Source organism: Amphiura filiformis, chromosome 13 (genome assembly GCF_039555335.1).
Source record: "Amphiura filiformis chromosome 13, Afil_fr2py, whole genome shotgun sequence".
Classification (NCBI taxonomy): Eukaryota; Metazoa; Echinodermata; class Ophiuroidea; order Amphilepidida; family Amphiuridae; genus Amphiura; species Amphiura filiformis.
In genome coordinates, this window is record NC_092640.1 from 1,262,908 (window position 1) to 1,747,156 (window position 484,249).

The 484,249-nt window shown below is 37.2% G+C and overlaps 8 protein-coding genes and 1 long non-coding RNA gene across 9 annotated transcripts in view; 7 read left to right on the forward strand and 2 right to left on the reverse strand.

Moving 5' to 3' along the window:
• LOC140167162 (uncharacterized) overlaps positions 1-375 on the forward strand; it is a 5,254-nt gene extending 4,879 nt beyond the window's left edge. Inside the window, exon 3 of the long non-coding RNA XR_011860971.1 lies at positions 1-375. This exon is cut by the window's left edge and continues 6 nt beyond it. This is a non-coding gene — a long non-coding RNA (uncharacterized lncRNA).
• The window catches only part of LOC140167873 (uncharacterized), a 120,507-nt gene extending 93,209 nt beyond the window's left edge, over positions 1-27,298 (forward strand). The window contains exon 5 of the mRNA XM_072191163.1: positions 25,435-27,298. Within this exon, the coding sequence (XP_072047264.1) occupies positions 25,435-27,141 (1,707 nt within the window). The 3' untranslated portion in view covers positions 27,142-27,298. The remainder of the gene's footprint in view (positions 1-25,434) is intronic.
• A 33,105-nt stretch (positions 27,299-60,403) lies between these two features.
• Positions 60,404-306,019, reverse strand: LOC140167875 (serine/threonine-protein kinase mTOR-like). Its single transcript, XM_072191165.1, has 57 exons — positions 305,929-306,019; positions 300,375-300,600; positions 297,343-297,575; positions 296,860-296,961; positions 295,231-295,329; positions 293,934-294,068; positions 292,931-292,993; positions 290,935-291,123; positions 288,616-288,728; positions 276,031-276,076; positions 275,647-275,780; positions 274,842-274,970; positions 272,937-273,100; positions 270,608-270,810; positions 270,093-270,189; positions 265,172-265,377; positions 263,926-264,048; positions 263,064-263,243; positions 262,408-262,542; positions 260,907-261,030; positions 259,895-260,148; positions 258,604-258,690; positions 244,181-244,331; positions 243,857-243,876; positions 242,730-242,842; positions 237,107-237,362; positions 235,969-236,106; positions 232,362-232,504; positions 231,598-231,760; positions 230,693-230,826; positions 229,187-229,265; positions 227,567-227,706; positions 225,237-225,453; positions 224,674-224,859; positions 223,202-223,327; positions 222,141-222,284; positions 214,087-214,208; positions 213,273-213,390; positions 211,350-211,499; positions 209,198-209,389; positions 85,195-85,293; positions 84,020-84,142; positions 83,311-83,493; positions 81,399-81,533; positions 80,032-80,206; positions 78,399-78,534; positions 73,348-73,495; positions 72,784-72,906; positions 72,110-72,192; positions 71,040-71,112; positions 69,651-69,725; positions 68,170-68,305; positions 67,465-67,527; positions 66,658-66,735; positions 64,545-64,625; positions 63,185-63,290; positions 60,404-61,704 (listed from the first exon to the last, which is right to left on the reverse strand). Exons 2-57 carry the CDS (start codon positions 300,583-300,585, stop codon positions 61,689-61,691), a joined length of 7,452 nt encoding a protein of 2,483 aa, XP_072047266.1. The 5' UTR covers positions 300,586-300,600; positions 305,929-306,019; the 3' UTR covers positions 60,404-61,688.
• LOC140167870 (uncharacterized) lies at positions 95,618-179,493 on the forward strand. Its single transcript, XM_072191159.1, is given in 3 exon segments — positions 95,618-95,833; positions 173,898-174,063; positions 177,678-179,493. A coding segment is annotated over 1 exon segment (900 nt). The 5' UTR covers positions 95,618-95,833; positions 173,898-174,063; positions 177,678-177,689; the 3' UTR covers positions 178,590-179,493.
• On the forward strand, positions 247,392-250,776 carry LOC140167867 (uncharacterized). The gene has a single exon (XM_072191157.1). The coding sequence runs from the start codon at positions 247,924-247,926 to the stop codon at positions 250,774-250,776; it is 2,853 nt and encodes a 950-aa protein (XP_072047258.1). The 5' UTR covers positions 247,392-247,923.
• A 296-nt stretch (positions 306,020-306,315) lies between the features above and the next one.
• On the forward strand, positions 306,316-308,666 carry LOC140167876 (ubiA prenyltransferase domain-containing protein 1-like). Its single transcript, XM_072191166.1, has 2 exons — positions 306,316-307,201; positions 307,739-308,666. The coding sequence occupies exons 1-2, from the start codon at positions 306,460-306,462 to the stop codon at positions 307,978-307,980; spliced, it is 984 nt and encodes a 327-aa protein (XP_072047267.1). The 5' UTR covers positions 306,316-306,459; the 3' UTR covers positions 307,981-308,666.
• Positions 308,667-335,047: 26,381 nt separating this feature from the next.
• Positions 335,048-336,526, reverse strand: LOC140167163 (uncharacterized). Its single transcript, XM_072190536.1, has one exon. It carries the CDS (start codon positions 336,498-336,500, stop codon positions 335,160-335,162), a length of 1,341 nt encoding a protein of 446 aa, XP_072046637.1. The 5' UTR covers positions 336,501-336,526; the 3' UTR covers positions 335,048-335,159.
• Positions 336,527-359,261: 22,735 nt separating this feature from the next.
• LOC140167871 (COP9 signalosome complex subunit 7b-like) lies at positions 359,262-376,722 on the forward strand. The gene is made up of 8 exons (XM_072191160.1): positions 359,262-359,346; positions 366,861-367,021; positions 367,722-367,860; positions 369,445-369,593; positions 370,880-371,022; positions 372,248-372,353; positions 373,182-373,312; positions 376,341-376,722. The coding sequence occupies exons 2-8, from the start codon at positions 366,914-366,916 to the stop codon at positions 376,378-376,380; spliced, it is 816 nt and encodes a 271-aa protein (XP_072047261.1). The 5' UTR covers positions 359,262-359,346; positions 366,861-366,913; the 3' UTR covers positions 376,381-376,722.
• Positions 376,723-396,303: 19,581 nt separating this feature from the next.
• LOC140168679 (uncharacterized) lies at positions 396,304-432,112 on the forward strand. Its single transcript, XM_072192090.1, has 22 exons — positions 396,304-396,539; positions 399,251-399,422; positions 400,712-400,818; positions 405,334-405,528; positions 407,105-407,253; positions 408,147-408,257; positions 409,930-410,034; positions 410,535-410,709; positions 411,401-411,531; positions 411,789-411,937; positions 412,124-412,255; positions 413,144-413,300; positions 414,234-414,388; positions 415,822-415,948; positions 417,706-417,912; positions 419,822-420,000; positions 421,865-422,090; positions 423,491-423,599; positions 424,718-424,789; positions 426,040-426,489; positions 426,760-427,122; positions 431,651-432,112. Exons 1-22 carry the CDS (start codon positions 396,317-396,319, stop codon positions 431,884-431,886), a joined length of 3,930 nt encoding a protein of 1,309 aa, XP_072048191.1. The 5' UTR covers positions 396,304-396,316; the 3' UTR covers positions 431,887-432,112.
• The last annotated feature ends 52,137 nt before the right edge of the window (positions 432,113-484,249 follow it).

Genomic DNA, 484,249 nt, shown 5'->3' on the forward strand with positions numbered 1-484,249 from the left:
CAGATCCACCCAGATTCTGATTGAATGGTCAGCATAAGTTCTTCTATTTGTATGTGGTACCCCGGTGGTACCAGCCCCTTAAGTGAAAGCACCATCATATGCCCTAGAGGTATTATTGTTGCACTGTGCGGCATCGTTTTCAACATCAGATGGACTTTTACTATGTGCAGGAGACTTTTGATGCATGTATACCAGCAACAAACTAAACTAGAACCGTTACTGCACCATAGCTGAACCATGGACCTTTGGCAGTATATATACAAGTTTATTAATCTATTTAATACACGAGAAGAAAAAAACCACATGATTTTTCCTTTTTTTATATAACAAATTATCACTAAAAATGTTGGAAAAAGAACCAAATATAAATGCATCAACCCGCCGAAAAATGAATCAATCCTACGCAGCCTTGACGCATAAGCGAAACACTGCGCGTAGTATGCCGCGCAGTGCACTATCTCACAATCAATGCATGTTTCGTACTTTTCTAACAGCTTTTCTGATTGACTGCTTTGATATAGGAGTGTATGAATTACTTTTAATACCCACTCCAGTTGTGGAACATTACAGATTTATAAGTCATATACAGGGAGAGTATGGATTTCAAAATAATTAACACTATAATTGAAGACCGAATTAAAAAGACTGGTTTGCATCCCACTTCAGGGCAAAGGCGAGGTATGATTGGTTGCGGACCTGCACAGTACAAACTCGGTCTTGTTGACAGGATGTCAAACTAGTCTTTTTAAATCGGTCTTCAAATATAGTCAATTCCACTTCAAGAACATGCTCCCACTGTGGAAGATTTTTAAAATCTTGGTTAAAATGACACATGCACCTGGGGAACACTCAACTTAGAAGTGATGTTCTAATCTAAACTATATCAATATAACTGAATAAATGTTGCAAGTCAATGCATTAGTAAACAGGTTTCTTGTAGTTATTTTATGTAGAAAGTGAACTTATACAAAGCCTATGCAACTGTTATAACGCCTGTAGCTTCAGAACTAATAATCGTGTTCACAATGATTTGACATAAAGAATGATGGTTTGTTTACGTGTATTTTGATACACATACATCCAATCATGTCAATCAGTATTGGCAACAGCCAAGAAGTGTTTTTTTAAAGAAAAATGCCCACAAGTTACAGTCGATTGTTTCAATTTGAAATCACAGAAGACAACGACAGGGTTTTACATGCCACAATATGCTTGCATAATAACCATTGATCGCTGTAAAGTGCAACTTTTAAATTGGGTATTTTTCTTTAAAAATTCTAAGTACTATCTTGCTATAGTCAGAATGCACATAAAATCATAAATAAACTATCAAACTTTAAAAATCATTCGATCTTGTTGAAAGGTACATCAAATTGTCCGGGAGGGGGATCATAATTATTGGACAGCCCATACTGCTATGTTATCAAAAAAATCTAGAGTACACTAAATGTAATGCAAAGTTTCAAATCATAAGCACGTTTTGGTAATCATTTTATTTATTGCGTAAACTTTCACCATAAACCTTCACTAACTAGCAACATTTTGGATGTTAATAAACTTAGTCGTACTTGTAGTGATTAGTAGCCTTGGCGTGTGGATCTGGGAGTACATACAGTATAGTACAGCTGCTTAGCTAAAGCACTGAAAAATTTTCCACATTAAATATAGAGTACAGAGCGCTAGCACGACACGCCGCTAGTCCGAATCTGAAATACACTGTACCCGTCCATCATGCTGCTAGTCCAGGGACGGATTTAAGCAGTGGCCCGGTGGCCCGGGGCCAGTGGATTTTGCGTTGGGCCAGTAAACTTCCAACAATGCTGGCCCGGCGGGCCACTAGATTTTTGAGCCTGATATAACACTTATACAGATATCGGTGATGGTCATATTTACAGTTATCTGCTCTGCCTGTTACTTGAAATTTATATCTTTATTCAATGATTTTTTTTGTATAAATATTCTTATTCTTGCGTTGCAAGCAAGTTGGAAATATACGGCCGCTTTTACGACGATAGTAGGCCTATGTACTACTTTACTTCCATGCGCTACATAATTATATCTGATGATGATAGCGATACTGCAAATACTGCCTAGTTTGAAACTTTTGGAACTAAAAAAGACAGGACTACTGACTGTGTTACTACTAACTTGTGTTAGTGACTACACTCTCTACATTGAGTACTTTCAGTACAAAACAAATTAAAATGTTAAGGTTTGCTTGACTTTAAGGGCTTGGATAGTGATGTTTCCACATGATGTTTTTTGTGGGACCTGAGAGCACATCAGACATATCGAATTGTATTTTGAAAACGAGGAATATCAAATAATTTTGATTTTTTGATATTTTTTGATATAGATTTTCCCCAAAAGCACCGACAAAAAAGTTGTGTTTTTTTGCAATAGAACATAATTGAAAAAGCTGGGCCAGTAAATTTATTGCAGGGCCACTAGATTTGCCATTTCACTGGCCCGGAGGGCCAGTAGAAAACTGAAACCTAAGTCTGTCCCTGTGCTAGTCCGAATCTTTTTTCAGTCCGACATGCCGCTACCGCTAGTCCGAGTCTGGAAAACACTCCTTCATTCCGACACTGCGCTAGTCCGACTACACAAATTCCCTATAGGTCCGAAACTGAAACCATTGGGCTAGTGTGAAACTGAAAAACACTGCGCTAGTCCGAATCTGAAGATTATGACTAGCGCAGTGTTTTTTCGGATTCAGACTTGTGCTGTGGTTCACAGTTGCGGACTAGTGCTATGGTTTTCAGTTTTGGACTAGCATGGTGTCGGACTGTTGCAGCGGTTTTTATTTTCAGACATATGCACCCTTAAGTACAGGGAATTTGTGTAGTCGGGCTAGTGTCGTGTCGGACTGAGTGGTGCACCCCGAAGTACAAGGTCCAATGTTGATTTTACATGTAAGATGTGGAACTATTTTGATTTGACCCTTGGTGTCCTCCAGAGGTCACAAAAGGTCATACAGTGGTAATTAATAACAATTGCTGATTTTATTGACAGATATTCCAAATTACTCATCTGATCACAAGGATTAAAAAATTACCTATCGTAACATAGCATATCCTACAAAAACAAAATTTTATAGGCAAAATATCACTTTTGGTTGTAGGGGTAAACATTTCAACTGACTCTGATTTTAGCAAAAATGGTGTCAAATTGCTCATCTTGACATAAATATCAAAAAATGATATAGAACTTGCTTTCTTAACTGTTTACTTGTTATGTGCAATGGAAGTCAAAGATCAACTTCCTACGACCAAGGGCAGCAATTTTGAAAAATTGGGTGTTTTTGGGTGCTTTTATAATAGCTGCCGTTTACTGATTTTTGCAAATAAAATTCTCTACATTGTGTAGATTTTGTGTCGAGTTTATATTATTTACTCAAATGTATCAGAATATTATTTATACAATTGCTTTTGAATAAAAATACAAATAAAATATAAAAATTGATCAGTTTGAGTAAGTGTTATTATTTTTTTTAGTATTTCACTGTCAATTTCTGAAAGCCATTTATTTTCAATAAAATAAACACTGAATGTAAAGCTTTTGCATGCATTGCATGTATATACATTGCTTCACTTCAACATGTTCAACTTTCACTGGTTTCAATTTCCTGACTTTCAAGTTCGGTGTAGAGCATTGACGATGGCGTCAATGATTTTTCATGAGTTGAGACGCATAGCGTGTGGACAAACCGCACTTATGCGCTTATGCGTGTACGCTCTTTGCGATGAATGTTACTCGCACAATTCGATACTGCAGTCACCGAAATTTCAACTTGAGTTGAGATGAACTAAAAAATCTGTCCCACCACTTTTGAGACAAAAACCTCAAATCGCACACATTTCAACTTTCTGTGGCAATTTTGTGCAAAATCTGTTGATTTTGCCCCTCCTGAAATTTACTTTTCCCCCCACCCCCATGAAAATGAAAAAACATTCCTGGTGCCGCCACTGCTTGGTGGATACTGCAGATGTATATTGGACCTGCCTATCCTCTATTTTACAAGGGTCTCAAATATGTTAGTGAGTAGTGACCAGTCTATTTTATGACACCTCCTGACCTTCACATCATCTTGATGTAGCCTCTATGGGTGATCTGCTTTTCCAATTTTATATTCAATATAATACAAACAAAAAAATTTAAAGGAAAACAGATGAAGCCAGGCAGGATGGTTGAGGAGGTACCATGACCAGGTTTAAACATCTGCAAGAATATTATAATTATTATAAAATATTCCACCCAGCTTTTTGAATGTAACCATGGACTATTGTTATTATTGCACTTACCTGGTGTATTCATACATTACAATATTGTAAAATTTATAACATTTGTAGGTTATTAGTCCATCTTAAGTCAGATAAAATGCCATTTACTTCCTAATTTAGAGATTCATCAAATCCTTACTGATTTTTGTTGAAAGATTGTGCTTTAACCAAAACTAATTTATAGTGTCATTAAAGAATTTTGTAGCAAACATGTAGTACTAGTAGATTGCATTTATCAACAAGAAAGAATATGCTCAGTCTCTTGAGTCACAAATTGTGTTGCTTTTCCTGAAACCATGGTGGCTGTACATTTCCTGTAAAACAGAAAGAAATAATAAGAATATATTAAAAAGTGAATTAAACAGAAAACATTTTGATATTTTTAAAAATAGGTCTCAGCTAAGCTATTGCATGCAATTTGCATGGATGAAATGTAACAACACAAATTTCATGCGATGAATTAACTTCATGAAATTACCATGTGAAGTTTTTCTCACCCTTCACTTAACTTTGCTGTGAGACTTCTTAAAATATAACCGTTAAAAAGTGAGCTGTTGTAAACTGCTTATCCACAAAAATAGCCTGTTAAGTAAAATTTCAAAGTTTTAGGGGGCTGAGCTTTCGATCCTAGCAGGATCTTTATCAAAGGCAGAGATAAAGATCCTGCTAGGATCGAAAGCTCAGCCCCCTAAAACTTTAAAATATTTAGCGACTTCCTTTTATTTATATAGATAACCGATCAGTTCACTGAAGTCTCTTACCTTTAAAAGATCCCAATTTATTTTAATTAAGTATTGGCATAGCCAGGAGAGACAGAGTGCCCCCTCCCAAACCTTTTCAGGTATAAAATGTGGACAGCGAAGAGTAAAGTGTAAAATGTGACACAAATTTACAAATGGGGATGAAATTTGTCTTGCCCTCCCCCCGCACAATGGGACACAAAATAGACAAATGGGTGAATATTTGGTTTTGCCCCTCACACTACAAAACTAGCTACAACACTTACAAGAAGAAAGTTTGTTCTAGGATTTATTAAATGAATCTGATACTGAAAAGAAATTATAATTTTACAAGAGATTTTAATCCCAATTTTCTAACATTATTCATATTCTTGATTTCACCATTTGTACACATATAATAATAATAATAATAATAATAATAATAATAATAATGTTCTGATTTCTCGATTGTTGTCTCCATGGGTAAGTTGCTGTTGGCATTCATGGATCTACTTACCATCCACTGTGTCTTCACAGATTCTTCATAGAAATCAAATCAATCCAAAACACATTGATATTCCATCATCTGCAAACAATACAAGCATATGATCAGTTAATAATTACGAAATCATTTAGCGAACTGAAAGTACCGTACCATTTCACCTGACATGTCAATGACATCATCAGTTCATCTATAAATTTGAATTTTGATGCAATCGCACAGGAGGGAGGGAGGGGTTTTCTTTCAATGTAAAATTAGCATTGTCAGTAGTTTTCAGTCTTGAGGAAACGATGAGGCCTTTTTTTTTTTTTTTTTTGAAATTCTGAGGGATAAACCCCCTAGAGTACCACAAAAATCCTTGTTCGCTAATAAACTTATTTATATGTAAGAAGATTTCATAAATCATTCCGAAGTCTAAAATAATTTGAAAAATCTATTTTAAAAAATCGGACAAATCCCAGAAATTGGGGTAGGGGACGGACGGACAAGAACCAATTTTATACGGCCTTAAGGCCAATTCCTCCGTTACGGACGTTACAGATACATGCAACTTTTAGTAAATAGCACACATGTTTGCTGTTAGGGTAACACTTTATTTCTTAGTATGCTACACTCTAATGTTCAATACAATGAAGCAGTTTTGTTTTGACTTTCTTAGTAATTAGCTACATGAATTAGAAATGAGCGTTACGGACGTTACGTGAAAGTGCCTGCTTTTTTGACAGATGGTACATATCCTTAAATCTCCATTCAGTTCTGTGTTTTATTTTTTTCTGATTACTATATTGAGCAAGCCCTGACTCCATTCTATGTAAACATGAAAAGCAAGTTTGAAATTAATACTCCTGTATCGTCCTACACTGTTGATTTAGTGTTACGGACGTTACATTTTATCTCAAATGTAACGTCCGTAATGTTTCTTTATAATGAAAAAAAAAACTGTCGAGGTGCTTCCTCAGATTTTTTTCTTTAATATCTTGAAGTACAGTAGGTCTGACATCAATCTATGGAGGCATGATTAGCAAGTTTGAAACTAATAATAATGTTCCAAAATTTTGTTACGGACGTTACAAAAGGCACTTTTGGCATGGAATTGGCCACATGCTATTTATTCTGCATTTTGACAGCTTGGGACTCTAAACTCGCCATGCATATATCGGTCGGTGTTTATTTTGATGAGCAAATTCAAACTCAAATGATGCGAAGGCCGAAGCTAGTCGTCTCAAGCAAACTAAGTTCACAATTAAGGACCGTCGATGAATCGATAATAATCAAAAAATCGGCTATCCAATAATATCAATATCGCCGATATCACTTTCGGAAGAAAATCGATATATCGGAGTTGCCGATAATAAAAAAAAAATCCAAAAATCGGGCGTAAGCAGTGTGTTAACTGCCGCAATTATGTCAGTACAGACGTGTTTTGAAATGTAAAAACTTCTAGAATCAATAAGTGTTATTTTACCTCACCACTATTAAAAGTTTCTAATACATTTCCATATGCCTAATACAAATTTTAGAAGCTTAGTGACTTGAATTTTCAGGTCACTAAAATTGGGAGGAAATCGCTTTATCGATTATTATCGATAATGAGTGACCAATATATTGATTTTTTTAAATCCTAACATCGACGGTCCTTAGTTCACATCAGGCCAATTCCACCGTTACGGACGTTACAGATACATGCAACTGGCAACTTTTAAGTGAATAGCACACATGTTTGCTGTTAGGATAACACTTTAATTCTTAGTATGCTACTAGTACACACTCTAATGTTCAATATAATGAAGCAATTTTGTTTTGGCTTTCTTAGTTAATTAGCTACAGAAATTAGAAACGAGCGTTACGGACGTTACGCGAAAGTGCCTGCCATTTTGACAGATGGTACATATCCTTAAATCTCCATTCAGTTCTGTGTTTTATTTTTTTACTCCATTCTATGTATAAACATGAAAAGCAAGTTTGAAATTAATACTCCTGTATCGTCCTACACTGTTGATAGAGTGTTACGGACGTTACATTTTATCTCAAATGTAACGTCCGTAACGTTTTACATTATGAAAAAAAAAACTGTCAAGGTGCTTCCTCAGATTTTTTTTTCTTTACTATCTTGAAGTAGGTCTGACATCAATCTATGGAGGCATGATTAGCAAGTTTGAAATAAATGCTCCTGTTTTGAGCAATAATGTTCCAAAATTTGTTACGGACGTTACAAAAGGCACTTTTGGCATGGAATTGGCCATCACAGAATTAGAGAAGGAGAACCAGGACCCCTATTATACCGCCACATATAATCGCGTCGTCAGCTATGGGGAGAAAAATTGGGGGTATTCGCCCAGACAAACAAGTACGGTACCTAGACCTGTGACTTTGGTTCACATAGTGAAGCCGACACTGCTTAGCAACGACTTTGACAAGTACGCATACCTGGTTGCAAGCAAGCAGATATGTTCGCGGCAACGGGACATGTTACATTTGACGCGAGTGATAATATGCAACAATCACGCAAACGAGCGCGTCTTTCTCTCCAGATATGAACGCTTATTTCTCCGCATCCGACCACCTTGGTTACGTGGCTTCACCTACTGCCATTAGGGATGGGCAGTCATAGGTCTAGGTGGTATGTCTATGGGTATTCGGGTCCTTGCAGACCATGCGCGGAGATGAATGAAAACAATTTTGCATCTCATCTAAAGCGTCTTGGTACTCACGTGCCGGTCGCATCAAGTGCGTTTCTCAAATGCACCTATCATCCATATCGCGCTTGCATGACAACAAATGCCTCGAGCGCATTACGAGGGAAACCGAATACCACCAATTTTTGCTCTGTCTGTATAAAGATGGCGATCGAGTCCCGATTCTCCTTCTCTAAAATTTCTGTGGTTCACATTGAAAGTATTGACCTATGGCTATACGCGTTCAAAAAACATAAACGCAAGCACAGTTTGAAATGAAACACAGCGGGAGACACAGAAACTCTAAAACAAGCATAATGTCAACGCACTACATGCAGGAAAGGAACTCAAGCGACTAAGATAATCTAATTGCGCACTACCTATTTCCTCTGCGCGTGATTCCAAATCTGGTGCATCATTGCGGTCGCGGAGTAACATCAAAAAAGAAGAAGACGTGTCACGCTGGTAGGCGCAGACCAGCGTCCTTGGCTTGGAAGGACACGCAAAGCTCTGCGTATGTCACTCATTAACAGGGCGCTCGTGTCAATCTGAGCAAGGGAGTGATATTCATGCGTTCTTCTTTGAAACCCAGTATAGTAGTACATGTAGTAATATAGGCTTTCTTGGCCAGGACGGTTATTCAGCCAGGCCCAGGCTAGTCCGAGGTGCTCTGACGATAACACATTCCGATCGCCAGGCAATCTACGTTTGTAAGTAGGCCAGTGGGACAACGAAACCGCTACGTGAACGAGCTAGGACTAGCCTAGGCCCAGGCCAGGCCCTGGTGCTGGGTTGTCATTACCTGAACAAATAAAACAAAAACGTACGGTAAACTGCATGTAGGCCAAAATATAGGCTTATTCATTTAATACTCGGCTGTGAAGACACTAAAAAAGACATGATATTCATAAGCTTTACAAGGGATTCTTGTGCATGCACAGAAACCCTATTATTGCCATTATAGGCCTACATTGCATACACCGGTATGTATAATTTTACGGTGCCTCCACAGACGCCAATTTACTGCCTTACAATTTCATGTTTTCTGACATTTTCATGGGCAGACAAAAGCAAGTAGGCAAAATAATGTCATTTACTTTTAGAAAAAATAAACAAAATACACAAACCATACATTTGAAGCATGATTTGAGGCAATTTACTCACCAATTTCACTCACTTCCGGCTCTTCTGTGAAAAACCGGCCATCTTGTTTTGCAGAAACCTGAATCTCGCCCGAATTTAGTCATTTTCAAGTAAGTCCAGACTGGATATTATAATTATGAGATAAGACACCTCGTACAATCACTTCCCTGTAACAATTAACGTGCAAACGGCCTATACCGATGTGAGGACAGTGCAAGAGGCACATATACCTAGTCTCGAGCGCGGGCCAGACTGTATCAGGACGAGTGTCAGGACCACGTAATTAACTGGTTGTGTAGGAGACTACGCACGAGAGTCACATTTGAGTGTCGCAGGCGTGTAAAGTCTTTATACTTTATAGAACTTGCCCCTACTAGTCATGACGAAGAACTCTCACCTACTGATCTTGCTCCGCCTACATGTCCTGATAAAGAGGATCATGTTCTGGCTGTTGCAACTCCTCAAGTTGCAAACACAGTCCTGCCTGCTCCTGTAAGGAAGCCCATTCACAATGCTAATAACTCTGATGATTCATGTTCGTGTACCCAAGCCGTTCATGACGAAGAACTCTCATCTACTGATCTTGCTCCGCCTAGGCCTACATGTCCTGATAAAGAGGATCATGTTCTGGCTGTTGCAACTCCTCAAGTCCTGCCTGCTCCTGTAAGGAAGTCCATTCATAATGCTAATAACTCTGATGATTCATGTTCGTGTATCCAAGCCGTTCATGACGAAGAACTCTCATCTACTGATCTTGCTCCGCATACATGTCCTGATAAAGAGGATCATGTTCTGGCTGTTGCTCCTCCTGCATACCCTGATAAAGAGGATCATGTTCTGGCTGTTGCAACTCCTCAAGTTGCAACTCCTCAAGTTGCAAACGTAGTCCTGCCTGCTCCTGTAAGGAAGCCCATTCATAATGCTAATAACTCTGATGATTCATGTTCGTGCATCCAAGCCGTTCGTGATTTGGAAGGTAATCTGGTAGATAAACTGTGCGGTGTAATGAAAGAGAATTACGACCTGAAAGTCCAAATATTACAAGGTAACCTTGATTTGTCAAAGCAAGAGTGTTCTCGTTTGTCCAAGGAAAACAAGGAACTGACAAAGGAGGTGGCTGCATGTCAAATCCAAATCAAGAAGCAAGACTCGGAGTCCTCATCTGGTTTCAAGGTAGGCCTTCACAAACTACGCACAGACATAGAACAGTTAATGAAAGCCAGACATCAGCAATGGGAAATTAAAAAAACAGAAATGAAACGTTCACTTTCTTTAAGCCAACATGATCAAGAACGCTATGAGAGCATTATCATTGGAAAAGATAAACAAATTTCTGCATTACAAGAACAGCTGATCAAATCAAACGCAGAAATCATCAAAGCAAAGGATGATGCGTACGAATCCCGCCGCACCCAAACATCCGTCTGCACTAAGGATTTCATCCCAGTCGGACGGCAAGCATCATCAACTCATCACAGTCTTCTACGTCTGTACATACAATGACATCAACTGAGCCGATAACCAAAGAAGCTCCAAGCTATGCCTCAGTTGTCTGTAGCGGTGGCAACCCCTCATCAACCACACCAAGACCAAGAACATCAGTGATGAGAACACCAAGACAACTGGATTTGTCGCATCCGAAGCAGCAAGATACTAGGAGACCAAAGACCACGAGTGCTTCTACACCAACGTCACCAATGAAGATAGATAAGACACGCGGTTCATCGGCGAAACAGCATGCCACTAGTAAAATCAACCAAAATCTCCCGCATCCGCGACAATCATATCTTCCGCGCTCGCGACAATCAAATCTTCCGCGTCCGCGACGATCAAATGTCAATCACACAGTTCCCGGAGCAAACAGTGCTAACAGCACGAGATCATTTCATCGTAGACATGATCACCCGGCCTCTACTAAACCAACAGTGGTAGTAATCGGCAACTCCCACCTCGCACCAGTGGAAGCCAATCGGTTGGTTCCAGACGCACAGGTGATATTGCTCAAGGCCTACACAATTGTTGAAGCAGCCGATCAACTTGAACATCTGTCATTTGCACCCGATTGCATAGTTATTCATGAGATAACAAATGACATAAAATATGCACCAAGTCCAAATGAGTGCGCCCAGTACCTTCATTCTGTAGTAGATCATTACAGTTCAAAATACCCGCAGACTAAATTCATCACATCACTTGGAATATCAAGAACTGACAACCAAGAATTAAACACCGCCACCGAGATAGTTAACGCGATCCTGAAGGGACTCATTAATTCAACTGGGAACGATAATACTACATTCTGTGACCACGGTAACTTCTCCAGAAATGGTATCCCCATCGTCACTTATTTGGTACTGATGGATATCACCTTTCAGATGAAGGTACAAAAGTGTTCTCAAGCAACCTAAGGTGTAAGATAGAAAAGGTATTAAACCTCCACTCAAGATATTGGAGTAAAACACAGATACAAGGGTAATTTAAAATTAAGATTTCATCATGTCTCTATTTTCTAGATCGTCGCTCAAAATAGGTGCATGGAACATCGACGGTCTTTTTTCAAGGATCGCTAATGTTCGCACATCTAAGTTAGGTTTCAATCCAGTTCGAAGATTACTTGAAAGTTTAGATATTTTTGCTTAACTGAGACACACTGCGAGATTTCTGACATAATTGATCTTGATGGATATCACATCGAACAAAATCATAGGCCTCGTTCATTAAAAGCCCCTCATGCTTTTGGGGGCCTTGCTGTCGGTGTCCGTCTCAGTTTAGTTAAAGGAATTAAATTCCTCAAACCTTCTCATTCAGAGTTTATGTGGTTTAAATTATGTAAGAAATTTTTTTTTTTCAAAATGATATTTATATTTGCAACATCTACATTAGTCCTACGGGTTCAAGTTATAATTTACGTAGTGATGACATTTTCACATTAATTGAAAAAGACATCACTAATTTTTCTAAACATGGCAATTGCGTTCTAATGGGTGACTTTAACGCTAGAACTAGTGTTGAACCTGATTTTGTAGAAAATGATACTTGTAAATATTTAAACGTTCATTCCGATTATACGATCGATACACCTATCTGTAGAAGAAATTTGGATACCAAAATGATCGACACACATGGTAAACTTCTTTTAGACATGTGTAAAGGTAGTGGTCTCCGAATTGTAAATGGTCGTAAACTCGGAGATTTATGTGGCAACTATACATGTTATAATCACTGGGGTAACCCTAGCTTAATTGATTACTTGTTATGCCATACTGATCTTTTCAACGATATTGAATATTTCAAAGTCCATGAACTGATTCCTTATTCCATCCATTGCATGATCTCATGCACCTTAAAAACAGGCTGGTGCGAGTATAAAACCATTTTTGCTAATGATGACACTTGCATACTTAATGATCCCCCGGATCACTTTATCTGGTCTATTACATCAGGTAAACAATGGCGCTGGGCTTTGAAACAGCCTAAAAAAAAAAAAAAAATTGACCGTTTTTATTTGGAACAATCATCCAACACGGAAAACGGGACGGAAAACTCAGTTGAGAATTGTATTGATGATTTTTATGATTTACTTGAGTGTGTCGGAACTAAAGCGGGTTTAAAGAAGAAGAGTAGGCCTACTACCCGCAAAAAACGTTCCAAAAATAAGTGGTATGATCAAGATTGTAAATCTATGTATCGTAAAATCAAATCGATATCTCGCTCTATTAAACGTCAGCCACATAATCTTTTTTTAGTGCATGATTACCGTAAATTATGTAAACAATATAAGAAACTTTTGAACTCTAAAAAGACGCTTTTTAGAGATAACATTTTTCGGACGCTTGACAAATTAGAAACCAATGATCCGCTGGGATTTTGGAAAGTTTATGAAGGTTTATGCACTACCATAATGTCTTCATCCCAGAATCCTATCACACCTAAACAGTGGTGGGAACACTTTCTGACTCTCATGAATAGAAATGTTTCTCATAATGATACACTATTTGAAGATTATATAAATAATTTTGTGTCAAATTTTAATGAAAATGATGTAAATAATATTGATTCTATTATTACTAATGATGTAAATAACATTAATGCTATTATTACCATCAACGAAGTCAAAGAAGCAATCTCAACTCTAAAAAAGGAAAGGCAGTTGGAGTTGACGGTATTTATAACGAAATGTTACAAGAGGGTATATCAGTTCTTGCACCATCTTTAACCTGACTTTTTAATTCAATTTTTAGGAAGGAAATTTCCCCCTCTTCCTGGAGACTTAGCACAGTAACAGTAATTCACAAAAAAGGCGACAAAAATCAGCCAAAAATTACAGAGGAATCGCTGTATCGAGTAATTTATGTAAATTATTTTGTTTAGTGTTATATAACCGTTTAAATGTCTTTTGTGATAAGGAAACTATAATTCCACATAATCAAATTGGTTTTAGAAAGGGCTCTCGAACCAGTGACCACATTTTAGTTCTCAAAACACTTATTAATAAATATATTCATCGTGCTAGTAAATCTTATTTATATGTATGTTTTATTGATTTTTCTGCCGCCTTTGATACCATCTGGCGAAATGCTCTTTTATATAAATTAAGCCAAACGGGTATTGGCAGCAACTTTTTTCAAATAATTAAGAACATGTATACATCTGTTTCTTTCGCTGTAAAATGTGACAACAAACTTACTGATGCGTTTAACACCACAGTCGGCGTGAAACAAGGCTGTGTCCTTAGCCCAATTTTCTTCAATATTTTTCTTAGCGATCTTCCAAAAATATTTGATGCTAATTGCGCTCCAGTGAGTCTTAACAACTCACCTCTCAGTTGTCTCATGTATGCTGATGATCTAATCATTTTATCTGAAAGTGCAAATGGCCTTCAACATGCCCTTGATAAATTGCACAATTATTGCAGAAAGTGGAAACTGTTAGTTAACATTGACAAATCAAATGTCATGATATTCAATAAAGGTGGTCATGTTTTGAAAGGTTGTAAATTTAATTATGGTAATTGTAACATCAACATAACTAATGAATATTGCTATTTGGGTATCATTTTTGTACCATCTGGTTCATTTACAAAAGCAATGATTAGACTTAAAGACAAAGCAATGAAAGCATATTATAAAATTAGGGATAATTTTATAAGTGACTCCTACAAATGTAGCATGAAATTATTTCAGACCCTCATCCAACCAATCCTTAGCTATGGATGTGAGGTTTGGGCACCATATTTGTTAAACAAACTGAACGACTCAAACTTTCTTACAACATGTGATAAACTTCCAAGTGAATCTATTCACATTAAGGTTTGCAAAATTATACTCGGAGTTCATAAAAAATCCACTAACAATGCAGTAAGAGGCGAATTAGGTAGTTTTCCACTGCTCACAACTATGCTTTCTTTATCTGTAAAATACTGGTGGAAGCTAAACGAAAAATGTATGAATGGTAATGATTCTCTTGTAATTCAAGCACTTGTAGATAACAGAAAGTTAGTGTGTACTAATAATTTCACATGGTCGACAGGTATAAAAATATATTTAGCCTTATCAATAGGATTGACATTTGGGATAAACCAAATACGATCACCGCTTCCAATTTTAATGAAATTATTGTATCTAAACTTCAAATCGTCTATAACAATCTTTGGGTTAATCATATTAATAATTTTAGTCCTAAACTCAGAACATATTGTACATTCAAAAATTCTTTCAGTGCAGAAAATTATGTTATTATCGCTAAAAGATCTTCCAGGGCTGCATTCTGTAAATTAAGAATAAGCGCACATAATCTCATGATCGAAAGGGGCGTCACTTCTCTCCAAAAATTAATCCAGAGAATAGAATTTGTACACTTTGTAATTTAAATAAGGTGGAGGATGAATTTCATTTTGTAATGATATGTCCTTTCTATACCAACCCTCGCCAAGATTTATTATCTACAATACATGAAATGTATGATATAGATGGTATGGTAGACACTGACATTTTCAAACTTATAATGAGTGCAAGTGATTTTGACAGTATTACTCCAATACCCAAATTCGTCAAATCAGCTTTTGATTCACGAACGAACATGGACTTATAGATAATAACAAAGTTCCCATTTGGGCTTAGAGCAGCGACCCCCTGTCATATTTTCATTATATAGGCTCAATGTAACATGGACTTGAGCGCCACTATTAAAGGTCCGTAACCCGATCGACAGCATCATCCCCCGGTTTTTTTCATTGTTGATGAGGTTTTGGTATCACATAATAGATACTATTTTTCTCATTACTATCCTGAAATTTGACGCTCCAAGTCGATGTATTTCCGGAGAAATCATGAATCACAGCGGTTTTTACAGGTATACCAGTTTGTAAACAATAAAAATTACTTCGGATCATAGAAAAGAAAAAAAAGCGAACTACGCTAAGTGCTGAGGAGACGGTCCGCCGTATATAATTAAAACAATTCCTTGATTATTTCAGTTGGTGAAATAGCTCAATTGGCTAGCGCGCCGTTCTTTTACCCAAGAGGTACCCGGTTCAAAACCCGGTATCGGAAGGTTTTTTCCTCTCCATTTTTAACCCAAACTTTTTTATATTCATTTGAAATGTACATATTGCAAGGGGAAATATATTTTGTTTCCTTTTTTTCTGAAACGGTAAAAAAAAAAACCAAATATTTTCCGTTCAATACGGGCCGGGCATTGCAGCATGTCAGCATTCGTTATACGAACGGGAATTGTTGTTGTTGCATGCCTACCCAGAATGCAATTCACGTATACAAGGTATTGGATTGCAAATTTGGCTATTTGTTCACATTTACGCTGAAAATGCTCTCGTTTTTTCACAAAGCAGCATAAAGGGAGAGATATTTGATATTATTATGTAATTTTAAAGACAATCCATATCCAAAACCAATAGGGTTACCCCCCTTTAATATTGTCTATTATTATTAAGACTAATTTATATTTCTTCTATAATTGTAAATATTTGTACTTGTAACTTTAATATTGCAATTTCAATTGTAAATATTTGTATTTGTAAATATTAACTATACCAGTTTGTTTGGTGAATGTTAATAAAATATATTGATATTGATATTGATAATAGTACGCGTAATCACTAACAATGCGTACGTAGGCTTCTCTAGGTGGCAGCAAAATTTTTCTGCTTCAAATGCGCGGGGACCCCTGTGTAAAAATGGCACTTTTTTGGCACAGGGCTGTTTGCGCAACAAATTCGCGATGATGACATGACAACAACAAGCCGTTGCCGCCGCAATAAACTGAATCTCGACCTACTCCCCTAAATCCTCACACGCTTTGCGCATGTGCGAGTACTATAGTCTGTGTTCAAGACTTGCGTGTATTCATGATGCATTGACCAGGCGAGCACGTATATTTGCCGTGCTTGAGATCACTTGTGTAACTCGGTAGCCTACAAGTGTGCTAAAATCATGAAAAATAAACTGTTAGGCCTACTTTTATGATAAAAGAAAATATAGGCCTATTCGGTAATTGTACCAAAATAGGTCTATAGGCCCCTATCCATAGAAATATTAATGCTTTATGTAATCAACTATCACAATGCCGTGAGTTGGTTATAGGCCTATGCCTAGCTTATATAGGCCCTTTAAGATTTTTTTTAAAAAGGCACGATGTGACTGTTAATTAGGTAGGCCCCTAGGCCCATTAATTATTAATTAATTACTTATTATTTTCATTATTTTGAAATTTTTACGAGTGGTCACATCCCAATATCAACGGTACATTTTGGCACTGCATATATAATTATTGCGATTTATGGTTGATCTTATACATTGATATTTAAAATGCAGGGATTTCAGTAGGCCTATCACAGTTCAAGAAGTAAAAAAAGAAGTAGCAAATTAATATAGGCCTATGTCATTTTGAGAAAATGTCAAAATAATTAAGATCAAATAGGCCTAATTAAATATTTTGCAATTCTCAATTTTGGACGCGGGAATAAGTAAATAAATAAATATGTTTTACGGCTCCTCTGGCTTTCTTTTTTGAGGTTTCTTCAATTTATAGTAGGCCTATAGGCCTATTTTTATTTTATTTTTGAAATTCAGTTACCGGGCCTAACCCCATCCCCCAATGTCAAAAAGAAATATATGCCACTGGTCATATTATCCACTAGCCGTAATTGTTTATTCAAATTAATTTTCCGTTAGGCCTAGGCCTATATTAAAGGGGCATTTCGTGATCCACAGCCTCATCCCCTACTTTTCTGAAAAAAGTTGAGATTTTATACTACGGGAAAGCTCTTGCTACATAATTTTATGTATGTTTGAATTACGTTCTGGTTTGGAAATAAGCTTTTTTCCGTGAAAAATGTCATAAAAAGAGGATAGGATTACAAAATCCTCCTTTAGGCCTATAACTAACGTGTTTTGGTTTGTGTATTTGTTTATTTATTTGTTTGTTTGTTTTCCGATTCTATTAATTATTTTATTCATATGTTTTTTTATTTTTTGTTTATTTTTGTTAATTGTTTATTTCTGTTTATTTGTTTATATGTTTTTATTTGTTTGTTTACTTGTGTATTATTTGTTTAAACAAAGACACAAAGAAACCAAATATAAACAAATAAGCAAATTAATGCAGTGTTTTACTTATTTGTTTATATTTGTTTTATTTGTTTTTTATTCGTTTATAAGTTTGTTTTGACTTTTATTTGTTTTTTATCTTTATCAATTGTTTTGTTTGTTTATTTGTTTATTTTTATATAAGTTAAAGGTGGGTAACCTGATTGAAAATCTCATCCCCTATTTTACCTCATCAAAATGCTGATTTTGGTATCAGATGAAAGCTCATATTTTTCTCATAAACATATTGAAATTTGGCGTTCCAAATCGGTGTATTTCCGAAGAAATCATAAAAAAAAACTGCCGAATTAGTGTCAATTATGGTATAGGCCTACCATAGTTTTCGCCTAATTAGGCAGTTTTTTTGATGATATCTTCGGAAATACACTGAGTTCAGTGAGTTGGAACTTCTAATTTCAAAATGTCTATGAGAAAAATCAGGGCCTTTCACTTGAAATCAATATTATATTACATGATCATGATGATTATCATTAATAAAACACTGTATTGGCCTACTACCAATGTCACACTGTATAAATGTCGGTAATTCCATTAGGAATTAGTCACATTTACAAAACACATTTACATTTTCTTTTTGCATGAGTGCTTGATAAGGATGACATTTTATGTAATACTTTTAATTTGATTTTCCAAATATATCAGGTCACCGTCCTTTATTTTGTTTGTTTGTTTGTTAATAAGTTGGTTTATAAGTTTGTTTATAAATTTGTTTGTTAATTAATTTGTTTGTTTACTTTTTTGTTCATTGTAGTGTTTTTGTTTGTTTGTAAGTTTGTTTATTTCTTTATTTGCTTGTTTGTTTATCTTTTGTTTTAAATTGTTTATCTTTTTGTTAATTATATTGTTTATTTGTTTGTTTATAATTTGTTTATTTGTTTCTTTGCTTGTTTTTTGTTTATTTGTCTGTATTTTTTTAAGGTGTAAGTGTTTATTTATTTAAGTTTGTTGATTTGTTTGAAATTGAAATAAATTTAATCTGAATCTGAGTTTCTAACTTTATTGTTAAGGCCGTATAAAATTAATGTTTTGGTTCTCGTCCCTCCCTCCTCAATTTCTGGGATTTGTCAGATTTTTTTTTTATTTTTTTAGATTTTTCAATTATTTTAGACTTCGGAATGATTTATGAAATTTTCATACATATAAATAAGTTTATTAGAGAACAAGGACCACTTCCAAGTCTTTTTGTGGTACTCTAGGGGGTTTATCCCTCAGAATCTCACATTTGAAAAAAAAAAAGTGCCTCATCGTTTCCTCGAGCACTGTTGGAAAAGACCGAAAACTACAGACAATGCTGATTTTACACTGAAAAAAAAAAAAAAAAAACCTCCCTCCCTCATCAATTCATGAAAATCCTCTGGACGAGAACCAAAATATTAATTTTATACGGCCTAATATGTTTGTTTATCTTTTTGTTAATTAAATTGTTTATTTGTTTGTTTTTTTGCTTGTTTGTTTATCTTTTGTTGTAAGTTGTAAGTTTGTTTATTTATTTATTTACAAGTTTGTTGATTTGTTTATAACTTTATTATTAATATGTTTGTTTGCTTATCTTTGTTTTAATTATATTGATGATTTGTTTGTTTATAAGTTTGTTTATAAGTTTGTTTATTTGTTTGTTTGCTTGTTTGTTTATCTTTGTTTACTTTATTATTTTGTTTATTTGTTTGTTCAAAAGTTGTTTATCTTTTTGTTAATAAATATTGCTTATTTATAGGTTTATTTATTTATTTGTTATTTATGTTAATTACTTTGTTTATTTGTTTGTTTATTATTTTGTTGATTTTTGCACATTTGTTTATTCGATTATTTGTTTGTTTATAATTATGTTTGCTAATTTGTTAATTGTTTATTCGTTCGTTTGTTTATTTGTTTATAAGGGTTTAAATTTTATATTTATCTATGGATTTGTTTGTGTTTTTATAGTTACTTCCAGAGTGGTGTAAATCGTTTTCATTTAATAAATTAGTTGCTAACCGCTGCTTGTTTACTTGTTTGTTTACTTGTTTTGTTCTTGTTTACTTACTTGTTTTGTTGTTTACTTGTTTGTTAACTTGTTTGTTTACTTGTTGTTGTTTACTTGTTTGTTTACTTGTTTACTTGTTGTTTACTTGTTGTTGTTTACTTGTTTGTTTACATGTTTACTTGTTTACTTATTTACTTACTTGTTTATTTATTTAATTATTTAAGTATGTATTTATGAGTAAAATGAATGATTGAGTAAGACGGGAATTGAGTGAGTAATGAGTTATGATTGATTGGTTGATAAAATTATTGAAATGTTGATTATGTTAATTGATACGTTGATTGATTGATTGAATGACTGAGTAAGTGATGATATATATTGATCGCATGACTGATTGAATGAGTTATTATTTATGTATGTATTTATTTATCAATTTATTTGTTTATTTATTTATTTATTTATTTATTTATTTATTTATTTACTTGGAGAAAGATGATATGACTATCAAATAAATAAATAAATATATAAATAAGTTAATAATTTTATTTATTTATTTATCTACCTATTTATTTATTTATAGGCCTATTGAATGTAGAGTCAATTGACACCACGGTTAGAGTCAACTGACTCTCTTGTGACAGATCAGGTGACTCCTTTGAGAGTCAGTGCTAGTTTACTCCACTTTGAGAGTCACTTGACTCCATTCTGGCTATCAGTGTTGTTATCAGACGAGTCAAGTTGGAGAAGATATATCTGTCGACAAGTAAACAAACAAGTAAACAAACAAGTAAACAAACAATTAAACAAATTAACTAACAAACAAGTAAACAAACAAACAAGTAAACAAGTAAACAAACAAACAAGTAAACAAACAAACAAGTAAACAAACAAACAAGTAAACAAACATACAAGTAAACAAACAAAACAAGTAAACAAACAAACAAGTAAACAAACAAGCAAACAAACAAGTAAACAAACGAACAAGTAAACAAACAAACAAGCAAACAAACAAGCAAACAAACTAGTAAAAAAACAAACACTTAAACAAACAAGTAAACAAACAAATAAACAACACATAATTATAAACAACAAATAAACGAATAAATAAATATGCAAAAAATTAACAAAATAGTAAACAAACAAATAAACAAACAATAAATAAACTTATAAAAATAAACAAATAAACAAAGTAACAAAAATAACAAATAAATAAATAAACTTATAACTGACAAAAAGATAAACAAATAAACAAACTTTTAAACAAACAAACAAAATAGTAAACAAAAGATAAACAAACCTTATAAACAAATAAATAACATAATTAACGAAAAGATAAACAAACATATTAACAATAAAGTTATAAGCAAATCAACAAACTTATTTAATCAAATAAATAAATATAGAAATCAATCAATAATAAAATAATTCATTAAGTGATAAATAAATAAATGATTAATTGATATATAAATAAATAAATAAATAAATAAAATAAATAATAAACAAATGAATAAATAGATAAATAAATAAATAAATAAATAAATAAATAAATAAATAATAAAATAATAAACAAATGAATAAATAGATACATAAATATAGGCCTATAAATTAAGTAAATAAATAAGAAGAAAGAAAGAAATGAAGAAACAAATATATAGAAAATTCATTAATGGATAAATAAATTAATAAATAAATATTAAAATAAATAAATATATCAATAAATAAATAAGCAAAAAAGCAAGCAAGCAGCCGTTATCAATTAACTTTTATAACATTAAAGGGGCATTTCGTGATCCACAGCCTCATCCCCCCACTTTTCTCAAAAAAAGTTGAGATTTTTATATCACTGGAAACCTCTTGCTACATAATTTTATGTACAAAATATTTCTTGCAGACTACTTCCTTTTGCAAAGATATCGTTACATTTTAATTTTGTTCTGGTGCACCAGAACGAAATTACAACGCATTGTCTATGGAGCAGTGTAATACACATAATCATGCATAACTCGCAAACGCAAAATCGGAATCAACTGAAATTTTGGGATTAGGCTTTTTTCGTGGATAGGCCTATGTACTGAAAATGTCATAAAAAGAGGATGCTAGGATCACGAAACACTCCTTTAAATAAAGAAATAAATAGATAAAAATCATTAATTGATAAATAAATACATATAAACAATCAATTAATTGATAAATAAAATAAATAAATAAATAAATAAATAAATAAATAAATAAATAAATAAATAAATAATTAAATAGATAAATGGATAAATAACTAAGCCTAGGCCTAAATACCAAACCAATACCAAAAATACCTTCGGTAGGCCTACTGCACAAGTTTTAAAAAATATTTGATTTCATTTAGGGCCTATGCATAATTTTGACTACCTTATGGCTTGAATAGTAAATACTAAATAGTCTATAAATAGGGAGATAATTATTATTTTTATTTGCGTAAATATAATCCCCCTTACCTCCCATCGACCAGTTGATAGGCCTACCTTCGCTTCGTTTTATTATATAAAATATTATTATTTCATCTTCAATGACGCATATTCCCGGGCGCATATTAAAACTAAAAAGAAGCATTTTATTCCGGGATTTTATTTCGATTATTAATATTATAAATCCAGGGAGGAAGATCCAGGGTTATATCATTTATGCCCGGTAATTATGGTAATAATTGTGGCCATATTAATGTTGTACTTGTAGGCTGCTTGTTGTAGGTTACTGGCTACAACATCAACATCAAACTAAATTCCCCGCGAAATGCAGGCAATGTATAGCAACGTTTCGCGATTCGTGCATGACACCGTGATTTATTTATAGACTGCATGCACCGCGGCGCGCTAGACTTGTGAAATGAATCGTACTCGTGCCGTGTGCAAATTTAGGGGAGTAGGTCGAGATTCAGTTTATTGCGTTGCCGCCGCTGAGCCAAGGCTGCAGCTAAATTTCAACCGGCCTAGCACCATAGGCCTACAAATTTAATTATGGTAACGACGTTTGTTCAGTCTTCAGTAGTTATACTCCTTTTACAGTCTGGTAGACTAAATTAGATTGTAGACTTGTAATGTGGTTAAGTTTGGTGTACAGGTAGGGTAAAAAATCAGGCATGCATGTAGGGTAAGAAAATAAAGTATCTAACTTCAAAGTCAAACATTTTGAAGTAGGCCTAATCCTGCTCAATTGCATGCTTTAAAAATATATATAAAAACTAACTTAGACCTAAACTAGGCCTAGGGCTAGTCTAGCACAACTCGTCATACTCATGTGCTCTCAGTCACTTTTTTGTAAAGTATGACCCGATGATGACTCGTGCTAGGCTAGGCCATGTTTCTAAATATATTGATTTCATTTCAATAATTTTCTATTCCCTGTTGAGTTTTGAGCGCGCAGTCATGCAGTATTGCTGATGACTGAGTGCATGCAATTGACATGATTGAGTAGGCCTAGGGCTAGGCTCCTTTGCTTGGACTCCTTCGCTAACCTACATGATCCATTACAAAGTAGCCTAGCCCTTTTCATACCAAGCAATCGCAAGGAGCATAATGTTTTGTGATGTAACTTCCGTCGATTTATACCAGAAAAGCTATCAAAGAAACAGGTAGCATTTTAATTTTAGTCGTGTGGCTAGTGACAAATTCAAAGTTGCCCTCTTGACTTGAGTCACTGCTTGCACACGGCATGCTGGGGACTATAGACCTTTTTCCCTCTTTCCCATCATGCACTATTCCAGGGGGGTATGAGTGTCGCAAAATACATCATCTCCCCGGGGGAGTACAGAGTTATGTTCATTACATTCTGGAATACGGACATTTCGACTGGTGCCTTCATCACAAAAAAAGGAATCCCCGATAATGATGATAATGGCGCCACTGTCACTAATACCGTTCGGGGGCAAAAAACAACATTTCTATGCCTTATGGACATGGTGTATTCACCCAAAAAAGTTTCCTGTTATTGAAACCTAACTTTGTATACATTTTATAGACCTAATGGTGAAAAACTGATGACGGGACACGCAGTGATATTTTACCGGCATCCGTTTCACTTTTTTTTCGGAGTTGAAAATAAAACGAACACAAAATCTCTTACACAGATGTTCTGTATCGCTCCGTAACTGCATCACTCGTGTATTCAATAATTGCATAATTAGTAACATCGATGGCCTTTACGATAATCCGCATATATGGAATCAGTATGCCCATATTAAGACAAAATAATTGCAAAGGCCTGGCAAAGACCATCGGATGCACACGATCTATGAGGTTGATGAACTACGTCATACCCCCTGGAATAGTGCATTGTGGGATAGAGGGAAAAAGGTCTATATCAGCTGTATCGATCGCTTTTCCGATAAGCGATGAAAGTTACAAAAAAACAAAACGGTATGGTATGCTCCTTGTGATTGCTATGAGGGCCCGCCCCTGGAAAAAAAAATTATGTCTATATTTTGTTCCAGTTATAATTGGTGAACAAAAAATTACACATTTGTGCGCAGTACTTACGCTAAAGTTTGTTTCGCTTATAATTGGCGAAAAAAGATCTTAAGTCTATATAAATAACATTGTGGATTGATATCATATAGAATGGCGTGCACGCAGTTGGGCACAGCCACAGGCTCAGCACTTACGCAAGTTGCGCATCGCAAGTACTGTATGAGTTGGGACTTTAATGACGCGCGCAGTAACAAAAACCAAATAATTTTCACCAATTATAATAAGCTGAACAAAGAAGTCAACAAACTGAAGTTGCGCATTGCAATGTCATAAGTGACTGGCGCGCGCTTAAAATGTGAATTTACGCAAGTTGGGACTTTCTTTACGCTCGCAGTAATGAAAACACACTAGAATAATTCTGCGTATAAATAATCACACTATATTTATTTACGCATTCATTGTTTCGCTCATTGGACGCAGTCATTGCATCGCAACATAAGCGTGTCTCATATCGCGCACAAGCACCGATTAGTTTCTGGTGCATTTCGACAAAACACAAGTACCCCCAGTTTTTGCCGCATGCTTGTATCAAGATGGCGGTCGAGTCCTGGTCCGCTGGTTTTAATTCTAAATATCTACGCTTGGGCTTAGCTAGGCCCTAGTCCTAGTCCATTGGCCTTCCTCTCGAGAGTGACATATGCGCATTGTATTAAGTCGAGCGCATACATGAGCAATACGGCGGTATAAATCTGTAGAGTGTAGACTGTACACGCGTGAAGTAATTCTTGAGGAAGCCAAAATGGAATATAATAGGTCAAGGTAGGTTTAGACTAAGCCTAAATGTCTAGACCTTGTAAGAAGTTAAAGCTGGGCCTAAATTGGCCAAGGCCTAGGCTAGCCTAATGCCTGGTACTATATAGTGCTCGAATGCATGCATGCCTGGTTGATAGTTGATATATGAAGTTAAAATGTTATAAAAAGTTATACTTGCTATAAAATAAATGTGTAATTTGATTTCTACATGACAATCATTAATCAATGATGATAGTAAAATGATGTTGTTTTTCTGTTTGTATCTTTTTACAGGGAGAAATCATTGAGTTCCTGGGAAAACTTGCAGCCGAAAGTCTTACCCCCTACAAAACAAAGATAGTGTTTTCGAAAGATGAAATCAAGAAAGTGTGCGATGATCCTGATGCTGGTGAAGAACTCCTGGTTCAAGCTTGTGGTATGGGTATTCTGTGCAAAAAAGGTTCAGATCTACAATTTTTCCACAAATCAGGTCAAGAATTCTGTGCAGGAGTTTATCTTGCAAACCATGAGGATAAACTACCTGCATATCTTGCCAAGATCAAGTCAGTCCAACATGCCTTGAATCTTGGTATGGTCCTGAAATTTGCAACAAGCAACAAACATGCTGCAAAATTAGTTGTGGAAAAATTGGTAGACATATTCAAAAACAGCAAAGAGCCAAAATGTCAAGAGTACTACGAGGAAAAAGAGGTATATGACAACGAAGGTAAAGTCAAAGTGAAGCATCCAGTTCTGAATTACCAGGAATCCCGCCAAGTGCAAGAATTAATTGAACTAATTTTGGAATGCAATTTTGAGGGTCAAATAGAGGATGAAATGCGTGACAGTCTGAAACCTGTCTTTTCAGATGGACAAGTCCTGTTCACAGGACTCACGCAAAAACTTGCCTCTTCGGTATCGTATTACATGAGGTATTGTGGGGAGGATGTAAAACAAATACATCTTCACCCAATTCCCCATGTAAAAGAGAAAATGGAAGAGATCGAGAAAGGAGCGATGAGGCAAGTTTTTGCTGACACTGTGAAAGCCATGGAGAAACGTGATATCAGTGATTTGAAAAGGCAGTGTGACAGATATGTCACAGCAAATAAAGGCACGGTAAGCGAGGATATTAGCAGGTATCATGGTTGGGCATGTGATGGTACGCACTGGGCGGCTGTACATCTAGCGGCATACATCTCATGTCTAGAAACAACCGCAGGCCTACCCTCATCAAATGAAATAGATTTCACTCCTATAATTAACAGTCTTGGGTTCTGCACAAACCTGAGACTGAACTGCCAAGAAGGTTATTTTGGCCTCATGAATAATTGGAAGTATTTGTTACAACAAATAATAAATGATTCAATCAATCCCCGCACCCTCGCAGTAATCTCAGAACTGGATGCATCATACTTGACTGACCGGGGTGTCTGTAGTAATGCCTCCGATGTAACACGTGTCATTAAATCAATCTCAAAGATGATAAATATACACAAACTTGACATCAGCTACAATGAGTTTGAACCAGGAGACTCATCAGTATTAGCAAATAGCCTCACTCAATGCACGCAATTACAAGAATTCAATATGTATCGCATGCAGGGTGTTACATGCTCAGACATGGATACGATATTCACAGGCTTTGCATTTCTTGTTTCATTACGTAAGCTTGATATATCATGGAACCCATTACCAAACGTAGACAGCGTGAAATGTCTACGTAAATGTCAAGCATTGGAACAGATAGACTTGATACAGATGGAAGGCGAGGAGGATGAGATGGCTGCATTAATTACTACAGCTGGTGAATTACCTCAACTCACAACACTGGATCTCTCCATTAATCCTGTAATTAATGGCAGCAAGTGTTTCTCAGCGATTATTAGTATTTTACCTCATCTCAGGAGTTTGAATCTACGTCACATCGAGTTTACAAAGGAACAACTGGAGACTCTGATATCAACATCAAGAAATACATCGATGCAGGAATTAACGTGAGTAGAAACTTAACGTTTAAGCTTACTCAAAATAATGACATAAAAGTCGTCTCAATAAACCTCTTTTTTAGCAATCTTAGCAATGTTCTACATGAAGGTAAGTTATGTAGTGGTTAGTAGACAGTATGAATGAAAGGATAGGGGGTTGTTTTTGTTGTTTGGATGTTTGTTTTGTTGTTTATTTGTTTGTTTTTGTCTTTATGTCTGTTCGTGTTTTGGTTTTTTTCGCGGCGCATTAGCATTGACCGGTGTGTGCGTTTTTCATGAAATAAAATATTTTGCGAAATAATTGGTCTGAATAAACCTCTTTTTTAGCACTCTTAGAAATATTTTGCATCAAGGAAATTTATATAATCCTTTTGTAGAGTGTCTGAATGAAAGGATAGGGGTTTGTTTTTGTTGTTTGGATGTTTATTTTGTTGTTTATTTGTTTGTTTTTGTCTTTACGTCTGTTCGTGTTTTTGTTTTTTTTCGCGGCGCATTTAAGCATTGACCGGTGTGTGCGTTTTTCATGAAATAAAATATTTCGCGAATTTATTGGTCTGAATAAACCTCTTTTTTAACAATTTTCGAAATATTTTACATCAAGGAAATTTATATAACTCTTTTGTAGAGTGTCTGAATGAAAGTATAGGCGGTTGTTTTTGTTGTCTGGATGTTTATTTTGTTGTTTATTTGTTTGTTTTTGTCTTTATGTCTGTTCGTGTTTTGTTTTATTCTTTTTTCGCGGCGCATTAGCATTGACCGGTGTGTGCGTTTTTCATGAAATAAAATATTTCGCGAATTTATTGGTCTGAATAAACCTCTTTTTTAACAATTTTCGAAATATTTTACATCAAGGAAATTTATATAACTCTTTTGTAGAGTGTCTGAATGAAAGTATAGGGGTTTGTTTTTGTTGTTTTGGTGTTTATTTTGTTGTTTATTTGTTTGTTTTTGTCTTGACGTCTGTTCGTGTTTTTTGGTTTTTTTTACTAGGCGGCGAATGCGTACCGTACGGGTTTTCATGAAATACAAAAATTTTGCAAAATAATTGGTCTGAATAAACCAATTTTTAGCAATTTTAGGAATGTTTTACATGAAGATTATTTATGTTATTCTTTTCTAGAGAGTCTGAATGAAAGGATAAGGGGTTGTTTTTATTGTCTGGATGTTTATTTTGTTCTTTATTTGTTTGTTTTTGTCATGTTTGTTTGTCACTTTTTGTGTGGGTTTTCGTACGTGTTATTTCATGAGATTGAAATTTTGCGAAAAAGTTGGTCCAAATTAACTCAATTTTTAGCAATCTTTTTGATATTTTACAAAAACATAATTTTTTTAACAAGTTTGCAGAATGTCTAATTAATTAATAAAATTTGATTTTAATTGTTTGAATATTTTATTTGTTGTTTATTTGTTAGGTTTTGTCTCTGTTTGTTGGTTTGCTATTCCTTTGCTTTTGTCTTTCATGTTGGATTTTTCATAGGCCTAGCTAGGCCTGGCTAGGGGCCATCATGGTTTTAATCCTCTGAAAATTTCACTCAGGTTATCAGAATTTTAAGCTTCAATATATCAATATTTTGTGAAATATTCAGCCGAGTATTTGACAAATTGACAACATAATCAGTTTTTATCATATTTATTTTCCTGTCCATTATATATTTTGGCCTTGTCTGTCTTGTTGTTTGGCATTTTTATTTCATATGTTTACGACTATAAAATAAATAGGCCTACTGTATCTCGTCTCAAGTTGAGAATGCCATCAGTGCATTTACACGGTTGCATCGACAGCATGTGTGATTTGAACCTGCCACTGCGAAATGTACATGATATCCTCAGCTTGAGACGAGATGCATCGGCACCAATATAAGTTGTGTGTTGTCTCAAGTTGAGAGCTCATGAGAGTGCCATCAGTGCATTTAAAAAAAAGTGCAGTGATTTATAGTGCGCTATGGCATGCACAGTGCCTAGACGTTGATCCACAAGCCTCAGCACACTTTACAGGTTGTCGCTGACCACTACGGCCCACATCATTCCATAAACCAACAACACAGGGACTTTGCAGCTTCAAGAGCGCATACCCTAGACATTCCACAAATGACCATCGCAACCAGGATCAGCTCCCCGAGTTTCGTACGGGTTACCATGGTTACAACGAGTCCAGGGGAATTTCAAGCTAACTCAATTTTTCCATGAGAGCGTACTAGCCACCACCAGGGTTCGAACCAGCAACCTCTCGCACCATAGTTGAACGCCATCGATTGAGCTAGCTTGACTGTGGCTGTGTTGCGGTTGTGTCACCAGCATACGGTCAAATCGCCGCATGTGTACATACACGAACATGCGTACAGTCAAAATCTACATCAGGGACAGAATTAGGTTTCAGTTTTCTACTGGCCCTTCGGGCCAGTGAAACGGCAAATCTACTGGCCCTGCAGTAAATTTACTGGCACAACTTTTTCAATATGTTCTACTGCAAAAAGTGCAAATAAAGAAGCATGTTCTCATGCCCGTAACCCGGGGCAGATGGTGAACACCCCCCCCCCCTCCCCCCACCACCTCGCCAAATGACCCATTCACGAGCGTAGCGAGCGAAAAAATAGAGGTTTTCAGTCCTTGTCGATCAAAAAAGTGCATGTTCCAATGCGACTTTTAAAGTTAAAGACTACCAATTAAGCCTACCAAACTTGACACATGTTACTTGTGTTGTGTGTTAACATTATTTTATTCTGTGCCACCATGGACCCTAAAAATTTTTCCAGGATCTATGGTGCCACTTTAATTCAAGCAAACCTGAACATTTTTAATTGTTTTGTATAGAGCATACATATGTACGCAATATAGAGAGACAACATGTAGTCACTAACACAAGTTCAGTCAGTAGTCCTTCCTTAATCTATAGTTCCAAAAGTTCACAAAAGAAAAGGTTCAAGTATACGGTATTTGCGATATCGCTATCATCATCAGATAGAGCATGAAAGAGCTTGGAAATAGTACGTAGGCCTACATCGCCATAAAAAGCGGTCGTATATTTCCAACTTGCTAGCAACGCAAGGATAAGAAAAAAAAGACAAAAAATCATTAAATAAAAATATAAATTACACACAGGTACAGGTGAAGTGGAGCAGAAACTTTGTCCATTTGTGTCCATCACTGATTATATCTTGCCTCAGTCATGAGTTATATCAGGATCAAAAATCTAGTGGCCCACCGGGCCAGCATTGTTGGAAGTTTACTGGCCCGAGGCAAAATCAACTGGCCCCGGGCCACCGGGCCACTGTTTAAATCCGTCCCTGATCTACATGTTTGTATATGCCCATGCGGCATTAGTTAGCATGTGCGAAATCCAACATGGCGCTACTCTCAACTTGAGACGAGACACTAGTTCTGTGTCTCGTTGCAAGTTGGCAGTATGCCATGTGTGTATTTCACAGTGGCAGTTTTGAATCGCACCCACTAACCAAATCCATCAGGGGGATTCAGGGCATATGATAGGCCTACATGTATGCATGCGTAGATAGTGTCAAGCATTTTGTTCACACGCTGGCGACATAACTGTGTAAACGCAGTCGCACCTATGGCACTCTCAACTTGAGATGAGACACGGTATATTAATTGGGCCTTATTGCCTCCATGTACTCTCCTAATTTTGATCAACTTTACCCAAAATATTTGAAATTTTGATCAAAAATCAGGCTTTTTTATGATTTTTTTTTGTAATTGAGCATTTTTTTAAATATTTTTGTTTTAAATTTTTTAAAGTTGTTCAAAATTTAAAAAAAAACACACAAAAAAAAAACAGGTACTTTTATTTTATTTTCATCTATTTTTCAACAAAAAAATTTTTAGTTACGTGGTTCGAAATAATTTCTATGGAAATGTTACAATATGGCTTTAAATTAAAGCAGGTTGTGTGTCTTATAGTGGGACCCCTAGCCTAGCGTAACCCAGAAACATCCAGAAAAATCTAGCAATTTCACCAATTTCCACAATCCACATACTAATACATGTTACTGTAACTTTAAAACCATAATCAGCACAATAGCAAAACCATACATTTTTTAAAAGCTAAATGTGTAGCGACTCTATGTATGTAGTTTTCATGGTAATATACATGGTGCGTAAGAAAACATTTGGGTGAAAAACTAAAAATTCACATTTTTATTAAATATGTTACTGGTACCTCATGTAAAAATTTACAGACAAGTAGTATTGCTGGTCGGTATTTAAAATAATGTCATAGACAAAACTATAAGCTTTCATACCATATAAAAATGTATGTACCCGGTAGTCATCTTATTGGCCAATTGATATACATGTACAGGGTGATCAAAAATCGACATGTTTTGTATTGGGAAAAAAACAAAAAATGTTTAAAATAAACATGATAAAGACATTCAGGTTTGTTGAAAATGATCAGAGGGTCATAAAATCAAAATTACATGTAAGTACTGCATACTCATTTACAATAGTTTTGTACAGGGTGGGTAGAAAATAAATCTACAAATTAAACATGTACGCATGTACAATGTAGGCCTTTGGAATATAAAAATAGATAGAAATGGCTTTAATTCTGTAACCTAAAGGAATAGGCCCAGTTCATGTACCTTGTAAATGGCAACATAAAGTGTTGAAATCTATATACCTTGTACATGTATAGGGTATTCAAAACTCAATTGGTGGTGTGAAGTTTTATGAAGCAAATAATGTCATCATGATCGGCATGCAAAAGCATGTACGGTATTGTCCTTCCTTGTTGGGATTTTGTTGGCGCATAAATCTAGAAAAAGAACTTGAAAAGTGCATGTTACTCCATGCAGCAGCCTTTTTTATACCATGCCTGAAATACTAATCGCAGAAATCCCAAGTTGTCATCAGATAGTAACTCTCTCTACCATCTGGTGTCATTTTTCCAGTTGCATGATAATGGCGCGCGACAAAACGACAGTCCGAAAATGCAACAAAATGGCAAAATTTGACCTTTGACCTGTATTATCTCGGCGTCAAGAAGATCCCGAATGTGCGTTTTGTTTCAGGGCTTGGTGTTCTTTTGTGTGGACTTGTTATTTTCATGGGATCTTAATAGCGCATTGAGATATAAGACCATAAAAATGGCATGAGAGTGCTTTTCATCAAAGATCTAAGCCACAATAATGTGATGTGCCAAAAAGATCTCAATTTTTTTTTTCAATTTTGTTATAAGCCCAACTGAAGGTTTCAAAATCTGTTTTTCTTTCATTGGGATAGTGTTGGCGTACAATTTCACATTTACTGTGAATGTGTTTTTGTTTCTTGAGGTTTTTTGGTCCAAAATTTCAAGAATTTTTATCTCACAAATTGAAGCTTAAAATTTGGCTTATTTTTATAGTATCTTGAGGGAACATGCTATCAACATATTTTTTTATAAAAGAAATCCATGACCCACTTGTATCACCACATGGTAGGCCTACACTCTCATTAGTTAAATGGTGGACAAAAAAAAATTCTTGCATCTTTTCCTTTCTTTTCTAAAAATGTATATATACTTTTATTTACTTGATCATTGTTACTTTTAAAGATACAACACAAAACTCTAAAATAGCCCATTTAGAGTGATCCTGCGTGTCACCTTACTAATCCACAGACTCACCCCCCCCCCCCACTTAACTCCAAAAAGCTGGAGTTACAGCCCTACTTATAGAGCAATTTTGCCCAATGTGTGAGACTCATGCTGAATGTGTGAGAATTGGCAGCCCTACTTATAGTTATAGAGCAATTTTGCCCAATGCATGAGACTCATGCTGAATGTGTGAGAGTTGGCAGCCCTACTTATAGAGCAATTTTGCCCAATGTGTGAGACTCATGCTGAATGTGTGAGAGTTGGCAGCCCTACTTATAGAGCAAGTTTGCCCAATGCGTGAGACCCATGCTGAATGTGTGAGAATTGGCAGCCCTACTTAGAGCAATTTGCCCAATGTGTGAGACTTATGCTGAATCTGTGAGAGTTGGCAGCCCCACTTAGAGCAATTTTAAATGTCTTAGACTGCTTTGCTACCGGTATCCCTTTTTGATAAACAATCCACCCCAGTTATGCCCTTCCATAAAACCCAACACATCCGCAGTGACCAATCTGCCCAGAGTTCATGGGGCATTGCAGTTTTCAGATGGCTCGTTCTGAATTTGTATCATTGTGAGATGAGCTGATATAGAAGTATGAATTTCCAAAAGGGGCTATGAAGTAAAAATGACTTGATCCATCCACCTTAAAATATTTGCATGAGCACAAGACTATAACTCAAGAATAAGGAGGGACCTAGCTGTGGCACAATTTTGGGATAATTCATTGGTCTGCCTTTCATGTAACTGTTGTTGCATTCAATGGAAAAAATTGGGAACTCCTGAGCATGCCATTTTTATAAACACAGACCATATGCTTTCACATAAAATATGTTGGCACCTAGAGGCCACTCTCGTGTGCAAATGTTAATAGTGCACTTTTTAAATGTTTTGTTATTCTTATTACGGAAAAGTACAAAAGTATTATAATATTGCTTTATGAATTGGGCAACCTTTTTTTTTTTTGTTGTTGTTGTTGTTGTTGTTTTGTTGCTGTTGTTATGTTTGTTGTTCTTCCTGCTGGTTCTAATTAATAGTGTGATAAAGCTCTTGTGAAAACTAATGTTATATACGTGTATGTATGCTAAACAGGTTCACTTTGTTGAAGTAACCTGATGGCACATGCCTGATATGGTAAATTAGCATGCTGCAACCTGTCTGTATAATAATGCTTGGAGCACAGAAAAGCTCTTTTATAAATCAATGCCCTTAATCATGTATTTTTTTAATTAGTCAAAATGTATCATACTTAATACTGTGATTTTAAAGAAGTTTTAAACTATTAATCTGGGTTAATGTCTGTTTAAATCATGTATACACAGGCTATCGTCCAGTAAACTACCTGAAGGTGTGCAAAAAGAAGACTTCAAGGATGACTTCATCGAGTGGGTGTACTATTAAGATACACACAAGGAAACCAAACAGATCAGGTAAAGATTTTCCTAAGATTATAAACGCATGTAATAAATATCCAATATTCTCCTGATTAGCTTTTTATAGGTTTATTAAGAATGTTATTACAATATATTTAAGACCAAAATTCAACTTGATTATAACCAATTTAGTGGTATTTTGTTGCGCGCTCCGCACTCAATTGTTTTTAAAAAAAACACGCCGGACTGACTGACCCTATTACTTGCAAGGTCTATCTGCTTGTAGAACAAGGGTTTTTTCCATCGCCTGATGGGCAAAATTTATTTTTTAAGTGGGGTAAACTATATTGCAAAATTGTCCAGCTCATCCACAAACTGTATGCTTCATAATAGATAAAAGCATGTAGCATGCAAAAGACTGGGAACCTGTATGAAATTATAACCATAGTAATTCACGGTTGTGGTTTTTTTTTTTTTTTCATTTTTGTCTTTATAGTATGACGGAGAGTCAACGTATCATCCAACATGGACCTGGCTACATCAACACATCACTGATGATTGGCAACTTACCCTAAAAGCCTGTTTAACATATGTCGTGAACTGAATAGATTAACTCCAGTTTGATGGATGGTTGTCTCTTGGAAGTGTGCGAAAAATCCCAAAAGGAAAAAGCAGAACATTTCCATACTCAGACTGTTGATGCATGAAGTGAGCCTTGTTTTTATTTTTGATATGTACTAACTTGAATTACAGTTGAATTCAACATACATAAGTTGAAAATATAAATGAAGCATTGCAAGGTGTTCCAAGTGCTACTACTTCATCCATCTCATCTGCTATACGTTGTAAGCAGGATCAACAGTCATGGATCCATCCACTCATCAGGCAGGAAAGTTAATTTACATCTGGTACTTAATTTTCATTTCAACTCAATGTTATGGAATGCAGGAAATTGAACAGAGAGCTTTGAAATTTCAAATCCTGAACCTCAATATCACCATGAGCTGAGTGACATCCAACAGTAACAAAGTTTAAAGTCAATCAGGACAGAAAACTGTCAAAGTGGTTCTTTTGTCCTCTCAGAACCTTTGATGGAAGATGAACCATATCAGGATATCTGAGCATGTTAGGAACCTTTTGGCTCTCTAAAAACCTGATGAACCTGTAATGGTTCTCCAAATGGTTTTCAATTTTCAGGAACTTTTTTGTTCAAGTGCAAGGGTGGTTCTTGCTGGAGGACAATTAGCATGATTAGAACCATTGTTGAAACTTTACTCTTATAGTGTCTGTCATGTTGTGTTAAGTAATTTAGATGGTGTTCGAAATAATCCAAAATCATCAAGGGTCATTCAGGCCCAAAATCAAAATAAATTTAGTTAAATTTTAATGTTACACTGGTCCATTTATTGTGACACTTTGTAAGACTTCAGACTTGCAAATCAACAACAAGTAATGTCATGTATTCATGTTGAAGTCAACATTTAGTCTGTCTTGCTGTATAGGGTTGATGATAAAATTTCACAGGCAGTAGCGTATCCAGCGGGGGTGAAAGAAATTTAAGTGTCCCTCTGACAAAAATGAAAGGAAAAGAAAAAGGGCACTGAGCCCCTTTTCTACCAATATTCAGCTCAATCATGGGCCAAAATAGTGTCAAATACACAATTTTTGTACAAATAAAGCCCTTTCCATCCTGATAATGGGCGAAAATAGTGTAAAATACCAAATTTTTTCACGCTACCCACGTATCATGCCAATAAAACTTTTTTGGAAGCTCGAAGACATACAATCTCTATGTATTGAATGATGCAACTGTAATTTTTTTTTGTCCAGGTCCCCAGGTGCCCCCTAAATTTTACTTTGCCCCCCCCCTCCCCGACCAAAAAAGCTGGCTACGCCCCTGTTCACAGGCCCTGGGTAGTATATCGGTGGCATGAGAGCCTACCTTATTTCAAACACTGTATATGTATATGACATGTATGGGTTTCAGTCAAAGAAGATTTTCACTGCAGCTCCATAATGCACCATGCTTTTGCAAAACACACTAAAACTGGTTCCTGATGACACAAGGGAGATCTCTACAGCAGGAATATCACTTGAGCTCTTAGGTGTTAGAGGACATATGAGTAACTGTGGGTCTCATGCAGTCATTAGTCATTACAAGTGTTCAAAAATTAAGAGCTCATGAAAGTAAGACAAAAATAGATTATGAAATTTGAAATGACCAATGGGAACCAGTCATTTTTGGACACAGAGATCAACCTAGCTTCTTTTGATGTTCACTGATGTATGCAGACAGCGACTTTTAGCACATAAATTTTGAAAGGGTATTAAATAGCATAAGAAAAGGGTAGTTCCTGATAGATGCACAAATCTATTAAGCGCTCCACAGACTCTGAGATCGTACAATATTGTATGCAACATATCTCGTTATTTAATCTATTGCCATTCTATTTCAGTAATGTTTAAGTTCTAACGAATGTTTGATGACGAAAAATCGATAATATGTTACATGTAATATCTAGTAGAAATATATTATCGATTTTACGTCAGCAAACATTCGTTAGAACTTAAACATTACTGGAAATAGAATGGCAATAGATTAAATAACGTAGATATGTTGCATACAATATTGTACGTACAATAAAAAGTCTGAATACTGCTTTAGAGTGTGAAATTGGTTATTTGCACATTAAAGAACATCACCTGTCATGGTTTGGTCTGGCTGATTAAGGTTAAATTCCACACAAGGCCTAAAAAACATTGTAATATAAAAAAATAGGATAGGTAGGTAGGGCTTTTTATTTTATTTTTTTTTTGCCCAATAGACAAAGAGAAATGTTCAATACCAGGGGCCGCCATTGTTGTGTACAGGTATTCCTTTTGATGTGAACCGATGGATAAAAATACTCTGGCCGCGCCAACGGGTAACAGTTGTGACAGCATAGTATAGGCCTATAGGCTAGTACAATGTATGATGCATGTTAAAGTATTATCGGGCATGTGTCATTGTCTTTGAGAATTATAGCACTTCAATGGGAAATTATACTTTTTTCATTATTTTTAAATTCCACTTTTTCCACAAATATTCAGGGTCAGCGGGGGAGGGTTACGCCAATCAAACTATTTTTAGGCCTAAGTGGCATGCACTACTGTAACATCACATGGTGTATAGGATTCTGTGAAAATCTTCTTTGAGTTTCGGCTACATTTGCTATCTTCAGTAGACATCACACCATTATGCATATGTGACATGATCAAGGGCAATGAGTCCCATGTCGGCCCTGGTCGAAAATAAGTTTTACACATGTTTCTAAAGAGGACATTTAGAGCTTTCAGAAACTGAAAACCCCATGTTGATACGACTTTTCTTTGTGAAGTTACGTCAATTTATCAATCGCTGAAAACAATATAAAACAAAAGAATTTTAACTCTTTGCCAATATGTCAAAATCAATATTAACGACATCCGATTCATTTCCCTTGATTGTGTCACATATCATGTTAATAACATTATAGAGACTACCCTAATATTGACAATGTAATCAACTTCTCAGCATTGAAATTTGAATATTTTTTTTTATATCTAAAAACACATGTCACAAAAAAGTATCGTCACCCGCATAACCAAATTGCCTAGTCACACTCACAGATTTAGGCACAAAATCATTAAGGTGTTATTAAGGCGCTCCTATGGTAATAATGAATATGTCATTTTGTTACAAGGTGGCAATTGTTATAAAGATTGAGTTTAGCGAAAAACTGAAAACCTCAAAAGAATGACTTGGGCAATTTGGTATGAGGATGAAGATATCTATTCCTTGCACTTCAGTAGATATCATGCATTATTTAAATGAAATGCAATAGGTGAGCACACAGAGTATACTTTGTTAAGATGCACTCTCAGTGTTTTTATTTCAATATGTTAAACTGTAGAGAATAAAGAGAAAGGTTTGTTTGCCCTTTTACAACCGACCCCAAAATGTTCAAAAATCACCCCCACCCCCTTTTTTTTTTTGGTAATTTTTTTCCCTCATGGTAAGAAACATGTATGTGTGAAATGATTCTTACCTGCAATCACCAAATAAGTGACAAATGTAGTACGGTATATACAATTTTAAACAGGGAAAAACCTGCTCATTTATTTGGATTCTATCACATAATAAACCATGACTAGCATTGTCTGGTTTTGAAAAATAATTTTCATTATTCTGTGACAATAATAACTTGTGTCTATTACCAGGCGGTGATGGAAGCGATATCGCCAATTTTGAGGTCGCCATTGGATTAACACATAATCATGAAATCTTCACAAACAATTCTAAATTTGTTATGTGGTGTCAAAGCAAAATCATCTTACTCTAAAACCGTCGGGGTTCGACAAAGTACCCCACTGCAAGTATGTTAATTTTCCATTTGTAATTACTAACCGTGTATTTTGAATGGGCTGTCAGCCCTGTATCTTCGCCAGCCTCGTACGTCACATGTTGCGCTTCCTATGCCGCCTGTCTATTACAAAAACAAATCGAACCATCTGATCCTCTTTTCTTTTTTTTTTCTTTTTTGAAAGGGCAAGCAAACTTTTTTTTAGCTTTAACTTACGTCTTCAAACAAGCTGATGAAATGTAACTTTTGTACAAACTGTAGTGCATGGAGATCAAACAGTCAACATTAATAGGTAAATTTTCACGGGCAAATTTTCTGGACACGTGACCAATGCGTATCAATGTGAGTGTAACCTCGAGCCTGATCTCTGACCCCGGCGGTGACCTCGATATTCAAGTCTTAGTAATTTTGAATTGGAATAGTATTTTTGACTGCAATTTTGATAGAAATTTGTGCATTGCAAATTTATTGAATATTATGTTATCTTAATATTTTCACAATATCATCAAAACGTAATTTCAAAAATATCTATCTTCAGAAAATAATATTTATCTACGGAAACTCTTACCATAACATTATTAACTTGCGACAAGTAACTTATTTTGCATCAAAGGAGGAATTCTTCCTATTCAAATACATGGGAAAAACACCCGCTGTGCACGGGGTTACATTCCATAATGCTAATATGTCTGCGCCCATGGGGGTACCGGTGTCACGTGTCCAGAAAATTTTCCCGTGAAAATTTACCTATTAATTCTGACTGTCAAAGGGTGTAGGAAGGTGTCATGCCCACTGAGGCATTATTTATATCAAGGATTGAGAACCAGAAAGCCTTAACTCACACAATGACCTGCTCTCACAAAATGAGCATAAAGTTGACAACATATTCCAGGTTTTAAATCCTTATTTTATCCCCTTTAAAATCATACCAAACATGATAGGATGGCTTCTAACTTGATTTGGGCTTCAAAAATCAATTTTTTTCGTCCATAATTTCTTTTGTTTTTCATTGAATTTTGTCATGTTTAATGAACTGTATCTTCTATAGTGCCCTGGTGACTTTATGTTCAGTTTGTGAGTTAAGGCTTTCTGGCTTTCAACCCTCGAATTATGTTTGCTATGCAAGCTGATGACAATAGAACTTACAAAACTACCTGTATTTGCGTGGATGGAGCCTGGGAGATCAAAATGGTGTAAATAAGATGTCATGCCCAGTGAAACATTAGGTTTGTTATAAGCAAGATGGTGATTGAAACATGAGTTGACATAACTTTTGTATGAAGCAAACTGTAATGCACTGGGGGCCTTTAGGGCTTAATGAAGGTGTCATGCCCAGTGAGGAGTGCATTGTAACAGTGTATGAACATGATTTCATACTGTACTGTTGTCTGCTTTGGATCATGTTGATGCTAACAAGTTAAAGAACTTTGGATGAACAAAGTGAAGTGCACTAAGAAATGTGTACGCAGTTAAAGAATGTAAATATATATTATGATGTAGGCCACTAGATAGGCTATGATAAATAAGAGGTGTTTCTTCTCAAGGAATGTAATCATGTGGTGTACTTTGACTAAAGTTCAATAATTTTCAGCTCTGTTGTGAGCAAGTATTTACCTAACTCAATTTTAAATGTGTAACAGGACAGTTCAAACAATTGCTCAACAGGAATGATTAACTTACAGATGAGAAAATAAACAGACTATCCACCAACCAGCATCACGCATTAACCCTAAAGCCCTCGCTGCTTTTTGGCGAGGGGGAAGGAAAGAAGGAAGAAAGAAAGAAGAAGAAAAGACTAGAGTCAACAGACGCTGAATACAAGCCGCAATTTGACAAATATAAATTGACCCCTGGGTTACGGATGGGGTCAACTGCTCTTGCTTTGTACTTAGGATGTCATAAGAAATATTTCTGGTGAATTTCAGCTTAATCGGAACTTATACATGGATTTTGATTTTTTGAAAATTTTTGATTGACCTTTTGACCCCCTTTATTATAATGACCTTTGACCTCAATGAAAAAAAAACCTTATGTACACCGACAAAATGCATTGTTCAAATTTTAATTAAAAAATTCTAACATGTTTAGTTCTTGAGATAAAAATTCTTAAAGTTATTCAGCTAAAAACCGGAAGTGACCCCTTAATGACCTTTGACCCCCAAAATAAAAAATACCATGCATACATCAGGGAACACTGATTCATGTGTGATGGTTATATTATTCTGGTCTGTTTATCTTTTGAGATAAAAATTTTTTTAAAATTTTTGATAATTTTGGTTTTTGACCGGAAGTAACCCCTTAATGACAGTTGACCCCAAAACTGTAGACATCCTAAAGACCCTGGTTAATAGCAATGCATGTGTGTTAATGGCGACTCTCTGCTATGTAATTTGTACAGACAGTGATTTTTTGAATATTTTTTACAAATTTTTCAGATTTTGACCGGAAATGACCCCTTAATGACCTTTGACCTCAATTCTTTTTAGGAAGTTTTAAGCACTGCCACATGTTGATTCATATGCATGAGTCACATGATCATTGCATGTAATTTGTGGAAGGAGTAGCATTTTTTGTGAAATCAACATTTTTGGCCATAAGGTCAAGGTCAAAGGTCACAGTCAGGTCAAAGTCAAATGTAAGGTTTGGCCTAGTCCAGTGGTCATTTGGCTCAAGTATGATTGAAATCTGTCAAAGCGTAAGAGAGCTAGGGCGAAACGTGGCAAGTCACGCAAAATGTCACGAGTTGCCAGAGGAAAGAAGAACTAGAGTCAACAGACGCTGATACAAGCCGCAATTTGACCCCTATAACTTGACCCCTGGGTTACGGATGGGGTCAACTGCTCTTGCATTGTGCTTAGGAGGTCATAAGAAATATTCCTGGTGAATTTCAGCTTAATCGGAACTTATACATGGATTTTGATTTTTGAAAATTTTGATTGACCTTTTGACCCCCTTTAATGACCTTTGACCTCAATGAAAAAAAAAAACCTTGTGTACACCGACAAAATGCATTGTTCCAATTTTAATTAAAAATTCTAACTTGTTTAGTTCTCGAGATAAAAATTCTTGAAGTTATTCAGCTAAAAACAGGAAGTGACCCCTTAATGACCTTTGACCCCCAAAATAAAAAATACCATGCATACATCAGGGAACACTTATTCATGTATGTTGGTTATATTATTCTGGTCTGTTTACATTTTGAGATAAAAATTTTTTAAACATTTTTGATAATTTTCGTTTTTGACCGGAAGTAACCCCTTAATGACCTTTGAGCCCAAAACTGTAGGCATCCTAAAGACCCTGGCTAGTAGCAATGCATGTGTGCTAATGGCGACGCTCTGCTATATAATTTGTAAAGACAGTGATTTTTTGAATATTTTTACAAATTTTTCAGACTTTCACCGAAATGACCCCTTAATGACCTTTGACCTCAATCTTTTTAGGAAGTTTTAAGCACTGCCACATGTTGATTCATATGCATGAGTCACATGATCATTGCATGTAATTTGTGGAAGGAGTAGCATTTTTGTGAAATCAATATTTTTGGCCATAAGGTCAAGGTCAAAGGTCACAGTCAGGTCAAAGTCAAATGTAAGATTTGGCCTAGTCCAGTGGTCATTTGGCTCAAGTATGGTTGAAATCTGTCAAAGCATAAGAGAGCTAGGGCGAAACGTGGCAAGTCACGCAAAATGTCACGAGTTGCCAGAAGAAAGAAAGAAACTAGAGTCAACAGATGCTGAATACAAGCCGCAATTTGACCCCTATAACTTGACCCCTGGGTTACGGATGGGGTCAACTGCTCTTGCATTGTGCTTAGGATGTCATGAGAAATATTCCTGGTCAATTTCAGCTTAATCGGAACTTATACATGGATTTTGATTTTTTTAAAATTTTTGATTGACCTTTTGACCCCCTTAATGACCTTTGACCTCAATGAAAAAAAAAACCTTGTGTACACCGACAAAATGCATTGTTCCAATTTTAATTAAAAAATTCTAACATGTGTAGTTCTCAAGATAAAAATTCTTGAAGTTATTCAGCTAAAAACAGGAAGTGACCCCTTAATGACCTTTTACCCCCAAAATAAAAATACCATGCATACATCAGAGAACACTTATTCATGTATGTTGGTTATATTATTCTGGTCTGTTTACATTTTGAGATAAAAATTTTTAAAGATTTTTGATAATTTTGGTTTTTGACCGGAAGTAACCCCTTATAGGCCTTTGAGCCCAAAACTGTAGGCATCCTAAAGACCCTGGCTAGTAGCAATGCATGTGTGCTAATGGCGACTCTCTGCTATATAATTTGTAAAGACAGTGATTTTTTGAATATTTTTTACAAATTTTTCAGATTTTGACCGGAAATGACGCCTTAATGACCTTTGACCGCAGTTCTTTTTAGGAAGTTTTAAGCACTGCCACATTTTTTGTGAAATCAATATTTTTGGCCATAAGGTCAAGGTCAAAGGTCACAGTCAGGTCAAAGTCAAATGTAAGATTTGGCCTAGTCCAGTGGTCATTTGGCTCAAGTATGGTTGAAATCTGTCAAAGCATAAGAGAGCTAGGGCGAAACGTGGCAAGTCACGCAAAATGTCACGAGTTGCCAGAAAGAAAGAAGAAGAAGAAGAATTGGAAGAAGACAGCACAAGCAGACGTTTGACGTCGGCTTGTAAGAAGAAAGAATTGGAAGAAGATAGAACAAGCCGACATCCGTCGTCGGCTTGTAAGAATTGGAAGAAGACAGAACAAGCCGACGTTCGTCGTCGGCTTGTAAAAACTTTTTTTCTTGACTGCAACGATCAGCGCTCATGAATATGCAAGCATACAAAACACAGGACTTTACTTGTTGGTGGATGGTCTGTACATTTTCTCATCTATGCATAACATTGATACTGCACATCAAAGCCGGAGTATATCTGTAGAGTATTTCTTTAAAAACATCTAGAAGTGATATTGCTGTCATGAGTGTTATCGCATGCAACATACAGGCATGAGAATTTTCAGTTTTAAAACTGAATCCAGTTTGTTTGTTTTTTAGTCAAAATTTCCGCAACTTTATTTAATTTCAGCCTGTTTTTGGTACTTTTTGCCCAATTTCACGCGCATTTTCAGTTTTTTAGGAAAGTACAGTCTCATGCCTGAACATAGCATGAGATATTACAAAGAAATGTGCAGTTTACTTAGCATGATTGTACTCGCTGTAGTGACAATCACATCATCATCAACGTTTAGCATTAAGCATGGTGATATTGCGTCTGGAAAGCTCTGAAAATCTAGAACAAGAGATATATATGGCTCATGTGCCAATTTCTCTCTTCTTGTTTGCTTATAAGAAAATACACAAACAGGGAGTTTGTGATGAAATGATTGAAATCCCTGTCTTTTTGGTAATGATCAATCCATACTACCAAATGTGATTTATCATGTTTACATATATTGTATTATTAACTACTCCCCATTCCAGAAAAATACAGCACTAAATTTGTTTTATTTTTTTTATTATCAAGTTCTGCCAAATGAAACATAGCTTAATCCTAATCATTCATTTAGTCCTAACTGGAGATAAAAGAAAAATTTCACTATTTTACTAATTACTTGAAAGCAGGGCCAAAAACATGCTTTTTCGGCATGTTTTCTGACAATCGATCCACAAAAAAATCACAGACTTGGAATAAGCATTCAAAATCTTGAGTATACATGTATGCTGAAGTTATGATCTGATTTTCACTTTGTTGTGTAAATGGTTGGTTACAAGAATGAAACATGTCTTTTCCAAAAATTAGAGTGCATAAGCTGAAATTAGTCTTAGTAAAAGTCTTTGGGCTTGATTGTCACAGCATACAATTTACAAAAACACACCCTAAAAACGCATGTTTTTGGCCCTTATTTCCCAAAATTGGACAAATATTAAAATTTGACTTTTATTGCTAGTTAGGACTAGCTATGTTTCATTTGGCAAAACAGGATAATACTTTTTAATCCCCAAAAAATAGTTCTGTGTTTTTCTGGAATAGGGAGTAATGCCAAGCAAAATGTGTACACAAGGACTAGACCAAAATGACACTACCTATGAGATCAGGTAGAAATATTGGCGGACAATTGATTGACTTACTGCTTACAGTCAACCAATTGATCAATAACATTTTGTCATATCCAAATTCATGTATTGTGCACATATGTGACTCTCGCCACAACTGAGCCCGGATGTCGCCAGTGCCACTATTGAGATATGCTCCATCGAACTTAACAATAAACAATAGGAAAGAAAGGATTTATTGACTGTTTTATTGATTTTTCACTACTTAAATGTCAAGTACTATAGACATGATATACATCATTTTAAAGCTAATTTCAAGCAGAATATTTTGGTTGAATATCTCAAAAATGATGATTGGCGACATCCGGCTCAGTTGTGGCGAGGAGTCACATATGGTCACAAGTCACGTGGTCAAAGTCGTAGCCAGGGAGGGGGAGGTGTGATGCATTCACCCAGGTCCCAAAATGCCAATCCAAACAAAAAGTCCCCTTTTTTTTGTAAAACAGATAAAATCAGCCCTTTCTTAATGACAAAATCAACAAAAGGTCCACTTTTCAGTAAAAACATTGAAATTGTCCATTTTCTGAAGGAAATATTCACAAAATGTCCCGGGGGGGCCACTCAAATATGACAGTGTACGCATGCGTGACCAAATTTTTTTCAAACACCCCCTAAACGAATTTTACCCTACCAGCAAATTTAGCCCCTGAATAAGGTAATTTAGTGTAGAATTTACCCCCTAATGAGTTTTTGGCTGGTGAAAATGCAACAAATGTTCCCTTTTTGGACTCCTAATTTACCAAAAATTTGAAAAGGTACCCTAAATAAGTTGTCCAGTTTTAGAAAACTACCCTTATTCTTGAAAATCACTGTTTTTTAGACCCTAAACGCGTCACGCGCGTAACTTGCCTTGCCTAAAAAAAACACCCCCTTTTACTTGTTTTTTTGGTCACGCATGCGTACAGACCATTTATGTGAGTAATCCCCCCGGGCAAAATGTCCACCTTTGAGCCTACTGCACCCCCTCCCCATTAATCCTGACTGTCGGCATGGTTAAGGTGATGTTATGGCTGGCATGTTCACAATCAGTGTTTAGTTAGTTTCATCAGAGTATCAAAATGTAAACTTATCATGGTGATCTTTGAAGATTGCTAGTTTGTATTATTAACTTGCTGGTTCAACTTCATATGAGTTGTGTAAGTGTAAATAAATATAATATATTATTTTATATATAGTCAAGGTGGAGGATATTATGCATTATGTCATGTGTATGATGAGCTACTGCAAAGGCCTGCATACTCTGGAGATGATAAAGGGCCTTTTTTACGTATTGTACAATGTAAGAAATAAGCACCCACCCAAAATGACATTGTTAATGGAAGATGGAACAAATTATGTTAATAATGGCTGAACAGTGATAATTTAGTCAGTACCAAAGTCAGAGTCTTTCTTCACAGAGGTTATGCATGCTTTTATTGATTTACATCAAAAAGGATTCCAACTAGTGCCCCATACCATAATGCAGTCTATCCAATAAACTGTTGGGCCAACTTGAGATCACTCTGTGCACATTAATATTTTCCTGTGAAATTAACTGCTGTGTGTGTATTAGAAATATTGGTATACTTTCGTAGAATGGAATTGTGCATTCAACAATAATAACCGCGACACATGCAGGGCCTCTATGACTCGGTCTTTGGTGAGAGTAGATGAGCTTTACCCATAATATTTTACATACATGTACGCCCTACACCAGGGGGGGCACTCGAATGAAAGTGACGTTCCTGTGCCTACCGGAGTACGACACTAGGGGTCTATCGCTGGCGATTTTTGTCACAAAAAGGGGGTCATTCAGTGGCGGCTCCAAGAAAATACGGGTCATGTGTAGAAATGCTTAGAATTGGGTGTCATTGACCATGAAAAACAACTTTCTGCGCACAAATTTTCAATTTTTAAGCAAAAATTGCTACAAAAATGTAAAAACTGTACAATGCGCGCAAAAATTGTTCTCTTTTTGTGTAATTTTCTAAAAAAGGGGTCATTGGGTGTAAGCTGATGAAAAAAGGGGGTCATCGGGTGGCAGATTTGCCTCAAAAAAGCGGGTCTATTGACAGGCACATGATGACACGTACCAAATATATGGGAGTTCTCTTCTGGGACTCACATCGATGCACATCCATGTGAATTTTAATGACATTGCGCCATGAAGGCTCTACACGCACAGTAACCACAATGCCGCAACATGCTGTAACGCACTATGCGATCAATTAGGATGTTGATCCGAGCGCCGTGTAGACGGTTGCTATTATTGTTGTGGATCCCAGGAGTGTACATTGATGCAAATTTCTCTTCCGTTTGGAGTTGCCCATTGATCCATATTGGCCTATTCCAGTTGAAATCCATATACCTCTATGGAAGACATGCCCTTTATTCTCCCAAACAGGCAGTGTAGATGTCATATGGAGTCACCCATTCAGGTAGGCCCCATTTGAAATTTACACTCCCTGGAAGATTAAGGTCATATGGCTTTCAACTAGAATAGCCCATTGATGCAGATCTTTCCCCTGTGTCTTCTCTATGGAGCAAGTTCACTACTCTCCCAAGACTACATGTACTCTCATTTATAACAAAACTGGTGACAATTTTATATTGTCTAAATTTGAGATGAAGTTTCAAAAAATTTATCCTATTTTTTAAAGTAGGCCCCTAAATTTAAAGCTGATAAAAAATTGCAGGAAAAACCAGAAAACTGAAAAAACATTTCAAGAAATTTTCCTTTGATATTTCTGAAGGATCAATGTATAATATTTCAATATCAATATTAATTATTATTTTTTCATTCATAGTTTTAATTATTCTCCTTCCAAATACACATACAGCTACATGTATGCTGGACACATTTTCATGTGACTGGTGTGAGCATTTTCTGCCACCTGTGCTTGTGCCCAGGAGTGTGCATCTGAGACTTGGGTTCAAGTGCTAGTCCTTTTTTGTCCGAGTCCAAGCCGAGTCTTTTCATGTCCGAGCCGAGTCCAAGTCCGGCAAAAAAAAGTGAACTCGAGTCTGGACTCAAGATATGGTGCAGTGTGTCAATCCCGGAGTCAATGTTTTTTCAATATTAGCATCAAAGTTTAATTACACAGCACTAGTGCTGTAATCGATTGTCGTAAGTATCGATAGTCGGAAAATACATAGACTTCCGACATGTCGAAACACTCAATGTCAGTATCGATACACAAACGACATGGCACACATGCTTAGATTATCTCAAATCAGGTCTCAAATTACCGTCAAATACTCAAATTACCGTCTCCCAATTTAGTTTTAGCTGTTAGGCTTCAATACACTTGTTGTTAACTTGTTTCTGGAACTTACTGATAATAAAATTGGTAAACTCAAATCCGTGTTTCAAACTGCGTGAGTATCGATAATAGTATCGACATGTCGGATGTTTGCCTCCCGACATATCGATACCCAGAAAGCTTATCGATTACAGCACTACACAGCACTGAATAGGGAGTGACAAAAATCACCAAGAAATGATATGGGTAAGGGTAAAGAAATGTCTATCTAAAAATAGAGATCTGAGAATAGAGAATTCTGTTTTTGACGTAAATCAATATAATCATGCAGGACCTCTGTAAGTAAATAATCAGAGTTTGGTGTTGAATAGAACTAAATTGTGTGGATTATAGGAGAGTTTTTGTGCATTTGGGGCAAATTTAGGGTGATGTTGTGTTAATTGTCAGTAAATTGGGCAGAATTCAAAGGTTTTAAGCAGATCTCCAGGGATTTTATCGTTTGGACTTTGGTGGAGGGGGGCATCTGCCTCCCCTCGCCCCATCCCCTGGCTACATGCCCAAGCTGGATGGGTGGCTCCTTAAACCAGATTTGAACCTACGGCCTGCCTTATTCATGTTCTTCTTAACTTGTTTGTGTTGTTTACTTCACAAGGTAATTTAAAATAGAATGAAAAGAGGCGTGTAGTGTGATCTTCATAATGCATTAATGTAATAAGACCAATTTTAGGATAGGTGATTTCATGTATGTGAAATGTGTTTATTCTTGATTTTTGTTTGTTTTGGTGGAGGTTATGTAATCAGTCATTTTGATGATATTTGTAACAATTATTGTAAATAGAGAAGGTTTCAAACCTGTATTTTTATGATTCATTCAAGCTATAGCATGTGAAATCAGGAAACAAAATAATGTTAATATCCCAGCAAATACAAAACGTTCAACAGAAAATGAGGGGTTATATAAAAAGGTATCAAACATTTTGATAACATTGAGAAAACATTTTTGAAACTTTGATGCAAAACATTCAAACATAATGTTATTAAGCGTTGACAAAATATTTTGCAAAAATGTTTGCAATAACATTTTTACAACATTGAATGCTGTATAGTGATTTTTTCATATAAAACATTTTAAATGTTTTCATGACCTTTATAAAACTCTACATTTAAATGTTTTGGTTGTGGTCAAAACGTTTTGACCGCACCAAAATGTGTTAAAACATTTATAACATTTTTGTGTTTGCAGGGATAGCACAATTGACACTAAGATATATCTGGTTTATGTTCCATTCCTACTGTATCCTGCATGGCTCTGCACTAACAAATATTTGTTAGTAATTTTGCAGGTGGTGGCCGCATTGCATTCTCTAAATTCAGTAAATTTTCATCGTCAACCGTGTAATTGAATGGGATTATTTTGAAATTTTAAAACGCTTGAAATATCACAAACAAATAGGCCTATGTTGATAAATAATATAAATACAAGCTAAAACCGTTGGGGTTCGATAATGAACCCCACAAAACTAACCAAGTATATGGAAAATGCCATACGGCCGGGCGGTTTCGCAAGTTGCCGGCGCGATCATGCCATTCGCCACCTGTAATTTTGGTTCAAAATTAGTCAAAAGGAAGATGCACATTACTAGTGCAGTCAGTTTTGTCCCAGTAATTCAATTTCAAGCGGGGGAGGGGTGACTTTCCCCTGCCACCCTCCCCTGGTTAGTATGCCACTAGCCACATACAGGGTGAGTAAAAAAACTGCAATAGGGCAAAGAATTGATATTTACATGAGAAACAAGTTGAACTTCCAATTGTTGACAGTTTTTCTAAATGCCACACTTAATAGTCACCTTTCGTGAAAAAAATGAAGTAAATCACAGCTACCATTTAATTTGTATATGTCTTTTTACTGCGATACCCAATTAAATTTTTTGTCCACGAGGCACCATGTAATTTGAATGAGAGCACACAGTGCGCAATAAATACACCAGGTCTGAAACTGACTAACTTAAATCAAGGTTGATTTTTGCGTTCTTTCAATTCATTTTTTCAGTTCAAACAAACTTTCTAACATTACTTAAGTCCTTCATACCTCACCCAAATCCCAGCTCCAGTTTTCTATTACCAATAATGTCCAATTTACTGGATATTTTGTAATTTACTCCACTTCAATGAACACACATTTCCTTTCGACATTTTAAAAACCCACCCACAAATGTATATGTTTCTTTTATAGAGAAAAGCTTTAAAGTAAAGGTAAATATGAAAAAAAAAACCAATGTTTCTTTGTTTAAACAAGGCCAGGGGCAATAACACTTTGGGTGCTCCATTCTACTTCAGTGCCAATGAGGTTTTGGCAGTTGTTCCAAATCTACGTACCTTGCATAGAGTGTGCTGACATTCAAAATTTAGATGTCTCGTGGACAAACATTAAAATTGGGCATCCCTGTAAAAAATTAATGTGTCATAAAAACAGAACGGTAAATGCTAATAACTTCTTTTTTTACACAAGGTCACTTATGAATATACCATTTATATAACGTTTCAAACCTAAAAAGTTCAACCTGGTTCTAATGGATTCTTTGCACTATTGCAGTTTTGTTGACTCACCCTCTAGTTGTGAGCTGAAGTGTCATACATGAATTTTAAAATTTGAATTTGAAATGTTGCAATGGTAATATTTCTCAGATGTTGTGTAATATGATTATCAACAAGATGTTTGTTTTTTAATACTTGTCACCATCATGTGGTATATGTAAATATGTTATACACTTTGATAAACAGGTTTAACAAACATCTTAATTTTTGAATGGACTATGCATAATTTAGTGCCTGTATTTATGTAACAGTTGTATATGCGCAGTACTTTGATCCATTCTTTGTGTAACTGTTGGAGAAAAGTATCATAAAACATGGTATTGGCAAAAGAATTTATAATAACTCTCAATGTTTTGGGGACCAATTGGAGAATTTTACAGGCTAACCCAAAATTAATTATTGTACAGTTATAGTACATTGATACAGGGTGTCCCATGCTCTATGAATAGCATTGCTATTGGTCATATTGTTTGTAGTTCTAACTTCTACAAGTCATACATTTAGCTTTGGTAGGAATTTTAGATTAAAAAAATTTGATGTTTCTGATAGAAATTACAGAATATTGAGCAAAAATGGTGGATTCCAAGTTCGGCCGAAACGATCTGTAATATGATATCACTGACCATGTTAAGCAATCAGCCCAAGTTATTTTGAAAGGAAATGCAGGTATTTTTGTTGTGTCTAAAACTTCCACTAAAATTTGAGATATATCGATTGTTTATGATGTTTACAAAGGAATCCTGAATAGAATGTAATACACCCCTTGTGGCAGTTTTTGGTGTGAGGTTCATCATTTGAAATACTGGCAGACGGCATAGATGGCTTGCCTTTTTACTTTGCTGCAGTGTGTGTTATGTCCAAAGTATATAAGCAAACCAGCAGCTAAACAAAAGTGCAGCCGAGATTTGCAGCAAAGACTTGATTTGTTGAGCAAGTTATAGTCATTATTATATGGACATTTTTGGGTAAAAATCACACAAAAACAGCATTTTTCAACCGAAATATCTGAACTCATATTGACAAATTTAATTTGGTCCCATATCCAGAAGTATATTCATCGTATCATATCGTTATGAACACGGCAGAGTGCCAAAAACGCAAAATTGCTGTTCTGAGTAAACGGCATTTGAAAATCCTGGTACCATTCCATTGATCCTTCTAAAAATTTAGAACATTCTTGAGCACTCATTTGAAATGTGTATTATAAAAGTGAATGTACACGAATAATTTACAATACTTGCATGTTCTGAAACAATCGTTATACCCCTCAAAATGCGTTTTAACAGCTATTCGGCTTTATGCTGTATCCAAAATGTCTCTACGCATTCGACTACGTGTAAACCTTATCACGCATTCTTGATTTGGGGCTTTTGTGTAGAAATTACTTTTTGTCCTAAGGCTATGTAATCTTAACTTGCTATAAAAGTTATGAATAGTCATTCCTGTAATATTCAGCAAAAACTGGAGGATTTTAAAGCAGAAATAACAATATTGGCCTATATTTTGCGTATGATTTTCCGGGATTCTCAAATTTCATGGGGGTGCACTCACATTATTAAACCACGATATTATAATGTGGGGAATGTTTGTACTTATTTTGGTATCACTGGATAGAAGATACCTACAGCTATATGTTGGTACCAAATATATCAGTATAGAACATGTAATATAAAGAAAATCGGGGTTTCCCGCTATACAATACTATAGATCAACCTGATTTGTACAGCTAAGTATACGATTCGTCTCTCTGCCGAATTCATTTATTGCACTTAGGCACGATTCGTCCAAATCAAAATTTCAATAACTACGTCGGGGAGTAAGATTTACCATTATTTTTGGTGGAAATAAAAGCTAACCTGAAACATAATCATAAGCATACAAAAACTCAATTTACTCAAAATTCTCGATTTGTCACTCTGCCAAATTCATAACGATATACATGTGCCCAATGTGGTGCTTTTCCTTAAAAAGTGCGCAATTTGTCCAATATATTACACAGAGTCCGCAGGTTTTCAAAGTGGGGGGGCACAGGTCTTGATTACTCTGACTGCTCAAAATGTTCAGCTCACTTCGCTTGTTGCAATTGGTAACCCCATCATTTTCCCCTTGTCTGGGTGCTTTATATATATAATATTAATGGTGAAAGAGTTTTTTGTGCAGTGAATTGCAGTTTTCATCGATTTTTTTGATAATATAATGTCATGCTAAAACAAATAAACTGAAATTAACTTGATAAGTAGAAGACATGTCCACCAAATTATTGCAGGTATTACATTTCTATACACTGTCAATTTTATGTTTTTAATATTTTTTTCAAACACGGTGCAGATCATTCTGGGACACTCTGTATAACATTTGAGTTATAAAAGTAACATTTGAATTGTTACGTGAATCAGTGCCAGTTATATTTGGGACAGAAATAGCAGAACCACTTACAACAAAAGCAGGAACATTTCATTTTTTGTACAATGTATACTTTGCCAACACAACACCAAAAGCTTAATTTATTAGGGGGCACTCAACTTTGGTAGTGACGGGAATGTGTGGACACCCTGGGTGGAGGGCGGACACCAGTTCGAAACTAGAGGTTTTTCGGTGAGAGATTTGACACCAACAAAGGGGTCATTGGGTGAACAGGCTAAAAAAGGGGAGTCTTTTCGTTAGATATGGGACACAATTTTACCAAAAAAGGGGGTCTTTGGTGAGATTGGGAAATCAAAATTTGAGAAAAATAATGGAAATTTGTTCAAAACTCTTGAAAAGGGTCTTTTGGTGATAGTTTTAACTAAAGTTTTTTTAACTTAAAAGTCACTCAGCGAGAGATTATCAGAAAATATTTTTGACATAAGTCTTTTAGTGACAGTAAAAAGGGCTCATTGGGTTAGAGTAGAAAAATGGGGCTCATTGTGGCTGCACATCCCCGTCATTAATTTTTAGTGAGTGGTCCCCCTCATATGTATACCAAGTCAAAATCATGTATGCCGACATGTTCTTGGTTTTGTGGGAATAACATCAATAACTTTATTATGTACTACAATGAGTGTTGTTTCGAATTTTTGATTTTGGATTGGATATACCATGTTTTGAAACAAAGGGCACCTGAATATTGAAGAAAATTAGTAAGCCTACTGAAACAATAAAAACTGAAATATGACATTGTCTGATCCAAAGGAGCCACTTTTGAAAATAGTAATACATCATCTGCAAGTTAACGGAAAGTGAGCATACTATCACTGAAATACACTTGCATTCCTAGCAACACATGTCTGAAGTTTATGCATGAGTTTATATTATTGCCAATTTTCTTAGGTATTTATTGTTTGTTGCTCCCTATTTCACCATGAATTTCACAAGCTTTTGGCCTGGTTGGATCAGATTGTGTCACATATTTCACATTTTGTGTATATTTAATTTTGGTTTTTTTAGGCTTAAAAAAAATTGTTATGTCTCAAAGCGCCTGTGCGCATTCTTTTTCTCTTTTTTAAAAGTTTTTTTGCTGTAAAATCATGAAATTCTGAGACAAATTTGGAAGAAAGTTACTTGCTTTGATACTCACATTGGTTAGGTATAAAACAATTGATATTTGTAATTCATTTGTATAAATCAACCACAATTTTATGCTGTGTACTTTTGGACACTCGAAAATGAATCTTAATTCAAAATTTAGTTTTAAAAAAATCATTAAAAAAAATAAAATCTTAACTGCCATGGGCTTTGAGACATCAATTTTTTAGCTTTGCTGGGGTGTATATATTTTCAACAGTTTCATGGTATTGGTCGTGATTTCACTTGACTCCAATATTTTGTATGATACTTTAATAAATCAATATGGAAAGCTGACAAAGACATACGATCCAAAGTGTCTTAACTTGTTGTGTACTGAGAATCATTCATTTTAAGTTTATTAAGCTAAGAATGGAATTGGTACAGGCTGTATCAAAAAGATTGGTACCCATCAGTTTTCAGTGATTATGGACAAGACTGCCTCATCAAAATGCAACATTAAGATCCACCAATGTTTGTTAGATTAATGTGATAAAAGGTTATAAACTATAATATTCATTGCATGAGGATCTTATGTTGTATTTGGAAGAAGCAGGCTTTTTCAATAAACACCAAAACCAATGTGTACCAATCATTTTGATGGCAGCCTGTAGTTATCGTCCATATCAGACAGCATCAACTCAATCATGTGTCTGTTCCAAAATTCTGAGTGTCTATCATATCCAGAATTTTTGTAGAAACAAAAATATCTGTTTCTTACTCGCCAAAGCGCGGATGGCCATGGAGGTAAAAAATGAACCTTTTTTTGACCAAAAACATCAATTTTAAAGGAAAAATCATCAAAATCAAGTATTTTGACCATTTTATCAATATTTTGGTGTCAAAGTAAAGCCAATTACCTGTTCATGCCAGTCTATTTATAATCACCTACATATCGTTATGAACATGGCAGAGTGCCGAATACGCAAAATTGCTGTTCTGAGTAAACAGCGTTTGAAAATCTTGGTTTTAAATTTAGAACATTTGTGAGCACTCGTTTGAAATGTATATAGAAGTGAATGTACAGGAATTATTGGCAATACTTGCATGTTCTGTAATAATCGATATATATCCCTCGATATTTTATAAATAGTCATCTCTGTAATATATTCAGCAAAAACTCATGGATTTTAAAGCAAAAATAACAATATTGCCCTATATTTTGCGTATGATTTTCCGGGATTTTCCAATTTCATGGGCGCGCACTCACATTATTAAACCACAGCAATATCATGTGGGGAATGTGTGTACTTATTTTGGTATCACTGGATAGAAGATATCTACAGCTATACATTGGTATCAAATATATTAGTATAGGACATGTAATATAGAAAATTTGGGGTTTCCCGCTATACAATACTATAGCTCAACATGATTTGTATAGCTAAGTACACGATTTGTCTCTCTGCTGAATTCATTTATCGCACTAGGTGCGATTCGTCCAAATCAAAATTTCAATAACTACGTCGGTGAGTAAGATTTACCATTAATTTTTGGTGGAAATAAAAGATAACCTGAAACATAATCATAAGCAGAGAAAAACTCAATTTGCTCAATATTCTCGATTCGTCACTCTGCTGAATTCATAACAATGAATTACATTTACTGTTGAAAAAGACAGCAAAGGCAAAAATCATGGTTTTTTTTACCATCATGATTTGGGCACACTTTCACCATCTTGGAATTTTACAGAACAGTTTTAATTCATCAAAGTATATTAGGGGACGAATAAAGAAAACCCTGGCTCGACTGACGCAGATTTTTTAAAAATGGGAAACAAATTTTTCCTGTACAAATGAATGCTGCCCCAAATTTCGAAATTTTTTCGAACAACATTTTTTTGTTGCCTCCAAATCGCAAAAAAATTACATATTTGCCAGAAGGCGCTGCGGAAAATATGCCACTGGGTCTGTTGCAACGGAGGTATGCAGATAAGAAGTCGGACTGTATACTGGCCTATATGAACAAAAACTGATCTTACCGGTCAAATATTTGCCAGGTCTATCAGGTAGCAACTATTTATAGGACACTTGTCTAACAGTTTCAAAATACATTGGTATGTTGTACAGAATCAGAGAGATGGCTATCTGCTAACCACATGAATACAATTTACTAAACTCTCATTCAAGATTGACTTATTGTTATACCGTGTGGGGAAATTGTAATAACACACTTCTGAATAGCCATGCGCACATTTTTTTTTTTGGGGGGTTTTGGGGGCGCGATTCCCCGGAGCAGGGGGCGGCAAAAAGAATTATTAAAGAAGAAAGGGCGGAAAAATTATGAAAAATGTATGAAAATTTTGAAGAAAAATAATGGGACTATACATTTACGGCCACGGTACGCCACTGATAGGATTGAGCATCTTCAGAACATAGATGGGAGGGCCATTCTTAAAATTCAGCCAGGACACCATCTTAAATGGAAGCCTCTCAGCAACCTTAGGCAAGACTATCTGTGTATAAACGTATCACTGATTATGTTAAAAAGAATATGCAAACAATTTTTACTTAAACCAGTTATCGTCACAATCCACATGGTATAGTGCTCAACAGTAGCGTAGCCAGCGGGGAATAAAACAGAAAAGTGCCCCTTTGCCAAAAAATGAAAGAGAAAATCAAAGGAAAAGGAGCCTGTTTCCCAACAAAATTCACCCGATCATGGGTCAAAATAGTGTAAAATACCATCGTACACATTGTCCCAATAAAGCCCTTTTTGGGAAACTCGCAAGACTTTATATGTGCAGTCTCTAATATAGGCCTATATTATATCTCACCAATAATACCGCATTTTGTCTTTTCCCCCGAATAATTATTAGGGAAAGGACAAATTAATTAGCTATGCTGGTTCAAAGAGTTATAATGCTTACTGGGTTGCAAACATTTGATTCTTTGTTTTATGTGTTTTAAACATGAACCTAAAACCAGCAACCCTAACAAGGACAAGGTATGACCACAGAGAGAGAAAACAGAGCCCATCACCACCAGTCTCCGCATCATCCGATAATGAGGGACGATTGTTCCATGAAATGCGACAGGCGAGACTGCTACGCAATTACCGTGTATTTTCATGGTTTATCGCGGAAGCACACAACGCATCATCGCATAAGGCACGCAGCGCTGGCATGATTGTTTGAATATGCAAGAACTCACCGTATACAATACACGGAGACTTTGACTGGTGTACGCTGTTTTCTCTCTCCTGTGTGGGTACTTCTTCTTCTTCTTCTTATGGTTAATTCAGTAATTAAGGTGCACAATGTGCATATCACACCAACTGAAATGACCTGGTGACTCGCATGAAGATTTAGTGACTTGCGAAATGCTTTGTTGCGTTGACTTTGAAGGCTTCCACTGTCTTAGAGTTAATTACATAAGCTGGCATTTTGTTCCATTCAGCTATTGTCTTCGGGAAGAAGGAGTTCTTGAACACATCTTTGTTGGCCCTGTGTTCAACAAATTTCTGTTGATGGCCCCTAGTATTTCTAGTATTCAACTTGAGATGAGATGTTGGAGAGATGGCTACAAGGTTGTTGTGTATTTTGTAGAGCATGGTCAATCTCTTGATTTTTCTCCGTACTCTTAGATCACCCCATTGGAGATCTTCTAGAAGTCTTGTGACTGTTCCTTCCTCTCTGCTGTAGTTTCTTTTGCAGAATCTGGCTGCTTGTCTTTGCACCCTATCCAGAGAACAACCTGGCACCAGTCTACCGTAACATAGTGTCACATGACAAGTTGTTGCCAACATCATCAAGATCACAGCAAGCCAAAAGCTCACGTAAGAGAACATTTTCGAGCAAACCAAAAGCTTGCGTAAGTTGTGAGAATCGGTCAAAAGTCATCAATATATTTTAAACATTTACAGATTGTATTGATCTAAATTAGCAATTTTACAGCTTTCTTATATTGTCAGCCTACAAAGCTAAAAGCCTACTATGCTAATTGCCCAAGTCATTTTTTTGTAATCTTGAGAACAACGTACAAAATATGGTTCAAGCATGCATTTAAACATATTTATTCACCAATCTTTGCACAAGAACAAATGATAATGATACAAATGAAAGGTTACGTAACTGATGCATGCTTGAACCACATTTTGTACTTTATTCTCAAAATTACAAAATTAGCAAAGTAGGCTACCCATAGAGGAAAGCTGTAAAATAGCTAATTTAGATCAATTAGCCTAGTAGGTTTACCATATACGTGACCCGATCTGATCCAATCAGACTGAATTCAGAAATTTTGAAGATCGAGTTGCTACCATTACTAATTTGCTCAGTACCTACACTTACTGATGCTGAATCCCCATATCTCTTGAATACTTGGTTGCAAAGTTATGGACCTTTTATATGTCCATTTTCTTATGTTTTTTTTTTCATTGTTATTTCTCCTCAATTTTTGCTTTAAAGCCATATTATAACATTTGCTGTTGAGGACGCCCTCACTGATTTTTTAAAATTCATTTTTTTACACGATTATATTGTACTTTATCAAACCAATATACCCTGCAAAAATCAAGACTCTAGGTGCTGTAGTTTTGTCAAAATCCGAGATTTTGAATAAAGCGCCGGAACCGGCGTCTTATTATTACGATGGAATTATTAGTCGAACGCATACACGATGTTCATAACACACAGTACGTACGGCGTGCGAGACGGTGATCTACACAACAAAGGGTCGTACCATAACATGACCAAAGGAGTGGGTGCGTGTTGGCGACATCTGCGCTGATAGTAAATTCCAATTTTCTTTGCTTTGCCGTAGTTGTTCGGCTCAAAAATAAAAGGGATATATCTGACAGTAAAACTAACATTTTATGACAAAAAATGCTAATCTATTTTGTATGATAATGTTATAATATGGCTTTAATACATCACAGTTTCATTATTGCCGACTTTAGCCTGATTGGAACAGATCTGGTCACATATATCTATAATACTAATAATGCCAGATCTGTCAGTGTGTGTGTTTCTCCTTATCCTGGCAGCTTGCCAGAGCTTCCAAGTAGCCAGCACAACATGTTACTGCATGTAGGTAGACTATAGGTATTAGGTAGTTTTGGTCTGGACAGAAGTTACCATGGGTACTGCATACATGTAGGCAGTTTAACCGGTATCAGGGGCTTGCACTATAATAATTGCACAAGCAAGTGCCACAAGTGGCTGAAGCAAAAAGTGGCTAGATTTATTTGAAAGAAACAATATGGTATATCCCCAAACACCAACATGATGTCCCGGTATAATAGAGGAATATCTCTCTATCTCCAGAATGCACAATAAGTTGAAACAATTACTACAAATGGCATTGGCTAAATTTCATTTAAAGTTTTCAGTGTTGAATGAATTGGTGCATCGTGGTATGATATTAGGCCTACATGCAGATCCAGATTATAAAGTTGCTCTGCTTGAGCTGCAACTCTGGCAAAATGATCCCTAACACTTGAGTATGAAACCGCAAAGGTCATAGGTCAGGACAAATTTAACGTTGCTCCGATCGGGCTGTAACTCAGGGAAAATGTAGTATAATCAGACAGACTTTCTCACGGTCTAACTGAATCTTATTGCACCATGATACTCATTAATTGTGCAAAGAATGCCAACTGTAATAAAGTTAGAAGCTGCTATAAATAGCTCTTACTTTAATCAACTTGAAGTTGAAGTTGCAGCAGCAAGAAATGCTGCTGTTCTCTAGTTGTGTATAATTTTGTTATGTAAATGTTGTATTCATCCCTAGGCCTCAAGGAAGAACAGATGATTAATTATTGTGTTTTCAACTGATTGTTTTTATTTCTTCTGTAACCTGGGATACTCAAACAAACAAAAACACTCTTGAGTCGTATCTGACATAAAATCACTTTATTGTTATACAGTACACAGATAATTCATAATTCCTTTCCATTCACTTATTTGTCAGATAAACTTAATATATTACATACATATATTGAAAATTATTATACTTAGTTCTCTGGGTTAATAGGATGAACAAATTTTAATCTTTCAGCAGAGTAGGCCAGTGTACATAAACGTTGAAAAAAACCCAAAAAACAGCGCATCCGGCCGGATTCGAACAGGCGACCTTCGTATTACTAGCACGACACTCTAACCAACTGAGCTATAGAGGCACGTTGGAGAAGAGCGGAAGATATAAATCTAAAGGTATTAGGTTCAAATGATGTTCTATGCTCTTGTTCTTTTGGTATTTTCTTGTTTAAAATTTTATTGGCCCCCTCCTTTTAGTAAGGCATCAGAACTGCATATTTCTAACATTGTGTATTTATTATAAATATGCAGTTATGATGCCTTCCACTAGGAATGCGACGAACATCATTCGAAGCTAATACCTATAGATTTATATCTTCCACTCTTCTCCAACATGCCTTAGAGCATCATACTGGTAATACGAAGGTCGCCGGTTCGAATCCGGCCAGATGCACTTTTTTGTTGTTTTTTTAACGTTTATGTGCACTGGCCTACTCTGGGGAAAGATTAAAATTTGTACATATTGTATCAAAGTATTTGTATACTGCGCTTACATAGCAAAGAAAAGTATCACAGCGCTTAGAGGCGTGATTTTTCATGTTCTGTTATCTATCTTAGATTGAGGCCTACCATTAAAACAAACAATACATTTCCAAAGTTTGAGGCGTTTTGATATGAGAAGCAAAAACTTGTATAGTCATATTATTAATACTTCAGGTGTGGTTACCACAAAATCACTAAGTTTTGTCCGCACAATTTAAAAAAAAAAATCTCAGGCATGAAATTTAACTAGGGTAATGAGAAAAACATTAGCTTTCTTCTGATACCTCAATCTCTGTTTTGATGAAGAAAAATGGGGGATGAAGATGTCGATCAGATCAAGGACCTTAAACAACAAACAAAAAGAGATGATAAAAGAGAAACAAATGCAAATGAAACTTGAATTTTTGTATTTCCCAGGTTTTACCCACTTTGAACAGCGCCCTCCTTTTCTGTCCGCCATATATCGCAAAGGCGTATTGTAAGATGTTGCCATTCCAGGGCCATGTCCACCAACTTTGAGCCCAACCAGGCTCATTTTAGAATTTGACCCCTGCATGACCTTTTCACCTCAAATGACATGTTTTTTTTACACTTTCTAAGTTGCTCAGTCCAAACACTTACTGATGTGAAACTCCCCATATCCCGTCATACTTTGCAAGCAATTTTTTGTCTTTAATCAATCAACACATGTAACCAGCTCCCACGAAAATGAGCATTAAGTCGCAAGTTGGGAGTTTCGAGACATTCCAACTGTTGAGTTGATGTTCTTTGCTTGAATTGGCTAATTTGCATATTCTGCCAGCCAGCTCATCAATTACAAGCAGCAGCCACTGGTCTAGGTATGTATGTATAATATATGATGATTATGGTTTAACCCCCAGATCACTACCTGCTGATCTAACATTGCCTCTGATTGGTCAATTACATGATATTTTCACTTTAATCACCAATCAGAATGAACTTTGCAAATAATTCATCCCAATTTGTTTGCGTGGTGAAATTATTCTAACAATGTTGCTGATTGGGCCAGTTGATAATAAAAATTCTTTTTGGCCAATCAGCAGGTAGTTCTCATGGGGTTAAAAGGTTAATTGTCTGTCAAGTAAATTCACTAATATAAATCTGCAATTTATTTGTATATACATAATACATAAAATATTGCAATCTTCTGATTAATTGATAACCATAATTGTCCTCCTCAGCTACTTGTTTGACTCATCTCACCAGAATGGGCACCTGTAAAGAGAAGAAATAAATCAAGTTGAAATCAAATTCAATTAAAAGTGGGTGCTTTGATTTGGTCATTTAGGGATGTTTCACCATTGTTCATCACCATTTAGAGGTTAATAACTGCGCATCGGTTATTTGGGGGACATTGTGAAAAATCACATTTTGCCTTTGGAACCGAGGAATATCCCGAGGGGCATAGCCCCGCGGGATATTCTTCTTCTTCCTTAATAGTGCCTACCTCATATGAATGAGTATTATCACACTGCGTACAGACAAGCTGTACTTATTTTTTACTCTGGAACCTAGAGTAGATGAGTGAATTTTGAAGTACAGTCAACAGTACCGGGATGATCCCCTGCTCTTTTCGAATAGCCTGTGACGTTCTTTAACATGCACACTGCATTAATGTCAGAAATACATGTACACAGGACCGACGGCCTAAGGTGCCCTCTGAAGCACTAAGCAAGTAAAGTGAAGTGCCTTGCTCAAGGACACAAAGAGCCAGCCGAGCTCAAGCGGACCTACTCAGATTTCGAACCCTCAACCCTTGGATTCACAGTCCAACGCCTTAACCGCTTGGCCACGCTCCCATATTCCTAAGTTTAAAGCAAAATGTTTAGATTTTTCACAATACCTGACATATTACCGATACAAAGTTATTAACCTCATTCATCACCGTCATTTTCATCTCTTCACTACATAAAATAACACATTGTCCTCAAAAGTTTGTAAAAATAAACAATTTTTACATTTTGCCTTTCCAAAAATTGAACAGGCTAAAACAGGATGACCAATAATAAAAGTGTGAATCACAGTCTGTGCAAATATGGTAGCGCGTAATCCAAATACGGCGGCCAGCGCGCATGCAGTTTGTTCAACGCACACCACAGCCAGTGCGGTTACTAATATATATATATATGCTGACAGCGCGGAGGTCTACTGTTGAATATTAGTAACCTTGTACTGTGTTTGTGTTTTGGCAAATATATAAAAATGATGTGGATCACATGTATCGCCTTTATTCATGAGGTTATGAATTAACAATGATGCATCAGTGTCGTCTGCGTGGTTTACTTTGTGAGTAAACCAAACACACACACTGGACACCAGTTGTCATGTTTTCATGTGAAATAATCTATTTTATACATGACTTGCTAACTTGTAGTCAACTTACCATCCGATATAACACTGACATAAGTTTTCATGTGAGGTAATCTATTTTATACATAACTTGGCTTGCTAGTTAACTTACAATCCAATATAACACTGACATAAGTTTTCATGTGAGATAATCTATTTTATACGTAACTTGACTTGCTAGTTAGCTTACCATCCGATATAACACTGACATAAGTTTTCATTTGAGGTAATCTATTTTATACGTAACTTGACTTGCTAGTTAACTTACCATCCGATATAACACTGACACAAGTTTTCATGTGAGGTAATCTATTTTATACATAACTTGACTTGCTAGTTAACTTACCATCCGATATAACACTGACATAAGTTTTCATGTGAGGTAGCCTGTTCTATGAGTAACTCAACCTGCTGGGACACATCAACAGCTTCTTTGTGTGAAAAATCCTTGCCTGCATGTGGGATATAGCAATTGAACAAACAAAATGTTAAGAATATCAATACTCTGTGTGCTGGCCATATAGGCTTCAACATAAAAAGATTTGAGAGATTGTTTTGAGAGACTTATCTCAAGACCCGTTAAACCAATACTTAAGTTTGTTCGGCTTATATAAGGCGGAAATTATTCGGCTTTTGTTACTGCACGCGTCAATTAAGTCCCAACTCACGCTCACGCAAATTAACATAAGCGTGCGCCAGTCACAACTAGCGTAAGCAAACATAAGCGTGCGCCAGTCACAACTAGTGTAAGCAAACATAAACTCACTCTGTTGATGATTGTGATGGCTTATATCATGCCCTGGGGTGGATATGGGGATCTGGTGTCCTACCTACCTGTGAGTTTGTCCCTCACTCTGTTTATGATTGTGATGGCTTATATCATGCCCTGGGGGTGGGGAGGGGATCTGGTGGTCTACATACCTGTGAGTTTGTCCCTCACTCTGTTGATGATTGTGATGGCTTATATCATGCCCTGGGGGTGGGGAGGGGGATCTGGTGGTATACATACCTGTGAGTTTGTCCCTCACTCTGTTGATGATTGTGATGGCTTATATCATGCCCTGGGGTGGGGAGGGGGGTTGGTGGTCTACCTACCTGTGAGTTTGTCCCTCACTCTGTTTATGATTGTGATGGCTTATATCATGCCCTGGGGGTGGGGAGGGGGATCTGGTGGTCTACATACCTGTGAGTTTGTCCCTCACTCTGTTGATGATTGTGATGGCTTATATCATGCCCTGGGGGTGGGGAGGGGGATCTGGTGGTATACATACCTGTGAGTTTGTCCCTCACTCTGTTGATGATTGTGATGGCTTATATCATGCCCTGGGGTGGGGAGAGGGATCTGGTGGTCTACATACCTGTGAGTTTGTCCCTCACTCTGTTGATGATTGTGATGGCTTGTATCATACCCTGGGGGTGGGGAGGGGATCTGGTGGTCTACATACCTGTGAGTTTGTCCTTCACTCTGGTGATGATTGTGATGGCTTGTATCATACCCTGGGGGTGGGGAGGGGATCTGGTGGTCTACATACCTGTGAGTTTGTCCCTCACTCTGGTGATGATTGTGATGGCTTATATCATGCCCTGGGGGTGGGGAGGGGATCTGGTGGTCTACATACCTGTGAGTTTGTCCCTCACTCTGTTGATGATTGTAATGGCTTATATTATGCCCTGGGGGTGGGGAGGGGGGTTGGTGGTCTACATACCTGTGAGTTTGTCCCTCACTCTGTTGATGATTGTGATGGCTTTCTTGTTCAATGCCTCTGGCTGTACTCCGGTCTCTTCTTCTGTGAAATAAATTCAACAAACATCAACATTTTTTAAGAAAAGGACTCTTTGTCAAAGTTATTATTGAAAGTATTGCATTATCCTTTATTTGTTTCATTCAAACTGTTGGCAGTTTTGAGTTGACACAAGTATATCATCCCATCTTCTTATATACCTATCTACCCTCCTTTTTAGAGAAAATCCAAGAAATTGTCAAAGATCATGTCAATGAAGACCTTAGAGAGCAATGGACTATTTCAGTTGAAATCCATACTCCCCCTGTGGAAGATTTGACCTTAATCTTCAGTTCAGTTCTTTCACACAGGGAGCATGTATTGTAAATTGAGTTACCTGAATGGCTGACTCTATTTGAAGTCTACACTGTGCATGAGATTAAGGTCATGTCTGTCATAGGGGGTATATGAATTTCAACTGGAACCACTCAGTTCTCAAGTGCAGAAGTCTGCACACTATACATGCCATATCAAAATGATTGATACCTATCAGTTTCCAGTAATTATCAACTGAGATCATAAAACTATAAATTCTGGTCAATGCAAGATAATCCAATACCATATTTTTTTTGGAAGAAGCAGTCTTTCCAATAAAGACGAAATTCATAGTTCTAGTCCAATAAAACAGCACTTACTGTGGACGTTTCGAAATCTGTCAGATTTCTTTATCAACACTGATGTTGTTGTGACGACCTTCTGTGTACAACTCATTGTTGCTTAGCAACTTGGTTGCCAGTTGGTTTCTTCAGGAGATCATCAAATACGTGAGTTAGGTTGTATTGCCCCTCGTCTCTGTTCATGGTGGTGCCCTGTTGTCTGATTTTCACTGCCTCTTTGATCCATCGTTTGTATCTGTCTGCCTCTTTGAACAGAGACGAGGGGCAATACAACCCAACTCACGTATTTGATGATCTCCTGAAGAAACCAACTGGCAACCAAGTTGCTAAGCAACAACGAAGTTGTATGCAGAAGGTCGCCACAACAACATCAGTGTTGATAAAGAAATCTGACAGATTTCGAAACGTCCACAGTAAGTGCTGTTTTATTGGACTAGAACAATGAATTTCGTCTTTATTTCCAATAACAGTCCTGAAGAACATGTTCAGTAAAGTCTTTCCAATAAACAACAAAACTAATGGGTACCACTTATTTTGATGCAGCCCTGTATGTTTTCTTCAAAGTCTCTAATGTGTTTATTTTCGGGATCACATGCGATATGCTAGAAGGCACTCAGCACATGTAGTGCATTGCATTGACTTGTCTTGGTTGTACCACACTTGTCTAACATATCCAATAATTGTGAGACAAATTAGGCTATTCAATTGAAGTCCACACTCCCTAAGGCAAACATGACTTTAATCTCCCACACAGTGGGTGCAGATTTCAAATGGAGTCACACATTCAGGTAACCCCATTCGAAATTCACACTGCCTGTGTGGAATATTATGGTCATATCTTCCATACGGTGTGTATGGATTTCACGTCGGATAGCCCATTGTGGAGTGGTCAAATAACAGCGATTATCAATAGATTAAATAGCAACTTGCAATTGGAGCTAACATGAATCCAAGTTTATTGATGTTGATGTAAGTATGGCAGCAACTGCCAATAGATACCTTAGTTGACATAATTTGTTTTATTAACCACCCATATCCCTATAAGCAACCACCCAAAGGTCCCTATCACTAATTGAAAACCCATTGTGTTGTGTAGGTTTTATGATTCTAAACAATGGGGAAAATAAGTGTACACTAAAATGACTTTCCCACTCAATTGGGTGACAAACTACACCCAATTACATTCAATTGGGTGCTTCCCATTATATGCCAGATTCTATAACACCCCATTGGGTGAGAAACTACACCCAATTATATTAAATTGGGAGCTTACCATTAGACATCAGAATCTATCCCACCCAATTGGGTGATATAACTACACCCAAATTACATTAAATTGGGTGCTTACTATTAGATGCTAGATTCTATCCCACCCAACTGGGTGACAAACAACACCCAAATACATTAAATTAGGAGCTTACCATTAGACGTCAGAGATTCTGCTTGTCCACCTTGTTTCTTCTGTTTGGGAGTGTCCAAGTTGACATCATCCAATAGATCTAATGTAGAAATACACAACCAATCAGGTATCTACTGAAAACCCATTCTTTATTGTAGTCTTTTATGAGGGGACTGGGTACATATCACAAGGTATCTGACCTCAGATTAAGTTCACTCTTTTCTAAAGTTCAGTGCATTGTGTTTCTTTAAGCACAGCATTTGGGACAAGCATTCAGGAGTGTGGCCGATACAATGATTCCCACGGTACTTGATACAAACTGCATATACACATTTGGAGATCGTTAAGCTACAACATGGCCACATGGTAAATCACTCACTGGCCAGATCTACTATGTGATCTACTAATTACAGCGGTTCCATATTTTGAAAGTATTGTTTAAAATGGCTAATGTTGTAACAGACACGAAAAATTACAGGGATTCTGTTTGAGTCGGCCGTCAATGGAGGAGATGGTACTGTTTATCTCTCGCTGAAATACTGTGTGACGATGTCTGAGCATGCGCAATTGCAATATTTTGTAATTGCGAAAGGGCTTATATTAACCCCTTGAGCACTACCTGCCGATCTAACATTGCCTCTGATTGGTCAATTACATGATATCTTCAATTTAATCACCAATCAGAATGGAGCTTTGCAAATAATTCTCCCATTTTTTTTGGCATGGTGAAATTATTCTAACAATGATGCTAATTGGTCCAATTGATAATGAAAACTGAAAACGGCAGGTAGTTCTCATGGGGTTAAGTACTAGTACAAACTTGACTTACCTCCTCCCTGGCTAGCCGAGTAGGATTCAGCTCTTGCCTTGGAACGTTTCCCTTTAGGAGCAGCTATAATGATGTAATGGAACAAACAATTACACATTGGTTACATACAGAAAAGATATCTTACACTTCCCACAATGCATTTCTTCCATTTCAATTTTCTATACTGATTTGCTTTCTAGTGCAACATGGGTCGATAGGGACGAAAAGAACCTCAATGAACAGAGCACATCCATAGCAGGTAAAATGTATTTATTTCTTGACTATTGAACCATGTTTAGCCAGTCTATTCTCAACATGAAAACAAAGGGAACTTGTATGAAGTAATAAGAGTGACCTTTGCTATAATGAGGCGATGCATTATGTTGCAAAGGATTCTGGGAAGGGCAAAATATCTTCTCTAGGTTACAAGTTTTAATATGTTTTTCTTATTTGATCGAGTTGGCATTAATAATAATACTAAGCTAATTCCAGGCTTGTTCTGAATCAACATTGTATAGAAGGCAAAAAAAATGTTTGTTTCCGATTGGTGGCCCAAAAACCTAAATGTGAAATGCATATTTTTATATTTTTAATTATTTGTTTTTATTTTTAGAGTCAAGATGTATCATGGTTAACAAATGAAAAATATTTAGATCAGTGCAGAGTAGGTTAGATATGATAAGTTTTAGTAGGAAACTTCAAATGTTTTGCATAGAGTATACTCACTATCCATAAGCCGCCAGTTAAGCAACGGATCATAGACAAATGCCTCCAATACAGCCATAATGCTGTCTTTATGTTCACGTAACACTTGCATGACACTCTCACATGTGATACGATAGTTGCCATCTATACCAGTCACCTATAGATAGAAATGGTACAAAGAAACTAAGAACATGCTTATCTAACTTAAATTGGGGGCTCTTTCGGGAAATGAACCCGGGACCTTATGTTCACGTAACACTTGCATGACACTCTCACATGTGATACGATAGTTGCCATCTATACCAGTCACCTACAAACAGAAATGGTACAAAGAAACTAAATACGTGCTTATCTAACTTTAGTGACCGTAAAAAAAAAATTGGGGGCTCGTCCAGGAAATGAACCCGAAACCTTATGTTCATGTAACACTTGCATGATACTTTCACATGTAATACAATAGTTGCCATCTATACCAGTCACCTACAAATAGAAATGGTACAAAGAAAATAAAAACATGCTTATCTAACTTAAATTGGGGGCTATTTCGGGAAATGAACCTGGGACCTTATGTTCACGTAACACTTGCATGACACTCTCACATGTGATACGATAGTTGCCATCTATACCAGTCACCTACAAACAGAAATGGTACAAAGAAACTAAATACGTGCTTATCTAACTTTAGTGACCGTAAAAAAAAAATTGGGGGCTCGTCCGGGAAATGAAACCGAAACCTTATGTTCATGTAACACTTGCATGATACTTTCACATGTAATACAATAGTTGCCATCTATACCAGTCACCTACAAATAGAAATGGTACAAAGAAAATAAAAACATGCTTATCTAACTTAAATTGGGGGCTATTTAGGAAATGAACCTGGGACCTTATGTTCACGTAACACTTGCATGACACTCTCACATGTGATACGATAGTTGCCATCTATACCAGTCACCTACAGACAGAAATGGTACAAAGAAAGTAAATATGTGCTTATCTAACTTTAGTGACCGTAAAAAAAAAAATTGGGGGCTTGTCCGGGAAATGAAACCGAAACCTTATGTTCATGTAACACTTGCTTGATACTCTCACATGTAATACAATAGTTGCCATCTATACCAGTCAACTGCAGACATAAGTAATGAACAACAGCGAAATATGATTGAATCCCTTTCAACAATAAAAACAAGCTAAAGATTGGCTAATTATTTCAAGAGGAATTTCAGTTAGTTATTGCCACTCAACATTACAAGAAGATCAATGATTACTCTATTGATATCAGTAATAAAACTACATAATAAAACAGTAATGTCTAGCAGCTTCCGGTCCCACTTCCCAGCCGTGTTTCTAATGCAATATAATACCCTTACGTGACAATGAATATAATAAACTTATAAGTGTAAAGATCTTGCAATCTGAAGATGTAGTTTCTTTACTTATTCATTTGTTATTTTTTCCTAGTCCATAATTTACAGAATATTCCTAGCGGAATAGAATCTCACCTCCATAGCATTGATAAGCATACGAGTCAACCGGAATGGAATCTTCTCCGGGAATTTCTCTCTCGTCATAGCAACCTTTACAAGCAAAGTAAGTAAAACATTATTATTAACATTGCAATAAATATCGAGTTTTCCCATTTCAGCAGTAATATGTTCTTTTTAGGACAGAATTATTGGGATGAATTATTTCCAAAGCTCCATTCTGATTGGTGATTAAAGTAAAGATATCATCTAATTGACCAATCAGAGGCAATGTTAGATCGGCAGGTAGTGCCCAGAGGGTTAACAGATTTAAATCATTTTTAAATCCAATACACAGGCAACAATACCTGATATGCTTAACTGCTATACTATACTAGAGTTTGTTTGGCTCATAATTGGAGAAAATTATTCAGTTTTGTTACTGGGCATGTCAATAAAGTCCCAACTTACGCTCAAGTAATTTCACATAAGCGTGCACCAGTCACACATTAGGTAACACTCGTCTAACATACATGCCGTTCTATATCAATATGTGATGTCATCAGTCTCAATTATTTTGCTAATTATAAGCCAAACAAAAAATATGTAGCGCAAGGCATAATGATATCTTTAAATTTTGAAGCTCTACATGTATTGTGCTATTCCAGATGAAACCATACACCAGCTATAGTAGACGTAACCTTAATCTTCCAGAGGGAGTATGAATCCCAAATGGGGTTATCTGAATGGGTGACTCCATTTGAAAAATACACCCTTCTGTGGGAGATTAAGGCTGTGTCTTCAATAAGGAGTGTATGGACTTGAACTGGAATAGCCCATTATTGGAAGCCCCATTTAACCTGATATCAAGTTACATCAGGGCTCAAAATACATGGCTCCTGATTGGTTAATTACAAGATATAGTAATGTGAGTAACCAATCAGAATAATTCTTAGAGTTGGGACTAAGGGTAATTTTCTCATTCCACAAAGTAGCCCCGTGAAATATATTTGACAATGGCAAATGGTATTCATAAAGGCAACTAACTTTATGTGGAATCTGTTCAAATTAGCTCTCAATCCCTCATTTGCACTATTTTGAACCACAACCAAAATCTGGCTAGAACATTGCAATATTTTGGCATGTTATTTACTATTATTTGAACAACTATTGAACCCATTGGCACCAAAGGCTGATTTATCTGCCTCTAAGACCTATTTTGATTGGTTACAAAGATAGCTATATGACATATTGGGCCAATCAGAGATATGGTAAGAATAGCCATGAAGGGAATTAAGCTTAAAATTGCTCAGATCTAAAAGCTTTATTTTGATTGGTTACTTGATGATTATATCCAAATTATATTATGTAATTAACCAATTGGAGTCCATGTTAGAAAAGGAGTAGTGCCCATTTAGTTTTCCTTACCTCAAAACAGTCACCAAAATCAATATGTATGATCTTGCCTGATAGTCTGTCCAACATCAGATTGGATGGATGCCTAATGAAGACAGAAACAAATACATGGTTGAATAAATTCATCAGGATCAGTAGAGTAAACTCAGTAACCAAAGATCTTGATATCTGATCCAGAAAATGCACTTACTTTGTGTACCACACCTGATAAGAAAGAAAATCCCCAGATGGAGATTTTCTTGAACACTGAACAAGAACGATTTACACGCTGGATAAAGGAGGCTATAGAAATTAGAAAGAGGAGGGGCACCACCATGAACAGAGACGATGGGCAGTATCAACTCTCACACATTTTTGATGAATTTCTAGAACTGGCTTCAAGAAAATCCCCAGATGGAAAATCAACTGGTAACACCAAGACCTACACTGGAGATACATCTAGCGTCGGTTGCCAGTAGGAGTCACTCATCATCAAGTGTTGACAAAGGCAACAGTGTTGCTGAAATGTACACAAAATAAGTGCAATTTCTGGACCAGATATCAAGAACTTTGGTTATACTGAGAAACAAATACACTTGTTCATTTACAAACTGAACACTAACATTAAGGTCAAGTAAAGGTCCCACTGAAGCAATGCTCACAGGCTGAAGAGACCATCTTTTTCTCCTTGGTGTTTAGGCCAGCCCCTGAATTAACTTTTTTTTTGGGGGGGGGGGCACTTCTCCCGCATTACGAGTAATAAAATCTGCCCAGCATTCTTTATGCTGTATCCATTTATACACTTGGGTGGAGAGAGACAACAGAGGTTAAGTCCCTTAAGTTGTAACAAGTCATGATAAACTGAGGCTGGACGTCGCTGGTTTCTCTTTGGTATGAATCCTTTCATTTCTCCTCTTAGCCAACAGATACACAAACATAAAAACAAATCTAGCTTACCTATCTCCTAAACCTAGGATATATCCAACCATGGACATAACAGAAATGTGGTGCATAGGAATTGGTAAGGTTTCTCTTTTGTATGAATCCTTTCATTTCTCCTCTAAGCCAAGAGATACACAAACATAAATACAAATGTAGCTTACCTGTCTCCTAAACCTAGGATATATCCAACCATGGACATCACAGCTAAAGATCTAGTGTAGTTGGTACGCCTTTCAAACCACACCTGGTAAGAAAGAAATGCAGTGCATGATAATGACATTGTGGAAATTTTACTGTTAGGGTAACGTTTGGGTAATATTCATCATGAAAACTATTCTAGCCACTTTTGTGAGGAGAACTTACTCTAACAGCAGGGCTTCTCAACTACATACCTTAAAGTGTCACTTAAAAATTTATAGAATTCTAAAATGCCACTATCCATGAGAGCATAGTAACCAATGGGTGCGGTGTAGATATCTAAAATTAAAGCTTAAATGAAAATTTATGGTCCATAATTAATACAGCGATGACATAAAGAAAGTGACAAATATTGTTACGTGTGGTAGAAAATGCTGCTTAATGCTGATTTTTATATGCTTTTCAATAGGTTCTTTACTGATGCATATCTGCAAATTGCTTGAAAATTTAGTGAATTTTAAGCTAGCATCTTTCATTTAATCAGAACATGCCAACCTCACAAAGAACATAGGATTCCACATTGTCTCCAGGATTATACTTTTAACTGTAACTCATTACCATTGCACTTTTTGCAAATTGATTTGGAATAATGCGCACGTATGTGTGAATAGACTCTGCAACAGACTGCATAACTTACCTCTGAACTAGGACTCTTAAGCCACAAGAGTTTCGCCAAATCATCTCCCTGTGTGTGTTCTAATGCATGCTCAAAGACCTCCACCTTCTGCATCAAGGTGAGATGCTCATAATCTGGCGCCATCTAGAGGTCAAACACAAACAACTTGTCAAATATATTATCCATATCAACTAAATGTTACAATTAAAAATAAGCTGAATAAATAAGTTATGATTAACATCTAATTTGTTTAAAAAACTTTTTACAATCATCAATTTGCAGTGTAATGTACGTCACTCATAGAAAGTCACTTTTTCTTAGACACTGGCCACCTACATGTATAGTGCTTTTACCTTCCTCAAGTCAGTGGTCGCAGCAATAAATTGCACGGATTGAATCAAAGCACTGCATACAGACACACATGTTTAAAGGCGGTTTCTAAATACGCAAATAAAACAACAACCTGCAAATGCTGACATCACTGACACAAGAAAGGCAAATCAACTATAGTATTTACATCCTCTTTCAATTTTTTTGAAACAATTTTAAGTATTTTCTTTCAATTTCACAAATCCATATACATACCCTAAGCATAATGCGGTGCTCAATGTTCAAAAGGATCTTTTTCTTTTCCCTGTAGTCTCTTATGAGCGTGTGTAGAGTGTCACAATGTCGAACCCACCCAATTAGACCAGAGTTAGTAGACAGGGGAATGATTGCATACCGCTGAATGCTGCAAAATAAATCAAGAACAATTCAAGTAAAAAAAAAATTATAGATAAGTCGCAATAGAGATGAGTTAAACGCTTCATGTTTTGGTACTCAATTCAAGAGTTACCTTCAAACAAGAAAATGATTTGTTTACGTATCGAAATATATATGGACATAAATAAACTGAAACTTAAATCTAATTGCCTGGACTCGCATGTGTGACACGATCTGCTCCATGGAGGCCAAAGGGGGCATTTTTGAAAATTGAGTTACTATAATTATTAACTTCTACAAACATTAGGCTATCATATACTGAAAACACAGAAGATCTAGCATACTTGGTTTTTGCTCCATATTTTGAATTAATCTCAATTTCAAATTTACCGCCTTTGGCCTCCGTGGACCAGATCATGTCACATATATTCTAGTGGAGTGGCTATGTGTGTTGCCAGATGGCATATATTTTGAGTCAAAACTTCTAGGGAATTTCTCAATACAGAATTTTAGTTCCTGCCAAATTGTGTTGAAGGCCACTCTTAACTGGTTTCAGCCATTCTTGTTCATTTTTTGACATAAATCAACCATTTCTAAGAAGTCTGACTCAAAATGTTCAACCTCTGGGAGCAGCATCTTGTCCCAGGTCAATGGCCAAGATTTGCTCTAGTTTAGCTGGCCTCAAGATTGCCTAGGATAAGGTGCGATACTGTGACTATACTCCAATCAAATGTGAGTCCAGTTGATCACATTCATTGGTTTAATTGAATTTTTATTGCATGCCAGAATGAATGACAACCTTGACAATCATACATCATACTTTCTATTGGTTCAGTGGTTCTTGATGGATAGCTTCTTGGTAGAAATATATACACCATTATACACCAATATTCATTATTTGGTGCACAGAATTAATAACATGATCATATATCTGATTCCACAAGGAGGAAGGCATAGTAACCATGTTGAAAGACAATATAATTGCAATGCAATAGGCAAAATGACTCACTTCTCTCATAATTCACTTAGTATTTTGTTCATTGCATTCACTGAATCAGCAAGTATTTTCACCTGAAGAATTTTAAAGATTCTCATTTTAGTTAATTCAACAGTATCTTTAACTTCAATTAAACTTTACTTTATTATTTACTTCATTATGGAAATGAAAGTTTAAAACTGTCACAGTAAGACTTCTTCTGGTGTTTTTTTTGGTTTGAAAATTCACAAAATGGAATTGGAACATTTGAATTATTAGTTTTCAAAAATACAAAATAATATGTGAACTATTTGTTGATAATTCAGTGATTTGATAACCATAATGAGTCCCAATTTCAGGATAAATGCCTTTTACGACATGATGAAAAGAAGCATTCAATTCCTGCGATATTTTATTGCTTTCAGTCACATATGCAGTGGGCTACTCCCACACAGGGAGTGTGAATTTCAAATGGGGTTACCTGAATGGATGATTCCATATGAAATCTACACCCCCTGTGTGAGATTAAGATCATGTCTTCCATAGGGGGTGTATGGATTTCATCTGGAATAGCCTAATTACATCCCAAGACACATGCATTATATTTATGGGGATTTCATTAGATTGTAATCAGTATATCAACTAAAAAATATGATTGGGATTCTTTAAGCCACCTATTTGCATTGCATAAAACTTAAAATTTGCTAAGAATATTTTTCTATAAACAAGTAACATCTTCTTTACATTCTGCATTACACCAGTTGCAATTATGGTATTTATCAGTGTTGTAGTCGAGGACAAAGGACTTCAAAACCTGTCCTCGAGGAGTCCTCGAGGCCGAGGACAGTACTTGAGGACTACAACAATGGTATTTATGTGTTTGATACGTATCGTTTTTTACGATTGATTTGTGGTAGAAAGATTATAAAAATATATTCGTGTTAATGTTACCGAATCATTTCTGCCTAAAATGTATTTCATTGTGTCACAATCATTGACCTTTGACCTGCTGTCACTGTACACCCTATAAAAGCAATTGAGGTGCCACTCTACTCCTTACGATAAGGATGCTGCTGTAACCTCTTGATTTAAATTTCCAACATCAGTCTTATTTGCTATGCCATTTACATGTACACAGTAGACATTATTTTATGATATTTTGAGTACACACCAATTCCAAAAATACAACCTTTCTGCTTTCCAAGTAAAATCACAGTATTGATATGTTATTTGCTTTCTTTCTTTCTCCCTTTGAAGTGCAGGCTTCATTTAAATGAAGATAACTCGCACTTTGGTGTACACATGTATCGTCTCAAAGGCGACAGAAATTTTGTTCCAGGTGCAAATATATACAAGGTGCAAGTAAAAACTGGAGATGAGGTGATGGAGCTACTTCAGCAGGAGGTCCCTCAGGGCGGCCTTGAAGGCGTCGAGGGACGTATACTCAGCTGGATCTACAGATTGTTCCAGTCTCTGATGGTTTGGGGAAAGAATGAGCTGGTATAAACTGAAGAGCTGGTTGATGGAATGAAGTAACGGGAATTGTGACTTCTGGTGGATGTTCTGAGTGGAGTGAGGTAGTCTTCACACTTGATGTCAACCAGGTCATGATGAATCTTGTAGACCATCAGCAAGCAGCTTTGCAGATAAAGTCTGTTTACTAGTTATGGGATGTAATGCTCCAACTTGTTGTGGTACATGACTAACACGTCTGTCATTCTAGGTGTAGTTTATGATTTCAGGAAGTCATAGATAAGATTTATTTCCATTTTTATAGGTAGATAATAGTATTTAATATTAAATTACATTAATTCAAATAAATATGAAATTATATTGATTGATTCAAACAACTTTAAGGCAATCCGGATGGCAGGAGCCATATTTTTTAAGTGTATTTATTAATACATTGATTATATGTGATGCGATCAAACAAAATCAGTCGGAACTCAGAAATATTGATTTTGAGATATAGCCAAAGAAAAGAATTTCCTTTTGTTTCCTCTGGTTTTGGAAACGCTTTAATTGCTCATTATCTTTGGAACTGGTTGTTCTATTACAATGGGGTTTGCTGCAAAATGCAGCTTTGTAAATGTTTTTTACTTAGAGGTTAATAACGCGCGCATCGGTTATTTGGAGGCATTGTGAAAAAATCTAAACATTTTGCCTTTGGAACCGAGGAATATCCCGAGGGCAGCCCGAGGGATATTCCGAGGTCCAAAGCAAAATGTTTAGATTTTTCACAATGCCCCTATATATAACCGATGCAAAGTTATTAACCTCATTCATAACCGCTCACTTTGATCTTTTAACTTTACAAAATAACACAAAATTTTCTCAAAAGTTTGTAAAATAAACAATTTTACATCTTCCCTTCCCCAAAATCGATCAGGCTAAAACAAAGCGACCAATAACAAAAGTGCGTATCAGAGTCTGTGCAAATATGGTAGCGCCGCAATCCAAATACGGCAGCCAGCGCACAAGAGTTCGTTGGACGCTAATCACGGCGCACACAGAAGTCAATTGTGTGCGACTTTGGAACAATTACGCATTTTGCGGTCAATTGTGAGTTATTAATGACCTCGATTTGCGTTCGCGTTTTCACAAATAACTAAATGTAATTGGATCGCACGCATCGCGTTTATTAATGAGGTTATGAATATCCTATAAGAAACTGAAAATTTAACATTTCCGAGTTCCGACAAATTGGATCGCATCACATACAGGAAAATGGGTCAAGGAAGCCAATAATCGCATTTATATCTTGCGGTTCTTGAGTTAAGGCCAATAATATATCAAAGTTTTAGGCATTTCCCTCTCACCAGAAAAATCATCCACATGAAGTGGAAATATCTCCCCTTAATCAAGCCTTGGGATCTCCTTTATAGAACCCATTCCTCCTGTGTGTCACCTTTATTTGTATCAATATCTGAGTGCAAACACTGCTAGGTCAGGCTCACTCCAACCCACCTTAAGCTACCTTTTCTCTGATTATTAATATATATTTGAACTTTTAAACTGACTTGCATCATGGTACAACTTATATCTGATTATGGAAATGTTGATGGAAATATTTTTCTTTCAGTATTTATACTGATTTTATTCTCTTTCCTACTACATTCTCATTTTCACATAATCTTTTCTTTGTAGTATCTTTCTTTCATTTTCTTTTCAATATTGCCCTTTATTTCCTCTCAGCCTGTCTGGCTCTCTCTGCCTCTATTTCTCTGACCACTTATCTGTATTCATGTGTCTTAAATGTCTGTCTCACTTTAAAAAAAAAAAGCGCAGTGATTTATAGTGTGCTATGCACAGGTACAACGCCTAGACGTTGATCCACAAGCCTCGACACACTTTACAGGTTGACACATCATTCCATAGACCATTTAACAACAAATCAGGGACTATGCAGCTTCAAGAGCGCACACCCTAGACATTCCACAAATAACCATTGCAACAAGGATCCGCTCCGCGAAGTTTCGTACGGGTTACAAGAAGACAATTAGCAGTAAGTTCCTTGTCTAGGGGAATTACAAGCTAACTTAATTTTTCCAAGTGAGAATACTACTAGGCACCACCAGGGTTCGAACCCGCAACCTCCCGCACCATAGTCGAACCCCGGAGTCGAACGCCTTATTGATTGAGCTAACTTGACTGCTAAACTTTCTCCCTCTTTCTTTACTTGGGGCAGAACTAAGGAGACCAGTGGACTCTGCAACACCTGTAGCTTCTCAAATTTGGGGTCCAAGATAACGGACTTTTTTGTACTTCTAGCTGGACCTCATGAAATTGCATCCATGGCTTCAGCAAACTCATCCTTGACTCACCCACAAAACAAATCCACAGGAATATGGTCTACATCTAGCTACTCGATCATACTCGATCATACTTTTTCTCTTGTTCAAGACGATCATACTTTTTCTCTTGTTCAAGACTTAGACTATTAATATATACTTACTTAAGATGTCTTCTGAATGTATCAGGGTTATTAGACAACAGTGTATTGACTAGTCCAAAGAGCTGCATGACTCGTTCATCTTGTCGTAAGTCTTCGTGACCTTTCAGCAGGTACATATATTCTTGACCATCACTTCCTGTAAATGTGTATTAATGCATAATGTGATATTATGATGCTATAAATCATGTTGATGATACCCAGCCTGATTTACAGAATAACTGGAGCACATTAAACTTTGATGGATGTGATGTGGGTTTCCACCTAAACCCAAGCCTTAATATATGATTTCGGTCAAATTTTAATTTGGTATTAAATATTATTAGTCACAACTGTCAGGAAACTTTAAGCCCAACTAATGGGGCAAAATGATAGTAAAGTCACTTACTCTCTTAGCCGCCTAATTGTGGCCTTCTATGAGGGATATAAAGTCATAATTATGACTTAAAATCCAGCTTGCTCTGTTGGCCTAAAAACTCAATGAATTTGGGCGAATCCACTTAGGTGTAAGTTGGGACATGTGCGACCATTAGAAATATGTCAAAAAATCAGGTTTAAAAAAATTGACCAAACTCATTTTAAAAGATTGTACATTATGGCTTTAACAAAATATACATAATCTCTTAATATACTTGATTTGTTTAATCTAATCACACTTTGTCGATGTAAATATGAAGTCGCAAATTCAAGCAATTGATATTTGATAATGACCTCCATGACTTTGGCATATCATGAGGTTACTCTCGTCGTGATATCATCTACATAAAATGTTTCAAAAACTGATTTCATGTTGTTTTGTAGCAAAACTTTGCTGATAAGGGATGAAATTGCATTGTTCAGTTCAAGTTCCTCAGTCGCCAGAGGGAGCTGAAGACTGCTGGATTCTTTTATCCATTTTCATGCTTGATAATTATTTTTCTAACATATAAGGCAAAATGTTGTGATTGCTGGAAACGTCCTTTTAACATATCTTAACCTTAAACCTATCTTAAACAAAAATCCTCAGATATATGGATTCCTATTTTCCAAGAGTCTGTAGATATGGATCACTTTTTTCAGGAAAGTTGACTTTAGAAATAAGCAAGGGTTTTGGCAGCTCAAACTACACATCCCTGTCAACAAATAGCTGCCATGTGAACATTTTGCAATTTACACACAGTATATTGTACTCATCTACACATGGCAGCTAATACACTTACCCACTTCTGGCACTGATCAGTCGAGGTACACTACGAGATTCCTATTGTGCCGGCTGCACAGGTACACCATCACCAAGGTACCCAGCTGGTTCACACAAAGTACCTACACAGTACCGATGCTGTTACTGCACAGGACCCATCAGCAGTGGTACTCGCACTGGTACTACACTGGTACTCCCCTAGTACTGCACAGTACCAGCTAAGTATACCTTGGTGATGGTATACCTGTACAGGCAGCTGCAATATAAATCTGGTAGTGCACCCTATTCCACCTGCCAGCCTTGATGAACACTTAACAAATGTATTCAGTTTGCGAGGCCTTTGTTTGAATGTTGTCACTTGCAGTGATGACTCAACATTTACCAAATGTACTCAGTTTTCAGTTTGTGAGGTCTTTGTTTGGATGTTATCACTTGAAATGATGAATGAACACTTACCAAATGTACTTAGTTTGCGAGGTCTTTGTTTGGATGTTATCACTTGAAGTGATGACTGTACTCGTTGAATACGCACCACTGGGCGGTTGGGGTCATATGTTCCAGGTACAGCTAACTCAAGGTCACGACACATGAGCAGTTTGGGTGAGACGAGTTGGAGTTCTAATTGGGTGAGCTACAAGAGAATAATAAATAATTAAATCATTGAAATGCTGAAATGTCAAGAATCACTGCAATGGGAAATGCTAATATGATCAACATTAGTTAGAAACAATATATGAAGGTAGAATTGTAGTAATATTTCTTTATATAGCTGCATTGGGATATTGCAGGTGAAATCCATACACCCCCTTATGAAGACATGACCTTAAACTGTCACACAGGGGTGTAGATTTCAAATCATCACCCATCCAGATAACTCCCATGTGAAATTCACACTCCATGTGGGAAAGATTAAGTTCATGGCTTACAAAGGGGGTGTGTGGATTTCAACTAGAATACTGTAAAAACTCCATAGTTAGCATATGTGCTTACTATCGAGTACTTTTAAAACATGCAAATATGAAGAGCCCCATCCACAAAAGTGTAAAGGGGGTTTGCAAATCATTGATACACATAGTTATATACGAACAATTAAACCTGCAAATGTGTGTCTCAACCCCATTAGCTCAGTTGGTAAAGAGCCGGACTTTGGTACAATATCATGTTTTTGAAAGCGCTTGATAATAAGCTCATATGCCAACTATCTAGTGATCCAAAGGAATGGAGACATTTCCTGAAAACATTCAACAATTCTAAGAAAGCTGAAACCAACCCAGAGAAGATATCTAATACATCCCATGATGCATTTCTCCCATTTTTATTTTCTGTACTGATTCGCTATCTAGTGCAACATGGGTCGATAGTGACGAATTACGAAATATACCCCAATGAACAGATCCCATCCACATCTGACAAAATATGTTTATTTCTTGACTATCCACCCATGTTTAGCCAGTCTATTCTCAACATGAAAACAAAGGGAACCTGAAAACACAGTGGCTTTTTTGACGGGAATAAGCAAACTATGATGCAATTTTATCAGTTTTGCCGTCGAGAATGATTAAAGGAGGAAATAGGAAAAGTGATCCCGCCCGGGAATTGAACCCAGGACCTCTGGTTTACGAGACCAGCGCCTTAACCACTTGGCCACAGGAGCTTCATGATTAGGCAGACTGGGAATTCAACCTATAAGCGATCACCTAATAGGTTGAACTCCCATTACTTTGTAAAGGGAACCTGTACAAAGTAATGGGAGTATCATTTGATGATGAGGTAATGCATCATGTTGCAAAGGATTCTGGGAAGACATCTTCTTTGATACCAACCTGTGGAAGTTGTTTGGAGATCCTACGGAAGACATGATAGTAGAGATCCCAGGCTTGAGTCAAATCCTTGACGTTGCGAGAGCGAGTATATTTACGACACCATTCCTGCGCTTCCATTAGATCTCGCCCATATGCCTGTCAGGATGGAATCAACAACAAACACCACTTTAATTTATGTTTCATGATAACAATGAGAGTAACAAACAAACAAAAACACAAACATATAAATATTAAAAACATACTTATGAACTGAATATATGTCTCTCCCTTTCACTTATATTATAATCATTTTTTTTTTCATCTTAGCATGTTAACACGCCAAGACTGCTATTTCTTGTGTGAATCCATGCAGTATCTTGGCCAGCCTTTGAGCGAATGCTCACTATTTTAAGCTGGGCCCAATGAAATGCACATGCACACTGATGTCAACGACTTGCCAAGGTGAAAAATAGTATAGTGGAGATGACATTTTAATGGACACTCAAGTGACCTGCAAACCATATCTACCAAAAACGTTTCAAAACGTAAAAGGGGCAAAAGTTTAAAAATCTTTCCTGTGTGGCTTTTCACCCTTTTTTAAACTTGGTCCCATTCAGTATAGTAGTAATTTCTACAATACGGTATGTCCCTCCCTATTATAATTAATTATATTTTTTTTATCATAGCGAGTGAACGCGCCGAGGCAACCATTTCTCGTGTGAATCTGTGCAGTATCTTTAATATGCATGTGTGTTGGCCAGCCTTTGAGCGAATGCTCACAATTTTAAGCTGGGCCCAATGAAATGCACATGCACACTGATGTCAACGACTTGCCAAGGTGAAAAATAGTATAGTGGAGATGACATTTTAATGGACACTCAAGTGACCTGCAAACCATATCTACCAAAAAACGTTTCAAAACGTAAAAAGGGGCAAAAGTTTAAAAAATCTTTCCTGTGTGGCTTTTCACCCTTTTTTAAACTTGGTCCCATTCAGTATAGTAGTAATTTCTACAATACGGTATGTCCCTCCCTATTATAATTAATTATATTTTTTTTATCATAGCGAGTGAACGCGCCGAGGCAACCATTTCTTGTGTGAATCTGTGCAGTATCTTTAATATGCATGTGTGTTGGCCAGCCTTTGAGCGAATGCTCACAATTTTAAGCTGGGCCCAATGAAATGCACATGCACACTGATGTCAAGGACTTGCCAAGGTGAAAAATAGTATAGTGGAGATGACATTTTAATGGACACTCAAGAGACCTGCAAACCATATCAAACTCAAACAGGCACAGGTGTTTATGGGGGCTAATTGGTCCATGCATGAAGTGAGCAAGAATTTTGTTACACTCACTCTCACTGCGTCTGTGCAGCGTATTAGAAAGTGCAGTCTTGATGTTGTGCGTAATTTGTTAGACACAGCTGATGGATCAATTGACTCTCATGAATATGCAATAAATATTGTTTCATTTTAATAAACAACAGGAAGTTTGTAGATTTGCCCCGATCTGTTTCTTGTTCATCTCTTGACTTGACCTGAATGAATTTTAAAGTTTGTGGAGCTTAATTGTGTACCTGATTACAAGAAGTCTCTTCCATAGTTTGTGGACCTTGCCTTGTTAAATGAAGTCTCTTTCATAGTTTGTGGACCTTGCTGGTTAAATGAAGTCTCTTCCATAGTTTGTGGACCTTGCCTTGTTAAATGAAGTCTCTTTCATAGTTTGTGGACCTTGCTGGTTAAATGAAGTCTCTTCCATAGTTTGTGGACCTTGCCTTGTTAAATGAAGTCTCTTTCATAGTTTGTGGACCTTGCTGGTTAAATGAAGTCTCTTTCATAGTTTGTGGACCTTGCTGGTTAAATGATGTCTCTTTCATAGTTTGTGGACCTTACTGGTTAAATGAAGTCTCTTTCATAGTTTGTGGACCTTACCTGGTTAAATGAAGTTTCTTTCATAGTTTGTGGTCCCCTTTCCATCATAGCATGTAGAGGTTCCAGCACAGCAAACATCCCTTTCACATTGCGTTCTCCAAAATACAAGCGTGATGCTTCCTCCAGACCCTCATGCCACAACTCATGCCATAAAATAGCGACTCGGATGAGTTCCTCACTAACCTATTTCAAGTACAGAATAAAGACAATTAATATGCTTGAACACTATGCTAGAGTATGTACCACAGAGATGGGCTCCATACTCATCTGATGAATAAAATGAGCGATATATTGTCAAGTGGATGGCTTTTACAACAGCTGCTGAGGCTTCTGGACAAGAGTGAATTTGACTCCTCTAGATCAGAGTGGCAAATTCCATGTTTTTTGCATTTTTAAAACTTTACGATTCTAGGGAAATCTGACCATTGAATTAAGGTTCTAGAAACACTACAATACAATAATTGCATTTTCTGTGTTGTCTGTTTTATTCCCCAATTCCTTGATGTTATTTTCCGATTCTCAAAAAACCCAGAAAAATTGCCATTTTCCTCTAATACATACCATCATGGCTTATTGTACTAATGTGTTGCTGTGATCACACATATTCTTGAGCACCTTATTGGCTGCATGGGCAAGGTTTCTCTTTGGTATGAATCCTTTCATGTACAGTCTTGTCAGATGACTGTGATCACACATATTATATACATACCATCATGGCTTGTTGTACTAATGCATTGCTGTGATCACACATATTCTTGAGCACCTTATTGGCTGCATTGTGACGAGCTGTGCTCTGTGACTTGGAGGCAACAGTCAGTGGGTAGATCAACGCCTGTAATAGAAATAAATCAATAATCAATCACCAAATTATTCAACTAATCAATCATGTGCAATGAATGAATGAATGAATGAATGAAGGAAAGAAGGAAGGAAGGAAGGAACAAAAAGTAAAATACTGCATATATTACTCCGGGGGGGTACTCAAGTTTGGTTTTGGTAGGGACGTGCTGTGAGAATTTGAAAGTGGACCCATAAATATACCAATTTTTCAAGAAATTTGGACTCATTTATATACCAAAAGTCAAAATTTTCGGCCGAATTTAACCCAAATTGTCTAAGTTTTTACAAATTGTCCCAAAATTTTGGGAAAATTTTGAAAATTTTGGCTAGATTAAGGAAAAATTGGGCTATTTTCCGAAAAAATTGATAAAATTTTGAAAAATGGACGCATTCATATACCAAAATAGGCTTTGAAAAAGGGGTCATTGATATACCAAATGGCTGAAAATGCTACCCATATTTGCGGCACGTCTCCGTATGGTCATTTGTACTGAGTACCCCCCCCCCCCGGATATTACTAACCACTTACACCATGAAAATTGGGTCTGAAAATGTCAAAATCAGAACTGCACAGACCAGTTCTGTAATTGCTTTGTTTAAATCAATTTATGTGTAGCAAGGCTAAAAAAAACAAGTTTGTTAGGTGGCTTAAAAACCAAAATGTGGTGTGTGTGTTTTTGTTATCATTATTATTGTTATTATTTAGTTTTTGAGTCAGGATTTATGGCAATATATGCCTCAAATCATCAAGGGATTGGAGAGCAATGTTTGCACAGTATAATTATTTTGTGGAACATGAGAGGACATCAGACATATCAAATTGAATTCTGAATATGAGGAATGTCCTTTTTGATTTTTTGATTTTGCGATATACTAGTAATACAAATTTTATGGAAATTTATTTTTGATATTTAACAGACTCAAAGTGAACTTTATAATAAATCGAATGATAATTGATATGTACTTAAAGCTGTGAGGAGAAGCTGGCCATCATTTACAGTCTATTCACCATACACCATCTTTACAGTGTATGGTGTCACCTACCTGTGGATGCTGTTTGCCAATATCCATTAACAGCTGATGAATAAGACGTCCTACTAGTTGTCTTGGGGTGTCAATACGTGCTATCAGCTGAGGTATCACCTACATAAACAACAAAACAAAAAACATACCATGAATTATTTTTTTGTGTTTAATTTTAGGCTTTTATTCCTCTTCTTACAGTAGCGGCACTAGACACGGTTGTTTGATGTGATCATTTATTAGTTTTTCAAACAAAATATCATGTACTACCCAATTTTAGGCTTGAACAGCTAAAAGCGGTATCATGCTAATGTATACAGCTTCTTTTGAGTCATTTTCAACTTTAATGTCCCGTTATTTACAACATTATTCACTTTCAAAGCATTTTTTAAAGCTTTTTCAGACATAAAATGTATCTATTTATGACAAGATTGGTGGCGCTATTTAGTTACTGGAAATTACTCTTTCAAGCTTTTAATACAAATAATTTCTATTATTTTTTGATGAAATATGTTTATAAAATTTCTTTGTTACTTGTTTCACCTATTCCATCTGTTTTAATGGCAGTATTGATTACCCACCCCTTGCAAATTACGAAATATGATTTAGGATAAACAGCGCCATCTATAGTTTGCATTTTCTTAATAATGAAGCCAATTCTATATACATCAAACAACCGTGTAGAAATGTTTTGTTTTTTGGGTGGCGGGCAAAGTGCCTGGGGGTTGTTGCAAAAAGTGGAATTTTTTTGTAATCTTGGATTTTACTGTTGAGGCATGGGAGAGGGAATTTTCCACACGTCTGACACCCGGTCTGACACCCCCATGGCATCGCCACTGCTCTCTTGTGATAAAACAATATGGGTCATGTGACAACCATATTAATTCAGTGATTTTCTCAACACACATAACAGTTACTCTGCAGTAATTCAGTCATCCTTTTCTTCAATCAGTCTTAATCAAGAAGTACACACAAAGTCAACAACAGCAATGATAGTGCAATAAGGGGTGAAATTAAGTGGGAGACGGGAGCCGTTTGGCCTCCAGAAACTCTGAAATGACCCCTGGTTCCATCTCAATTTTAGTTGACCAGGGGACACTTTATTCACAAAACTGGCCCCCTGGATAGTGAACCAAAAATATCAAATTACAAGCAAATAGTGCTTATTTAACTCATCCAGCACATCTTTATTTTTATTGGCCCCTTGGTGATTGGAAATGGCCTCTGGTTCTTCCAAATCTTGGTGAACCAGGGGCCACTTTTTTGCCAAAGTGGCCCCTGGTCCAAGCTCTCTTATTTTCACCCTTGAGTGCAATACCTGATTGGATCGCTTAAATGTAAATTTTTTGCTGCAACAGACCTTGTGTACCAGATTTTACAATATCCGCAATAAAAACCCTTTTGTGCGACAAAATGCATTTATAACATATTAAATACATTTTTGTGTTTGCTGGTATTGGCCTATTAGTATTATACAAATCACATAGGGGTGAAAAACTCACTTATATAATCACTTAAAGGAAATTTTGGCTTAGGCCTATATTACTCTTAAAGCTCATTATTTCACCAGTATCCTATGGATTATATCTAGTCAACACTTCAATGTAGATTTTATAGTAAGATCACTAGCTATTTTCCTGCCTACTCATTTATTCCAGAAAAATACAGCACTAATTTTTTGGATAAAGAAAATATTACCCTGTTTTGTCAAACGAAACATAGCTAAATCTTAATAGTTTTGCAATTTCAAGGGAAATTGGCCAAAAACATGCAATTTTGCATGATTTTTGACAATTTCAGTCACAAAATTCAACGAATTGGCACAAGTCTAAGCAATCAAATTTATAGTCTAGGCTATGAGCTCTGGGCTATGAGTTTGCTGATCGTCACAGCATAAAAATGCATGTTTTTGACCCTTATTTCCAAATATTGGGCCAAAAAAAAAAGTGTTTGTTTGCCCAGACATGGGGTAGAAAGGAGTGGGTCGGTAGGTCGATTTCCTTTTTTTCTTCTTTTTTTTTTACTTGAGGTTATTGGAGATCTGTACACGTGTTGCAGCAAGTGGGGTAAGAGAAAATATACAACATTCAGCCTTACATTTTGTACTTTAATTATAGGTTAATGAACATGTATTACTTGTTGGGAGAGAAATTAGACCGAAAAAAATACATGCGCTCTGATGTTGATGCACACCGCAAGTGCATTATTTTGTCTAATTTCTCGAGCAACAAGTAATACGCAGCTCATTAAAGGGGCATTTCGTGATCCACAGCCTCATCCCCCAAAAAAAAAAAAAAAAGTTGAGATTTTTACACCACTGGATACCTCTGGCTACATAATGTTTATGTACCAAATATTTCTTGCAGATTAATTCGTTTAGCAAAAATATCGTCAAATTTGAATTTCGTTCTGGTGCACCAGAACGAAATTACAACACATTGTCTATGGAGCAGTGTAATACACATAATCATGCATAACTCGCAAACGCAAAATCGGAATCAACTGAAATTTTGGAAATAAGCTTTTTTCGTGGATATCTACTGAAAAATGTCATAAAAAGAGGATGCTAGGATCACGTAAATCCTCCTTTAACCTATTTGAATAGTATTTCATACACGAAAAGGATAAACATAATTATGATTTTTGCTGTTTTTATAACAAAACTATCACTAAAAATGTTGGAAAATAGGACCAAATATAAATGCATCAACCCGCTAGAAAAATAAATAATCCTATGCGATTTGATACCGTGCGAAAGCACTGCACATATTTATTTTATTTATTCATTTATTTCTTATTTAACCTGGGGTGACCAATCAATGCACTGGCCTGGTTCTCCCGTAGTACGCGGATTGCACACTATACACAATCAATGTACTCCGCATACGTTTCTAACCGCTTTTCTGATTGGATGCTTTGATATAGGAGTGTATGAATGCATTTCAACCTTACCATAAAGTTGGTAACAAAATCGGGCTGGAGTACAAAATCCCATACCATACACGTACTTGTCATAAAATATATTAATATTGGGATACCACAAGGATCAATATTGGGTCCTTTGTTATTTATTATTTTTGTTAATTCTTTACCAGAATCTGTTAATTGTAAGTGCGTAATGTATGCAGATGACACAACTCTTTTAGTTAGTTCACCAGATCCAACAATATTACAGTCTAATCTCAAGAGTAACCTAGATATGATAGCTAAATGGTTCAAGTCTAATAAACTCACTTTAAACATTAAAAAGACTAAGATCATGCTATTCGGCTCTAGACAGAAATTAAGTAAATTTAAGGATATATCTCTTGCCTATGGAAATGAGAGCATAGAAATTGTAAATAAATACAAATATTTAGGTGTAGTATTTGACCCAAACTTATCTTGGAGTGAACACGTAAATTATATGTCATCTAATGTATCTAAACGTATCGGTGTAATTGGTAGAGTCAAGAATTATCTTCCACCTAGTACTGTGAACATGCTCGCTAAAGCTCTAGTCTTCCCTCATTTTGACTATTGTAGTTCTGTTTGGAATAATTTCAATGCTAATTATCATCATGAGCTCCAGGTCTTGCAGAACAAGCTTGCTCGAATGCTTCTCCATGCTGACATCAGAACTCCAATTGACAAAATGATGGAAGACCTGAATTGGGTAAAACTAAATTGTAGATGGGATAATCAATCACTGATTGTTACTTTCAAGTGTCTTAAACAAATAGCTCCATCTTATCTCTCATCTATTTTCAGTTTTACACATTCAAGTCATGACAAAGGTACTCGAAGTCAAACTCATAATGCCCTGATTGTTCCTACATGGAATATCTTTGCTGGTAAAAGAACATTCAATTACAGAGCTGCTGTACTCTGGAATAATCTTCCACTGAACATTCGTTCAAACTTTATGGCCATGAGTATGTATGAGTTCAAAAATGCTATTGCTGTTTAACAATACTGTGTATATATTTTGTAATTATGTTTTTGGTTTATGATAATAATGGTAATGATGTAGTTCCTATTATTTTCATCTTTTTTCATGCCTGTGTATATACATTACTGTATTATTTTCATATCCTCATTTGTATTATAGTATTCTTTGTATTTTGATTGTTTAATTTATTATACAATGTATATTGATATTGTCTGATCTGGACCTCTTGGGAGATCAGTACTTATGTATTGAAAGAGCTTACCAGAATAAAGATAGATTGAATGAATCATGCTTGGTTCTCTATAATTGTTTTGGTTGACCCCAGTGGTAAAATATTGTTGGAGGGGGCTAAATGGGGAAAATGAAAGCTGTGATTGCCAGAAATATTAACTTTCAAGTGTCATTTGGCATTTTTATAGGGAAAAAACATCATTTTCTTCATTTTTATATCGTAAAAAAAAAAAAAAAAAAAAAGTGCATGATGTTTTTTGATTTTTTGGGTCGGTTGTGTCTGGGCAAACAAACACTTTTTTTTTTGGCCTTGGCCTAATATTAAAATTTGACTTTTATTGCCAGTTATAACTATGTAAAGGATTAGGATTAGGATTAAGCTATGTTTAATTTGGCAAAAGAGGGTAATATTTTTTTAATCCCAAAAAATTAGTGCTGTATTTTTCTAGAATATGGAGTAGACTGTAGTCTATATTCTATGATACACTGCAAGCCTTATTGGTGTTAGTTACTTACACAGTAATCTGAGTAATTACACATAAGACAAGTAGTCATGTAATAGAGAGGAAATCTAGTGATATAATCCAAGGAACAGGTGCACAACATCATACTACTGTCACACAGTAGGCTCAAGAAACCTGTTAAGGCCAGAGTAATGGAAGACACATTCGTTCATGCCCGAATTTGAAATTTCTTGATATTTATCAACACTTCTTTCACTTGAAACTGATAAAATACAACTTGCTAATATTTACTCGTATTTTTGCTTGATTTGTTTCACTCTTTTCAAGTCTAAAAAGTTACATGGCTCAAGACAGCTTAGTAAATTGGCGGGAAATAATGAGTCAGAAATGCGCTGAATGCGTAAATATTTTGATTACGCTCACAGCGATTCGCGTCAAAGTGACGTGCGCAACTCTGCGCGTATGTCCAACGCAGTCAAGGCGCATTTGGTATGTTGTTAACGCCAGCAAATGTGATGTAACAAAACAAAAATTTGCAGTGAAAAGCCACTTAGATTTTTTAATTATTTTGGATTTAGGCGCACTAAAAACAGACATTATAGATTCATTGGTGCAAAAAGATGCATATTTAGACCATGCACCAGATACAGCTTTTACAAGCGTGAAAGTCTTGCCGCTTTTAAAATATAAGGACGTTTTGTGCATAATTTTGACATTTTTTACTAAAACGCCGATTTCTCAGAGTTCATTTTTAACAATATTATACGATTTTTGTGACAAGGTAACTCGAAAAATATGCAAGCAAAAGGTAAACCTTTTGCACTATCGCTTAGAGCACATCAAAGTCTAGGGAAGGTTTTCTCATTTTTTCAAAATATTTGTTTTGAACAAAAATATACACCATTATGTGCAATTTTTAGCTTAATAGAGTGACAAAATTGCTTTTTTCACATGTTTTTTTCAATTTTTTCGAAAAATAAGACGAATTTCAAAAAAATAAAAAAACCTTCCCTAAGTTCATGTCTCTTCTCCATGAAAAACTAACTAATTTTTTTTACTCTAACGGAGTTTTTTTTTTAAGTTGTCACAAAAAATTGGGGTAAAAAGTGCATTTTATGATTTTTTCAAAAACTCGAGATTTTTGAACAAATCTGACGTCACCATGGGATTCCTTGACTCATTTCCTTTCCAAAAATGTATAGTTTTATATACTTTGGACATACAATTCAAAAATAATAATGTTCGAAAAGGTCCGTGTTCTCTCCCATTACTCTGCCCTTAAGATCAAAATCAAGATTAAAATCTTTCACACAAGAGGTGTGATAGAAGTGGCACAGTTCCCTACGATCACGATATCCAAATTGCCTGCTTGCAGCGTGAGCATTGAGCGCATCAGTGCAAAACCTACACCCCAGGTACTATTTCCCCTTAAAACATGTTCGCTCATTTGTAAAATAACTTCTAGTTAATCCTCTCCACCCGGGTGTCAACTGCAGACAGTGGCGTAGCTAGGGGTTGTGGCACCCAGGGTTAAAAATACGTAATGGCGCCCCCTCCCCAATCCTTGAAACAAGTGTGTACGGAGCGGGCAAAAATTTGCACAAATACAGCCTATCAATCATTATTGGTTATGATGAAGTTAAATATTGGTCTTAAATTGATCTTGATTTTGATTTTGTGCTGAAACGTGCAAAAATTTTGACTTTCATCATCACTACGAGGGGCGCAGAATCAATGCTGAAATGGTCAATTCGGCGCCCTCCTAAGGGTGACGCCCAGGGCATGTGCCCCCCCCCTGTCACAATAACAGCAGCAACTTCAGGAAAGAAGAAGCAAGTTTGCCAGTCTGATGAAGTGCTAGCAGCAATAAACTGTTACAACAAGGTATGTCACCATAAAATGGATTTGATAGTATGAATTCCCATGAACCACTTCTTTCTCTCCTTCTCATCCGAGCCATTTTCTTCCGTTTCTACTTTCTTTAATGTGACCATCTTTCAACTCACATTTCCTTCATTCATAATGAGGCTAATTGAATCCATAATGAGGCTAATTTATTGCAATCACATTTGAACAAGCTGTAGCATAATAAATTCAAAGCTGGCATTTTAAATTCTACAGTTGAACTATTTCCAACTAGCTCATAGCCCAGGTTCATAGCAAATCTCATAAGTTATGCTCACATTTTGAGTTACACCCGGCGTAAACTTACGCTAACAGTGATTAAAATTCCATAAATATTTTCCTTACTCCTACCACGTATCCACACCTAGCCTACTCCTAGCACTACCAGTTCCACTAATCATTCACTTCTGGTCTGTGTAAACATCAGCTACCACTTCCAGTATTTCTGTAACCTTTTTAAACAGCGCAAAAAAAAGAAGTTAAAAATTCAAATCGACGCAAGTTCCTCAAGTGCGTGTGGTCGGTCCGTCAATATGTGTATGTATCAGGTACACAGCAAATAACTTCCACCCTGCCTGCCTGGTGATTTGACAAGGAAATTCACTCGTGCATCTCAAGCAAGAGCTCGTCAATGAGCAAAAATTGAAAATTGGCCAAATGATGCAAATGATGCAAAAAAAGGTCAAACTTACACCGGTATAAAAGCAGCGTTCACATTGCAAAACACGCCTGGCAGAGATTACACCTAGCTCGCTACTCCCGACTATTGTCAAGAGTAAATTGTCGATAGAATTCCGCCAAGTGTACATCCGACAATGTGAACACAACTAGATCATGGCTCTCAAGTGATATCATTAGATGTTTATGATGTAATAAATCAGCATTGGCTTGCTAAGGATTTGTGCAATGTTATTTCTATACACCTAATTGATCTCAAATTTCCTACATAAAATATTACACAATTCTTTTCCATATGATCATAGACTGTAACAGTCTATAACATGATTATGCTTACTGTACCTACCCATAGACTGTTAGTGAGCCTAAGGCCCAGTTCAAACTTTTTATGCAACATTGAATATTTAATGCAAGAAGTATTTGTTCAATGATTTGTTACTAGGAGATCACCCATCTTTTGTGATTTGTAAAATAATGCATAGAGTTATCTAGCCATGATTGGACCAAACACCCGGGGGGTCACTGCCATTGTGGCCTGTACACCATCCGCGATAATGAAAACGCGTAAAAAGGGTTGTTTTTCATGGGTAGGCACGATATGCGCGTATCGCATTTAGGGTGTCAAAAACATGAAAAATTGGAAAAAAGGGTAGCAAAATTGCAATTTCTAAATACGCGGAAATGAAATTTAGGGTATGAAATTTGATGTTAGGAATGAAATCCCTGTTTAGGGTGTCGTTTTAGCCAAGGGTTAAATCCTTGTTTAGGGTGCTTTTCAAAAGTTGATTATCGCGGATGGTGTACAGGCCACAATGGGAGTGCCCCCGGGACCAAACATTAGCCTGATACTTGGAAGTGCAAAATCTGAATACGTGATACTACATGTAGGTTTGCATTGAATGTCTGAAGTGCTAACATTGAGACAGCAAAATAATTACTTGAGTTACTAATAACAATGCAATGGTATTTGAGTAGCATATGCCATAATTATGTCTCAATAGGCAATGAACTCATGCACCCTTATTACATTCAAAGTACAAATATATTTTGAAAAGTTGAACATGATCAGGAAAAACTTGAAAATCAGATCTCAAAACCAATCGTCCTAATTTATTTGACCCAGCAGACACATTTGCACTTTATCTAACCCCAGTACTTTTCAAATTAAGGAATTATCCACTAAATCACCATTTCTGTAAGTGACCACTTAATTAAGAGTAGCAAGAAATTAAACCAGCTATTAATGAATGTCGTAATTGGTTAATACACTGACCATCAGTGACACTAATTAGTCTTGTCCAAGACTGGATATAAGACTACTACTCAACCTGCTTATTATTAGAGTCTACCACAGGCTCTGTGCTGGACTCTGATAGGCTATGATGAGCCAAGATATTGCAACACCCTGCTCGTTTTTATAAAGTAGACAACATGTTACTGTAAAACATGAAATACCCCTGATCCCAGAAAAATGCAAATATTTTTTTAGGATTAAAAAAATATTACCCTGTTTTGCCAATGAAATATATAGCCATAATCTGTTAGTTAATAGGGACTGCTAAATTTTAATATTTGACAAATTTGTGCAAATAAGGGCCAAAAACATGCAGTGGCTCCGGAACCAGGGGGGGGGGCTTCAATGATTTTGGTGAGGGGGCCCAAGTACCCTAGGGCCCTTCCCCCATATTCTGAGGTAAAATTCATAATTTTATGGTAAAATTCATAATTTTAAGGTAAAATTCACAATTTTAGGTATAATTCAAAATGTAAGGTAAATTTCATAATAAAATATATGCATTTCAAAAGCTTCCGCATATTAAAAGCTTGGCATATCCCCCTCCCGCACCCACCCCCTTTAGTGTTTCGCACCTCGGAGCAGACCAACAAATTTGGGGCCCTCCAATATCAAAAATCTTCCGGAGCCTATGACATGTGTTTTTCGTATGCTGTGACAAGCAATCCTAACCCGGAATCCTAAAGACTTGTATTTAAATATCAGCCTATGCACTTTGCATTTTAGCAAATGCATTTTCTGTTATAGCACAAAATAGTAAGAAAACAAGTAATATCTTTAATAGCATATATAAACAAGATTCCAAATACTTAGACTTGCGCTAAGTCTCTCAATTTTGTGACTGCAAATGTAAGAAAACAGACAAAAATGCATGATTCTACAAATTGACAAATATTAAAATGTGACTTTTATTGTCAGTTGGATCCAACTAAGGGATTAAGATTGGGCTATGTTTCATTTGGCAAACAGGATAATATATATTTTTTTAATTTCATACAATAAGTGCCATCCTTTTCTGGAATCCACAGTAAAAAATAAATAAAAATAAAATCTGGAGGGAATTACTTTGTTTGCAATATTCTATTTTCTACAAATTTCAGGAATCTCCCAGGAAGTCTTTATTTCAGCATGTCTTGTACATATAGCGTCAAATATTGCAACCAAGTCATTATCACATACTTATATCGAAGGAACTTGTTAACAATCCTTAGACCACCGAAGCCACATGTAGGAACCACCGTGTCTAGTTGCTTGATAATTATGTCTCAAAAATATTCACTAAATAAATGAATGAATAGTTCATTCAACATTAATTAGTCAAATTATCAGCTATGCAACCTTAATTGAAAAATGGCATGTTTTAAATTCCTCTCTGAAATTTTACACACAACTTCAGTCAAGTTGAAGTTGAGTTCACATTATATTAACTTTTGTATTTTTCAATCAACACAACGTGGAATTATGGTCATAACCTTCATTGCATATAAAAGACTTCTTTATCCTAAGACAAGAAACAATATTTTCAAACAATATCAGTGGAATATTGAACAATTTGTGATATAAAGTTCTTTGATATTTCATAAGTCACAATACTTCACTGATCATGATTACTTGCTATGACAAATGACAAAGTCTTGCAGAGTTGGCAGATTATCAAAGCCAACCTGATTGGCTGTGTACAGTTAGGACTAGTCCATTTTATTTATAGGGGTATAACAACAAAATGCACTAAATAATGAAAGCATCACATAGTCAGATGGTACCTTACGAAAGTCCAACGCCTTGATAAGAATTGCTTAAGTTAAGTGAGAAAATTACTTAAGTTTGAACCCTGTGCTTAAAGCACTAATTGAAGAACATTATTTAGTACTACCTCCAGTACAGTAGACTATCCCTGCATTTTCTTACTATAGCTGCTAACACAAGCCTCAACTTTGAGTGTGACAGTTCAACAAGGGACCTAAACAGGATTACATACACTTTACTATTGATAGAATTGTAGCAACTTCTGGCAGGATTTTGTTCTGAAACTTTAATAACTACAATTTGATATTTGATTCCGAATCTTAACAAAATAATCCTGGATTTTACATTTCTATTTTAACCTATTTTGTGTGGAAATAGTGGAGCTATACATTTACTACCTTTCAAGAAACGGTAAGTGTTTGTTCGTTTTTTATCCCATCTCCTGGCCTAGCTAGCTTGCAGTACATCCCTGCCCGTAGCCAAAAATAGAGCAATTTTTAGGGGCCCAGTCCTTTTTTTTTGCAACCTGCAGGTAATTTTTCGCGGGGACAGTCCACAACCCATGCAAAAATCCTGGCTACTGGCCTCAGACATAACTCTTTCTCTTCCTCCTTTCCTTTCACACCCTTTCCTCTCCTACCCACTCTCCCATCTTCAGTTCTCTCCAACTCACTACTTTCCCTGTCCTCTACCCCTAGCACTATAAAATCCCCTCTCTCTGGCACAATGGGCTCCTTGATACAGGCAAAAGGAGGCTTTTTTGAAAATTGAGTTACTATAATATCGTCAGAGTGCATTTTTTGAGAACAAAGTGCAAAATATCATTCAAGCATTCATTTAAACATATTTATTCACCAATCTTTGCACAAGAACAAATGATAATGATACAAATGAAAGGGAATAATTTGAAACAATTAGGGTGATTACTCATGCTTGAACCATGTTTTGTTCTTTGTGCTCAAAATTACAAAAAATGACTTAGGCAATTAGCATAGCAGGCTGACGATATACAAACATTAGGCTATCATATACTGGAAACACCAAAAGTCTAACATACTTGAATCTAAAGTTCTGAAGTTTTGTGATGTGTAGGCCTATATTCTTATGCATTTCACTGGAGGGTTTTTTCACTCCATATTTTGCCTGTATCTAAATTTCAAATTTGCCTCCTTTGACCATGTTGACCCTCATGGATGGACCAGATTATACATATTTTTTTCAATTTAACTACATGGAAGCGGTTTCCACAAGCTCCTGATTTATATTTCTTTGGGGTACATTTTGACACGTTGCGATTCTGACAACAATCTTCACATTTTATACCAATAAAATGATGAAATTGAATAGCTTAAACATAGACAGTAGAACAGAAAAAACGATCCCAGGGCCCTAACGCATCAAACCACAGATATTGCACCGAGAGAGGCTAGCATGGACAATGCAGCTGCATATCATCTCCCTCAATCTGCTCTATTATCTACGCACAAGTTCACTTCTCTTTATTTTATTCTTATAGTTTGAGAGTTTCAACCAAAATGTATCAAATTGGAAGGGAAATTGAATCCTTCATAGTGTAATTTTATATCATCTGGTAGAAGACAGATAGGGGTCCCTATCAACACACACTGTGAACTATTATGGCTAATGTTGTCTGAAATTAAAGGTGCATCTCATATTCTGTTTTTATCCTGTTCTCTTTCATATCTCATTCCAAAGATGACCCAATATAATACAGTCAACTACAGTTATCTTGCTGATATCCTTAGCAAACTTCTAGCATGTTTCCTGCTTGCAAAGTTCTTATTTTGAAAGCCAATTTCTTTTGTACAGTATTGTTTTTTGTTCTCAATTTGTATTTCAATTCCACAATTAATCGCTACCTTCATTCAGCATGATTGGATCAGATCCAATCACATTTCTATTCTTGGCTAATTTGAATGGAATGGATAGCATGGACCTCCCAGACTCAAATCCTACAACAGTAAAGAACACAGGCTATTCGCCCTTTGCATGGATCCTCCATCTTGCTACCAAAAAGAGATTCTTCCTGCAAATGCATGCACAAAAAGTGCATTTTTGTTCCTCGCGCTATTCTAGCAACGCACCTTAAGGCTTTTGCAAAGTGTACACCATAATAAAACATGCGTTTGACAGACATACACACACAGCATGCACTTTGCAGGTAGAACCTCCTTTTGAATTGATCATGCAATTACAGAGTAAGAACAAGTCAGGCAGGCTGGGAAATAAGAAGTGCCGGACCAGGGGATACTTTATAAAAAAAATAGCCCCTGGCTCATGGGGTTTCACAGGGAACCACAAACCAGGGGCTATTTTGGGAAAATTTGTTGTGTACATTTTGATTATACCTCACTCAATCAGGCTGGGAAGAAGCGCTGGGCCAGGGGCTACTTTGTAAAAAATAGCCCCTGATTCACAGGGTTTTACAGGGAACCAGGGGCTATTTTCAAGGAACCAGGGGCTAAATGGCCCCTGGCCCCCACTTATTTCTCAGCCTAAATTCAAGTGTGTGCCCAGGAAGGGCTCAATTTTTATGCCCCAAACATTTTATTATTTCAAGAGGAATAATATACAAGGAACTGCAGCTCATATGGCTTTGGATATCATCACTGCTACATTTACTTAATGTGGTATGATCAAGCAAATCAGTCTGAAGTACCTTTCAATTCAATTTTCATTTTTCTACTTTGATGTAAAAAGCAATTGCAAAGCTACATTTTGCGGAAAACCCCATTGAAATTGGACAAAATATGAGCAGGTGAAGGGTTTCCAAAACAACAGGAAAGAGAAGAAATTATTTCCTTTGTTTGATCTGAAAATCAGTATTTCCGACTTCGACTGATTTTGCTTGATCACATCACATCTGACCTATTGACCAATCTGACAAATTAGCCAGAAAATACTCCTGTTTGACATTAATGTTTTATGCTATCCCCATGCATGACCGGGGAAAATGTCCTCCCCTATGACCGATAACTTCCTCCCTAATGACCCGATAACTTCCTCTATATCTGCTATCTTGATTACTTCCTCACCCTACTCTGGTGATCTGATATGACATAAGATCATCACTATGATGATAGACATCATTCATCTTCCATCCATCATATTCATTGTCCATTCAACATGACATAAGATCATCATTATGACGATATACATCGTCCATCCATCATTGTCCATTCCATCCACAATAAATATTAAAACTGATGTTTTCTTTCTACATTTTGACATGATCTAGTGGAATAACAGGGGTGTGCCCTACTTCTTATGCTAGTCCACAGGTTCTATGCCCAGCGGTGTTCTCATTTGAAGTACCAAAAACATGTTCATCCCTGAGTGGCAGTGGCGGAGTGGCAGTGGCGGCATGGGGGGCAAATGCCCCCCCAGTCAGAACTCTTGCCCCCTGTTGCCCCTCAGAAAAAACCCAAAATTACGAAAATTTCCACTTTTTACGGTAATTTTGTGCAAACTTTGTTGATTTTGCCCCCCTTGAAATTCACTTTGCCCCCCTAATGCCCCCCCGAAAAAAAAATTCCTGGCACCGCCACTGCTGAGTGGCCATCAATGTGTAATAGCTCACTCCTGTTCTGGTAGGGGGTTGTATAAGGCCAAAAATACATTTTAAAGCTTCTTTAAAATCTCAATCCCGAATGCAGTTTTTCCCCTTGTAACACTCAGTCAAAATAATACGCCTGTCAATTGCAATCCCCACCCCGGAGACCCAGGCAATAGCGGTGCCTTAGCCAGGATTTAGCCTGGGATGTAACAGTTTTCAAAATGACATAACTGCCCCCAAGTCCCAGTTATCCTCAACCCCGGGGTCGGGGTAGGGACTGCAACTGACAACTACATAAAGCTTGAGATGCTCATAAATATCAACACTTACATTCTTATGTGTACAATGATTTACAAAATATTTTCACTTATCTAAAGTGATAGTCAGACAATTTTGAAAAAAAAAATGGCCAATTTCTCTGAGACAAATGCACAGGAAAACAAGCAGGAGTGGCAGCTTTGAGACGTATTCTTTTGGCCTAAACACTGTCCACATTAATTCATACCTAATTCTAATTATCATTATGGACAATTTGTCAATTTTTGTATGACAAGTATTCTGTAGTGCTTAATATACGGCTCGTATATATTATATAAACTGATTAAGGCTCTGGATATTTCCCATTTTATTTCACTATTTATTTTTTTGTGCTAACTAAAAATGTCACAGTTTTTGGCGCAAAGCATCGAATGAGATGCCACCATCATGGGGCGATTTAGATTCGGAGTTATAGGCCAAACAAAATTAATTCTTTGTCTCACGTCACTGCTGACTTCTCTTTTTTGGGGGAATCTATATCTTCAATTTGAAAGGTTACAATTTTCAATTGATCATTGGTTTTAATCCCAGCTACATACACTTTGAAGTACATATCATTTAATACAATTTACTTTGAGGATTGTTAAATTTTAAGTACATATCATTAGATATATAAAGTTTATTTCGAGGACTGTTAAATTTCAAAAATATCAGTCCTCAATTTGTATAATCATTTGCCATCAAATGTGTAGGCCTATTGTATCACAAATTTCAAAAAATCAAAAATTATTTGATATCATCAGGACATTGCTTGTATTCAGAATGCAATTCGATGTCTGATGTGCTCTCTAAGTCACCGGTCCCACAAAAAATATGTGAAAACGTCACTACCCTAGCGCTTAAAGAACTGTGTCTGCTATTAGCAGGTGTGATGTATCCTGTATAGAAAAGGCAACATTGAGATCAAGTAAACTTGGTTCAACTGTGATCAATTGAGTAGAGCTGTGAATTATCTTCTATTACATTGATTTACTGTGTGAGATACAGCTGTTTTGTATCATCATATAACTCAAATGAATCAACTTACACGCTGTGATGGAATGAAGAAACCCATACAAGCTGTGATTCAAGTTCAAGTTCAGATCTATTAGGCCCAAAAAAAAAAAAAAGGTTTGTCTCAAAGCTGATTGAGAAATTTAAAAACAAATGCGAAATGCGTTTTTTTTTTTTTTTTTTTTTTTTTTTTTTTTTTTTTTGTATTTTGAAAAAAAAATCTGATTTTCGCCGATTTTTTATGGAAAAAAGTATAAAAATTTTTTTTTTTTTGAAATAAAAAAAAATTCTGCATTTGTTTTTTTGTCAAATCGTGGGATTTTACAAGCGGCGTCAGCTTTGAGACTAACCTTTTTTTTTTGGCCTTATCAATGAAGGATTTAGAAACTAAGTAGCCGAAGGTACCCTGCTTACAATTTCCCAGAAAGTCATACTTTATTATAAGAACTTTTACATAGATTTATTTTGATGTACCAATAGTTATAATTGAAGACAGAGATAAAAAGACTAGTTTGCATCTGACATCACTGTTAATCAAATTCTCTACGATCCTTGATTGGTTGATAGCACGTAAAAGGAAGGTCCATTTATCTGGTGCCGATCGGAGAAAAGGAATAGCACAAAATGGCGAAAAATTACGTACTTTTACAAGGCAAAAAGCAACTTTTCTAGGCATTGTTGACATGGTGCCTTCGTGAAAGAAAGTTTCCTACTATAGAGACCTAACTTTTGAGATGGTTTGTATGTTTGAAGGTGCAAAATTAACAATAAGGCGCCCAGTTTTATCGCCGCGTTCATCAACTCACATCATCACGACACTTGTAAACAAACTGTGTTCGAGTTTGATTGACAGATGACGTCATGTCCCAAATATAATTTCAGACCATCTCTTGCCATCAAATACTATCAAAGAAAAGAATATATCAAAAGCATTACTCATACTTCACATGGAATCAATACTGTCCCGGTCCATCCCTTTTTAAAGGGATTTTTATTATCTCTGTCTTCCAGTATAGCACTACAGTGCACAAAATATTTTGAGTCTGGTAATATTGACCAGATATCAAGATACAGAAAAAGTGTATTTGTGCTCCACCTCAGCAGTATGTCAAGAAGCTATCGCAACCCTTGAACTACTATTTAAAGTTGACAACAAAGAAAGGAAAGAACATAACAGTATCAACTTGTCCAGTAAATTGTACCCAATATGTTGCTCTGTACGGTGCTAATGTGTTGGCAGTTAGGATTTCACCCAACAGGGTTGCCAGAACCTGTCACTTTGTACCCACAATTGGGCTATTTGAGAAGATGTCAACCACGATTTGTAGCCATTTCATGTTAATCTTCCATTGGTTTAAGTGGACAACTTGGGTGACTTTCCAAACTCTTTGCGGCCAAATTTAGTTCTTGTTCCATAGGAACTAGTAACTAGAAAAAAGTGAGCCGCTTTTTGATGATATTGAAAGGTTCTAGCACCCTGGCATCACACTACAGACTAGTCTGCCCTTTGTTTACCTGCACAACTTTTACACTTACCTAATTACATAAAAGGTTCAATTTATGAATGTTATCCTGACAAATGACATAACAAGGTATGTATCACATGATATTGACTTCTTGACATCTTTGTTAAACTCTCAAGATATTCCAATTATGTAAAAGGGTCTCACAAACAGATGTACAGAGAGGAAACAAATTGTCATCTAGAAATACCCAGGGATGTATAGTAACCCTGAAGAAAAAATACGGAAAATACGGGAAAAAGCGCATAAATTCGGGCTAAAAAGCCCAAAATGGGCTGAAAATAAAAGAAATTGCGTAAATCTGGACTACAAAAATTACAGAATTCTGTAAAAATACAGAAAACTTACATCCCTGAAATACCTTACTCTGTTAATGCAATAGAGTGAAAACTCACTCTCCAAAAGAGTGAGAAGGGTGAAAATCACTCAAAAAGAGAGAAAATCACTGCTTAAAAGAGTAAAAAGTGGTTTTCACTCTTTTAGGAGTGATTTTCACTCTTTTTCACTCTGTTGGATATGTAAGCTTTTCAGGATGCCCTCAAACTGTATGCACCTCCCTCGCAAGCATAAACTAATGCAGAGTATAAAGACATCCAACCTGGCTTGTAGAAAGTGAAGCATAGCAAATTACTCACAATCCTTTATACCAAAGCTAATTTTCATCTTCACATTTGCTCCTTGTCAGTTTTCTTAAAGCCATTATGTGATTTGCTCCATAGCGACACCATCGATGATGCCCAGTGGTGCACTTAATACCATGTGAAAGACTAAGCCTGAACTGCTTTAATTACATTAAATTTTAAGTTTTTATAATAAACCCGAAATCAGTTTTATTCCAAGTCCACCGATCCAGTGGTGGCTAACACATCTTGTACAATGTATCATTGAATCAGTGATGTATAAACTGTGTGTATATCACTATTCGACTTACGTCTTTATACAGCCCAGCTGCGTAAAGCTTAATAACGCTGATACAAGCATAGACAATAATTATAGGCTCTGGAATGAAATAGCAATGTTGTTTGTATTACCTCATTTAGAATTTTACCTCCGTCATAAGAATCTATTCTTTATTGAAATCACACATTATTGCTTTAACTACTCATCATTTCCTTTCTGTTTTTCTCAAAACCTCGTCCATTTGCGGTTTTTTCTTCAAAAGTATCATTCTGGGATGTTCTTTCTGGATGTTCAAATCAAATGTTATTATTTTGACATGTTGAATCTGTGTGTCTCCTTATTTAACTGAAGAAGCAAAGGAAAGCGGGAAACAACATATTAAGGAATATCACATTTTATAAGTCCTTCCTTGTTTATCACTTATTGGTCCATGACAATTAATTGCAAAAGTTACTTGCTTACTCTTGATGTTAGAAAACAGTTTATACTATTGCCCAGCGTTTTCGTCTTGGGGGGCCGTTGAAAACCCTTAGTAATGAAAATCATAAAGCTAGCATTATAAACCTGAACATCAACAAAATATTTAACAACCCCGACTATAAATCGCATTTTCCAGAGCTGCATCGCGTGTGCCTGAATTCCATATTTTCTCGCGCCAAGTACGATTTAGCAGAGAGCACCTTTTAGTTATTTTATGTCAAGCTGCAGCTTATTTTGTATATCAACATTGCAGTTGTATGTGATTCGCTTGCATTTAATTTGTAGAATTTATATGTTTAGGAAACTGGACTCAAGCTAACTCAAACTTCGGTGTCACCTATCTGCGAGTATTTTCCACTATAAAGCTCTATTGTTTGTACCGTGGGACGCGACAAATAAGTCTGTGGGCCGCCTATTGGAAATCCTGAGTCTAAGTTAGGCCTATATACACCAGGCACAAAAAGAAACTCGTCAGTTATATTCATCCTTGCTGTTCAATAACTTGATAATTTTGGATTATTCTGAAATATACATTTTGTTAATTAGGAATTGTCTTTCTCATTTGACACCCTGTTCGTGAACATTGAGCAAGAATTGACCAAGATATGCGCCTCCAAACCTCAAACCCCAAAATGAAAAGCAAATTTAACGATTCAATTGTGCCTGTTACACTGTGTGTTTTATTGATTGGCCCGTGGTGCTTGTGTGCAATACAACGATGCGTTCCCATTGAAAACCGTTGAAAATGCAACTTTTCTTTTTGGGGTTTGAGGCTTTGGAGGCTCATATCTTGGTTAATTCGTGTTCGTTTTTCACGAACAGGGTGTCAAATGAGCCCGGTGGGTTCAGTCTTCACTGAAAATGTGTACGCATGATGGTTCCAATTAGGGGTACTTTTCAAGAAATGTCCGCGGACTTTTCGAGGACAAAATTGTTCGCGATTGTCCAAATTAGGGGTGTTTTGGAGCAAAATTGTCCTTGAAATGAAAAATAGGGTGTATTTCTAGGACTTTTGTCCGCGTTTTACCGCTACAGTTTTCGTTATTGTCCTCATTTCCCCGTGAAATAGGGGGAAAATTCAAAAGCGTCCTTGAAATGGTAAAAATAGGGGTATTTCTTTTGGGAAAATGTCCTTGATTCCTCGTGATAAGGGGGTGAAATGAAAAGGCGTCCTCAAAATGATAAAAATAAGGGAGGTATTTGGGGGCAAATTTTCCTTGATTTCACAAGCAAAATAGGGGTAAAATTGCTGCAAATGTCCTCGATTCCCCGTGAAATAGGGGTCATTTTCAAATCCTGGAACGGTCATACGTCCTACCTTTAAATACAAACTGAACCCACCGGGCAAATGAGAAAGCAAAGTCCAATTAACAAAATGTATATTTCAGAATAATCCAAAATTATCAAGTTATTGAACAGCAAGGATGAATATAACTGACGAGTTTCTTTTTGTGCCTGGTGTACATGCAGGCCTACAGTATAAAGACACCATGTTATACAATTAAAGACACAGCGTTCAATGTCCTTAGAATACCACTTATATGTCTGAAATAATACTCTTTGCAATTCACTCATATTGGAAATAAATAAACATGTCTAGGTGTGGAATCTAGCACTTTTTCATTTCCCATCGCACCTAGGTTAAAAATGTGATTTTCAGAGAATCCCCCTTCCTCCCAGACTCATCAGCCTGCAGCACCTGACATCAATGACACTAAATGTTATTGTTGGTGGAATCTGTAGGAGTGTAGGTCTTAGATGAAAATCAGAAAAGTACACACTGTAGTCACAAGTCACATCTTTCCACTTACACTCACCCATCAGTGCACAGTTCTTTAACCCCAATACATTTGCACATTCATTGAATGACCTTAGAAAATTTGGGTACAAAACCTCATACTCTGCAACTTGAGGTCAAATTTTGTACTATGATTGTTTAATTGAGGTTATTGAACAGTGCCATTGGGATGAGGCCATCGTGGTCCATAGTGTTATAATAGTCCCTGTAGTCACCAGAATTTGACAATTAGTCAAATACTTTCCAAGCTGATATCCTATTTTCTAAAGGAGACACCACTGGGCTATTCCAGTTGAAATCCATACACCCCAATGGAAGACATTAGCTTAATCTTCCACACAGGGAGTGTGAATTTAAAATGGGGATACCTGAATGGGTAACTCCATTTGAAATCTACACCCCCTGTGTGGGAGATTAAGATCATAGGGGGTGTTAGGATTTTAACTGGAATACCCCATTGGAACTTTCAGGACTCAATTCACTCCCCTGACATGCTACTGATAAACAAATTGTTTTCTTCTTTCTGGAAAACCAATATCAGTTGGAATTCATTAATCAGAATTTCAATCAAGTGTGACCAAGTCAATACCAAGTTTGCTATTTTGAGATACATATAATTGTATTGTAGGTCAGGCCAATCAGAGATATGGCAATAGTCAGATATAGAGCTACAGGGTGTCCCCAAAAAAAGAGGCCCCTCATTGCACCCTCTTTTTCTCCTATTTCTGAAAAGTTGATTAAATATATTTTGGTATGTAAAGAAAGCTTTAATCGTTAGCTTTAATAAACCAAAACAATTATTTCAATCGGCTGACAACTTTTGAAGATATGCCCTTTTGAATAAAAGTACCTGTTTTTCACTCTGTCCACGGATAGCAAACAGAGTGGTTGGGATGGCTCATGCTGTGGAGTGGCCTGCACGATCACCAGACCTCACACCACTTTTTTTCCCTTTGTGGCAAAATCTAAGATCTTCGCAAACGTATTACTGAATGCATTCGCAAGTATCCGGGCAAAAGTATGGAACGCAACGCAATTGATGCAATGAGGACCAGGGCTGAAACCATTCGGCATCCATTTTACCCACAAATTAATGACACTATTAACAAAATCCATTGCCCATAAACCCACTGGTAAAGCCCATTCCATAAATAAAGTTATTTTATAAAGTTATCATTGAGGAATGTTTGATATTCATGCATGGTATGTGTACTCCTTTTCAATCTTTGAAGTAGCCAAACCTTCTCCGTGGACAGAGTGAAAAACGGGTACATTTCTTTAAAAGAGCATATCTTCAAAACTTGTGAACCGATTGATAAAATTGTTTTGGTTTATTAAAGCTAACGACTCAAGGTTTTTTACATACCATAATATATTTGATTAAGTTTTCAGAAATAGGAGAAAAAGAGGGCCCAATGAGGCGCCTCTTTTTTTTTTTGGGACACCCTGTATATAGTAAGAATAGTCAGTAGGTGAAGGGGGTTTACTCATTCATCTAAAAGCTCTATTTTGATTGGTTACTGAGCACATCCAGATCTTGCAAAATATGTTAATTTCATGACTATCAACCCACATTTAGCCAGTCTATTCTCAACATGAAAACAAAGGGAACCTGTAAAGTAATTGGAGTGCCATTTGATGTAATGAGGTGATGCATCATATTGCAAAGGATTCTGGGAAGGATAAGAAATCTTCTCTGATACAAAGTATTCTAGCATATACTTTGGTACATCCATACGGCCAGGTGTTTCTTCATCTACTCAACTCTCCTTTCATTTTTAACTCTCTTCACGCGGGTGTCGATTGCAGACGACATGTTTAAAAAAAATTCAAAATTCAAAAATTTCAGAAATTTAAATTTTCATTACCATATTTGGAATCAGCATGAAAAATGCATTAAAATGAGTACAAACAAGCCTAGTATTGATTCAGTAGTTCTTAAGATAGCTCTTAATATTTTGAGAAAATATTTCAAAACTTGAACTTTTTCCATTGAAGCGCATGGCTAGCACGCAGAGCATTAAGTTAACTCATATCAACCCATCTTGTTAAGATACACCATGTCCTCCTGTCCAGACTTCTCACTTTTATTATTTTAATCTGATATTTCCAAGTATTAGGAAGTCAATGTTCTTTTTTACTTGATGTAAAATCGTCTTGGAATTTCTCATTTAAAAAGTTTCATTGATAATAATTTCAAAATGGTGAAAGAATTCTTTGTCGCATACCCTATGATCCACAGCATGCTCATCTATCAGGGGCACAGTTCTTTAACCCCAATACATTTGTACATTCATCGAATGACCTTTGAAAATTTGAGTATTAAAACTCATACTCTGCAACTTGAGGTCAAATTTTGCACTATGAGTGTTTAATTGAGGTTATTGAACTATGCCATTGGGATGAGGCCATTGTGGTCCAACTTTGTTGCTGGAATAAAACAAAAGCAGCAATAAAGCAACAATTACTGTCTGCTAAATAATTACTGTCTGCTAAATAATTACTGTCTGCTAAATAATTACTGTCTGCTAAATAATTACTGCCTGCTAAATAATTACTGCCTGCTAAATAAATATTCTCTCAATATCTATGAAATTAAGTACAACGAAAATAACTTTTAGTTACAGAACTCTCTTCAAGATGGATACATATATAACAACTTGTCATTTGAAATTGGCTTGTTAGCATGGTTAGGGTAGACCATGAAGTTAATCATCCAATTACTCAGTGTAACATGATTTACTAATACTATTATACAACCAACCAACCATCTAGATGCCAGCCAGGATATGGCTTGGGGTTAGGCATGTACTCTAAATACCAGAACTTGGTGAACTCTCTTCCAAATCAAAAGTTTACAAAGACTTGAACAAATGTGATAATGTTAATTCTCTATTTTTTGGCAACGAAAATATAAGCACTTTTGAAAGTAATGGAAGAAAAAGGCCTTTAACCCACTGAAAAAACATGTCCAATAGTATAAAGTTCTCTTTAAAGTTAAAAAGCAAGCCCTGACAGAGCAGTTCTTCTGGGGTGAACCAATACTGCCTGGTTATCAAATTAATCAGTGACAAGGTTATCGCAGAATTTGACAGGTGCTAATTGATGCAGTAACATTAAAACATCAATTAGCACCTGTCAAATTCAGAGATAATCTTGTTACTGCTTAATTTGATAACCAGGCAGGTTTGGTTCACCCCAGAAGAACTGCTCTGGTGGGGCTTCCTCTTTAAGGTATGGAAGAAATAAACCACTAGGCCCTATACAATGGTCTTGTCCAAAGGATTTTCATAAATTGATGAGAGAGGGAAGGTTTTTTGTTTGTTTGTTTTTTTGTTTGTTTGTTGTTGTTTTTTGCATCAATGTAAAATTAGCATGGTTAGTTGTGTGTTTTCCAGCAGTGCTTGAGGAAAGGAGAAGGTCCGTTATCTTTTTCATGTGAGATTCTGAGGGATAAACCCCTAGTGTACTACAAAAGACTTACAAGTAATCCCTGTACTCTTAGCAACTTATCTATATTGATGAGGTTTTCCTAAAGCATTCCAAAGTCTAAAAAGATTTTTTTAATCTAAAAAAAAAAAATCTGACAATTCCCAGAAATAGAGGGAAGGGATGAGAACCAAAACATCAATTTTTTAGTCTTATGTAACAATATATAGACCTACCCATGTACAGTTGTGTTATACAAAAGTGGTGTGCATACATGCTCATTATTTGACCACTGGTTTTATCTGTTGATGATGTTACTTGTCTCATTGACATTCCAATGAACTTTTGCTGATACTGAAAGTGGAATTCAATGATGACAATATGTTATAAATGTCAAAATATGCCACAGGCTGGAGTAAAAATGAAATAGTTTGTGTTGAAAGAATTGGACAAATTATATAACACCTGACAGAAGAGGGTCACCTTAGGGCAGCAAGGACCTGCAGAATGCCCAATTTTATTCCAATGAACACAAGTATCACTGAAGCCAATAATCATGATATGATAGAACAAATAATTATGTAGGCTGCCAGGGAAGGGGAGGTCACTCCCATTGTGGCCTGTACACCATCTGTGATAACTGATATCAACTGTAGACCACAATTATTTAATGCAGACACCACAAAAAGTAGAATCACATCAGAGAAGAATATAGGAGGAAAGGGCCCAATTTTATCCTAGTCATGTTTCTGAACATCAATGTCTATCTTTAGAATGTTTAGGTACTGTCCCGGGGTCACTCCCATTGTGGCCTGTACACCATCCATGATAATGAAAACGCGTAAAAAGGGTCTATTTTTAAAAATTCAAATATTTAAGAATTTTACATTTTCATGACCATATTTGTAATCAACATGCATAATGCATTAAAATGAGTACAAATAAGTCCAGCATTGGTTTAGTGGTTCTTGAGATAGCTCTTGATATGTTGTAGTCTACTTTATAGCCCTTTTTGAAATTCATTTTTCAATATCAACTCATCTGGCAATGATTACATGTTCAGAACAATATCAAAAGGCACTGCAAAGCAGTCTAGATTGAAAGAAAATATCTCATAACTTAAGGTTAGCAACTATTTTAATCTGTTGCAATTTGTTAGTTCACAGCATCTTGCGAGTAGTGAGCTTTGGCAAAAATTGCTTTGACCAATTCATAGCGAGTGTGTTGAAGAATTCAAAAAATCACAGACATACATTTGTAGGTCCTGTGGTTCTTGAGTTATGTTGTAAAGAGGGCTGAAACAACAACACTTTTGTAAAACATACATAACTCATTAACAACAATAAATGATTTGTAGAAATTTACTAGAATGAACTTTTCCAAAACATCAAAGAGTTATTTTTCAATAATATATTGATTCAGATTATGAAAATCAATTTTGTTTCCTACTGCTTTGACCAACAATACCTAGTCTACCCTTGAATTGAATTTTCACGCTTCAGCCAATGGCTGTGATGGAAGCATTCAAATACTTCCATCTCCCAAGTGAACACACATAATCTGAATATTTGTTTACAGATCCTTTATCTGTCTTGGAAAGTTTCTATTCTTCAGTTAAATTTGTGGCCTCTTAGGAATTCAAACTTCAGTTTGAAATTGACAATGTCATAATATATAAAGTCAGAGATCATCAGTATAGGTGAAGAATGACATCATATAAAACACAGGAAGAATTAATTCTCCCTTTTTCCATCACTCAGTTTTAACCCTATTAAATGCTCCAAGAGAGATTTTTTTGCAACTGGAAGTGAAAGAAGGAAGGAATAAAGAGAGAAAACAAAAGGATAAGTTGTTTGCTTTGGTCGGGATTCGAACCCAATACCCCATGCGTGCATAGCACTAGGTCAGCGCCTAGTAGCCACAGGTCTTTTGCTGGCCCGGGGGACAAAAAAAGAAATATGAGCCGAAACTTTACGACTTCTTAGGTTTCTTCGCTTTGTGGAGAGTTGGATTTGGTTCAACTTTGGGGGGGGGGGGGAAGCCAGCAAAGTTTCTATAAGAAAGCACAGGGCAGGCAACAATTCTTCACGATACTCAGCAATATTTTGATGAAGTATACATGAATGCCTTCACACGAAGCTGCAAATTAATATTTTCATCACAGCTTCTCGCAAAGTGACTAAGTGGAGTATCATCAAACTTTAGGGTGATTGCATCATCACATCACATGGGATGTAAGGCAAAAAAAAATAATGGTTTGTCTCAAAGCTCACAAGTTGTTTGAAAACAAATGCGAAATGCGATTTTTTTTATTTTTTATTCCCGACTTTTTTCATGGTATTTGGAGAAAAAAAATCTGATTTTCGCCGAATTTTTCTGGAAAAAGTAAAAAAAAATTTTTTTTTGAAATAAAAAAAAATTCTGCATTTGTTTTTTTTCAAATCTCATGATTTTACAAATGCGTGCGCGAGCTTTGAGACAAACCTTTTTTTTTTTTAGCCTAAGCACATGCAATGCATATAACAAAGAGTACTTGTGCGGAATGTTAGGGTTAAAGTATTCTGTCTCCATTTCTCCATCATGATTTGCAATTTTATGGAGACTTGACTCGCACATGAATTAAGGCTTGCCATACTTTTAAATATAAGGGAGTTGTTGCACCCCATAGATTTTTATCAGTGCATGTCAAATCAATACTTAGTTTTGCTCTTACAAAAATATAATATGTGATATTGACTTTATATTAAGGTTTGATTTGTGATTTGCAATGTTTGCCCTATATACACTGCACACAAAAACTATCCATACACTTTAAACAAACCATTATCAAACTTGCCAAATAAAGTAGACAATAGATGAAGAATTTTGTTCTGCCAAATAAAATACCAAACATTGTATGAAACATTTTTGTTCATATTTCTACTGGTTTATTTCGTGCTGTACCAGCCATCACTAATAAACACATGTTGTCTATCATATAGCGGCTAAAAGTCTTATTTATCTTCAACATAGATCTGCTATTCATATGGTTAATACTCTGCGTGCTAGCCATAGATTAAAACATAAAAAGTCCAAGTTTTGAGATATTTTCTCAAAATATCAAGATCTGTATCAAGAACTGCTGAACCAATACTAGGCTTGTTTGTACTCATTTTAAAGCATTTTCCATGCTGATTCCAAATATGGTCATACAAATTTACAATTCTGAAATTTTTGAATTTTTGAGGTTTTTTAACTTGTCGTCTGCAGTCGACACCCGCGTGGAGAGAGTTAACTAAGCTAAGGTTACATGGTCACTTTCAATGTGGATATCTGATTTTGTTACACTTTTTGATGTTGTTTCAAAGATGTCAAGTAATGAACGCCATGTGTTTGTATGTGTATGTAAGATGTATTTGGAGTACATTTCCCCCCTATGGGATATCCCTACCTTGGAGTCTCTGCTACTTTCACATGAAATTGTGAGCTTTATCATTAAAGGGATTTCTAGTGATTCTGCAAGAACACACACACAAAATTGGAAATTTATTGGAGTAGCTTATATAAATAAAAGATAGGCCTATTAGTCTACATATAGAATTACATTAAATCTTTCTTCACATAATGAATCACCAAAATATTATTAGATTGTTTTAGAAAGGCTTTCTAGTTTGACCAAGTTCAACTCTCGAAATTGAGATTTTCTAACAGCGTGCCTCCAATCTGAATGCTTGGCCCCCGGCTTGGCCAATGTTTCTAATAATTTTGAATACAAACAATTATTTTTCATTGCATAATGACAAAAAGTAATAGATTGAAGCTTAGGTACTTTATTGGGCTATTCCATTTAAAATCCACACTACCCTGTGAAAGATTGGTGAAATATCTTCCACAGGGGGAGTATGAAGTTCAAATGGAATCAGCACATTACCCAACTCTTTTTGAAACACCCTTTGTAGAAGATTCAGGTTGAATATTTCTCAAAGAGTATATGAAATTCAAATGGAGCTGCTAAATATGTTTATTCAATTCAAAATTCATACTCCCTTGTGTAAGATATTTCCTAAGTCTTCCACAAGGGTAGTGTGGATCTTAAATGGGATAACCCAATTTACAGCACCAGGTAATTATGGCCTAGTTTGTTTTTTTAATTTAAGGCTTTCAACACATGATTTTTATGATCCTCTGAATGAGCAAATTGCTGAATGAGCCTTTAAGTACAGACATCTTCTCAAGATTTGTAGTAGCACGGCATATATTACTGTTGAGAGCAGTATGGGCTTGGAATAGACATCAAATATACCGCTTTGACAGCTGATATTGTGTGCACCAAAATAGTCCTATATACAATTTTGTTTGAAACTGGTGAACTTGGGGCCCTCTTGATGCTCTGGGCCTCGCTTGAAAGGTGATGTCTTGTGGGTGCCTATGCGGTATGCCAGAGGAATGTGCCTGTGTAAGCCACCCCCTTCAGATGGAATAAATACTGTGGTATAAGCCACCCCCTTCACATGGAAGCTCATGGAATACATACTGTGGTATCAAACCCTAAAATTACTCAAATTGCCTAATTGTCTCTGAGTAAAAAATGATCACCACTGAAGACTTGTGGGTACCTATAGGCACGTTCAGACCCGAATTATTACTCGAGTTAAATTTTTTACAACCCATGATAAAATACCATAAATATTTTCGCTAACTTGACTGATTGTCCATACATAGCTTACCCCGGCCTTTTAACACGACCTGCTGACGTGAATTTACCACAACCATTTTGTACCCAGGGATAATTTCCGGAAGTAGCGCGCAGGTTCTAAAAGTAAATATGCAGTCCGATTGTAAACCAATTTCATTCGAGTAAAATTCGCAGAACGGAAAATGGAAAACGTGATGCAAAACATTCTAAAAGAATTTGATTTACCTGTTGACAAAATATTTTACCAAAATGTTTGCCCAAATATAATGTTTTAAAAACGTATTCATGATCCTTATATAACCCGACATTTAAAAAGTTTTGTAAAACATGTATTTGCAGGGTCATTAGGCCTACACTCTTCAGCGAAGAAAAAAACGCACGCCTTGATTCATGTTAAGTAGTTTGGAGCAAGAACTGACTGAACGGCGATGGTTAATTTGTAGTGCTCGGTTAAATCAGTCGGGTTAAGGTCGGGATAAGCTGCCCCGACTACTGTCCAGACGGGCACAAACTCGACATTTATCACGAGCTTACCCCGACTGGGCACTTTACTCAAGGTAAATACCCCTTTACTCGAGTTAAATACCCTACGTCTGAACACGGCTTATGAGGCACGTCATAGGAATATGTCTGTGTAAGCGTGTTTATTTTCACACAGAGGGCATATTTGGCTGCAGTATTTAGGTGAAGTCTAGTGGGTACCAGTATGAGGCATGCCGAGGAATATGTCTGTGTATAGGTGGTTCACATGGCATATTTGTCGGCAGTAATTAGGTGAAGTCTAGTGGGTACCCAGTATGAGGCATGCAGTAGGAATATGTCTGTGTATAGGTGGTTCACATGGCATATTTGTCGGCAGTAATTAGGTGAAGTCTAGTGGGTACCCAGTATGAGGCATGCAGTAGGAATATGTCTGTGTATAGGTGGTTCACATGGCATATTTGTCGGCAGTAATTAGGTGATGTCTAGTGGGTACCCAGTATGAGGCATGCAGTAGGAATATGTCTGTGTATAGGTGGTTCACATGGCATATTTGTCGGCAGTAATTAGGTGAAGTCTAGTGGGTACCCAGTATGAGGCATGCCGTAAGAATATGTCTGTGTATAGGTGGTTTATTTCACATGGCATATTTGTCGGCAGTAATTAGGTGATGTCTAGTGGGTACCCAGTATGAGGCATGCAGTAGGAATATGTCTGTGTATAGGTGGTTCACATGGCATATTTGTCGGCAGTAATTAGGTGATGTCTAGTGGGTACCCAGTATGAGGCATGCAGTAGGAATATGTCTGTGTATAGGTGGTTCACATGGCATATTTGTCGGCAGTAATTAGGTGAAGTCTAGTGGGTACCCAGTATGAGGCATGCCGTAAGAATATGTCTGTGTATAGGTGGTTCACATGGCATATTTGTCGGCAGTAATTAGGTGAAGTCTAGTGGGTACCCAGTATGAGGCATGCCGTAAGAATATGTCTGTGTATAGGTGGTTTATTTTCACACAGAGGGCATATTTGTCTGCAGTAATTAGGTGATGTCTAGTGGGTACCCAGTATGAGGCATGCCATAGGAATATGTCTGTGTATAGGTGGTTTATTTCACATGGCATATTTGTCTGCAGTAATTAGGTGAAGTCTAGTGGGTACCCAGTATGAGGCATGCCATAGGAATATGTCTGTGTATAGGTGGTTTATTTCACATGGCATATTTGTCTGCAGTAATTAGGTGATGTCTAGTGGGTACCCAGTATGAGGCATGCCATAGGAATATGTCTGTGTATAGGTGGTTCACATGGCATATTTGGCTGCAGTAATTAGGTGAAGTCTAGTGGGTACCCAGTATGAGGCATGCAGTAGGAATATGTCTGTGTATAGGTGGTTCACATGGCATATTTGTCGGCAGTAATTAGGTGAAGTCTAGTGGGTACCCAGTATGAGGCATGCCGTAAGAATATGTCTGTGTATAGGTGGTTTATTTCACATGGCATATTTGACTGCAGTATTTAGGTGAAGTCTAGTGGGTACTTATGAGGCATGCTGTAGGAATATGTCTGTGTATAGGTGGTTTATTTCACATGGCCTATTTGGATGCAGTACTTTGAGGTCTTGTGGGTACTTATGAGGCATGCCGTAGGAATATGTCTGTGTATAGGTGGTTTATTTCACATGGCATATTTGATGCAGTCTTGTGGTTGTGGGTACTTATGAGGCATGCCGTAGGAATATGTCTGTGTATAGGTGGTTTATTTCACATGGCATATTTGATGCAGTAATCATCTGTTAGCTGAAGTCTTTTGGGTATAATCAGATCAAATTTGTCTTCTATTTCTACATCACAATGTACAATGAACTCCCACTGCTGTCGACTCATTTATCTGAATGTAGGCATCTCTATCATGATCCCTGACAAGTCCAAGGCAGTAAAGCTAGTGCCCTTATCCCTCCGGTGTTCAGGCACCACTAAACCACATGGCCAGATAAAAACGGAAAACGCCTCAAAAACCGATCGCAGCAGGTGGCAAGAATTTTCGCACCACATACATCAACATTCACTTTTCAAAGAGCAAACTTTAGTTAGGATGACTAAAACGACTGGTAAGAAAGTCTACTAAATGACCTCAAAAGGTCAAGTCATCTGTGAAAAATAAATGATGAAATTGCGACAAGATCTGAGAAGAACTGTCACCCTTGCGAGTGAAAATTAGCCAGTTTAGTTAGCCAATGTCACAGGGCCGTAGCAAGGTTGAAAAATGTGGGGCGGCCATCACAAATGTGGGGCTGCCAAAATACAAATATACGCCAATATTGAAATTTAAGATATAAAGAAAAACATAACAAATTTCTCAAAAAGTGGGGCGGCCATGGCATCCCCGGCCGCCCCGCTTGCTACGGCCCTGCAATGTCAGCATGGGGTCGTCAGAAAAATATTTTCCTAATATTGAACTAACTAAACAGCTATATGGTACCAAAGTACTTCACAATAGAACAGTAATGGAAAGAAAAGTGCAAATTTGTCTTTTTTTGACACACATAATTTTTGCACAAAAAGACATCATGGACATAAACATCAATCTACTGATTTACATATAGCTGCCATTCCTTCAGCTAGCTCTTCCAAATCCTCATCTAGTTATCATCTTTAATCTATGGACAAGTCAGTTGGGGTCTGTGGTTAGACTACCATAGACAGCTAAGTAGAGATATTGGGTTATTTTAATTGTTCATAATTTGCTGTTGTAGAAATCCATGAGGCTGTGGCCGTGACCACTAGGCTTGCAGCCCGGGCTTGCAGCCATCTGTAGATGCAATTGGCTGCACCCTGGCTACACTGACTGGCCATGGTAGCAGTGGATTCATGTAATGACATCTAAGTACACTAATACAAGTTGATACATTTGTCCGGTGGCCACCTGAGGTGTCACTTGACGATGACTGAGATAGTTGATGCATTTGTCTAGTGGCCACCAGAGGTTTCAATTATGATGACAATGAGATATCATCTGTGAACATGCACTTTCAAAAAGTAGCCTAATCACGCAAGCATTGCTCTGAAAATGAACCTTTAAATATGTATGGCAATCAGCCTAATCACGCAAGCATTGTTCTGAAAATGAACCCTTATTATACATGTATGGCAATCAGCCTTTTTAAATCACACAAGCATTGCTCTGAAAATGAACCCTTAAACATGTAAGGCAACCGGCCTAATCATGCAAGCATTGCTCTGAAAATGAACCCCTAAACATGTATGGCAATCAGCCTTTAAATCACACAAGCATTGTTCTGAAAATGAACCCTTAAACATGTAAGGCAATCGGCCTAATCACGCAAGCATTGCTCTGAAAATGAACCCCTAAACATGCATGGCAATCAGCCTAATCACGCAAGCATTGTTCTGAAAATGAACCCTTATCAGGGGTAGCACTAGGTTTTAAAACCAGGGGTTCTCAGAACCCCTGAACCCCCTGAAAGTGTTAAAAATATGCGCTCAAATCCTAACATGAGGGGTTCTCTTGTCAAGTATTGAATGCCCGTTTCAATATATCAGTATCAGATTTTGTGATTTTGGTTATGATGTGTAAATAGTTAAGGCCTGGCAAAAACGCGATTTCCCTTTCACGCCGCGATTCTCGCTAAATAAGGGACCGATCGTTATTTACGGCAGGGGGGTAATGGGCGCTTTGGGAAAAATATCAACAAGAAATTTCGCGTTCCCCCCTCGCGTCCGCTCATAATTTTCGGATTCCCCCCTTGCTTTCCCAAATTTCTCCATTTAAAACTTAACATTCCCCCTCCTGGTTCAACGAAAAAATTTGTGTTCCCCCCTCAGGCTCAAGACCCAAAAAAAATTCGGATTCCCCCCTCAAAACGCCCATTACCCCCCTGTCGTAAATAACGATCACTCCCTAACCAACTATCTGGCTTTTAAAGAAAGTTCCCACGCAGTGTACTTGCTATAAAAGTGTTGCTTTATGCCATAAAAGTTCTCCGAATTCCATAAAATGCAGTTCAACTTTGGCGAAGTGCAGAATTCAACAGCATTGCAAGTCACATGTGACGAGTGAAAAAGCCATGATTTACTCAATAAAAAATGACATTTCATTGCTAATGAGTTCAAGTTTAGGCCAAATATCATGATATTTATTGAATTACTGGAGTATTTTGACTATAAAACTTAATTCAAGGGCAAATTTTTGTCACTTTTTCCTTCTACGGCCTCGTATTTCACCGCTGGCATATCTCTACACACCACTCTTGAAGCATTCCTTACCGATCCCTAGAATTAGAAATTACCAACTCACGTACGTGTCGTCATTCAGTACTGCAATAAAACTCATCAGTGATTCTAGACAATATCACAATCTGTGTTAAATTACGCTGGAGGTGTGTATTTTATTTTTATTTTTAAATTATGTTACAATGCTACGGCGACTTCACTTCAACATTTATGTTATTGCATTTTATGTTACATAATTTCTGGACAGGTCGTAAATATTGGAGATCGAAGCTTTTATTTTTCTTTCACATGTTTTCATTTTTCTGCGCGCATGAAAACCCCCGAACTGGTATGCAAAAAATGAATAGATGCGCTCAAACTTTAAAATATGCGCTGTACGCGCAGAAACGCAGGTTAGCGCGACCCCTGACCCTTATTATACATGTATGGCAATCAGCCTAATCACCCAAGCATTGCTCTGAAAATGAACCCTTAAACATGTATGGCAATCAGCCTAATCACGCAAGCATTGTTCTGAAAATGAACCCTTAAACATGTATGGCAATCAGCCTAATCACGCAAGCATTGCTCTGAAAATGAACCCTTAAACATGTAAGGCAATCGGCCTAATCACGCAAGCATTGCTCTGAAAATGAACCCCTAAACATGTATGGCAATCGGCCTTTAAATCACACAAGCATTGCTCTGAACCCCTAAAGGTACATGAAAAGTGATTTTTAAACCTAAACTAGTATTGACATTCTTACCATTCATTAAAGAGTACCGAAGTGATGACATCACAGAAAACTTTTTTTGCATTTCAGCGGTTTGAATACCATGTATCGGTGGAGCATGATGAAAAACATCCACAGTCCAAATTTGGTGGGAATCGGATCATGAGGGCCCGAGATATGGCCGCATGAATACCAAATTAGCCCCATTGAAATCAGTGTAAATTGGCCTGGTTCCAAACAGTTATGAACTCAGTACTCTATACCAGGTATTTGAGACACAAACCCCTGAAGTACAACAAAAAAAAACACTTAAAATCACAAGATCAGGAAGTTTGCCTGATTTCATACATCTTTTTTTTTCAAAGAACCCTTAACTTTAACTGGTCTGAGTACTACAAAATACTACAAACAACTTCACAGCGTGTGTGTGCATCCCACGAGATGTGATTGCATTTATGGCCCAGTTATACACAAACCCACCACACAAATTTCCCAGGTAGGTAATGAACAGGCTTATAGAATCCAAGTATTGTATATAAGTTGTTATTTTCGAGCATTCATTTTTTTGCTATTTGCCGATTTTAAACTTCTTTGCTTGTTCTTAAATTGGCAATTTTGTATTTTTGTAGTATAAATAATATAAGACCCATGCATAAAAGAACATATTCCCATGTTTTTATTTTCACTGCAGCAGTGTTGAGCGCGAAAAGCGCATATATTAATGAACCGCAAAAATTTCCACTTTGACAGTATTCTGTCAAATTTCTTTGGTAATTACATTCCATCTAGATTGTTTACTAGGACCCTGTTCACATCAGAAAATTTTCTTCTTTTGACAAACCTCGAACGAAGATTAAAAATCCTTTTTTCCTAATGTGTACACACTTTTCTTCCTTCGACGAAGATTAAAATTGCTTTGTTCAACGAAGCTAAAAAGGTTGTTTCGACAAAGGAATACTTCGTTTGACGAAGATAATTTTGTAATGTGTACGCTTGCTTCATTCGACGAAGGAAAGTGATCATGTGACAAGTGACCTTCGCCGGCTTTAATAATAGCCGGGCGTTAATAGCTTCGTCTGAGCTTCATTAATTTGTATGAAATGTGTACAGTGCAATGTCTTCGTTTGATCTTCGCTCAGCATAATGTGTATGCATGCTTAATTAGTTAATCAAGATTAACTTGTCTTCGTCAAATGAAGAAATTTTCTAATGTGAACAGGGTCTAGGATACACAACATGCTCATCTATCATTGCACAGTTCTTTAACCCCAATACATTAGCAAATTCATTGAATGACCTTTGAAAATTTGGGTACAAAATAAACTCATACTCTGCAACTTGAGGTCAAATTTTGCACTATGATTGTTTAATTGAGGTTATTGAACTATGCCATTGGGATGAGGCCATAGTGAATGACTTACCTGTAGGTTGTCATGGTGATTGCAAGATGACGAGGAGAAGATACATGAAAAAAAAAATGAAAACAAAATTACGCAATTAGAATATGCTTTGAATAGTTAATTCAATACTAAAGTCATAGAAATGGACATTATTTTCTGTAATATGATTATGGCAAGGGTGCTAATTAGGTCAAATATGGTGACCTATATAATGAGCTATTCCAGTTAAAATCCATACACCTCACTATGGAAGACATGACTTTACTCATCCACACAGGGATGTCAAATGGAGTCATCCATTCAGGTAACCCCATTTGAAATTCACTCCCTGTGTGGGAGATTAGGGAAATATCTTCCATAGGGGTGTATGGATTTAGGGATTCAATCATGTTTCACCATTGTTCATCACCGTTTAACAACGATGCGTCCGCATCATCTGCGTGGTTTACAGCTTTAGCTGCACGAGCAAAGTAGACCACGCAGATGCGCCGGACGCCAGTTGTTAAACGGTGAACAACAGTGAAACATGATTGAATCCCTTTCAATAATGAAAGTAAGCTAAATATCATCTAATTCACATGATTATTTCATTACGACTGTCCGTCATTGCCACTCAACTTTACAAGAAGACAGACCTGATATCTCTGTTGATATCGGCAATAAAACTAACAAATAAAGCAGCAATGTTTAGCTGCTCCCTCCAAAAATACAGAAGTCAACAGAGTCGTGTTTACGCATGCAATGTCTTAAGCATGACAATATTTTTCGCGCTCACACATAATGCGTATGTGTTAACTTGCCTTCACATACACGCTCAGGAAAAGTGTGGATTCATCAACGATTAACAACGCTTGGCTCATGTACAAAGGTATAGGAAGAGTAGGGGTGGTTATGTGCTCAAAGTACTGTACCATACTGATTATTCAACTTCCTAAACAACCGCGTGCTCACTTCGGTCGCTATTCGAGAGGCATCGCGGTTTGTGGAACGGGGCTAGTTCTAAGGAAGAGTTGTTGAATTCAACTTGAATATCCCAATAGTTTTTGGTTTTTGTTTTTTTACAATTTTCCCTCAAATTGAAAAAACTATTAAAATTTAATTTTTATTGACAGTTAGAACTAACTAATTAAAATTTAGCTACGTTTATTTGGCAAAAGAATATAATATTTTTTAAATTCCAGAAAGTTATTGCTGTATTTTTCTGGAATAAGGATCTGCATGTTGACACAAATGTAGGTAATCCTATATCTATCCTGCCCTGATAAAACATAGCTGGATTTCCTCACCAAGATAAACCATAATTTCCTCATCACTGAGTTGGAGGAAAGTGAATTACTACTATTTCATAAGAAGCCAATATCATATGACATGAACCAATAGGGCCTAAATATATGATGCAGCTTTTTCAAGGGAGTATAGAAAACTTTTTAAAAGTACAACATCATAATAAGAGAACACACTGAAATGATGACATCAGCTTAAGGGGGATACTACACCCCTGGTCAATTTTGTGCATATTTTTGCATTAATTATAGCACATTGGTGACAAGTAAAATATGTATATTATAGGGGCAAAGACTGCAACTACTGCACTGGAAATTTTATTTCAACACAGACAACAGTTGTGGAGTTACATTCAAAAATGAGGGAAAACCAATATTTGATCACTAAATCAATAACTACTTGCCTTGAGTTGCGGAAATTTCAGTACAGTAGTTGTTGTCCTTGCCCCTATAATATGCATATCTTACTTGTCACCAATGCGCTATAATCTTTGAGAAAAATGCAAAAAAAAGGCACAAAATTGGCCAGGGGTGTAGTACCCCCTTAAAGTTTCATTTGATCCCAGATCACATGATATAAAGATGTTCTCCACTAGGCTTCTCCTTGGACTGCATTACACTCCTGACGTACATGGCCTAATGATAAATGGTCTTGTACTATGAGATATGCAAGCTAGGTGTAGTCACAAACATTGCCAAATTGTCAGGCAGCCATTCAAGATGTCTGCAAAAGATCTCTGTTAGGCCGACATACATAAAATATGTTAATGATCTGCGTGCTAGCCATAGGCTTCAACATAAAAATTCCAAGTTTTGAGATATTTTCTCAAAATATCAAGACCTATCTTAAACAACTACTGAATCAATACTAGGCTTGTTTGTACTCATTTTAATGCATTTTTCATGCTGATTCCAAATATGGTCATGAAAATTTACATTTCTGAAATTTTTGAATTTTTGATTTTTTTTTAAAAACTTGTCTGCAGTCGACACCCATGTTGAGAGAGTTAATGATTGAACTGGATGTTCTATAATTTATCAGCTTGTTGCTAGGGACGACACAATGGTTTCATTACATTTCCTTTATATTGTCACATTGGAAACTGTAACAAATTAGTTATGAAACTTAATCCATATGTCTAATTCTTTTTTTTTTTTACGGAGAATTCAAATATGAAAAAGCGACCTATAGCAAAAAGCTATCAAAATCAGATGCACTGCAATAAAATGGGTTAAAACAATAATAATAAAAGGCCCAAGTTACTGGACAAAGATTAAATCGCATGACGCAAATCAAACAAAGGGGAACATGATTTTCTGGTTGTCATGATAACCAGAAGACCAACTTCTCCTCTTTGACTTTTTTTTTGTCTTTGATAACCATGGCATATGAGTTTGACAGCCTCAGAGTGCAACCCCCCCAAGTATGCACCGCCTTTGACTTTCATGTTAATTGTCAAATTTGTTTCTTTGAGACTTCGTTCTCATTTGCACAGGCATATCTATGCTTGCCCAAGAAAAAAAAAAATAAATCTGAATTTCAGGGTGTTCTATGTATGGTGCTCAAAATAATTCTTGAACTTTACTCCTTTATTTCTATTGTGATGGCATTTTCTGCGAGCGATCAAAAGATATGATATCAGTGACTGACTAATTTAGGACTATTTATATTGATGTCCAAGTTGATACTAAAGGACTGTCATTTTGTCCCGACTCTCACCTTGGGGAATACTAAAGTGAAGGTCAAATTGATGATCTCAATTTCCAATCTTTTACTGCATTTCTTTATAAGGGATCCACTGATTGGTTAATTATATGATGTAATCATATGAGTAACCAATCAAAATAGAGCTTTTAGATCTCTCTGCAAATTTCATTTCAATTACTAATTGACTTCCAGGATGGAGTGTGCCCAAGAAACAAAAACACATGAACATACATCAAAATCCTAGACTCTCAACACCAACAAATTACCGCATACATTTTTGTAAAGAAAAATTTCACAAATTGTGCACTTTTAAATTTGTAGTACTTTTTGCTTTCTACAATTGTGGATTTCCTTGCCTTAATAACATGCTATTTAATGCTCCGCGTGCTAGCCATATAATAACTTCAATATAAAAAGTCTCAAATTTTGCGACATTTTTTCAAAATATCAAGAGCTATCTTAACAACCACTGAATCAATACTAGGCTTGTTTGTACTCATTTTAATTCATTTTTCATGCTTATTCCAAATATGGTCATGAAAATGTACAATTCTGAAATTTTTTGAATTTTTAAACAAAATTTGAAACTTGTCTGCAGTTGACACCCGCGTGGAGAGAGTTAAGACACATCTATTAGGATGTATTGGGATAATAGTGTAATGTAGAATAATAAGAAGTTAAGCACACTCAAACTTTTAAGTGGAGCATGACCTAGCTGTTTGCACTTTAGTATTGATACAAATAAAACTGACACACAAGAGGAATGGTATTGGTGTGTTGAGGTAAATTTAAACTGGTCACACAACTAAGAAAAAAATTTTGACTTATTAAAATTTTCGTCTGTCATCCGATGAAACTTTTTCAAGAGTGGTTGACTGGAGCGGGAATTTGGTCATGTGACTTAGATATGACATCAGAGTCACATGGCAGGATGACAGGTTTGTAGATGCCTAGTAGGTGTTTTTTTCTGGTTTGGGTTTTTTTAAAGGAGATCTTAAGGCTTGATATAGACCACTTGACATGTGACGTCATTGCCCGGCAGTATGCACACGCATTATGGCACTTTCCATTGTTCTTTGCCCTGCAGTGTGTGTGCGCATCGTAGTTTGCTCAGGACATGTGTATTTTAAATATCCCACCACATTTTCATTTAGTACAAGAAAGCCATTGAACAGTGAAGCGGTTTCGTTCAAGCATATCGATAGACCAATCCCTCGCCTTTGTTGATAAACAATGATGTCAAGTGGTCTATAACGGTGTGTCGTTTGTACCCCATGTACATGATTTTACTTGGGAGGGGGAAAATGCCCAAAACTTTTGTTTTGATATATCATTGTCTATAACTCATGAACCACAAGACGTATGGAAATAAAAATATGATTATTGACTTCCTAACTCATTTGCAATAGGATCAATGTGTTAATATAAAGAGGTGCACTGCAGATTTTTAATTAAATGGTTAAAACTGAGAATATATGCCCCTGACTTGTCACCCCACTCGCCATAAGTGTCTCAAGTCTTTGGCTTGATTCTGGAAAGTGTAGGGGTGTGTGTGGGTAGTGTTGGAGTGAGTGCCATGGGCGTTTAAGGGTGTGTTCAGTGCGTGATTTGTTTGTGTGTGTGATGAGGGGGGTGAGTATGGAGGGGTGTGTGGGATCTGTGGTGGGGGTGCGTTGGGGTGAGTGTGTGGGTGGGATGTGCGTAGGGGTGCTTGGGTGTGTGATTCGGTCTATATGAGTGTATGGGGCCTATGTACTAGTCAATGCTGTTTTGATATTTTTGTAATTTTCTCGTATCGTGTACATGATTATTATTATGTTGTTGAATTTGTATGTAAAATTGTTGCAATTCGGTTTTTATACTGTGATGACAATTTCTTAATAAACCTTTTATGAATGAATGAATGAAAAGTAATGGAGCAGGTCTATATAGTGTGTGCAATAAACCAACCGGAACTGTATAACAATTAAAATGGCAGCCATGCTGGAGGAGAGTTCTAAGATAACTTAAGATGACAGAGGGACAGGTCTCTAGATCGATTCCACAACCATTCATACCTATCACACGTTTTATTGTATTATCATGGAAAGTTTCATGTGGTACCCTATGGAGGACAGAATTTCATTTAAATGAGGATGACTCTGTCATGAGTGACATCGTATTGCATACCCTCTATTTACTTGTTATTAACAGTGTATGCAAGAACAAAGGCATTTATTGGTTACCTCACTGTATGATTGGTCAAGATGCAAAATTGCAAGATTGAAAGAACTTTGAACTTTGAAAATCATGTTGTGAAGTTTATCCAACTAACTTTGGTTACCATGGCAATAATGTTCAGTTGTTAGGAAGTAACATTCATGATGCTAGTATTATCTTGGACATTATATAATATCATCTCTCGAAGGAGTTGCTCCCTGGAGACTTTCAATTTACAAATCTAATTTCCATTTTAGCATCTGTAGTCTGTAGTTCAGTGGTGCAGCCAAAGGGGAAAGCACCATCTCCATGGAACATCTTGCCCCTTAACTCCCCCCCACGATGCTGGCCGACATGATACGTTAGATTTTAGGCATTTTTGCACACTTTCATCACATTTTGATTTTGCCCTTGTCCTCCCTGCTCCATTTTCCTTCCTCTGGAATAATCCTGGCTATGCTACTTCCTTGATAGTTACCTTGCCCCTCCCTCCCTCCTGCACCATTTCCCCTCACTCCAGAAAAATCCTGGCTATGCCACTGCCACATATTATCATTGTTATGTGGTTCTTGAGTCGGTTATCTTTAGTTCGTCACAATGTAACCAGTAAATCCATGAAAACAGTTTATTTCCAGGATTTATGGTGTAAAGTGTTATCTAAAGGTTTCACAGATTTGGATGTTTTCCTAGGAGCGGATAAAGATGTAAGTTTTATGATGACATAAAATGCAGATGTTTAGGATACTTTGCCAAGATTTTTACTTTATCGGGGAGACCACTTTAAAAATTGGGCAGATGGTGAGTTTTATGTTCATGATGTAGAGCCAGTATGATGATGTTTTATGAAGGCCTAAATGATGTAGCGCCAACGCACTATAATAGACCATGACATCATCCCAAAGACATAGTTTAATAACCTCAATTAAACAATTATAGTGCAAAATTTGACCTCAAGTTGCAGAGTATGAGTTTTTGTACCCAAATTTTCAAAGGTGAATCAATGAATGTACATAATGTATTGGGTAAAAGAACTGTGCCCTGATAGATGAGTATATTGTAGATCCTAGTAACAGTGTGTCTTCATCTAGATATCACTAACATGAAATGGGAAGTTGATATTTATAAACAAAATTGTTTGTCTGGGTTTGAGAGCCATCTTGACCATGTGAAGATACCATAGAATTGGTAGCCATGACAACAATGTGATGGCTATCTGTTTCTGCATTTCAGTCTTCAAAAAAAATATGACACAAAAGGAACAGCAGAGGAACAAAACGCTAGAAACAAACTAAAGCAGTACTAAATGACCTTAGATTTAAAAAGATGCAAAGAATATCTACCAAAAGTATTAATTATGTACAAAAACATCCAAAATGTGGGTCTAGGTAGACAACCATGTTGCTGTTGTTTTGCTGTTTTGGGGGAGCGAGTTGGCACAACTGTAGTTGAGCCGCCTTGCACCACCGAGGCCGGTTTCAAGTCCCAGCTATGCCCAATAACTGTATGTACACTTGGTTTATTCCAACCCATGCTCGCTCTCGCAGGTTTTCGCCAGGATCTCTGCTTTGCTCCTGCTTTCAAAATTGGTGATTAATTGTTTGGTTATGAAAAACTTCCTTCACCCAATGGAATTTAGGGAGCTTCACATATAATTGGTGGTTAATTGTTACAATCTAACATGCGGATAGGTTTGCACTGGGTTTGGCTGCAGTCTACCTAGTTGATGCGATTCGACTGTGATGATTCACCAGTGGCAGAGAAATTATAGCGCTCTGAATCCTCTGAAAAAGTACGCTCTATAAATCCAAAAATTTATTTTTATTGTTATTATTATTTGTTGTGGTCATTGTTTTCAAGACCGGGGAAAACATCTGCTGCACACACAAATTGCTGTTGTTGTTGTTTTGAGAGTAAATTGGTGAGTCTGTTGAGGGGAAATATCTTGGAATCCGTTAGCAATTTTTTCACTGTCATGTAGGCCCTATAACCAAAACCATTGAAAATTTGACATTTCCAAAATCAATTTAAATATCACTGTCAGAAAGAGTGCAACTAATATGTTCAAAATCTGTACATTTTAGGTCAAATTTACAGAAAAGGAAACCTCTAATTATAGCTTTCTCTACATTCACTAAGATCCACAACATGCTCATCTATCAGGGGCACAGTTCTTTAACCCCAATACATTTGTACATTCATTGAATGACCTTTGAAAATTTGGGTACTAAAACTCATACTCTACAACTTGAGGTCAAATTTTACAATATGATTGTTAAATTTAAGGTTATTGAACTATGCCATTGGGATGAGGTCATTGTGGTCAATAGTGATTATGTTCTATGAATTTGATTTTCTGACATGTAACACATTGTTTGGCTTGTTACATTTCCACAAATCAATCAAATTTTGAATGAAAAAAAAAATCCATCAACTTCTCAGGAATGGATTAAATGTTGTTTGAAACCATGTCTATTATTTGGGGATAGAAAAGGAACAGAGTGTGGTTTCAAACAAGAGTGATGTTGAAAAATAAGAAACCGCTATCAATTAGAACTTCCTCAAAACAGGTAGACATTTCAGTAACTTCCCAGTTTTTCTCTGTATCATTCAAATGGAATTAAAAAAGGGGAATCAAGATGTTTCTTTTTGTTACCTATTTTTTAATCAGGTGGTCTTAACCCTGGAATTATGGAAAATGGTTTTAAATAAACCATGCATTACACCACTACTTGGGATAGTTGGCAGGGGCTCATCGCACAGTGTATTTTACCCATACGAAAAATCATTCCGTACGGACCGTACCGTGCATGCACAGATCACTGACAGTGACGCTATCAACCAATCAGCAGTTGGAAAATCGTTAACAGAATGACGTCATCGCTGCATTTTCATTGATAAAATTCAAAAAACACGAGTTTTTAATTTGTGTGTATGAATGTCAATGTCTATCTCAAATTAACATCGTGTATTATCGTAGCGTTGAATGCGCTGAAGCTTGTGAGGCGGGTCCGTTGCAAATTTGGCGGTTCTCTTGTTTTTTGTGACATTAAAAATCCATCTTTCGCATGGCCGCTGTGTGTGTATGTGTGGAAACGGGGTCAGCTATGCACGCATGGATTCTGTTAATAACGACCTGCATGCATAAACACTAGTACTGCTGACTGAGTGTACCAATCGTAGCAGGGTGTAAAATATACAACAAAGTCAATGTTTCATCTCAAATACGTTATGGGGTAAATATAAGCATTTGAATAATTTAACAATAATTTGAACTTGAAAAATAAATGAACATGAAAGTTGAGGGATTTTTCAACATATTTGACTGTTGGATAAATATGGGTGCTGCAGCTTTGGAGCCAATTCAATATGGAGCATTACTTTGAAGTTGGTAATGGGTAAATTACACTGTGCATGGCGGGGAAGCAAGTTTGACCATGCTTAGCAATTTCGACTGTGTGCTTCTTTTTAATTTGCAACTTTTGAAAACTCATGCACCAACGTTCATATACTGGAATCAATCTTTATCAATTTAGAGTATTTTGTAGCAAATTTGGTAGCAACTTGGAGCTAACACGATTCTGCACACAACCTTTTTCAATCAAATTGTCATAACAAGATCATGTTTTGGTGTAGGACGGGTTACATAACTGTGGACTTTCTTTATTTGAGGGTTTATTTATGTAACAGCCTCCCAAATATAATATCTAAAGAAGTTTGCAATATTTTTCGACAACTTTTCTGTAAAATCAAACTGGGACAACAGTTTCTCCATTTCTTAATGTTTACTCTACAACCTTGCCCGTAATAAATTCATTGATCACATATTTGCAACAATTGTTACCAAAATTAAAGTGTTTATACACCTAAAGCCAAATTCATAACTTAATCCTTATTTTTGTTTGTGACTTTTCAAAATTGCACTTTGAGCGGCCGGCTTTTCTTCAAAGAATAGACCCTGGCACTGTTTAACAGATTTTCAATGAAGTCAAATCCCAAAGAGAATGCTATAATGCTTTATTTTAGGATTTAAGCATGGCTAGAAATATGCTATTGACAAGATATAGCAAACAGTTGGTTACAAAATATATTGGACTCCTTGTGAGAAATAGGTCAACAAAAGAGGGGAATATAACTATGGGCTATTCCAGAAAATACATGCACACCCCCTATAGAGTTCAGATTTCCGGACTTTTTGTCCAGTCATGATTGTTGGAAATCCAGACTTTTAAAGTGTCCAAAGGTGAAAAAAATCCAGCAGAAAAATAGTTCAAAATCAGAAATCCTCAATTTGAGAACTCATTTTGGACATTTCCGTGATTTTTCATTCATTTAATTACATTTCCAAGCCTTTTCAAGTAACATTGGCAACTGGAATTCCAGTTGTTTTCATAAAGCAAACTTGGAAATTCAGACATTTCATTTTAAATTGAAAAGTTACTCCTCTATAGGGGGTGTGTACTTATTTTCTTCTGTGAGCCAAAAGATGCAATAGTAACGAGTTCTGGTAAAAAATTTATAATTAATTGATAGATAATTAATGTTCGCAACCAATATACTTAGTAATGCAACTGCAACTGCAGCATCACATCTCTTCAATTTGTATTGTAATGTATTTGAATTGTGCATTTCTAGGATCTGTGACTGGAGAAAGGAATCTTGTACAAACAAAGGTGTTGTTGACCAGAATTGAAGGATCAGAATGTGCCTCCAGTCCTCAGTGAGTTGTAGACCCCAGTGAGAAATAATTTATGAACAGATTGAACATGTTGAATATCATCTGCTTGTCACTTTTGGAAGTTTGGAGAGAGAAAAGAAAAGGAAACAAAAATTACCGATCCACAGACCCATCATCTACAAAAAGTGGTCTATGGACAAGCAAGCAAACTTTTTTTGACCTTGTTATGAATGGAGCATATCTCTCCCCCGGGGGGATCACTCACATAAATGGTCTGTACGCATGCGTGACCAAAAAACAAGTAAAAGGGGGTGTTTTTTTTAGGCAAGGCAAGTTACGCGCGTGACACGTTTAGGGTCTAAAAAACAGTGATTTTCAAGAATAAGGGTAATTTTCTGAAACTGGACAACTTGTTTAGGGTACCTTTTCAAATTTTGGTAAATTATGAGTCCAAAAAGGGTACATTTGTTGCATTTTCACCAGCCAAAAACGCATTAGGGGGTAAATTCTACACTAAATTACCTTATTAAGGGGCTAAATTTGCTGGTAGGGTAAAACTCGTTTAGGGGGTGTTTGAAAAAAATTTGGTCACGCATGCGTACACTGTCATATTTGAGTGCCCCCCCCGGATCTCTCCATAGATAGGCCGCGCCGTTATATCTGTGGTTGTATACACCTGTAATGACCAAATCTACAAACTCAATGTCTTATGACATTATATCATTATCCAATACTTAACAAGCCTTAATTTTCACCTGTTGCTCATAATAGTTATGTACAGACAGTCATAGAATTCTCAAGAATCAGCATGCTTGAGAATTGTGATTCCTAAGTTAATCACTGAGCACAACTCAATTGTAGCCTGGAATTCTTAAGTTTCGCAATTCTCTGGAATTACAACCGGTTTACTAGCAGCGCGCCAAATTGAGCCATATTAAATATAATCAAACTGAGGTGAAAAGTTTAAGCTTAGCACTCGAGAATCAAAAATATTGTTCACACGGCGGTAGCACTCGAGGATCGCTCAGGGAAATTGGGAAATCCCCTAAATTTCTTGGCAAACTTAGGATGGGAATCCTCAAGACAGTTCACATGGCTGATTTTCCAAAGTTTTTGCTCGAGAACAGCGTTGCTTAAGCAAAATGCCCTCCTTGTGAACATGCCTAATTATGTCTTGAGGTGATGAGGTTATTTGAGGTGATGGACCATACAGATTAGGAGCCATCATCCTTAAATATTAACAAGGCGGTTCTCGAACCACGAGTCTCGCCTGCTTTCGCGATTACTTTTGGTAGAGGTAAATGAATTTGGTGGTTATCGGCTGGGCACGATTATCTGGCTGATGGTGACCTTACCCATTAAGTTTCATGACCATGCAACAGGTTTACTAATTTGACCTCAGATGACCCTGGTGACCCTGAAATGACCTTCCAAAAATTTGGCTTTAAATGTTGACTGTACCCACGAATTTCATGCCTATCTGAAAGTTTTACTAATTTGACCTCAGATGACCCCTGGTGGCCTCGAAATGACCTTCCAAAAATTTGGCTTTAAATGTTGACTGTACCCACCAAGTTTCATGCCCGTACAACAGTTTTTACTAATTTGACCTCAGATGACCCCTGGTGACCTCGAAATGACCTTCCAAAAATTTGGCTTTAAATGTTGACTGTACCCACCAAGATTCATGCCCATACAACAGTTTTACTAATTTGACCTCAGATGACCCCTGGGGACCTCGAAATGACCTTCCAAAAATTTGGCTTTAAATGTTGACCGTACCCACCAAGTTTCATGCCCAGACAACAGTTTTTACTCATTTGACCTCAGATGACCCCTAGTGACCTCGAAATGACCTTCCAAAAATTTGGCTTTAAATGTTGACTGTACCCACCAAGTTTCATGCCCGTACAACAGTTTTTACTAATTTGACCTCAGATGACCCTGGTGACCTTGAAATGACCTTCCAAAATTTGGCTTTAAATGTTGACTGTACCCACCAAGTTTCATGCCCGTACAACAGTTTTTACTAATTTGACCTCAGATGACCCCTGGTGACCTTGAAATGACCTTCCAAAAATTTGGCTTTAAATGTTGACTGTACCCACCAAGTTTCATGCCCATCGACAGTTTTACTAATTTGACCTCAGATGACCCCTGGTGACCTTGAAATGACCTTCCAAAATTTGGCTTCAAATGTTGACTGTACCAACCAAGTTTCATGCCCATACAACAGTTTTTACTAATTTGACCTCAGATGACCCCTAGTGACCTTGAAATGACCTTCCAAAAATTTAGCTTTAAATGTTGACTGTACCAACCAAGTTTCATGCCCATACGACAGTTTTTACTAATTTGACCTCAGATGACCCCTACATGACCTCAGTGACCTTGGCGCACTAACCAATACAAACCGGTTCTGTCTCGGGTCAAGATGCACCCACCCACCAAGTTTGAGGAGCGTGCGACTCATAATCTCCGAGAAAATAGGCGGAAGGCAAACTTTAACCAAAACTTTAACCAAATTTGTCACATCCACACACACACACACACCCCCTCTTGTAAATGCCGCCAAGTGTGGAGGTGTGTGTATATTCCAACTGGGGAGATTCACACACCCACATTCAAACTGGGGAGATTTTTTTACACAAATCTCACAGCAACCGCCATACTGTGGAGGTTGCTCTAATCAGAAAATGACAGGTGGTATACCCCCCTCTATGGCTCAAAAACCCCATTTTTGAGCTTATCTTCAACTGTGGAGCTCCACGGTTGTTAGCAGACTCCACAGTGTGAATGTGACAATACACACACACCTCCACAGTTGGAGGCATTTACAAACGCATACACACATACATATACGGAAAAGTGATTATATAGTCTCCTGCCTTATCAGGCGAGACAAAAACAAATTGACATTATCCAATACTTATTGATCTTAATGTTCATCTGAGTCCTCTGTACTCCAACTGTTGACTCATCATGAAGACAATAATGCCACAGAAATACCAAGGTGATGGACCATAGTAAATTATGAGGATATCCTCTTCCACACAGGGCTCACTTGTCCAAATTGTCAGGGGCAGTGAAATTAACAAGCCTTTAAAAGGTTTCTGGAATGACTTTGAATTCTGTTTTTGAATAAAAATAGTCCATCGTTGACTATTTTTAAAACAAGGGAACAGATTATAGAAGCAAGAACACAAAATGATGCTGAAATGGTCAATGGAATGTCTGGTGCAACTTTGCCTAGTTGCATGCTACTGCAAATAGGATATTCCAGTTGAAATCCATACCCCCTATGGAAGAGATGGTCTTAATCTTTCATACAGAGGTGCAGACATCAACACTCATTCAGTCACCTTGATTTTCCAGCAGCCAAGGCTGCGATATCGCAACGCAACGCGAAAACGTTGAACAAAATTCAGCTCTCATCACATACGAAATTTCCACCATACAATGAGAATTTTCACCGCCGAGCTAGTAAAAACCGGGCTCATAATTCAGTTTTAAAAGTATCACAGCATCGCATCGGGCTGCGATGTGGAGTCTGAATCTAACTTAACCCTTGTGTGCAGTTATCGGAAGGGAAAGAAGAAATGAAAAAGGAGAGAAGATGAAGAAGCAAGTCATTTGGCACTCCCGGGATTCGAACCTAGGACCCCTCACATGCCACGCAGAAGATCCCCAGGATGTAGCCACAGGTGATGTTGGCCCGGCCAACGATTCCCTGGGCATATATGACTTCGGCTGATTGCGTCATCAAGTCACGTGCAATGCGTGCACGAGCAGTGGTTTTAATTTATAGTGAGATTCAGTGAGATCTAGTTCAGTAAGGGTTAAGCCAGTACCCATTCTATACATGTGCCTGGTTGGAGGAAGGTAACACAACTTCAGTCAGGTGCTTTCAAGCAAAACATACTTGCACTTCCATGGTTCGAACCCACAACCTCATAATCATGAGTCAAACCCCTACCATTGAGCAATGTGCCCTCTATGGGCTAGTCTGACTGTTTGTAATAGGAGCATTTCCTTTTGGGAATATAAAATAGAGTACAGAATTTAAACAAAATGTTATTTAACTTAAACTACTCCATGTGGAAGAAAGCCTGACAAGGTCTCAAATAAAGTCTGCACAAAAAGTAACTCGGCTGTTATAAATACACCTATAGATTCAGAACTAATAATTGTTTTCACAATATTTCAACATAGCGAGAAGGATGATTTATTTACACGCATTTTGATACCCCATTCGTCAAATGTCGTTCAATATTAACAACATGGGGTATCAAATTGCGTGTATATAAATCATCCTTCTTTTTATGTTGAAATATTGTGAAAACAATTATTAGTTCTGAATCTATAGGTGTATTTATAACAGCTGAGTTACTTTTTGTGCAGACTTTATAAACTGTGCATATGATGAGTATAATGGGTGAAATATAATCACAGTGAAAGATGAATTGTTCCATTTCATTATAATGAGACATGATCAAGGGAAATGAGTCCAATGTTGAAATGATTCCATTTGATGTTTTCTCGCATCAGTTTAAGCATTTCAAGAATGCTACATTTTGATGAAACAAGAGGAAATTGACTTCTCATTGCCAGGATATGTGCAATTATCAGTTACTGAAAAAACAAACAAACAGTATTTGAGTAAAATATTTGCATTTTCAGCTATAACTTAAAATCTCAACATTGGTAACATTAGACTCATTTCCCTTGGTCATGTCAAATAAAGTAGAATGTCCATGATTTCTCAAAAGTCAGAGTCTATAACTGATTCTAAAAAGCACAGTAAAATCCTCTGGTATTGCTAAAAAAGAAACATACCAAATTAATGTTCCTTTAAACCTTGAACTTGAGTACTAGCTGTACATGTAGTTCTAGGCTGCTGGGTTGTCAAGTTGCAGAGGCGATAGAGCATGAATCCCTATTGGATAGCGCAATGGAACCATAGGATCTTCCACACAAACATGTGAAATTGGGCCATATATTTTATTTTCATATTTCACTACAAACATTTCTGTTCACAATGACTATAAGCACGCAAGGAAACAAGCATGCAATCAATCGATCGATCAGCGATCGATCAATCAATCAATCAATCAACCAATCAATCAATCAATCAAGCAAGCAAGCAAGCAAGAAATCAATCTATCAAGCAAGAAATTTAAATTATCCAGATCCCACCTGTGGAGGATTTTGGAATTCTAAACAAAGCACTTGGTTTAATTTTAGGCAAAATTGTGCCAAATTCAACTGAATTTTATAACTTTCAAACATTTGCAACTGGAATTAAATATAAAATCAGCAAATATTTCCAGCTCAACAGTTGCAACTGGAATTGAAATGGCAGTGAAATCATCCACAGGGGGTCTACAGCCTAATGAATGAAATTGATTTTGATACCAAGAGTCTCCCATAACAAAAAGTGCATATATATGACCAAAATCAGCGCTATATTTAGGCCTAAACATTTAGGTCTTAGCTGGTCCTGCGCCATGAGTTGGGACCCCTTTCGGTAACACATGGAAATTTTGAAAATTACAATGGCTTTCATCTTGCAGCTAAGTAACATCTTACTTGATGAGGCTTGTTTTCCTGAGCATTTTGACACCTCTTTAATGAAAATCGGCCAAGAAATGAGCTGGCGCTGGCCAAAATACCATTTTCAGAAAGGGGGGATCTGAAAAAATATATATTTGTAATAAAATGATGTTAATTTTTTATTTTAAAGCTTTTTATTTAATTTTGGTGTCTAATTATATGTATTTCGGGTCTGTTAATCCAGAAATTGTGTTTTCATGACACATGGACCTTCCTGTTTCTTTAAAATTAACATTTAAAAGTGGAAAATTGCTCCCTAGCCACCGGCTCCCTAGCCACCACCGCAATCACCAATTCATTAATTAATTAACCCTAATTAAAACTGAAACAATATGAACCAATTTTATTTATTGCTATGGAAAGAGTATAGATTACTCTTTAAAATGACACTAAATTTATTACTGTATGACAAGTATTATGGAAAATATGACATCATAAACATGGAAAAAGTGGAAAAGTGTTACTCCACCGCCAAATTAGGTATCCCAACTCATGGCGCAAGACCAGCTTTAAACTACACTATTCATTTCCGTTCTATGACATTAATTTTGACGACTGAAAATTGATTTTCAAATGTCTAGATCAAAATTTGCTCTCTGAATTGAAACAAGTGAGCCAAGTACAATGGGAAATGGAACCCATTAACATTCTGCATGCTGCATGGCCGTAGGCTTCAACATACAAGTTTTGAGATGTTTTCTCAAAATATCAAGAGCTATCTTAAGAACCACTGAACCTATACTAGGCTTGTTTGTACTCATTTTGATGCATTTTTTATGCTGATTCCAATTATAGTAATGGAAAATTACAATTATAAATTGTTTGAATTGAAAAAAAAGGAACTTGTCGTCTGTAGTCGACACCCGCATGAAGAGGGTTAAATTCATTATGTTCTCATGATTGAGTTATGTTCCATCATGTTTATTTCATTTTTATGTTAAGGGAGGGTGGGTTATCAGTTCTGCCCTCACATTGCACACATGAGGTCCTGGGTTCGAGTCCCAACCATTCCCTAATGACTTTACATGGATTTGGATTCCAGTCTATACTACTTCCAGCAGGTACTGGTCATGACACTGGGTCCAGGGCTAAACACGACTATACAACCTTAGAGTATACATAGGGTTTCACATGAACTTGACAACCCACCTGTTGACAGAAAACCTATAATGTTGAATGTTACCTGTGATGATTAACATGTTGAAACATATTTAAGCATTTAGTGATGTCAAAATTACCAGGTTCTCATGGCAACCAACAAAATCAAAACAAAACTGTCAATTCCACAGATTTACTTTATGTTTAGTCTTCCTCAAAGACCCGGTCTCATGATCCATACCAACAGTGGCGGTGCCATGGGGATGCCCCCCAGTCAGAACTATTGCCCTTCCCCCTGTTGCCCCCCCCCCCCGAAAAAATAATAATTTCCACTTTTTGCGGTAATTTTGCGAAAATTTTGCTCCCCTAATGCTCCCCCGAGAAAAAAAATCCCTGGCGCCGCCACTGCATACCAGGGGAGTGGGTTGGGCCTATTTGTTATTAAAGTATTAAAAAAGTAACAAACACAAAAGTAATATAAAAGTTCATCATTGGTGGCCCAGAATTGCTTACCCGTGATTAATTGACAAAGCCAGTGCTTCGTAGATGTGCATGCATCGTACAGTAATACGCAGATTGGCGTCTGTGCATTCACAAAATCAGTTTATCCATAGGGAGAGAACCTACTGGCACTATGGACCATAATGGTCTCATCCCAATGGCATAGTTCAATAACTTCATTTAAACAACCATAGTGCAAAATTTGACCTCAAGTTTCAGAGTATGAGTTTTTGTACCCAAATTTTCAAAGGTCATTCAATGAATGTGCAAATGTATTGGGGTTAAAGAACTGTGCCTTGATAGATGAGCATGTTGTGGATCCTAGTGTGGGTCACAGAAACCAGAGAGGAGGAGGTACATGTACTTTGATGCTCCTCGTACCACCTGAATTGTGGCTCAATGTTGGAGCTTTCCCATTTGTTCCACCACCCCCTGGAAGTCTTCGAAAAAGACTAGGAAAGTGTGATTGCGGGTAATGCACCCATTGCACCTCAGTTACAGCACATTTGTTGGGTTGAAGCATTAAGCCCGATCCTGACTCCACATCGCAGCGTGATGCGATGCTGCGATGCTAAAAACTGTAATCTGAGCCAGGTTTTTACAAGCTCAGCGGTGAAAATTCTCATCGCGCAGTGGCAATTTCGGTCCGCGATGGAGTTGAACAATGTTCAACTTTTTCGCATCGCGCTGCGATATCGCAGCCGTGCACCCTTCTGATTGGCTGCTGGAAAATCAAGGTCGGCAGAATGACCTTAAAAGGAGATGCAGATTAAAACATCGCGCAGTGACATTAAAATGTACATTTTTATTTTATCGCGCAATGCTGCGATGTGTGAAAAGCATCGCAGCATCGCATCGCGCTGCGAAGTGGAGTCAGGATCGGACTTTAGACAAGTTTGTAAAAGGTTCTGCACAATTTAAGTGTACTTGAGTTCATCAATCATCAGAATAAAGACAATCCATTGCCATACTCTCTCTGGATTTCATTTTCTCTTCACATCTTGACATCACAGGATCTTCTCTATCTTCTCTATCTATATATAGTTTCCTTATCTAAATGTGCCCTTAATTTGATCCCAATACTAGAGATAGTAGAACTTGAAACTTTGTGTGCTCTGTTGACTTCACAAATATCAGGAGATACTTTCCACAGGGGGATACACTCCCATATAACAGGGTATGCTATGTAAAGCATTCTTAAAATACAGAACATTTTATGTGCTCCATCACATATAGACACCTAATTCCCCTCCCCTCCCCCATTTTTTTTGGGGGGAGGGGGGGTTTGCAGGACCAAGCATTTTATTGTAAGACTGAGGGGTATTAGGCCCCTAACAGTCAATTTTGAGTTTCCCGTCACATAATTTCTGAAAACAAGTGAGGTAACTTTTTCATTATTCATTATTCATTATTTGTCTGCCTTTCATTACATGACCAACACGCATGTAAAATGTGTTGTTATTTGCTGCTCACTCACTTGAAGATGGATGTTTAGCCCAAATGAGATTCAAAAGTATATTACAAAGAGTCTGCAAGGTTGACAGCAAAATTTATGTTTTGATTTTGATTTTTCACAAAAAATAAAGGGATATTCATAATTTTTTTTGCAAATATAACCAGTTTTCATTGGTATTTTTTGGAAAATCACAATAATGAATTCAAGTGAGGGTCAGAAAATGAAGTGAGGGCGGGTGACGGGAAACTCAAAATCGACTTTCCTTGGCCTTATACTTATTTATAGGGGTAAAAACTGTTTTTGGCATTCCAGGGAAATGTTGCCATTTAGTGGGAAAATTTGCTTCCTCAGAATCCTTACCATAACACTAAAAGTGTTTTGGCCAAGGAAAGAATGAACAAAAAGGTGAGAAGATGAACAAAGAAATCACTTTGGCACCCCCATGATTCAAACCTTAGACCCCTCGCATGCTAAGCATCAGAACTGACCAGTAGCCTTGAAGCACGCATATAGATGAGTTGACTTCCGACATCAATGCCTGGCAGTATGCACATGCATCATCACAATTTCCATTGTTTTTTTGCCTGTCAGTATGCGCGCGCATCATATTTTGTTCAGGGCTCATGTTTTAAAAACTCTCGCCACATCACAATATGGCTATTGAACCAGTGTAGTGGTTGCACAGGGTTCACTTAAGCATATCCATATACCAGTCCCTTGGCTTTGTTGATAAACATTGAGGGTAACTTAACTATATATTGCATCATGGCATCACATGGGATGCATGAGCAGTGGTTTTGGTTTTAAAAATTTTATCAAGTTACTAGCAAGCCTCGAAATAAGCAGGCACCCAGGAACCATTTACCCAATGGTCATAACATTTTGGCTCCTGGTCCACACCAAAATCATGTGAACCAGGCTCTATATTTAAAAAAAGAGCCTGGTAGTTAAAATGGGTTTTGTATTTAATGTGTACAAACAGTACAATTAACATTTAAATGACTCTTAGCTCTTTAAAAATGGCTCCTGGTTCGCTAGATAATCACAGGACCAGGAGCCGCTTTTTCCAAATGTGTGGCTCCTGGTCCAGATCTACTTATTTCGAGGCTTGGTTACTAGCTACAGTTAGAAATTGTGGTAAATATTACTGAACAGCTATTATTTTAATTAATTAATTTAAGCTATTATTTTGTTCTGAATGCAAAAGTGCCATGAGCATCATTTAAGATAGGACTAAACTAAAAAAGTTGAGTTTTCGTGGTTTACTGCTGTAGGAAATTTGACTTATTTTCCAGGGAAATTTAACCATTTTTTCTCAGCCTCCAGGTATAACAGAGTTCAATGTCATGAAATTAATTTCCCACCATCCTTTTCCATATGATGAAATCATTTGTTGCGAACGGATGAATTTTCCATTCTTCAACTTTAGGGACGCACCATTAGATATTATCGGGGGCTAGGGAGTTTTTGAAAAAAAAAAAAGTTTTGCCTCACTGATGAATAAAAAAAAAAAAATTTTGCCTCACTGATGAGTAAAAAAAAAAATTTTGCCTCATTGATGAGCAAAAAAAAATTTTTTTCCCCTACCAAGCTCTGTATAAAGGTATACATTAAAATTGAAAAAATACAACTTCGCCGCCAAAGACGGCAAAAAAAAAAAATTTGCCTCCAAAGGCAGCGAAAAAAAAAAAAAATTGCCGCCACGGCCAAAAAAAAAATTCTGCCTGACCCAAACTCCCTAGCCCCCCGATAATATCTAATGGTGCGTCCCTTATGTTGAATGATCAATTGATGACATATGGGGTACTTCATCTTTGGACATGTAAGAATGTCCACAATATCATGTAGTTGCCATGGTAATTGACATGTCCTAGTTAGCTTAGTTTGACCTTAATTCATCAACTTTGATAGGATGATGGCACTATCTTGGGACTCTTTACTATCAACTGTTCACAAACCATAGCTTTCAATACATGTAGGTATGTCTTTATCTTTAAAGCAATTAAGTACGATTTCTATCAAATATGAATTTTGAAGAAGGTTATGTGAATTGGCATTATAATAAAGGAGGGGAAAAAATGAGAACCATCAGTATTTGAACCCCGGCAGTGCCATTATTTTGTGCAAAGAATAGGGAAAATCAGGGACAGACTTATGTTTCACTTTTCTACTGGCCCTCCGGGTCAGTGAAATGGCAAATCTAGTGGCCCTGCAATAAATTTACTGGCCCAGCTTTTTCAATATGTTCTACTGCAAAAAAAACACCACAAATTTTTTGTCGGTGCTTTTGAGGAAAATCTATATCAATTTTTAATCATTTGTCATCATACAGTGTGTATCATATTGCAAATATCAAACAACTTATTTGATATTTCTGATTTTCAAAAGTGCAATTCGATATGTCTGAAAAATCATTGAATAAAAATATAAAAATTCAAGTGACAGGCAGAGCAGAAAACTGTGTAAATATGACCATCACTAATATCTTGTCTCGTAAGTGTTATATCAGGCTCAAAAATCTAGTGGCCCGCCGGGCCAGCATTGTTGGAAGTTTACTGGCCCGAAGCAAAATCCACTGGCCCCGGGCCACCGGGCCACTGCTTAAATCTGTCCCTGGGGAAAATGATGGAGGAGTGTTTTTCCAACCTCATCAGTAGTATGTGATAATTTAGTAGGCCTAATATTCCTATCATCCAAAAATAGTTCGGTCTGACAGTAGTCTATTCAATGCCCACAACATTTCAGGTAAATCAATCTGACCACACCTCATTAAAGCAAGTGATAATTTCACCATTTTCCTGCAACAAATTACTATATTGCTAGCTAACCTGATAGAATCTGGTTAATTGATCATATGGATTGCAGGGGCCAATTAATAAGTGGGTTTAAGTCCTATTAATTAAGTGTGGTCTTATATCTGTGGAATGGTTTAACCATAGAAAGTGAGTAGTGTAGTGATTCAGGTTATTGACACAAGTTCATACACTCTTAGAACTACATAGCCAATCAGAAAAGCCTTTAGAAAAATATGAGGAGTGTATAATGCACTTGCCCACAGTTTTGTGCACTACCTATGCACTGTGCATTCACGTCTTGCAGAATTGATTAACCCTAACCCAACTAGGACTCACTAAAGCTCACTATTAAAACCACTCTCGTGCATGCATTCCACGAGACTTGATGATGCAATCAGACCAAGTCATATACTCAGGGAATCGTTGCCCGGGCCAACGACACCTGTGTAGCTACATGCTGGGGATCTTCTGCGTGGCATGCGAGGGGTCCGAGGTTCGAATCCCGGGGGTGCCAAGTGACTTTCTTCTTCATATTCATCTCCTTTTTCGTTCCTTCTTTCCCTTCCGATAGCACAAAAACCACAGGTAGGGTTAGGGTTAAGCTATATGCATGTTTTCCCTATATGCCTCCTTAACCCTAACCCAACTAGGACTCACTAAAGCTCACTATTAAAACCACTCTGCGTCAGTGTTTACTCTCTCTGGAAATTGGGTGCGTCAAATGAAACATTTTCTTCCCAAATTGGCCCAATTTTGGCTCAGTAATTCCCAAAATTGACTAATTGTAATACAGCATTACAAATTTGTGTGGGCCAAAAATAATTTTCACTGGGCCAAAATTGAGACATACGGCCTCTGAGTAAACACTGCTCTGCGTGCATGCAATCCACGGGACTTGATGACGCAATCAGATCAAGTCATATATACTCAGGGAATCGTTGGCGGGCCAACGTCACCTGTGTAGCTACATGCTGGGGATCTTCTGCGTGGCATGCGAGGGGTCCGAGGTTCGAATCCCGGGGGTGCCAAGTGACTTCTTCTTCATCTTCTCTCCTTTTTCATTCCTTCTTACCCTTCCGATAGCACAAAAACCACGGGTAGGGTTAGGGTTAATTTATTTGGAAGACGATGGGTGCATTGATATTGGTCAAATTGTTGAGCATTTCTAGTATTTTGTTTGTTATAACAAATAGCAGAAATTCTTTGTTGTGTTTGAAATAGGTTAATAAATGCAGATCTCTTGTTGCCTGAGAGTTAAGACTCAATAAAGTCCCTGTTAAATTCTGAAATTTAAGTTAATAAACCAGAAATAATAACATACATAAATTTATAAGTCAAATAAATCAATTAAATCATTTAATAATAAGTAATAATTTTATATACAGTAGATCGCAGCCTACGCTAACCAATAACTTTTTGACACTCTACAATTCAATTCTGAAGAGTGAGGTCTTGTTTGAAGACCTTACAAAACAAATCTGTAAAACTATAATGTAGTTGTTTCTTGACTATAAATAAATAAATAAATACATAAATAAATAAATAAATAAATAAATAAATAAATAAATAAATAAATAAATAAATAAAATGAATGAATAAATAAATAAATAAATAAATAAATAAATAAAATGAATAAATAAAAAAATAAAATAAAATAAAATAAAAAAAAATAAAATAAAATAAAATAAAATAAAATAAAATAAAATAAATAAATAAATAAATAAATAAAAATAAATAAACAAACAAACAAACAAACAAGCTTACAGTACTATATTTCATTCATTGCAAGCACAGAAGCAGGTAAGTAAAGGATATCTGCCTCATGTCATATTTCAACATTATTTATAGAACGGAAATGGTATAAGCCCAGTGTGTCTATCGCTCTAGCTCATCAGGTAATGTGAATACAGGCATATACCTATATATATGCTGCCCAGGGTAGTATGTGAGAGGGGAATGCGAAAGTAAGAGGGTAGACAAACAGACAGACAGAGGGATGACACACCCATACACATGTGTGTCTTGTGTGTCAATTTTTCTTGTGTGTCTAGGCACAGAAGTAAAATCTTGCAGGGGGGGTATAGAGGGGGTGTAGAGGTCATTTTTAAAGGTTTTGAAAAAGGCACACAAGCAACAACCGGCACCAGGGACAACAAAAAAGACACACAGGATGAAAAAAAAAAAGACACACAAGAGGTCCGTCAGGTGTCCGTCGGGTCAAAAAGACACGCAAGTAAAGTCACCCCACATTGACAGACAGACACACACAGACAGACAGATGGCAAAGAAGCAAGCTAGTGACAGACAGAAGTAATATTAACCTTTTCGAGATATGGCGGACGCAATAGAATGAATTTGTCGGGTTTTACCCAACTTGAAGACTGTCCTCCTTTTGTGTACGCCATAGTTCGAAAAGGCTAATAGACATGACACAGACACAAAGATACCAAATGAAAATTAAATAAATAATCTGAAATTAAAATCTCATCCGTACTGCCAATGTGGAGGGGTATAATTATGTAAATTTCAACAACTCCTCCTATACCTTTGTAGAGGAGCCAACCGTTGTTAATCCGTGATGAATCCACACTTTTACAGTAGCGTATACGCGAACGCGAGCGAGACTACGCGTTACGCGAGAGCGCGTAAAATTCGTCATGCCTGGAACCTTTGTGCGTATGCAAGCTTACAAGTTGAATTCAGTATTTTCAGATAGCGGCTAAATTTTGCCGTTTATTCTGTAGTTTTATTGATGATATTAACAGAGAAATCATCGAAGTTTTTGTAAGGCTTAGTGACAATGATTAAATGACATTTCCTCGTGAAATAATCGTGAATTATACGATCTTTAGCTTCTTTTCGTTGTTGAAAGGATTCAATCATGTTTCACCGTTGTTCATCACCGTTTAACAACTCGCGTCCGGTAGCGTCTGCGTGGTTTACTTAGCTCGGGCAGCTAAAGCTGCCCTCGCGAAATAAACAACGCAGACGACGCGTCGCATCGTTGTTAAACGGTGATGAACAACGGTGAAACATGATTGAATCCCTAAGTAAACCTGCATAGGATCAGATCACAGATTCTTTCCAAATAAATCACTACAACTATGCCATTTGAAATAGTAAAACTGAGTAGTACAGGTTTGTATGTGATTGTCTGAGATTGAACAGGTGTAAAAATGTGAGCGGATCTTAATTAATTAAAGTTATGATTCTTGCGGCTGTGTTTGTGTTAGATCATCGGATGACTGAGGTGTGATTTTTATTTTCTTTGAAATCAAATTGCTGTCTAATTCTAGAGGGACTGATAGAAGAATGACTTGCATTGTTACTACATTGCTAGCTAACCTGGTAGAATCTGGTTAATTGATCATATGAATTGCAGGGGCCAATAATAAGTGGGTTTAAGTCCTGTTAATTAAGTGTGGTCTTATATCAGTGGAATGGTTTAACCATAGAAAGTAACCAGTGTAGCAATTCAGGTCATTGACACAAGTTCATACACTCTTAAAACTACATAGCCAATCAGAAAAGCCTTTAGAAAAATATGAGGAGTGTATAATGCACTTGCCCACAGTTTTGTGCACTACCTATGCACTGTGCATTCACGTCTTGCAGAATTGATTAACCCTAACCCAACTAGGACTCACTAAAGCTCACTATTAAAACCACTCTGCGTGCATGCATTCCACGAGACTTGATGATGCAATCAGACCAAGTCATATACTCAGGGAATCGTTGGCCGGGCCAACGACACCTGTGTAGCTACATGCTGGGGATCTTCTGCGTGGCATGAGGTTGAATCCCGGGGTGCCAAGTGACTTTCTTCTTCATCTTCATCTCCTTTTTCGTTCCTTCTTTCCCTTCCGATAGCACAAAAACCACGGGTAGGGTTAGGGTTAAGCTATATGCATGTTTTCCCTATATGCCTCCTTAACCCTAACCCAACTAGGACTCACTAAAGCTCACTATTAAAACCACTCTGCGTGCATGCATTCCACGGGACTTGATGCGCAATCAGACCAAGTCATATATACCCAGGGAATCGTTGGTCGGGCCAACGACACCTGTGTAGCTACATGCTCGGGATCTTCTGCGTGACATGCGAGAGGTCCGAGGTTCGAATCCCGGGGGTGCCAAGTGACTTTCTTCTTCATCTTCATCTCCTTTTTTGTTCCTTCTTTCCCTTCCGATAGCACAAAAACCACGGGCAGGGTTAGGGTTAAGCTATATGCATGTTTTCCCTATATGCCTCCTTAACCTAACCCAACTAGGACTCACTAAAGCTCACTATTAAAACCACTCTGTGTGCATGGATTCCACGGGACTTGATGACGCAATCAGACCAAGTCATATATACCCAGGGAATCGTTGGCCGGGCCAACGACACCTGTGTAGCTACATGCTGGGGATCTTCTGCGTGGCATGAGGTTCGAATCCCGGGGGTGCCAAGTGACTTTCTTCTTCATCTTCATCTCCTTTTTCGTTCCTTCTTTCCCTTCCGATAGCACAAAAACCATGGGTAGGGTTAGGGTTAAGCTATATGCATGTTTTTTTTATATGCCTCCTTAACCCTAACCCAACTAGGACTCACTAAAGCTCACTATTAAAACCACTCTGCGTGCATGCAATCCACGGGACTTGATGGCCTTAATCAGACCAAGTCATATATACTCAGGGAATCGTTGGCGGGCCAGCGTCACCTGTGTAGCTACATGCTGGGGATCTTCTGCGTGGCATGCGAGGGGTCCGAGGTTGAATCGGGGGTGCCAAGTGACTTTCTTCTTCATCTTCTCTCCTTTTCGTTCCTTCTTACCCTTCCGATAGCACAAAAACCACGGGTAGGGTTAGGGTTAATTTATCTGGAAGCCGCGGGGCGCATTGATATTGGTCAAATTGTTGAGCATTTCTAGTATTTTGTTTGTTATAACAAATAGCAGAAATTCTTTGTTGTGTTTGAAATAGGTTAATAAATGCAGATCTCTTGTTGCCTGAGAGTTAAGACTCAATAAAGTGCCTGATAAACTCTGAAATTTAAGTTAATAAACCAGAAATAATAACTTACGTAAATTTATAAGTCAAATAAATCAATTAGCCTAAATCATTTCATAATAAGTACTAATTTTATATACAGTAGATCGCAAACTTTTTTGGCACTCTACATTTCAATTCTGAAGAGTGAGGTCTTGTTCACAAAACGGATCTGTAAAACTGTAATGTAATTTTGTTTCTTGACTATAATAATTAAATAAATAGGAATGAATAAATAAATAAATAAATAAATAAATAAATAAATAAATAAATAAATAAATAAATAAATAAATAAATAAATAAATAAATAAATAAATAAATAAATAAATAAATAAATAAAATGAATGAATGAATAAAATAAATAAATAAATAAATAAATAAATAAATAAATAAATAAATAAATAAATAAATAAATAAATAAATAAATAAATAAATAAATAAATAAGCAAGCAAGCAAACAAGCAAACAAGCTTACAGTACTATATTTCATTCATTGAGCACAGACGCAGGTAGGTAAAGGATATCTGCCTCATGTCATATTTCAACATTATTTATAGAACGGAAATGGTATAAGCCCAGTGTGTCTATCTCTGTAGCTCATCAGGTAATGTGAATACAGGCATATGCTGCCCAGGGTAGTATGTGAGAGGAGAATGTGAAAGTTAGAGGGTATACAGACATACAGAAAATATGACAGATAGACAGAAACCCACCCATACTCACCCTGGTATACTTGTGTGTCTGTGAGACTTGTGTGACTTTTCTTGTGTGTCTTTTTGACCCGACGGACACACGACGGACGCCTGACGGACCTCTTGTGTGTCTTTTTTTCCATCTTGTGTGTCTTTTTTGTTGCTTGTGTGCCTTTTTCAATACCTTTAAAAATGACCTCTACACCCCCTCTATACCCCCTGCAAGATCTTGCTTCTGTGCCTAGACACACAAGCATAGCCTCGTGTGAGAACAACCTGACAGACAGTCACCCCGACAGACAGACAGACAGACATGGGAAAGAAGCAAGCTAGTGACAGACAGAGCCTTTTCAAGATATGGCGGACACAATCTAAATATGAATTTGTCAGGTTTTACCCAACTTGAAGACTGTCCTCCTTTTGTGTTCGCCATAGTTCGAAAAGGTAATGGACATGACAGAGACACTTAAAAGATACCACATGAAAATCAGGCAGCAGATTTTAAAATCTCATCGGTACTGCCAATGTGGAGGGGTATAAATGTAAACCTGCACAGGATCAGATCACAGTTTCTTTCCAAATAAATAACTACAACCATGCCATTTGAAATAGTAAAACTGAGTAGTACAGGTTTGTATGTGATTGTCTGAGATTGAACAGGTGTAAAAATGTGAGCGGATCTTAATTAATTAAAGTTATGATTCTTGCCGCTGTGTTTGTGTTAGATCACCAGATGACTGAGGTGTGATTTTTATTTTCTTTGAAATCAAATTGCTATCTAATTCTAGAGGGATTGATAGTGGAATGACTTGCATTGTTTGGATCACTGTAAAATCTTACAAAATGTTACTAACACTAAGATCCAGAACATGCTCATCTATCATGGCACATTTCTTTAACCCCAATACATTTGTACATTCATTGAATGACTTTTGAAAATTTGGGTACAAAAACTCATACTCTGCAACTTGAGGTCAAATTTTGCACTCTGATTGTTAATTGAGGTTATTGAACTATGCCATTGGGATGAGGCCATTATGGCCCATAGTGTAAGTGAAGCCACTGTGCACGCATGTGATGCGATGATGCAACCATCCTAAATCATAGATCGCACGATTTAGTTGGTTGGGCCAGCAAAACGCCCAAGGGAAACAATCAACTTCTTTGTTCATTTTCTTCCTTTAACGATAGACACAGTATTGTTGGTCAAAGCAGCCAAAATATTGACTTTCATAATTTTAATCAATATATTATTGAAAAATAACAGGAATGTTTTGTAAAAGTTCATTCCACAAATCATATACTTTGAAAACTTGCTTGATTTATTGTTGTTAATGAGTTATGTACGTTTTACAAAAGTGTTGTTGTTTCAGCCCTCTTTACAACATAACTCAAGAACCATAAGACCTACAAAAGTATATCTGTGATATATGAATTCTTCTACATACTCGCAATGAAATGATCAATGCAATTTTTGCCAAAGTTCACTACCATTCGAAAGATGCCGCAAACTACCAAATCTCAACAGTTTAAAATAGTTGCTAACCTTAAAACTTCCTTCTATCCTTTCTCAGCAACAAAATGCATTTCAGTGTCAAGTCCGATTCTTACTCCACATTGCAGCGTGATGCGATGCTGCGATGCTTTTAAAACATCGCAGCATCACACAATGAAATTAAAATGTGCATTTTAAATTCATCGTGTGATGTTGCGATGTTTAAAAAGCATGTGGGGTCTGCATCTCCTTCTAAGGTCATTCTGCTGACCTTGATTTTCCAGTAGCCAATCACAAGCGTGCATGGCTGTGATATCGCAGCGCGATACTATAAAGTTGAACAAAATCCAACTCCATCGTGGACCGAAATCTCCACCGCGCGATGAGAATTTTCACCGCCGAGCTCATAAAAACCTGGCTCAGATTTAAGTTTTTACAGCATCGCATCGCGCTGCGATGTGGACATCGCATCGCGCTGCGATGTGGAGTAAGAATCGGGCATTAGGGTTATATAATGCTTTCCTCAGGTCTGCAAACTCTGGCATGCAAACACCTGTATTAGTGGGCCCCCTAGCTGCTCTGGATTGGTGTGCCCCCTAGGTGCCCTGGATTGGTGGGCCCCCTAGCTGCCCTGGATTGGTGTGCCCCCTAGCTGCCCTGGATTGGTGTGCCCCCTAGCTGCCCTGGATTGGTGGGCCCCCTAGCTGCCCTGGATTGGTGGGCCCCCTAGCTGCCCTGGATTGGTGGGCCCCCTAGCTGCCCTGGATTGGTGGGCCCCCTAGGTGCCCTGGATTGGTGGGCCCTCTAGCTGCCCTGGATTGGTGGGCCCCCTAGCTGCCCTGGATTGGTGGGCCCTCTAGCTGCCCTGGATTGGTGTGCCCCCTAGCTGCCCTGGATTGGTGTGCCCCCTAGCTGCCCTGGATTGGTGGGCCCCCTAGCTGCCCTGGATTGGTGGGCCCCCTAGGTGCCCTGGATTGGCTCATCAGGATGTCATGATACAGATCATGAACAGACATTGACAATTAAATTACTGACTGAAAAATAGCCCAATTTTGCCTAAATCTAGCCAAAATTTCGAAATTTTCCCACAAAAATTGGGAAAATTTGTAAAAACTAAGACAATTTGGGTTAAATTTGGCCAAAATGGGTCCAAATTTCTTGACAAATTGGTATATTTATGGGTCCACTTTCAAATTCTCATAATTTAATAATTGGGAGCATTATTGACAGTGGGCTAGTCAGTACATATCTAAGCTTGTCCAATACAATAGGCCTCTCACAGCATCCTATTATAAGGTAATTTCAAAGAAGCATTTCATTCTTATATAGTGGAAGGGATTGACTTGTTATCTTGATGGATTCATTCTAATTATTGCCAAATTCTTTGTCTTTAGGTAAAACCTGATTATTGTATGCAACTGCAATATATTACCCCTTAAATTGAGTAATTCATTTCTAAGACAAAGAATTTAGTCTTTAAAATTGACCAAATTTGATTAAACAGGAATTATCTGTTACTCAATGCACTTGTCTGATCCTACACTTAATTCTTTTGTGTATCACTTTGATCAGGTTAAGGTAGATTTGAAGTAATCGCCTGATTATAGGAACAAGCTTATAAGCTGCATAGAATTACTTAAATTTGCTATCAAAGTGAGTAATATCCAGAACTTGTAACTGGCACAAAGTCAAGTTCAGATGTACCATAATCATGCTCGAGTAATTAAACTTAGATTAGGCCCATGAAAGTCAATTCCGAGTTTATCATCACTTTTTTTTCCAGGTTGGTGAGGTGACTTTTTCATTTTTCATTTTTCATTATTTCATCAGATTTCATTATTGACCTAAAATATGTGTTGATTTAAAGCCAAACTCATGTATACATGTGATTTATAAACATGTTTTTTATATGGGGTAAGGACTAGAAAAGTTAGAAAAGAGCCTGGTTATGAATATATGTTTTACAAACAAAAATATATGTTTCTAATTGCTAAAACTGGTGAAAACACTGATACTTGAATTATTTTAGCATTTTTGAAAATTTGACGCGGGTATTTTTGGTTTCCAAAAAGTGACGCAGCAGGGGGACGATAAACTCGGAATTTACTTTTACGCACCTGACAGGCTTACTTTGAAAGGATATTTGCAAAGCAAATGGTATAGAATAGTGAATGAGACACTAACTAACCTACTGAGATTCACCTTCATGCATTGCATGCTGGCCATATGCTTCAACATAAAAAGTTCTATTAAGGTTTTGAGATATTTTCTCGAGAGTTATCTGAAGAACCACTGAACCAATACTAGACTTGTTTGCCTTCATTTTTATGGTCATGAAATGTACAATTCTGAAATTGTCAAAATTTTAAAGAACATTTGGAACTTGTCATATGCAGTCGACACCTGGTGGAGACGATATTTTACCCTTCCCAGAATCCTTTGCAACATGACATATCACCTCATTTCATCCAATGACACTTACTTTTTACAGGTTCCCTCTGTTTTCAAAATAAAGATCATTGTGATAATGTTTCAGCACAATTAAAATACCTGTTTTGTTGACATCACCATGGTAACATGATGACAGTAGTAATCTTTCACCAAATTGTTTAACTATTTGTATCTTAGTGCTCCATAATGGATATGTGTAAGGGTAGCTTAGCCTAATTGGTTCATTATTTATACTCATTTTATTATTTTGATTATACAGCTTTAGCCTGGAGCTTAAAGGGCACACTATACTAGACAACTGCAAGCAGCGCAGCATTAGCATTGTCTTTTTTAAAGACAGTTCTTGTTTATGATGTACCTGCCATTGCTTATCAGAAAACTGATTGCCGATATCTAACCTAGAGTGGCAAGTTTTCTGTGGTTTAAAACACTGAATTCCGTGATTTTCCGTGTGTGGTTTTAAATTCTAAATTCTGTGGTTTTCCGCGATGTAATTTCAACTCTGTGTTCACATTCCGAGATTAAAAATCACATTTCACAAATCAAAATTAAATATAAGCATATGTCTACTCTATGTCTAGTTGTTTTAGTTGATATCTTTGAAGACTTCATTTTCATTATTTTTACCACTGAAGGTAAGCAAACCACAATCATAAATAGGTCAATATGTGATGATAATAACTCATGCTTGTTAAAAGGTTGTGTTGAAGGTGTATGGCTTGACATAAATATGCATCAAGTGGGATAAAATGGGAGAATAACATGTGGGATGTATGGAGCATGCTGAAGGCTGCAGATGGATAGATGGATGGGTAGATGGGACCTAGTTTCTGAAGTCACCAATTGCTATATTAAAATACCAGTACTTGGTAATGGGGTGTTAATACCACAGATATGTTCCAATATCAGTTAATATCTGTGTTAATATCATCACAGAGTTGACCTTAGCTCTGAGGACACCAGCTCAACAGGCCTTAGGAATCATTACAATTTAAAATTAAACATCCCAATTTCAATTATCAATCAGTGTGTGCCAGAGGGCTACATGATATACTACCAGTATAAATGAAGTGTTAATACAAAGTATTTGGTTAATAGTTTCAGTGTAGTTGACCTTAGCATAAGGACACCAGCTCAGCATGGAGGTGCTTCAACCAGGTATGGATGCTCTCACTTTCCTGCTTCCTCTAATCACTGCTATCAAAGTACCCACTGAGGCTACAACTAGCCCTGGCAAATTTGAAACTGAGATAAAGGTAAAAATATGGTGTAAAAAACAATAAAATACATAAAAAATAGACATCAAAAAACTTTTGAACCAAGTATGCTAAACCTTTAGTGTTTTCACTCAGTAAATGATAGCCTATTTTCAGTATAATGTAAACTAATAATTACAGTAACTCAATTGACAAAAATGCCTCCTTTGGCCCCCATGGACCAGATCGTATCACAATTTTACTATAAATTAAAGCATTTCAGGCTATAGTCTTTTACATGGTATACAAGTACATCATTAATTAAGCATTACAATCGTGCAAAACATCACAAATTCAAGAAAAATTGAGGGCGTCACTGTAACTTGTAAGAAAAGAAAATATGGCTTTAAAAGGATTTTCATTGATTTGTTGAATCAGAACAGGATCTGTGATCAGAAGTTTCAGAACCCTGTAAAATTGATCACAATTTTGATTTTGGCATTACCACACAAAATTCTACTATTTATCAGGAAGGCTAGGTGAATATGATTACAATAACATGTTGGCATTGACCCATATCTCCAACATTATATCAAGCAACACAGAGCCTATGATGCAAAAAAACAAACTTCTTTCTTATCCGTTGCCCCATCAACAGACACTACGATCCGCAACATGCTCATCTATCAGGGGAACAGTTCTTAAACCCCAATACATTTGTACATTCATTGAATGACCGTTGAAGATTTGGGTACAAAAACTCATACTCTTCAACTTGAGGTCAAATTTTGCACTATGATTGTTTAATTGAGGTTATTGGACTATGCCACTGGAATGAGGCCATTGTGGTCCATAGTGAGATGCCAAGGAAACAGGTATTCCATGGGGGAAGGCGAGATCCAACAGGAGAGGAAGACGGGGTATTGAGTTATCCATTATAGGATGCACCATTCAGTATATCTTTTATAATCAGTTTGAAGAAAACTTTTCTTATCGATTGAAGAAAAGGAAGCAGGTTTTTATTCCATGGGGAAGATGAGATCCAAAACGTAGGGAGACAGGGTATTGGGTTATCCAATATGGGATGCAACATTCAGTATTATCTTTTAATCAGTCGGAAGAAAATTAATTAAAAAAAAGAAAATTCTTATCCACGGAAGAAAAGGGAAGCAGGTTTTTATTCCATGAGGGTGCAGGTGCTACTTGCGGTCCAACAGGGACAGCCGCTTAACCCCCTGGACACTACTGGTCATCTAACAGCATTTCTGATTGGTTGATAACCTAAAATGCTCATTATACCCGCATGCGAAGCATGGACGGGTATATTCTTATTCTGTGGTTTCTTCTCCTCCTCCTTCTTCTCCATCAAACACATCATTCTGTCAAGGCTAGCGCTAAAACTACAAAGGCCCTGGGGCCCATATTTGGTACACTTATGGGCCCTACCTCGTAGAAGTGCCTTTTGCCCATCTTGGCCCCAGAGGTCAAAGGTCACGGGCCCCAGGGGCCCAAATGTGAAAAATACAAAGCACGCTGTTTCTCATCAAATGAAGAAGCCTCAGAGCCCTGAGTTGGTACACTGATAGCCCTAGGGTACTCTATATTTACAAATATACAAGAGCCCCATATGTTATAAATTATGGGCCCCAGGGGCCCAAATGTTAAAATATGGTGCAACAGATTGACAAGCCTAGTTCTAAAAGTACAAGATCACAAGGGCCCATATGTGGCATATGTATGGGCTCTAAGTTGTAGATGTGCCTTTTGCCCATTGTGGCCCCAGATGTACAAGGCTAGGGGCCCCAGGGGCCAAAATGTTAAAACAAAGGGCCGGCCGTTTCTCAGCAAATAAAGTAGCTACAGGGTTCATATTTGGTACACAGGTAGGTCTTTAGTATTGTATTGTCAAATGTATGTATAACCCCCATATGTCACATAATATGGGCCCCAAGGCCCCAAACGCTAAAACATAGGGCCGGCCGTTACTCAGTAAATAAAGCAGCTACAATGCCCAGCTTGAGTCTACTGATAGCACTTGAGAATCATACTTCAACATATGTACATGAGCCCCATAAGTCAAAAATATTGGGCCCCAGGCCCATATTTGGTACACTTATGGGCCCTACCCAGTAGAAGTGCCTTTTGCCCATCTTGGCCCCAGAGGTCAAAGGTCACGGGCCCCAGGGGCCCCAATGAGAAAATACAAAGCACGCCGTTTCTCATCAAATGAAGAAGCCTCAGAGCCCTGAGTTGGTACACTGATAGCCCTAGGGTACTCTATATTTACAAATATACAAGAGCCCCATATGTTATAAATTATGGGCCCCAGGGGCCCAAATGTTAAAATATGGTGCAACAGATTGACAAGCCTAGTTCTAAAAGTACAAGATCACAAGGGCCCATATGTGGCATATGTATGGGCTCTAAGTTGTAGATGTGCCTTTTGCCCATTGTGGCCCCAGATGTACAAGGCTAGGGGCCCCAGGGGCCAAAATGTTAAAACAAAGGGCCGGCCGTTTCTCAGCAAATAAAGTAGCTACAGGGTTCATATTTGGTACACAGGTAGGTCTTTAGTATTGTATTGTCAAATGTATGTATAACCCCATCTGTCACATAATATGGGCCCCAAGGCCCCAAGCAGCTAAAACATAGGGCCGGCCGTTACTCAGTAAATAAAGCAGCTACAATGCCCAGCTTGAGTCTACTGATAGCACTTGAGAATCATACTTCAACATATGTACATGAGCCCCATAAGTCAAAAATATTGGGCCCCAGGGCCCCAAATGTTAAAACAAAGGGCCGGCCGTTTCTCATCATATAAAGCAGCTTTATGGCTCAGAGTTTGTACACAGATTGCACCTGAGAATTACTTTGTTATATGTACATATGAGCCCCATATATCACATAATATTGGTCCCAGGGCCCCAAACGCTAAAACATAGGGCCGGCCGTTACTCAGTAAATAAAGTAGCTACAGTGGCCAGCCTGAGTCTACTGATAGCACTAAAGAATTATACTTCAACATAATTATGTACTAGGGCCTCATAAGTCAAATATTATGGGCCCCAGGGCCCCAAATGTTAAAACAAAGGGCGGGCCGTTTCTCATCAAAGAAAGCAGCTTTGTACACAGATAGCACCTGAGAATTATATTGTTACTAACACCCACACACCCATCCACCCCACACACGTAGGACTAACCAGACAGGTCGTATTATATCATAATTGGAAATACCAACCTGAAGCGTTAAGGCTGTTCCAGTTAAATTACATACCCATTGGCTGTTCCATTTAATTTACATACTCCCTCTGAAATGGCCCCAAAAAAGGCTGTTCCGTTTAATTTACATACTCCCTCTGAAATGGCTGTTCCATTTAATTTACATACTCCCTCTGGAATAGTTCCCCCCTAATCATATTGCATAACCTCACTGTGAGTAAGACTTGGACTTTCACTTTTTACACATTTTCTGGCCAATTGGGCGACTTTTTACAATTTCTTTATTTTAAGTCCTCAGCAAATAAAGACTGTAAGTTTGGGTACACCGATAACATGCGGGTATAGCCGTATTTGTGTACAAATATATAGCCTTCTAGTTTGAATTGCCAATCATGATCAGGCTTTTTGAACTTGCATTTGCAGATGGTGTTATTAATACCCTCCTTGATTGGTTCAAAACTGGACACAATATTCATTTTAGCCAATCGGCAAGTAGTTCTCATGGGGTTAACAGGGGACAGGGAATTCAGTTATCCATTAGGCAAAAAAGAATGCATTTTGGTTTTTTTTAGGTTTATGCAAGTAAAAATTAACAGCCATTTTTTGGCCATAGTAGAGCTAGATTGTAACTGATTTGTTTTTAAATTCAGAAAATGTTTGCAATTTTTTCAGATTTATCTAGCTTTCTGTTATATTTTTGTAGGTTATTAAGCTTTTCCAGAAAAAAGGTATGTCTACCCTTTAAGCATTTTTTTTTTGCATATAAAGGGTTGCACTGTTGGGATGAACATACATGTATGGGAAAGTGGGGATTCTCTATACTTCATCTCAATACAAAATCATAAATTCACCTCAGTACATTTCATCTGTTATTACTTCAGCTTTCTTCAGGGCAATGAACAGACTTTCAACTTGGCTTCCGGATATCAATGGAGGAAACAATGCTGTTTGCATTGAGATCATAAGTTTAATATTTTACTTATGTGTTTTGAATACATATGTTATGCCAACATTGCAGTTTATCCTTCACCAGTTAATTGAGGGTTTAGTGAAAGGAAACATTATCTATAATAGCTGCCCTATAGTCAAAGTGGTCATTTTTGCATTCTATCATTCTATATTGTACATAAATTATGTACACCTGGCAGTATTCAGCCTTTTCAGGCCCATACACAAGTGTCGGGTGTGGATTTTGGAAAAAGTGAACCTCTTTCAGGGAGGGGGCAATTTTGTGAAAAATTTTCTTGCCAAAATTTGGACCTTTTTTGGACCAAAAATGCATAACAAAACATTTTTTGGTCGCTATGCTAGCAAATTGGGATTTTGGGGACTTTAAGTGCCCCTCCCCCCATACGGGCCTGTGCTTTTTCCTTTGGAGGCAGGTGCTACTAATGAGCTAATCCATTTTAAGTCCACACTCCCTACCCTCTGTTTCTAAATTTCTCTCAACTTCATATTGAAGTAGCACATTAAGGGGTACTACACCCCTGCCCAATTTTTGCCTATTTTTGCATTTTCTCAAAAATTATAGCGCATTGGTGACAAGTAAGATATGTATATTATAGGGGCAAGGACTACAACTACTGCACTGGAAATTTTATTTCAGCACAGACAACAGTTGTGGAGTTACAGTCAAAAATGAGGAAAACCAATATTTGATCAATAAATCAATAATTACTTGCCTTGAGTTGCTGAATTTTCAGTGCAGTAGCTGTAGTCCTTGCCCCTATAATATAAATATCTTACTTGTGACCTATGCGCTATAATTTTTGAGAAAAATGCAAAAATAGGCACAAAATTAGCCATGGGTGTAGTACCCCCTTAACCACTTCTATAGTGACATTCTATTGAAGATTCAGGTTGAATCTTTCTCAGAGAGCGTTTGAAATTCAAAATGCAGTTGCCTAATGTGTTCATTCCATTTGAAATTCATACTCCCCCATGGAAGACTAGGCCTATAAAGTGTTTTCCTTGGGAGGGCCGAGTTCAGTCAACTTTTATGCCTGTGGAATACATTCAACACCTACTTACATGGCCTACACAGAGAAATACATCATATTAAAACATTCCATATCTCCCAACTTGCAGATTTCAATCAATAAAACCCCACATAGGGTTATAGAAAAGTAAATAATCTTGTTTTGCACTAGTTCCAATACATCAACATGTTCATAAAATTAAAAAGTTCTGATGTTCATGACTAAACTAAAAGCAATATACCTTTAAAGCATAGCCTTGCGTAGTATGTTGGATGGCAAGCATGTACCATCTTACCTTTTTCAAAATAATATGTGCTACATGTAGAACCTTTACTTGACCTTATACCGGTAGTAGTATAAGTTAAAGCCATGATTTCTCTGTGATACGGAAAAACAGAAAAATTCACGGAATTCGGGGTTTGCTCACGCAAATTTGAAAATGCTGCAAAATAGTGAAAAACTGTGTAAAATGTCTAACTTTCGTGTTGATTTGCAAAAGATAACAAAGGAAAGTGGTAATTTAGCAGTAATCAACCATTAAACAATCCATTCTAGCATTTATTCTAGTCCTACGATACAAGATTCTGGCCGATACAGCTATCGGAAGTACACACAAGACACATGATGATGCTTAATTTTAATGGGGATGTTGAGGGGAGACTACAGTAAAAAGGTACATATAATTATATAAGACAAATTACACTTTTAAAAACATGTTTGTATTCACTTTTTAGTGCTTTATAATGTAAAACGGAAAATCACGGAATCGTCCAATTTGTAACACAGAATTTACATTTTGTAACACGGAAAAATCATGGCTTTAGTATAAGTATGTGCATTTTAAAAGGAATTTCAGCGGCCCCGGCATCCTCAATAATTTTGGTGGGAGCCCAAGTACCATAGGACCCCCCTCCCAATAATTTCAGATGTAATTCATAATTTAAGGCACAATTCATGTAAAATGCATGCATTTTAAAAACTTTTCTGATTTGAGAGGTCACCCGCCTCCTGCAACCACCCCTCAGCATTTTGCATCTCAGAGAAGGCCACATATTGATGGGCTCAAATATTACAATCTTCTAGAGCCTCTGAATTTTGCATTTCAGTTTATCCTACACTGCCATAAGAATAACTGACTATATGCCATTTGTATACAATCATGTATTCTTTGGCACTCATTCACTAGAAATATAAATTTGATACATTTCCCCTAACAGCTATAATCTTTAAGCACCATCCTTGTCTTACCACATGTTCATCATCTGTGTTTTTTAATGTTTTATTTTTACCCTACTTTTATGAGTAAGAGGCTTCCTATATTAATGTTATAGTGGTGTGTGCCCTTCTTAGTCACAATATCATTATGTAATATATTCTTTCAAAGTAACTGAGTCAGTTTTAACTTTAACCTATAAAAGTACTGTGTTTTTTAGCATTCAAACATTGATCTTCTATGATGCGCAATACAGGGCATACGAACAGCCAGATGTAACCCTGATTGGAACTGACTGTGAGGTCTTTGTAGTATCAGGACTGTACCTATAGCTACCCCTGTATAATTCATAACAGGTCCTGGAAGTAGAACCAGGATCTGTGCTCAAATGCAGTTATATTATATGTTTGGGATCGTGAGAATTGATTGATTTACTCAGAGAGCTGTTTTGGAGGGGAAACCTGTGACGTCATCAAAAACAAGAAACCAAACTAAGAAATAAAATTCCAGTTCAAATCCATACCCCCCCTCCATACAAGACATTTATTACCTTTATCTTCCACACACACTTCTGTGTCATGTATGGGGCATGTATGTTTTTAACTGGAATAGGCATATAAAGTTACAACCTAGTACATTTAGTAACAAAAACAAGGGACAAGAAAGAGTAATGCTGGTTTCATACTTTCCTGCCACTCTGAAGATGAATTAGCTTCACTGCGCAGTCGCACCAGAAACGCTAGCGGTGACCAGCGGCAATCCGATATATCGATCACTCCGCCGCTTTACCCAAGCGGCAGCATCGCTGGGAGTTTAATTCAAGTTAACTCGGAGTGGTGCTGCCCGGGAGTGCTGCGCTGACGTATGAGAACAAAATATGATTTTGGAGCGGTGCTGAGCAGCAAGAATGGCTTTCAGAGTCATGCCGCTGCCGCTCAGCGCCCGGGGCTCGGCGGCGCGCCGCTCCGCTTGCAGAGAAGTCCAAGCGGCATGATGAAGCGTCACGCTGCTCAGCGGCAGAAAGTATGAAACCAGCATAAAACATGGTTAACATTCCCACATGTGACATACATAAAGAAGGGGGTATGCTAAACATTATCCCCCAACCATATGTTTACAATTGTCACATGGAAGTATTTGATTAACCTGCAGATCAACTATTGACAAACACCCTGACCTTGCCCCCTTGTTATCCAGGGTAACCCTGACACTGGGGGTATGACCTGTTCTGTCTGGCAAGGGATGCCCCCTCCTCATAGCTCAGGAGACAATGGATAACACATGGACAACAAAGCAACTTTCAAAGTACCTGTAAATGGGAATCCCAGGTTTTCATCTTATTTTTACTACTACATGTACTACCCACATTGCTGTCAAATCTATAGAAGTTATATTACTTCATACTCAGACCCCGGGGAAGGGGTGTCTCAACTTTGGTTTGGGTGGGGATGTACGGCTGCTACTCTGCAAAACTACCAGGCTTTAAACCCAGTTTTGCTCAAAAACAATGAAAAATCGAGAAAAATTTGAAAAAAAACCACCCTTTCTTGAAGAAACCTTTCATTAAATTGAGGGTTATCAATAAACCAAAATGGTTGAAAATGCACCAAAGCCTAAAGTAAATAGAGCCCCTAAATCTGCCACACATAGTACCCTCATTTCACTAAGAACCCCCCCCCCCCGGCTCAATATTCCATACTTAATAATAATGGTGTTGAATAGTGGGCAAGACTATAAAATTTCCCCCAAGTTGAGTCCAAAATTGAGCGAAGCGTTTCTTGGCATGGGGTCCAGGGGCCCGCCTTAGGTGGGGGTCTTGGTTGGGGGGTCCAAGGGTCAGAGCCCCTTTAAGCTCATGTGTTTTAAGCATTTTTATACTATGATTAGAAGATTCCTTGCATACATTTGTAATGTTAACTAATTTTGATTTTAGAATTATCTGAAACTTTCACTCACTCACTCACTCACTAGCATGCCCTAGCGGCAAATTGCAAACAGTTGACTTCAAAGCAACATCGCTAGCCACGACTGAATGCTAACAAGTTTCTGTCACCCGCTGCCACTGCTGGTAAGGGCATCAGCTTCTGATGAAGTTAAACTTTGAAGCGAGAATTTATTTTAAAATAACAATAACAGCAGTCCTTCTAGTATAACTAAGGAAATTCAGGCCTTATGATGTCTCAGACAGGCTACTACCAATTAAGCTTCTAGATTCCATGGATTGAATCAAGTTTATTCTTAACCCATATCCTCCATTTTGTGACAAATCTCTAAATACCCCAGACACCATGAGTTCCCTATCAGATGCATAACATTGATTATATTGTAAACTATGATATAAACTGAATTATGTTAGGGCAGATTAGCATGATGTCAAGCAAGGAAACTCTCCAAGTTGTTTAAAATCATGACCATGCAATACACACCCTAAATTCAAAATAACTCTTCATTTATGTACCTGTCAATTGCAGTCCCCGCCCCCGGGACCCGGACAATAGCGGGGACCTAGCCGGGACTTAGCCTGGGATGTAATAGCTCATTGGGTCCCCGCACTACCGGGACATAGCCGGGACTTATACGGGGATGTAATGCATCTCAAAAGGGCAAGGGATCTACCCAGGATTTTACTCAAAAACACCCAAAGCGAGGAATTTGTTTGAAATGTTACCCCTAAACAAGGACAGACAATATAAAAACACCATAAGTGAGGAATTGGTTTGAAATTTGCCCCTATTCATTGCGTGTGTCGGTAGAGTGCCATTCAGTGACAGTGATGATAACAGTGATAACAGTGAATAACTTAATAAATATGTCACCACTAATGTCTGTTAATTGGGTAATTTTAAAAAACTAGCCTAAGCGAGGATCATCGTTAAAAAACACCCCTTCTTTTAGTAAAATGAGTGTTTTGAGACCCTAATCGCAGATAGTCCTTGTTTTGCTTTTCAAAACCACCCTAAATCTGTGTTTTCTTTCACGCAGATGCTTACAACTTTCATGAGTGATCCCCCCGGGACAGACTGTAACAATAATAATTATACAATTTCAATTTCGCTCTTTAGAAAAATATAAGATTTCTATAAATTGTTGGTTACAACCTGTACTACAAGAGCACCAAGGGTGCTGTAGCTCAATTGTTATTTGAAATTTGACGTAAATATAATGTTCAGATATATGTATAACCGTTGAATATATCAAATTGGGTTTTTTTAATATACTGGTATTTAATTGTGTTTATAACATTTCTTTATTTATTTATGTCAAGAATATTGCTAGTTGGTTTTATAAAAGCGAGTTAACTCTCAACATTAACAATAAAACTAAATAATATAGTATTTGGTGCATCTCACATTCTTACCAAGTTCAACAATATGACATGCTTGATCATACAAATGAATTCAAGTATCTTGGTGTTACATTAGATCCACTTCTCATGGTGGGGATGTGAAACAAAATTTTAATTTTACGTGGCATAATGTACATGTATATAAAGGTCATTTATGTGCAACAGGGCCCTCCACCTTTGTTCCATAACCATTAAAGGCTTAATGTACGATTTCCGTCAAATTTTAATTTTGTTATTCTTTATTCAAAATGTTGAAATAATATTAGTAATAACCAAGCCTTAATAATTATACAATTTCAATTTCGCTCTTTAGAAAAATATAAGATTTCTATAAATGTTTGGTTACAACCTGTACTATTATAATGGTCTGCTTTTATTAAAACAGATAATGAAACATGAATCATTGTTTTACACAGATGTCGGATGTTGATTTCTTGCTGTTTATAACATAGAAAATAATGCACCCTTAAAATGAATTTTTTACCCAACTTGGTGCTAATTATTAAATAGCGCAGATGATGTGGCGTAGCCAGGGACAAGGGGGCAGATGGCACTTGCCTCCCTCTTGTTCCCCCTATGGGATGCTAACTGGCTGGGTCCTTTTTTCAAAAATTTCTGAATATTTCTGAATATGGAAATTTCACCCAAAATTTGTAAAAACTATCACAATTGGTGTTAAATTTGGGTGAATACTGTAACTTCTGGTATATCAATAGGTTAAAATTTCTTGATAAATTGGTCTATAGACTTTCAAATTTTCAGCAGCACACCCATACTCCACCATACGGTAGTAAAAACACAGAGTGCATAATAAAATTAGCCTCATGAGGGCAGCAAACAGATCAATTGATCAAAGCTTCATAAAACCAGGGAAATACCGCCCCTACCCATCTGAACTGTCATCAATTATGAATTCAGATTGGGCAATATCTTATTGGTTATTCTCCTTTCTGGGTTTATTACAGTCAAATAATTTCCATATTCATTCATTCATTCATTCATTTTTTCACTCATCAAATAGCAAAAAACATAGAATACATGCAAAAAATTATAATACAAGTGAGAGTGAAGGAATCACAGGAAAGGCCAAGAAGAGGCCTGAAAGTCTATGATCCCTTGATTGGTTAATTCATCATTTGACATGGCAGCATATTGTCATTTCAATGAAGAAGCAACAGTAAGCTGTCATATCTTGATATGAATTAACCTAAACACATAAAAAAATAACAGTAAACAATAGTAAATAAGAAAATGCACAACACAAATAAGTAATATAAAATATAAATATCCACTGGTCATATAAAACCAGATACAATAAGAGTTAATAGTAACTTTGCATAAGATGTTTTTAAAATACATGTCGGATTTGATTAATCGATGATTAACTTTTAATGCTGTTATCAACATTATTCCATAACTTACTAGCTGCATATTTAATAGATTTTTCACAGAAAGCTCTTTTGATAAATGGAAGCCTCAGACGATCTTTATATCTGGTGTTTAAATCATGGATCTTAGACTGTTTTACAAACAAATCATTATCATATTTGTACATAAATAAACCAAGTTCAAATGTATACATATCCCTGACACTTAAAGTATTATACCTAATCAGTAAGGGATTAGTGCTACTTCTATAATCACTTGCACTTATAATACGAAGTATACATACAGGGTGATTTAAAATGAACTGTACCCAACTTTACCCAATTTTTGTTATATATTTGCGGATATTATACATATCAAAATACTATCATAGAAAGCAGTGATAAGTGTTCTGTAGTAGAAATTTTGAATTTGGATAATAAGTGGTTTTAGTCAGAAGATATCGCATTTTTAAGTTATCATCCCATTTTAGACCAACACACGGAACTAAGAACTAAGTTTATCATGACTACATACATGTACAGCAAAACCAAGACAAATTAAAATTACGAATTATTTTGCATTATTAAATCAATAATATTCAATTACAATGTCAGGTTTGCAAAGATTACATGTTAGAATGAAGCGAAGGACCCGTTGAATTGAAATTGTAGAGGGACTTGAAATTTGAATTCAAATAGAAATGGTGCTGGTGCAATATCCATAATATACTCGAAATTGAGACCTGATTTTTTTCACAAATAATAGGAAACATAGCCTACTACCTTATTATAGCTTGCAATATAAAATTATTTAGATGTCGGTAAGTATTTAATTTTAATTTTATTTATTTATCAATTCATCTTTTTTAAATATGTTTAAATAAACATGCATAATTTATGTTGAACTGAAAGTGTCTGAGGGCAGCTGAGTGAGCAAAATGCTGTAGAACAGATAGTTTGAATAAAATACTCATCCGTGTGCAACATCGTTTTTGGTGTGTTTTCTAAGAATGAACCTTTCTTCAAAACCATTAGAGGTAAAAACATGATTTTTTTCACCAATAATAGGAAACATACTATCATATTAGAGCTTAAAAACACACATTATTTTAATGTCGGTAAGTATTTAATTTTAATTTTTGAAGTTGGGTACAGTTCATTTTAAATCACCCTGTACAGGTATACAATCAAATAAATTTCCATGTGAATGTTCTTAGTCATCCAGTAGTTTTCAACAGACTTTGGAAATGGAAATAACTCTAATATTGGAACTTGCTTTTTGCAACTTTGCTACGATGCGTCTGGAACCACCACTCAGGCAACTGATTCGCTGGACTGGTCACGTACGGCTAGGTATCTTCTTCATGGCCCGGCCACATGCATGAGATAAGTTAAAGCGGAGTTATGGCATAGGAGAGGCATACAAGAAGTCATTTGGGAGCGTATTGAGCAACCATCACTAAACAAGAAAGGGGGACTCCACTTTATCTCATGCATGGGACCGGGCCATCAAGACGATACCTAGCTGTCTATCACATGACCAGCCCAGCGGGTCATCAGTTGCCTGATGAATTGAGGTGGTTCCAGATGTAACGAACGAAGCAAAGTTCTAGTATTATTAAGCAGTATGCAGACTTTTTATTAGACATACAATATTGTATGTAACATATCTACATTATTTAATCTATTGCCATTCTATTTCCAGTAATGATTAAGTTCTAACGAATGTTTGATGACGTAAAATCGATCATATATTTCTACCAGATATTATTCGTAACACGATTTTACGTCATCAAACATTCGTTAGAACTTAAACATTACTGGAAATAGAATGGCAATAGATTAAATAACGTAGATATGTCACATACAATATTGTACGTCTAATACTCGGAGTCTGCATACTGCTTTAATAGTATTTATTTCCAAACTCTATGTCCCTACATGATTTGCATACATTACATGCATAAATGATCACTAATGTTGTACCAAGAAAAGTAATCTAATTTACATCATAACATAAATAAAACTCTTTATTTCAATGGGGATATGAAAGGGAAATTACTATCAAAACACTTGTTGTTCTAATACAACTATATAGGGATATTGATTTAATCAGGAATAACATAAATAGCATTATTACTTAAATGGGGATTAGAAATTCGATCATTTGATCACAAACATTTATTGTTCAAATACCCATGCAATTCTAAAATTGGATAATTTATTTATTTAGTAGAATGAACAGTAAATTGATCAATGGAATTTGTTGTGAATGGTGAATCTGTATACATTCTAATAGAATTGGGACTGTATTTAGAAATTAAAAGTATTTTACAGCAATTGCCTGTGGTATGAATCTAAAGTCTGCACAAAAAGTAACTCGGCTATTATAAATACGCCTATAGATTCAGAACAAATAATTGTTTTCACAATATTTCAACATAGAGAGAAGGATGATTTATTTATACGCATTTTGATACCCCATTAAGTCAAATGTCGCTCAATATTAACAACACAGTAGTGCTTTTACAGTGCTTTTAACTGGTTTTTGGTTTTGGGGTTTTTTTTTTTTTGTTTTTTTGTTTTAAATATAATGGGGAAAACATATTTTCATGCACAAAGTTCCTCAGAAAACATGTGACATAGATTGACATAGATTGAAAATCTAAAAACAAACTATATTTTGCATTTCTTGCATTTACGGCCCTAGCTACTTATGGGCTATTTGCAGGGAGGAGATAAGTTTAGGTGACCGCTTCAACTAGTAGGTTCGAATTTCTACCAGCCTAATCACAAAGCTCCCATGGTGAATTGGTTAAGGCACAGGTCTTGTAAACCTAAGGTCCTGGGTTCGATTCCCGGACGAGATCACTTTTTCTGCTTGTCTTTTATTATTTGCGATGGTGAACCTGGTGAAAAATTATGTTTTTTATATAATTCCCATCGATCATGCCACTGTTTTCCCCATATTATATTTTCACAACGGATTTTACTATATCTGGGATTAGAAAAGTATTTTACCTTAGATCCTGACACCAAAAATAAGAGAGAAAAAAAACGTTTAGTTTTCGATTCAACTAGAATGTCTAATGGAACATTAATTCATTAAGGGGGTACTACACCCCTGGCCAATTTTGTGCCTATTTTTGCATTTTTCTCAAAAATTATAGCGCATTGGTGACAAGTAAGATATGGATATTATAGGGGCAAGGACTACCACTACTGCACTGAAAATTCAGCAACTCAAGACAAGTAGTTATTGATTTATTGATCAATATTGGTTTTCCCCCATTTTTGACTGTAATTCTACAACTGTTGTCTGTGCTGAAATAAACTTTCCAGTGCAGTAGTTGTATTCCTTGCCCCTATAATATACATATCTTACTTGTCACCAATGCGCTATAATTTGTGAGAAAAATAGGCACAAAATTGGGCAGGGGTCATCAGCATGTTTCTCCTGCGCAAACGGCGGCCGCTGAATTTGAGGTAATTTGGGTGATGCGAAGAATATGCGGTAACAGCCCCTGTACACAGGTGAAAGTGAATTTGGGGTGATGCGAGTGAACCGTCAACCACCTTTTGAGATGGGAATTTGTGGTTCGCAGTAGAAATAGTTCGGGAACTATTTTTGGTTGATCCTCCATGTAATTATTTTATGTACGCTAATCCTATCCTAACCCTAATCCTAACCCTAATTTCACATAAAATTACATGTCGGAGTAACCCCATTTGTTTAGAAATGTATTTATGTATAACATTCAGCCGAAGCCAGGCAAAGCTCAATAGTAAAAAGAGGCTAATACATGTAGATTTAAGGGATGCCAACCAAATGTGACATGCCAGGGATATGGGAGGAGGTCCCATTTTAGATTTTGCGGGTGAAATCGGAAGTTAGGCTAGCCTACTATAATAAAGCACAAGCAGTCAAAATCTGACCTTGAAAAGTCACAAAATTTACTATCTGGACTTCACCCCCCCCTAAATATGCAAGTAGTGAATTGTTGCCCTGCATATCTGATAGGGTGAAGGTGAAAACACGAGGTAGGAATTCATCTTCTTTTACAAATCAAGGACAAAATTTGCACTTTTTCCCATCAATACCAGTCCATATCTACCACTTAACTTTATAAAGCAAATAAGCCAAATGATGATCCGATTATATTGATTCTGCATGGTGGATATTCAGCATCATCCCTCAAATAGGCTAAACAAATCGATACTCAGCTTTACTGAGCAGGATTGCCAAACATGCAGTTTAGTAGCCCAATTGGGTGACTTTTGAAGATTTTCCCTACGACTTTTGACAATTCCCTGTCCCATAGAAACCAATGGTTAAGAAAAAATTGGGTGAATTTTCAACATTGGCTCCCACAACTTTGGTAGTTTCCTGTCTCATTCAAACCAATGGGTAAGAGAAAAATTTGATAACTTTTCAATTATTTGACCTGCGATTTGGGCTGAAATTTGTTGGCAACTCTGTCATTGAGCCTAAATAATCACCCCCTATTGCACAGTGCAATAACCTCAATTAAAAAATAATTGCTTCATTTTGACCTCAAGTTTTGGGAGTATACATAGAAACACGTTTTGAGGGGAAGTAGTCAAATCATCCAACATCGAGAAAAAATAATGAAAAAATGGGTCATTCAGTGAGAGATTAACAGAAATTTTCCCAAAAGTTTTGAAAAAAAGGGGGTCTTTTGGTGACAGGAAAACAAACAGGGGGTCACTGGGTGAGAGGGAGTTCAGTAAAACGTAAGGGGGTCATTGGGTAAGAGGGAGTTGAAAAATGGGGGTTAATGTGGCCGCACATCCCTATCTCCCATTTTTAGTGAGTGCCCCCATACCTTTATTACCATGTAATGCTTCAGAAAGAGAGTATAATACTGGTTATGTATTTTATGTGTAAAATGTGTAATCACTCCAATCAATCCAATGTTTTAAATCCAAGTGTGTCGATGGAATTAAGACATACCTTCTTTTTCATCTATACAGCTCATTCCACAGACTATAAAGTACAATCATTAATAATGCACATTAATTTTGCAAACATTGATTATTAAATATATATGGATTTCTTGCAACAGTAGGAATGCATATTAAATAAAATAAGAACTCTTCAGACATTTCACAACTGATCACAATCATTTATCTAATCCTTACCAAGAGAAGATACCTTACACTTCCCACAATGCATTTCTTCCATTTCAATTTTCTGTACTGATTTTCTGTCTAGTGCAACATGGATCGATGGTGATGAAATGTACCTCAATGAACAGAGCACCACCAGACCTTGCGCAATATATTTATTTCTTTATCAACCCAAGTTTAGCCAGCCTATTCTCAACATGAAAACAAAGGGAACTTGTACAAAGTAATAGTAGTTGTTATTTTATGTAATGAGGTAATAAATCATGTTGCAAAGGATTCTGGGAAGGGTAAGATAACTTCTCTTGTCCTTGCTCAGCTCTTAAATTTAAGTCAAACTTGGTCTTTTAAGTTGTTGACAAAACAGAACACATCCGTTGTTCTTGTCTTCCAATTAATGTCAGTATTTTCTTCCAATTGCATCAAGCTATTCTTTTTACAAATGATCTGCCCCCACCCATATTTTGAAACTGCTTGGATCCTGAGCCATGCTCAGGTTTTCTTACCCCCTAGTTTGTCAGTATGTTTAACTTTTTCTACATTATATTTCTAAAATGTACAAAATTGCATATAGACATAACATATTTGCCAAATTAGGACTAAACATTTTTTGTATTGCCCTTAGAGCTCCAAAGTCAGGATCGGTTAGTCGGTTTACTTTTTCTTTTCTTTTTTTTGCTATTTTTTTGCCGCATACAATATCAAGAAATGCAAGTTCACCCCAAACTACCATGGTAAACAATGATTTATAGGGTTTCTTAGGCTTGTTTTGTAATATCAGAGTTGTGCAGTACAAATTGAAAACAGGAAAAACATTTTCACAACATTTTTGTTATATGCCAATCGAAACAAAAATCAAGCTGTTTCAGACAACGTGTGTTACTGTCTTTCTGTACGGGTGCGAGTCATGGGTAATTACCAAGGACATGGAAAAATAAGATCAATGCATTTGCAACATCTTGCTACAGAGTCATGTTAAACATCAAGCGTGTGGATCGGATTCCAAATGAAACCATCTACAACCTGACCAACACCACTCCACTGGTTGCCAGAGTCAAGATTCATCAACTCAAATTTCTCGGCCATATACTGCGTCTTGAAGATGGCGAGCCTGTGAAAGAATATGCGCTTTATATTCCACCACATGGGAAGAGGAAACCGGGACCGCCACGCACACTGTACTTACAGTATGTCCAGCACCTCCAGGGAGATACTGAAGGGATGCTGCAGCCCGGGGCTGGAGCCAAACAAAATTGTTTCGCTTGCCCAAGATCGCATTAGTTGGAGAAAGCTTGTGAGTCGCCTGCTCCGCAGCCGACTGATGATGATGATACCACATATGAAAATTCCAAGACGAAAAAAAAAAAAAAAATTCGGCCCAACTTTTCAGATTCTAGCGTCGCTCGAAAAGGACAATACAACTCTTTTTTAGGCCTTGTTTACCATTTAATGCTCTGCATGCTAGCCATAAAAAAGTACAAGTTCTGAGATATTTTCTCAAAATATCAAGAGCTATCGAAAGAGCCACTGAACCAACACTAGGCTTGTTTGTACTCATTTTAATCCATTTTACATGCCAATTCCAAATATAGTCATGAAAATTTACAATTATGAAATTTTTGGATGAAAAAAAATTGAAACTTGTCTGCAGCTGACACCCATGCGAAGAGAGTTAACATTTTGAGGGGGCGATACTGATGCAGAATCTGTGGCTAGTCTCATTGTGCAATGTAGCACATTTTGAAATTAATGATAATGGTCAATCTTTTGCATTAACATTCCTGAAATCTGGACAAGTGACAAATTTCACAAGTTATTTGTAGTTAGAGCACTGTCCATATTTAACAAGATAAATAAAACAGCACAAAGGCCACACTCCACATTCCTGCGATTCATTCACTTTTTTATCCCATAATGAGGTTGAAATCAAATAATTATGCCATTAAATAAAACAAGATTACAGAAAAAATACAGAAAATGTTTTGGCAAGTAAAGTATAATAATGAAGGCCTAACAATGCAAAATGAAGGATTTTAAATAAATGAATGAACATGTAAGTGGTGCAAAGCTTCAGATGTATGATAAAGACCCCACTGGCAGAGCTGAAGGACAGAAGAATGCTATGAACTATGGACCACAGTGGCCTCATCCCAGTGGCATAGTTCAATAACCTCAATTAATCAATCATAGTGCAAAATTTGACCTCAAGTTGCAGAGTATGAGTTTTTGTACCCAAATTTTTAGAGGTCATTCAATGAATGTACGAATGTATTGGGGTTAATAAACTGTGTCCTGATAGATGAGCATGTTGTGGATCCTAGTGTATGACATGATTGCCACTCTAGTCTATCACCAGACAAGGTATCTTATCCTTCCCAGAATCCTTTGCAACATGATGCATCACATCACTACATCAAATGACACTCCTTATTTACTTTGTTCATCAGGTTCCCTTTGTTTTCATGTTGAGAATAGACTCGCTAAACATAGGTCTATAGTCAGGAAATAAACATATTTTGCAAGATTTGGATGTGCTCTGTTCATCGAGGTACATTTCGTCACTATCGACCCATGTTGCACTGCAGAGCAAATCAGTACAGAAAATTGAAATGAAAGAAATGCATTATGGGAAGTGTAAGATATCTTCGCAAATTACATAACTATTGTTGCTGGTACTTGATATCGCAACAAAAACTATTTCGTAATCTTGATTTTACCTACCACAAATTAATTTCATCAAAATGGTGTTTTTCCCAAATTTTACTTAAATACTACCTGCAACTTCTGTAGAAAAAAATGTTGCTTATGCCACCTGAGGCAAAAATACCTAAATTTCGTCTCAGTATGCCACACACACAAAAAAAAACCATGTTTTACGGGCCCAACCAACTAAAATCAGCCGTTTTGGGGCCAAAGATTGTTGAATAAGAAAAATTCAGAACATTTTCAAAATATGTTTTTGCCAAATTTTCAAGCTTTAGGTGATATTTGAGGGTCATTAATTAAGACTTGACCGGCCAACCCTACTTGAAAAGTCCATCCACCCCGGATCCACCCATGAAAGAGGGGTTTTTTTGTTGCCTTAAACTGGAAATTACAAAACATTGCAATGTGTACTTCATATAGGCAATAATATTACACTTACAGGGCCTAATATTATTGACGCCTAGGCACCTGATAACACAGAACATTGATATTTTATGACAAAATCATCAAAAACTAAAACATACAAAATCCATCCACCTGCAGGGATATAAATTTTCTTACATTAGGCCTAAAAAACTGTTTGATTATCGTAACCTGACCGACCCCTAAAAATACTAAGTAGACCTGACCCTACACTTTTTTTCTTATATTTTTGCAAAAAAAATAAGAAAATGAATAAAAAAATTGAAATTTAAAAGAAGTTCCAATTTATACAATTTACAGCTTAAAATGTGTAAAAAAATTTTAGGCCTTAGGCCAAACGCAATTGTGGTGCACCATAAATGGTTACATTCAGGATTGGTCCATATTATTTTGTACATTTTAAAATCCCTAAAAAAATATCGTATAGATTTGGTACCTTGGCGGCCAATACAAGGCCGACAAGTTGGTCATTTTATACTAATCTTTCCATAAAACTTGGTCATTTTCTGTGGAGAATTAACTGTGAAATTTTAATAATTTCTATTTTCAAAAAGGAAAAACAAGAACAACAAACATTTACAAGCTTTAGGGTCAGTTACTGAGTGCAACACATTATTTTTTACCTTATAAAAAGAGCAACACAGCATAATTATTTTTTACATTTATAGAAAACTTATGAAATTGAAAACCACAGATTCTAGAAGGAAGTGTGGAAAACACAAAGTGATAATTTTAGATACTTTTACCTGTCAATATTGATGTGACAATAAAAATCATAAAATAGGATTTAAAGGCGCATGTGACACCATAGATCCTCTGACAATACATGGTGACACAAGGCACATTCACACAGCAAGCTCAGGCGGCGGATGACATGATCGAGCCGGCAACTCGTGAAACCGCCCGGCCGTATGGCATTTTCCATATACTCGGTTAGTTTTGTGGGGTTCATTATCGAACCCCAACGGTTTTAGCTTGTATTTATATTATTTATCAACATAGGCCTATTTGTTTGTGATATTTCAAGTGTTTTAAAATTTCAAAATAATCTCATTCAATTACACGGTTGACGATGAAAATTTACTGAATTTAGGGACTGCACGTCATACACCACCTGAGCAAGCTCAGGCAAAAACTTTGGAAAATCAGCCGTGTGAACTGTCTCGAGGATTCCAATTCCTAAATTTCCCCCAAATGTATGCCCAAGAAATTTAGAGGATTTCACGATTTCCCCAAGAAATCCTTGTGTGTTACCACCATGTAAACAATACTTTCTGCGATTCTCAGGTGCTGAACTTAAACCTACGACCTTGGTTTTTCAGTGGCGGCACCAGGAATTTTTTCTGGGGGCATGGGGGGGGGGGCAAAGTGAATTTCGGGCTGGGGGGGCAAAATCGACAAATTTTATGCAAAATTGTTGCAAAAAGCGGACATTTAGGTAATTTTGGAGGTTTTGCCTCAAAACTGGGGGGAAAACTGGGGGGGGGGGCAAGAAAAATATTTAGAGGGAAATCCCCCCATAGCACCCCACTGGGTTTAATTAAATTTAATACAGCTGAATTTGGTGCACCACACTAGATGGGTTTGCTGATATCATTAGGCATAATTTTTTGCAAAACTATAGGATTCTACACTTCCATTGACTTGTGTGGACACACATTCCGGGTTTGACTTACGCTGCCGTATGACCATCTGAACACTATTACTAACTAATGGGCATAAACCCAGCCCACCTATGAACAGATAATGACACAAAATCAAATAACTTTTCTTTAATACACACTTAAAATGTTATCCATAAAAGAAGTTTCTGAATTAAACATTGATTTATTGGTGGTGATTGAACAGAAAGTTCACAGTACATCAGATGACACAGTTGACAGTCAACTTTCCTATCTAGGCTTCAACTATCAAATCAATTAATACATACTTCAAGTACCACAGAGTGGTAGTTGCTCAGATTATGAACATTTAGGACTACCACTACCAGATAGATCTGCAGTTTCAAAAAGTGCTGAAAAGAATGTCTCCAAATTTGAGCTGAGGTACTAAAAGAGCTACAATTGTCAGGGTTTGTGGCTCAAAGAACTGGATCCAAAGGTGAGTCTTGAGGAACTGCCAGAGAGCCTGAAAAACTAGCCACACATACCTGTACCACCTTCATGTGAGTGTCCCTCCCTCTGGGGATGAAGCAAGGCATGTTATTGGATGGAATATGGAATGACAACCTTTAGAATTGGAAATACATGAACATGCACCTTTTCATGACATTAAAAAGTAACACTAATTTACCATATAAATTATAATTAGTAAATTTGTTTAAATTTTCTATTTTATATTGCTACAGGTTTATCACCAAAACAGTTTCACTCAGCTAAAGACTAGTCCATCACCAATCATCCATTAACCAATCAGAAGAGAGCTTCCATAAGTGACGTGTCATTAACCAATCAGAAGACAACTTGTCTGACTGACACAAAGGGGTGTGGCTTCAACATTTGCATAATACACAGGTACAGTACAGTGTAGTGGTAGTAGTTGCCCATTTTTATTGAGCCATCAGTGCTAATTGGTATCTACATGCTATTTGGATCTATAAACCTTATGGATTATTACATTGTTATTCGGACCTTTACAAATACGAAGATTTCCCTATACATGTATATGTAATAATACAAGGTAAGATCTGTAACCAACTTTACACAATTTTTCTGGCATCCTGTAAGTTTCACATCTTTTATAAATTAAAAAATTTTAGAATGGTAAAATTTCCATGACCATGCTTGGAATCAGCATAAAAAATACATTTAAATGAGTACAAACAAGCTTAGTATTGGTTCAGTAGTTCTTTAAAGATAGCTTTTGATATTTTGATAAAATATCTCAAAGTTTCTATATGAAGCTTATGACTATGGCATGCAGAGCATTTTAAATATTTGTATAATGCCATAGAATTATTTTACCAATTGGTTAGGGGTGATGCAATATTTGTGTGTACCCCTAGGGTGGTGAATTATAGGGGGCAAAGATTTTTTGGCAGGTCAAAAGAGAGGGCAAGCATTTTTTGGCAGGTGAAAGGGGCAAGCATTTTTGTCACAGATAGTTTGGGAACCATTTTGATATTATGCTCTGAAAAAGTATAAAACATGTTAGGAAAACATTCAAGTGTGCAACATTTCCTGCTCCCTGCACTCCCATTTACATGATTAGTAAACATTATTAAGGTTCTAAATTTGGGTTCTACAGAATCTGGCAAAGACTTTTTGGTATGGCCAAAGGGAAGGGGGCAAGCAAGTTTTTGGCAGGCCATTTTGAGAATTCACCACTGGGGGGTTAGGGTGGTATATCCAGGGTACACATCATGATTGCATCTACAACCATGGCCAAAATGTGTTGGGACACTTATGGAAAACGTACACTATAGTATGACCTTATTTCCGTTATTATTAACGTGATAAAGTGGAGGTTTCTTTGGTGTCAAGCCTAAACACTTTCCTAACACCCCAACCCTCCCCCTCCCCCACCAATCCATGTTGGGTGCCACAAGGCTCGTGTGACCAAAAAGTCGAATTCAACATTGATCGGGGAGTGGGGGGCTTATTTACATTACCCTATCAAACCGTCCCAACACTTATGGCCAGCATTGTCTCTAAGGTACAAAAAATCTAATTTTAAAATGTGTGTTTTGGCCCATATCTCCTCAACCATAGCTTGGATTTTCATCAAATTTTACATGAAAATGGAGAAACTATTTATCTTTTCACTTATATAAAAATTATTGCATTTTCCTCATGTGATTTAGGGATACGGTCACGCTTTATATACGCAATATCATGTATTTTACAGTGCGTTCTGAACATTATTAGCCTATGCCAACTACGTATTTTGCGTAAAATGACGTTTTATTTTGAAAGAGAAGTGATTTAATCGCCAAAAATACATGATATTTGTTGACAGGAATTGATTGAAGTCTTTTAAAAGAGTGATTTTGGGAAAAAAATACTTAAAATTAAAAAAAAAGCTAATTTTAGAAGAAAAAAAAAACAAAACTTTAATCATTTTCATCGTTTGCATCAAAAAGCGTATGTGGTATTTACAACGAGTATATCGTGTAAATATAATCATAGTCGGCAGGAGTAGGCTTAAATTACATTTTATGACTGAAATTTATTACGGCATTTGTTTCATTAACTGAATATTTATCATATAGCAGGTGTTGGCTGACATTGTGCTCCACATTTAGTTCAGTTTTTGTCCTTGATAAATGACTGCGGGACAAAATCGGACGGTATACACGTCTTTAAAGAGTAAAGAATGTTAATATAATATTACTTTCTTTTTCTTTTTACAAACGTATATCGCTCGATTTTTGTCCCAAAATCATTTTTTACCCCGCCCAAAACTGAAATATATGTGGAGCACAAATGTCAGCCAACACCTGCTATATGATAAATATTCAGTTAATGAAACAAATGCCCTAAAAGTGTGATTTGTTTGACTGTTTATCGTCCGTAGAGCGTATATTTATATACATGCATCTTGAATAGCATTATATTACAGTTTAAGCCTGTTAAAGTAATACAGCTCTGTGGTGCAATGGATACGGCATCTGCCACAGGCACAGTGGACACGGGTTCGAGCCCTGAATTTATTTATATATCTTTTTCTTTTCTTTTTTGTTATTATTTTACAATATCCTTCATCATATCATATTAAATACGTTCTATTAATTTTTGCCAATGTCCGTCCTTCTTTTTTTTTTTTTTTTTGTTGCTTCATTTGTGGTAGACTGCGGTAAATTGGGAAAACAAGTGTGCATGGGTTCGATTCCTTTATTTGTTTTTTGATCACGAGATGTTGTGATAACTTTTATTTTCTTCTATAGCTGTAATGTAACATTTTAATTGGTGGAAACAATAATTTTCCATTTTAAAACCCAAGTTTTTGACAGTAAAAATGACGAATAGTGAACTTAGACAGGGCCAAAATATCGTTTTAAGACATTTTAAGTGACCAGTCCCTAAATTTCAAATGTAGCCATCCAAAAATTTGTTGGTAAAGCCACATGATAAGATCTCTAACTGCTCCAAATTTGGTGTCAATATCATATTTACTTTTTGAGTTATAAGCAAAAACTGAAATTAGATGATTTTTTTCAACTTTTCAAATACAACCATGGCCAAAATGTGTTGGGACACTTATGGAAAACGTACACTATAGTATGACCTTATTTCCGTTATTATTAATTGATAAAGTGGAGGTTTCTTTGGTGTCAAGCCTAAACACTTTCCTAACACCCCAACCCTCCCCCTTCCCCACCAATCAATGTTGGGTGCCACAAGGCTCGTGTGACCAAAAAAGTCGAATTCAACATTGATCGGGGGAGTGGGGGGCTTATTTACATTACCCTATCAAACCGTCCCAACACTTATGGCCAGCATTGTAGCTCCTTATTTCAATCAGAAGATATGGTGATTTTAAGTGCTGGAGAAAAGCAATCAACTGAACTTACTCATCTCTTTAAAGCCATAATGTAAAATCTTTTAAAATTAATTTAGTTCATTTTGTTTCAAACCTGTTTTGTTTTGTATATTTTGTTTACACATGTCCCAACTGTGCTTGTAGGATTACAGACCAATGTTGAACCCTTATAGAACATCACAGTTAAGGGATCTGGAATGAGCGTTTTGAGCGTTTTGGATCGCCTACACGTAGCCAAAGCGTATGCACATCCCAATAACACAACCTAACATTCCAGTCTCCCCTATAAGCAGGTATGCACATACAATAACACACCCCTGGCATTCCATTCTCCCCTACATAAGCAGGTGTAGGCCTACTGTGCGCTTTGCTGTGCGTGTGATGATAGAAGAACATAAAGTTTGTTGCCCTTGCCACTTTATCGCTAATTAATGGTCTTTCACGTGACGCGTTTCAACAAATCACAGTGCGCGATTTTGAATAATGGGTCGTGGGGGTAATAGAATATTTCATAATTTTTGGCAAAGAATAACAAAATGAAAATTTTACCGAATTCATATAATGGCTTAAAAATAGCTACAGCAATAAATAATAATTTACAGCAAAACAAATAATTTGCAACTCTTTTACTCATTTTCAAACACAGGAAGCAGCACTGATGAAACCCACCATGGCCAATATAAGGATCACAAGCTGGATTATCTTCACCATTCTTATCGGTTTAGTCGTCGGAGCAAAGAAAACAAGAGCAAGAGATTTTGTCATGGCTGATGAGCCGCCAACACCGACAGAACCAGAAAACAACATCGCTGAATCCACTACTTGCTCTTCATGCTGTCATGGAATGATATCTCAACCAGGGCCCCCCGGACCACCGGGTATGCCCGGTACTTCCGGCATTCCGGTGTACCCGTGATCATGGCGTAACGGTCAAAATGGTGTTCCCGGATATCCGGGCGCGAAGGGTGACCAGGGTCTTGTGGGAGTTGCCGGAGCAAAGGGAGAACCCGGAGAATATGGACCTCCTGGCTTGGCCGGTAGAGCCGGGCCAAGAGGACCACCCGGACTCCTCAATGGCTACGCGGGAGCTACCGTTGGATCACACAAACCTGTTCAATCAGCTTTCTCTGTGGCACGACTGACAACTTTAACAGCCCCAGAAAATAGTGACCTCGTCATTACCTACGAACACGTCTTCGCAAACATCGGAAATAATTTTGATTCCATCACGGGTGTCTACGCTGCCCCTGTCCCAGGTGCGTACATGTTCATATTAAATATTCACATGGCTTCGACAACGAACAGCCCGTATGTTAAACTCATGTTAAACGGACAATTGCAGCTTGCAGCTCACGATTACGATTATAGCGATGCGTACGATTCAACGAGTAACAGTCTTATCCTCGAACTCAAAAAAGGTGACCAGGTCTGGTTACAGTTGGATCAAGGAAACGAGGTCCACAGTAACAGCAATAAATACACCACGTTTTCAGGCTACATGCTCTTCCAAACATTTATTGACACAATCAGCACAGAAGAGGTGCCAACACAACAATAGCCTACCAAGTGAACTTTGAACTAAGTGAACTATGACCTTTGACATTTTGAACTAAAGTTTTATATTTTGATACTTTGAATGATTGTTTTAGAAATGTTTTAGTGAAAAGATTATTCTGAAAACTAAAACCAACTTGGATGTAATAACCATTGACATTATAAGAAGGAAGGGTAAAGGTCATAAGGACCAAGAAAGTTAAAGGACTTTAAGGTCTTGACCACAGGTCATGTGACACTGGAAAATATCAATGAATTACATTATTCATTTTACTTTCTGCAGTGTTTCTTCTATAAGGCCAAAAAAAATATGTTTGGTTGCCCTCAACCAACCATTCTATTTATTTATTCAATTTGATGCATTTGATTAAAAACAAGAAGTATTTCCATTTAAATTCAGTCCAAAAAGGAAAATTTTCAAATTGTAGGGAAAATGGAGGAAGAGCCAATGAAAAAAAAAAAAAAAGATCGACCTACCGACCTTCCAAATTTTTGTCTTGGAAGGGCAACCAAACAATTTTTTGGCCTAATTAACAGCATATTGTAATTATCTATAAATAGCTGGACCTAACTGCTTGTAAAGTTTGTTATTGGACAGTACCCCCCCCCCTATGGAAGACATGACCTTGATCTCCCATGAAGGGGGTGTATATTTCAAATGCCGTCACCCATTCAGGTAACCCCATTGAAATTCACACACCCTGTTTAAAAGGTCATGTCTTCCATAGTGGATGTATGGATTTCAACTAGAAAAGTCCATTACTATGACAGATTTCTGCAACCAACCAGATCAGAGAAAACTGTCATTGCAATCCTGGGTAACATTGCAACTGTCAACCACAAAAATGCTTTGCCAGAAATGAAAATATAAATTGGAATGAGAGAACTCAAAGGAAACAGAAGAATAAACAAAAATCCGGGGGTCACTCCCATTGTGGCCTGTACACCATCCGCGATAATGAAAACGCGTAAAAGGGTCAAGCCGTGGGTAGGCACGATACTGCAGCGTGTCGCGTTTAGGGTGTCAAAAACATGAAAAATTGGAAAAAAGGGTAGCAAAATTGCAATTGCTAAATACGCGGAAATGAAATTTAGGGTATGAAATTTGATGTTAGGAATGAAATCCCTGTTTAGGGTGTCGTTTTAGCCAAGGGTTAAATCCTTGTTTAGGGTGCTTTTCAAAAGTTGATTATCGCGGTTGGTGTACAGGCCACAATGGGAGTGACCCCGGGACAAAAATGAAACTTTAAGCTGAAGAAAAGCTTGAGTTGTAACATGATGACGCTATTCATCAATACTTGATTGGCACCCATTGTTTAGCAACATTGAATCTACTTTAAGAGACCGTGATTTGCAAAGCTATTTATCTGTGTTTATTCAATTTTAAACCTTTTCTGGTATACCGTATTCGTTCCAATAAGCGCCCATGCCCCAATAAGCGCCCACCTACAGTATTCAATTCCCTTAAGGGTATCATTAATGTTGAAGTGACAGAAAGGCGTTGATACAGTGAAATAGCTGGAAGACAAGTCCTGTGTAAACTTGAACGTCTCAGGACCCTTTAATAACATACGTAAATTCATCTCTAATAAATGCCCCTTACGAAAAAATTAGGTAAACCAGGTGAAAAATAAGCGCCCACCCAAAATGACTTTGTTAAGCGCCCTGGGCGCTTATTGGAATGAATACGGTATATTAATATTCCAATTGGAGTGACATCTCAGTAATTTCCCTGGACCTTTGAATGTATTGATATATTGGTATCTGCCTTTTACTTTGAAAAATCAATATAACAGGGCTGTTAAGTGCTAGTTTTCATGCCCCTCCAGTGAACATAGGCCCAGAGGATGATTTAAGGAAGCCCCATCATGCACCGTAAAAGTGTTATCACTAGAGTTTCAACTGCCACTTTACTTTTCAAATCCCATTGAACTCTGTGCAAAAGATGTTGTTTTAGAATTGCCTGTGTGTCGTCATTACTTGGTCGATTTTAGATCTAAAGTGATGTATGCATGAAGGATAATTCACACCTTCTGTATATAACATAAAATGTGAAATCGACCAACCTTTTAAAGGTGTTTTTATTGTAAATATATCTGTCCAAATTCAAATTTAACCATGCACATGTGTATGCAGTGGGCAGGCAGTGGTGTCATGTTCACTCACACAGCTGTGCTAACCGCAAGACTTCTGGGAAGTGCTTAAATCATCCTCTGACATAGGCCTGATCCTTCACAGGAAAATATGCATGAGGTATCACTGGATTTGGAACAGATAAATAAATAGTTTCAAAAGGCTTAGTGTAATTGTGTATATTTGAACAATTCAACAGTAGCAATTATATTTGTTCAATGATGAACCTGTTTACCAATGAGAGAAGTTCAGATGTTTGCTTGTCAACAGCAAACTTAACTTATTTACTAAGCAATCATCTCCCCACTATTAAAAATGTTAGTGAAGCTGGACCCCAAAATATCTGTGCACAAAATATTCATTTATTTTTTTATAGTACAAGGTAAATATTGGTCAATAATACTGTAAGATGAACACTATATAAACTACCTATTCTAGCAGAAAATGTCAGGCAAATTTTGAAGGTTAAATTTGCTAGCTATTTTTGTCATTGAAATATGAAAAAATAAAATGGTAAATCACCACGGATTTATTCAATTCAAATTTATACAAGCTGTATCAAAATGATTGGTACCCATCAGTTTCCACTGATAATGGATGAGCCTGACACATCACAATTCAACATTCATAACTCTTGAAATGGAGAACAATTTTGGTATAAAAATGTTTCTTACTTTATATGAACAATAATTATAATTTGTAATGAAGTATCTATAGCCCGCCCCCCTAAAGCAGCACTGCATATCATACATGCCTTATATCAGAAGACAGCATGGCCATACTCGGCAGTGGGGTTTGACTTCCACCCTTTTATTTTACCCCCACCCTTTTTATTGAGGCACCCTTTATACTGAAAATTCCTGACCCCCACGCTTTTTACTGAGGCACCCTTTATACTGAAAATTCTTGACCCCCACCACTTTTTGCTTTTTCCGCTATTTGTAAACTGACAAAGTCACACGCAATTTGGTTCGAAGTATCAAGTACGCCGAATTCTGCACCTACAGTACACGTGCGAGTCCGATGTTTTTCTCTCCATTAAAAGTTAATACATTACGTGAACAATGCAAATTATATGTGAAAAACTACTACTGTACTGTAAAATAAGCATTTTAATGAATAACTGTACTTTTATGGCGTTCAAATGTTGTTCTTGTCATGAAACTTGACGTCACGCTTATGTTCAGCGACTATATCCTACTTCTTCCGTGCTGCTTCGCTCAATCAATTATGCATGATAATGACGTCACTCATATACGATCAATGTAAAGAAAAATAACACGTCATGGAAAATCGGACATTTGCATATGACGTAGGTGTTTTGGCAGGGCTTCCGGGGGGAGGATATTGTGTACATTGCACTGGATTCACGTAAACAAGCGCGAGCCTGCATCAAATGGAATTTTATCTTGCGACATATGCAAGTTTTGGTGATTTTTCTTGGAACTATGATTATTTTATCATTCAATAAAAATATACTGTAAGTTGGAAGAAGCGCCACGCTTTTTATTTTAATCCCACGCTTTATATCAGTCCACGCTTTTTACCCAAAAAGTTTAAACCCCCACGCTTTCACCAATTTTCAGAATTTCGAACCGGCACGCATTATAAAGCGTGGACTGCCGAGTGTGATGGCTCATGAGTTGCAGATTATGTAAAATTATTAAAATGTCCTGTGACAAAAACCGATTTTTACGTGTATAATAAAAATGTAAATTGTATGATTTCTGTACCAAAGTTTGTTTCATGTTTGATTAGGGACTGGTCTTTCTATCATCATGCATTCATTGTTAATATTGACCAGTCCCTTAGTGTTCAGAATCAAGTATTTTGTACTGTATGTATATATATATATATCTAGACAGGCCCGTAAGCAGGGGGGGAACGCCCCCCCCCCCCCAATTTGGAAAAGTATAGAAAAAGTCCCAAAATTTCAGAATCAGGGGTTTTTTTTTCGATTTTTTGGACAAAAAAGGTCCAAATTTTGAGAAGAAAGTCCAATTTTCACAAAATCGCCCCTCCCCCTTGGAAAAAAGTCCACTTTTTCAAAATCAGCACCCCCCAAATGAAATCCTGCGTACGGGACTGCATTAAGAATTAAGAAACTTATTTAGTTTGAGTACAATTAATGTCATGATACAACAGCCCTAACAGATATTATGTGACCATCCACCATGATTGAATAGAATGTAATGTAATGTCAGCAGAACTTGTTTTCACATATGCTCCCTCAAATTTCTAAAAAAACAATAGAAAACTACCTGAGACTACTAATATACCTGAAATAGCGTCAGGAACTACTAAGCATTTCTCAACTTTTTTACTGATTTTTACTTCCTTCCAAACAAGCAAAAACAACCAAAAGGGACATGTAATATATTAATGTAAAGCTTATTTTCAGGAAAAATTGCCTGTCCAATATCTCGAAAGTATCGAAAGATCAATGAACATGATGATATCTTTTTTGTTAAACTATTTGTATACCCTCAAACCATGCTCAAACTGAGATGTAAGCAAATTTGAGAAGTGTATCAATTTTTATTTATCAAGAGTTCAACTTCAAATACTTGAGATACTTTTTGTGATATAAGTGAATTGAAGCAAGTGTTCTCTATGATGATCCCCACTTCAACTTCCTTTGAAAAGATTTTCTTGTACAGTTTAGAACTACTGCAATAGCAAAATTTTTGTGGAACATTAATTTTGATAATAGTCCCCTTTCGTGGGACATTAATTTTGATCAAGATTTCACTTTGCCTTTGATTCTGTCAGGATAAAACTGAAGCTCAGGTCACTAAGAAATTTTGAACATTAATTTTAAAATTTAAACCTGCTAAGATGTTCTGTTATGTAGGCCTATAGGTTGACTTGAGAAAACTCAATCAAATATGGTACATTCATTTACAAATAAGTAGGCCTAGTTCAAAATTGGCGAGGAGAGAAAAAAAATACAGCTGAGAAAAATACCACTGCACTTTTAAAGTATAGATATTAGGCTATTCCAGTTGAAATCCATACACCCCTATGGAAGACATGACCTTAATCTCCCACACGGGGGGGGGGGGTGAATTTCAAATGGGATTACCTGAATGGGTGACTCCATTTGAAAGTTTATGGATTTTATACACAGTGCACGATCTGAGGTTACTGTTCCGAACCCAGGCTACATTTTATACATTACAATGCATACAGTCCATAGTATGGTCCTACAATAAGCGTACTGTACGGAATAAATCGTAGTTTCAACACGTCCAACAATAGCTTCAGATTGAGCATATTATGGGATTTTAACTGGAATAGTCCAGTAATGAAAAAAGTGCATAGTTTAAGATTTGAAAATTGCTGATAACTGGGGATATCAACAAAATAAACAATTTGCAAGATTATAAAAAAAGGATGATGAGCACCTGAAGAGAAACATTTACTTCACACTCACAAATAGCTTTGTAATGCTCACATTCTATATTGGCTCTTTATTTTTGATATTTTCAAATTCAACATGTTCTCAACTTTGCCCCAAATGCAGGGCCTAAATAAATGTATCAGATCATTAGGGCATTTTGTAACAAAGTCATGATGTCTGAAGTGTGTTAAAAGTGTAGAATATTTCCTTATTGCATGGTGTTTTGTATAGATTTACAGTTTTGATTTGAACAGAAAAAGTGTTTGTATAGAGGCCGTCAGCCTTTCGCCATCTTGTGGGTACAAATGATCTGTGTGTTCATGCGTCGGACACTACGCGCAGGGCGCAGCTTGTCACGCAGCTGTTATCGCGCATCAACGCGGTGATTTTGCTGTTCACGCATAGAGATCGAACGACCATCACAGCGTGTACCCACAAGATGGCGGCATATGACGCCACGCTGACGGCCTCTATTGTAAGGAGCTACATATTGTATTTTCCCTGATATGCCATCATTGGCCTATTCCAGTTGAAATACATACACCCCTTATGGAAGACATGACCTTAATCTTCCACACAGGGAGTGTGAATTTCAAATGGTTACCTGAATGGGTGACTCCATTTGAAATCTACACTCCCTGTGTGAGAGATTAAGATCATGCATTCCATAGGGGGTGTATGGATTTCAACTAGAATAGCCCATTATTTAGCCAAAGAAAATCCCATTTCTGCATGCATGTCTGCTTATGCATACACATGATCATGATGCGCATTAGGTACTTTTTCCCGTAATGGAAATATGTAAAAATGTAATTGAAAAAAAAATACAGAAATATCCTACAGACAACAAGTCTCAAATTCTCAAAAGCATGATTCTGAAAAACATATATATATGATTAATTTGATTATATTAAAGTTTGTTCGGCTTATAATTGGCAAAAACCGAGGCTCATAACATCATGTATTGATATTGAATGGCGTGCACGTTTTGACACAGCACTTATGATAGTTGCGTGTTGCTAAGTGCATAATTGGCACACACTTGTGTGAATTATGCAAGCATAAGTTGGGACTTTATTGATGAGCACAGTAACAAAATTTTCGCCAATTCTAAGCCGAACAAAATATAGATGACAGGTTTGAGATCATTACAGTTATGTTCTAGTCATAGCAGCTGAAAGGAGTATCCCATCATGCATTGTAGTGTATCTGCATGCTCCATAGCAAATGTATACAAAATATAAACAAGAGCAGCTTAGATATTGAGAGCTATGGATAGTTTCACACTACTTTAGAGATCACATTTTTTCAAACAAAACTCTAAGCTCCCCTGATATAAGCGAGTAATTGAAAGTTGAAGTGTGGCATTTTGTGTACATTTTCTTTGGTACATTCAGTTCTATTATGGTACTGCAAAGCATAATGGGATACTCCCTTCAGCTGCTGTGTGTTCTAGTACTAAATCTCTGTTAAGTATGGATATGGCATACGCTCACACACAAGTCAAATGCGCATACTACATGATTCATGTGTTTGCATAAAGACATGCGTGCAGAAATGGGATTTCTTTGGCTATCTCCATACTTGACACTCTAGTACTGAACACACTGTAATGATATCTTACTCTTCCCAGAATCCTTTGTACCCTTCCCAGAATCCTTTGTAACATTATAGTTTATAGATTGATATTAATTTTCCTTTGTTAAAGTATTGTATTGTGTTACCATGGTTACTGCATCTGTCAAATTGAGAAAGATGAATACATGGCATTTTGATTCAGACAAAAATGAGCACATGTTGGATAGGTATCGCATGCAAAGAGGCTCCATTTTTACACATGTGGTAACCATGGTAACAAAAGAATAACTGTCTATTTGGTCAGTGTTGATCAACTCTATAGGGCTATTCCAGTTGAAATCCATACACCTCATATAGAAGACATCCCACACAGGGGGTATAGATTTCAAATGGGGTCACGCATTCAGGTAACCCCAATTGAAATTCACACTCCTCTGTGCGAAAGATTAAGGTTAAGTCTTCCATAGGGGGTGTATGGATTTGTACTGGTAAGAAGTTATAAAATTTCATACATCATAAAATTTACTTTGCAAAAGGAAACTGTAAACACTGGATATACCAGTTACCATGGTTATATACTTGTACATAATACTATTTATAATCAATATGTTTGCCATATAACTATTAATAAACTGTCTCTATGACAACATGCAAATTATATGCAAATTTCAGATGCTGTTGAGGTTGTCATTCCTGCTTTTGTTCAGGATTTCAGAAAGTCTGATATTTAGAAGCTAACCTTCTCCACATGCACACCCGCGTTGACTTTTTTTATCCGAAGTTAACTTCTTAAAAAATAGGGTCAATGTCTGTAATGAAATTATCGATCGAAGTGTGTGCTCTGTATAATACTCCCACTATCACATTCTGATTAGATTTACATTCAATTTCAATAAAACAAGATTCAAAATTTGAATTGGCATGACAAAGATCTTTTCTGAGTTTATACTTTACTGTATCAGAAACATACGTGCAGACGTCACCTTTTCCCGACCAGTCCTGTTTATATACTCCAAATTATATCCAGGAATATTAAAATAATTGTGTGGTTTATCTTTCAAATAAGTCTCGGAAATACCAATTACACTAAAATTTTGGTCCAATTTATTTAAAAAAATTTTGAGTTTTTCCGAAATTTTTAGACACGCTTCCGATATCGGCATTTAGTATTAAATTTTCCACAACTTGCATCAGGATCTGAACAGCACTGAGCAGGGGTAACATTCATGTGTATCACAGTTTACACCATTTACAATATCATTTTAATTTTTATTATTAAAATTGCAATCCAAAGTTAAGGGATTAAAAACCACCTTATCATATTTTTCTAGGTCTACATCTGTTATATTTTGAACATGGGGAGACTAGACCCTCCCTCGGGTCCGTGGAGAACGACTGGTAATGTAGATTACATAGCATTAAAAATCAACCCAATACACGGACCCTCCCAGTCTGTAGGCAATTTGACTTCCAGCTCCCACAAACTGCTGGAAGTTCACTTTTACGGATTTGGAGTCACGCAATCTTTCTATATACCACGTCCATGTTTTCACTACATTAACGTTTGTGTAAGCGACTAAACAACGATATTGTATCCGACCAATCAACGCAGCTGGGCAGCGCGGGGATATTTGAAAAGGCTTCCCTAGCTAAATAATGTGCAAACATTTGCAAACCGCACGCAGCGTTAATGTACATAATATGGACAATAGGCCTAAGTCCGAGTCGAGTGGTTGCCTTTTATTATTGCGCGTACCATGGGTCTATCAGACGCGTGCCACTTGAGCTCAATACCTCTCAGTTGTTGACAAGTGTCCCATCCGATCTTGCGTCACATCCCGCGGCATAGCTTTGTGCTACCATATTTGAATTGAAACTGGGGCGGGGCTTACGTAATTGACATCGGAATCACCGTGCTTCGTTGAACGAATATTTGGAAGTGAGATCTCTAACAGATTGGACCAGTCTCGGAATCAGCGCTCAATGGACTTTCGCGTTCACTTATAATACGAGTATATTTCTATATTGCTGCATGGTTGACTGTGGTGGGTGTAATTAGTGGCGTCGATTTGTGGATGAAGAGGAATGGGTTGTTGGCATTGAAGAAAATAAGGGGGGGGTAGGTGGCATTTTTTTTCATAGGGCATTACGTAATTATTTATTGTTACATTATCCAGAGATGGAACCGAACCGAGACTGGGGGCCAGTCTAGGGGAGACTGGTTTACATTGTATACTTCAGCCTCAATGTCAGAATTTTAAATTGTCACAAATATCAAAAGGTCTACTGCAGTTCTGACAAATCCATTCCTTGGGATTTTTTTGGTTTTAATAAAGTACACCTTTTATGAACATAACCATTACATACTTTACATGATATATTCTTGTGACATTGGTTTACAGTTTTTAAGCACTTTCAGGGCCGGATTTACCATAGGGCCAGATGGGCCCGGGCCCATTTGGGGGCCCCCAAAATTGTCCTGTGCAGTGTGCATCTTCCATTTTAGCAGAAAAACACTATGTTTTGGGCCAAATAGCCTACAAAAATAGCTTCAATTCAGCCTAAAATAGTCTCAAATTGAAATTTTTTCGCACAAATGTCCTAGTACAATCTAAAAACCTGGCCACATGAGTGCACATGCCTTCCTCACAGTGCATTTGGAGCCTCCAAATTTTGGCCTGGACCAGGGCCCCCAAAAAAGGCAAATCCGGCCCTGAGCACTTTACACATACGTCTTTAACAGGCATAAAAAAGAAACAAAAACACAAAATAATGGCTAAAATGTAAATGCCAACAATGCAATGAAGACCAGGTAGCTGACAAATATTTTTTAAATGATTAAACAAATAGCTACTCAGATTGAAAGAGGCCAACAGACCTGGCAGCAGAAACAGCTATATTCATTCCGAGATAAAAGTATTATGGTGATAAAAACTGATAAAGAAAACATAATTAGCATCATCTGCATTAATGACCAGATAAAACTTTGTTGTCGGGCCGATCCAGGAATTTTCAATAGGAGGGGCGTCAAGCAACAGCCGCCGCGGTGCCGTTCTGCTTCCCCCTAAATCCACCTCTGGTTGTACTTCAAGTGACCAAATATTGATATCAATGCATGTGGTCTTTATTTTTAAAGAAACAATACATGACCCCAAAGGGGAAATTGTTAGAGTTGGCCGATCCCGATCTGTGAATCGGAGATCGGTGCCGATATGGACTGCATCGGCCTTGAATCTGAATCGGCAGATGAGCTATCAGCTGCCGATCTAGCTTACCGATCTCTGAACTTGACAGTAATAAAAGTACACAACAATTCTTTAAGCTTACCATTACTTTCTTATGTAACATTACTACTATTTAATGCCAATATATTTCCAAAAAACTTTGTTACCACCGCAAGAATCATGTCGTTTCATACTGTATTTTATAATATTATCCACTCAGTGACAACACTCCCGACTGTACAGGGCGTCCCTGGGAAAAATTTGTAAACACTTTAATACTCGACACGTGCGCCCTTCAATGTCGGGTTTCCCAAGGTGAATTTGAGGGCATGTATTTTTAGAATGGCGCACATTCGCGCTATTCCTCCTCACACGGACGATTTCATAATCTCCGAACACATGAATTCTTTCTGTAAACAACTCTGCACAACCAATCAGGATGGGAATTCCACGGTATTCCCCAATACGTCATATGCATAAATTATTATAATATCGATGGAGCTGATTTAGCTGCAGGGTCATCGAATCAATTCGCGCAGTGATTCGCCTAACTTGGTACACATGCAAATCAAAGTTGATTCACGGAGAAGAAAGAAGAATAAAACAATCAAGAGAAATGGATTAATGATTAAACTTCCGACAATCGGAGGCACTGAGTGAGTAACGCTGGGACTTGGGGTGTAAAATGGTATTTTATTTGGGTTGATATTGACATGAAAAACCTCTAAAAACGGTCATCATATTACATAGTTACAGTTTGGGGAAATAAGCTTTGACTGTTAACATTACTGGGGCCCGACTTGAATGAACTTGTACTGGTTGTAAAATAACATTTAACAAAATATATATTGATTCCCTAAAATTAACTAGCTTAAAATCCCAAAATCAATGGCAAAAATCAATGGGAATCGGATCATGAGGGCCCGAGGGCCGCATGAATACCTAATTAGCCCCATTGAAATCAGTGTAAATTGGTCTGGTTCATAACTGTTTGGAACCAGGGCAATTTACACTGATTTCAATGGAGCTAATTAGGTATTCATGCGGCCATATCTCGGGCCCTCATGATCCGACTCCCACCAAATTTGGACTTTGGATGTTTTTCATCATGCTCCACCGATACATGGTATTCAAAACACTGAAATGCAAAAAATGTTTTCTGCGACATCATCACTTTGGTACTCTATTGGACTGGAAATCAACAGGGCCTATTTGTATTCAGACACCCTGTAGAAGTAGAATGATGCATCAGAATTTTTGACATCCTGGATCCAATCATGCAATCAAACTTCTTCTGAAGATAGAAGAGAGATAGACGGATCATAAAATAACATTTGTTCTCTGAAGAGTCTCTGTATACATGCTCTGTCTGACTGTAATCTGTTTAACCAGAGAAGATAACTTAATTACCCTTCCCAGAATCCATTGCAACACTCATTCACTGAGGAACTTTTGGTCAATATCAATCCATTTTACACTAGAGAAAATTGAAATTGAAGAAATGCATCGTGGGAAGTATAAGATATCATCTTTGACACAATTATGCATTCTTCCATAACAGTGATTCTACAGTACCACCCAGATTTGGCTGCATGAAAACTGGAAAATACTCTAAATAACCAATTTGGTGAAAAAAGTATTACTTTAAGGGATCTAAAATGAGCGTTTATTGCATTTCGACAGTATTTTTTATGGGACATGAGAGCACCTCAGACCTATCGAATTGCATTCTGAATACGAAGCATGTCTTTCTGATATCAAATAATTTTCATTTTTTGAAAATCACAATATAATACAAATTTTATGACAAATTATAAAAATTGATATTTTTCAAATTTTTGATATATAACAGTCCTCAGTAAATTACATAAATCTAAAGACATATTCTTAAAGTGTATGTAGCAGGGAGGAAAAGCCGACGGTCAATTGAAAAATTTTGACCTTTCATATTGAAGATATGGATTTTTTTCCCAAAAAGACCTAATTTTTTTTGGTGTTTTGGGAAAAAAAAATCCATATCTTCAATACGAAAGGTCAAAATTTTCAATTGATCGTCGGCTTTTCATCCCACCTACATACACTTCAAGTATAAATCATCAGATTTATAAAGTTTACTTCAAGTACTGTTAAATATCAAAAATATCAATTTTAATGATTTGCCATAAAATGTGTATTAAATTGTAATTTCAAAAATCAAAATTATTTGATATCAGAATGACATTCTTCGTATTCAGAATGCAATTTGATATGTCTGATGTGCTCTAATGTCCCACAATAAATACTGTCCAAACGCTCATACCCCACCCCTTAAAGCTCCAATCAAAATGCAAAGCAGGCATTAAACAAGTTTACCAAATCTAAAGTGATACTAACATGATAATGAAAAGAAACCTGATTCTATATGTATATACGAGGGGGTATCAAAAAGTTTTAGAAATCGCCCAGAAGTGAAAGAGCTATATCAATGAAATTTTGTCAGTGCAATCACTGGTCCTTATGTACATTATGGTCCAAAAATGGTCTCATAGGTATGTTTACTTTTTTTACAGGTGGCACTAGATGCCAATAACCCGCTGCCTCAGTTACTGTGCATAAACTGCAAGATTGAGAAAATTGAGGCAAGCAGCATTATTAAGATCCTGCTTTTGAACATTTGAAGGGTTGCAGTGCCTAGAAAATTGATGATGAAATGAAAGTTATCTTCGGTGGTGATTGTGATATGTCACTGTTGCTTTTTGGAAAAGGAATTTTTATTTCATCACAGATTTTCTGGGCACTGTAACCCTTAAAATGGAACTTAATCATGCTGCATGCCTCAATTTTCTCCATTTTGCTGGTTATGCGGTTACATAGGCAGGTAGTGACATCTAGCTCCTGTAAAAAAAAGTAAACATACTTATGAGACCATTTTTGCACCAAAGTGTACATAAGGACCAGTGATTGCACTGGCAAAATTTCATTGATATAGCTCTTTCACTTCTGGGCGATTTCTAAAACTTTTTGATACCCCCTCGTAGATCACTAAAATATGTAAAACTTGAGAAAAACAGCCTTGCTATTAAAACAAGATTATCTTTATATCTCTTTCATTTGCTGGAATAAAAGTAAGGTGATTGATTACATATCACATTGATCAGAGCAGATCATTAACATTAATCTCTGCTGCATCAGGCTATTCCAGTTAAAATCCATTCACCCCTATGGAAGACATGACCTTAATCTCACACACAGGGAGTGTGAATTTTAAATAGGGCTACCCAAATGGATGAGGTCATGTCTTCCATAAGGGGAGTAGGGATTTGCACTGGAATAGCCCAGCCTGTGCACCTGATGATCACAATCTTTAACGAGTCAAGTGGGGTCTCTTTTATTTCCAACACTAATCAAAATGGACAAAGCTTTGTGGGTCAGATAACAATTTTAAATCACATCCCTCTCTACAGATTTCTTTGAGGAATTAATCAATCGCACCTGATCAAACATGTATTGACCAATATAAAAAATAAATTGAATATTAAACTGAACAAATTTTTTAATACATCCCTATCAAAAAACTTCATGAACACTAGCTACATATTATGCTGTGCAAATCAAATGAAACGGGCTGATTTAGGAGCAAATTTTTTCTATGTTGACAAACTTTTGGACACATCATCTCTTGGATTTTGCTCCAAGTCTGGGAGATAGAAGCTATTGGGCCCCAATGCAAAAAAAAGATATATTAGAAATTCAGCATCCCTTTGTTGCCATGGTAACAGGCCTACCTTGTTTTTGTTGATTTTAGGTTTAAAAAACACCATGATTTCACTTGTGAAAAAGTACAAACTTTGCAAAAACCGCACATAAATGTGGTAGATTTTTTACTCAAACGGACTTCACAGTTGAGTAACCCTAGGAATTGTCTTACAATTACCCAATTTTAATGAGTCAGTGTTGCCAGATTGATACCCTGTTGCCACGTTGAAATTTCACATTTTCAGAAGTTGAAAAACAAGAATTTTCATGGCCAACTTTAAGTTCTTACACCAGCCCTTGAGGTGAATTATTTTTCTTCATTCTTGGTAAATACAACACTGACATTATGCCCTTTCAGATGATAGAAGAAAAACTTCGGGCACATAATTTGGGCAATCCAAGAGATGACGTGTCCAAGAGTTTGTCAATGTAGAAAAAAATTTGCTCTTAAGAGGGCTAAACTGCATACTGCTTTCTTAATTTAATGCTGAATTGTAGCCATTTATATATTTGGAATACAGAGTAGATGTCACTCACAGAATTTCATTTGTTACTAAAAAGTTGAAAAATCAAGCAAGAAAGCCAATAGCTGCCAGATGTCATCTTTGTAGATATGTACATTATAGAATGCAGAAATTGTCAAATGTCTATAGGGCAGCTATTGCAGATAAGACGTACCCTCTGCTACTAATCCCTTAATGCTCTGCATGCTAGCCATGCCCTTCAACGGAAAAAGTTCAAGTTTTGAAATATTTTCTCAAAATATCAAGAGCTATGTTAAGAACTACTGAACCAATACTAGGCTTGTTTGTACTCATTTTAATGCATTTTTCATGCTGATTCCAAATATGGTCATGTAAATTTACATTTCTGAAATTTTTGAATATGTTAATTTTTTTTAAACATGTCGTCTGCAGTCGACACCCGCGTGAAGAGAGTTAATATCCTGGCTTAAGGTTGGTCTGAACAATGGCATGTTTTAAAAATGCAGAATTCCAGTTTTCTTGAATTCCATATTCAATGGCACTTTAAGTTTGAACTGAAAATTTTAGGTTTTTAATTTTTTTACCAAATTTCTATCAATTTTTAAATAAGGTATTTCACCCTTTTACATCTGAAATCGTCCACATGGTCAATGGTGGGAAATCTTGCCAATCTCGTTGCTAACAAGCACGTATATTTGCCTTGCGCCTGATACAAGACGTAACACGCCGGGGTGCGTTTCCCTGTGTGCTTCACCCTGACTGTGTATCTCGCGCGGAGCCTCACAATAAAACATGATCGAAAACATGGCCAGGATTGGCCAGTCGGGAATTTCATACAGCTTGACAAACAATTATTCCTCTTTTTTATGGAAAATATTGCTTGGATTTTTGTAAAACGTTTGTGGAAGTTTTATCTTAATTACGACTATGAGCTGCACAAATTGCAGGAATTTAAGTGATCACATTTGAATACATGAGTTGTTTGATTGCTGTCCACTGCCACCTTTGATACAAAACGGCGATTTAAAATGTGTTCATTTACGTGCGTGTTTTCAATTTTCCGTTAAAGGTAACAGATTCATTATAGAAAAATAAAGGTAAGATTTTGGTCTTATCGTGTACAGCTCCTTTTCCTGTAGGAGCCATTTTTTCATTCTTTTTTAATTTCCGTCAAAAAACAAAAATATACACCTGCCCAGTATTGCCTAATTTAGGCTGAAACTGTTAAATTTCAACCATATTTATCGAATATTTGACTAACAGATGGTCAAAATTTAAAAAAAATTTAAAAAAATGATCCTAGATTTTCATACCTAGTTTTTGAAAATCAATAAGAAATGTTTTTTACTGAAAAAATAAATAGTTACGGTTTAGGGTCTCACGGTTTTTGATGATTTTCAAATTGAGCTTTTTAAATTAATCTGACGTCACCACTGGATTCGTAAGGTAATTTCCATTCGAAATATGTATACTTTTATACACTGTAGATCAACAATTTAGAAGTTAAAAGGCTAAAATATTTTCCATAATTCCATGGTTCTGACCAAACTTAATATGCACACCTGTAAAGTGACTGCTCAATTTTTAACACATTTAATCATTCACTGAATAAAATAGGAGAGCAATTTGCACACTTATCCTAAGTTTTCACCCACACAAGTTTTTGTTCAAATATCACTTCATATTATTATCACCTGCACATGATTCTGTCAATCAACAATATCATACAACATAGCTGCCTCAGGGAAACAACATCTTCATCCAAAACAATTGATCCACGGTGGTGCACGGTGGAGCATGGTGGCCTAATGGTTAGGGCGAGAGCTTCATAATCGAAAGGTTGTGGGTTCAAGCCCCACCACGGCCAGTGTGTTGTGTCCTTAAGCTTAATTCATAATTCCTTCACGCCACCCAGGTAAAATGGGGAGCTGCTGGGGGTAATCACAAACCAAGTCGCTGAGAGTACCTGTGCATTTAATTGTGGACTTGTGGAAGCAGAAATGGTTCTGATATATCCTAATGGCAGCAGAATAATTGTTGAAGTGTACTGGTACTTAGGTGTAGCGCACATTAAATCACCGACATTTATTTATTTTATCCAAAGAACAAAATTGGGTGTGTTTTTTGGGTTGATCCATCATGTGATTATTTTGTTTAAGCTAATCGAATCCTAACCATAATTTTGTGTAAATTGCATGAATGATTATCCATTTTTGGGGGGAAATAGCTTTACTAACCCTAACACCCAAAGGGCTTTTTGGTGACTGTAAGGGAAAGAAGGGAGGAATAAAGAGAGAAAATGAACAAAGAAGTTGTTTGCTCTGGGTGGGATTCGAACCTGAGACCCCTCGCATGCCAAGCACTAGGCCGCCAACACCTAGCCACGGGTCTTACGCTGGCCAGGCCAGAGAATTTGTGCCCATATATCACTTCGGGTGGTTGCGTCATCACATCCCGTGGGATGCATGTATGCGCTGTGAAGTTGTTTGTAGTGTTTTGTAGTACTCAGGCTTGTTAGGGTTAATGAGTACAATACATTGTAGGTATAGAGAAACTCAGAATTCCAGACTCTGCATAGCGAATCATAGTAGAAATGTTTTTGAGGAACCCCAACTCCCATTACCATGATTACACAAATACTCAACAAGTACATGTATCAATTGTGGATATCAGACAATGATAGTTTGTCACCAGAGGTTGTTTAAATGTAAGCCCAGAATACATTGCAGCCACTGACAGTATGTTTGAGAAACACATGGTTATTTTCAGCAAATATCACACTGGGCTCCTGCTGTGCATGGTCAAGGTTGTTATGCAACAAGATAAGCTATGTGTCTGCATGCATGCATGTGCAAGAAAACTTTGCTGGTTCCACCTTCTTTTCCCAAGCATTTAAAATAGCTAAAATTGTTTTAAAAACACACGACTTTTTAACTTTCTTGGTAGCAATGTATCAACAAACATTACCCGTACCCAATTATCAATTCAAAACATAAAAGTCGCGATGAATATTCCATCAAAACTACTGGTTCTTATTTTGTACATAAATTTGAATGTGAAATGGTGTTGAAATGGCTCCTTTATTACATTGCACATAATAACATACTGCATGCTGGGATTACATTGAATCAACCTCTGGTTTGAAAAACACACGACTTTTTAACTTTCTTGGTAGCAATGTATCAACAAACATTACCCGTACCCAATTATCAATTCAAAACATAAAAGTCGCGATGAATATTCCATCAAAACTACTGGTTCTTATTTTGTACATAAATTTGAATGTGAAATGGTGTTGAAATGGCTCCTTTATTACATTGCACATAATAACATACTGCATGCTGGGATTACATTGAATCAACCTCTGGTTTGTCACGCTGATATATTTCTACTGACCTGCAGACGACAAGTTTCAAAAGTTCTTAAAAAATTTTCGAATTGTACATTTTCATGACCATATGTGACACGATCTGGTCCATGGGGGCAAAAGGAGGCATTTTTGAAAATTGAGTTACTGTAATTATAACATGATACATACAATAGGCTATCATTTACTGAAAACACCAAAGGTCTAGCGTACTTGGTTCTAAATTTATGAAGTTTTTTATGTCTATTTTCTTATGTATTGTATTATTTTTTACTCCATATTTTTACCTTTATCTCGGTTTTAAATTTGCCGCCTTTGGCCCCCATGGACCAGATCGTGTCACATATTTGGAATCAGCATGAAAAACACAATGAAATGAGTACAAACAAGCCTAGCATTGGTTCAGTGGTTCTTGATATAGCTCTTGATATTTGAGAAAATATCTCAAAACGTGAGACTTTTCATGTTGAAGTCTATGCCCAGTACACAGATCATTAATCTCAGGTCCAACTCCATATTATTAACAAAAATGTCCACTTTTCAGGGAAAAAATGTTAAAATGTAACCAAAAAGGTCCAAATTATAAGAAAATCAACAACTTTTTCATGATATGCCCAAACAGTCCATTTTAGAGGGTTACTTTACCTTTACCAGTCCACTTTTTCCATGTAAAGCAAATTTAATTAGGAAAACTTTTTGGAAATTCCACACCCCAAAGAAATTCCCAGCTATGCCAATCTTTTAAACAAGGCAACCATTTTTAAATTGTTTAAAAATATCTCAACTAAAATGTCTTGCAAATTATACAAAAAATGTTTTATAATATGCAGGAAAAATGTGACCTTTTGGAAGGACATCAAAAAATGCTAAAAAAGAAAATTGTAATGCAACAACCAGACAAAACCATTATATTTCTGTTAAAAAGGTGTGAATTATTAAAATAATTTACCCAAACAATGTTGTAATTTTTAGTTATAATAAAGATTACCTTGAGAGGTAAAACCTTCAAGACAACTTTTTGAAGACAATTATTCTACTAATAACATTTCTTCTAAAGAAATGGCATATAAAACAATTCTTCTGCATAAACAAAACCTTTCTTTTCCCTATGGAAAGTGGTAAATCATTCAAATCAGTAATCGTGACATCTTTGAACAAGTTCATTAGGAAAGTTAATTCCAACTGTGGATTTTGTTCATTTTGAACAATGCCATCTAAAAATGAAGATGAACTCACATTTTCTGTCACAGACATTCAGAAATCTGCCATCACCGATCATGTGACCTCTACAAATCACTCAATTGGGAGGACTCTCACTAGGATCCACAACATGCTCATCTATCAGGGCACATTTCTTTAACCCCAATACATTTGTATAATCATTGAATGACCTCTGTGAATTTGGGTACAAAACCTCATACACTGTAAGTTGAAGTCAAATTTTGCTCTATGATTGTTTTATTGAGGTTATTGAACTATGGCATTGGGATGAGGCCATTGTGGGCCATAGTGTCTAAAATTCTGAAGCTGACAATACTACCAAGGGGCTCAAAGAAGCCATTTAGATCCGCAGAAAAGGACATAACACTCTAAAACAAGGATGAGGGGGCCTACGCACGCAACAATATCTTTGACAAACTCATCATCAGCGGTTCCTGTTTGCCTATAAAACTAAGAGCGTGTTTCCACAGAGCCAAATACCGTTTTGGAAACGGTATGGAACCGTTAATCACTCCTGTGGAAACAGCCTCTAACGCCTTTTTGCAACGCCTTTTCAACGCCAACGGAAACCTCGTTGGAGTAGGTTTTTGCCGATGATGAAGCGGGTAGATTTTCTGTAGAAACAGACCAAAGCGGTAACTTGCCGTTTATTGAGTAAAATCAGGCAATGGCTGTTATCAACACGTGAATTGGACGGACGAACCTTAATAACAGCCTGGGCAACATAACAAAAAAGTCCAAACTATTCACGTTTTCTCCGTGATACGGAAAAACAGAAAAATTCACGGAATTCGGGGTTTGCTCCCGAAAATTTGTAAATGCCACAAAATAGTGAAAAACTGTGTAAAATATCAAACTTTTCTGTTGATTTGCAAAATATAACAAAGAAAAGTGATTATTTGGCAGTAATCAACCATTAAACAACCCAATCTAGCATTAATTCTAGGCCTACGATAAAAGATTCTGGCCATACTACAGTAAAGACAAAATACACTTTTAAAACTTGTTTGTTGGTACGATGCAAATAACTAAAACCAATATTAGGCATGTTAGGGTAGAGGGACATGACGTCATTCAGCTTAAACGGTATGAACACGCCAACGGCAAAAACCTGTCTGTGGAAACAGCAGGTTAAACGGTAAGATACCGTTATCCATTTAGCGGTAACTTAGCGGAGCGCCTGTAGAAACACGCTCTAAAAGGAAACAGTCGTGATAGGTTGCCAGTCTGATGAAACTACTAGTGTAGTGGTGAAACATCACTAAAATGTGTGGGTTTGTTTGGAAATGTTCAAAATGAACAAAATCCACAGTAATCATATCATGAAATCCTGAAATTATTAGTAATTCTAAATACAAGGTCACCTGCAAATTTAACGCTTAAACTTGAAGATAAAGTTTTTTCAATAAATGTTAAAATAGAAAGAAAATCATTTACCTGCATTCACAAAATCTTTAAAGAAAGTGATACATCATTCAAATCGTTAATCCCAAAATCTTGAATTATTGAAGCAAAATTTTAATCATAAGACCACACACATAATGATTTACTCATGATATGAATACTGGTAGCTATTCTTTCAATAAAAGCTATAATAGATAATAAAAGACAATTATCCATCAGCATTAACGAAAGCTTTCTTTTCCATAAAAATGTTGCTAATCACAGATATTGCTTATTTATCTAAAATTCTTTAATAATTCACTAATTTGTTGAAAGGATTTACTTTGAAAAGCTAACACATAAAGACAACTGGTCTTAACTCCACCTCGGCAGACTACAGACAACAAGTTTCATTTTTTAATTCTAAAATTTCAGAATTGTAAATGTTTATGACCATATTTGGAATTGGCATGAAAAATTCATTAAAATGAGTACAAACAGGCCTAGTATTATTTCAGTGGTTCTTAAGATTGCTCTTGATAATTTGAGAAAATATCTCAAAACTTGGATATTTTATGTTGAAACCTGCGACTAGAATGACCTCATCCCAATGGCACAATTCAACAACCTCAATAAAACAATCATAGTGCAAAATTTGACCTCAAGTTTCAGAGTATGAGTTTTTGTACCCAAATATTCAAAGGTCATTCAATGAATGTATAAATGTATTGGGGTCAATGAATTGTGCCCTGATAGATGAGCATGCTGTGGATCCTAATTAAGATACGAATGCTAATCTTCCAAACATTCATCAAGGCAAGTACCATACTGTCACAATACTTTTATGATCTATAAAAAGTAGAATGATTCTTTTTAGTGGCATACATTCAAATAGTCAATTTTATTTTTGTTTGAAAATACAAACCATTGTGTTATTACCTTGAGAAGCTGGCACTTTTCTTCCCTTCTTATATTTCCCTTTCATTTAACAAAATAAACCTCACATTTTTGATACTTTTATGAGCTTCTGAAGTATTATACTAGCAATCATTTCGTATGGGATATTTAAATTGAGATTTAACAAGAAGCTGGCTATACCAATTTGTATTTAACTTACAGGCTGAATCACCCACCTTGGACCAGAGAGCACAGCAAACACACCAAATTGCATCCCAATACAAGGAATGGGGTCAAAAAAGTCACTTTTTTAACATTTTCCCTACGGAATTTCATCAAAAAAATTTTCATGTGAAAGAATAATGTTTTTCCCTTCCATTTTTGCAAAAATGTCAATTTTGATTTTTCCACCCTTACACAAATTATTTGACCCATATCTCAAAACTATGATTGCCAAGTTCCGAATGATTTTGCGTCAGATTTTTCAGATTTTCGTGATATTATAAGATAATTTAAACCTCCAGATATTTTTTTTAGAAATTTAAAAAAATGATCGACCCAACAACCCTACTTGAAAAGTCTGTCCGTACAGAGTTCCTTGAAAAGTCCATCCACCTGTAAAACAGTGTTTTTAGTCGCCTCATTCAATATAAACTATTGTTGTAATAAGTCACTGCATCATTTGCACACAAGCAAAAAACTTCCAAAGCCCTGATCAGGGGTGTCTATTCTTCCGTTAATCGCCCCCCAAAGGGGAGGGAATAATTTTCCCGGGATAATTTTACCCCTTTGGGGAAGAAAAAGAAAAAAAAAATAGAGGAGAAAAACAGAAGAAAGTCAACAAGATTCAAAGGAAGATTCAAATTAAAATTAACAAACTTGGGGGAAAATGTATAACTGGAACATGTATTATTATATTTTATGACTATTTTTGGAATGGAATAGATGGTCACTGGCTGGCAGTGACTGCTCTACAGGGTAGGTAATTCATCAAGTGTAATTTAGGGAAGAATTATAATGGGTACTACATAGCATTAGCATACATGTAGTGCTCCCTTGGCTTTTACCCATTCCCATCCCAAAAATAATTATTATGAGGGAAACCATGGACTTAAGCATAAAACAGGGAAAAGTTGGGTCAGTAATTCTTCCCTGCCTGGGCAATAGTGACTAGTGGTCATACTATAGGTAATAAACACAAAGGTTAAGGGAGCTCTAGGGAAGCATTTGGGATTCTAAGGGAAGGCAGAACCATCAATTAGTTAACAGTTCTATTGTCCAAGTTTATCTTCCCTTTTAAACCTCGACCCAGCTTCATATCCAAATCCTTGATTATCCTTCCTAGGCCTAGATGCAATAGTTCAGTCAGTGGCAATCTCCGAACTCTGCTACAGAAGAATTTCAATTCTAAGGCTTTATAAATCAGGGGCATATGAGTCACCTATATAAAAGAGCTGAAAACAGAATTAGCAAAAAGCTAAAAACACCTAGCAAAAAGCTGCAATAGGACTATACTTTTGTACAGAGCAAGGACAGTGTACTGGTACAAAAAAAAGCTGAAAATCAAAACAAACAAAGCCGAACTCTCACACTCTGTAAATAATAAATCACAGCTAGCTCTGAAAATAATAAAGAGCCTAGAGGTGTTTGCCAGTCTGTCTTCCCTTTGAACCATTATTCCTTAGATGCAGAGGTTCAGTGTCCAGACTGTACCATCTAGGAAAGCATAATGTTTTTAGGGAAGACAGAATAAAACAACTCACAACTTAGCCTAACAGTTGTATAAAGAAGTTTCTGGGTCTGACAACACACCTATATTCAGACAAGGGAGGGAGGGAACAAGAAAATAAGGAAAAGTACATGCCGATAGCAACTAGCCAAAAATTTTCCCTTTTGGGTCCATTTTTTTTAGATCTCAGTTGGGGAAGAATCTGGGGACGGATGTGACACAGCGCGGCAGGGTGAGGAAATAATTTCAATTTTCTGGAAGAATAGACACCCCTGGCCCTGATACCAAGTATTTGGGAATCACAAACTTAAAACATATAAATTGGGTTAATTGTTATCATACTAATTAATCAAATCCAAGGCCAATATTGAGCTATTCCAGTTGAAATCCATACACCCCCTAAGGAAGACATGACCTTAATCTCCCATACAGAGAGTGTAAATTTCAAATGGAGTCACCCATTCAGTGTCATCTGCTCCAATATGGGCTGTTCCAAGTTGAACTCCATACACCCCCCAAGGAAGACATGACCTTAATCTTCCACACAGGAAAGAAAACGAGCAAGTCATATTCAAGGTATCCTCTTGTATCATTTATTGATCCTTGATGTGTTTTGTGTCCTTGTCCGTTGGATTCACCATTACCCACTTTCTCCCACACATGGTGAATTTTTCAAATGGGATTACCTGAATGGGCAACTCAATTAGAAATTCACACTCCCTGTGTGGAATAATACAAGCATGTCTTCCACAGGGGGTGTAAGGATTTAAATTGGAATAGCCCATTATTGAAAACAGTTCACATATTTGGCTTTCAAATAGAGACAAGAATTGACCTTGATTTTAACAAAAGATTATTAACTTACAAAAAGAATAAAACCTTGCATCACAGTGGATTTTATTTATTGCCATATTCAATATTCTTGTCTCCATAAGTAAATACAGTAACTACTTATCAGTAAATTTAGAGTTGCTCAGTGCTTGAGGTTATGCATGCAATTTATTCTTTCCCTCCACTAGGCCACAGAAGAGAAAATTTATTATCCTTGACCAGGATTTGAACCTGGGACCCCTGGGTATCTGGACAAACCAACCCTCTTACCACTGAGCTATCAAGGAAACCAGTGGCATTGAAGCGTTATAGAATACTAGATGAGTATAACAAGTATTTTACGCAAAAAAAATAAAAAATCCGTTCATAATAAAATATGTACCATTCTGGTATGTGTGTTGACAAGTTGCAACTACACAATTCATACTTTTGACTGACATCCAATTTGGAAAATTTCTTCATTTCTGTCAATTCGTTTAATTTGAAGTGTACGTGATCTCAAAATCTGTGTTTTGTCACCCATTGTATCAGAGGTAATTATTTCTACATATTTCAAATTTCTGACAAGATTTCAAAAACTCAATTTATCGCCAAGTTTTATTGAGGTCATTCAGTAATTAGCCCAACGACATGTCCAAAAAATAATCATAAGAAGCAATCTATAATACATTTACAATAGTATGTCATTGGCTATGACCCCATGAGAACTACCTGCCGATTGGCCATAAAGAAGTTTTCATTATCAATTAGACCAATCAGCAACATTGTTAGAATAATTTCACCATGCAAAAAAATTGAGGTGAATTATTTGCAAAGCTCCATTCTGATTGGTGATTAAAGGGAAGATATCATGTCATTGACCAATCAGAGGCAATGTTAAATCGACAGGTAGTCCTCATGGGGTTAATATAAATAATTCACAACCTCATTAATATACGCAATACATTTCTATTTATTTGCCAAAACACAAACGCTGAACGCGGTCACTAATAAACAACAGTGGACCTCTGCGCCGTCAGCGTAAACATTAGTAACCTCAGCGCGCACCGTGCTGTGCGTCAAACAAATTGCGAGAGTGCTGGCCACCGTATTTGGATTGCGTGCTACCATATTTGCAATGTTAGATCGACAGGTAGTCCTCAGGGGGTTAATAGCTATAAATAAATATATATGATATTTTCATATTTCCTTTGGTTATTAGGCCTATATTTCAAAAGCACATAATAGAAAGCTTGCAACTATTCCACCTTAGATATTATTATAGTGATTATCAAAAAAACTTTTTTAATCTACAATTAAATTCTTAAAGATATTTAATACTTGGGGCAAATTCCATGTGTGCAACTGTCTCTTACAAAATACAAGCCATTTTAGGCTTGTTCAGATAGGAAGTTACCTCCGTGTTAGTGTAACACAGAGGTAGTGCAAGGTCACCATTTAACACTGATACTTGTCCACACGGACCCGCCTTGTGGTCATTAACTCTAAGCACTCCGTATTTAGCGGCAGCGATCACTTCAAGTTAGTGCCCTATCACAGAGATTTCTCGATGGTAAATCTTTCATGTTGAGCTTTGTGTTTGTTAACAAAATACTGGTTCAGACGGGTGATAACACTAAGCTACCTCAGAGGTAGCTCAGTGTTATCCTAACACAAACTTAACTCTAAGCTCATCTGAACAGGGCTTATGCATTAGGAGCCATGAAAATCATTGAACCTTATGAAGTTATGATATTTAAAATCTGTTATAATAATAAACATATTACTATAACATGAAAGCTTTATGAGATAACCCCTATTTATACATGTAATCCATGTAAACAATGCATTCAGCAGGGTAAGAATAAAATAAACATGAAAATAAAATAAAACTACAAGATAATAATATTTTGGGATTACAATGTAAGTATCATAAAACATGCAAAATAATCTGGCATGAATTCATCTGAATTGACGCGATTCCAAATACAGCGCGCCACCTACGATCACGTCTGGCTGATCAACTTCGCGCAGAGCATCATGGGTAAAAGTCGACATCCATGACGCGTCGACGATGAACCATCGACCCTGGAAACGTAACGAGTGTTGCTATCGATTACTCAAATTTGTTTATTTACGTTGATGATGATCAGCTGTTAATTCAACCCTCCGACGATTTTAAGTAAAGGAGGCCTAGTTCTCAATTTTTAGAATAACGAAATATTCAATACCGGTACATATTTTAACAGCATGGACAGCGTAAAGCATTTTTTTTTAATACGATTAAAACGTTTTCGAATTTCAAATGTAGGCCTACTCTATTACTATTCAACCATCTACGGTTAAAACTCGATGTCAAAAATGTTGATGTCTCTGATCGACCATCTAGGCCTATAATGTCAATTTTCGAGTTTGGGTAGGCCTATAATAGAAAATGCTTTTGATGTAAGACAATTTCAAACAGGAAATTTAATCTAAATCTTTTTTATTTCTTGTTTGGATAACTTTTCCCATAATTATACCATGCGTGATACATGATTAAGACAAAAGCTTTTGGTTTTCATAAATGTTTTGAACGCTTGTCTTATTTTTATTTTTATTATTTTTTTCCTAACCTAGGCCTATAGATGTTTTACATTTATAACCTTTTTACAAACTTGAATAGGCCTAGATATGAATTAATTGTTTAAAAAAATTAAAGCATTTTTTTTGACGTTTTGAAACGCTCTTTGTAGCATGATGTAGGCCTACTGTATGATCACGAAAGGTGGTAAATTTAGAAGCCATTTCCTTCTATAGCCTATAGCCATAAACAAAACACTTTGGCCCCAATGTATAATGTCGGGAGAAAATATATCAGATATACTTGCACTAAACAAATAAACCTGTTAATTTTTAAAATAAACTCTTGTGGTGCAATTCTGTCAACAAAATTACATAGGCTTATGAACGGGGCTGGGGGCTCAGCCCCTCAATAAATTTGGTGCGGGGACTCGAATAGGCCTACCCTTCTGTATGAATAGGCATGTTTTCATTTTCATTTAGGCCTATAATGGCCTCCAAACTACATTGTTAAGCTACATTGTTAAGTTATCTTGTTTTGTCCCTTATTGTACAGTATATTCTTCACCGTAAATTGGTGTGTGTGTGTGGGGGGTGTCCTGTTCGCCCCTTCAGTCTCAAATGAAGCAGGCCTAAACAATGCGTTCACCCCTCCAATAAAGTCCATCCCCAGATTTGACCTCTTTACTTTGTAGGTTGAGTCCTTGATCCATTATTTAATATGCAAGAAATGTCGACCCTCAATTTAAACCTTTCCAATTTGGCCAAAGTCCACAATGCCGTAAAGGTTGGGCTACACTACAGTTCAGTTCTTTTCACAGTGTTGACTTATAATTTCATGAGAAAGAAAAAGAAAATGGGAAAGATTTTAATCTTTCCCATTTTCTTTTTCTTTTTAAAAAACATGTATAGGCTTAGGCGTTTAAAATTGCCCAATTGAATATTTAGTCAGTTTTTTGATTTTTCAATGTTGTGCCGACCGATATTATATGACTAAAAAGAAACTCATTCCAACCAACGTGTGCTATTTTAATTGGGAATAGGCCTAGGCCTACATTAAGAGTAAATTTCCTTGGGTTATGAAAAGGGGAAATATGAAATAAAGATGGTATGACATGCAAGAAAGCGGAAGTAAAAATAAAATTTGAAAAAGAAACATGAATTAATATTAAAATCGGGCATGACAATTGTCAAATTTAAACCTTAATTGTGACACGATCTGGTTCATGGGGGCAAAAGAGGCATTTTTGAAAATTGTGTTACTGTGAAAACACCAAAGGTCTAGCATACTTGGTTCTAAAGTTATGGAGTTTTTCATGCATATTTTCTTGATGGGCCTATGCCGTAAAATAATGATCTTTTAAATTCATGTAGGCCTACTCTTTTGCATGCAGTTTGAAACTTTCTTCATCTTTATTATAATGCTAGAACTCTATGAGGTATTGTTGAACTTATGCATTAAAGTCTAAAATTGAAATATTAACAAAAAATAAATGTTATTTTTAGGGCCTATGCGGTAGGCTATGCCTACAAAGTGTTTTTATTGTGATCGTAATTTTTTTTTTTTTTTTTAGTAATACAATTAAAAATACAAATTTAGGCTAAAAATATAATAAGGACAAATCAAACAATTACAATAATAACAAAAACGGCAAACCAATGTGATGCATTTTTATAAGTAATGAGACATTAAGAATCTTTTAAAACTTTACTTGAATTTCTTTATGTAGGCCTATCCCACAAGGGTCGCTATAAGCGCCTTCGTGCAAAAAAAACCCATTTTTAGAAAATGTAGGCCGATTACAAAAATGCAACACTATAGTATGGATGTTGGTGTTATATTATTATCGTATTGAACAAACAATAAATTCAGAAAGAATTAAAACAATTTATTCTAATAACCAAAAATAAAAAAGGACAGGCCTAGGCCTACTTCAGCATTGACTAGGCTCACAAGTATCGGGCTGAAAAGCATCGCAAAGTTTAAAAACAAAAAAGGGCGGTTGTAGAAAATGTAGGACAAAAAGGAAACACTTAGTATCAACGTCAATTTTGAGGGATTTAGAAAAGGACATCTGTGAATATCAAACTGCAATATTTCACTTCAACACAGAAAATCTCAAAAATTTCAAAAGTACTATAAAACATTGTGTTTTTAGAGTAATAATCACAATGGTCAGCTATGGTTGATGAAAAACTGTCGACCCCAAGCCAATTTTCACTGCCGTCGTTGGTGGCGCGCTGTATTTGGAATCGCGAGAATTATTCCACTTTAACAAAAGAAATCAATCTAAGTTGTACCAGGAAAAGTGATGGGCTAAATTTAGACTTTGCAGCTAAAGTGTGGCTCCTTTTAAAATTGTAATAAAAGAAATCAAATCATCTATAATTAAAGACAGAGATAAAAAGAATTACGTCATCTGTCAATCAAACTCGAGCACGGTTTGTTTACAAGTATCGTGATGATGACTTAATGAACGCGGTGGTATAACCGGTCACCAATTTTGCACCTTCAAACATGCAAACCATCTCAAAAGTTAGGTCTTTATAGTAGGAAACTTTCTTTCACGAAGTCACCATGTCAACAATGCCTAGAAAAGCTGCTTTTTGCCTTGTAAAAGTACATAATTTTTCGCCATTTGCTGCTATTCCTTTTCTCCGATCAGCACCAGATAGATCGGTCTTCCTTTTACGCGCTATTAACCTGTGTTAACCAATCAAGGATCGTAATTGACAGTGACATCAGATGCGATAAATTCTTTTTATCTCTGTCATTAATTATAGGTCCTGGAGTTTTTGACTCATTTCATTGTCAATTGAGTTGTTAACAAAATTTACTCTCAAATGTTTTCACATTTTACTCTAACACTTGGGTGCAATAATTGCAGAATCTAGTCTACTCCTGTCATCTCCTTCCCTCACCCCCAATTTGGGTAAGGGTTAGCGGGCTAGGGTTAGTGTTAGGGGTGCACTTAATCCTACATTACACCAACATTTTGTTAAAATTAATTTATTTATTTATATATTTATTAAAAATCATATCATTTCATGTTCATAAATTTGACCAAATGGAAATGCACTCTCATTGTCACTTAGTAAGTTTTATGGTAAATCTATCCTGAGGGCGCCATCACCCAATATAAAAATCAATTAAGAATAAGAAGGATTGATACACGACATCACAAGGACAAAAAAGGACTTATATTTTCATGAACTGTTAGTCAAAATATTTGCAGCATATGATACTATCTTAAAAATAATTGGTAAGAAAATGAAAATGATTTTCATAACAGGTGCTGTAGATACATGAAGAATCCTGTGTCTAACACCCTCTGAAGTCAAGAAAAATCTAAATTGCTGTTGAACATGTGAACATCAATCAGTCTGTTATGTCCTAGGATGTAAAAATATTTTCCTTCATGATATTTTAAAGAGTAAAACCTAGTGTCTAAGTTCAACAATAAGCAAGGCATGTTATCAGAGGGGGTGTGTCTATAAGTTAATAAAAACATGCTATGATAATCTGAGAATAAATGGCAGATCATGGAGGGTTTAGTTTCTTTTGCATTGTTTTATGCAAGTTGTTATATTAATATCTCCAGAACCGTACGTCCAATTTCGAAGTTGGTCCCATGTGGTAATCTGTTAAATGTATAAAAACATCAAATGGAGTGAGACAAATGGGCTATTCCAGTTAAAATCCATACACTCCCTATGGAAGACATGACCTTAATCTCCCACACAGGGAGTGTGAATTTCAAATGGGACTACCTAAATTGGTGACTCCATTTAAAATCTACTCCCTGTGTGGAAGATTAAGGTGATGTCTTCCATAGGGGGTGTATGGATTTCAACTGGAATTGGCCAAGTAAAATGTCCCAACTTTCCTCAATTAGCTCACATTCCAATATCGTCATTGGGCAGGAAAAACCTCCTATGTAAAAAAAAAAACACCTCCTATGTGCTTGTGGCCCCTGAACATGTTTAAAACAAAACTGCCAACAGGTTACCGTTACATAAGAGGTTTTGCTTTAAACATGTTCAGGGGCCAATGACACATACGGCGATATATAGCATACACTTACCTGGAGCCATGTATCGATCTGAATGGTCTTGATTCCTTCCACAAGGGCGTCATATACTTCCGGCACTTGACCGTAATCAAACCACAGCGTAAGAAGACGTAGTGTATCCTGTAGCGAGTTATCACGTGAAAGTGCGATAGAACGGAAGAATCCTTGAACTGATGGAACAGCATATTTCTGGAACACGTCTCCCTGTGAGAAAAAATAGAATCATCTTTTTAGCAAGTAATGATTTTAGGATAATAGTTGGCCACAGTTTCTATACCACAATATATCAATGCGTAATGAAGATATAGATATACATTTTTTTCCAAAAGGATCTAAAAAATTGTAGGTCATTTGGGGAAATAAATGTACATCTCCAATACGAAGTGTCAAAATTTTCAAATGATGGTTGGCTTTTCTTCCCAGCTACATTAAGTACTTGTCATTACATTGATAAAGTTTACTTTGAGGACTGTTAAATGTCAAAAATATCAATTTTTAATAATTTGCCATACAATTTATAGTATGTCACAAATTTCAAACAATTATTTGATATCATCAGAACATTCCTTGTATTCAGAATGCAATTTGGTGTGCCTGTAGACTATGCCATAGTCGATTTTTGATAAATAAAAATACGTTATTAATCATGATGAACGCATTCAGTTGAACTCGAATTTATACTGATATTTATTACATCAAAATACTAGTATAAAATGGTTATAAATGAAAAAGTTTATATAATTATATTTGTGACAGTAAAAGTAAAGTATACGTAGGCTTATATTATTGAATGCATGCAACATATCATAATGGCATAACCGTAATGGCACTCCAATACTGAACAATTCTAATTTTAGAATCTGCCAGTTTATTACGATTTAAAATCGACTATGGACTTTCACTTTTAAGCAGAACTTTACCCGGGACTCACACACTGTCAATCATACTTGTTTATCAATAAAATCTAACCACAAGACTAAGCATGGTGGTACAATACGCGCTAGATGCATACGTTCATCCACCAGCACAAAAGCGCCGCATTCCCTAGATAGTTGTGTACCATGTATAGTTATAATGGTACCAGCACGCGTCCGGAGGATTTAAACAATAACGAGATCTGGGCGACCAATCACAAGCCAGATTCATTTTAAAGATGCATTACATCATCACCAATTTTAGTTAGGCCAGAAATTGGCCTAACTCTCAAGGCAAAGTCAGTAGTCCACTTGGGAAGCTAACATACAGAGGGAGTACGGTGTGACTGAAAAGATGATCAGTTGTGAAAATCTATCAATTGCGCACAAATTCTTTAAATCGGAGTTTTAAGCTTAAATGCAATATCCAAAGTATGCACATTCATGACAATGGGCAAGTGGACTACGGAGTAGTCTAGTGTGCCTGGTGTGTTCTCAGGTCCCACAAAAATACTGTGCAACGTTGCTATCCAATCCCTTAAGTTATCTCTTGATATTTTGAGAAGATATCTCAAGAAAACTTGGGACATCTAATGTTGAAGCGTATGGATAGCACGCAGAACATTAAATAACTGTCTTACCGTCTGTGCACCATGCTGTTGTGTGGTTTGTCCTTGTGTGCTTTCCTCCTCTCTCTCTCTATTCTGATGATGCCTTTGGGGTTGGTGTTATGGTTTGGGGTTAGTTTAGGGTTAGGGTTAGAAATAATGTGAGCATTAAATAACTGTCTTACCGATTGTGCACCATGCTGTTGTGTGATTTGTCCTTGTGTGCTTTCCTCCTCTCTCTCTCTATTCTGATGATGCCTTTGGGGTTGGTGTTATGGTTTGGGGTTAGTTTAGGGTTAGGGTTAGAAATAATGTGAGCATTAAATAACTGTCTTACCGATTGTGCACCATGCTGTTGTGTGATTTGTCCTTGTGTGCTTTCCTCCTCTCTCTCTCTCTCTTCTGATGATGCCTTTGGGGTTGGTGTTATGGTTTGGGGTTAGTTTACGGTTAGGGTTAGAAATAATGTGAGCATTAAATAACTGTCTTACCGATTGTGCACCATGCTGTTGTGTGATTTGTCCTTGTGTGCTTTCCTCTCTCTCTCTCTCTTCTGATGATGCCTTTGGGGTTGGTGTTATGGTTTGGGGTTAGTTTACGGTTAGGGTTAGAAATAATGTGAGCATTAAATAACTGTCTTACCGACTGTGTGCCATGCTGTTGTGTGCTTTGTCCTTGTGTGCTGTCCTCCTCTCTCTCTTCCGATGATGTCTTCGGGGTTGGCGTGATGGATTGGTTCTGTTTGTAATACAGAACTGCCTCATAATTCATAAATGCCCAGGAATGCCATGCCTGTGAAAACAATGATATAAATTATTTAACATATAAGCCATGTTGGTTTTCATGGACAAACTTTTATCTTTCCCAAGAGTGGCCGGTGTATATGCACTTGTCCGGATTCGAATTGGCGAGCTTTGGATCTAAAGACCAATGCTTTGACAAGTAAGCCATGAATACTGATCTGAGTGAACACTGAAGTGTTAGACAGCAGTCAAGTTATCTCAATCAGTACGATGTTCAAGGCATTAGACTCTGGTGCATTGACGTTTGACGATGAGAGTTAGAGCCCCGGCGTTGTCTGTTTGTTCTCGTGAATAATTGGCATGATTGAGTTAACTTGAAAGTCCCCTGAGCAAGGAATTAACTGCTTGTTTGTCTTGGTTACCCATACAACAACTCGGGAACTGATCATGGTTGTGATTTTTTATTTTTCTTAGCTGCAAATCTGTGATTGTTGCTAAATAGTTCATATGGTGTGTCTTGGACCACAGTGTTAAATGCGATGAGGCTTGTGGGTTTATGCATGTGAATAGTGCACTATAAATCACTGCACTTTTTTTTTTAAACAAAACATTTTTATTTCATACAAGTCATGTTAGATAAGTTAAGATATTACATAGTACTCTGGGTCACTTCTACTGGTGACCATGTTTCAAACTCTCCAAAAATTATACTCCACCTACCCATCAAGAAAGTAAAGGCAGTACTTACTTTATACCAATCTTTATCATGATCTGTAGCAGTGTTGTAGTAAGTCAGTAAATTTTGTTCAATGGTCTGTTGACTGACTCCTTGCAAACTCTGCTGCCATTCACCCAAATGTCTCCCAAATACACCCATGCATCTCCCATCAAGGAGGTGAAGCCAGTACTTACTTTATACCAATCTTTATCATGATCTGTAGCAGTGTTGTAGTAAGTCAGTATTTGTTCAATGGTCTGTTGACTGACTCCTTGCAAACTCTGCTGCCATTCACCCAAATATCTCCCAAATACACTCAAATATCTCCCAAATACACCCATGCATCTCCCATCAAGGAGGTAAAGCCAGTACTTACTTTATACCAATCTTTATCATGATCTGTAGCAGTGTTGTAGTAAGTCAGTATTTGTTCAATGGTCTGTTGACTGACTCCTTGCAAACTCTGCTGCCATTCACCCAAATATCTCCCAAATACACTCAAATATCTCCCAAATACACCCATGCATCTCCCATCAAGGAGGTAAAGCCAGTACTTACTTTATACCAATCTTTATCATGATCTGTAGCAGTGTTGTAGTAAGTCAGTATTTGTTCAATGGTCTGTTGACTGACTCCTTGCAAACTCTGCTGCCATTCACCCAAATATCTCCCAAATACACTCAAATATCTCCCAAATACACCCATGCATCTCCCATCAAGGAGGTGAAGCCAGTACTTACTTTATACTAATCTTTATCATGATCTGTAGCAGTGTTATAGTAGGTCAGTATTTGTTCAATGGTCTTTTGACTGACTCCTTGCAAACTCTGCTGCCATTCACCCAAATATCTCCCAAATACACTCAAATATCTCCCAAATACACCCATGCATCTCCCATCAAGGAGGTGAAGCCAGTACTTACTTTATACCAATCTTTATCATGATCTGTAGCAGTGTTGTAGTAGGTCAGTATTTGTTCAATGGTCTGTTGACTGACTCCTTGCAAACTCTGCTGCCATTCACCCAAATATCTCCCAAATACACTCAAATATCTCCCAAATACACCCATGCATCTCCCATCAAGGAGGTAAAGCCAGTACTTACTTTATACCAATCTTTATCATGATCTGTCGCAGTATTGTAGTAAGTCAGGATTTGTTCAATGGTCTGTTGACTAACTCCTTGCAAACTCTGCTGCCATTCACCAAGCTTCAAGTAGCATCTGTGTGTACATCAATAGCAGACGACAATCAGTGTTAGATTTAATACACCCAAATGTCTCATAAATACACCTAATGTCTACCAAATACACCCCAATGTCTACCAAATACACCCCAGAATCCCCCAAATGTCTCATAAATACACCCCAATGTCTCCCAAATACACCCAAATATCTCCTAAATACACCTAATGTCTACCAACCAAATACAACCCAATGTCTCCTAAATACAACCCAAATATCTCCTAAATACACCTAATGTCTACCAAATACAACCCAATGTCTCCCAAATACACCCAAATATCTCCTAAATGCACCCAAATATCTCCCAAATGCAACCAAATGTCTCCTAAATACACCCAAATATCTCCTTAAAGTCTCCCAAATACACCCAAATGACAATCAGGGTTAGAAATAAGGTGAACCCTCAGGCCAAAAGCCCGAGAAAATCACAGCATGCCCGCTGATACCCACAGGGCCCTGAAATGTTATTACAAAACTTAACAAGATGGACATGATGCTGACTTCAACATCAATGCTACCCTCTATTTGGCATAATTATATACCTGTTGTTGATTATTGAACCTGTATTACCTCAAGTTTTGTAAAGTGTCGCATAAATGTAGACCAGTATAACATCAAAATTGAGTCAACCTTCTTACCTTGCCAATAATTAGAGTTTGGGTTCAAATTTCTTACCTTGCCAATAACTTGTGTAGATCTTTGTTCTCAGTTCTCTCATCAGGGTTTGGTATAGTGAAGATGGTGCTCTGTGGTAGTGTTGTCTGCACAAATGTATGCAGCTGCTCAAATGCCTTATCCTACAAAAGGACATGTTCTCAATTATTAACTTTGAATAGTTTCTTAGTCTAGTTCTTTTATGTGAAACAACTCATCCAGTAGGGGTAGGGGTAGGGTTATGATTACAGTTAGAATTATGGTTTTGATTAAGGTTAGGTACAATGTCTAATTTGATCCTATAGCACTATCAGTTATTATGTTCAGGTGTAGATCTGGGTTTGGGGCAGTAAGTTCAGGTAGCGCTAGGGCTATAAATTGCAAAGTCGATCCTGTCATCTTTGATATCAGCTTTACCTACTAGGGTTACAGCTGAAGGTTAGGGTTTTGGTTAAAATTGCTTACATACATGTGCTTCATACGGCCAAAGGCTACTGTGTGACCTTTGACATCACATGAGCCAACTCATCTATAGGGGTTAAGGTTAAGATTTAGATATGGGTTTAATTGTATGTAGCTTACCCTGTGCCCATCTTTCCACATGTTCTTCATATAAGCAAATGCTACTCTTGGATCTTTGACATCATATGAGCCAACTCATTTATAAGGGTTAGGGTTCAGGTTTTGGTATGGGTTTAACTTACCCTATGCCTATCTTTCCACATGTGCTTCATATAAGCAAAGGCTACTCTGGGATCTTTGACATGAGCCAACTCATTTATAAGGGTTAGGGTTCAGGTTTTGGTATGGGTTTAACTCTAGGTAGCTTACCCTATGTCCATCTTTCCACATGTGCTTCATATAAGCAAAGGCTACTCTGGGATCTTTGACATGAGCCAACTCATTTATAAGGGTTAGGGTTCAGGTTTTGGTATGGGTTTAACTCTAGGTAGCTTACCCTATGTCCATCTTTCCACATGTGCTTCATATAAGCAAAGGCTACTCTGGGATCTTTGACATGAGCCAACTCATTTATAAGGGTTAGGGTTCAGGTTTTGGTATGGGTTTAACTCTAGGTAACTTACCCTATGTCCATCTTTCCACATGTGCTTCATATAAGCAAAGGCTACTCTGGGATCTTTGATATCACATGAGCCAACTCATTTATAAGGGTTAGGGTTCAGGTTTTGGTATGGGTTTAGCTTACCCTATGTCCATCTTTCCACATGTGCTTCATATAAGCAAAGGCTACTCTTGGATCTTTGACATGAGCCAATTCATTTATAAGGGTTAGGGTTCAGGTTTTGGTATGGGTTTAACTTACCCCTATGTCCATCTTTCCACATGTGCTTCATATAAGCAAAGGCTACTCTTGGATCTTTGACATCATATGAGCCAACTCATTTATAAGGGTTAGGGTTCAGGTTTGGGTATGGGTTTAACTTACCCTATGTCCATCTTTCCACATGTGCTTCATATAAGCAAAGGCTACTCTTGGATCTTTGACATCATATGAGCCAACTCATTTATAAGGGTTAGGGTTCAGGTTTTGGTATGGGTTTAACTTACCCTATGTCCATCTTTCCACATGTGCTTCATATAAGCAAAGGCTACTCTGGGATCTTTGACATGAGCCAACTCATTTATAAGGGTTAGGGTTCAGGTTTTGGTATGGGTTTAACTTACCCTATGTCCATCTTTCCACATGTGCTTCATATAAGCAAAGGCTACTCTGGGATCTTTGACATGAGCCAACTCATTTATAAGGGTTAGGGTTCAGGTTTGGGTATGGGTTTAACTTACCCTATGTCCATCTTTCCACATGTGCTTCATATAAGCAAAGGCTACTCTGGGATCTTTGACATGAGCCAACTCATTTATAAGGGTTAGGGTTCAGGTTTGGGTATGGGTTTAACTTACCCTATGTCCATCTTTCCACATGTGCTTCATATAAGCAAAGGCTACTCTTGGATCTTTGACATGAGCCAACTCATTTATAAGGGTTAGGGTTCAGGTTTGGGTATGGGTTTAACTTACCCTATGTCCATCTTTCCACATGTGCTTCATATAAGCAAAGGCTACTCTTGGATCTTTGACATGAGCCAACTCATTTATAAGGGTTAGGGTTCAGGTTTGGGTATGGGTTTAACTTACCCTATGTCCATCTTTCCACATGTGCTTCATATAAGCAAAGGCTACTCTGGGATCTTTGATATCACATGAGCCAACTCATTTATAAGGGTTAGGGTTCAGGTTTTGGTATGGGTTTAGCTTACCCTATGTCCATCTTTCCACATGTGCTTCATATAAGCAAAGGCTACTCTGGGATCTTTGACATGAGCCAACTCATTTATAAGGGTTAGGGTTCAGGTTTTGGTATGGGTTTAACTTACCCTATGTCCATCTTTCCACATGTGCTTCATATAAGCAAAGGCTACTCTGGGATCTTTGACATGAGCCAACTCATTTATAAGGGTTAGGGTTCAGGTTTTGGTATGGGTTTAACTTACCCTATGTCCATCTTTCCACATGTGCTTCATATAAGCAAAGGCTACTCTGGGATCTTTGACATGAGCCAACTCATTTATAAGGGTTAGGGTTCAGGTTTGGGTATGGGTTTAACTTACCCTATGCCCATCTTTCCACAAGTGCTTCATATAGGCAAAGGCTACTCTGGGATCTTTGACATGAGCCAATTCATTTATAAGGGTTAGGGTTCAGGTTTGGGTATGGGTTTAACTTACCCTATGCCCATCTTTCCACATGTGCTTCATATAGGCAAAGGCTACTCTGGGATCTTTGACATGAGCCAATTCATTTATAAGGGTTAGGGTTCAGGTTTGGGTATGGGTTTAACTTACCCTATGCCCATCTTTCCACATGTGCTTCATATAAGCAAAGGCTACTCTGGGATCTTTGACATGAGCCAACTCATTTATAAGGGTTAGGGTTCAGGTTTTGGTATGGGTTTAACTTACCCTATGCCCATCTTTCCACATGTGCTTCATATAAGCAAAGGCTACTCTTGGATCTTTGACATGAGCCAATTCATTTATAAGGGTTAGGGTTCAGGTTTGGGTATGGGTTTAACTTACCCTATGCCCATCTTTCCACATGTGCTTCATATAGGCAAAGGCTACTCTGGGATCTTTGACATGAGCCAATTCATTTATAAGGGTTAGGGTTCAGGTTTGGGTATGGGTTTAACTTACCCTATGCCCATCTTTCCACATGTGCTTCATATAAGCAAAGGCTACTCTGGGATCTTTGACATCATATGAGCCAACTCATTTATAAGGGTTAGGGTTCAGGTTTTGGTATGGGTTTAACTTACCCTATGTCCATCTTTCCACATGTGCTTCATATAAGCAAAGGCTACTCTGGGATCTTTGACATCACATGAGCCAACTCATTTATAAGGGTTAGGGTTCAGGTTTTGGTATGGGTTTAACTTACCCTATGTCCATCTTTCCACATGTGCTTCATATAAGCAAAGGCTACTCTGGGATCTTTGACATCATATGAGCCAACTCATTTATAAGGGTTAGGGTTCAGGTTTTGGTATGGGTTTAACTTACCCTATGTCCATCTTTCCACATGTGCTTCATATAAGCAAAGGCTACTCTGGGATCTTTGACATCATATGAGCCAACTCATTTATAAGGGTTAGGGTTCAGGTTTTGGTATGGGTTTAACTTACCCTATGTCCATCTTTCCACATGTGCTTCATATAAGCAAAGGCTACTCTGGGATCTTTGACATCACATGAGCCAACTCATTTATAAGGGTTAAGGTTCAGGTTTTGGTATGGGTTTAACTTACCCTATGTCCATCTTTCCACATGTGCTTCATATAAGCAAAGGCTACTCTGGGATCTTTGACATCATATGAGCCAACTCATTTATAAGGGTTAGGGTTCAGGTTTTGGTATGGGTTTAACTTACCCTATGTCCATCTTTCCACATGTGCTTCATATAAGCAAAGGCTACTCTGGGATCTTTGACATCACATGAGCCAACTCATTTATAAGGGTTAGGGTTCAGGTTTGGGTATGGGTTTAACTTACCCTATGTCCATCTTTCCACATGTGCTTCATATAAGCAAAGGCTACTCTGGGATCTTTGACATCACATGAGCCAACTCATTTATAAGGCTTAGGTTTCAGGTTTTGGTATGGGTTTAACTTACCCTATGCCCATCTTTCCACATGTGCTTCATATAAGCAAAGGCTACTCTGGGATCTTTGACATCACATGAGCCAACTCATTTATAAGGGTTAGGGTTCAGGTTTTGGTATGGGTTTAACTTACCCTATGCCCATCTTTCCACATGTGCTTCATATAAGCAAAGGCTACTCTGGGATCTTTGACATGAGCCAACTCATTTATAAGGCTTAGGTTTCAGGTTTTGGTATGGGTTTAACTTACCCTATGTCCATCTTTCCACATGTGCTTCATATAAGCAAAGGCTACTCTGGGATCTTTGACATCATATGAGCCAACTCATTTATAAGGGTTAGGGTTCAGGTTTTGGTATGGGTTTAACTTACCCTATGTCCATCTTTCCACATGTGCTTCATATAAGCAAAGGCTACTCTGGGATCTTTGACATCATATGAGCCAACTCATTTATAAGGGTTAGGGTTCAGGTTTTGGTATGGGTTTAACTTACCCTATGTCCATCTTTCCACATGTGCTTCATATAAGCAAAGGCTACTCTTGGATCTTTGACATGAGCCAACTCATTTATAAGGGTTAGGGTTCAGGTTTTGGTATGGGTTTAGCTTACCCTATGCCCATCTTTCCACATGTGCTTCATATAAGCAAAGGCTACTCTGGGATCTTTGACATCATATGAGCCAACTCATTTATAAGGGTTAGGGTTCAGGTTTGGGTATGGGTTTAACTTACCCTATGTCCATCTTTCCACATGTGCTTCATATAAGCAAAGGCTACTCTGGGATCTTTGACATGAGCCAACTCATTTATAAGGGTTAGGGTTCAGGTTTTGGTATGGGTTTAGCTTACCCTATGTCCATCTTTCCACATGTGCTTCATATAAGCAAAGGCTACTCTGGGATCTTTGACATCATATGAGCCAACTCATTTATAAGGGTTAGGGTTCAGGTTTTGGTATGGGTTTAACTTACCCTATGTCCATCTTTCCACATGTGCTTCATATAAGCAAAGGCTACTCTGGGATCTTTGACATGACATGAGCCAACTCATTTATAAGGGTTAGGGTTCAGGTTTTGGTATGGGTTTAACTTACCCTATGTCCATCTTTCCACAGGTGCTTCATATAAGCAAAGGCTACTCTGGGATCTTTGACATCACATGAGCCAACTCATTTATAAGGGTTAGGGTTCAGGTTTTGGTATGGGTTTAACTTACCCTATGTCCATCTTTCCACATGTGCTTCATATAAGCAAAGGCTACTCTGGGATCTTTGACATCATATGAGCCAACTCATTTATAAGGGTTAGGGTTCAGGTTTTGGTATGGGTTTAACTTACCCTATGCCCATCTTTCCACATGTGCTTCATATAAGCAAAGGCTACTCTGGGATCTTTGACATCACATGAGCCAACTCATTTATAAGGGTTAGGGTTCAGGTTTTGGTATGGGTTTAACTTACCCTATGCCCATCTTTCCACATGTGCTTCATATAAGCAAAGGCTACTCTGGGATCTTTGACATCATATGAGCCAACTCATTTATAAGGGTTAGGGTTCAGGTTTTGGTATGGGTTTAACTTACCCTATGTCCATCTTTCCACATGTGCTTCATATAAGCAAAGGCTACTCTGGGATCTTTGACATCATATGAGCCAACTCATTTATAAGGGTTAGGGTTCAGGTTTTGGTATGGGTTTAACTTACCCTATGCCCATCTTTCCACATGTGCTTCATATAAGCAAAGGCTACTCTGGGATCTTTGACATGAGCCAACTCATTTATAAGGCTTAGGTTTCAGGTTTTGGTATGGGTTTAACTTACCCTATGTCCATCTTTCCACATGTGCTTCATATAAGCAAAGGCTACTCTGGGATCTTTGACATCATATGAGCCAACTCATTTATAAGGGTTAGGGTTCAGGTTTTGGTATGGGTTTAACTTACCCTATGTCCATCTTTCCACAGGTGCTTCATATAAGCAAAGGCTACTCTGGGATCTTTGACATCACATGAGCCAACTCATTTATAAGGGTTAGGGTTCAGGTTTTGGTATGGGTTTAACTTACCCTATGCCCATCTTTCCACATGTGCTTCATATAAGCAAAGGCTACTCTGGGATCTTTGACATCACATGAGCCAACTCATTTATAAGGGTTAGGGTTCAGGTTTTGGTATGGGTTTAACTTACCCTATGTCCATCTTTCCACATGTGCTTCATATAAGCAAAGGCTACTCTGGGATCTTTGACATCACATGAGCCAACTCATTTATAAGGGTTAGGGTTCAGGTTTTGGTATGGGTTTAACTTACCCTATGCCCATCTTTCCACATGTGCTTCATATAAGCAAAGGCTACTCTGGGATCTTTGACATCACATGAGCCAACTCATTTATAAGGGTTAGGGTTCAGGTTTTGGTATGGGTTTAACTTACCCTATGCCCATCTTTCCACATGTGCTTCATATAAGCAAAGGCTACTCTGGGATCTTTGACATCATATGAGCCAACTCATTTATAAGGCTTAGGTTTCAGGTTTTGGTATGGGTTTAACTTACCCTATGTCCATCTTTCCACAGGTGCTTCATATAAGCAAAGGCTACTCTGGGATCTTTGACATCACATGAGCCAACTCATTTATAAGGCTTAGGTTTCAGGTTTTGGTATGGGTTTAACTTACCCTATGTCCATCTTTCCACAGGTGCTTCATATAAGCAAAGGCTACTCTGGGATCTTTGACATCATATGAGCCAACTCATTTATAAGGGTTAGGGTTCAGGTTTTGGTATGGGTTTAACTTACCCTATGTCCATCTTTCCACATGTGCTTCATATAAGCAAAGGCTACTCTGGGATCTTTGACATCACATGAGCCAACTCATTTATAAGGGTTAGGGTTCAGGTTTTGGTATGGGTTTAACTTACCCTATGTCCATCTTTCCACAGGTGCTTCATATAAGCAAAGGCTACTCTGGGATCTTTGACATCATATGAGCCAACTCATTTATAAGGGTTAGGGTTCAGGTTTTGGTATGGGTTTAACTTACCCTATGCCCATCTTTCCACATGTGCTTCATATAAGCAAAGGCTACTCTGGGATCTTTGACATCACATGAGCCAACTCATTTATAAGGGTTAGGGTTCAGGTTTTGGTATGGGTTTAACTTACCCTATGCCCATCTTTCCACATGTGCTTCATATAAGCAAAGGCTACTCTGGGATCTTTGACATGAGCCAACTCATTTATAAGGGTTAGGGTTCAGGTTTTGGTATGGGTTTAACTTACCCTATGTCCATCTTTCCACATGTGCTTCATATAAGCAAAGGCTACTCTGGGATCTTTGACATCATATGAGCCAACTCATTTATAAGGGTTAGGGTTCAGGTTTTGGTATGGGTTTAACTTACCCTATGTCCATCTTTCCACATGTGCTTCATATAAGCAAAGGCTACTCTGGGATCTTTGACATCACATGAGCCAACTCATTTATAAGGGTTAGGGTTCAGGTTTTGGTATGGGTTTAACTTACCCTATGTCCATCTTTCCACATGTGCTTCATATAAGCAAAGGCTACTCTGGGATCTTTGACATCACATGAGCCAACTCATTTATAAGGGTTAGGGTTCAGGTTTTGGTATGGGTTTAACTTACCCTATGTCCATCTTTCCACATGTGCTTCATATAAGCAAAGGCTACTCTGGGATCTTTGACATCACATGAGCCAACTCATTTATAAGGGTTAGGGTTCAGGTTTTGGTATGGGTTTAACTCTAGGTAGCTTACCCTATGCCCATCTTTCCACATGTGCTTCATATAGGCAAAGGCTACTGTGTGACCTTTGACATGAGCCAACTTATCTAATAGGTTCAGGTTAAAGTTTAGGCATGACTGTACGATGCTTACCCTATGTCCATCTTTCCACATGTGCTTCATATAAGCAAAGGCTACTCTTGGATCTTTGACATGAGCCAATTCATCTAATAGCGCCGTTTCATCCATATTAGGATCAGCACCCATTAGCATCACCAGTGTCTTCTGAGAGAGTGCCTGAAATTAAGAGAAAAAAGTTCAAGATTTCAAGATTTTTGTTTAACAATTGAAGCTTACTTCAACAAAATACAATGTTGAATGCAAATCAATACTTGTTACCTACCATTCTTGCAATCTTGTGACAAAAGCTAGAATTTGAGATATGAATCACAACCAGAGAGCGAACCCCACACATCCCTACCCCCCCACACACACAGCTACTTGTGACCTACAATTCTTCCATTCTTGCGACACAAGCTAGCATACTTGAGATAAGTCCGTAAGTAATCTGAGAGCACACACCCCCACACCCACCCCCCCCCACCCATACAAAATCGACTTACTCTGGAGGTGTTCCTATTCCACACACCCCACCCACACCCACTCATCTACTTGTTACCTACCATTCTTCCACTCTTGTGATACAGGCTAGTATACTTGAGATACGTCTGGAGGTCATCCTGAGGGTCCGTTCACAACCAGAAAGCGAACCCAGACACCCCTCCCCCACACACACCTACTTGTCTCCCCCACACACACCTACTTGTGACCAACCATTCTTCCACTCTTGCGACACAAGCTAGCATACTTGAGATAAGTCCGGAGGTCATCTTCTGGATTCACAACCAGAGAGCGAACCCCACACACCCCTACCCCTACACACACATCTACTTGTGACCAACCATTCTTCCACTCTTGCGACATAAGCTAGCATACTTGAGATAAGTCCGGATGTCATCTTGAGGATTCACAACCAGAGAGCGAACCCCACACACCCCTACCCCACACACACATCTACTTGTGACCTACCATTCTTCCACTCTTGCGACACAAGCTAGCATACTTGAGATAAGTACGGAGGTCATCTTGAGGGTTCACAACCAGAGGGCGAACCCTACACACACCCACACCCCCACACACCCCTTGTGACCTACCATTCTTCCACTCTTGCGACACAAGCTAGCATACTTGAGATAAGTCCGGAGGTCATCTTGAGGATTCACAACCAGAGAGCGAACCTGGATGATCTTCTGCCAGTCTTCTACATTTCGTTGACATCCCTGAAAGGAAAAGAAATAATGAAGGGGAGTCATTTCTCATATCTTACATTGAAGAGACTTTCAAAGATTTTCGGTTTACAGAGTTTTGCATAAATTTTGTTCTGTGGTGACCCTTTATTCCAGTTTAAATCAATTATACACCCCCTATGTAGGACATGACCTTAATCTTCCACACAGGGAGTGTGAATTTCAAGTGCAATTACCTCAACAGATGATTCCATTTGAAATCTACACTCCCTGTGGAAGATCGTGGTTATGCCTTCCACAGGGGGTGTATGGATTTCAACTGGAATATACCATATGCATTTCAAATCATTTGACATGTCACATGGACCATATTGTCATTTTTGCCTTCCAAGACCATTTGCTGGGATTACAATTGTAATAATTATACCTTTTATTGGGGTTAAAGCCATGTAATGAAGATGACTAAGTATCTAGAATTTGCCATGAACTTGTAAAGACACAGTATTCACACAAAATAATCCAAGCCCTATCACAGATCAATTAGGGGTTCATTCATAGAATTGAGGGCATAAACAATGATCATGCCCTCAATTCTATGAATGAACCCCGTTCATACATTCCCAAATATTCAGTGATTGTTTTTCATCAAATTATAACAAAAAATAAGATGTAAGATTCTTAAAAACGTGATTTTCCTGCGTTTTTTTCTATACCGAAATCGTCACGCTGAAGTAGCCGCGCATGAACGGCCAATCACGCACATCGTTATATAGTGCTAATGTATGAACATACCTTCAAGTTTGTTTGAGTAGTGTGTAAGACCTAAAACTTTATTATCAGATCCGATAATATTGAGAGTGTCAGACAAATCAAACCAAACCTACCTGTAATCTGTCCCACCACATTTGTTTTACAATATCTCTTCTCTCAGGTACTAGTTTGTATTGTATGATTTCTTCCAATTCTGATAGCATCTGTACTGATACCATAGCGCCATAGGCTCAGATCTGATAATTTTGAGAGTGTCAGCCAAACCAAACCAAACCTACCTGCAATCTGTCCCACCACATTTGTTTGACAATATCTCTTCTCTCAGGTACTAGTTTGTATTGTATGATTTCTTCCAATTCTGATAGCATCTGTACCGATACCATAGCGCCATAGGCTCAGATCTGATAATTTTGAGAGTGTCAGCCAAACCAAACCAAACCTACCTGCAATCTGTCCCACCACATTTGTTTGACAATATCTGTTCTCTCAGGTACTAGTTTGTATTGTATGATTTCTTCCAATTCTGATAGCATCTGTACTGATACCATAGCGCCATAGGCTCAGATCTGATAATTTTGAGAGTGTCAGCCAAACCAAACCAAACCTACCTGCAATCTGTCCCACCACATTTGTTTGACAATATCTCTTCTCTCAGGTACTAGTTTGTATTGTATGATTTCTTCCAATTCTGATAGCATCTGCACTGATACCATAGCACCATAGGCTCTGTCATAACTCTCACCAGCCATAGCCGTCAACTCAGTGTCCAATATATCACGGGCTTTATCAATGCACTAAAATAAATTGGAGAAATCACATGTTACATTCGGTTTTACCATTCTCTTTAATATCATTTTTTTTCTTATTTACCCCATAACAAACAAGTTGTTTACAAACATGTAGCTTGTTTTCACCGGCACCCAACTTGATTTCATTGGCATTTGACTATTGTGACATAATTGTGCCATCGCCCACACCTTAGGTTTATAAGACTTGTATTTTAGCTACTGAGCCACAAGATTTGCACTCATGGTAAGTGAGATTTAATCCAAATCTTTCATCACACATTTACAAATTGATTGTTATCCCAGTATCTCTCCACAGAACATCAATAATAAGAAATACGATTGTACAAATGTCATTGTTTTCTGATTTAATGTCTGACATATACCTGCTGAGCCTGTCCAAAGTGGTCTTGATGCACTGCCAGCACTGCCCTGTAAAAAGCGCCATCATAAGAATCTCGCAAAATAAGACAGGAATATTCTTCCATGCTCTCCCAGTTGCCAAGACCCCATGCTGCTGCCGCAGCCATACGAGCCATCCCTTGACGACCTTCATCACTGACTAGAGGCCACTTGTCACATGCTAGGTCTAACAGTTGACGCCTGGAGAATTAAAAAGGCACAAGTATATAAAGTAACAGGTGTAAAATCATCTTACACTACAAGACCCCTGCTGCTGCTGCTGCAGCCATACGAGCCATCCCTTGACGACCTTCATCACTGACTAGAGGCCACTTGTCACATGCTAGGTCTAACAGTTGACGCCTGGAGAATTAAAAGGCACAAGTATATAAAGTAACAGGTGTAAAATCATCTTACACTACAAGACCCCGTGCTGCTGCTGCAGCCATACGAGCCATCCCTTGACGACCTTCATCGCTGACTAGAGGCCACTTGTCACATGCTAGGTCTAACAGTTGACGCCTGGAGAATTAAAAAGGCACAAGATTATAAAGTAACAGGTGTAAAATCATCTTACACTACAAGACCCCATGCTGCTGCTGCAGCCATACGAGCCATCCCTTGACGACCTTCATCACTGACTAGAGGCCACTTGTCACATGCTAGGTCTAACAGTTGACGCCTGGAGAATTAAAAAGGCACAAGAATATAAAGTAACAGGTGTAAAATCATCTTACACTACAAGACCCCATGCTGCTGCTGCAGCCATACGAAAGCCATCCCTTGACGACCTTCATCGCTGACTAGAGGCCACTTATCACATGCTAGGTCTAACAGTTGACGCCTGGAGAATTAAGAAGGCACAAGATTATAAAGTAACAGGTGTAAAATCATCTTACACTACAAGACCCCATGCTGCTGCTGCAGCCATACGAGCCATCCCTTGACGACCTTCATCGCTGACTAGAGGCCACTTATCACATGCTAGGTCTAACAGTTGACGCCTGGAGAATTAAAAAGGCACAAGATTATAAAGTAACAGGTGTAAAATCATCTTACTACAAGACCCCATGCTGCTGCTGCAGCCATACGAAAGCCATCCCTTGACGACCTTCATCGCTGACTAGAGGCCACTTGTCACATGCTAGGTCTAACAGTTGACGCCTGGAGAATTAAAAGGCACAAGATTATAAAGTAACAGGTGTAAAATCATCTTACACTACTAAGACCCCATGCTGCTGCTGCAGCCATACGAAAGCCATCCCTTGACGACCTTCATCACTGACTAGAGGCCACTTGTCACATGCTAGGTCTAACAGTTGACGCCTGGAGAATTAAAAGGCACAAGATTATAAAGTAACAGGTGTAAAATCATCTTACACTACAAGACCCCATGCTGCTGCTGCAGCCATACGAGCCATCCCTTGACGACCTTCATCGCTGACTAGAGGCCACTTGTCACATGCTAGGTCTAACAGTTGACGCCTGGAGAATTAAAAGGCACAAGATTATAAAGTAACAGGTGTAAAATCATCTTACACTACAAGACCCCATGCTGCTGCTGCAGCCATACGAGCCATCCCTTGACGACCTTCATCACTGACTAGAGGCCACTTGTCACATGCTAGGTCTAACAGTTGACGCCTGGAGAATTAAAGGCACAAGAATATTCATGCTCTGCAAGCTAGCCATAGGCTTCAACATAAAAAAGTCCAAGTTTGAAATATTTTCTTAAAATATCAAGAGCTATCTCAATCACCACTGAACCAATACTAGGCTTGTTTGTACTCATTTTAATGCATTTTCCATGCTGATTCCAAATATGGTCATAACAATGTACAATTCTGGCATTTATTTACATTTTAAAAATGTTTTTTAACTTGTTGTCTGCAGTTGACTAATAGTTCAATAGACCGAAATAGGTCAGCATAACTTATCCAGTGACATCGTAGAATTATGATGGGATTCCATGAGAATGAGGCCCCAAAACACCATCGCTAAAATTAAAGATTCAAGATGGTCATCTTCAGCGTGATCAACAAATGTACACCAGTAAACAAGACAAAATACTGCCAAAAATATTGAAGGCAAATAACAAGAAAATTTTTTCACAAATACCATAGTATTTTCTGTATATCTTTCATACGACAAGATGGGCTACTATTTGGGCAAAAATTGTTGCCTGGTTCCATGATTTTTATCCTCAATGGGCCACATTACGGGACCTGGAGGTGTGGAACAATGCCCATCACTAAACTTCACCCCTGCTTTCAGTGCTCAAAGAGTGTGACATGCCTGTTTTTATCTTTCTTACCATTCTCCGAGTGCTTCCAAGCATCGCATTCGTCCCAATGTCAAATCAAAATCATCTTCATTACTGTCTTGTTTCTTCTCATATGCTGCCAAGGCGTTGTCCCAGTCATGTAGTTTCTCATACCAGGTTTCTTGGATTTGCTGTAATTGTAAAAAAACACAATAACAATAGTACAGAATTGATACCCTTGTCCAGTTAGTTGGCTGTTATGAAGAAATTAATATCATAACACTATTTCCTCCCATTGTCGCCCTAAAACAGGAATTACTAAAGACCATTCCTGTGTTTGTTTGTTGTTATTTTTTTGCTCCCTATTTTTGCCTTCTCTCAAGTTTTCTTTCAGTCTTACCCCAAAGACAAACTAGAAGACACCAAAACTTGTGATTGTGTTTATGAAATTCCATGCAAAAACTTTAAGAAGTCGTACATTGGGGAAACCGGCAGACCCTTCGGGGTAAGATAATAACATCATTGTTCCTTCTGATACAGTCCGCAATCTTGGAATTGTTTTTGATAAGCATATGTCCATGACTCCACACATCAACAGTTTAATATCTTCACTAAATTTTCATTTGCGTAACGTAAGACGTATCAGTAGATATCTGGACAAAGAAACCAAACATAGTGTAGTTCGAGCTCTGATTCTATCACGGCTAGACTATGGAAATGCCTTGCTCTATGGTGCAAATGCTAGAGATCTTGACCGCTTGCAATCACTTCAGCATAAAGCTGTCAAGCTGATTCACTCAGTTGGTAGACGTGAAAGCCCATCGCCTCTAATGCATAACCTCCATTGGTTGCCTATCCGTGATAGAATCAAGTTCAAGATTTGCATGTATGTCTATAAATGTTTACAAGGTAATGCCCCCCAATATTTATGTGTTTTACTATCTCATAGAGAAATACCTTCAACTGGTTGTAGGACAAGATCTTCCAAAGACACCACATTACTAAGAGCTCGTGTTGGTAAAAAATGCATCGGTGACAAATCGTTTTGTGTTGCGGCACCTTCATTGTGGAACAGCCTCCCACGTAACATCAGGGAGGCTTCATCACTTCACTCTTTCAAAAAATGCTTAAGTGTCATTTGTATCCAGAATGTTGATATTTTTTGTTTTATTTTTGTTTTCTCTTTTTTGTGTGTGTGTGCGCTCTGATCGCTCTGTAAGAAGCGCGTTATAAAAATCTTTTGTATGTATGTATGTATATGTATGTAAGATTGAAAGAACACTTAAAAGAATCCGAAAAGTTAACAGGGAGGAAATTCACTCACTGTACGGATTCAGTCAACGAAATAAGCAAGTCAGCCATCACAGACCATGTGTCACAGCAAAACCATGGGATTGATTGGCAAGAGAGCTAAAGTTATCGAACAAGATTCTTGCAAGCACTAGATGGATCAAAGAATCAATGTGGATCAGAAAACAGGGGGACAATGTTATCAAATGAAGGAACATATTCACTGAATCATGTATTCGTCACAGTCCAGCTACTACAAAGAACTGAACACTCTGGAGATTACTATTACTACTGAAGTCTTCCGATCGGCAGATGAAATGTCTAAATATGTGAGTAAACGATTGGACTTGCAAAACATGATTTACCAATAGTATAACTTACCAGTTCAGCTCTGTAATTCTTCATAGCATATTGTAGGACACCATGGGATGCCTCAGGCTGGTGAAGCTTGTTGTTGATACTAAATAAAATAAATGAAAGGAAAATAAACAAATCAGTATGGCAGTAGGCACAGAGAAGATATTACCCTTCCCAGAATCCTTTGCAACATGACATATCACCTAATTTCATCAAATGACAATCCCATTGTACTGGTTTTGAGAATAGACTGGCCAAAACTATGGGTCAATAATCAAGATACATATGTATAAACATATTTTGCAAGATCTGGATGTGCTCTGTTCAATGAGGTACGTGCTATCGACCCATGCTGCACTAGATAGCAAATCAGTAAAAAAAATTGAAATTTGAGAAATGCATTGTGGACTTACTGGTTTATCTTTGTATTCATTGGGCTATTCCAGTTGAAATCCATACACCCCTTATAGAAGACATTGCCATAATCAACCACACAGGGGGTGTATATTTCAAATGGAGTCACCCATTCAGGTAACCCCATTTGTAATACACACTCCCTGTGTGTGAGAATAAGGTCATGTCTTCCATATTGACTGCTCAGTGCTAACTGCTAAAAGTGGGTAAGTGCAATAACTGCCCTATGAACATTTGGTAATTTACACACAGTATATTGTACTCAGCTACACATGGCAGCTATTGCACTTACCCTCTTCGATATCCATAGGGGGTGTATGGATTTCAAATAGAATAAGGTCATATAGGCCAGTGGATCAGTTGCTGAATATCTACAACATCTCTCTCACCAAATAGTATCAAGTTGACAATATTTCTATTCCATATCCATAAAGACAAGGGGTTCACTGTGGGTATTATTCCTTACGATATTGTCTTAATCGTTGTCATAATCGTACGGGCTTAAAACATCACAGATTAATATCAATATATTTTATTTCATGTGACATATCGTCAGGAGCATAACAAATTATTAATTCAAGTCCTATACTTTGTCTACTTTCTTTAACACACAAAATATAGACCAGACAGGTCAACTATATCACTCTTAATGTGGGTCTACTTTTCGGCACAGTGGTAATGGCCTAACAATTCCCGCCAATTACGAGCTGATCAAAGGTTCATTTTGATTTCCATGGTAAGAGACTAAGAAAGAGTGTGTAGTGTTTAATGACATTCCTACCCACATTACCCAACTGATGAATCAATTGCAGTGGTTGCCATTCACTACCAAAAACATTGCCAAACATTGCGTCAAGAAAAGGAAACTTTTGCGTAACCATTTGCTTGTCAGTAAAAAATATCCACTAAACTTTGATTCACATTAGTGTTTTCAGACAATAAAGAATATCAATGGACAGACACAAACTACAGAATTAATCAAGTACCGGCAAACAATGTAAACCAGACTCATACAACATTACCCCTTATTTGGGATATATATAGGCATATATCCTATTCAATAAAAAAAATTTATGACTGGGAGTATATAATATTATTAGTAAATTATCTACTCACCTAATTAGAGCTTCCAGGATTTCTGTGTTTGGTCCACGGTGGAATTCTTCTTCTTTATAATGCAAGGCTTTGGCATATGCTCTACATTTAGATGCCCTCTCACCCAGTAATATTGTATTCAATGGCAATGGTCCCTATAAACAAAAGTAAGCATCAAATTCAGTAAAAATCAACGAATTCACCTGAGAGAATCATGATTGTCATCTTTGCTGACTTCACTATACTAGTAGTATACATGTAGACCACTTGACATCATTGTTTATCAACAAAGGCGAGGGACATACAGCGCCGGAGGTAGTCTGCCCATACCATAACTGAACACTAGTAACCCTGGGCCAAAGAATCTCCCAGTCCCCCCTCATCACACCTGTCAAGCATGTGCCCCATCTTTGGGCCCCTTGCCACACCCATGAGACAGATGCCCCATCCTCTCTCCTCTTCAGTAACCCTAACCCTATTGAATACTACAAATACTGGGTGCCTAACTCTTCAGTGGGGTGCGAGAAAGGGGGGACACATAGGGCACCTCTGACCAAACCACTCTCAGGGCATTAATCAAAGACAGAATCATGTCTTGTGTCATCTGTCAATCAAACTTGGGCATGGTTTGTTTTTTGCCTAGTAAAAGTACCATAATTTTTTGCCATTTTATGCGATTCCTTTCTCCTATTGGCAGCAGTTGAATCAACCTTCCTTTTACAAGCTACTAATCAATCAAGGCTTCTGCTGAGTTTGATTGACAGTAATGTCACATGCAAAGTCTTTTTAATTCTGTCTCAGATTAAGAAAATGCTGTTTAATAATACTGATGGTAGTAATTACAACAACAACTACAATAATGATAATTATCTCATCACAAAAATGCTTATTATATTTACACAAAGCACTTAAAAATAACCTCATACCTTATCAGAATGCTCCATAAACTCAGCCAAGTTGAGCAGAATCTGCACAATCTCTGGTATGTCTTGTGACATCAAAGCCTTTTGTAAGCTGGTAATGAGACTATCTTGATCTTGTTCTGTTAATTCAGACCAGCAGGACACAAATGCCGCATTGAACAAATCCCTGAAAGAAATGAAAGAAAATCAAACCAGCTGAATAAATAAATAAATAGGTATCCTTAAGGTTTTGGCAAGCATTTTATTTTACATTCTTAGTCAGTGATTGTAATTCAAGTTTTTGAATTTTTAAAGCAAATTCGAAACTTATTGTCTGCAGTCAAGGGTTATGGAACGCTTTGTGACTTATTCTTTGGTTCACTAAGATAGATAGTGTCTTCAATGCCTTTTCCGGTTGTGCTGCAAACATGACAACAAACCACCCTTGTATGTGTGCATGTAGTTTCTGCACAATTAATTTTAAGCTTGCGATTTGATAATGCAGACCTATGTCACTACTGAACTTGAGGCTAAAGCAATTTATAGTGTAACAGACAAGTTTTTAAGATATTTTCACAAAATATCAAGAGCTATCTGAAGAACCACTGAACAAATACTTATTTTGTTTGTACTCATTTTAATGCATTTTTCATGTTGATTCTAAATATAGACATGAAAATTTACAATTCTGAAATTTTTGAATTTTTAAAAATATTTGAAACTGTCGTCTGCAGTCGACACCCATGTGGAGAGGATTAAATCAACATCATACCATGAGAGATACCAACCTTGCAAGTGGATTATAAGTAGCAGCTAGAGCCCAGCATGATCTCAAAGCATGGGAAGGAGATTCCTTAAGTAATTCAACACTAAGTCTACGAAGCCACTCAACCCAGTCATCTCGAGACACTCTTCTGGTCACAGCCCATGCCTGGAAATAAAGCAGCAAAAGAGACTTTATATATAGACGAGAACAAAAATCAACCTTTTCTACGGGCGTACAGGTCTTACAAGTAAGGTCGGTCGGTCGCACTTTTTTTTTCTCAGCAAATTAACTCTAATTCACCAAATTCTGTGAATACTGTAAACGTGGAAATTTCTGTGTGTAAATTTTTGCGTTTTGCAAAATTCAAACTCTTTCACCTGTTTTTATTTTTGCGATTTTGAGCTTCCTTACATAGGCCTACATACAAAAATAGCATATTCGCGTGTTTTTTAATTTGTGCTAGTTCAATTGTGCGCGAAAAACTCGAAAATTAATGTAGCGCAAAAATTTCCCCGTTTACAGTACATTGCAATATTCTTTTTTTTTTTCCTCGCTTCACACACATTTTTGTTTTCAGTCCAAATAAATCTACTTTTTGTTAAAAATAGCTCATTTTACATGCATAGAGCAATTTCCCTCAAACTCAATCCACTTTTGGCCATAAAATAGCCACTTCTACATGCATACAGCTAATTTTTTTTAAATCTGGGTCGCTCTGGCCCGTAGAACTGGGTGTTTTTTTCATCACCGAAAGTTGTTATGTACAAAGAAAACCATATTCATTGTTGAATGTAGACTACACAATCAATTTTGCCTTTATTCAGTATTAAATTACACTATTTAAATACAACACAATATTGTCAATATAGCATGTTTACCCCATAAACAAGGAAGTAGTGTCCTCAGCTTAATTGGGTCACATCATGAACTGTGTTATTCCAGTTGAAATTCTTACACCCCCTATGGAAGGCATGACCTTAATCTCTCCTACAGGGAGTGTGAATTTTAAATACAGTCACCCATTCCGGTAACCCCATTTGAAATTCACACTCCCTGTGTGGAAGATTACAGTCATGTCTTCCATAGGCAGGGCCTTTCCGACCATTAGGCCAGGTAAGGCGGTCGCCTAGGCGGCAAACGCAGAGGGCATAAAAAGAAAAAAAAAAAAAAGGAATGGAGAAAGAGGAGGGAAGAAAAAATGAGGGCGGATAAAAAGAAAAAATGGGAGGGATAAAAAATACAGAAAAGAAGGAAAACGGTCGTGGACAGCAGTGGCGTAGCGACGGGGGCCCTGGACGCCCCTAAAGCTATGAAAGTCAAATCATTTTAAAGATCAATTTATAATTCATTATAGGCTAAATTTATTTGTAAAATCAATATATAATTCATTATCAGCATAATTGTTTCAAGAATCGGGGTGAGGGGCATCATTATGTATCCCTAGCCCTGTGCATCACAAGCCCTAACTACGCCACTGGTGGGCAGTAAAACTGACAAGTTTTCAAGGGGGTAACCACCTTCAACACTCTTTGGTATGCTTTGGTGGGGCGGCAGGGAGAGGCTTTGTCTAGGGCGGCAAAATCCCTAGGAACGGCCCTGTCCATAGGGGGTGTATGGATTTTAACTGAAATAGCCCATTGGCACCCATTCAGTAAATAACAAGAACAGTTTCACCATGCATGAAATACTAATTTGACCCAGTTCTTTTTATATGATAAGGCAAACAGTATGTCTCAAACCTTGTGAAGATTTGAAAATTCAATGTGGAATGTATTGTTTTCCTTCCCCCAAAAAAATACTTACAACCCAAATGGTTGATGAAGTCATATAAACGAAAGTCTTTTCCCTCCCCACTTCCCTTAACGTAAGTGACAAATATCAAAAATTCCAACCCGGATTCATAGGATACAGGGGCGTCGCTATGGTGGATGGAGACGTGGAGGGGGTGCGACAGTGTAAGGATATTGATCATGTTTATGGAAGAAACCAATATTCTATTTTCTTTTTTTTAAAAATTTCTTCATACCTTTTTTTTGGCACGAAAAAAAAATGATTTGCTGGATTTTCGAATAAAAATTAACTTACAAATTGCAGGTTGCGAGTACTGCACTCTATACTGATTTGAAATTTGAAACAACCACTATAACATGTCAATATCATATTTCAGACAATACTAAAATTTTAAAATTATATATTAAATCCTTAAAAAAGGATCAACTACTTTTTTACAAAAGTAATCGGACTTTTTGACCCCCTCCCGCCTTAACGAAAGGATTCTGTTTATACTTAAATTATAGGACTTCATCAAACTTTTGGGTTGTTCCCTTATTCACATAATGAAAATTTTTTGCCAATTGAAAGTGTCAGCTACACAATTCTGCAAACAAATACTTTTAAACATATTTTTACAGACATTGTAGGGTATTTCTGGAAAAAAAAGGAAACTGTATAAAAAAAAAGTTCTATTTCGCCAAGACAAATATCCACCACACAAATGAGCAAGGAAGCATTATGGTTTTTTTGACTGATCAGATGCCTTGTTTGGCAAGTGTATAACTCTGCTGAAAATGACATCAAAATCAAATTCTGGGGACAATTATATTTACACTCCCTGTGTGGAAGATTAAGATCATGTCTTCCACAGGGGGTGTATGGATTTCAACTAGAATAGCCCAATGCAGTATGCAAACCATGGAAGTGCACTAATACTGCAATGGTAAAAAAATCCAAAACCACAAAGAAATGTTAACAAAAGTTTAAAAAGTGAACTCAAGAAAACAAAAAAGATATATCATGCTTGCTTTGGTCATATCCATGAACAGATTTTCCCAACATCTGGGTTCAATGTGACTTCCCATGATGCATTTCTCCTATTCCAATTTTCTGAACTGATTTGCTACTAATGTAATGTGGGTCGATTATGACAATACACTATGGACCACAATGGCCTCATCCCAATGCCATAGTTCAATAACCTCAATTAAACAATCATATAATAAAATTTGACCTCAAGTTGCGGAGTATGAGCTTGTGTACCCAAATTTCCAAAGTCATTCAATGAATGTGCAACTGTATTGGGGTTAAAGAAATGTGCACTGATAGATGAGCATGTTGTGGATCCTAGTGATATGTACCTCAATTAACAGAGCACATCCAGATCTTGCAAAATGTGTTTTTTTCTTAACTATCAACCCATGTTTAACCAGACTAATCTCAATATGAAAACAAAGGGAACTTGTACAAAGTACTGGGAGCGTCATTTGGTGTAATGAGGTGATGTATCGTGTTGCAAAGGATTCTGGGAAGGGTAAAATATCTGACTGTGACTTATCACACCATGTAATAAAGGTAATTTTCCTATGAGTCATATACAAACAGGAACTCGTATTCAGATTCAATGATTTATTTAGTTTAACCCCCTGAGCACTACCTGCTGATCTAACATTGCCTCTGATAGGTCAATTACATATTTTCACTTCAATCACCAATCAGAATGGATCTTTGCAAATAATTCACCCCAATTTTTTGGTGTGGTGAAATTATTCTAACAATGTTGCTGATTGGTCCGATTGATAATGAAAACTTCTTTTTGGCCAATCGGCAGGTAGTTCTCATGGGGATAAGCCTACCTTTGTCAAGTTACTGGTGCTGACTGGAAGTTTCTTGATGGTGATATTCTCCATACCAGAGCCAGACGCCTCTTCCCTGACACTTCTCCTTTCCCTAGCACGCATCAATAGCATCTCATCTTCTGCAATAGTTGTGCCCTGTACAGAGACATTAATATCTTGTGAGAGCATTGAAATGTTGTCACACAATTTTATGTTTTGAGTCATAATGGCTAGTGGTCTTTGCAGAGGGGCTATATGAAATATTTTTTATGTATTGTATGTCACTGGTATGTATGATCTTTTCAAAAATGTCCACCTGAAACATATGTGCCCCCCCCCCCCCCCCCACACACACAATTTCTATCTTACCTTGAGAACTAATGTGTCATATTTCTGCTGAAATATCCTATGTTTTGATAGTATACATGTACACACACCCCAACCCCCTCCCCCAACCCCCACCCTCACACACACCCACCACACACATTTTCTATCTTACCTTAACAATCTTAAGAACCAATGTGTCATATTTCTGATGTGATATCCTATGTTTTGACAGCACACATCCACACACCCCTAACCCTCAACCCACTCCTCCTTTCTCCCCACCACACACACAATTTCTGTCTTACCTTGACAATCTTGAGAACCAATGTGTCATATTTCTGATGTGATATCCTATGTTTTGACAGCACACATCCACACACCCCTAACCCTCAACCCACTCCTCCTCCCTCCCCACCACACACAATTTCTATCTTACCTTGACAATCTTGAGGACCAATGTGTCATATTTCTGATGTGATATCCTATGTTTTGACAGCACACATCCACACACCCCTAACCCTCAACCCACTCCTCCTTTCTCCCCACCACACACAATTTCTGTCTTACCTTGACAATCTTAAGAACCAATGTGTCATATTTCTGATGTGATATCCTATGTTTTGACAGCACACATCCACACACCCCTAACCCTCAACCCACTCCTCCTTTCTCCCCACCACACACAATTTCTGTCTTACCTTGACAATCTTGAGAACCAATGTGTCATATTTCTGATGTGATATCCTATGTTTTGACAGCACACATCCACACACCCCTAACCCTCAACCCACTCCTCCTCCCTCCCCACCACACACAATTTCTACCTTACCTTGACAATCTTGAGAACCAATGTGTCATATTTCTGATGGGATATCCTATGTTTTGACAGCACCTTGTTCACCATAGGGATAAATATCTGATATTTCTTGCCAAGTTGTAACACCAAAGACGATAGAGTATCCATGGCAACTATGCGAAGGTCAGGGGTCGAATCCAAGGTGCGCACCAGGGGGTGTATGATGCGAGAAGCAAAGTCTGTGAAGTCTAGTGTGTCACTCAAGCGATCAATAGTTTCTAACGCATTACTGAAAGGAAAAAAATCGTAAAATTCAACTAGCTGTTGTGACATTAAGATACAGGCATTATAGTCAGTCAACTCAGAAGTACAAAGTAAATCTGTGGCATCGGGGGTCGATGCTTTGCGTCACACACACTGCGTGTTAAAAAATCATGACACATAAAGAGTATGGTGCTCTCGGCAAGTACAAATCGTGCAGCAGTTGGCGTGCCAAAGAAGCATTTACACACACATTGCACTGAAATAAGTATTCTCATACCTCCAGTTTCCGAGGTCTATTTACTTTGTACTTCAAGTGTTTATTCCATCCCCTTGTTAAGTTTATAATTGGTGGAAAAAAATGACACTTGATCATAACATCATGCATTGATATAGAATTGCTCCCAGCATATTATTATTATTATTTCATAATTCCCGCCTATGAGAGGCACAACCCCGAAACAGGGTATAATAAAGTGAAAGAAAAAGTCAATTTATAAGCACACAAATCTTTTCACAAAAGTCACAAAAAATCACAGCTATAAGAAGAACAGTCACCCAAAAGCGCTGTGAAAAAACAAGATTACTGCACTATACATATCAGGCCCGTAGCCAGCCCTCTGCGTTAGGGGTTTCGTTTTTGCATGGCATTCAATAGCTGCATATACGACAGCTGCACATTGCGTTACGCCGTGACCAGCGTATGCTTATGTGATTTAACGCAAGAGAAGCTCAGACTTAACTGATGCACAGTAGCCAAAAATACTGTAGAGTGGTTCCCTTACCTTCTGACATTGAGTGGTATATCAGGTGAGTCAAAGAGTTTTCTTACCTTCTGACATTGAGTGGTATATCAGGTGAGTCAAAGAGTTTTCTTACCTTCTGACATTGAGTGGTATATCAGGTGAGTCAAAGAGTTTTCTTACCTTCTGACATTGAGTGGTATATCAGGTGAGTCAAAGAGTTTTCTTACCTTCTGACATTGAGTGGTATATCAGGCGAGTCAAAGAGTTTTCTTACCTTCTGACATTGAGTGGTATATCAGGCGAGTCAAAGAGTTTTCTTACCTTCTGACATTGAGTGGTATATCAGGCGAGTCAAAGAGTTTTCTTACCTTCTGACATTGAGTGGTATATCAGGCGAGTCAAAGAGTTTTCTTACCTTCTGACATTGAGTGGTATATCAGGTGAGTCAAAGAGTTTTCTTACCTTCTGACATTGAGTGGTATATCAGGTGAGTCAAAGAGTTTTCTTACCTTCTGACATTGAGTGGTATATCAGGTGAGTCAAAGAGTTTTCTTACCTTCTGACATTGAGTGGTATATCAGGTGAGTCAAAGAGTTTTCTTACCTTCTGACATTGAGTGGTATATCAGGTGAGTCAAAGAGTTTTCTTACCTTCTGACATTGAGTGGTATATCAGGTGAGTCAAAGAGTTTTCTTACCTTCTGACATTGAGTGGTATATCAGGTGAGTCAAAGAGTTTTCTTACCTTCTGACATTGAGTGGTATATCAGGTGAGTCAAAGAGTTTTCTTACCTTCTGACATTGAGTGGTATATCAGGCGAGTCAAAGAGTTTTCTTACCTTCTGACATTGAGTGGTATATCAGGTCAGTCAAAGAGTTTTCTTACCTTCTGACGTTGAGTGGTATATCAGGTGAGTCAAAGAGTTTTCTTACCTTCTGACGTTGAGTGGTATATCAGGTGAGTCAAAGAGTTTTCTTACCTTCTGACGTTGAGTGGTATATCAGGTGAGTCAAAGAGTTTTCTTACCTTCTGACATTGAGTGGTATATCAGGTGAGTCAAAGAGTTTTCTTACCTTCTGACATTGAGTGGTATATCAGGTGAGTCAAAGAGTTTTCTTACCTTCTGACATTGAGTGGTATATCAGGCGAGTCAAAGAGTTTTCTTACCTTCTGACATTGAGTGGTATATCAGGCGAGTCAAAGAGTTTTCTTACCTTCTGACATTGAGTGGTATATCAGGTGAGTCAAAGAGTTTTCTTACCTTCTGACATTGAGTGGTATATCAGGTGAGTCAAAGAGTTTTCTTACCTTCTGACATTGAGTGGTATATCAGGCGAGTCAAAGAGTTTTCTTACCTTCTGACATTGAGTGGTATATCAGGTGAGTCAAAGAGTTTTCTTACCTTCTGACATTGAGTGGTATATCAGGCGAGTCAAAGAGTTTTCTTACCTTCTGACATTGAGTGGTATATCTATTTATTTATTTATTTATTTATTTATTTATTACACTTTATCACTGGCACAGAATTACAAGAAATATATAATATTGCACATAAGTTACATCAAAAATTACACAATATTATGAAAGGAACATTTGTTTTAAAAGTCCAGTGAATGGCTGGAGCGAACAGGTGCCAGGCACCTCTAAGACGGAGCCACCAAAACCAGAAAAGAAGGGAAGGGAAAAATAAATTAGAGGGGGAAAATGCAGGTAAGTTACATTTGCCTGCAATTTGGACAATTACAAAAAAAAGAGGTCCAAGTGCAAACAGAAGTTGCATCAAAGGTGCGAGCAAATTTGGACTGGTAAAACTCCAAAACTTGGTGCTTAAATGAAGCAACAGAATTTGTAGATCTGATAATACTAGGGAGCTGGTTCCAAATGGGCACCATACGCTGAAAAAAGCCCATCTTGTGGCACTCAGTTTTAGAAAGCTGATTTACCAGCAACAAAGGATCAGAGGAAAATCTGGTGGTGGGACGGTCTTTTGTTAATACCATTAAAAACTACATAATCATCTAGATTGATGTCATATAATCCCAGATTGCACTTGAAAAATATATTGAGATCAACATATTCTCTTCTAAAACTTAATGGGAGAAGAGTTAGCTCTGTTAACCTTTCTTTGTACTCAGCCTCGGGATAATCTAAAATGAATTTAGTTGCCCTTCTCTGGACCCCTCAACCTTCTGGATGTTGCGCTTTGAGGTACCACTCCAGAGGGGACTGCAATATTCCAAATCACTACGAACCAAGGCTGAGTACAAAGTCCTGGATACATTACGAGGGCATTGAAGCCAATGGTGCGTTTAATCATACCAAGTTTTTGTTACACTTTTTAACAACCCTGTTAATGTGATCATCCCAAGTGAAAGACGAGGAAATATCAAGACCAAGATCTTTAATGGAACTAACACGGTCTAGAATGGCCCCATTCATTTTATAATCATGACGAATTGCATTCCTACGTCTGGTGATTGATATGATCTGGCATTTAGAGGGATGAAAATGGAGATCCCAAGTTTTGCTCCAATTAAATAATGCATCAATATCACTTTGGAGCATGTGACAATCAGAGACATCAGAGATGTTTTTATAACATTTAGAGTCATCTGCAAACAAAGCTAAAGAAGAATTCTGGGCAACACTGGGCATGTCATTTATGTACAAAAGAAAAGCATAGGCCCCAATATTGAACCTTGGGGTACCCTGAAACAACTGGAAGCCAGTCGGAATTTACCCCATCAATAACAACCCTCTGCCTCCTCCCTGTTAAATAAGCGCGAAACCAATTGAGGAGGTCAGAATGAAAGCCAAAAGATTGCAATTTGTGAAGCAACAAGCTATGACAAACACTGTCAAAAGCTTTCGAGAAATCAAGATAGATCATATCAACTTGCCCAGCGTTGTCCAGAGTAGAACTGACTTCATGAAAACGGATAAAAGCTGTGTCACAGTGGAGCGACCTTTGATAAAACCATGTTGCAGATGGTATAATTGGTCTTTAATTATGGGAACACTTGATCAAAAATAGCTCTCTCCATCACTTTTCCACATATACACAATAGTGACACAGGTCTATAATTTTCAGCACGTTGCCTGTCAGACTTTTTAAAAACAGGAACAACATTGGCTTTTAACCAGGTCTCAGGCATAATACCAGAACTCAAAGATAAGTTAAAAATGTGGCACAAAGGAAAAACAATTTCATGAGCGCATTCTTTCAAGACCCTGGGAGATATCCCATCAGGACCAATAGCTTTGGAAACATTTAAATTGCACAAGATCTTGAGGACATCACATTCGTTGATCTGAATATTACCCAGTGAAGGATGTTGAAACCCATGTATCTTTGGCAACTGTGTGTTGGAAGTTGGCTGAGTAAAAACAGAATAAAAATAGTTGTTAAAAAGAGAAGCTTTTTCTCTAGCAGTTGTAGCTGTGATGTTATCCCAGCTGATAACTTTTGGAAGAGATTTGGATTTTGTTTTTGATCTAAAAAATGACCAGAATCTCTTGGTGTTATCAACATGATATCAGGTGAGTCAAAGAGTTTTCTTACCTTCTGACATTGAGTGGTATATCAGGCGAGTCAAAGAGTTTTCTTACCTTCTGACATTGAGTGGTATATCAGGCGAGTCAAAGAGTTTTCTTACCTTCTGACATTGAGTGGTATATCAGGCGAGTCAAAGAGTTTTCTTACCTTCTGACATTGAGTGGTATATCAGGTGAGTCAAAGAGTTTTCTTACCTTCTGACATTGAGTGGTATATCAGGCGAGTCAAAGAGTTTTCTTACCTTCTGACATTGAGTGGTATATCAGGCGAGTCAAAGAGTTTTCTTACCTTCTGACATTGAGTGGTATATCAGGTGAGTCAAAGAGTTTTCTTACCTTCTGACATTGAGTGGTATATCAGGCGAGTCAAAGGGTTTTCTTACCTTCTGACATTGAGTGGTATATCAGGTGAGTCAAAGAGTTTTCTTACCTTCTGACATTGAGTGGTATATCAGGTGAGTCAAAGAGTTTTCTTACCTTCTGACATTGAGTGGTATATCAGGCGAGTCAAAGGGTTTTCTTACCTTCTGACATTGAGTGGTATATCAGGCGAGTCAAAGAGTTTTCTTACCTTCTGACATTGAGTGGTATATCAGGTGAGTCAAAGAGTTTTCTTACCTTCTGACATTGAGTGGTATATCAGGTGAGTCAAAGAGTTTTCTTACCTTCTGACATTGAGTGGTATATCAGGTGAGTCAAAGAGTTTTCTTACCTTCTGACATTGAGTGGTATATCAGGTGAGTCAAAGAGTTTTCTTACCTTCTGACATTGAGTGGTATATCAGGCGAGTCAAAGAGTTTTCTTACCTTCTGACATTGAGTGGTATATCAGGCGTAGTCAAAGAGTTTTCTTACCTTCTGACATTGAGTGGTATATCAGGTGAGTCAAAGAGTTTTCTTACCTTCTGACCTGACATGGAGTGGTATATCAGGCGAGGCAATGAGTTTTCTTACCTCCTGACATTGAGTGGTATATCAGGTGAGTCAAAGAGTTTTCTTACCTTCTGACATTGAGTGGTATATCAGGCGAGTCAAAGAGTTTTCTTACCTTCTGACATTGAGTGGTATATCAGGCGAGTCAAAGAGTTTTCTTACCTTCTGACATTGAGTGGTATATCAGGCGAGTCAAAGAGTTTGACAACAGGTGGGAGCAGCAGGTGTAAGTAGTCATCAAGATTAGCACCAAAATTCTGCATGGCATTCAACAGCTGTAAAGGAACAACAACATCAATTTAATAAAAGGTGGCTGGTCATTTTGTCTGTACCATCTAAAAGAAACATATCTCAGACCTAAAATATTACTGGGTTAATTATGAGAAATGAGTTTCCTTTAATGCCAAAATCTCAATTTTGATGGCTTAAGTGGAAGATTGAGGCTGTCAATCGAGTCACCCACCTTCAATGAGACAATCAGAGATTTTGTGTACAAAATCTACTGCTTCACCAAACGATCAATTCGTTGTTGTAGTGCACGTTAGTAACCATTGGTTACTGCTCCAAGCCTGGGCTCATACACCTGTTCGAATTTTGATATGCCATAGGCTTTGTGTTGTGATCATTTCGATCAGTGGTTCGTAATAAAGAAAGCGAGATTGACCTGGCAACGGCCATATTGTAACGTTCACTACAACAGCGAATAAGCTGAAATGGATTAAATTGATCAAAATGCATAGCTTAAAAGTTGCCTTCAACTCAACTGGTTGCCATTTGATGCAATCATTTATAGGTTAATGAAAGCATATTACTTGTTGGGAGAGAAATTAGACAAAATAAAACCCCCCCCCCCCCCCCGAGTGCATTAGACACATCAACATCAACGCAAGTGCATTATTTTGTCTAATTTCTTGAGCAACAAGTAATATGTGTTCGTTAACCTATTTCATACACAAGAAGAAAAACAACACATAACAAAATTATCACTAAAAATGCTGGAAAATAGAACCAAATATAACCCGCCTGAAAAATGAATTAATCCTTCGCGACGCGAACACATGCAACAGTACTTCGCATACTGCATTATACAAAATCAATGCACTCCGTATACTTTTCTAATAGGCTGCTTTGATATAGGAGTGTATGACCACCCTCCCCTGTCTGTTATCATGCATAAATACTCTCAACATCTGAGGTACGATACGAGGGAGGTACAATTTGAATTCTCCTCCAGTGCTACAACAGTCTGGTCTACAAGGAGGATATTAACAACCCTAGTAGTAACTCACCTTAGTCGTGACCACCCTCCCTGGCTGTTATCATGCATAAATACTCTCAACATCTGAGGTACAATACGAGGGAGATACAGTTTGAATTCTCCTCCAAGCGCTACAACAGTCTGGCCTACAAGGAGTATGATAACATACATGGATCGTAGTAACTCACCTTAGTAGTGACCACCTCCCTGGCTGTTATCATGCATAAATACTCTCAACATCTGAGGTACAATACGAGGGAGATACAGTTTGAATTCTCCTCCAAGCGCTACGACGGTCTGGCCTACAAGGAGGATATTAACATCCTTGGTTGTAACTCACCTTAGTTGTGACCACCCCCCTGGCTGTTATCATGCATGAATACTCTCAACATCTGAGGTACAATACGAGGGAGGTACAGTTTGAATTCTCCTCCAAGCGCTACAACGGTCTGGCCTACAAGGAGGATGATAGTGTTCTGTAATGGGCTGTTGACAGTCCAAAAATCCTGCAATAAATCAAAACAAAATGGTTGATCAACAAATATATCATCCACTGGGCATGTAACCAAATTCTTCCCTCCTTATCCCAGTTATATCCTTTTCCCTTATTTCCTTCTCTTCCTCAATATTTTCCATTTTCTTCCTTTTGCTACTCTCCTCTACTCATCCTTCTCTACCTCTACCTCTTCTTTCACTCTGATCTTTTAATAGAATCATCATCTTTAGAAATAATGTAAGTGACAGAATTTGTTCATGCAGGACAAACTATAAAGAATATAGAAATACATAGATTACAGAATATATATCAGTACATAAATTAAACAGCTTGGTTTGAAAATATTGTTATCCAATTTCAAATTAATTAATTTTACTTTTGAAATTTGATAACAATTTTTGGACCACCCTGTATTTTGGACTCTTGATGAACTATCTGATCCTTAGCCAAAAAGTTTTGTGAAGTGTAAACAAACTTTGGCAAATGTAAATTTCAGATGAATTTAAATGTGATAAAATGCACCAAAAACACGTCTTTGTAAAATCTGTGTTTTGTATTATGAATCTAAACTGTGTTAACAAAATAATGATACAAACACAAAATGTTTTGAAATATCAGAAAATGTCGGGTTATAGAAAGGGTATATAAAGGGTGTAAAATGTTTTAATAACATTCAAATCATTTTTGAAAATCAAAAATATTTTAACGTTGGTCTAACCCTGGAATTATGGAAACTTTTTTGGTCATAACTGCTAAATTGCTCTAAAGTATAAAAAGTATACATAATGGCAAACACATGACAAATCCATCTGTGATGTCAAATTCTAGGAAAAATGATCAGTTTTGGAGAAAAAATATATTGTTTTAAAACATTTTTTACCCAAATGTTTTCGGACATTACAAAAAGAGTTTTCAGTAATTTCAAAAACTAAATTACAAATTTCTAGGAAGAAAAGTTTTATTTTGACCAACTTCAACAAAGATTGTCAAAGAATAATTAAAATTTGGATGAAATCATGCTTTTTATGATTTTTTATCAAATTTTTGGTGAATATTTCTCTATGGTCAAAATCCTATATGGTGGATCAAATATGATGTTTTTTGTTTGGATTTGAAAATGTGTCTAAAGTGGCTAGTTAACACATTTCTTGTTCACACAATGGAGCCTTTCAATATCAAAATCAGAAGATGAAGATTTGAAAGCTCATAATTTCCTGAATAAATGTGTATTCTTTTGTACAGTTAAAACCTTTTCCTGGTTTACAAATTAAGTTCAGTTAAGGGAAGGGGTATGAACGTTTGAACAGTATTTATTTTGGGACACTAGAGCACATCAGACATATCGAATTGCATTCTGAATATGAAGAATGTACTTCTGATATCAAATAATTTTGATTTTTGAAATTGCAATGTAATACACATTTTATGGCAAATCATTAAAAATTGATATTTTTGATATTTAACAGTACTAGAAGTAAACTTTATAAATCTGATGATTTATACTTAAAGTGTATGTAGGTGGGATGAAAAGCCGACGATCAATTGAAAATTTTGACCTTTCAGATTGAAGATATGGATTTTTTTTCCCAAAACACCAAAAAAAATTAGGTCTTTTTTTGTAAAAAATCCATAAAATATCAAATTTTAATAATTTGTCATAAAATTTGTATTATATCGTGAATTTCAAAAAATGAAAATTATTTGATATCAGAAAGACATGCTTCATATTCAGAATGCAATTCGATAGGTCTGAGGTGCTCTCATGTCCCACAAAAAATACTGTTGAAACGCTCAAAACGCTCATTCCAGATCCCTTAAGTTGGTCAAGTAAAAAGAACTGTTTGTGAGGAATAAAGGATACAGTAATAATATTAAAATCTGCAAAAACTACAACATATGTGACGTGTCATGTCAAAAGGAGACACTTTTGGGCAGGTTATCAATTTTGCAGTTTTTACATATCTTAAATATAGAGATATTTTGCTCCACAACGCCGTTTTCCCTAATGAAATCGGACATTCCTAAGCGAAGATATTGATTTCGTAAGTTATGGTATTATAAAATTGGAAATTGAGATATCAGCCTTTAAAAATATTATTGACAATGTTGAGAGTAGGAATTACCTAGAAAAATGTCTCCAAAAATACAAGATGCCAGTTATATTCGGTCTGAAACTATCAGACAATATTTTAAACATTAATAACATCACAAATTATAACAAACCCAAATTGTGAAAAAATCTCCCCGGGCAGATTTTTGGCTATTTCTCCATTTACGATCCTGCCCAAAAGTGTCTCCTTTTGACATGACACGTCACATATATAAATATAGGGGAAATACCTGAAAATTTTGCTGACAAACAGCAAACAAAAATAGAATCACAAGTAGGACTTGACTTGGTATGACTTGGTATAAATGTCAAGTTTAATTGTCATGGTATTAAATCATTTGAAAGGACAAAAGATGTAAGTGAATGCATGACACAATCAGGTACCAGGAAAATGGTGTCAAACATTCAAAACAAATGATTTGTTATTGTATGTAGGGAGGAGTGTTATGATGTAATTGTGACGCATGTGAAATGAATATTGTTGCTTGGTTTTCACCTCTTTTGATATAGACCTAGTTTGATATAATGATGTACCTTCAATGTTAAAACTTGTTTAATTGTGACGCATGTGACCTAAATTCACGCTTGTCGCCTCTTTTGATATGGACCTATTTTGATATGATGTTATATGATGAAGTAGCTTTAAGTGGAAAAGTTTAAAACTTGTTTCATTGTGACGCATGCAAAATGAATACCGTTGCTTGTCGCCTCTTTTGATGTACCTATTTTGAAAAGATGACGTTAGGTGGAAAACTTTAAAACTTGTTTAATTGCAACGCATGTGCAATGGGTACTGTTGCTTGTTACCTCTTTTGAAATGGATCTATTTTGATCAGATGACGTAGGCTTTAAGTGGAAAAGTTGAAAACTTGTTTTATTGCAACGCATGCGCAATGGGTGTTGTTGCTTGTTACCTCTTTTGATATGGATATATATATATATATGATGTAGTTTTCAAACTTGTTTAACTGCTGCTGATTTGATCAAAGCATTTGAAATAACTGGAGTTAGTAATACATACTCTACTGCTGCTGCTAGTGGTGGATCAAGTTCAAGGGTATTGGATCAGATCAATATGTGTCGCTGAAGTTTTTCAAATTCGTTGGATGAAACTTGCCACTGTTGTTGTGGGAAACAGTTCCATCCAATAGTTCCAAATACATGAAGTAAGTGCACTATATATGTCTATATTCAATTGCAAATTGAATGAAAATGGCAAGTTCACCGTTAAGGAAGTACTGCTTGACTTTAGTGGTTAGCCTTCAACTGTTATACTTCACTGTGGCAAGTTTGAATGCTACCACTTCTCCATGGGAAAATGCTACAATTAATGCCTCCTCATCTTCTTCGGTCACAACCACACCTACCAGAGCTGTGGATAACTCGGTAGTAGACACAGCCATGCCTACAAATCTGTCAGTCCAAAAGATAGAAAGCTCTCAGATGACTTCATCTAAACACATTCCGACAACAGCAGCAACGAGTTCATGGTATGAAACAACATCAGCGCATAAAAACAACAACACACATAAACACAAACGGTACAACAGAATTCAGTGTTCGTGGACAGAAAACTTTGCCTGAACATGCAACAACAGCAGCTACTTCTTCTTGGTACGGAACAACATCAAGCTTAAAAACCACATCGCGCATTAAAACAACCGGAACCACAGAATTAAGTACTCGCAAACTGAGAACTTCGCCTGAACATGCTTTGACAAAAGCAACAACTTCTTCCTGGTATGAAACAACTTTACAAAGGAAAACCGGTACCACCGAATTCGGTATTCGTGAACCGGTTTTGCCCGAACATGCTTTGACAAAAACAGCAACTTCTTCCTTGTATGAAACAACCTCACAAAAGAAAACAAGCAGTGCCACCGAATTTGTTAATCGCGAACCGACAACTTCGCCTGAACATGCTTGGACAACCGCGGTAACTTCTTCCTGGTATGAAACAACATCACACAGAAAAACAACCAGTACTACGGAATTCAGAATTCGCGAACCAACACCGACTGTACATGTACCAGACAACATAACCGAATGCTCATTTGATAATCCCATCTATTTGAATAGTTCCATTACCATCCAAACAGGTGAGGATAAAAGTTGCTCCATATCCGCCCCATCCGGAATGGGTATACACCTAGACATCCTCCATTCTACTGTCAACTGGTCTTTGAATGAGTATTTCTATATACAAGTGGGTAGACAGGAAGAGTGTTGGAACAAAAGTATTGTTGCATTTACGCGTCAAGCAGAACCATGCAGCGTCTTTTTCACAAGCAATAATTTGAGTGTGAAAGGTTCAAGTACGTTGCAAATCCAACCAGTTCCATCATTGGATGACGGTAGGATTCAACATGGTAAACTTTGTGGCGGAACCTCTAGCGCGGGTATTACAACCATCCGGAGTACCTGTAGAAATGTGAATAATTTTGATCTTGTGTATCATGGTATTATTAAATTCTCAGAGGCATATGTTTTGTTTACTAACCCTATAGCATCACCATCACTCTATCGTCTATTCGATTTTTACACTACCCACAATAAACTTCCATCAAATGGGCTTAACTTTCCAATCAAGTATACTGTGTCAGTTGCAGAGTTACCTCAATGTTCAGCACTTTGTTCCTGCATACTGAAACATCTTGAATTTGAAATCCAGTGCTCTCATGTCAATCAAAATGATAACATTTTTCTTGTATATGAGACTAATAATTTTGAAGCCCTGCTTGGATCGGATCGAAGAATCATCATAATTGCTCCTGGTGCCTTTCAAACATTTCAGAGAATCATCTATCTGTATCTCTATGAGAATGAGATAAGTGTTATTCAGGATGGGACCTTCCTAGGTCTTCATCAAGCCAAGGTAATAGATTTATCAAGTAATAGGATATTATATCTAACTGAAAATTCCTTTCTAAGTTTGCCTTCTCTGACACATTTGTATCTAGGCAGTAATATGTTAAGTAAGCTAACTGGGGATATGTTTCTTAGTATGGGTAAGTTACAAATACTGGATTTGCATACAAATAAGATTGAGATATTGGAACCTGATACATTTAGTAATCTTACTGATTTGATAGGATTGGGACTAAATGAAAATAAGTTAACAGAGCTTAATGAAAACTTATTATATGGGTTACACAAATTGTCCTATTTGTTGCTTGATGGAAATCAAATTTCACATTTGGAACCTGGAATATTTGGGAATACAATTGATTTGACAGTATTGCTACTGAATAACAGTATTTTAACAGTACTAGATGCTAACTTATTCCATAGGTTACACAAATTGTCCATTTTGAACCTTCATGGAAATCAAATTTCACATTTGAAACCAGGAATATTTGGGAATCTATCTGATTTGACAGAATTGTCACTGCATGATAATAACCTAATAGTATTAGATGCTAACTTATTCCATGGGTTACACAAATTGACAATTTTGTACCTACATGAAAATCAAATTTCACATTTACAACCAGGAATATTTGGGAATCTAACTGATTTGACACAATTATCACTGAGTAACAATAACCTAATAGTATTAGATGCTAACTTATTCCATGGATTACACAAATTGTCCCTTGATGGAAATCAAATTTCACGTTTGGAACCAGGAATATTTGGTGATCTTACTGATTTGACAGTATTGTTACTGAATAACAATAACCTAACAGTACTAGATGCTAACTTATTCCATGGGTTACACAAATTGTCCTTTTTGCTGCTTCATGAGAATCAAATCTCACATTTGGAACCAGGAATATTTGGTGATCTTACTGATTTGACAGTATTGTCATTGTATAACAATAACCTAACAGTACTAGATGCTAACTTGTTCCATGGGTTACACAAATTGTCCTATTTGTCCCTTGATGGAAATCAAATTTCCTATTTACAACCAAAAATATTTGATAATCTAATCAAGTTGAGTATTTTGAGATTGGGTGGCAACAATATATCTACTCTTGGTGTTAACCTTTTCTGTAAATTACAAAAATTATCCAACTTGAGCCTTTATGATAACCAAATTGAAATACTATATCCAGGTTCCTTTGATAATCTTACCAACTTATTCATGTTAGATGTCAGTTCAAATCAAATAACAAATTTAGAAGCTGGAATATTTACCAATTTGGAAAAGTTAGAAGTCCTTCTCATAAGTAACAACTCTATATCACATATTGGTAAAAACTTATTTATTAAATTGAAGATGCTTTCTGTTTTAGACCTTAGCAGCAATAAACTGACATCTTTGAACCAAGGTACTTTTACCAGTTTAGTTGGGCTGACAGAGACCTGTTTTGGGAAATTTCTTGCATGTGATAAATGAAGAAATAACAGGACTACACCATCTTCAAAATCTTGATTTGGGAATGAACAAGCTAGCACAGCTTACTCCGCTTGTTTTTGAAAACCTGACAAACCTGAAAGGACTAAGCCTTGCTAATAATCCATTGATCACAATTGAATCTGATGCTTTCTATGGCTTAAATAATTTAGAATTTGTCAATTTAAAAGGAAGCCTGCTATCCAAAATAACTGAAAACTCATTCCTTAGCCTAGGCAGCAGTACCTATGTCGTGGTTGATTTCCAATCAATATGCCAGTGTTTTATTGATAGTAATAATGGTCCAACTTGTGTCCCAGGCCAACTAAGCTCCCCATATTTAACCTGTTCACAGATTCTGCTTAATGACTGGGTTAAGAGTTCAGTTTGGATTATTGGTATTTGTGCACTTATCTTCAATGCACGTGTATTTGTGTGGAGCTTTCTCACAATATGCAACAGAAAGATCAATACTAATATGAGACAAAAGCTATTAATAACAAACCTTGCTTTAGCAGACCTGCTTATGGGAATTTACATGCTCATCATGGCTATTGCAGATCAGATATATGGTGAGCATTTCCCTCTATTTGCAGACACATGGCGGAATAATCCAATGTGCTCATTTGCTGGGTTCTTGTCTATTTTTTCAAGTGAGGCGTCTTTGCTATTACTTGTACTCATAAGCATAGAAAGGTTTTCCGCATTTAAATGCAAATTCCAAACTAAAGACTTGTATTCAACTCGTGCATTTAAAATTGTTCTAGTAATTTCTGTTTGGGTAATATCATTCATTGTAAGTATTGTACCCACTGTCTCGAATGACACAGAGTATGGTTTTTCAGAAGTGTGTATTGGGCTGCCTCTTGTGAGAAAACTGACATATGATATAAAGTACACAGATATTTTTATTGATATAAATTTTAGTAAACATATCAGTGATACCTTACAATCCCATGATGTGCAAGGAACTTTTGATTCTCCAGGTGAACCATTTCTTGGATTTAACACCTGGCCTGAGAAGGCAACAGCAGCAGACCAGACATATCTGCTAAATAACTTGAAAACCAAATCAAATGAAGATAATATCTTAAATAAACCAGATATCATCAAAACTGGGAGTGTACCCTTTTCATACTACGCTATTGGCCTCTTTCTAGGATTTAATGCGTCTGCTGCTTAATCGTTGCATTTTGTTACATCGGTATCTTTGTAATTGTGAAATTTTCACCACATTTGACGATGAGTGTGTCACGGTCAAGGAGGAGGTACGCATGGCTATAAAAATGGGTCTCATCATTATAACAGACCTGCTGTGCTGGTTGCCAATAGTGATCCTTGGCATCTTGGTGCAAACAGGAATAACAGAAGATATCAGCCCAAAGTCATTTGCTTGGATTATAGCATTTGTTTTGCCTATTAATTCGGCCATTAATCCATTTTTATATGCTATGGGACATATAATATCAATATACTGGGATCGCAGTACAAATCATAGATGGATAGATAATAATTATGATCATAACAATATATTTGACAGAGATGAAATGGCAGATGATGAAGAGAATACTGATCATAATGGTCGACTAAATAGTACTCATAGTCAAATAGAGAATAGCGATTATGATAGTCAACTAGAGAATTGTGATAGTCCACTAGACAATTGTGATGATAGCCAACTAGACAATAGTGATCACGATAGTCAAGTTGAGAGAATGTTATCCTTAATTGATGATACAGAAGCCAATAATGATGGCTATCCTGCAGAATCAATTGAACTGCAAACAACAAATGGTGTCAAATAAAAACAAGAGCAATTCACAATTAATATTGAGCCTAATCAACTCCAATTTGTGTAACCCATGGAATAACAAGACTCCAACATGACCTTTGACCTCAAGTGACGTCTGCTTTGCTTTAAACAAGTTCCCCTCTTTTGGTTTATATCCACCAATTTTTAGCCCAATCAGAGCTTTTTCAAAATTTAATAAATATTGAGCCTAATCAAAGAAATTTTGAAATTTGAAATTTAACCTTTGACCTAAAGTGAAAGTGACCTCCACTTTGCTTTTAACATGTTCCCCTCTTCTGTGGGTTTATATCCACCAACTTTGAGCCCAATCAGCACTATTTTAAATTTGACCCCTAAATGACCTGAGACCTCACCCTTTCATGTATTATAAGCCCCCACCCAATGATCATTGATACCAATTAGTTTGAATTTAGTACCAATGATACTTTTGGATTTTTTTCTTTGGGAGCTGGTTCCTCCTTTGTTATGCAATATCTTTAGCAAATCACCGTCTGCATCACTTACTGTCTATCTCAAAAGGCTGCCTTTTGTGATTTTTATGATTATTATTGTTGTATTTCATATTGTTATTTTATATTTCTGCATATTTCTTTCTTTCATGAATGGACAATGGACATAATATTGGGATGATACCTCAAAATAAAGTTAATTTTACAGTGTATCTCATCACAATTAGATGAAAATGAAAAAAAAATATCTCAAAAGGCAGCCTTTTGAGATACGGCAGTATGTTAAGCAGACGATAAGAGGATCAGTAGTTTCCTGTTCATTCACTTTGAACGTGTTTCTACAGGCGCTCCGCTAAGTTACCGCTAAATGGATAACGGTATCTTACCGTTATCTTACCGTTTAACCTGCTGTTTCCACAGACAGGTTTTTGCCGCTATGCGTGTTCATACCGTTTAAGCTGAATGACGTCATGTGATGTCCCTCTACCCTAACATGACTAATATTGGTTTTAGTTATTTGCATCGTACCAACAAACGTGTTTTAAAAGTATATTTTGTCATACCGTACCTTTTACTGTAGTATGACCAGAATCTTGCATCGTAGAATTAATGCTAGAATGGATTGTTTAATGGCTGATTACTGCTAAATAATCACTTTTCTTTGTTATATTTTGCAAATCAACAGATGTGGCATTTACAAATTTCCGTGACAAACCCCGAATTGTGTGAATTTTTCCATTTTTCCGTATCACGGAGAAATCGTGGCTTTACATAATAGTTTGGACTTGTTATGTTGCCCAGGCTGTTATTAAGGTTTTTATCATGTCGTCCTGTTGATTAACAGCCATTTTGCCTGATTTTGCTCAATAAATGGCAAGTTACCGCTTAGGTCTATTTCTACAGAAATATTTCTACAGAAAATCTACCCGCTTCGTCAACAGCAAAAACCTACCCCAACGAGGTTTCCGTTGGCGTTGAAAAGGCGTTACAAAAAGGCGTTGGAGGCTGTTTCCACAGGAGTGATTAACGGTTCCGTACCGTTTCCAAAACGGTATTTGGCTCTGTAGAAACACGCTCTTTGTTTTTTGGTTGTTTTGCCTCAGAAAGGATATCTTACACTTCCCATAATGCATTTCTTTCATTTCAATTTTCTGTACTGATTTGCTATCTAGTGCAACATGGGTCGATAGTGACAAAATATAACAAAATATGATCATGAACAGAGCACATCCAGATCTTGCAAAATATTTTTATTTCTTGACTATCAACCCGTGCTAAGCCAGTCTATTATCAACATGAAAACAAAGGGAACCTGTACAAAGTAATAGCAGAGTGGCCAACATTTGAAAAAAGGGAGATTTCCTGTTGCAATCAGGGAGATTTGTCAAAATGTGTACATCTTAATGGATGAAACCATTTCCTTTTCAGGGAGATGACCAAAAATTAAGGGTTCTGAAGGTTTAAAAGTAGGGAGTCTCCTGCGAAAAGAGGGAGAGTTGGCAGCTCTGTAATAGGAGTGTCATTTGATGTAATGAGGTGATGCGTCATGTTGCAAAGGATTCTGGGAAGAGTAACATATCTTCTCTGGTTTTGCCTTAAGTCACCTAATTTTTATATCTCAGAATTAACCAATAATCTTGGCTTGCATATAAGTTATATTCAATGGCGATGCCAGGAATTTTTTCGGATGGCGGCATGGGGGTAAAGTGAATTTCAGGGGGCCAAAATTAACAAATTTTGCACAAAATTGAAGAAAAAGTGGAAATTTTTGTAATTTTGGATTTCTACAGGGGGGCAAGAGTTCTGACTGGGGCCATTTGCCTCCCCATGCCCCCTCCCTCGTGGCACCGCCACTGGTTATATTTGTACATATCTGTTTATTTGTAATCTTTACTATTTTAAGATTTGTAACATAATTTTGATGTCTTAATAATCATGTTTGCTCCCTGGGCAACAAGGAAAAACACTGCTGCGCACTGATTGTTTTGATGTCTTTAATATGTTTGCTCACTGGGCAACCAGGGAGAACAGTGCTGCACACTGATTGTCCAAAGGTTAAACAAAATTAATTAATTAATAATTAATCAATGCCCTAGCAAACATTTTCTCCCTTGCATTTGAAATTCTTTTAAGGAATGTTTGATGAGGAAAAAATGAAAATGTTATCAAAATGTAATTGTAACTTATTTTTGACAATCATTTTGCAAAACATTTTGTGGATACTATTATTTTAGAATGTTTTGCAGCAAGTTTTTAAAACATTTTTTAATGTTATTAAAGCCAGGACTTGCAGGATTTATTTTGGGGGTGCAGGACTTAGAAAAAGTGGACCTAAACCCTTTAAAAATAGCCCTTTCTTCCACCAAAATGTGGATCTTTTGCAAATTTTTCTCCCACTTTTGGACTTTTTTATTGGAAAATATAGCGCAAAGTGGACCTTTGTGGATGGGGTGCTACTGCTGCTGCACACTCCTGCACTCCTCACCCTCTACAAATAGGCCTGATTGAAATGTTTTATACCCTTTATATAACATATTAACATTTTGCTGTTCTAGATTGCTTAAAATATGCAAGTAATTTGACATGTTGTTTAATCAGAAAATTGGTTGTTGTTTTTTTTTCTTTCTTTAAATGTTTTATTGCATATCTATTAATCAGAAAATTGTTGATGCATGACACAGGTTCTACAGCTATACATTTATACCATAACATGCATGGACAAGGTCACCTTGAATCAGGTGAATGAGCAGCAGTAATAAGGCTATTTCAGTTGAAATCCATACACCCCTATGGAAGACATGACCTTAATCTCCCAAAGGGGGTGTAGATTTCAAATGGAGTGACATATTCAGGTAACCCCATTTGAAATTCACACTCCCTGCCTAGCAGATTAAGATCATGTCTTTTTATATAGGGTGTATAGATCTAATTTCGCTATTCACAATAAGGCGCCGCCAGCGGTTTGCGAAATAATCGTGATGTATCATGGGAAAAATTAACATGCAAGTTTCAAATCACTGAATATTACCATGCTATTATTAGGAACGATTTGACAATATTTTTTTTTTTATATTTTGACAAATAAAAAATATTGTCACGTGTTCGATATGTAATAAAATGGTAATATTCACATTTCACGTGACATTATTGATGTCGCACCTTTTCCCATGATACATCACGATATTATCGCAAACTAAAAAATATTTCTTATTGTGAATAGTAGAATTGGAATAGCATGATTTGGGTAAATGAAAATTACTATGTGATTTTCTAAAGTTTTACATTTTATGATGGTTGGCAATGAAAGTGCTAACATGACCGAGTTATCATGTATTTTAACATGCATAGTATAATATACCAATCAGTGGCGGTTCCACTCATGGGGGGAGAGGATGGGGGTAAAATCTTCAGTCACAACTCTTGCCCCTAGTTGCCCCCCCCCCCTCCATAAAAAAACCCAAATTACGAAAATATCTACTTTTGCTCCAATTTTTGTAAAATTCCCCCCCATGAAATTCACTTTACCCCAAAGCCCCCCCAAAAAAAAATTCCTGGTGCCGCCGCTGATAACAATGTTGTTTTCCATTACCTTCAACGTAATAAAGTTCATAACATTTGATGCACTTTGAGTGGAGGAACAACTACTGTGTACATTGGGCTATTCCAGTTGAAATCCATACACCCCTATGGAAGACATGACCTTAATCTCCCACACAGGGGGTGTAGATTTCAAATGAAGTCACCCATTCAGGTAGTCCCATTTGAAATTCACACTCCCTGTGTGGAAGATTAAGGTCATGTCTTCCGCAGGGGTGGATGTATTTCAAATGGAATCGCATGATTTGGGTTAGCCAAGGTCACAGCATGAAAACAGCCACAGAAACATTGTAAACAACAGGAAGTGATGCTTATTAAATCAATTTGAAAACATTCCTGAACTTCTTTTTCTTTTTTGTGTAAATATAAATGAATATATTCCTCCTTGAACACCCTTTGAACAATATGCAATGTTTTGTGTTTTAAGTTTGTATTATTGTTGTAGTACATGTAACAATATTTTCATCATATCAAAATAAAATAGACTTTAGAACCAAGTATGTCAGACCTTTGGTGTTTTCAGTAAATGATAGCCTATTGTATACTATGTATAATGTAATAATTACAGTAACTCAATTTTCAAAAATGCCTCCTTTGGCCCCATGGACCAGATCATGTCACATATGAAATTGCTCTTGTTCTTCAAAGAAGAAATTAAAAACTTTTGAGTGTATTTGTGACCATTTGGATGTATTTGGGAGATATTTGGGAGCCATTTTTCGGAGTTTTATATTTTATGATGGTTGGCATTGAAAGTGCTAACATGACCTAGTAAAATAATGTATTATAAAACATGCATATTGTATAAAACAATCAGTGCCGGAGCTATAGGGGAGGGGGATGGGGAAAATCCTCCTTCAGTCTGAACTCTTTCCCCCAGTTGCTCCCCTCCCCCTGGTAAAAAAAAAAAAAAATTACGAAAATACCTCCTTTTGCGCAAAATTGCCCCCCCCCCCCAAAAAAAGAAATGTCAAATATCAAATGTGATATAGTGTTAAAACTTTCATGACAACAAAACCCAGCCCTGCAAGTCCAAGCGACCAGATTTTGTATTTTGGGGTGTTTTTGTTTTTGCTGTATGCATGCATAATTATTCCTTTTTAGGCAAAATTGATTGAATTCGACTGACCAAAGCAAGCAAGAAAAAAAAAATTGCAACTTCTTTACAGATTCTGATTAATTTAAAGGGGTTTGGGGGGTCATTTGCATAAAAAATTCTTTTACAAAGCCTGACTGAAGCCTGAGTCCCATTTTCAGGGCAATGTAATTTCGTAAACAAAACAAAAATTTGAATTGTGAATCATGAAACTTTATCAAGTAACACAGTTTGGCACCTTAACAATTGTCATCAGCCTGTAATAATATCCAAATTTATCTATGAAGTGGCCGAAATTTCAGCACTCTACTTTTCAACAAATTAATCAGGATCGGTGGAGTAACCTCAGTAAACAAAGTTTGTTGTATCTGATTCACTTACTTGTGTACTTTTCAAACATTTTCCGAAGTTTATTAAAAAAATTAAAAATCTATCTCATCAGAGTCATTATATGTGTGTTATTAATGTGCTATTATTAAGCTAATAATCTGCAAGGTGCCGAAACAAAACACAGGAACCATTCATATCAGCAATGACAAAATGGTCACGATCAAAAACCGGATGTATCAGCAGTAATACTGCGTAAATAAATCTCAAATGTGCAGCGAAACTGATCACGCTTTATTACCATAAAGATTCACCTAATACTATGGTGCACATGGGCTTCTTTACATCAGGGTAAATTTAATGTACAGATAGAGAGACCACTCCTCTGAAATCCCAATACGACTTAACAGTCCATGTCCTTATTTGCTGGTGGATTTTTCCAGGAGGGTACTATTAGTTTGTGCCTAAAATTCCACTATGTCAAGGGATCCAATTATAGTATGTGTCATTAGGAGAATCTTTACAGTATTGCTATTGGTATAACTTACCCCAATAAGATCAAAGACATCATCCAGATAGTTTCTGATATGCTGTTTGACAATAGAGATCATGATGCCAAGTTGCTGGAACAAAAACTGGCAAAGCAAAAACAAAATATGTTATAAATATTAAAACATCAAATTTTAATATTCTATACAAATGAAATATGATAAAATGATAGGAGGATTACTTGTTGCTTGTAATAAATCCAGCCTTTCATTGGCCAAAATAGCGTGCAGTGCCATACATCACAAGCAGCACCACTCACAAGTTAACTTCTGGTTCTTTGCAATCTGCGGCTTTAGGCAAAGCGGCCATGGTGATTGATTTATCGGCGAGACGCTGCTTGCCGCTTAGTCACCCCCAGCATTTCTGGCGCTACTGCACAATGACACAAATATCGCCACTGAGCAGCAAAGTAGCAAGCAAGAGGCATGATACTATGATACCAGCATAATAATAAATGCCCAAGGGCTGTGCTATTTTTCAAAAGGGGGCATTTATTAGAAGCAAAATTTCAGGGAAAAAGCTTAAATATCGGGGGCGAAAATCGCCATGGTGTATGTACACTTCCAGTTCGTTTCCGGGTTCAAATCCAGTATGGCGGCGTCCATGTAATATCATATCATCTTGGTAAATGCTACGAAATTACATCTCTAAATGTATTTTAAGCAAGAATGTGATCTACCATAATTTTGATGGAAGTGTAAGTTAGAATAGGTTTCGTCCATGCAATTTAGTGATCATGATGGCCATCACTGATGCCAAGTTTTAAGCTTACTCAGACGATATGACATGGAAATATTTGCATTACGGGCACTTTTTCGGTGACAACTCTCTAGTCCGAAGGCTCCCTTGTCTGAAGGCTTATCAGACCGAAGGTTCGCTAGTTCGTACATGTAATTTACCATTACCATAATTTACCATTCTGAAAAAGGTTCGCTAGTCCGAATATCGGGTTCTCCAAACCGAAGGTTCGCTAGTCCGAATAATAAATAAGGTTCTCAAGTTCAAATATAGAATAAGGCTCCCTAACCCTTACCCTAGCCCTTATTCTATATTCGGACTAGAGAACCTTTGGATTAGCAAAATTAATTTGGTTTTCAAACTCGCGACCCTTCGGACTAGAGAACCTTCGGACTAGCGACCCTTCGGACTAGAGAGAAGTCACAACTTTTTCATTGAAAAACTTATGGGCGTTTATTAGAGACTATTACAGACAATACAGTAAATCAATTGTCCATCAGTAATAAGCATCTAAACACACAAACAAACAAAAACAACCTAACAAAAACTTACTTCTCTGATGTTGGAGTCACATGTCCTGATCACATTGAGATATGTTGGCATAATTTGAGGCAAGAATTGCACACATTTCACTCCTAAACTCTTGAAGATGAATGTAATAGCTTGTACCACACCAGTATGATGACTGGCTAGGGATGAATCACGCATAATACGCATCAGGGTTGCTATGGCTACAGCTGGGTAGAATTCCTCTAGACTGGCGCTGCCCATACTAACTAACATCTCACTGGCGGTGTAATCTTCAGCTGCAATGGATCAATAATAAAAATATAAATAAAATTTGATAAAGCCAGAAAAAATATTAAAAAGTTACTGAATGTAAACCATTTGACCTAGTTAGTGCCTCAGTAAATGGGAATATTAGGCCCATAATCGGGGAGTGAGCACCCCCCAATCGCCAAAGGCCCAAAAAGTCCCCTTTTTTACCCAAAAATACCCATTAGCGGCGTAGTGAGTGAAAAATTAGAGGTTTTATGCATTTTTGGCCCAAAAATTCCACTTTCTTAAAATCCACTCTCCCCTCCAAGTCCAAAAAGGTCCAAATTTTGGAAAAAAAAGTCCACATTTTCAATATCAGCCCACCCCCAAAATCCTGGTTACAGGCCTGGGGAATATACACACATAACATCCCAAATTTATTGTATCTGAAGTCAAATTCATTATAATCATCAACTGGAAGTTTCAGAAGATAATTTAGTTGAACAGTTGCATTGAAAAGAGGGCACTTAAGCAGTTGTCATTCAAAACATTATGCAGGGGTGTTTATTAGCGGAGGGGCGCTAATAATTAGGTTGAATACATATCTTGTAGTGACCCTTGTTTTTAGCTGACAATATTTTTTTGAGTTAATGCTCTGTGTGCTGGCTATAGACTTCAACCCTAAAAAGTCCCAAGTTTTGAGATATTCTCTCAAAATATCAAGACCTATTTTAAGATCCACTGAACCAATACAAGGCTTATTTGTCGTCTGCAGTTGACACCCGCATGGAGAGAGTTAGCTTACCATCTTGCGTAGTCTTGCTTTCTCCTGTACTCTGTGCACCACCATCCCTGAATTCTACATATCCTTGATTCATCTTGTGTTTGTATGGGTCCAATGCACCCAGTAGGCCCAGAGCACGAATGGTCTGCAATGGAATAATATGAGCAATAATTATGATTGCATTATGCAGGACTTCTCTGTATATATTTCTTGAGGATAAATATTTTCATATGTATGACATAGGGGATGTGTGTGCGTTTGTGACTCATTCAAACTGTGGAGGTGTGTGTGTTTTGTCACATACCAAATGTGGAATCTGCTAACAACCGTGGAGCTCCACAGTTGGAGGTAACCTCAAAAATGGTGTTTTTGAGCCATAGAGGGGGGTATACTACCAAACATTTTCTGATTTGATCAACCTCCACAGTATGGCGGTTGCTGTCAAAAAATGTGTGTAAAAAATATCTCCTCAGTTTGATGTGGGTTGGAATACACACACCCCCACCCCTGGCAGCATTTACAAGGGGGTGGGGGTGTGTGTGTGTAGGTTTGCTTTTATAAACATCAGCAAACAAGGGTACGCACATAAGAAATCTGTTTAAATAGCGGAGTTTCACTGTTCCAGATAGTGTTCCTAGATCATCTATAGCATTTCTATAGCATGGAACACAAAATTCATCCACGGAATCTCCAATCTGCTGCTGATAGATCTTTTTATTACTGTGCACCAAGATTATGGAACAAAATCCCAATTGCTCTGCGCACTGCCAAATCGCTTAATATCTTCAAGAAAAATTTAAAATCATATCTCTTTCCAAAATGAGTTTGTAATTGTTGCATTTATATTTGTTTGCTCTGTCATTATTTTTTTATGCTTGTTGATTTAATATTGTTTTGCTGTATCATCACACCCGCTGTGGTCTTTATGAAATGGCGGGTTATAAAAGCCTTGTTGTATGTATGTATGTATGTATGTATTTCAAAGCATTTATAAGCAATGACCCCAGTTTGTCCGTCTGCAGTGAAAATTGATCTATGTCCAAGGTAAGACAAAAACACTCAAATATGTGACAAAGTAAAAACTTAGTACTGTGGGTTGACGTCCACAGTTGTCAGTGTATACACATAGTTGTGGATGTGTGTGTAGGGGTAGGGTGGGGGTATGTGCGTGAAGAAGTTTCTACTCACCTCTCGTCTGATATTAGATGACTGCTCTGTCTTGAGGAAGTTCAGTAGTACATCCAATAGGTTTGGGTATTTGTTATATGGTTCTGTCACATAACCAGTACTCTATTGTGTGTAGCTGTGGGTGGATGTATATGGGTGTGTGCCTGTATACATGCGTTAAAACTCACCTCTCGTCTGATATTAGAAGACTGCTCTGTCTTGAGGAAGTTCAGTAGTACATCCAATAGGTTTGGGTATTTGTTATACGGTTCTATCACATAACTAGTACTCTATTGTGTGTAGCTGTGGGTGGATGTATATGGGTGTGTGCCTGTATACATGCGTTAAAACTCACCTCTCGTCTGATATTAGAAGACTGCTCTGTCTTGAGGAAGTTCAGTAGTACATCCAATAGGTTTGGGTATTTGTTATACGGTTCTATCACATAACCAGTACTCTCTACCAACTGCCCTAGAGTCCACAAAGCAACCTGTAAATATACAAAAAAATCAAGTATGTTGTAATACTAGCAAACTCTGTTCCATCAGAAAAAAAATCATAATACTTTTCTGGGAAATCTTCAAAAAATAGCCAAGATAATCTTATAATATGGCTAACAGTAACAACCAACCTGAATTCATGTCTGAATCTGAAAATAGGCTTGAAAATGTTGAGCTCTAGAAAGTATCAGCAAGTCCAAATGGACCGTGGCATGCAGTAGAATCTACAGAACCAATGCCAGTGCTGGCAGCACTGGCATTTCGTCACACCATATTTTGCAGAAACTGCACCAAAAACAAATTTGACCGACCAACCCAGGTGTTGGCACTTAAAAGGGCAAGTCAAATATTTTTTTTAGCCTTACTAGTATGGGTTTCAAAAAGGTAGTCATCTAAGCAAATAAGTAAAGCTGAAGAAATAGTGTGCCCTAACATAATACTGAGGTAAAGTTTTATCATTTCTGATCCTCACATGATTTTGACACCTTAAAACACTGAATATCCAACATACCTCTCGTTTCCGTAGCGATGATGAATCTTGTAGCATATCCAGGATTATGGGACATAATTCATCCATCCATTTCTTCATCTCCATCCCACTCACTTGCTGGGCTTGTTCCCCTATAGCAGCTAACACATTGATGACTACACTAGGATTAGGGTCAGCTTCCTTCAGTTTAGGGATCAGAGCCTGGGTATGAAATTAATTGGATACAAAAAAATGAGTCAAAAACACCGCAACTGATGGTCAATAAAAATCTCTATCCCACTGTGTTACTGGACTTGTTACCCTATAGCAGCTAACACATTGATGGCCGCATTATAGTTTGTTCGGCTTATAATTGACAAAAAAATAACTCATAACATTGTGTATTGATAAAGAATACCGTTCACGCTGGACTTACACTAGTTGCCCATTGCCTGACTGGCCTGAGTTTATGTGAATTTACACGATCGTAAGTTGGGACTTTTTTGATGAGCGCAGTAACACAACCAAAATAGTTTATAATTTTCACCCATTAAGTAGAACAAACTATAGGGTTGGGACCAGCTTCCTTCAGTTTAGGGATTAGAGGCTAGGTAAGAGAGCATTACATTCAAACTTGAGCATTGGTTACTTTACATTGCAATATTACTGTGCAATCTTGACTGTGCAATCTTGTGTTTAACACCTGTGAGAAGTTGACCCCTAGCTTACAGAAAAAATGTTACACCAGTGTACTGCTTTACTCTGTGACTTGTATGACATCATGGGTGGTATGGAGATTGTCCACTACTGACGTTTTCACTGAAAACAAAATCCCTGCCAATAAACCTTTTTATCAAAATTCAAAAATTAAGGAGTCACAGATTATAACTTCCATGACACTCACCTTAAGAATTGGTTCCATATATGGTCGTATAAGTCTCGGTGCATTGGATACTAAGTGAGCCAACATACGTGCACTTTGCTCTTTGTTTCTGCCTACACCACTATGCTCCAACTCTGTCAAAATCTAAATGTACGCAACAGAAATCAAATAAGAAGAGTAAACATTATTTCTGTATTTCAAGCTTGCCAAAACTGAATCAAAGTAAGCCAATCATTTTTGTTGAGAGAAATGTTTGAAACCTGTTTATCTGGCCAGGGCCAGATGGCCCAGGGCCCAAAAATTTTGGGCCCCCAAAGTTTCTGTTTATAGCCCGAAACACCATGTTTTAGACCAAAATATGCAAATATTACAAAATGTTGCACGCTTCGCGAGCACTGACCCTTTGCATAACAAAATTCACCTCCTTCATTTTTGGATAACATTGTCTGAAATTGAACTTTTTTGCAAAATCGATCATATAGTAGGCCCTATTTGTAAACCAAAACTTGGCCACTTGAGTGTACATGCCTTCCTCATGGCGAGTTAGGCGATTTCCAAATTTTTGCCTGGCGCAAGGCCCCCAAAAAGGTAAATCCGGCCCTGTATCTGGTGCACATGGGCTCCTTTGCCTTATGTTAAATTCACATACAAATAGAGAGCTCCCTCCTCTGAAAACCCCAACAAGAATTAAGGGTCTGTGCCCTTATTTGCTGGTAGGAATTTTACGGGAGGGCACTTTTAAGTTTGTCCCTAAAATTCCTGTCATGTCAAGGGAGCTCATATGTGCCATTAGTTGAATATTTACAGTATGAAACCTTTTGTTTGGACAGATTCAAAATCTTGGATTCAAAAAATATTGGTACTGCTTCTTCAGTCAGCTTATTTTGATTCAACATTATATTCTTTACTGATTTACTCCAAGCATGTCCACTGAAAGTGCAAAGAGCTGTTGCGTACAACTCCATGTACAAACATGTGGATTATACTTTCTTGCTTTTTCTTCAGGAGGCTGACATAATTTCCTTATAAAACTTTACATAATATATCTTAATCATTTCCAATAACAATTATAACAATTCAATTTTTTGCATTTCCCACAATCCTTTGCAAAGAAACTTAGACTATGTAATCATCAAAGTGCAAATTATCATTGTGCAAGTTGAACTGGTCAAGCATGCACAATAATGATGTGCAAATCGCCAATGACATAGGTCTGTTTTCATTTGCAAATTCTTTTGGGATATACCAAAATGGTCAATTTACTCACCTGAATCAGTGTTTTGCGCAACGACGGCATCACATACGCCGGATTCAAGTTGCTAAGACGACCAATGGTACACATGGCCAACTCACGGATCTCAAATATCTCATCGTTAAGAGCCACAAAGAGGGCGCTTAGGTTCTCCGCTTGTGCCAGGTGTCCGTCAAAGCGCTCGTCCAGGGAAACTAACACACAATATCTGATATCTGGGTCTGAAGGAATGATGCAAAAGAAGATGGTAATGAGTAAACTTACAACAATTATTTATTGCACAACTCTTTAAAACCAACTTTCAGTTTCGTCAATTACTTACACAAAGGGGGCACCATATTTTCAAAGCCACCCAATTTGGAAAAAATATTAGAACGTGACTCTTAGCCAAGGATAAGGGCGACAGATTTTATATTCCTAGTATTATAACACAGTTGCGTGTTTCCAAAACCTACCTGAATCTGTGATAGCAACCACCAGTAATTTACTCAGTACATCAGCTACAACCTGGGTGTTATTGGCACTGATCGGGTGTGAACCTACCTGAATCTGTGATAGCAACCACCAGTAATTTACTCAGTACATCAGCTACAACCTGAGTGTTATTGGCACTGATCGGGTGTGAACCTACCTGAATCTGTGATAGCAACCACCAGTAATTTACTCAGTACATCAGCTACAACCTGAGTGTTATTGGCACTGATCGGGTGTGAACCTACCTGAATCTGTGATAGCAACCACTAGTAATTTACTCAGTACATCAGCTACAACCTGAGTGTTATTGGCACTGATCGGGTGTGAACCTACCTGAATCTGTAATAGCAACCACCAGTAATTTACTCAGTACATCAGCTACAACCTGAGTGTTATTGGCACTGATTGGGTGTGAACCTACCTGAATCTGTGATAGCAACCACTAGTAATTTACTCAGTACATCAGCTACAACCTGAGTGTTATTGGCACTGATTGGGTGTGAACCTACCTGAATCTGTGATAGCAACCACCAGTAATTTACTCAGTACATCAGCTACAACCTGAGTGTTATTGGCACTGATTGGGTGTGAACCTACCTGAATCTGTGATAGCAACCACCAGTAATTTACTCAGTACATCAGCTACAACCTGAGTGTTATTGGCACTGATTGGGTGTGAACCTACCTGAATCTGTGATAGCAACCACTAGTAATTTACTCAGTACATCAGCTACAACCTGAGTGTTATTGGCACTGATTGGGTGTGAACCTACCTGAATCTGTGATAGCAACCACCAGTAATTTACTCAGTACATCAGCTACAACCTGAGTGTTATTGGCACTGATCGGGTGTGAACCTACCTGAATCTGTGATAGCAACCACCAGTAATTTACTCAGTACATCAGCTACAACCTGAGTGTTATTGGCACTGATTGGGTGTGAACCTACCTGAATCTGTGATAGCAACCACCAGTAATTTACTCAGTACATCAGCTACAACCTGAGTGTTATTGGCACTGATCGGGTGTGAACCTACCTGAATCTGTGATAGCAACCACTAGTAATTTACTCAGTACATCGGCTACAACCTGGGTGTTATTGGCACTGATCGGGTGTGAACCTACCTGAATCTGTAATAGCAACCACCAGTAATTTACTCAGTACATCAGCTACAACCTGAGTGTTATTGGCACTGATCGGGTGTGAACCTACCTGAATCTGTGATAGCAACCACCAGTAATTTACTCAGTACATCGGCTACAACCTGGGTGTTATTGGCGCTGATCGGGTGTGAACCTACCTGAATCTGTAATAGCAACCACCAGTAATTTACTCAGTACATCAGCTACAACCTGAGTGTTATTGGCACTGATTGGGTGTGAACCTACCTGAATCTGTGATAGCAACCACCAGTAATTTACTCAGTACATCAGCTACAACCTGAGTGTTATTGGCACTGATTGGGTGTGAACCTACCTGAATCTGTGATAGCAACCACTAGTAATTTACTCAGTACATCAGCTACAACCTGAGTGTTATTGGCACTGATTGGGTGTGAACCTACCTGAATCTGTGATAGCAACCACCAGTAATTTACTCAGTACATCAGCTACAACCTGAGTGTTATTGGCACTGATCGGTGTGAACCTACCTGAATCTGTAATAGCAACCACCAGTAATTTACTCAGTACATCAGCTACAACCTGAGTGTTATTGGCACTGATCGGGTGTGAACCTACCTGAATCTGTGATAGCAACCACCAGTAATTTACTCAGTACATCAGCTACAACCTGAGTGTTATTGGCACTGATCGGGTGTGAACCTACCTGAATCTGTGATAGCAACCACTAGTAATTTACTCAGTACATCGGCTACAACCTGGGTGTTATTGGCACTGATCGGGTGTGAACCTACCTGAATCTGTAATAGCAACCACCAGTAATTTACTCAGTACATCAGCTACAACCTGAGTGTTATTGGCACTGATTGGGTGTGAACCTACCTGAATCTGTGATAGCAACCACCAGTAATTTACTCAGTACATCAGCTACAACCTGAGTGGTTGCTATCACAGATTCAGGTACCTGAATCTGTGATAGCAACCACCAGTAATTTACTCAGTACATCAGCTACAACCTGAGTGTTATTGGCACTGATTGGGTGTGAACCTACCTGAATCTGTGATAGCAACCACCAGTAATTTACTCAGTACATCAGCTACAACCTGAGTGTTATTGGCACTGATCGGGGGTGAACCTACCTGAATCTGTGATAGCAACCACCAGTAATTTACTCAGTACATCAGCTACAACCTGAGTGTTATTGGCACTGATCGGGTGTGAACCTACCTGAATCTGTAATAGCAACCACCAGTAATTTACTCAGTACATCAGCTACAACCTGAGTGTTATTGGCACTGATCGGGTGTGAACCTACCTGAATCTGTGATAGCAACCACTAGTAATTTACTCAGTACATCAGCTACAACCTGAGTGTTATTGGCACTGATCGGGTGTGAACCTACCTGAATCTGTGATAGCAACCACCAGTAATTTACTCAGTACATCAGCTACAACCTGAGTGTTATTGGCACTGATTGGGTGTGAACCTACCTGAATCTGTGATAGCAACCACTAGTAATTTACTCAGTACATCAGCTACAACCTGAGTGTTATTGGCACTGATTGGGTGTGAACCTACCTGAATCTGTGATAGCAACCACCAGTAATTTACTCAGTACATCAGCTACAACCTGAGTGTTATTGGCACTGATTGGGTGTGAACCTACCTGAATCTGTGATAGCAACCACCAGTAATTTACTCAGTACATCAGCTACAACCTGAGTGTTATTGGCACTGATTGGGTGTGAACCTACCTGAATCTGTGATAGCAACCACTAGTAATTTACTCAGTACATCAGCTACAACCTGAGTGTTATTGGCACTGATTGGGTGTGAACCTACCTGAATCTGTGATAGCAACCACCAGTAATTTACTCAGTACATCAGCTACAACCTGAGTGTTATTGGCACTGATCGGGTGTGAACCTACCTGAATCTGTGATAGCAACCACCAGTAATTTACTCAGTACATCAGCTACAACCTGAGTGTTATTGGCACTGATTGGGTGTGAACCTACCTGAATCTGTGATAGCAACCACCAGTAATTTACTCAGTACATCAGCTACAACCTGAGTGTTATTGGCACTGATTGGGTGTGAACCTACCTGAATCTGTGATAGCAACCACTAGTAATTTACTCAGTACATCGGCTACAACCTGGGTGTTATTGGCACTGATCGGGTGTGAACCTACCTGAATCTGTAATAGCAACCACCAGTAATTTACTCAGTACATCAGCTACAACCTGAGTGTTATTGGCACTGATCGGGTGTGAACCTACCTGAATCTGTGATAGCAACCACCAGTAATTTACTCAGTACATCAGCTACAACCTGGGTGTTATTGGCACTGATTGGGTGTGAACCTACCTGAATCTGTGATAGCAACCACCAGTAATTTACTCAGTACATCAGCTACAACCTGAGTGTTATTGGCACTGATCGGGTGTGAACCTACCTGAATCTGTGATAGCAACCACCAGTAATTTACTCAGTACATCAGCTACAACCTGAGTGTTATTGGCACTGATCGGGTGTGAACCTACCTGAATCTGTGATAGCAACCACCAGTAATTTACTCAGTACATCAGCTACAACCTGAGTGTTATTGGCACTGATCGGGTGTGAACCTACCTGAATCTGTAATAGCAACCACCAGTAATTTACTCAGTACATCAGCTACAACCTGAGTGTTATTGGCACTGATTGGGTGTGAACCTACCTGAATCTGTGATAGCAACCACCAGTAATTTACTCAGTACATCAGCTACAACCTGAGTGTTATTGGCACTGATCGGGTGTGAACCTACCTGAATCTGTGATAGCAACCACCAGTAATTTACTCAGTACATCAGCTACAACCTGAGTGTTATTGGCACTGATCGGGTGTGAACCTACCTGAATCTGTGATAGCAACCACCAGTAATTTACTCAGTACATCAGCTACAACCTGAGTGTTATTGGCACTGATCGGGTGTGAACCTACCTGAATCTGTGATAGCAACCACCAGTAATTTACTCAGTACATCAGCTACAACCTGGGTGTTATTGGCACTGATCGGGTGTGAACCTACCTGAATCTGTAATAGCAACCACCAGTAATTTACTCAGTACATCAGCTACAACCTGAGTGTTATTGGCACTGATCGGGTGTGAACCTACCTGAATCTGTGATAGCAACCACCAGTAATTTACTCAGTACATCAGCTACAACCTGAGTGTTATTGGCACTGATCGGGTGTGAACCTACCTGAATCTGTGATAGCAACCACCAGTAATTTACTCAGTACATCAGCTACAACCTGAGTGTTATTGGCACTGATCGGGTGTGAACCTACCTGAATCTGTGATAGCAACCACCAGTAATTTACTCAGTACATCAGCTACAACCTGGGTGTTATTGGCGCTGATTGGGTGTGGTCGAGTGCTACGCAACTAATAAATCAAACAGAAAAAATAAAAAAGTTAATGATGAGAGAGATGGCAGTTATACAGAGATGTCAGTGACTTGCCAAAATAAATTCTGAAAATAATAGACAATTGTGAGCCATAGGGAGCGTAGCAACCGGAGTGCAGCGCTTCACGGCCAGTGGTACCTTTTAGACACAAAATTGTAATTTTTTGGTGATTTTTTTCCCCAATTTTTTTTAAGTCAACCACAAATGATTGTAGCACTTGGCTCTATGTCCAGGGACCCTCCAAATAAAAAATCAATAAAAAAAAAAAAATCAGAATTTTTCAGTAATTTATTAAAATTTGGAAATTCAAATAGATTTGGGAAACTGGCATCTCTAGTTGTAATACAGTTTAACAATGGTTGACTCCTGTAGTTGAATTAACATAACATACTCACATTGATGGAGGGTTGTAGAAGCCTAGAGCATGTCCTAGCTGCCTCCATTCTTATCTCCTTATGTTCACTGGATAGAAAATGATCTGCACAATGACGTACAAACTGTGTCAAAGAATGACCTTCAAAGTCAAAGCTACCTAGTGTCCGTAGAGCAAGCACCATACTTGTAAGATCACCAGTCTCCAGTACACCCGGCCCTAAACCTGAAAACAATACAAAGGCTACTATGAATAGGTGGCAAATGGGCTATTCCAACTAAAATCCATACACCCCCTATAGAAGACATGACTTTAATCTTCCACACAGGTAGTGCAAATTTCAAATTGGTCTGAGTGGGCAACTCCCATTTGTAATATACACTCCCTGTGTTGAAGATTAAGGCCATGTCTTCCACAGGGGGTGTATGGATTTCAGGTGGAATAGCCATTGAGTCTAATTAATGTTGAAAATACTCCAATTTTAAATTTTTACATCAGCCATTTAAAAATAATATGTTTTGGTATTTGGTTATCATTGCAGTTCTGTCCCCGCTTTGCACCACTGAAGTCCCGGCTTTGAGCTCTGTCCATTTCTGACATTTCAAGCTAACTTTTTTTTTCATGTTTACATGATTTTTGTTTTGTTTACATGTTCCCCATATCATGTTTGTATTCCTGGCTTAAATCTGTCACTTTCTAATAGGCCTGTTATCGACTGTCGTATGTGTCGTATTATCATCGATATTACCCTAAATCCGACATGTCAAAATAAACTGTCCTTTTTCGACACTTTGTGACACATATTAAAAAGAAAAAAAATGAAATTTCCATGCTATTTTGTCGAATAAGCTAACCGTACGATCATGTTTTCATCGAAAATTACCTCCCGAAGTTGACCCAAACCCGGAAGTAGAACGAACCAGGAATTAAGTATGTTGAAGTGTGTTGAATTAGAAATCATTTGTCGATAACAGGCCTACAAATGAGGTGCCGATGTGATGATGACGTGATTCAATTAGGCAATCAGAACCCCACCATGTTTATGCTTTAAATCGGCATACCGCAGAAGAACCTTGCCGAAAACTATAGTTACCTGATGGAGACACGGGTGACATGAGAGACTTAGGGGTACCAGGATGCCTTAGTGGCTTCTGCATCAAAACCTTACCTGATGGAGACACAGGTGACATGAGAGACTTAGGGGTACCAGGATGCCTTAGTGGCTTCTGCATCAGAACCTTACCTGATGGAGACACGGGTGACATGAGAAACTTAGGGGTACCAGGATGCCTTAGTGGCTTCTGCATCAGAACCTTACCTGATGGAGACACAGGTGACATGAGAGACTTAGGGGTACCAGGATGCCTTAGTGATGCTTCTGCATCAAAACCTTACCTGATGGAGACACAGGTGACATGAGAGACTTAGGGGTACCAGGATGCCTTAGTGGCTTCTGCATCAAAACCTTACCTGATGGAGACACAGGTGACATGAGAGACTTAGGGGTACCAGGATGCCTTAGTGGCTTCTGCATCAAAACCTTACCTGATGGAGACACAGGTGACATGAGAGACTTAGGGTACCAGGATGCCTTAGTGGCTTCTGCATCAAAACCTTACCTGATGGAGACACAGGTGACATGAGAGACTTAGGGGTACCAGGATGCCTTAGTGGCTTCTGCATCAAAACCTTACCTGATGGAGACACAGGTGACATGAGAGACTTAGGGGTACCAGGATGCCTTAGTGGCTTCTGCATCAGAACCTTACCTGATGGAGACACAGGTGACATGAGAGACTTAGGGGTACCAGGATGCCTTAGTGGCTTCTGCATCAGAACCTTACCTGATGGAGACACAGGTGACATGAGTGACTTAGGGGTACCAGGATGCCTTAGTGGCTTCTGCATCAGAACCTTACCTGATGGAGACACAGGTGACATGAGAGACTTAGGGGTACCAGGATGCCTTAGTGGCTTCTGCATCAAAACCTTACCTGATGGAGACACAGGTGACATGATGGAGACTTAGGGTACCAGGATGCCTTAGTGGCTTCTGCATCAAAACCTTACCTGATGGAGACACAGGTGACATGAGAGACTTAGGGGTACCAGGATGCCTTAGTGGCTTCTGCATCAGAACCTTACCTGATGGAGACACGGGTGACATGAGAGACTTAGGGGTACCAGGATGCCTTAGTGGCTTCTGCATCAAAACCTTACCTGATGGAGACACGGGTGACATGAGAGACTTAGGGGTACCAGGATGCCTTAGTGGCTTCTGCATCACGAAAGTGACATGAGAAACTTAGGGGTACCAGGATGCCTTAGTGGCTTCTGCATCAGAACCTTACCTGATGGAGACACGGGTGACATGAGAGACTTAGGGGTACCAGGATGCCTTAGTGGCTTCTGCATCAAAACCAACGATAAAATTGAGAGAAGGCCATCTTGAATACTCTTCTTTAACCGTGGTATTTGCTGAGCCAGATCATGCAGAGCTGCTGTCAACGCTGGACTAAAATACAAATAATCAATAACACAGTCAAATATAATAAACTAGTTGTGCACATATTAAGCATGTTTAGTGATGATACCTACTGTCCAATATCACAGTCTTATACTTAAGAAATAAAGGGTAATGCACCCATTATTTAAACGTTTTAACTGCCGAGGACATATTATTTGCATGTAAAGGATAATGCTGCACCCTTTATTTTTATTCTATTTCCAGAAAATAGTGTGATTTAAAGAGAAAATATCATTTTTGGCACAAATATTTTATTGTTTACTTCAAGGTGGAGCGCGTACGCGCAAGAGGCAGCGCGTATCACAGAAATATTGCACACGTAACCAAGCGTAATGCTGTGTGTAGAATGTGTTACGGCGCATGACCCATTATTGCAGAATAATGGGCTCTCACGTGACGTGTTTTAACAAATCACAGAGCACGATTTTGAATAATGGGTCGTAAGAGTAATAGAATGTCTCATGTTATTCACCAGAAAACCAATCAAAATTAATTAAGTGCATAAGAACTAATATTAAAACAACTGTTAACCCTATTCTATTACCCCACAAAAGTGGTATATTTGAGTGGTGTGGAGGTATCATATTAACTATTGCATTGCAGTGTTATTGGTTGGGTAAAAACCAATAAGTGGCATACCATTGGCAAGCTAGGACTTTAAGCTTTTAGAAAAACAAGTTTAATATTTAATTATGTAAATTTTATGCAAATTAGCTCATGAATAATTAATGAGCTCATAGCCAAATAAGATCAAAAAATTATTTTCATTTACAATTTTGAAGTGTATGAGTACATCAATGTGGCATTTTTATGCAGTTTTAAATACACTGCTGTGTTTCTACATATAATAAAAAGAAATCCGAGTTACTTTGGATCATATTAAAAAAGTTTATGGACATTTTTGGGCTATTTTTAGGGCAAAATTTGGCCTAAAAATGGTCAAAATATGCAGGTTTCCAACATTTTAAACCATTTTATGATGTGTTAATGGTAGTTATATTAGGAAAAAAGGTGTTTTGTTGATAGAGAAGTGATAAATTATCAAAGCTGTTACAAAGATAACACCTTATTTGTGTAAATAATTTTTTTACATGCATATTAAGCCATTTCGTGCCATATGGCAGAATAGGGTTAAGCTGTCAAGCATACACAATCACTCACCTTAGACCCACAGCTATTGTTTCCAAGAGTTCGTTTGCTATAGTTGGACCTAAACTACTCTTGCTACTACTATGTTTATACTTTCTGCCGCTTGCCGCTGAACAGTGTGACGCTTTATGATGCTGCTTGCACTTTTCTGCAAGCAGAGCGGCACACTGCTGAGGGGCAGCAGCATTGACTATGAAAGCCAATGTTGCCACTCAGCATCACCAAAAATCATATCATATTGTCATAAGTCAGAGCGGCACCGCTCACGAGTTGACTTGTATTGAATTCCTATCTAGCGATGCTGCCGCTTGGGCAAAGCGGTGAAATGATCGATATATCGGCTTGCCGCTAGTCACTGCTAGCATTTCCGGTACGACTGCGCAGTGAAGCGAAATCGTCATCAGAGTGGCAAAGTGGCAGGAAACTAAAGTTCCTGTAGCAGTAATAGGCGTCCGTAGCTACAGCCCCACAGATGTAGATGTATGAAACCAGCATAAGGGAAGGGACTTGAGCACAAAGTATCCCCATCCGGCACACCAATGAATATTAAAACAACTGTATGGCATACAAAATCACTTACCTTAGACCTACAGCTAACATTGGATCCAAGAGATCTTTGACTTCTCCTGCTATAGTTGGCCCTACAGCTCTTGCTAACATACTGATACATGTAAACACTGATGCATCTACTACCAAGGTCTTCTGCTTCCTGTGAAATCAAGAATATCAATAACAGATAAAATTATAACAAATAGCAGACATGTTGAATACATGGAATGTCCTTCTGATTCATATAATTTTGATTTTTTTCTGAAATCGCGATATAATACCTTAATATTTGAAGTTGTTTACATCAAAGTCAAGTGTGTACTTTTAAGTACTATTTTTAAGAAACATGCTTATTTGTGCTATGGAATTAAAATTCCATAGCACAAATGTGAGCATGTTTCTCAAGAAAATTGTATGCGTAACCTCGAGTCATGCTTTATGAGAATGTGCATGCTTTACTGTATTCCAGCTCCATTCAGGACAATTATTTGGATTGTGGAAGTAACCAGCGTGTGCATTTAATGGCTTTTTATAAATGATAACGAGACTGGGCCATATACATTCACACAAAATGGATAGTCATACCCTTCCTTGAGTCAGTAATTTAGATATTGCTTTCTATTGTATCTCTAAATGTAATGATGAAGAATATAAAAGTATACATTTTCAGAAAGGAAATGATACAAGGAATCCAACTAGCATAACAGATTCCAGCAAAAATTAACAGTTTTTGATAGAAACTCAAAATTTGATTTCACTTTACTCAAGGAAGGTATACGGACTACAGTAACTAATGACATCACTAGACTCTGCGGCAAACCTTGAAGACAACTTACTTGTGTGGTAACTCTTTATGTGGAAGAGACTGGCGTACAAATTCTATGATCTTGGGTAGATGTGGAGATATCTCCAGCTTGACAGCCACAGCTAACAGTCCCACCGCTTGAAATGCACTGGATCGCTCACGCTCCTTAAAAAATAATAAAACAAACAACAAACCATGTCCGATCAAGTTTTGAAATAATTTCTTAAAATATCAAGAGCTATCTTAAGAACCACTGAACCAATACTAGGCTTGTTTGTACTCATTTTAATCCATTTTTCATGCTGATTACAAATATGGTCATGAGAAGCTATCATTCTGAAATAATTTTTGAATTAAAAAAAAACCAAAAACTTGTCATCTGCAGTCGACACCCGCAATGAGAGAATAAACTTACCCTTCTCAAGCATCCCAGCAGATAAGATACAGATTCATCCAAGTAACTGCAATAAAACAACAAATATATGCATTACTACTTACAGCTTAATAAAATTGGGCTATTCCAGTTAAAATCCACCTCCCTATGGAAAACATGATCTCCCACACATGGGGTGTAAATTTCAAATCGGGATACCTGAATGAGTGTACTCAATTTGAAATTCACACTCCCTGTGTGGGAGATTAAGGTCATGTCTTCCATAGGGGGTGTATGGATTTCAACTGGAATAGCCTATTGCGTATTACTTGTTGAGAGTGAAATTGTACAAAATAATGCATGCGTACTGAGATGTTGATACCAGTTCATCTAATGAACAAGCAATGCACAGGGTTGCCAAAAGATTTCAGCACGAATCGCGGGTCAATTAATCGAAAAGTCACCCAATTTTTCTCTTTACCATTGGCTTCTATGGGGCAGGAAACTATCCGAAGTCGCGGGAGCTAATGTTGAAAAGTCACCCAATATTTTTCTTAACCATTGGTTTCTATGGGACAGGAAATGGTAACAAGTCGCTGAAAAAATCTTCAAAAGTCGCCCAATTGGGCTACCAAATCGCGGGTTTGGCAACCCTGGCGCTGCACAGGGATGCATTAGATGCATCAACATCTCAGTACATGTGAATTATTTTGTACATTTGTGCGAGCAACAAGTATTACGCAGAAAACCTATTTCATACACAAGAAAAAAATCCTGTCATTTTTGCTATTTTCATAACAAAATTTTCACTAAAAATACTGGAAAATATGAGCAAATATAAATGCATCAACTCAAAATTATACACAGTTAATACACTCTTACAGAGACTGTCTTTTGGAATTGCAGGAGAGAATTAAATAGCTCTTCTGAAGCCTTCAAGGAGAGCTGTTTAGAGCATTTACAATAGAATGTAATGCGAGAATGGCCAACTAAGGAGAGCTAAACATCACTCGAACCTAAATCAAATTTAAGGAGAGCAATAGAGAGCAATATTTTGCTCTCCTCAAAAGGCAGTCCCTGCTCCTAGCATTTTACCGATGCTTGCTCGGATTGGTTTTCGCTAGCTATGATGAATCATAATGAATATATTTAAAATAGAGAAATTGAAAGAAAAACTATTAAACTGCTATGAAGAAATGTTGAACCGTACAATATTAATGTTAACAAATGTTTGTAAATCAAATGTGTTTGTATTGGTGTGGCTGTGTCCCATCGTAAAATGTTAATACTATGATCAACTTGTTATAGGTGAGAATTATTCGGATTTTGTAACTATACACTCTCAATAAAATCAAGTTCACAAAAGTGTGGGTCAAAAGCGTGGGTCAAACACACAATACACAAAGCGCAGTCAAGTGCACAGCATTCTATGTTACGAGTCCTGCCCAAGCTGACCATAGTATAGGTTATTCAACCACCATACCGATATTTAAGACTTTAGCATAAAATGCAAAATTTCACCAAACAGGGTCATATCCTGCTTTACTAGTAGTTTTTAAAATAAAAGCTAGTAGAGGTAGCAGGCCTGGAAAAATTGGCAATTTGACAATCTCCTTGCTGGAAAATTTGGTAATTTGGAAGGAAATTTTGCTTTTCTGGATGAAGAAATACATAAGAAATGGTGAGAAATCCTGCAAAGTTGGAGGGAAATTTATCTCTCTTGCTGGGAAACAAACATATTTTCCAGGCCTGGTAATACCACAAATGACTAAATCACCTCATGAACATGAGAATATTTTGCATTCTATTATACCCATGTGGAATGTACTTAGGCTATGTGTAGGATACTTTTAAAATAATGTAAGTAGATTGTATATAAACTGTATACCCATGTTGGATGTACTTAGGCTATGTAGGATACTTTTAAAATAATGTAAGTAGCATGTATATAAACTGTATACCCATGTTGAATGTACTTAGGCTATGTAGGATACTTTTTACATAATGTGTTAGCATGTATTTATGGCTGATAGAAGTGCACAATTACACAACCTGTGGGTCAGGTTCAACTCAGAGAAGAACTTATCCTTCCCAGAATCCTTTGCAACATAACGTATCACCTCATTTCTTCGAATGACACCCTTATTACTTTGTACAGGTTCCCTTTCTTTCCATTTTGAGAATAGACTGGCTAAACATGGGCCGATAGTCAAGAAATAAACATATTTTGCAAGATCTGGATATGCTCTGTTCATTGAGGTACTTTTTCTCACTTTATAAACCCATGCTGCAATAGAGCAAATCAGCACACAAAATTGAAATGGAAGAAATGCATTTTGGGAAGTGTAATATATCTCCTCTGGGTTCAACTCAGATGTTGGTCCAAACACTCACAAAAATCCTCAAATAAATTACATGTGAATAATTTATAGCTATCAATTTGTCAACCAAAATATTGAATGAAAGCTTGATTGAAAGAAAAATACAATTTGTGGATTTACTAATATAATCTGAAACACATATACTTGCTTTATATAAGCATTAAGGTGGTACTACACCCCTTGATTAATTTGTGACTATTTTTGCATTTTTCTCAAAAAAATAATAACACACTGGTAACAAAGGTTATGTATATTATAGGGGCACAAAGGTTATGGTAACAAAGGTTATGTATATTATAGGGGCAAGGAATCCAGTTTCTACACTGGAATTTCAGTGACTCAAGAAAAGCGGTACATTGTTTTTGATAAAAAAAAGAGGTACCGCTTGAAGGTACCTAATTTCTTAACATAATGAACCACTTGTCTTGAATCACTGAAATTTCGATGAAGTATTCCTTGCCCCTTTAATATACATAACTTTTGTTCATGTGTAGTTATTTTTTGAGAAAATGCAAAATTAGTCACAAAATTTATCAGGGGGTGTAGTACCACCTTAAATGGGGAAAATATGCACATGCAAAATTGAAAACAAATATCCATCTAACTCAAGCCTAGCCAGATTGAGTATTTTGATATTACAGAGATGCCTCTTAGTGTTGTCAAAATTGCCTACAAATATATATGGAAAAATCCTAAAAATGCACTTTCCTTATTCTTTTGCACAGTAAGGGTAGAGCAAAAATGTCCTAAAATTTCCTGAAATTTGAAAAGTGGCATCTTTGTGATAAACTGCATCTGGTACACAGGTTGTATATTGTGCACGCTGGATTTATGGTAATATTTTATCTGGCACACAGGTTGTATATTGTGCACGCTGGATTTAGGGTAATATTTTGAGTTAAGCAGCTATGAAATGAGACTCCATCCAGAGTAAAATAGGATAGATGTGATGAAATGTTTGCTTCCAGGCTATGTACTACAGTAAGCCAAAAAATTAAGGTAACAGTTATGTTCACCTCCTGTATATCCTAAACAAAGACAGATATGTCATAATTGGAACCAGCAGCCAATAGCCGCATCTTTTAGCTCGAATTTAAGACCTCATTCGTTGAAATTGTTCAAGAAATAAAGTCACAGCGATCAAAAAAACCCAAGGAAGATACCAATTTAAAAGTTGCAGTTTGCTGAATTTAAATGCCCTATTGATATATACTCAAAGTGTTTGTGAAGAAGAGAACGAGCGCTGCGCTTTCATTGATAAGCACGTTAAAACTAGCGTTGTGCTTTCATTGATTAGAACACAAAAGTGCAACTTTTGATTTTGTTTCTTTATTAGGTTTTAGATCACCGTTTCTTTAATTCTCAACCAATTTCAACAAATAAGGTCTTAAATCAGAGCTAAAGAGTACAGGTATTGACTGCTTGTTTTAATTTTGACATATTTGTCTTTATTGAGGATATACAGGGGTGAACATAACTGGTACCTTAATTCTTTGGTTCACTGTATTTAGAAAGCAATGTCCATTTCCATTGATGAAGGGGGCATGGTTGATACATCATCAGGATTGGCGGAATATTTATTTGTTTGTTGGGACAAACCTCTAACCACACTGGTCACAACATATTGTAGCATTCTTCTCAACATAATATTAATATTATCATGTTTTGGGCTATTCCATTTTAAATCCACACTACCCCTGTGGAAGACTTTGGAAATATCTTACATATCAGGAATATGAATTTTAAATGGAATGATTCAATGAACACATTACGCACCGTACGCACCTCCATTTATATTTAATACACCCTCTGACCTGTGTCTTATACAGAGGGATGGTGGGTTTCAAATTGAGTTGGCCAATGTGCTAATTCCATTTAAAATTCATACTCCCCCTGTGATAGCTATTTCCAAAATCATACACAAAGGGAGTGTAGACTTTAAATGGGTTAGCCCAATACATATATTTGCCATAGCAGACAGGTGCATATATTGGTTATAATGGGCTATTCCATTTAATTTCCACACACCCCATGCAACATCCATCTTAATTCCAGTTGCACCTTATAAGTATGTTCAATTCAACTGGAAAAAATTGCAATTTTATGTTAAATTCCAGTTGGAAACTGTTTATATTTACCACATATACATGTATTTTGGATTTTCATGACTTGACCTCAATCAGAAAAACTTTTATTTTGGAATTCCAAATACTCTCACATTTTGTGGACGAAACTGGTTTGATCCGGATTTATTCAAATGGTTGAATTTGTTTGGAATTCCAAATCTTCTTCATTTTGTGGACGAAACTGGTTTGATCCGGATTTATTCAAATGGTTGAATTTGTTTGGAATTCCAAATCTTCTTCATTTTGTGGACGAAACTGGTTTGATCCGGATTTATTCAAATGGTTGAATTTGTTTGGAATTCCAAATCTTCTTCATTTTGTGGACTAAACTGGTTTGATCCGGATTTATTCAAATGGTTGAATTTGTTTGGAATTCCAAATCTTCTTCATTTTGTGGACGAAACTGGTTTGATCCGGATTTATTCAAATGGTTGAATTTGTTTGGAATTCCAAATCTTCTTCATTTTGTGGACGAAACTGGTTTGATCCGGATTTATTCAAATGGTTGAATTTGTTTGGAATTCTAAATCTTCTTCATTGCGGTGTGAATTTCAATGGATTAGCTATCTCCTTGTTAAAATAGACATACAAACATGGACACATCAACACATATTTGACAGGGTATTGCAGGCCTTGTCTTTTGAGGCGAGTGAGAGTGATCACTCGCCATCACTCACCTAAAATGAAGCTGAGGAGAGCTTTTTATCACTCGCCTACATTTGGTGTAATAATAATACAAGTGATTAAAAGCACTCGCCTACAGCTCACCTGACAAGTTTTGAGGAGAGTGATTTGTCACAGTGACTCGTCAGCAATTTTCAAAAGACAAGGCCTGGTGTTGTTTTGGGGTTTTTTTTTGTTATTAAAATATTGTGCAATTATTAGATCGAAGGAAACTAAAAGTTTAAAGAAAACAGTGCTGACATTTAATCAATTTCTATATAACGTCGTTTGGCAGGAAATGTACTTTTAGCCCTTGAACATGTTTAAAACAAAATTGCCAAGAGGTTACATAGGAGGTTTTGCTTCAAACATGTTCAGGGGGCCAATGGCACAGAAGGTTTGTGGACAGGAAAACCCTCCTAAGTACTTGTGGCCCTTGAACATGTTTAAAACAAACCTGCCAAAAGGTTACATTGTAGAAGTTTCGCTTAAAACCTGTTCAGGGGCCAATGACACATGGGAGGTTTTTGGGCAGGAAAACCCTCATGTACTTGTGGCAGTTTAAAACTAAACTGCCAAGAGATTACAGAGAAGGTTTTGCTTCAAACATGTTCAGGGGCCAACAACGATATATTGTGGGTGGTGTCACTTAGGTCAGTTTAAATGAATAACTCATTGTTTGGACAAAAAGCATATTTTTACGCAAGGGTTACATGAACATGAACACATGTAAAAGGTATAAGTAAAGAATGCGTCAGATTATTGTTTTCAAGTTATCTGACAGTTTTCAACTGATTAACATCATTTACACAACCCAACTATGGGCTATTAATTCCAGTTGAAATCCATACACCCTCTGTGGAAGACATGACCTTAATCTCCCACATAGGGGGTGTATATTTCAAATGGAGTCACCCATTCAGGTAACTCAATTTGAAATTCACACTCCCTGTGTAGAAGGTTAAGGTCATGTCTTCCATAGGGGTGTATGGATTTCAACTGGAATAGCCCATTTTGTAGCAGACAACACTGAATGGGTAACTCCATTTGAAATTCATACTCCCTGTGTAGAAGGTTAAGGTCATGTCTTCCATAGGGGTGTATGGATTTCAACTGGAATAGCCCATTTTGGAGCAGACGACACTGAATTGGTGGCTCCATTTGAAATTCACACTCCCTGTGTAGAAGGTTAAGGTCATGTCTTCCATAGGGGTGTATGGATTTCAACTGAATAGCCCATTTTGGTGCAGACGACACTGAATTGGTGGCTCCATTTGAAATTCACACTCCCTGTGTAGAAGGTTAAGGTCATGTATTCCATAGGGGTGTATGGATTTCAACTGGAATAGCCCATTTTGGAGCAGACGACACTGAATTGGTGGCTCCATTTGAAATTCACACTCCCTGTGTAGAAGGTTAAGGTCATGTCTTCCATAGGGGTGTATGGATTTCAACTGGAATAGCCCATTTTGGTGCAGACGACACTGAATTGGTGGCTCCATTTGAAATTCACACTCCCTGTGTAGAAGGTTAAGGTCATGTCTTCCATAGGGGTGTATGGATTTCAACTGGAATAGCCCATTTTGGAGCAGACAACACTAAATGGCTGACTCCATTTGAAATTCACACTCCCTGTGTAGAAGGTTAAGGTCATGTCTTCCACAGAGGGTGTATGGATTTCAACTGGAATAACCCATTTTGGAGCAGACGACACTGAATGGGTGGCTCCATTTGAAATCCACACTCCCTGTGTAGAAGGTTAAGGTCATGTCTTCCATAGGGGTGTATGGATTTCAACTGGAATAGCCCATTTTGGAGCAGACGACACTGAATGGGTGGCTCCATTTGAAATCCACACTCCCTGTGTAGAATGTTAAGGTCATGTCTTCCATAGGGGTGTATGGATTTCAACTGGAATAGCCCATTTTGGAGCAGACAACACTGAATTGGTGACTCCATTTGAAATTCACACTCCCTGTGTATAAGATTAAGGTCATGTCTTCCATAGGGGTGTATTGATTTCAACTGGAATAGCCCAATGGCTGTTGTAATGTTGTAAGCATGTTTTGTCATAGATCTGCATTAATTAAGAGACCAGTGGTGTAGCCAGCACTTTTTCAGAGTGTGGGCATAGGGGGCAAGACAACTTTTAAGGCGCGCAGACCTGCCAACCTACCAAAGTCAGAAGACCAGTGGTGTAGCCAGCACTTTTTCAGAGGGTGGGCATAGGGGGCAAGACAACTTTTAAGGCGCGCAGACCTGCCAACCTACCAAAGTCAGAAGACCAGTGGTGTAGCCAGCACTTTTTCAGAGTGTGGGCATAGGGGGCAAGACTACTTTTAAGGCGCGCAGACCTGCCAACCTACCAAAGTCAGAAGACCAGTGGTGTAGCCAGCACTTTTTCAGAGGGTGGGCATAGGGGGCAAGACAACTTTTAAGGCGCGCAGACCTGCCAACCTACCAAAGTCAGAAGACCAGTGGTGTAGCCAGCACCTTTTCAGAGAGTGGGCATAGTGGGCAAGACAACTTGTAAGGAGCGCAGACCTGCCAACCTACCGAAGTCAGAATGAGGGACATTGAGACCAAAACCTTGTACATGTACACATACCAGGTACCGACAAATTCAAAGACCTGAGGTGTGGAATACTTTTAGAATTCAGAGAAGGTTTTGCAGGTCTGAATTTATCACAACAGACTGAAGAGAATGCTATAGCAAATTTTAAAGTTACATTTTCATCATTTTCTGCTATTCTTACGTTTAAATTTGCCATCACTGAAATCTTCAGAAAACAGGACTGTCCCTCATTTTCACTTTAGTAAACCCCAAATGAGGGACAGTTGGCAGGTCTGGGAGCGCAAACTTTGACAAAAATGGGCTAAAAAGTATAAAAAAAGGGCTGCATATCAGGGCTATCCCACAGGGGGGCAATACTTCTCACAGGGGGGAAGCTTTGCCCCCTCCCCTTGGCTACGCCACTGTAAGAGACAGTAAGCTCTTATATCCTCTAATACAGAATGCAATTATTTCAGAACAAATGCTCAATAATAATTAACATTAAAAAAATTGTAAAGAGTTCAAGTGCAAAACACATAAACACCAATCAGGATATTAGTGTTCATCACATTCTGTTACGGCTACTCCCATACCCACTGTGCATGGGATATATGTGACGTGTCATGTCAAAAGGAGACACTTTTGGGCAGGATCGTATATGAAGAAATGGCCAAAAATCTACCAGGGGGTGATTTTTTCACAATTTAGGTTTCTTGCGAATTTGTGATGTTACTAATGTTTAAAATATTGTCTGATAGTTTCAGACCGGAATATAACTGGCATCTTGTATTTTTTGAGACATTTTTCAAGGTAATTCCTGCTCTCAACATTGTCAATAATATTTTTAAATGCCGATATCTCAATTTCCAATTTTATAATACCATAACTTACGAACTCAATATCTTCGCTAAGGAATGTCCGATTTCATTGGGGAAAACGGCGTTGTGGAGCAAAATATCTATTTATTTAAGATATGTAAAAACTTCAAATTTGATAACCTGCCCAAAAGTGTCTCCTTTTGACACGTCACATATTATGCAGTGTAGTGACACAGATATAATGGGATACGTTTGCACGCAGTCAGTGCGGTATATTTTATACAGCAGGTGGCTAGTCACTAACCAGGATAGTGGCATTTATCGAGTTTTGCATCCGAACTCTTTTTTTTTGCATCTGAACTTTTCATTTATGCTTGTTGATTGTTGATCATCACAATTCTGACTAAATTTTCAAACACAAAAAACTTACATTGTTGCAGAAACTTGAGCAAACAGCAATGGTGATAAATATGCAACAAACACATGGGACATGGGTTTACATATATTACACTGAGACTGAGTGACAAAACATGTGACATTGATCAGCCAATCAACATCAACAATACAATGACATGTGACATTGATCAGCCAATCAACATCAACAATACAATGACATGTGACATTGATCAGCCAATCAACATCAACAATACAATCACAGGTGACATTGCTCAGCCAATTAACATAAACCATGTAATGACATGTGACATTGATCAGCCAATCAACATCAGCAATATAACATGTGACTTACTAAACAATCAGTATCAACACCATCATGACATGTGGCATTGGTTAGACCATGGAAATCAATATACCGCAATGACATATGACACTGATTGACCATTTCAGCTATTCCCCAAATACTAAGCCATCACTTCACTAATGCGTACGATAATTAAGTCACACATGCATACTGGTGATGTGCACATTGGTTTGTTTGCAAAGTGTTTGGGGCTTACCAAAATGGTCTATTGGCCAATCAATATTCATACAAATAACATGTGACATTGATTAACCAATTAGTATTCACTCAACAATTACATGTGACACTGACAAGCCAATCAGCATCAAGAATTGCAATGACATATGACATTCATTAGCCAATCAGCATCCATAAATAGCTGCAACTAGGAATTAATTAATGTGCAACAGCATAACAATGACAAAGACAATATAATATGTAAACTGTGTGATTAAGATAAATTATAAATTAATAACAGGGTAGTTAATAGTATATGTGTCTTGCATGAGCATACTGGCAACCCTGTGTTTCAGATGAAATGTACACTAATTGCTTAGGCCATGTTTTTGCCAAACAATGACTTTAAGGGATCTAGAATGAGCGTTTATGGCGTTTCGACAGTATTTTTTTGTGGGACATGAGAGCACCTCAGGCGTGTCGAATTGCATTCTGAATCTGAAGCATGTCTTTCTGATATCAAATAATTTTCATTTTTGAAAATCACAATATAATACAAATTTTATGACAAATTATAAAAATTTAATATTTTTCAAATTTTGATATATAACAGTCCTCAAGTAAATTATATAAATCTAATGATATATTCTTAAAGTGTATGTAGCTGGGAGGAAAAGCCGACGGTCAATTGAAAATTTTGACCTTTCATATTGAAGATATGGATTTTTTTCCCAAAAAGACCTATTTTTTTTTGGGTGTTTTGGGAAAAAAATCCATATCTTCAATACGAAAGGTCAAAATTTTCAATTGATCGTCGGCTTTTTATCCCACCTACATACACTTTAAGTATAAATCATCAGATTTGTAAAGTTTACTTCAAGTACTGTTAAATATCAAAAATATCAATTTTTAATGATTTGCCATAAAATGTGTATTAAATTGCTAATTTCAAAAATCAAAATTATTTCATATCAGAAGGACATTCTTCGTATTCAGAATGCAATTCGATATGTCTGATGTGCTCTAATGTCCCAAAATAAATACTGTCCAAACGTTCATACCCCAGCCCTTAAGCAAGAGAGCGATTTATTTTTGTGCAGTGTTTGTATTGCATCATAATAGAGCAAAGTAGTAGCAGACACTTTGTCATTATGGCATCAGGCATATCATCTAAATCACACAGGGTTGCCAGTTGGTTTAAGCCATAGGTTAAGCGAGGCGCTATTGCTATGAATAATGATCCATTAATAAGGGCTACTTACAATTCTACAAACTTGGAGGGTACGAAGCTGACATACCTAGATCGAGATACAGACCATGGACATATACACTATTATATACAAGTTATACAGATCTAACATTGCCTCTGATTGGTCAATTATGTGATATCTTCATTTTAATCACCAATCAGAATGGAGCTTTGCAAATAATTCACCATTTTTTTGTGTGTGGTGAAATTATTCTAATAATGTTGCTGATTGGTCCAATTGATAATGAAAACTTCTTTTTGACCAATAAGCAGGTAGTTCTCATGGGGTAAATACTGATATATCATAATCCAATTCCGGAAATATACATTTTAAAAAATCATTTTGGTTTGTTTTAATGGCCCAATTTCCCGAAATTCAGAATTTCCTGAACAATTACATCTCTGAATTTATTGGTTTCATCAAGTAGTTGCATTTTTGTACAGATTCACAATGTAACATCGTCATTGGATTAACAAGTAATCACAAAATTGTCACAAATAATTCTAATAATGTATTTATGTTATGAAACAATACTTGCTCTTTAATGCTCTTCGTGCTAGCCATATCATAATAAGAAAAGGTCCAAGTTTTGAGATATTTTCTCAAAATATCAAGAACTCTTTTGCTAGAACTACTGAACCAATACTAGGCTTGTTTGTACTCATTTGAATGCATTTTTCATGCTGATTCCAAATATGGTCATGAAAATTTATAATTCTGAAATTTTTGAATTTTTGAATTTTTTTGAAACTTGTCGTCTGCAGTCGACACCAGCGTGAAGATTTTCACCCTCCTTTGCACATGGTTATGATAAATACAGTCATATAGTGACAATTTCACTGACATATGGAAGAAATGACTGTGTGGTCCAGTGATTAGGATTCATGTTCTTGACTCCGGTAGCAGGATCGTTCCCGGCAATACCATGGTTTATTGTTGTTGTTTTTGCTTCCATTAATGATTCCCTTTTCAGATTAAGCACATTCTATGTTTGTAACAGCAACATAGACTTATATTAAGCAGATGGTGAACTATTTGGCCAAGTCCAGCATCATCTGTTAATGAGGGCATACAAAACACAGGGACTTTGCTTGTTGAGCCAAGTCAGCATCATTTCAAATGGCAAAGTTCAAACATTCAACTATGATAGCTCAAAATTGACCTCAAGATGTGCAGCATAATGCTTTGTACCCAGTATGATACATAAGTGTCTAAATGGGATTATTACAAGTCCCAAGTTTCGAGATATTTTTCAAAATATCAAGAGCTATCTCTAGAACCACTGAACCAATGCTAGGCTTGTTAGAACTCATTTTAATGCATTTTTCATGCTGGTTCCAAATATGGTCATGAAAATATACAATTCTGAAATGTTTAAAATTTTTAAAGAAAATTTGAATCTTGTCGTCTGCATTCGATACCCGCATGGGAAGAGTAACTACAAATTCCTGCACTCACAGTAGGGCCTGTGTTAATGAATCTATCATTCTTGTTCACTTCAATCCATTCATCTTAATAAGCCAAATCGGCATTGGAAGTTTGCAATGCATTGTGGGACAATTTTTGCAGTTTTGGGACACTTTGCCCTCTGACCTTTTGGGACCCAAAAGGTAATTTCAGAAGAATTGTGTTTTGTGTGTACAAAATATAATCTGAAATGTTTTACAAGAATGAAAACAAACCCAAAAAAACATTATTATTGAATAGATAAATTATTTCAATATTTTCAATGATAACATTATGACAAAAATAAATTAATAATTAATAATAATTACAGCAATTTTCCTGATATTTCAGAGGTCACAGTGTCCCAAAACTGCTCTCATAAACTGGAAGTTACAATGGCGATTGGGCTTATTATCTACAGAAATATTCACAGCAGAAGACATAACTTAACAAACAATTTCAACAATATTTACCTCTCCACAAACTTTGATGACTGGAATGCAGCAAGTCTTGGAAAGAGGGTGAGCAATGATTGCTGTATCAGAGGATTACGACTGTTCTTGTATCGTAACACTGTTTGACATATCTAGTAGACAAAGAATAAGTATATAATTATAAACTTTGATGACTGGAATGCAGCAAGTCTTGGAAAGAGGGTGAGCAATGATTGCTGTATCAGAGGATTACGACTGTTCTTGTACCGTAACACTGTTTGACATATCTAGTAGACAAAGAATAAGTATGTAATTATAAATATTGATGACTGGAATGCAGCAAGTCTTGGAAAGAGGGTGAGCAATGATTGCTGTATCAGAGGATTACGACTGTTCTTGTACCGTAACACTGTTTGACATATCTAGTAGACAAAGAAGAAGTATATAATTATAAATATTGATGACTGGAATGCAGCAAGTCTTGGAAAGAGGGTGAGCAATGATTGCTGTATCAGAGGATTACGACTGTTCTTGTACCGTAACACTGTTTGACATATCTAGTAGACAAAGAAGAAGTATATAATTATAAATATTGATGACTGGAATGCAGCAAGTCTTGGAAAGAGGGTGAGCAATGATTGCTGTATCAGAGGATTACGACTGTTCTTGTACCGTAACACTGTTTGACATATCTAGTAGACAAAGAATAAGTATATAATTATAAACTTTGATGACTGGAATGCAGCAAGTCTTGGAAAGAGGGTGAGCAATGATTGCTGTATCAGAGGATTACGACTGTTCTTGTACCGTAACACTGTTTGACATATCTAGTAGACAAAGAAGAAGTATATAATTATAAACTTTGATGACTGGAATGCAGCAAGTCTTGGAAAGAGGGTGAGCAATGATTGCTGTATCAGAGGATTACGACTGTTCTTGTACCGTAACACTGTTTGACATATCTAGTAGACAAAGAAGAAGTATATAATTATAAACTTTGATGACTGGAATGCAGCAAGTCTTGGAAAGAGGGTGAGCAATGATTGCTGTATCAGAGGATTACGACTGTTCTTGTATCGTAACACTGTTTGACATATCTAGTAGACAAAAAAGAAGATAATAATAACTCAATCAATTACAAAGAACAATTATTATAATATGTTAGCTTTTAGCTATACCACAAGATTTTTAATACTGCACAGTAATACCGTGCAAGATATGCTGATACTGAACAGGCCCAGATTTTGTGTTGCCACCAATGACGTAGAAAAACATAGATCGCTGAGCTCGAACAGGTACGTTGCTGTTTCATTGACAATCACACACTGAATACGCCATTATGAAATGAAGGGACCTAACAAAATCAGCATCAAATGCAACTAAAATGGGAACTGAATTTACTCTAGCATGTATGGATTAATAAAATTAAATAAATTACTTGTTTTAGCATATTCAACTTTACTGTGTACCATTTTCTTATAAAAAAAATGCTGCATAACAAAGGCAAGCACGCTCCTAAATCTAGTTCATTCGCCCGTTGCCATGAGGGCTCTACAGGAACGGCGACTGAAGGCGAAATTTCGAAAAGTGGTAGAGTTGTTTAGCGTGGCAACACTGGTGATATACCAGATTCAGGCGTGCTTTCCTTTATAATTCAGCAATTTTTTGATAAAAACAATGGCATACTGGGAAATTTAATGCGTTTTAATACATGATATGTTTAACTTTGTGTATTTATACAGCACCCAAACCAGGACCCAAACCGGCTTCACAGATTCGGCGAGCAGGGCACTCTATCCTTTCTACTTCATTGGTTGCCACACACAACAAGTGGTGCATTACGCACCATACCTGGGCGGGCGGAGAGACCAAAGCAGGCATAATTAATTGAGTTATACACTCTGTTGTTATGTATGAAAATGATCCCACTAAACGACTGGTTTCCAAATCGCACCAACATGTTTTTTGGTATGTTAGCACTCACAAAGCATCAAAGCTTCATATTATATAATAATAATAATATAATAATATTGGATGGCTTATTTTGGTGTAATATGAATTGGTCATGAAATTACGATAAACTTGTCTTCTGCTCCGTCGCTATTTTCATGCAATATATTCTCGTATCACACTCAAAGCCAACCATTTAAGTACCCAATGGGCTATTCCAGTTAAAATCCATACACCACCTATGGAAGACATGACCTTAATCTTCCACATAGGGAGTGTGAATTTCAAATGGGGCTGCTTGAATGGGCGACTCCATTTGAAATCTACACCCCCTGTGTGAGAGATTAAGGCCATGTTTTCCATAGGGGGTATATGTGTATCAACTGGAATAGCACAATAATTACTCACCTCATCAAACTTTTCTTCCACAAGTTCACGACAATACTTGCTCTCCACAAAATGAGGGCGCTGTTGCACAGTAGGCGCAACAAGGGCTGACAAACCAGTACCCGCTGGGCGTTGACTGCTGAAACTAGGACCAATGCCACTGGATGTTAGCATCTGGAATTTAGTCTTGGGCGCAGTTGCTCCAATGTCCTGAGATATCAGATAAAATTGGAATCAAAATCAAATTCATTGCATTCACAGCAGCAACTACAATCAATTGGGAAAATAATTGGCAAACAGGGTGTCCTTGAAAAATCTGTATTGTCAAACACTTAATTTGGGGGGTATTTTTACGCCCAAACCAAACATAACTAAATATGGTTGAGGAATAAATCAGCTAGCACATACTTTTTTTGAATTTTGGATCAACGATCTGTGTTAGGAGGGCCAATAAGTGCGCATGAGGCATCTATAATTGATATTAGACTCCGAGAAATGGATTGAAAATGAGGTGGTTTCATAAAATTCTAATATTTCAAGAATGGAGGGGACAACTGTCAAACTTTGAAAGTACTGTAAAAGTCAATATTTTCGTGATTTTGAAGATTTTGTCAATTGCGCGAGAATTAAATTTCGCGGTTTTGATATTGATACAATAGAAACCTAATGCAAAAGGTTATTTTCGCGAGTTTTTATTTTCGCGATTTTATGTCTACTTTTACAGTATGTGATAGCTGTTTTAATTCTTAACCATATCAACTATTTAGTTATGTTTGGTTCGGGGAATAAAATACCCAAATATTAAAAGTTTCAGACGATACACTTCTTTCAGGGACACCCTGTACGTACTTGTGTATTTGTTTCCAAATGAACACGATATAACAACCCAGAATTATACAGTCTGCCATGTATTTAAAGCAGACACATTACGCATGCCTTTATACCACACTTCCCCCTCCACCTCCCACCATCAATGTTGATGCATCTGAAGCTGAAAGTGTTTTTAAAAAGCTGAAAAACAGTGTGAAATTAAGGTAAATAAGCTCAAATTGGGCTAAAAAGAATAGAAAATTTGTTCAACAAACAAAGCTGAAATCTGCTAAAAAGCTACAAAGTTTCAGTCAGTGCTCATTGTATTGGGGGAAAGCCATTAATGTGTAAACACAGGTTTTCACCAACACTAATGCCTCATTAAGTATGGCAATAAATATACAGACAAAATAATGACTAGTTGTCATTTGTCACAAAAATCCCATGTAATTAACCAATCAGGGGCTCTGTATAAAGAAACGCCCCATTGTTACCTGGAAACTCTAAAAGCTCTATTTTGATTGGTTACTCAGATGATTATGTCAGGCGGGTAATTAACCAATCAGGGGCTCTGAAATAAAGGCAGTATTGTTACCTGGAAACTATCTAAAAGCTCTATTTTTATTGGTTACTCAGATGATTATGTCAGGTAATTAACCAATCAGGGGCTCTGTATAAAGAAATGCAGTATTGTTACCTGGAAACTATCTAAAATCTCTATTTTGATTGGTTACTCAGATGATTATGTCAGGTAATTAACCAATCAGGGGCTCTGTATAAAGAAACGCTACCACTGTTACCTGGAAACTCTCTACAAGCTCTATTTTGATTGGTTACTCAGTTGATTATGTCAGGTAATTAACCAATCAGGGGCTCTGTATAAAGAAACGCCCCATTGTTACCTGGATACTCTCTACAAGCTCTATTTTGATTGGTTACTCAGATGATTATGTCAGGTAATTAACCAATCAGGGGCTCTGTATAAAGAAACGCCACCACTGTTACCTGGAAACTCTCTACAAGCTCTATTTTGATTGGTTACTCAGTTGATTATGTCAGGTAATTAACCAATCAGGGGCTCTGTATAAAGAAACGCCACCACTGTTACTTGGAAACTCTCTAAAAGCTCTATTTTGATTGGTTACTCAGTTGATTATGTCAGGTAATTAACCAATCAGGGGCTCTGAAATAAAGGCAGTATTGTTACCTGGAAACTATCATCAAGTTGAGTCTGCTGCTGGGAGATTTCCTCCATCTCATGACGTTGTCGCTGTAAAATTAAAAAACAAAATTCTTAAACACTTGAGAATGTTACTGCAATCTTATTAGTTCTTAGTTGCGTGATATGATTTTTTCTTCTCGTGTATGAAATAGGTTAATGAACTTGTATTACTTGTTGCTCGAAAAATTAGACAAAATAATGCACTTGCGCTGATGTTGATGCGTCTAATGCACTCCTCCCTTCGGGGCTCGTGCATTAGACGCATCAGTATCAGCGCGTGCATTAGTTTGTCTAATTTCTCTTCCAACAATACGCGTTCATTAACCTATAAATATAACACGGTTCAGCGCGTGTGCATAGTTGATATGTTTACACTGCCACTTCCTCCATGCTACTATTCATAATCAATTCAATATGGTGACTTCAAATAACATTACCTACGGCTACTTAAAAGTTTAAAACTTTTGATCCAAACACAAGAAAGTTATTCCTATCTCTGAATTTTTAGATGGTTACTCCATCTTTCATCAGCGAGACTGAGACCATGATGTTGATCATCAGGTTTGACCTCAGATTTGATCAGTCTTGTGGACTCTTGGAAGTTTGACATATAACTTGGTAATTGTGGTTATCCCAAGTGGGCTATAGATAAAGCAACACAGCTTAAAACACCCAAACAGCCTTTGGCAGTGGATAAATACATTTGGGTGTATTCTTAATACATTTGGGTGTATTCCTAATACAATTGGGTGTATTCATAATACATTTGGGTGTATTCATAATACATTTGGGTGTATTCATAATACATTTGGGTGTCTTCTCGATACATTTGGGTGTATTCATAATACATTTGGGTGTCTTCTCGATACATTTGGGTGTATTCTCAATACATTTGCGTGTATTCCTGATACATTTGGGTGTATTTGAAATATATTTGGGTGTATTCGTAATACGTTTGGGTGTATTTCTGATACTAAATGCCACTTACCTCTCCATCCATGCTACTAGTCCTAATCAATTCATTTAGAATCAATAGTGACCCATGAACCCTGTCATCACGATTCAATCCTTTCTCCCGACCGCCTGGATCCTCAAATCCTTTCTGGGCTTCTTCATAAGTTTGCTGTTATAATATAACAATCAAATAACTTGTAACAGAAAGCAGTACATAAATAATGTGTGGAGTACCCCAAGGTTCCACCCTAGGTCCATTATTATTCAATTTGTATGTTAATCATTTCAATACTTCATAAGTTTGCTGTTATAATATAAACAATCAAATAACTTGTAACAGAAAGCAGAATATAGTACAGATATATGTGGAGTACCCCAAGGTTCCATCCTAGGTCCACTATTATTTATTTTGTATGTTAATGATATCGTAAGTATTTCAAAACTTTCTCCCAACCACCTGAAACTTGGATGTTGTATTAACAAAATATTTTAGCTGCTCTTTTTTCCAAAATGAATACCTAGACACCTTATTTCTATTTTCACATTTGTTATTAGCACATTTAAAAGGGCATTTAAGTGATCCACAGCATCATCCCCCACTTTTCTCAAAAAAGTTGAGATTTTTTATATCACTGAAACCTCTGGCTACATAATGTTTATGTACAAAAATTTCTTGCAGATTAATTAGTTTAGCAAAGATATCGTGAAATTTGAATTTCGTTCTGGTGCACCAGAGCGAAATTACACACAGTAGCCTATGGAGCAGTGTAATACACGTAATCATGCATAACTCGCAAGTTACGCAAAATCGGAATCAACCAAAATTTTGGAAATAAACTTTTTTCGTGGATATCTACTGAAAAATATCATAAAAAAAGAAGATGATGGGATTACGAAATACACCTTTAAGAATATCATACATCAGAATATTAAAGGAGTATTCCGTGATCCTAGCATCCTCTATTTATGTCATTTTTCATTAGATATCCACGAAAAAAACCTATTCCCAAAATTTCAGTTGATTCTGATTTTGCGTTCGCGAGTTATGCATGATTTTGTGTATTACACTTCTCCATAGACAATGCGTTGTAATTTCGTTCTGGTGCACCAGAACGAAATTCAAATTTCACGATATCTTTGCTAAACAAATTAATCTGCAAGAAATATTTTGTACATAAACATTATGTAGCCAGAGGTTTCCAGTGATATAAAAATCTCAACTTTTTTTGAGAAAAGTGGGGATGAGGCTGTGGATCACGAAATGCCCTTTTAAGAAAGTCTGTACACAAATTCTACCATAGGCCTACACCCCAGCCCTACACCACACATACCTTATACCACTGTGGCTTCTGCATTTCTTTAGTCTCCCTCTGTGCTGTCAATTCTAAGCATGCCCGTAAAGCAGCCACTGCACCTTCACGTATCGCTTGCTGTAAAAAAGTAAACATATAAAAGTTGCAGATGATTTTGATATTATATAAATAATGTAAACTAATAATAATAATGACAGGTTAAATACATGTATAGCACTGTTGTTTAGTAGACAGTCCACAGAATTAAAACCAGAGAACCAGGACTTGACCGCCATCTTGATACAGGCATGGAGCAAAAATTGGGGGTATTCGGTTTCCCCTCGGAATGCGCTTGAGACATTCGTTGTCATGCAAGCGCGATTTGGATGATAGGCGTATAATGAGAGACGCACTTGATGCGACCTGCACCCGAGTACCAAGACGCTTCAGATGAGACGGAAAATTGTTTTCGTTCGTCTCCAGCGCGACAGTCGGCAAGGACCGAATACCCCCAATTTTCTCCCCATAGCTGACGGCGCGATTGTATGTTGCGGTATAGGGAGTCCCGGTTCTCCTTCTCTAATTCTGTGAGACAGTCTGACATAGGCAACATGTCAAAGAAGATTCCACCTGTTCAAATAAACATGCATCTTTGCATACGGGACAAAATAGTGATAATTACACATTTTAGCGAGCTTCACACACATTTGTCCCAGAAAGCCATTGGACTATTCCAGTTGAAATCCATACACCCTATTGAAGTGAAGACATGACCTTAATCTCTTCCAACCCCCCAACCCCCGGAGTGTAGATTTAAATGGAATAATCCATTCAGGTTACCCCATTTCAAATTCACACTCCCTGTGTCAGTGTGGAAAAATAAGGTCATGTCTTCCATAGTATGGAATGTATGAGTTTCAACAACAATATTCCATTTTCGTAGCAGGTCAGCAAGACTAATTAAACAGGTTACATTTACTCAATTCATGACTCCACATCACAGCCGCGATATCGCGATACCTCGTTGCAGTACATTTCAATTTCAATTTCATCACACGATATGGATTCTGAATCGAACGTTAGAATATAGAGAGCAAATTTTATGCACCAAAGAAATTTGTTCTCTTTGCTCCCTCCCTTGACAACTAACCCCTGATGTGCCTCAAAAACGTATCTATATCTGTATGGCCTACAATCAACGAAAAAAGTCTTGGAACGCTAGCGTGTAAATAACGGAAAACTGTCACCCCCTCTCCCCCGTGCAATGTTGAGAAATACCAAAGTCTTCAGCGGTTTCCCAATGTGTTCCAACATTGATTGATGGGGAGAGGGGAAGGGTAAATCATTGTTGTAGATGTCATGCTTGTTCCCAGGCAAAATATACATCATTTCCATGATCATATGAAATTCTGCACAGAATTTCGACAAAGTGTACCAAGCGTTCCAAGGACTTTTTTCATAGATTGTAGCTCTGAATTGGGTTTTTGTTTCACTTCAGAATAAGATATTCTAGTTGAAATCCATACACCCCATGGAAGATATGACCTTAATCTCCCACACAGGGAGTGGGAATTTCAAATGGTTACCCGAATGGACAACTCCATTTGAAATCTACACTCCCTGTATGGGAGATTAAGGTCATGTCTTCCATATATAATATTTGATTACCTTTGGATCTCTGACAGCATTGAATATGTTATCAAAGAATGATTGCACCTGTTGAAAGAAGAATGTGGGTGTGTTCTCAGCAAGCTCTCTCAACACCAACACCTAGTAGGAAATAAGAACAAGAATGGAGTCAGTTACATGTAGATTCACCATCAATCAATCAATAAAACAATCAATCAATCAATCAATCAATCAAGAAACTTTGAGCATGAAAACCAACAAACTTGCACCAATGCTAATACAGACAATACTACAGATGAATGCCACCTAATATATCAAGCAAGATTTTGTTCACAAGGAGTACGTGCTCGCTGTCAGCATTTGCGAACTGGGAAGTGCTTTACTGTTGCTGATTATCAGCAGATTGTGTGAGAAGCAAATCAACAGCAAATTATTTGTAAAAAAAATTGAAACTTGTCGTCTGTAGTCGACACCCGCATCGAAATGAGTCAAAAATGGCAAGAGTTAACAATTTATACTCACTGCAGCATGACGCCTTCCTTCTTGTCTATCTCCACCCAACCATTCCAAAGCTCTCCTCACTTCAAACTCAACATACTCCGGAGTAAATGTTCCTCCCGCCAAAGCCAGACGACCTATGGCCTTAGCTGCCATCTCCATTACCATCACATCAGTAGATGGAAGCAAGTTGCGCAGGTAATTTGCAAAACGTGTGATGCGAGTTGCATTGTCTCCATCGATGCCTATTAAACTCACTAGACGTAACAAGAAAGAAAAAAGATACAAAAATAACAATCCAACAAACAATCTTGCAAAAAATGACAAAATTCATACACTAGGCTATTCCAATTGAAACCCACACGCCCTTGATCATGATGACAGTGAAATCTTCTACTGAGTTCTTGCTAACACTTAACTTCAATTCTGCACTCCATGCATTAAACTGCATTTTCATTTTCATACCTATGTTATCAGAGCAGCAACACAGAAAATGAGGGGGTTTAAAATTTACCAAAGAAAACTTAGAAACAATCCAATACCATAAAGGTTTGCCTAATGGCGCTATGAGCTCCCTTGATATTGATATAAGTGGAACTTAAGGCACAACTTAAAATTAGAAGACAAGGTTGTTACGTCGGCACACATAGTACATGTAGGTGATAAAAGTGGTTTTCCAAGTAAAGTGTTCGGATGCGAGCCGTTAGACCAATAGGCCTATAAAATAAACACCCTGTCAGACAAAAAGTCTTTGAACATGGCAAAAGTTCGAAGTCAGCAAAAACATCTAAATCCAGAGATGCTGAGGTCTTCATCAGTACTCGGGCCCCAGTAAGATGGGCCCCAGTAAGATGTTTTTGCTGACTTCGAACTTTTGCCATGTTCAAAGAATTTTGTCTGACACAGCGTTTATTTTATAGGCCTATTGGTCTAACAACTTAAAATGCCCTCCCGCACAATTCCCACCAGCAAATAAGGGCATGGCACCTTAATTCTTGTTGGGATTTCAGGAGGGAGCTCTCTATTTGCACATGAAATCTACCTCAAGGCAAAGGAGTCCAAATGCTCCATTAGGCGAATCTTTACAGTTTAATAATTTAACCTACTGGATCCCATCCTTTTTTCCTATTATTTTCAACCACAATTAGGTGTCATTAGGTTTGATTCAATTCATACATAAACAAAGTGTTCTCATCAGCTGATACCTCTCAGACTCTTAGCTCAAGAGTTGCCAGAGTACTGAATTATTAGCCCAATTGGGTGTAATTTTGACCTACCTATAGCTAGGATCCCTCCCTTCTTTTCAATTCCATCTGGACTTAATACCAATTCAAAAACATCTTGATTCAATTCATATAAACAAAGTTTTCTCGTCAACTGATACCTCTCAGACTCTTAGCTCAAGAGTTGCCAGAGTACTGAATTATTAAAATATTCAAATACATGTATGATGATTCAGCTCATCCATAAACGATGTCCTCTCATCTGCTGATATCTCTCAGAGTTGCCAGAGTACTGAATTATTAGCCCAATTGGGTGTAATTTTGACTTACCTATAGCTAGGATCCCGCCCTTCTTTTCATTTCCATCTGGACTCGATACTAATTCAAATATATGATGATTCAGCTCATCCATAAACGATGTCCTTTCATCTGCTGATACCTCTCAGTGTTGCCAGAGTACTGAATTATTAGCCCAACTGGGTGTAATTTTGACTTACCTATAGCTAGGATCCCGCCCTTCTTTTCATTTCCATCTGGACTCGATACTAATTCAAATATATGATGATTGAGCTCATCCATAAACGATGTCCTTTCATCTGCTGATACCTCTCAGAGTTGCCAGAGTACTGAATTATTAGCCCAACTGGGTGTAATTTTGACTTACCTATAGCTAGGATCCCACCCTTCTTTTCATTTCCATCTGGACTCGATACTAATTCAAATATATGATGATTGAGCTCATCCATAAACGATGTCCTCTCATCTGCTGATACCTCTCAGAGTTGCCAGAGTACTGAATTATTAGCCCAATTGGGTGTAATTTTGACTTACCTATAGCTAGGATCCCGCCCTTCTTTTCATTTCCATCTGGACTCGATACTAATTCAAATATATGATGATTCAGCTCATCCATAAACGATGTCCTTTCATCTGCTGATACCTCTCAGAGTTGCCAGAGTACTGAATTATTAGCCCAACTGGGTGTAATTTTGACTTACCTATAGCTAGGATCCCACCCTTCTTTTCATTTCCATCTGGACTCGATACTAATTCAAATATATGATGATTGAGCTCATCCATGAACGATGTCCTTTCATCTGCTGATATCTCTCAGAGTTGCCAGAGTACTGAATTATTAGCCCAATTGGGTGTAATTTTGACCTACCTATAGCTAGGATCCCGCCCTTCTTTTCATTTCCATCTGGACTCGATACTAATTCAAATATATGATGATTAAGCTCATCCATAAACGATGTCCTCTCATCTGCTGATACCTCTCAGAGTTGCCAGAGTACTGAATTATTAGCCCAATTGGGTGTAATTTTGACCTACCTATAGCTAGGATCCCGCCCTTCTTTTCATTTCCATCTGGACTCGATACTAATTCAAATATATGATGATTGAGCTCATCCATAAACGATGTCCTCTCATCTGCTGATACCTCTCAGAGTTGCCAGAGTACTGAATTATTAGCCCAATTGGGTGTAATTTTGACCTACCTATAGCTAGGATCCCGCCCTTCTTTTCATTTCCATCTGGACTCGATACTAATTCAAATATATGATGATTGAGCTCATCCATAAACGATGTCCTCTCATCTGCTGATACCTCTCAGAGTTGCCAGAGTACTGAATTATTAGCCCAATTGGGTGTAATTTTGACCTACCTATAGCTAGGATCCCGCCCTTCTTTTCATTTCCATCTGGACTCGATACTAATTCAAATATATGATGATTGAGCTCATCCATAAACGATGTCCTCTCATCTGCTGATACCTCTCAGAGTTGCCAGAGTACTGAATTATTAGCCCAATTGGGTGTAATTTTGACCTACCTATAGCTAGGATCCCGCCCTTCTTTTCATTTCCATCTGGACTTGATACTAATTCAAATATATGATGATTGAGCTCATCCATAAACGATGTCCTTTCATCTGCCGATACCTCCCGTAATTCTGTAGTCACATAGTGCTGGAGGTTGCGAGCTGTTTTGGTGCGCGTGTCTTCATTGCGGCTTTTGAGGCCGCTGATAAACTGTGCCATCATGACGACTGTCTCAATCTATAGAAATGAAACATCAAGGTTATCATCTGTTTGCTTTGTTATGTAGGCCTACTGGAGGTTAATAAATTATGTGTATGTCACTTGGGACTGGGGGGAGGCAGATTATTACTCCAACCTAGTTTTTTACCGATATTTACAGGGAACCTATACCATGGTATACCAAATCGGGGGCCGTCTATGGCCTCAAATGTTTAGACTGTTCTTCATCATATGCAGGGGAAAGTGCCAGAACACGTATTAGCGAACATGAACGCCCCACTTCCCCAGTTGGTGAGCACATCACTAAGGATCACCATAGCATCGACTGGGATGGCGTACGCATTCTCGACCGTGAAGAAGACTGGTTCAGGAGAGGGGTCATGCAGAGAAGCGATCCAAATAAGGAGAACTGGCAGCGTCCTCAACAGAGACCGGGGGCGCCATGATCTTCCAGTTGTTTACAACAAGATTTTGTCACTTGACCAAAACCAATCAATATCTGGTAGTCAAGAGGCAAGTCAAGTGGAATAATCTCTTCAGTGGCTAAAGAAGACCTGTAGATGCAGGTCGCAAGCTACCACAGCTCTGCAAATAGTAAGTCTTGTGACTGTTGTTTTAAATCAACTACTGTACTATACCATGGTTCTTTTCAAATGCAACTGTTGAGCTGTAATCATGATCATGGTATGAGAATAAGCCTAGTGACAGTGTCAATATCACGTAATAACAACATGTCTGGTTAGCCCAGTTTTTTTCCAAATTTGCCAAATGTTGCCAACTAAAAATTACCAATATCGATACCACCAATTGCCGATACTGGGCTACGCTCAAGATCAAGTCATGGTTGGTACCATACACTACAGCTATTTATAAAGCAATTTACTATTACTAAAGTAGAAATTTCATGAACACAGCTGCCAACTGCATGACGATTGTCTGCGACAGTCCACGTTCATGAACGCCTGTGTGTCCGTGTGTGTAATGTGTATAATGCAAAAGTTACTCAAGAACTCTAGCCTCAAATTTGCACACAAGGATTCATTTGTTATCGTTTTTTTGGTATATCAACACATTTTTTAGGCACCCTTCTTATTGAAAATTCCTGACCCCCACCACTTTTTAACATTTGGAAGCAATTTTGAACTATCTTTACTGCTTACTAAGTTACTTGTGGACTTCACATGGCCGGGCGCGGGCGGTGGATGCTGATCATATTTTGATATTATACAATATTACAATAATACACGATACAGCTATTTCTGGTATGTCAGCCTAGTGGATTGGCACTGGCATGGCGTGAAAAAGTGGGGAATTTTGGAAGCTCCATCCCAGGAAATATTGTAGGGAAATTCTGGTATTGTGTCTTTTTGTACCATTATATAAACATGCTATAAATTGTGGGAAAATTAGCTTGTTTCCCAGGAAATTAACATTTTTCAAGCCCTGGGCACAGGAACCATTAAGGGGTACTACACCCTCAATAAATTTGTGACTATTTTTGCATTTTTCTCAAAACTAATAACACCCTGGTAAAAAAAGTTATGTATATTATAGGGGCAAGGAATCCAATTACTACACTGGAATTTCAATGACAAGACAAGACAAGCGGTTCAATACTTGTGATAGAAAATGAGGTACCGCTAGGATGTACCTCATTTCCTATCATATTTACTGAACCGCTTGTCTTGATTCACTGAAATTTCAGTGTAGTAATTGGATTCCTTGCCCCAATAATATACATTATTTTTTTTACCAGTGTGTTATTAATTTTGAAAAAATGCAAAATAGTCTAAATTTACTACAGGGTGTAGTACCCCCTTAACACAATTGAAATGGAATTTTATTTTGTGATGTGGTTTGCGGGTTTGGCCATATTTCTTGGAAACTATGGTGATGTTATCATATCATTGAAAATAAAAACATATTGTCAGTTGAAACAAATTCAAAAACTCCAGGCTTTTTATTTTAATCCCACGCTTTATTCATTCCACACTTTTTACCCACATAGTTTAAACCCCCATGCTAGCTTTTATTGATTTTCCAAATTTCAAAATGGCATGCTTTAAAAAACATGGACTGCTAACTATGATCAGCAATGTCATTTTTTGCAATGCATGTTAAATTTTGCTGATGTTTAAATTTGGATAGTTGATTATTTGATCTTTTAGAGCAATTTAGGTTGCCTATTTTGAAGTCTAAAATCGAGTTGAAGACTTGAAGTGCGACTTCAATAACATTTTAGATGCGAATTGTGATCGCCCGTCATGATCAGCTGTTTCTTCCGAAATCTGTATCTCAATTGCTTTACAATGTGGCATGCTTCATCAATTTCTACATGCAGGTCCGTACGCAGGACTTGTTTTGGGGGGTTGCTGATTTTGAAAAAGTGGACCTTTTCTTTATAATATTAATATTTTGTTCTGGGTCTGTAAATTCGGACTACCCGGCTACTGCAGCGTGACGATTTCAGTATAGAAAAAATGCAGGAAAATCATGTTTTTAAGAATTTTACATAATATTATTATTTGCTGAAAAACAATCACTGAATGTTTGAGAATGTATGAACCGGGTTCATTCATAGAATTGAGGGCATGATCATTATTTATGCAACTCAATTCTATCATCTATGAATGAACCCCTAAAAAATAATAAGGACCTCCCCCACCGATTTTTTAAAAAGTTCGGAGGATTTACGTGTTATTTTTTTACTTGGCCTAACAGTCGAGGAAGCGAATCCAACTCACAACAGTTTCTAGGTAACCCAGGCAAACCTTAGTTAACACATTTGCTAGTCAGCCAAATTCGCCGACAATGTCAATGCATATTTACATAGAAATTTAAAACAACTGGCCGTAGAAGGAAACGTACATAAATATGTTTTCTATACTTCACTTGACCCAAATATATGATTTTTATGGTGATAAGTCACCGCACATGGAATTTTAGAGGATTTGGATAGCAGTTCCATTAAAAAAGCTGCTATCATAATGAGACTAAGATCTAGAAACACCCCGAAATGCCGTTTGGGGAATTTTGCCAGCTGAAACTTTTTGATGAAAGTCAATCTTTGACAAGATGTAACTTTGCTACGGAAAGTGCTATGAAAAAATGGTTTTCAGTTTTGGCTTTGTTTACTCAAGGGCTTTGATTTGATATATAAAATGATGTCCCAGTTTGATGGCAAATTTGAATTCACCTAGCATACTAGTCACTAACTATAGAAGCCATTTTCCGAGGGGCGGAAAGACACAAAATGTGTGTCGTATGACCTATGACCCTGATAAACAACACGAATTACTCCATGTGGAAGTTGTTGAGATTGCTTGTGAGTTTTGTTAATGAAATTCCTATTTTGTAACAACATGTAACACACCAAAACATAAAGATCGACTATCTAATGACTTCATAGTCTACAATGATCCTAAATTTACCATTATCTGCGTAATCCTTTCTGTTCAAAGGCGAATTTGTAGTTTCATATTTTTGCCGTGATCGCAGTGTTCGTGAAGCTGCCAAATAATTCAACACTGATGGTCATGTGATGACCTTCTTCAATCCGGTCTCTGTGGACCCTACCACTTCTTAATAGGTATGCTACATGCTTTTGCGGCAATGGGGGCTGGCTGCGATTTTCTAACAGATCTTTTATGTCACCTTTGATTGAGTTATTTTCCAGGGTACTGAAATTATGTGAGTCACCATATCAAAATTATTTTAAAATCTTTTATAACTTCAAGGTGTAGAAGGGAAACCCTAATGTCACAAAAAAAGTAGGCCTATAATTAGAAATAGAACTGGTTTTGTTTGGAAGCAGTGGTTTAAAAACTCTGAAAAGTGCCCAAAGTTACCCCATTTTACGGTACCGTATCTTATAACAGCTTCAAATAAAACACAAAATGTCATTTTCATGTAACAATTGTTCGCTACTTCATTCATGATGGCCAGTAGGCCTATGGGTGAAGGGCTAGTGCAATAATTATGAGCCCGGTGGAATTTAACAAAATGGCTTGCCGCCCTTCTCAAACTGAGACAAATATTTCCCCCCTTCCTTCTTTGCACATGTCAAATACCGGGGTACTCAAGTTTGGTTTTGGTAGGGACGTGCGCTGAGAATTTGAAAGTGGACCCATAAATATACCAATTTTTCAAGAAATTTGGACCCATTTATATACCAAAAGTCCAAATTTTCGGCCAAATTTAACCCAAATTGTCGTAGTTTTTACAAATGTTCCCAAAATTTTGGGAAAATGTTGACAATTTTTGCTCGATTAAGGAAAAATTGAGCTATTTTCCGAAAAAAATTGAGAAAAAAAAAAAAAAAGGACCCATTTATATATACCAAAATAGGCTTTGAAAAAGGGGTCATTGATATACCAAAAGGCTGAAAATGCTACCCATATTTGCGCCACGTCCCCGTATGGCATTTGTACTGAGAACCCCCCCCCGGTGTCAAATATTTCGGATCCCAATTTGCAAACCTGAAAATATTCTCGATATTTATATAGGCTACATCTTGCGAGCAGGAAAATCTGTATAATTGGGATCGCCCTACGCCGCCTGGGTGATTTGTCAATCAAGTCAATTAAATCCCCTACAGACGAAAGTGGAATTAGTAATATCATGAATATGCTAATTCTGACCTGTTGTGACCTCCCCCTCCATTGCGCCGATAAACATGGACGATCTGCGAGTGAAAAATTAGGCGTGCTCACCGATTTCATACCTAAAATGTGTAAGAAATAATCATCTGATTTCAATATGGAATCAACAAGAAGAAACCGTAATCACCTCATATACGACTAGAGACAATTTCAGTACAATAGTAAGTGTGCGTAATTGCTAACGAAGATGAATTAAAAACCGGTAACCAACACGTTAAGAATGCACCTCCGTGTACATTACATAACCACTCAGTCTCTCCCTGATAGTCATATAACGACCAAATGATAAATGACGACTATCATGGAAGACTGAGTTCCGCAGTCTACTAGCATACCTACAGTTTCACAACGCGCATTGATTTTTGAAATAACTTGCATGCTTTTACGGTCAGATCGCATACAGCTGTTGGCAGCTTGAGTTCTGAGCTGTGTTTATTCAAATGAAAGTTTTACAATATGAATAATAATTATATTGCCTTGTGATAGTTATTTTGCATGTTGAGTAAAGCTTACAGAAGTGACAGTGTGAGTGTGTCAGTGTCAGTGTCAGTGAGTGTTTGTTGTAAAACATAACATGCAAAATTAAAATTAAAAGCATATTTAAACAAATCACTCAAGCATATTTAAGACAAATCATGAAATGCATGCATGCATGCTGTAAAATACAAGGAGCAGATTTACAGACCTCCCTGAAGAAGTGGACGTTCAGTAAATTACACGAATTTACATGGCAAAACTGCAGAAAAAAACAGTTTTATTTTCCTACATGGTGGACGCCATATTGGGTCTCGTTCACAAATTTTTATACGGATTTTATAATTTGCAATAAGGTTTCCTATATAAATATTTAGAAATAAAAATATAAATATTTTGGTCAATAAATATATTTTTTGGTCTAAATATTATACACTTTTAGCAATTTTAACTGTATATCTCACATTTATGTAAGTGCGTACAGAACATTTTAGCGAAGGCGTTTCCAAATAGTCTCTTAAACAGAGAGATATTCACACTGGCTGGGCACACACCATCAGTGAGTTTTAACCGGTACTGCGTGAAGAGTTTTAAAATCACGTTTCCCATTCATTGACGGTGATGAAATGGACACAAATAGTAGTGAGCTGTCAGAGGACGTGTTTTAAACAAATTGCATCATATTTTGGGCCCACCCGATCGTCTTATAAAAGGAAAAGAAACGTCCGTGGCCATATACGAGATGGCGAAGCAAACAAACGGCGTAGTACATATAGAAGATGTAAAACCGTGCCTAAAAAAACATGACAATACGTTGAATAACAAGCCGAGTAGACCAAGCCGATTTGCAACATATGTTATCGCACTGCGACCATGGTCATTCAGTGCAAGTTTGACACCAGTGCTGTTAGGTACAGCACTGGCATACAAAACAACAGGTACACTAAATTTACCAGTATTCTTGGCATCAATTGGTGCTGTTTTATTTGTGCATGGAGCTGGTAATCTAGTCAATACATATTATGACTTTCTCAAAGGAGTCGACAGCAAGAAAAGCGATGACAGAACTTTGGTCGATGGATATCTATCGCCAAATGCGGTAGGATCATTCGGAGCAGTACTGTATTTTTTAGGTTGTGTATCATTCTTAGTCCTCGTCCTTACATCACCGGCAAAAATGGAACATATAGCGTTATTGTATTTTGGTGGTTTATCAGGGTCTTTCCTTTACACCGGTGGAATTGGACTGAAATATGTTGCATTGGGTGACCTCGTTATATTGATAACATTTGGACCACTAGCAGTAATGTTTGCTTATGTTTGTCAAGTTGGACATCTAGCTTTATTCCCATTGTGGTATGCAATCCCACTCGCAATGAACACCGAAGCTATTCTTCACAGCAACAACACAAGGGACATGGAAGCTGATCGTAAAGCTGGTGCGGTAACTCTAGCCATATGTCTTGGACAAACGGGCTCTTACATGGTCTACGTTAGGGATGTTCATAAAATTTTGAAGTTCAATATTTTTAGCTGAAAGTTCTTTCATTTGAAAGAGAATCAAATTACCTAAACAATAAGGGGTCAATCATGTTTCTAGTGCATATACTTTTGAAGTTACAGACAAAAAATATGTCACAAAATTGCCCAAAATTTTTGTGTGTGAAGTTGTGACAGCAGGCACATGTACAATGTACACTACTGTATGTGACCCCAGATGACCTCCTATTCTTTACTGTAGGAAATCTGTTTTGGATGGTCATGATTTATGCACAAATTGCTTTTGCGCTTTAAAGAGTGTCGACTTGGTGGAACATAGATTGCACTATGTGATAGTTTATGAATCCAGTATCATGCTAGTACCAAAGTAAGTCAAAGTCACTCAGGTTTTGGTTGTCAAAATTAATTTTTAGTGATTTTTCCCATTGAGCCCCACAGTAAAGCCATTTTTGGACCGTACAGGCACATTCCACTTCCATATGGACGAATAGCGCCACCAATAGTTTGTGATATGAGCCTGCCTATCTACGTTTGCCTGCTATTTGTACCGTATCTAATATTTGCTGTCATGGGCGTAAACTTTGCACCTACCTTTTTCTTACCGCTAGTCACTCTACCATTGGCATTTAATCTTGAGAAGTGCTTCAGAAGAAATGAAATGGACAAGCTACCACAGAACACAGCCAAGTTGAATTTGGCATTTGGACTTTTATATGTAGCCGGCTGTTTTACTGCAAGAGCAAATGTACTTCCAGGTTTTTAAGTTATGACTTTTAAATGTTCATACCAAATGTTGCAAACTTTTTTTGCAGTTAAATACAGGTGCTGGGGCACTAACAATGTACCGTATTGTTTTTGTTTTAAAGAAAGGAAAAGGGTAAATCAGCTAAGTCTGGCAAAAATTTCTGTGTAATATGTACTTAATTCGTGTTCCGTCACCCCGTCCACATTCGAAATTCATCACCCCCATGTGCAAAGTCATTTAAATTGCAATTTTTCAAAAATTATAAAGTGTGTTTTTGTGGCACACATGCTGGGGGCCTGGAATATTATATAATTACATTGTGTAGATCCTTCAGTTCTGACTGTTTTAATTTTGACTGGCAATGAAACTTGGGAAATTAGCATATATGTGTTTGTTTTACATGTAACTGAAAACTATGTGACAGGAAACTTGTGTATCGAAGTGGATTCTGAAAAGATCGCTCAGCAGCTAATTACATGTAGTTCATAATTTATAATTATCTATTGAACATGGTTCTAAATGTCTTGTTGGTCAAACCAAAGCAAATTGTGTTCAATCTAAATATATGTCATATCATATGTAAAGTGTGTAAATTGTGTTGTGATCAAGCAAAATCACTCTGAAGTTGGGCATATTTAATTTGCAGTTTTCTCTGATTGCATCATTGAATCATTTATAAAGCTCCATTGAAATTGACCATTTAGCTCCATTGAAATTGACCATTTAGCTCCATATGGACAGTTGAAGTGTTTCTAAAGTAAAACATCTAGCAACAAAAGAAATTATTTCCTTTGTGTGGCTATGTATACATCTGAAAATCAATATTGCTGACTTCCGACTGATTTTGCTTTCACATCACAATTAAGGGTTGGGAAAATAACCCAAGTTGTAATCAAAATGAATACCATAATACTTTAGACTACTTCATGGATATTATAAATTTAATATTGCTAATAAATTTTCATATCAATATCATCATCATTATTCATTCAAATAAGAAAAGTTGCCCTTAAGGTGGTACTACACCCCTTGATAAATTTGTGACTATTTTGTATTTTTCTCAAAAATAATAACACACTGGTAACAAAAGTTATGTATATTAAAGGGCAAGAAATCCAGTTACCACACTGGAATTTCAGTGACTCGGGACAAGCGGTATGTTATTTATGATAAGAAAAGAAGTACAGCTAGAGAATGTACCTTGTTTCTATATAATGAACCACTTGTCTTGTTTCACTGAAATTTTAGTGAAGTAATTGGATTCCTTGCCCCTACAAAGGCGTAACTTTTATCTATAGTTATTTTTTGAGAGAAAATGCAAAATTAGACACAAAATTTATCAGAGGGTGTAGTACCACCTTAAAAATGAACACTGATTGAATGGTGGACAATAGAAACTAGAAAGCACTCCAAATACTAAAGGAAGGGAAAGATTATGAAATCTGACCAGTGTCTACAGGGATAATAGATTTATAGACCACAATTTTACACTTTTAGAGAGAAGATTCCAGTAATACCTTTTGAATAAATAATCTGATTTATATTGACATTTTGGTGAATTGGCTCACTTTGAATGCCTGCAGGAGATGATGTAACAATTTGCCCTCAGATTAATGCAAATCCATCAGATCAGTATAGTCTGATAATTCATAATACCGGTAATAAGCTTACAAAAGCCTTACATGTAGGAGTTTTATAACCTTGGCAGAAACTAGAATGCACTCCAAAATCCTCTGGCCAAGTAGTTCTCAAAGTGGGATGAAGATTAGGAAATAAAGCCAGTGTCTACAGTACAGGGATCATATTAAGCATTAAGGCCAGTGTAATGGGAGAGAACATGGACCTTTTCGAGCATCATTATTTCTGAATTGTATGTCAAAAGTATATAAAACTATACATTTTTGGAAAGGAAATGAGTCAAGGAATCCCATGGTGACGTCAGATTTGTTCAAAAATCTCGAGTTTTTGAAAAAATCACAAAAATTCACTTTTTATCCCAATTTTTTTGTGACAACTTAGAAAAAAATCCGTTCGGAGTAAAAAAATTTCAGTTAGCTTTTTATAAAGAAGAGACATGAACTTAGGGAAGGTTGTTTTATTTTTTTGAAATTCGTCTCTTTTTTAGAAATATTGAAAAAAACATGTGAAAAAAGCAATTTTGTCACTCTACTATAGTATTAAGCTAAAAATTGCACAGAATGGTGTATATTTTTGTTTAAAACAAATATTTTGAAAAAATGAGAAAACCTTCCCTAGGCTTTGATGTACTCTAAACGATAGTGCAAAAAGTTTACCTTTTGCTTGCGTATTTTTCGAGTTATCTTGTCACAAAAATCGTGCAATATTGTCAAAAGTGAACTCTGAGAAATCGACGTTTTAGTAAAAAAATGTCAAAATTATGCACAAAACGTCCTTATATTTTAAAACGGTAAGACTTTCACGCTTGTAAAAGCTGTATCTAGTGCATGGTCTAAATATGCATCTTTTTGCACCAATAAATCTATAATGTCTGCTTTCAGTGCGCCAAAATTCAAAATAATTAAAAAATCTAAGTGGCATTTTGACTGCAAATTTTTGTTTTGTTTACACCACATTTGCTGGCGTGAACAACAAACCGAATGTGCCTAGACTGCGTTGGACATACTGGCGAGAGTTGCGCAGCGTCACGCTAAGCTTAATCGCAGCGTAATCAAAATATTTCGCATTCGCGCATTTCTGACTCATTATTTCCCGCCAATTTACTTTAGAAGCTGTCTTGAGCCATGTGACTTTTTAGAGTTGAAAAGAGTGAAACAAATCAAGCAAAAATACGAGTAAATATTAGCAAGTTGTATTTTATCAGTTTCAAGTGAAAGAATACATCTTAGTGTTGATAAATATCAAGAAATCTCAAATTCGGGCGTGAACGAATGTGTCTTCCATTAGTTTTTTGGACTCACAGAATAGAGAAAAGATTCAAGGAGTGCTCAAGTTATTGACTTTTTAAAACTATTATCTGATTTATATTAAACTTATATGTGGGTTACAGTGCATACATTTGAAAGTTTCAAGTGTTATGCTAACTTCAGCAACTTCCATCCTAAATGTTTTTGGACAGTTTTTGGCCTTAGTTAAATTTCATGTATTAACAGTAAGATCATTAGGTCAAAGAGTGTTTTCCCTCTGTCAGCCAAGGTTAATTCTTCTGGAAAGAAAACTTTATAGCAAGGTATACACTAGGCCTGGCATTTTCGGTAATTTTGTACCCGGTACCAGCGCATTTTTCGGCGGGTAACCGGTACCAAATTGAAAAAAAAAAAAAAAAATCAAGATGTTTTGTATTTTAATATGAAAATTGATAATTTGTATTCATGTCATACTCTATTAATGATTTCAAAATGCATTGAATTTGAATGCATTTTTTTTTTTTTTTAGGTCAACCATGAATGATCCTAGCATTTAGGGTCTAAACCGAAAAAAAAAAAAAAATTTTTTTTTTTTTTTTTTTTTTTTGAATTTCGGTACCGGCGGGTACCGGGCAGGGTATTTCCTGCCGGGTAATGTAATCTCGGCGGGTACCCGTTTACCCGCCCGAAAATGCCAGCCTTAGTATACACATATTGATTCTTCATGCAATTGGGGGTGTTTGCGAGGTATTTGTGTATATTTCAACAGTAGATCAAGGAGTGCTGTGTTTCCCTTTGTCAACCATTCAATTTTAAATACCGGTATCTTACTATAATTTGCCTTATGTTGCGTGTAGGGGTGCGTGTATGTGTGTAAAAGGCTCCGTCAGTTTTGATCGAACCTCGCCAAATTCGCACGGGGTGCAGAAAAATACGGGAGTGTCGTAAGCTACCTTCGGTCGAAATCGGAGGTCGAAGGTCAAAGGTCAAATTTTAAACTTGGTCCAATTGGGCTGTAACTCGGTGGGTGGAATCCTGGATGTGAGGTGAATGCAGAGGTCACATTTGGTTGAGATCAGTAAAGAATTGGGCTCAAAATCGGCAAAAATGTGATTTTTTTTTGTTTGTTTTATCCAAAATCCACAGTATGGTATTGCACCCTGAATGTCCTCTCTGTTAATCTATAAATAGCTCTGATCATATGCACTGATCATGCTGATACATGTATAGGCCTTGCACAATATACCAACTCTTGCTATAAAGCCAATGTATTCCACTGTGGGTTTTATATTAACCCATTAAATGAAGGAAGAAAGAAAGTGTAGTCAGTAAAACAATAAAAAATATATAAATTAATTGATTTAATTAATTACCGGTAAATAAGTGATGTCATCTGAGGTCAAATGTCATCCTAAAGGTCATCCAGGGTCAAAGGTCATCAGGGGTCAACGGGATGAAACAGTACCCTATCAGCTGGATCCGGCTTAATGCTGGTGATTGTATTACCCTTTAACTCTTTAACTGACGTAAGAAATGGTCAGTTAAATAAGTAAATAAATAAATGAATGAATGAATGAATGAATGAATTGTCATCCGAGGTCAAAGGACATCAAACAGGTCAAAGGTCATGTGGGTCCGGCTATGTTGCTGTTATGCATATGGGCATATTGAGCTTAATAATCATTTACGCATACGGGTATTACCTCTAGTCTTACTATAATTTGCCTAATGTTGTATGTATGTATGTGTGTAAAAGGCTCCGTCAGTTTTGATCCCAGCCTCGCCAAATTCGCACGGGGGATACAGAAAAATACGGGGAGTGTCGTAAGCTACCTTCGGTCGAAATCGGAGGTCGGAGGTCGAAGGTCAAAGGTCAAATTTTAAACTTGGTCCGATTGGGCTGTAACTCGGAGGGTGGACTCCTTGATGCGAGGGGAATGCGGAGGTCACATTTGGTCGAGATCGGTAAAGGATTGGGCTCAAAATCTGCGAAAATGTGATATTTTGTTTGTTTTATCCAAAATCCACAGTATGGTATATTGCACCCTGAATGCCCTCTCTGTTAATCTATAAATAGCTCTGATGATATGTTCTGATCATGCTATAATTTGCCTAATGTTGTATGTATGTATGTGTGTAAAAGGCTCCGTCAGTTTTGATCCCAGCCTCGCCAAATTCGCACGGGGATACAGAAAAATACGGGAGTGTCGTAAGCTACCTTCGGTCGAAATCGGAGGTCGAAGGTCAAAGGTCAAATTTTAAACTTGGTCCGATTGGGCTGTAACTCGGAGGGTGGACTCCTTGATGCGAGGGGAATGCGGAGGTCACATTTGGTCGAGATCGGTAAAGGATTGGGCTCAAAATCTGCGAAAATGTGATATTTTGTTTGTTTTATCCAAAATCCACAGTATGGTATATTGCACCCTGAATGCCCTCTCTGTTAATCTATAAATAGCTCTGATGATATGTTCTGATCATGCTGATACATGTATAGGCCTTGCACAATATACCAACTCTTGCTATCAAGCCAATGTCTTCCACTGTGGGTTTTATATTAACCCATTAAATGAAGGAAGAAACAAAGTGTAGTCAGTAAAACAATAAAAATATATTTATTAATTGATGTAGTTAATTACCGGTAAATAAGTGATGTCATCTGAGGTCAAAGGTCATCCAATAGGTCATCCAGGGTCAAAGGTCATAAGGGGTCAATGGGGTGAAACAGTACACTATCAGCTGGATTGAGCTTATTAACTTGGTAAAATAAATCTGAGGAATCAGGCTATGATAAATAAAAGTCCCCAGGATTAGACCTATACCACTTTATGCTGGTGATTGTATTAGGCTATATTAACCCTTTAACTGAAGAAAGAAATGGTCAGTTAAATAAATAAATAAATTCATTAATGCATACGGCCATACGGGTATACCTCTAGTCCATCTAAATAACAGTGATTTTTCTAGGTGACTTCTGTTAGTCTGTAGCATGAGCGAAAAGGTCCTGGTATACAGGGATTGGTTTCTGTGTGAAATTGAAACCAGGTACAGTAAAACCTCCTTATAACGAAATCTGATACAAGAAAAACCCTATTATAAAGAAATATTTTTCCAGAATCAAGATACAAAATTCTTTTGTTATTTATTGTTTTTACAACCCTGATATAACTTGGATATAAAGAACTAATTTCTCTGTCCCTGACAACTTCGTTATAATGAGTTTCCACTGCACATCTAATTACATGTAGTTCAAGCATAGACCATCAAGCCTACATACTTTTCAAAGAGATTTTCACATGTAGATCCTATAAAAGGTACATGGGTGCACTGTATACGTACATGTATAGCTGGAGCTGCAAAGTTCATTTTGTTGCCCCCTTCAAAACATAAACGATGATTGTATGCTTTTTTACATGCTACATGTATGGTAGGGGTATTTAATGTGTGCTACATGTATGGATATGTTCCATACATTGGACAGTAGATTATCAGAAATTGTTAGAAATGCATTATGGGAAGTTGAAGATATCTTCTCTGGTAAGGTCTGTAGCCCAACTATTTATTTATAATATACTATGAAGACCTGAGCGCAAGAAGACTGTAAGTCCACTTGGCCCCTCAACATGTATACACTAAAGTTACGTATAATTTCTTAGGGTTTTAAACATTTTAATACATGTTCCAGGGTGAAAACATGGAAGGTTGTGAAAGATTTGTTTTGGCCCCTGAACATGTATAAAACATTACCAAACTATACGCAACTTTAGTGTATGTTGAGTGGCCAAGTGGACTTACGATCTTCTTGCACTCAGGTCTTCACATGTACATCACGTACATGTATCATATTCGTTCCATTAACCGCCCATGCTCCCACTCGGCAACTTTACTTGCACATGATTATCCATCATGTGCAGGATCCAACAAAGTCTAGAACCATCTGCTCATAAGATCCATATTTTGGGCCATTTTTATGTACATTAACATGCAATTATGAAAACAAAAAAATTCCTTTAAAAAAGGAATGGGCTGCCAATGGGAGTTATGATATGATGTGCTGAAATCCGGGGGGGGGGGGCCCTCCCACTTTGGATGTGACGTGTATGTAGGGCTATTAAGGCCCTCTTTTTCACCATCGCTGTCACCCAAAGACACCATTACCAGCACATGCTCTGTCACCCAAAGACCCCATATTTTCCTTTAGATCTGTCACCCAAAGACCTAGACCCTAATATTTCCACCTGAACAGCAACGAGTTGTGAGCCCATCCATAATGACTTTGTTAAGTGCTCTGGGTGGTTATTGGAATGAATATGATAGAATAGGATAACTTTATTTCATGTTGCCATTGTTACATCTCAAGTATTGTTGCTTTTTTATGTTTTTATTGTTTGTTTTATAATATATAACTAAAGTTTAATTTTAAGAAACAAAAAGCCAATGTGGATTATTATTAACATGGCAAATTTTGAATGAAACATTTGCCCTATAATACCAGTTTTGCATCCTTCCCAACTGATCGTAATGTACCAGAACCACAATGCCACAACTGTTACCAATTTTTATGTACGTTCTTACTCCACCCCAAAATGCTGCTCCTCCCCCACAAATTTCCACTAGTGGTGAATTTGTGGGAATTTTGTTAGGCGACGAAATAAAAACCCAGTTCTACAGGCCCGATCAACCCAGAATTTGCGTTTTGGAGAATTTTTTTCAATTATTATTTTTGCTAATAAAATCATGTAAAATCAGCTGTTTTTGCCCAGAATTTATTAATTTTGGTTGAACATTGTTAGAAAATGCAAGAAAGATTTTTTTTTTGTGGGGGGGGGGTAATCTTAAAAAGTACGCCCCCCTGTAGAACAGGGGTTTCATCGCCTTACATATATGGGGAATTCAATAGCTGCCCTATAGACATTGGACAATTTCTACAGTTATGTATTGGCCGTACTGCACTTGTACCTGCATTGGCACTTAGCAGCTATTGCAGATCTGGCATTCTTGCACTTGAAACCTTTGAAACAGATGTTTGAAAGCATTCTGAAATAAAAGAATTTTCTTTTCATAAACATTGAATCCATCGGTTGTTTTTATTGTCTATTATTTTATGAATGAATGTTTCTATTGTCTATTATTTTATGAATGAATGGGTACAGTTGGTAAAGGGCCCTCAAGCCTACATTTAGCATTGTAGAAAATTACAAGTAACAATACGAATTGTTACATGGAATCTGTTGAATGGAATGTCATAATAACCTAATGCACACTGCGGCTGGGTGGTGCCTCGTAACATCTCAATGAATAATAAGCAATCAGTCGACCATGTACAGTGAGTCTTGAGACCCTGAAGTCCAATACAAAAAGTATTGTAAATTACAAAAATTTCAAGCATGTGATAAGATTTCATCAAAAAGCAAATTACATCATGAATTTCATGATCCGTTGTATAAAATGTCCGGGTATAAAATGTAGTAAAAAACAGCTAAGGAGAGGTGTTTGTCATTCTTAGTTTGAGTGTCTTTTTTTTTCGCCAAGAAAAACACTTCACATGTTATTCACACACACCGACATCGCCTGGCTCTGATCGCCTGGCTAGTGGCTAATAATTACTTGGTACACCAGAGATACTAAAATAAATACCCGGGATCGATACTCGTGAATGTGCTATGCACGATTTTGATATTCAGACGAAAATCTTTGGATACCGGGTAGAAAATGATGAATATCTCCCGTAAATGATTTCGTCTAAAGAAACCAGATGTGGTTCCTTGCACTTGAATATATATGTGTTGAACAGATATGATATAGTCGTTAGCTTGCGTCTTGAGAAAGAAGCTTGCGTCTTGAACTCAAAAACTGACAATAATTCTGATTTTATATGTGCCGAATTATATCATCATCAGTCGGCTGCGGAGCAGGCGACTACAAGCTTAGCGCAGTGTATAGGCCAATCGTGGGTAGTCTCAGAGCGAGGTCAGTCACCGGGCAATTGTCAGTAGCCTTAGTCAGATGTCCTTCGGCCCATTATGCGTCTCAAAACTATTAAACAGGTCGGAACAAAATGGCCATGCGTGGCGGTCGATTCAACCTACCATGGCGATTTCTGCCATGAAGATATCGGGGCGATGACACAGTGTCACAGGTAGGCCTACTCAATTTACATCAATCCTAAAGAGTGTGTAATTACCTAATCCACCGGCGTGACCAGGATCTTTTCCTGCAGGGGGCTCAGAGGGGCTTTCAGAGTTATGCGGATGCTAAATGGCTATAATCGCCAAAAAACGGCTGATTTTACGTGATTTTTAACAAGGTGCGTGGGCTTCAGCACCCAAAGCCCAGTGGCATAACTAGGGGGGCTGACCAATTCAGCATAGATTCTGCGCCCTTCCAAGCGATGAAAGTCAAAATTTTTGCGCGCATTTCAGCACCAAATCAATTGAAAGAACATTTTAAGACCGATATTCAACTTCTAGTAACTTCAAAATTAATTAGTGGTAGGCCTTATTTGTCCAAAATTTTGCACGCTCCCGCGCAATTGTTTCAAAAATGGGGGGGTCTAAGATATTCTCGGGTGGTGGGGGGGGGGGTACACACTAAAAACTACGGGGTTATATTTTCCGTGGTCATTTTGAATTGACCACGTTTGGGGTTGTTTTGACCCTTCAAGGGGGTTGTACTGTTTTAATTTGACCACATTCACGAGGTCATTTTAGCCACGACGAACGTGGTCAAAAACTTAGTGGTCATTTTGCCGATACCGTCGCGCATTGATATCAGTTTCAATCTTCCGCTTTGAAAATCTCAATTCATAAATGAGTTTAAACATGAGCTGCAATTAATGTTTGTTGATTAATAAATAAAACTAATTTTTTGACCGAAGTTACCCAATTTGTCAACTTTATAATGACTTGCATTTCGGAACTATTTGCACACACGGTGTGCATCGGCTCACGTGGTCACATCAGCGCCATATTTGTTCTGATTGTGCAGCTCAGCGGATTGTCGTGTGTGCTTGTCTGCATGATGGAATATGAAAAGTTAGTTGAAAAGTGAGACTGCAAGGATGCATAGACTTGTCTATGCACGCAGATTCATGCCAATTTCATGCTGTCGTGGCTGTGTGTCTTGGCTGCAGTTGTTATAAGCTTATATCATGTAAGCTTATAATACGTGAACTGTCATAGGCGATGACTGACTGTGTGTGAGTGTGATACACAGATGCATTTTGCAGTTTGCTGTTTATGTAATGCTTTCTCTGTGCAGAAACACACTTATGTCCTGGTGGGACCAGCATGACCATAGGCCTACTAAAAAATCCAAACAACCCCTAAATGTGGTTATTGAGTAACCCTATAAAACAACCCTTTCAAATGGGTCATTTCATTTGACCCCGAAATGAGGTCATTAAGTAACCCAATAAGGCAACCCTTTTGAAGGGGTCATTTCATTTGACCCCGAAATGTGGTAATATTTTGACCCCAATGGGGTTACTATTTGACCCAAATACGTAGTCATTGCAATGACCCCGACCAATGGGGTCAAAATGACCCCGTTAGTGGTATGGTGTTTAGTTGATAACTATGCTGGGGTCAAAAATGACCCCGTTTGGGTCATTTTTTGACCCCGTAGTTTTAAGTGTGTAGGGGCGCCAATTTTGTTTCTTGCCCCGGGCGCTACCAACCCTAGTTACGCCAATGCCAACCCCCCTCCCCCTGGACACGCCACTGTAATCATAGGGGCCGTACCCCCAGGTCAACCACTTTAGCTTCATCATTCATAGTTTATACAAACATGCATCATTTCATTATACTAGCAGATCTGATTTTAGCTTTTGAGAAATATCGCCCTCGTTTTTTACAAAATTATTCGAAAAGAAAAGTTGTAGCGACGAGGTGGGCAGAGGGAACTGATCAAGTTCTAAAAATGATTGCGCCATTACCATTTACAATTTTTTTTTATAACAGACGGTTAGTTACAGACCCTATATAACAAGTCAAAATTAACCGAAATACGTGCTGAAATATAAGACTGGAAAACAAGGAAGCATGGTTTAAAAGGAAAGTAAATTTTTAAGGAATCGGATAGCAACAGCTAGCAAAGTAGCTCAAAGTTTGCACAGTATGGGACCAGGGACATGATAGAGCACATCAGACATATCGAATTGCATTCTGAATACGAGGAATATCCTTCTGATATCAAATAATTTTGACTTTTTGAAATTGGCGATAGTACACATTCTCACATTTATGGCAAATTATTAAACATTAATAATTTTTTTTTTCATGTTTAACGGTCCTCGAAGTAAAAGTCATAAATCTAATGATGTTGTAGGCCTATGTAGCTGGGTTATTTGAGAATTTATACCTTTCGTGTTGAAGATACACATTTTTCCCAAACATTTTTTGGGGAAACATGTAGGCCTACCGCCTATACGAAAAGTCAAAATTTTCAAATGATCGTCGGCTTTTCCTCCTGGAGTTATCAATTTTACTTCGAGGACTGTTAAGGGCCCGGGAGAGACACTCCCTATCTGAAATGGCAGGGATGTGCCTCGGCCATGTTAAAAGTAGGGGGCATTCAGGTCAAATGTACAATTACAAAAATATGGGGTCATTCAGTACACAACCTGAATAAAAATGGGGTCATTCGGTATGAAACTTTGAAAAAAGGATGGTCATTGGGGTAACAAAAAGTAAAATGGGAGTCATTGAGTACAGGATTGCCAAAAGAGTTAAGAGTATCATTACGTACACATAAATAAGTGCCAAACTGCGTAAAAACAACTTGGCCACCTTGGAAATGTGAAAAATCTCATTATTTCTGGAGGAGAACACAAATACCACCTAAATTTGGGAATTAAAAGGGGGTCATTGGGTATAGCAGGAAATAGAAAAAGGGGTCATTGAGTACATGAATTTTTTTAAAGGGGTCATTGGGTAATAGGTAGGACCATAACACAAAAAGGGGGTCATTGGGTACAAGCCGGTTTGAAAAAGGGGTCTATCTGAGGCACATGATGCATATCTGTCATGGAAGTGCCCCCCCGGGGTTAAGGGATCTAGAATGAGCGTTTATGGCGTTTCGACAGTATTTTTTGTGGGACATGAGAGCACCTCAGACGTATCGAATTGCATTCTGAATACGAAGCATGTCTTTCTGATATCAAATAATTTTCATTTTGTGAAATTCACGATAATACAAATTTTATGACAAATTATTAAAATTTGATATTTTTCAAATTTTTGATATATAACAGTCCTCGAAATAAATTTTATAAATCTAATGATATATTCTTAAAGTGTATGTAGCTGGGAGGAAAAGCCGACGATCAATTGAAAATTTTGACCTTTTATATTGAAGATATGGATTTTTTTCCCCAAAAGACCTATTTTTTTGTGGTGTTTTGGGAAAAAATCCATATCTTCAATACGAAAGGACAAATTTTTCAATTGATCGTCGGCTTTTCATCCCACCTACATAAACTTTAAGTATAAATCATCAGATTTATAAAGTTTACTTCAAGTACTGTTAAATATCAAAAATATCAATTTTTAATGATTTGCCATAATGTGTATTACATTGCGAATTTCAAAAATCAAAATTATTTGATATCAGAAGGACATTCTTCGTATTCAGAATGCAATTCGATATGTCTGATGCTCTAATGTCCCACAATAAATACTGTCCAAACCCCAGGTCCAAACGTTCATACCCCTTCCCTTAAAATGTCAAAAATATAAATTTGTAATAATTTGCCATAAAATTTGTATTATATCTCGAATTTCAAAAAATTAATAATTAATAATTGCCCTCTGCATTCATTTTTAGCACGAAAAACCCCAGTTTTTGACCCAAATACATGTATGGTGAAGTTGCAACATTTTGCGCGCTTTCGCGAACTGGCACATATATGATAGCAAAGCACACCACCTTCACCTTCAATTTAACTGAAATTGAAATTTTTCGCGCGAAAAAGGAGTCCCAGTAAAACCGGATTTCTCGTCCCGACCGAGATTAAAACAAGCAAATTGAACAGTATACAAATATTACATGCCTATGAGTGTGATAGTACAAAATATATCATGAGGTCAAATTTTGACTTATCTATTTCACGAGGCGTAGCCGAGTGAAATAGGTCAGTCAAAATTTGACCGAATGATATATTTTTACTATTACACGAATATTGGCACGTAATATTTGTTTTATATCATGATATCACATGGTTTCTTTTCATGCCATGTGATAGTAAAAACTATCACATGGCTAAAGTCACTGTAATCATGATATAAAACAAAATGACATTGAAAGTTAAGACTGCGCCCTTGACGTTGATGTAAGTATCATGTCACTGATCTGATTGCAAAAGAGGGCGCTTTTCACTTGCACAATTTTTGTGTCAGTTCCTGCAGAACTGACACCTTTAGTACAGGTTTGACGATCACGTGACAAATCGAATCTGTGACGTCAATATTAATATCGATATCAATTTAAGGCTGTTCTAGTTAAATTACATATACCCATTGGCATTTTGGCTGTTCCATTTAATTTACATACTCAACATTTCCCTGTGCACTTAGTCCATGAATTGATCCTGATTTGCATTGTCGTATAGAGTTATATTTTTGTACACAACAGGGATGTTACTATTGTTTTACCTAAATGAAGCATACTTTTGCTTTTATCTTTCTTTGTCCTTTATTAATTATAAATTAGGTGATTTAATTAATATAATTCTTTGTTTCAGCGACCCAGGGGTAAACAGACAAACAAAAACATAGGTCAAACGAACAAAAAGTACCCAAATCCCTACATGTTATATCTCCCTGTGTTATAGACAAATTGTATACGTCACATTTAAAATCATTTAAAATGACTTATAAATTGCCTTATGCTATAATGGGGTCTTATACATTTGTATTGTGTGAACTTAGTTTTTAAATGCCTTTGGCTTCCAGGTTAGTTTCTCGGAGCTGGTGAGGTGTATCTGGGTGTAACTTGGTAGGGTGGTGGTAAGTGGCTGTCCTAAGACTTGATGCATTTTTTGGCGCACAATATGCAAATTAAGTAGCTAATTTGCATATTTAACTTAAAAATTGTTTTTGGTGGGTTTTTTTGCCATTTCGAAGAACTGGTGAGGCGTGTAGGGATATAACTTGATGAGGTTGTGGTAAGCGGCAGTTTCACGGAGCTGGTGAGGTGTATTGGGGTATAACTTGGTAGGGTGGTGGTAAGTGGCTGCCCTAAGACTTGATGCAATTTTTGGCGCAAATTAGGTAGCTAATTTGCATTTTTTTGCCATTTCGAAGAACTGGTGAGGCGTTTTGGGATGTAACTTGATGAGGTTGTGGTAAGCGGCAGTCGTAAGATCCGATGCAATTTTTGTCGCAAGATATGCAAATTAGTCACCACATTTGCCTATTTTTTTTATTTGTCGAATTGCTTTTGGCCATTTTTCGGAACCATCTTTAACATTACATTCAAATAATAATTACATTGTAAATTGGAACTGACACCAATTTTTTTCAGGAATATCTTGTTTTGTTGAGACAGGTTGTATTCTGATGTAAGTGATGTTCTTTTATACCCTTGATTCAATTCCAAATTCCATGTTCTTTACCTTTCTTTACAGAACAGCTTTACATTTCACCGTTTTTCTAAAAAATATTCGTCATTTTGAGTGCTAAGACCTTTCTGTGATAGGCCTACCTGTACATTATTTACTACAGTTCAATATAATCAGGCCCGTACGCAGGGGGGGGGGTGCAGGGGGTGCGACCGCACCTCCCCAAATTTGCAAAGTATATTCAAAAAGTCCCAAAATTTAAGAATTTGCGAGCGAAGCGAGCAAAAAAATCAGGTTTTTAGGTTTTTTGGTCAAAAAGGTCCAAATTTTTAGGAAAAGTCCACTTTTCACAAAATCGCCCCTTTGAAAAAAAAGTCCACTTTTTCAAAATCAGCACCCCCAAAAACAATCCTGCGTACGGGCCTGAAAATGATTGTATTTTATCATTGAGGTATATTTGTTCTCTGGTTGCTAAAAGTAATTGGAAAATAAAAGTCTGTAAAGAACAATAGCAAAGCAGATCGATAAGTTGCCGTCGGGCCGAGTATAAAACTCATTTCTATTCGTTCCGCGATCCATATGAATTTGTGATTCGGGTGATTATCAATCAGTTATTCCATTTAAAATCCAACCCCATGGACAATTTTGGAAATATCTTACACAGGGGAGAGTGAATTTCAAAAAGAATGAATACATTAGGCACTGCGCTCCATTTGAATTTCATCCATCCTTTGAGAAAGATACAACTTGGATCTTGTAAGTTTATAGAATTGGTATAGGCCTATGTGCCGATTCCATACCCCCTGGAAGATATTTCAAAAATCTTCCGGGGGAGTGTGGGTTTTAAATAGATTAACCCAATGAGGTTTGGTTGCAGCTACATGTAATGTTCATTTGATTTACATTTGAACTTACCAGAAGATATCTTGCACTTCCCACAATGCATTTCGTCCATTTCAATTTTCTGTATCGTCTGATTTGCTAACCAGTGCAACAAAATTATTATTATCATAGTTACCTCATCAATGAACAGAGCACATCCAGATCTTGTAAACCATGTTTCTTTCTTGACTATCAACCCATGTTTAGCCAGTTTATTCTCAAAATGAAAACAAAGGGAACCTGTACAAACTACAAAGTAATGGGAGTGTCATTTGAAGAGATGCATTCCCGAGATGCATTATGTTGCAAAGCACTCTGGGAAGGGTAAGATATAGTCTCAGCATTTGAAATATATTTAGCAAATTGCATGATTGCATGAGCCAACCAATCAATAATAATCATGAAAATAGCCAAGTAAAGGTCAAATTTACTGATTGGTGCAGTGCGCTTCCTATTTTGGTAAAATCTGAAAGAGACGAAAAAACGTTATACAAATTACCATGCAATCGAAAATTTCTTCTCTAAATATCACTGAAAACTCGAAAAAATTGAAGAAGAAAAATCTAAACATATTTCGGAAATATATTTGAAAATATAAAGTCCAATATAGGATTGCAAACGATTGTATAAATCTTGCTTACTTGCTTAGATCGACTGGTCTAGTCGGACTCCGCTGATGGTTCTCCTCACGACTCTGTTCTGCATGCAGTTCTTAATATCTTGTCTCCCAAGCCCTGGTATCCGATTATTTGCTTATAGGTGGGTAACCTGATTGATGACAGCCTCATCCCCCCACCACCACTTTACCCCCATTAAAATGCAGATTTTGGTATCAGGTGAAAGTTCATATTTTTTTTCATTAACATATTGAAATTAGGCATTCCAAATCGGTATTTATTTTCGAAGAAATCATCAAAATATGCCGAATTAGTATCGACTGTGATATACCACGTTTGAGACTAATTCAACAGTTTGTTGATGATATCTTTGGAAATACATCGATTTGGAACTCCTAATGTCAAAATGTTAATGAGAAAAAATTTTGATCTTTCATTTGATGATCATGATGATTATCATTAATAAAAACACTGTAGACTACCAGTACCACGCTGTATAAATGTCAGTAATTACATTAGGAATATAGTCACATTTACAAGAAACACTTAGGCCTACATGTTGTTGTTTTTTTGTTTTTGTTTTTGTTTTTTTTTTGCTTTTTTGTTTTTTTAATATTATTTTTGCATGAATGCTTGAAAGGGACAAGCATTTATGTTATACGTATACGTTTTAAAGAATTCTATTTTCCAAATATATCAGGCCACCTTCCTTTAATGTAGTCCTTCTGTAGTTGTCCTCTTGATTTTTTACCATGCGTACATGTAGGCTCAGCAAAACCATGACAACTCTGGAAGCTGCCTCTGTTTCACGTCTTGCACAGTGTCCAGCAAATCGCAGGCTTTTCGTTTTCAGTCTTTTGGAAATTGGCGAGAGATTGCAGTAGGCCCTACAGCTCCTTATTGATGGTGTGTGACTGCCAGGTAACATTAAGTGCTTTTCTCAAAAGTCTTGTGTAACAACAATCAAGCGCCTTCATAAACTTTGATGTAATTGTCCAAGTTTCTGCACCATACAACAGGACTAATTCAACTCTGGTGGTGAAAAGCTTGGTTTTTAGATTTCTAGGCAAGCTGCTCTACCATATCTTGCTCATGCTGTTGCACGCCTTCCATGTCCGAACTTTCCTGATGTACTGCTCCAAGGTATTTGAAATCGCCAAGGTATTTGAAATCGTCAACTATTTCAAGTTTGCTACCAATCTACCATCAAGCGTATTGGGGATGAGGCCATTTGCAAACCATCGCCTTGGTCGTTCATGCTGAGACCGACTGTAAGTGTTGCAGTCTCAACAAGATGGAGTAGCTCTTCAGCATCTCTGAGACTGTTGGCCAATAGTCCCGGGGTCACTCACTACTTGACTTGCTACGCACCCGTGTCCAAGAAAAACGTCTAAAAGGGTATGTTTTTTACCACACAGCGGCGTCGACGTCTTTTTGAAAAAGGGGTACTTTTTCAGAAGGCATCGCCATTTAGGGGTCCTTTTTCAGACAAATCCTTAGACGTTTAGGGTTAGTAATATTATTGTTTGAGTGAGTTTGCACTAATTTGATAAAATTACCACTTTTTAATTGATTCTTGTTACTTTTGAGCATGTTCTTTTCAGTATCTATAATGTCTGCAACATCAAAAAGACATATTGAGTATGTCAAATTAGCTCATTTCCCTGTTTACGCCACTTAGGGTATCAATATAGATATTTATCAGTTGACGAGATTAGGGTATGGTTTTTGCATATGCTATATGCCATTTAGGGTAGGATTTTGTATGTGTTTCGCCATTAAGGGGCGCAATTTGGTTATGTGAAAATTCGCCATTAAGGGTGCATTTCAGAGGTGGTCGGACCCCGGGGGTCGGACGCGGATGGGAGGCACTTTTGTGTGAGAGTGACCCCCCCCCCCCCGGGCCAATAGTGCTATGTCATCAGCGAAGTCGAGGTCTGTAATTGTTTGCGGGCCTATCCTCCGACTTTTCTGGGGTTTTTGTGTAAGCCCTAGACGATCTGCATTTCCATTTAGTGATTTCCTGAGAGCACTAGTCGAGGACTGTTACAAATAGAAATTGTGCAAGTGTGTCCCCTGCAGTACTCCAGCCTGAATTATGAAGTCGTCAGTAATTCCATCTGGTGTGGTAACATGGGCAACAGTGTTCTCATATAGGTATTTCCAATGGCCGCCACAAGTTTCTCTGGTACGCCATATGCTCTTATAGAATGTCCAGAATTGTCCTGCGATGAATGCTGTCAAATGCCTTTTTAATCGATGAAGACCAGTGCTGCTTGCAGATTGTTGTTGTTTATCTCTTTAATAATTCTTCCCAAGGCCAGTATTTGTGACGCTGTTGACCTTTACGGAAGCCACGTTGGTTCATTCTTAGTACTGGGTTCAGGAAAGGACGAATTCTGTTGAGTAGAAGTCTGTTGTAGGATATGGATAATAAACAGATGCTGCCCTCTCGGAGATCACCGCTTTTTGGAAATGGGATGAGATTGAGAATTGACACTGCTCAGGTTTTCTATCATGCAGTAATGCCTCATTACAAAATTAGAGTATGATATCATCAAGGTTGCATCTCTTTAGAACTTCGGGTGGGATTTCATCATCACTTGCGCTTTTTCCTGGCTTTCTTTACTGCCTCATACCCTTTCTGATCGAAGGCATCTGTTCGCATGTCAAATTCCTGATGCACCTGCTCTATCAAATCATCTTTATTGATGATGACTGGTGATGGTGGATTCCCAAGTAGCTGCTGGAAATGGGAAAACCAAGAATGCAGTCTCTCACTGGTGTCCCGACTGGTGTCCCCTTTGATCTGGCATTTCTTGGCAGTTCTCCTCATTCCACTGATCTCATTTCAGCAGCTTTGTGCTGGCAGTTTTGATCTGCTTTCTCTACCTGGCTGATACGTAAATGTGAGGTGAGGTGTCAGGTGAGGAAGTCAACTTTATCATAAATCTAATGATCTCTTATCCACTTTGCTTCTTTGATCTTTTCAATTATATCTTTGGCATTTTTTACCCCGCTTTGTGCAATTTTGTTATTGATTTTGTTTGCTTAATTATGTTGGTGCTTTATATTTTGTTGTAGTTTAAGATATTTTGTTGTCTACAGTTCTCCACCAACCAGCTCTCTGGTCGCTTCATTCTGTTTCTGCTGTTGTTTGGAGATCTGTATAGGTGTTTTTAACATTCTGTTTTGTAAAGCGCTTTGAGGTCTTCGGACTGAAAGCGCTATATAAGCGGTTTTTTTTAAAATTGATATTAACATTCTTTATTTTGTCACGTATAGTGATATGTAGCATTTTTCTTTCCATTGAGTTTTTGTTCCAAAAACTTAATTTTTGTCCAAGTTTCACACCCATAGGTCATTGTAGGTAAGGTCATCGAAAATTTAAACCCCATTTTACATGATCTTCAGTCTTTCTCAACATATCATGACCATTAAAAGTGACATTATTCAAGTTAATGTATTGATGCTGACTGAAATTAATGGAGCATGCGCATTGCTACCCATTTGCTATCTACTGAAGATAGCAACATTAAGATATGGTATCTACACACACTGGTTGGAGACTCTTGTCTTAAGTTTACTTCAAGGACTGTTAAATATCAACCAAAAATATTAAATTTTAATAATTTGCCATAAAATTTGTATCGCGAATTAAAAAAATACAATTCGATATGTCTGATGTACTCTCTGGTCCCACAAAAATACTGTGCAAACGTTGCTATCCGATTCTTAAGTTGATAAAGATCGATTTGCTAAGACTTTAAAGGGATGGGGGTATGAGCGTTTGGACAGTATTTTTGTGGGACATGAGAGCACATCAGACATATCGAATTGCATTCTCATGAATACGAAGAATGTCCTTCTGATATCAAAAATGTTTGATTTTTTTGAAATTCACAATATAATACACATTTTATGGCAAATGATTAAAAATTGATATTTTTGATATTTACGGTAACAGTCCTCGAAGTAAACTTTATAAATCTGATGATATGTACTTAAAGTGTATGTAGCTGGGATGAAAAGCCGACGATCAATTGAAAATTGTGACCTTTCGTATATTGAAGATATGGATTTTCCCCCAAAACGCGTTGTGGTATTAATCGTAAGCAGTGTCTCCTATTTTTTACATGCAAATACGGAAATAAAGGCGTTGAAGTCAGTTTAAAAAGTCATGGTTATCGGAGACTGTTTAGGCCTACAGTGATAACAAAATGACAAAATATGAATTTTTGGGAATTATATTAAGTGACAGTTATTAAATAATACAAAAAATCATTTAATCATTACCTCTTTAATAGAACGTACATAGTTTTACAAGGTTAAACTATTGTGTTGTTGTTGTTTTTTTGTTTTTTTTTTCTTTAAAATAATTACAACTAGGGTCACATCACCACACTCCTAGAAACACACACACACACAAAATATGTAAACGTTATAAACGTGTTATAAACATATGTTTTGGTTTTGGTCAAAACGTGTTAATTGATATGTTAATAAAATTTTAAATGTCGGTTATATACAGGTCATAGAAACATTTTTAAAACGCTCTATATGATAAAACCCCGGAAAAAATTGCTATTGTAAAATGTTGTTGGCAACCACTAAAATAGCATTAATGTTATGTTTTTAGCACGTTTTAATGTTATATAAAACGTTTTATATCCATTTTATACCCTATTTATATAATGCGACATTTAAACGTTTTCTATCAAACATCTTGTGCTTGCTGGGTTGCTATGATTACTGTACTGACCTTCATTTCGATTTCTACTAGCCGTTACCATGGTAACTTTGTACTATATTTGAAAACAGACATGAAATGAAAAATTTGAAAGGAATTGATATTGTATTGTGTGTATTTTAATAAAATTGTTTTTCTGTGTTAAATGTTCTTCCGTATTCACCCGTGTGCTATAGATACAACGTCATATGTTTTATTATTATTTTCTCTTTCCCATGAGCGTAGAGTCAAGCCTAGTGAATTAAATCAATTGATGCTTAAAATAACTCCATGCCATAGCATTCCCACGTATAAAATAAAAAATTAGTATCTGCTATGTCATTCACTCGTAGATACAACGTTTGAGCTTTTGAAAGCGTCATAAATATGCTCCGTTACAATAATAATAGCGAGCGAAGCAAAATAACTAAATGAAAATTCGATGAGCCCATGTTGTGAAAATTGATTTTGAGACACAGTAAAGACAAGCACGCTAGTATACATTTTTACGGCGCACTATCAATGCTCATAATATCTCTGGAAACACTGATTCGATTATGAGGCGTTTTTCAGCAAATGTAGTGTATAGACGAATCCAACGAGCCGATGGTCAGGATTTGGTCGGCCATTATTGGGTCCCCGGCGCACCAAGCTGGTGTTGTTACTGCCCAATTGGGTGCTTAAAAAATCGATGTTATATTGTATTGTGTTGTAAACTTTCATCATTCTTTTGTCTACGTGTATTAACACAGGTGATGGAATGCAGATTAAAATTCCCGCCAAGGACGCATCATTTCACATTTCAGGTGAGATCCCCCGGGGAGATCCCGGGGGTGAGATATACTCAGCGGGGACACGACCATGGCTGCCACTGATGTGTAGGAATGCGTGAAATTGGATTCGTCTATACAATATGAATCTCGTAAAATAGTCGAAATTGAATATGATCGACATTCGACTCAACATGCTCAATAGCCTTTTATGATCACGTCGTGCGTGCAGACAATTATGATCGCTGCTATAAAGTGACATTGATTTTTAGCGTGCTTTGTGAGGGTTTCTACCTGTTTGAGAAATAATATGTCATGTCAGGCGGCAAAAAATATTATATTCTTGGCATTCCTGGTAGAAATTAATACATTATACAATAGGCCCCTATATACCGTTTTACAAAAGAAGATACAAATGTCAAATATAGTATTATAACATAACGAGTCTGGCTAGCTAGTTTTTCTTTTCAATTTAAATCCTTCTATTCATTTAATTTGGCTGACACCGATGTTGCGAATAGGGTTATTTACACCCATCGAATGTGTGTCATCGGCCCTCCTCGGTGACTGTACCCATTGATTCGATCCATAAGGGTCAATTAGATTTGTGTTCATGTCAGACATGGACAATTTAATATAATTAGACAAAATTATAGTAACATTAGGTTTGCAACAGGTGGTGTATGACGTGCAGTCCCTAAATTCAGTAAATTTTCATCGTCAACCGTGTAATTGAATGGGATTATTTTGAAATTTTAAAACGCTTGAAATATCACAAACAAATAGGCCTATGTTGATAAATAATATAAATACAAGCTAAAACCGTTGGGGTTCGATAATGAACCCCACAAAACTAACCGAGTATATGGAAAATGCCATACGGCCGGGCGGTTTCACGAGTTGCCGGCTCGATCATGTCATCCGCCGCCTGGTTTGCAAGTTTTAACCCTTTACAGTGGCGTAGGGGTGTGGTGGGGGCCACCAACATTGATGTGGGGTGGTATGGGGCAGGCCTGGGAGCACAAGCCATTTCCCAGCAATTTTCCTATGGGATTTTCTAAATTTTCAAATCGATTGGGATGGGGCACGCGGGGGGAGGGGCATGTGCCCCCTGCCTCATATGACGATATGTACGCAACTACTTTACATTAAGTGCATATTTTACTCTGTACCTATTTGATACATTAATTTTGTGTGATTGTTGGTTCAGGAGTTCCAGAGGCACCTCAGATGCGGTATTTACAGTACGCCAAATCTTTGAAAAGGCTAAAGAAAGACGCATTCCAATACACTGGAACTTTGTAGACTTCAAAGCAGCATTTGACACCATATGGAGGGAGGCCCTTTGGAAATGTCTGCGATCAGTAGGATTAGACACCAAACTGGTGAACCTCATCACTGCTCATTGCAAAAATGTATGAGGAAACCAAATGCTCAGTTGTGGTAAATGGAAAGATCACCGATTGGTTTGAAGTCGAATTGGTGTTAGACAGGGATGTCTTCTCTCACCATGCCTCTTCAATCTATATCTGGAGTTTGTCATGATCCAAAATCTAGGCTCAGGTGTGCAGATGGGTGACATGTGCATTAGCAACATCCGATATGCAATATTTTATTAAGTTTCAAGTTAGGTTTACTCAATATAGCGAATCTTCTCAAAGTTCCTAAGCTGCTTTATAAATTAGGAGATACGATTATTCCCGACTTACGAAGATCTTAAAGTTTTATGAAATAGGACCCATGCGGACCTTAGCGTTTGGTATAGGGTAATTATGCAAGTTTCATACTGTCATGTCGCTTGTCGCTGAGCGGCGCGACGCAATGGCATTGCAGACAAAAGCCGAAGTCTGACAGGGGCATTAATTAGCGTAACGTTAATGATCTAATCTGCATGATACTTTTATTGATCTTCGCACATTTTATGCAAATTAAATTTCTATATTTAGTGTTCAAATAACAGCCTTGATATTTAATACGGTATGTTATATAATTATTCTAGCTAACATAAAGTACGTACATGCACACCTGACCATACGGTCACTATAATCATAATTTTCCTTGATACACACTTATTAATATTCATGAGACAACTATAATTATTTGAATTGAAAATCTTTGTGAAGATGTTGAAAATAAGAAAATGACATACCGTTTTAAAAATGTAAGAATAAAAGCCCCGGTTGTCAAAACAGGGTGAAATCATGATAAAAATTGTGCCGTAATTGGGGTGTGCTTGTGGTCAGTCTTCATCAGTAGCGTAAAAATGAAAGAGAAACGTAGTAGCGTAGCTGCCGGGGGGCAGGGGGAATTGCCCCCTGGCAATGTCTATTTGGGCCCCACCCCATTTGGGCCCCGCCCCCCCAGCGCAGGGCAAAATAATAAAGGAGTGAGAGAGATGGAAAAAAGGGGAAAAGAAAGAGAGAATCCATAGGAAAACGATATAAGGTGCGGATAGAATTTGAACAATTGTAAAATTTTGTTAAAAAATGGAACTATATTATATCAAAATGAAGTCGCTATCCCTTGTATTCCTTTTTTTTTTTTTTCTTCACTTTTTCAAACCACCGAAAAAAAAATTGGGTCAACCTTTTTGAGGAAGGGGCGGCAAAATTTTTGTTTGGTGGATTTGGGCCCCGCCCCATACAGGCTTGCCCCCCACACCGACACCGCCTGGCTAATAATTATTTGGTGCTGCAGAGACACTAAAAGGAATACACGGGATCGATACACGTGAATTGCTATGCACGATTTTGATATCAGACGAAAATCTTCGGATACCGGGTTAGAAAATGATGAATATCTCCCGTAAATGATTTTTTCTCAAGAAACCAGATTTTGTCTCATACACTTGAAAATACGTGTTGAACAGATATGATAGTCGCTAGAATGCGCTTTGAAAATTGGCCGTGCGCTTTGAACTCAAAATCTAACCAAAACTCTTGGTCAAGTATGGACTACAGCGTGTAGTACAGCTGCACTCACTACTAGGCAGTATAAAAGTCGATGACCATTGACCTCAATGGGGTATACAAGCTTATTCACGCACAACCAAGATCAATTACCGGGCTATTGTGAGTAGCCTTAGTCATGTCCCTCGACTAATTATTCGTCTCAAAGAGCTTCAAAGGTCTGAACCAAATGGCCAATCGTGGCTGTGGATTCAACCTACCATGGCGATTTCTGCCATGAAGATATAGGGTCGATGACACTGTGCCCCCCCCTGGAAAAAAATCCCAGCTACGCCACGTGCCCCTCTGACAAAATATAAAAGATAGAATTGGGAAAGCAAAGGACTAGAAAGGGACGAATGGTCCAAATGATGCAATATTTTCCGTCTTTGCCCCCAAATGTGTATCCCCCCACACACACAAGAAATCTTGTGCTACAAGAAATATAATTGAATGAATCATGATGGAATGAACCAAACGATCTTTTTTTTTTTTTTTTTTTTTTTTTTTGAACCAAACGATCTTGATATACCAACCGCTTTGTTCTAAATATAATCAAATTACTTTTAGTATTAGATTAAAAAAAATGATGGGCCAAGATACTTTTCTAGCATTTTCGATAATGATTTAAGGCTCAAAAAGAAAGAACAGTAATTTAGGTTCACTGCTTGCACCATCACAAGCTGGGAATGAGGCTACAGTCGGTTTTCGCGGGAGAAGCAGTGAACCAAGTCACTTTTGAAAAAAAGCCATATCATCCAAGATGACGAAAGCTATAAAAGTCGTGAGTAGTTTACTGGATTTGTTTAATTAAACCAGTGGCGTAGATTTCTTTTTTGAAATGGGGGGTGGAAAATATTCTTGAAGTATAGTTAAGGCATCACTTCGCGTGAAAAATTTTGCAATTTTGAAGCTATAAACTGATGAAATATAGTGCAGAAGTGGAATAAATGCGCACTTTTGGGGCTAAAATGGGCAAATATTATTATGAGGTTAATTTGGTCAGAAATCCAAATTCAGTTACTTAAATATCATTTTGAACATTCACCCCACACACACCCCACCCCCTCCACACACACCCCACATCCACACTCATTATATCCATGTCGAAATTGTGTTACGTCTTTTTACCCGGAGCTCCAAAATCAGGAAAGTTAACATTCTACAAGACATGCATAATGTGTAACTACGACTATACGCAACGGAAGCCAGCAGAATTCTCGCACGCACACCCCATACACCCATGAACATGATGAATGCACAATTCTGATATATTTTACTCTTTTATTAACAGTTACAATAACATCAATAATTAAACAAATAATAATAAATTATGATTATGAGGATGATGATAATAATAATAATACAAGTTTAAAAAGTTGCTTTTTATATTCTGTATTTATAATGATACTTTCAGAAGCAAGGTGTGTTCAATACAATTTGCTGTAAGACGCTTTTTATTTGTGATTTATACAATATGCTATGAGACGACCTGTCCTTGGTATAATGCTAAAAATATACAGGTATATACAAGAGACGTGATATATATATAGATATATATTATTATGTACATGCTCTAAGCAATTGCATATTTTAACGATACGCAGTATTTGCAAGCATAAACCACAGCAGATCGGTCTGTCCACAGTAAAAATACAATATCTCAAGTAATAATATAACACAATAGATATTGCGGTTTTACTACTCCCTAGTCCAGTAAAATACAACATTAAAAAATGTTCTCCTGTTTTGAAAAATGAAACATTCTTTAGTTAGTTCTAATTGGCAATGAAAGTCAAATTTTAATATTCCGTAGTTTTTGAAAATAAGTGCCAAAAACGTGCGTTTTTATGGCATTTGTGGTATGCTGTGATAATGCAAGCGCAATCCATTTTTTTGAAAACACATTTTCTTGTTTTCATAACCAATTATCAAAAATAACTTTAAATATCAAAATTATGAGATTACTCTTATAGGCCCTACTCAAGATTTTGAATACTTAGATTAGACTTGTGTCAAGTCTTAGAATTTTGTGAATACATTATTGTAAATGATACTTTATCATTGTGTATTTACACGTTAAATGCTATTGTACAGTGCTGTGGTAATATTTTGAAACAGCGCTCAATAAATGCTGTGATATATTTCCAGTTTAGAACTTACAAAAGGATTAGAATTCTGTATCATTTGATGATACAAGATAATGTTTTTTTTAAACAAAAAAATATATTTTTCTGGAATCGGGAGTAAATAGGGTATATAGCTAATTCAAGGCACACTGTTTTTTCACCGCTGCATGGGTGTTTTTGGTATACATAGAGTAACATTTCACGATCATAAAATAATGATGTAAAGTTAGTAATGACTTAAAATGAGGTCTTATTATTTGTTTAAGATCATTTAAGATCGAAAGAAAGAAAGAAAGAAAGAAAGAAAGAAAGAAAGAAAGAAAGAAAGAAAGAAAGAAAAAAAAAGAAAGAAAGAAAGAAAGAAAGAAAGAAAGAAAGAAAATTGCCAAATATTTCGTCAACACTTAAATAACATGTTAGAATATTTGTCAGTTATTTTTCAAACAATGTTTTTGAATGTTATAAAAATGTTTCATACCCTTTATAGCCTATAACCCGACGTTTAAACATTTCTGGCAATCTTTGCGAATTATGTCAAAAACGTTTTGTGTTTTCTGGGGCAGAAATTGAGGGCCATCAATAAACCAAAATGGCTGAAAATGCACACGAATATGCCGCACACAGGCCTACCCATACCACCACTAAGACGCCCCCCCCCGTATGACATATTATTAAACAAGTTATATGAGGTTTTCTTTTCTTGGTGTCGACGGAGGTTCAGGTGGTACAATGGGTCGTGACACGGTAACTACGCCAGATGTTGTCGATAAGGTACTCTGTGGTGCTGATGGTCTAGCTGGTAGGTCGTCATAATGTGACTCGCCTTGTACCATTACTAATCCCTTGGCTTCTGCATTCGCACGAACCCTTGCTCTCACGATAGCAGCAATGTACGCATTCTCGTCATCTGCGTAACGTGCTCTTTGAATAGTATCATATGGAAGGTCGTAGGGTCCTTCTCCTTCTGCAACTTCCATTACAGCTTTGCGTCTAGCCTTAGCTAGACCCTTTAACCGTCTCACTTGTATTAGTAGAATTATGGCTATAAGAAAGAACATAATAGCTACAATACCACCTGCAACAGATGCGGCAATCCATGGCATTGCATCTGGATCAAACAATGGACACGGGGCGTCATTAACACACTCTTCACCGTCAGTCGGATCAGGATCACCTGGCCAAGTAGTTGGTGTTGAGACATCTGAAGGCTTTAATGTTTGCTGTGGTGGTGTCGTTATCACCATTGGTGTTGTTGTTTCTGGTATAGAGATGACTTTTAAAGGTCCAATGTAGCATTCCTGTGCGTCCTCCATCGGGAATGCAGTACTTGTGCTTTCACATATAAACACGGTTTCACTATCTTCTCTATCAGGGGTTAACATTAGATGGGAATATATAAATCCACCAGATTGGGATTCATAAACTCTATCAGTAGATACTTCTTCTCCCGTACCTGCTACCATCCATGTCAATGTGACGGGAGGATTAGATAACTCAGAGCTGCAATTTAAAATAATCTCTTTTCCCCACGCAACAGATAATGGCTGTTCATTAGGAGAACATTCTGGGTATTGTCCAGCTGGTGGTAGATATTGAATACTAACTGATATTGTCTGTGAAGCATATATCCGTAATCCCTGTCCTTCGCGTCTTGATACCTCACATGTGTAGTCTCCAGCATCACTACGGGACACGCCCAACATTGATAACAAAAACACCCTGGAATCGTCGCTTAAATCCCGTTTAGCAAGGAATGTTTGACTATTGTCAGACATAAGAACATCCGCATTTGTTGTGAGTGTTTCTGTGAAATTGAATCGTGAGATGGTGACAGTATGCGAGTTGCTTAAATCCCAGATTTTACAAAATAAAGCCAAGACACCGTCTTCCTTGGTTGGATGTCCAGCATCAGAAAATTCCAATCTTGTCTGTGACAGAACACATTGGTATCTTCCTGAGATAATAACAGTCCATATTAGGTATAAACATGCCGTTGTTCTAGTCCTTCCATCAGTAGCCATTTTAACAATCAAATACAACGCCCATGAAAAAAATATGCATATGATGAAAACTAGCTGGCTAGAAAATCAAATTTACTTGTAATGAAAAAATCTGCGCAGAGAATGCGCACTTGTAACTGTCGATTTGAAATGCAAGTAAAAAATCTAATGACGTTGAAGTGGTTGAGTGAAGATTGCGGAGAAAAAACTGATCAAGGTTGAATAGATGCGTGTATGCCAGCCAGTAAGTCACATGTATGCATTAACAACAGCCTCCGCCCATGTTGATATAAAGCAATCACAGCAAAGAAGCAATAAGATTTTTTCCTTATTTAGTTATCCAATTACTGACGTCAGGTGTATCTCTGCAGTGAGTTATATGCTCAGGTGGTTAATGAAGAGACTTAATAATGTGGTAATTAGTACATTGTGTTCATTAGTGGGTTAGTTGATTGGGGCTGGTTTGGAGCATTACATGTTGTGGGTTTAGATAATTAGTGTTGGTACAAGGCTGAATATATCGCTCAAGGTGTTGTTAGTGCGTGATAGAAAACATGACAACTCACGGGATTTTAAGAGTAAAACGGCTTTCGGGTGTTTATGATGTACGTGCTAACACTCGTCATTGCGCAGAAATAATATTTGTTGCAGTCTTGAATACGATTAACTCTTCTTGGAGCCCCATTTTGTGTCTTGTTATTATTCTTGCTTTGCTATAGTTAAAAGATATGATGGTCAATGCTGTGACCAAATTTGCCTTTCGACAATCCCCTCCGTAATCGTTCCGTTAAAGTCATAATGTACGATCTTTTTACAGAATTTACCTTCATTTTTTTCAAAACCGATTTTTTGGCATATTTGTAATACTTACACATGTTCTAACTTAAATCTATGAGCAAACTGTCAAAATCGTCCTATTTGAAGTAAAACGGGATGATTATCTGTTGGTCCGACATAAAGTCATAATTTTTTTAGATTATGACTTTATGTCGGCCACGATCGCAAACCGTAGTCTCGTACAAAACTAGCTTGGTTACGCTCCTCCACATGTGGAGGGAGCGTAATCAAACTGTCGCGTACGCGTAGGAGACTAACTCTGAGGCCGCACTCGCTGTCCTAATCCAAATAGTGCGAGATGTTTCGAGTGATAGAGGTGAAGTTTATGATGTTGTTTCTTTGCAAATTCCCAATGTTTTTCGCGTCCAAATGTATTGGGAACTTTCATAATGATTGCATATTATCATTTTAGAAGAAAAAAAGAAAAATCTAAAAATTTAAAAAGATCGTACATTAAGGCTTTAATTTTCCGTTTGTAGCAATGTGTTTTATAAATTATGTACATTTTGTCTGGTTTAAAAATTTAGAATCTAGAATGAAAACTCAAATAAATATAACAAAGCTTATTTAACATGTTTAACATTTCTCTTCGAAAGTTATTAACATGACATTTTATATACGAAACACATAAAAAACATATACCGGTATAAATTTATATTAAAAGTAGTGTACACTAAGCTGCGTGGGGTAAATTTCACCACCCTGAGCAAATTGATAAACATCGTAAGAAAATTCGTCTTTGGAAATACATGCATGTGCATGCGAAAATGTAGTTTTACTCTATTGTTACTGTACTTGCATATAGGAAGATATTATGTTTACCACAATGTGGAAATCGATAAAACCACATTATTTGCTTGTATGTATGAAAATGTATGGTCATTGGCGATGCAAAACCTGGTAAAATTACATTATTACTGTACTTGTACGTAGGAAGATAATAGTCTTTGGCAATGTAAAAACTGGTAAAACTACATTATTACTGTACTTGTGTGTAAGATGATTAATGGTCTTTGGCAATGCAAAAACTGGTAAAACTACATTATCACTGCACTTGTACGTAGGAAGATTAATGGTCTTGGCAATAAAAAAAAAACTGGTAAAATTACATTATTAATGTACTTGTACATAGGAAGATAATAGTCTTTGTCGATGTAAAAACAGGTAAAACTACATTATTACTGCACTTGTCATGCTTGTGTAGTGTGTAAGATGATTAATGGTCTTAAGCAATGCAAAACCGGTAAAACTACAATATTGATGTACTTGTACTTGTGGGAAGATTAAATAGTCTTTAATTGGCAATGCAAAATATGGTAGAACGTCATTATTCATAGAATATACTAAAATAGAATACGTTAATTAATTACGTACTTATCATAAGAAGATTAAAAATGAACCTGGAAAAACAGGCAAAACTACACTGTTCTTGTACGTATAATATTATACAAATATTGAATGTTTATGAGTTCAATGGTAAGAATATTTTCATGAGGTGAAATATGGACTGTTCCATTAAACGAGGCTTAAATTGAATTAATTTCATTTCACTAATAACAAGACCCAAAAAGAAACACACGAAATGACATATTACGAACACAATACAATAATGTAAGTTAAAAGCTGGGGTAAATTAAACAAGCTCAAACAAATAATTGTCACTACACTTTTATGAACTAACATTAGTAGACTCTCGCAATGCAAAACCTGTAAAACTGTATACGTTCTTATCCTGCTTCCCTGCTTGTATATGTGGGAAGATTAGTGGTCTTTGTCAATGCAAAAACTGGTAAAACTACATTATTACTGTACTTGCATGTGGGAAGATTAATGGTCTTTGGCAATGCAAAAACTGGTAAAACTACATTATCACTGTACTTGTATGTAGGAAGATTAATGGTCTCTGGCAATGCAAAAACTGGTAAAACTACATTATTACTGTACTTGCATGTGGGAAGATTAATGGTCTTTGGCAATGCAAAAACTGGTAAAACTACATTATTACTGTACTTGCATGTGGGAAGATTAATGGTCTTTGGCAATGCAAAAAAACTGGTAAAACTACATTATCACTGTACTTGTATGTAGGAAGATTAATGGTCTCTGGCAATGCAAAAACTGGTAAAACTACATTATTACTGTACTTGCATGTGGGAAGATTAATGGTCTTTGGCAAAAACTGGTAAAACTACATTATTACTGTACTTGTATGCAGGGGCGTAAATCCGTTTTTGAAAGTGGGGGGGACACAATGACACTGAATTTAGTCATTGATACTTCGGCGCGATAGCGCCGCACGTCGCGCCTTCGCAACGTAGGGTGTCTGAGGGGGGATGTGCCCCCCTCAGAAGTGAGAAACTTTTGCAAAATGAAGACCTAATTGAAGCCATTTGGTGGACCATTTTGGCACTATTATTGTGTATAATTTTAGTTTGAAAAAGGCGAAAATTGTGAAATGACGGCCTAATTGAAGCCATTCGTGGACAAGTCTTCACTATTAATTATTATTGTATGAATTATTGCTTTTAAAAACAAAGTGCCGGGGGTCCAAAGCAGAAGCGAAAAGGGCAAATTCTTTATGTATACGCAGGGGGTGTCTGAGGTGGGTTGTTCCCCCTGAGAAGTTGGAAAATTGTGCAAAATGAAGGCCCAATTGAAGCCATTTGGTGTACGATTTTGACACTATTATTGTGTAAAATTTTAGTTAGAAAAAGTTGAAGCCATTCGTAGACTATTATAGTACTGTTTTACAGGCTGAATTTATAAGTTCTTGCTTAAAACATAAAGTGTACGGGTGTCCAAAACAGAAGCAAAAGTGACCACTAATTGTTTATATATACGCAGGGTGGTGTCTGAGGGGGGATGTTCCCCCCCAGACGTTGGAAAATTTTGCAATATGAAGGTCCAGTTGAAGTCATTTGGTGCATCATTTTTACAATAGTTTCAAAACAAAACAAGGGCCCGAACTCAAATTGCAAAATTTTACTTGAGATTTGAGATTCGCAATTACTAAAGCATGCATGGATTGATGTTGAAGTCAGCATTGAGTCCGTCTTAATACTGACTTTTTTGTGTGATAAAATGTGACGAGCCCTGCATATCGGCGGGCCCGCAGGAATTTTCACAGGCTTTTGGGCCATGGACCCGCCTTCAAGCAATGCCTAAAATAACCACAGCCTCCACAGGCCTATATATATTATACTTACGAATGACCCTACAGTGCGGTTTTTTAGGCATGGGCAGTGATGGGCGTACTCAATTACATGCAATTTAACTTTTCTCTTCTCCCTTTTCTCTCTCTTTTTCTCCCTTTCTCTTCTCTCCTTTTCCTTTTTTTTTGTGGGTGGGGACCAAAATGTGGGGGGGACATTTGATATTGTGCCCCCCCCCACTTTAAAAAGTGAGGGGGACGTGTCCCCCTGTCCCCCACCCAATTTACGCCCTTGCTTGTATGTGGGAAGATTACTGGTCTTTGGCAATGCAAAAACAGGTAAAACTACATTATTACTGTACTTGTATGTAGGAATATTAATGGTCTTTGGCAATACAAAAACAGGTAAAACTACATTATTACTTTACTTGTAAGTGGGAAGATTAATGGTCTTTGGCAATGCAAAAACAGGTAAAACTACATTATTACTGTAATTGTATGTGTGAAGATTAAAGGTCTTTGGCAATGCGAAAACAGGTAAAACTACATTATTACTGTACTTGTATGTGGGAAGATTAATGGTCTTTGGCAATACAAAAACAGGTAAAACTACATTATTACTTTACTTGTAAGTGGGAAGATTAATGGTCTTTGGCAATGCAAAAACAGGTAAAACTACATTATTACTGTACTTGTATGTGGGAAGATTAAAGGTCTTTGGCAATGCGAAAACAGGTAAAACTACATTATTACTGTACTGGTATGTGGGAAGATTAATGGTCTTTGACAATGCAAAAACTGGTAAAACTACATTATTACTTTACTTGTATGTAGGAAGATTAATGGTCTTTGACAATGCAAAAACTGGTAAAACTACATTATTACTGTACTTGTATGTAGGAAGATTAATGGTCTCTGGCAATGCAAAAACTGGTAAAACTACATTATTACTGTACTTGCATGTGGGAAGATTAATGGTCTTTGGCAATGCAAAAACTGGTAAAACTACATTATTACTGTACTTGCATGTGGGAAGATTAATGGTCTTTGGCAATGCAAAAACTGGTAAAACTACATTATCACTGTACTTGTATGTAGGAAGATTAATGGTCTCTGGCAATGCAAAAACTGGTAAAACTACATTATTACTGTACTTGCATGTGGGAAGATTAATGGTCTTTGGCAAAAACTGGTAAAACTACATTATTACTGTACTTGTATGTGGGAAGATTACTGGTCTTTGGCAATGCAAAAACAGGTAAAACTACATTATTACTGTACTTGTATGTAGGAATATTAATGGTCTTTGGCAATACAAAAACAGGTAAAACTACATTATTACTTTACTTGTAAGTGGGAAGATTAATGGTCTTTGGCAATGCAAAAACAGGTAAAACTACATTATTACTGTACTTGTATGTGTGAAGATTAAAGGTCTTTGGCAATGCGAAAACAGGTAAAACTACATTATTACTGTACTTGTATGTGGGAAGATTAATGGTCTTTGGCAATACAAAAACAGGTAAAACTACATTATTACTTTACTTGTAAGTGGGAAGATTAATGGTCTTTGGCAATGCAAAAACAGGTAAAACTACATTATTACTGTACTTGTATGTGGGAAGATTAAAGGTCTTTGGCAATGCGAAAACAGGTAAAACTACATTATTACTGTACTGGTATGTGGGAAGATTAATGGTCTTTGACAATGCAAAAACTGGTAAAACTACATTATTACTTTACTTGTATGTAGGAAGATTAATGGTCTTTGACAATGCAAAAACTGGTAAAACTACATTATTACTGTACCTGTATGTGGGAAGATTAATGGTCTCTGGCAATGCAAAAACAGGTAAAACTACATTATTACTTTACTTGTAAGTGGGAAGATTAATGGTCTTTGGCAATGCAAAAACAGGTAAAACTACATTATTACTGTACTTGTATGTGGGAAGATTAAAGGTCTCTGGCAATGCAAAAACAGGTAAAACTACATTATTACTGTACTGGTATGTGGGAAGATTAATGGTCTTTGACAATGCAAAAACTGGTAAAACTACATTATTACTTTACTTGTATGTAGGAAGAAAGATTAATGGTCTTTGACAATGCGAAAACAGGTAAAACTACATTATTACAGTACTTGTATGTAGGAATATTAATGGTCTTTGACAATGCGAAAACAGGTAAAACTACATTATTGCTGTACTTGTATGTAGGAAGATTAATGGTCTTTGGCAATGCAAAAACAGGTAAAACTACATTATTACTGTACTTGTATGTAGGAATATTAATGGTCTTTGGCAATGCAAAAACAGGTAAAACTACATTATTACTGTACTTGTATGTGGGAAGATTAATTGTCTTTGGCAATGCAAAAACAGGTAAAACTACATTATTACTGTACTTGTATGTAGGAATATTAATGGTCTTTGGCAATGCAAAAACAGGTAAAACTACATTATTACTGTACTTGTATGTGGGAAGATTAATGGTCTTTGGCAATACAAAAACAGGTAAAACTACATTATTACTTTCCTTTTAAGTGGGAAGATTAATGGTCTTTGGCAATGCAAAAACAGGTAAAACTACATAAAGGTAAAAATATGGAGTAAAAAACAATAAAATACATAAGAAAATAGACATCACAAAACTTCATAACTTTAGAACCAAGTATGCTAGACCTTTGGTGTTTCAGTAAATGATAGCCTATTGAATGTATAGTGTAATAATTACAGTAACTCAATTTTCAAAAATGCCTCCTTTGGCCCCCATGGACCAGATCGTGTCACATATGTAAGTTAAAAGCTGGGGTAAATTAAACAAGCTCAAACAAATAATTGTCACTACACTTTTATGAACTAACATTAGTAGACTCTCGCAATGCAAAACCTGTAAAACTGTATACGTTCTTATCCTGCTTCCCTGCTTGTATATGTGGGAAGATTAATGGTCTTTGTCAATGCAAAAACTGGTAAAACTACATTATTACTGTACTTGCATGTGGGAAGATTAATGGTCTTTGGCAATGCAAAAACTGGTAAAACTACATTATCACTGTACTTGTATGTAGGAAGATTAATGGTCTCTGGCAATGCAAAACTGGTAAAACTACATTATTACTGTACTTGCATGTGGGAAGATTAATGGTCTTTGGCAATGCAAAAACTGGTAAAACTACATTATTACTGTACTTGCATGTGGGAAGATTAATGGTCTTTGGCAATGCAAAAACTGGTAAAACTACATTATCACTGTACTTGTATGTAGGAAGATTAATGGTCTCTGGCAATGCAAAAACTGGTAAAACTACATTATTACTGTACTTGCATGTGGGAAGATTAATGGTCTTTGGCAATACAAAAACAGGTAAAACTACATTATTACTTTACTTGTAAGTGGGAAGATTAATGGTCTTTGGCAATGCAAAAACAGGTAAAACTACATTATTACTGTAATTGTATGTGTGAAGATTAAAGGTCTTTGGCAATGCGAAAACAGGTAAAACTACATTATTACTGTACTTGTATGTGGGAAGATTAATGGTCTTTGGCAATGCGAAAACAGGTAAAACTACATTATTACTGTACTGGTATGTGGGAAGATTAAAGGTCTTTGGCAATGCGAAAACAGGTAAAACTACATTATTACTGTACTGGTATGTGGGAAGATTAATGGTCTTTGACAATGCAAAAACTGGTAAAACTACATTATTACTTTACTTGTATGTAGGAAGATTAATGGTCTTTGACAATGCAAAAACTGGTAAAACTACATTATTACTGTACTTGTATGTGGGAAGATTAATGGTCTCTGGCAATGCAAAAACAGGTAAAACTACATTATTACTTTACTTGTAAGTGGGAAGATTAATGGTCTTTGGCAATGCAAAAACAGGTAAAACTACATTATTACTGTACTTGTATGTGGGAAGATTAAAGGTCTTTGGCAATGCGAAAACAGGTAAAACTACATTATTACTGTACTGGTATGTGGGAAGATTAATGATCTTTGACAATGCAAAAACTGGTAAAACTACATTATTACTTTACTTGTATGTAGGAAGATTAATGGTCTTTGACAATGCGAAAACAGGTAAAACTACATTATTACAGTACTTGTATGTAGGAATATTAATGGTCTTTGACAATGCGAAAACAGGTAAAACTACATTATTGCTGTACTTGTATGTAGGTAGATTAATGGTCTTTGGCAATGCAAAAACAGGTAAAACTACATTATTACTGTACTTGTATGTAGGAATATTAATGGTCTTTGGCAATGCAAAAACAGGTAAAACTACATTATTACTGTACTTGTATGTGGGAAGATTAATTGTCTTTGGCAATGCAAAAACAGGTAAAACTACATTATTACTGTACTTGTATGTGGGAAGATTAAAGGTCTTTGGCAATGCAAAAACAGGTAAAACTACATTATTACTGTACTGGTATGTGGGAAGATTAATGGTCTTTGGCAATACAAAAACAGGTAAAACTACATTATTACTTTCCTTTTAAGTGGGAAGATTAATGGTCTTTGGCAATGCAAAAACAGGTAAAACTACATAAAGGTAAAAATATGGAGTAAAAAACAATAAAATACATAAGAAAATAGACATCACAAAACTTCATAACTTTAGAACCAAGTATGCTAGACCTTTGGTGTTTCAGTAAATGATAGCCTATTGAATGTATAGTGTAATAATTACAGTAACTCAATTTTCAAAAATGCCTCCTTTGGCCCCCATGGACCAGATCGTGTCACATATGTAAGTTAAAAGCTGGGGGTAAATTAAACAAGCTCAAACAAATAATTGTCACTACACTTTTATGAACTAACATTAGTAGACTCTCGCAATGCAAAACCTGTAAAACTGTATACGTTCTTATCCTGCTTCCCTGCTTGTATATGTGGGAAGATTAATGGTCTTTGTCAATGCAAAAACTGGTAAAACTACATTATTACTGTACTTGCATGTGGGAAGATTAATGGTCTTTGGCAATGCAAAACTGGTAAAACTACATTATCACTGTACTTGTATGTAGGAAGATTAATGGTCTCTGGCAATGCAAAAACTGGTAAAACTACATTATTACTGTACTTGCATGTGGGAAGATTAATGGTCTTTGGCAATGCAAAAACTGGTAAAACTACATTATTACTGTACTTGCATGTGGGAAGATTAATGGTCTTTGGCAATGCAAAAACTGGTAAAACTACATTATCACTGTACTTGTATGTAGGAAGATTAATGGTCTCTGGCAATGCAAAAACTGGTAAAACTACATTATTACTGTACTTGCATGTGGGAAGATTAATGGTCTTTGGCAAAAACTGGTATAACTACATTATTACTGTACTTGTATAGATTACTGGTCTTTGGCAATGCAAAAACAGGTAAAACTACATTATTACTGTACTTGTATGTAGGAATATTAATGGTCTTTGGCAATTTGTGTATTATATGTTATTATTCTTAATGCATTTTATATCTATTACCTTGTATTGTTGTATGTGCAATATGGAGATACCGAATAAAATCAAATCAAATCAAATCAAATACAAAAACAGGTAAAACTACATTATTACTTTACTTGTAAGTGGGAAGATTAATGGTCTTTGGCAATGCAAAAACAGGTAAAACTACATTATTACTGTACTTGTATGTGGGAAGATTAAAGGTCTTTGGCAATGCGAAAACAGGTAAAACTACATTATTACTGTACTTGTATGTGGGAAGATTAATGGTCTTTGGCAATACAAAAACAGGTAAAACTACATTATTACTTTACTTGTAAGTGGGAAGATTAATGGTCTTTGGCAATGCAAAACAGGTAAAACTACATTATTACTGTACTTGTATGTGGGAAGATTAAAGGTCTTTGGCAATGCGAAAACAGGTAAAACTACATTATTACTGTACTGGTATGTGGGAAGATTAATGGTCTTTGACAATTCAAAAACAGGTAAAACTACATTATTACTGTACTTGTATGTAGGAAGATTAAAGGTCTTTGGCAATGCAAAAACAGGTAAAACTACATTATTACTGTACTTGTATGTGGGAAGATTAAAGGTCTTTGGCAATGCGAAAACAGGTAAAACTACATTATTACTGTACTGGTATGTGGGAAGATTAATGGTCTTTGGCAATGCAAAAACAGGTAAAACTACATTATTACTGTACTTGTATGTGGGAATATTAATGGTCTTTTACAATGCAAAAACAGGTAAAACTACATTATTACTGTACTTTTATGTAAGAAGATTAATGGTCTTTGGCAATGCAAAAACAGGTAAAACTACATTATTACTGTACTTTTATGTAAGAAGATTAATGGTCTTTGGCAATGCAAAAACAGGTAAAACTACATTATTACTGTACTTATATGTGGGAATATTAATGGTCTTTTACAATGCAAAAACAGGTAAAACTACATTATTACTGTACTTTTATGTAAGAAGATTAATGGTCTTTGGCAATGCAAAAACAGGTAAAACTACATTATTACTGTATTTTTATGTAAGAAGATTAATGGTCTTTGGCAATGCAAAAACAGGTAAAACTACATTATTACTGTACTTTTATGTAAGAAGATTAATGGTCTTTGGCAATGCAAAAACAGGTAAAACTACATTATTACTGTATTGATGTGTAGGACGATTAATGACCCTTGACTACATTATTACTGTACATGTATGTGGGAGTAAAATTTACATATTTTGCCCAGACATTTCAAATTCTTTTACCAATTATCCCTAATATAACTCCTACTATGCTGTGTTTCAGGCTTTTTTAGTGGTACTAAGTGGCATATTATATATATATATATATATATATATATATCGGTTTCCCCGATATTTCCCGAAAATGGAGAATCCTGAATTATGTCGACCCAATTAAAATAGTAAAGGTTGAACTCGGGGCTGAACAGTTAAAACCAAACCAAAGTGTTACAATTAATGCAAAACTTTTAAATCAAATATAAATAAAAACACTTCAAAAAGTTTCAAAAAGGGAACAGAGGTGTGGGATTTTATCATCGATGTTAAATAGACTTCGGTGGATTTTATAAAATGACTGCTTCCTGTTTGCAACGTCTTTTGAGAGGATTTCCTTTTTTTCAAGCACAACATATTTTCGACATAAAATGGCGATTTGTACACTGATTGGTAGCTGCTATCCCTATACTGCGCTGGTGGTGCCAGTAATAAAACATATTTTCATCGTACCCATAGATGACGAAGCGTGTATATTTTTAGTACATTCGCTGTTTAGATGATAATTAAATCAGTTTTTCAAATTTACACCACAGTTGTTTCCACCTGTCTGCTCCGTAACCATGGTAACGAAAATGGTTTATTCCAGTTGAAATCCATACACCCACTGTGAGACATGACCTTAATCTAATACACAGGGAGTATGAATTTCAAATGGGTTACCTATATGGGTGTCTCCATTTGAAATATGGAAGATTAAGGTCATGTCTTCAACAGGGGTGTATGGATTTCAGTTGGAATAGCCAGAAGCGTCGCCCGTTGTATTCTGGGATATCAAGGTGTTGTCGTATAGCGTGTTTTCTTGGGTATTTTTTTTCGCATTTAGAGCCACGTTTTCGACTAGCCCGAAACATCATGGCCCTGTTCCTTACGGCGAAGGACAGTGGAAATCGTAGTGACGGAGGTGTGAGTACCTCGGGCTAGTTTTCGACATATAAACTGCTCAAAAGAATTACGATATAGCTACCCAGCAAACACAATGTTTTCGACATTATTCGCAAAAAGTTAGAAAAGATTGCCAGAAAACGTTTAAATGTCGGGTTTATATAAAAAGGGTATGTAAGGGTATAAAATGTTTTCACAACATTCAAAATCATTTCTTGACAATTTAGCCTACCACAAAATATTTTAACATAATGTTATATAAGTGTTGACAAAATATTTTGCAAAAATATTTGAATATTTTATAATAACATTTTAACATTTAAATAAATTGTTGCAGTGTATTGTTTTCATTCATTACATTTTACAATGTTTTGATGGCCATTTTAAAACTCGACATTTAAACCCAAACCCCAAATATATTTAAAACGTTTTTAAAATATTTTGTGTTTGCTGGATAAGACCATTAATCTTCCTGTGTAATAATGTTGAACTGAAGGCCAATTAGACAGTAACGTCTAGTCTTCCCCAGGCTCCTACACCAGCTCATAATGGTATCGAGCATTGGTCCGGTGATCGGAAGGTCCCAGGTTCAAATCCTGGATAGCCCGAATTTTTCACTATAAGACACCTCGCCATAAGCAAGCAACGTAAAAAAATTAGTAAATAAATAAATAAATACATAAATAGATAAATAAATAAATAAATAAATAAATAAATAAATAAATAAATAAATAAATAAATAAATAAATAAATAGGAATTAAAAGGGCATTTCGTGATCCACAGCATCATCCGATCCCCATTTTTCTCCAAAAAAGTTGAGATTTTTATATCACTGGAAACTTCTGGCTACATAATGTTTATGTACAAAATATTTCTTGAAGATTAATTCGTTCAGCAAAGATATCGTGAAATTTGATTTCGTTCTGGTATACCAGAACGAAATTACAACACATTGTCTATGGAGCAGTGTAATAATGATGCATAACTCACAAACGCAAAATCGAAATCAATTGAAATTTTGGAAATAAGCTTTTTTCGTGGATATCTACTGAAAAATGTCATAAAAAGAGGATGCCAGGATCACAAAAGCACTTTATTCAATTAGTCAAAAAGTTTGTATCACCCAAATTAAAGGCATGTTCAGTGATTTTTTCATCCTCACAGGACCGGAAAAATCATTAAAATTCAGTTTTTGGTTTCTTTTCCAATTTTTTCTTATCCTTCAGACACATACTTTTTAGGCCTAGTAATTCGGTCTTTTTTTTCCTTTGGGGGCCCTAGCCGCAGTAAGCCGCTTGTCTTTGGGCGCTGGGATCACTGAAGCCGCTTGTCTTTGGGCGCTGGGATCACTGAATAAAATAAATACCGGTAGTATATAACAATTTAATTAAGTAATTAATTTATTAATTTTAACAAACAAATACGTTAGTTTAGTGTAGTTAGCTTTAATTGAGTTCGTTAAGGGATCTGGAATGTGCGTTTTGAGCGTTTCGACAGTATTTTGTGTGGGACATGAGAGCACATCAGACCAGGGGTAGCATTAAGACCCGAAAGTCGGGGGTTGTTTTCCCGTGTTTTTCACTCCCGAGCTTGCAAAAAATCCAAATACATGGGGTGAAAATTAAATCTCTGGTGTGAAAAATTTTTGCAGTGTAGTCAGGGGTAGGAGTAAGGTCCAAAAGTAGAGGGTCAGAGTTCACCCCCGAGCTTGCACATATTCCCAATATAGAGGGTGAAAAATTAATATTTTTTTAATTTAGGGGGTCATTCACCCCCGATTGGGGGTTAACGCTACCCCTGCATCAGACATATCGAATTGCATTCTGAATACGAAGAATGTCTTTCTGATATCCAATAATTTTCATTTTTTTGAAGTCACGATATGATACAAATTTTATGACAAATTATTTAAATTTTATACTTTTCACATTTTTGATATAACAGTCCTCGCAGTAAATTTTATAAATCTAATGATATATTCTTAAGGTGTATGTAGCTGGGAGGAAAAGCCGACGATCAATTGAAAATTTTGACCTTTCATATTGAAGATATTGATTTTTTTCCAAAAAGACCAAATTTTTTTGGTGTTTTGGGGAAAAAAATCCATACCTTCAATACGAAAGGTCAAAATTTTCAATTGATTGTCGGCTTTTCATCCCACCTACATATGCTTTAAGTATATCATATTGTAACAAAATTTCCCCTGCACGACCTTCCTTCTTTAAAGGAGAATTTTGTATGTTTACAATGTACTTCATGTGTGTGCGACCTCTGACCCTTGTTTTGATACTACACGAGTGATACGTGAATTAGGCTGTATACCACCAGACACAGACTTTAAGATATGGTAGAAATCATCCATATTTTTGCTGTTTGGCCTCAAGCGATCCCTGAGAATAATTCGTGGGTATCGTAGGTAATCTTTAAGCTTCTTTAGGAGAGAAATCCACGATATGAGCACGCCCTCCATGCTATATACGTATACAACTACAAGTTAAGTTACACAAATCCATGTACCAATCCATGTACTGATTAATAATATCCATGTGCTGAAGCAATAATAACGTGTTGGATTAAATTGTCTACCTTGCCGACTGGTGTTCATATTTCAAGCGGGTCCTGGATATTTTGATATCCAGGCGGGCCAGCCTCCATCAGTTTAAGCAAAATAATACTAACCTGGGGTCGGGGCACGAGGCATCCTGACAAATATTTCGAGCCCGTCCCCAGCGCGGTACAAGTGGTGTCAGGAGTGGGATCCTAAGAAAGACTGTTGGTAACACTAACGCAGCGGTAGACCAAACCATGCAGGAATTAAGTGGTACTCACTACTCTGTGCATCAAAAACATGTCGTGGCCAAATCAAGTTAAGTTCAGTGAACTTAAGGAAGAAGAAGACTGTTGGGGAAGTGAAGAAGATGAAATGGTCGCACAGAACAATGACGATGATAGCGATGTAGAATCAGAAAGTAGTGGAAATCGGCATCAAGGATTGGATCCTGCGGGACCCCAGATAGATTATGATGAAGGAGAAAGAATGAGAAGTATGCTGCAACAGGAGAGACACCGCACTGACTTCGCTATTTCTGAAGTTGCTAAACAGATGACCAACACTGTAATGCAAGGGAATAAAGATTTGGACCAATCAATAAGGGCTCTTCTGGAAAGAGTTACAGAAGTACAGCAACAACAAGCTCACATAGAAAGTCGGATGGGAACAATGGAAATCGAGGCACAAAGAAGCATATTGTCCAAATATCCAGCTTCCCCGACTAATAGGGAACAATCATCACCAACAAAGGCTGAAACAGATAGACGGACCACAGTTGATTTTACACCAAGTACATCAGGATTATATGCAAGGGATCGATATGACCCAGAAATTGGGTTTAGGCTACAGCCACAAGTATTTAATAGCATGGAGGGTGGTGCTCATAGCAGTCGAGGTGGAGAGTCTACTTTTGGTCCAGATTCAAAGCGGTCAGAAGAGCAGCGTATTCCAACTGATGTAAATATGCCGACTATGGTAAACAGAGGTACACCTGCATTTGTGGATGCTTTATCTGCACCTTCAGGGATAGCATGATCCTGGCGGGGGGGGGTACTAGACCCGAACACAGACCCAGAGTCCTGGGCAAGAGTGATGTCATACCACCATCTTACAGAGTGTCTGGTAATACTTTTTCTCCATTCTCCACAATCGCGATGGAAGACAGTAACGTAGGTGAAGGTACCGTAACTGGACACAAGAGAGATTCACCATTGCAGTGGGAGAACCATGGGCCACCATGGGAAGCCGATGACAGGGCAACGGTTCCACTTCATACATCGACTGGCAAGAAAGATAGGTCATGCCCACCGACAACATCGAAGACTACAGCGGATGATATTACTGAGAAACCATGGCCATTGAGGCGTGAGCAACGTTTATGTGGAAATGAAGATTTTGGACGGCGATTCGGGTCCAAGTATAGGAAAGAACAGAAACCTAATAAGTACGATGGCAAGACCCCTTGGGAGGACTTCTTGAATCATTTCAAGGCATGCAAACGGTACAACCAATGGACTGATGACGAAGCGACTTTTCATCTGTTTGCAAGCTGCACAGGGGATGCCTTAAGCGCCCTTACAGTGAATGAAATACAGCTAGAAGGGATGACTTATCAGGAACTAGAGGACGAGATGACACAGGAGTTTGGCCCACGTGAGTGTGCTGAGAGTTACTACTTAGAACTCACTCGTAGAGAGCAGCGCCCAGGAGAAACTTTATATAAACTAGGTCAAGATATCAGGAGATTGACACAAAGGGCTCACCCAAAGACAGACAGGAAAGAGAGAGATCGCGTTGCTACAGAATGCTTTAAAAAGGCAATCGCGGATCCTGAAGTTCGGAAAGATTTGTTCAGAATTCGACCAAGTACATTAAATGAAGCCATTACCGCAGCAATAGAAGTTGAATCCTACTATAACACAGAAAAGGTTAGAGGAAAGGCTAAGACCAACATCTATACCAGACCAATTAGTAAGCCACAGTCAGAAGCTGATAGTGAATTCCTGCGACGTTTCGAGTCCCTGGAACAAAAGATGAGCAATACTTTGGTGCAAATACAACGGATGCAAGCTGCTGAACAAGCGCGAAGGGGAATGGAGCGACAGGTGCCAAACCCTGACCAGAGATCCCAATCTAGGCGTGATCTACCCCGTTGTTATGTATGTAACCGCCAAGGACATAAGGCTGCTGACTGTTGGGAGCAGGGAAACGGACGCCAGCCAACCCAGAGGGCCATGGGGAAGCTGCCGGTGGGACAGACGGGCCCGAAGAGACAGATGTAGACCACGGAGAAGCAAGGGGAGATGAAGGAAGCGAGTTACGAGAGATCATCGGGGAACAATTCGAGACAACCAGCGGCGAGCCAGCAACATTAACAGCACCGCATCGCAAGATTACTAGTCTTTACACTGCAGTGGAAATACGGGGTGTGCCCCTCCACATGTTGATAGATAGTGGGTGTGAGAATACTATATTAGCATACTCTGTGTATTTGAGTATTCCAGAACATAACCGACCAGAACTTATACCTCTTAAACCAGATGAAGATGTCAAACAAGCGGATGACAGTCCACTTGAAGTGAAGGGTAGAATAACAGTTGAATTGAAGGTGGGACCAGTACGCCAAGTGTTAGAATTGTTGGTTTCAGATATACGGCACCAAGGACTATTGGGCATGGATTTTCTTTCTATTACCGGAGCTGACCTTAGCACTAGTAGGATGGCTTTGATAATACGGGGAGTAGAGATACCGTGTAGAACAGCCGAGGATAATTATTTTTGTACCAGAGTTGCCTTGGTTCAAACAATTCAGATACCACCACTGCAAGAGATGGTTGTACAAGGACGGGTTGTAAAGCCCTTAGTTACTAGTGAATGGGGATTGTTGGAGCCGTATATAGATGGAGTTCCTCAGTCGAAAGGAGTTGGCGTTGCACGAGCACTAGTGCCAGCAGGAGATACCATCCCAATACGCTTGTTAAATGCACAAGATGTACCCCGAACTATTAAGAAGGGAACAGCAGTAGCTTCTCTGACACCAGTATGTACGGAGAATGTACTTGAGGCGCCATCGGAAATTACTGAAGCTGAACTGCCTGCCGATACTGCACAGCGAGTGTTACCTGAACATTTGACAGAATTATACCAACGTAGTGCGACTGAGCTTAATAAGGAGGAGCAGATAGAGGTGCAAGAACTCCTATGGCAATATCCAGATATATTCTCCAAAGGCGATGATGACTTGGGTAGGACCAGCTTGGTGAAGCATTCAATTGATACCAAGGGTGCGCATCCAATTCGTCAACCACTTAGACGTTTGCCGCTGGGTCAGAGAGAAGAAGTTGAAAAGCAAGTAGCTGACCTGTTGCAACGGGGCCTCATTGAACCCTCTGACAGCCCTTGGTCTAGCCCGGTGGTGCTAGTTAAGAAGAAAGACGGGAGCTTTCGCCTGTGTTTAGATTATAGGAAATTGAATATGGTTACCGAAAAGGATGCTTTTCCGCTTCCTCGCATTGACGACAGTCTAGATGCACTCCATGGAGCAAGATGGTTTTGTACGTTGGACTTGGCTGCAGGATACTGGCAGGTCGAATTGGATGACGATGCACGGCGGAAATCGGCGTTCGCAACTACCAGCGGACTCTTCAATTGGAATGTTATGCCATTCGGCCTGTGCAACGCCCCGGCGACATTTGAGCGTCTTATGGAAAGGGTCTTATCCGGATTGCACTGGAAGACTTTACTCGTCTATCTTGATGACGTCATCGTTTACGGAAAGACTGTTTCGGAGACTGTCACTCGCTTGGAAGAGGTATTCAAAAGACTCCAGACCGCAGGACTGAAACTAAAACCAGCAAAGTGTAATCTATTCCACTCGAAGGTTACATATTTGGGCCATGTTGTATCTGCACAAGGTATACACACTGATCCGGCGAAGATTGAGGCCGTGAGCGACTGGCCTACACCTGCTACCCAAACGCATGTTAGGAGTTTCCTTGGATTGGCCTCCTATTATCGCCGATTTATCAAGAGCTTCACAGATGTGGCTCGCCCACTGTTGAAATTGACAGAGAAAGCAACAAAGTTTGAATGGAGTACCGAATGCGAAGACTCTTTTCAGAAGTTGAAGACTGCTCTTATCACCGCACCTATATTGGCCTACCCACAACCGGACGGACAATTCGTACTAGACACGGATGCAAGCGCATTTGCTGTGGGAGCAGTATTATCGCAAGAACAGGACGGGGAAGAACGTGTGGTGGCGTATGCAAGCAAGTCTTTGAAAAGAGCAGAACGCAATTACTGTGTTACGAGAAGGGAACTGCTCGCTGTCGTTCTGTTTCTCAAGAAGTTCAGACACTACCTGTGGGGCAGAAAGGTGAAAGTTCGCTCTGATCATGGGTCTTTACGCTGGTTATGTAATTTTAAAAGTCCCGAAGGTCAGTTAGCGAGGTGGATAGAAGTATTAGGAGGTTACGACATGGAATTAGAATACAGACCAGGCCGACGCCATCAGAATGCGGATGGATTGTCCCGCATTCCTTGCGGACAATGTGGAAGAGTTGAGAATGACAAAGCAGAGACAGTTAATAGTGAATGTGGAAGAGTTGAGAATAACAAAGAAGAGACAGTTAATAGTGAATGTGGAAGAGTTGAGAATAACAAAGAAGAGACGGCTAGGAATGAATGTGGAAGAGTTCAGAATGACCAAGAAGAGACGGTTAGGAAAGAGTGTGGAAGAGATGAGAATGGCAAAGAAGAGATGGCTAGGAGTGAAGAGGTACCTGAAAAGACCACAAGACTCAGTTGTCTCAAGAGACAAGGTGGAGATACTACCCTCTCGACCAAGAAGTCTGTTACGTGGAAGCCAGATGCACAATTGGTAGAAGTCAGGTACTATCGGAAGAGTCGTTCACAGCGAAGGCATCATCGTAAAGACTCCAACCCTTTTTCAGAGAACAGACAGAGTCAGTCAGAAAGGGAAAACTCAGCAGCAAAGCATGCCCTTAAGTGGTCAGCAGAAAATAGCAAAATCTACAGAGTTTGTACAGCTATAGTAGAGCCAACATACAACCTTGATAGTATAAAGACAGAACAGAGGAAAGATTCCTCTATGGCACCCCTGATAGTGTTGATAGAAAACCAGCAAGCCAGACCAAAGTGGGAAGATGTGTCCCCTGGACCACCAGAATTGAAGACGTACTGGGCACAGTGGCAACTCTTGGCTGTAAAGGATGGAGTCCTTTATAGAAAGTGGGAGAGCGGAGATGGAAAGGAGATACGTTGGCTGGTTGTTGTACCCAGAACGCTGAGACCTGTAGTGCTAAAGGAATTACACAACTCAAATACAGCAGGACATATGGGGGAGAAGACCCTATTAAAAGTACGCTATCGCTACTTCTGGGTTGGTATGGCTGCAGATGTTCGCTCCCATATCAGGAGATGTGATGGGTGTGCACGGAGGAAGGGACCACAGAGGCACCGCCGAGCTTCCTTGCATCAATATAGAGTGGGAGGACCCCTAGAGAGAATAGCTATAGACGTTTTAGGACCTCTCCCAGAAACTGAGTCTGGAAATGTATTTGTGCTGGTAGTCGGAGACTACCATACCAAGTGGATGGAAACATACCCAATTCCAGATCAGACTGCCGAGACCGTCGCTACTAAGCTATTTGAAGAATTTGTTTGCCGCTTTGGCGTTCCTTTGGAACTTCACTCCGACCAGGGGAGAAATTTTGAGGCCAAAGTATTTCAGGAACTCTGTCGAATGTTGGGAATATCCAAAACGAGGACAACGCCGTACAATCCAAAATCAGACGGCATGGTGGAGAGATACAACAGAACTATAGCAAATGCTGTGTCGCTGATGTTGGAGCCAATTAGACAGCAACGTGATTGGGACCTATACCTTCCTCATGTTGGGTTCGCTTACCGGTCATGCGTACATGAGACTATCGGAGAAAGCCCCAATATGATGATGTTGGGAAGAGAGGTGACACTACCATTAGATCTGATAGTCGAAGGACCACCAGATGAACCAGATTGTGACACAGATTACGTCGAGGAGCTTCGGGAGAGGATAAGATTGATCCATGATAAAGCCCGACAGGTAGCGACAATGAATACGAGAAGACAGAAGAAGAACTACGATAGACGTGCAGTAGGTGGAACATTCAAAGTAGGAGAGTTTGTATGGCTACTTCAAAAGGCCAGGAAGCCAGGCCTGGCAAAGAAGTTATCACTTCCGTGGGAAGGCCCATACCTTGTCATAAAGGTACTGGCAGATGTAGTGTTTAGAGTCCAGAAGACTAGTAGAAGTAAGCCTGTAGTAGTGCATGGCGATAGGTTGAAACCATACAGAGGAGAACCACTAGATTCTTGGGTAACACCGGAAGTTCACCAGGAAGACGCTGAGGAGACATCAGAAGTACCCCTAGAAAGCACTCACACAGAAACAGTTGATGGAACTGGAACAGACGAGGAACAGTTCGCCCACACAGATACAGTTGATAGAACTGAAACAGACGAGAGACAGTTCGAGAACTTACTGTCAGAAGAAGTACAAGAGAAGAGCTTCCCTCCAAATGAGGTGGAGCAAACGACCTTAGTACCTGTGGAAGGAGCGCATGGAGTCGACAGTGTTAGTGAAGAAAGCCAGGAACCAACTGTTCAGCTGCGTCGTTCGACCCGGCAGAAGCGGTTACCCGTGAGGTACCGTAAAGCTGAGAACAATATGTAATATATTTATAAGACATTTATAAGACGTCTCATAGACTACAAGAGTTTGTCTGGAGGATCCTATACTTGCTCATCCATCTGGAAACAGCTCTTCAACCTCAATATAGTTGTGCATTGGAAGAATGATCTTTGAATATGCTGGATACTAAAACTCTCACACCATAACTTGAGGTCAGATTTAGAAATAGGATTGTTGAATGGAGGTTGATGAATTAAGCCATTGGGATTTATAGAATAGAATATAATAGATTGGCTAAATGGAGAAGTAACCAGCAGGCAGCAGCACTTCTCTCCTGCTCTCCATGTACATCATCATGCAATGTTTTACAGATATATCTTCAGCAGAGGTATTAATGGCAGTCATCATGGTCATAAGCAACTTGATGCAACATCCAGCATCTGGACTTATTGCTAGAAAATTCTATCATATCAGCTTGAAAATGAAAATGAAATCATTTATTTAGACATACTGAAGCATTGTCTAAGAAACAATAGTAATCCAGACTATATGAAAGTAGCCATATATCTACGTCTGATTGACTGTGACCACCGTAGTTGATGCAATATTTCCTACATTGGTTATGCTATTACTACTAGCCCCATCCTGATATGGACATTATTTATGGCTTGCAGTGACTTTACCTGTGGATGTGAACATGGATTTTACATTTTCCCTGATGGACTAATTATAAGAAATATGGAGAGAAGAACAATAGCATAAACAAGGTTGATGGCCTTACCATGCGTATAATGATGTAAAGAAATCAACAGCAACACTCTTAATACACCAACTGAGTGAAATGAGACAAGTGACAGTGAGTGGATGATCTAGAACCCTCAAGTTAGGAGTGTAAAGTTGGACAGGATGGAGTCAACGTCACTATCACCTAGGAGTTTTCATCCCGTGGCTTGTGGTGTAAGATGTCGCTGGTTGACCAGTCAGAACATTTGGAAGATGTTACTAGGAAACATATCCTTTACATGTAAACAAAATTTTGTTCAATAAGTTTTATCAGCTCTTTGCCAGGGACGGCTAAAGGCTTGGCGGGGGGTTGTGTAACAAAATTTCCCCTGCACGACCTTCCCCCTTTAAAGGAGAATTTTGTATGTTTACAATGTACTTCATGTGTGTGCGACCTCTGACCCTTGTTTTGATACTACACGAGTGATACGTGAATTAGGCTGTATACCACCAGACACAGACTTTAAGATATGGTAGAAATCATCCATATTTTTGCTGTTTGGCCTCAAGCGATCCCTGAGAATAATTCGTGGGTATCGTCGTAGGTAATCTTTAGGAGAGAAATCCACGATATGAGCACGCCCTCCATGCTATATACGTATACAACTACAAGTTAAGTTACACAAATCCATGTACCAATCCATGTACTGATTAATAATATCCATGTGCTGAAGCAATAATAACGTGTTGGATTAAATTGTCTACCTTGCCGACTGGTGTTCATATTTCAAGCGGTCCTGGATATTTTGATATCCAGGCGGGCCAGCCTCCATCAGTTTAAGCAAAATAATACTAACCTGGGGTCGGGGCACGAGGCATCCTGACAAATATTTCGAGCCCGTCCCCAGCGCGGTACAATATTTATAAAGTTTACTTCGAGTACTGTTAAATATCAAAAATGTCAATTTTTAATCATTTGCTATAAAATGTGTATTACATTGCGAATTTCAAAAAATCTAAATTATTTGATAGTATTCAGAATGCAATTCGATATGTCTGATGTTCTCTAATGTCCCACAATAAATACTGTCCAAAACGTTCATACAAAATTGTGTGCATGACGTCACTTCATTAATATTAATAACCTGCTGTACGCGATGCTGAAAAGTGCTAATGTGCTATGCGTTGTGTGAACTTGATGAATTCGCAGTGTTTTGTCTACAGAATTTAACGTTTCAGGTATGTATTAGCGAAGGTAATCTCCGTGACACATAATCCAAGACTTTTACTTCATCCATTAAAGTATTAATGAGAACCAGATAACGCAGAGTTCATTACATTATGAGGCAAATTGAATCCGTTTGATGCAGAGAAAAAGTTACGGTGTGGTCGGTAGTTTAATTCTGCAACCTTTCATGCCTTGCCTTGATCGAGAAATCTATCACGACGACACGATGGTTAATGTGTGGATAGAAGATAGAGATTGCTGGTATACCATGGCCAGTCGGCGTAGCGTCTTCAGTTTTAAAACGCATGAAAACAATTTTTTAGATTGTCCAATTTGGCTTCAATTTAGCTTGGCTAACATTTATGTATCTAATAGCAGACACAGACTTTAAGGTACATATTTCGAAGTGCATAACAACACCAAATTGGTGTCATAACAAACACCAAATTGGTGTCGTGTGACCTTTGACATGCATGCATTCTTTTGTCGAGAGTGACAATGGTCTTTCAATTCGTGCCGAGTGTCCTGGGACCTTGGCAGACTTGACTATGCTTCAGTGGTCATGAAAGGATTCAGTGGTCATGAAAGGATGGTATCACTCAAGTTGTATGAATATGAACACCCTTGTTTATGAAGCCCTTGGTAGCAGTAAGGTATCTTGGGTAGACATGTCCACATTTCTTATTATAGAGGCGACATTCAATCCAAAAAGGAAATACAAAAATTTGAAATTTGGACACCAGAAACTTGACGACGTAGTCTAAAATGTGCCGGTACTTTATCCTCGATACAGAAGTCAGCATGCAGTGAAAGTTAGATTTCATAAAATAAAATCGCCTTTGTGTAAAATGGATCGCCGTGGTGAAAAATGATGCATTACATGTTTTTTTTTTTTTAAAACAGACATTTACCCATAACTTCGCTAATTTTTGACCTACAGACATGGTTGACCCTCATTTTTAAGTTAAATAATCACCTTTTTAAACAAAATAATTTCCATGTGAAATATCCTACTTGAAAATTTTGTGAACATGCCTATCTTGGGTTTGTTGCAGCTGTAACATGCCAAATTTTTCTAAATCATTCTGTACTCTAGACTCCATTAACATGTCTAATAGCTTCAGCAGTTTGGATGACGAAGCGAATATTCCACCACCCCTAGCCTCTTCATCACCTGCTGCCACCAGCATCCCCCAAGCTAGGGTGAAGGATAACAGTCCTAAGAAGTCCAAACCTACCAATAGACATCACCTGAAAGTTGTTATTATAAATTTCCAAGGTATACGGAGTAAAAAAGCTGCTCTGCAAACATTCTTGGACATTAATCAGCCTGATGTGGTAATTGGTACGGAGACCCATATTGATAGTACCATCCTGTCAAGTGAGATATTTCCGCCTGACTACAACGTAACAAGGAAAGATCGTGACTTACATGGAGGGGTGTGCTAATTGCTCTTAAGGGTAACCATATAGGCACGCACAGACCTGACTTGAACACAAACTCAGAAATATTATGGACTCAGCTAGATATAATGGGGTCCAAACCCCTGCTTATTGGGGCATTCTACCGCCACAGATTACTACTCTCCCAGAATATGAATATCTCAAAGCAGCTTCAGCAACTCACTGGATAAAATAAAACTGTCCAAAGGTCAACAGGTGTGGCTTGGAGGCGACTTCAACCTTCCAGGTATTAACTGGACCAGTGTTTCTACCACACCAGGGGCTACAAACCAGGCTTGTCACGTGAATTTATTGACATTGTGAATGATAAGTGTTTTGAGCAGATGGTTACTAAACCTACAAGGATCAACAATATTCTTGACCTGTTTCTCACCACACACTCTACCCTGGTGGAGAAATCAACCGTCCTGCCAGGTATGAGCGACCACGACGGGATACCGTTCATCATTGTCAACACAAGACCACGCAAGACCAAGCAAAAACCAAGGAGAATTTTCCTGTACAGGAAAGCAAATGTCTCCAGCTTGAAGGATGCGATCACTAAATTGTCTGACAACATCACCAGGGAGTTCGATAACAGTGACTGCTCAGTTGACGTTATGTGGAATGACTTCAAAGAAGGACTGACGGATGCTATGAACAAGTCCATTCCCTCTAAGTTAATCACCAAGGGTAAACAATCTCCATGGATTAATCAAGACATCAAGAGACTGCATAGACGCAAGCAACGGGCTTATAATCGTTATAATAAAACCAAAGACCCAGAAGACCATGCAAGATTTCAAAATCTTCGGAAGGAGGCTACAAGGAAGACAAGAAGGCAGCATAGAAGTTATGTGAAGCGCGCGTGCTCTGCCACTTCAAAAAGTATTTGAGGATTCATCAAGAGCCTAAAACAAGACTCCTTTGGTATTTGCTCCCTCAGAGACAAAGGTGAACTCAGTATCTGATAGTACCCAAAAGGCTGAAATACTCAACACTCAATTTTGAAGTCTTTACTCAGGAAGATATGACCAGCATGCCTTCAATGGACTCTGAACCTTCCCCAGCTATGCCTGAAATTAAGATCAGTATTAAAGGTGTTCACGAACTTCTTGCCAACCTAAAGCCCAATAAAGCAACAGGTCCAGACGATCTACCTGCTCGCATTCTCAAAGAATATGCTCAAGAGATTGCACCTGCCCTTGCCTGCATTTTTCAGAGATCAATTGACACGGGAAGTTTGCCGGAAGACTGGAGAAGAGGAAACATCAGCCCCATCTTCAAAAAAGGAGATAGGACGAAAGCCTCCAACTACCGCCCTGTGTCCTTGACATCGATATGCAGCAAGACATTAGAACATATCCTTCATTCATGCATAATGGATCACCTTGACCAGCATGGTATTTTGTGTGATGAACAGCACGGCTTCCAAGAGAAAACATTCTTGCGAAGTCACAGCTCATTCAGACAGTTCACGACCTGGCTCAAGCGCTTGACAAGAGGAAACAGGTGGACGCAGTGATTATGGATTTCTAAAGCGCTCGATAAAGTTGCCCACAACAGATTACTCATGAAAATCAACCATTATGGTATCAGAGGGAACACTTTCAAATGGTTATCATCCTTTTAAAAGAGCGCCATCAAAGAGTGGTTGTTGACGGTCATCACCGGAATGGATCCATGTCGACTCAGGGGTTCCCCAGGGCACTGTTCTGGGGCCCCTGCTCTTCCTACTTTTCATAAACGATTTGCCTCATAACATCTCGTCATCTGTCAGACTTTTCGCAGAGCGACTGCATTCTTTATAGAACTGTCGGTGGACCAGAGGACGAGAGCAGCTGCAACAAGATCTCAACACGCTAAGAGCATGGGAAACTAGGTGGCAGATGGCCTTCAATACGGAGAAATGCTTCGTCATGAAAGTGACTCATGTTAAGAACCCATCTACCCATAAGTACATGTTGGGAGGATCCATCCTTCAGGAGACTTCAAACCACACCTACTTGGGAGTTGAAATTGCGTCTGACCTCAAAGGGAGCCATCGCGTGGACGAGATCACTGCCTCTGCCAATCGTAGCCTAGGCTTCTTTACGACCTTAACATCTCCATCTGTTCAAGAAGAACCAAGGCCAGGGCTTTCACCACATTCGTAAGACCTCATCTGGAATATAGTGCCGCTGTTTGGGATGCATATACACAAGATCAGATTACTCAGTTAGAAGCCATCCAACGCAGGGGAGCCAGATTTGTCTTCAATGACTACCAGTATACAAGCAGTCCTACATCTATGATCACCTCCTTAAAGTGGGATCCTCTCTCTTTGAGGAGGAAGGAGCGTCGCCTGAATGTGCTGTATGACGCAGTACACGGTCACCTATCCATCCCGGCAAGAACCATCTTACGCCCGACCACACGCTCATCTAGATTTGTCAACATAAACAACACCTACCACCGTATATCTACGAAGAAAGACTGCTACAAGTTTTCTTTTTTCCCAAGGACCATAGTCGATTGGAACCAATTACCTTTTCACATCACATCAGCAACTGACCAAGAAGTATTCAAGCAACAACTCCATGAACACTTAAGAAACTAAATCATAACTTGCGCACTCACTAAACCCTGCTCGGATTACTCCACCTGCATACAGCAACAAGGAGTGTTGGGCAGTATATCAGCAGATGCAGATAGATAACCTCTGCCCCAATAATCCCAAGCTATTGTCTGAAACTGCACCTTGGAAGATGTATGGTAACAACTCAGTCCTCAAATGATAGTCATATAACGACCAAAAGATAAATGACTGACTATCATTATACGTCGAACAACTGAATAAAAGCACAACGTACGGACAAATATATTTTTGTAAACATTTTAGGCCTCGACAAAATGTATATTTCGTACAAATTGTACAACTATAGTTTCTACCCTATGACCTATAAAAGTTACCTGTTATCAAAGTGTCCGCAAAAAACTGGTCATCGCAAGTATCTTTGATGCTGAAAACTAAGGATATTCATGCAGGGACAGGCCAAAAACCTTACCTCGATCGTAAAATCCAGCCGATGCATGTCATAAATAATTCATTATTGCATTGTGTAAATGTCACTGATTGTGTCCATGTATTGTTATTCATAGACTGCTCTGCGATCTCGCGCGAGAGCAGTTGTCAACCTGAATTTATACTCGATCGCTGGATCACCATGTGAATTCGCCTCTCAAAAACCTCTACGAGGTTGTTGCATCGAGCACGCTGACTGGCTTAGCAATTATCAAAGTAGTTTTGTAAACCAATCAGGTTAGACGATTTTTACTGGCGAGTCACATTAATTAATACCGTAAAAGGCCGTCGCGTTCATTGATTGGCTTATGATTTCAAAGAATGGCTTTTGCAACCAATCACAATACGGTTATATGACGCCCGTCGGAAATTTTGCATACGTCCACGATGACGTCATGCCCTAGCCACGAGGCTGGCTTTTCTGAGAAAGCGAACGAGTGGTATAAAATCAGTTTCACACCTGTTCTTAATGGAGCGTATACACAGCGATTTGACAGATAAAATGAAATTGGCAATTCTGAGCAACGGGATTCCATGAAATGGACGATTATGTAAGTTATTCTACAGGATCGGCAATAATTAACAGCTGGTCTGCTGTATTTAAAGTGCATATTGAAGTTTGTAAGTTTGTGACTTCGTATGTAATTTGCAATTGATATTATACAATGTAGGAAGCTTAAATTGGCAGGCTCTCATGCAATGTCACCGTCGCTTGCGAACATATACATATGGACGTTCAGGGCAAGTCATACTGAAGTATGACTTGCCCACACAGGGTATAGACTATCATTGAGGACTGAGTTCCGCAGTCTAGTATCTTAGCTAAAGTGTATGCTTACTTTTAACCGGAAACACAGTCACAGGCGCTGAAGTATAAATTCCGACCATATAATGACTCCGTTTAATTTGGCAACCTTGCTTGATCATATTTGTTTTGACAACTGCCAACTGCGTCGGTGATTAAAGATTTGAGAAAATCCAGTGCTGGGCTAATCAATCCATCTCCTGATTTGCAAAGGTTGACTTGTCAATTTGTCATTGCAAACTGATGGTGATACCCTTCCGGTTCTTGAACATGTGAGCCCAGCACTACATGTGTCGATCACCTATTTACAATGGGGACTGTGTGATGTCTGGCGATCACTCGAGAAAAATTGACACAAAATGACGCTTTTCGTGAGTATCGTCAAGGTGAATTGATGAAGGAATATAGCACATGTGTCACTAATATTTCAATAACAATATCCTCATATTTTTGAGACAATAATTAACTTGAGGAAGAAGTTTTTATTCATCATATGCATGATATTGGGCCCTGGATGGCAACCGTGTACATGTGCCAAACAAGGTACGTTACATGAGCACGTATACTTCCACATTCTAACTTTCGTATCACAAGCTATCGGTTGTTCATACGAAAGTTAGAAATTTTCGAACATTTAAGCCTTGCCCTGTACATGTGTAGGCATCACTTCTTCTTCTTCTTCTTCTTCTTCCTTATTAGTGCCTCCCTCATATGAGTATCGCACTGTGTACAGACAAGCTGTACTTATTTTTTACTCTGGAACCAGAGTCTTACTCGATACTCTTAGGCTTAGCCTTAGCAAGAAATCAGAAACCACCCGGGACGTCCAAGCGCAGCTAGCAGAAACCAAAATTTGACCCTCAAATATAATAAAACAACTTGTACCCATGAGGGAAGGGTCACCGGGGTCAAATATGTCCTGATTTGGCCTTTACATGTCACTCTGAATTAGTCTCAAGTTCATATAACCTTACTCACCAATGTCTTCTGTGGCCAAACTTGATTAATAGAAGTCCTTCTGCATTATAGTCCATTTAAAATATCAATTTGGTTGAAATTTGTTGCCAAAAACTGTGTTGAAATTAGTGCTGTAATCGATAAGCTTTCTGGGTATCGATATGTCGGGAGGCAAACATCCGACATGTCGATACTATTATCGATACTCACGCAGTTTGAAACACGGATTTGAGTTTACCAATTTTATTATCAGTAAGTTCCAGAAACAAGTATTTGACGGTAATTTGAGACCTGATTTGAGATAATCTAAGCATGTGTGCCATGTCGTTTGTGTATCGATACTGACATTGAGTGTTTCGACATGTCGGAAGTCTATGTATTTTCCGACTATCGATACTTACGACAATCGATTACAGCACTAGTTGAAATGTGTTTATTCCACCAGATAAATTCTTGTGATCAAAATTTCCGCCATTAGAAGGTGCTTTCTCCAGCATGTATTTTCGATAGATTGATACATTGTCTTTTTCACAGTTCTTGTGCTATCTCCCACCCCCACAGTTTTTAAAATGAGCAAAATGCAACCTGTACTGGAGACTAGCTCGATCTGCAGAATTGAAAAGCCAGGATATCGATGACGCGTATGACGTCATTTAATGAGTGGCGCTGTTCCGATTTCTGCTTCATTTGCACAATTTATGTTTGTGAAATCCTGTGCTAGAGTTCCGAGTAATACGTCCCATGACCATTGCTTCATTATTCCTTGGGACCAGATGAACAACTTACTGCTCGAGAAATCTAGCCACAAATTTGCTCACCGATAGCTTCACATTCGAGGCTGAAGCATGACACCGTGTAAAGCAATGGATGGAAGTTCAATAGTAAACACAGTCTATCATGACGGGCGATTGCATCCAATATGTTGCTAAAATTGCACTTCAACAAAATTATAGACTGTTCAAAATAGCTGAATTTTACTCAAAAGATACTGTTGACTCATCAAAATAACTTTGATCCTAATTTCGACATTAACAGAATATATAACATCTGTTGCAAAAATGTCAACCCTGTCTGACCAAAAAAACGATAGTAAGGTACGGTACTCTAGCTTCGAATGCGTAACTATCATGTGCAAATTCGAAGCTTGAGTTCTCAAGCAAACAACTTGTAATTTTTATGGGAGAATTTTAAACTAAGCTGGGGCACGATGAAAGAGTTCATACCTGACTTGTTTTCAATGTTTTGCAATCTTTCAGATCTCCTTGCATACTTATACCACATCACTGAATCATCCTTGTGATAAATCATCATGACTGATGCTGCCACTCAAGTTGGGGCTGGACATCACCCCCTGGAGCAGTTCTTGTTATTGGCCAAGTCTACCAAGGGTGCTGCTATGGTTGCACTAGTAAAGCAGGTAAGGTATGGGCAGGGTTCAAATTTGTTTTAAAAATTTGCGTAGCAGTTTTTGGCTAATTCATCATAAACAGGATACTTCTATACTAAAGCACTGTAAAAATTGCTATACAAATGTAAAATTGGGTAGCAGTTGCTTCAAAATAAGGAGCGCACTGCTATGTTTCTTCCGAATTCGAACCCTGGGTATGGGAGCACAATTAGGTTGTGCTCTACCGGGTCTTAGATCCAATTTACTGGATCTTGGATAGTTTTCACAAGATAGGTGGTAATTATATAACAACACCGGGCCAACCTTGAGTTTAGATTAGAGCGCAGCTAGAGTGGACAGTACTGCTGGAGTTCAGCCAGTTTGTAATCTTGTGCCTAAATATTGATATTACAAAAACTGAAATGAATTTTTGTACTTTTGGTTGAACTCTGACCTACGGTATCGTGAAATTTTTTTTTTCGTAAAAAATTTCGTTTAAAATGTTTTTTTTAATGAAATTAATAAAAACAAACTTGGTTAAGGTATCTCAAAAATTAATTATTTGAAATATTTTAATGATAACATTATTAAAATAACAACAAATGAATGAATAATAATTAAAGCAATTTCCTTGGTAGGTCAGAGTTCAGCGTGTGCTAAAAGTGCCAAACTAGTCACAATTTCATAGCAAATTTTAATGCCGATGTTGGTAATTTTTTGTCCTTTGTAGGTAATAGAAGCTCCTGGTGTGTATGTGTTTGGTGAGTTATTGGAGATGCCAAATGTCCAGGAATTAGGTACTGGTCCCAATGCACCTTATTTCAATGCTTTAAACCTGTTTGCCTATGGAATATACCAGGATTATAAAGGTTAGTAGATTAGTAAACCAAGTTATAAAGGTTAGGGATATTTACAAACCTGCTTACTTACAGACTATAGATGAATCGACGAGCCAAGTGATGGTCAGGATTAAGTCGGCCATAGCTGGGGTTGCGATCCAAGACGGCCGCTATTGCGAGCGCATCGGAGCGCGTAGCACTTGCGCCGCATCACGGGAGCGGTAAACGCTGCACGCCTGTGATACTGGCGTCGTGTAAAATGGATGGATGCCCCCCTGTGGTTCACAGGGGCTCTTTTGTGGAGTGCAGGGCAAAACAAGAATAAAGAATGGTGCTCCGTTCAGGGGGAACCGGTGTATGGTTCCTACTTTAGAGTCGAAAATGTGCACACATACACTGTTAAGAAAAAAAATCATGAAATGGTGAGCAAAAATGTTAACAAATATTACCAATTTTTGAACATAATCAAGGTGAATTTCATCTTATAATAACTGTTTTTGTTGAAATGCAAAAAAAAAAAAAAATCTGAATTTCATCATTTGGAGGGAGGGGCACCCATGACACTTTCTCTCTGCTACATGTACAACCCTGCTTAACTCTCGACAGACGAAAAGTTCCAAATTTTCTTTAAAAATTCATAAAATTGTACATATTCTTGACCATGTTTGGGGAAAAAATCAGCATGGAAAATGTATTAAAATCAGTACAGTACGCTACAAAATATAGTCTAGTATTGGTTCTTGATATAGCTCTTGATATTTATCTCAATACTTGGAACTTTATATGTTTTTAAAGCCTTTGGCCCACACACAGAGCATTATCATAAATGTGAATAATACCTACCTACCTACCTACCTACCAGTCAGCATTTCTGCACCTGCTGCCTGGCTAAAGAGATGCTTCCAAGTCCTACGATCCAGAGCTGCAACCTCAGCCTCCTCTACAGTCCACCCTCTATGGTCCAGCCTTGAGATGTCTCTGGATGATATCTCTCCATACATGGTTGTCTGATGTATATAGAATTGGCTTCATTATTAATTAAATGCAAACTATAGGTGGCGCTATTTATCCTAAATCATATTTCTTACATTGTAATTTGCAAGGGGTAGTTGATAAATACTGCTATTAAACAGATGGAATAGGTGAAACAAGCAACAAAAAAATTGTATAAACATATTTCATCAAAAAATAAAAATAATTATTTGTATTAAAAGCTTGAAAGAGTAATTTCCAGTAAATAAATAGCGCCACCAATTTTGTCAGAAATAGATACATTTTATATCCGAAAAAGCTTTTAAAATGCTGTATAGGTGAATAATTTTGTAAAAGAGGGGAAATTAATGTTGAAAATAACTCAAAAGCATCTGTATACATTAGCATGATATCGCTATCTGTTTAAGTATGAAATTGGGTTGTACATGTACATGATGTTTTGTTTGAAAAACTAATAAATGATCACATCAAACAACCGTGCCATGATGTTGGCTTCCAAAGGTAGAGCCTCTTGGGGGTGCGGTAGATATCCATTTGCCGCAGATGTCAAAACCACTGTAGACTGATGCGAGTTATTTATATGTGAATAACCAGGCTGTGAATACTTATCTTCACCTACAGCTAACCCATCACAGTTCCCAGAGTTTTCACCTGTTGCATTAGCCAAGTTGAGACATTTGACGGTGGTTTCCCTTGCTGCTAAGAATAAATGCATCTCATACTCAGAACTACTTAAAGAACTAGACATGATGAACCTGAGAGAATTAGAGGTAAGATTTGGTTGCATGTGTGGGTGGGGTTGTGTGTGCGTATGTGTGTGGGCGTGTAGGTAGGGTATTCAGAACTACTTAAAGAACTAGACATGATGAACCTGAGAGAATGAGAGGTAAGATTTGGTTGGATGAGTGTGTGGGGTTGTGTGTGGGTATGTGTGTGAGGGTGTAGGTAGGGTATTCAGAACTACTTAAAGAACTAGACATGATGAACCTGAGAGAACTAGAGGTAAGATTTGGTTGGATGAGTGGGTGGGGTTGTGTGTGGGTATGTGTGTGGGGGTGTAGGTAGTGTACTCAGAACTGCTTAATGAACTAGACATGATGAACCTGAGAGAATTAGAGGTAAGAATTGGTTGGATGTGTGGGTGGGTTGTGTGTGTGGGGTGTGCGTGGGGGGTGTAGGTAGGGTACTCAGAACTACTTAAAAAACTAGACATGATGAACCTGAGAGAACTAGAGGTAAGATTTGGTTGGATGTGGGGGTGGGGTTGTGTGGGGGTGTGTGTGTGGGTGTGGGGGGGGGTACTCAGAACTGCTTAAAGAACTAGACATGATGAACCTTAGAGGTAAGATTTGGTTGGATGTGTGGGTGGGGGTGTATGTGGGTGTGTGTGTGGGGGTGTAGGAGGGTACTCGGAACTACTTAAAGAACTAGACATGATGAACCTGAGAGAACTAGAGGTAAGATTTGGTTGGATGTGTGGGTGGGGTTGTGTGTGGGTATGTGCGTGGGGGTGTAGGTAGGGTACTCAGAACTGCTTAAAAGAACTAGACATGATGAACCTTAGAGAATTATATGTCAGATTTGATTATACCTGTGGGGGTGGGTGGGTGTGTGTGTGGGGCGTAGACTGTAGTGCAGGTAGGGTATTCAGAACAACTAAAAGAATTAGACATGATGAACTTAAGAGTCTTAGTGACTGTGTTATAACTGTATGGGTTAGATGCATAGGTGAAAAGTGTAACACAAGGTGCTCAATACTCAACTTTGAGGGATGCACTGTATTTAATGAAGATAAAGGTAAAGGGCAATAATAAGTCCGTTCATGATCATTACCAAATAAATGGAGATACACATCTCCCGGACCTTGACAACAGGGATTTTACTATGCACATATGGACGGAAATGACACCTCTTATATAAAGCCTGGAATCTCCTTAATATAGAACTCATATCATTCCTCTTGTGTGTCAACTTCATTTGTCTCAATATCTGAGTGCAATTCCACCTTAATCGGTACAATACTTAATTTCAACGTCTTCTCTTAACCCTTTTGTAGGATTTAATCATCGAGTGTATCTATGCAGATGTAATCCGTGGTAAATTAGATCAGAAGAATCAACAGATAGAAATAGATTATACTATAGGAAGGGACATTAGACCTGAAGCCATCTCTGATATAATCAATGTGCTACAAGACTGGTAAGTATTAACATCCCTTTATCATAACAGAAAGGATAGTGATCAGTACGGTGTTGTAATACTATATATTTTTTCATATACATAGTCCAGGTTAAACACACTGTGCAGACGTTTCAACAACTACCAGTTATCTTTCTCAATACTACTGTTGATGTGATGATCGTTGAACAGCTGTTGTTGATCGCTGCTTGGTTGCCAGGCAATTTCTCCATCAACAGATTTTGGAAAAGAGTGATAAATACACAAGATGGATAAAGGAGGCCATCACCATCAGAAAGCAAGACACCACAGTGAACCGAGACGAGGGCCAAAATAATCCGATTCACATCTTTGATGTTCTGTTGATGACGAAATCGTATGGCAACGGAAGCAGCTATCAACAACAGCTGTTCAACAATCATCACATCAACAGTAGTATTGAGAAAGATAACTGGTAGTTATCGAAACGTCTGCACGTAAATGTGTTTAACCTGGACTAGTAAATGAAAAAATTTACAGTTTTTTGGAACAGTCCTGATGAATTTATTCAAGAGGGGTGTTGTAATATTCATTCATTCATTCATTTATTTCCATATATAAAAATATACAACTACATCAAAAATATATCAATTACAATAAAGTACAAAAGAAACACAATATGGCGGAAAAGGCAGGAAGGCTAATAAGACCTGAGAATTGCCTTTCCCTGACAAAAACAAAACAAAACAAAGATTATGAAATCAACAAATATAAATAAAAATGACTAACAGACATGACAAATTACAGAAAAATTGCTCGAGAATGGTATAATTGTACTTAGAGATAAGATTTTGTTTAAGCTGTTTGCGGAAATGTTTTATGGACTTCTGAGTTTTTAATTTTTTTATCTAAAGAGTTCCAAAGCATGGGTCCGCTTGTTCGAATGGAATGGTCGGAAAAAACTCTTTTATTTTTTGTTAAATGGAGATCATTATTTCGTCTTGTGTGGTAGTCATGAATAGGCTCACCACAGAGTGAGATTGGGTTATTTCAATTGAAATTAACCCTCATCTCCCCTGAATGATTTAGATAAGTCTTTTACAAAGGAAATATTATATGGTATCAAATTGGTAGAATATCACACAGACATTCTAATTCCAAGTTCCGAGTTCAATTACTGCAGCAGTTTCTTCTTTCTTTACAAAAAAGGGTCAGAAAGTTCAATGAAATACTGAACTAATCTTTTGTTTTATTTGTGTGATTGCAGGTGTGATAGTTGTGAGGTGACTCTGGGTACCATAGATGAACAGATTAGAAGGGCTAATAAATATAAAGAGACTCATGTGAAGACAAAACAACAGGTAGAATCAGAGGTAAGTCAGCCTAAATCACGCGTCAGATATCGAAAAGTCACCCAATGTGTCTCTTAAAGCCATATTATAACATTTGCTGAGGAGAACGCCCTCAAAAAAAATTTAAATTCTGGTTTTTACACGATGGTAATGTACTTTAGTCAATAAAGATACTCTGAAAAAATCAAGACTTTAGGTGCTGTAGTTTTGTCAAAATCCGAGATTTTGAATAAAACGATGGAACCGGCGTTTTATTATTACGATGGAAATATTGGTCGAACACGTATGCTGACAGGCCTTACATTAAGTATGCTTGGACCAGGAGCTCCTGGTCCCAAAGATGGCTCCTGGTCCTATAGTCTACAGTGTAAAATATTGGACACACCAGGAGCCAAAACTTGGCAACCATCGGGTAAAAAAGCCTGGGTGCCTGCTTAATATAAGCCTTGCGTATGCACAGTACGTGCACATCGTGCGGGATACACATACACACACACCCCAAGGATCGTACCGTATTACAACTGCGGGAGTAACATGCATGGGCGCTAGTAGTAAATTCCAATTTTCTATGCTTTACCTCACTTGTTCGGCTTAAAATTAAAAGGGGACATATCTGACAGCAAAAGCTAACATTTTATGGAAAATAAATACTTATCTATTTTTACAGAAATGTTATATTTTTATAATATGGCTTTAACCATTGGCTTCTATGGGACAGGAAACTTTCGAAAATTTCAGATATTTTTAGGAACTACAAAATCTGGATTACAACTTGCCAGGAGGATTTACACATTCACTTGCTGCATTTTTGTTCTTGAAGTTTGACTGTATTATCATTTGTGTTTCCAGGTTGCAAATCTGAAGAAAGCAATCAAGGCATCCTCATCATCACAAGATGTTGAAGATCAACATATGACAGACAGCAGGGAAATGGAAGCACAGGCAGTGAAACCACAGAAGAAAACATCTAAAATTAAGGGGTAAGGTGAAATCTGGGCAAGACACCCCCAGTAGGTTAGGGTTTGGGTTATAATTGAGATCAACATATGGTCATGTTTTTTGAGGTGGGACCCAATTGCGTCACATCTTGCAATTTGTCAAAAATCAACACCTTTTTTGTATTTCTGATAATATTTCTAAAAGTTTTCACCCAAACTATGTAAAAGTATACATTTTTATAAAGCATATATTATCAGGAATGCAAATCTGTAAAGGTTGGGTGGATATACAGGGTGTGCCAAAAAATATACAGGGTGATTCCACTCAAAAATACCTAAAAAATTACATTTCTTTACCACTCCAATATTTCTACATAGTATATTAAATTGGAAAATGAACTTGATATTTGGAATGTACACAATTAGTCCTTTCATAAAATATATAGTTTGCACTATATTTGTTAAGCCCATTGTGTTATACAGGGTGTGAAAAAAGTTGTATTTTAAATTGCTTAATTTAATGTAACATTTCCCTAAAGTGCCATTAATTGAAAGCAAATACACTTTAAATTTGGAATATGTATTCAAAATAGTTTAAAGAATTGCTATAATATCACATTTAAATATCTAATTCCCATAGGGTGTTCCAAAAATCAATATACAGTGAATAATTTGTCACAATGGTACATGTAGGCATATATACATGCACAATAAACCTACATCAATAAACTAACAATAACTAGAGATCAATATGTCATCAGATTAAATCCTTTGACTGTAATAATCTCCTTTGAGAAGATTTAAAACAATTTAAAACCAAAAGATCTATTTATGACAAATGAAATTTATTTTCATTCCTTTTTCATGCATGCAAAATTTAAAGCCCACTGTATTGCATGACACACATTCCACTGCATTAATTGAACTTTAGCCCATTAAATCCTTAATTATTAAATTTATTAAGATTACCTAGGCAATTATAATTATAGAAAGTTAAAAATTCAGATTAACATTATGCAAATGCAGTTTTACTTCTACTAGGCAACAAAGTGAACAAATTTTATTAATGAACACCAACTTCCCATTGGAATTACACAGAGCTCCTCCTCTACCGGCTCCTCCTCTGCCGGCTCCACCCCTGACTAATTAACTTAATTAAGCAGTTGTAATTAATTAATTACATTTGTTCAACTGTATTTGTTATTTTTTCATTAAATTAATAATTTATCTTCAAAATAAGACCAAAACCATCTCTTCATGATGGATTCTAGCCAAAATATAGGAATAAGAAGATAAAAAATTTTGGAAAATGTGACAGCTCCACCTTTTTTGGGTGCCCACCTCAAAAAACATGACCATATGACAGACAGCAGGGAAATGGAAGCACAGGCAGTGTAACCACAGAAGAATACATCTAAAATTAAGGGGTAAAATGAAATTTTTGATTATGAAAATGTCATGATTAGCATAATGGTTGACATTAGCATAGTTCGTCGGCTTCATTCCATAGTGGCATATGGTGATTTTTGTATTAATACATACATACACTATATTATACCCCAAAATATCAATACTTACTATTGAGCGCTTTTGAAAACATGAAATTGTTTGTACCAAAGTCCGGCGCTTTACCCACTGAGCTAATGGGATTGAGACACACATTTGCAGGTTAACTTGTTCGTATATAACTATGTGTATCGATGATTTGCTCAAAACCCTTTACACTTTTGTGGATTGGGGTCTTCTTGTTTGCATGTTTTAAAAGTGCTCGATAGTAAGCACATAATTTATGTGATGCTATCAAGCAAAATGAGTCGGATGTCGGGAATATTGATTTTGAGATATAGCCAATAATAATATTCAATTCCCTTTGTATTTTATTGTTTTGTACAACACTAAAATGACCATATCTCTGGAACTGTAAGTCTAATCATGATAGGGATTTCAGCAAAATAAAGCTCTAGCTAAGAATGGCTTGTGTAATAAAATTGAAAAATACAGGGTGTCCCATTTTGAGATGTAAAGAAACTTTGAGTCGTTAGCTTGCATAAACCAAAACAATTATATCAATCGGCTCACAACTTTTGAAGTTATGCTCTTTTAAAGAAATGTACCTGTTTTTCACTCTGTCCACGGAGAAGGTTTGGCTACTTCAAAGATTGAAAAGGAGTACACATACCATGCATGAATATCAAACATTCCTCAATAATAACTTTATAAAATAACTTTATATATGGAATGGGCTTTACCGGTGGGTTTATGGGCAATGGATTCTGTTAATAGTGTCATTAATTTGTGGGTAAAATGGATGCCGAATGAGACTTCTTTTGCTTTACTTGCAATTACTTAGTTTTTCTTGGTTATTTATGCCTTTTGGTTTTATTATGTTTCTTACTTTCTTACTTTGTTGTTTCTTGCTTTCTTTTTTTTTATTTACAACATAAGTCATTTATCGTTTTAGGATAAAAGATAGCCCTAAAAGGCTGTTTGGGTTGTCTTTGGTTCTTCCGAAGTTAGTTTACTGTGCTGCTCTGCCCTCTACCTGGTTGCCTCCTTGGCGAATACAGGTTTCAGCCCTGGTCCTCATTGCATCAATTGCATTGCGTACCATCCTTGTGCGCCGGATACTTGCAAATGCATTCAGTAATACGTTTGCGAAGATCTTGGATATTGCCACAAAGGAAACAAATCAAGTTGTGTGAGGTTTGGTGATCGTGTAGGCCGCTCCACAGCATGAGCCATCCCAACCACTCTGTTTGCTATCCGTGGACAGAGTGAAAAACAGGTAGCCTACTTTTATTCAAAAGGGCATATCTTCAAAAGTTGTGAGCCGATTGAAATAATTGTTTCGGTTTATTAAAGCTAACGATTGAAGGTTTCTTTACAGACCAAAATATATTTAATCAACCTTTCAGAAGTAGGAGAAAAAGAGGGCGCAATGAGGGGCCTCTTTTTTTTGGGACACCCTGTAAATTTGGATTTTGATCGACATCAGACTCATTTGGCTTGATCGCATTAATAGATGCATTAACCATGTGTTCCATTTTCTTTCTTCATTTCTTTCCTGTAGACTTCGAGGAAGTGGCAAGTTCTGGACAAAATCCAACTGATGATAATAACAACTTGAACATATCAAAAAGACTTTTTGTACAGATATAAAGTTATAAATACATGCACATAGTACTCTTGAGTTTGTAAATTAATGAAACATGTATTGTCTTCTGTTGTGCAACAGAAAGAGACTGCAATCCAGCATCTTTTATCCGGCCATGATGGGACCGAGTATCGGCCATGATGGGACTGAGCATCGGCCATGATGGGACCGAGTATCGACCAGATAACAGGCATGAGAATTGTCAGGCTTTTGCCTGAATTCAGGCAGTTTTGTTGTCCAAGTTTACGCATTTTTATGTATTTTCAGCCTGTTCAGGGCCTTTTAAGGCCGAATTAATACACTTGAGTAAAAACATGAGTAAAATTCTGGACTTATACAACAAAATCTGATATTAACTGAAACTTCTGAAAGATGGTATTTAAGTGCTGTGTGCAATATAGATATGTCCTTCTAAATGCTTCAGAGCATTAAATCAGGTGCAAAGACAGAAACATGTTTTCTTATGAAAGAATATCACACAGCTGATTAACAGAGAGATCTGTAAGAAAGAGAACCTGTATTATACTAGTAGTTGACATAGTAATGTACTACAGTGCGCAAAAGAATTTAGGTACCAAGTAATGTGTTCTCCTAGGTAAAAACACAGCTTTTTTTAAAATTGTTTTATCAAATGCAAGGTGAACAATAGCCCATTTGCAATGACTATGTGAAGCACAGATATAGGCAACAGAGTACTATTATTGGTTGACCTCAAGTTCGGTAGTGACAGGGACAAGTCTCACTTGTTAAGTTAATCACACAGAGCGTACAAGCATGTATACAAGGGCGGTTTGTAGGCATGCTCACACGCATTGATGTCACTGCGGAACTTGAAGTGAACCAAAGTAAACATCTCAAAAAAGTAACTAACCCCCCCTTAAATAATGACCATTATTCAAAAACGGATGATTGTATTACAAATCTGTAAAATGCGTTGGAAGTAGAATTTATTTCTGCACATTTTGACACCTCATTTGTAACAATTGACTAAATATTGATTGTCACAGCGTACATTTAAATCAATGTAACCCAAGATTTGAAAGTTGCAGTAAATTGTATGGATTTTGTATTCAGTGTAATGGAAATCTGTGTAATGATATCTGAGTGTTTTTGTATTGTAAAAATTTGTATGTAAGTGCAACTTTCAAATCTGGACCTCACTACATTAAATTGACCGGTGTTTTATTGTTTTCTGGGCTATCGTATCAAATGAGGTGTGAAAATGCGCAGAAATAAATTCTGCTTCCAACGCATTTTACAGATTTGTAATACAATAGCCCCTTTTTAAATAATAGCCATTATTTAAGGGGGTTAGTTACTTTTTGTGAGATGTTTATATATGAGACAGGGTATTGGACTGAATGCCTATAGATAAACATTACTGCTCTTCATCAATGTCAATGTACTTTACATCTGCTTAAAAAGTTACCTTTTTCAGACACCATCACGGCGTCTTCATTCAGCGTAGTGTTTACAATCCTCCGGTCACCTGCCCGCCATCTACAATGATCTGCAGACACTTGACCACCCATCGGGTGGTCATGTGACCGGAGGATTGTAAACACTACGCTGAATGAAGACGCCGTGATGGTGTCGCAAGCTACGTCGCTGCTAACCAAGACTCTGAAAAAGGTAACTTTTTAAGCAAATGTCAAGAATGACAGAGTCCAATATCAGTATCCATGCTGCTACTTTACATCTCTTTACTTTAGGGGCTGACTGAGTCAAAATGGGCTTTTCCAGTTGAAATCCATACACCGTATGGAAAACATCTCCCATACAAGGGGTTATGATTTCAAATGAAGCTGCCCATTTAGGTAACCCCATTCAAAATTCACACTGCCCCCTGGGTCAAACTTTCCCCAGTGTCATCCAATGTGCCATGAATTAGTAGGACTACAAATGGAATCTACTGGTCAGTTTGTACTCTCATTACCACATCTGTTCAGTGATGCCAACGCCGCGCCTTAGGCGCACAATTGGGCTACTTGGCGATCACTTGCCGCTACTCAAAAAAGCATGCCGCTACTTGTCTAAAATTGGGCTACTTTTGCCAGTCACAGGCCGTGGCATTAATTTGATGTATTTTCCTTTCAATTTAGCCGATTTATAAAGGTTTCGAGTCTTTGAAGCTTCAAATTGAAATTACAATGGGTTTTGTGACCATTTATTGATCGGTCAGTAACTTCCCAGTAAGTACCGGAAGTTTCAAATTCAAGTGCTTTTCTGCCCAATTGGGTGTTTTGCATTCTAAATTCGGGTAAATCCGCCCAAATATCCGGTATTGGGCGCTTTTTTGGAAGCTTAAAAATTGGGCTACTTGAGAATCCTTTACCGCGGCCTGGCGAGTCAATGCGCCGCGCCTTGACGCTGAAAAGTTTTGGCAACACTGCATCTGTTGCTTCTAGCTGTGGCTTTAACCCCATGAGAACTACCTGCTGATTGGCCAAAATGAATATTGCGTCCAATTTTGAGCCAATCAAGGAGGGTATTAATAAGGTCATTTGCAAATGCAAGTTTGACCATAAATAGATCAAAGCCTAGTCATAATTGGCAATTGAAATTAGCATCACAAGTTATCAACCAATCAGAAATGCTGTAAGATGAGAAGGGGGTTAAGCTTTGTAGGTAAAATCTTGTGTAAAAGGCACACTTTGTTGAATTAATCATGGATATAGCAAAGATCTTTGCAGAAAAAAAGTTACACAAAAAGAATGGTAAAAGTATTCGGGAAAAAAAAAGCATACCGCATTCCACTTCCAATCTCCTGTGAGATTGTGACCTCCATTTTTTGGGGGGTCACTGTAAGGTTCATGTGATCAAAATACAGCTTGGGAACAGGCAATTTGAACTTAGATACGATAAATGACCATCATATCAGCATCTCATTCACCAAGCTGGTCTGCATAGCATCACATGATGTAGGTATGGTGAAAGGTCTTTGCAAAATAGTGTAGTCAGCTGGAATTGAAAATAAATCCTTCACTCACCGGTAATTATATTTATGTTTTCCTTCTGTAAAGAAATAAAATTGAAGACATTTTACTATATATTGTGTTCATTGTAATCATCATTACCACAAAATCCACACTTATATGTGATGCAATCAAGCAAAATCAGTCGGTACTCGGAAATATTAAATTTTCAGTTTCTTATAGGATAGTAAAAGGCATTTACAAAGCTGCATTTTGCAGAAATCCCAATGAAATTGAACAACCAGAGCAAATAAAAGAGTTTCCAAAACAAAAGGAAACAAAAGGAAATATTGCCTTTGTTTGGCTGTATCTCAAAATCAATATTTCCGAGTTCCGACTGATTTTGCTTGATCACATCACATATTTTGATCTCACACACAAACCTCAACATGGTTAATGCTACCCACCTGTTATGCCTATCCATATCCAATATTAGGCCCCCCAAAAAAATGTTTGGTTGCCCTCAGAGACCGACCCAAAAAAATCAGAAATCTTGGTTCAGGGGTTTTTTTTCATCACTTTTTTAGAAGAAACCGTATTTTGGACAGTATCAAGGACATTTTATATTTGTTATTCACTCATTTCATTAAGTAAATGCATATTTGAGTAAAAATAAGAAGTATTTCCATTTAAATTCTGTCTAAAAACACAATTTTTTTAAATGTAAAATGATCAATTGTCAATACTAGCCTTTTCAAAATGGAGGAAGAGCCCATGAAAAAAAAATGAAAAACAGGACCAACCTACCGACCATCCAAATTATTGTCTCGAAGGGCAACCAAACAATTTATTTTTTTGGCCTTATGGAAGTACCACTCCCCATGAATAGATGCAAACATATACTGCACACAAAAAGTACCCGAACACTTAAAACAAATGCAATATCTTAAGGGATCTGGAATGAGCGTTTTGAGCGTTTCGACAGTATTTTTTATGGAACATGAGAGCACCTCAGACGTATCGAATTGCATTCTGAATACGAAGCATGTCTTTCTGATATCAAAATAATTTTCATTTTTGAAAATCACGATATAATACAAATTTTATGACAAATTATAAAAATTTGATATTTTTCAAATTTTGAAATATAACAGTCCTCGAAGTAAATTATATAAATCTAATGATATATTCTTAAAGTGTATGTAGCTGGGAGGAAAAGCCGACGATCAATTGAAAATTTTGACTTTTCATATTGAAGATAAGGATTTTTTCCCCCAAAAGACCTAATTTTTTTTTGTGTTTTGGGAAAAAAGATCCATATCTTCAATACGAAAGGTCAAAATTTTCAATTGATCGTCGGCTTTTCATCCCACCTACATAGGCCTACACGTTAAGTATAAATCATCAGATTTATAAAGTTTACTTCGAGTACTGTTAATAATATCAATTTTTAATGATTTGCCATAAAATGTGTATTAAATTGCGAATTTCAAAAAATCAAAATTATTTGATATCAGAATGATATTCTTCGTATTCAGAATGCAATTCGATATGTCTGATGTGCTCTAATGTCCCACAATAAATACTGTCCAAACGTTCATACCCCTTCCCTTAAGACACTAAATCTAAATTGTAAAATAAAGTTGTTGATAGGTGGAGAATTATGTTCTGCGTACTTTGATACCTTATTCGGCACAGTTTTGATTTTATTTCATTAAAGCCATATTATAACATTTGCTGTTGAGGACGCCCTCACTGATTTTTTAAAATTCATTTTTACACGATTATATTGTACTTTATTAAACCAATATACCCTGCAAATGTCAAGGCTCTAGGTGCTGTAGTTTTGTCAAAATCCGAGATTTTGAATAAAGCGCCGGAACCGGCGTCTTATTATTACGATGGAATTATTAGTCGAACACATACACGATGTTCATAACGCACAGTACGTACACGGCATGCGGGACGGTGATCTACACAACAAAGGGTCGTACCATAACATGACCGAAGGAGTGGTACGTATTGGCGACATACGCGCTGGTAGTAAATTCCAATTTTCTTTGCTTTGCCGTAGTTGTTCGGCTCAAAAATAAAGGGATATCGTATCTGACAGTAAAACTAACATTTTATGGCAAAGAAATGCTAATCTATTTTGTATGAAAATGTTATAATATGGCTTTAAGCTGTATATACTAATTTGAAAGAGAAATGACCGCCTTTCAAAAGTGACAAATGTAGGTAGGTATTTCCTTCAAGGCGATTTCTTCAGCCTTTTGTTACGGATTCAATAAATCCTGAAGGATGAACACTCACTCTGCTGTGATCAACGTCTGTGTGCTTTGAGGGAAAAGTCAATGCAAATTTTTGTCACTTTTGGAAAGTTTTTTTTTCAAATTGCTGTAAATTTCTTTGTATAAGAAAATAAAGTTGCATCATTATTTTGTAATTTATTAATGTTTTTAAGAAATGGCTTTTGTTTTCAGTGTTCGGGTACTTTTTGTTTGCAGTATTATACTTCATTTGAAATGAATTTGAATTGTCTTGTCTATTTATATAATTGTGATTGAGTTCGTTTAATACTGCACAAATGGAAGAAGTTGTTTCTTAACCTCTTGGAAAGGGGAGGGGGCAGGGGTTAAAAAAGGTTTGTAGGCCCGGGGGGAACTTGTATTTCAAGGTGGACACCATGCTTGTGTACAAAAACAAGTAAAAAGGGTCCGTTGTTTTTCAGCATTGGACAAGTACAGCGCTGTACCTGTTTAGCCAAAAATAAGGAAAAGTGGTATACTTTTCCGAGCAAAATTTGCAATATAGGGTACCAAAGTTTAATGGCAAAAAAAAAAAAAAGGTGAAATAGGCTATGTTTGGCTTCTATCAGATTACATCGTAGGGTAAACCCAGGGCTGTCAACTTTTTGGAATTGCTTGGCGTGAGAGCGTACTGGGATGTGCCGACTCCAATGTTCATTTTGTACCATGATTATTTGGAAACAGGACGGTTCGCACCCTTTCAATTTCGGACCCGTGCACTTTCGCCCCTTTCTTTCGCCCCCCTTTTTAAACCGCGGGTAATGTGCTGCTGTTGATTGATGATGCACGATCGATCGCTTCAACTCCCGGCGGTACAGTGGGGTGTTGTATGTGTATTGTATTGGTTGACTGTTTAGTGTTGATTGTCTGTGTTTGCAAGCAAATAGTATGTTTTGTTTACCCGGGATGTTGATGGACTCTCCGGTTCGATTGAATTTAATAGGCCTATATTATTACAATATATTAAATGTGCTTCGACTGAAGATTGGTATTCATTATGTTTTTGATTTGTTATTTTATTTTACTTAGGCATATTTTATTTCATTTCTATTTTATTTTATTTTAGGCCTATTTATAATTTTTATATAATTATTATAATTATTATTATTATTATTATTATTATTATTATATTATTATTATTATTAGAATTATGTTACCTTATTAGCACTTCATTAATAGCTTTATGATTTAGTGTTAAATTATTTAAAGCCTATAAAATTTATATAGGGCATAATATTGATATGGTCAAAAATGTGATGGCTTATAATTTATAATTTTATCCCGTCTTTATGTTGCCGAATTGATCTTCTTTGACATGAAACTAATGGGAAAAAATATTTAGCAAATTTCTCAAAGACAACTTGCGCACAAGCAAAACAAACGCCTGGCAGCAGCTTTGCGATAATGCTGTGCTGACTTTCGCCACCTTTCTTCACCGCGAGTATTAGCTGCCACTAGTACGCGAAAGCGCCGGGCGTGACATGGGTTCAATCAATGCAATGGTAGCCTACGGTGACAAGGCAGTAGCACGCATATATTCGTCCCAGAACATACCCGTACCGGATCGATTGCTTGACAAGTCTCCGGGCCACGCGGCCGCGTGACTGTATACATAAGGTGTAACTTCTTCAACCCATTATGTAATGAATGACTTACGGGAAAGCGCCGGGTATGGTGTGGGTTCAATCAATGGTACCGGAAACAGACACGCAAAAGTGCCATATGCCTAGTGACGCCCCGCGGCCGCGTGCCGGTATAAACTTGTCAAGAAATACAAGCATAGAAACTTTTGAAAGATATTTATTTATGAACAATATGTTACGATTGCACATTGAGAAATATTACAATTGCATCCATATTCTTTGCCAAATATAAAATATTATTAATCAGGAAAGTTTTCTGTTCGTTTTAATGAGAAATGTAAATAATGAACCAAATGTTTTAACTTTTATGTCTTTTAATGAATGATGTATTTTGTCTGTGTTCTTAATTAATTTAATATAGATATTTCTACAAGTGTTACGAAAATTGTATAAAACAAAGAAATGTAAATACTTTTAATGAATTTTGATATATTTGATGTATGATTTTTTGATGTTTATGTTTTAAAAAAATTCTTACATATATATGGCCTATGTATAATTCTACAAATTGTTATGTATATTGTTTTCATGACACAGGGCCCCTGTAATAGCAGATTTATCTGAAGGGTAACCCTGTATAAATATGGTTTTAATAAGTAAATAAACAAATTTGTGGAAAAAAATGCTATCCAATTCTGCATTGTAAATGATTCATTTTGTTTACCGGCCTGTCAATCACGGACTCATTATGACGATGCTTCATTAACACCACGGCATATCTTACGCGGTATCTTAATCCGCTAAATACTCTATGCCGACAATTTTAAGGCAGGATGTTTGAACTCGAAGATGTCAATAATGTAATAGCATCTATTTCTTAGATATTAATAAAGAAGATCGTGTAAAGGGGATGTCTTTTGAAACATGTCTTGTTTTTGGATGTTGCTGCACATAATAATTTATTTCTATCAATTAGATTTGTTCAGTTCATCTTAATTTCTTTGTATTTAGGTTTTTTTTTTTTTTTTTTTCTTTTTCTTTCTCTTTCTTTCTTTCTTCTTTCTTTCTTTCTTTCTTTCTTTCTTTCTTTCTTTCTTTCTTTCTTTCTTTCTTTCTTTCTTTCTTTCTTTCTTTTTCTTTCTTCTTTCTTTCTTACACATTAAAGTATTTATTTTGGAACTTTGGGGGGCAAGAAATTTTGACGAGCCGAAGGGGGGAGGCAAGCAATTTTTGGCCAGCTGAGAAGGGGGGGCAAGTGATTTTTGGCACACATTCATGTGGCGCCTTTTAAATAAAACGCTCTAAAAATGCACAGGAAAACAGTACGGAAATGCTTTAATATGCAAATTATCCTGCTCGCTCCACTCGCAACATATATCTAGACCATTTTTAAACCTTAAAAGGTTTGAAAATTGGGATCCCAAAAATTTGGCATGTGTAAGGGGGGGCAAACATTTTTGGCGCGCCGAAAGGGGGAGCGATTTTTGGCAGGCCGAGAAGGGGGAAGCGATTTTGGCGGGCCGTTCGGAAATTAACCCCCTGGGGGAATAATTATTGCACAGCCCTTATTATCATTGTTATTATTATTATTATTATTATTATTATTATTATCATATTATTATTATTATAATCATATTATATTTTTAAATTAACTTTGTTTATATTATTATCATTATTATTATTATTATTATTATTATTATTATTATTATTATTATTATTATTATTATTATTATTTTTATTATTATTATTATTATTATTATCATCATCATATTATTATCATCATATTATATTATTAAATTAACTTTGTTTATATGTTTTGTGTTACTCTCCCATTGGATTTAGTGTCATACTTTCATTGTTTTTAATTTTATCAATTGCTTGTTGACACTTGTATCCTTTTGGATCCATCCTTTGGTCGTCAGTTGGAACAAAGTTCCCGTTTTTATACATATTATAATTAATAATTAAATATAAATTTATTATTATTACTATTTATTGTTATTACTATTTTTATCATTGAATTCTAATTATTTCATTATTTTGGGTTAGCCTGCTACTAAAATATCTGGCCTGTAATATATTCTGAGAAAAAAAATCGTTCCTCTATTTTGTTTTAAAATATCCTTTCTTTCCTTCCTTCCCATGTTTATTATGACTTAATAAGTGCATGCCCGACGGCCCAGTACTATAAACATACTACGCCGCATCGCCGGGAGTTCAAGTAATCGATCGTGCATCAATCAACAGCATGACAGCAGCACAATACCCGCGGTATAAAAAGGGGGCGAAAGTGCACGGGTGCGAAATAGAAAGGGGGCGAAAGTGCACGGGTCCGAAATTGAAAGGGTGCGAACCGTCCAGCATTCGATTATTTGACCCACGGCGCTCGAGAATGTGAAAAGCGGGGGGGGGGGGGGGAGCAACAAATTATTCATGACGATGCGTGGGATTTTACTCCAGCTTTTTGCGTGAGATTTACTACCTATGCGTGAGATTATACTACCTTGGCGTGAGACCGTGAGAAAGTGACCCAATGCGTGAGACTCACGGCCAATGCGTGAGAGTTGACAGCCCTGGTAAACCATTAAGAAACACCAAACTACTAATATCAAACAAGAATCTGAACATGAATTTTTACTCTCTTTGTGTTCAAAAATGACAAAATAATTGTAATAGGTAGGCCTATGTTTTGCATGCGCTGAGTAATACTCGTTAAGGGTGCGTTTCAAGAGTATATACACAAGCATGGTGTCCATCACGTAATGTAATTACCCCCACCCCCGGGTTTGTAGGTTTAAAGAGGGGGGGGTAAAAGTTTCGGGTCCTCTGGTGGAGGGGGGGTCAAAAGTTTGGAATCCAAGTTTCCAAGTGCCCAGCCCCCCACTAAAGTATTACCGTAGCTAGTAGGCCTATTTATGAACATTCCCTTTTATAGTAGACCCTACTTGAATGGGGGGGGGGCATGGGGTGAAAGTGCAGGTGAAAATGCGTGTCCAGCTTCCCGATAAGGTACCATTCACAAACACTTGTTGGGGGGGGGGCCTGATGCAAAATAATTTCATCGCGAAAATTTCTGTGGCCCCCCCTTTAGACCTCAAAAATTTCAGGCCCCCCCTTTTTGACATGAAAATTTATATGGGTCAACCCGGGGGGGGGGGGACACTTCAATATGAAATGGATATAGGTGTAGGGCTGGCACTTTCGCACTAAGGGGCATTCGGTGAGAGCAAAATGTAAAAAATATGGGGTCATTGGGTGAGAACATGACCTTTTTTTTAAATGGAATCTTTGGGTGAGAGCCGAAACAGCGTCGCAAAAACCTTGAAAATCAAATTTCTAGTCACTTCGCAATGGCTTCAAATTTCATTGTTTTTTCAAAATAAGTAACAAAATCAGTGATAAATGAAAGGGTATTGCTGTTCAAATTGAACTGGTAAGGGTCTTTGGGTGATAGATCAAATGGAAAAATAGGGGGCTTCGGGTGACAGAGCATGTGTTCGTAAATGGGGTCTTTGGGTGACAGCGATAGAGCTAGCGATGCTGAAAAAGGGGGTCTTAACAGCCCTACATAAGCTTACATAGGCGTCACCTCCAAAGTTGGAGTGCCCCCCCCCGGGGCCAACCCCATAGAAAAGCATATAAACTCAATTTTTCCAGGAAAATTTGTGGTCATTTTTTTCAGGGCCCCCCTTAGGAGGGTCAACAAATTTTAGGGCCCACTTTTGCATCAGCCCCCCCTAACAAGTGTTTGTGAACGGTCCCTAATTGATTGGTGCAAAATACCGATATACCTTTAGTATAGTTGATGCAATTTGTTTTATTATAGCGGCATTAAAATAAAAATGTACATAGTATTGTAATGAATTTATAAGATTAAAACGATATCTTTAAATAATAAAAATAATGTTAATAGCTATTAAATAATTTTTTGAGCAGAAAATAAATTTAAAAGTGATATTATAATATTATAATATTGAAAGCAATCGTCAAGTGCACGGTCATATATTTTTGTACCTGCAACTGCAAGATCGATCGCCAATTTTCGTCAACAATCTCGGAAATAAAGCATGAAAATAAGTATAAATTGGTCCAGAAATAGTTGCCAGCTGGAATTATAATATTGAATATGTGGTGAAGTTACGAAGATATAATACATCAATCTAGAAGCCCAAACCATGGTCACTTCGATGTAGTTTGTGTAGGTAAGCTTCCTTGGTTTGAACGTGTATCACTCAACTGTCATGTGTAGCCTACTGTATTGCAATTATAATACATCATGAATTCATGCATGCACTTCTTCTTCTTCATATACGTGCATACCTCAAATTGAGTATTGTCGCACGGGCTTAACGTGCACAGTTTTTTACCTAGGCCTATGCACGATCCTGGAACCTAGGATTGATTGCAGATATCAGAACCGGGGATGGTCCCACTTCTCTTTGCGAATAGCTCTGAGACTGACACTTATTTAATTAACGTGCACAGGGTAAGGGCATGAAGGGTTTGACTCTTCCTGTACTTACGGGACCAACGGCTTTACGTGACTTCCGAATCACGGTCGAAGCACATACACTACCTATATCTGCACGTGATAAGCAGTGTATGGGGGCGAGAAGAAATTAAATTAAATTATGAAATTAATAACTGAACTGAATTGAAGGATTCCTTACCATATAACTTTTTGGGAGGGAAGAGAATTTTCACCTAAGCCTAGGCTTAGGCAAGCCCAAGGCTCGAACCCTCATTGCTCGTATCTCCCGGCCGGCAGCGCAACGCCTTAATCACTCGGCCATCTCGCCCTCTTACTGCCATCTTGCCACTGACTGTAAATTTAAGGGGGTACTACACCCCTGCCCAATTTTGTGCCTATTTTTGCATTTTTCTGAAAAATTATAGCGCATTGGGGACAAGTAAGATATGTATATTATAGGGGCAATGACTACAACTACTGCACTGGAAATTTTATTTGGTCGCATGTCATAAGTTGGGTATGCTAAAAGGGTGGAGGGATTACACTTTTCTAAAAATTGCGATACAAATTTGATTGGCTTTCCGTAATCCAATATCCTACAGCAGTGGTTGATACCTCATTTTAAGCCTAATATTATGCTCTTTCAGTCTACTGAAGCATATAATTATAAATTATTCAGTAAAAAAATCACATCAGTTGAAATAAAAAATGCCAGGGGTGGAGGAGCAGGCGGATGTGGAGCAGGCGGATGCGGGAGTGTGCAATAGGGCATATGTGAAAATTCACATGTCAGCATGTCAAAACTACTGGTTATTTTTGCAAATCTAGGGAGGGTATGATGTATTGACAGCTTTGAATGCTGAATTTGTACAACTAAAACAATTACTGACTACTTAAGGTGGCACTACACCCTCTGATACATTTTGTGACAAATGTTGCATTTTTCTCAAAAAGTAACTACACACTGGTAACAAAAGTTATGTATATTATAGGGGCAAGGAATCCAATTACTTCACTGAAACTTCAGTGACTCATGACAAGGGGTTCATTATATAGATGTTAAGAATTGAGGTACATTCTAGCGGTACCTCTTTTCTCATCATAAATAATGCACCGCCTGGATCGAGTGACCGAAAATTCCAGCGCAGCAACTGGACTCCTTACCCCACAATATACATGACCTTTGTTACCAGTGTGATATTACTTTTTGAGAAAAACGCATAAAAATAGTCTAAATTTATCAAGGTGTGTAGTACCACCTTAAAGGGTTATATGTTCAATTTTTTTCATTTTTAATGAAATCCTAGTTGAATTTCAGTATTTTTAGCAATATGCTAATATACAATTCTCTTCTTGATATTCATTTCCTCAATAATAGAATAACCATCTCGCTAATTACTCATAAAAAGGTCATTGACCTTTACAATGTAATTAACATCCAATCCATACAATTATTTTAAATAGTTCATTTGAAGCATTAATGTTTTGAGAACATATCCTCCAAATCTGATGACATTCTTGCATAAAATAAACATTTTACAGTCATTTTTGTAATTGAGGTCCGATTTGAAAAAAACGCATTTGAAAATTGAGATTTACATAGACGCCTGTGTATTAATTAATTAGTAATTAAGCATTATCTCAAAAATTAAGCAGTTGTTAAGGTTAAAAATGGTGTTAATTATTAGAGATTGTCAATATATACAACATATCAAAGAATACATTTTTGTCATTTTTTACCATGTAATGGAAATTGTACCCAACTTATGACATGCGACCATTTCAGCACAGACAACAGTTGTGGAGTTACAGTCAAAAATGAGGGAAAACCAATATTTGATCAATAAATCAATAACTACTTGCTTTGAGTTGCTGAATTTTCAGTACAGTAGTTGTAGTCCTTGCCCCTATAATATACATATCTTACTTGTCACCAATGTGCTATAATTTTTGAGAAAAATGCAAAAATAGGCACAAAATTGGTCAGGGGTGTAGTACCCCCTTAATGCATGAATGTACACACACGTGCAAAGTATGTCCATTATAATCAAATGCAGCAAACCTTTGACATGTTTGACGAGCGCGACTACAGCGATGTTGCAAATTCGGAGCTAACAACGCGTATGCATATGGCGCACATGCACAACCTCTAAGGTCTCTGTTCATTCCAAATTATATTTTCCCATTTCCTTGTACACCTGTACCTTGTAGAAATTCTCCCCGTAGACCTCCTCGTGGAAGTGTAACACAGGGCTGACGAGAGTGTGGGACGCTAATGTTTACTTCTGGTCGTCGTCGTTGAGGTCTGGTCCACTTCTGAAAGGGTTCAGTTGTTTTGATGTCTACAGTCGATTGGGGGTAATTGATTCCAAGATGAAATTGTAAGGGGGAAAAATGATGTAGCGAACTGGCTTGATGTGATGAAATTAGAGTTGCTCCATGGTATTGTTGGTTGTGCGTCCGTATTGGTCTGTCACCTTTCTTGGTACCTATATTCAATTCAAGCTCAAATCCGCCATGAATTACAAAAAAAAGTATTTTGTGAAAAGCACATAAACATTGCTTTTCACATTTCTGCTCGAAAGTGTTCCAGTTTAAGGTTTGAAACATATTGTTCACACTTGATTTTCTTCCATAGTCTCCTAAGACAAACCGTGCAGCGCGTCTTTGCACCATTTCGAGGAGTTTTGTGTTTTCTTTTGTGACTGGATTACATGCTATCGAGGCATACTCGAGGTGTGGCCTAACCAAGGTCAGGCCACATTTTATGTGCAATATGGGTTTTGGGTGTTATTTATTTATTTTGTGCAATATTTTGGGTTCGGGAGTTATTTATTTATTTATTTATTTGGTTCTGTTGCCTGATCTGCTTGTTTCCCCCATTTCTTATTTCTTTAAGGACCCCAATGGAAATAAGCCTCAATTTTATTGAGGCTTTTTGGGCTATCCTTGGTACTCGTCTGGTGATTACTCCATAATCCATATATTTCGTTGCTATATCTGGTATTTCATGCAATTGACCACATCTTGTATACGTATTTATAATGTATATTTTTTTATCATATGTGCTGTAATATTTTTTATGTGAGTACTGAATAAATATGAATGAATGAATGAATGAATGAGATACAGCTTCTCTTTAACACCTTTGAAGCAGTTTTATAAAAGTTCCTCCTGATGAAATTGAGCACTTTTGTTGCCTTAGTAGAAGCATGTTTTGTCTGCTTGTTCCACTTGAGATTGTTTTCAATATGCTAGAAGATGTTCCCCCATCATGTAGTTTGCACTCCCTGGAGTTCTTTGTCTTGATATTCTCATGACATTGCATTTTGCGGCATTGAACTTCATGCCCCATTTATCAGCCCAATTTACCATGCTATTCAGGTCTTGTTGAGAGAGACTCTTCATCCTTCTGGTCTGAGATGGTACGTCACGGTAGATAATGCAATCATCAGCTTAATAATCTTGCCGTCGCTTTTACGAAGTCCATGATGTTACATGTATAAATAAAGAGTATGAACAGGTGAGGCCCCAATACTGTGCCTTGTGGGATACCACTCAATACAGGCATCCAATCTGATGTTTTCCCATTCACAACAGTCCTTTGGTGATGGTTTGTGAGAAAAGATTCAATCCAGTTGAGCGTTTTATTTCTAACCCAATAGTAGTTTAGCTTCTGTAATACCCTACGGTGCAGAACTACATCAAATGCTTTGCTAAAATCAAGTATAGCAATATCACAAACTTGTCTTTTTGTTGTTGTGTGCTTCAGTCGGGTCGTGAATCGTGGCGATTAACTGCGTTTCGCACGATCTGCCGCTTCTAAAAGCGTGTTGGAAATCAGTGATGATTGAGTTTGCTGTTAAATACTTCCTAAGTTGGCTGTCCAGGATATGCTCCATCAATTTACAACACACGCAGGTTAGTGAAACCGGCGGTAATTTGCAGGGTCACTCTTTGAGCCCTTTTTAAAGATGGAAGCTATATTTGCTCTGGCGCCAGTCTTCTGGTAAAATACCCTGGTCGTATGATTGTCTAAAGATGAAGCTAAGAACAGGTGCAATTTGTTCAGCAGCCAGCTTTAAAGCTCTGTTTGGGATTTTGTCAGGTCCTGCGGCCTTTGAAATGTCTAGATGTCTTTTAGCAGTCAGGTTCAAATTCGCAGTCAATTGCGGGAACCTGTTTAGGTTCTCGCAAAGGGCTTTTGCGAGAACCTTCGGTTCGCGTGAACGTTGTAGTGCAGAACGATATATTCGAAAATTGTATTCATCTATTGCTATGGTAGTCAATCCTGTTACATCATCACTTCTATATGGCGAATACAACCAAAGGAGACACTTTCATTACTATACTAGTGAGGTCACATCTATTATTATGGGATGGTCAAGTAATATAAACATTATTGAAAGTACATGCATACATGGGCTATGGATTCCCGTTCGTGATTGTACAATAAATTGACAGCTAAAATGAAGAAAACTGCCTTTTCCCCAACTAAATCACATTTCCGTTGCAGAAAGGTAACATATAACACAACATGCGATCTGAGACTTGGAAGCTTACGAGAACCAATTTTGGTTCTCCTAGTTGCAATCCAGCGAGAACCTTCAGGAGAACCTGTTCTCGGGTTCTCCTCGAATTTGAAACCCTGCCCAGTTTTGCGATTCCATTCACAGAAAAGTCAATATCAGGCATGTCCGGGAATGGGCTTTTTTGCATACTACATAATGTAGGAATATCATTGTCCTCCCTTGTGAAGACACTTTATTAGCTAAGGCTTTTTCCCTTGGTCGTCAGTCACAGTCTGGTTGTTAATCTTTTTAGCTTTGATCACCATACATTTTTTGTATTTGCGACAGGTCTTGATGTATTTCCAAAATTCTTTGTTTCCTGCTTCAGAAATATCTGCGATATGTGCACGCTTGGCTTTCCTTAGTTCTTTGTTAACCTCGGTTTTGGTCTTCTTGTATTTTTCCCATCTTCCAACACCTCCAAGTTTCTTTGCTTTATTATAATACCTCTCTTTCTTCCTACAAAGTTTTAGGAGTCTTGTTGTGAGCCATGGGACACGAGGATTGCCAGACACCATTTTAGTTGGAACATTTTCATCAATCAAGTTGCACATGTATAGAGTCTCTGAAGGAGCACCAATTTTCCTCAACGGACTTGGACTCAGAAATTTGTCTGCAAAGTCATGGGCCTCCTGAAGAAATATTTCTTCATCCATTTTCTTCTACAGATGTATTTCTCTCGGTGGTTTTGATGGAATGGGTGCCTTAATATTGAATTCAGCAACAACTGCACCGTGATCAGAAAAGCCAGAGTGCGGCTGAATATTCCTCACAAGTAACGGGTGCGTGGTAAACAAAGATCTAAAATGTTTTCAGTTCCATTTGCAGCACGACGTGTGGGGAACATAACCAGTTGTTCTAATCCAAAATCAGTCCCAGAACAACGCCAAATATGGATTAAAAGACCTTTGACCTTGGATGTACAACAGCAAGTTATGATCTAATGGGAAACTGTGCACATCAACAAACACCATTTCTATCAAAAAGGCAACGTCTGATATAATTTGAAACCACATAAATTACTAGAGTTGGTTCTTCTCTTGGATTTGGACCAAGCTTTAGAATATCGAATGTTGCGTTTTGAAATAAAACAAACCAGAAATTTATCACCCATTGTAAAGATATGGTACATGTACCGAATACATGTACATACATTGGCTGACCTTGTGGATTTCCTGGCCCAACCATGCTAACCACATAAGGAGATTATATGATTAACCTAGTGCAGCTATTGTCATAGCAGGGTATTATTATGTAATACTCCTGATCCATATTTGGCGTTCTCTTGGACTGAAAATCATCAGCTATGTTTATGATCTCTTGTTGCAGAGAGTTGGTGATGATGGGCAATTTCCATGTCATTTTGGGTAAATTGAAATCACCCCCTAAAATTATATATGGGGATTTATTTTCTTCGTAAATCTTTACTAACGAGTCATTCAGGTTTTTAAAGTCAGTAGTCGCTGTCTGCGATTTTATAATATGAACCAATGAACATACTGGTACCATCAACAAGCAATTGGCACCATGTTATTTCGCCGTGACAGTTCTCTCCATTAAGATCTGGTCATTCAAGTCTTGGTATGGTGTCTTTTGTTGCAATGAAAACTCCTCCGCCCCTTGTGGTCTTTCTATCATTTCTGGTTACTTGGAAATGGCTGGGAAAAATTTCTGCTGATGCAACACTGCCATCAAGCCATGACTCAGATCCCAGGATGATATCCGGCTTTCAGAATTATCAAATGCAGCAAGGTCCGCGGTTTTGTTATTTATACTTTGAAAGTTTGCAATGACTATTTCAACGACATTACCGATTTTCTTTGGAGGTCTACAAGGATTTTGATTCACAGTACAATTGTCAGCATCACATGCGTTTTTTCTGTTTCCAGCATTACGCTTATTTTTAATGTATGTTTAACTGTCTTCCTTGTCCTAGTCAGTTTAGGGCTCGAGGTTTTATTTGCAGAGACCGAGTTCGTCCCAGAAATTTGTACAAAATATCAAGATTGATGAGAAACAAATATATTAAATATTGATATCAAATATAACACAATTAAGAATGAGTGTGTATATGACATGGTTTAAAGACTACTTTGGAATGAACTGCATTGTGCCCTGCATTAATGCATTACATATACCTCTAACTAGTATCTTGTATTAAACTACTGAACCAAATCAAATGCAATTTACACATAATGAGTTATTCCAATTTAAAAGCCACACTACCCCGCTGGAAGATTTTGGAAATATTTGCTACAAGGGAGTATGACTTTCAAATGGAATAAGCACCTCCATTAGAAACTCATACACCCTCTGAGAAAGATTCAACATGAATATTCCACAGAGGGAGGGTGCGGTTCAAGTAGAGTTGTTCATGGACTGTCTGGATTAATTGGGTGTTGCAAGAGTGTTTGGACCTAAAGCCATGTTGGCTATCTGTAAGAATGTTGTATTTTTCCAGGTGTGACATGATGTTGGAGTGGAGTATGTGTTCAAATACCTTACAACTCACGGATGTTAGTGAGATGGGTCTATAATTTGATGCCTTAGTCCGCTCACCTTCCTCCTCAAATATCTTCCTCGGGGGAGTATGACTTTCAAATGGAATAAGCACCTCCATTAGAAACTCATACACCCTCTGAGAAAGATTCAACATGAATATTCCACATAGGGAAGGTGAGTTTCAAATAGAGTTGGTAATTAATGCACTAATTCCATTTGAAATTTATACTCCCCCTGTAGAATTCTCTGGAAGATTTTGGAAATATTTGCTACAAGGGAGTATGACTTTCAAATGGAATAAGCACCTCCATTAGAAACTCATACACCCTCTGAGAAATATTCAACATGAATATTCCACAGAGGGAGGGTGAGTTTCAAATAGAGTTGGTATCTAAATGCACTAATTCCATTTGAAATTTATACTCCCCCTGTAGAATTCCATAATCGTCCAGCAGAAGTAGTGTGGATTTTAAATGGAATAGCCCAATGTGCTACATGTTCATTTTTTCAGTTCAGTGCAGTTTTTATTTTTTAATTATTGTGGTATGAACTTTAAATAACTTATTTAATCAAACAAAAGCATACGGTCAGTTTCATTGCGACACACTATACACTGCAATTTAAAACACTTGCCGAGTAATTGGGAGTTATTTTTATAATTTTATGGAAAAATAACCTCCCAATGACTAAGCAATTTTGTATATATATTATGTTCATATATACATGTACTACATGTCACTATATGTAACATGTAAAACAACAAAGTGGTAAAGTAATAAGATATCATGTTACAAAGAACCAAGTTTATTTATTTATTTTTATTTTATTTATTTATTACACTTTAAAACGGAAAACTTCTGACTCTAACCTAGAGTCTTGATTTTTTGCAGGGTATATTGGTTTATTTAAGTACAATATAATTGTGTAAAAAATGAATTAAAAAAAGTCAGCGAGGGCGTCCGCCTCAGCAAATGTTATAATGTGGCTTTAAGTATAAAATCTTACAAAATCTTAAAAAGCAAAACCACTGCACATGTGCATCCCACATGATGCTACTTGCAATTACCCAAAGTCATATGCATGTATGGTTTAGCTGGCCAGGCCAGTGAAACATCTGTGGCTAAACTTTGCCAATGGAGTGCTTGGCATGCAAGGGGTCCTGGGGTAACAACCAGGAAAGAAGAAGAGAAAACCTTTTTCCTCTGGTGCAGTTGTGAAATGTAGACCCCTTTGGATGTCAGACACAAGAACAGGGATAGGCGCCATGATGAGGGTGTACCTTGGCTGCCCAAGCTTTCCGCACCCATGTGTGTACACATGATACCGTAATGCAATCACATCATGTGGGATACTTGTGCTATGCGTTTCCCTGTGCATTGAGGTTTTTGATGTTTGGTTTGGGTACAGTTAACACTGATACTTGTCTACACTGTCCCTTCTGACTGCTAAGAGTTACAACGGTAAATGTTCAACATTGTATATTTTCAATAATTGCATTGACCCCGTTCTGTACTTCATTCACAGATAAAACACCAGTTATCATGGAATTAGGCCTACGAGTTGTACGGGGCCCTGACTGGAAATGGGCGGCACAGGATGATGGGGAAGGACATGCTGGTACCGTGGTTGAAATCGGAAAAATTGGGAGCTGTACATCACCTGATAAAACTGTCGTAGTGGAATGGGATTGCGGGACAAGGACTAACTACAGGACTGGTTATCAGGGAGCTTTTGATTTGCTGGTGTATGACAACGCTCCTGCAGGTAAGATTAATCTATGGGAGTAGGAATGGGAGTGTGGGACTAACTACAGGACTGCGGGAGCTTTTGATTTGCTGGTGTATGACAACGCTCCTGCAGGTAAGATTAATCTATGGGAGTAGGAATGGGAGTGTGGGACTAACTACAGGACCGGTTATCAGGGAGCTTTTGATTTGCTGGTGTATGACAGTGCTCCTGCTGGTAAGATTAATGTATGGGAGTAGGAATGGGAGTGTGGGACTAACTACAGGACTGGTTATCATTGACCTTTTGATTTGGCAGTGTTTGACAATGCTTCTGCGGGTAATCCGGGTACATGTAGGAATGGGATTGTGAGACAAGGAATAACGACGCATTAATAATAAAATGTGACCTCAATTTTAATCACACCTAACTTTGAAATTAATTTTCCTTTCAAAAGTGTTGAATCATTAGGAATAATTGTCTGGTCCCGATTATATTGTCGAAATGTAGTCAAAATTGAATAAAAGTCGACATGAAGAAAAACATGTTCAAAATGTTACCAAAAAATCTTGTTAGGTCCGAGGTCCACTAGAACATTTTCTTTCATGACTTTTTTTCTAACCCATATATTTTTTCAAATAATAAAAACCAAGTGTCATACAATGTAAGTGAATTGGGCAGACTGTAGGCTCAAACTTGGGTTTAAAGTGTGCTGTAACAGTGCATCTTGTTTATTTAATTTTATTATTAAATTGAATTTTTCTGAAAAAACAGGTTGTTTTGGTGAAATCATGAATTATTAATGTACATGAAACCTCTGATCCGTGTTGAGGCAATAAAATATAAGCAAGCAATATTGTATACGTGTGTACACTTATGATAACTCCATAATACATACATGTACACCTGTAGGCTTAATGGATTGCCAATTAAGATAATTGAAGATGCTTTGAACATAGGGTTGCCAGTTATTCAAACAAGGCAAGGGTAGACAGCGCATATAGCCCATATTTTCTGTCAAAGGAAAAAGCACACAAATTAATTTTTGAGTGCTTTTAATATTAAAATCCAGTAAGACTTTGAATTGATTTGATGACACAGTAGCCCACATTTTCAGTAAAAGGAAAGGGTGTCTTAAAACTCAAGGTTGTTTCTACTTAAGCCATACATGTAAACCTTAATGGGTGAAAAGACAATAGGATCCACAACATGCTCTCTATCAGGGCACAGTTCTTTAACCCCAATACATTTGTATATTTATTGAATGACCTTTGGAAATTTAGGTACAAAAACTCATACCCTGCAACTTGGGGTCAAATTTTGTACTATGATTGTTTAATTAAGGTTATTGTCCTATGTCATTGAGATGAGGCCATTGTGGTCCATAGTGACAGGCAAATACTTGAATTATTTGGGTGCTTTTATGGAATCCGGTAAGAAATTACCCAATTTGGTTGAAATAGGCATCTAAACCCTGAATTATTTGGGTGCTTTGATGAAACCCAGTACTTATGAAATCACACATTATTGGGTTGAAAAAGGCAGAAAGTTAATTATTTGCATGCTCGTACTGGATCCATATAATTAGAGATATATGTGACGTGACATGTCAAAAGGAGACACTTTTGTTCAGGTTATCAATTTTGAGGTTTTTACATATCTTAAATATAGAGATATTTTGCTTCACAACACCGTTTTCCCTAATGAAATTGGACATTCCTAAGCGAATATATTGAGTTCATAAGTTATGGTATTATGAAATTGGAAAGTGAGATATCAGCCTTTAGAAATATTATTGACAATGTTGAGAGTAGGAATTTCCTTGAAAAATGTCTCAAAAAATGCAAGTTGCCAGTTATATTCCGGTCTGAAACTATCAGACAATATTTTAAACATTAATAACATCACAAATTTGCAACAAACCCAAATTATGAAAAAATCACCCCTGTGCAGATTTTTGGCTATTTCTCCATTTACGATCCTGCCCAAAAGTGTCTCCTTTTGACATGACACGTCACATATATCCATAAAGATGGAGTAGTCTGACCCAATACTAGATCCAATAAGAAATCGCCCAATTCAGAGGACGAAATGAACTTAAATTTATAAAGCCGAAAAGCTCATCTCAATCGACTGATTTTGAGAGTACCTAAAAAGATCTAAACAATCAAAACTCAGCATTAAAACAAAAGTGCAGTGATTTATAGTGTGTTACGCATAAGCTCAATGCCTAGATGTTGATCAATCCACAAACCTCAGCACACTTTACACACATCTTTTCATGTAGGAACCAAACAATCAAACATCTGTGATGGATGTACAAGACATGGCACACAAGGAATGAGGTGGAAATATATTAATGGACCTAAAATTGACCCTTGGGGTACACCACATCAAATGTTTTATAACTGTTTTGTACACATTTCTCATCTTTTCATGTAGGAACCAAACACCCAAACATCATGGCTGTACAAGACATGGCATACAGGGAATGAGGTGGAAATATATTAATGGGCCTAAAATTGACCCTTGGGGTACACCACATCAAATGTTTTATAACTGTTTTGTACACATTTCTCATCTTTTCATGTAGGAACCAAACATCCAAACATCATCTGTGATGGCTGGACAAGACATGGCATTCAAGGAATGAGGTGGAAATGTATTAATGGACCTAAAATTGACCCTTGGGGTACACCATGTCAAATGTTTTATAACTGTTCGTACACATTTCTCATCTTTCTTTGTAGGAACCAAACATCCAAACATCATCTGTGATGGCTGTACAAGACATGGCATTCAGGGAATGAGGTGGAAGTGTATTACTTGTGAAGATTTTGATCTGTGTTCAGCGTGTTACATGAGCGACAAACATGATATCACTCATAAATTTATGAGATTTGTCTCACAAAATGCAGTAGGGTAAGTTTGTTGTATGTGTGATAGTATTGAGTTTGCATTTCCATTTGCAGTGGAAGTGGTACACTATGCCATAGTCAATTTGTGATAAATAAAAAATGTGATCTGCTCCCACAAAACCAGACATAAGTCACTAATTTTGAAAATTGAGTTTTTGATGTTGATACCACATTATTGTTTATTTGAAAATCCAAATAAAAGTCAAAAAAGATAATGAAGAAATATATTTTAAAATAGAATGCAATATTTGTTTCTTCCATAAACGTAATTAATATCCTAGCATTGTCACACCCCTCCACAACCCCATGCATCATAGCGACGGCCCCTGTATCCTATATGAATATGGGTTGGAATTTTCTATATTTGTCACTTACGTTAGAGGGGAGGGGGGAGGGGTTAGCCTTCTAACGAAAGGACTTTCGTTTATAGGGCTTCGTCGAACTTTTGGGTTGTTCCCTAAACATGTTAAGGGATCAAAAAATAATTAAAACTGAAAAACAAAATCTGCAAGGTTTTTCACCCCATTCCCAACTTTGACTCTCCGTATCTCAAAATGGCTGAGTGCGACTCATGGCGGGTTTCGTCAGAGCGGGTCACAAATATGTTATTAATCATGAGGAATGTATTCAGATGAACTTGAAATAATATAAATGTTATCACAAGTAAATGTATTCAATAAATGGTCATAAAAAGGTTTATAATTAGTCTCAATAAAAGTAAAGGCTTTGGATGTCGACATTATATTTTGGCTTCTCCCTAGCAACTGCTGGAGGCACTTCGTATTGTGAATCGACCGAATTCAAGGTGTATAATGATCATAGCTTCAAGTTGCGAAGGTCAAATCAGGGTTTTTATAGCCAGCCCAAGTTGAGTGCTGGCTAATTTATTCAGAAAACACCCATCTAGGACATGTGTTAGTACTCCACCTTATGATAAAACTGTGTTAATTACAAAACAACAACAACAATGGCCGCCTTGAACAATCTAGTGAATGTTATGTATGGTGCTGAAAAATAGTAGTTTTATATGCGTGTGGACGTGAAAATGATAGATTTGTTGTATTTACTCAATTCTGTAGGTAATCTTAAAATATGTGCGCAATTTTGTGCCAGTCCGGAGGGAATTTTTGATTGAGTTCCAGTTGGAAAATGCCAGCGGCGATTATAGGTAACCGGCCTAGCTACAACTCTGGGTCAAATTTCTATTTTGAAGGCGTTGAATAAAAAAGAATTTACACAGCTTGCACAGACAATTTTTTTTACAATTTATTTGAAATTGATCTCATAATGCAGGGTTCCTGTGTGTCCAAGGAAGAATGCTACTAAAAAGCAAGTGAGAGGGCTGTTCCCAGGAGCAAGAGTAGTCCGTGGCGGAGACTGGGACTGGGGAAATCAGGATGGTAAGTTGATTTTCTTTTCATAATGGGCTATTCCAGTTGAAATCCGACACCCCCTATATGGAAGACATGACCTTAATCTTCCACACAGGGGGTTTAGAAAAAAATTGAAACAGATTTTTCAACTGTGAGAACTGAGAAATAAACCTTTAAATTGGGTAAAGTCATTTTTGGACGACACTGTATGATGACCACTGTATATACAACAGTGATTTTTTCAGACACTGTTTCAGACAACCTCATCTGCCATGACACCATTCTTTAACTCCAATATGCTTGTACAGTCATAAAATCTGCATGTGTTGAATACAAAAACTTGTACTGCAAAATGTGAGGTCAACTTTTGATCTATGATTGTTGAATAAATATCAATGGGCTAGGGGTTATATGGAATATTTAAAAAAAATCTTTCACAGAAGGAGTATGATTATTAAATGGAATTGGTTAGGTTAATTATTCCCCCCTGTAGGAAAGGATTTACCTGTATCTTCCACAATGGGAGTGAGTATTTGAAATGGAAGTTACCAAATTGTCTATTCTATTTGAAACCCATACTTCAGTTAAATCTTCTACAAGGGCACAGGAAATGTGGATCACAAATGGAATAGCCAATGCACTTTGGCATTATAGGCAGTTCTGTAAATACCGTATTTCGTCAAATAGTCGCCCCCCACCACTTGAAACAAGATGTTTAAAAAATGCAGATATTTCCATGCTATCTTGTGTAGTAAACTTATCAAGTTGTCCACATCGTCTATAATAGCGTCAATAATTGGCGAAATCTGGATTGGAAACCCGGAAGTGAACCAGAAGTCAGTGTTTCTAGTTCATAGTTTGTCATTTTAGCGTGAGTTTTAAGTTTACCTAATGCTTTTAACGGGAATTCTTATTCAATGGGTGCGTCTTGTAAAGAATTCACGTAATTTGATTGGTTTTCGGGTGTATAATATCTCACAATAGTTGATAGTGATATTAGTCAGGGTTGCGCCGCCACGCAACGGCAATGCACGCTTTGTTGCTCCTCAATGATCGCGCGATAATGCGTTCGCGTAATACACATGCGAGAACTAAGAACGCGATTGGCGGCTTAGATGTTCGTGATGGTTTCGTTCATTTAAAACAACGGGATGTCCTCACAAAAGTAACTTTATTTTTTTCTGAAAAAGGGCAGTTTTTCTCGCAAAAATTACATTAAAACTGAATAAGAATGAGAATAAATGATAGGATTTTGTCTTTTGCCTATCCAACATCGTGTCATAATGGATGGGCTGGCCAATATTTTTATCGTAGTGGATACCGGCTGCGCCGGCATCCACTACTCAAAATATTGGCAAGCCCATCCATTCTGACACGATATTGGATAGGCAAAAGACAAAATCCTATCATTTATTCTCTAATTACTGTTCTAAAATTGACCTTGAATAAACGCCCCCCTTTGGAAAATGTAACGCCCCCGGGGGCATTTATTTGACGAAATACGGTAATGAGACTTGCTTGACATTTTCAAAGGCTGTAAAAGACTCAATTATTGTCTACTTTAATTAGCTGTCATTCCCCTGTGACTCCAGACAACTATCTCATAAATTCAGTGATTGTATTGAGCAAACAAACTACTCAACCATATGAATAGGTAAACACAACATATGTAAAAGTGGTAATTTTTGTGTGTGTAATTTTTCGTGCTTTGTGATTTTGAACTTCATTGCATGTTTTTAATTTGGCGATTTTGAGTTTTCTTCATTAGACCTACTCATTAAAGGAAATTTATTTTCGCAGGAGCTGTGTTTCACACGAAAAAGTATGAAAATTAATGTAACACAAAAATTTCCACTTTAACAGTAGTGAAAGTACAATCTTTAACTCTCTCCACATGGGTGCAGACAACAAGTTTCAATTTTTTTTAATCAAAAATTTCTGAATTGTAAATGTCCATGACCATATTTAGAATTGGCATGAAAAATGCATTAAAATGAGTACAAACAAGCCTAGTATTGTATTGGTTCAGTGGTTCTTGAGATAGCTCTTGATATTTTGAGAAAATTTTGGGCTCAAAACTTTGGCTTTTTATGTTGAAGCCTACGGTTAGCATGGATAGCTTTAACCAAGCAAATAATAGATTTACAGATGTTACAGGGCGTCCAAAAAATTATGCATATGAACAGAAGAGATCATAACACTTGTACATTGAGCTAATCTCGTAGGAGAGGTGCACACAATTCATATTTTCATGTAAATGTTTTGCCATCCAATGTATCAAATCTTATTTTAGTTCTGAGGTCAGCAACAAAAATGTATAATCATGCTTCATAAGGCAAAAAAAAAAAAAAAGGTTTGTCTCAAAGCTCACGAGAATTTTAAAAACAAATGCGAAATGCGATTTTTTTATATTTTTTTATTCCCAACTTTTTTCGCCAATTTTTTATGGAAAAAACTAAAAAAAATTTTTTCCATTTCTTTTTGTCAAATCGTGCGATTTTACAAACGCGCGCGCAAGCTTTTTTTGGCCTAAGATGCCATGTACAGAACCTAAGTTATATAAAGTGCTGAGGTAGAACTTATTGAATGACCCTCTTATACCAATATAAAAAAAAGTACATTAAAACGTTTGCCATATTAAAAGTACATGTACTGTATTGGGCTATTCTATTTAAAATCCACACCCCGTGAAAGATTTTACTGCCATGTCAACACGCAAATCAAGCAAATAATAGATATTTACAGATGTTTCAGGGCGTCCAAAAAATTATGCATGTGAACAGAAGAGATCATAACACTTGTACGTTGAGCTAATCTCATAGGAGCAGCTTTCTCATCAAATCTTATTTTAGTTCTGAGGTCAACAACAAAAATGTATAATCATGTTGCATAAGATGCCATGTACAGAACCTAAGTTATATAAAGTGCTGAGGTAGAACTTATTGAATGACCCTCTTATACCAATAAAAAAAAAAGTACATTAAAACGTTTGCCATATTAAAAGTACATGTACTGTATTGGGCTATTCTATTTAAAATCCACTACTGCCATGTCAACACGTACCTTTAGTGCTTTATAGTTTCTGCAGCTGAGGTTGATTTGCACCTAAATTCCTTCCCACAAGGTAATAGACATATTGCATAACAATAGATACAGTTCAGAGGCTAAACCATTTCCTTTGTTATACAATGCGAGCTTTTCAATATATTACACTTTTCATTTGAACTCTTTAGATATTGAATTGATCATTTGACATTTAAATAATAAATCTAAATATATCCCATGCTGATGGGGGAATCCCCTGTGTGGGAGTGTTCATGTAATGGGCTAGTCCAGTTATGACTCACTGGGTATTACCATGCATGACAGTTTTTTAGCAGTCAAGTCAGCAGATTCAGGCATTATAATGTTTCACACTGACTGGTACAGTAAGTGGTTTAATTGTTTACCTTTTTACTGCTTGATTGTGTGTGTTTATCATATATATGTTTGTTTGTTTGAACAGTCGCTCTGTGTAGAGACCCACTTGGGTCCTGATGGGACAACTCAAGAAAAATGTTACACGTAGTGTTCTCACTTTATTCTCTTGTTTGTTTGTTTGAATTTATGTGATTATTGTTTGTTTGGTAATTTATTTCTTCACTTGTTCAGTTTGTAATTGTTATTATTGTTGTTGTTGTTACTGTAGGTTTATGCCTCCACCAGAGGTATGTTCCCTGGTTGTCCGTCCCTCATTCTGTCATTCCGTCCGAGCTTGCGAGTGCAATTTCTCGGAACTTGTAAGGCATATTGTGATGTGATTTGGTGTAAGGCTGGCAATTAGCGGTCTTCAAATTGTATTAGGTTTTCATTGTAAGATATGCTAATTTGGTAGCTAATTTGCATAAATGTTCCTAAGTGCAATTTCTCGGAACTGGTAAGGCGTATAGTGATATGACTTGGTGGAGGGGTGGCAATTGGCGATCATTAGATTTCACTAGGTTTTGGTCAGAAAATATGCTAATTTGGTAGCTCATCTACATAAATTTGCATAGATTTATTTTTATGTTATTAATTTTTTTTTTAATTTTAAATTTTTTTTTGTTTTGTATTTTTTTGTTGTAATTTTTTACCCCAGCTCCAACTGAAATTGCCCAGGTTAAAATGATGCGTGTCAAGGTGGAGGCATTGCGGCCGATGCTTTGCATCTAGAACCGTGCCGAGAACCACAAAATTCTAGTTATTGTTTGTTTGTATGTTGTGGTTTTCACGAATGACAGGGATTTTTGCACCCTTCTCATGATTTGATATGCCATTTGTTATTTCTTTTCGCAACAGGTGGTGACTTCAGACGACAAGTTGCAAATTTATTTTAGAAATTCAAAAATTTCAGAATTGTACATTTCCATGACCATATATGGAATCAGCATGAAAAATGCATTAAAATGAATACAAACAAGCCTAGCATTGGTTCAGTGGTTCTTGAGAAAGCTCTTGAAATTTTGAGAAAACATCTCAAAACTTGGGACTTTTTGTATTGAAGCCTATTTCTTTTCTCAACAGGTGGTGAAGGTAAAGCCGGCAAGATAACAGACATCCGTGGCTGGGACATTGAGTCTGGACGAAGTGTGGCCAGTGTGACATGGGAGGCTAGTGGCAATAATGTATACAGGGTGGGACATAAGGGAAAAGTAGACCTGAAATATGTAGAGGATGGCATAGGAGGCTTCTATTATAAGGAGCATTTACCTAGACTAGGTGAGTTTTGTGTCTTGCATTATTTATCAAGAGTACCTTTGCACTTTTTGATGATATATCCCCAGATTTATAAAAAAATGCAGCACTATTCTAAAGCCTTAATGTACGATCTTTTTAAATTTTTAGATTTTTCTTTTTTTCTTCCAAAATAATAATATGCAATCATTATGAAAGTTCCCAATACATTTGGAGGCGAAAAACATTTGGAATTTGCAAAGAAACAACATTATAAACTTCACCTCTATCACTCGAAATATCTCGCACTATTTGGATTAGGACAGCGAGTGCGGCCTCAGAGTCTCCTATACAGCCAGTAATTGGATTTGTAGGAGACTACGATTTGCGATCGTGGTCGACAAATCATAATCTAAAAATTATGATAATATGTCGGACCAACAAAAAATCATCCCGTTTTACTACAAATAGGGCGAACTTGACAGTTTGCTCATAGATTTAAGTTGGAACATGTGTAAGTATTACAAATATGCCAAAAAATCGGTTTTGAAAAAAATAAAGGTATATACTGAAAAAGATCGTACATTAAGGCTTTAAGAATAAAAAGGTATAGTCTGTTTTGCCACATGAAACATAGCTAAATCCTTATAAAGAAAGTCAGCAATCGATTGCAAAATTGAGAAAATCCCATAGGTAAATTGCCAAAAAACAGCATGTTCCCCCCAATCAGACTTGGTGCCCCCATCATGGTTGGTGCCCCCAATCGGATGACCCACGTTATGCCACTGAACCTTTCTGTGTTCAAATGGGATGGGACAAAGTTTATCTGTTGGTGTGACATGGCAATCTAAAGTTGTTTTTTAAACTTCCGTGGTCGGGGTACGCGCTGGTGAATTGCGATCGCGTAAAAGTGACAAGGTCGCCTACTACTACCGAACAGACAACCAATGGGTCAACCGACTTGTTGTCAAGTGCGTTGATCAGCCAATCAGCGTGATTGCTTATTTTTTCTGTGAGTACGCTCGTAGACGCTTGGCGCACAGAGGGAGACTTATAGTAGGAATCCCAATTGAATGAACACAGCTTTCAATAGCGTGACGTTTTTTTGCATGCATTGCGCGATGTACGCCAGCTAGTGCGACAGGGTTCGAATTCGACTGTATCGCATAGCAGTTTGCTCCTTATTTTGAAGCAACTGCTACCCAATTTTTCATTTGTATAGCACTTTTTATAGTGCTTTAGTATATGGAAGTATCCAGATTATGATGAATTAGCCAAAAACTGCTACGCAAAAGTTTTAAACGAATTCAAACCCTGTTGTGCGACTATGCGAGATTAACACGGAAGCGAAACCAACCATGCCAACGCACTCGTGACTGGTTAGCATTGTATCACCTTGTGCGTTTGTGTTATAGTATGAAATATGCGATATACGATCGTGGTTGGATCGAATACAGCTGTTGATAGCTCCGTTCATTTAATTGGAATTCCTACTCTAGTGATCACCATGGTGTGTGTGTGCCCATCCGCATGTCCGGTATGTATGCTAAAAGCTTATTAACATCTATTATATAATAGTGAATAACATAGTGATTTGAAAGTTTTAAATATTTGTTTTTAGGTGAACTTTCAGAGATGGCTCCAGGTGCGTCAGGGGATACAAGTAAACAGACTTTTAATGTCGGAGACAAGGTCAAGGTCGTTCTGGATAAGGAAGTGTTAAAGGTCATGCAGGAAGGTCACGGAGGATGGAACTCTAAAATGGCTGATGTAAGTGATACCTTACACTTCCCACAATGCATTTCTCCCATTTTAATTTCCTGTACTGATTTGCTATCTAGTGCAACATGGGGCGATAGTGATGAATAGAGCACAGCCAGATCTTGCAAAATATATTTATTTCTTGACTATCAACTCATGTTTAGCCAGACTAATCTAACATGAAAACAAAGGAAACCTGTACAAAGTATTGGGAGTGTCATTGATAAAATGAGGTACTGTATCATGTTGCAAAGGATTCTGGGAAGGTTAGGATATCTTCTCTGGCGTTGTCCATTCCTTGATTTCCATTTTTAATGTTGATTTAATGTCATTGATGAGGTGTAGTCTTGTTCTGAAATTATAAAAAAGGATTTGTAAAATGAAAAGAATGAAAAGCTTTACATGGGATAAAAAATATGCATTTTCAAGAGAAGTTTATTTGTTCATATAGCAGAAACAAAGCAGTTTAGGTTTTAACATTTTCATGAAAAGTCTTTAAGAGTATTGCCTTTTTATCACTTAAATTAGCCATAATAAGATGAAAATAAAATTGCAATGTTTATTCCTGCCGAAATGAGCTTGATTTAACTGTGTTGGGTCACATACACATACCATAAAACTCCATCTACAAGCTTATATGCCTCTAAATGAGAGGGGTTTTTTTTGACGAAAAAGACGAAAGGCAGACACCTTCTACAAAAATTATTTGGATTTTGAGCATCTATATTACTGACACTTGCTGCTGTACAAACATGTATCATCGTATGACCAATCTATTATGTTTTTGTAGAGGGTGTTTGTCCTTCGTCTCTTTCAGCAGAATAAAACTTGCTTGAGGCATATGTCTGCTGACCGATTCTTATTTGCTGGCTGATAATTTGTATCATTCTTTGATATTGCAGTATGTAGGCAAAGTAGGTTTTGTACATCGAGTGACAGATAGAGGGGATATACGAGTTCAGTACCAAACATGTGGAACCAGGTGGACATTTCACCCAGGATCATTAATTAAGGTAACATAAAACTTGTGGCCCTTGAACAGGGTTTACTTTAACGCACAAAACACACATATTTACGCGTTCAGGCACTTTGCTGACTCCTTCAAATCCAAAGTCCCAAAGTCCAACGCGTAAAGAATCTTGAAAACGTATGCGTTCAGATATTGCAAGATTTTAATAGAGAAACACCCGATATTAGCTGATATTGTGCATTTATTCTCGGCTTTTGGCATTTAGGACCTACTCCCGATATGTAGGGCCCATCACATTTTGTCAGCATCGATCCATGCATGTTTTAGTGATTGCGAGTCTCTAAAATTGTAGAGTGTCAGTTTGAAATCTTGCAAATTGGGTTCGGGTCCTTTTTTCTGTTTAAATGATGCACCAAATGTCTTCATTTGGACGTTAATTTTGCAAAATTTTCCCTCTCAGGGGTGAACATCCCCTCAGACACCCCCATGCGTAGTGGATAAACAAGTGACCATTTTCGCTTCTGCTTTCGACATTTGCCAATTTAGGCCCTATGTTTAACACAATTTACAGGCCTAATAGGGAAAATGTGACAACGAAAGGCTTCATGGACGGTCATTTCACAATTTTCGGCTTTTCAAATTAAATTTTACACAGTAATAGTGCCAAAATGGTCCACCAAATCGCTTCAATTAGGTCTTCATTTTGCAAAATTTTCCAAGTTCTGAGGGGGGGGGGGGAACATCACCCTGCGTAATTGATAAACAAATGGCCACTTTCACTTCTGCTTTCGACATTTGCCAATTTATGTTTAACACAATTTATAGGCCTACCATAATAGGGAAAACTTGCCGTCCACGAAAGGCTCAATGGACTCCTCATTTCACAAATGTTCAGCTTTTTTAAACTAAAATTTTACACATTAATAGTGCCAAAATGATCCACCAAATTGCTTCAATTAGGTTTTCATTTTGCAAAAGTTTCTTACTTCTCAGAGGGCATTTTTAAATATTTTATTTTTCTTTTAAAATTGCCCTCATCCCCTTCTGACTGCTCTAGATCCGCCACTGCTCCAAACAGTGGCGTAGATTTCTTTTTGAGCTGGGGGGGGGTGAAAAAATGTCTTGAAGTATAGTGAATCCAGCACCTTTTGGCGAAAGAATAAGTTAATGGTGCAACAAATTTTGCCATTTTGAAGCTAAACTGTTGAAATATGGTGCAAAAGTGGAATAAATTCACGCAAAAATTTGCACTTTTTGGGCTAAAATGACCAAATATGAGGTTAATTTGGTCAGAAACCCACATACAGGCGTCAACATTGGGGGATGATTGTATGGACCATCCCCTGGCAAAATATTGGGGAGATTTCTCCACCCCCATCCACCCCCCAAAAAAAACTCTTCAAAAATAATGTTATAAAAATACCCCTTGGGCAATGTTTTTGACTCCTTCAGAGGAAAAATTCACAATTGAAAGGGTCAAAAAAATTTGAAAATACCCCTTCAGCAAAATGCTTAATGAAAACCCTGCTCTTGAACATGTTTAAAACAAAACTGCCAAGAGGTTTACATAGGAGGTTTTGCTTTAAACATGTTCAGTGGCCAATGACACAGGAGGTTTTGCTGCCCAACAACAATATAAGATATATTAACTTGACCAATTCCTCTTAACATAGACTTTCTCCCATTCTTACCTTCTAATATTTGTTTTTCATCAGGTTGAGGTATTTGCTGTAGGAGACTTTGTGAGAATACTCAGTGATTTGAAGGCTGTGAAGAGACTACAACATGGCCATGGAGAATGGAAAGATGACATGAGAGAGGTAGGCTTTATGCTAAAGTTTGTTAGGCTCATATTTTTTTACTATGAAAATTGCCTTCTGAATTCCTGATGAATCTCTTCAATAAAAAGTTAAGTCATGGTGTCCCTGTAGATACGGAAGGATTTGGATCAGACAATGATTTTAATCCCTTACTCTGAGGATGAGTGGTTAAAATATTGTCAGATTATACAAAAAAATCATTACTATACTCAATATTCATACAAGAAAAGAGAGGAACCAAAATAATCACTGAACTGAACACGGTTGGGTGTACAAACAGCCAAGCATTTCCCAAATTGGAACCGGTAGCAAGGTCTTCGTTACCACCTGCATCTGCCCCAAATTCAAATGCAGTAATGGAGAGAGCGGATAATTGAATATGAATTTCGCCTCCACCAGAAATCAATCCAGGGCCCGCTCACACCAGAGTCAAAGACCTTAACCACTGGACCATGCTGCTTAAAATCACTTACACTGATTGTTTTCTTTTGATCTCACAGACATTAGGCAAAGTAGGCAAAGTACTCAAAGTCTACACAGATGGTGACCTGAGAATCTCTTTCGATGGCAAAGTGTGGACTTTTAATCCAGCATGTGCCAAACCTGAGGAGGAGGCAAGATCGAGACCAGACCTTAATAATACCATGATGGGTGATAGGGAAGAAGTGCATACAGGTAGGTGATACTATTATTGGGCTATTCCATTTAAAATCCACACTATCCCTGTAGAAGATTTAGTTTAAGTCTGCCACTGAGGGAGTATCGATTTTGAATAGAATACGCAATTGGGCAACTTCCATTTGAAATACTTACTCCAGTTGTGGAACGTATAGGTAAAGCCATAATACAGGGGGACTATATGGGTTTCAAAATGATTAACTCTGACCAATAACATTTGAAAAACATACTCCCCTGTGAAAGATATTTCCAAAATCTTCCACAGGGGTAGTGTGGATTTCAACTAGAATATCCCATTATTCATTTCATGACTGCCATGTATCACACGTGCATCCTTATAAAATTGTGTGTTAGATGAGACACACACACATGGACATGGCGGTTATTGATATCAACACTGACTTCCATGTCTGACGTAGCGAGGGATTACGCGGTAGACGCGTATAAGCATCGCATGCGACAGAACAGTTGATGTGCGTGCAACTACTATATTTGTACACTGCATGATTTTGCAATGTTGTAACTGGCTGTTATCGGTAACCTGTTAATATAGGCATTTTTATCACAACTTGCATTTTGCCATTCAAAAAATCTCACAGGCTTACATATAATATTAGACTATATGTAGTATCAAAGCTCACACATTAATGTTAATGCATATCATTTGTTGAATTTTTGTCGTATACAGGAATGCGCCTTCTATTAGACCAGATCATATCATTACCAACAGCCATAGATAGTCCAGAAAAGCTTATCAGTGAAGCAGCACAGGGCAACGCACATACAGTGTTAGAAATATTAGCTAAACACCCAGAGTGGGTAAGTAAAGACAAGACAGAACCCTAATCAATCTACATTTAGAAATAACCATCCCATCCAGGATCAGCTCACTTAGTTTCCATACGGGTAAACGGAGACAATTCAGTTGGTTCCTAGTCCTAGGGAATTTCAAGATATAGTCTGTATGCCTTAATTCTTCACAAACTTGGCCTTTTCTGATCTCATAATTAAGCTGCAACGCATTTGACGTGCCACATAATTTAATAATTGATGATTTTATGTACATCTGTTTCTAGGTGGACACAAAGAATTCTGGCAAGTCACCACTACAGGTTGCCAGTCATCAAGGCCATCTAGAGGTCGTCAAGGCACTGGTTATCAACAAAGCAAATCTAGAATTACAGGATCAAGACGGAGACACTGCATTACATTATGCTATATTTGGGTAAGTTTACTCTATATTTGGGTGACTTTGTCCATATTTGGTTATGCTGAGTCTATTTTGGGGTCATCTAGAGGTTGTCAAGGCGCTGGTTATCAACAAAGCAAACCTAGAATTACAGGATCAAGATGGAGAAACTGCATTGCATTATGCTATATTTGGGTTAGTTTACTCTATATTTGGGTGACTTTGTCCATATTTGGTTATGCTGAGTCTATTTTGGGGTCATCTAGAGGTTGTCAAGGCGCTGGTTATCAACAAAGCAAACTTAGAATTACAGGATCAAGACGGAGACACTGCATTACATTATGCTATATTTGGGTAAGTTTACTCTATATTTGGGTGACTTTGTCCATATTTGGGTATGTTGAGTCTATTTTGGGGACATTTAGAGGTCGTCAAGGCGCTGGTTATCAACAAAGCAAACGTAGAATTACAGGATCAAGATGGAGACACTGCATTACATTATGCTATATTTGGGTAAGTTTACTCCATATTTGGGTGACTTTGTCCATATTTGGGTATGCTGAGTCTATTTTTTGGGTCATCTAGAGGTTGTAAAAGCGCTGGTTATCAACAAAGCAAATCTAGAATTACAGGATCAAGACGGAGACACTGCATTACATTATGCTATATTTGGGTAAGTTTACTCCATATTTGGGTGACTTTGTCCATATTTGGGTATGCCAAGTCTATTTTTGGGTCACCTAGAGGTTGTCAAAGCGCTGGTTATCAACAAAGCAAACCTAGAATTACAGGATCAAGATGGAGACACTGCATTACATTATGCTATATTTGGGTAAGTTTACTCCATATTTGGGTGACTTTGTCCATATTTGGGTATGTTGAGTCTATTTTTGGGTCACCTAGAGGTTGTCAAGGCACTGGTTATCAACAAAGCAAATCTAGAATTACAGGATCAAGACGTAGACACTGCATTACATTATGCTATATTTGGTTTGTCCTTACTTTGGTATGTTGAGACTTAATTATGGGTCATTTTAGATGTTGATGAAGCATTGGAAATCAGCTATTTTCCAAATTAAATTCATACTGCAGTTAATTCTACCTTTTTGTTTGGCATTGTTGAAAAAGTACCAAATCTGAAATTTTTTGTAAAATATTGATTAAAAAAATGGGTCTTTGAAACATATGTTGCTAATTTTACTAAATATTTTGTTGATATGGTTTAATTATCCTTCTCAACAGCAATCAGCCTGATGTGACTCAGTATCTACTAAGTAAAGGAGCCAAGATCAACGCAGTGAACCAAGGGCATTGTAGTAGCCTTCATGTAGCTGTGAACAAAAGCTACACCGAGTGTGTGAGAGTCCTTCTGAGACATAAATGTGACGTCAACCTTCAGGTGGGTACATTTCCCTGTGAGGGGGGAGGGGGGTACTCATTACAGAAGACCATTCGGGGACTTGCTGCAAACATGGGTAGCATTTTCTGCCTTTTGTTATATCAATGACCCCTTTTTCTAGACCAATTTTGGTATATGGATGGGTCCTTTTTCAAAATTTTCTGAATTTTTTTGGAAAATAGCCAAATTTTGCCTCAATATAGCTACTATTTTTGAAATTTTCCTCAAAATTTTTGGGAAAAGTAAGACAATTTGTGTTAAATTAGGCCAAATTTTTTTAATTTTGTAATATCGATGGGTCCACTTTCAAATTATCAGCGGCACGCCCCTACCCAAACCAATCTTGAGTACCCCTTTGGGATTCCCTACATCATATGGCCCAAAGAAAAAAAAGATCAATGGTTGTACTTGTATCTCCAGGATACCTAATTAAAGGCCCATTCAGTGATTTGCTCATCCAGACGATCGTAAAAATCATAAAAATTCAGATTTTGGTACCTTTGTCGTTATCATAGATTACTAACATAGCCTGCTAGTGGTCCAGCTGAAAGCCGTAATTTATGACAAAATAAGGCTTTTTACGTGAATCTGTAATTTATACTGACAGTATATAAATGTATTTGAATGCGGCTTCAACTTCATTTCAAAAATACCAAATAACAATTTGAATGACTTATCCTTCACTTTTCAGCAATTTGCATAAAATTGTTTTTTTTTTTTTTTACATTTGCACTGGGATCACTGAATGGGACTTTCATGAGGTATAGGTCACAATAGGCCAAAGGGCATAATAACAATGTACTGTACATGATTCAAATTTTTATCAAAAATATTTGTCTTTGTAAATTACGGTAATACAAAAAAGGTATAGTATGCTATATCTGTGAATTGCGCTATATAAATCTGTGCCTTTTTGTTTGTTATCTTACATAGGACTCCTATGGTGACACAGCCCTACATGATGCCATCGCTAAAGACAATAAAGATATCATAGATTTACTAGTCTCTGCACAGGGTGCAGATTTCACACTAAAGAACCAGAGAGGGTTTAATGTACTACATCATGGATCATTGAAAGGCAATAAATAGTGAGTAGCAGTGCAAGAGAAGAAAAATATATAGAGCAAATAAAGTTTTCAGGAGTTGATTTTGTAACTTATCATGAGGTCACTAAATAGATTCATCGGGTTTGTAGATATACAGTAAAATAATTTTTTATGCACAAAACCAAAATATTTTACTTCACGGTTTCGCCTATCACTTAGCACAACTGACTACGTTTATGGAATACCATGCGCAAATTTTAATCAATCATATGTTCGTGAAACGGGAAATTTGAGACTCGTCTAAAAGAACACCAGAAAGAGACAGACAGGGTGTCAAAAACCAAATCCAATTACACCCGGCAAACCCGAAAACAATCAGTGAGTGAACAATCTAAGTCAGCTATAACAGACCATGCAATGCAACAAAATCATGTCATCAATTGGGACAATGCCAAAATTCTTAGCAAGAAGTGTGATACAAATGCCAGATATGTCAAAGAATCAATATTCTATATCAATATGAATCAGGAGATAATGTCATGAACAGAGACGAGGGGGCCCACTACCTTAGTCATGTGTATGATCCTCTCCTGACTGTAAATACACCCTCTGTAAGGTTCTACCAACATCATTCTGATGATGGCTATCGACCATGATAGGCGAACCATAAAGTGAGTAAAATATTTTGGTTTTGTGCATAAGAAAATTGTTTTATCATGAGGTGTTCAGGATTTGCGAAACTAGTTTCCGCTAATTGAGTTGTGTGAAAATATTTGCTTTTGATATTCATCATGCCATGTGATGATTAATTTTTTCAACTGGTGACATTGTATTGAGTAAAATACCAAAATTTTTAAATTGCCATAAGGTAATGACTAGGTATGATTATGATGTAGGTCAAATGACAAATGTGCACACAGTTTTATGTTTGACAGAAAAATGCAAGATCCTGATGTTGCTGCATTTTGATGAGAAAAAAACCCGTAATATTTGTCATTTGAAGGTCAGAAAAATCATATCCAGTCATGATCATCTCACTCATAAACATCGGATGTTTTTGTTACCTTTTAAAAAGCTGAAAGCAGCAAGACCAACGGCATAAAATCTCTCAGTATCTTGCCCTCACCAGCAATTCTTTATTGACCAAGCCATTACTGTGTAAGTACGTGAGACATATGTCCACATGAAATTGATGCCAGTTCGGTTATATTGGATTTATAATATTGTTGGGTGCAATATTGATTTGAGGGCGATATTCGAAAATTTTATCATAATTTTGTTTTTAGAATAAATAGCCTTTAGACATAATGCAAATGTGGCTACTGGCCGAGTAGTGAATTAATCGTACAGCTAGGTTATGTACAAAGGTATAGGATGCAAGATTCTGAAAACATATTATGCAGTGTATTGGGTGTAATATTGCAGTATATTTGGTGCAATTTAGATAACTTGTGTCATCTCCCCTTTTACCCTAGTGCAACTGAGAAGATAGTGAGCAAAGCCAGACAATTAGTGAATGTCAAGAAGGATGATGGCTTTGCCGCATTACACCTGTCTGCTTTGAATGGTCACAGAGAGGTTGCTGATACGCTTATAACATTGGTAAGAATATCATATCTTGATGCAAGTGTATGGCTGTGTAGGGGTGTGTAGTGTGGGGTGTGTAGTGTAGTGTGGGGTGTGGGTGTGAGTGGATTTGCTGATTCACAGCTCATTCAACATCTATCAGCTTTGAACAGTCACACAGAAGTTGCTGATACACTAATAACATTGGTAAGAACACCCCAACTTTTTCTTTTTCTGAGATGTGAGTGTGTGAAGGGCTGTGTTTGTATTTGTAAGTTGTGCAGTGGTGTGGGGGGTGCACGCGTACCAGCATTCTTGTGGGGGAATCGTGTACGTACCACATACCCCTTGTGGGGAGCTTTTTCTTTGTGGGGTATAAATCTTGAATCCCGCAGTGTAAAAGTACGTGATGTGGATGGGTTGGTAGAGTGCCAGGTTGTATGTGTAAGTTATATGTGTGTGGTTTTACCAAATTGCAGGTCTACATCATTAGCAACTTTGAATAGTACAAAGAAGTGGCTGATACACAAAGCTGGCAAAAATGTTGACATGTACAGTGATTATTTTTAATATTATAAACATGCTGTATCAAAAAGATTGGTACTCAAACTGTTTTGAAGGTTATTAAAAAGCCTACTTCTTCCAAATGCAACATAGGGTCCTCTTGAAGTAACCATAATTGTTTGTTTTATGACAGTAATCACTAAATTATGTGGATCCTATGTTGCATGTGGCAGTCATATCCATAACCACTGTAAACTGATGGTACCAATCATTTTGATACATCCCAGGCACTGAGTTTTGAATAAATCTGATGTGCTGCAAACTACACACCTGGTTAAGTAATTTAGGACACACCTGGTTAAGTAATTTAGGACTTAACCAGGTGTGTATGATTATATCAGGTGTGTATGATTATATTAGGCTGGCGGGTAAGCATCATTAATTGATCTCGTACACTGGTGTGTAATGTGTTGTTTGTACTGTTCACCCTTGACTTCTTATATCCATAAGTACCAGACTTGAGTCCTGTTTATCAGGGACAGTCTGTGTAGCTCAGTGGTTAGAGTGCTCGCCCGACAAACGAGAGGTCTGAGGTTCAAGTCCCCGCACAGGCAGGTATGTCCAGAGTTTTTTCTCTGGTATATCTGCCTATGCATGTTATGTTTCCATTTGTAAATTCATGTTTAAATGTGCTAGTGTGCGATGCGTAATTCTTCTTTCCCCTGTATATTGATATATTAAGAATAACGATTAAGCATCATTAATTTGATCTCGTGCGCTAGTTGTAATGTTTGAATGTTTCCATGTTCCAGTGTATGATGCGTAAGCCTCTTCCTCTGTTTGTATGATTATATTAGGCTGGCGGGTAAGCATCAATAATTGATCTCGTACACTGGTGTGTAATGTGTTGTTTGTACTGTTCACCCTTGACTACTCATATCCATAAGTACCAGACTTGAGTCCTGTTTATCAGGGACAGTCTGTGTAGCTCAGTGGTTAGAGCGCTCGCCCGACAAGCGAGAGGTCTGGGGTTCAAGTCCCCAGGTATGTCCAGAGTTTTTTCTCTGGTATATCTGCCTATGCATGTTATGTTTCCATTTGTAAATTCATGTTTAAATGTGCTAGTGTGCGATGCATAATTCTTCTTTCCCCTGTAATTTAGGACCTAAAAGTTGCTTTTTTGGCCAAAATTTTTTTGAAGACTAAAAAAACAATTTTTAGCTGAGCAATTAATTGCACTTCAAAACTCAGTCACCCACAACCTTTTACCAATGTGACTTTTCCCACAGGGCCAGTGTGATGTCGATATTGAAAACAATCGTCGCCAGACGCCTCTACTATTGGCTATAGGTCAAGGTCATGCTGGGGTCATTGATCTGTTTGTTGCCAAGGGAGCTGATGTGAATGCCATTGATGAGGATGGGGACAGCAGCTTACACCTGGCACTTATGAGACAAAATGTCTATACAACGACAAGTCCAGAATTGATGGACTTGGTAAGTATCACTATGGACCACAATGACTTCATCCAAATGGCATAGTTCAATAACCTCAATTAAACAATCATAGTGCAAAGTGTGGCCTCAAGTTGCAGAGAATGAGTTTTTGTACCAAAATTTTCAAATGTCATTCAATGAAGGTACAAATGTATTGGGGTTAAAGAACTGTGTCCTGTACAAATGTATTGGGGTTAAAGAACTGTGTCCTGATAGATGAGCATGTTGTAGATCCTAGTGTATATTGTCCAAAAAAACTTGAAAAGTGTAAACGTAGATACCCCTAGATACTTCCTGCGATACTTGTGATACTTGGCATGAGAGAGTGCATACTTCAGCTGTAATATATTTTATTTTTTCCTGAACCCGACTCGAACCGAAAGAAAGAACCCTAGTCCATTTCAACTCAGCGAGAACTCGCCCCGATCCGGCCTAATGCGATGATACATGCCCTGATCCGCCCGACCAGTTCATTTTTAAAAATTTTCAATCTGATCCACTTTCGGTCCAAGTTGGTCTGGATCAGTCCGGGGTATTTCGGATTTTCGGGTTGCCCTGCAGGGCGTTAGTCGCAATTATGGTCAGTGTGGTAAGGACAATGAAGTTAAACATGCTACTTGATCTTAACTTGAGTCCGAAGGTTTCCGTTTTACGGAAAACTGAAAAAAGTCACAGAATCGTAGGTACAACACGGAAAATGATATGTGACAAAAATTGTTAAAACAGGGATGTAAATTCTCCGTAAATTTACGGAATTCCGTAATTTTGTAGATTTTTTAACGTTATTTCGAGATTTTTTCCGTTTATTTCTTTATCTTTTTAATTTTCCGAAATGTTTTTTTTAATGCCGCAAATCACCGTCTGGCAAAATAAATTAATAAGTAAATAGCGCCATCATTTGTCGTCTCTCTTACATTTGTACAACCTCTGTTACCAGTTTCATGTGGAACGATAATACACAAGTACGTATGTGAAAGCGAGAATGGAATGGCTGTACAAGAGACCGATTACTCAAAATCAAAGATGGCGATCGCGATCAAAACATCGTGACTCGTGTGTACCGAGCGAGTAATATTGTGCTGTAATTTGTGTCCAAAATGGAAGTTGATCGGAGTGCAGACATCAAGAAAATCGATCATGGAATAAAGAATGGTTGGAACTGGAAATGGATGGAGGTAAAAGAGGGGATTTTATTTTTTAAAAGCTGATATTTGGTTAAATTAAAGGAGTATTTACATGACGATTTACTGCCATTTTACCCCACGATAACAGCTTCCTAAGGCCTCTAAACATGCAGAAACCCTACAGCTTCAAGGGGGGCTTCGCCCCCTCGACCCCCACCAGGGGCCCTTAAGCAGGCCCCTGGACCCCACGCCGTATGGGCTTTGCGTCTCCGGCGCTCGCCACTGTCACTCTTCTTAACAATTTACTTCTAATATTTTCCGTAATTTTTTCAAAGCATCATTTACATCCCTGTTTTATTAAAAGATAAGTAAAATAAATGTTAAGACCAAGTTGTTTGTGTCGATTTTTATGATAAAAATACTGTTTAATAATCCCGAAATAAAGGTATATTACCAAGGCTTGAACCCCCTACATCCATCCAAACATCGTAACAGTCGGCCTATTATCGTGAGAACATCCCAATTAGAGCATATTGATCGTGATATTGAACACTTTATTGGGACATTAAATCATTGTTTATACATTTTAAGCTTTATTCATGACACATGGATTTACAAATTTTACAACATGGATTACAACACGATAAATGAATTTTCGAAAACGGTCAACTTCAGACTCTAATCTAATCACTTACTTTGCCTTACTTTTTTTTGTATCAATTAGTTAAAGCCAATAGTGCCAGCTAATACCAATGACATGACACCTGTCCTTTTGTTTCAATTAGTTAAAGCCCATAGTACCAGCCAATACCAATGACATGACACCAGGAGCAGCTGTGGCATGTTTTCTAGTCAAGTCTGGAGCAGACCTATCATTGAAAAATAAACAAGGAAAGACTCCCATGGAGTTAATACCTGACCAAAAGACTAAAGATATCATCAAGCAATTTGTTGACGCAAGACAGTAAGTTCACTGCACTAATCCCAAGGAGGTTAAATGTGAGAGCTCACACTCTACCATTTTGAGTTTACTGCACTAATCCCAAGGAGGTTAAATGTGAGAGCTCACACTCTACCATTTTGAGATTACTGCACTAATCCCAAGGAGGTTAAATGTGAGAGCTCACACTCTACCATTTTGAGTTTACTGCACTAATCCCAAGGAGGTTAAATGTGAGAGCTCACACTCTACCATTTTGAGTTTACTGCACTAATCCCAAGGAGGTTAAATGTGAGAGCTCACACTCTACCATTTTGAGTTTACTGCACTAATCCCAAGGAGGTTTAAATGTGAGAGCTCACACTCTACCATTTTGAGTTTACTGCACTAATCCCAAGGAGGTTAAATGTGAGAGCTCACACTCTGCCATTTTGAGTTTACTGCACTAATCCCAAGGAGGTTAAATGTGAGAGCTCACACTCTACCATTTTGAGTTTACTACACTAATTCCATGGAGGTTAAATGTGAGGGCTCACACTCTGCCATTTTGAGTTTACTGCACTAATCCCAAGGAGGTTAAATGTGAGAGCTCACACTCTACCATTTTGAGTTTACTGCACTAATCCCAAGGAAGTTAAATGTGAGAGCTCACACTCTACCATTTTGAGTTTACTGCACTAATCCCAAGGAGGTTAAATGTGAGAGCTCACACTCTACCATTTTGAGTTTACTACACTAATCCCAAGGAGGTTAAATGTGAGAGCTCACACTCTACCATTTTGAGTTTACTACACTAATCCCAAGGAGGTTAAATGTGAGAGCTCACACTCTACCATTTTGAGTTTACTACACTAATCCCAAGGAGGTTAAATGTGAGAGCTCACACTCTACCATTTTGAGTTTACTACACTAATCCCAAGGAGGTTAAATGTGAGAGCTCACACTCTGCCATTTTGAGTTTACCGCACTAATCCCAAGGAGGTTAAATGTGAGGGCTCACACTCTGCCATTTTGAGTTTACTGCACTAATCCCAAGGAGGTTAAATGTGAGAGCTCACACTCTACCATTTTGAGTTTACTGCACTAATCCCAAGGAAGTTAAATGTGAGAGCTCACACTCTACCATTTTGAGTTTACTGCACTAATCCCAAGGAGGTTAAATGTGAGAGCTCACACTCTACCATTTTGAGTTTACTACACTAATCCCAAGGAGGTTAAATGTGAGAGCTCACACTCTACCATTTTCAGTTTACTACACTAAGCCCAAGGAGGTTAAATGTGAGAGCTCACACTCTACCATTTTGAGTTTACTACACTAATCCCAAGGAGGTTAAATGTGAGAGCTCACACTCTACCATTTTGAGTTTACTACACTAATCCCAAGGAGGTTAAATGTGAGAGCTCACACTCTGCCATTTTGAGTTTACCGCACTAATCCCAAGGAGGTTAAATGTGAGAGATCACACTCTACCATTTTGAGTTTACTGCACTAATCCCAAGGAGGTTAAATGGGAGAGCTCACACTCTACCATTTTGAGTTTATTGCACTAATCCCAAGGAGGTTAAATGGGAGAGCTCACACTCTTCCATTTTGAGTTTACTGCACTAATCCCAAGGAGGTTACATGTGAGAGCTCACACGCTGTCATTTTGAGTTTACTGCACTAATCCCAAGGAGGTTAAATGTAAGAGCTCACACTCGATCATTTTGAGTTTATTATGTTTACTATGCTAATGTTACAATAGAAGAAACTGTTATCCAAACGGTTACATTTCAAGCTATTTCAGCACATCACATCAAAGCTCCCATTGGGTGCCCCATTCCTTTTTAAAGGAATTTTTATTATTCATAACAAGTGTGTTTTGTATTTATGTTTGTTCCATTGTAGGAAAGAATTGGCCAATCAAAATAAAGCCAAACTTCGTGTGCCTAAACCAGGAAGTGCAGGTGGGATTAGCAGAAACCAAGCCAACCGTCGCTCTAAGAATCTTGAAGCTATGGTTAAGGAGTGCCGCATGTGTAGTAAACCGCCAAACTGTAGATTTCTACCGTGTGGACATCAAGCTGCATGTATGGACTGTGCTAAACTATTCCAGAAATGCTTTGAGTGCAAGGTCAGTCCAAGTTCAAATTCAAGTAAAAACTAATGGCAAGCTCAAATTAAACTGATAGTAAGCAGAATGAGCATAAAGTTTATAAAATGTCTTTCTGGGATATACAAGATTGAATTCCTTATTTCCTAAGCTTTACAAGCATGTTAGGGTGGGTTGCTCTTTGATTACTGGATACGCCAATATTTTTTTGCGTACAGATATTTTTGCGGTTTCAATTATCACTGACAATTTCGCAAGGTGTTCAATTCGCGGTTGTTGGCAACTTACATAATAAAATACATAAGAAATTTCTTCATGTTAACATATTCATGGGTTATTATTTTCGCCGGCACATATTAATCCGTGAAATTCGCGATAATAAAACCACCATGAAAATTTCTGCGTGTACAGTATGTCTTCAAAATCAGTATTTCCTCCAGAATTTCTTCTTTTTTTTTTTCATGTATCATGCATGTTTGCTGGAGGGTTATCATCTGAATTGCCCTGGTGATTTTACAGTCATTTTGTTGCAGCAGGTCACATTTATGCTTGTAGTGGGACACTAATAATGGGCTGTTCCAGTTGAAATCCATACACCCCCTCTAGGAAGATATAACCCTAATCTTCCATACAGAGAATTTCAAATAGAGTCACCCATTCAGTGTCATCATTGGAATTTTTTTGCCAAAATATACTAAGTTCTTAACTATTTCAATAAAATGGTGCAATTTTGGCTTCTGAGTGGTGGGCTCCAGTGTTAAAATTGGTGCTGAGTGGTGGGATCCAAAATTGAGTAGTGGGCTCTGCCGCCCACCACCGCCCACTGTAGCTACATCTCTGCTGCTCCAATATGTGCTGTTCCAAGTTGAAATCCATACATCCCCTATGGAAGACATTACCTTATTCTCCCACACAGGGGGTGTAGATTTCAAATGGAGTCAACCATTCAGGTAACCCCATATGAAATTCACACCCCTGTGTAGGAGATTAAGGTCATGTCTTCCATAGGGGGTGTATTAATTTCAACTGGCATAACCCATTTTGGAGCAGACAACACTGAATGGGTGGCCTCATTTGAAATTCACACTCCCTGTGTGGAAGATTAAGGTCATGTCTCCACAGTGGGTGTATTAATTTCAAGTGGAACAACCCATTTTGGAGCAGACGACACTGAATGGGCGACTCCATTTGTAATCTACACCCCATGTGTGGAAGATTAAGGTCATGTCTTCCATAGGGGGTGTATTAATTTCAAGTGGAACAACCCATTTTGTAGCAGACGACACTGAAAGGGTGGCCTCATTTGAAATTCACACTCCCTGTGTAGGAGATTAAAGCAAGTCTTCCACAGGGGGTGTATGGATTTCAACTGGAATAGCCCAATAATACTTACAATTTGTCTCTATTTTCATCTAAACCAGGCGGATGTGAAAACCTATGCCAACATGGAAGCAGCCAAGTGTTCTGCATGTAAAACAAAACCAGCAGAAGTTGTCATGGAAACATGTGGCCATAAGTCACTCTGTCAAGGTACATATTGGTATATTTGTTGGTTTGTGTGGGTGTGTACCGGGGTGGATGTGTGCTGCTATGTTCCTGCAAATGAGGACGTACACAAGACTTTTTACATTAAAATCATGGACCTACCTGCAAACAAGCACTGTCCTTGGTTCTTGGTTGCAATTGAATGCTTATGCATTTTAAGTGACACATCCTCTATTGTGTATTAAAATACAGACCGTGATTGGTAGTCATATTTCGTACTGTCTAACATACACAGCTAAAAACATAGAAAATCTGCTATGTTTGGTCCTAGGTCAGACAATTAAACATCATTTCAGACATCTTTGTTTTGATAGCAATTATACACAAGGTCTGTGATTGCCAGTGCAGACAGACAGGTGTGGGGGTGTGTGTGTGGGGTGGTGTACGTATGTGTTTGCTGGCAAACATGGACATTTTTTTATGAAACTTTACATTCCAACCGTGGACGTCACTGCAACCAGGGACTGTCCCCGTTACGCTGAGATGTCCAATTGACTGCAAACAGCATAATGATGCATGTGTGCGTACATCTCATATTGTTGATATAAAAATCAGTCATCGGTTGATGGGTTAAGATCCAAAAAAATGTTGTATAATTTGTATAAAACAGGTCAACGTCCACGATTAGGAGCAGAAAATCAGAAAAATACATACATGTTTGAATAGATCAGTACAGGGTCGCCGTTTGCCGACAAATACCTGTAGGGGTGTGTGTGGGGTGGGGGTGTGTATGTCAGTTTAAAACTAGCCAAGTGTGTCTTAGAAGAGTCTTATAGTAGGAATTCCAATTGAATGAACGCAGCTTTCAATAGCACAATGTTTTTTGGCGTACACTACGCTATGTACGTCAGCGTGTGCGACTGCGTGAGTAACGCAAAAGTGAATCCAACCATGCCAACGTACTTGTGATTGGTAAGCATTGTATCCAAGGTCGTGCGTTCGCGTTGTAGTTTGAAATACGCGATATACGATCGCGTTTGGATCGAGTACAGCTGTTGAAAGCTGTGTTCATTCAATTGGAATTCCTACTATAGAATCGAAGTTACATTCTAGAAGTCTTAGAATGTACAATGATGATTTATGTTTGTTGGTTTTTCTTTCAGATTGTGCAATGAGCAAGAAGGATACTGAATGTAGTATATGCAAGTCTTCTGGTACACAGGTGACAAGTAAAGGTGAGAATCACTGTCATAACCATGGCACAGTACACTGACCTCCAGTCAATAACCATACCTCAACAGTTGACCTCAAGTTGTAGAATATGAGTTTAAACTCAAACTTGACTTTTTCACTCAAAGCATGCACCACATTTGTAAATTAAGTTATTTTTAGTCATTTGTTCACCAATCAATGTCAGAAAGATATTCTTTCAGAATATGCAACAGCAACAGACTTTTAAACTTTGATAAATCAATCTTTGAAATTGGATAAAGTTATTTTATCTTCATACCATCTCTTTTCGTTGTCATTTCTCAGTTCCCGTTTGAACCTGTTATTATTGTTATATAATATATAATATTTGATATTTTATTTTCTTAACATTCTGTCATACTTTTCATTTTTGAGATTTTATATCCATTATGACATTAAAAGTGTGTGGTCTGTGTGTAGTTTTACTGTGTGTTTCTCTATGTGTCACTTGTGTTTCTCTTTTGGTCTGTCTGTTTCTCTCTTTTTCTCTGTCCTTACATTTTTCTGTGTCTGTCCTCCTGTATGCCTCACTCCTTCTCTTGCATGTCAAAAGATGTGCACATGTAGTGAATTTTCTTTACAATTTTTTACAGGCAGAATGAAATCAAGCACACATTTAAAAACAAAGATTGATGGGCAGAACCGGCGGTTTACCTGTGTTCTATGTGTTCCATACAATAGAAATTAGGCTCAATTGCCAATTCTTCCTGGGCCCTGGCAGTCGACTGACGGTTAGGTTATGAAGCCATCTCTAAATCTGTTCCCTTTGATAATATCAGATGGGAACTCACATCCATCAGTGAAGCCAACTATACTATACCATTTTTCACCCTGTTGTGGCAGTGATGTCAATGTGTTGAGGCAGGTGTTTCGCTCGTGCATCTATGCAGCGTTTTTAAGCGTGTGAGTGTGTACATCAGCAATTCAGCGAATGAGGTGACGATGTGATGTGTGTCCAATCAAAACCAGTATTGCGCGACCTGGTTCTATTTACGCAATAATCAGAAAGAGAGGTAGGGCAGCGCGAAAGGACCTTACCGAATACTACAGCAAAGCACTGCTTCAGTAAAGTCAAATGGAGCATGCTACAACTTATGTGTGTCTCTGTCTGTATGTCTGTCTGTTTGGGTGTATGTCTGGCTGTATGCCTCTCTTTCTCCGTCTCTCTATCTATTTCTGTCAGTCTGTCTGTATACCATACCATGTGTTTCAGTTGTACTACATTTAATTTCAGATGGGGATCCTACCCCTCTCAGTGAACCCAACAAGCAAAGCACACCTGCCGTAAGAGGCCTAGTTGGGTACGCTACAACGTCTGTGTGCCCATGTCTGTCTGTGTGTCTGTCTGTATGTCTCTCTCTCTCTCTCTGTCATACCATACCATGTGTTTCAGTTGTACTACATTTAATTTCAGATGGGGATCCTACCCCTCTCAGTGAACCCAACAAGCAAAGCACACCTGCCGTAAGAGGCCTAGTTGGGTACGCTACAACGTCTGTGTGCCCATGTCTGTCTGTGTGTCTGTCTGTATGTCTCTCTCTCTGTCTGTATACCATACCATGTGTTTCAGTTGTACTACATTTAATTTCAGATGGGGATCCTACCCCTCTCAGTGAACCCAACAAGCAAAGCGCACCTGCTGTAAGAAGCCTAGTTGGGTATGCTACAACATCTGTGTGCCCATGTCTGTCTGTGTGTCTGTCTGTATGTCTCTCTCTCTCTCTCTCTGTCATACCATACCATGTGTTTCAGTTGTACTACATTTAATTTCAGATGGGGATCCTACCCCTCTCAGTGAACCCAACAAGCAAAGCACACCTGCCGTAAGAAGCCTAGTTGGGTATGCTACAACGTCTCGTGTGCCCATGTCTGTCTGTGTGTCTGTCTGTATGTCTCTCTCTCTCTCTCTGTCATACCATACCATGTGTTTCAGTTGTACTACATTTAATTTCAGATGGGGATCCTACCCCTCTCAGTGAACCCAACAAGCAAAGCACACCTGCCGTAAGAAGCCTAGTTGGGTATGCTACAACGTCTCGTGTGCCCATGTCTGTCTGTGTGTCTGTCTGTATGTCTCTCTGTCATACCATACCATGTGTTTCAGTTGTACTACGTTTAATTTCAGATGGGGATCCTACCCCTCTCAGTGAACCCAACAAGCAAAGCACACCTGCCGTAAGAGGCCTAGTTGGGTATGCTACAACGTCTCGTGTCATGCCAGGGCGCAGACGTAGTGATGGGATCACTGGAGCAAGCTTGAAGACGTTGCCAGGAAAATCTGGACGTAAAATGCCCATGAGAGCCAAATCCTTTGCAGGTTCTGTGGCATTTTGATTATCAGGGTTTCTAGTCGCTTTTTACACAGATCCGCCATCTTGCTACCAAAACGAGGTTCTCCCTGCAAACACATGGGCAAAATGTGCATTTTTGTTTCTCTCGCTTTTTCAGACGGCTTTTGCTCAGCATACGAGGTACTTAAAGCATGCATTTGACAGGAGTACGCATACACAGCACCCACTTAGCGGGTAGAACCTCGTTTTGAGATGACCGTGTGATTGGCGAATTATTGCATAGAATGACGCCTCCCCATCATGCATTGGTGTATCACAGAGATTCAAATCTTCCCATCATGAATTGGGCTATTCCAGTTGAAATCCATACACCCCCTATGACAGACATGACCTTAATCTCCCACACAGGGAGTGTAGATTTCAAATGGAGTCACTCTTTCAGGTAAACCCATTTGAAATTCACACTCCGTGTGTGGGAGATTAAGGTCATGTCCTCCATATAGGTGTATGGTGATAGCCCATTACTCAAATCATGTCTGGAACTGTTTTAGGCACCTATATGATACAGATGCTCTATCTGTCTTGCAGGGGGTATTTTTTTAAAAAGAAAGTGTCCAGCAATCATAACATTATGACTTATATGTTAGAAAAATAATTATCAAGCACGAGTCACATGGTTTTATTTAAAACAAACTCATATTAACCATAAAAACGAATAAAAACAGCCATCTCTCAACACGCGATATTCAAAATTCCCGCGCTGAAATTGTCTAGAGCAATTCAATGAAGCCTGACGACAAATGAGTACAAATAACCATGACGTCACTGCTCTGGAAAATTTGGTCGCGGGAATTTTGAATATCGCGTGTTGAGAGATTTTCTTTATGGTTAATATGAGTTTGTTTTAAATAAAACCATGTGATTCGTGCTTGATAATTATTTTTCTAACATATAAGACATAATGTTGTGATTCCTGGACACTTCCTTTAAAGAAACTTGGCATTTTGTCCATATCAATCATTTGAGAATGGCAAATCTTCTTTATGTGTGAATTAATTTAAGGGCTCATTTTGATACATAATTTTATGTACCTGCTGTTTGATCTCACAAATCTGGATTTTTTTTTTCTTTACAAATCCTAAAGTTTATTCTTCTGATACGTTTCGAAATCTAGTATTTGTGTACCCAAATATATGCAAATTATATCAAGAATATAATCATGAGCTCCCGCAGAATGGAAATGAGGAAATAAATAGTTCAGCTTGGATGTCCAGTGTAATTCTGCTTGGTTGAAATGAAAACAGTTATTTTTCTAAAGTAATGACATGATGTGAAGACATGATTCTCTTCTGTGATAGTGAACTAATTTTGCTTTATAAGAATGCAGGTTCAGATGCTTCAATACTTTATGTATCTAATACAATGATTAAATGATTAAGGCCTTATAATTCAAGACCGAATTAAAAAGACTAGTTTGCGTATGATGTCTTGTCAACTACACCGAAAATGCTGTACTATGCAGGTCAGTAACCAATCACGTCGTGCCTTTGCTCTGAATTCAGACGCAAATTAAACTAGTCTTTCTAATTCAGTCTTTGATAATGAGAACTAATGTTTATTTGTGTAGAAAGTTCATTGTATGTATCATTGGCCCTTGAACAAGTTTAAAGTGACACCTCCTATGAAAGCTCTTGGCAGTTTTGTTTTAAACATGTTCAAGGGCTACAACTACATATCCTCATTGTACAGTGTCTCTCATTGGTTAATAACGCGATATATTCTTCTGAGTGACCAATTAAAATACAGCTACTAAATATGTCAGCTTTAACCTCTTCAGCCCCTACCACCATTCTTAACATGTTGCTTGTTGGCTCAATAAATCATTTAGTCACTTGCACAGGACTTTCTACAACTTGAGAACCAAGGTCCTCAAATATTCAAATTTGTAGCCAACTGCTCTCGATTCCATCCCAGAGCTGTTTGGATATTCAGAATCTCGAGTACTGAGGAAGTTAACCGATCTTGATATGCATATAAACAGTGCTAAAATTTTGATGAAATGGTGTTATACAAAGTGTAGTATCTATGAATGTATTAATATAAATATAATATATGTAAAATGTTAACTATTTACTCTATTAAATGCCCCGGGAGCGTTGCATTTTTGACAGGGTGCATTTATTAGAAGTGAATTTTCAATGAAAAAACTCGCGAAGTGCGACTTCCAGATCTAGCATAATGCAACTTCCGATTTGAAAAACAACATGGTGGTGCCTATACAGGGACCACATATTAGCGGAAAATACTACGCAATTATTAGATCTGTAAGTGCATTTTTATGCAAAAAAACATCCATTTCGCGATTATGACATCATGCTATGGCATGGAAATATCTGCATTTTGGTCACTTTTTCTTTGAAAAAAGTTGAGGGGTGTTTAATAGAAGGGGAGCATAGAGTAAATAGGTATGCTTGACCACACATTCTTTTGAACATAGCAGCATCTTTTTATTGGTGTTTTTGGGCACTAAATTAGGCCAAAAAAAAGATTGTTTGCTTGTCCTTCACAACTTTGTCAGAATTGGATCGGTCGGTCAGAATTTTTTTTTGGATTTTTTTAAAGACCATAGCCAAAACATGACTGTGTATGCCTTTAATTAGCTTAATATATAGCCCAAATAGTTGTGAATTTGGATATTTCTCTGCTGTATACCACTTCATTCATGTTTTTAAAACAGTTTAGAAGTGTGTAGAAACTGTAAAAAAACTTTTCAGGATGTCAAAAATATTGAAAGAAAAAAAGCAACTTTTTCTGGAATTTCCAAAATTAGGGTCGGTATTCATTTGTACAGTAAACTAAAAAAACAACCACTTTTTTCCCAGATTTTCCAGATAAGAGTCGGTCGGTGGAGGACAAGCAAACAATCTTTTTTTGGGGCCTTACTTTAAGCTTTTCTTTAGATGTTTTCTTCCAAATGAAGTATTCAGATACAGAAGCATATAAATGCCATTTTTTGGTTAAGACCACCAACCTCTGTCTTAACCCTAACACTGTCAGGTGGTTGCAGGTGACCTATGCATTTTCTGTGGTAATTTGTGGCATATTTAGAATGCAGGAAAAATGCAATTTCCCCACAAAGCTGCTGTAGTTTTTAGTTTATAGGCTATTGCATTTGAAATCCATACACTCTCAATGGAAGACAGCTTTAATCTTCCACACAAGGGGTGTAGATTTCAAGTGGAGTCACCCATTCAGGCAACCCTATTTGCAATCCACACTCCCTGTGCGAAATGATAAGGTCATGTATTCCAGGGGATGTATGGATTTTGACTGGAATAGCCCATTAAGGTCATGCTTTATGAACTAATTCAGCTTTGCATTTTAGAAACCAAACAGTTAGGTAACCATGGCAACAGCAGCAATTTAACAATACTTTTTTCCTCAGTTACAGTAATTATTCTCATATTGTGCCTGTGCCATTGAAACAGGTTGTTCAGAATCATGTAGTTTGTTGCAATGCAAAATGTGGTATATTTACACTGTACATGCATGAAAATATGTGATAACTTGTTCCTACTGGGCTAAAAAGTTTGTTTCCTGTAGGCCTGGAGAAAATATCTTGCACTTCCCAGAATCCTTTGCAACATGATACATCACCTTGTTACAATAAATGGCTCTCCTATTACTTTGTTCAGGTTTCCTTTGTTTTCATGTTGACAATAGACTAGCTATACATGGGTTGAGAGTCAAGAAATAAATATTTTGCAAGATCTGGATGTGCTCTGTTCATTGAGGTACTTTTTGTCCCTATCGACCCATGTTGCAATAGATAGCAAATCAGTACAAAAAAAATTGAAATTGAAGAAATGCATTATGGGAAGTGTTTGATATCATCTCAGCTGCAGGTCACACACATTTCTCTTTGGGGGACCATTTTACCGCATTTTGTTTTTTTATATGAGAAATCAAAACTTTGATTTTCTTGTACATTTTGCTTCACTAGCAATGAAATTACAAATCCTATGAAATTCAATTTATAATTTTCATAGCTAGACTACTCTGCACTGATTTGAGAATAAATGATTGTGATTTGAGGCATAGTTTATCATAAATCCTGATTCTGAAAAAAACAAAAACATTTTGCATTTTGGTTTTCAGGCCATCCACAGGAAATAAACTTGTTTTTTTCTAGCCTTAATCATCATAAAAGCATCACATGGATTGATGTATTTACATATTTTCATTAATCCTAGGTATCTGTGTTCATTATTATATCTGTAGGAAGTGTCAAAAGCATAAAGCATTATGGGAATGGTGCAGTATGTTCTCTCATTCACCTACAACAACTGCACCAATATATTTAATTTACATACTTGCATTAATCCCAGGTGTCTGTGGTTATTGTTTTATCCATCTTGAAAAATTTGACCTAAAAGCCTATTGCATTGTGGGAAGAGTACAATATGTTCTCTCATTCACCTACAATAACATGCACCAATATATGTACATATTTTCATTAATCCCAGATGTCTGTGTTTATTATTTCATCTTCAGGGGCTGCATTACAAGGAGCATCAGGAAGTAATCAGCCTTCCGATATGGAGATGCGTCAACTCAAGGAACGTATGCGTGAGATGGAGGAGGCACAACAGTGTACAATATGTATGGAGAGGCGGCGAGACACCGTCTTTCTTTGCGGGCATAGTACGTGTAAAAAATGCGCCAAGTCGCTTAAACATTGTCCGATGTGCAGAAAAGCTATCACTAAGAAGATTAACATGTTCTCATGAACTTATAAGGAGGCGTCATCTTTCTTTGTGGGCATAGTACGTGTAAAAAATGCGCCAAGTCGCTTAAACATTGTCCAATGTGCAGAAAAGCTATCACTAAGAAGATTAACATGTTCTCGTGAACTTATAAGGAGGCGTCATCTTTCTTTGTGGGCATAGTACGTGTAAAAAATGCCCCAAGTCGCTTAAACATTGTCCGATGTGCAGAAAAGCTATAACATGTTCTCGTGAACCTGTAAGGAGGCGACGATCGAGACATCGTCTTTCTTTGCGGCCATAGTACGTGTAAAAAATGCGCCAAGTCGCTTAAACATTGTCCAATGTGCAGAAAAGCTATCACTAAGAAGATTAACATGTTCTCGTGAACTTATAAGGAGGCGTCATCTTTCTTTGTGGGCATAGTACGTGTAAAAAATGCCCCAAGTCGCTTAAACATTGTCCGATGTGCAGAAAAGCTATAACATGTTCTCGTGAACCTGTAAGGAGAGCACTGCATGGTACGATATTGGGGCAATTCAATTTGAAATCTGTCATATCCTTGTGGAAGATACCTACACCAGAAAGAGAATATATTTTCCAGTTGAAATTGGCTAGGGGTTCATTATTTTGAAACCCATACTCATTTAGTGTGTTTCTATTGAGCATCCGGAATTTTTCCAGTGAAATTGTTAACCGGGTAATAGCGGAGAATGATGGCTAACGGTCAATTTCTATTGGGGACTGTTATCCGGAAAATGCAAGCAGCCGTGGCCCGATCGTCACACTTCGTGACTTTGCAGGAGAAAGGTCATATCTCAGGTCATTGCAAGTCTTCAATGTTGGTTGACGATGGCGATCGTAACTTGTTCACTTTTAATGGGAATTTTAACTAATAAGTCTACCTTCAAATGAATCTTGGAAGATAAAACTGGGTGATTTATTTTAAATAATCTATACCTTAATTTATGCCTCTTTTAACAATGTTTAAAATATATTTTACTCTGAACGAAAGTTGTACGTCGTATTCGTCAGCTCAACTCCAAACACACAGCTGATGAAATGGTAAACAAAATAGAACACACGTTGCGATCACGTGACCGTGTCAATTTTCGGTTTCTCTCCTGTAAGCGCAGTCTGTCGGAACGATGTCAGTTTACATTGGCGTTATCTGGATAATTTCTCCGCCATTATCCTACTAAAAGTAGGATAAATTCCCGAAAACTCTCGCCGCTATTATCCGGAGAATAGCGGAGAAGGTCAGTTTCTATTGGGCACAGTTAATCTCTTATCCGGGTTTTTTCCGGATAATGGCCCCAATAGAAACACGCTAATTGTGTATATGGCTTTACCTATATCTTCCACAGTTGGAGTGAGTATTTCAAATGGATGTTTCCCAATTATCTATTCAATTTGAAAACCATACTCCCTCTGTGGAAGACTTTAGTTAAATATTCCACAGGGGGAGTTTGGATTTCATATGTGACACGATCTGGTCCATGGGGTCCAAAGGCGGCAAATTTGAAACTGAGATAAGGGTAAATATGGAGTAAAAAACAATAAAATACATAAGAAAATAGACATCAAAAAACTTCATAACTTTAAAACCAAGTATGCTAGACCTTTGGTGTTTTCAGTAAATGATAGCCTATTGTATGTATAATGTAATAATTACAGTAACTCAATTGTCAAAAATGCCTCCTTTGCCCCACCCCCCCCCCCATGGACCAGATCGTGTCACATATGGAATATAGTGCACAGCGCTATGTTGAACAAAGGGAAAGTCGTGCGATTTGTTTGTTAAAAGCAATTTCTCAATTGATTTCATTACATTGAAAGGTAAAGATTGAAATAAAACATGTTTCCATTTTTTTAAAGACCGTTTAGTGCCTAAAATCCAAGATGGCCGCCGTGATTGAAAATTTGCCATATTTTACTCATAAATTGCGCTTTAGTAGGATACAGAATGGAAGTCCCATTCTAGGGTTGAGTACAAGAAGTTTTGAAGGTGTTTGTTTATAGATTTGAGGACGCTGAATAAAATGAGAGGGGTCTGCACCATCGAAAAGTGTGGGGAACTCTTGGTAGAGGGCGTTTTTTCAAAATGGCCACCAAAATCCCTTAAAATCACCATAACTTGGTCAGAGAAGCACCCAGCAGCACGATTCTGATGTCTATACCCATGTTTTCACAGTCAAGGAATCCAATAGAGTCATTTACAACTGCCTTTGACCTATCATTCCAAGATGGCTGCCAAAATTTCAAAATGGCCGCCAGTGAAAATTAATTTGGCTATATCTCGGGTGCAGAAAGTCCTAGAAGTATGATGCTGGTGTCTATACCCATGTTTACAGGGTCTAGAAATCCATTGGTATAATCTAAAACACACAGGACCTTAAATCCCTTCCCAAGATGGCCGCCAAAATTTAAAAATAACCACCACTAAAATGTAGAATTTAGCCTTTATCTTATCTTATCAGTGGTTTATACGGCCCTATCCGGGGTTTGCGATCCTTACCTGGGGCTAAGATACCTTAACCTTAGCATAACGCAGTCTAAACCCCAGATAAGGTATCTAAACCCCAGATAAGGCGCCGTAACCCCAGATTAAGGGACATAGATTCCAGATAAAGCAGTCCAAACCTCAAATAAGGTGACTTAACCCTAAATAAGGAACATAAACCACAGATAAGGCATCTAAACCCCACGTAAGGTGCCTTAACTCTAGATAAGGATCGTTAACCCCCGATAAGGGTCGTAAACCCCAGATAAGGCACCTAAACCCCAGATAGGGCGCCTAAACCCCAGATAAGAGACGTAAACCCCAGATAAGAGACGTAAACCCCAGATAAGGCAGTTTAAACCCCAGATAAGGCACCTTAACACCAGATAAGGAACGTAAACACCAGATAAGGCATCTAAATCCCACATAAGGCATCTAAATCCCAGATAAGGCGCCTTAACTTCAGACGAGGGACGTAAACCTAGGATAACATAGTCTGAACCCCAGATAAGACATTTAAACCCCATAAGGCTCCAAATAAGGGATGTAAACCATAAGGGATGTAAAACCCCCCAAAAGGGATGTAAACCATACATAAGGCAGTCTAAATCCCAGATCCATTCTTTAGGCATCTAAATCCAGATAAGGCGCCTTAACCCCTCATAAGGGACGTAAACCCCAGATAAGGCAGTCTAAACTCCAGATAAGGCACCTTAACCCCAGATAAGAGATGTAAATATAGGATAATGCAATCTAAACCCCAAATAAGCTGCCTTAACCACTGATAAGGGATGTTAACTGGGGATAACACAGTCTAGACCCCAGATAAGGCATCTAAACCCCAGATAAGGGACGTAAGCTCCAGATAAGGCAATTTAAAAAACCCAAATACGGCACCTTAAACCCTAGATAAGAAACCCCATATAAGGCAATCTAAATCCCAGATAAGGCATCTAAACCAAGATACGGTGCCCTAACCCCAGATCAGGGACCTGAATCTAGGATAATGCAGTCTAAACCCCAGATAATGTGCCCTAACCCCAGATCAGGAACGTGGATCTAGGATAATGCAGTCTAAACCCCAGATAAGGTGCCCTAACCCCGATAAGGGACGTGAATCTAGGATAACGCAGTCTAAACCCCTAAACCCATTACACTGTTGTCAATGGCAAAATGGCTGATTTCGGGTGAAATTTTCTCAAATTTAGAACTCTCACCTGCTTTAATATAGTTAAACGCCACCAATATCAGGTGAAACTAGATGATTTCAAAAATGATCAAAAACTCAACATAGGTTGAAATGAGACTTTTCTTGTTTAAATGCACTGAACCGCAAACAAAATGGCATTGCGCCCTCGAAGCTGAAAGATGAAATTAATTAGATAGGGCGAATATATGCTAAAAGGTGTCATATAATGAGAAAAATATACCATTTCGAAGCATCAAAACCCAAAATGTACTTTTTTGGCAATATAACTTGGTCAATTACAGTGATTTTAAACAGCCTTTTCAGATGCCACGCAAACAAATAGTTCATCATTTCCATGCAGTCAGTTTTATAGGATTTTGGCGGCCATCTTGGATTTTACCACTTACCCCAAATCTTTCTTTGAGTGTCTGACACAAGGCTACATATACATAGTTCCAGTGTTTGAAATTTACATTTTAGCATATTTTGAGAGCGATATATAGCTTTTTTTTTTGCATGTGTCAGTCAGTTTTATAGGATTTTGGCGGCCATCTTGGATTTTACCACTTCCCCGAAATATTAAATCTTTCTTTGAGTGTCTGACACAAGCCTACATAGTTCCAGTGTTTGAAATTTACATTTTAGCATATTTTGAGAGTGATATATAGCTTTTTTTTTGCATATGTCAGTCAGTTTTATAGGATTTTGGCGGCCATCTTGGATTTTACCACTTCCCACGAAATAAAAAAATCTTTTTTCCCATTATTTACCCCCACAAGAGACAAAATCAAGTGAAAGTTTGCTTTTAACACCGAAATCACACGACTCGACATAGTGCTGAGCACTAATAGCCCATTCATGGAGATTCAACAAAACATACTGGTGTGTGATATGTTGTACACATGTGCAAAAAATGTACCAAATTATTTAATCAGTGTTCAATGCATGGAAGAATATCACAAACAAAGATTGACATGTTCACATGTACAGAATACGTAGAAAGCACAGCAGTATATCATATACACTAAAATACAACAAAACAAGTTATCATAGTGTGTGGTTATGTTGCCTGCATATATAGGACCGCTATTACTAAGGGACCGGTCATACTATTTACGCCAGGGGAATGGGATTTCAAAAAGTTTTTGAAGAAAATTTTTGTGTTCCCCCTTCGCTTCCATTCAAAAATTGCTCCATTTAAAATTTCAAATTCCTCCCTCATTTCTGGCGAAAAAATTCAGATCCCCTCCTGCTTACTAAAAAATTGCCCTTCCCCTCAAAATCAAATTAAATTTTCTTGCTTTGACAATAGGATGCATTTCTATATTGTTCATCATTTTGATGTGCATAACAATGCCACAACTAAAAAAAATCAACATTGTCTTTTGTGTGGGATGGTAGTTATTACTAATAAGATTTACATGTTTTCATTGGGCTATTCCAGTTGAAATCCATACACCCCCTATGGAAGACATGACCTTAATCTTCTACACAGGGAGTATGAATTTCAAATCAGGTTACCTGAATGAGTGACTCCATTTGAAAGCTACACTCCCTGTGTGGGAGATTAGGATGTCATCAATAGGGGGTGTATGGACTTCAACTGGAATAGCCCAATATGGAGAAATGCAGCTGATTTTTTCTGTTTTTCTGTAAGTCATCTATGGTCCATTTGGCTCTCTGGACGGCATCTGTGTATGATACACGCACCTGTAGCATGCGATGCTGTGCGAAGTGAGAGTGCCCTACATATACACTGCCTTTGACCTTTGACTGCACATGTACCACCCATGGACTCTACTGTCTTGAGGGAGCCAAATGGACTATAAACATTGTGTCATTGGGCAGGAAAAACCTCCTATGTACTTGTGCCCCTGAACATGTTTAAAATAAAACTGCCAAGGAGGCTCACTATTTTGGTCTTGATAGCGTTAATCCAATATGGTGGATTTATCATAGAATTACACATGGCATAATTCCAAGTCTAGACTCATTAAGTCTAATTTCTTTGGTTGTAATGGTCACTTCATGCAGGAAGATTAAGACAGAACATATCAAAATTTGAAATTTTTACAGGCACCAAATCTAATTCCAGGGCTCTATGGAACCCTTGGAATGCCTTGTAGAAGGGTACCTGGCCATATAATTTGTACCATGCATACCCCATCTATTGCCAATGTTTTAATAGGCATCAAACCTAATTTTAGGGCTCTAAGGAGGAACAGTACCTGGCCATATAATTTGTACCTTGGGCACCCTCATAATAGCAGTCAATGTTTTAATAGGCACCAAACCTAATTCTAGGGCTCTAAGGAGGAACAATTGGGACTGCCTTGGACAAGGGTACCTGGCCATATAATTTGTACCATGCGCACCCTCATAATTGCTGCCAATGTTTAAATATTATTTAACCACATGAATTATATATAAACTGTTAGCTCAATATAATATATATAACAATGTTATTTCAATAATTACTTGTTAAAATCATATCTGTATATATTTGTTGGAATTTTGTATTTTGTTAATTGTATATGCTAGTAATATATTGTATTGTATATACACTTATTAAGTCTCAAAAGTAGCAACTACACTGAACATAGATTAAAAGATTCATACTCCCTCAAAACCATATAGCCAATTATTAAAGCCATTAGAAAAATACACAGAGGGCATTATATAGCTATTGCACTCATGCACAGTTTTGCAAACTGCGCGCTGTGCGTTCGTGTCTTGCAGGATATAAGAGGTATACCAGAACGAAATTACAACATGTTGTCTATGGAGCAGTGTAATACACATAATCATGCATAACTCGCAAATGCAAAGTCGCAATTTTGGGAATAAGCTTTTTTCGTGGATATTTACTGAAAAATGTCATAAAATGAGGATGCTAGGATCACGAAATATTCCTTTAAGTGGACTTAAATTACAGTGTTGCATTTTGAGACATATGTACATATGATTGCTGAACTAAATTGTTTATTTTTATAATTGGCAAAGTGGAATTGGGTTATTCCAGTTGAAATCCATACACCCCCTGTGGAAGACAGGACCTTAATCTCCCACACAAGGGGTGTAGATTTCAAATAGAGCAGGGATGTAAGTTTTCTGTATTTTTACAGAATTCTGTAATTTTTGTAGTCCAGATTTACGCAATTTCTTTTATTTTCAGCCCATTTTGGGCTTTTTAGCCCGAATTTACGCGCTTTTTTCCGTATTTTCCGTATTTTTTCTTCAGGGTTACTTACATCCCTGATAGAGTCGCCCATTCAGGCATCCCCATTTGTAATTCAATTCACACTCCCTGTGTGGAAGATTACGGTAATGTCTTCCGTAGGGGTGTATGGATATTAACTGGAATAACACATTTGATTGTATCATGCATGTTAAGGGTTAGCTATTGTGCCTTTATTTACAGTGCCGAATAATGGAAGTCATGGATGTCCATGACATGTGTTTAAGTCCCATTCAGTGATTTCTGCGAAAATGTGAAAAAATTAAAATTGTTTATAAATTACTTAAAAGTGAAAGATAAGTCATTCAAATTGTCATTTGGTATTTTTGAAATGAAGAATTTGGCAAAAAACATTGAAAACAGCGGTATTGACAAAGTTGAAGCCCCATTCAAATAAATGTAGCTAATTTATATACTGTCAGTATATAAAATACAGATTCATGTAAATTCTTAATTTTTGTCTTAAATACACGGCTTTTGGCTGAATCACTAGCAGGCTATGTTAACACATTTATGACAATGACAAAGGTACCAAAATCTGAATTTTGATGATTTTTACGATCGTCCGGATGAGCAAATCACTGAATGGGCCTTTAATTAAATTAATTTCATTCAGAATTGCAATGACTCACATCTTGTGTGATGAAGTTGGTGTAATACTACATAAATATGATAATCATTATTTTTGAACAACAAACATTAACTAAATCTAGTTCCTTTTTGTAAGGGTTTTGAGCTGTACAACCCCTATGGAAGAGACATGGTCTTATCGTCCACACAGAAAGTGTGTTTAGGGTTACTAGAATAGGTGACTCCAATTGAAATCTAGACCCTCTGCTTGGAAGATTAAGGCTATGTCTTCCTTAGGGGGTGTATGGATTTCAACTGCAATAGACTGCTTGCTTGATGGGGGCAGGCTTGAGGACCCCCTGACACATTATTGTATGTAAGTGGTTATTTTCGCACACAGAATTACTCGGGATTTCCAACAAAGGGGACCTACGTAAATGAAATCCATCCATGCGTTGATAATTTAATTACTGTATATGACAAAATTTCATATTTCATATTTGTGTTAAGGGATCTAGAATGAGCGTTTATTGCGTTTCAACAGTATTTTTGTGGAACATTTGAGCACATCAGACTTGCAATTCAAATCGAATATCGAATTGCATTCTGAATACGAAGCATGTCTTTCTGATATCCAATAATTTTGATTTTTTGAAAATCACAATATAATACAAATTTTATGACAAATTATAAAAATTTGATATTTTTCAAATTCTTGATAACAGTCCTTGAAGTAAATTATATAAATCTAATGATATATTCTTAAAGTGTATGTAGCTGGGAGGAAAAGCAGACGATCAATTGAAAATTTTGACCTTTTATATTGAAGATATGGATTTTTTCCCCAAAAGACCTTTTTTTGTGTGTGTGTTTTTGTAAAAAAATCCCTATCTTTAATACTATAGGTCAAAATTTTCAACTGATCGTTGGCTTTTCATCCCACCTACATACACTTGAAGTATAAATCATCAGATTTATAAAGTTTACTTCGAGTACTGTTAAATATCAAAAATATCAATTTTTAATGATTTGCCATAAAATGCGTATTAAATTGCGAATTTCAAAAAATCAAAATTACTTGATATCAGAAGGACATTCTTCAGTATTCAGAATGCAATTCGATATGTCTGATGTGCTCTAATGTCTCAAAATAAATACTGTCCAAACGTTCATACCCCTTCCCTTAAAATTATGAAATTATGAAATTATTGGGTATCTGTAGAGGTCATGAAAATGTTTTAAAACGTTTTGTGTGAAAAAAAACCCACTACAGTCTTGTCAAAATGTTGTAACTATAAAATATTATTTTGCAAACATTTATGCAAAATAATTTGTCAACACTTTGCAAGTTTTCAAATCTTATTAAAATGTTTTCTACCCTCTATAAACCCGTCATATAACCCCACATTTGACATATTTGGCAAATTTGATAACCTTTTTTGTTTGCTGGGTTCATTATTAGTAAAACTGTCCCTTTTGTTAAAACTAAAATACCTGTCATGTACATCTATTGGGTATTCCAGTTGAAATCCATACACCCCTATGGAAAACATCACCTTGATCTCCCAACATAGTTGAAATCTATACACTCCCTTTGGAAGACATGACCTTACTCTCCCAACACAGGTATGTAGATTTCGAATGGAGTCACCCATTCAGGTAACCCCGTTTGAAATTGACACTCCCTTACGTGGGGAGATTAGGTTCATAATTCCATAGGGGGTGTATGTAATTCAATTGGAACAGCCAATTATATCTGGTAATGATAATGATATCATACTTCGTTGAATAAGTTCATCAGGTTTGTTGATTAAATAAACAAAAAGACATTTTTGTGTGACAAAACCAAGTGAATTTTTACTCACTACGAAATATTGTAGTGAGTAAAAATTCACTTGGTTTTGTCACACAAAAATGTCTTTTTGATATCATACTTGTAAATATGTGGAAATGAAAACAGAAAAGAAACATAAGGGCATTTGTCACCTATGATGAGGTATAAATATATATAATTGTAAACGAACTGGACTGGTGTTTGCGTTATTTTCGTGAGTCTTTGTCACAATTGATATTAACAGAAATCTAAATAGTAGTTACAACATCAATTTTCCTACATACAAAAAGTACAGTAATAATGTAGTTTTACCAGTTTTTGCCAAAGATCTTTAATCTTCCTACATACAAGTACAGTAATAATGTAGTTTTACCTGTTTTTGCATTGCCAAAGACCATTAATCTTCCCACATACAACTACAGTAATAATGCAGTTTTACCTGTTTTTGCATTGCCAAAGACCATTAATCTTCCCACATACAAGTACAGTTATAATGTAGTTTTACCAGTTTTTGCATTGCCAAAGACCATTAATCTTCCTACATACAAGTACAGTAATAATGCAGTTTTACCTGTTTTTGCATTACCAAAGACCATTAATCTTCCTTCATACAAGTACATTAATAATGTAGTTTTACCAGTTTTAGCATTGCCAAGGACCATTAATCTTCCTACATACAAGTACAGTAATAATGTAGTTTTACGAGTTTTTGCATTACCAAAGACCATTTAGCATCCCACATACTACATTATACCGACTACATTATACCGATTAATCGTCCCTCATACAAATACAGTAATAATGTAGTTTTACCTGTTTTTGCATTACCAAAGACCATTAATCTTCCTACATACAAGTACAGTAATAATGTAGTTTTACCTGTTTTTTGCATTACCAAAGACCATTAATCTTCCTACATACAAGTACATTAATAATGTAGTTTTACCTGTTTTTGCATTACCAAATACCATTAATCTTCCTACATACAAGTACATTAATAATGTAGTTTCACCTGTCTTTGCATTGCCAAAGACCATTAATCTTCCTACATACAGTTTTACCTGTTTTTGCATTGCCAAAGACCATTAATCTTCCCACATACAAGTACAGTGATAATGTAGTTTTACCTGTTTTTGCATTACCAAAGACCATTTATCTTCCTACATACAAGTACATTAATAATGTAGTTTTACCTGTCTTTGCATTGCCAAAGACCATTAATCTTTCTACATACAAGTACAGTAATAATGTAGTTTTACCTGTTTTTGCATTACCAAAGACCATTTATCATCCCACATACTACATTAATAATGTAGTTTTACCGATTTTTGCATTGTCAAGGCCATTAATCTTCCCACATACAAGTACAGTAATAATGTAGTTTTACCTGTTTTTGCATTGCCAAAGACCATTAATCTTCCCTCATACAAGTACAGTAATAATGTAGTTTTACCTGTTTTTGCATTACCAAAGACCATTAATCTTCCTACATACAAGTACATTAATAATGTAGTTTTACCGATTTTTGCATTGCCAAAGACCATTAATCTTCCCACATACAAGGACAATAATAATGTAGTTTTACCTGTTTTTGCATTGCCAAAGACCATTAATCTTCCTACATACAAGTACATTAATAATGTAGTTTTACCAGTTTTAGCATTGCCAAGGACTATTAATCTTCCTACATACAAGTAAAGTAATAATGTAGTTTTACCTGTTTTTGCATTACCAAAGACCATTAATCTTCCTACATACAAGTACAGTAATAATGTAGTTTTACCTGTTTTTTGCATTACCAAAGACCATTAATCTTCCTACATACAAGTACAGTAATAATGTAGTTTTACCTGTTTTTTGCATTACCAAAGACCATTAATCTTCCTACATACAAGTACAGTAATAATGTAGTTTTACCAGTTTTTGCATTGCCAAAGACCATTAATCTTCCTACATACAAGTACATTAATAATGTAGTTTTACCAGTTTTAGCATTGCCAAGGACTATTAATCTTCCTACATACAAGTAAAGTAATAATGTAGTTTTACCTGTTTTTGCATTACCAAAGACCATTAATCTTCCTACATACAAGTACAGTAATAATGTAGTTTTACCTGTTTTTGCATTACCAAAGACCATTAATCTTCCTACATACAAGTACAGTAATAATGTAGTTTTACCTGTTTTTTGCATTACCAAAGACCATTAATCTTCCTACATACAAGTACAGTAATAATGTAGTTTTACCTGTTTTTTGCATTGCCAAAGACCATTAATTTTCCTACATACAAGTACAGTGATAATGTAGTTTTACCAGTTTTAGCACATAAGGAGTTATAAGCAAAAAGATCAAAGGGCACGATTTGACCTCCTCGGGGGTCAAAACCTGAAAAATGCTCTGATCTTCACCAAAATGGTCTTAAATTGTTCATAGAAAATCAACACAGATAAATAATAGTTTGGATTTTGCATGTTTCCTTACATGGGTAACCACGGTAACATAGCAAAAAAGAGGCAGGTCTATGTATGATTCAATTGACATTGACCTTTGTCACCATGTTACCACGGTAACGAAACACCCTAGCTATATCAATCTATTCTTTTTTGTTTATAGAAGACGAACAATTTAAGACTATTTTCATGAAAAAAACAGGTTTTGACCCCTGTGGAAGTCAAATGGTGACCTTTCAGCTTTCTGCTCAAACTCCGGAAGGAAATATCACAGATAGGTAAAAGTATACTTTTTTGGATCGCTATGACAAGAGGAATGATTTGGTGACCTTTCCAACATCATTTGAGCAGTTTGAATTTTGACCTCTGTATGAACTTTGACCCTCCATATCTCAAAATGCTCAATTAATTATACAGTTTTGCCTGTTTTTGCATTGCTATTAAAAGACCATTAATCTTCCCACCTAGAAGTGAAGTACAGTAATAATGTAGTTTTACCTGTTTTTGCATTGCCAAAGACCATTAATCTTCCTACACACAAGTAAATAATAATTATAGTTTTACCTGGTTTTGCATTGCCAAAAACCATTGATTTCCCTACATACAAATACAGTAATAATTTAATTTACCAGTTTTTGCATTGCCAAAGACCATTCATCTTGTGAATATTCATCAGGTTTGTAAATGATTATAATTTAGAGTTTTCATCTTACAAAACCAAACTTGACACTGACCTGACCTGAGTATATCTTGAACTTCTTCAGAGTGATTGGTATCCCATCATCCTCTTTGCTCAATCAAACATATTCTCAAGAGAGGTCCTGCCGTCATGAACAGAGACGAAGGGGCTTACCCTTTAAGTAACGTGTATGACCCATTCCTGAAGACCACGCCTCCTGGGGATGGAGTTGTGTTACCACCAGCAAAGAGGATAATGGGATGCCAATCACTCTGAAGGAGTACGAGTATGTCGTTCAAGACATACGAAACTGTCAGGTCAGTGTTAAAATTTTGGTTTTGTGATATGAGAACTCCAAATTACCATTAATCTTCCTACATACAAATACAGTAATAGTGTAGTTTTGCCACTTTTGGCATTGTTAATGACCATACTGCTAATGACCATTATTCCTACTTACATGTACAGTGATAATTTAGTTTGACCGATATTTGCATTACCAAAGATCATGGTAATCTTAAATCTTCTAACATACAAGTACAGTTATAATAACTTTTAGACGTGAAATGTGTGATCTATTTTTAACTGATTTGATTTGAGACAATTGTCTGCGATTCAACTCATCTGACCAGAGTCGCCAATTTACTATTGTATTTGGGAAGATTAATGGTCGTAGCAATGCAAAAATAGGTAAAACTACACTATTACTGTACTTGTATGTAGGAAAATTAATGGTCATTAGCAATATGGTCATTGGCAATGCCAAATTTAGTAAAACTACATTATTACTGTACTTGTATGTAGGAAGATTAATGGTCTTTGGCAATGTAAAAACAGGTAAAACTACATTATTATTGTACTTGCATGTGGGAAGATTAATGTTCTTTGGCAATGCAAAAACAGGTAAAACTACATTATTACTGTACTTGTATGTAGGAAGATTATTGGTCTTTGGTAATGCAAAAACAGGTAAAACTACATTATTACTGTACTTGTATGTAGGAAGATTAATGGTCTTTGGCAATGCAAAAACTGGTAAAACTACATTATTACTGTACTTGTTTGTGGGAAGATCAATGGGCTTTGGAAGTGCTCAAACTGGTAAAACTGCATTATTACTGTACTTGTATGTAGGAATATTAATGGTCTTTGGCAATGCAAAAACAGGTAAAACTACATTATTACTGTACTTGTATGTAGGAAGATTAATGGTCTTTGGCAATGCAAAAACTGGTAAAACTACATTATTACTGTACTTGTTTGTGGGAAGATCAATGGGCTTTGGAAGTGCTCAAACTGGTAAAACTGCATTATTATTGTACTTGTATGTAGGAATATTAATGGTCTTTGGCAATGCAAAAACAGGTAAAACTACATTATTACTGTACTTGTATGTGGGAAGATTAATGGTCTTTGGCAATGCAAAAACAGGTAAAACTATATTATTACTGTACTTGTATGTGGGAAGATTAATGGTCTTTAGCAATGCAAAAACAGGTAAAACTACATTATTACTGTACTTGTATGTGGGAAGATTAATGGTCTTTAGCAATGCAAAAACAGGTAAAACTACATTATTACTGTACTTGTATGTAGGAAGATTAATGGTCTTTGGTAATGCAAAAACAGGTAAAACTACATTATTACTGTACTTGCATGTGGGAAGGTTAATGTTCCTTGGCAATGCAAAAACAGGTAAAACTGCATTATTACTGTACTTGTATGTGGGAAGATTAGTGGTCTTTGGTTATGGAAAAACAGGTAAAACTACATTATTAATGTACTTGTATGTAGGATCATTAATGATATTTGGCAACGCAAAAACTGTTAAAACTGTTAAAGTCGTATCTATCTTTGTCCTCATTCAGGTTTCGGGTTCAGGATTGAATGTATATTTCTGATAGCGATCGATAGGCAAAACGTGATGCATGCTGGGTAGGAAAAGGGCTCAAATTCGCGATCTCTGGTGACGAATTCTTTAACTTTTGAACTCTTTTCATTCCCAGTATGCATCACGTTTGCCCATCGATCTCGTCAGCAATATACCTTATTTATATCCGCGTTTGATCATGAGAATGGGTTCCTGCTTTACAAAATCACCTCTCCCCATCCTTTTGATGAGATGACTCTGCGAGGTGCTGTGCATCTGTTCATCTTGGTCAATCACTGGTTCTATGTTATCATTCATGTATTTGATCTTTTAACTACGGTATTACAGAATGTATTTTACTTGTGCAATAAGATCACCTGATCACTTATCTTTTATATGTATTAATATTTGTATGCCAGCGGTGATTGATTGATTGATTGATTTATTCATTCATTCATTCATTCATTCATTTATTCATTTATCCATGACTTTTAGACGTCAAATGTGTGATCTATTTTTAACTGATTTGATTTGAGACAATTGTCTGCACTTCTACTAATATTTTTCATTCATTTATTCGTTCGTTCGTTCATTTATTCGTTCGTTCGTTCATTTATTCGTTCGTTCGTTCATTCATTCATTCATTCATTCATTCATTCATTCATTCATTCATTCATTCATTCATTCATTCATTCATTCATTTATTCATTCATTCATGAATTTATTTATTATTAATAAAACATCCTATGTATTATGAACAATATTAAACTATGTTTTTCGAAATGAGGCCATTTTGTCTTATAGCGATATCTTTAACAAAGACACGTGACACAGTAAGGATGATACAGCATCAATATTCTGAGTTTTTTTTACTTTATTGGCAACAGAGTAACAATGACACAATATAATACATGGCATAAAATATACTTGTTTTAAGTTATAATAATGTTACAACATATTACCTGATTGTGTGGAATCTCTTTAGCATATACCGTAAATATTCGCCTATAATGGCGCATATGGATTCTCTTGACATAAATGGTATTGCAAACTAAAAGTGCCCTCCCGTAAAAATCCCACCAGCAAATAAGGCCACTGACTCTTAATTCTTGTTGGGATTTTCAGACGAGTGAGCTGCGCTCTCTATTTGTACGTGAAATTCTTCCTTTGGCAAAGTAGCCCATGTGCGCCATTACAGTTTGTCCCCTCTGAAGTACAAAGTGACAACGCGCGCGTATACAAAGCGTAAACAGTTCGCAGTGCTGCGTCTCTGCTGCAGGTATGCGTGCCTTCAAAGTCGGCACAATGTTTGCGTCCGCGTTGGTTCTTTGTACCTCAGAGTAGACTGACTGTAGGCAAATTTTTACGGTAGACCCTATGTGGTATTCGTGGAAAATAAACTCCTCAAAATGATTAGTGGCCAGAGTTCTTAACGACACTCACGTGAAGAACAGTGTATAGTCCAGGGCTACGAAATCCCCGGTATCGTGGTACCGGCGTTCCCAGAAAAAAATCAGAGTCGCAGAAAAAAATCAAGACGGGAAAAATAATTTAAAAAATCCTAATCTGTTAATATCATTTTTCTGAAGCTCTGAAAATATTCTGTGAACACTACCACTCGTGAAATATTTTCTGCGAACTTGGACGATAACTGATAAATAAAACTAAACGCCAGTGACAGGAATGAAAATGTAAACAAAGTAAAACAGATAGCGTGTGTTGATTTTGCGTATGACTCGATTCACTGTAGTCTCTAACGCTGCTGCGTCAATATGAACTCCAGGCCAGACTATCGTACATTCCGAAATGGCTTCAATTGGACCTTCATTTTGCAAAACTTTCCAACGCCCCTGTGTTAATACACAGTGTGTAGGCCTATTATAAACAAATTCCCCATTTTGCTTCTGCTTTGGACACCCAACACTAAAACCAATAATTTATACAATAATAGTGAAAACTTATCCACGAATGGCTTCAATTTGGGCCTTCATGTAACCCATTTTTGGATTTTTCAAACTAAAATTGTACACAATAATAGTGCCAGAATGGTCCACCAAATGGCTTCAATTGGGCCTTCAGTTTTCAAAGGTTTCTCACATCCCCCTCAGACACCCCCCTGCGTCGCCCCCTCCCCCCACTGTCAAAATGGTTCCACCGCCCCTGGTTCATACTCGCGCTCCGGTTCCACGCTCGCAGAAAATATTTCAAACAACAGTTCACGTTCCCAGAAAGGAAATTATTTTTCGCTGCCCTGGTATAGACGAATCCAAGTAGCCAAGTCATGGTCAGGATTTGGTCGGACATCTTTGGGTAGCCGCTAGCACCAACCTGGTGCTTTGAGCGTCCAATTGTGCAAATAAAGGCCGCCTAACACCTAGAGAAGATGCAAGGACGAGGAGGGTTAATAGAATAATAGCTAATAATATATATAATGGAGATAATTCCGCAGGTAATCCCGTCGCATCTAGGCCTATTCATACATATAGTCCTTCGCAAAGTACATCAATGCATAGATACCGCGTGTAGTTAATCCGATTAGTCACTTCAACAGCGAATAGACCATGCTGTGTGTTTTGTCGAAGGGAACTGTATTGTGTTATCTTTTGTCTGCCTGTGTTTGCGCGGAAGGTGTAAAACGGGTGATGGAATGCAGTTTAAAATTTCCGCCAAGGCCGAATCATTTCACATTTTGAGTGCATTGTAGCCGACGGCTACCCAACTAAAGGCTGCTAGTCAGGTGTAGGAATGCGTGTATTTGGATTCGTCTATAGTCCCGGGTATAGATGAGTTGACTTCTGACGTCATTGTCTGGCAGTATGCACATCATATTTTGTTCAGGGCCCATGGTTTTCACAATACATCACAATAAGGCTATCGAGCAGTGTAGGGGTTGTATGCAGTTCGCTCAAGCATAACCATTGAGGTCAAGTCATTTCGGGAGTTTTTACACGTGAAAACCGCTGTGACAGACGTCGCGCGTTTTCCTTTCTCCGCTTTGCAGTTCTCTGCTGCGATTTGTGTTATCGACTTCAATTTTACGCTCAAGATTTGTTCGGGACTTTGTTTTCCTTCGATATCTGGTGACTAACTTTTGTCGCTGCAGATGTCGCTGCGAGAAATTATAGCGACAACGGTAAAACACCGGCACGACATCGGATTATATAAATGTCTTAAGGGATGGGGTATGAACTATAGCTAGAAAAGGTCTCTAATTAAAGGTTTTGATTAATTTCTATTCGTTGATTACTTAAATAACACGGTTTAATACATACAATTACTTAAATAACACGGTTTAATACATACAATTGAAAACAATAGAATACATAAGAAATATAATGCATTGTGATAAAGGCTCATTCTGACTGTTTGTTGCGTCATCTGTTGAAAGTTTTTCACCCGCAACTTTTGAACGCAATGTGCGATTTGTATCAAATAAAAATGAAAAGAAAGCTGAAGTAATATCATAAGAGAAATTCCAAAAATTACTTTTTTAGCACCCAATCACCATATTACCACCTTTTAAGAAAAAATGCTAATAAAGTAGAACATACAATAATTTAGTGCGTTTATATAACAGTAAATTTCAACATCAGATGACAAACCACATATCGCAAGCCCTAATAGACCTACATAAGCCATCGCAGCCAGGATGGCTGCGATGGCTTATGTAGATCTATTAGGGCTTGCGACGACTCGAACAGCGCATGCCTGGCATAGTTTATGGAATGATTTAGTGCACCATGATTAGCAGCATTCTATAAAGTGTGCGGCCTTTTACGTCTTGCAGCGCACTGTAAAGACCATAGCCTTATGGTTGGGTCACAGTGTAGGGCGATAAATAAAATAAATTATTTATTTAATGCAAGCTCACTACAACCTAACTAGGCCTAACAGAGGTTGAATTTCTACGAACCAGTTGAGCGTGTAATTGAGAAATTTACCAAAAGGCATAGTTTATTATAAGTCATTGGCTGATGTCGGGCTGTTGCAATGACATCCATGATTCTATACAATGTTATTTAATAGTTGTGCGTTCAAATTATGCGCTCCCAAAGAAGGACCCATATTTAGGCATCAACTGTTATAGGTATACCTCACAAGCTCTCACTCTTACTTTTCCATGCTAGGCGCAGTAGTTTCCCATACATAATTATACATAATACAGACACATACAATATCTACTATTTAGACAAATGTGCTACACCCAGCTCAAACTTCACTACTTTTAAGCAAAGCAAATTCTTCTTCCAGGGGATAGGCACTCAAGTATGTACATATGTGATTATGCTATTCTAGTTGATATCCATACACCCCTGTGAAAGACATGACCTTAATCTTGCACACACGGGGTGTACATTTCAAATGGGTTGCCTAAATGAGTGACTCCATTTCAAATCTACACCTCTATATAGGAGATTAAGGTCATGTCTTCCATAGGTGGTGTTTATATTTTAACTGGAATAACCCATTTAAGGGGAGACTGAACTTGTGAAATAGCCAAATAGTGCAAATATCATAATTTTGAGTTATTTCCAGATTAAAATGCTTTAGAAATTAAGCTATTATTTGCTTTTTATTTGAACCCAATCGGCCATTTGGTTCTCAAGCAACAGCAAATCAAAGTGAGATAGACGACGCTAAAAACATTTTACCTACAGCGATATATGCAATGTATTTCTTTAGTTTTTTATTGTTTTTCAAAGGGCGATTTTCAACAAAATTCAAAGATAAATGTTAATTATAATTAATTTTAAAACCATTTTCAATGCAAATGTTGTCTAATTGTTAAAATTATTGTTAATGACTGATGGTAAGTGTTTTAAATTTTTTTTAATCCATCATTACCGCAAATTTCCACCGATTTACTAATACGTACATTACGTTTCTTTTGTATTTTATTGTTTTTCAAGGGGCGATTTTTAACAAATTCAAAGATAAATGCCAATTAGATATTAATTTGGCATTAATTTGTAATGCAAATGTTGATTTTAATTGTTAAAATTCTTATCACAGTTAATAGTATGTTTTTAGAATAGAAAATTTGCATAATTACCAATCGTTTTGCATATTTAGTGTTTCTAGACTTAAAATGATGTTTTCTGCCAATTGCGATTTTACGCAGGTTGAGAGGTTGCGCGCAGCTTTTCTCAGTAACGCTAACTCCGATCACTCTATAAGTTGGCAGATATGTCATTGGCATATATATCTTGAATTACTCAGAGCCAATTTTGAATAAAACCTTCGTAACTATGGAAACGACCTAAATTTCGTATTTTTTCCCAAAAATGTTGATTTTACAATATTTAACGCATCGCAACACACCGATTTGACCTTCTATCAAAAATCCGCTCTGAGTAAGTTTAGATAGACATGTCAGAGACCTACCTACCTCATTTGGTCACTATAGGACTGACCGTTACTTTAAAAGACTGCGCGCAGACTCCCCCTTTAAAAAGGCAAATATGGCGTCCGTTACCATAGCAACCGCATATAAAATCTAATTTTTTTGCATGAAAATTAAAAGTTTCATCAAGATACACCATCCCACCAAATATGAAGTCCATAGGTTAAGTAATTTTGAAAATCACATTTACAAGTTCAGTCTCCCCTAAATCTTGTTCCCAACATCCTAATCAAGGCAGCGAAAGTGCCCACAACTACAATTTCTTCTAGAAGACTTGTCATTTCCTTATATTCAGTGTTATTAACTTCTGGACGCGTAACGTGCTACACTTGCGCAATTGCCAGAAAACCCATTATATATTTGCGAGTGCCATCCCCTTTGCTTTGCTAATAATAATAATAAATAATAATTAAAAAAAACCCAGTAGGTCTAGTTCTGGATATTCTGATTTATGATTTTACATTCTATTATAGGATTATTTAGACAACAACAAATGTGCTAACATAAATATAATACATGTAAGTGATAAAACTAATATTACCTAAAAATAAAATAAATGTTGACATTTATATAGCGCCTTTCACATGTATCAAAGCGCTTTTACATTTATTCCGCCGTCGTTAGAATATGTCAGCTGCCATACAATGCCCAAGGCATGCTCATACCTTTGAGCGGCGCTCAATGTACAATATCCCTAACAGCTCCCCATTTCACCCCTGGCTAGAGAGAGGCAAGTGAGGCAAAGTGCCTTGCCCAAGTGCACAACACGATGGCACCGCCGGGGCTCAAACTCGCAACCCTCCGATTACGAGGTAGAGCCCGTACCGCTGCGCCACCTTGCCCCCCACCTAAACGAGGATACACAAATTAAGTGTTTATTATAATTAGAAGAAAATAGATATAGATACATGCTCCACTTTTATGCGTCATCTTCAATTTTCAGTTGTTTTTAGGCTTTCTCAGGCATCAATGATACTTGATAGTGCCTTTAAATGTGACGTTCTCAAATCCGTAAGACACCGACCATTTTCAAATGTTTCATTTCACATTGAATCAGGCCGTTGCAACTCGTATACTAGCGCAATGCAAAAAGATGGCGTCACCGTCGGCTTCCCCCGTGTATTACTCACCAGCGCCATTATTGGATTAAGGGCGTCGCCATTATTGGACTAGGGCGGCGCCATATTGGAAAAGTGAAGAAAAATGCTGCTGCCACCATGATAGTACTAAAAGCTACCTAAAAAAATATGCGTAGTGCTGTGGAGACGAATATGCTAATTAAAAAAAAATGCTGCTGCCATCTACGGCCACATGTTGCAAGCGTGACGATCGCTGACCTCACATCGATGATCGGAGTTGCAATTCCATCGCACTTCGTGCTCTATTACTTCCATGATTGAATTGCTACATTTAGTTCACTAATCGAAGCAAAATGGATTGGTTTTCCTAGTTGATCACATGACATCAAGATTAATTTTGTAACGGAATCATTGAAAGATTTCATCGTAAAAGGAAATTAATTTCTTTTCAATGAATGCCACATTAGCTCATTTCAAATCTGTCGGTTTCAGTAATAATACTTTGGTATATTGATAGATTCCAAACACAAAAGTTCATCAATTGTATTAACGTTCTAGGTGTAATAATGTTGTAACTAATTTTGTGAAATTGCATGAGATTGACAGGTCCAGATTAATTTTGCTTGATGGACCTGATACGGAACACGGAATAAATGACGAAACGCTTTTTTTACCTTTTTACCTTGCAAAATACCAAAGACTCGAACCGTCCACTGTATGCAGGTATGTGTAATATGTAACATTTATACAAAGGCCAATATCAAAAATAACATCCAAGATAATATTATACCTATAATATCTTTAAACTTTATAATCGTTAATAGATATTGTGGAAAATCTCAATTTTCGTAAATATAATATTTTAAAGTCAACGACACTAGGACTCAAGACATTAACCGATTGTTTAAGAATTTGCAACATATAACAAGTGCAATTTACAATTAAACATATATACATTTTAAACTTTTAGAATCCTTAATATATATCGTGGAATAATAGTATAGTAATATAGTATTTAGTGTGACTTTTATTTGTGATTGTTTAAGAATAAATAGCTTCTGATGATCACAATTTATTCTCACTTTGAATAACTGTGCTGGCAACAAATTGGCAAATAAATTAAAATGGTTGCAAATGATCCAAACGAATAATTTGTGATCACAAAGGATAGTCCAATATTTAGCCCAAGTCGTTTGGCAGTAAATTTGGGCGTTTTAGTTGCCGGACAAATCATATATTGGGTACACACCCACACCCACACCCCGCCCCGTAGTTTCTCGCTCTAATTAGTGCAAAGGATGGTGCCATAATAACCCAAGTCGTTTGGTGGCAAATTTGGGCGTTTTAGCGTGCCGGACAAATCTTATATTGGGTACACCACCACACACCCCCAACACGTAGACGAGGGTTAAGCGTGAATATCACGCCCAAAATCCAAATATGGTGTTTAGTAATTGTTTTTTCCTCGAATAATTATATAATTATTACACATTCTTTATTCCTAGATTTTTCTTCGATGCTGAATTTAAAAATAAAACATCGTACTACTGCATTATTTTGGAGTTATGTACAGTATAAGCTTAACATAATGAATTAAATTCTATACACTACCTCTCTATAATGCTTTAATCATAACATCTCTAGTATTATTTTGTTCAGACTGAGCAAGAATGGTTTAGAAAAGTATTGCTTAAGGGATGGGTTTATTTGTTTGTAAATGGAGGAGAAATGGGAGGATTTTGGCATGTTTGCTGTGATTGTTTGCCTAGCAATATTGATCACAAGTACACAATTGATGGTGCATATCAAGGACCAAACTCTATAGTTTTATATTTGAGCCTGATCACTTCTGTAAGGTCATGGGAAATTATGTAAATCGGCTTTTATATTTGATGTTGCATATCGGCTCACGCACTTTTTTTTTATACCCAGTATTTCACAAAGTCCCTGTACTCTGATGACCCTATGACTTTTTGCTGGTATGTTGAGTACTTTAAACAATTAATTATAGTACTTACCTCCTACTTTAGGAACATGCATATGCCTTAATGTATGTCGACCATGTCAACAACCCAGTGTAGTTTTACATGGTTGGAATAGTCTATTTCCTTTCGCTATTTTGCCAATCATAATTCATAAATTGTCCAACTTTTTTGACAAAAAAGAGTTTTGCAACTATTCCGCCAGCAACGAAACACAAATTTATGTGTATCCAGTGCGTCCTTTACGTTTAAATAGTTCAGTTTATTGTCAAGTTGTGCCTCTATACGCCATATTTACGGAATTGATGATACGAGCTGATACGGAATTTTTGAACCCAAATTTCTTGAAATGTACATTACCTTTTCAACTTCTCGCCACGAAATTGGATTCATAAGAAGGTCAAATACAAGCCTTCCATTATGGCTGGTATTATCATCTCGATTGGTGTCTTGTGTTAGTATTATTCCATATTTTGCTGGTAGAAGTTCATGAAACCCTCCATAATTCACGACTTCTGTCACTTGAAGTATAAATCAGCCAACGAGTAGGAGGAGCAACAAAACAACAGCTAAAAATCATATTCCAGCAGCATGTAAATTTTGTTTGAGTTTTTAATGACGAGTTATTATATGGTAGAATAGGAGTTAGAGCAGAGTGAGGTCTTTGGGATATGGGGATATGTTTGGGGGTGTGTGTAAGGGTTGCGTGGTGAGGAGTTAGAAGTGAGAGTTAGGATTCAGAGAGTCATGGGTTAAGGTTTGGGGTTATAGGGCTAGGTTTAGGTTTAGGATTAAAGCTTAGGTTATAAGTTAGTGAAGTTTAGGGTATAGAACAAAATTACTGGGTTTTGGACTTAATGACCTCAAGAATATCGGCGTGTAACCCATAACTTACCACTGTCTTGAATATTAATTAAGTTTTATCCTAATTGTGAACAAAAAGAAAGACCTTCATATTGCATGAATGTTTAATTAACTGAAACATTTAACCTCAATGATTTCATGAAAATAATGCCACCAGTTAAGGGCAAAAATCAGGAAAATGTACATTATTTGGAAGGCATAAAGTGACGCGATTGACGACGTTTGAACGTGAAATTTTAACGTTGATATTTCCCAAACCTTTTTTTTAAACATATTTCTGAATTTTACACGTGCCCCATGGCACCTTATTGGACTCAAATAAAGTTGTTGTTTTTATAGAGGATAACGGATGAATTTTTATTTTTTATTTATTTATTTATTTATTTATTTATTTATTTATTTATTTATATATTTATTTATTTATTTATTTATTTATTTATTTATTTATTTATTTATTTATTTATTTATTTATTTATTATTAATTATTATTTATTTATTTATTTATTTATTATTAATTAATTAATTAATTAATTAATTAATTAATTAATTAATTAATTAATTAATTAATTAATTATTTCATTTACCTCATCATTTCGGCTTTAAATGTTATTACGTATATTATTTCATCATCTTTCAAGATTCAAATTTGACAAGAATTTCACATTATGGTGTTAAATGTTGTACATTCCTGTTATAAATAACTATCATGTGGAAGACCAGTAAATTAAGGTGAAACTGTTTCTGCTATACGTGTCTGTCTATTAGAAAATTAATAATAAATGAAATGTAAGTCCTCAACTTCGCACAGGTGCTATCACACAAAGCACACATCAATCCTAACACAAGCCCCCACCCATACACGCATCATCATGTTACGTCTAAAAACGTGCAAAACTCTGCAGACTAACTCACAACTCCCCAATAAATGATTTCCCAAAAATGCAGATTAACGCTGTCCGGTCACCCATGTGTGTCCAAATTGCACATCTTGAATTGAGACCAAGACATGCTGTTATTTCAATTGTTATACCGTTCCGGTTGGTTTATTACCTACCATTGCCTACGAGATGCAGTTCTAAGGTGACAGAGGGACAGGTCTGCAATTCGATTCCACAACCATTCATACCTTTCATCTGTTTTATTGTATTATCGTGCGAATTGCTCCGTGGTACCTTACGGGTACCTGAATTTTATTTGAATGAAGATGACTCTGTCATGCTCGACGTCGTATTGCATAATTTCTATACAGTATATGCAATAAACCAACCAGAACAGTATAACAATTGAAATAATAGGCAGTTCTAAGATAGGTTAAGAAGAATATAACGTCACAATTCTGTATTATTATTCAAGGTTGTAACGTGTGTCTATGCTGTCATGTAGGCCTACCTGGCAACAGACACGCCCCCGGTACAAACAGATGAAATTTGTAGAAAAGCTTGATTATGACAAAAAACATAAAAAAATGATACTTTGAGGTATTGTTTTTTTAATTTTTGTATGGCAGATCATACATACACATGTGCTGAGGTCAAAAAGGTAAAAATTTTGTTTTTGACCCCTGACTCACCTGTCATTCCAAACAACCCTTTAATTCGGTTCTCTAAATCGCTCATAACATTTAATACCTGTACTACATTACATTACTAATTTACATTAATGTTACACTACTCTTTTCGATGATAATGTGAAAAATGTTTGACAATGGTGAAAATGTTAATAAACTCTAGAGTAACAGCAATAGAAACAAACAGAGGGTCATCCCATGTATATTGTCAGCATTTAAAATAACAAAATGATATTTTAATAATTTTGATAGTGTTTTTAATGATATCATTTAACTAATAATATACATGTGTTCTACTCTGCAATATTTGATTTCACCCTTGATACGGGATATTCTTAAGTTGTAAACTTTGTCACAACATAGCCTGCGGGCTAATAGAACATTGTTTAAACAAACCTGAAATAAATCGACGAATAATAAAACATAACCCACTAGTCACTACACCTGTACATATCAAGTCTGCATGCTTTCAGAAATGACTAGCACACACTCATATAATCAAGCAATGTTCATATTTTATACTTCCTAATCATACATATCCCGCCTTCATTTACCTCTTACGATACGCTCGCAGATACATGTATTTGATTATTATTCCGCTGAAGATGGCTGTAGTAGCAACAGCTGAAAATTACGGAGGTAAATATTTTGTATTGAGATCAAGAAGTTAAATCTTTCTATGGGTTACCATTACAGATAAATTTTCATGCTTGAATATTATTGAATTGTTATTTGCTCAGCGCGGCGTTGGCGTTGCAACTCTATTTGCTCTCTTGCATTTCTAGCTTGCTCCTTTTCTTCTTCTTCTTTTCCAGATAATCTGATATCTCACCATTAATCACGTAAAGAAATGGATTTACAGATGAATTTATAGGTAGTATGAAGCCTATTATCCATGCGTACATTTCTGGTGGTATCTCAATAAATTTACTCTGTGCAAGGATGCACGCAATACACAAGGGCACCCAACAACAGAAGTCTGTGAACACAATCGCAAACATTTTCTTAGCCATGCGAAGTTCTTGCTCTCTGTTTTGCGTTCCTGTTGCTTGCTTTGATGAATTTCTGGCGGATCGAAATATTTCAACATAACAAACTGCTACTACAATAAAGCATAAAAGGTTAACCCCGATAAATACCACAATGGAAAATACTGGGGAAATGCGACTGCCTATAATTTTGGCAACGGTATGTGTGATATTTTGTTGAATTGGCTCTTGATATACAGTAACATTCGCCAAGTACTTCGTATGCACAAAGCTTAGTATATGGTAGTCATACATGTATATAAATTGTGTATCAAAATCAGTCCCATTAATTATTTTGTACTCATTCTTCCACAGGGTTAAATGGCGAAGATCAATCGGGATACCGATGCATACTTCAGAAATACCAAATATTTCACCGTCATCACTTGTAAAAGCGATGGAAATGCCACTAACCAATATGGCTAGCAACCAAGCGAATGCAATGCATCTTCGAGCCACTTTTGTCGTTACTCGACGACCCGCACCAAATGGGTACTTTATTACCAACAGACGATCAATACTTATCAAGGTAATAAAAAATACAGATCCCTCACTAGATACTATTGACAAAAATGCAGCCAGTTTACAAACAAACCCTTCTCGCCAGATATGGGCATATGATGGAAAGAACTTCCATAGTATAAATCAGCAATAACTAAAATGAGCATGTTGACGCCCATGAGCATGTCTGACAATGACAGGTGTGATATCAATAAGGTTTGTACTTTGTTTGTTTGTGTTTCACGTGTCCGTAAGCATGGTAAGTAAAAAGCAATTCCATTCGATACACATGCGAATAATCCAACAATCCACATTGAAATCTTGATAGCATAATCGTGCAGCATTCTATTGCAAGTCAGATATTCTGGGCGGGGTTCTTGGGAAATACATTTCGCATTATCAATAAAACAACAGGTTGAATATTTATCTACCAAAATATCTGAATGTCGTAAATTTTGGAACGATTTATGCGCTATTTTGAACATGTCATTACCTCTGAGATCAATGGTATCAACGTTCGTATAGAAAACGTTGTATTCGATTTTTTTGATACTATTTTCAGAGATGTTCAGGGTGTGAAGATTATGTAAGTAAATAAAAACATATTTCGGTAATTCTATAATTTGGTTATTGGAAAGCAACAGAGATTGTAAATTGCTCAGTCCGACAAACGTTTCAGATGTTACGTTTTTAAGTCTGTTCTCACTTATATCTAATACCAGCAACTTTACTAGTGTCTCAAATGAAGGTAAACTTATCAGTACGTTTGCGCTTATGTTCAAATAACTCAACACGCCAAGCGTTTTAAATATACCATACGGAATATTCTTCAAACTGTTTTCAGATACATCTAAACTTAACAAATCTGAAGTAAACTGAAACAAATCTTGAGGACATTTAGCTATCGAATTTCTGTTTAAATGGAGTATTTTCAATGCAGAGAGAGATCTAAAATATAAGGATGTATTTATCTTCAACTGATTACTACTTAGTCTAAGAATCAGCAATCTGTAAAATCTTGAAAAAATGTCACCTGGCAGCGTGGTCAAATTATTGTGACTCAGGTCAAGGATTCTTAGGTCTTGCATTGAAGTGAATATTTCAGCTGGTAATGTTACCAAAGTGTTATAACTAAGGTCAAGTATTCCAAAAAAACGAATCAGAGCGCCAAATATTTCATATGACAATGAGGTCAATTTATTATGACTTAGGATAATGGATCCGCGTATAGTCCTAACTGAGGCGAATATTCTATCCGGCAATGTTATTAAGGCATTATGACTCAGGTCAATGCGGAGTACTGCTTTACATAAGGATAGCATTCCATCCGGCAATGCGATCAAGTCATTATGACTTAGGTCAAGGGTTCCCTTTATTTCCTCAACTGAGGTCAATATTCCATCCGATAATGTGATCAAGTAATTATGACTTAGGTCAATGGTTCCAGCTACATACGTAACTGAGGCGAATACTCCATCCGGTAATGTGATCAAGTCATTATGACTTAGGTCAATGGTTCCAGCTACATCCGTAATTGAGGCGAATATTCCATCCGGTAATGTGATCAAGTCATTATACCTTAGGTCAAGGGTTCCAGTTACATATGTTACTGAGGCGAATATTCCATCCGGCAAGGTGACCAAGTCATCATTATGACTTAGGTCAAGGTTTCCAAGGTGTTCAACTGAGGCGAATATTCCATTCGGCAAGGTGATCAAGTCATTATGATTTAGGTCAAGGTTTCCAAGGTGTTCAACTGAGGCGAATATTCCATCCGGCAAGGTGATCAAGTCATTATGACTTAGGTCAAGGTTTCCAAGTGGTTCAACTGAGGCGAATATTCCATCCGGCAAGGTGATCAAGTCATTATGACTTAGGTCAAGGTTTCCAAGTTGTTCAACTGAGGCGAATATTCCATCCGGCAAGGTGATCAAGCCATTATGACTCACGTCAAGTGTTCCATCCCAATTTATTTCTCTTAGTGATGCGAATATTCCATCCGGCAAGGTGATCAAGTCATTATGACTTAGGTCAAGGTTTCCAAGTTGTTCAACTGAGGCGAATATTCCATCCGGCAAGGTGATCAAGTCATTATGACTCAGGTCAAGGAGTCCATCCCGATCTATTTCTCTTAGTGAGGCGAATATTCCATCCGGCAAGGTGATCAAGTCATTATGACTCATGTCAAGGGTTTCCACTATATCCATGACTGCAGAGAATATTCCATCTGGCAAAGTGACCAAGTAATTATGACTAAGGTTAAGGGCTCCACCAATAACCCACAGTGAGGTGAATATTCCATCTGGCAATCGGGTCAAGTTAGCATGACTCAGGTCGATAGATCCCCATATTTCCTCTAGTGGCGTAAATATTCCACCTGGCAATGTGTCTAGGTCAGTATGAGTCATGTCAAGGACCCCAAGTAATATTCGTAAAGAGAAGAATATTTCGTCTAATAATGATGTCACGTTATAGTGACTTAGGTCGATTATGGGTCCCCATATTTCTTCTATTGAGGTGAATATTCCATTTGACAATGTGACCAAGTCATTATGAGTCAGGTCAAAGGTTATATCAATTACCTGTACTGAGGCGAAAATTCCATAAGATAATGTGGTAAGGTTATTATGACTTAGGTCAAGGGTCCCGTTTATCATACGTAGACGGTGGAATAACTCATATGGCACTGTAGTCAATTTATTATGACTCAGGTCAAGAGTTCCCCGTAATTCTTGTAGTGATTTGAATAAATAGTCTGGCAGCACGATTAGAGCAATGTGACTTAGGTCAAGAGTTCCCCGTATTTCTTGTAGTCTTTCGAATAAATAGTCTGGCAGCACGATTAGAGCATTGTGACTTAGGTCAAGGGTTCCCCGTATTTCTCGTAGTGAAGAGAATGTGCGACGATATGTATCGTATGACAACTGAATTAGATCATTATAACTCAAATCAAGGGTTCCCCGTATTTCCTGTAGTAAAGAGAATGCGCGACGTGGTAACTCGATCAGATCATTATAACTTAGGTCAAGTGTTCCCCGTATTCCATTTAGTAAATAGAATGTTGATTTTGGCAGTTTGGTGAAGTTATTATAACTCAGGTCAATTGTCCCCCATATATTAGCTAGAGAAGTAAACAGTCCATCAGGCAAAGTGGTCAAATCATTATGACTCAGGTCAAGGGTTCCATGTATTTTGTCTAGTGAGGTTATGATTTCATCTGAAAAGGTTGTCAGGTCATTATTACTAAGATCAAGGAAATTACTTTTCATTTGCTCATTTGCAATGAGTGTTTCGAAGAGGTAAACGTGTAGTCTGGAAATCATATTTTGGCTCAGATCAAGATAACGCAAGTTGTCCAATGAATTGAATATGTCAGATGTTAAATTTGACAAAGAGTTGTAACCTAAATCAAGTATTTCTAGTAGCGCAAGGTTTTGAAAACCACTTATAGGGAGTACCTGAATAATGTTGTGGTCTAAGAGTAAATATTTCAGTCTGTTAAGATCTACAAACGCGTTCGGCTGAATGTTATGCAACCCGGTATCAGCAAATGACAAACCTTCAATATTTCGTTCATACACTATCAAATCTACACCGTGATCATGTGAGCTGTTTGTATTGCACGAATACCACCATTCTCTGTAACCCAATGTACACGCGCAAGGCACAGGACATTGAATTAAGTGTGCAGTTACTTGGAACACGATATGGTCATCATCATTATCATCATCCTCATCATCATCATCATCATCATCATCATTATTATCATCATCAACATCATCATCATCATCATCATCATCATCATCATCATCATCATCATCATCATCATCATCAGCAGCAGCAGCAGCAGCATCATTCCAAATACCAGTTCTATATGACTTTATTTGTTCTATTTGCCTGACTTGGTTTCTATAAAGGGTCACTTCACATCTAGGTATCTCATTCAATAAATCAGATGAGCTTCCAAAACATGATGACGTTTCAAAAACTTCACTGCGTAATTCGAGCAATATCTCGGTGTTCTGAAAGTGAAATATGAAATTCTTCCCCCTGATTACTATCATGCAAGGAACATAGTTCCCTGATACCAAGACATATCGACCTGCGCAATCTTGTGTTTGATTGTCAAACACTTCTATATAGAAATAAGAATACACGCTTTGAACACCGGAGTGTAACACTTTGACAGAAAGAGCGGCACTGTTGCTGGTAGTAACTAGTACACTGCATTTCTGCGAGGCAGTAAATGCTCTCAATCTGATCTGGTAGTTGGAAAGTACAAATAATTGATCAATGTCACATACATTAGTTGCATTTTCGGAAGTTTCGGAATCTGATGCAGTGACAGGAACTAAACTGGTTTCAGTAACAATTTCTGTCTCAGTGACGGTGTATTTTTCCGTGTATGTGGGGGTTTTATCGTCAAAGGAGTGTTCACAGTTGACACTTGTAAACCAAATCATCAAAACAAGAAACATTCGTGACTGATACATTGTTTTTGATGATTTGGTAAACCATGTCACAATCGAATTTCGCCGACGCCGTTGACGCATCCTTTTCGTTACGGCCTGGTGTCAATAAGTATTATGGTTCGTAAGTATTCACTTCTTAATAATAATTATTGACATACAAAACCGGGACAAGGATACAAAATAATAAACAATTTACATCATCTTGACTACATACAATTATCATTACTGTTATTATTTATGATATGCGGCACACAACATATAAAAAAGACGAAAACCGGTACAACGGTGGAAACCTCAGGTATTTGGCGCTGATGGCATTCCGTAATCTTGAGAACACCCTCTTGACCTGTAATGAAATATAAAAAAATCGATCGGCACAATTATACTTAAGGCCCATTCAGTGATTTGGTCATCTAGAAAATCATAAAAATCATTTAATTCAGTTGTTTGCACCTTTGTTAGTGACATAGATTAATTTATCTGACTAATTTTAGCAACATCCGCAGCCAGGATTGGGCAATTTTGAAGAGTGTTGTCTACCTACTTTACGAAAATGTAAAAACAATATCCACTTACCTTACTTAAATCCAACCTTCAGCATACATGTATGCCCACCTACGTAGGTACAACATACATATCAACCCACCTACCTATAACATACTCTCCACCCATCTAACTGCAACTTACTTATCCACTTACCTACCTACAACATACCTATGCCATGTACAACATACCTACCCACTCACCTACCTATAGCATACACGTTCACCCACCTACCTACCCTATATCTATACCAACCAGTTGAAAATATACATATCAACCCACCTACCTGCAACATACCTATCCACTCACCTACATTATCCTACATACATCCCCGTCATAGAGAATACATATCCACCAATCTACCTACAACATACCTACCTACCCCCTCCCAGAACATAGCTATCCTTAGCAAATTCGGCAAGGTTAAAATTGATCAAAAGTGCGTAAGTAATTTTCCAGGTTTTGAGAGTTTTTAGCCAACCCACTTTTTTTGTAACAATGCCCACCCTTTACAAAGTCATTGGTATAATGGCGTGCGCGCTCGAGCTTCTGCCTAAATCTCATATGTGACTACTAGTATATGTGGAAACTTGATTCAGTGACTGCAACACATCCAATCACCGACTTTCCTGCAACATACCTATTCACCCACCTACCTACAATATACCCATTAACATACCTACCTGCAACATACCCATTAACCCACCAACCTAAAAATGATATTCACCCACCTATCTGCAGCATACGTAATCTCCCACCTACCTATAACCCACCCATTAACCCACCTACCAGCAACATACCTATTCATCCAGTAACATATAACCTACTAACCCACATACATGCAGCATAGCTATTCACCCACCTACCTATAACATACCCATTAACCCACCTACCAGCAACATACCTATTCATCCACCTAACTATAACATAACCATTAACCCACCTACCAGCAACATACCTATTCATCCAGTAACATAACCTCATCATCATCATCGGCTGCCCATCGAGTTCGATGAAGGCACAGTTGTGGAAGTTGATGGGTGTCTCTTTCTCCATCCTTCAAGGTACTTCTCCTTTCGCTTCCGCTCCACTGTTTTCCCAGCATCGTGGATCTTCTTCCTCCAATTGACCCGGTCACTAGCTTTCGTCTCCCATATATCAACATCCATGTCAGCTGTCTTCAGATGACGCTTCACAACATCTCTATACCGATGTTTCTGTCCACGTTTTCTCTTTCCTTCTGTGAGTTCAGCATACATCACAGCTTTCGGTAGTCTTTCATCAGGCATCCTCACGACATGACCGGCCCAGCGCAGTTGGCTTTTCACTAGGATGGCTTCTACGCTCTCCATTTTGGCTCTCTGAAGCACCTCTCCATTAGGGACTCGGTCCTGCCGTGTTATTCCAATGATACATCTAAGGTGGCGAAGTTGAATGGAAGTTAACTTCTTGATGTGTCTCCGATAGAGTGTGTAGGTCTCAGTAGAATACAGGAGACAGGGTAGGACAAACACACGATACCGTTTACATTTGGTCGCAAGTCTTATACCACGCTGGGACCAAACTCTTTTTTCCAGAGATCCAAAGGCACTGGTGGCACTCTGAATTCGTCTTGTGATCTCCAGATCGACGGAATTTTCCATGGAAATCACACTCCCCAGGTAGGTGAAATTGGTGACCGATTTGACAGGTTCCCCATGTATGTAGAGATCAGGATCTTGGTGCTGAGTTCCTGGAGCAGGTTGGTAAATGACCTCAGTTTTACTGATGTTGATTGTAAGGCCAAATGCAACTGATGCAGTCACAAAACAGTCCAACATGTTCTGCAGGTCTTCAATGGATTGAGCTACCAGGGCGGTGTCATCAGCATATAGAAGCTCTTGCACACAGACTTCTTGACATCGGGTCTTGGCACGTAGACGGGCTAGATTGAAGAGTTTGCCATCTGTCCTAGAACGGAGGAAAACTCCATGCTGACCATCTGATAAGTTGTCAGATGACATTTCCAAAACAGCTGCCAAGTAGAGACCAAACAAGGTTGGTGCCAACACACATCCCTGCTTAACACCATGACAGACCGGGAAGGACTCAGTTGTATCACCATCAACTAGAACAGTTGCCTGCATTCCATCATGAACTTCACGAATGATCTTGACAAAGATGTCTGGACAACCATAATGCTCCAGTAGTTTCCAAAGTAATTCTCTATCGACGGTGTCGAATGCTTTGGTGAAGTCGATGAAGACCATGTAAAGTGGTCTTTGCTGTTCTATTGATTTCTCCTGAAGCTGGCGCAGGGTGAAGATTGGATCAATTGTAGATCGACTGGCTCTGAACCCACATTGACTTTCAGGTAGTAACTTACTGGCAACTTGTTGTAATCTGGCTAGGAGAATTTTTGCAAGAACGTTACCAGCAGTTGAGAGCAGGGATATCCCTCGATAGTTACCACACTGAGTGCGGTCACCCTTCTTAAAATGGTGACAATCATTGCATCCTTAAATTCTTGGGGCAGTTCAGCTGCACCCCAGCAGTTTTGGAAAAAACTGCACAGAGCTTGGATGGTGCAAGGCCCGCCGAACTTGTACACCTCAGAGGGAATTCCGTCCATTCCATGAGCTTTACCATTCTTCATAGACTTGACAGCATCTTCAATTTCTTGCATGGTTGGTGGCTTTTCCATTCCAGTTGTGCCTGATGGTTTTACAAGGTTATCCAAAACATATAACCTACTAACCCACATACATGCAGCATAGCTATTCACCCACCTACCTATAACATACCCATTAACCCACCTACCAGCAACATACCTATTGACCCACCTACATATAACATACCATACCCATTAACACATCTACCTGTAACATACCTATTCACCCACCTACATATCACATACCCATTAACACACCTACCTGTAACTTACCTACTATTAACCCACATACATGCAGCATAGCTATTCATCCAGCTACCAATAGCATACATATCGACCCACCTACCTGCAACATACCTATTGATCCACCTACCTACATCATACCTATCCACCCACCTACCTACAACATACCCATTAACACACCTACCTGCAAAATACGTATTCATCCACCTACCTACTCATACTAACTACTTATAGATTACCTATTAACCCACCAATCTACAGCACACCTATCCCAAATACCTACAAGATGCGTATCCACAATATACGTACCTACATGTTTGCCAATCGCCAGTATAACATATCCACCACCTACCTAGAGCACACCTACCTACATCTTCATTATTATCTATTCTGTCGGTCGGACATCCGGGTTATCTCTAGTCTCGGGCCCAAACTGCATGTGGCTCACGGTTTGTTGCGTACAACAGAAACCGGCTGTGAAGGAGGCTACATAGCGATGTTGCTGGAGTGGCATTCAATTTCGGAAAAACGACACTCGACCATGGAATTTAATTTTAAGTTTGTCAGTATATAAACGGTAAATCAAGTAAGTTTCTTTCACTCTGAAGACTAAGAGACGGTTGTTTGATTCCACTGACTATTTGCGATCTAAATTTACATAACACCAATGACAGAAATCATCAACAAAAATCAAATCACGGACTTGTTTTCACTCGAACATCATCAACCGGAAGTGACGTGAAATGGACCGACAGAATAAACCCACCTACCTACAAGATACGTATCCTACAAGATAGCCCATCGTCAGCATAAAATATCCACCACCTACCTAGAGCACACCTACCTACATCTTCATTATTATCTATAAACCCACCTACCTACAAGATGCGTATCCTACAAGATAGCCCATCGTCAGCATAAAATATCCACCAACTACCTAGAGCACACTTACCTACATCTTCATTATTATCTATAACCCACCTACCTACAAGATGCGTATCCTACAAGATAGCCCATCGTCAGCATAAAATATCCACCACCTACCTAGAGCACACCTACCTACATCTTCATTATTATCTATCCACCCACCTGCCTACAAGATGCGTATCCTACAAGATAGCCAATCGCCAGCATAAAATATCCACCACATACCTAGAGAACACCTACCTACATCTTCATTATTTATCTTTTCACCCACCTACCTACAAAATGCGTATCCTACAAGATAGCCAATCGCCAGCATAAAATATCCACCACCTACCTAGAGAACACCTACCTACATCTTGATTATTTATCTATCCACCCACCTGCCTACAAGATGCGTATCCTACAAGATAGCCAATCGCCAGCATAAAATATCCACCACATACCTAGAGAACACCTACCTACATCTTCATTATTTATCTTTTCACCCACCTACCTACAAAATGCGTATCCTACAAGATAGCCAATCGCCAGCATAAAATATCCACCACATACCTAGAGCACACTTACCTACATCTTCATTATTTATCTATTCATTTAAGTTTAGCTTGTTTTTTGTGGTGTATAAAACCGAGCTGAATACAATTTTAACTACGAGATATTTATTAGATCTTACCAGCTTTAGATTACTGAAAATATTCAACACTTCGTCTGTCGGTAGCTGTCTTAGCCCAGGGCAAAGCCTTTTTTATTGATGATCTCTACTAAACCTGTAAGATAAAAAAAATAGTGTGAATTATTATTTTGTTTCGTTGCAGTCAATATTATACAGTAGAGATGTATACGCTATGACAAAAATAACTTGAACCATTTGTTTTATAATTATCACGATTACATAGGCATAACTATACGGAGTATGTAAATTGGGAAACATTTCCAACGCAGGGTAGCCCTGGTATTTTCACCAACTTGGTTACATGAAAATGTTGTTTACTAAAAGCTGAAGTACCAAACAAATGACAAATAAACAAACAAAATGACAGGGTGGGGTCAAAGTTTGTTGGTAAGATGGTTACGTCTTCATAGGGAAATATGCCACTGAATACAGAAAACAATTAAGAGTGGATTTAAGAGTGGATTCCATGATCAGAAACAAAAACTCTTTAAAACTTTTTCTCTTAGCTCTGTTTCTTCGTGTTTGTAATTTGTCTCGGTGCGTGTTGTCTTTCTCATCCTCGCTATATTGTTAACAAGCACAAGCATATGCCAAATTTATCTTATATTTACAATTATTTATTACTCCAAATAAAAACAAGCACAGAAAACACAACAACAACAAATAACTATCAGCCGCTCCCAACTGCCTTTGTTAAACTAAATTAACTAATTTTAAACTCCCGCTAGTTTCACTCCCATTTATATAGGCACACATGGTAGCTATTTTTGCAGCCTTAATACACAGAAAGCAATTAAAGCCATATTATAACATTTCCATAAGAAATAGAATTGTATTTTTTTGGTTTTTTTGGTGTAAAATGTTAGTTTTCACTGTCAGATATGTCTTCTCTTAATTTGTGCCCAAACACACGAGGCAATACAAAGAAAATTGCTATTTAATACCAGCGCATAATCGCCAATGCGAGCCACTCTTTCGAACATGAGTCGTGTCTGTTCTTTTGATATGTCAGGAGTATCCACATGCCATGTATGTACTGTGTTATGCACATCGTGTACGCGTTCGACTGATATTTCCATTACGGTTCTTGCGGTTTATTCAAAATCTCGGATTTTGACAAAACTACAGCATTCAAGTCTGGATTTTTGCAGGGTATGTTAGTTTACTAAAGTAAATAACAATGGTGTAAACAACAGAATTTTGAAAAGTATTGAGGGCGGATTGAGAGTGGATTACATGATCAGAATCAAAAATCGAAATTCCTTAACCCTTTTTCTTTTAGCTCTGTTTCTGTGTGTGTTTGTATTTTGTCTCTGTCTTTATAGTTGATTTCTCCCCCTCTCCATAATATTGTAAACAGCCATAATACACAGAAAATACGAATAACTATCTGCCGCTTCCAACTGCCTTTTTAAAATCAACTTAATTAATCTATAAACTCCAGCTAGCTTAACTCGAATATTATATACTAGCTATGGTTTTCGTTGCAGCTATAAATCACTAATCTTGCGATGGTGCTTTGTTTTTCCAACTACGTGGCAGCTATTTTGTAAATAACATACTCGCTTATTCTCTCACATGAATATGAGTAAAACGATATAGAGGCTCTATCTTTCCTATGGTGACAATTAGACAAACGAATAGACAGATTTAGCTATCTAAGCCTTAAATACGTGCTCTCTGACTGCACTTAATTTAATATAAAAGTCCTGTTTTTACACTTGTTAATAATCCAAAAGCTTTATATTAACTCCTATGTAAAGTCTAATGTGTCATTCGCTGATGTGTATATGAAATTCTAAAGCTAATTTGCCGGTCGACCAAATTCAGTCAGCTTATTTTTCTTCTAGAAATATAAAAAATATTGGATTCAAGTTTCTTCCAAAGCCATCTTTGGAAGAAACTTGAATCCAATATTTTCAACTTTTTCACAAATACGTAAATGTTTCTTGGCTGTAAACTTTTCAAAACTCAAGCATATAAGCTATATCCTTAAAACTATCAGAAAGGATCCTCAATTTGTCCTCATAAATATTTGGTGGGTATTCTCCCCCAGAATTTAAGGGGACTGATTTAAATCGAGGAGATTAGTGACGTCATTTTTCGTTTGTTGCACATTTTGGAAGTGTATATACACCTCCAACGTTTCATTTATGGATTTTCAGATTCTGAGTACAAAAACACTATTTTTTTCCAATAAGCAAGATTTCCGATAGTTTCACTGGGTTTCATTTGTTTGTACCGCGATCTCTGTCGTTGCTATGAGCTAGCAGATGACAAATGGCTATTCACGGTACAATATTAGTATTATCTTGCATAATACGGAGATTAACACCTGGTTTATTTTCAATGAAAATTATTTGTTGTACTTCATGAACTATAGTTAATTATGTGCTATATTGTTTTTCTTGACATTTGTATTTCATGCATGCAGGTCTTTGCATGAGTGTTAAATTGCTCCTTGTAATTGTACTATTAAAACTTCTGAATTTCAGATGGATAAAAATATATGCCACAAAAATTACTGCTATAGTACAGGTGAATAAACTTTAGTTTCAAGGCCAATCTATTGGCCAACATTTTTGTATTCAGTATCGAAGTTACGTAATGTTACTATGTCAACGGGATCACGCGCTAGAGTAATGAACCACGATCGAAATGATCACCACATAAAGTATATGGCACTCGAAGGCATACCAAAGTAGCGTGATCCGGTAACCAAGAGAATTACGTAACCACTTCGATGCTGAATTGCTACAAAAACAACTAGGGCTACTGTGATTCAAGAGCCACGAATACAGACGGTGGGGGGGCACTCAACTTTGGAAGTGACGGGTATGTGCCTACGGGGTCGCGAAGTAGGCCTAGGGGCCTATTGGTAACAAAGCATTATTTTAAAAAGGGGGTCATTGGGTACAAAATAAAAAAGGGGGTCATTGGGTATAATATTTTGAAAAAAGGGGGTCATTGAGTATAAGCTTTCAAAAAAGGGTCATCGGGTAGCAAATTTTTAAAAAATGGAGCAAAATGTGAAAGTTTCGGCATAATTTTGTAAAAATGGAGCAAAATATGAAAGTTTCGGTATTATTTTGTTGCATTTTGATGATGCTATTCTAGGAAATCTAGAAAAAAGGGGGTCATTGGGTAGCCGCAACCAAAAAAAGGGCGTCATTGGGTAGCAGCAACTAAAGTCGGGTATGACTTTAAAAAAAGGGGGTCATCGGGTAGAGTCGACTTCAAAAGAGGGGGCCTATTGACAGGCACATACCGTCACTTCCAAAGTTGAGTGCCCCCCCGGGATTTGATACCAAGAGGTATTCACCATTGTTGCACCATCAGTTGAAACTACATGTAGCATTCACATTAATCCGGGTCCAAGATGAAATATGATTCAACATTATTTCAACATTGAATTGTCGGAAAGCATCAAAATTGTACATTAAGCATCCCCCCTTATACAATGACGTGGAGGGGTGGTGCATGCGCGTATGTACCCATAAACTCTTGAACAATTGTGCGAAATTGCCAATTTTAGAAATTGCAGCTCGATACGTCAAAGCATGATGAAACGCCACAGCGCACAGCCGGACACATAAGATGAAATGCGATTACCATAATTTTCCAAATGCATTATGGGAAAGCTTGGAAATGTGCATTAGGCTTCTATTCCCCATTATATAAAGCTTTAATAGGTATCGAGTTTGGTGGTCAAGTTTGGTGGTTTGGTGGTCATAGCATGTAATTTAAGGGAGGAGTAGCATTTTTTAAGATTGTCACAAAATCATTTCTAATAAACCCCTATATGACCCTTGGCCCTTATCTATGTGTAACTTATATTAAGCTTGGGTCAGTGCTTCTTGTGACCAAGTTTGGTCAAAATCGGTGTAAGCGACTGACACTAGTAGCATTTTATCGACCTGAGAAAGAAGAAAGATTTTGGAGCTTCACAAGATACAAGCGGTGTGCACTGCCTGTAAAACACATTATCATAATGAAACTCTTTAACTTACACACAACTGGACTAATTTATGTTTTTCTGTAAAACAGGTGCCCAATATGAATGAAAAGTTCTATTGACTTCCACACTCATTGTGATACTGGACAAAAGAGATCTGTGTATGATGTAATTTGTCCGCTATGGCGAAATGTTCATTTTAGTTCGTTCAACAGAACTTGATATTAATGTCTACCAAATATACATCACTTTGATACATGGATAGTAATGTCTATTCGGATTGATCACAAGATTCTATTGAACGGGCTATAATAGACTGAAACACTAGTTCGATTCCTTTGTCCGGAGACCAGCGCGTAGATATGCTTCATTGCTTAGTACTTATTGCACTGGTACGTTCTCTTTGAGTACTTTTGGGCGGAATTTATCACCGTGGCGCAATCAAAGCAGTTTGATATAAAACAAATTATTTAGAACACACAAGTGAATTTTGACATGTAGTTCGGGTGTTAACTCGTATCACTTCTAACATGTCTAATATCATGGCAAAAGTAATCACGCTAATAATGCTAACGAATTGGGTGGTTCATTGAGATTTAGTTGTCAGAGAAATTTGATCTGATATTGGCAAAACTGTTGGCTTCTAGTTTGTAAATACGTGGCTCTGGAAATGTATACACGTTTGCAGACATCTTTCACGGAAATATCATATTATTCGAAGAGGACTTAATAATCGTAAGTAACAACTATATAAAAAGATGTAGCAAGTATTCCGATAGCATTTGTGCCAAATTTCATATATACAAATTGATTGACAAGTTTATAATCCACTGCTTTATACTACTAAAAATTCCTTTAAAAAGGAACAGGGCGAGCAAATGAGGAGGTGTCAAGATAAAGGTGTAGTAATTTTATTGTTTGAACTGTTTCTATAATTCGCATCGATCATAATGATCTTGCAATGAGACTGTACAGTGTGATTAAAACGGGCTTTCAGATTGGTGAGCTATTGTGCACCAAGTGATAAGGCCGGCCACGTATTTAATTCCCGGGGATAATTCATGACAGCCTATTTACTGGCAAAAAGTGGGGCCAAATAAATCTTAGTTGATTCTTGAACACAATTTAAGCAGGAACCTTGAGGCAGAATTACATATTATCCTGTAACGTTTACTTAGCCTAACAGTAAATGAACGTTCATTGTTAGCATAATAAGTAGCTTTGATCCTATGATTATGAAAAAAAGTGTTTACAAACGAATAACATCTGTTATACATATATACATCTACTTGTAAGGATAATGAACAATTACAGAACATTTATTGTTGATTAAAGTAGCTATGGGTATACAATGTTTACAAAATAAGAGCGTTAATGTTTTGTACATGAAGTTAACGTCTTTGCTACATAGCTAGTTGTTAATACTTCGAAAATGTGACTAGAGATTTACAATTTGATGACCTTCAAATAATTTAGTATTGAAGGATTTCAACAAATTACAGAACTTTCATTTGTTGACATACTAGCAATGTTGAAAATCATGTTCATAAGCGTAACATCCTCTATACATATATTTATTAATGTTCATAAACGTATAACAATTTGATACATCCATGTCTTAATGCTCATAAACGTAACATCCTCGATACATCTACTTATTAATGTTCATAAACGTCCTTGACAGATATAATTCTATTTCAATGCTATTTTATCTCCGTGTTCTGACAATAAATACAAATACCATCTTAAGATATACGCATGACGACATCATAAACTTTTGTTATTGTCATTGCATGCAGTAGGCCTATTTAACTATTCTACTGCTAGCAACATTTATTGAACATTGACTTCAACGTATACCACCACACCAGGTTCAACCAAGTTAGCAGATAAAGGGCAACCAGTTATTGACTTTTCTCCTGGTAAATTGGTCAATAAGCAAACATTCTTGGTCTGAGCAATCCGACAGCCTCGCCTCATGTTGACATAAATTAATTGAATGTGTGCTTATAGTATCATTAACAGATTATATACGCTATAGCAGAACAACCAGCACATACAGGCAAGTATTTTACCAGTATCAATAAAACTATAATGAGGCTATTAATTTAGCCCAACTGTACGTACAATCTGGCAATACCGCTAAATCTTAAAGAAATGAAAAATATCTGTTGCAATTTTCGGATTTGCATAAAAGTAATTCTAGTTCATCCAAGTTGTAAAACAATTATTTCTTTTAATACAAACACATTCCTTGGTAAGACAACGTTATAGCGCTGTTTGAATATCAACATGAAGTAGTAATGACAAATTTAAATGTACACTATCGCCTCTGTAGTTTCCTGATTACATAGACAGCACGATTATTTTATTTTTATTCTGCAACGCTGTGAGGAAATAAGTAAGCCAAAACCCATCGCAATATAGGACGAAAATTCGCCCAAAAAGCTCTCTAAAAATATTTGGGTTGATGGATGCTAAATGCAGCAATCCATGTCCTTGGCGCAAGTATTTTGACAGGAAACATGTAACATGCACACATGAATTTGGTATACATGCTTATCTGAATATTCGTAAAAGTCTTTTTGTTAAAAAGTGCGATAATTTGTGAATTTAGATTGACAAAATATCAAATGAAAATAGACTTTTCCAAGCGTGTGAAATCGCATTGAATTGTCAGCATTGACAAAATAAATTAAGGCATATGGTGCTCAAAAGTTGGAAATACGTACTATAATTCTTTCTTTAGAGTATTCAACACACAAAATGTATAGGCCCATTCCATGTCAATTCCAGGGATGTGCACCGCAGCACCTCTTCAATTTTTTTCTTTTTCTGTGTGGTGGTAGATATTGATGAGAAAGTAAAATCCTGAAAATTTGAGCTTCATACTCAATTTCGTTTTCCCGTGGCATCAATTTGAAATTTAGGGGGGTCAGCGTAAAAAATGTGTCGCAACGCGAAATACGAGTTGGACATGAAATCATTATACATGGAAAATAAAAAAATGTATGTACAACTCTATGGAGAAGGCAAACCTTACTAATGAGTAGAGGCCAATCAAGCACCAAAGCCAATATCTCTCAGAAATGTTGTCCAAGAACATATCTTCAACATACCTGAAGTTGATGGTGGGCCAAATTGTCTGACATTGGTTTTCAGGGGTGTCAAAATGTAAAAAAAGTGGTTTTCCATGGGTAATATCTCAGCTAAATGTATTCTAATATGCTCAATATTGATAAGAGTAATGTCCTACCAAAGGGCTCTGACTGGCAAAAAAATTGACGCTAAAATTATTTTTACTTTTGGAGTTCTGACCCCCCCAAAGTTGGTCCTGGTAGGACGAAGTTGCATTTTGAGGGTCCTATATCTTTTAAAGTAAAGGAGTTAAAAGTTTTCTGATAGCAGATTTGAATTCTACACCAAAAAGTAGCCCAGGATACATACTTTTCAAAGTTTTAAAGGGTTCCATTTATACATTTATGGACCTCCAAACGTCGTCTTTCGCGTTGTGACACATTTTTACGCTGATCCCCTAAATTTCAAATTGATGCCACGGGAAAACGAAATGGAGTATGAAGCTAAAATCTTCAGGATTTTACTTTCTCATCAATATCTACCACCACACAGAAAAAGAAAAAAAATGAAGAGGTGCTGCGGTGCACATCCCTGGAGTTGACATGGAATGGGCCTATAGATATCAGGAAATCGCATCGCGGGAACTTAATGAAATAGCATATCATAAAAAAAGTGCGTGAGCTGATATCCAACATCAAATATACAAGCCTATTTACATATTTTCCTAAGACCTTACACAAGTGATCATGCTCAAATATAAAACTAGAGAGTTTGGTCATTGATATGCACCATCAATTTTGAACCTGTGTTCAATATTGCTAGGCAAAACTTCACAGCAAACATGGCAAATTTCTCTCGTTTCTGGACAATTTTTTAAAACATTTACACACCCCTTAAGGTGGTGGGTCTTTGGAAGCTGTCGGCGTACCGCAAAAAGTGGTCTTTAGATCGAGTTGTATAATGTATTGCTACAAATAGACACGTCATGCTTATACAGATCATTGCCTTATTTTAATACATTTTTATCCACTCAAACACAAACACACATAAAATACTGTTGTTTTCATTGAATCAACATCTTGATGGAAATAAGAAAAAAAAAAGATTTCCTTACCGAATTGGATGCTCCAAATATATTTCGATGTCCTTCGGTCCTCCAAAACACACCGACACGGACTCAAAAGCAAATGATGAAACGATCTCGAGTTTTAAAGCCAATTTAATAGCAAGCCACCAATTTGGATATCCCTGAAATGCACAGAAAATTATAAAAAGTTAGATTGCTGGTATTACGGTATGTTAATAACACTGGATTGAATCAGCACTTGTTTCACAGGTAACTAAATACCTTGAACTCATCCCGTTTGGATCCTCAAAATGACAATCACGAATTCGGAACTAGAGTCGAACAGATAAGATAGTATAAGATTAGTAAATCTGTAATGTCAAGTTATTGAAATAGCAGCGACTTTTGATGGTGAGCTGACAAGATGTGACTAAATCATGACTACAAAGTATGTAGTAGTACTAGGGAGTGACAGCGCTCATGTGTTTACGTCATTAATTACACAGCCGTGACGTTAGTCACGGCTGTGTCTTTTTTCTTACAGGTTCTTTCTTTCTTTCTTTCTTTCTTCTTCTTCTGTCAACCATTACATTTGCTCTAGCACTCACATGCTTACATCGATTTTCACCTAACTAGGTCACAATAATCATTGACCATGCCCCTACATGTCACATGAAACTTGTGGGGTCAAAGGTCATGCAGGGGTCACAGGGGTCAAAAACGTGATTTCAACTAAAGATGCATCTTCTCCCACAACTTACGTTGGACAGTGACCCCACGTGCACACATGCATTGTTATTACCCAGTGTCTATGTGGTGTACACAGATTTGGGATCAAAGGTCATTAAGGGGTCAATTCCGGTATAAAACGAAAAACCTTCAAAAAATTTTATTAGCTAAGTAAACCATAGCACAGTAACGGTATGTTCACATATTATCTGTAGTCACCCAATGTATATGTGGTATTTTTTTTACTTAGGGTCAAAGCTCATTAAGGGATAACTTCCGGTATAAAAAGAAATACCTTTAAAATGCATCTTCTTCCACAAATTATGTGGGACAGAGACGCCACTTGCACACATGTATTGTTATTACCCAGTGTCTATGGGGTGTACACAGATTTGGGGTCAAAGGTCGTGAAGGGTCACTTCCGGTAAAAAACGAAATACCTTTAAAATGCATCTTCTTCCACAAATTACGTAGGACAGTGACGCCACTTGCACACATGCATTGTTATTACCCAGTGTCTATGGGGTGTACACAGATTTTGGGTCAAAGGTCATTAAGGGGTCACTTCCGGTATAAAACGAAAACCTTCAAAATTTTGTATTTGTTAAGATAAACATAGGCAGTGACGGTATGTTCACACATGAATTGTGGTTACCCAATTCATATGTGGTATTTTTTTATTTGGGGTCAAATGTCATTAAGGGGTCACTTCCGGTCTGAGACGAAAAACCTTCAAAATGCCCCTTCTGCCGCAAAGTGATGCCACGTGCACACATACATTGACATTAGCCAATGTCTATGGGGTTTTCATATATTTTGGGGTCAAAGGTCATTAAGGGTAACAACACGGCTGTGTTCGTGGTCTTAGACCACAGCTAAGTCTAGTTTTCCATTTCATCCAATGGCAATCATCCACGATACTTGACGATGAAATTCTGGATGGTGGCGATGATAACTTGCTTTGCTATACATGGATTTTATTTTAGATCTAGATTAAAAGTAGGTTTCGAAATACCAGCCATTTCATCATATGCAAATATTAAAATTAGCTTTAATTTACTTTAATCTATGTAGTCTATACATTCAGGGCAACAGTACTTAAAATGTATATATTTATATTTATATTTATATTTATATTTTACACTTTATATTTATATTTATATTTTACACTTTATCACTGGTACATACACTAATCATACTATATCAAAAGTACATACAAAAAAAGAAGCAGATAAAATTTTGCACCAGTGAAAGGCAAGGACTAACAGGTACAAAGCACCTCTAGGACAGTCCCACTAAAGATCAAAACAACAAGGACACACCCTCCCCCTCCCAAAATATTTGAAAAAACCTACACAAGCCTACAATCAGAACACTGGCAACAACCCAAGAGTATGTGTTGTAAGGATCGAACTCTCTCCTCTAGTTTGTTCTTATACCACTTAGAGAGCTTCAGAGCCAACCTTTTTAAGAGCATCAGTCTGGTAACTTGAAGGTCCTAGGTTTAATTCTACCCATTTCTCTTTCATATCCTTATTTACATGACATTATTGTTGCACGTGGTATTTTGCTTAGTTTAAAGGTTGTACGTGCAATAATTATCGGGCACCTGTTAAACAAAAAGCGCTGAATATATTTAGCAAAAATACTACGGAAACGTTCAAATATGCAAAATTTCCTGCTCGCCATGCTTGCACTATATTTCCTAGAACAGTTCCTGGCACCATTTAAGGCTTGCCAATTGGGTTCCTAAAATGTATTATTTATTAGTATATTAGTTCTCCATGTCGGTGCATTGTTGTTTGCCTATCTGCATGGGTGTTGCCTTTCTCATCTTCTCTTTATTGTAAGCAAAAACTAGTATAGTTATGACAAATTCATTTTATGTTTAATTATAACACAAACAAACACACCCCAAAAATTCAAAGAAAACCTTCCAATCAAACAAATTAATTTAACTAAAAAAGAATTAAAATATTTATTGGTCTACGGTAAATTTAAGCAAGTTAATAAGTAAACCACATGGGAGCTATAATGGTTTTGGTTACAGTCAGATTACAGTAATCACGCATTGCTGATATAAGCACCTATGAGGCAGCTATTTTTTTAAATAACTAGTTTTTTGCTTATTAACAAGACTGTAACATATAAGAATAAATGAAGGCTTACAAGTTGTAGCTTTCACTATTTGGAGTCGAATTCTAAAGGTTTTAACTTTTTTATGATGATAATCAGACAAAGGAATCGACAGATTTAGATATCTAATTCTAAATATGTGCTCTGCGACTGAACTTAATTTAATATAAAATCTTTACATTTTGCACATGTTAATGCACCAGAAAAGTTACACAAATCCCTTTGTGAAGTCTATATGTGTCATTCGCTGATGTGTATATGAAATTCTAACGCTATTTTTGTCGGTTGATCTAATTCAGCAAACTTAAGTTATACTAAATATACTAATACTAAGGTGCGGCTAAATCACGTGACTACAAACGTCTGTGTGTAGCAGTAGGAGGGCGTGGTAGCACACGTGATCAAGTCATATATATTTCCTTTTCATCCAATGGCAATCATCCACGATGCTCAATGCTGTAGTAACTTCTTGCTAAAAATCTGAAGGGTGGCGTCTGAAATTGAACAGTTTGCGGATTTAATAACTGTCTCTGCTAGACAGTTTTCCTAATACTCGCCATTTTGCATTTTAATTAGAGAATAAACGATAGGAATTTTTATTTTGCCTATCCTCTACCGTGTGATAGACGACAGGCAGGTCCAATATTTTGAGTAGTGGATGCCGGCGCAGCCGGTATCCACTACGATAAAATATTGGACCTGCCTGTCGTCTATCATAGGTAGAGGATAGGCAAAATAAAAATTCCTATCGTTTATTCTCATTCTTAGTCAGTTAAATATTATTTTAATAACTGTAAACATTTTTTAAAGCAAAAACTAAGTTACTGTCATAAAAACTCTCCTCATTATAAAATGAAATAAACTTGTTTACAACTTCACGTATTCTGTTGCGCGTACTGCTAGCGCGTTCGCGTATTCCGCACTAGTCTACGCATCCAGCGCGATACATACGCGCACCTCTACACGCGTGTTACGCATTATCAAGACGCATGATGACGTGGGGTCGTCTACGGCCTGATAGACGGCAGCCGAAATCATGCGATTGTCCAATCAGAAATGTGTCTACGAACTGGACCACTCCCACTGACTAAGAATGCCACGTCATGTACTTTTACAACGCGCCTGTCTTGTAATATGAAGACTCTTGGCTCAATCCCCAAGAATTTGCGCAAGATCTAATGAAAGTACACAATAATACAAGTATTAAAATATACTTTACTTTACTCTATGCAGCCTGTACTTCAAAGCCAACTTTTAAGAGCACCAGTAACTTTAAGGTCCTAGGCTTAATTTCCACCAAATTGCACCCTTATTCCTCTTTTATATGCTTATTACTGTAACGTCTTTTGTTGTACGTTGTGGCTTTTGGTATTCTTTATTTACTTTATTGGAACTTGACGCCAACATTTGGTTAATGATCAAAAGGTCCTTCAGATATATTATTCGCTAACATTTAATGGTCGTGAAGAGGCGACCTTCTAGGAGCTTTACGTGAGATCATAATTATGTGAACGATTCTGACATTCTCTGTACGATTCTGATTGTACAGACATATAATTTTATCTCCATCACATTGGATCATTGGACGTTTCTAAGGGAATACACGATGTCACATCAACCACTAGACCAATTGGTTTATCTTGCATGTTATCAAAAATGTTGATATCACGTATTCACATACCCCGTCCACGAACGAACCCACCTAATTATGTCATTTATGTCGCCTTTTTTTTTCTCATGTTTGTTCTTCATATTTCTGTCCTTTTAAAAAAAATTTAAAAAGTACCTTGATTACTTTTATAGCTTACTTAATAAAATTACTTGATTAATAAAATTTATTTATTTCCTAATTAATTACTTAAATTACTTAAATTAATTAATGATTGTGTTTCCTTTTGTTTCGCTGTCTTTCTATCGTACCTGTGGAGCTTTATGGGTAATTTAATGTCTTAATTATGATATTAATTTGAAACAAATATGCAAAAAAGTTAACCAGATTGTACATTATGGCTTTAATTTAATTTATTATTATTATTATTATTATTATTATTATTATTATTTATTACTGTCTTCCCTTCTGTTTCACTTTATTTGTCTGTATATTTGTCTGTCTGTGTCTTTGTATTTTTAATTATTTATTACTCAAAACACACGAACACGTACGCCTACCTCCACAACACAGTGAAAAACAAACAACAACAACAACAAAACCCCAAAACAAACAAAACAAAGGATTTTTTATCCGTCATAAAAAAACGCTCGCGTTTACGCCCAAACGACCTAAGCTAACCGTAGATCAATTCTTTGCGTTCATTTTAGCGATAACATTTTGTACCCAGCACCTTACCCGGGGTAGGACTGGCCATCAAAGATGACCATAGAGAGGGGTTGGTGAGGCCCAACATTGGTTTCTACAGTAAAATCAATGATTTTCATTTAGCTCTTGTAAAATTATTCCAAGAGCTACTGACTTTTAACTAGTCATTTCCTTTTATATTTAGGAGAAAATTAGGTGAAAATTGCATTTTTGCAGAATTTTGAGCCAACAATCAATTTTGCCTATACTTTTGTACATAGCCAGAATCTCCCAAATTTGCATTGGCGCCCTCACATTATGACGTCATAGCGACATTATGTGGGGAATGTGACTTTTTTATTCTTTACTTACTTTATTGGAACTTGATGCCAACATTTTGACCAAAAGGGCCTTCATAGATATTATTCGCCCTCATTAAATGGTCGTGAAGAGGCGTCCTTCTAGGAGATCGTGAGATCATATTTGAACGATTCTGACATTCTCTGTACGATACTGATTGTACAATAGACATATAAATAATAATGTTTTCACCTACATCAAATTGGATCATTGGACGTTTCTAAGGGAATACGCGATGTCACATCAACCACTAGACCAGTCGGTTTATCTTGCATGGTATCAAAATTAATTAATATCACGTATTCACATACCCCGTCCACGAACGAATCCACCTAATTTGGTCATTTATGTCGCCTTTTTTTCTCATGTTTGTTCTTCATATTTCTTTCCTTGAAAAATTTTAAAACTGCTATGATTACTTTATAGCTTACTTAAAAATAAAATTACTTGATTAATAAATCATTCGTTTTCCCTAATTAATCAATTACTTACATTAATGTCATTAATTAATTATTGTATTTCCTGTATTTCTGTTTCACTGTCTTTTCGGTTTTCGTCACGGTTGTTTGATGGCATATAGAACTGTATTCATTATTAAGCAAAGTTTGTATCTTAACAAGGGATAGACACTTGTATAATAACATTAAAACATACAGCAAGGACATTTTCAAACTACCTTTTATCACGAAATGAAAGGAATAATTCATATTATTGGGCTAAATTAAATTTAAATTATATGTAAATAGCGCCCTCTATTTGCGCAATTGCACAAGAAAATCTAAAAATAGATTTAAAAAAAATATATGTGTGTATTAGCTGTTGGTATTGTTAAGGTCTATAAATGAAAGTTATGCAATGTATAGTAAGGAACATTAATAAATGATCACATCAAACAACCATCACCTGTGGAGCTCTATGGTCTTAATTATTATATTACTTCGAACCTGATTGTACATTATGGCTTTAATTTAATGTATTATTATTAAACAAAAAACAACAACCACAATTAGCTTTTCTGAACCTGGACGAACTATCTGCTGCTCGTAAACGCCTTTGATGCATTATGGCTGAATTAAGGGTGTACATTTTTGGGCTTTTTCGATAGTAGTCACTTTAATCGTACACACGCATAGAAATGTAGGAGGCAAGTTGGTAAAAACTAATTGCACAGATGGCAGCTATGGTTTTCCTTACAACCACATTATATAATATGCTGTACAAGTATAAACTCCTACGCGGCAGCTATATTATTTCGCTTGTTCCATCACATGACTATGAGTAAAGGTGTAAGGTGTATATGTTGATAAGTTGTAGCTTTCCACTATTTAGAGTCAAATTCTAAAGACTTTATCTTTCTTATGATAATAATTAGACAAAAGAATCGACAGATTTAGCTATCTGTGTGCTCTACGACTGCACTTAATTTAATATAAAATCCCTTTTTACCCACGTGCTAATATAATAAACTAGTCATATTTATTCCTATGTAAAATCTATAAATGACATGTATATGAAATTCTAAAGCTAATTTGTTCGGTAGACCTAATTTAGAGAGCTTCTTTTTCTTATTAAAATATAGTTTCATCACGTTAAGTAAAGTTTCCAATGGGCTTGGAGAAAAGTTTGTTACAAACATTTACACTTTTTCCAACAACGTAAATGTTTTTTGGTGTAAACTTTTCAAAACTCATACAAGTAATTACGTAAAGACGTTAAGCTGTTTCCATAAGGTTATAATGTAAGATTAACATTTTGCTAACCTTTCCTCAAAATGCTAGTTTTCACACGATTATTATGTTACGTACCCACTTTTTGGCTACATCGAATTACCAACGTTGCGACCAAAGCCTTTGGTCTTCAGCTGGGTGGGTGACATAGGGTCGTCCGAGATCAATCGATGAGGAAGTTTCTTGATGATCCGATCCTAGCCAATTAAGTGGCAGATAATCTCTAACGTCCCGATCCATGTTTATGGATGGTTGTGCTTCTTTGACTCCCCATCTAAACTAACGGGGTTCAGGGTCCAAAATGGCACATCATAGTCTAATCAACGGAACGTGACAACTTATTTATTCGCACATATTAACTAAATATTAATTTCACTCAAGAAGGCCTGACGGTCAAAAAACTCCCCTTCTCGGATTTTTTATTGACTGTCAACGTAAATGTTCTTTCTCAGTATTAATGTTTGGCAAACCTACAAGCTCCTACACAAACTGATCAATATTGCTCAGCCCAAATCACAAATTGGTCCAGAAACTTGGTGAGGTGAAAACCCTTTACAACAGGGCTCATCCTGTCATTTTTTTTTAAATAAAAAAATTCTAAAATCCTTTTTTTTTTTCAAATCGCTTGATTTTGCAACTGCGTGCGGGAGCTTTGAGACAAACCTTTTTTTTGCCTAATAATAAGCTGAAAATCAAAGGTTTTGATCTCAACGTAAAAAAAATATCAAAAATATTAAATCAAATGTGTTTCGAATTTTTCACCTGCAAGTTA

What these genes read in the sequence shown, in the direction of transcription:
- LOC140167867 (XM_072191157.1), top strand. Translation starts at nt 247,924, where the DNA reads ATGAAACAACATCAGCGCATAAAAACAACAACACACATAAACACAAAC.
- LOC140167875 (XM_072191165.1), bottom strand. Translation starts at nt 300,585, where the DNA reads ATGATGGCACAGTTTATCAGCGGCCTCAAAAGCCGCAATGAAGACACG. An exon ending in ATGTTAGCTGTAGGTCTAAG is followed by an intron (nt 273,101 to 274,841) that starts GTAAGTGATTTT and finishes TTTGTATTTTAG; the next exon opens with TCCAGCGTTGACAGCAGCTC. An exon ending in AGCACCGCATTATGCTTAGG is followed by an intron (nt 72,907 to 73,347) that starts GTATGTATATGG and finishes TTTGACCTCTAG; the next exon opens with ATGGCGCCAGATTATGAGCA.
- LOC140167876 (XM_072191166.1), top strand. Translation starts at nt 306,460, where the DNA reads ATGGCGAAGCAAACAAACGGCGTAGTACATATAGAAGATGTAAAACCG. An exon ending in TGGACAAACGGGCTCTTACA is followed by an intron (nt 307,202 to 307,738) that starts TGGTCTACGTTA and finishes ATATGAGCCTGC; the next exon opens with CTATCTACGTTTGCCTGCTA.
- LOC140167163 (XM_072190536.1), bottom strand. Translation starts at nt 336,500, where the DNA reads ATGGCTACTGATGGAAGGACTAGAACAACGGCATGTTTATACCTAATA.
- LOC140167871 (XM_072191160.1), top strand. Translation starts at nt 366,914, where the DNA reads ATGACTGATGCTGCCACTCAAGTTGGGGCTGGACATCACCCCCTGGAG. An exon ending in TGAACCTGAGAGAATTAGAG is followed by an intron (nt 369,594 to 370,879) that starts GTAAGATTTGGT and finishes ACCCTTTTGTAG; the next exon opens with GATTTAATCATCGAGTGTAT. An exon ending in AACAACAGGTAGAATCAGAG is followed by an intron (nt 372,354 to 373,181) that starts GTAAGTCAGCCT and finishes TTGTGTTTCCAG; the next exon opens with GTTGCAAATCTGAAGAAAGC.
- LOC140168679 (XM_072192090.1), top strand. Translation starts at nt 396,317, where the DNA reads ATGGAATTAGGCCTACGAGTTGTACGGGGCCCTGACTGGAAATGGGCG. An exon ending in CCATAAGTCACTCTGTCAAG is followed by an intron (nt 423,600 to 424,717) that starts GTACATATTGGT and finishes TTTTTCTTTCAG; the next exon opens with ATTGTGCAATGAGCAAGAAG. An exon ending in TACAACATCTGTGTGCCCAT is followed by an intron (nt 426,490 to 426,759) that starts GTCTGTCTGTGT and finishes ATTTAATTTCAG; the next exon opens with ATGGGGATCCTACCCCTCTC.